The following is a 576,716-nucleotide window of genomic DNA, read 5'->3' on the forward strand; positions in this document are numbered from 1 at the left end:
GCATGCATTGAGGATGGGTTTGGAAACCACTGCTGTAGATACTTAGTAATTTAGCATGTGGCATTATATATAAGTATGTTGGAGATGTAACAAAGCATTTATTTCATTTTGCAATTAATCATGGACATCATATCACTTCCCTATTAATTTAGTGATTCAGGAAAACTGGTGGAAATCTGAATGTTCTTGGGTGAAAAGTTCATTTGCAAAGCACGCATGAAAGAAGGTGTGGGCTGCACACTAACGTGGACCTAGAAAGTTGTATTGATTCCTGAGGGAATTTACATGGAACCGGTGTCCATTGTCCAATTCTGGTTCTTTGGTTCCACAAGCCACCATTTTTGGATGGTTTATGGGTAAGATAGGTTTCAGCTATCTGAATCCTGCACTGCTTCCATCAATAAAAGATCTTTATCCAATTACATGGAAACTCTTTATTATTGAATCCCACTCTTTTAAAATGTTTAACCTGTTTCAATTAATATTATTTATTGTATAGAATAATTTTCTGAGATACATAATATTCTAGGAGTCTGTTTATAATTTGTAGAACAGCCCTGTTTTTGTTTAATTATTTTATTATTACTTTATTGTTTTTATTTAATTATTTAAAATTTAATTATTGGCACTATAACAGTCTGAGAATTGTGGGCTTTCATCTAGGTGGCACAGGACATTTCAACCTTATGCCATTGCTCTAGAAATACCAAGTCCATTTCTGAACTTTACAACAGGAAATGAGTCTTAGAAACATAAAGTGGACTCTTTGCTTAAAGGGAAACTGTAGGCACCCAGACCACTTCAGCTAATTGAAGTGGTCTGGGTGCTGTGTTCCTTTTGAACCTAGTGCTACAATGTAACACATTGAAGTTCCAGAGAACTGCCAGACAGTCACTGGGGGTGCTTACGGAATCCGTTATCTGACGATCTGCATGAGGACCTCCAGTGTCAGATTTTCTCCACCATTGATTCAATGCTTTCCTATGGGGAGATCTATTGTGCATGCGGCATTTGCCGCACAAGTGCATTAGACCCCGCTCGTCGGGGAAATAGGAGGGGGCGGAGCTTCGATGCAGCTCCGAGGGACAGCGGCGCTGGGAAAAGGTTAGTAAATAAAGGGTTTTGAACCCTTTATTTTCTGAGTAGGAGGGGGCACGAGGGAGGGGGGAGGTGGGAAGCAGAGGGATCCGTAGTGCCAGGAATGAAGCTTTGTACTACTATACAGTCAATGCCCATTTGTCTACAAAGCATTAACCTTAAAATATCAAATATCTGCTTGTGTCACACCAAAACCTTCTTTCTCATATAGTTTTACGCCTGTAATAAAGGAAAACAATACATTTTATAATTGTTTCCAGTTATATTAAATTGGGAGAACAGGTGATAGTAGTTTATAACTAATCCTTGAAATTAATGGAAGGTTATCAAAAATCTCACTCGCCTCTTCCTGTCAAAGAACTAGTGAACAAAGCATTACACCATGTGTCATAAAGTTACATTACATTCTGAATAAGGTTCCGATAGATCACAAGTGAAAAGTTGTTTTCATTATATAAGCTTTTCATAATTCAGCAGGACATGTCAATGATAATGTAGGCATCAAGCTTGAGACTATTTGAAATTATATCTTACAGAAAAGAAAAATTGAAAAAAAAAAAAAGTAGATTAACTGATTTTTTTTGTTTGCCATTATTATCTACTTTTCTTGAGCAGATCAGGATCCTCCATTTGTGACAAAAGGTAGTTATTTATAATTTAATGTGTACAATTTTGGATATTTTTTACTTTGCTACTGTTTAGTCTGATCTTTGGTTTCTTTCTGACTGTATGTGAATGTTCCATGTATGAATATGAATATGAATAAGTTTGCCGGTGTATGTAACACGTTTGATCAAAGCGTGCACATGAAATTTAGCAAACAACTACAAATCTCTAATGAAAGTGAAGGTCGATATAGGCTGAATGCAAGACAAATTATGTTAAACCTTTTTCAGTTTAATAATAACGTGTTCCAGACAGTATTTAAGTGAATACTAAACTAATACTCTCTTAGAAAAAAAATGCCAATCCCTTGGTCAGAGCCATAGGGGGAGGTTTAGAAAATTTGCATCACTCATGGAGTTTTAGATATGGTTTTCTACTAATAAATATGTCAAGCAAATTAGGGAGTGTTTTTTCTCAGGTTTCTTTGGGGGTGGAGGGGAATTGAAGCTGGTGGATATTTTGTCTATTTGTGGACATCGTTAAATAATAAAATATTCAATAACTTAGTAACGAGATTTCTTCTTTTTTCTTTGAATGGGAGCACAGAATCATCAACGTCAAGTCTGAGCTCAAACCCTGGGGGGGATCTCTTGTGATCGAAGACTGCAGATTGAGGGCTTAGGTCTGACTCAATGTTCCAGGACAATGACATTCTCTAAACCATCTATTGGTTGATTTGGCAGCATGCTCTGAAAGGTTATTGTGTTGAAAGATGACATTGTTGGATCAGTTGTGTTAGAATACATGCCAAGCACATGTTGACAATTTAATACAGGGATATTCTATTTCTGGTTTAGTAAATGTCTACAGCCAGTCTTAGCTCAGGTGGAGAACTCCCAGCTCTCAGCAAGACAGGTGGTAGCGATTTGGAGGTCCTGGGTTAATCATGGCTACATTTTACCAACATTCAATGAAACAAGCTGTACGTGATTTTACGGCTCACAGAAAACATTTATTTTTCTGAATAAATGAATGCGGCATGTTCAATACACATTCTACTGTTAGTTCAAAAAAGGAAAAGGGCACCTGGATATTATTAGATAAAATAATGGAGAGCCATACATCGAATAACTCAATTCTCCAATTCACAGAAAGATACTAAACTGCATAAATGGCCATTAATTGGTGACTTTTCGAAAAATGCAGAAACTGACCTGTACTTAAAAAGAAGTTATCATAAATCAAATAGAAACACTGATTATCCACAGCTTCACAAATACTTTCATCTGTTAATAGATGCCATTTCTTCCTGACTGCATCACCCGAGGGCTTTAACCTCTGAATATATTAAAGAGACAAGTATAGAATATAGATACGTTTGTACAAGTTACTGTTGGTATTTGATGGCCAGTGTCGGACACCTGTCGCACCTTGACAAGAGTAACATTTTGTAAGTTGAAGCAGGTCCTATAACTCCTATCTAAAGTTCTAACATGAAGCAAGTTCTGAGCAAAGCGTACAGCTGCTAGCCTTGGGTATAGTATGATAAGCGGAGTTAATGGATGCTAAGTGATAACAGCACTGGATAATATTTTTCCCTTCAACATGTTTTGAAAAGTTACAACATGCTGAAAGCACATAATACATATGATTAAAAGGACACTCTAGACACTATAGTCACCGGAACAACTACAGCTTAATGTAGTTGTTCTGGTGAGTATAATAGCTCCCTTCAGGCATTTTCATGTAAACACTGCCTTTTCAGTGTTTCAGTGTTTACATTGCCCCCAGGGACACCTCCAAGTGGCCACTCCTTAGATGGCTACTGGAGGGGCTTCCTGGCTCAGGGCTGCACAGTAAGCAGCCCTGCCGTTGAGCGTCCCCGCGCATTGGATTGGCTAAAAATTGGCCATTTCGATGATGTCACAAAGGGGGCAAAGCCAGCGCCGGCAGACACGCACGTCACTGGAAATAAAGTGAGTTTTAAACTTGTATAAGGGGGTTAAGGAGGTTAAGGGGGGGGGGGGGAGGCAAGCCACCTAAATGATAGGTTTAGCACTATAGGGTCAGGAATACATGTTTGTGTTCCTGACCTTATAGTGTTCCTTTAAGTGCTAAGTGTAAAACACATGGTTGGTTACTTTGCTTGTTTTGTTTTCTCTCCGGATTAAGAACTCTGCAACAAATATATTACAATATACTTTAAATACCATAGAACCATGAGTGCATTTGCTTTTGTCATTTTACAAAGTACATAAGATAGCTATACTGTATAGACATATGTTCTAACCCTCAGTGCATGTTAGTAATAATCATAACATCGTTGTAATGCATAATGTATACATATATATGATTGTTCCTATTGTATACATCCTAATAATGTTTCCTTAAAACATCTGTCAGTGCTTCAGGCTTAACATGTGAATCTTTCTACCTGATGTCTGAACTTGCAGGGCTGAGGGCACCATGAAAAATATATGTCATCAGTTTACAAGTTAACTGTAGCACAAGTACTGTCACACCAGTGACATTTTGGTGATCTTTATTGAGATAAGAAAGATACATTTCTCCAGATTGTAATCAGGATGGTGTTCAAATAAAGCACAATTAAGTGTATTTATTATACTCCAACAGCAGGTGGAGCTATAGTAGTATACTGTATGTATGTATGTATGTATGTAAGTTTTCTGCATTGTCCAATGATTAACGCTGTGGTTTTGTCAAACTTTTACAGTTTGCTATGTTTTAAGTTAGTATGTGCATAATCCCTTTTCTTTATAACAGTAAATATTAATCTACACAGAATAGATAGACAGACAGACAGACAGACAGACAGACAGATAGATAGATAGACAGATAGCGGAATTTGTTAGTGCTTTATAAATGCCAGTAATAATAAATAATAGATAGATTGAAACGTAGAAATATAGTGAGGAAGCTATATTAAAATGTAATATTTAAGGGTTAAGGTTGTTATTTCACACTAATTGGCATTTGTTTACCTGTAGACAATGTAGATTATGCTTGCAAACTATTGCAAAACTAATGCATAATGTAGATTAATGTAAAAAACTACAGCCTCAAGGGAAGATGTCTGAGCAATCAAAATAACCCATGACCTCTGGGAAAGTAATATTCTGAAATTATACAAATTCAGCATTGAAATGCCCTCAATAGCCAATGTAGAGGATGTAGGGTCAAAGTTCAGAAAATCAAGTATTGTACAGAGGAGAACATAGACATAAATCATGCCTCAAACTATGAGTGCTCAGTTCAGGCCAACAGAATCTTCTTCCTGTTTCATTCTACTCACGGCAAAATCAAAGGAAACACATTTCTGTCTCTCTGAAATCCAATTGTAAAAAATAGATTGTCAACATCAGAAAAAAACAAAAAAAATGTATTTAACATTTACAATGATTGTTTTTTTTATATAATGAGGGAGAGTTTGGAAACATGCTTTAAACAATATCAGGATTATTCAAATATATAAATAGACAATGATGCAAAGAGAATTAAAAGTCAATTTGAAAACATAGTTGAGTTTATCCAATCCACCTATTTTGTGATTTGGGAACCCCACATTGGACCACCAGGGAAAATGCAAAGATTCTGTCGTTAAAAAAATAGGAATTTAGAATTGCCATTATTATAAATGGTATTTACATAACGCCAACAAATTCTGCAGCTTGTCAAAGCCTATGCTTGGATTGAATTCAGAACACCTTGCAGGGAATTCTGTACGATTTCCCATTATTAATATAATTATTATTAGCATTTATAATATATTCCATGGTGCTTTACAATGATAGAATGGGGTTATTTAGACAAGTAATTGACATACAAAAATTAGAGGTGAAGAAGTCCCTGCTATAACGAGCTTACAGTCGCAGAGCTATGGTACGAGTTGTTGGACATAAACTCAGCACCTTATACCCTCTTTGCAAAACACTGAGACTACATAGAAACTGAAAACATGTTTATCCTTTTATTTACATTCACCTGTGTATTACAGTACTGACGTAGAGAGTGACTTTCCCCTTTTTGTTTGTTTTTTGTGTGGTCTATACAGTTTGAGCATGCTCACAAAATGATTAGCAGACATTGTAACAATAAAATTACATTTTAGTGAAAAGTGCAATATTCTCAGAATTTGGGTGTATGTTGTAAATTTTATGGGTAGGAGGGTACTGGCCACAAATAGCTTAGAGCCTTAGACTGTCTGCGCTCCATAGGCATTTAATACACCGAATACATTTAGCTAATAGACAAAAGACAATGAAATTCAGACAAAACAAACAGCAAGAGAAAATGAATACATTTCTAGCAAAATTACCCTTTTTTAATTTATTTTTTATAATTCTTTATTTTTGATGTGTCATTGCATAACCTATTACAATCATGAAAGACATTAAACATTATATGTAGTTTTTGGACAAGTGTACAGGTACAGGTTAGTAAGCGACATATGATCCTCAATGGTTAAGAACCTGGTGCCTGTAGGCATCTTCGTTGGCAATCATTAATGTCTTGCGTTTTGACGACACCATTATTTTGTTAAACAAGAACATAATACGGTATGTTAACATCGACTAGTGAAGAGTGTACTTTCAAGCATGTTCACCGTTTAACCACTTATTGAGTGATGTAATTGCAATTGCATATGTGGTTTAATGACACTTTCACCAGCAGTAGGGAAGGAAAGAAGAAAAGAAAAAAAAAAGAAAGAAGAGGAGGGGAGGGGGTGTCCCTCTCATGGTCAGAGCTCGGAGAAATTTACCATTTTTATTTCAAAATGAGTAAAACAAAACACATTTTATTGCTATTCAAACGTCTACAAAATGTAGAGCTTTTCAAATCTGTTAGAGATGTAGAACAGGCGGATATGGACTCAGTGTAGTGGGTAATTTTACCATTGTTTGTATCATTTTATTTCTCTAAATTTTATTTCTGCATGTTAAAAAATACTTTCTGAATACTCTGACTCTTTAGGTGTAAAATCTAGGGGTTGGTGGGTGGTTTTAGAAAGCACTGTCGTGTCTTGTTAGTAGCAACGAAAAGTAACGCTGAATAAACTATCAATATTGAATTTTCTCTCGTAAATGAGACTTAGTAATATACAAAGAGGGAGGAAGTGGGAGGATGTCATAAGGAAAGGAGACTGGGGGCTGAAAGCGTGGCAAAACAATAAAAAAAATTGTATTTAAAGGAAAATCTCAGGAAGACGTAGAGAAATAAAACAGCAACAAACATTCTTTTGCTGGCATTTAGCCATGTAAGATTTTAAGGTGTTATTAAATGAGAGCTTTATTTATCTTTAAAAGTACTGAATCCTGTGGAGTTTAAAATGAATCTTACTCATTTATTCACGATATTCATTATATTTCCTTATTGTAGAATTGTGATAGTTTAGACGTTTTGCTTTTTATTTGGCAGTTATCAATTAAAATATATATTATACTGCTAATTTAAACAAGCAGTGGTTTTGATATATTGATGCCATCCCTTTACTTGCCATTTATGAGATGTGGCAATGTCTATATTTGTTAGAGCCACTGGAACACTAGAGGTAGCTCTTCCGTAAGACGTTCATATTCTACATCATCCTGCACAAACATGTATTCCTAATGCTATAGTGTTCTTCTAACTTGTATGGTTACCAACTCCCCCGGAATTAAAAAAAAACTTTTTTATTCATCTTGCAGCCCTCGCCACGCCAGTCTTCACGATCCTGTCCCTGTCTCCTTGGCTGAGGTCATGAATACTGATGATTGCAGTCAATCTAATGGTTGGGGAAGCATTTGGAGGCTAAAGCACATGGACAGCAAAATTCTGCTCTGCACCAATCAAATGCTCTCTAGAAGAGTCATTTGATTGAAAAAACAAGTTTGACTCAGTTATTCAATGGAGAACCCTCCAGTGGCTGTCAGGAAGATAGCCGTATGTACTAAATGGCTATGTTTTACATTGCAATCATTCTAAAGTTCAACTGCACCCAAACCACTTCATTGAGATGAAGTGGTCTGGCTGCCTTTAGTAGTCCTTTAACTTTTGCCAAATTGTATCTTGTGCCTTTATAGTATAGTTTTAAAACTAAAATAAGGAGAGAAATCTTGGAATGGTGATATTTTTAATAAAAATGTAGCCCAGCTTTTCTGGTTACTGTTAATGGCTAATTATTTTTTATATCTGTTCTTAACATATCTGTTTAATGTGACATCTCTTGTGTTATTTTGAAATATTTTTAAAAATAAATATATATATATATATATATATATACATACACACACACACATTTATTTTTAACATTAGGATGTTGTTTTTTTAAAGACAATAACAGCAAATCAGACAATGGTCTATTTGTGTGTGGTTTGGGTACACACAGGTGTGTAGCAGCTAACAATTATCAAAATACTTAAGATATTCTTATATCTGGGTGGTGAGGGAGTGTTCACACATTTTTGTCTCTCCCACCCTGCACTTGTATTGTATATTTGGCAATTTTCCTTTTATACCATTAATACGAAATCAGACAATGGGTTTACTAAAAACAAAAGGAGAAGACTTCTAATGTCAGACTGGTTAATGCTAGAGGCACGTGAAGAAGAAATTGGAGTCTCACATTTGCCTCGAATGTCTCTCTTGCCATTTATCAGTTACAGTGACTATCACTGTCCCAAGGGGCATTTAGTCACTATGACTGGTCCACTGCAAGGACAAATAGCATTATAAGTATATGGTAAATGTTAAAGATATCTCTTCTTCACCTTGAATCATTGATATGTTAAACTAGTAGCTCATCAATACACACTGTAGCGGAATGCAGTAAGCCTGTCCTGTAACATGCCTGTGTGACTGTATTTGGTATATTTTGCCTGTGTTAATTTTCCTATTCGTATATTTTCTGTGTGAATTGTATGCTATTCGGTAGTTTCCATCCGTACCATATGCATATGTAAACTACCGAACTGAGGGACCACCCCAGAGAGAAGTGTGTTAGCAATTAAGGTTCGCATACTTTCTAAAACCACAAGTTAACAAGCTCGTTAGGATTGTATCTGGGTGGCCGCCATTCGGCATGCGTACACGTGGCGGCGGCCATCTTACGCATGAAAATCTCAGCGGTGTTTGGTCATCGAGTGTCTGGAACTCAAATCGGACACTCAAACAACCGAACACCGCTGAGACCTCCAGAGCTCCGTAACTGCCGAACGGAGAGTCCTAACAAATCCCCATTCGGTAGAAACAAAGTACCGAATGAGGGAACCAATATCTAGGCAGATGGAAGTATGGATGGCAATTATAAGTGTATGTTTTAACTGCCGAACGGAGACCGACCGCAGGGCCCAAACTTATGGAACCCTTTTCGGATACCAACTCGTGTGCGGTCGGTCAAACTTCACCTCCACGTAACTACCGAATGTCACGACTAGTAATGTGGTCCAGCACGCAGAAACTATGTAAACAGAAAAGGAAAATAACAGGATAGAGCGTAAACCGGACCTTAGAATGGCCGGACTAATACGCTAGAGACAGAGAATGGTCAAAGGGAAAGCCGAGGTCAAGGAAGCCAGAAAATACTCAATACCGATAAAACAAGCCAAGTCAGGGAAACCAGAGATCAGAATAACCAGGGAAACGCCAAGGATCAGGATACCAGGAAATCAGAATCACGGAAATAGCACTCTCAGGAAATCAGGAAACTGAAACCACGACATGGCAAAGTAATGGGGAAAGCTAGGGGTTTAAATACCGCTCTCTAGGCTATGATTGGTCAGAGGGCGACCTCTGACCCCAAAACGTGCGTGTGCGTTGACGTCGTGACGTCACGCACACGTTGGTATAATTTTCGGGGGCGGAGCTACTCTTAGGCGCGACCACGTGGTCGGCTCCATGTTTGATTCGGGCGTGATGCCCGGAAGAACGGAAGGAGCGGTTCCCGGCTCGCCGACGAGCAGGTAAGCTCGTGTTGTCGGCGTGGCCGTGCCGTTCAGGCACGGCCGTGAGGCTCGGCGGGCCGGTGACCGCAACAGTACCCCCCACTCGAAGACCGCGCACCGGGCGGGAAGGACCCGGCTTAAGAGGAAAGCGGTTGTGAAATGACCGGATAAGACGGGGCGCATGGACCCGGTCAGCAGGAACCCAACAACGTTCCTCGGGACCATAACCCTTCCAGTCAACGAGATATGACAAGACACCTCTGGATAATTTGGAGTCCATGATAGAACGGACTTCGTATTCTTCTTGATCACCCACTACCAAGGGCGGAGGAGGAGTGGATAACCTGGTGTAGCGATCGCAAGTAAGGGGCTTGAGCAGAGACACATGGAAAGTATTTGCAATTCTCATATGAGCCGGAAGTGCCAAAGAATAGGTCACTGGATTAATACGTTGGGTAACTCGAAAGGGACCTATGTACCGAGGGGCAAATTTAATGGACGGGACCTTAAGCTTGATATGTTTTGTGGAGAGCCACACCCTGTCACCTGGAAGATATACAGGATTAGCGCCCCGTTTTTTGTCAGCTTGGGCCTTTGCTTGTAATGAAGCTTTCTGCAGAGCTGAATGGACGGAATCCCAGGTATCATGAATTGATTCCAAACGGGTGTTCAAGGCAGGAATTTCCGTGTCTGAGAATTCAGAAGGAAAAACAGCGGGGTGATAACCCTGATTTACAAAGAATGGACTATGATTAGAAGATTCATGAGTGGCGTTGTACCTGGCGAACTCAGCCATGGGTAAGAGCTCACACCAGTTAGACTGATTGGCATTTATAAAGCAACGTAAATAGGCTTCTAGAGACTGATTCGCCCTCTCTGCTGCTCCATTAGTTTGAGGGTGATATGCCGACGAAAAGGAGAGTTCAATGCCTAATTGCTTACAAAAGGAACGCCAAAACCTAGAAACAAACTGGGTACCTCTGTCAGATACTATGCTTTTAGGTACACCGTGCAACCGAAAGATCTCTCTCAAGAATATTTGAACTAGATCTTGAGCAGATGGTAATTTTTTAAGGGGGACAAAATGTGCCATCTTTGTGAATCTATCGATAACCATAAGGACTTTGAACTGGGTAGATCCACAATGAAATCCATGGCTAAGTGGGTCCAAGGAGCACTGGGTATGGGCAGTGGTTGTAAGAGTCCAGGAGGCGATCTAGGAGGAACTTTAGAAACGGCACATATTTGACGTGCCCCAACATATTCTTTGATATCGTTTCTAAGAGCAGGCCACCAAAACCTCCGGGAGATGGCAGAGAGGGTTTTGTGAACTCCAGGATGGCCTGCTGTGAGGTTGTCATGGAACAAATCTAGTACCTTCTTTCTAAACTGAGGTGACACATACAGTTTGTCCGGAGGTTTTCCCACAGGTGCCTGAGTTTGATCTGCTATTATGGCACAGAAGAGTGGAGAAGACACTTCGGTAACTGTAGTGGCAATGAGGCATTCAGGAGGTATAATAGGATATATCACCTGTTCCGGAGCTTCATCTGTCTCAAACTGCCTAGAAAGTGCATCTGCCTTGGTGTTTTTAGTACCAGGCCTGTACGTAATTATGAAATTGAATCGGGAGAGGAACAATGACCATCTAGCCTGACGAGAGGACAGTCTCTTAGCGTCCCCAATATAAGCCAAATTCTTATGATCAGTAAAGATCAAAAGTGGCTCTTTGGAACCTTCCAAGAGATGCCTCCATTCCTTAAGGGCAAGTACAATGGCCAAAAGTTCCCTATTCCCTATGTCATAATTCTTCTCTGCAGGTGTGAGTTTGCGAGAGTAAAATCCACAAGGATGTAAAGGTGTATCAGGACTTTCTCTTTGAGACAGAATGGTTCCAACTCCTGTCTCTGATGCATCCACCTCTAGGATAAATGGTTTGGTTGGATCAGGATGGGTCAGGACAGGTGCTGAGGAAAATAAAGATTTTAACAGTTCAAATGCCTCTCTTGCTTCTTTGGGCCAAGATGTACAATTTGCTCCTTTTTTGGTTAAATTGGTTATAGGGGAAATCACGGAGGAAAAACCCTTTATGAATTTGCGGTAGTAATTCGCAAAACCTATAAAGCGTTGAGTGGCTTTAAGGCCCTTGGGTAATGGCCACTGTAAGACTGCCTCCAGTTTACGGGGATCCATCTGGAAACCAGACGGAGATATAACGTATCCAAGGAATTGTATCTCCGTTTGGTCAAACTGGCATTTTTCCAGTTTACAGTAAAGGCCGTTCTGTAACAGGGTTTTTAGTACAATTCTCACATGTTCGTGATGTGTCTCTAGGTCTCGGGAATAGATGAGAATGTCGTCCAAGTACACTAGAACGAACATGTGAAGGTACTCTCTTAGGACATCGTTAATAAAATCCTGGAATACCGCTGGAGGGTTACATAATCCAAACGGCATAACCAGGTATTCGTAATGTCCCATTCTGGTGTTAAATGCGGTCATCCATTCGTGACCGTTCTTAATCCTGACTAGATTGTATGTGCTTCGGAGATCGAGCTTGGTAAAGACTCGAGCTCCCCTCAATCTGTCAAACAGCTCTGATATAAGGGGAATAGGGTAGGCATTTTTTATGGTAATCCTATTCAAACCCCTATAATCAATACAAGGGCGTAGGTCTCCTTCTTTTTTAGAGACAAAGAAGAATCCAGCCCCGGCTGGTGAGGAGGACCTACGGATATGACCCTTTCTGAGAGCATCTTTAATATATTCCTCCAAACAAAGATTTTCCTGGGGGGACAAGGCATAGACTCCTCCCTTGGGAGGCATAGTCCCTGGTAATAAGTTTATGGTACAGTCATAAGGTCTATGAGGAGGTAACCCTTCTGACTGGACCTTGTTAAATACCTCTTTCAAATCCACATACTGCGGTGGAATTTGTGTGGTCAAGGGAGGTGCAACAGGAACATTAATGGTACCAATAGGTTGTGGGATTTGCTTAAAGCAAACAGCTTTGCATCTCTCACCCCAACTCACAATCTCTCCTTCAATCCAATCCAAACGTGGATTGTGTTTCAGGAGCCAAGGGAAACCGAGTATTATCGGAACTGTAGGTGAAGATATGATTTGAAAGGTCATTTCTTCAGAGTGGAGAATACCCACTGAAACAGTGATTGGCAGAGTTTCGTGTGTGATGAAAGGCTGGGTAAGAGGCCTTCCATCAATGGCCTCGACTGCTATCGGTTTCTCTTTATGTCTTAAGGGCAGGAGATGTTTTGCAGAGAATTCCTTGTCTAGGAAATTCTCCGCTGCCCCAGCGTCAATCATAGCCTCACACTGAACACTAGTGTTCTTGAAAGATAAGGTTACTTTGACAAGGAAACGGTTCTTAGTCAATTTAGGAGACATATACATCACACCTAAGGTCGGTCCCCGTACGTGCCTTAGGTGTGCAAGTTTTCCGGCCGAACCGGGCATGACGATCTTAGATGTCCCTTCTTGCCACAATACATACATAACCCCTCGTTACGTCTGTGTTGTCTCTCTGCCTCAGTGAGTTTAGCGCTACCCAATTGCATGGGTTCAGGTTCTGGAAGAGGCGTTTGGCTACTCACCACTGGGTTAGAGAAACGAGGAGCTATGGACAAATTAGAACGTCTGTTACGTTGTTTGTTTTTCTCTCTCTCTCTGAGCCGGTTATCAATGTCTATCATGTAGGCAATAAACTCATTAAGATTAACCGGAAGGTCTCTAGCTGCAGTCTCATCTTGTATACTCTCAGCTAGACCTTCAGAGAAAGCAGCCACCAGACCACTATTTTTCCAATCAACCTCAGACGCTAATGTCCTGAACTCTATTGCATAATCGGCTACAGAACGACTGCCTTGCTTGATTCTCATAAGGGCTTTGGCAGCGTTCTTCTCCCTGCCTTTAGGTTCAAACGTAGCCTTAAAGGCCGTAAGAAAAGTACTGTAATCACGGGCTACTGCGTCACCACTTTCCTATAAGGGGTTAGCCCAGGTCAAGGCTTTTCCAGTTAATTGGTTCATCAGATAGCCTATTTTTGATCTATCTGTTGGGAATGAACCTGGGGAGGCCTCAAAGTGGTATTCAATTTGGTTTAAAAAACCTCTGAATTCCTTAGAATCACCTCCATAGCGAGGGGGCGGTGACAAGGTTATGGACGGTGGTTTATGTGGTACGGGAACCACTACAGGTGGCGGAACCACAGGTGGTACCGGAGGGACCTCTAAATAGGCAGTCCTCTGGAGCAAGGTCTGAAATGCCTGGGCAAATTGGTCTAACCTGTGGTCCATATCCTCCACCCTATTTTCACAGGCGATCATATGTTTGCATAGTTCTGCAGGATCCATGTCCCTGTCGTAATGTCACGGCTAGTAATGTGGTCCAGCACGCAGAAACTATGTAAACATATACATAGGTAAGAAAAGGAAAATAACAGGATAGAGCGTAAACCGGACCTTAGAATGGCCGGACTAATACGCTAGAGACAGAGAATGGTCAAAGGGAAAGCCGAGGTCAAGGAAGCCAGAAAATACTCAATACCGATAAAACAAGCCAAGTCAGGGAAACCAGAGATCAGAATAACCAGGGAAACGCCAAGGATCAGGATACCAGGAAATCAGAATCACGGAAATAGCACTCTCAGGAAATCAGGAAACTGAAACCACGACATGGCAAAGTAATGGGGAAAGCTAGGGGTTTAAATACCCCTCTCTAGGCTATGATTGGTCAGAGGGCGACCTCTGACCCCAAAACGTGCGTGTGCGTTGACGTCGTGACGTCACGCACACGTTGGTATAATTTTCGGGGGCGGAGCTACTCTTAGGCGCAACCACGTGGTCGGCGCCATGTTTGATTCGGGCGTGATGCCCGGAAGAACGGAAGGAGCGGTTCCCGGCTCGCCGACGAGCAGGTAAGCTCGTGTTGTCGGCGTGGCCGTGCCGGTCAGGCACGGCCGTGAGGCTCGGCGGGCCGGTGACCGCAACACCGAACCACTGGTCCGATCTGGGTGAATTTTGGATATAATAGTCACCCAGATCAGGGCTACCTAGCGGTACCCTAATATTAGTGTTATGTGATGGTTTAGGGGTACATCCAGGTTTGGGGTAAATTACTGTGTAAGTTAAGGGGATTATGAGTCACTCTGAGGGGAGGAGAGGTGTGGGAGGTAACAAGCACTGTATTGGTTACTGTCCTAATTAATGTGAATCCCTCCCTTGCATGGGAGCAGGCTTTATAAGAAACCCTGGAATAAACGATTGTCAGTTCTACTCCTGAAACTGTGTGTCGTCCAGTTATTGGGAGTGCTGTGGGGATATTGCTGTACCTTTTTACCTGCTGGAAACTCTGCTGTGGATTTACTAATGACTTGTTCCTGAGCCTCCCTAGGATCTTAGCTGCGAGAAATCAGCTCTCCGCTACATTGGTTGGCAGCGCTGGGATCCAGACTCACAGAGGAACAAGGATTAATGGAGATTGACCTTTCTACTCTAAAGAGATCCACATTGAAAGACCTTCTGGAAGCAAAAGGTGTTTCAGCCAGCAGCAAATCTAAAGCAACACTCATCACTGAAGTGATGGCAGAATACAGAACAGAGGAGGTCCAGGCCACAGAACAAAGACCTGAAACAGAACAGGAGGAGTTCCAAAGACAATTACAATTCAGGCTGGCCTTTTATGGGGAAAACCCACCAACAGAGATCATCTCTAAAACCATGACAGAGGTGCTGGAGTTTGTGATGAGCAAAAGGAGGCCACAAACACCAGAAAGAAGTGCAGCAGGAGCTGTGACACAAGAGGGAAAGCCCAAAATTCCCTATCAAGCCTTTAAAACGTATGTAGAAGCAGAGGAGGATATAGATGCCTTCCTCCAAGACTTTGAAAGACTATGTACGCTGCATAACATACCAAGGGAAGAGTGGGTACCCATATTAGCAGGACGGCTGTCAGGGAGGGCAGCTGAAGCCTACCGTCCTATACCGGACATTGAAATTAGAAACTATAGCCGTGTAAAAGAGGTTATCCTGGCCCGGTATGCAATGACACCAGAGGCATACCGGAGGTGCTTCAGGGAACTGAAAAAGGTTGACAAGGACTCGCACGCAGAGTGGGCTTGCCGACTAGAAAGGGCAGCTCTTGGGTGGATGCAGTCAAGTAAAGCGCGGTCCATGGAGGACTTGTTACAAATGTTGCTATTGGAACAGTTTTATGAGGGGATATCCGCAGAACTGCAGGAATGGGTGAGGGATCGTAACCCCACCTCCCTCACCGAGGCTGCTAAAAAGGCAGATGATTTTATGGATGCCCGCAGACAAACCAAGGCTGTGAGTACTAAACCTGCCATGCGACCGCTGGGAGGAAATTCTTTCTCCCCTAACCCTCAGCCCCCACCAAGACAACTCCCTCCACCGCCACCGGCAGCAGCGCAACCGAGATATCGCACACCTGCTTCTGTGCAACGCCACCGGTGCCAGAAGTGGGGACATTTCCAGCGAGATTGTCCGCAGTCTAGAGACCGCACCACCTGGATCCGACCAGGGCCTCCACCACCACCACCGAGAGCAGCAGCGCATCACTACCAGGACGAGGTACCACTTCCCTACAGCTCTGCAGTTCCAGTCACGACTGTGGAACAGTGGGAAGTGCTGCATGAGGCCAACCCATTACAGGCACAGGCGGACAATCGACAGCACCATAGGCTACCGTATATCTAGAAGGGAAGCCTATGCAGGGGCTTAGAGACTCGGGAGCCACCATCACCTTGGTTCAAAGTCATTTGGTTTCTGACAAGGCCAAACTTAATAAGACTGTGGCTGTCAGGGTTGCAGGGGGAGCCGTGTATCGGCTAGACACAGCCAGGGTACACTTGCATTGGGGTGCGGGGTTCGGGAATGTGGAAGTGGGATTAATGCCGCAATTACCTGCTGAGGTGGTCCTGGGGAATGATCTGGGCAAACTCACCTCCGCATTTGAGCCCCAAACTACTGAGGAAGCGCACCCAGTAGTCACTAGGCAACAGGCCCGCACCCAGAACAACAACGCACTGCCGGAGGTCCAGGTAAGAGATTCCTCCCCTTCCCTAGACTGTATCCCTTGGGCCCCTCCTGACGAGTTTGTAGCCGAGGTGATCACTGACCCTACCCTACAAGTATACCGAGACAAGGTCACCTCTAACCAACCGGGGGCGGAGGGGGAAAGATTTGTGTGGGACAGACAGTTATTGTACCGAGAGACGAATAAACAGATAGCTGGGTCAGACCCCATTGCTGCAAGGCAGCTGGTAGTACCCCAGAGGTACCGAACCGAATTACTCCGAATAGCGCACGATATTCCGCTATCCGGACATTTGGGGGTCAGTCGTACCAGATATCGGCTGACCCAAAGTTTCTTCTGGCCAGGGATTAGCCAGGAGGTGCGCAGATATTGTAATACCTGCGATACGTGCCAGAGGGTGGGAAAGAGGGGGGATAGGCGTAAGGCTAAGCTGCACCCACTACCCATAATCGAAGAACCCTTTCATAGGGTCGCAGTAGATATTGTAGGCCCCCTCCGGAAGCCTAGCCCATCGGGCAAACGGTACATCTTGACAGTAGTGGACTACGCCACTCGCTACCCCGAGGCGGTAGCCCTAACCAACATACATGCAGAGACGGTGGCTGAGGCGCTGATGCAGATTTTCTCCCGGATGGGGTTACCCAGGGAGATCATCTCGGATCAGGGCGCTCAGTTCACGGCAGAAGTCACCCAACAGCTCTGGAAGTTTTGTAAAATTAAGCCCATAATTAGTGCTCCCTACCACCCCCAGACTAATGGGCTCTGCGAAGGGTTCAATGGCACCTTAAAACAGATGCTCCGAACCTTCGCAGAGACCCACCGAGACTGGGAAAAATTCCTGCCTCACCTACTGTTTGCTTACAGGGAGGTGCCGCAAGAATCTACGGGATTCTCCCCCTTTGAACTGCTATTCGGGAGGAGGGTAAGGGGGCCCCTAGACTTAATTAGAGAACATTGGGAGGGAGACCGTAGCGCCGACGGCACCCCTATTGTACCATATGTGTTGGCCCTCCGAGATCGCCTGGAAGCACTCACGAAGACGGTGAAGGAAAACCTACAGGCGGCTCAGACGCGTCAGCGCACCTGGTACGATAGGGGCGCCAGGGACCGTAGCTTCCAGGTCGGGCAGAAAGTTTTAATTTTAAAACCTGTCCGACACGATAAGCTACAGGCCGCCTGGCAAGGCCCTTATAAAGTGGTAGAACAACGATGTGACACCACTTATATAATTGGCCACTGCGCAGGAACTGGAGGGCGACGCATGATCCATGTGAACATGATGAAGCCCTACCAGGAACGTTCAGAGGAGGTGACAGCTATCTGCGCACCCACCTCTGAAGAAGGCGACAGCCTACCCCTCCCCGATCTGTTGGAAGACGGACAGCTGGCTGGGGATTTAGGAGCAGTTGTATTGGGGGATCGGTTGAGCCCACAGGAGCGTATCGAGGTACAACAACTACTGCACGAAAAGCAGGAGACCTTTTCTAATGTACCTGGATACACCCCTCTGGCTACCCACCGAGTAGAAACCCCAGGACAACTCCCCATGCGCCAGCCCCCGTACCGCATCCCTGAAGCGGTACGGGAGAATATGCGCAAAGAGATTGAGGAGATGATTCAGTTAGGAGTAATTGAACCCTCGGATAGCCCCTGGGCTTCTCCAGTGGTCCTCGTACCAAAACGGGACGGCACGACCCGCTTTTGCGTGGACTACAGGAGATTGAATGAGAAGACAGTATCCGACGCATACCCGATGCCTAGGATAGATGAGTTACTGGACCGGATGGCCAGGGGTCAATACCTTACCACTATTGATTTGTGTAAAGGGTATTGGCAGATTCCCTTGGCCCCGGACGCCATCCCTAAGTCCGCCTTTGTCACCCCATTCGGCCTGTACCAATTCAAGGTCATGCCGTTTGGGATGAAAAATGCGCCGGCTACCTTCCAGCGGATGGTGGACCGCCTCCTAGATGGGTTCCAAGACTATACCTGCGCATATCTCGATGATATTGCCATATTTAGCGATACCTGGCAGGAGCACTTGGCCCATATAGGAGCGGTTCTAGACAGGATCAGGGAGGCTGGTTTAACCTTAAAACCAGCTAAATGTAGCATTGGGATGGCCGAGGTACAGTACCTGGGCCACAGAGTGGGCTGTGGTAAACAAAAGCCGGAACCAGCCAAAGTAGAGGCGGTAGCACAGTGGCCTACCCCGAAGACTAAAACCCAGGTGTTAGCCTTCCTAGGGACAGCAGGGTACTACCGGAAGTTTGTCCCCAATTATAGTGCCCTGCCAAACCCCTCACTGACCTGACCCGTAAAAACCTTCCCCGCCAAGTAACCTGGACCCCGGAGTGTGAGCAGGCATTCCAACACCTGAAAGATGCACTTGTTAATGCCCCTGTCTTGGCCGCTCCCAATCCAACTAAACGTTTTCTTGTTCACACAGACGCTTCTATGTTTGGATTGGGGGCAGTACTGAGCCAAGTCGGGGCCGATGGCGGAGAACACCCCGTGGCTTACATCAGTCGCAAACTTTTACCCCGGGAAGTGAGCTACGCCGCCATCGAGAAGGAATGCCTGGCTGTGGTGTGGGCCTTGAAGAAATTGCAACCCTATTTATATGGACAGGCTTTTTCCCTGCTCACGGATCACAACCCGTTAGTCTGGCTGAACCGGGTGGCTGGGGACAATGCCAGGCTGCTGCGCTGGAGTTTGGCGCTGCAGCCTTTTGACTTTAACATTCAGTACCGCCCGGGTAAGCAAAATGGAAACGCCGACGGGTTGTCACGACAAACTGATCTGGAGAAATGATCCGTGAGCACCCCGGTCATCCCCAAGCCGATCCGTATGGGATCAGACTGTGTATGCCGGCTTGTGGGCAAGGGGGAGCAGTGTAGCGGAATGCAGTAAGCCTGTCCTGTAACATGCCTGTGTGACTGTATTCGGTATATTTTGCCTGTGTTCATTTTCCTATTCGTATATTTTCTGTGTGAATTGTATGCTATTCGGTAGTTTCCATCCGTACCATATGCATATGGAAACTACCGAACTGAAGGACCACCCCAGAGAGAAGTGTGTTAGCAATTAAGGTTCGCATACTTTCTAAAACCGCAAGTTAACAAACTCGTTAGGATTGTATCTGGGTGGCCGCCATTCGGCATGCGTACACGTGGCGGCGGCCATCTTACACATGAAAATCTCAGCGGTGTTTGGTCGTCGAGTGTCTGGAACTCAAATCGGACACTCAAACAACCGAACACCGCTGAGACCTCCAGAGCTCCGTAACTGCCGAACGGAGAGTCCTAACGAATCCCCATTCGGTAGAAACAAAGTACCGAATGAGGGAACCAATATCTAGGCGGATGGAAGTATGGATGGCAATTATAAGTGTATGTTTTAACTGCCGAACGGAGACCGACCGCAGGGCCCAAACTTATGGAACCCTTTTCGGATACCAACTCGTGTGCGGTCGGTCAAACTTCACCTCCACGTAACTACCGAACCACTGGTCCGATGTGGGTGAATTTTGGATATAATAGTCACCCAGATCAGGGCTACCTAGCGGTACCCTAATATTAGTGTTATGTGATGGTTTAGGGGTACATCCAGGTTTGGGGTAAATTACTGTGTAAGTTAAGGGGATTATGAGTCACTCTGAGGGGAGGAGAGGTGTGGGAGGTAACAAGCACTGTATTGGTTACTGTCCTAATTAATGTGAATCCCTCCCTTGCATGGGAGCAGGCTTTATAAGAAACCCTGGAATAAACGATTGTCAGTTCTACTCCTGAAACTGTGTGTCGTCCAGTTATTGGGAGTGCTGTGGGGATATTGCTGTACCTTTTTACCTGCTGGAAACTCTGCTGTGGATTTACTAATGACTTGTTCCTGAGCCTCGCTAGGATCTTAAGTGGAGAATAGCTGCGAGAAATCAGCTCTCCGCTACACACACTTACTTATACATGCTTTTTAAATGATAAAAAAAGAGTTAAAATGTCATTTATATAGGACACTGCCACGACCAAGAAGATAAAAGACATTTAGTTGTATTGTCCTTAAGTGTCACTTCATGTGGGCAGGTTAGAGAAGTCAACCATGTTAAAAGGACATTTTATTCTAAATGTTGGAAAATATTTATGAATATAATATCACAAAAAATTGTTTAATTGTTTAATGATTATGATCGCTTTGTGGTGCAATGTGAAAAGAGACTGAAAGTATGATGTAATAGTTAAAAAGCTAAATAGAGGGGGCGTGGCCTGACTGCTCGAGGAGATGGTCGTGTGAGTAATCAGCTCCGCATAAGAATCCCAATATACAGCAACTAGAACAGGATTATTACCCGTTTGGACCACCAATATTCCACCCGAACACTTGGGGAACTTACCTGACTCGATGGCACAACGATCGACGAAAAAATCAAAGCCTAAGACGCCATCGATGCAGATTTCTGCAATGTCCTCGCCGCCACGCCGCGTCCAAGATGGCGCCGGGAGAAATCTATCACCGGCCTCGAGCTCGGATAGAAGTGATATCACCTCCATTTCTACAAAACATGTCCCAGCCACGGACTCTTCCATCCACAAGGTGCTACAAGAGCTCCGAACAAATATGCAAGCAGATTTTGCCAAGTTGGCAAAAGAAATAAAAGATGACGTCAAAGCCCTTGAGGATCGCACCGATTACTTGGAGAGTAAGACAAAAGAAATTATTTCAGCATATAACATCGTAGTTGCAGCCCACAACAACATGGAGGTGAGACTTCAATCTATCATGGCAAAACTTACTGACCACGAAGACAGGGACAGAAGGAATAATATTCGCATACGTGGAATCCTTGAAGAGGTCACATCTAAAGACCTGGGCACACATATTAAAGCGCTGTTCCACTTTCTGACCCCAGACCTACCAGAAGAAGCTTTAATCCTAGATAGAACGCACAGACTGCCTAAACCCAAAAACCTCCCGGCAGCTACACCGATACCATCACGAGGGTGCATTATTACACTACCAAGGAGGCCATAATGCAGGCGTCAAGGAGACAGCTTACTCTACCAGAGGCCTACGGCAAGATCCAGCTCTTTACAGACCTTTCGGCTTCTACATTGGCAGCCAGGAAAACGTTCATGCCGATTACCAAAGCCTTGCGAGCGGCGGACATACCCTATAAGTGGGGGTTCCCAGCATGCCTGATTGTAAGGCGTAATGGAGCTGAGAGACACCTTTTAAATCTGGAAGATGGAAAAAAGCGCTGGCGGAGTGGAATATCCCTGTAGACACCATCACACAAAGTATCCCCACTGGACAAGAAGCGGCAAAGACACGCATGAAAATTACTCCAGACTGGAACACTACGGCCGCAGATAAGTGACTCTACCATGCTCACTAGGGGCTTAAGTAACTTACACTTGTGCCAATTAGGTGTATTACGAGGTGCACAATCCTCTAAAGGTTTACTACGATTATTTTATATTACATGTTAGTGCTGAAAAAAACCCAAAAAAACATAATATACATATGTTTTTGCTTAACGTAAGGTCACTCACATGGGTGATGGTTTAACCCGATGTACTTGATGATGTTAAGTCTCATAATCCATAATATAGGATTGAGGCCTATACGGCATAGAAAGTTTATCTTATATCATAGTCGGACAACCCCCAACTAAGACGGATTTGTTTATCCCAATTGGAACATCAAATACCTCCCTGCTGGATACATAAATGTTCGGATGGCTATAAAGGACTGTCAATGGGCAATGTAATCCCTCACTAGTCATTTCTTGTACCCTGCATCATATATGACAATGACGGAAGGATGCAATATACCACCACAGATTACGACAGTTATTCACATGCCTCATAAATGCCTAACTGACGACCTGACTGTTTCATACCTGCCAGATCTGACTGCAGCACCTCAATTCTTCTTCTTTGAGAGCAAGACAGGCAAGGGAGGATTTCATCCCACATATTGTGTACCTTGTCGATTCTATATTGTAGGCTAGATGTGTACTTAATGAACTATATATTTTAGAATGACAACACACGACTCAGATGTCCTGTCCACCCTGTGGGGGTGTGACGCATGGCCAAACTTGTATATATCCATACGTTAAGGCCACATTTTAGGAATATATAGCTCACGCCACTTTGCACCACCCTACTATTAACTGAAAGTGGCACTATATCCCACCCGCCAATGCCAACAATTACCAAACACCATATACCATATAGTGCCCAACAGATATTGAAAACACTGGGTCTCATCACGGAGACCTTTCTTTTGTATATAGTATGTTATGTGTTTTATGTTAATTTTTTTTTACCTGTTTCCTTCCTGTGCCAAAATTATCCAATGCCAAAGCATTATGAAGAAAGCATGGCAACATGTCTACGATTTAATATTGAAGAACATAGTTACAGTCTCACCATCATGAAAATGTTTCACTACTCTACTATGCGTGGTACACCTATACTGAACTCAGCAATCTACATAAATACCGGAGCCCCCTCCCATGTCACTTTACATACTTTCACTGAATGTCAAAGGCCTCAACTCACCTTATAAACGAAGAATGGCCCTGGTTGAGGCGAAAAATCACAAAGTACACATAGCATTCTTCCAAGAGACACATTTCTTAAATACACAACATCCCAAACTTACCTCCAACCAATTCCCGATAAGCTATCATAGTACATACAAAAAGAAAAAAAGAGGAGTAACAATTTTAATAAGCCAGGACGTATCGTTCCAATTTATAAAAAAGGTTAGCGACAAGAAAGGGCGTTATCTAATCCTACAATGCGTTATAAACAATGCCCAATACACGCTCGTCAATATGTATGGCCCACACAACGACCAACATCTGTTCCTAGACCAAGTCCTCACCCTAGCAAAAGCACACAAGTTTGGTGAGGTTATCCTAGGAGGAGACACGAACTTTATAATAGACATATCTATGGACACCACCTCATCGTCCAAGGTCAAACACGCAACAACACAACTGCGAACACACAATACCTCACTCATAAAGAAAATACTGATCGCGCACGATTATACTGAGGTCTGGAGAAACCTACATCCGCTCGATAGGGACTACACTCACGACTCCTTAGTGCATGACACTTACTCACGGATAGACCGTTTTTTAATTCCTACCATGCAAACCCCACAAATCATCACAGCTGATATAGGCATTACCACATGGTCAGACCATACTCCGATAACTATGTCCCTTAACACGCAATATCCCACTACTGGGATCCGCACGTGGCGACTAAATGACTCATTACTCACTGACCATTCATTGGTCTCCCAAATCACTGAGGAATTGGAGGGATACTTCTCTATCAATGACACAGATGACACAATAATAGACATCCTATGGCAAGCACACAAGGCAGTCCTTCGGGGCCAATTCATCAAACATGCTAGCCTTAACAAGAAACGACGCACAAAGGCTTACTTAGACATACACTCAGAGTTAACCAGACTCACATACATAAACAAACGGTCGCCATCTCACAATATCACAAAACAAATACTCCACTTACAAGCCCAATTGAGAGACATGGAACAAGCTAAGACAACTTATTTATTGACAAAAATGAAACATACATTTTTTAAAGAAGGGAACAGGGCAGGAAAAATATTAGCGGCCCAACTCAAATCACGAGCCTTATCCTCCAGAATAGCATTTATCCACAACACGAACGGGGACAAACTTACTAACCCACTAGATGTAGTGGAAGAGTTCGGCAAATATTATAGTGGCCTCTATAACTTAGCGGATGACACAACTAACCATGTACCTACACAAGGCAAAATCGATACCTTCCTACAGGAGGTACAACTACCATCCATCACCATTGAGGACTGCCAGAAACTGGTACAACCATTCACTGTGCAAGAAATTGTGGACACCATAACTCGACTGCCGAAACGTAAATCACCTGGACCAGATGGGTTTACAAACCTTTATTATTATACCTTTAGAGACATTTTGGCACCACATATGACCTCTCTATTCAACTATTGCCTCCAAACGGGAGTCATGCCCACAAATATGCTACAAGCACACATAACAACACTCCCAATGCCGGGGAAACCCCCGACTCACTGCTTCAACTTCCGACTAATTTCCCTCCTGAATTGCGACACTAAAATTTACGCCAAACTGTTAGCCAACAGGATAACCCCTATCTTACCACACATTGTACATCATGACCAATCAGGCTTTGTTAAAGGCAGGCAGGGCTCAGATAATACCAGGAAGATCCTCCAGATATTATCCCACATAGAAGCGAAAGGGATTGAGAGTATCCTATTAGCCCTGGACGCCGAAAAGGCCTTTGATAGGCTAAATTGGGCTTACATGACATCAGTCCTGATTAAATACGGCTTCCCACAAAAACTCATACATAGCACTATACAAACACCCTACTGCTCGAGTCTCCCAGTCGGGGTTTCTTTCAACGCCATTTACCCTTACTAACGACACCAGACAGGGATGCCCTCTGTCTACCCTACTTTTTTATACTGGCACTAGAGCCCCTGGCTTACAAAATTAGACAAGATCCACTTATCACTGGCATAAGCATAAATACTGACGACTATACACTATCTATGTTCTCCGATGATATTCTACTCTCCCTTAGCGCACCAGAGACCTCTCTTCCTCGACTCATAGACACACTACAGGACTACGGACGTATCTCATACTATAAACTCAATAGTACTAAGACACAGGCCCTACCACTGCATATATCCATATTAAGGGTAAACAAATTGCGTCAAGACTTCAACTTTGACTGGCGACAAAAACACATTAAGTACTTGGGAGTGAAACTGGCTCTCCATCCCCCACAAATGGTGACCCTCAATTATGGTTCGCTACTCCACGAATGTGCATCCCATTTCCAAACATGGAAACACGTCCACCTATTGTGGCAAGGTAAATTAAACTCTATCAAAATGGTGTTACTACCCAAAATACTATACATATTTTAGAATGTTACCCTTATATGTTCCACCATCTATTCTGAAACACCTCCAAACAGCTCTAACTAAATTTATCTGGAATAAAGCAAAAGCTAGATTACCTTTATCCCTGCTGCAACTTACACAACAAGAGGGAGGGATGGAATTCCCAAAATTGACTGCATATTATGAAGCAGCCATCCTAGAATCAGCCATACGCCTCCACGCACCTAGACATTCACTACAGTGGGTTGACATGGAACACAATAAAACACTCCCATACCAATTGTTAGACGTTATGTGGTCTCCAAAACTGTATAGACCACAGAAAACCCAGTTATACCCTACCACTAAGTTGTCCATGAAAATTTGGGAGAGAATATTAACTAAGATGTATGACAAAGGGAAATTTTGTACACACGCCCCATTAGGGGTGCTAGAAGGGGTGACAGCAGAACTTTCGATGAAACCTTGGTGTATTCATGGGATCACGTATATCAAAGATCTCTACTCCCATGGCAAATTGTTGGCCTTCCCCGAATTACAGACAAAATATAATCTACCTACCTCTTTCACGTTTCGATACCTACAATTGAAAAGCATAGTACATAATAGGGTGTCGTTGCAACCATCGTTGATAACGCCCCAAACAAACCACATCATGACCATCTTTAACAGATGTACTTCCTCATCGACCAAACCCAAGGCATTGTCTGTCTGTTATAAAACTCTACTGGGACACACACCACCTCATTCCTTCGCATATGTTTCCCAATGGGAAAAAGAAGGCATACCGCAACTCACGGATAACCAATGGATTCATTCATTGAATGCTCTGAAAGGTCTCACATCTTGTTTCTCACACATAGAAGCCCACAAAAAAAGTAATCTATAGGTGGTACCTGACCCCACAGAGGCTTCACCAAATCTATCCAACAGTAAGTCCCATGTGCTGGAGATGTAACTCAGATAATGGTAACATGACCCACAAATGGTGGGAATGCACCCTGATTCGACCCCTCTGGTTTCAAGTTCAACATATATTAGAAAAACACATTGAATTTCTCGACACCTCTTACACCACTGGTGGCTCTCATGTTGCTCTTCCCACACACATGGAATAAGGAGGCCAAGAAATTAGCCTCCCTTGTTATATTGGCAGCCAGGACACTTTTGGCCCAACATTGGAAGAGCTCTTATTGCCCCTCACGTAAAGAACTACTAGACAAGCTATACCAATACTACAGATACGAGGTGCTTTCCTCTGAGTCCCACGAGCAGGCAAAGCAAACTGAACAGATGTGGAAACCTTGGCTCACATCTCTATACCCCCCAAATTAATATTTGAGTCCCAACTTGCACCTACTAGTCATATGTCACAGCTACTGATATGCTCATAGAGGCTCAAGGTATGACTGCGGAACTCCTACCAGTATATATTACGAAACACTACAACACATTCATGTGCAATGCTAGACATACGAATATTATTAATGTTAGATGATAATTTTTATAAAGATGACTGTCGTAAACTGTGTTCGGATATCCCAAACTGTATTTACCGATGTATACCTGTTCTACACTGTACAATACTGTAAGAGTGTTACATAATGTGCTGAGATCGGTTGCTGGAATCATTTTGTACCCTCCCCTTTTCTTCTTTTTGTATCCCCATTTTCGTTTTACTCTTGCAAAATAAAAAAACTTTAAATCTTTAAAAACAAGCTAAATAGAATGGCCCTCAAGGAGTTAAGTAACACACAACGCATGTACACAGCTGTTAGACTAGTTATTGGACCACATAAGCCAATATGTATTGTCACATAATCAACTACTACTACTTTAAATCATTTAATAAACATCAAATAAAATGATTATATGTAGTCATCTAACTTTCATTTGAGCCTCATAGTGAGTAACTATTATAGATCTCTTTATGCTCCTACACAAAAAGTACAGAATAATTAACAAACAACTAAATGTAAAAATACATTTACCCCTTAACTGTCCAACTTGCCGACAAGCAAGTCACAGATCGAAACATGACAAAACAAATAAAGTGTATCCTACGTTGCATGAGATTTGTTTTAAGCGGATATATTTTATAAAGTGATTCTCATGTTTCATTATTTCAGTCGAGTATTAATGAGATTGTTGTGGCATGAGAGAATACAGCTGTGTACATCTCTGCGGTACTACTAAACAAAACTGCTCATTCCTTTTGTGAATTAAGGGGTGAATTTTTGCTGTGTCAGTGCGTGAATAGGGTGTTAATATGGGTAATGCAATGAAGGACGCAGTGATTAAAAATTGATATTGAGCAGATTGTTTAATAGTATGTTATACACTAAAATACTTGAATTCTATAAATAAAACATTTTTTTCTGTCTGCTGTGAAGAATTGCTCCCACCCGAATTCACCGCACCTCACATTAATGTCACTCAGGCCAATACATTATGTTTACAGCTGTATTATGTGAGCAAACGTGATACTCTTCATCCTTAAAAGATAAAACTGTGCAGGGTCTTATGGGAAATATTACAGCTGACAATGCTCCAATTATGTGTCAGTATTTGCTCGTGAAAGATCATTCTTCCATTATGTTCTATCAGATGCAGAGTTAAAGCTCAGGTGTTTGGGCAGCCACACATTTTACCAATAATATAGAGGAAAAAAAAAAAAAAAACGTAAATAATTTATGCCATAAAAATACCACATACAGTTTCACAAGGTTCACAATATTCAAGGGACACTCCATTGTCCTAATAAAACACACACACACACACAAACAGCCTCCTCCCCAATATCTAGCAGATTTATATCCCATTGTATTATTTCTAAAACAGTTTGCAAAAGCTGCAGATCTCTTGTCTGAAGTCCTTGCAAGCCCTCCTCTTCTAACCCCGCCCAGACATTCTGTATCTGTCCAATCACACACTTCCCAATGCAGCTCAAGACTTCCCAATTGCAGTCTTTGCAAGGCAGGTTTAACCCATATGCACTAGTAAGGGAGATTTTATCTTAGGGACTGAAAGCTTCATCTGATTCTCTCAGCATATCATTGGCCACCCACTGTGAGGAATGGTTTAGAAACATGTAGTTAAATTAGTGTTCCCTTAACTGGCATACTGAAAGCTCTAATTAGATGTTACTGGTGGCTCAGATGTTCTAAGAGGATTTTATGAGTGTATATTATTAGCCATTTTGTAACACCTAAATTTCTCAGTTTTACATTATTGTGTTATATTTTTGTGGCAATCACAGAGGTCAGACGTTTCTTGTAGTTGGCCACCAGGTTTGCACACATCTCAGGAGGGATTTTGTCCCACTCCTCTTTGCAGATCCTCTCCAAGTCATTAAGGTTTTGAGGCTGAGGTTTGACAACTCACACCTTCAGCTCCCTCCACAGATTTTCTATGGGATTAAGGTCTGGAGACTGGCTAGGCCTTGAGCCACTCCTTTGTTGCCTTAGCAGTGTGTTTTGGGTCATAGTCATGCTGGAATACCAACACACGATATCAGTGCCCTGGCTGAGGGAAGGAGGTCCTCACCCAGGATTTGATGGTACATGGCCCTGTCCACCGTCCCTTTGATGCGGTGTAGTTGTCCTGTCCCCTTAGCAGAAAAACACCCCATAGCATAATGTTTCCACTTCCATGTTTGATGGTGGGGATGGTGTTCTTGGGGTCATAAGCAGCATTCCTCCTACTCCAAACACGGCGAGTTGAGTTGATGTCAAAGAGCTCGATTTTGGTCTCATCTGACCACAACACTTTCACCCAGTTCTCCCCTGAATCATTCGGATGTTAATTGGCAAACTTCAGATGGGCCTGTACATGTGCTTTCTTGAGTAGGGGGACCTTGCATGCACTGCAGGATTTCAGTCCTTCACAGTGTAGTGTGTTACCAATTGTTTTCTTGGTGACTATGGTCCCAGCTGCCTTGAGATCATTAACAAGATCCTTCCGTGTAGTTCTGGGCTGATTCCTCACCATTCTCATGATCATTGAAACTCCACAATATGAGATCTTGCATGGAGCACCATACTGAGGGAGAATGACAGTTATTTTGTGTTTCTTCCATTTGCGAATAATCGCACCACCTGTTGTCACCTTCTCACCAAGGTGCTTGGCGATGGTCTTGTAGCCAATTCCAGCATTGTGTAGGTCTAAAATCTTGTCCCTGACATCCATGGACAGCTCTTTGGTCTTGGCCATGGTGGAAAGTTTGGAATCTGATTGACTTGATTGCTCTGTGGACTGGTATCTTTTATAGAGGTAACGAGCTGGGATTAGGAGCACTCCCTTTAACCCCTTAAGGACCAAACTTCTGGAATAAAAAATGGAATCATGACATGTCATGTGTCCTTAAGGGGTTAAGAGAGTGCTCCTAATCTCAGCTCCTTACCTGTATAAAAGGCACCTGGGAGACAGAAATCTTTCTTATTGATATCGGATCAAATACTTATTTCACTCATTGACATGCAAATCAAATGTTAACTTTTTTGACATGCGTCTATCTGGATTTTTTTTTTTTTTCGTTATTCTGTCTCTCACTGTTAGAATACACCTACCAATAAAATTATAGACTGATAATTTTTTTGTCAGTGGAAAAACATTCAAAATCAGCAGGGGATCAAATACTTTTTTCCCTCACTGTATATCATTACATGTTTTGCCCAGAGGACACTTCTTGGTGAGATAACCTGGAATTTGATCCTGTTTTTTTTGGTTCTTAGGCAGTGATGTTACCACTGTCCTACCACTGAGTTATATATATATATATATAAATTGACAATTGCCTTGTCTTTCCATCTTTAAACCAGTGCTGTTGAATATAGATTGGCCAAGCATCAGATAAATTTTATTAATTAGTTTAAGAAAGCCATTGTATGCTTGTCTGGATCTTTGTTACTCAGTATTCTACCAGAGGTAGAATCAGCGGTTACTCTGTCAAACACGTCTTTTGGATACCATCTCCGCCCTATGTCTTTCATTATGTTTGACACTGACACTCACCTTGAAACATCGTGTATAGTGCTAATTATAATTCTTCTTAAAATGGTCCCACAGGATTCTTATGGTTTCCGACTGCTGCAGTACCTCCTAGGACCACGTGCTGGCTCTAGTGCTGTTTCAGGTTAAAAAATTTCTCCAGTGGAACAGCAAAATCTGGCAGGAGCACAGCAGCAAGTAAGTAGCTCTGCGGGATACTAAACTTAAATAAAGACAAAGAAAAGAGAGGAATGCTCTGAGCTTGTGACACTCCTTCTGATGATACTGTGTAGCTTGTTGCATACACTAGCAAAAAATAGTCACTGCTGCATGCACCCAGGACAAAATATTGTCTATAATGTACAAACAATTGAAGCTTTTTAATAACAACCTGCACCACACTGATGGGAACTACCTCTATGTACCCGTCATATTGACTCTGTATCCACATTAAATTGGACCACCTCTCAGGATTGCTAATACACCTCTCTATTATCTTTACCTCTTCCGCATATTGGGGTTCACCCTTACAGCTACAATGAATCACAAGAATGTGTACCCCTGTAGCTAACCTCAACCCTTGTCACCTTCTCTTTCTGGCAGGATAGTTCACATTTCACTGTTGCAAACAGCAATGCACAAGGAGGCAAACACTTCACCTGTTGCGGTTATTTGTGTTGTGCACTAAAAGATTTCAAACATGTTACTTTACAACAGATATATCCCATTAAATATTATGTCATTTCTTGAGGACTGTGCTTATGGAAAAAATGACGTACATGCCAATCACAATGCTGAAAAGAAAATGTGAAAATTGAGGATCTATAACTTGTTTTTATAAAATAATAAATATGTTGCATTCAAATATACGCAGGCTATTTTAGCCAATAATATATTTTGTATCTTAACAACCATACTGAAACCAAATGTGTTTTTTTTAATCATTTTGAATTTACAAATGTCACACTTTACACTACTAATAAAGAAAACATGAACGTCTATGCTATAGATTTTTTTGTTTTTATTTTTAGACATAGCACACATTTAGTTTCTTGGAAAGTTGTCATGGATACAATGAAACATAACTTGTGTGAACTGTCAAAACAGCTTGTTAGACCCGATGCATGTGAGTGTGTGTGCCTGTGTGTGTGTGTGCATGTGTATGAACTGGGTGCTTACTTGGGTATTTGTTCATTCACCAAATATTTACATATCTGCTTTTGTTACTTTTAATTTTAGCTTAAATAAATTAAGTGAACATTTCAGCGACAGAATAAGATTGTAAGCTTGTTTGAGCAGGGTCTGTATCAGCCTATTGTTCCTGTCAAAATGTGAGAGAGTTTGTCTTATTTGTGCTTGCCCCCTCCCTCCCTCTCTATTATTTAACACATTGTGGAATAGGTTGGTGCTATATATATATAATAATAATAATAATAAAACCAAAAAGTACATACACATAAACAATACATCAAATTAATACATCCTCGTTAATTCAGAAAGTGAAAACAAACCAGGAATAGAAAGGTCTACTTGTGCCTTTTTTTTCGGTGCCCCGATGAGCTCATGCAGTCAAAAGTGATTGCAAAATGACCATCCTCCTACTATTTGCAGCATTTAGGGTAATAAATATTTGTCAAACACTTTTTTTCAAATTAATGTTATTTTTTAGAAGCCAATAGAATTTGTTTTTAACTATTGGGAATTGTAGACAACTGGTAAAGGAATTGCAAAAAATGTTCCAACATAACAACTAAGCTGTACTGATCATGATGCCTTTTTAAAACGTATAGCACAGCACTTTGTCTTATTGCTGCTCTAACGTCATCTACTCCACTTTCCTAAAAAAATGGTAAAAAAAAAGGCAGGAAATTTCAAAAACCTCCTGCCTGGTGTCTGCATGCTGCCTCTCCTTTGATCATAAGCTCGCTATAACCATGTACTGAGGAGGAGCCTTTTACTCTTCTTTATATCCCCTTGATCTTATCCTCTTTATATCCCATTGATCTTATCCTCTATGACATTATTCAATCATCTTCAACTTCTTTACCACCTTCACCAAAGTCTTCTATCTCTCCCTGTCTCTCTTCTGGTATATTTACCAACTGATTTAAAAAATGCTTATCTCACTCCCTTAAAAAAAAAAAAAAAAAAAAAAGCCTACAGTCAGTGCAAATTTCTCATCCAACTACCATGCCATCTCCCAACTAGCTTTCACCCCAAACTGTTCCAATGGTTATAAATACCAAACTGATCAACACTCAATCCTTCTTTCTACTATATCTTTTCATTGGTGTTCCTCAAGATTCCGTTTTGAGCCCCATCTGTTCTCACCCTACACTGCCTCACTTGGTGACGTGACCAACTATTTTTGTTTTTAATACCACTTGTATGCTGATGGCAACTGAGATATGCTGAAGACACCCAGACCTAACTCTTGTCCTCTGAACTCTAATCTTACCTCTACATTGTGTCACCAGTTACCCCACTTCCTTCTCCATTTGGTTGATTGCCATCTTCAACATAATCTCTCAGAAACCAAACCTATCATCCATCCTTAAATGCTCATCCTCCATGATTGGTATCCCATCAGTTCAACCATGCAACCATTAGCCCTACCTTGCAGTTTTGCTGCCTCTCTTTCCCTTTCTTTTTTCAGGCCTCTCCCTCCACGAAGTTAGTTGATTTCCTAATCCTGCCACTTCCTTTCAAAATATGATTCACATCCACCACTTACTGACACCTAATACAACTATAATACTTGTACATGCTCTAGGTATGTACCCTATTAACAGAACTCACTGCTTGTTGGTCTCACTCAAGTCTAGACTGCCCCTTTGCAATCCATAATCAATGTCGCTGCCAGATAAAGCTAGATATCTCGCTCCTCCCATACCTCTCTATTTTGTTAGTTCTCTACACATTCTTAAAATCAACCCGAAATCCTCGTTTGTACTTATTAAACTATCCGTAACAATGACCTAACCTACAAATCTTCCCTAATAAAGAATACAAATGTCCTGCATTGACTTCTCTTCTCTGCTGATAACCTATGACGTTCCTTAGTTCGCACTTGTGCCACCAACCTCGATTTTTCTGTTTCCAGATAAATATATAAATAATATAAATTGCTGGACTAAGCCATTATACATATTTAATTATTCAATGGCTTTTCTTCCTTCATAAAGCCTATTATAAAGAATAAAAGTTCATAGTGTAATACTGTAACACAATTTAGTATGTTTCCAATAGCCCCTCTGAGACAAACTCACGAATGTTGAGTAATACAGTGCCACCCATGCTACGTCACATGGGGAGGATCAGATCTTTATTGAGGTGGATCCAAATACAGAAGATCATCAATGGCAGAACGTCTTAGGTCCAAGATTCTTTATTATTTAAATAAATCAAAAATAAAACTTTACACATCAAAAACTACTCTGGACATGCTGGCTTATTTGAAGAGCTTCTCTCCAACGCCTTGACGTTTTGAATTAGTGTTTTGCATGATGTAACATTGGTTACTGCATTATATTTTCTTTCAAACACAGGTATATGTATTGGCATTAGTGTCTTAGGCACTAATGTAACGTTCCCTAATCTACGTAATCAGGGATACGCAAGATTAGGGTACTCCACACAACGTTCAATAGTAACTCCAAGCAATACATGTTTTAATAGATGGCGTTACTTCACACAATGGGCAGTGGGGTCTTTGAAACCATGATTGATCAACTGAACATCTCTAAGTTCCATTATTATGGTAAATGTGTTAGTGAGCAATGTATTTTTTTATTTAGCATTATTTAGAATTATTATTATTATTATTATTATTATTTTTTTTTTTAAGCTTCATCTAATTCATTACACGTTTCATGAGAAATTTACACAAAGAACATTTTATATTTAATTACATAGTTAATCTCTGCAATTCAAAAGTATTTTGGGATCTAGACTAATTATAGAGCATTTGACGTAAAATGATAAACCTCTAAAAATCACGTCATTCTGCGAATTTAAATGTTGTTTTGATAAAGTAGCATTTATTTTTTCATTTTCACCCTGCGTTTAAATTAGCATTTTCATTGTTGATTTTGCACTCCAAAACAAAGTGTGAATTTACACCAATAGAATTGTAAATTTATGTAAAGTAAGGAAATGTGCTTTTGCAAATTCTAAATTTCAGAGTTAGTGAATACCTTAAAAGACTTCCAAATCCCACTGTGCAAATACACTATTTAATTATATCTTCACAATCTCACAGATGGATATTTTCTAGTGAATATGTGTACTAAAAATCTTCAATAAATGACTCCAGACTACTTGCATTTGCGTATATTTCAAGCACAGGAAGGTATTTTCTTATTTGTTCATTCTAGAATGTCTCTATGCTGCTTCCTATGTATGAAGGACAGAGCTGTTTTCCAAGCCTAGGAATTTATTTACAAGTTTTCTGAGTATTTCAAGGTAAGAGCTAATTTATTTAATTCTTCCAAGGACTATTATCCGGCATGAGCTAAATGTTGCTATCCTGCTTCATATTGCAGCAGTTTAACCCCTTAACACCGCAGCCAAATGTACAAGTTGTGAACGAAACAAAACGTAAACAAAACCTGGCATTTGCGCTATATGTCTGTCCAACCGTAATTCACCTCTTTCATATTAAATGCACCCCCCCTTATTATATATCATTTTATTCAGGGGAAACAGGGCATTCATTTAATATCAAATATTTAGCTATGAAACATAATTTAATATGAAACAAATGGGAGAAAATAAGATTTTTTTTTATTTTTTTCGTTCTACATGACATTTTAACTGTCAATGTCATAATACTGTTTGCTTTTACTGCAATAAAATACACATATTTGTATTCAGCAAAGTCTTACGTGTAAAACAGTACCCCCTATGTACAGGTTTTATGGTGTTTTGGGAAGTTACAGGGTCAAATATAGCGTGTTACATTTGAAATTGAAATTCGCCAGATTGGTTACGTTGCCTTTGAGACTGTATAGTAGCCCAGGAAATAAATTTACACCCATAATGGCATGCCATTTGCAATAGTAGACGACCCAAGGTATTGCAAATAAGGGATGTCCAGTCTTTTTTAGTAGCCGTTTGGTCACAAACACTGGCCAAAGTTAGCGTTAGTATTTGTTTGTGTGTGAAAAATGCAAAAAACGCCAATTTTGGCCAGTGTTTGTGACTAAGTGGCTACTAAAAAAGACTGGACATACCCCATTTGCAATACCTTTGGTTGTCTACTATTGCAATGGTTGTCTACTATTGCAAATGCCATCATAGGGGTAATTTTCATTCTTGGGCTACCATAGGGTCATAAAGGCAACGTAAGCAATCTGGCGAATTTTAATGTGAAAAAAATGAAACACAAGCCTTATATTTGACGCTGTAATTTTTGAAAACACCATAAAACCTGTACATGAGGGGTACTGTTGTACTCGGGAGACTTCGCTGAACACAAATATTTGTGTTTCAAAACAGTAAAAAGTATTGCAGCAATAATATCGTCCGTGTAAGTGCTGTTTGTGCGTGAAAAATGCAAAAAACACTACTACACTTTACTGGCGATATCATGGTTGTAATACATTTTACTGTTTTGAAACACTAATATTTGTGTTCAGCGAAGTCTCCCGAGTAAAACAGTAACCCCCATGTACAGGTTTTATGGTGTCTTGGAAAGTTATAGGGTTAAATATAGTGCTCGCAAATTAAATTCCCTATACTTTCGGCATGGGTGGTCAGGCAGGTCCCGCTAATTGTAATTAATTAGGATACCTAATTATGTAAAATTATTACATAAATATATGTGTAGAATTAATATATGTATATATATACATATGTGTATATATACGTATATATATATATATTTTTTTAAAATATTTTTATTTATATATAGGTATATATATATAGTGATATATACGTATATATTTATGTATATAGATATATATATTATTTCGTTCTACGTGTATTTTGATATAAATATATATATTAATATCACAATACAGTTAGAACGAAATAAAACACATCTATATATTTTTTAATATTTTATTTTTAATTATTTTTTTTATTTTATTTTTTTACGTATTTACATATTTTTTTTATATTATTTATAAATATATATATAACAATAATTATATATATATTTAATCAGTATCAGTCTACGTGTAATTTGATATTAATATATATATATATATATAATTATATACATATTAATATTAAAATACACCTAGATGGTGTATGTGTGTGTATGTATATGTGTATATATATACTTAGATCATATATATATAATATATATATATGATCTAAGTATATATTTTTTTTTTTTACACTTGTTTAACTTATTTAAATTTTATTTCCAGCCAGCAGGGGGTGCAACTGTCATTACAGTTGGTCCCCCTGCTGGCAATACAGAAGCCAGCTATCCCGGCCATGTGATTGTGAGGTCCTCGCAAGGACCTCACTCTCACATGACCGGGAGGGACCGGAGGAGGAAGATGTGCCGCGGGGGGGCTCCCTGGGAGTCCCCCCAACCGCGATCGCCGGCGTGGGACCGCCGGCGACCGGGTAAGTTACTAAAAACCGGAGGGCGTACTATTACGCCCTGCGGTGTTTAGAGCCGCTTTTAAAAGGACGTAATAGTACGCCCTCCGGTCATAAGGGGTTAAGAGCTCCTAGTTCAAGGGTAAACAACCTTTGGCACTCCAGATATTTTGAACTACTTCTCCCATAATGTCCTTACAGCCATGATGCTGGCAAAGCATCATCGGAGATGTAGTCTGCAACATCTGGAGTGCAGAAGGTTGCTAACACCTGTCTGGTTCCAGGTTAGCTTTTCAGTATTCATTGTACCAGTATTTTCAACTACCCATGTTTCCATCTGGTTCCTGCTATCCTGCTTTCACAAATTGGATTCGAGCATTCCTAGTCAATGCTCATTTGGTCTCGCTTCGAGTTGCTCTGCTCCACGTTTCCTTGGCCTAGGATTAAGATCATTAAGTCTCTCGATATGTGGAGCCCTAGAGGTGTTTGAATGCACATTAAACATGGGTGATAGGTCTTCTATCTTTGAAGCCATCTGCAATGTTCCAATTAATAGAGATTCCACCCTGTGATTTTATCATTCTTGAGAAAGTGAGAGCAAAAAAAAAAAAAAGAATAATAAATTAAGAGCTCTACTACCCTCAATAGCCACATGGCCGTATAAGCATGTGGCTCTGTTACATGCAAAGGGGAGCAGCCTTCCTACTAATTGGCAGTGTGGCAACTCCATGCACACCAATGACACTGGTGGAGGAAAGTTAGAGGAAATAGAGGCTCTAGAGGTCCCTTCAGAGAAAAGGCAGTGTTTACATTGCCCCTAGGGACACCTCCAAGTGGCCACTCTTTAGATTGCTACTGGAGGGGCTTTCTGGCTTAGGGCTGCACAGTAAGCAGCCCTGCCATTCAGCGTCTTCACGCTCTGCATGGAGACGCTGAATTTTCCTCATAGAGATGCATTGATTCAATGCATCTCTATGAGGAGGTCCTGATTGGCCAAAACGGCATTTTGCCCCACCCCCGTGCCGATTTTAGCCAATTTAATGCTTTTCCTATGGGAAAGCATTGGATTGGCTAAAAATCTGCCATTTTGATGATGTCACAAAGGGGGCAGAGCCAGCATCGGTGGACCGGTGCGGCGCTGGAAATAAAGTGAGTTTTAAACTGTGATAGGAGGGTTAAGGGGGGGCAAGCCACCTAAATGGTGGGTTTAGCACTATTGGGTCAGAAATACATGTTTGTGTTCCCGACCCTATAGTGTTCCTTTAAATTATTTGAATGGCACTACTCCCTTGATGAGAAGTATGTACAGGGGCCTAATATCCTTGTTCCTCAGTTCTCTCCAGACTTCTATTTTGCTTCAATATCCTCTGACTTCTGGCTTCACCTTGATTGACCATGTTCCTCATATGACTCCAATAATGGAAAAGCCTTTGCTGTGGGTTTTTTTCCCCACAAGCTCAAATAAACTCAGGATCCCAGATACCCAAAACGATGATGATATTACATTTGTTTTTTTCACAGATAACTAAATTATACTTTTGCTCTCTGTACTGATGGCAACTCCAACAATACAGCGTTCAGAGTACATATTTTGTAAAAAATATGTTACAGCAAATCTTTGTTAAAGTAAGAGTAAAAGAAGTAAGAGTTCACAATGTTTTTCTTTTCTAACTTATCGCTTACTATTTGACATGTTTTTGTTGATCTTTAATTTTAAAGATATGTAATTTAAATTGTGATTCCAACTACTTAAGTTAAAAAAAACTGAAATGCGCCGGTGGAACATGTAGGTAGTGTGATCATTTTGGGCAGACATTTTGATAATTATAGTTAGAGGTAAAGTACCTTCGAAAAACAAGTGCTTGTTTAGCTCCTATCAAGGAAAGAAAACCCTAGCTGAACTTTTATTCTTGTATTATATCCAATATTTCTCTGTCTTCCTTTCTCTCACTCACCCTCTCTCAATCCCTCCCTCTAGATCACTAGAACTTTAGGATAGATCCTTAGGTCAGCAGCAAAAGAGAACCTCCTGCTATGTTTCTTCATATCTCTAAGCTAGCCTTGAAATGTCCCAGGAATTAATTTCTCATTCAACGTCTTATCTGTAGTACAACTTGTAACTTCATATAATCAGATAAAGAAAGTGAAATTCAGCAAAGCTCTGAAAATCTCCAATTTTATTATTGGCATAAAGAGTTCTCAAATTAATTGCAAGAAAAAAAAATTGCTTCTGTGTCAAAGAGATTTCTGTAAAATTGTTAAAATATTATGGTATACTATCATTTTATATACCTTTGATATTGTATGGCATAACTTTCATTAAAAAAAAAAAAACAATTAAACAATTGGATCCTCAATTTACTAATCTGCCTCCGCATCCAATGTGGACTTGTCAGCCTGCCATTCATCCACAATGGCCAGTGCCGGTGGAAAATATTGATCCTCCTTGGATTAACAGAGACTTGCTCTTTCGTTTATATGGTTTATGGGAAGCTCACATCCAATGTCATTTGGTGGGCCTATGTCCCCCTTACTCAGAGCTATCATCGTGAAGAGAGTCCCCTGACCATCCATCTTGTTCATGGGAGTGCACAGGCAGACGTGCCAAAGGAGATTGTTGGAAAAACTTTAGCTAGATCCTTCTCTACTATCACTACCACTGCAGCATTAATTATAGATTGCAAATCCACTCTGTGAGCTTGAGAGTCCTCCATAATAACAACCTGCAGGGGTAATATATCAGCAGTAACTACAACAGGTAAAAGCCAGAAACTTATTGCAGTGGTTCATGCTAAGCGGTAGGAGGAGTCCACGCAGGACAGGACTCGCAATATGGGGAAAACCCAAAGGACAGATCCAGGCAGACAATGAGCATTAGGAAGACAGTGCAATATTAATAGCAAAATAAGACAACACTTTAATAACTACGCAGGTACTACAATGTGCACCAGGGCATACACACACTAAGTGACGAACAGTAAAGGTGTCAAGGCCTTTTGCACGATGCATGCAAGGCTGCAGCTTGCTCCGGGATGATCAGGATCATAACCAACGAAAAGAGGGGAGAGACAGCCACCTACAGTAAGGACAGGAAAGCCACAAACCATGGCCCGACAAAGAGCCAAGCTCCAACTGAGGGAATCCACATAGCATGTAGCCATAAAAGAACAGCACAGAAAAAATGGAATATAAATGATTAATAATTACAAAGATATATTGGCAATATGGAAGAGAAGTACTCTGACCTGTGACCACAAGTGGAGCAGCAAAGAAAGAGAAAGTGGCTTTTACGTGCTTTGACTTTTTATACCGTTTGCTGTTTTTCTTTTGGTTATATCGTTCTATGTGTTTGTTGCTGTTATTGGATACAGTAAAGAAAGTATAGTAAATATGAAGCCTCCCTCCTGGCATAGAATAAAATTAAAGGCAATCTTTTGATGCTTATTTTTGATTTTATGATGCTAAAAGTAAAAGTCACAAGTAATAGTCACACCGTCATTAGATGAAATTGAAACTGATAATGTGGAAGTGTTAATTTCATGTTATCAATGTGATACCTCAGGGAGACCTAGTTTATATAAAAACATGTGTCAACAGTTTGATATTAAACTGGGATATGGTGTAAAGGCACAATTAATTAATTATTAATTAATTAAACCATTACAGACAGCTCATTACGGTTGTGTGCCTTTAAGGAAAATGTAAAATAATCTTTTGCAGAATTGTAAAATATGCAACGCTGGAAAAGAGCAAAACCATTTTTTCCCAAGATACTTTCCATCATGTGCATTACAACTATCTCTGGATACTTGGCTATATAACTCCACTTTATTCCAGCAATATCCAAGCAATTATAGTGTTCTTTATACTGCCAATGCGGGTATATAGGGACTTCACATGTACTTCAATCTGAGATCATTAACGCAAAGTAAATCTCATCATACTTTCAGGCATCGTAGGTACTTTTATTATGCAAACTAGTCATCAATTCTGGAAAAGAAAAGACAACAAAAAAAAAACTGCAATATGAATGAAAATGTGAATAAAAAAAAAACATTTTCTTCTCCTTTGCGTGTAAAATCTTCAGCAATCTTTAAAATGTTTTTTTTTTTTTAGAGTCAGGTACAAAATGTGCAATTTTTCCTGAGTAAAAACACAGAAACTCCGTCTCAATAATCTCTGCTGCAAGTCTTCTGCATGCATCTACAACTCTTTCTATAAAAATATGTCCAAATGTTACCTGTGATTTCTTTTTATCCTCTAACTCCAGGTTATGTTTTTGTTTTATAGAAATAGATCTCCGTTCTGTTACATCCCTTAAGATGTTTGTACATTCCTTAATATGTTTCACTACTCCAGCTATTTAGAGATTTCAGTCACTCTTGACATATGTTATTATGCAGAACTTGGACTATGCTAGTTTACCTTCCGTGACTCTAAACTGGTCAATTTATGTGTTTCTAGAACTGGAAATGTAAAGTTCTAAACTACAGCCCTCGAAATATGACCTCATACCAAAGCATCTTCCACTGTGATTCTTGGAACATCTTGAGGGATAAGAGATTAGATAAACAGAGCTGACAAATATAAGCTCCCTCATATACTAGAGAAACAAAGCACCACACCACTATGGAAATACATAAATACCGGGAAACTTGATGTTGTTTTTTGTTGTTATGGTGTAGAGGTTGGCATTCAGTTACGAGGACAGCATAGAATCAGACAGAAAATGGAGTTAGAGAGAAGATGAACAATGAGATAGAAGAAAGATAAAGACAGAGATAAATAAGTGGAGTTATCACTCAGGAATGTTGGAGGTGCCGTAAAGGTTCTGTACTCCACATATGGTAGTCCTGCCCCATCATATCTTCTCTTCAGAAGCAAAATTTCTCTTTGATGAAGACGATCACAGGTTCCGAACCTCCATTTACACCAACCATACATGCCTTCCTGTGGGAACATCTATATATTTTTAAATAAAACACTTACAAAACACCCTACAGCCAGGGCAAGGAGCTAGATTCCGTTTCACTGACAACAGCGGTGCACACTGAGGTCTCTGATGGCTTCGTAGGGTTGAGAAAAAAAATTCCATGAAAGCTTTCATGGTGGATCTCAATGGACCCCATGAAAAATATGTTGCAACTTTGTCCCCTTGCTAACACCCCCCACCCCCTGTTTCTTTTTTCCTCTTTCTCTCCTTCAACATCCCACTATACCTCCTTTTATTAGCATTAAGCTTGGACGTAAAAAAACAAAAAGGTAGAGTATAGAATATTTGATACTATCCTATACTATCCTATTTGATACTATATAAGATAGAAACATTTAAGTACATAAAGGGAATCGACACAGTAAAGGAGGAGACTATATTTAAAAGAAGAAAAACTACCACAACAAGAGGACATAGTCTTAAATTAGAGGGCAAAAGATAATATAAAGAAGTATTACTTTACTGAGAGGGTAGTGGATGCATGGAATAGCCTTCCAGCTGAAGTGGTAGAGGTTAACACAGTTAGGTAATTTAAGCATGCGTGGGATAGGCATAAGGCTATCCTAACTATAAGATAAGGCTAGGGACCTAATGAGAGTATTTAGAAAATTGGGCAGACTAGATGGGCTGAACGGTTCTTATCTGCCGTCCCATTCTATGTTTCTACGTCTAAGCTACCTGGCAGGGCCTTCACCTGCCGGCTCGGGTCTTATGGTAGATCACTTTTCTCTGTTAGATTAATTCTTTCCAACCCTTCACATAATTTGCACAGTTTTTCTTGTCGTTCACATATCTTGTCACCAGGGATACTTTTCTTCGTTCATTCTTTGCGTGTTCCATTTTCAATGTCATTTGTCATTGGGAACCTAAGCTTTTATTGTATTCTGACAATGTTAGTATTTTTTAATTTTATTTTAAAAAGTGAATAAAAGCAATGGTGCTTTAAACGGGGTGGCAAATCTATAGCAAGAGAATATAACTGGGAAAGATGGAAATACAAATATCAAGAAATAGAAATAGGACAAAAGACTAACTGAAAGCGATGGGTGGCAAATGAGATCTGGACCTAAAGAAATGAAGATGGGCAAGTAGTCAGGATAGATTCTGAGACCGATGAGTGAGTAGTGACTAAGATGAGAGATAGGGGAAAAACAAAGCGTAGGGCAAGAGGGAGGGCTATAATTATAAAAGGGAATAAAGGAAACGGGAAAAGGGAAGAAATTACTGAAGAATGGTAGAGGAAAAAGATGGAGAGATTGAAAAGAAAATGGTAGGGAGTTCTCGAATTTCTGTTTTAAGGAATGTATCAACACCGTTTGGTGTTTGTTGACTGACAGGCATGCCCCTGGCTAACATTATACAACGAACGATGATATATATCGCTGAAGCCCTAACTTTTACGATCACATGCTGGCACATACACCATCAGTAGAAATTAGTTTTCTGATCGCTCGCGGCAGAGCCCAGGGAGACTTTATTTTTTTTCCCTTTTTGTTTATGTGTTGAATCTAGTTATGAATAAATAATGCATGAACTTGTATTTTATTTATATATCTCTAAATAGGTGTACTTAGCACTTGGCATGTTACATTACATAAGGTGCTTTAACTGCACTAATTATACCGTCGTTACTAAAAGTTATCATAAGAATTGCTTTAAAAAGGTCTCTCCTTGACAAAGGAGAATTAAAAATGTTAGTTCACAGTAAATTATTCTATGATAGAATTGTGTTAAAGAGAACACAGTTTTATGCTATTTACAATACGTCTTAATAGAACAGAATACCCCATACTGTAGGTTTAGGAGGTGTTTAGTAGACTCAAGCTTTCGAATTGGTTGTTCGACTGCATTTCATATCTCTGAAGTGACATTCGGACGTATACAGGAGCAAATAATTAGCACAACGGATGAACATTTGGTATTCGAAGTTCTGCCCGAGGAATCAAAGGAAGAAAAGGTTTAGGGAGAAAGAAATAATTGACGGGTAGGAGATAACCACTAAATCTTTATATTACCCACAGATCAAGTGAAAAGTAACCAAGAGAAAAAAAAAGAGCAGTGAAAACATCTATATTTATATATTTATTATCTTTATATTTGTAATTATACCAATACCGATGTTTTTACTGCTTATCTTCTTTTTACCTCTATTGGTTTTGTTTTCTCACTTGATCTGATATATACATTTCATTTATGTATATATTGCGCAGTACACAATTGCCCATTTTCTCAACCTCTTTGGTTTGTCTGAATGTTTCCCCCAAATAGTCCAGCTGAGACAAACTGTCACATAAACAAATTTCTATTTCAGGAAAAAAAATGTTGGCCAATCAAAACAATTGCACAATACACAAGTCTAGTGTTAGAGGGAATCCAGTGTTATGGTCAGCAAAACAACTTTCGCTCAATGATGTACAGATCATGCCTCTGTAGTCTAACTACTCAATTCTCTGCCATTTAGGAGTTAAATCACTGTGTTTATGTAGCCTTAGTCACACCTCCCTGCCTGCCTAAACACTTTCTGTAAAGCAACATCTAATGTTTACTTCATTTACTGCAAATTATGTTTAATTTAGAATTATTATCTCTTGCTCTGTTAATAGCCTTCTAGACCCTGCAGAACCCTTCTGTGTGTGATACAATCTCCAAACATCCTCTGTAAAAGCAAAGGGATGGAGGGGTAGGAGGGTGAGAAAAAGTAGAGATGACACAGGGTTATGGGTACGTTTTGCTGCATGTACTGGTCATTCAGTTGGTACCAGAAATGGAGTATGCACCGCAGGCAGCCAGCTGTCTCATTGTAGCAGAGCCAGGCTTCACACCTCACTCACAGACCAGGTGGGGCCCCAGGTAGGAGCCACTAGAATGAAAGTAAAACAGGAGGACGGCCGTTATAGATTTACATGACAAAGGCATGGATACATTGTACATTAAACATTACATTACACTGTACATATTACCTTTACTTAAGGCTACGGAATTTAGTTCATTATTTATATGAGGAAGGAAGACAGGGATATTATGGGGTAGTTGGGACGACAGGAAGTGTGAGAATGTGAATTTGAAAAAAAATGATATACACATACCCTATTTAGCTTCCTTTCACACACTGAATAAGTGACCACCCTTCCATAGCAACATAATGTTCTGTATTCATTCAATAACAATCTACAGTCCATCAGTCCATACCCATCGATATAGCTTATGTATCCAGTGTATCTGTGTGTTGGATGGGTAGGGAGGGACTTATTGGTCACCTGTATATTAACGGAACGAGACACATAGGTGACAGGCTCTGTGTAAATTAGACAATATAATGTGAATCATGGCATATAGCGTTAATGAGTGAATAAGGCTAATAAAGTCCCACTTAACACTTAACACACTATAACTAAATACCCTTAACCCTATGTCCCCCTAAATCCACCAATTCTACCCCAACCTGTAATCCCACCAATTCCAAAACACTACCCCAAACACCCTCAGTCCTAACCTAACCTGAGCAGGATCCGATTCAGCTGAAGCTTGTTTATTTTATCTGCGATTTAATGCACCCTGGTGTTATAAACACAGTGTCAGCATATGATGCCATTTTATAGTGAAATCTAAAACACACTTGTTCAACTGCAACGAACACAATGCAATACAACCTCGAGAAAAAAATGTGGAAAATGTTTGTTAAATTTCTCCAACTTACCTACACTCATAGCTTAACTCTTTGAGTCAATATCTTGCTTTTCCATCCTCTTCAAATCACTGTTTAGTGAATAATCCCCAACATTGCCCATTAGTGTTAATCCCTCCAAGACCAAAGATATGGGAAGGCTATAATAATAATACAGGATATACCCATACCGATTTACAATGGACAGACAGGGGCACTTTAATTTTAGGGCTGTGAGTGGGGGTGGAGCCACCGGCGGGGCTGTTCTGATAAATAATCTTTGCAACTAAAATGTAATTTAGAACAATAACAATGTATCTTATTCATGGACTGATTTCTAAACACATTTATTGCAGTTTAAAGACACATTACGGAGGTTTTTTTTTTGCTGTGGAGCTATGTTATACACTCAGACCAATAATATGAAGCTCTTAGAAAAGAGGAATAATAGGATAGGAAAGAGGGACAGTGCAATTTGGGATCAAATAGGGACTGTTCCTGCTAAACAGGTACACTTGGGAGTTCTGGATTTACCTAGCCATGAATGGGTTAATAAGCACACATGGCTGCATGCAATCTGTACACACCAAGGAAGGAAGATATCCGTGATAACCCTCTGGATACACACTTTTATTCCTCGATTCACAGCAGGATCACCCAGGGGAGGAGAGGATCTGCTGTCTCCCTGCCTTCCTTCCCAGGCAAAGCAGCAATAACCCTCTCCCTCATCTGTAAACCTGTCATTACACCACTCCCCCACTAATCCACTCCCACCCCAGCCACTACTCCATGCACACACAGCAGAGCAGGAAACACATTGCAACAAGTGCCAGCAGCAAAGCTGCTCCTCTGGCTGGATAGAGGCAAAGTTTGTGAAGATGAGCTATCAGGGGGACTTGGAGTGACCTGGGAGGGACATGTCTTTTCACATTTAAAGGAGCCCAGCACCGAAACCCCTCCTGAGTCCCTCCCCAGTCTGTCTTTAAGAAATTAGCTTCTTCAAACTCAGCGTGTTTGGGAAGGTGTGCAGTGGGAGCTGTGCTCAGATAGAGGGGCTGCCAGGGAGGAGGGGGGTCATCTGTGAGGTAGGGGGAGACCATGTTGGACCCGTCTTCCAGCGAGGAAGAGTCGGAGGACTTTCTGGATGAGGAAAGGCGAGATGTTCTGGTGGTCAATGCAGGTGGTGGTGGTGGACGATCTTCACAGGGGGCTCCGCGGGACCCCAGAGATCCCATTGCCCGATCTAATGTTGGGAGACCGGCCAGCCCCAGCCCCTCCGTGAGCAGCGAGGGCAGAGAGGAGTATGAGCGGCTGCAGAGAGAGGAGAAGGACAGGAGGAACAGGCTGCAGCTCTATGTCTACATTATGAGGTGCATCGCCTACCCATTCAATGCCAAGCAGCCCACCGACATGACCAGGAGGCAGCAAAAGGTAACTGTTACCCTCTGGTAGTGAGACGGTTAAACCATGGTTAAATGGTAGACCTTCAATTGAAGGAGAACTACAGCCCCCATGATGCTTTTCCAGTATTAAGACTAGCAGAGCCTTATGGGAGTTGTGATCCTACAAAAGCTGGGGGTCTCCCTCTGTCTTACCTACCCACCCCCGGGGACAGCAGGTGTCAGTCTGGTGGGTCCCACCTTCTCTCTGTCTCCAGGAGCACATGTTACTGGATGCCTCTGGGGTCTGGGCTGAACCTTGTTTTGCTTCACTTGAAACAGTTACTGTTTGAAAAGAATACACAACACATTGTGTCCACTGTATCTGTGAGCAGAGCTCGTTACCTCTTATAATGTTTGATTTTCCTTACCTAAAATGTTATGACCACTATAGTATTTATATTATTACTTATTTTTTAATCCTAAAATCATGGGACTAAAATCAGCCACAGTAACATCACCGAATGTCCATTATTGAATCATATTTAGATTGTAACAGTTAGGGAGAGAGATGTGAAATCTTGTTATATATATATATATATATATATATATATAATTTCTGGAATTATTTTTTATTTTATTTTTTAAATGACAATCTCCATAAAAATCCTTATTCCATGCTAGGGCAGTCTTCTCACAGCAGTCCGACCCTCCTACCGTGAAGTCCTCCGTTATAATAATTTTAGTCTAAACAGGTGCTTTTCATAGAGGACATACTGCACAGGAATCACACGCAATCCACCAATCATAGAGATGCATTGGATATGAATTGAATTCTGTCAGAAGACCCATGTGGCTATTTGTCTGACAGCCACTAGTAGGCGTGAAAACAAAACGTAAACAGTGCTCTTTCTAGAAAGATAAAGTGAATTAGGTGCTTAGACTGTCTCTTTAAGGATGTTACCACTATGTGCAATCCAGATAGGCGTGCTTTTTTTTTTTTTAATTCATTATTTGTTTTTCTCTTCTACCTACTTGAAACGTCTGTAGCTGGGTTATACAATCTGTACTTCCAAATGAAGGTTGAAGGTTATTATTATTATTATTATTATTATTATTATTGGCATTTATATAGCACCAACATATCGCTTTACAATATTATTAAGAGGGAGAGATTTAACTATAAATAAGACAATTACTTACAGGAACAATAGGTTAAAGAGGACCTGGCTCAAACGAACTTACATCCTTCATGTTTCATGCAAACAAAGCGTATAGCAATTACTCACATATGCATTGCTAAAGGGAGGTGGTAGTTGCCCACCCATCATTGGTTCTTGCCCCATGAGTGCCCTCTCAATGAACTGCATGACCGGTGGGAAGATAAAAGCTCTCCCTCACCAGCCAGGCAGCCCTGATGCCAAGTGGGAGGAAGAAGAACTTGGTTTCCCTTCTTCTACTGTGTTAGAGCATTGTTGCGTGTTACCATGGTAATGCCATTGTGTGTGTGTGTGTGTGTGTGTGTGTATATAAATATAATCTCCCCTATTCCCTGCTGCTGCCCATCACTGCTCTACCCACTGTCCCAATCCCCCATTCTCCTTTACCCACTAAAGCCCTTATTACCCCCTCCATCCACTAAAGTCCTTACACCCCCTTCACCAACAACCCATTTCCCCTGCACTCACCACACCCTGATCTCTGTACCCACCACATATCCTTTCCCTCTACTGCATCACTAAAGCCTCTAAAACCCCTTAACCCTATACACTCCCTTCAGCCCCATCCTCCTCAGCACTAGTGTCTCTATCCTGCACAGCAGCCACTAAAGGCCTGATCCCACCTGCACCTGTTACCCCCTGTACACACCACACCCCTATTCCCCCCCTAACTCCACTAAAGCCCCTGTTATCCCCTGCACCTACTGCAGCCCATATCCCTCCTCTTCACTCACTACAGGCTCTATTACATCTGCACCCACTACAGCCTCTAACCCTCCCTGCACCCAGTAGGGTCCTTCCCCTCCCCTTTCTCCCCTCCCCCACCCCACACACACTCAACAGGCTCTATCCTTATCCTGCACCCTCCACAGCCACTATCCTCCCAGCACCCACTACCTTCCCATCCATCTCCTGTACCCTACACAGTCCATATCCTCCCTGCACCCACTACCTCCCCCATCCATCTCCTGTACCCTCTACAGCCCATATCCTCCCTGCACCCACTACCTCCCCCATCCATCTCCTGTACCCTCTACAGCACATATCCTCCCTGTACCCACTACCTCCCCCATCCATCTCCTGTACCCTCTACAGCCCCTATCATCTCTGCACCCACTACCTCTCCCATGCATCTCATGTACCCTACACAGTTCATATCCCCTGCACCCTCTACAGTTCATCTCTCCTCCTGCACCCTACAGACCCCCTATCCCCCATGAAACCATTACATCTCCAATCCCTCTACTAAACCCACTACATCCCCTATCTCCCCTGCATCTACCACAGCCGTTATTACCCCATCCACCCACTACATCCCCTAATATCCACTACACTTACAAAAGCCCCTATAACCCCATGCATGCATTACAGCTGTAAGCAGTTTCCTTACCCTGAGCACAGTCCCTATCCCTTTCCTGCACCCACTAAAGTCTATACCCCTCCTCTGCACCAACAACAGCCCTCCACCCACTACAGCCCTTAATACTCCTCCACCCACTTAAGCCCCTATCCCTCCCCTGTACTCACTACAGCCCCCAATACTCCCTTTAGTGATACTCCCTGCACTTACTAATGTCCATATCACCCCTGCATGCACTACAGCCTCAATAATTTCCCCTGCACTTGCTAAAGCCCCTATCCTTCCCCAGCACCCACTACAGCCCTTATCCCTCCCCTCCCCCTCTACAGCCTCTATCCCCCTGCGATTGTTTCAATTATTATTCGGAGGTGGCTATTAACACCCACCTCAATCCTTTCCCTCCCCCCCCCCCCCCCATGAATTTAGTAAAATGTTTCCACATTTCTGACATTATAATACCAACTGAGTGACCTATGCTGAGAACTTCTAGGTGACTTAACAATAATTTTAGCAACTAAAATGTAAGTTAGAGCAAGAACAATGTATCTTATTTACACAGACTGATTTCTAAACACTTTTATTGTAGTTTAAAGACACATTACTGTGAGTTTTATTGCTGTTTAGCTCTGTTATACTCACACACAGCAACAATATGGAGCTCCTAGAAAAGAGGGACAGTGTGATTTGGCCTCAAAATAAGGAATGTCCTTCCTAAACAGGGACACTTGGGAGTTATGGATTTACCTAGTTCTGAATTGGTTAATAAGCACACATGGCTGCATGCAATCTGTACACACCAAGGAAGGAATATATCCGTGATAACCCTCTGGATACACACTTTTATTCGATTCACAGCAGGATCACCCAGGGGAGGAGAGGATCTGCTGTCTCCCTGCCTTCCTTCCCAGGCAAAGCAGCAATAACCCTCTCCCTCATCTGTGAACTTATCATTACACCACTCCCCCACTAATCCACTCCCACCAGCCACTACTCCATGCACACACAGCAGAGCAGGAAACACATTGCAACAAGTGCCAGCAGCGAAGCTGCTCCTCTGGCTGGATAGAGGCAAAGTTTGTGAAGATGAGCTATCAGAGGGACTTGGAGTGACCTGGGAGGGACATGTCTTTTCACATTTAAAGGAGCCCAGCACCGAAACCCCTCCTGAGTCCCTCCCCAGTCTGTCTTTAGAAAATCAGCTTCTTCAAACTCAGCGTGTTTGGGAAGGTGTGCTGTGGGAGCTGTGCTCAGATAGAGGGGCTGCCAGGGAGGAGGGGGGTTGTCTGTGAAGTAGGGGGAGACCATGTTGGACCCGTCTTCCAGCGAGGAAGAGTCGGAGGACTTTCTGGATGAGGAAAGGCGAGATGTTCTGGTGATCAATGCAGGTGGTGGTGGTGGTGGTGGACGATCTTCGCAGGGGGCTCCGCGGGACCCCAGAGATCCCATTGCCCGATCTAATGTTGGGAGACCGGCCAGCCCCAGCCCCTCCGTGAGCAGCGAGGGCAGAGAGGAGTATGAGCGGCTGCAGAGGGAGGAGAAGGACAGGAGGAACAGGCTGCAGCTCTATGTCTACATTATGAGGTGCATCGCCTACCCATTCAATGCCAAGCAGCCCACCGACATGACCAGGAGGCAGCAAAAGGTAACAGTTACCCTCTGGTAGTGAGACGGTTAAACCATGGTTAAATGGTACACCTTCAATTGAAGGAGAACTACAGCCCCCATGATGCTTTTCCAGTATTAAGACTAGCAGAGCTTCATGGGAGTTGTGATCCTACAACAGCTGGGGGTCTCCCTCTGTCTTACCTACCCACCCCCGGGGACAGCAGGTTTCAGTCTGGTGGGTCCCACCTTCTCTCTGTCTCCAGGAGCACATGTTACTGGATGCCTCTGGGCTGAACCTTGTTTTGCTTCACTTGAAACAGTTACTGTTTGAAAAGAATACACAACACATTGTATCCACTGTATCTGTGAGCAGAGCTTGTTACCTCTTATAATGGGTTTGTTTTTCATGCCAAAATGTATATTTGTACTTATTTTGTAACCCTAAAATCTTTAAAATCATCCACAGTAATATTTTCTGATTATAATATCAATGTCCATTAATAAACCATAATTAGATTGTAAGCACTTTGGGAGAGTGATATATGAGATCTTGTGTAACAAATCCAACGCACTCACTCATTCACTAAACAGCAATTTCAAGTCTCACAGAATGTAATAGTTTTATTTAAACACTTCACCTGCCAAAGATGGGGTACATTGGTCGTTGTGGCAGGCTTATGCAATGTATGATCATATAATGTAACTAAACCCTAGGTGAGGTGTTCACTGTTTTTAGTAAAACTATTACATTCTGTGAGATTTTTAATTTCTGTTTAGTGAATGAGCTGTATTTTGTATGTTGCGTGTTTGTGTCTGTGTGTGTGTGTGTATGTATGTATGTATGCATGTTCAGGTGAGTGCCGCTCTCTTGGTATATATGTATGTTCTTAGATTTAAAAAATAAGTCTATAAAGTCCTTATTCCAACGCTAGGACAGTCTCCTTACAGCAGTCCTATCCCTCCTACTGTGAAGTCAGTTATGATAATTTTAGTGTAAACTGGTGCTTTTCATAGAGAAACATTGAGGACACTGCACATGCACCACCTGCTATCCACCAATCATAGTCGCATTAGATATGAATTTAAAGGCACACTCTGGGCACCAATACTACTTTAATGCATTTGTACAGAAAATTATCTGAACAACAAAACAACCTGTTTAGGAAGGAGAGGACACCCAGGGAGACTTATAGTAAGGATATCACTACCTGTTTGTAGTTTTTCTGACTGTCTATAGCCAGATATTGAATTGGAAACCGTTCACTGTGTGCATACCTTTTAAATAAGTAAGTCTTTCTGGCATGAGGGGGTGTGGCTATTGGACCAGGCTTATGGTGCAGTATTCTGCAAAACATTTATTTATATGGCGCAAAAAGTATAAAAATTTGAGCATGCAAAAAGTACAGCATATTAATGAAGCCAAAATATTTCAAATGCGTTAAAGTTTTATTGGTGCCTTGAGTGTCCCTTTAATTCAGTCGGAAGAAAGACAAAATGTAAACAGTGCTGTTTCTTGGAGATAAAGTGATTTAGTGTTTTTTTTTTTTTTTTCCTCTCTTTTACCTACTTAAAAAGATTGTCCTGCATCATGCAATCTGTCCTTCCAACCGGAGAATCTCAGTTGTGTATAGCCTTTATATCTCATGCAAGAGATGATTTGCTGTAGAGGAAAATAAATGTGTTTAAAGTATTTTGTTGATTCAGCCAATTTTCTTAAAAACAAAAAACTAAAGACATTTACACTCCTGATGTAATAGGAAGTCTCGTATAAAATAAAATCTGCATAAAAGTACTTGCCGATCCAGTGGAAAATGTCACACACGCACCCAGGAATATAGTGAAATGTTTCCATATTTCTTTATGGTATCAGCAGAATGACCTGCGTTGTTTCAGGAAGCTTCCTGCATTACATTCCACGATCTATTGTATATGATATAAGTGCTAGAGCGATGATAGGCCTGTATTCCCTTTATTGGTTAACAAAAATATATCTTACTATCAACACATTGCAATTAAAATACATACTTCAAGCAATGCTAGTTACTATAAACAGCAAAACCTTTCTGAATGCAGATCTCAATAAAGCTGAAATAAGTGCAAGAAGCTTGCCTCCAGCTTTTCGCATCCATTGACGCATTTCTCAAGGGACAGGCAGCGTGTTCTTGTTAATGTCTTTCTGTATTTTTATTGCAGTGATTTTGATTATAAGATCTATTTTGTGTATCAATAAATGTATTGTTTTAGAGCAACTTTACCAGTGAGTTTGTAAGTGAATTCTTCAATCTGGGAGTGCGCTTTGAAGGTAGCCCCATGACCTTGTGTGTCATTTATGGTGTGCTAGTCCACATAATTCTGTATCTTACCGAAACACTGCCACACCGTTACAACTGATGGTGATGGTCACTCAACCTGTATCATGGAAAGAATACAAATTCACTATAAAATGGGCTTAAATGTAAAAGCATTAAAAGGTAATGAAACACATTGAAAAATATAAAATGTTGTGAAATTCATGCACTTCTAAGTATTTGTTACGGAAGCAAAAAAGGCAGAAATAAGCTGATCTCCTTGACCGGCTGTTCTAGAGCAAGCTGTCCCTGTGTGCTCTAGCAGCAGAGAGAGCTTCCCCAACTTCCTACTGCCTGAATAATGTGAGAGCGAATGCATGAGCAGACCCTCCCCCACCTTTCCTCCACCAAGCTCCTCTCCTTTAAAATTGTGCATTGAAATGAATGTCCGCTTAAGATATGTTCCTGATAAAGTTCATATTTTTCCTAATGTTACTGATAAAATGCTTATAAAAATTTTGGTCAGCTCCAGTATCCCTAGTGAAAAATCTAACGTTTTATGTGTCAGATTAGTATTTTTTTTTTCTTAATAAGCTGTGAGGTGTTTCTTTCTGGTAGTCCACCTAAAAGGAGCTAAACTCAGGCCTGTCTATCAAATACTTCACAATGAGACTTCACAAGTTTGTGATTGGACAGCTATGGGTTGATCCACCAGGCTTCTCAATGAGAAGAGTCCAATTAATTACTCCCTTACATTTACACAAAAGTTTTTTGTTCTGGGGAAGAAGGGGGTGGCATGTAGTAGCTACAGATACTTGATCTCCAATTATTGCAAGTCAAAGTTTCATAAAAATGTGCCTAAAGTATTAAATGCATGTTTTCTTTATTGGTATATGTAGTCCACTGTGTGTATATATATATATATATATATGGGTGTGTGTGTGTATATAATATCTCTCTATCTATCCAGTTGTGACACTAGCTTCCTCTTGTCAATCAGACTGTCAGATTGGCCAACCAATCTAACATGTAGACAAGGAACAGAAGACTGCCAAGACTGCAGTCGTGGTGGATGTGGCAATACCCAGTGACTATTGGAAGAAGGAACATGAGAAAATAGACAAATACTAAGGACTGAAAGAAGAGCTAGAAAGGATTTGGAAAGTGAAGGCAGTAGTAGTCCCAGTTCTGATAGGAGCACTCGGGGTTGTGACTCGCAAGTTGGGTGAGTGGTTTCACCAGATTCCAGGTTGGACATCTGAGATCTCTGTCCAGAAGAGTGCAGTTCTAGGAACAGCTAAGATACTGCACAGAACCCTCAAACTCCCAGGTCTCTGGTACAGGACCCGAGAATGGGGAATTTATACCTCCCAGGAATGCATGTATAATTTTTTTTATTTATCAATTGCTTCTTTAACCCCTTAAGGACCAAACTTCTGGAATAAAAGGGAATCATGACATGTCACACATGTCATGTGTCCTTAAGGGGTTAAAGGACCACTATAGTGCCCTGAGGGTGCCCCCACCCTCAGGGTCCCCCTCCTGCCGGGCTCTAGGGGGTGGATGGGGTAAATTTACTTCTTTCTCCAGCACTGGGCGGGGAACTCTCCTCCTCCATTGCGACGTCATCGGCTGAATGCGCATGCACGGCAGTAGCCGCGCGCGCATTCAGCCAGTATCATAGGAAAGCATTCTCAATGCTTTCCTATGAACGCTGGCGTCTTCTCACTGTGAAAATCACAGTGAGAAGCGCGGAAGCGCCTCTAGTGGCTGTCAATGAGACAGCCACTAGAGGCTGGATTAACCCATATGTAAACATAGCAGTTTATCTGAAACTGCTCTGTTTATAGAAGAAAGGGTTAATCCTAGCTGGACCTGGCACCCAGACCACTTCATTAAGCTGAAGTGGTCTGGGTGCCTATAGTGGTCCTTTAATTTACACTTTTCCCTCCTGTTGCTCTTTAATTATACCTGCAGTTTTTTCATATACCTTTTCAGCAGTGTGAGTAAATCTGTGTGAAGACCTGGTGGATCTGACAAGTCTATTTTTTCCCTAACCTAGTGATTTTTAATCTACAATATGGGGTGTGCCAAACACCATGCAATCGGGAAACACCCAACCAATAAGAGAACGCACCTCCAGGTCACATGATTTGTTTCACTAAAAGTAAATCGGGTTACTTCAGCTTTTAGTGTGAAGGTATGTGTGAAATGTGGAGAGACCACATTCTGTATTCCAACATCACAATAAACCATTGTCTTCTATTGTCTGTGTGTGTTTAGTCGTGTAAACTGGCAGCCACAAGGAACTGCGCCAAGTAAATTAGAATTGGCTTAATAAGGGTTTCCTGAAAATCAGTACAATTGGAGCTCTTCCTAGATATAATGCAACATTGTGTATAATTAAAACTGACAAAATCTACAATCATTCTAATTTACTCAACTTCTGTGTAGATTTTAGTTTTTTATTTAAAAATATAGTCTGTAAAACGTTTCCAATTTCATTAAATCCATTAGCAGAAGTCTTTTATTTTTTTACATTTGTATCATACACCCACTATCCATTGTATCCAGTAGACTTGCAGCAAATATCTGGATGGCCATTTTACCTTATATTCTATAATTCAATATCCTTCATAGTTGGTTCATTTAAAAAAAACAAAACAAAACAAAAAAAATCTGTTTAAATTTTACTTTTCAGACTATATTTTATTAATTTGTGCTATGACAGGAATTTGATTTCAGAATACAGATATACCCTTTTTTCCTATATTTTGTTTTTTAAACTGAGCGAGAAGAGCCCCTTTATCTTTTATTCTCACTAGTCCCCTCACCTAGCATTATCAGCTTAAAGAAGCATTTAGGTGGCTTGCCCCTTTACAAGCAATTAAAACTCACCTTATTTCCAGCGCCGTGTGGGTCGGCCGGCACTAGCTCCGCCCCTTGGTGACATCATCAGAATTGCCGATTTTTAGCCAATCCAATGCGTTCCCATTGGGGAAATCAGCAAAGGGGTGGGGCCAAACACTGTTTTGTCCAATCAGCAACTCCTCATAGAGATGCATTGAATCAATGCATCTCTATGAGGAAAATTCGGCGTCTCCATGCAGAGCGTGAAGACGCTGAACGGCAGTGTTTGAAAAGGCAGTGTTTGCATGAAAATCCCTGAAGGCAATGATTATACTCACCAGACCAATTACATCAAGCTGTAGTTGTTCTGGTGACTATAGTGTCCCTTTACCTCTCCATAGAAGACACCTGCATTCTGTCAGCTGATGTCCATTCCTAACTCTTATCCATCTATACCTTTACCTTTCCCTCACTGGCTATCGGTCTGTTCAACACTACCCTAGACTGCAGTTAGGCATATTGTGCATACCCAATTGCAGGGTATGAATGCATACCCTGCCAATCATGTATAAACGAGTACCAATATGAAGGCATTAATGCAACTGTTCTGCTTCTACTCCCAATGACCCCAGTCACTAAAACTTGCAACTGTGATACACATAAAAAAGCCTTCCATTTACCCAACTTCCTAATCTAACTACCATCCTATATCAATACTCCCTTTCTCCTTGCTGTTCCAACTTGTCGGTAACTGTCTGACATGCTGTATCAAATTAACTCCATCCTTGAAACCCTCTTCAATCTGGCCTCTGCCCCCTCTACATTTTGTCAGAGCAGTATCAACAGAATAATTAACAATCTAATCATGGTTAAATCAAAAGGGTCACTACCCTGTACGTATTATCCTAAATCTCTCGGTGGTCTTTGACACTATTAATTACGGTCTCCTTCACCACCCCTGGTGTTCGTGACACTGTTATTTCATGGCTCTCAACATGTCTTCAAATGGTTCTTCAGTGTCTCCTTTTCAGGTAACATCCTGTCCCAATTAGGAGTTCCCAAAGTATCTGTTTTGCTTCTCTTCTGTTTTTGCCGTTCTTAGCAAAAGTTTTTTAATTCTTTTGGATTCTGCTAGCACCTGTATGCCGCTGACACCCAGATATACCTCTCTGATTGTTTTCCTGCTGTCCCAGAATGCATCACCGTGTGCATCTCTTCTGTCTCACCAGTTCTTCCACTCTCTAAAACGAAGTCTGTCTTAAACTGAGCTTCTTATTTTCTCTCCTTGTAATACTAACCCTCCTCTGTCACTCTCACTGCAAGTTGATGGTACGTGCATCAGACCATTCTTGCAAATTTGCTGCCTTGGTGTTATCTTTGATTCCAGCTTTACCTTTAGACCTCAAATCCAGACTTTCGAGAAACCCTGCCAGTTCCACCTTATGATTGCCCACATCTGCCCCTTTTTTTTACTCTAGATGCTACTAAAGAAAACAAATGGGGCCTACGTGCCCGTAACACAGTTTTTGTCTGTATTGACCTTTCTGTTCTTCGTCTTCTATAACCAATAAAACAGATTTACAAAAAAAAAAAAGATGCTACTAAAGAGCTTGTTCATGCTTTAGTAATATCTTGTATTGACTAATGTGATTGGTGCTAATTGGTCTCTACATAAATCCTACTGCCTACCTACACTTGATAATGAATGCTGATGCCAGGCTTATTTTTCTCTCGCCACTCCTATCATATATCATCCCTCTGTCAGTCTTTACACTGGATACCTGTACCCTGTATGATTCAATTAAAAATATTAACTCTGGCCTATAAAGTTCACAGCTACATTTCTTCACTAATTCTTAGATTCAACCCTTCTCGGCCTTCTCCTTTCTGCTACTTGTATCTGTTTTGATTACTCACACTTACAGTACTTCTTGTGGGCAGCTTAATTCTTATGGAACAGCCTACCTTTCCCCACCAGACTCTCTCTGAAATTGCTATTTTTTTTTGTTTTTTTTCTTCTTTAATCCTCTGTTAAATGTATTGTGTATTATTACTCAACCCCTTAATATTCACAATTTTAAGAAAATAGACATTTCTTCATAAACAGGACTGTACATAGGACATGAGGACACCCGGTGTGAGAGAACCCACCGGGAGATCGGGGTTTTCTCTGAACATGCATCTGCTTAGCATTCGGTTAGTTTATGCCACGTTGGTTCGGTAGATTGAAACTACCGAACACAGACCACCCTCCTGGCTCATTGACTTCAAAAGAGCCCGTCAATAAAGCGCTCTCTCAGGGTGGCCACAATTCGTATATACGAATGCCACGTGACGGAGAAAACAGCAGCCATCTTGTTTGTTCGGGACAAAGGCAGCGGAACTTGGTCGTCGAGTGTCTGGAACTAAAATCGGACACTCGACTTCCCGAACACCGGTCTCAAGCATACGAACGATGGAACTGTATTTCCCGAACAGCTAGGAGAGCACTTTTCGGTACTTTGATGTATTCACAGGAGGGGAACAATTGCTCCTATGAGCCAGGAGGCTCCATTTGTGGATTTTAGAGTTGTTTAACATTTTCAGAATTGACCGACCGCACACGCTGAATTCGTGGAACTATTTTGGGCAAGAGCTTCGTGTGCGGTCGGTAACTTAAGACTTCCACATTTTTAAAAAACCCCTGAACCGATCTGGGTGAAATTTGAATATGTTGCTCCCCCAGATCGGGGCTATCAGGGGATGTGACATTTGTGGGGATACCTTAAGCATAAAGGGGTGTTCTGAGTTTTGGGGAAAATGTGTGCACTTCGCCTGGAGATAATTGTGTTATTCCTTAACTTATCTCATTATGTCACAGGCGGAGACAGGGAGGGTTTAAGTGTAACTATACCTTATGATTGGCTATTTGATTTGTGTACTGTAGGAGGTCCTCCTGCAAGGGGACCTCCATAAAAGCCTGTGTGGTCTCATTAAACGTCAGTCTTGTTACACCCTTCATCATGTTTCGACTGGTGTTTGGGTACCTGATTGCTACTTGGGGAAAGCTGTACTAGAGGATTTCGTTTCTTGGGAATTTAACTACTGACCAGAAATGCCGAACGGCGAGCTATATCACCCTGGCTCTCAGCCCTTCGGCTCAAATCATACGAACCCATAGCTACCACTTCAGGGTTCGTTACAACTGGTGGCAAGCGGCGGGATTCGCAGCTCGAATGGGCGTCCCGAACTGGAATATACCGAATAGCTCAGCAGTATGAGCTACTAAAGAGGACAATACTAAAAGATTTGCTGGAAGCTCGGGGCATAGTGGCAAGCAACAAGAACGAAGCCACGCTAATTGCAGAACTAAGGCAGAGTGACAGAGCCAGCAGCATGGAAGGAGAGCAGCCAGAGGAAAACGAGTTCCAGAGAGAGCCCACACCCGCTGGCGTACCTTAGCTGCAAACTACTACCTCGGGAAGTCAGTTACGCCACCGTGGAGAAAGAATGCTTAGCCTTGGTATGGGCCCTCAAGAAGCTTCAACCCTACCTGTATGGCCGCCCATTTACTTTAATGACTGACCACAACCCCCTAGTGTGGTTAAATCGAGTAGCCGGAGACAATCCTAGACTATTACGCTGGAGCCTGGCCCTACAACCGTACAACTTCACTATGCAGTACAGGCCTGACAAACAGAATGGAAAGGCAGACGGTTTATCACGCCAAACAGAGATGGAACCTTAACCTTTGCGTCTCCCGGTCATCCCCTAGCCAACCCGGCAGGGTCTAGGCGGGTATGCTGACCCATGGACTAAGGGGGAGCAGTGTGATAAAACTCACCGGGAGATCGGGGTTTTCTCTGAACATGCATCTGCTTAGCATTCGGTTAGTTTATGCCACGTTGGTTCGGTAGATTGAAACTACCGAACACAGACCACCCTCCTGGCTCTTTGACTTCAAAAGAGCCCGTCAATTAAGCGCTCTCTCAGGGTGGCCACAATTCGTATATACGAATGCCACGTGACGGAGAAAACAGCAGCCATCTTGTTTGTTCGGGACAAAGGCAGCGGAACTTGGTCGTCGAGTGTCTGGAACTAAAATCGGACACTCTACTTCCCGAACACCGGTCTCAAGCATACGAACGATGGAACTGTATTTCCCGAACAGCTAGGAGAGCGCTTTTCATACGAACCCATAGCTACCACTTCAGGGTTCGTTACACCCGGTTATACTAGAAGAAAGGAGATTTATTCTACCACAAAGGAAAGGTTTTATTATAGTAAGAAAAATAAGGATGTAGAATTCTCTGCCAGAAGAGGTGGTTTTATCAGAGTCTGTACAGATTTTTAAACCGCAATTGGATTAAAAATATTCAGCTATATAATTTTTAATTTGTGGGATCGTAACTTCTTGATCCAAGCGAGATCTGACTGCCATTCTGGGTCAAGAAGGACAGTTTTCCTAGATTGTTGCAAAATTGTAAAGTGCTTCAAAATGAATTTTTTTCCCTTCTTTTTGATCGACAGCAAAAAATAATGCGAGAGGCTGAACTTGATGGATGTATTTCTCTTTTCAGCCACGTAATCAACTTGCCTTTATTCCAGTGCCAATGGCAATCCCATCATGGCACTCCACTCTGCCCGGTTTTGCATCATCAAGTCAGATGACATCAGTCCAATAAAAGGCGTCTCATAAAAAAAAAGCAACGCTTTGATCGTATTGCTGTTCTATAAAAATCAGTGTGTGCTATACTGAGCACGTGTGTAGTGTATGCGTTCACAGTTGGTGCAATGACTCTCCACTCACATTCCACCTACTTTGCAATCACTGTCATCCGCAATTCAGCTGACAAATGAACAGGACTAGTGATGTACCGAACTGTTCGCTGGCGAATAGTTCCGGGCGAACATAGCGTGTTCGCGTTCGCCACGGCGGGCGAACACATGCGCGATTTGATCCGCCCCCTATTCGTCATCATTGAGTAAACTTTGACCCTGTGCCTCACGGTCAGCAGACACATTCCAGCAAATTAGCAGCAGACCCTCCCTTCCAGACCCTCCCACCTCCTGTACAGCATCCATTTTAGACTCATTCTGAAGCTGCATTCTTAGATAGAGGAGGGAAAGTGTAGCTGCTGCTGATTAGATAGGGAAATTGATAGCTAGGTTAGGGTATTCAGTGTCCACTACAGTCCTGAAGGACTCATCTGATCTCTGCTGTAAGGACAGCACCCCAAAAAGCCCTTTTTAGGGCTAGAACATCAGTCTGCTTTTTTTTTTTTCTGTGTAATGTAATTGCAGTTGCCTGCCTGCCAGCTTCTGTGTCAGGCTCACAGTGGATACTGTGCCCACTTGCCCAGTGCCACCACTCATATCTGGTGTCACAATAGCTTAAGCTTGCATTTAAAAGCAAAAAAAATGTTTTCACTGTAATCGATTGAATAGCAGTTAGTTGTCTGGGTGTCAGGCCTTCAGCGTGTACTCTGCCAACCTCTGCCACTGTACTTAGCCACTCATATCTGGTGTCACTATAGCGTGCCTTTAAAAAGAAAAAACGTTTTTCACTGTAAGCTAATAGCAGTCAGTGTCCTTAAAGTGGGTGTCAGGCCTTCAGCCGCTTCACTTGGTATGTCAGAGGAGTTATTTACACATCCGTTTGAAGAAATGAGTGATGCGCAACCATTATTGCCAGAGGATGTAGATAACAGGGATATATCTCAGGCAGGCAGCATTACACACATGGACGTACGGTGTGATGATGATGATGTTGTACCCGCTGCTGCTTCCTTTGCTGAGTTGTCAGATACAAGTGAAGCGGTTGATGATGACGATGCGTCCATGGATGTCACGTGGGTGCCCGCTCGGCAAGAAGAAGAACAGGGTGAAAGTTCAGATGGGGAGACAGAGAGGAGGAGGAGGAGATGAGTTGGAAGCAGGGGGAGGTCATCGCAAGGAGCTTGTGGCACAGTCAGACAGCACGCATCGGCAGCCAGGGTCAGCCCAACAGCACGCCAATCAACGCATGCTGTGTCCACCAGCAGAATGCCGTCATTGCAGAGCTCAGCAGTGTGGCATTTTTTTGTGTGTCTGCCTCTGACAACAGCGATGCCATTTGCACCCACCTAGGTACAACTGCTTTGCGTAGGCACATGATCGCACATTACAAATGCCTATGGGATCAACACATGAGTACAAGCAGCCAGGGGTGGACTGACAGCCTTCTGGGCCCCCGGACAAAATTAGGTCCAGGGCCCTTCGAAGACAAAATATTAAAGTAGCACTATAATATTAGAGTAGAGCCGGGCTCCCTCGGCTCTGGGGAATTCTCCTTCCTCTGCCGACGTCAGATTCGAATGCGCATTCGCGGCAAGAGCCGCGCACGCATTCATACCTCCTATGGACGTCCAGCTTGTCTTCTCGCTGTGATTTTCACAAGGAGAATCGCGGACGCGCCTCTAACGAACTGTCAGTGAGACCGCCACTAGAAGCTGGATTAACCCTTAGTGAAACATAGCAGTTTCTCTGAAACTGCTATGTTTTCAGCTGCAGGGTTAAAACTAGAGGAACCTGGCACCCAGACCCCTTAATTGAGCTGAAGTGGTCTGGGTGCCTATAGTGGTCCTTTAAGGACTAAGAAATGTTAAAAAGAATTTTAAAGTAAGTAGTCAAACCGTTTGAGAACAGTTTGACAACTTACCTGGGGTCTGCTGGGACATGAGGCTGTAGTAGGGCATAGGAGCAGTGGTGTGTGTGAGTGGTGCAGTGTGTGTGTGTGTGGGGGGGGGGTGTAGTGAGTGAATGTGTAGGGGGTGTGTGTGTGTGTTTTGGCAGTGTATGTGTGTATGGGGGCAGTGTGTGAATGTGTATGGTGTGGGAGCAGTGTGTGTATGGGGAGGGCAGTGTGTGGGGGCAATGTATGTATGTGTATGGGGGCAGTGTATGTGTGGGCGGGCCGTGTGTGTGTATGGTGGGCAGTGTATGCAGTGTGTGTGTGTGTGTGTATATATATATATGGGTGGGGAGTTGTGTGTGTATATATGGGTGGGCAATGTGTGTGTATATATGGGTGGGCAGTATATGCAGTGTGTGTGCATATATGGGTGGGTAGTGTATGCAGTGTGTGCATATGTGTGGGCAGCGTATGCAGTCGGTATGTATATAACGATGGGCAGTGTATGTAGTGTGTGTGTGTGTGTGTGTGTGTATATATATATATATATTGGTGGGCAGTGTATGTAGTGTGTGTATATCAATGGGTGGGCAGTGTCTGCAGTGTGTGTGTGTGTGTGTATATATATATATATATGGGTGGGCAATGTGTGCGTGTATATATGCGTGGGCAGTGTATGCGTATATATGGGTGGGCAGTGTGTGTGTGTGTATGTATGTATGTATATGTGTGTGTATATATATATATATATATATATATATATATATATATATATATATATATATATATATATATATATATATATATATATTTATATTTATTTGTGGGCAGTGTATGTATATGGATGGGCAGTGTATATAAAGGTGGACAGTGTGTGTGTGTATATATATATATATATATATATATATATATATATATATATGGGGGGGCAGTGTATATATATATATATATATATATGTGTATATATGGGGGGGCAGTGTATGTGTATGGGGGGGCAGTGTATGTGTATGGGGGGGCAGTGTATGTGTATGGGGGGCAGTGTGTGTGTATGGGGGGGCAGTGTGTGTGTATGGGGGGGCAGTGTGTGTGTATGGGGGGCAGTGTGTGTATGGGGGGGCAGTGTATGTGTATGGGGGGGCAGTGTATGTGTATGGGGGGGCAGTGTATGTGTATGGGGGGGCAGTGTGTGTGTATGGGGGGGCAGTGTGTGTATGGGGGGGCAGTGTGTGTATGGGGGGGCAGTGTGTGTATGGGGGGGCAGTGTGTGTATGGGGGGCAGTGTGTGTATGGGGGGGGCAGTGTGTGTATGGGGGGGCAGTATGTGTATGGGGGGCAGTGTGTGTATGGGGGGCAGTGTGTGTATGGGGGGCAGTGTGTGTATGATGGGGGCAGTGTGTGTATGATGGGGCAGTGTGTGTATATGGGGGCAGTGTGTGTATATATGGTTTGGCAATATATATATATGGGTGGGCAGTGTGTGTATGTGTGTATGTATATGTATATATATATGTATATGTATATATGTATATGTATATGTATATGTATATGTATATATATATATATATATATATATATATATATATATATAATGTATATGTATGTGTATATATATATATATATATATGTGTGTATGTCTATGGGGGGCAGTGTATGTGTATGGGGGGGCAGTGTATATATATATATATATATATATATATATATATATGGGGGCAGTGTATTTGTATGGGGGGCAGTGTATTTGTATGGGGGGCAGTGTATTTGTATGGGGGGCAGTGTATGTCTATGGGGGGCAGTGTATGTGTATGGGGGGGCAGTGTATGTGTATGGGGGGGCAGTGTATGTGTATGGGGGGCAGTGTATGTGTATGGGGGGGGCAGTGTGTGTATGGGGGCAGTGTGTGTATGGGGGGGCAGTCTGTGTATGGGGGGGCAGTGTGTGTATGGGGGGGCAGTGTGTGTATGGGGGGGCAGTGTGTGTATATGGGCAGTGTGTGTATGTGGGGGCAGTGTGTGTATGTGGGGGCAGTGTGTGTATGGGGGGCAGTGTGTGTATGGGGGGCAGTGTGTGTATGGGGGGCAGTGTGTGTATGGGGGCAGTGTGTGTATGGGGGGGCAGTGTGTGTATGGGGGGGCAGTGTGTGTATGGGGGGGCAGTGTGTGTATGGGGGGGCAGTGTGTGTATGGGGGGGCAGTGTGTGTATGGGGGGGCAGTGTGTGTATGGGGGGGCAGTGTGTGTGTGTATGGGGGGGCAGTGTGTGTGTGTAGGGGGGGCAGTGTGTGTGTATAGGGGGGGCAGTGTGTGTGTATAGGGGGGGCAGTGTGTGTGTATAGGGGGGGCAGTGTGTGTATAGGGGGGGCAGTGTGTGTATAGGGGGGGCAGTGTGTGTATAGGGGGGGCAGTGTGTGTGTATAGGGGGGGCAGTGTATGTGTATGGGGGGGCAGTGTATGTGTATGGGGGGGCAGTGTATGTGTATGGGGGGCAGTGTGTGTATGGGGGGGCAGTGTGTGTATGGGGGGGCAGTGTGTGTATATGGGCAGTGTGTGTATGTGGGGGCAGTGTGTGTATGTGTGGGCAGTGTGTGTATGGGGGGCAGTGTGTGTATGGGGGGCAGTGTGTGTATGGGGGGCAGTGTGTGTATGGGGGGCAGTGTGTGTATGGGGGGGCAGTGTGTGTATGGGGGGGCAGTGTGTGTGTGTAGGGGGGCAGTGTGTGTATAGGGGGGGCAGTGTGTGTATAGGGGGGGCAGTGTGTGTATAGGGGGGCAGTGTGTGTATAGGGGGGGCAGTGTGTGTATAGGGGGGGCAGTGTGTGTATAGGGGGCAGTGTGTGTATAGGGGGGGCAGTGTGTGTGTATAGGGGGGGCAGTGTGTGTGTATAGGGGGGGCAGTGTGTGTATAGGGGGGCAGTGTGTGTGTATAGGGGGGCAGTGTGTGTGTATAGGGGGGCAGTGTGTGTGTATAGGGGGGGCAGTGTGTGTGTATGGGGGGGCAGTGTGTGTGTAGGGGGGGCAGTGTGTGTGTAGGGGGGGCAGTGTGTGTGTAGGGGGGGCAGTGTGTGTGTAGGGGGGGCAGTGTGTGTAGGGGGGGCAGTGTGTGTAGGGGGGGCAGTGTGTGTATGGGGGGGGCAGTGTGTGTATGGGGGGGCAGTGTGTGTATGGGGGGGCAGTGTGTGTATATATATTTATGGGGGGGCAGTGTGTGTATATATGGGGGGGCAGTGTGTGTATATATGGGGGGGCAGTGTGTGTATATATGGGGGGGGCAGTGTGTGTATGGGGGGGCAGTGTGTGCCTGCTTACCTGTAAAATGTGATGTTTTCTCCCTCCATCTCCTGAAGCAGCACTTGTCAGGCCAGGCTCCTCTTCTCACCCTCCATCCATGCTGTGAGTGCTCCGTGTGAGAGGGAAGCAGCGGGTGATGTCACTTCCTGCCCCCCTCCCATCCTCACACGGAGCACTGAGCAGGCAGAGAGAGAGAGAGGAGACTTGGCAGAGTGGCAGTGAGAGGTATGCTGCCAGGTCTCTCACTGAGTGGGGGGGGAGGTATTAGCAGATTGATGGGTTGCAGGGGCCCTTCGACTCATTATGGGCCCCTGCAACCTTCTTACAGCACTTTCTTTAACTTCCTTCTGCTGTGGAGATCTTTGATCTGATCTCTGATCTCCACAGCAGAAGCATGGCTGCTGCCGGGCCCCTGACTGACTCGGGCCTTCGGTCAGTGACCGATCTGCCCGACCTGCCCGACCTGTCAGTCCGCCCCTGCAAGCAGCACACAAACTCAAAGCCGCCATCATCCTCCTGGTCCAGCATATTCAGCCACGTCAACCACTGCTGTCCTCCTTGCCCCCTCTCAACCATCCGCCACTCCGTCTCTCGCCTTGAGCAGTTCCCGCTCATCTGCCCACAGTCAGGTGTCTGTCAAGGACATGTTTGAGTGTAAGAAGCCAATGTCAGAAAGTCACCCCCTTGCCCAGCGTCTGACAGCTGGCTTGTCTGAACTATTAGCCCGCCAGCTTTTACCATACAAGCTGGTGGAGTCTGAGGCGTTCAAAAAATTTGTAGCTATTGGGACACCGCAGTGGAAGGTACCCGGACGAAATTTATTTTCACAAAAGGCAATCCCCAACCTGTACTTGATTGTGAAAAAGGAAGTAATGGCATGTCTGGCACACAGTGTTGGGGCAAGGGTCATCTGACCACTGATACCTGGTCTGCAAAGCATGGTCAGGGCAGGTATATCACCTACACTGCGCATTGGGTAAACCTGCTGACGGCTGCCAAGCATGGAATGCGTGGCTCTGCAGAGGAGTTGGTGACATCGCCACGACTTGCAGGCAGGCCTGCTGCCACCTCCTCTACTCCTCCTACTCCATCCTCTTCCATAACCTCCTCGGCTGAGTCCTCTTCTGCTGCTGCGTCTTGCTCCACATCAAAGGCACCCCCCCAGCTCCCCAGTTACTATTCCACATCCCGGATACGGCAGTGTCACGCCGTCTTGGGTTTGACTTGCTTGAAAGCAGAGAGTCACACCGGACAAGCACTCCTGTCCGCCCTGAACGCACTGGTGGAAAAGTAGCTGACTCCGCAGCAACTGGATATCGGCAAAGTGGTTTGTGACAACGGAACAAATTTGTTGGCGGCATTGAAGTTAGGCAAGTTGACACATGTGCCGTGCATGGCACATGTGTGTAATCTGATCGTACAATGCTTTGTGCATAAGTACACAGGCTTACAGGACGTCCTGAAGCAGGCCAGGAAGGTGTGTGGCCATTTCAGGCGTTCCTACACGGCCATGGCGCACTTTGCAGATATCCAGCGGCGAAACAACATGCCAGTGAGGCGCTTGATTTGCGACAGCCCGACACGTTGGAATTCAACAATCCTAATGTTCGACCGCCTGCTCCAACAAGAAAAAGCCATTAATGAATATTTGTATGACCGGGGTGCTAGGACAGCCTCTGGGGAGCTGGGATTTTTTTTTGCCACGTTACTGGACGCTCATGCGCAATGCCTGTAGTCTCATGCGTCCTTTTGAGGAGGTGACAAACCTAGTCAGTTGAACCGAAGGCACCATCAGCGACATCATACCATTTGTTTTCTTCCTGGAGCGTGCCCTGCGAAGAGTGCTGGAACAGGCCTTAGATCAGCGTTAAGAGGAAGAGGAAGAGTTGTGGTCACCATCACCACCAGAAACAGCCTTATCAGCATCGCTTGCTGGACCTGCTGCAACGCTGGAAGAGGATTGTGAGGAAGAGGAGTCAGAGGAGGAATGTGGCTTTGAGGAGGAGGAGGAAGACAAACCACAACAGGCATCCCAGGGTGCTCGTTGTCACCTATCTGTTACCCGTGGTGTTGTATGTGGTTGGGGGGAAGAACATACCTTCATTGAGATCACTGAGGAGGAGGAACGGGAAATGAGTAGCTCGGCATCCAACCTTGTGCAAATGGGGTCTTTCATGCTATCATGCCTGTTGAGGGACCCTCGTATAAAAAGGCTGAAGGAGAACGACCTGTACGCTACTAGACCCCCGGTACAAGCAGAAAGTGGCGGAAATGTTACCAAATTACAACAAGTCAGAAAGGATGCAGCATTTGCAAAATAAATTAAAAAGTATGCTTTACACAGCCTATAAGGGTGATGTCACAGCACAACGGGAATCTAAAAGGGGAAGAGGTGAAAGTCCTCATCCTCCTCCCACGACCACGCCGGCAAGGACAGGACGCTTTAAAGACGTGTTGTTGATGGAGGACATGCTGAGCTTTTTAAGTCCTACGCATCGCTACAGCCCTTCAGGATCCACCAACTGCAGATATCGACACTCTGAGGAGCGATGAACCCCTTGACTACTGGGTGTGCAGGCTTGACCTGTGGCCTGAGCTATCCCAATTTGCGATAGAACTTCTGGCCTGCCCCGCTTCAAGTGTCCTGTCAGAAAGGACCTTCAGTGCAGCAGGAGGTTTTGTCACTGAGAAGAGAAGTCGCCTAGGTCAAAAAAGTCTAGATTACCTCACCTTTATTAAGATGAATGAGGGATGGATCCCGAAGGGACTGACAGTGGGCGATACATTCGACTAAAAAAGGTCTGATGAGATGAGCTGCCTTGGGCTAAAAGTGGTCCACACGCTGCTGTATTTTAGCTCTGAATGCCGGTTGACTTGCGTGACTTATCCGCAACCAACTAGGGTTCAAGCCGCAATGTTTTAGGGCACTTTCTGCCTGGGAAACGAACATCAATTTTTATGGCCGCTGCTACAGCAGCGGCTGCAACAATACCTAATTTTTTCAGGCATGTGTACATGCCTAATTTTTCGGCCCTCTGGTGCTGCACTGTGGCTTCAAAAACCAAACCAAAAAAAAGGCACATAACAGGGATTAAACTGATAGGAGTGGTGTGTTAAGTAGTACTATTCCTATCTGGTGGCACATTAGATTGCACGCGCAGTGCCACCAATTTGAAGTAGGAGGACCGACCAAGCATCTTTTTCCATTTCCCGGTTCCTAAAATCGATGCCATTTACACGTCCCCTGATAGGGCGCCAGCTCGTTATTCTCTTGGGCGCCAGCTCGTTATTCTCTTTTTCACTTCACTAGGGACACTTTACTGCACTATGGGCACTTAGACCCACTCTTTGCCTTGCACACTGTTATTCCTAGCCAGCATCTGTGATGGGAAATCAGGCAGTCATCTAAATGTTTAGATTGAGCTTTAGCTTAGAACACCCTTGAAGGTGTTTAAGGAGATTAGGGCTAGTTTAGAGGATTCTTCTTAGACCTCTCAGAGTCTTTATAGCCCTTCTACCTATCCAGCATTTCTGGAAACTAACAAGAGAAAGGGTGGCTGTGTGTCTGTGATACATTTAACTTTATATCACCTTATTGACACTTTTTTTGATCGCATCACTCCAGTCTCCATACTCTCTGCCTATACCCATCTATTTAGAGGGAATTTCCTTGCCCCTGCCAATATTATATATTATATAATAGGTAATAGTATTACCATTATTACACAATTTGGTCCCTGAGGACAGGTGTCAATCCATATCTGCCAAGTGACCCTATGTAGGGGAACAGTCCCTATTCTGCTATGTGTCAGTGTGTATCAGGGTCCCAGAGGACAGGTGTAAATCCATATCTGCCAAGTGACCCTATGTAGGGGGAACAGTCTCTATTCTGCTCTGTGTCAGTGTGTATCATGACCTCTGAGGACAGGTGTCAATCCATATCTGCCAAGTGACCCTATGTAGGGGGAACAGTCCCTATTCTGCTCTGTGTCAGTGTGTATCAGGGTCTCTGAGGACAGGTGTCAATCCATATGTCAAGGTGTCAATATGTCATATGTCAGGTGTCAATCCATATCCATTGTGATTTAGGAATGTTAGGTGATTTCTGCCCTTTATGGATTAAAACCAGACTCTGCATCAACTGTGTAATTTTCCATGGGAGTTTTGCCATGGATCCCCCTCCGGCATGCCACAGTCCAGGTGTTAGTCCCCTTGAAACAACTTTTCCATCACTGTTGTTGCCAGAAAGAGTCCCTGTGGGTTTTAAAATTCACCTGCCCATTGAAGTCTTTGGCGGTTCGCCCGGTTTGCCGATTCGCGAGCGTTTGTGGCAGTTCTCGTTCGCCGTTCGCGAACCGAAAATGTTGTGTTCGCGACATCACTAAACAGGACAAATAGAGGGATACTGTGTCTGATGAATAGAACTAAAAAGAATTAGAGAGCAGGAGCAAGGAGGGCACATTTGTGGTACTATAATGACTTCTATAAAGTGAAGTTGTTACAGTGACTAAAGTGTTCATTTAAGTAGTACCTTAAAATCCATCTCTTCAGAATAGCATATGGACACAACTATCATTCCTAAAATCTAGATCTCACTCTTTCAAATGGATTAGTTTGTCCATTGTCCACTTCACTCTCACCTTTCAATTCTGCACTGGTTACTGTCCCTCACCCTCCCCTTTCTATTGTGGTTTTATATCCCACATCTCCTAGCTTTGAAGCTCGTTGGAGCAGGGTCCTCATCAACATATCGTTCTACTTGTCGCAATTCGTAATAGTTTATCTCATTTGTAAAATTCCCCTTTAATAATACTGTAACACACTGCGGAATAAGTTGGTGCTATATAAATGTTAATAATAATATTAAGCACTCTTCTTTTTAACTTGTAACTTGAGGGATTTATAACCATAGAAGAAAATGTCAGGTGCTGGAATTTGGAAAAATGTGTATGCATTTCTGATCAGTAACATACTCAAATCTTTCATATAATAGGTTGCCTGGTGTTTATTTATGATAGTATGTGGTATGCAGAATACCTCATACACTGCTGTGTTATCCTAGAGCTCCCATTAATTGCATTCCTTACGCTGTATATTGGACCAAAGGGGCGAGTGACAAACAAAGAACACATTGCAGACCAATATTAATAGCTTCTGATTAATCGTGTTTGATTGTCGGAGCCCAATTGATACTTTAGAATGCAAGCTTGTATGAACAAGGCCTTTAACTTCTTCTGTTCCTGTACGTCCAACTTGTCTTGTGTCAAATAACTGTCTGTTAGTCCACCAATTACACAGGGTTGCAAAATACGTTAGCACATTATAAATAATTAATTGTTTACTTATCCTTATTAAGCTGTTGTGACAAGTTCCCTTTTTATTGAGAAGACAGAAACCTTCTTGCCAATTGTAAGTTGTTGGTTTTTTGTTTTTTTTTGGGGGGGGGGGGTTATTCAATTTTCATAAACACAAAGAATGGCTCAAATTTGTTTAAATTGGATTATTAAAGCTTTTTCAAACAGAGTTTTTCTAATGTTAATAAATGCTTTATATATTCTTTCCAAATAGTCTTTTGTTCCCTTGGTAAATGCCAGATTTAATATCGTAACTGTTACAACAAATTACTGGTTTCTCATTCTGATCATCCCTGTGTATGAGGCTGTAGAGATCTAATTGCACATTAATGATATGAAAACGCAGTGGATCGCAGAGGGGCGCTCCGGAGTGTTACCTTGGCAGTTTGTGTTGGGATGAGCAAGTACATTTACTTTCAACATATAATTAAGTGCACACAGCGTGTGTGTATTGTATAAATTGTACTCCATGGCATCATTCTATTGATTTATAATATTCCAGTGATGAGTTTTTGTTTATTCAGTAGCAATCACCTGAATTAGGGAGCAGGTGTTGTTACAATGCCACCGAGGTATACGGCACTGGAGTAGGATCAGCTGAAAGAGTGGAACATTTGTTTCATTGTTCTATACATTTGATTCATCTGCATGTGTTCTAATACCTTTCATATTTCTTCACCCACCACCTCCCTCCCATCCTGTTACGGACAACTGAGCCTGGCTGAAAAGCTGGGAATATTTTCATTGCTTAAAGGGGGACTGGCACTTCTCTGGAATTTATACAACATTAAAAAATAACAATTTTTTCCATGAGATGCTCTGTATTATTTGAATTTATATTAAAGATTTTGTAAATTACATAATCCAGTTCAGACAAGGCAAAGCCAGGACAAACATTGCAAATGAAAAGGAGAAATTGAAACATTATTTAATTTCTCCTGTTACCTGTATAGAAACATAGAATGTGACGGCAGATAAGAACCATTCGGCCCATCTAGTGTGCCCAATTTTTTAAATACTTTCATTAGTCCCTGGCCTTATCTTATAGTTAGGATAGCATTATGCCTATCCCACGCATGCTTAAACTCCTTTACTGTGTTAACCTCTACCTCTTCAGCTGGAAGGCTATTCCATGCATCCACTACCCTCTCAGTAAAGTAATACTTCCTGATATTATTTTTAAACCTTTGCCACTAATTTAAGACTATGTCCTCTTGTTTTTTTTTATTTTTTATTATTCTTTATTTTTGTTTGTGCATGTGAAAACAGATTACATGAATTCTTGCAGTGCCTGACAGCTACTGCAGGCATATTGGGAACATCAAGTTGCCATGGTATGCAGTTAAAACAGCACAATTTTTGTTATTTTGCATGCAAAATTAACCGCTACATAAGACAACTATGTTAGTGCATAGATTACATTGCTAGACAAAGAATTGCCAAAAAATCATCAACATGAAAATTGCAAAGTATGCGTCTGAAACTATAAAAGCTGGCTCATCAATCAAGTCATAGGGTAGTTATAGCTTAGTCGCTTCAGGTTACATGCTATGTGCACTCCTCCAGAAACTAACATCAGTAACCTGCATTACGCTAAGTTAAACGCAAGCTGAGTTATCATATCTAATGCAATGGGTCCCGATGGGATCTACAAGCTTATGGCATAAATTATATACGTTTAACTTAAATAAGTAAATGTGTGCTTTCAAGAGTATTACACAGTTGAACTTCGATATTACCACTGCCAAACTGGTAGGCGGGCGGCCACCGGGGCTGAGTGCATTCCTGTATTATTAGGTATTAACTTTAGACATAGTAATATAATAGTATGGCTACGGTGAATGTTAGAGCGCCGTTTAGGTGGCAAGAGGTAAATAGGTAGCTGCTCTTATGTAGCTGATGTAAAACTACAGCTTCTCTTGTTTAGTCAGTGTCCTGTGGTGTTGTGAGACTCTCTATGTTGGCATGTATGACTCCTTCACCTCGGACACTGATCCCTCACCAGGGCAGTTGAGCTTCGCAGGTGCTCATCTGTGTGTGGTAAGTCTCCCCATGTCAGGCTTGGTGGTCCTGGGGGTGCAGCGCTTGAAGTCGTGTAGGTCTGTTTAGCTGTTACACGCTGCAGCACAATTTCATTTCGCGCCTTCTGCACTCGGCCCCACCTAGGAACAACCATTGCGGGCCGGGGGTCTCTCACTCTCCCAGACTGCGGTGAGTATTTCCACGTTTTTCTTGTGCTTGAAGTCCTCCGGCAGGGCAGATGATGTACCCGCAGTTCAAGGGGGCTCCGTGGTGCAGGAGCAGATAATGTTGAGCTGTCTGCCAGCCGCCATTTAGTGAGGCAGTTCGATGGTTCCGTGCGCCTCAGCCCCCGCCTGTCTCAAGCTCTCCTCAGTGGGGACCGGGATGACACCCCCAGTCCAAAGGGGGGGGGGGGGGAAACAGGGCCGGCAAGCAACTCTGGCGGTCTGCGGCAGCCGGGGAGGAAGACGCAGCAGCAGCCGTCCACCGCGCTCCCATCCCCGGCAGGCCGCAGCCCTCAAAGCTCCGTGCCCCCTTCAGAGGACCAGAGCTCCCGATCTGGGGGTCTGCCACCACTCCCACATCTATGGGTGTCTGGTAGGTTTGTTTTGTGTGTGAAATTCCGCTGTAAGTAGCTTAAAAGGCCCGGTTTCTCCGGAGCCTCTCCTGCATGCGACCAGTTAGCATGGCGGTCCGGCCCCGCCCCCCTCTGTCCTCTTGTTGTGGTAGTTTTTCTTCTTTTAAATATAGTCTCCTCCTTTACTGTGTTGATTTCCTTTATGTATTTAAATGTTTCTATCATTTCCCCCCTGTCTCGTCTTTTCTCCAAGCTATACATGTTAAGATCCTTTAACCTTTCCTGGTTGGTTTTATGCTCTCTCTATGCTGGCTGCCAGGTACTAAGGACAGAGTTTATAACAATGACTGATATTGAAGTAAGATGGAGGCACCCAGGTGTGGTATTTTACATTTAAATATATATATATATATTTTTACACCTTACAAATGTTAAACATAGTGATACGTAATCACACTACTAAGAGACCTGGGATTTAATAGTTCACTTCACTTCTCTGTATGGTGGCATAACTTCTAACATTCCATAACTTCTAACATTCCAAATGGACAGAGGACACTTCCAGGCAGAATGACTATAATGGGGAACAAGAACAATGTGTCTGATTTACTCATTTATTGTCATTTAAAGAAACATTACTGTGAATATTATGGCTGCGGAGCTCTGGTATAAATTCTAAGTAGACACAATATAAAAATGATCAAAATGAATTTGCAAATATTGGGCTTAAAAGCAAAGTTCGTAAGAAATATGCAAGTATTTTTCAATTCAGTTTTATGGTCAGTGGAATTTTATGTTTAGTGAACAAACATGTTAAGAAAGGGACTATGACAATTCACTGGGTTTAAACAGTAAATATTCATGTCACTCACAAAGTCATTGTTAGCCAACATACTGGAACTGATGCGTGAAGTGGCATGTGGTCACGACGTGACACTGGGAAATGGCAGATGGAACGAAACCACACTGAGTTCTGGAAGATGGATTGTGACATTGTGTCTGTAAATGTTCCCCACCATTTAACGTGCATGGAATATACAAACAGCGGGGATATTAAGGAGGGTGGTTAAAAAAAAAGTAAACATTTGCTTGTACCTTTGCCTGTCATTATTCAAACATATAGGATGCTGCTTCTAAAAAGTGCTCCTAGGTAATGAAATGCTTGAGCTAAAGGATCAATCTGAATTATTATTTTTTAGTAGCTTTGGGAACATTTCCAGAAAAAAATTGGCCTTAACTTTTTTTCCCTTACTAAACCATAGAAACATAGAAACATAGAATGTGACGGCAGATAAGAACCATTCGGCCCATCTAGTCTGCCCAGTTTTCTAAATACTTTCATTAGTCCCTGGCCTTATCTTATAGTTAGGATAGCCTTATGCCTATCCCACGCATGCTTAAACTCCTTTACTGTGTTAACCTCTACCACTTCAGCTGGAAGGCTATTCCATGCACCCACTACCCTCTCAGTAAAGTAATACTTCCTGAAATTATTTTTAAACCTTTGTCCCTCTAATTTAAGACTATGTCCTCTTGTTGTGGTAGTTTTTCTTCTTTTAAATATAGTCTCCTCATTTACTGTGTTGATTCCCTTTATGTATTTAAATGTTTCTATCATATCCCCCCTATCTCATCTTTCCTCCAAGCTATACATGTTAAGATCCTTTAACCTTTCCTGGTAAGTTTTATCCTGCAATCCTGAACTCTCTCTAAGGTATCAATATCCTTCTGAAGATACGGTCTCCAGTACTGCGTACAATACTCCTAGTGAGGTCTCACCAGTGTTCTGTACAATGGCATGAGCACTTCTCTCTTTCTGCTGCTAATACCTCTCCCTATACAACCAAGCATTCTGCTAGCATTTCCTGCTGCTCTATTACATTTTCTGTCTACCTTTAAGTCATCAGAAATAATCACCCCTAAATCCCTTTCCTCAGATGTTGAGGTTAGGACTCTATCAAATATTCTGTACTCTGCCCTTGGGTTTTTACGTCCAAGATGCATTATCTTGCACTTATCCACATTAATACGGAAAATGTTATCATACTTACCGTAATTTTCTTTTCCTGGCTATTATTCATGGCAGCATCACTTATGGGTAGCTCCGCCCTTATCAGGAACAGGACAGGATAAAATCAATTAATCAGACCAGGCTGGGTATAAAAGGTCCCTCCTCCTTCCATCCCACAGTCTAGTCCTAAAGCAAAAAACAAAAACAAGGGGGGGTTCGTTGATGCTGCCATGAATAATAGCCAGGAAAAGAAAATTACGGTAAGTATGATAAAATTTTCCGTATTCCTGGCTAATCATGGCAGCATCACTTATGGGTAATACCCAAGCTTCACCATAGGGTGGGAAAAAACAAGACAAACACATTCACCAGATGATGCTGAAAAAAAAATATTTTAATCTATATAGATTCAACAGAGGACAAAACACCTCTACCAAAGGACGTAGAGGCCGAAGCCAAATCCAGCTTATAGTGTTTGATGAAAGTGAGAGGAGAAGACCACGTAGCTGCCTTACAGATGTCTTCAGATGGAACCTCTGCCCAGTTAGCCCATGATGTTGCTAAGGCCCTCGTAGAGTGTGCTTTGATCCTACTAGGAGGAACCAGGTGTTTTAACTGGTAAGCCTTGACTATGGTATTGGAAATCCAACGTCTCAAGGTGGAAGTAGAGGCTGCCTCCCCTCTCCTGGATCCAATAGGTAGAACAAAAAGCTGTTGAGACCTCCGAAACAGACTAGAGGCTTCTATGTATTTAAGCAGGCACTGCCTGACATCCAATTCATGAAGTTTCACTTCTTCTGGCGTAGAAGGAGAAGGATAAAAGAAAGGAATAACAATTTCCTGTAGGATGTGGAAAGTCTAGACGACTTTAGGTAGAAACTCTTGTCTAGGTCTCAAGATCACCCTGTCGTGAAACACTTGAAAGTGATTTTCATCGCAGGAAAATGCATGAATTTCAGACATGCGCTTTGCCGTAGTGACAGCTACCAGAAACAATGTCTTATATGTCAATAAGACCAGACCCAGCTCATCTAATGGAGCAAAGGGTTTTTCAGCCAATGCCTCCAGAACCATAGGTAAATTCCACGGAGGAGAGTAGTTCCTATTTGGAGGCCTTATGCGGATGGTAGCTTTAAAGAATCTGGCAATTAGAGGATCAGATGCCCAGGACTTGTAGCAGAGCGCAGATAAAGCCGAAGCTTGGACCTTAAGAGTGCTTAGACTCAGTCCTTTATCCAGACCTGTATGGAGAAAATGTAGAATATCGATGTTAGACGGCTGAAGAAAATCCACATTATTTAGTAGAGACCAGGAACGGAAAACTTCCCATATCCTATGGTAGCAGGAAGAGGTTGATACCTTTCTGGATTTTAGGAGCGTAGAAGCCACAGCTTCAGAGATCCCTTGAGCTAGAAGTCTCTCCTTTTCAAGAGCCATGCCCCCAATTTCGGCTGGCTGGGGTTGGGATGAACTGCTGGTCCCTGAGTCAGGATGTTTGGGCTGAGAGGGAGAGGCCAAGGAGGTTCCAGGCTCATCTTGTTTAGAAGGGGAAACCAAGGTCTGCGAGGCCAGATAGGAATAATGGCAATGACCTTGAGGCCTTCCTGCCATACTTTCCTCAGTAGCCGGTAAATCATAGGTAGTGGAGGGAACGCGTACCCCAGATCGAATTCCCATGGAAGAGACAGGGCATCCTGTCCTACAGCTCGGTGATCTGCATGAAGGGAGTAATACCTCCTCACCTGAGTATTCCGGTATGAAGCCATCAGGTCGATCTGGGGTACACCCCACCTTAGGGTGATTGAGTGAAACAAATCCGGGTGCAGTTTCCATTCTCCTTGGAGAATCCTCGTTCTGCTGAGGTAATCCGCCAAAAGATTCTCTGGTCCTGGAAGATATACCGCTTTTAGGTCTTGTAACCGTAGTTGGGCAAACTTCATTATCGGGGATAATTCCATCAGGAGAGAATAGCTTCGAGTGCCTCCCTGATGATTTATGTAGGATGCCACAGCTCTGTTGTCTGTATGTATCCTTACCCAGGCATGCCTTATAAGAGGACGGAACCCTATTAATGCCTTGAGAACAGCTCTCATTTCTCTTAAGTTTGAGTGAAGTTTTGACTCCTTCCATGACCAAGCTCCTTGAATCCAAGAGTCGTTCAGGTGTGCTCCCCATCCCAGGAGGCTGGCGTCTGTAGTTATGGTCATCCAGACCGGCTCTTCCAGGGGAAACCCATGGAGAAGGTGTTCTTCTCTCGTCCACCAGAGTAGTTATTTTGAAATCCTCGGGAGAGAATGAATCTTCTGATCCCAATTCTCGGAGCTCTTTTTGAACTGTAGGAGGAAGTGTCTTTGAATGGGTCACATCCTCCATTGGGCCCATTTTACTAGACCAATCGTGGACGTAAGGGACCCTAAGAGGCTCATGAATTCCCTTGCTGTGATAAAGGACTTTAGGCGCATGCTTCTGATCTTTTTTATTATACGATCTTTCCTGTCTGAAGACAGAGATACCAGGCCATTCACTGAGTCTATATTTGCTCCCAGGAATATCATCTTCTGAGAAGGCACCAATGAGCTCTTCTTGGGGTTTATCAGCCAGCCATGATCTTGAAGACATTTGATGGTCATTTCCGTATGGACCTCTACTATCTGGCTGGAAGGACCTACGATTAAGAAATCGTCTAGATAATGAAAGACCTCGATGTTCTTCGTTCTTATAAAGGCCACCAGAGAGACTAGAACCTTCGTGAACGTTCTGGGAGCCAGGCTTAATCCGAAAGGAAGACCCTTGAACTGGAAATGATTGCCTGATATCCAAAACCTCAGAAACCGGCGATGACTGATGTGAATCGGAATCTGATAGTAGGCGTCCTTTAGATCGATGGAAGTCATCCAGGTCCCTATCTTGATGTTGGGCAGGATCGTGGAAATAGACTCCATCTTGAACGTTCTTGGAACTAAATAAGTGTTCAGAACTTTTAGGTCCAAGATCAGCCGCCACTTCCCTTGAGGTTTTGGGGCCAAGAATATAGTAGAGTAGAGGCCTCTGTAAAGTTCTTCGTAAGGTACTTCCTCTATGACCTGATTCTGCAGTAGTTGTAAGATGATGTCGTTCAGAGCAACTTCTTTTCTTCCTTTTGCCACTCTTGAACGGACAAAGGAGGTTAGAGATGGGAATTCTTTGAATTCTATCTTGTATCCTTCTTTGAGGATAGAAAAAACCCAAGAATCTTGAATATTTCTGGCCCAAACCGGATAAAAGAAGCGAAGTCTGCCTCCTATAACATCTGGCTGGGCCAGCAAACGTTCAGAAGCTTTTATTAGCTGGTCTAGATCCCCTTCCTCTGACTGGTTTAGATGAAGTTGACTGATAGTTTCTCCAATTAGAGATCCTGGAGTATTCTCTTCCGGGCCTGTATGCTCTGACGTCTCGAAAGGATCGGTCTCTGAATTTTTTATCCTTCCCGTAGGAAGCCCCATATCTTCTTTTTCCTTGAGGTAGAAAAGCTTTTCGTCCATCTGCTGCTTTATGGATAGCATCTTCCAGTACTTTGCCAAAAAGAAGGTCGCCTTGAAAAGGGAGCGCACATAGAGAGGCCTTAGAGGCGTAATCTGCCCCCCAAGAGTGTAGCCACAATGCTCTCCTGGAGGCTACAGACAGCGCCATACTTTTAGCTACCATTTTGGTGAGATCCAGGGAAGCTTCCGAACAGAATTCTGTGGCCAGTTTAAAATCATTAAGACCTTCCAATACGCGTTCTCTACGCACTCCCCCAGAGATGTCTTCTTCTAGATTATTCACCCATATCTTAAGGGCTCTGGACAAGGTGGTAAGGGCAATAGCTGGGTGTAAAGCTGATCCCAATGCCAGGTATGCCTTATTCAGGTCGGCGTCTAATCGCTTTTCCATTGGCTCCCTTAAATATGCCATAGAGTCTATAGGAAGAGTCGTTCTTTTTTCCATGTGAATGACCGCTGCGTCAATTTTCGGAATCGACATCCATGGCTTGCAATCCTCAGGAGCATACGGGTATAGTCTAGGAATTTTATTCTTTAGAGTTACCTTCCTCTCAGGTCTATTCCATTCTTCAGCAATGACTTCCTTGATGGCCGAATGCACTGGAAAAGAGGGTCTGTTAGGCTTCAGGTCTTCAAAGTATCTGTCGGACTCCTTCTTTTCCTTGCTCTCTTCAGGGATTCTTAACGTGTCTCTGATAAGACAAACCAGTTTATCTACCGACCTTGAATCCAGTGATTTTGAGTCATATTCATCCTCCTCTTCCTCAGAATAGTCTTCCATCATATCAGACTCATCTTCAGATTCCACATAATTCTCAACTCTGGGACGTTTAGAGATAGACATCTTATTAGAGGCTTTAAACCCTTCAGCAATAGCTTCCGATATCCATTTCTTTAAGTCCGTCTGAGGGGAACGGTCTTTCGCTGCTTCCGTCAGGCAAGATCTGCACAAATTATTCCCTGGAGGAGCCACTTGGTTGCAGTTTGTACATCGGTTAGACTTTTCTCGATATTTTCTGGGAGATAATTCTTGAGATTTTTCTGGGCTGAAATAGAGGCCAATATGAAACATATTATAGGCCTGTAGTGGCACTCTTTTCCCCCCTATTATAGAAGAATATATGTGGCTCACCTATGTCTTCTAGAGCGAGATCTTGAGGCAGAGGGAGAAGCCATCTAGAAAATAAAACACTTATTGCAGAACCAAAGTAAATTAAACTGAAAATTTAAAGATTGTGAAAAAATTTTAAGTAGGATTTTACCTTAAAAACCAGTTTCTGGAGGAAAAAGGCAGCTTTCCTTGTTACCAGATGCTCAGGGAAGATACAAGGATCAATTTTGAGCGATTTCAGAATTTTCGGATTTTTGGCGCGATATACCTTTAAGCGCGCAACTAACCCGCGCATGCGCAGTACCGTCGGCGTCCGGCGGCCAATTTGCGCATGCGCCGGCAATCCGAGCACAGAAGAGCAGGATCGGAGGATACACAGACCCTGCCAGTCAGTCAGAATGAAGGTAAGGACCAACTGACCAAGAAAACAGATAGATGATCCGATTTTAGAGCAAGATATCTTGTTCTCTCCATAAGAATACAAGAAAGAATATACAGGTAAAAAAAAAAAAAAAAAAAAAAGAAAACTTACCCTGGCTTCTCCAAAACACTGACCTCAGATCAGGGGGGGGGGGGTGGATGTTATAAGGGGAAATTATTAAGGCAACAGCCAACCCCACATCATAATCTCCTAATATAGATCTCTCCCATATAGTACAGAAACTAATCTGTACTAAACTCAGTTAGTCCTGCCCGTGCAGGCTGTTTACTGAGTTCTTCAGATGAAGAGAGGCTGAACTTAATCTGGAGGCCCATGGTACACATGGGAAGGTGGCCCAAAATAAAATATCCTGTGTGTCCTGAAAGGACAGGAAAAAAGACTGTGGGATGGAAGGAGGAGGGACCTTTTATACCCAGCCTGGTCTGATTAATTGATTTTATCCTGTCCTGTTCCTGATTAGGGCGGAGCTACCCATAAGTGATGCTGCCATGATTAGCCAGGAAATGTCAGTTGCCACAACTCTGACCATTTTTCTAGTTTACCTAAATCATTAGCCATTTGGCTTATCCCTCCTGGAACATCAACCCTGTTACATATCTTAGTATCATCAGCAAAAAGACATACCTTACCATCAAGACCTTCTGCAATATCACTAATAAAAATATTAAAGAGAATGGGTCCAAGTACAGATCCCTGAGGTACCCCACTGGTGACAAGCCCAAGCTTCGAATATACTCCATTGACTACAACCCTCTGTTGCCTGTCACTCAGCCACTGCCTTACCCATTCAACAATATTGGAATCCAAACTTAAAGATTGCAGTTTATTGATAAGCCTTCTATGTGCAACAGTGTCAAAAGCCTTACTGAAATCTAGGTAAGCAATGTCTACTGCACCACCCTGATCTATAATTTTAGTTACCCAATCAAAAAAGTCAATAAGATTAGTTTGGCATGATCTCCCTGAAGTAAACCCATGTTGTCTCTGATCTTGAAATCCATGTGTTTTTAGATGTTCAACAATCATATCCTTTAACATGGTTTCCATCACTTTCCCCACTACTGAAGTAAGGCTTACTGGCCTATAGTTGCCCGACTCCTCCCTATTACCTTTCTTGTGAATGGGCACAACATTCGCCAACTTCCAATCTTCTGGCACTACTCCTGTCATCAATGACCAACTTTGTTTGGTGTCAGGGAAAAAAAGCACATCATTTCATTAATTAAAGGGATACTCCAACTAAAAAAAAATATTTTAATAAAATGGTGTTTTTGTTTAATTAACCCTTACTGTCTTGCCCTCCCATAAAAAAACTTATAAAAAAAATAAATAAAAAAAAATAACCTCCATTCCAGTGCGGAGCTTAATTTCTTCCAGCAGTTGGATTGTCCTCTTACTGCAGGGGGAATGATGTAAGGCAGGACAGGGATGGCATGGAGGGTGGAAGCCTTCTGTTGACAGATGCCCAATATTTAAAGAAACGACAGTAGCATGTGTCTGGAACTGCTGGACACATGTCTAATAGAAGTGACTGTAGCCAGCCTGTCAAATCTATCTGCTCTTTTAATAATTAGGTTTCCTTCGAAAGTTACCTAACCACCACAGTCATGTCCTATTGAGGGATGAAAATCTTACCATAGAAATCTGTATAAAATCTGAAAGTCTTTGAGATCCTAAGCCATGGGACATGCGTTAATTAGCAAAAAAAATACAACCTCTGATCACTGCATGAATAATTGTGGGTCCTTAAGCTTGTTATAAGCTGCAGAAAAACCTATCTCATCTTTAATTATCTCTATCTGTGCATGCACAATCTGTCTAAACATGCCGTTTAACCCTTTTAGTACTGCAAGTTAGAATACCATGTTCTAAAGTATTACATATCGCTGAAAGAAGGATGTGCTGGAGGTCTCAAGGACCTTCAATGAAACCAGGGGGAACATCAGTTAACCTTTTTTCTCACTCCATTAATGTCGGACATTATTGGCACAAGGAGTCCAACCGGATCCCTATGTGTGTTTGTTGTTTTTTTAGGGGTGGAAAGCAAGTGGATTTTAAGTACATTTTAATGTGCAAGTTCTCTGAAATTTAAGTGCACAAACATTAATTTTTGCAGCACAAACTCATGGTGTATTTGTTTTTTTTCAACATAGTAACATGGGATGCAAAATCGATGGGGTTTGATTAATTACAACACACTATCTCTGAAATCAATGTGGTACAAACTTTTGTGTCTGTGGCACAAATCAGCACAAATGGAACACAAATGAATGGTGCATTTTCTTTATTCACTTTTTTTTTTTTAAACATTGGGTGCCAACTTCGCACAGCTGTATATATATATATATATATATATATATATATATTTTATTTTTATTATTATTTTTTTTTTTTAATAACTGCACATAGAGTTGTCCTTATCCTCTGGGTATCACTGTGTTTGCACAATCCACGGAAAAGACAATTTCAACTGTGTTTATATGTCACCCAAAGGCAACCAAAATAAAAATTCATATCCTATACTAGTAGCTACTTGATAATTCATATTTTAAATAATCTCCATAATCTCAAAGAGGCTACAAACCATTGATTGAGATGAATTGGGTACCTTGTTGTGAAAGCCAATGACATATATGGCTACAAAATGGCCTGCAGACTAAACCATTATTATGCACCCATCAATGAGTTAGTTTTGTCATAGGTATTTCTGGCATTGCTCTGTCTGCTCATTGTTGTTCACACATTATTGATTGTACTAGTAATGTGAATTCATGCACTGCACAATACACTGTATTCACAAACAACACATATTAGCCGTCTTAATACACCAAGAACCATAACCACTGCAACATGCTCTAGTAATTATGGTGGTAGTGTGCCTTGGCACATTCACAGAGTTATCTACCAAAGTGTTTTACAATGAGTTAACGTCTTACCTGCTATCCCCAAGGCACCTAATTCTCATCCAGTCTTAGGCTGCTTGGGGGAACCTGGATGAACCAGAACTGTTCTCATTGGCTGACTTGCTAGAATTAGAAGCCTATAAAAATACAAAATGTAAATCCAGCCCAAACATTGGCACACACAGAGCTATGGTCATTCGCATCAGTGATTGATGGCAAAACATCTGCTCAATTGTGTTGCTAATCCAATGCTAATCAGATTATAAAAATATGGCATTCACCCTTGTCCAGGGCCGGCACTTCCTGTAAGGCGAACTAGGCAGCTGCCTAGGGCGCCAGCCTTGTCCATATTGATTAGGACATTATAAACAGGACATACAACTTATATTGGAACAAAAAATTATTTTAAAAAACCCAAATGTTTTAATTTCACTGTTGAATAATGTGTTGTATAAGTTTTTGTTTTGTTTTATAATTCATTTTGTTGGTACTATTTCATTAATTACCCAAGGTTTCACTATTTAATTACATTGGCAGTATGTCTGTTATACCAGACTCTAGATTTTATTAAAATATGTTGCTACAATAAGAGTTTATGTTTGAAGATTATTACTCAAAACTTTATATGTAGTATTTTTTTTTCTATGTGAAACTGCAAAGACTCTTTCAAAAAGGAACACCATTGGGTGGCAATTAATTCTGTTTAGTAAGATTTTCTTTTCCATGATATTTTATATTTAAAACTTCAAAATGCAGTCTCTGTAATTGTTTCTTAATCCGGCACACCACTTTTCTTCACTTTAGCAAATGGTTGGTTGACCTGAGTGAGGTGTAAGGGACACTGGCTGGCTCTTAGGAAGTGAATGGTGTAGCAGATGGTGCCAGGGCTGTCCTAAAAGACTGTAATAATATTGCAATTCGTGTGTTATTTCTGTTTCTATGGTTAAAATGTATGTGGGAGGGGGGCGGGGCCGGGCCGCCGACCTGAACGGTCGCAGGAGAGACCAGCTCCTGCAAATCTTATAATAATATGCCTGAAAACCGGGAATGTTGGCTACTTACCTGACCCACAACTGCGACCCTCGATGTATAAGGGCCACCGGAGCCGAGGAGAGGCTTACTCCTGGAGTTTAAGTCCCTCGGGGGAGAGATCTCTGCCGTACCAAGCAAGACTAGCCCGGCGGTGAGTGGACTGGACGGCCGCCGCTCCACTATCCTGCCCTACGGGGCCCAACGGAGGAGCTGCATCACTGCGGGCCCGGTCCCGGTCCCCCCCCCCTTTGGACCGGGGGGGTTATCCCGGTCCTCATCCCGTAACGGCTCTCGGAGGCAACACTATACCACCACGTGAGCTCAAGGCCCAAAGCAAGATGGCCGCCAGACCTAGGCCCGCTCCTATGAAGGCCTGCTTACAGCCTACCCACGCGGCGGACCCGCCTGTTTCAGATCATGCAACTGTGTGCACACAACTCGGGACAAAGCTGCACAAGGGCGAACGAGATCAGCACCAACTCACCGGAGAATAAAGCCCAGTCGCCTGCACCTGTGGCTTCCTATGTTAGACAGACAGGAGAGCTACCAGCCGGACGGCAACACACCACGCAATGCTGACTGCCCCAACATCTGATATAACATCAAGACCAAATTCATTTGTAATTATCACTGCAAATCGTGTCCTTCACTGTAATTCTGATACGCCAGAAGAGATGCATCACTGGATCACTTTATTGCAAAGGTCAAAGGGTGACACAAGGGTTGAAGGGCAGGAGTTCATAGTACGAGGGTGGTTACAGAAAGAAGTTAAAAATAGCCCTAAAATTCCTTCGTTGAAACTGAAGAAACGATGGTTTGTCCTTACCCACAATTCTTTGGACTACTACAAGAATTCAGAGAAAAGTGCTATGAAACTGGGCACCTTGGTGCTGAACAGCCTGTGCTCTGTGGTACAGCCTGAAGAGAAAATATTTAAGGAAACAGGATACTGGAACGTGATAGTGTACGGTCGCAAACACTGTTACCGCTTGTATACCAAACTATTAAATGAAGCCACAAGGTGGTCTAGTGCCATTCAGAATGTGATAGACACAAAGGCTCCAATTGACACGCCAACTCAACAACTAATTCAGGATATAAAGGAAAACTGTCTGAACACTGAAGTTGTGGAGCAGATTTACAGACGAAATCCAATTCTTCGCTACACTCATCACCCTTTGCACTCTCCTTTGCTACCACTTCCCTATGGAGACATCAACTTAAACTTGCTGAAAGATAAAGGATATACAACATTACAAGATGAAGCAATCAAGATTTTCAATTCTCTGCAACAACTCGAGTCTCTCTCTGATCCTGTGCCAATCATTCAGGGCATACTACAGACTGGTCATGATTTACGCCCTCTGAGAGATGAGCTTTATTGCCAGCTCATTAAGCAGACTAACAAGGCTCACAATCCTGGCAGCACGGGCAACCTGTATCACTGGCAGATACTTACTTGCTTGAGCTGCACCTTCCCACCCAGTCGAAGCATCCTGAAATATCTGAAATTTCATCTTAAAAGAATACGGGAGAAATATCAAGGCTCAGAAATGGAAAAGTACGCAGTGTTCATCTATGAGTCATTAAAGAAAACCAAGTGCAGGGAGTTTGTGCCATGTCGGGATGAAATTGAAGCTTTAATTCAGAGACAGGAAATTACAACCACTGTGTACTGTCATGGCGGAGGAGCTTGCAAGATTACAATCAACTCCCACACAACTGCTGGAGAGGTGGTGGAGAAACTGATTCGAGGACTGGCCATGGAAGACAGCAGAAATATGTTTGCTCTTTTTGAATACAATGAGGTGACAGATAAAGCCATTGAAAGCAGAACCATTGTGGCTGATATACTGGCTAAATTTGAAAAGCTTGCTGTGAGCAGAGACGCTGGAGATAAGCCCTGGAAATTCTACTTCAAACTCTACTGCTTCCTGGACACAGACCATGTGCCAAAGGACAGTGTGGAATATGTGTTCATGTTTGAGCAGGCACATCAAGCAGTTATCCGTGGTCAGTATCCTGCACTCGAAGAATCTCTGCAGTTCTTGGCAGCTTTGAGGTTACAGTATTCACAAGGAGACTACAGTCTACACTCCATTGTACCAGAGATGGAAGAGTTTTATCCCATGCAGAAACTGAAAGCTCGAATTTCTCAGTCCACCAAATCATTTACACCCTCTGAACGAACAGAAAGAAAGAGGTCTAGTTTCTTAGAAGGGACATTGAGGAGAAGCTTTAGAAGTGGCTCCATCAGCAAGCAGAAAATGGAAGAGGAGCAGATGCAGGATATGTGGGTAAAGGAAGAGGTTCTCTCAACGAGAGCCAACATTATTGACAAGTGGAAAAAGTTACAGGGTATAAGTCCAGAACAGTGTATCTCCAAGTACATGGTTTTGATAAAGGAATGGCCTGGCTATGGATCAACACTATTTGATGTTGAGTGTAAAGAAGGTGGATTTCCACAGGAGCTGTGGTTAGGAGTCAGTGTTGAAGCGGTTTCTGTGTACAAGAGAGGAGAAGGACGACCTCTAGAAGTGTTTCACTATGAGCAGATTTTGTCTTTTGGGGCTCCATCTTCAAATACCTACAAGATAGTAGTAGATGAGCGAGAGCTTTTATTTGAAACAAGCGCGGTGGTTGACATTGCTAAACTAATGAAGGCCTACATCAGCATGATTGTGAAAAAGCGGTACAGTACTACACGCTCAGAGAGCAGCCATGGAAGCCAAGCAAGCTCCCGGTGAACACAGGATCTGTGACCCACATATCCTCTTTTATATACAGGAGATGCGCTCCTTATAAACATCAGGGCACCCAGACCTTAACTTCTTGGCCTTGGCAAATTCAACAACCAGGGAGTTCCAGTGCCTAACATATTTTACCTGCCAGCGCCATTTTCCAAGCTTTAATACTTCACATTGCCTTACAATGTCTAACCCACTGCCTTCCGTGCAGTGTGTAGTGCCTACAGACTGCATTTGCAAATCGACCTCTTCACTGGAGATAGGACATGCTGGTTTTCTCAAGAAAAAAAAGAAAAAAGACGAAAAAAGTATTGGTTTGTGGAAAGCTGCAGGCAGCCTTCCGGACGACTGGTTTATTAGGAGAACACATGCATTGAGGTTCAGTGTCTCTGTTTTTGTGTTACAGTTTGTCAAGTGTAAATCCTAATTTTATTACCGTGTTTTAAAATATGGAACAGTGATGTGCAAAGATGTTTATGCAATACATTTTTCTCAAAAGTGGGTGCTTTGGACTGTGTTTCGAATAGTGCCAGTCCCAGTTTATACAGCCTTGTATGCCATGATTCATTTAAGCAGTATGCAATCTTGTCTACTGTATTTAACCCTTTCAGGAACACAAGGGTATTAGAAGGTGTGCTCTCCTCAAGAATGCAAAGGGTTACATTAAGAACATCACGTACCGTTTTTGAACTGAATAGGGCAAGCTGTATCTCTTCTAGTCCTTGTCAGACTGGATTTCCCATCATCCCTAGCTGTGTGGTTGGTTGCTGTATGATGGGAATGATAGTGCAATGGCTGCAGCTTTTTTTAGCCCTGTTTTAGAAAATAAACAGTATTTAAAATCTGCCTTAGTATGAAGATACAAGCAATATTCTCATAGCACTTGGATTAGAAATATTTCCTCTACTTGATATACCGTTTGCCACAAAGCTGTTGTCAAAAAGTAATTGTAAATAGGCAAATAAAAGCAAGTGGTTTATTTTTATATGAGAAGTTTGAATATGAAGAGAAAATATTGAATTAACAGATTAACATCAGCATTCTCTTCTTATTTCAGTGAAACTGTTTAACAATTGAAAATATTTGCTTATTGTAAAATAAATATTTGTTAATAAAGTATTGTATTTAACTTGGGAAAAAAAAAAAAAAAAAAAAAAAAAAAAATGTATGTGGGATTCGTTTGATTGTTCGGTAGTTGCCATTCGTACTCCATACGAATGTAAACTACCGAACCAATAGACCACCCCGAGAGAAGTGTGTACCTTATTAAGCGTTCACACTTCTCTAACCGCAGGTTAATCGGTAATTTAGTGCTGTATCTGGGTGGCCGCTGTTTGGTACACGAACACGTGGCAGCGGCCATCTTACGCACGAAAATCTCAGCGGTGTTTGGTCGTCGAGTGTCTGGAACTCAAATAGGACACTCGATTACCCGAACACCGCTGAGACCTCCATGGCTCCGTAACTCCCGAACGGGAAGGCTAATCAGCCTCCCGTTCAGTAGGTTCAAAGTACCGAACAAGGGGATTCATACGAATCCAAGATTAATCATGGATGGCAGTATTTGATGTGTATTTTACCTCCCGAACGAAGACCGACGGCAGGGCCAAAACCCATGGAACTCTTTTCGGATACCACCTCGTCGTGTGCGGTCGGTCAAATTACACCCTCCACCTAACTCCCGAACCCCTGGTCTGATCTGGGGGATTTTTGGATATGTTAGTCACCCAGATCAGGGCTACCAGGGGGTACCCCCAGGATTATTGTAACTGCTTGTTTTGGGGTACATTCAGAACTCGGGGAAAACTACAGTATGTATAATGGGATTAAGTGTCATACTGAGGGGAGGAGATGTGTGGGAGGTAACTGTTATATTATTGGGTACTGTACTGATTAAGGTGAATCCCTCCCTTGCATGGGAGAATGCTTTATAAGGAGACTGTGTGGATTAAAAGTCAGTTCTGCTCCTGATGCTGTGTGTCGTCCAGTCATTGGGATCTGTATGGGGATATTCGTGGATTACTTTATTTGCTGGAATTACTGCTTCATGGTGTGTTTACTACTTGTTCCTAAGCCTCACTGGGATCTATAGTGGAGTTAACCTGTGGAATATCAGGCCTCCGCTACAAATGGCTTATTAGGTTGGGCATAGATGTTCTTCTACTAGGTGAAAGCAGTAGGACTTCAATCCTAGTAGATGTTCCAGACCATAGTAAAATATTATTTATTCCTACCGGGTTAAAGGAGCATTTTGTATAAACATACATTTTTCTTAAAGGGAAACTCTAGTGCCAGGAAAACAATCCGTTTTCCTGGCACTGGAGGGTCCCTCTCCCTCCCACCCACCAATCCCCAGTTACTGAAGGGGTGAAAACACCTTCAGTCACTTACCTGAGGCAGCGGCGATGTCCCTCGTCGCTGCCTCCTCCTCCGCACCGCTCCTCCCTATGATTCAGTCGGTCGGTGGGCGAGACTGATCCCGCCCACCGGCCGAGGAGACCTAATGCGCATGCGCGGCAATGCCGCGCATGCGCATTAGCGCTCCCCATAGGACAGCATTGAAAAAGATTTTCAATGCTTTCCTATGGGGAAATGAGCGATTCTTGCTACAAATCAGGAAGTGACCTCTAGTGGCTGTCTAGAAGACAGCCACTAGAGCTGGAGTTACCCTTGCAAGGTAATTATTGCAGTTTATAAAAAACTGCAATAATTACACTTGCAGGGTTAAGGGTAATGGGAGTCGGCATCCAGACCACTCCAATGGGCAAAAGTGGTCTGGGTGCCTGGAGTGTCCCTTTAAGAAATTGAGAACGGTTTCCTTAAAGGGTGACATTAGATTTTTTTTTTTTCTTTACGACAATTGATAACATATAAGGATGCATTAGAAACATGTATAGATCTTTGCTGCATTTTTTTGGTCTACACCAGCCTGCAAAATTGATTAATCATCTTTTCTCTTAAACCAATAATCCCAAATGGTTTTAGCTATACATTGTGAACTATTAAACTTAACCCTGTTGCCTAGGCAACTCTTCTTTTTGTACTTGTGGACACTCTGTATAAATACCTGCTACTTAATTATCAGCAATGTTTCTTAAAGATACTCTGTCTTTTCTCTGTATTCCATTAATATATAATGTTAGTGAAATATTCATATTGACTGTTTTGCCAACGTAATGATATCATAAGTCAAGGTACGGGACTACTTTATCTCACGGGCAAACCTATGGTCTTAAAAGTTGAACAACAGCATTAATATGCTATCCCAGGTTTGTTAAAACTCAGCAGGTGTTGCTTGAGGTCTCGTGGATCCTCCATAGATCTCCATGTTGTTATTTAACGCAGATGGATGTAGCTGCGTGGAAAAACTTCAGGTAAGTACATCTACCTACTCTCTTTGCCACCAAAGAGGAAATGTGTCCTTTGCAAAATATGCAAAGATTCCAAAAGGGACCGATCCACCTGAAGTATGTTTGCGTTCCCCTTTTTTTTGTGCCGTTAATAGACTTGTGTTCCTTTCTATGTGCATTACATGCCTGAATAAAATACGTCTGTTTCAGTACGTTGAATACAGGCTTGTCCTCCACACTGGGATTTATTCATTAAAGTAGAAATTGTGGAGATTTGTAGAAAAAACATTTGAGAAGTATGTCCTTGACATTTAACCATAATCCCCAGTTTAGTAAATAAATCTCCAAAGTTCTTGATTTACAACCCCCACGCAGCCCCTCCACCCCACCCATGACTACTAAATAGAATTTAATGTAGTGCCTAATCAAGGCATTACCTGTTTCACAACAAATGTAAAGCAATTTACTAAATCTATAACTAAACACATTATTAAGGCAAACTTCCTTAAGATTAGTTTTCCGAGAATATAAAACATGGTGTCTTTAAAGGACCACTATAGGCATCAAGATCTGTCAATGCGGTCTGGGTGCAGTATCCCTGTAGATTTAGTAGATATGGTAAGGTTTATATTGCAAGACTTTTTGACAGAATTTGATTGGAGGAGCGTGATACTTCCCCACGCATGCACTTCTCAGCCCCAATGGTTCTCTGTGAGAAGCATTCAGTGGGATGAGAATGTGGAAAGAATCGGCTTGCTGGCAAAGAAGGAGGCAAAGTGGGCAGCTGCACCGGTGATCTCTCGGTGCTGGAAAGGAGGTGATAAAATATATTTAACTTAAAATTTTCTACAGAGAAAAGCCAAAAAGGAATTGGGGACACACCTGAAACATTGGTTGGTTTTAGTAAGTTGGAATTAGTGTAGCACCCACCAATATTGGGGTACTGTGAAGTAGTGGTGGGTTTAACACAATAGGGCCATATGGTAGAACTGAATCACAATATTTATTTGCCGAGATATGCAATTTTAGGTATCCTTGTAGAATATAGAAATGTATTTTTATGAGTGTGCTGTTCCTTAATCTGTAAGAGGTCACTTTAATAGAAGGGAACTTATAGTCCTGCCCCCAACCCCCCAAAAAATAAAAATAAACCCAAATGTTATTTTAGGGCTTATAAGGCCCCCTTAGCAGTAAGCAAACTTCAGAGATAAGTTAATAGCTGGTCCCTCTGTCTGTCAGAGATTGAGACAATTTGTAGGGGGATCCTTATTATCTATTATAGGAAAAGACATTAAGGGTCAGGCAAACACTAGTGGGGTTATTCCCAACAATTTATGAGGATTTCAAAAGGAATTTAAAATGTTAGACCAATATAGCTAAACTTCTCCAAGTCATGAAGACCTGCTCCTTTAACTATGTGTTCCCATTTGAATATTATGGCCTGACGTATGAAATTCACATTTCTGAGATAACCCTGTATGTTTTTAGTCAATTCTGCCTTGGATCAAACTTAATTTAATCAAACGCTTGATAAGGAAGGGACATTTATTGTGTTTTTATGTCGTATTATTCGATCAGATCCATTAGACTGATTATTTTTTTTTTAATTAATAAATATTTGTTTGATTAATAAACATGTCACTTGTTACAATTGAACCTAATTCTAAACGAATTTTAATGTTGGCTTAGATACGTGAATTGTCATCAATTCTTCCACAAATGGCAATAGCTTCTCTTCCATCTTAATGAATTCAGGATTACAGGAAAAAAAAAGAACCTTCAACATTTCTTTGGAAAATATATAGCTTGTTGTCTCGTTATTTTTTTACATTGAAAGAAAAATAGGATATTTGATTTAAGGTATAATTTGAAACATGTGGGCGTATATTACTGTCTGCTGCTGGTGAAATGATGCTCGCTGTTTCCAGTACAGACGGTTTCTTTAATGGGCATGCAGTTTACTTGCATTATAAAGCATTCTTAATTTTGGGAGCTGTCCCTAGCAATTTGTCTTCGAGTATGGTTTTTGTCCTTAATCACATATTGTTTGCAAACAGAGTAACATTGTTTATCAGATGATGAAGTGGAATTGTATTTTACATTGCTTCTACAATAAGACTTTTTATGTTTGAATTTTCATTTGGCATAGATTACCATATACTTGTCTGGGCAGGGGATATGTTTGCAGGGTACTTATCTTGGTCTAAGTACATGGTATTCTAAATAGGATACTTGTGCTCAAGAAAGCCTTTTATTAAAGTATGAATGTGATACCCATTGCATGCTGAAAACGGGCATTGTATTCTAATAGTGTGAATGGCTTCTACCTGCCCTTTCATGTGACACATGGAATGCTTTGAAAATAACATATGACATTTTGTATTTGTTTTAACTTCAGTGGGTAGTTTTATACCGTGCTACTTTAATTACCTTTGTAAAGCTTTAAGCATGCCTCACCCTTCTGTCAGTCCCTACATTGGCTTCCTAAAAATATAGAGCCCAATTTCTCGAGAGCTGCACCGTTCCTGTGGAACTCGCTTCCCTCCTCCGTTAGATGCTCACCCAGTCTCCACTCCTTAAAAAAATCATTAAAAACCCACGTTTTTTTAAAAGCGTATCAATTAAACTGTTAATAGCTTCCGACTGATTCCTCTTCTGCAACTGTCATTAGTCTAATACTATCCTTACCTTTTTTGTGTCATTTTACCCCACTCCCTCTAGCATGTAAGCTCATTGAGCAGGGCCCTCAACCCCTCTGTTCCTGTGTGTCCAACTTGTCTGGTTACAACTACATGTCTGTTCGTCCACCCATTGTAAAGCGCTGCGGAATTTGTTGGCGCTATATAAATAACATAATAATAATAATAATATTTCTAACAATACTGTTTTTGTTTTTGTTTTGTTTTTTAAACTATAATCCATAAAAATATTATGTCCTGATACTATTTTACATGTTTTGCTAAATGCCAAAATTAGCAAAAGGAGGTAAATGTAAGGTAGATGTGCTTATTATTTAATTCTTTATTGTTTTCACCATGTATTTTAGAAAGATCTCAACATTCACATCATATACAGCGACTATCAGTTGTCCATATAGCACACATATAGATTTATTTATTGAACTGGTCCTTGGTTATGAACAGTCATAATTCAAAGAACGGAATCGTAATTGGTAACCCCTAAAAGGCTTGTTTAAAAACCAAAGAAATATACCAGACTTAATTTCTCTATGTTAGAAGTTGCTCTCATATAACAGAGAGCACTCACATGCTGCTCCAGTACCCAGCACAGAACCCAGACCAGCTGGTATCCATACAGCAAAGTAAACCCAACAGCCACTCACCACCCATATCATCCTTAATTATATTATTTATAAAATACGGCTACTTGCATTATCAATTTTTTAAACTCTGTATTATTTGACTTCAAAGTTATATATAGCATTTCCACTCCAATCTACAGATCTATACGGAACCTCAACCATGGCAAAATTTATCGAAGTTAAAGTATTTCTAGATGGGGCCTTGTGAGAAGAATGCAGTCACTGGGGATGGTGACTGTGTACAAGAATATTTAATGACATTGAGTTGATCTGGCATGTTACTATGCTTATCCCTCTCCCAGGGTACTAAAAATTAAACATGTGGGTAAATTCTTAGTGTGTGATAGTTGGGGCACCAGGCGTTCAACAATGGCCATTTTCTTTTTTTTTTTATTCACCATGTGCTACCCACGCCCATTGTTGTTAAAATTGAGTTACAAATGTTAGAAGTGAATTGGTCTTCTTTTTATTAAGTTTAATGTGTCCCAACCTGTTGGGCTGTGTGTTGGATCAGTGTGACTGTTTAAAAGATTAGACCAAAGGTGGTCAATTGATAAAGGATGCATCACTGGAGTTGCAATTGTACAACCGCTAGGAATTTACCTTTGTCGATTTGTTTGTATGCGTGTAGCGTGTAGCGTGTAGGTTTTTTTTGTTTTTGTTTTTTGGTGGGGTGGATGGGATGATGGGAATTGGTGCAAGATACATAAAAAGTATTATTTGAATGTTTCCTTTCAAGTATATCAGCTACGAAAATCTGTCTACTATTTTTGACCAACAATTTTAAATTTGCACGTCAATGCCCATTAAGTGAGTGAACACCAAAAGTCCACACAATGGATAATCTGGTGTTTGTGTGTGCGTTCGAGCATTGCTTTGTCTACCCATGTACAGTGATAATACAGCACGTAGAACAGGGGTCTCAAACTCTGCCCCCCCAGATGTTGATGACCTACAACTCCCAGAATTCATTGAAAGCAAAAGATGGACAGAGAATCATGGGAGTTGCAGTTTGGAAACATCTGTGGTGCCAGAGTTTGAGATGCCCGATGTAGAGGCTCAGAGCACATTCCAATCACATGCTGTTAATTTGCATGATCTATAAGGTATCTTTCTGTGACCTTGCATTAATGTCATCTATTAAAATTGTAACTCAATGGCTCAATGACACACCGTCTGCTTTCATTATATAATCCTATATAATCTCGTATTTTTATAAATACGATATTTAATGTAAATAATAGTATATCATTCCTGGTCATTTTCGTGGCAGTGAGCATTCATTTTATAGTTGATCATTTAGACGTGACTGAAATGTTAATGCTTAAAATAAAAATAAAAAAACACACACATTGTGTCCCTGTTGGATTAACCATTTATTTGGAATTCCCTGTGTTTACAGGACTAACTGCAGAATAGAATGTTCTCTGTGAACTAAACTGCAAATAGAACATATTTTAATTGAAATGTAATTTGCAACCTACATTCAAATTAGACACGTAAATCTGCAAATATATATATAGATTTATGACATATGCTTTTTCTTGTTTTCTTGCATAACTGTGAAAGGAGATACATCTTGTTGAAAGAATTTTCACCTAATGCTAAACGTAGATTTTTTTTATTTTATTTGCTTAAAATTTTTTTTTTTGAAACGTAACCTGATTGAGAGGTATTTTTACTTTTTCCAGTATCTTTGTATTTTGAATCAATAAAGGAACACTGTAGGGTCAGTTACACAAACATGTATTCCTTACCTTCTAGTGCTCTAACCACCATATAGCCGCCCTTTGACTCCCTAAATATAGTAAAATTTCACTTGTCTGTCTTGCTTGGGATACCTGTTCTAAGCAGGATACGTTTGTTTGTTTATTTATTTATTTATTTATCAAAAAAATAACCAGGATGGATACATTGAGATTTTTCAAGTATGTCCTGGGTTCAGAAAACATTGCGTTGTTACAATAGACAAAAAAAAAAAACAATATTAAAAAAAAAAATACAATATACAAACTATATATATATATATATATATATATATATATATATATATATAATCAACCATGACAGGTGTATTCTGTGCTGAGGTATATTATTGCCATAGATCTCTTAAAGGATTTTAGAATGAATGAAGATTTGATTTTGTCCCTGAGGTTATTCTAGAATTGTGGTGCTCTGTAATGAGGATCGAGACACTTTATTTTTATATTGCGGTATGCTAAATATCATGCTGGTACTTAATCTGAGGTTTTAGGAGGTGGGGACAGCTGGGGAGAGCATTTATACATTACAGAATATTTGTGGGAGGAGCAGGGAGACCAGAGGTGGGTGTAATACTTGCAAAGCTGAGGACGTGGTGGCTCTGGAATACATCAGTGATATATGATGTATTCATTGTAATTTGGGTCGATTTTACATAATTTAAAAAAATACACAACAAGTTCACTTTAAGCACCAGCCAGACCTTTTTGGACAAAATATGGGATGCTCCACCCTTTATGGTGACCAGCTACAGGCCTCAATTCAAGTCATTAGTCATGTCTCAAAAGTACTTACCACTTCCATCATGCCAGTAGATGGTGTGTTTTTTTATGTTTGTTTTTTTTTGCTTTTGGGTAGAGTTTAAAATTTGCTATTGTGCAAAATGGAGATACTGACAAAACCTGGACTTTTGGTGGTCCTTGAGGACTGGAATCGGAGAACACTGTTTAAGAAAACCCCATCTCCTCCCGGGACCACTTGCTGCTCTCGACTCATGTCAGAGGCCCCGTCCTGGTCACATTTTACACTGGATGGTGACTAGGATCCCTTGTAGTGTAGATGCCACAGCATTTGAATCACTTATACCCATGTTCCACACGGATTAACATGAACATAGTGGTACAGAAGCATTAGCCTGAGCAACATGGGGCAGCTGAGGTTGACTGAGAGTGTCAGCCCATTGTTTGTATGAATTGGTATGGTTTGAAGGAATGGTGTGATCTCTGCCTTAGCCATATCCCCAGTGGGGCCCAGGACTCTGTGTGGTCAGGGACCTGGTAAAAGGTGTTTTAACAGTGAATGCAAAGAGAGTACTGGCACTATAACCAATTCAATGAGGACATCATCAGGATAATATTCTAATGAATGCATGGAGTAATATTGGTGAGCATCTACATTTTTGCGAGTTTATGTTTTGGCCTTGAATTGTTAATCTGATTATAGATTGTCTGTCTCTCTCTCAAATACATTTTCATTTAACCCTTCTGGTGTACTTTTATCAGAGGGCTATTCAAGAGTTCAATTAATTTAAGGGGAAAAAAACAAACAACCCCCCCCCCCCCCCAAAAAAAAACCAAAAACCAAAAAAACGCTAACTTGTCTGAATTATTTAATTTCTCTTTTAAATTAAAATGTTTTTAAAAAAATATTCTAACTCCCTGTTTAGTGAATAACCCTTAGTGTTTGTTTTGTGTAGAGCTGACTACGTGGATATCTCACAGTAGGCAGTTCAGTAATGTTAACTTTCTGGGCGGATTGTGTACTGTGTAAACATAACTCGGATTCAAGCGAATATCTTTTTATGTTTTTTAACTTTTTAATTTTTCTTTTTGTTTTCAATTTTTCTTTCACAGTAAAACAAATTTGCCTTGATCTTGTGTGATTTTTAACTTTTGCATCCTTTATTTAATGCAGGAATTGTTTGCTTGTAGGCATGGCTATCGCACTAAACAAGACTCACGCCAGACGTTATTACATTATCAGATACTGTACTCATTCCTTACCAGAGAATTTTTGTTTTCTGTGTAGTGAAGACTGAGTGTGCCAGAATAATACACACAAATAACTAACTCCCTGATAGTAATCTTGACCTGTTAATAACTAATAACAGAGCAACTCTTATAAGAAACCAGTTTTTAGCGATCCTTTGTGAAAATAGAATGTCCTCATTTGATGGCAGTAAGTAATCAGAGTATAATGCAGACATGACATTGATCCTTACGGGGTTAAGTTTACCTCTGTTCTTTTTTTTTTTTTTTTTTTTTTAATGTATCATGTTATATAGAGATGCTATTTGGCATCACATTTTTTTTTCATTTTTTCTTTTCCTCTTACTCAATATATATCCGTCTTTGTTTCCAAAATAAATATTTCTGCAATGACTCATACATTTCTAATCCCTTTATTTCAAGTGGAAATTTTAGAAGTGCTCTCCTAATTGTAAGAGACGATTTAACCCAATCCGGGCATGAAGGTAATCAAATCATTACTATGTATCATGACCATCCTGGATTGATGGAAGTTAATATTCCTTTAAAAAAAAATAAAAAAAAAATAATATACATAATTTATTTCGTAAACTATTAAAACTAGCAATCACTAAAGTATTATTTAAAAAATTGTTAAAAGCGCTTTTGTATGACATATTGAATGACGTTATTACCATATAAATTGATCTATGAAAATCGTAGATATCAATTGTTTGGACTGTCTTATCGTATCCATTATTTGAAATGTATTATACACGTGTTGAGAAAGTATAATATATATATACATACATATATTATATATATAGCCGTAGTGGACATAATGTAAAATTTAAGGGAAAAGAGATGAATTTTCAGCATATTTTAATGCATTGTGTGACAGAGCTCCCGTACTCCCATCGAGTACCTACACCAAGTCCGCCTCCACACTGCAGACTCTGGAATACTTCAAAAACGATTGCCGAAGCCTGACTGGGGTCTCTCCGAAGCTCGTCCACCCGACCAGGCTGCCGCTCTCCTTCCAGGCAGGTATTCCCATCTCTGCCTGTAATATGTAATAAGTAAAAAGGCATTTGAGGCTCTTTTGACTTTGTCCCATACTACAGGGATCATGTAGCCAGCCAACAGGTCCGAAGACTCTGTTACCAGGATTCCTGAACAAATTATACTCAGGACACACAATTCCAAAAGTAGGCTTTACCAACTAGTCCTTAAGCATGTGGGAAAACCATAAAAATATAAACAACTTTCATAATGTGAATAACAAGCGACATAATAAGGCCTCAAATATATATAACATAATTACAACGTTCCAAACTATGGGAAAACAGAGCTATGTAGATGCAACTTGTCAGTTTTTACAATATAGCAATTTGCATATTGTGATTATGCCAACAATGCATTTTTTAATTTCACCAACAGACAGCAATGAAGAGGCATCAAAAAACAATTCCAGGCCAAGGCCTATAGTTGGTGCTAAGGAGGCTGATCCTGCTCTCAGACCTCTCCACTGTATTTAGAGAGTGTGGATTTTCCTACAAGTTAAGGTGACATGCCCCTGCTACCAATCAGGAAGTTAAAGGCCTCAAACATCCAATTTTCGATCTATGAGGCACTTGAATGGAAACTTTGTGTCTATTTGCACTTGACTAAACACAGATTATCATCCCCACTAAATTCACATTTTGAGTATGTGTTGGCTGTTGCCATATGTGTAAAATGGATTGTGGCAAATGTATAGCTACACTGGTCATAGTAGTTGCCGGGCTTCTTCCTCTACGTTAGAGATGAGATAAAGCTAAACTACTTATTTTCAGTTTTAGTGCAGCAACAAACATATACATTAAATTATAGAGGATTTATGGATGGACTTAGCGTACGCCTTTAGTTTTCCTTTATAATTTCTTATTATAGATCGATGTCCTCACATTTATAAATTTTTCTGTAAACACCTAATCTGCTGGGCTTCACAGATGAGCTATTGTACAAGTGGGCTTCTGTCCCCCAGTATGTTCTTAATTATAGCTGCGTGTGCATGCACGTACATACACAGGTCAACAGATACTGACACATATATACACTCTCTCTCTCTCTCTCTCTCTCTCTCTCCTACTACTTATTGAACTTCTGAAGAAAACCTAATCAGTGCATAACAATGACAAGAAATCCATGAAATGGGATTTATTTCACTTTGTATCTGCTAACTTTCTCAATAGCAGTAGTTGTTTGCAGTCATAGTCTTTCTATTTGTGCTTCTTCCAGTAGAGAGGACTGTAATTCTGGCTGATTTTTAGAAGATGATTCTTTGATTTGAATGGACCCAGTCCTTCTTAATCTATTCATAAATAACATTGAATATCTCATGGCCACGGGTCATGGCAGATAATCAATGGTTCAGGTGATGTTCCAATTGAGGTTTGTCAAAAAGATTATTAATCTTCAAGACTGATAATGCAGAGAAACCGCTTGTGAATAGCTGTTCCAGTGTATTTACACTTTATACGTATATCTGAAGGGGATTCTTGCTGCTTCTTGGCAATTCCTGCAGACCTCTCTCTTGTTTTGCCACTTTTCACAAATCCGAAGCACTTCGGAAATTCGGACCAATGTAACATAGTTACATAGTCACATAGCTGAAAAGAGACTTGTGTCCATCAAGTTCAGCCCTCCTCACATATGTTTTTGCTGTTGATCCAAAAGAAGGCAACAAACCTAGTCTGAAGCGCTTCCAATTTTGCAACAAACTAGGAAAAAATTCCTTCTTGACCCCAAAATAGCAGTCAGATGTCTCCTTGGATCAAGCAGCCATTACCCCACTAACTAGAAATTATATCCCTGTAAGTTATGTTTTTGGAAGTATTTATCCAATTGCATTTTAAACATCTGTATAGACTCTGACAAAACCACCTCTTCAGGCAGAGAATTCCATATCATTATTGCTCTTACTGTAAAAAAACTTTTCTTTGCCTTAGATGAAATCTCCTTTCTTCCAGCCTAAATGTGTGACCTTGTGTCCTATGTATACCCCTGTTTATGAATAGATTTCCAGATAAAGGTTTGTACTGGCCCCGAATATATTTGTATAATGTTATCATATCCCCTCTCAGGCGCCGTTTTTCCAAACTCATTTGGCTCGTATCGACACTTCCGAATTTCGGCTCTTTGAAACTTTGGCACTTCGGCACGTCTGACATTCATAAGCATACGAATGTCCGAATTTCACAAAATTCGTCAAAATGTGCATTCGGAATGAAACGAATTGCACATGTCTACCAGATACCTTACACAAAGCTTTAAAACTATACATTGAGCTGTAAGATTACGCTAGCAAAATTAAAGATAATTGTTGTTGTTTTTTTTTGTTTGTTTATTTTTTTTTCAATTTCTTCATTTCACAATCCATGAAGCTTGAATATTTTTTTTAGTATGCACACTATGAAATTATTATTATTAATATTTTGGTTTTGTGATGCTAAGTGGGATAACCTCAAAAAATACTTCCCTTGGTGGGTTTATATATTCAAGCAGATCTAGGCTCATTTCGTGTCCAGGTAAAAAATTATATTTTTTGTAATTTATATATATATCTATATCTATATCTCAAAAGCTAAGTTTGGCACTCTACCTATAAATATAAAAAAAAGTCTTCTTCCAGGGCGCAAACCCGTGCATATATGTGTGTGTGTGTGTGTGTGTGTGTATATATATATATATATATATATATATATATATTATATATTCTATATGGAAAATGATACAAAGGTACACTCCTGGACTAAATAATGTTTTTTTTTCCAATTTATTGTGCAAAAAAGAACAACCAACGTTTCGACCTATTCAGGTCTTTCTCAAGAACCATCTTGAGAATGACCTGAATAGGTCGAAACGTTGGTCATTCTTTTTTGCACAATAAATTTGAAAAAAACTTTATTTAGTCCAGGAGTGCACCTTTGTAATAAATATATATATATATATATATATAATCACAATGTATATATATAATCTGTATCATATATATATATATATATATATATATATATATATATATATATATATATATATATATATATATATATATATATATATATATATATATATATATATAATCCCAATGTGGTTATGGTGGGTTAATTGAAGAAAAAGTAACAAGAGTGTTTGTGTAACATGCATGATTCATTATGAACTAGCAATGGAGCATGGTCCATATGGATAGGTGGTGTTGGAACCCCTCACCCTCTTTTTTTTTTTTGGTCACAAAAAAATATAAAATATATAGAATTTATTGGCATTGTATGCATTACTGATTACTGTGTATTACAAAAAACGTGTCTGTCATGATTATGTCTGCAGTTCCCATTCTCCCCTTTATTGGTGGCTGTAGATGCAGATGGTTTTGAACAGGGCATGACATCTCATGGAGTTTAAACTTTACTAGCCACCACTGGGAATGATGGGAATTTGTTTTGCCCATCCATAACTTTTCACTTTTCACTGCAGGTTCTTATCCTGTAAATCAAAAATTGTGCTTACCAAAATCCACAACAGGAAAACGCTACTTCAGTCCGCACCAATGGGAAAGAAAAAATTCTTCTTCCGCAGAATAACAAAGAGGGAGAGTGTTGGTTGGGGGTGGGAGGACACTCTGGGTAGCTTTTACCAATTATGCCCACAATCAGTGTCTCATTAAGCAGGATGCCAGTGGGCAAGGTAAAAGTTGGTGGGCAGGTGATATAATTCTGTCTGCAGTGCACCAAGAATTGGCAGGTCATGCAGGTGTGATGGCTTGCCAGGCTGCCTGTCAATCACACAGGCCAGACCACTAAGGGTGGACCATGGAGATAGCACTGTTTCAGCACTCTCTGCAGGGTCCTACTTGCCTGAACAGATTACAAGGGTGTCTAATGATGAGTTTACACTTTTTGGGGGGGGGGGCTGGGGGAAAGACAGTTCCCTGGAAACCCTCTAGGTTAGAGTAGTGTTAGTGTAGGAATAATGCTGGGTTAGGGATAGGGAAGGGCTAAAGTTTCAGGTGGATGGATAGGAGTACAGTTAGAGTTCCTGTAAGAATTGGGTTAGGGGTAGGGTCAGTTTAGGGTTTTTGGAAGGTTTACTTAAGGGTTATTGTTAACTGGCACAAATTAATTCAGATCCTACATGTATTAGGCATTTAACAATCAAGACAAAAAAAAAATATCAAGTTTGAGTTCTTTCTCTTTTGTTGCATTTGACGTGTAAAAATTATCAAAACTGTGAAAATAAATACTCCCTCCTCCACCTCCCCCCCCCCCATTTTTAATATTTCTCTCATACTTAATGTTGTGCTAGGTATACATGATTTTTTTTATAAGAAAATCATTATGTCCTTTAAAAAACAATACAAAATATGTGTGAGTGCACTTAAAGAGAAAGATGTATTGTAAAAGGACCAGCACAAACTTGGAACAATAGGTGAAAATGAAGGCCTCCACACGCCATCTTTATTAAATATTAATCTATGTCAAATGAATCATGGATTGATAAGTCCAAGTTGATTAATATTTGATTAATATTTACTAAAGACAGCTTCCAGAGGTCCTAATTTTCACCCATTGTTCCAAGTTTGTGCCAGTCCTTTCTTCGATTTAAGTATCTGCTTAGCAATGACGTGGGAGACCATTTGACCAGAGCACCTGGAGATACCTGGGTGAGTGACTCAATGTTCTGCTTGTGTGTGGAATAGGTAGCCGGAACATTGTAAACTATTCATGTGTTTATTTCTTACTTAAATAGAAACCCTTACATTATTGTGAAACAAACCTACAGCACAAATACAATTCTACATTTTTTTATTTTTTTTTTAATTTATTTTTTTTAATTCAAATTGCCTCCATCCTTATCGGCTTAAATGAACGTGCATGCTTCATGTCTTAGTGTGTAGACTAACATTATGAGACATTTTACTGACTGATAGACACATATACGAATCTATGCCAAGTCTTGTTTAACCCACCAGTGTGTAGGATGCATTAAAAAAAAAAAAAAGAATTCCGATTTTAACACTTTTATTTTTAGAAATGTACTGATTTATAAAGACCTGTAACTGCTATATGTTACCAAAGATATATCTAATATTTAATGGTTTTGTATTTATTTATTTTTTTTTGCTTATTGCTCGGCTATTTCAGTACTTTTTTTTTTTTTTTTTGCCAAGTTATCATCATAAATATTTCAGAGTACATTCTAATAACATTCTGGATAAAAGATTTGCTATGCAGAATTTGCGGACTACGGGGGATATTTCTGTCAATACATTTCCACCTCTTGAGATTCTTGATAGATTGGCTGCCAATAAAGCGTCGGAGTACAGAAGGTGCAGAATTGCAGGGCAGCACAGTTGGGTGAGCTCCAAACACAAAATCCCAATTTTCTTCTGCAAGATTGGCTTATCAGAAGTATCAGTGTGAGTGATAAAGATTCCAGAGAAACAAAAATGTATAATATATAAAAATGGTTATTATTGAAGACTTTGTCAAGTTCCCTTTTAAAGATCACTTATTGGAAAAACAATGGTTTATTCATTCCCACAGTTAGAATAATAAAGTGCGTTCAAAGTTCCCTATATCTACAGGCCTTTTAATTAACTGATTAATTTAATTGGCAAGTCATATTGTAGTTGTTAACTACAAGGTGATATTCGATTGTGGAGCCAGAAGGGTTAATTGGTGCTCATGTCCAGTTGGATTCTCTCCCTTTGCCCCCTGATCTCATTAGACCTATGTTCAATTGTTAAAGTGAATCTTTATAATCTGTCTATGCTAGGTAGTTTAAAGGGAATTGGGGGGCTAACCCAGAATGCATTTCTCAGGAGTGGTGCTGCTGTAAAAAACAAAATATATTCAAAATACAGAATAAGGAACTTCACACACAGAAACAAATACGGTGTAGGTGCCAATTTGGAGGAGACCACGGGAAAGCATAAACTGAGGAGGCTCTGGAAACTGTTTAAATTGTAGGTATAGCAGTTAAAATAAAAAGCGCTTGTATAAAGATACTTAAAATGTATGAGTATAATCTCCAGGATATATATAGTAGTAGCAGCTAACACCAAAAAGTGCGACTTCGCCACAAACACCAACAAGATACAAAAAATCCAGAAGTCTAGCGCTATAAATACGAAAGATTACCTTCAAAACAGTAGTTATGGTGGTTATAGATAGGGTTACAATTTTTTAGACCTACAACAACAAATAATACCACATAGTGCAGTTTAAAGATAAAAAGAATTGTGTGATAAAATGGAGTTTATAGATAAAACAAGGAGCTATAAAACCTAGCTCCACTGTGGATAACTTCTGGGTCCGTTTACGCGACCCACCCCTATGTGGAATGTGTGTTCCATCCTGAGGGAAAGTACCGTATATAAGTATAGCAGTTAGAATGTCAATCTCTCACGTAATATTGGGGTACTGTGACGTAGTGGTGGGCTTAACATGATATGGACATATGGGGTAACTAAATCCTCATATTTGTTTGGTAAAATAGGTGATTGCAAGCATCTTGGTATAATTTAAAGCTGTATCTTTGTGTATGTGCACTGTTCTTTAATCTGTATTTTGTATGCTAGGTAGTTTGACTGGCGTTGTAAATGCAGTGCTGCGGTGGTTAAACCTTTTTGCCAGAGATCTCAGTTATGTATATGGCATTAGATTGGCAATCCTGTCAGACCCACTATTTAAGTGTAATATAAATTAAATTAAAATAATATTTGCAAAATACATTTCTAAGAGGTCTCATTTACACTGGGGAAAGCTACATTGTTACAATAAAAAAATGTATGGTGGACAGCTGCCTGGGTCTAGTGAACGTGATGTACCTGTTCCTCCTGGAAATGACATGGGGGCTTGTTTATGAGTCACCAAAGAGACGTTTCAAAAAGACTCCTGGCTTAAGAGAGATGAATAGGAAGATGGCAGGAGGGATGACCCAGAAGTTCAAAACCTCTGTTCTAGAGGGACCGAACACTTGGTCCTACCATCCCTAGGATTGCAATCAATAAATTCTACTGTTTGCTTTACAAATGGGGAAATGACACCACCTTCTGGTAAATTGTACCTAATTAATTTTATATTGCTGTTTTAGATTAGACTAGAATAGAAAATATTTGTCAAAGGCTGTGTAAATTCTCTTTATATTAGGAAGTTAAAGATACAGTTATCAACATTTGATTTAATTTTTTTTGTTACCACTTCTTGCAAAGTATAGATTTTATGCATAAATACTTTATCTGCTGTCAAATATCAGCATTTTTTACAAAACGAAGAGTTTTGTCTTTTCAGGCAAAAAAAAATCATAAAAAAAATCATCTTTTCTATTAAAACAGACAATACAACCATAAAAGACCAAAATAACAAAGATATGATATAACATGAAGTGGCGACCGGTGGCAGATTGTTTTATGGGACAATGACTCCAGTCCAGACTTTAACTTTATGGTTTACAAAAAAAAAACATGTCAGAATTGGAGTTTGCAAGAAGCAAACTGATACCAGTCTTTAGCCTTCTGTTAAAAAAAGGTTGTGTATCTGTCATGGTCTGGTAGCACACTGAATCAACACGGTAGGAGATCTGGTGAATATGGTATTAGGAATGCTGAATACTGTGTCCACAAATAATGATTCACCATGATGTACCTTCAGGAAAAGCTTTTAGAACGATAATGACCTCAAACACTCAGGTATGATTAAGAGAGTGGAAGTCTATAGCTGAACTATCCATTCAGGGATCCACCCTCAAGATAAATAGAACATGGACCGCGTGACCACCTGGACATGCAAAACAACACAAAGCAGACAACGTCAAAAGAATTAGGCCAAATTACGTAAGAAGCCAAGACACATTAAACATAGGATGACCCGAAAAAGAATTCTGCCTAGAAAGGAAATCTTTCACAAGATTTTTTTTTTATCTAGTAATGTCACTTTGGTTTTATAATTTATATATTTGCACAAAGAGTATAAACACAACACATTTTCTGAGCGCCAATGGCTTTGGCCCATTAGTCGGCATATGGAATTGATATACATTTTTAAAAGGTAGCCATAACTTTCCACGATTTATATTACTATATATAATTAGACAGCCTCTGCCACATACCAGAGAGCCAAACCTGGTGAATAGGCTATATCCTCCCAGTAACGAACTAGAAACAAAAATACGAAAAACAAAGAAAGTATTTACAGTGGATCAAATTTTTTTCCAAAGTGCATTGCTAACACCGATGTGGGTGATCCCATGAGGTCTCTATAGAAATCAAGAAATTAGTTATATTCTGCAAAGAGATTCCTTTGTAAAGGGTAGTTAATAAGCCATTATTAAAACAACTAGTTACATTATATATTCATTTTTTTTTTGTTTACATTTGTTTCTTTTTTTTTTTTTCTGTTTTATTACTAGGAAGATATAGCCTATTCACAATGTTTGACACCCTGCTATTTAGCAGAGGTGGTCTCCTAATCCTACATAATAATTGCTTTAAGGGTTAAACCCTCGGCATCTGGCACTAGAATTCTCATGTCTGTGTGCCTTGTAAATACTTTATTTAGAGTATATTTAAATGGACTCTGCTGTTAACTGACATGTGTTTGTGATCTCTAAAAGTGGACGCTTCCATTTGTAGGATACAGAGATGTAGCTTTCTACATATACTTTTATATTTCACACCAGACATGTTTAAGTATAGAGATAACTAAAAATAATATTACCAATACTCGGAAGTGAAAGTTTTGTTTAAATATTATACATCCAGATTTTTTAAATTGTTCTCGGACATTAATAAAATATTTTTAAATGATTTGAAACATGCGCAGCAATCACGATTTTAAAGCAAAACCTTTTCAAAATGTTTTCTGTTGAGACAATGGCTTTAATAGAACTCACATAATCGAAAACCAGTAGAGAAAAGTATATATTTGTAGAAATTTGTTCCTCAGCATATTTAGCTAAAAATATTTGACACTTTTTTCATTTATTGAACATTTATCAAAATATAACATTGCGGGGAAAAAATAAACTATGAAAAAGGGTATAGAAGAAAATAAATGGATAAAAGAGTTAAAATATCTCCTTCTCTGGGAATGTATATAGACATATAATGTAATACTTCACAATAAACCTACACACACCATGGTCGTTAAACCACATACAATATAATCATAAAAACATGCCATACATATCTAAACAGTCATAAATATATATATATATATATATATATATATATATATATATATATATATACTGCCTCTGCTAAATCTGATGGTTATATTTACACTTTTGTGTTTTTACATGTTTTATTTTTGTGGAGAATTTCACAGACCATGGGTGTTCCACTAGTGTAATGAAATGCTTAGTGCTTTCTGTGATATTGGGGAGCGCCCTCATATTACTCTCGTGTGATGGACCTTTGCCAGATTATTGAGACATTGTACAGTCAAATCACAGACATTCCGATCGGTGGCAGAAATAACATAGATAGGGCCCTGGTACATACATTTTTTTTTTTTGTAGCCCCTTATCTCAAGGATGGCCAAAATGTATATCCCCATATATGTAGTCTTGACATATGAATGCAGGGGTATATTTGTATAGCGAAAATTGTGTATTACAGAAACACACACATATATATATATATATATATATATATATATAAACACTCAGTGGGTAACAAACTATGCAATTTACCCTATTCACTGAAGTATGTAGATAAAGGACTCCTCCAGGTCCTCAATACAAACAATAGCAAAATACCAACAGGTTATCTACAATACAATAATGGTAGACAGACATAGAGCAATATTGCAAAAATCACATGGGATGTGAAAAAGGAAAGCAATTCACTCACAAACCCAGATTGATTGAAGGCGTATCAAAAAAATCTTGAAACAACCCCAGAACATAATGGAACCTCTATATATGCAAGGAAAGGCGATAATAATAGTGGAGAGTTTCTCATTAAAAACACTTGTTTATTACAAGATACACTTAGAAGAAAACCGTAGTATATAGGCACATCACAATCTGGCAAGAAGATGGTAGGTTCCGGTCCTAGGATCCAAATGCAGAACAGGATAAACCACCAAAAGCAGAAGGTGAGTGAAGTAAGGAAAATAAAAAAACAACACTTAAAAAAAAAAGGGAAAGGAAACGCTCTTAGAATAGTTTTTTTTTTTATTGTTTTTTTTTCCCCCTTACTTCACAATAAACAAGTGTTTTTAATGAGAAACTCTGCACTATTATCTCTTTTCCTTGCATGTATTGGTGGTATATTTGTGTGTAGTGTTTGCAATTGAATGCTGCAATATATGTACATATACACTGATACACATACACGCATTGATACAAATACACTGACACACATACAGATAGACAGACATACAAATACTGTGACACACGGATACACAGATACAAACACTGACGCACATACTGATATACAGACATACTGAAACACAGACACACTGATAGACAGATACACAAACTGACACGTATACAGGTACGCTGACACACATAGATACACACACATATACAGACAGACACACATACAGATACACAGACACACACATGCAAATACTTACACACCCATAGATACAGACATACAGATACAAATACTGGCACACAGATACACAATACAAATAGTGACACACACTGATAAACAAACAGACACACAGATACAAACATTGAAACTCATACACATGTTGGCCATTTTTTAGCCAGCCTCTTGTTTTTTTACCTTTTTCAGTTCAAGAGGGTGGATTCTGCTGGCTCGGACTGTTTCTACCTTCTGCATGGCACAGTGCCACTTGCTGGGAGGATGTGACTGGCTTTCACGTCTTACCAGCACTGGTGAAAATATGAAAGAGCCCAGTTGCACTATTAAAGGGCAGCAGCACATGACTGACCCAATGAAGACACATGCAACCGATGGGCCCCCTCAGCATTCGGACCCTGATGCACTGGGGGCTCTTCCGGAATCCAAACCGACCTTTGATCGGTTATCTGATGCTGGATATCCTCACGGACTTCCAGCGTCAGATTATCCCCGTAGGAAAGCATTGAATAATGCTTTGCTATGGGGAGGTCTAATGCGCTCGTGCGGCCATTGCCATTGCGAGGGAGAACCGTGGGCGGAGCCGGACCCAGTGCCGAGGGACTTCGGCGCTGGATTCAGGTAAGTGGCTGAAGGGGTTCTAACCCCTTCATCCCCAAGGGAAGGGGACACAGAGGTAGGGGGGGGGACCTATTAAACCTATAGTGCCAGGAAAACAGGTTTGTTTTCCTGGCACTAAAGGATCCCTTTAATATTGTGAATGAGCAATTTCATTTGACCATTTTATTACCAGTTTTAGCCAAATTTAGCTGTGAATTTTGTACTTTATATATTTTTTTTCACATGCATGTAGAAATTAAATTGCGAATTTCACAAGTCTTGTGAGCACGTCACAATATTTACCTGCATCAGCTTTGATGCTATTTCTAACCATAACTAAGCCAAAACCTGGCAAACCGAAACCCTAACTAACCTCAACAATAACCATAACAATTTAGCAGATTGGCCCGTAAGCTGAAAACCAGCTGGGCCCGCTTGTAATGGTCGCCTCAAGGGTTTTGCACCTGTCACCATGTGACTAGTTTCAGTGTCATATTCTATAATCTATACAGAAGCCATCACAAAGAGGTTAAACGCCAAAACATAACATAAAACTGTAAAAATGGAGAACATACAACTGTTAAGTATGTAATACCCAGAAAAAAAGAAAACAAATGCCACCGCTCATTAAAAAAGTAAAATGCAATAACTTCTAATTCACTAATAAACTGATGTCAACAGAACCAAGAGACGAAGTGGGCCCTGCTAGCGGATTAACCTTTTTTATTTCTGTTTCGCTAGTGGATTCTATAATCTATACACTTTTATTTTACCGTAAATCCCGCAATATTCTGCAGCCAAAAACCTCTGCCTCGCTGTATAAGTTAGATACATAAAAAACAAGACAAATTGTCTCCAGCTATATATGTTTTTGCCTTGATCATTAGTGAGCTGTTTTGTTTTTAACTTAATACATCAAACTGTTTTGTCTTTTTTTCAAGACTTTAATTTGCATAAATTCACAGCCTCTGCCTGAGCATAGATTAGCAAATAATTCATGGTATGTAATTAACTGCCACTTACAAATGATAATGCTTTTATATTTTCTTCACTACTTTTCAATCCCATTCCTTTTTTTGCTTTGTTTTAATATATATATTTTTTTGCTCATTTAGTTTGTAAACATTTGACTGCAAATTGCCTTAAATAAAAAAAAAAAACTAATATTTATCATATCAGTTATGCAGGATACAAGTGTAAAAATTGATTTTCTGTGCTGTGTACTGTAAATATTTATTTTCAGTGTACATTTTTTTTTTTAAAAAACTACTTTTTAATTAAAGGCACGTTAAACCGAATATAAAATACTTTCACATAATTCTTCTTACAGATCCAGTGTAAAGCCTACAAGTAAAATACAGGATTTAAAGTTGTCATCCCATATAGAATTTAATCCTATAAAATACTTAATATCAGAACATACAATGTGCACATCATTGTGTGTTAACATGTGATGACTGTCACTACTTATCAATTTAATTGTTTTTCCTTTCTCATGCTCACTCTTTGTCTTTGTCTGTCTCTGTTTGTTTGTCTGTCTCTCAATCTAATTTTTTTCCAAATAAAGTATTCTGTGGTGTGTTTTTTTTTTTGTCGACCATTGGTGGCTGGTAAATATCTATCTGGCTTCAAAATCTCAAATGTTGAAGGCTCTTATTTTGTGATCTAAGGATAACAATTTAATTAATTTATTGGTTTGGTAACAAAGCAGTAGATGGCATATCAACTGAAAAGAAAAGTTACATCAAAGTAATATTCATCTCACCCATTGCCGGAGGTTAGCAGGTGGCATAGAGACCTTCCTCCTCGATGTAAATAAGGGTTCTTTGGAACTAGAATTCTTATAGTTAGTTGCTTGCTCTCCTGAAAATGTCTGTCTCGTTGCAAAAACATTGTCAAGAACCACACTGCTTTTCCTGCTGCCAAGAGCAAGATTGTGGTTCTAGAGGGTGATGTGTCAGTGATATTGATGTTATACTCTTGACCAGATGTTTCTCCAGCCATAGCTTTCAGGCATTGGGACTCACACAGAATTTAGTATATGTAGCAATCAAAGAAGAATATGAGGGAAAATATACAAGTGGAAGCTAAGCAGAAATAAAGCTAACATTTTAATGTAAAAATATCATAAAGAAGAAACACTAAGATTGAGTTAAGTCCTAAACATTGGTGCCGGTGCTCTTTCTCTCCCGACTCTCCCTATTAATTATTATATGTTTTTTTTTGTTTGTTTTTCTCTCTCTCAATATTTCTGTGTCTTGATGTAGTTTCCCATTAAGGAAGAAAGGTCAGCTGTGACGGATTGCCTTGTTCTCTTCTATTGTCAAGAGATTTAGCCATCAGTATGCATGTTTCACTCCTATTTAATATATTAGACTTTTGGTATGGTAATTAAGTTATATATTTATTACTACAGGAGAGAACTCTATTATCAGATCTAATTTGATTTACTAGGCAAACGAATGTAAACAAAGAAATGCTTTATGTGTCCGGATTTTAGCAGTCTGGCAGTGGCATTCGATTTCTTGAAATCAGAGTATTGCTGGCAAATTTTACAGTTACGGCTATACGAAAGTGTTTTTATAAAAAATAAAAAAATAACTAAACCAGAGGGATTCCCCAGCACTCTAAAACAACTGTAGAAATAATGAAAAAAGTTAACTTATTAATTCTGCATCTTAAAGATTTGTGTTTTGTGCAAAGAGAGACAGAATTGCTGATGAATAGCTGTTGACAATTTTGGTATCCCCAAATTAAGACAGGCTCCCTATGTCATTCTAACTGCGACCGAAAGGTGAATGTCAATTGGGCAGAGCTGAATCGTCCCACACCCAAGTGCGTGGAGTGGTTATGGTGCTTGGGGTATCCCTTTACAGTCATTACTTGCAAATTGGGTGTTTGATACAATATCATAAACAAATAAAAATTAAAAAGTGCCTGATGCACTCCCCCCACAAAAAATATATACTACACACTATAAATGATACGGACCAAGTCAAAAACTATATAAATACCTGTAAGGTGTATTACTGTTCGATAATTCATAAGAGTACATTTAAGTAACACTGTATTCCTTATGGTTTAGTTTTTCTAGATTATTGGGCCCTTCTCAATTAAGTACCTTGTATCCCCTGGTTTTGCCGCTCCCGCCACTCCTTTTCTGGAGAGGTCATCAATACTGATGCTTCCCCATAGGCATCGCTGTGCTGCACCAATCCGCATCTACTCATAAAGATGCATTGACTAAATTAATCTCTTTTGGAAGCGTTTTGCGTTGCCCTGCAGAGCATGGAGAAGTCGAACGTCAATCTTGCAATCTTTGCAGGACCATACACAGGAACTGGCATTGAACCATAATGTAAACATGTTTTCTAACAAAAGAATCTGCTGAGCCTGGAGGAACAGTGACCCCAGAACCACTACATAAAGCTCTGGTGGTTCTGGTGCCTAGAATATCCCTTAAATAATTAAAATATGAAAGTGTAAAAAAACAATTATACATGTGACAACCTTTAAATAGTTGCATTTAGCAAGGTCCCTTATGGAAAAAACTGAATTTGTACACCAAACATTTTTAATGCATAATTGATTAACTATAGCAAAGAACAAACCCCGATCTTACTTCCCCCAGTCAGTGTTTCAAGCAATGTCCAGGAAAATTATTCTGGTAAATACATTTACACACCGAGCTTCAGGTGACTTCGCTGTCACTTTCCATTTGTAAGGCTTTAAAGAGACTGCACCAAAACACTATCGCTACTTTCATACCTGACCCATATTTTCATCAATGTAGGGAAATTGTTTGATAGGTTTATGAAGACAAACTTCAACTTTGAAGTCAAAAACTATTTTCTTCATTAATATTCAACATGTAAGGCAGCTTAATGAATGCAGCAGACACAGAACGTTCTATAATTGATCCTAAAAGGTAACGAAGATTCTGAAGGTTAAAACAAAGTATCCATATTCAACTTATTTTTGGGCTCGACACATTTTGTGTACGTGATTTCTGTCTGGAATTAAATATGATCTGCATGTTTCTTTTGAATGTTTGAGATTGGTGTTCATATTAAGTAATCTTAATATGTATTTTTTTTTGTAAATCTTTGTTTATTAGATTTATATATATTTTTAAGAACTACATTGTCATAGAGTACAAAAGAAAGAAAGGACATCGCGAGACTCGCAGGTCACCATTGCAAAAACAGTATAACATTACAAGGTGCTAGGTATAGTTCAAAAGTAGTAAGGGAGGTCGAATACTCCAATCATCGTAATATTAGAAAAGTGGCAAATTAGCATATTTTCATGACATATGCATAGTCGCCTTTTCCTGGCATATGTGTGACAAACCCAAATAACCCCCCACAAATACTCAGACACCTTTTATCTGGGAAAATAACACAGCTTTAATAATATTTAAATAAAGTTAAAATAATTTAAGGTCATTGTCACATATTAACATAACATATCCCCCACCAACTCAATTAACAATACTACCCCAGACAATGACCCACAACACAATAAGTAAAACCACATTATAACATATAATTAACATAACCATTGCCATCGAGAGCATGATTTCCAGCTTTCTTTCATGTAGGGGCATACCGAGATACACCCTACACACACCAGGTTCGGAGCTACCGATGAGCTTGAACCTACAAATACTCTTCCAAACCCAACTGATGTTAGCGAACCAAACTTTTACATCAAGACAAACCACCTACACCCCAACTTTTTTATCCATCCCCTGCCGCAGTGACCAAACGGGAGCTAGAGACCAATTAAGGGAGGGAGGATGAGAAAAAAACAGGTACGTGAGGATTCATTAAGATGGCCCCTGATCTAAAATGGCCACTTATTATACTCCTCTAACCCAAAAACCCACCTCCAGCTATTCTAGCCAGCCCCTTGACATTACACCCCTCCTATGCCTGTCTCCTAGAAATGTCAAGGCCCATTCCCCTTAGCTGTGCTGTTCCATGGCCTACATTCCCCAGCAGTCTGCTTGTTAATGTGACCGCGTTAATGTGCCACCTTCCCAACACACAGGAAGAGCCTACAATGGCACAGTGTAAGAGGTAACTGCGTGGAGTGATCTCGTTACCCTCTGCCCATGTGTGCGTATTTAGCGTGGTTCAAATATAAAGGAAGGCCTGATCTGGAATATCTCGGCATAGCAAATACCTTTCGAGAGTTTATAACTGAAACCATCTCCCCCCTTCTAACCTGGAGAGAAGTCTATATGGGATGTCCAAGTGAGTACAAGTCCGAAAGTGAGAGTAAGAGAAGAAGGTAAAAAAAAAAAGTAGAAGAGGGGGGGAAAGAAGGGGAGTGAAGCAAATGGGATAGAGATCATAGGCCCAATGCCGAGCTGGTGCGAGATGCAAAGGAAACAAAATGAGACATCCCCATATTGTTAATATAATACCCTATGTTACATATAATGTGGTTTCCATTTTCTTGATATTCTTCTTAGAACCATGTAAAATAAGGTGCAGATGATTTTTGGGGGACTGTATTTTTACCATGTTTGCTCTTGTTTTTGGTTGGTATGTAGCATTTTATTGAATACTACAAATTTAAAAATATACATAGAAACTTTGAAGGAGTGTCCTCTGAATACACGAGCCTGTATGTTCGAAAACAGAGACCGCCATTTCCTGGGCAAATTGCCAGATACGATGGTTCAAGACCATCCAATCAGAATTAATTTTACTGTCATGTCTCGATGTCCTATTTGATTTAGAAATCTGTCTTTACTAAGCTGTTTGGCAAGGCATGCCTTCACATGACTCTATTATAGTGCATTTTTATTCTACTGCAAAGCCTTTTATTTTATGTTTAGAAAAACCATATACTGGTGGTATAGTCTGATACTAATTCCTAGTTTCCTGGTTATGAACATGTAATTTAGCAACCTGTCAAATGTAATGTGCTTGCTTAAACATGAAAAGGGGTCCTACCCCTAAACATTATTTAACAGATTACAAAAGTAATACATTGTAAATACTAAAGAATTCTCTTCTGAAAATAGTATTAAAATAAAAGTTTAGTTGGATCAATTTCACTAGCAAACAATTAATAACTAAAGATATTTGTAACAAATCTTGCATTTTGAAGCTAGCATTGTATGATTTAACTGATGGTTAGGAAGTGATCTGTATTTTCAAAGTCACTTGCAATGGCCTCTTGAATGTGTGTCTTGTAGTCAGTCGGTTGTTGCATCCTGGAATTGTATGTGTGATAAAAAAATTACATTTAAAATGGCAAGCCATTTATATTTTCTTTCAGTTTCCCTTATGCCTCTTGTATCTTAAAGGGAAACTCCAGCCCTCTATCTCCCTCTGTACCTTCCACTCCTTTTCCTGCTTACCATTAACATCAAGGTTAAACAAACAAACAGGCAAAAGCCAATAAAACACATAGTTTGCTCAAATCTATGCATTTTATTTGGTGGATTTTCTTGATTCATTGTTCAGTTTCTTCTTTGGAAACTGAAATAACTTGCCTAGATTACCTGCATGTAATTCTGTTCCAGTAATTTTTAACGTATTGCCGTTAAAACAAATAGATTTGTTGAGATAGTTTGGTTGCAATGGAATGTGGATTTTGTTCACTGAATAAATGCTATCGGCACAACACACACATGATATAAAGGCTAAACAAAAATGTTACAGTGACACATTGTTTATTATTATACTCTGTTGCAGAGATTCTATAGGGGGAGTTAATTTAGTTAAACTATCCTATGTTTTACAAATTGTGGATAAGTAGGAATCATTGTGCAGTAGTACTTCAAAGAGTTACGCCAACCACCATGACCATTCCTGCTCTCAGACGTAATCATGATGGTAGAACACTGCATGTGCAGCATTTCTGCTTGAAAAGTTGCAGTGCACACAGTGGCGGAACTACCCGGGTCACAGGGGTCACAGCTGCGACCGGGCCCGCCTCTCCAGTGTGTGTGTGTGACTTTATGTCTGTCTGTATGTATGTATGTGCCTGTGTGTTTGTATTTGTGTGTCTGTATGTATGTATGTGTGTGTCTACATGTCTGTGTGTGTATGTATGTGTGTCTGTATGTACGGCTTTCTGTATGTATATATATGTGTGTGTATGTGTGTCTACATGTCTCTGTATGTATCGGTGTCTGTATATGTGTTTGTGTGCATGTATGTGTGTGTCTGCATGTGTATCGGTGTGTCTGCATGTGTAGGGGTGGGGGGCAGGGATATGTGGAGGGATGGGGGCCTAAAGGGGGACCCCAGGGCAATTTTTGAACCGGGCCTTGTGATTTCTAGGTACGCCTTTGAGTGCACATACAGGTATATGTTTGCATTTGTGCCAGTGGCTGGTTGCACCCTTGTCACATGTCACTTTGACAGCCCGGAACTCTGTTTTTAGCTTCCTAATGGGAATTCTGTGCAAAAATTATGTCTGTCTGTAACCAACGCCTGCAAGGGAAAGCTTAAATTTCCTCTCCTCCTTTCTTCCTTCCTTATTTCCTTATTGCCTTCTTGCTCTTCCCAACTCCTTGCATTGATTAATGCTAGCTTTCTTTTTATATTATATTATAATATCCCCTCCCTCTCCTCTCCAGCTTGCACATGCCTCCTGAGCCAGTGAGAACGGTCCAATCAAATATTTCTCTATGAGAAGCATTTGATTGGACCTCACAAGGCAATCAGTGACATCAGATGAGGTATAGATGCCAGCGAGGGTTAGAGTAACCCTTTAAGAACGTGAATAGTACGGTGGCATGATGTCATTGGTCTGTAAAGAGTTAATGAGTAACGTGCATGGGCATACTTTTCATGTAACATGTAATTTCTACTTTAATACAAACATGTATGTGGCAGCACTGCCACCTGCTCATGGTTCTGAGATTTAAAAAATCTGCTTTATTGTATTATATATATATATATATTTATTAATTCACAACCTATTTGTTTTTGCAGCTTAACAAACAGCAGTTGCAAAACGTCAGAGAACGATTTCAAGCCTTTCTCAATGGGGAAACACAAATTGTAGCTGATGAAGCCTTTTGCAATGCGGTTAGAAGTTACTTTGAGGTAAGCCTTTCATTATTGCATTCTTGTTGTTTTTTTTTTTTTATAAATACTGTAAAGGCAAAATCTATTTAGTTTTTTTTTATATATATATATTAGTATAATTTTCTTCCTGGAACGGCCAGTGGAGGACCTCATTAGACATGTGCAATTTGTTTCATTCTGAATTTAAATTCACGGACAAATTTCGTCAATTCAGACATTCGGATGTCTGAATTGCCAAAGTGCTGAACCGAACGGAAGTGCCGAAGTGCTTCGGATTTCTGAAAAGTGGCAAAACAGGAGAGAGAGGGAAAATTAAGGGAATGATGACCGGAATCTAACCCTAGCCCTACCCCTACCAAAATAACACAAAACCTAGAGGGCTGTTGGATGATAAAAATGTCACTGTAGAATGGATTTAAAAAACGGACGAATAACCTAAAAGACCGGTCATATAATCAGGACGAGGTAGAGCCGATGGCCCAATTGTTAAATCTCTTGTGTAATATGCTATTCACTAATGATGCAACAATATGAAGTGCGTAAACAATTCATTGGATGGAAGAATTTGTTCCCAAAGTGGCACTTAATCATAGGTTTGCAGCATAATGTAATGCCTAGAATTGTGAGCCTCTACACCGACACCCAGGGAATACATCCAGGACTTATATACATTTTTTTTTACTAATTTTCTCTTTAGTTATTACACAATATAAAGCGTCTCTCCGGTTACTCTCAGCATTTTAATCAATGACATGGAGTATTTTTCTCCATGGATAGAAAAATGTAAATTCTTTCATCTGTTGTTTTTGATACTGAAATACTGAATCATTAACCTTTATAGATTTCTCTCTAACCACTCTCTTAAAAGCTGTACTTCGTCTGGTACTATATCCCCTTTGAACGGAACTCCTTTTGTAACTTTACGGTGGACCTTTTTTTTTTTTTCCTCCTACATTTTCTTTCTCGCGAAATAAATACTTTTTCCATTCACTTCTCCTATATCGGTATAGTAAATAGAAAAGTGGAACTTTAGCATCTTACAGCTAAAACACAGTCCAATGTATCTATTTTATTTGCTCGTCTTTTGTCTTGTTTGTTTGTGCAAGGTCCTCGTCACCTCTTCTTCCATTAAGTTATATGTCGTTTAACCATTGTACCATGCTGTACAATATTCACGGAATAAGTAAAATTTTCTACACAGTGAGTGAGACAGGACTCCATCCCAGTAGTGTGGTTGACAGTTTTTTTAAAGGGGTTTTTTAAAGTTCTGATTTCTCATTCTTCATTTGCTTTGTAACTGAATAATTAATACATATTTTGTGTTAAATGTTGTTTCATCAGCACTTTTATAAAACAAGACAAAGAAGACACATAGTTAATAAAGCACTTCCGCAAGCTGAAATGCTTTAGGGGACTGTGGTGTTCCTATAACTTTTCACAAGTATCATTTGAAGACGTTATTGGGAATCTTCACTAGTTAAAGGACCACTATAAGCACCCGACCACTTCAGCTCTATGAAGTGGTCTGGGTGCCAGGTCCCTTTAGTTTTAACCATGCAGCGAAAAACATAGCAGTTTCAGAGAACACTGAGGGTTAATCCAGCCTCTAGTGGCTGTCTCACTGACAGCCACTAGAGGCCGCTTCCGCAATTCTCACTGTGAAAATCACAGGACGTTTGCAGGAGGAGGAGAGTTCCCCCAGTGCCCGGCGCTGGAGAAAGGTAAGTGACTGAAGGGGTTTTAGCCCCTTAAGCCCAGTGGGAGGGGGGCCATGAGGGTGGGGGGACCTAAGGACTACATTGTGCCAGGAAAACCAGTTTGTTTTCCTGGCACTATAGTGGTCCTTTAAGCATCATTCCTATAAACCCTGCTGTGATGATGTGAATAATTAATTCTAGTATAATTAAACTATTCGACATGAACATTTAATATATTTATTTTATACATTTGTCCGCGTAAACCGATATCTTGTGATATGTGATACAAGTAATCACAATATTATAGCATTTCTTTCATCTATTTTCCCAGACTAGTAAATAGCAGCTCAGCAATGGATTTAAATGTTTAATCCCCAATATGATTATGCATTATTTCTTTTTTTAAATAGGTTTTAATTAAAGAATTATTCAAAATATTATTAAAATAACAGTAAATGGTAAACAAAACGAAAACCTAAAGGGAAAGAATAACAATAAAACGAAAAAATAAAATAAAATAATTTAAAAAAAATAGGATGGATAATTTTTATTTATTTTTCATTTCTTTGGTTACGTTTTTACCCCACATTATATGCATTATGTACAATGAGTGTTTATTATAGGAATATTTTTTTTATTAACTATGTTTTGTAACTAAATTTATACATAATGCATATTTTGTATTGTTACATGCTGATTTTCTTTTGGTGGTCCTTTTTATATTTGATCAACAGTGCCACCCAGTGGGGAATAACTGTTGATTCTTCCATTGACTGCATTGCTCACTGACTTTTGATGACACACCAGATTTTTGTGTGCCGAAAACTGACCTGTAAAATTTTTAGTCTAAAATAGCTAACCTGTGACTCTAGCTGAGTTGGAGAATTATTTCTCTTCATTTTTTATATTTTATTTTTCAATTCACTACAATATGTTGTTTAGTGAATAAATATCATTGTGTTGTGTTATATTAACATATTCTGCCATTACATAGTTTCTACATACATCATTTACTAATATATAATTTGTAGACTAAGTTCGTTATTCTTTATTTGGCTAAATAAAATGTCTGGAAATACTGAAACAAATCAATTCTGAATATCTGAATTGATCTTACCTGTACAGGTAAAACCACCAGGAATTGTATTCGTATGAACCGGCTAAAACAGATGTTGCTTGTCACATATGTTTTTTTATTGTGTTGTACATGCCACTGATATTAGACCCCAGAGTACCTGTTTATTATACAAATATATACTTTTATGTGGATAATTAAAATCACAAAATATCTACTTAAACCTACACAAAACATTGTCACAATAAAGTCTGAAACTTGTAATGTAACCTAATAGTACCAAGATAATTTAACTAAACACAAATAGCTGCCACTTTTTCTACACTCTACATTAAACCTACAGCCAAAGTGCAATATTTACGTGGGTAAAATGCTTGGAAATTATAGCTATGTATTACAAAACACTGTAGAGGTTGGTGATGAAATGGACACCAAAAAGTACAGATAGTCCTCACTTACCAACCGGGTTCCATTCTTATGACTCTGTCGTAAAACGAACTTTTCGGTAAGTGAGGATGCGCTAGCGAGCATGCGCTAGAGAGCAGGGCTATGTTCTGAGAAATTCCCCCAAACATAGACCAGTTCACTAGCACAGGAAATCTCACAAATCTATGTTTGGGGAGAATTCCCGGAACATAGATTAGCTCACTAGAGCAGATAATCCAGCAAATCTATGTTCAGGGAAAATCCCCAGAACACAGACCAGCTCTCTAATGTGGGGAATCTCTCAAATCCCCACGATAGAGAGCTGGTCATAAGTCCAAACAGTCGTAAAGATGGAAGGTCCCAGATTACTCAGATGCTCACCCAGTCTCCACTCCTTCAAAAAATCATTAAAAACCCACTTCTTCATAAAAGCGTATCAATTAACCTCTTAATAGCTCCCAACTGATTCCTCTTCTGCAACTGTGACTAGTATAATACTATCCTTACCTTTTGTGTCATTTTACCCCACTCCCTCTAGCATGTAAGCTCATTGAGCAGGGCCCTCAACCCCTCTGTTCCTGTGTGTCCAACTTGTCTGGTTACAACTACATGTCTGTTCGTCCACCCATTGTAAAGCGCTGCGGAATTTGACGGCGCTCTATAAATAATATTATAATAATAATATAATAATTAAGTACCACCTGTATGGCATTTTCCCATGTAGACTTACCTTGAGAGAATGTACACACAAAGCATGAATCAAACAATGGCGTGCTGCCAACTCTCCAAAATGAGACATAGGCCCTTTAAAGGTTATAAATTGTTGGGAGCACAGCTCACACCTTGCCCTTAAAGTAAGAGTAGAACACTGACACGCTAAATTTTGAGGTGCCACTAATGAATATTCCCTAGAGCAGTGGTATGGGCAGGCTCTCCTTCCTCAGTTATTATCTTATAGTTTCACGTAAGCCTAATGGCACACAAAGTTTAGTTCTGTATAATAAAGCACAACTTGGGGGGGCCTGGCTTGGAAGCCGAGGAAGATGGCGGCGTAGACCCGGAGCTCCTCTGCAGGCTGAGCACTAATCCTCCTCACAGCACTGATAGTGCGGGCAGAAATGGGTAAATCCCACCGGGCATCGAACACTACCAAGCCGGCGGACACGCCGAAGGGCGCAGCAACGGCATCGCTGCGGCTATTCCTCGTGGCTCCCGCGGACGCGGCCTCTCGGGCCTACGCTAACGAAGAGCCTGCCGACGCCTCCCGCCCAGCGTCGCCACGAGGTGAAGGCCCAACAACTGCTGCCCAGAACCCTCCGGACCAACAACCGGACTGGGTCCAACTACTCAAAGCCTTGCCGACCAGACAAGATCTGAAAGAGGCCAACTCCGAGCTGAAAGCCTCTATCACCGCTGAATTGCACTCCCTCCGGGAGGACATCCAGGGCCTACACACCAAAGTGGCCCAACTGGAAGCAGACGCTGACCATTTAACCTCTGCTCAATCTGCAAACACAGATGCCTTACGCCGCCACACGGCACAAATGAGACAAATGGCCCTGCACATGGAAGATTTGGAGAACCGGGGCAGGCGCCAGAACATAAGGGTGCGTGGCATCCCAGAAGACCTTGACCAGACGACGCCAATAGCTGACACCCTTGTGAACCTGTTCAACAAGATCCTGGGCCGCCCAGAGCACTCTGCGATAGAGCTCGTCAGAGCCCACAGAGCCCTGAGACCAAGGGGCCCTCCGGAGGCTCCTCCAAGAGACACTATTTGCTGCCTAGCCGACTTCAAGCTGAAGGAAGAAATCCTACAGAAAGCACGTAACACGGAAAAAGTGCAGCTAAATGGCGTGGAACTGCAACTATATCCGGACCTCTCACCGGCCACCCTGGCATACCGTCGGGCTATGAAGCCACTCACGAGACTCCTCCAAAGTCACAGACTCAGATACAGGTGGTCGTTTCCGACCGGACTCCAAGTCATTACCCAGCAGGGACCTTTTGCAATCCGGCACCCGGAAGACTTGAGCGACCTAGTTATGGAACTACGTCTCCCACCGGTCACCCTGCAATGGCCGGATCCTCTCGCTTTCTACGCACCGCTACAGACGACTCAAGGGCCTCCATCACAGCAGCCCAGGAGCAGAGGGACTAGGCAACAGGCCATCCGACCCTCCGGAATGGCGGTTTAAGTGCACACCACTGACTGCTGCAGCATACAACCGCAAGTACCAACTGACGGGACTCACTCCCCAGACGGGGTATAGCCTCCCCAGAGACACAGAGGGTGCTTGGACTTTCTCTCTAAACACACTGCTCTAGGCAAGGGGAGACCAAGGTTGCAGGGGGGGCCCACCCGGCCCGGACACTTGAAGGGAGATGGTCGCTGAGGGGTTACACAAGGGGCAAAAGAAACAGAATTCGCTTTATTGAGGTGGCCACCCACTCCTATATAACTGGTTACTCATAACTACCTACAAAAGCCATCTGAAGGCCGCTGGGGAGGGTAGGGGCAGGTGGGGGGGGGAGAGGCGCCCACTAGGCCTTGTGAGGATACGATAGCGGAGCCCTCCTAGGACTGGGACCCGCCGCTGGAGCCCTGTCCGCCCTGTGATGACTTAAACGAGCAGGGGGCGGGCTCCGCCGGGGGGTCTCACTCACACATAGCTAAGGGGTTGGGAGAAGAGTCACACGGTTCAGCGGCCAGAGCTCCCGCCCCCTCAACACAAACAGGCGGTGAGATACGAACATGGAGAGGACTAACTTAGGGGGGAAGGGATCCTCTTTTGGGAGGGCTGGGAAACTGGTGTATGGACTGGGACGCGGGAGGGAGGGGGGCGGGAACGTTAGTTAGGTACGTAACTATGACAGCAATTGATTTACGCAGCAGGCGGATGTACACCGCAACCCAGTTTATTGTTTGATGTTTACTGTTGAGAGAGTTATACGAAATGTGATTCTGTAACTGTTATGTTATTTGCTTCTTCTCCACATGCACATGACAGGCACCCCAGACGGCGACCAGTGCTAAGACCCGGAGCCAAACACTTGCGACTTCAACCGAGGAGGACGCTAACACAAACCCGACAATAGCTGACACAGCCGACAGAGAAACTACACGAACCCTACAAACCGATCCACGCACTCAGGTACTCACTTGTCTACCACAGACAGACGCACAGACGCGGGGAGGACTGGTTCCACCCGGAGTCGCTCGACTTCCTTCTTCTGCCCCACAGGGCCCAGCGACCAAGACAAGGTGAACGGGAACAGCGGACCACAGGTGGCCGCTGACTAAACCTTTCCACCGTCGCTGACACCTTACCGTCTCTTACGGAGACGAGGACACACCTTCACACACTTTACACATCACCTTTCCCCTCCCCCCTCCCTCCCTGTATACCCCACCCGACCCGCAAATAGCAGACGTAGACGACCACAGACTCCTGGACTAGACTGAGACCCACGGACGGAATGACGCAGCTACCCTCACACCCCGACGCAAGGGCACTCGTGCCGGACCACCTCACGGTCCTCTCCATCAATGCCAGAGGCCTTAATAAACCAGAGAAGCGCTCAGGAGCGCTCCGAGACTTCCACACCCACAGAGCCTCGATAGTGCTAATTCAGGAGACGCACTTCAGGGAAGGGTCTAGGCCCAAACTGACGAACCAACACTACCCCACTGGATATTATAGTGACTACCACGCGGGGAGGTCCAGAGGGACGGCCATCCTAATCAGGAAAAATATACCACTAGTAGTAACGGGACAGCTAACAGACAGGGAGGGAAGATTTCTCTTCCTCAAGGGCACGATAGCCGGTCAGGCCTATACATTTGCAAATATATATGCTCCGAACACTCGACAGTACCGATTCCTGGCACGCACACTCAGGCTGTTGAAGCCCTTCGCGGAAGGGATCCTCATAGTGGGGGGCAACCTCAATGTCGCGCTCAACCCGAGGTGGGATTCCTCGACCGGGAAGTCGGGGGTACCGCCGCAACACCTGAATGCCATCAAAACCCTCCTGACCCGATCCCAACTGACTGATTGCTGGAGAGCTTACCACCCTGACGAGAGGGATTACACATATTTTTCACATGTCCACAATACCTACACCAGACTGGATTACATCTTCACCTCTCACTACAATCTACCGACCACGAGCGCGGCGGAGCACGGGGTGGCGACATGGTCGGATCATGCGCCGGTGACCCTGACACTCTCGTCCCCTATGTTCAGACCCCGCCACAACAAATGGCGACTCAATGACTATCTACTGACCAGACCCGACTTTACGTCCGAAATCACAGGCACACTCAAGGAATACTTTGAGACGAACACAACTGACCACACCTCACCTACCATCAGATGGGAGGCGCACAAAAGTGTGATACGCGGACACTTCATCCGCCAAGGGTCCACTCTCAAAAAAACAGACTAATAGCCGCATGGCAGACCTGGTAGCAGAAATACACAAGGTGGAAACACTCAATAAAACCGCACAACTACCGATACATCAGGCGACATTGCTGCAACTTAGACGCGACCTGACGGGCCTCCTACACAGACGACACCACAGAGACGTAATTAGACACAAGGCCTTCTTCTTGCTCCACGGCAACAAAAGTGGAAAGCTACTGGCTAGAATGCTAGCCAAAAGACGACAGGGGACGTACATTGACAGGATGAGAGACTCTAAGGGCACCTTGCACCACCTGCCCTCCAAGATCCTAGACATAACACGGGATTATTACGCGAACCTATATGCCCTTCCCAGGCCCCACCAACATAAATCCGGGGAAGCCCTGCGTGCGAAAATACAGGACTATCTGGCAGAGCACTCTCTCCCGTCCCTGACACAGGAAGTCACGGACAGGCTAGACGAACCGATCTCCATAGAAGAGCTGGCCCGCATCATTAAAATGATGAAACAAGGCAAAAGTCCCGGCCCAGACGGGCTACCACTCAAATACTACACCACATTTGCAGACCTACTATACTCGCCCCTTCTAGAGGCCTTAAACGCACTCAGGGAGGGCCACCACCTACCAAAACAATCGCTAACAGCACACATCGCGCTTATCCCTAAGGAAGGCAAGGATAAGGAACACTGCGGGAACTACAGGCCAATCTCACTGATAAATTGCGATGTCAAACTACTGGCAAAAATACTAGCCACAAGACTCCAGACACACATCCCCACCCTTATACACCCAGACCAGGTCGGCTTTGTCAGGGGACGCGAAGCAAGAGACAACACGATCAGAGCGCTAACGCTCATGCACAGACGACATGGCGGGAACGAGGGCGTTCTGCTGCTGTCGACAGACGCAGAGAAGGCCTTCGACAGAGTCGACTGGCAATATATGTTCCACATACTGACACACATCGGACTGGGCCCGCATTTCCGGGGGTGGGTTGGGGCGCTGTACGACGGGCCCACCGCTCACGTCATAGTGAACGGAGCCCTAACGAGCGCCTTCCCTATCACCAACGGAACGCGGCAGGGATGCCCTCTATCCCCCCTGCTCTTCGTGCTGACACTCGAACCCTTCCTGACGCACATACGACAAAATGAGGCTATCAGGGGAATAGGATCTGGAGACAAGCAGCACAAAATTGCGGCGTATGCTGACGACCTCCTTTTCTTCGTCTCCAACCCGGAGGTCTCACTCCCGAATATCCTGAAGGCCTTTGAGACCTTCAGGGAGATTGCTAACCTTAAGATCAACTATGCCAAATCCTACATTTTGAATGTGAACCTACCGGAACACAGAGCCTCCCCTTTAAGACAGAGCCATACCTTCCAATGGGCACAACACCGCATACAGTACCTGGGCACCTGGCTAACAAGGAAAGACACTGACCTATTCCGACACAACTTCATACCCCTACTGGACAGACTACGGAAAGACCTGTCAGAATGGGCATATCCACACATTTCTTGGCTGGGCAGGGTTCAAGTTATAAAAATGAACCTTCTCCCGCGCCTGCTATATCTTATGCAAGCCATACCTGTCACCATCCCCAGCTCATTCTTCCGGACCCTGAGACAGGACATCGGGAAATACATATGGGACAGCAAACGGCCAAGGGTCAAACTAGCCGCACTGACACTGCCCAAAGACAGGGGGGGCTTAGCCATACCGGACTTCGTCCGGTACTACGAAGCATGTCATCTCCAACGAGTCATGGAGTGGACAAAAGAGAATGTCCACAAGCGCTGGAAGGAGGCAGAGGAAACGGACACGGGGACACCACTGTCCACTGTCCCGTGGACAGGGAGAGGGGGCTATGGGGGACTGGGCACGCCCTACACGACCGCAACACTGAGGGTGTGGGAGAGAGTAGCAAAGAGAAGTAGACTGGCCCCATTCCCGTCCCCCCTACTCCCACTCACACACAACAGCAGCTTCCCCCCGGGGCTCGACCCCAACGCGTTCAGGGACCTAATCAGACCCAAAGTCCCCAGACTACATCACCTTCTGGCAGGGACGGAATGCAAGGCCCTCCCGACCTTACTAGAAGGGACCGCCCCCACCCTTTTACACCACCTTAAACACAGACAGCTTCAGAGTTATGTGCGCACCCTACCTGAGGGCATGGCGAGAAAGCGCGACCCCACCACATTCGAGAGGTTATGTATGGAGCCAGATCCGCAACCTCACGGGATCTCATACATATACTCTATGCTACAGAGGGAAACACCTGCGGAGACACCTAAATTCATGGGGAAATGGGAACGAACATTAGGGAAGACTTTCACGGAGGAAGAATGGGAACAGATGTGTTACTTGACACACCACTGTTCGGTCTTCAGCAAAACCCAAGAGACTGCGTTTAAGCTGCTCACGAACTGGTACCGCACCCCAATGGTACTACACGCCATAGATCCTGACCACACAGACCTCTGCTGGAGGTGCAACAGGGTGGCCGGCACTGCACTCCACCTTTGGTGGGACTGCGAACTGGTGCAGCCCTTCTGGCGGGGCATACACAGCATCCTGAAAACCTTCACCGACGCACCACCCCCCTTCCTTCCAGAACACATGCTCCTTCATCACACACAGACCCCGAGAACACGCTACAAACACTCGCTGACCATCAGAATCCTAAATACTGCCAAGCAGGTAATACCCCAACTCTGGAAGCAGCAAACGACACCTCCGCTAACGTCCTGGTTCTCCCAAATGGAGGAACTTAGGGCCATAGAGGAACTCATAATGACTACATCCAACGCAATGACCAGGTACATGGAAATATGGACCCAATGGATACTGACCACCACAAGGGCAGACTTTGCTGCCAGACTTCGATACGACCCATAATGACACACAGAGGGGACGAAACGACCGGACAATCACAGGACTGACCCAGACAGACGGGACTCGGACGCAGACGCACCCTTCCCCCACCCTCCCAGACGAGTCACTCCCGATACCCCCCTACCCTTCGGCACACACACACTGACCATCAGCAGGGTTCACAGCAGAGGCGACAACAAAGCGGACATGAACAGCTCCTGCGACGACATTCACTTCCCCAGGGGGAGACAACAGTAACTACACTTCCACGAACAGACCCTCGATCCCGGGGGTTAGACGTCCTAACTACCCCACTGCGACCGATAGAACACTCTGCCTTGACACCTGAGCACCTCACATGAGGGACACCTGACCGTCACACCACTACCACGCGAACGGACACGGTACACGAAAACCCACGTGGTGCACGGGTGCGGGCGCGGCCAGGGAGGCCGGCATACATAGGGAGCTATACCAACCCAGAGGGCCCCGAACATAGCCGCTACCATCCGGATTGCGCCCGCTCTCCTGGACCATGGTTGGAATGTGCAGGTGGAGAAACTATAGGTACACCATGAAGTGATCTATGCACCTACCTTGATTGCATGTCCATAGAATATCTCCATAAGTATTATGCTGTGACCTGCGAGTCACCATTACCTACCTGCTCTTACATTTCTTCCACAATTGCCATGACGTGACCTGCGAGTCACCTTTACCTACTTGCTCGAATACTATTTCTCACTTGTGTCGAACGGCGACCTGCGAGTCGCCATTACCTGCTTGCTCTTACATTTCTCCCACAACTGCCATGACGTGACCTGCGAGTCACCTTTACCTACTTGCACGAATTCTATTTTTCACTTGTGCCGAATGGCGACCTGCGAGTCACCACCTACTACATGCTTATACAATACTAAGTTTACTGGAACAGAATGAAAATGAAAATACTAAATAAAAACATATTTACAAAAAAATAAAATAAAGCACAACTTGGGCAACCTAGGCATGGAGTATAGAAAGCCCAATACTGACAGTGGGTGAGAAGGGATAAGGCCAGGGGTATGGCAAAAAATGATATGTATGGAATAGCTTCATTCACTGATACACTACCTGGCAGTGCAACATAAAGGTGTAACAAATGTAAACCTCTTTAATTTAGAAAAACGTTGCCTCAGAGGGGATATGATAACATTATACAAATATATCCGGGGTCTGTACAAACCATTGTCTGGAAATCTATTCACAAACAGGAATTTACATAGGACACGAGATCATGCGTTTAGACTGGAAGAAAGAAGATTTAGTCTAAGGCAAAGGAAAGGGTTTTTTTTTTTTTACTGTAAGAACAATAAGGATGGGGAATTCTCTGCCTGAAGAAGTGGTTTATCAGAGTCTGTTCAGATGTTTAAACAGCAACTAGATGCATTCTTGCAAAAACAGAGTATTCACTGATATAATTTTTCAACTGAAGGGTAATAGCTTCTTGATCCAAGGGTTAATCTGACTGCCCAAAAAAAAGTGGAGAACACCCAGAATACGTAGAATATTTTAAATTAAAACAACCTGAAATCAAGTTGAATATCTGTGGATATAATCTGTATAAAAATCAGATAGCTACCATAGCGTAAAATAGTATGAAGTAAATGATGTATATAAATGTAGATACACTCACAAACGAAAGTGAGATCGGGCTTGTCACCCTCTCAGGGGTAGTATGATGAATATGAGCTGGTATATCCTCCAGTAAAATATGTGAAAATAAAGGAAATCAAATATAGTGAAGTTTGTTAGTATAATAAACAATTACATTTATTGGTTGCACTTACACATAGAAGGCATAAAATTGGCATGTCTCCATATATTTATGGAACTCCTGGGAAGTGGTGTTGAATTCCTGACAGTTAAGATCCAAGAGCAATAATATAGAGGCAGCCAAAGGACCAAAATACAATAAAATACAAATAAAATTATAAAATAAAATATATAGGAGATATATGGGGTCAGGAGGGATTTTTTTTACTAGTTTGTTGCAAAATTGGAAGTGCTTCAAACTGTTTTTTTTTTTCTTGTTTATTTTTTCTTATTTTGGATCAACGGTAAATACATATGTGAGGAATGCTGAACTTGATGGACACGTCACTTTTCAGCCCATGTAACTCTGTAACTGTGGTACATTTTATAAATCTCCACTGTCCAGGCAGAGCATTGCAGTCAATTAAGGCCTTGATTTTAATATTTTGGACAAGCTTTTTAAATAATTTAATACTTTTGGATAAGCCTTTCATTATTTTCTTTCAAAATCTTAAAATATAAAAAATATATTATAAAATATCAATATATTAAAATATTTTTCAAAATATATAATAATGTAAAAAGTTTATCCAACAATATTAAAGACTTTTAAATGCTTCACAAAAATATTATATCAAGGTCTAATTCATCTGATAAAAAGGAGGGTGGAGCAGGTTCCTCTGACATACCCTGATCATCCACATTAAAACCACTGATAAGTGAAGTAAATAATATTGATTGTATCATTACAATGCACTTATCAAGGGGTGGGAAGGCTAGCCTGTCTACTTTGAACACATAAAGAAGAGCTGTTATAGTTCACATTGGGGAGAAACATAATGTTGTCCATGAAAGAAAGGTGTCATGACACACAGTGCATTGCAGTGACCGGTCAGAGTGCCCATGATGACTCCTGTCCATCATCAAGTGACTACAATCGGGATGTGAACTTTAGAACTGGACCATGGAGCAATGAAGGTTGCTTCATTTGGTGAATCATGTTTTCTTTTAGATCACAATGACAATGGTGTTCTCTGATGGCAGTTGCCTTTTTCAGCAGGATAATGCACCCTATCACGCTGCAAAAATTGTTCAGGAAATTTTGAGGAACATTTTTGAGGCCTCCAAATGCCCCAGATCTAAATCTGATTAAGCACCAGTGGCATGTGCTGGAACAACAAATACAATCTGGGGAGGCCGCACATCACAACATGCAGGAGTTAAAGGATCTGCTGCTAATGTCACAGATAGGACACATTCAGAGATCTTGTTAAATCCATGCTTCAATGCATCAGAGTTGTTTTAGCAACATTAGGGGGACCTCGTGGCAAATGATTTAGGTAAACTAGAAAAATGGTCAGAGTGGTGGCAGTTGACATTTAATGTGGATAAGATAATGCATCTCGGACGTAAAAACCCAAGGGCAGAGTACAGAATATTTGATACAGTCCTAACCTAAACATCTGAGGAAAGGGATTTAGGGGTAAATATTTAAGATGACTTAAAGGTAGGCAGACAATGTAATAGAGCAGCAGGAAATGCTAGCAGAATGCTTGGTTGTATAGGGAGAGGTATTAGCAGTAGAAAGAGGGACGTGCTCATGCCATTGTACAGAACACTGGTGAGACCTCACTTGGAGTATTGTACGCAGTACTGGAGACCGTATCTTCAGAAGGATATTGATACCTTAGAGAGAATTCAGAGAAGGGCTACTAAACTGGTTCATGGGCTGTAGGATAAAACTTACCAGGAAAGGTTAAAGGATCTTAACATGTATTGCTTGGAGGAAAGACGAGACAAGGGGGATATGATAGAAACATTTGAATACATAAAGGGAATCAACACAGTAAAGGAGGAGACTATATTTAAAAGAAGAAAAACTACCACAACAAGAGGACATAGTCTTACATTAGAGGGGCAAAGGTTTAAAAATGATATCAAGAAGTATTACTTTACTGAGAGGGTAGTGGATGCATGGAATAGCCTTCCAGCTGAAGTTAACACAGTAAAGGAGTTTAAGCATGCGTGGGATAGGCATAAGGCTATCCTAACTATAAGATAAGGCCAGGGACTAATGAAAGTATTTAGAAAATTGGGCAGACTAGATGGGCCGAATGGTTCTTATTTGCCGTTACATTCTATGTTTCTATCACCTACACAATATTAGGCAGGTGGGTTTAATGTTGTGGCTGCAGGGTTATTTATCAAAGTGTGAAATAACATAAATTCAAAGTGAATATAACATTTTAGATAAAAACAGCTGAAACCATAAGTGACTTGAGAATTTTTTTAGTTTGGGAATTTTATTAGTGAAAAATTTTAAATACACTTTGAACTTGCTGGAAATCTCAATCTTTCTATTTAGTTGGTAATGCTGTGATTTACATTGAGGGGTAATCTGGCCGGGTTCACTGGTAACGGAGTAAACTGTTACGCAATGGTTTGACCCTTTACTTTGGTCCCAAGTAGTTTCTGATGCTCCTCGAGATGACATTCTGTGCATTAAACGTTGCACAGAATAGACATTAGCGAGTATGGAACCAGTAACATGCTGGCTGCTGACACCTCAATGGCCCTTCCAGAGGGGTTAAACTCTGTATGTGCAGCGTTTCATAGTGAGACGTCAGTCACTGTGACCACTTCAAGTTACTGAAATTGTCACAGTGCTTGGAGAAACCCCTAAACATCATTAAATGTGTTTTGAAATAATCTGTATACAAATAAGATACATTGTTCTTGCTCTAAATGACATTTTAGTTTCATAAATTCAACTGAAATTTCTCAGAACAGCCCTGCCCCCGGCCACACACCCACTGATACCCCTAAAAAGAAAGTGTCCCTTTTTGTTTATTTGAAATGTAGAGAGGTGAGACCTGGGATCTATACACACCTCTGATATGGGGATATCTTGCGTTCTCAGGACCACACCTATTACACACCATTACTCACAGATACAATTCTAACTCCTATTCTCCTCAGCCAGCATACAGACTACCAAGACAAGATATTTCATGAAATGAAAAGACCCAAAGAAGATACGTGTACTGACAAAACATACAATAAGCTCAGAGTCATCCACCACCTGTACTGCAGACCATGTGGTTTGTTTGTTCCCAAAGTTAATGATCAGGGATATATTTACAATCTACATCTTTAGAATATCAGGAGCAGACTTATCGGATGTTAGTTTACAAGATTCTACATATCTCCATTTAGATTACAAATACATTTCTTTATACTTTAGATTTAAGTACTATTCATAGCCCGAAAGACCAAAATCGACACAACTTACCTAATTACCTTCAATGAACATATTTATATATATTATTATTATTATTTTATTATTTATATAGCTCCATCAAATTCCGTAGCGCTGTACAATGGGTGGACTAACAGACATGTAACTGTAACCAGACAAGTGGACATACAGGAACAGAGGGGTTGAGGGCCCTGCTCAATGAGCTTACATTCTAGAGTCATACAAAGGGTAAAAGTAGGGGTATGAAGTAGGTTGTTAGAAAAGTATTCACTGAGGGCTTAGTAGGTAATTTTGACAGTTACAGGAGAGGAGTCATGGGGTGTGTGGGATAAAAACCTGCTAACAGTTTAAATGATATGCTTTCTTGAAGTGAGTTTTCAATGATTTTTTTTTGAATGAGTAGAGACTGGGTGAAAGTCTTACGGAGAAGGGAAGGGAGTTCCATGGAAGAGGTGCAGCCTGGAGAAATCTTGGAGGCGAGCATTAGAGGTGGGAGTGCAGACTGAGGATAGACGTAGGTCTTTGGCAGAGCGTAGGGGCCTCGACGGGACATACTTGTGTATTCGGGAGGATAGGTAGGTTGGAGCAGCATTGTGTAGGGACTTGTAAGCAAGCACCAGAATTTTAAATTGAGCCCTATATCTAACTGGAAGCCAATGCAGGGACTGACAGAGCGGGGAGGCGTGGGAGGTGCGAGTGGACAGGAAAATGAGCCTTGCTGCTGCATTAATTATAGATTGCAGCGGTGCAATCTGGGAACACGTAAGACCACTGAGAAGGGTATTGCAGTAGTCAAGGCGATCAAGCCGCATCTGGGGTTGAATAGGGGCGGATGCGCGCTATGTTTTTGAGATGGAAGCGGCAGGATTTGGCGATTGATTGGACATGAGGGGTGAAGGAGAGGTCGGGGTCAAAAAGTACACCCAGGCAGCGAGCCTGCGAGGTAGAGGTGATGGTAGCGCCGTTGACTTGGAGGGAGACAGACACAGGAGTAGCAACACTTGAGGGAGGAAATACCAGAAGTTCTGTTTTGGATAGGTTGAGGACCAAACTTCTGGAATAAAAGGGAATCATGACATGTCACACACGTCATGTGTCCTTAAGGGGTTAAGGAAGTGGGCAGCCATCCAGTTGGAAATCGAAGAGAGGCAGTCAGAGACACAAGTCAAGATGGGCGGAGAGAGATTAGGAGAGGACAGGTAGATTTGCATGTCGTCCGCATAGAAATGATAACTTTATACTGTTTTTTTATATATGAACATCTGGTTCCTTGCATAGTATTCCTCTATACAGTTGTGTTTGACACTGTGTGTGATACTTATCAATATGTACAAGTTGTGAATAAAGTGGATGGTATGAGTTATGGTAAAAACAAATGAAAACAAACCCTGTAGAACCTTGAAGACAATGTTCCATGAAAAATAAGGGGAATTTGAAAATGAACTCATTCTATTACCGTTTATGCAGACAATGCTTAGTTATTACTTTTAGATTAATGGAAAGCGGTTAGTTTAAGTATTTTACATTATTGCTGCTTTTTTTTTTCCCTGGAGAAAAAAAAAATCTTGTTCAGGTTAAATATGAGCAATTCTTTGTCCAATTTCACTTCTTCCAATCTCTGGCTTGATAACACTTTTGTTAGTGGATGTTAAATTATCTGTTCATTCTCTTTGTTACCCTGACTTGCAATGTTCCCTCTGAATATTATTCTCCGCTTTGAATAGAAAGCACAACAATGTCTGCAGTTAATACACATAGCATTAGGAATTAATTCTCCGCGTTCTGCCAAGAAATAGAACTGTGCTTTAGAAATAAAAGGTGAATGGTAAATAGATTTATTTTAAATCTAAATGTCCCTATATAGTGCAGGGAACAAACACTTATATTATACACTTCTGCCACTGAATAAGAATCAAACATTTAGATTTCTTAAAGGAACACTATGGTCGCCAGAATTCATTCAGCTTAACCTATTGGTTCTGGAGCATGTAGTCCGTCCCTGCACGCTGAGCAGAGTAAATGCTGTGCTTTCTGAGAAAGGGAACGGTTTACTCTGCTGCCTAATTCCACCTCTAGTGGCTGTCTGAGAGACTTCCTGGGTTCAGTCCTGCAAAGATGCATTGACTCGATGTATCATTGTGAGAAAATGCTGATTGCCATATCTTGGCAATTGCTGCACATGCTCACTATCCTCCCAATGCTTCTATCTTGATGTTCTCAGCCAGGGAGGCAGGGTGACTGCAAAGAGACTGGCGTGACGAAGGAGTAAAGGAAAGTAAAACTACATTTTAAATTCCTTCTGGGTAGACTCACACTATGGCATTAGGAATATATGTTTGTATTCCTAACATTAGTGTTCCTTTACAAGAACACTTCAAGCACCATAAACACTACATAATGCTGTAGTGGTTATGGTGCCCTGGCATACTTCCATTGTAAGTAGTCGAACTGTAGAATGGTTTGACGTCTCACCTGGGGTCTGCCAGGTACCAGAACCAAGTGCACTGCTTCTTATGCAATGAGCTAAGCCCTGTATTGTCAGACTTAGCACAGAGAGATAGAGCCTCCAGTTCTCTTTCTGAGGTGGTGGAGGCAGGGAGTAAGGCCTGTCAGACTCATAGTAAGAAGTCAAACTGTTCTAAAATGGTTTGACTTCTTACATTGAATGGCTACAGGGCTGGTGGGACCATAACCACTACAGTGGATGAGAAATGCCTATTATGGCTGTCAGTCAGCTGACAGAAATAGCTTCAGTAATTTGAATTGTTTGATGTCCAGTGTCAGTATGCCGGAAGCTGTGTGCATTCGTTGATTGAGTGTCTATTATATGCAATCGGTTGACAGATCAGGCTGCAGCAAGGAGTCTATCCAAGTATTGAAGTAAAGCTATGTTAAATGGCTTTTTGAAAGTTCTTTTTATTTAAAGGAACACTATAGTCACCTAAAAAACTTTAGCTTAATGAAGCAGTTTTGGTGTACAGATCATGCCTCTCAGGTTTCACTGCTCAATTTACTGCCATTTAGGAGTTAAATCACTTTGTTTCTGTTTATGCAGCCAGTGGCATACATACCAGGGTCGCAGGGATCGCGGCTGCGACCGGGCCCGGCCCACCAGGGGGCCCGGCCGCCCCTGCGACCCTGTATGTACCCACTGGGCCAGCCTCTTCTCCTGGGGGGCCCAGGAGCCGGCCACATCCGGGCCCCCCGAGGCTGGCCCTGCTTACACCCGGCGGGCAGTCAGGCTGGCCGGTGCGCGAGGGAGCACTCTCCCCTGAGTACTTCCTCTTCAGCTCCCTCGCGCACCGCACTGATACCGGAGCCGGAAGATGACGTCATCTTCCGGCGCCGGCATCCCTACGCGGCGTGCGAGGGAGCTGAAGAGGAAGCACTCAGGGGAGAGTGCTCCCTCGCACACCGGCCCGCCTGACTGCCTGCCTAGGAGCCCAGCAGCACCACTGGACCCCAGGGATTCCCCTCAGCACTCCAAAAGGTAGGGAGGCTGGGGGGATTAAATTTTTTTAAAAAAAAACATGTGTAAGTGTGTGTGAGTGTAAGTGTGTGAGTGTAAGTGTGTGAGTGTAAGTGTCTGAGTGTAAGTGTCTGAGTGTAAGTGTCTGAGTGTAAGTGTCTGAGTGTAAGTGTCTGAGTGTAAGTGTCTGAGTGTAAGTGTCTGAGTGTAAGTGTCTGAGTGTAAGTGTCTGAGTGTAAGTGTCTGAGTGTAAGTGTCTGAGTGTAAGTGTCTGAGTGTAAGTGTCTGAGTGTAAGTGTCTGAGTGTAAGTGTCTGAGTGTAAGTGTCTGAGTGTAAGTGTCTGAGTGTAAGTGTCTGAGTGTAAGTGTCTGAGTGTAAGTGTCTGAGTGTAAGTGTCTGAGTGTAAGTGTCTGAGTGTAAGTGTCTGAGTGTAAGTGTCTGAGTGTAAGTGTCTGAGTGTAAGTGTCTGAGTGTAAGTGTCTGAGTGTAAGTGTCTGAGTGTAAGTGTCTGAGTGTAAGTGTCTGAGTGTAAGTGTCTGAGTGTAAGTGTCTGAGTGTAAGTGTCTGAGTGTAAGTGTCTGAGTGTAAGTGTCTGAGTGTAAGTGTCTGAGTGTAAGTGTCTGAGTGTAAGTGTCTGAGTGTAAGTGTCTGAGTGTAAGTGTCTGAGTGTAAGTGTCTGAGTGTAAGTGTCTGAGTGTAAGTGTCTGAGTGTAAGTGTCTGAGTGTAAGTGTCTGAGTGTAAGTGTCTGAGTGTAAGTGTCTGAGTGTAAGTGTCTGAGTGTAAGTGTCTGAGTGTAAGTGTCTGAGTGTAAGTGTCTGAGTGTAAGTGTCTGAGTGTAAGTGTCTGAGTGTAAGTGTCTGAGTGTAAGTGTCTGAGTGTAAGTGTCTGAGTGTAAGTGTCTGAGTGTAAGTGTCTGAGTGTAAGTGTCTGAGTGTAAGTGTCTGAGTGTAAGTGTCTGAGTGTAAGTGTCTGAGTGTAAGTGTCTGAGTGTAAGTGTCTGAGTGTAAGTGTCTGAGTGTAAGTGTCTGAGTGTAAGTGTCTGAGTGTAAGTGTCTGAGTGTAAGTGTCTGAGTGTAAGTGTCTGAGTGTAAGTGTCTGAGTGTAAGTGTCTGAGTGTAAGTGTCTGAGTGTAAGTGTCTGAGTGTAAGTGTCTGAGTGTAAGTGTCTGAGTGTAAGTGTCTGAGTGTAAGTGTCTGAGTGTAAGTGTCTGAGTGTAAGTGTCTGAGTGTAAGTGTCTGAGTGTAAGTGTCTGAGTGTAAGTGTCTGAGTGTAAGTGTCTGAGTGTAAGTGTCTGAGTGTAAGTGTCTGAGTGTAAGTGTCTGAGTGTAAGTGTCTGAGTGTAAGTGTCTGAGTGTAAGTGTCTGAGTGTAAGTGTCTGAGTGTAAGTGTCTGAGTGTAAGTGTCTGAGTGTAAGTGTCTGAGTGTAAGTGTCATAGTTACATAGTTACATAGTTACATAGTTACATAGTTACATAGTTACATAGTTACATAGTTACATAGTTACATAGTTACATAGTTACATAGTTACATAGTTACATAGTTACATAGTTACATAGTTACATAGTTACATAGTTACATAGCTGAAAAGAGACTTGCGTCCATCAAGTTCAGCCTTCCTCACACCTGTTTTTTGCTGTTGATCCAAAAGAAAAAAAAAAAAAAAAAACCCAGTTTGAAGCACAATTTTGCAACAAGCTAGGACAAAAAATTCCTTCTTGACCCCAGAATGGCAGTCAGATTTATCCTTGAATCAAGCAGTTATTACCCTACATTGAAAGATTATATCCTTGAATATTCTGTCTTTGCAAGTATGCATCTAGTAGCTGTTTGAACATCTGTATGGACTCTGATAAAACCACTTCTTCAGGCAGAGAATTCCACATCCTGATTGTTCTTACAGTAAAAAACCCTTTCCTTTGCCTTAGACGAAATCTTCTTTCTTCCAGTCTAAACGCATGGCCTCGTGTCCTATGTAAAGTCCGGTTTGTGAATAGATTTCCACACAATGGTTTGTATTGGCCCCGAATATATTTGTATAATGTTATCATATCCCCTCTCAGGCGACGTTTTTCTAAACTAAATAGGTTTAAATTTGTTAACCTTTCTTCATAGCTGATATGTTCCATTCCTTTTATTAATTTTGTAGCCCGCCTCTGCACTTTTTCTAGTGCCATGATATCCCTCTTTAGAACAGGTGCCCAAAATTGCACAGCATATTCAATATGTGGTCTTACCAGTGATTTATAGAGAGGCAAAATGATATTCTCGTCCCGAGAATGAATGCCCTTTTTCATGCATGACAATACCTTACTGGCCTTGGCCACTGCTGATTGACATTGCACATTGTTGCATAGTTTGTTGTCTATAACAATTCCCAAGTCCTTTTCGTGTGTTATCCCTAATTCGCTTCCATTAAGGGTATACGTTGCTTGTGTATTCTTTACGCCGAAGTGCATAACTTTGCATTTTTCAACATTAAATTTCATCTGCCATTTGAGTGCCCAGTCCTCCAGTCTATCTAAATCCTTCTGCAGCAAAGTAATATCTTGCTCACATTGTATTATTTTACAAAGTTTTGTGTCATCTGCAAACACTGAAACATGACTTTCTTTTTTTTTTAGACAATCTTTATTTATTAGGTTTTTCCATTATTATCCAATACGTCAAAATAAAAGAAGGGTTTACAAAGGAAGCAGAGGGAGGGAAGTCAAACAGTTTCGTGTACAGAAGCGGTAATAAACTTTTCAGTTACAAAACATTGCGTATTTTCATGTGTACACATCTCGACTAGAGTCAACAAATAGAATCCTGCATAGAACACGGGGTATGTCTTATAAGCCCTAGTGGCCTCCTCACTCCGCTTCGTTTACATAAATTCTGACTGAAGTCAGTGTTTATTCTTCTCTTAGGTTGTCTGATCGCGCCTGTCAGTGCTGGGTCTCTAACCCTTCTGAATCTCTCATGTAAGATGTATTGAACGGGCGCAACTGCGCTGCTGGGTTGTGTGTAACCCGTCTTCGTCTGCCCCTCTAGGGGGGGGGGGGTCAGGTCGGGTGGGTGGGTCTGAGTGGTCAGGGTCAGGTCGGGTAGGTGAGTCTGAGTGTTCAATGCCCCCTGTCCGAACTTGTCCATGTCAATGTGATGCCTAATGGTAAGAGTAGAAACCTCGACCCCGATTACTCGAGAGTGGCCGTGTAAGTCCACCGTCTCGTCTCGTTATATTATGTCCGTGACCGAAGCTCAGTCTATGGGTCTTGAGGCGGAGGGACTGTCTTATGGACGGGGTGAGTATAGGGCCGAGGAGGAGGGCTAGGGGGGGGAGGGGGGGGGGAGAGTCGGCAACAGCGGGGAGGTATCCGGCGATGGGTCCGCCCGCGTCACCCCGACAGAAAGCCCAACAACTCGTGTCTTCACAAACTCCCGTCTATTCGGTCCCCCGGCCCCGGTCACCCGCCGGCACCCGGGCCGTGTACTCAATCCAGGGTGCCCAGAGTCTGGCGCACTTTTCCGCCGTCCCCCTGAGGTCAGCTGTGAGGCTCTCCATACTGTATATTTCTTCTACCGCCTCCATCCAGTTAGCTATGGTTGGGGCTATTGTGGTTTTCCAGCGAGTGGGGATTAGGCTCTTGGCTGCGTTTAGGAAGTGTCGCGTAAGAGATCTCTTGTATGCTCCCAGGGGCATCGCGGAGTGGTGTAGTAGCATCGGCAGGGGTTGCAATGGTATGTCCGAATCCAGTATCTCCCGGAGTTTCTCGTGGACTTGTCGCCAGAATGCCTCGATGGGAGGGCAGGACCACCAGATGTGTAGGTCCGTACCTTCGTCTGTCCCGCACCTCCAGCATGTAGCCGCTGGTAGCAACCCCATCTGATACAGCCTATGGGGGGTCCGATACCAGTTCGTCATGAGCTTGTAGTTGGTCTCTTGTAGTTTCGCACTGGACGTGCCTTGATGAGAGAGGATGTGTATCTTCTCCCAGTCTGCCTCCGAGAGGACTGTGCCCGTGCTTTGTTCCCATTTAGATTGGTATCGCGCAGTGGGGAGTCTGGCAGCCTGTATTATCATAGAGTATAGCGTGGAAATTCCTCGTGGCAAGTGTCGTTCCTCCGTACAGAGGGTCTCAAAGCCCGTCTTTTTTCTGAGTAGTAGTTGCTTACCCGGGAGGGTGCTGTGGTAGTGCTGGATCTGTAGGTAACGAAACCGGGTGAGCCCCGTTGGGGGGGCTGAGGTGGTTAGAGTCTCTAGCGGTTTTAGGCGAGTTCCCGCGCACCATTCGCCCAGATATGGAGTGTTCAGGTCAGTCAAGACGGCAATGTCCCTGGGGGCCAGTCCGCCTCCAATCTCCGGATTATGGATCACTGGGGTCAACGGGCTTGGGTTAGTGGTGAGGTCGAGTTTGTACCGTATAGACGCCCAGATCTGTAGAGTAGCTCCAATAAGTGGGTGTGAGCGAATCTCGGTTGCCTGCGCGGGCCTCGGCAGCCAGGTTGCCCAGGGTAGACGTTCCCCGGAGGCTGCTCGTTCCAACCCTACCCATTGCTTATCCGTGTCTGGCACGTGCCAGTCTATCATCCTGAGGAGATGCGCCGCCTGGTAGTAGGCTTGAATCGAGGGTAGTGCCACCCCTCCCTGGCGCTTTGGCCTGATCAAGTGCGTGTATCTAAGTCTAGCTACTCCTGAAGCCCACACGAAGCGACTGATTGCCGTGGACATCTCGGTGAAGAAGGTTTTGGGAATATAGATGGGGATCGTCTGAAATAGGTACAGGAGGCGCGGCAGGAGGTTCATCTTGACAGCGTTTATTCTCCCGAACCAGGATATGCAGGACCCTCCCCATCTTTTCATGTCCGTGGCCAGTGTCCTCAGGAGGGGGAGGAAGTTTTCAGCGTAGAGCTTTGTCATGTCCCTCGTCAGCCAGATGCCAAGGTATTTAATGCGTTGCGTGCACCATCGGAAAGGGAAGTTAGCTTTCAGTTGGGTTGTTAGGTCGGGGGGGAGCACCAGGGGTAGTGCCTCGGATTTCTCTGTGTTCAGGCGCAGGTTGGAGAGCGCTCCATACTTATGAAAGGCCTGCAGCAGATTGGGGAGCGTTATTATCGGGTTACCAATAAAGAAAAGCAGGTCATCCGCATAGGCGGCTACTTTGTGTTCCATGTTAGCCACTTTAATTCCCGTAATGCCCCCATCCCGTCTGACCGCCGCTAGAAAGGGCTCCAGCGTGAGGGCAAACAGGAGGGGGGACAGGGGGCACCCTTGTCGCGTGCCATTGTTGATGGAGAATGCAGGGGATAGCGCTCCGTTTATCCTCAGGCGGGCCTTCGGGGATGTATACAGGGCCGCTATCCAGGAGTGAATGTTTGGGCCGAAACCCATATTCCGGAGGGTTTCTATCATGAACTGCCAGTCGACTCTATCAAAAGCCTTCTCGGCGTCAGTGGAGAGTAGGAGGCCCCCCCGGGAGGAGGACGTAGCGGAATGGATTATGTTGAGGGCTCGGGTCGTATTGTCCTTCGCCTCCCGTCCCGGAATGAAACCCGTCTGGTCCGGGTGAACCAGGTCCGGTGCCACTCCCCCCACGCGGCGGGCCAGAATCTTTGTGAAGAGCTTGAGGTCCGCGTTGAGGAGGGAGATAGGTCTATAACTGGCGCAGGACGTGGGGTCCTTACCCTCTTTCGGGATCACCGCTACTGTTGCCATCAAGGTGTCCTCCGGGAACCTCCCACCCTCCAGCACCGAGTTAAGGCTCGTCAGCAGTTCAGGCAGGAGCTGTTCCTCAAATGTCCGCAGGTATGCCACCGGGAAGCCGTCCGGGGCTTTGTTCGTCTTTGCTGCCTTAAGGGCGCCTTTGAGCTCTTCCAGGGTTATTGGGGCGTCTAGGTCCTCGGTTTGTGTCTGCGTAAGCCTCCGGGTGAGGTGTTGTTCCAAGTATTCCTGGATGTCGGCCCGTCTCCGTTGGACCGTCTCCGCATCGTTCCCTTTCGGTAGGTTGTACAGTTTCGAGTAGAATTCCCTGAATTCGTTCATGATGGCTTCTGGCTTCCGCTCGGGGGGTGAATTAGTCTTTTGCAGGACTGTAATGCTGGACCGTCTCCTTTTCTTGCGAAGCATGCGGGCCAGCAGGCGTCCGCATTTGTTCGAGTTTTCGTAAAAGAATCTCCGGGACCTGCGGAGTGTGTGCGTCAAGTTTCGTGACAGAAGGGCACGGAGGTTCCTCCTCGCCTCTAGCAAGGGGCGGAGATTATCCGCCGTCGGATCGGCTCTGTGTGTTTTTTCGAGTTGCGCTGCGAGTTCGTGTAGGTCCTTCAGTGCAAGATTTTGTTCTCGTTTGCGTCTCGTGCAGGTCTTTATAAAGTGGCCGCGTAGGACACATTTGTGGGCTTCCCATCTCACTTGAGGGGAGGTATCCGAAGCTGGGTTCTCCAAGAAGTAGCGCCGAATGACCTCCCTCGTATCCGTACATACTACTGGGTCCCCGAGCACCTGTTCATTCAACCTCCATTGTCTGTTTCTGGGTTTAAACAGGGGAGAGCGTAGCGAGGCTAGAACTGGGGCATGGTCCGACCATATCGTCGTCTGGATGTCGCAAGACATAAGGAGGTGTAAGTATTCCTGGGAAATCAGGATATAATCCAGGCGGCTATGGCCAAGGTGGACCTGTGAGTAGAACGAGAAGTCCTTATCGTCAGGGTGGAGTACTCTCCAGGTGTCGGCCAGTCCCGCGTCTCGTAAGGCCTTCCCGATCGTCCGGATACAGAGCCCGGAGTGTGAGCTGCGGCCTCTAGAGGTGTCGAGTCTGGGGTCTAACGGCACATTAATGTCACCGGCAACGATGAGCAGGCCCTCTCGGAACTGTTCTAATAGTTGGAGGGTCTTAGAGAGGAATCGGTGTTGTCCCGTATTCGGGGCGTAGAGTGAGGCCAACGTGTATTTCCCGTATTCGGGGCGTAGAGTGAGGCCAACGTGTATTTCTTATCGGCAATCGTACCCTTAAGAAATAAGTAGCGCCCGTTAGGATCGATTTTCGAATCCGTGCAACAGAACGGAATGTGTTGGGCGAAAAGGATTGCCACTCCTGCCCTTTTTGCCGACTGGTGGTTTGCGAAATACCCAGTTGGGAACCTCGAGTCCCCCAGGGAGGGGGGGGCAGTACCCTTAAAGTGGGTCTCCTGGAGGAATGCCACAGAGGCCCGCGCCGCCCACAGGGACCGAAGCAGGTGGGACCTCCTTTCCGGGGTGTTCAGACCTCTCACATTGTTGGTCCAGAGCCGCAGGGGGGCCGGGTCAAAACCACCACCCGAATGCCCCGCCATAGCCGACAGGGGGAGGGGGGGGGGTGGGTTCTGTGGGCCGGGGGGGGGGAGGGGGGAAGGTAGTCAGTGGGGAGGGCGGGGGTGTAGGGGAAACTCGTCGGGGGGGGGGGGGAGGGGGAGTCCGTAGGGTCGGGAGGTAGGTCAGGAAGTAGCGGATATCCCGCTATCAGGATTAATTGGACTTGACTGTGTGGGAGGTGTCCGACAGGTCTGAGTCCCCAGTCCCCTTAAATAACTCAGTCACCCGCGGTCCTCCCGTCCGTTACCCTCAGTCTGTCCGCGGGGTCGTACGCGTGATCCGTACAGGTAGAGTCAGAGCACTCTGTGTAAGGTGCGGTGAGACAACTAGTATGTGTAAGACATAACGTCCGGCCCTCGGCCGTTCTAACATGAGCAAAACAAGCATAATCAAAACTAACACCATATCTGATACTAAGGTCTAGGTATGCATCTGATTTCAGCTGGTCTTTAACATGGTAGGGGGTCTAACTCTCATCTAACTGACCAATACTCAAAGCCCCTCTCCCCGGGCACCGAGGCCCAACGTGTTTAGCGGAACCCAGTGGAACACATCATACACCCCCGCCTCCCCCCAACCCCAGCCACCCCCCCGAAGGCAGCCAAGCCCGGAGGTTTAGTCTGTTCTCTCGAGTCCAATCAGGCCCATGCCCTCCAAAGACCCGTCCCCCACCCAAATCCCGGGAGGGTCTAACGTTTAATCTGTTTGCTTACCCTGATAATCCACGGGGGGGGGGGGGGGGGGGGGAAGAGAGCGGGTACAGTTCCTTGAGAGCGTCCCAAAGTTCGTTGCAATGCATTTCTGCACGGGGCGGGCGGGGGGGGGGGAGCGGTAGCAGAGTCACCTGTGGCCAGCGTCCGAGGTTTATTCCCACCTCCCAACCTTCAGACTATTGCCCGCTATGGTCAACCACGATGCCCACCCCAGGTACCTCAATAGTAGGCCGTGTCTATTCTCCGTTAAGGTGTCACTCTTCGGATCCTGCCGGGCCGCCGAGCATCCGGGCTGGGGATTCTCTTATTCTCCGTGCGTCCGGCGGTGGGCTGCTCGTTACCCGTCTCCGGTTGGGGGCCAGCGGCGTTTCCAGCAGCCAGTTACGGGTGCGCACGTGGGGTAGTCGCAGTGCTCGCAGTGTGGGGGCCACATCATCAGGCCAGCAGATGTGCAGCCAGGTGTTGCCCTGTCGTATCTGCAGGCTGAAAGGGAAGCCCCAGCGGTAGGGCACATTCTTCTCTCGCAGCATGGCCGTTATGGGCCGTAGTGCTCTCCTCGCGTCTAAGGTCAGGCTAGAGAGGTCCTGGAACAGTGCCACGTTTGCTCCCTGGAACATTATATTATCGGAGCCCCTAGTGGCCGCCATTAGTGCGTCTTTCAGGCTATAGGCGTGGAGGCAGCATAGCACATCTCTGGGTTTCCCATCTTGCCTTGGGGGGCCCAGGGCTCTGTGAATCCGGTCAAATTGGATTGTCTCAGGGCAATTGCGGCCTAATATCTGCCTGAATAGGGCCTGTACTTTTTCTGGCAGTGGGGTTGAGTCCGGTTCCGGTAGGCCGCGGATGCGTATGTTTTGGCGGCGGCTCCGGTTTTCTAAATCCTCTACCTGTCGCCTCAGTGTTAATAGCAGGTTCCCCTGCCTAGTGGTGGCTATCTCGGCCGACCTGTGTTGGGATCGGTTGGCCTCAGCTTCCGTCTCTAGTGCCTCCACCCGTACCTCCACTGCTGTGAGCTCGGAGCGCATGGCGGTTATCTCCTCACGCATGGCTGCTCGGAATTCTTTCAGCATTGCAGTGGAGTCCGTCTTCGTGAGCATGCTGGACGAGATCCGGGTAAGTTCTTGCCGAATCATAGTTAATGCGTCCATCTGGTCTCCGTCTTCGGAGGGGACTCCCGCGTTTTCCACCTCGGGGGAGGCCGACGCCATCTTAGCGCTCGGCCCGGCGGAGCGAGAATCAGACGGCGTGGAAACAAAGTCGTCCAGGGTACCTCTACTGCTCCTCGGGGAACCGGTGTTGGGGGTCCCCAGAAGCAGGTGTCGCTTAGTTCTCACCATTTAGAGCTCGTTTGCAGGCTTAGATAGCTGTGAATATAGGCCGAGGGCACGGAGCTCACCGACTACACGTCTGCTCCCATGCACGGTCCGGCCACGCCCCTGAAACATGACTTTCAATGCTGTCTTCAAGATCATTTATAAAAATGTTAAATAGAAGGGGTCCCAGAACAGACCCCTGAGGGACACCACTTGCCACCTCTGTCCAGCTTGAAAATTTACCATTAACGACAACTCTTTGTATTCTGTTTTTAAGCCAATGTTCTACCCAAGAACAAGCATTTTCATCGAGACCGATTTCCTTGAGTTTGAACACTAATCTTTTGTGTGGAACTGTATCAAATGCCTTGGCAAAATCCAAATAGATCACATCCACTGCAACACCCTGATCTATACTTCTACTTACTTCTTCGTAGAACGCAATCAAGTTAGTTTGACATGACCTGTGCTTCATAAAACCGTGCTGATTTTTGCTGATAACCATATTCTTCTCAAGGAATTCTTGAATATTATCCCTTAATAACCTTTCAAATATTTTACCAGCCACAGAAGTTAAGCTCACAGGTCTATAATTTCCAGGCAAGGATTTTGAACCCTTTTTGAATATAGGAACCACATCTGCCTTCCTCCAATCCTCCGGAACACTTCCTGAAAGAAAAGAATCTTGAAAGATTAAAAACAGAGGTTCACTTATTTCTACACTTAGTTCCTTAAGTACACGTGGATGGATACCGTCAGGCCCTGGAGCTTTGTTTATATTAACTTTCTTTAGTTGCTGCAGCACATTGTCTGGAGTTAACCAATTACAATTATTCTGCAAGTTTTTAGTAGCAATCATTTGCACATCTATTGCCATGGGTTCTTCTTTAATATATACGGAGGAGAAATAGTTATTTAGAATTCCTGCCTTTTCTTGGTCTTCATTAACTAACACCCCCGTTTCAGTTTTAAGTGTACCTATACTTTCATTTTTGGGTTTTTTGGAATTTATGTACTTAAAAAATGCTTTGGGGTTGGTTTTGCTCTCTTTAGCTATCATTTTTTCATTTTGAAGTTTAGCAAGTTTAATTGCCTTTTTGCACGCATTATTTGCTTTCTTATATCTTTTATAAGATGCATCTGATTTGTCTGATTTAAATGCTTTAAATGCCCTTTTCTTATTTTTAATCTCTTGTTTTACTTCTCTACTAAGCCACATTGGTTTTAATTTGTTTCTTTTATACTTATTTCCCAATGGTACATACTGAGAAATGTACCTTTCTAATATTTGTTGGAAGATGATCCATTTATCCTCAGTGTTCTTTTCACTAAAGAGTTTATGCCAGTCAATATATTGTAAAGCTTCCCTTATCTTATTGAAATTGGCCTTTTTAAAATTAGATGTTTTAGTATACCCCATGTGCTTTTGTTTTTTTGAGTTTATTTCAAAGGACACTATATTGTGATCACTATTTCCCAAGTGCTCACCTACTTGAATGTTGGTCAAAAGATCAACGTTGTTTGTTAAAACCAGGTCCAGACAAGCGTCCATTCTAGTTGGTGCTTGTACAAGTTGTGACATGAAGTTGTCATTTAACAAGTTTAAAAACCTAATTCCCTTTGCTGAGCTACTAGTCCCTATGTCCCAATTTATGTCTGGGTAATTAAAATCTCCAATAATTAGTGTTACCAAGATTTGCAGCTTTCTCAATTTGCTCAAACAGCTGTTGTTCCTCGTCAATATTAACATTAGGTGGTTTATAACATATCCCAACCAATAGTTGGTTTCCCTTCTTTTCCCCCAAGCAGATATTTACCCATAAAGCTTCCACATTTTCCTCATCGCATTCAATTTGCTTAAGATTTGGCTTTAAATCATGGTTGACATACAAACATACCCCACCACCCTTCTTGTTTTTCCTATCCTTCCTAAATAATGTGTACCCATTTAAGTTAACTGCCCAGTCATGTGTCTCATCCCACCATGTTTCAGTTATGCCTATTATATCATATTGTTTAGTGTATGCTAATGCCTCTATTTCCCCCATTTTGTTATTTAGGCTCCTTGCATTAGTAAGCATACATTTAATATCATGCGTCTCTTGTTTATTTTGTGAATTACCAACATTACATAGCTTCTCTGTTCTGAGCTTGCCCCTCCCCCCGTCTCCACCCTCCTTATACTGTTCTAAAGCCCATCTCCTTTCTGTCCTATCTCCATTTTGTAGATTGCTATTACCCTCCCCCCCTACTACTAGTTTAAAATCTCCTCCAACCTTCTAGCCATCCTATCCCCCAGCACTGCAGACCCCCTTCCGTTTAGGTGCAATCCATCACTACTATATAGGTTGTACCCAATCGCAAAGTCGGCCCAGTGCTCTAAAAACCCAAAACCCTCCTTCCTGCACCAAGACTTCAGCCACGCATTAACCTCTCTAATCTCCCGCTGCCTTTCCACTGTAGCACGTGGCACAGGTAATATCTCCCTTGGAGGTCCTTTTCTTGAGTTTGCTACCTAATTCCCTGAAATCATTCTTTAGGACCTTCCATCTTCCTCTTACTTTGTCATTGGTACCAATATGGACCATGACCGCTGGGTCATCCCCAGCCCCTCCCAATAATCCATCCACTCTGTCAGCAACATGCCGGACCCGAGCACCCGGGAGACAGCAAACTGTCCGGTTGAGCCGATCAGAGTGGCAGATTGCCCTATCTGCTCTCCTAATGATAGAGTCCCCTACCACCACAACCTGTCTTGCCTTCCTTACATTTTGATCCCCACCCGTACTAGAGGGGCTGTCACCTCGGCTGTTAGAAGTAACAGCTTCCTCTAATACAGCTACTCCTGAGCTGATGCTCCCAACATCTTCCCTCAAACGGGCAAATCTGCTCGGTTGCACCAAATCAGGACTAGCTAGCCCTTTCCTCTTCCCTCCCCCCCTGCTTCCTCGCCCCACTGTCACCCAGCTACATGCCTGTTCCCCATCTGTCATATCTCCTCCCTCTCCACTACCTGTCCCCACTAAACTCTGCTCAGTCAGCAGCAGACTCCTCTCAAGATTGTCGATCTCCCTCAAAGTTGCGATTTGCTTCTCAAGATCTCCAATCTGAGCTTCCAGAGAAGCCACTCGCACACAACCATCACAGAGGTATGGACCATGGACGGGTACATCCAGGCATCCATACATGCAACAAGATGTGCATTGAGTTAAACTAACAATCTTGCTAACACTCATTTCCCCAGATACAGATAAAAAAATAAATAAATAAGTAAAAAAAAAAAAAATCTATATATATATATAAATAAAAAAAAAAAAAATTACCTTGATAGTTTAAACCCCTAGTTAGTTCCAACTCCTGGTTTTTTAACTCCTACTTGAAAGAGTCTACTTCCAAATAATGTGAGCAAGCTCAGTGAGTTAGGGGTGTGCCTTTATAGGGATACAAATCCCACACAGGTGCAATTAATAAACACTCCCCCCAATCAATCAAGCAGCAACAGCACAAAAGAGGGGGAAAAACCAGAACACCAGGAAACTGAGTGTGAGTGTCTGAGTGTGAGTGTCTGAGTGTGAGTGTCTGAGTGTGAGTGTCTGAGTGTGAGTGTCTGAGTGTGAGTGTCTGAGTGTGAGTGTCTGAGTGTGAGTGTCTGAGTGTGAGTGTCTGAGTGTGAGTGTCTGAGTGTGAGTGTCTGAGTGTGAGTGTCTGAGTGTGAGTGTCTGAGTGTGAGTGTCTGAGTGTGAGTGTCTGAGTGTGTGTGTGTGTGTGTGTGTGTGTGTTAGTGTGTGTGTGTGTTAGTGTGTGTGTGTGTTAGTGTGTGTGTGTGTGTGTGTGTTAGTGTGTGTGTGTTAGTGAGTCTGTTTGATGTCTGTTAGTGAGTGTGTTTGATGTCTGTTAGTGAGTGTGTTTGATGTCTGTTAGTGAGTGTGTTTGTCAGTGAGAGTGTATGTTTTGTAAGTGAGTGTGTATGTATGTCTGCCGCTGAGTGTGTCTATGTCAGTAAATGTGTGTGTCTGTTAGCTAGTGTGTATGCATTTGTTCGTGAGAGTGTGTGTGTGTGTCTTCAGCACTTACCTTTCTCCAGCGCCGGACTCCCATGGCGCTGGGGATCCCTCCGCCTCTCAGCTCCGAATGCGCATGCACAGCAAGAGCCGCGCACGCATTAAAACCGCCCATAGGAAAGCATTCCTTAATGCTTTCCTATGGACGTTCAGTGTCTTAAAATGGCGGAAGCGCCTCTAGCGGCTGTCAGTGAGACAGCCACTAGAGGCTGGATTAACCCTCAGTGAAACATAACAGTTTCTCTGAAACTGCTATGCTTTCAGCTGCAGGGTTAAAACTAGAGGGACCTGACACCTAGACCACTTCATTGAGCTGATGTGATCTGGGTGTCTGTAGTGGTCCTTTAAGTGTGTGTGCATCTGCATGCACTGGCGTACATACCGCGGTCGCAGCCCTGCAACCCCTGCGACCAGGTGCCCGCCGCAATGTGTTGCTGCCCCGGCCCGCGCAGAGTAAGCACGAGGGGTGGGGGGGGGCCCACGGATCAATTTTCGCACCGGGGCCCCATGGGTCATGTGTACGCCACTGTATGCAGCCCTTCTCACACCTCCCCTAACTCTGATTGACACAGCCTGCATGAAAAAAAAATGGTTTCACTTTCAATCAGACGTAATTTACCTTAAACAATTGTATCTCTTGCTGTGTAAATTGAACTTTAATCACACACAATAGACTCTTGCAGGGTCTAGCAAGCTATTATTATTGCAGGGCATAAGAAAATCTAAATTAAATAGAACTTGCAGTAAGGGAAGGATAAACATTAGATCTCCCTTTACAGGAAGTGTTTAGGAAGGCCAAGTCACTTGCAGGGAGGTGTGACTAGGGTTAATAAACAAAGTGATTTAACTTTTAAATGGCAGATAACTGAGCAGAGAAATTGCTATGTTTACATTGAGGGTTAATCCGGCCTCTAGTGGCTGTCTCCCTGACAGCCACTAGGGGCTGCTTCCGCTATTCTCAATAAGAAAATCACATTGAGTAATGCTTTCCTATGGGCGGTTTGAATGTGCGCGCGGCTCTGCCCGCGCATGCGTATTTGGAGCTGACGTTGGCAGGGGGAAGAGAGGTAACCAACCCTGAGGGAGCCCGGCGCTGGATTAAGGTAAGTGGCTGAAAGGCTTTTGACCCCTTAAGCCCAGCGGGAGGGGGCCCTGAGGGGGAGGGGGACCTAATGACCCAATAGTGCCAGGAAAACTAGTTTGTTTTCCTGGCACTATAGTGCTCCTTTAAGAAGAGAGGAGGACAAGGCGGTAATCTAAAACAGTAAAGGAATACGACGAATTGAAAACAAAATATATACATTTGTTATTTTTTATTATTATGATTGTATTGTCCATTTAATATAGCTTTCCAAATAATCTGAGATTAAGTCAATATAACAGGTTATCAACGTAATAAAACAGGGTATGTATTAGACACTACGAAACAAAGTTAAAGCTAGGTCAGTTTGGTTAAAAAAAAAATTATCTTGTATTGATTTTTTTTTTTTTTTTGAAGGGTGAATCAGAGGTGAAACATTGGGTGGACCAAGGAACACCATAATAAGGGCCCATTATGTATATTTGTGTCTGTGTGTGTCTCACCTCAGTGTAATGTCCACAATGAATTGGTTAGTGTAGCAGCACTGCCTCGTAAGTGTAATATATTTCATAACAGGTGAGGAATGGGTCACTGAGTTGATTCTAAACTTTAAGAATGGGGTCACCCCCATGGTTAAAGCCCTCAAGGACCAAACTTCTGGAATAAAAGGGAATCATGACATGTCACACATGTCATGTGTTCTTAAGGGGTTAAAGCCCTCATTGAATGCGTCTTAATGTTAATTATAGCTATTTTCTTTCTGTATGCCACTTGCTGATGCAAGTTAAGTGTAGTAAGACGTTTAATGGAAACAATCATCCATCTGCACAAAACAATGTCAAAAATAACCTATTTGTCTTTTTCCTTCCATGGATAGGTGTTTCTAAAAAGTGACAGAGTCGCCAGGATGGTAACCAGTGGAGGCTGTTCGTCAAATGACTTTAGGGAGGTTTTTAAAAAGAATATCGAGAAGAGAGTGAGAAGTTTGCCAGAAATCGATGGATTAAGTAAGGAAACGGTTTTAAGCTCTTGGATTGCTAAATACGATGCTATATTCAGAGGAGAGGAGGACATTCGTAAACAGCCAAACAGAATGGCACTGAATGCCGTGTCCGAACTAATACTTAGCAAAGAACAGCTTTATGAAATGTTTCAACAGATCCTGGGCATTAAGAAACTCGAACATCAGTTGTTATACAATGCTTGTCAGGTAAGTGCACTTCTTCCTATCCCCGTTTTAGACTTACCCCTGCCATGAGCTTCGATAGTACTGCTTTTACTGTTGTTTCTCTCCGGTGTATAAATACATCGAAAGGGTACTAGAGGCACCTAGACAAGATGTTCTGAACGTGACGTTGGTGATGTGGTACAATTTAAACAGAGGCGGCTCTCTAATTAGGCGATTTAGGCGGCCGCCTAAGGCCTCGCGCAGTCAGGGGCCTCGCGGCCGCCTAAATCGCCTGAGGGCAGACTGACATGTCGGGTTCTCGGTCTATGACCGAGGACCCGACACAGGAGGGGGCCCGGCGGCTTGCTCATGGTGCCGCCGGGTGCGAGGCCCCTCCTGTCAGGCCGCCTGGGGAGAGAGCCTGCCTCAGTCTGCAGCTCCGCCGGGTGTGAGCTGCAGACTGAGGTCTCGCGATCTCCAGCCAATCAGAACGTTGCCGCGGGTTACCACGGCAACGCTCTGAATGGAGATCACGAGACTTTCCCCATGTGGTCTGCAGCTCTGCATCCGGCGGAGCTGCAGACCGGAAAGCCCACTGGACCACCAGGGAGCCATCCAGGACACTGGACCACCAGTGACAGATTGACCCCACCGGACCACCAGGGAAAAAGGTACATTTTGACCCCCCCCTCACCCTGTCATCCCACATGTCACCCCCCTCACCCCATCTCACCCTGTCACACCCCCACCCCATCTCACCCTGTCACACCCCACCCCATCTCACCCTGTCACCCCCCTCAACCCATCTCACCCCGTCGCCCCCTCTCACCCCGTCGCCCCCCCTCACCCCGTCGCCCCCCCTCACCCCGTCGCCCCCCCTCACCCCGTCGCCCCCCTCACCCCGTCGCCCCCCTCACCCCGTCGCCCCCCTCACCCCGTCTCACCCTGTCACCCCCCTCACCCCATCTCACCCTGTCACCCCCCTCACCCCATCTCACCCTGTCACCCCCCTCACCCCATCTCACCCTGTCACCCCCCTCACCCCATCTCACCCTGTCACCCCCCTCACCCTGTCACCCCCCTCACCCCATCTCACCCTGTCACCCCCCTCACCCCATCTCACCCTGTCACCCCCCTCACCCCATCTCACCCTGTCACCCCCTCACCCCATCTCACCCTGTCACCCCCTCACCCCATCACCCCCTCACCCCATCTCACCCTGTCACCCCCCTCACCCCATCTCACCCTGTCACCCCCCTCACCCCATCTCACCCTGTCACCCCATCTCACCCTGTCACCCCATCTCACCCCATCTCACCCTGTCACCCCCTCACCCCATCTCACCCTGTCACCCCCTCACCCCATCACCCCCTCACCCCATCTCACCCTGTCACCCCCCTCACCCCATCTCACCCTGTCACCCCCCTCACCCCATCTCACCCTGTCACCCCCTCTCCCCATCTCACCCTGTCACCCCATCTCACCCTGTCACCCCATCTCACCCTGTCACCCCATCTCACCCTGTCACCCCATCTCACCCCATCTCACCCTGTCACCCCCTCACCCCATCTCACCCTGTCACCCCCCTCACCCTGTCACCCCCTCACCCCATCTCACCCTGTCGCCCCCCCTCACCCCATCTCACCCTGTCACCCCCCCTCACCCCGTCGCCCCATCTCACCCTGCCACCCCCCTCACCCTACTTCTCACCCTGCCACCCCACCTGTCACCCCCTCACCCTGCCACCCCCCCTTACCCTGCCACTTCACCCTGTCACCCCTCTCTCACACTGCTACCCCACCTGTCACCCCGTCACCCTGCCACGCCACCTGTCACCCCCATCTCACCCTGCCACCCCCTTTCACCCTGTCACCCCCCTCTCATGCTGCCACCCCACCTGTCAGTCCCTGCCACCCCACCTGTCACCCCCATCTCACCCTGCCACCCCCTTTCACCCTGTCACCCCCCTCTCATGCTGCCACCCCACCTGTCAGTCCCTGCCACCCCACCTCTCACCCTGTAACCCTGTCACCCCACCTCTTACACTGTCACCCACCCTGTGACCCCCACACTGTCACCCCCCCTCATACTGTCACCCCCTCTCACCCTGCCACCCCCCCTCACCATGTCACCCCCTCTCACCCTGCCACCCCCTCACCCTTCCTCCCCTCTCACCCCGCCACCCCCTCACCCTTCCTCCCCTCTCACCCCACATCTGACCCTGTCACTCACCCTGCCACCCCACCTGTCACCCTGCCACCCCACCAGTCACCCCCTATTACTGTTGCCCCCTCTCACCCTGCCACCCTGCCTCCCCTCTCACCCCCCTCACCCTGCCTCCCCTCTCACCCCACATCTGACCCTGTCACTCACCCTGCCACCCCCTCTCACCCTGCCACCTCACCTGTCACCCCCTCTCACGCTGCCACCCCACCTGTCACCCCCTCTCACCCTGCCACCCCACCTGTCACCCTGCCACCCCACCTGTCACCCTGCCACCCCACCTCTTACTCTGTCACCCACCCTGTGACCCCCACTCTGTCACCCACCCTGGCACTCCCCACACACTGTCACCCCCTCTCACCATGTCACCCCCTCTCACCCTGCCACCCCCTCTCACCCTGCCACCCCCCTCACCCTTCCTCCCCTCTCACCCCACATCTCACCCTGCCACCCCACCTGTCACCCCCTAATACTGTCGCCCCCTCTCACCCTGCCACCCCACCTGTCACCCCCTCACCCTGCCTCCCCTCTCACCCCATATCTGACCCTGTCACTTACCCTGCCACCCCACCTGTCACCCCTCTCACCCTGCCACCTCACCTGTCACCCCACCTCTTACTCTGTCACCCACCCTGTGACCCCCCACACTATGTCACCCACCTTACTCTGTCAACTTACCCTCTCTCACCCCACATCTGACCCTGTCACTCACCCTGCCACCCCACCTGTCACCCTGCCACCTCACCTGTCACCCCCTCTCACCCTGCCACCTCACCTGTCACCCCCTCTCACCCTGCCACCTCACCTGTCACCCCCTCTCACCCTGCCACCTCACCTGTCACCCCCTATGTCATTTTCCCACACACTCTGTCACCTCTCTCCACACACACTGTCACCTCTCTCCACACACACTGTCACCTACCTCCATACACACTATCACTCCCTCTAAACACACGGGCACCACTCTGCGCACTCTGGCACCCTCCTGCTCTTTTACACTCACCCTGTCACCCCCTAAAGGCAATCATTCTACACAGTACACACTGTCATAAAACATAGCGTCGCCATGAACTTAATGCCAAAGGCCAGTACACAAACATACACATGCTCAGGGAAACATACATACATATACAAAGATACTCACTGCCAGACACACACTCTCAGGTACACACAGGTAAATGCACAATGCAACTATGTATACAAAGACTAGTTCTCTATATCCAGTACTCTCTCTATACTGCAAGCTTCCTTTCAATATATCTACAGCTTCTTATATACACACACACAAGTCAACTGCAATTTTTTTCCAATAATGGTGTTAGTGGGGGCCTCATGTATGAATTTCGCCTAAGGCCTCGCCAAGTCTAGAGCCGCCACTGAATTTAAAGGATAATTATTGTTACTTATACTGGTCTGGATGGACTTATTTTTCTGATCTTTTTTCTTTTTGGTTTTCTAAAACACTATTACTTTTGCACCTCTTCTGCTTTCCCCCCCCTCCCCCCCCCTTCCCACGTTTCTTGATTTCTATCAAAAGATGGGCTGAGTTAACAGCAGTAGTTGCTGTTTCCCTATTTTCTTGATCAGATTGTTATTCCTAATATTATATATTAAAGAACCCTAAAAAAGCCAACCCATTAATGTTGCACAATGTTTAAGCATATATTAGGTGAAATGAATGCTAACTTGGGGTTCTACAGACATTTCGTGAGTTATTATGTACCAAAACAAAACATTTACTGAATACTGAGAATAGACAGCAACTCAAACAAATAGCCTGCCCTTTGATGAGTCATCACTACATTTTCTCGCACTAGTTTTAGCTGACTTGTGCCATTATTTAGAGAACCTTTGCCACTTGCATATCAGACTGATATTAACCAAAAGGGCAGTCCAAATCTGATATGCCAGCCAGTTCCCTCTTCTCAAGAAGTACAGCAACACCAGGCAATAATTTCAGCATTGGTGGTCCTTGACCATGATGGCTGATCCCTCACTAGCCTGTGAGTTGTTGTCTGATCTCATTGTTTTCTTGTTCCCTATTAGTTTGATTTGCAAATGCCTTTGGTCTCCTTAATGTATAAGGGTAATTCAGATGAGCTTTGTTGACTGTGTCTAGAAGGGAATGAGTTGCACCTCTCTGAGACAAAACCCATTGGAGGCCATAACGATTGTCTGGAGGACATGTCTTGTGCAGAGGGAACTTGGTGGCATTTCAGATTTGGATTGCCCTTTTGGGTGATTTTGGTCTGATATGCGAAGCATATAGGTTCCTCTCTATAATAGTACAAGTGAGCTAAAACTAGCTTGAGACTTAAACAGGAACCCACCAAAGGAAGCTATTTAAGTTGTTGGAAGTTCTCAGTGTCCGTTCTCTCTGTTTTTAATTCTGTTTATGTAGCTTTATAGTTTGCAATGTTGATATTAAAACCACATACCTTACATAAACTAGTGGTGGTTAGTAATAAAAATAGATTTTTCATTGTAAGACTGTTGCAGCATTAGTGTACCCCATTTTAGGCAAACATATATCATCCTAAACAAATGTGTTTTAAGCCAGTAATATATACTGTACTGTACAAATAATACAGACTTATCTTACTTAACCCCTTAAGGACCAAACTTCTGGAATAAAAGGGAATCATGACATGTCACACATTTCATGTGTCCTTAAGGGGTTAAAGGACCACTTTAGGCACTCAGACTACTTCAGCTCAGTGGCATGGTCTGGGTGCCAGGTCCCCTTAGTTTTAACCCTGCAGCTGAAAACATAACTGTTCAGAGAAATTACTCCCTGAGAATCGCAGAAGCGGCCTCTAGTGGCTGTCAGGGAGACAGCCATTAGAGGCCGCTTCTGCGATTTTCATTGAGTAAATCACACTGAAATGATGTTGGATGTCCTCACGGAGTCCAGCATCATTTTAGATCCCCATAGGAAAGCATGGAGTAATGCTTTCCTATGGGCGGGTTTGAATGCGGTGGGGGAGGAGAGGCTACCAGGGAGCCCAGCGCTGGGTTAAGGTAAGTTTTAACCCTTTCAGCACAATGGGAGGGGAGCCCCGAGGGAGGGGGGGACCTCTTAACCCTATAGTGCCAGGAAAACGGGTTTGTTTTCTTGGCACTATAGGATTCCTTTAAGAATGTTCTCACTGAAACTTTACCCTAATTTTCCTGGTCACTTTGGTGTGTTTCCTGCAGTCTGTGACAATTTATCTAAAGTAGCAAGTGTAGTAACTTTAAGCTAAAGTGAATGTGCCCTGGAGTAGTTCTATGACCTGTGTTGGTTTTTTAGCATGTTTGCTACAGTCACGTCCATACACATTATCTTGTAGCATAGCTTTGCTGTTCTAGAAGGTGTCATTTTCCTCATTCTTAAAAAAAAAAAAAAAAACAGTGCAGTCTATGCTTGAATCATGAGACTATAATTTGTGTTAGAACCACATAGACATGAGAAAATCTGACTTCTTTTTAATTTATTTGATTTTTGTTGTTCTTCTATAAACTTCTACATAACTTAGTAATAGTGAGCACCAGCAGTAATATTTGCTGTCTTGACTTCTTTGCCTTTTCAAACTCTGAATTAAATAGTAGCATTCATTTCTTTCTGGTGTTTTAACCCATTTTTTTATTTAGAAAATGCAAATTGTGTTATTTCAGTCGAATGGAAATTCTATTAGCTGTGTTTTGGCTAATTCCCACAAACAACTTACGGAACTTCCATTCATATAAACTGACTGGTTTGGCAATTCACAAACCACTGAATTTCTGTTGCACTAGCTTAATTCAGTTGTTCCAATTTGGTTGTTCCAGTTCCCTGATACAGACCAGAGGAACTGCACACAATGCACCTGTAAGTATAGAGGAGCCTCATACTGTAATTATAGGAGAGACCTTGGAAGCAGAATAAACATCCATTGACTGTATCTGGATGGGTTAGGGGGTGTAAGGGGGGACATGAGATCCATTTCCATGAAGATGATGTTGGATGCCATTGATCTGCCCACTGTACACATTGGCCAGTTTTAGCAGCAAGTCCTGCTCACTGAGATATGCTTGACTACACAAACAGACTCTGAGCCAGGCGTGTGGTACCAAAATTTTGGATGCACCTTTGTGTGTGCCCGGCTCGTTTTTTAAGGAGAGAGGCACAACACCAGGTACAATGTTTCAGCCATGCCTAAAATTAACCTACCAATGGCAACTTATAAAATGTTGCTAGAAAACAAAGAAATTGTGTATTGTGGTTCCACTAAAGACAAAAATTGACAAACTACCACATTTCCAGTTAATTTAGATAAATGCCATAAGGCAGTCATAGTGTGAAGCTTTTCAGAATATAAGAAACATGCCTTGTTAAAACACACCTCTGTTTTTGTAAATGCAACAACATGCATCCCATGACTTTTATTGGAGGCACCATATATTTCACTAGATTGGTTGAGCTCTTGTGTACAGCTCTTCTGCGGATCAGAGCCCTACAGAGCAAGCCCATTAAATACCACAACCCAAGGATTAATATGGTGCTATAGAAGGGAATATATTCATAGAATTGCCAACATCACAAATAAACCTGCAAGAAATACCTTTGTATAATGATCTCGGCCATTATATATCATAATATATATCAATATTTCAAACAGACCAAGACAGATACTTTAATTGTGATTGGGGGTGTGGTCTGGTGTGGGGCTACTCTGAGAAATATTAGGTGGCTTTCTAATAATTTATCTAAAATCTACTAAAATCTAACTGAGAAAGTTATCTTGTTGTGTGCCGAAGTGTTCAGGGTTTAGTGGGTTGTGTCCAGTCCCGGTAGTCTATAGATGGTAACATTATGACAGATTGATATAAATTTTCCTCCCTTTTCATTGTGTCTTTTTCTTTGTGTTCATTGCATGTTTATTATTCTACTATTGTGTGAATAAAGTAGTGATTATATTTTCAGTAGCTCTGGTGTGCATCCTGTTTTTATGTTTGTATAATTTTGTATATTTTTTAAGGATTTAATGATTTAGAATGTACCCTCCTATGTAAAATTGTTGTTACTAAAATCTAATTTAGAACAAAAAAGGATGTGTCTCATTTACCAGTCTGATTTCTAAACACATTTATTGTATATAAAGACATATTGGTGTGAGCATAATTGGTGTGGAGCTGTGTTATACACTAAGGCACACCAATAATATGGAGCTCCTAGAAAAGAGGGACATTAGGATTAGTGAGGGACTATCCCTAGGGATTTCCTCCTAAATAAGGACACTTGGGAGACATGGTATATCATAATTTAGGAAGAAACATAAGATAAATTACGGTTGGTAATATAACATAAGCTAAATTACTGCAATAAACATTGGTTTTGGGTAATGGTACAACATAGTAGACATATATTACATTAAACTGGTTCTGAAGTATATATCACATACCATATAATATCCAGGTCTGGTTTCCCTGGTATAAACATGTATTAATATGTACTAACAGTACCTGTAGCATGCTTCAACAAATAGATAGTTTATAACATGTGATCAATGTGTGCTAGAGCCAGGGCCGGATTAACATAGGGGCTGATGGAGCTGCAGATCCAGGCCCAGGCCCATGGAATAGGCCCATTTAAAAGAAAAAAGAAGAAAAAGTTTTTTTTTTACACACACTACTCTTAGGTTTGCCACCTGACTGGTATTTTACTGGCACAGCCGGTATTTGAGGCTGCCTGGCCGTGCCGGTATTGCAGTAATACCGGCAATACAAATGCAGGTATTTTTCTCAGAATAAATGGAAATTACTCTGCAATACCAGCACCGGCCAGTAGGGGTCACTGTGTGTGGAGAGAGGCAGGGATAGGAAGTTACAGAATATCCGTGCCTCTCTCTACTACTCACTGATCCGTGGGGGAGAAGCTACACAGCACAGAGAGTCCAGACAGCAGCTCTACAGCTCAGGTAAGTGAGGGATGGGGGGAAAGGCAGCAGGGACACTAGGGGACACTGAGACACTAGGGGACACTGAGACACTAGGGGACACTGAGACACTAGGGGACACTGAGACACTAGGGGACACTGAGACACTAGGGGACACTGAGACACTAGGGGACACTAAGACACTAGGGGACACATGGGGACACAGACACAAGGAGACCTGGGAACACTGAGACACTTGGGGACACTGGAAAACATGGGGACACTGAGACACTAGGACACTGAGACACTAGGGGACACTGAGACACTAGGGGACACTGAGACACTAGGGGACGCTGGGACACTAGGGGACGCTGGGACACTAGGGGACGCTGGGACGCTAGGGGACGCTGGGACGCAAGGGGACGCTAGGGGACGCTGGGACGCTAGGGGACACTGGGACGCTAGGGGACGCTGGGACGCTAGGGGACGCTAGGGGACGCTGGGACGCTAGGGGACGCTGGGACACAGAGACACTATGTTCCCATGTCCCCCAGCCAGTGTCCCTAGTATCTGTGTCCCCAAGTCTCCCAGTGTCTGTGTCCCATGTCTCTCAGTGTGCCTAGTGTCCCCATGTGTCCCAGTGTTCCTATATGTCCCAGTGTCCCCATGTCTATGTCCACAACTGTCCCCATGTCTTCCCAAGTGTCTGTCTCCCAGCCAGTGTCCCCTAGTCTCCCAGTGTCCCCTGGTCTCCCTAGTGCCTTAGTGTCCCCAAATGTTTCAGTGTCTCCATGTCTCCCAGTGTCTGTGTTCCTAGTGTCTCAGTGTGCCTGGTGTCCCCATGTCTCCCAGTGTCCACATGTCTACATGTCCCAGTGTCCCCATGTCTATGTCCACAACTGTTCCCATGTCTCCCCAAGTGTCTGTCTCCCAGCCAGTGTCCCCTAGTCTCCCAGTGTCCCCTAGTCTCCCTAGTGTCCCTATATGTCCCAGTGTCCACATGTCTATATGTCCCAGTGTCCACATGTCTATATGTCCCAGTGCCCCCATGTCTACATGTCCCAGTGTCCCCATGCCTATGTCCACAACTGTTCCCATGTCCCCCCAAGTGTCTGTCTCCCAGCCAGTGTCCCCTAGTCTCCCAGTGTCCCCTGGTCTCCCTAGTGTCCCTAGTGTCTTAGTGTCCCCAAATGTTTCAGTGTCTCCATGTCTCCCAGTGTCTGTGTTCCTAGTGTCTCAGTGTGCCTGGTGTCCCCATGTCTCCCAGTGTCCCTATATGCCACATGTTTGTCCACAACTGTCCCCAAGTGTCTGTCTCCCATCCAGTGTCCCCCTGTGTCTGTGTTACCATGTCTCCGTGTCCCTAGTGTCTTAGTGACCCTAAATGTTTCAGTGTCCCCATGTCTCCCAGTGTCTGTGTCCCTAGTGTCTCAGTGTCCCAATTTCTCACAGTTTCCCTAAATGTCTGTGTCCCCATGTCTCCCAGTGTCCCCATGTCTCCCAGTGTCCCCATGTCTCCCAGTGTCCCCGGGTCTCTGTGTCCCCGGGTCTCTGTGTCCCCGGGTCTCTGTGTCCCCGGGTCTCTGTGTCCCCAGTATCCTAGTGACATGGGGACACACTGAGACATTGGGACACTGGGAGAAATGGGACACAGACACTGGGAGATTAGGTGACTGGGCGACATGGGGACACTGACACTGTGATACATAGGGACACTGGGTGACTTTCCAGACTGAGACACTGGGAGACAGGGAGACACTGGGAGCAATCCATCTATACAGCAGAATCAAACTGTGAGTAGTTTGTTGGTGATTTTACAGAATTTTCTCTGATGTCACTCCTTGTGATTTACATCATGTGATGTCATTCATAACTAATTAATTAAACAAATGATTAAGGCTGGTATCTTTTTCCAAGAAAGGTGGCAACCTTAACTACTCTTCACATACTCTTGCTTAAAGAAGCACTATAGGGTCAGGAACACAATCATGTATTTCTGACCCTATTATGTTAAAACCACCACCCTGGCCCCTTCTTGCCTACCTAAATATAGTAAAATATTACTTGTATTCAAATCTGCAGCTGCTGGCTCAGAAGTGGCGGTCTGAGCAAATTACAATACTTCACCATAGGATTGGCTGAGACTGTCAACTAGGCAGATCAGGGGCAGAGCCAGCACAAGTCCAACATAGCCCTGGTCAATCAGCATCTCCTCATAAAGATAAATTGAATCAATGCATCTCTATGAGGAAAGTTCAGTGTCTGCATGCAGAGGGTGGAGACACTGAATGGCAGTGCTGCACACTAGGCAGTACTGCCCCAGGAAGGGCTGCTAGAGGTGCTAAGGAGCAGCCAGTGGAGTTATTTTCTCTGAAAAGACCGTGTTTACTGCAAAAAGCCTGAATGGAATGATTCTACTTACCAGAACAAATACAATAAGCTGTAGTTGTTCTGGTGACTATAGTGTCCCTTTAAGTTTGGAAGCTTAAGAGGGATGTATGGGAACAAAACTTGTGTGGACTGGCTGACATTAAAATTAGTTTAGGTAATGCAGACGTTGGTCTCCCTAACACTGTGGCATGTCCCCTTTCTTCTACACTCACTACATACACATTTTCTCTGCCTCAGACTATATACCAGGAACTTCTGCCTGCTAGTAAGAAGGTAAGAAGAGAAGTGGACCAGCGAGTGCTAGGGGACAGTCCTTAGAAAGAATGGAGTGAGCGCATCATTAGACACATTTATATCAAGCTCAAGGTGCTGCCTGCATAGTATGTCCTTAGTTGTACAGCCTGCAGGATTGGCAGGCAGCCTGACATCCATTCATGCCAGGCTGACCTTCCAATTCTTTGGACAAACATGCCCCCTTTTTGGGCATGTTCACCCCTTTTGGCAGGTCTTGTCACGTGATTTGCGCCAGTGGCACACCCTTTCACCCCGCCCATTGACTTCCTGCTTCACTGAACACTGTTAGGGGTTATGGATTTACTTGAAAGATGAAAGCATAAATTAGAGAGAAATTAGCATAGAGTATGTGTTTTCTTATAGCTGCATCCTATGAGTTTCCCTCCAGCACCATCTCCATCAGATACATGACGCTTGGGAGGTATGACTGTTTTAGTGTTTTTGGTCGATAAGATTCTGTAATTAGGCCCATCAATCCGGCCCTGGCTAGAGCTCTAGGGTATATATTTTATTGTCTGAAGATTCATCCTGACTATGGATTTATGGAGTCCATGAAAAACATTTTCGAGAATAGTCGCTACATATTTGGCCTTTAAGTCCTTATTTAAGCCAGAAATATGATTTAAGATATTAATTATAAAGACCGGTATTTGAGCATCTGTATGTTTTTATGATTGGTACATTTTACAACACGATCATGTCAGCATTTCCTGTGAGAGGGGAATGGTATATAAATGGTGGCGAAAACTGCGCAGAACGCTTGTAATTGATCATGTTTAATAGTCAGTGGCTTATAAATGGTATTTAGCTAAATAAGCCAAGTGGCAGACTTCAGAAGGCACAGCTAGTTTCACTTTATGATGATCCTGGAAATTTGCGTGCAGAGAAAAAAAAAATCTACAAAAGAAATCTACAAAAAAAAGGGAATTTGCTATAATTATAAACATGGATATAAAGAATGGTTTACTGCAAAAACAAACAAAGCATTAGGTGGCTTTGCTAAAGTAGGGGGAGTAGACAAACGTTCCAGATGCATTATATGCCCTGAGGATGTTTACTCCCCATTACATTACAATGGGGTAGGTGTGGGTGTAAATGGAATTTCCACAAACAATGCAGTTGCTATAATATAATTTAACATTTAACATAACAGATGTGCTCCGTAAAAGAGCGAATGGATCTATACTTGAGGGGTAGAAACAAGAGCATTGAATATCTATAAGAGAGATGATTTTAAAAATCCATGTTTTGACAGAGCAAGTTTTATTTTGAATATGTTACGGAGATTGGTGTCTCGTATTAGAGGGATACTATAATGCCAGGAAAACAAAGCCTTTTTCCGGACACTTTAGGTTCCTACAGTGCTTCTTCCCTTGTGCCCCCCTCTTAGAACTAGGTATGTGCATGGGGAAAATTTTCGGTTTCGGTTTAGCATTCCGAAATTTGGGATTTCCGCTATTCGGGCCTTCGGCAATTCGGCACTTCAAGACTTCGGAACTTCGGCAACTTCGGAACTTTGGCACTTCAGCACTTCGACACTTCGGAAATTCGGTAACTTCGGTACTTCGACACTTCGGCATTTCAGAATTTCGGGACTTTGGCACCTCGGGACTTCTCTTGCAGCCGCTTGGTAGATAACTCCCATGGCATTAGGGAGTTATCTACCAAAAGGCTGAAAGACCTAAACTGGTCTTTCAGCCAAATTTACTAATACTAAGTAAAAATTACTTAGTATTAGTAAATTTTGCCCCTACTCGCCATACATGCCTATGGCTGCTCACTGTTTTAAAAAAAAAATAAATAGCACCCCCACCCCTGAGCGGCGGGTGGGGGCCCTAACGTAAAATCATGGGGGGGGAACCTATTGTCCTCCTCCTGGCCCCCACCCCTGAGCGGCGGTGGGGGCCCTAAATCAGAATAAGAGGGGTCCTAATGTCCTCCCCCTGAGCGGTGGGAGGGGGCCCTAAATACTAAGGGGGACCTAATTTCCTCCTCCCGGCCCCCCTGGCCCCTACCCCTGAGTGGTGGGTGGGGGCCCTACAGTAAAATAAGGGGGGGGACCTAAGGTCCTCCCCCCTGGCCCCCACCCCTGAGCGGTGGTTGGGGGCCCTAAATACTAATAAGGGGGGACCTAGTGTCCTCCCCCCTGGCCCCCACCCCTGAGCGGCGGTTGGGGGCCCTAAATTGTAATAAGGGGGGACCTAGTGTCCTCCCCCCTGGCCCCCACCCCTGAGCTGCGGGTGGGGGCTCTGAAATAAATGTCCCCCCAGGTGACTAGGGGTCCCCAAACCCCTAGTCACCCCCTCCCCCCAATAAAAATTATCCCCCTACCTACCCCCCTCACCTTAAAAACTAATGAGGGGGGCCTTTAACTAAGTACCTGTAAAAAAAAAAAAGGAAAAACTTACGATTCAATGTTTTCTTTCTTCTAAAATCTTCTTTTTTCAGCCCCCAAAAAGGCCAAATAAAAAAACATAATAACCGACGCAATTATAAAAAAAAAAAAACGAGCGCAAAAAAAAAAAATCCATCTAAACCTATGGAGGGCTCCGCGCAGACTGAGCTCTGCAGGGTGGGGGAAGGCTTATAAAGCCTTATAAAGCCTTGCCCCGCCCTGCAATTAGGCTCAGAGCACTGTGATTGGTGGGTTTAAGCCATCCAATCAGAGTGCTCTGACAGGTAAATGAAGAGACTGACAGGTAAGTCTCTACATTTACCTGTCACAGCACTCTGGTTGGTTGGTTTGAAATCCACCAATCAGAGTGCTCTGTGTCATTTTACACAGCGTGGGAAAGTTCTTTGGAATTTTCCCACGCTGTGTAATTTGACTCATAACTCTCTGATTGGTTACTTAATCCACCAATCAGAGAGTTATGAGTCAAATTACACAGCGTGGGAAAATTCCAAAGAACTTTCCCATGCTGTGTAAAATGACACAGAGCTTTCTGGTGGATTTCAAACCAACCAATCAGAGTGCTGTGACAGGTAAATGTAGAGACTTACCTGTCAGTCTCTTCATTTACCTGTCAGAGCACTCTGATTGGATGGTTTAAACCCACCAATCAGAGTGCTCTGAGCCTAATTGCAGGGTGGGGCAAGGCTTTATAAGCCTTCCCCGCCCTGCAGAGCTCAGTTTGTGCGGAGCCCTCGCCGGGTGAAGAAGGATTATTTATTTTTTTTTGCGCTCGTTTTTTTTTTTTTTTTTATAATCGTGTCGGTTATTATGGTTTTATATTCACCTAGTCACCTGGGGGGGATTTTTTTAGGGCCCCCACCTGCCACTCAGGGGTGGGGGCCAGGGGGAAGGACCTTAGGTCCCCTCCCTTATTACAATTTAGGGCCCCCCCCGCCGCTGAGGGGTGGGGGCCAGGGGGAGGACACTAGGTTCCCCCCTCTTATTTCAATTTAGGGCCCCCTGGGGGTCAGGGGGAGGTTATTAGGACCCCCCTTATGTTACTGTAGGGCCCCCACCCACCGCTCAGGGGTGAGGGCCAGGGGGGAGGATATTAGGTCCCCTCCTTATTATAATTTAGGAACCGCACCCACCGCTCAGGGGTGGGGGCTAGGGGGGAGGACATTAGGTCCCCCCCTTATTCTGATTTAGGGCCACCACCCACTGCTCAGGGGTGGGGGCCCGGGGGATGGACAATAGGTCCTCCCCCCATTATTTTACATTAGGGCCCCCACCCACCGCTCCGGGGTGGGGGCCAGGGGCTCGGGAGGGGGGGAACTTTTTTTTTTTTTTTTTTTTTACAGTGAGCAGCCACAGGCTGCTCACTGTTTAATAGACATGCCCCTACTCGCGGTATAGCGAGTAGGGGCATAATTTACTAATACTAAGTAATCTTTGCTTATCATTAGTAAATTTGGCTGAATTTAGGTCTTTGCTAAAGTACGGGGAGTAGACAAACGTTCCAGATGCATTATATGCTCTGAGGATGTTTACTCCCCATGACATTACAATGGGGTAGGTGTGGGTGTAAATGGAATTTCCACAAACAATGCAGTTGCTATAATATAATTTAACATTTAACATAACAGATGTGCTCCGTAAAAGAGCGAATGGATCTATACTTGAGGGGTAGAAACAAGAGCATTGAATATCTATAAGAGAGATGATTTTAAAAATCCATGTTTTTTCGACAGCCAAGATGGCCGGTCGAGTCTTTTAAGAGCTCCAGCACCGGTGGGCTAATAAACGCCAATGCTGGCCAAACTACAGACGAGACCGACCCACGGTGACCAGAAAGCGACTAAGGAAGCACCGGGGAGCAGGATGATACCTGTCCCGGCCCAAAACGTGACGAAATCGCCTGAACCGGCCATGCGGCCTAAGCCAGAGCGGAGCCAGAAGCCTGGGGGAGGCAGCCGATCTCCCGGCGGAGGGCACGCTCACAAGCCTGACACAGCTCTGCTACCCCCCCCTCTGGACCGGCGGGGGTCATCCCGGTCCCCGAAGCACACACTCACTCAGCCACCCAAGCATACGGTGGAGTTTTTCGACCGGCTTTGCTCCTACCTCTGGATGAAGTTCCAAGCTCAGAGACGGTCCTACAACAAGGCCGTGAAACAGGCGGCGGCGTGGATCCGCCCGGCTACCCGGCGCTACCTGCGGGGAAACCCCCCTCATGTCTCCAGAGCAACCTCACGACGGCACCCTCGACGGAGATCGGTGAGGCGGGAAACTGCACCAAGTTCCCTGGACGGCAGCACTCACGTCATCACCCATCAGGGTAGGACCCGCCAGCATCCCCGACCTGCCTACCGCTCCGCGTTCCCAGCAACGGTCGACCACCTCAGCGCAGCCCAGCACAAAGAAAGGCTTAACTACTGCGACACCGTTCATGATGCAGCAGGGCCGTCAACCGAGGAAGGGGCCCTGGGGAGACATCTGTCCTGCCGCGCAAGCAACCTCTCCACCACCTCACCAGGCGAGCATGCCGCCCTTAGACAGGTCACCCCCATGCCGGACAGATCTGCACACCCAGTGGGCATCGGCTGAAGGAGTCGTTTTGAAAAGAATGCAGTGCTGGGCTCCAGCCTCTACAGTCTGCACCTGAAGGGACATTGTTACTGCTGGTAATCACCCAGAGACTCGAATCACAGCATATGTCTTGAATCACTAGAATGGTGCCCGGATAGGTCATACAGCTATAGAGTGTATTTCATGTTAGCTATAACTTCACTACACCGTTAACTGAGCTTTATACATACTGAACCTAGGACCTATGCCGATACTTAATGATGCCCACCATACTTTATTTTCTTGTTGCAACAGATTACTTATTGTTTTTATAAGCCTTTATATAGAAAAGTTAATTTGTTTAGCGGGCAATTTGTTTAGCGGGCAATTTGTTTAGCGGGCAATTTGTTTAGCGGGCAATTTGTTTAGCGGGCAATTTGTTTAGCGGGCAATTTGTTAAGCGGGCAATTTGTTAAGCGGGCAATTTGTTAAGCGGGCAATTTGTTTAGCGGGCAATTTGTTTAGTGTGAGATTTCAGCGAATAATGCACAATGTACCAATACCACAGATGAAAAGAAAAAGCCTAACTACTATATATTCTGACAAAAACAAACGAAGTAACTTCTTAATGTTGATACTGCTCTCATATTAAGCTTTATGTGCTCAAGCTACACACGTCTGAGTGCTAACATGATGCGAAACCATTTACCCATTTGGGCAGACAAGTGAGATGTATCACCACCCGTTCCTCAGCTTAGCGAGAGCTACCTAGTATAATCTTGAACATAGATTGTATGCTCAAACCTTGTTCTCCTCCTTTGTCCCTCTTCTACCAACTTTTCCGTGATATGTACGTTCTAATACGCATAACTTTCAAAATTTGCACACTGTTAATGTTGATTGCATGTACTAGTACGCATACCTACTCACAAAAAATGTGCAGATCAAACCTGTCATGACGATGTTAACGTTGATATACCTGTGACTGCTGTCGTGGCATAACAGGCTTGCTTGTAACCTATCGTGCACAACAAAAATAAAGAATTAAAAAAAAAAAAATCCATGTTTTGACAGAGCAAGTTTTATTTTGAATATGTTACGGAGATTGGTGTCTCGTATTAGAGGGATACTATAATGCCAGGAAAATAATGCCAATTTAGGTCTTTCAGCCTTTTAGTAGATAGCTACCTAATACCATGGGAATTAGGGAGTTATCTACTTATTCATTCCTGTCATTACATTGACTGGCCAAGTAACTTACATTTTATATGAATGTGTGTTACTTGATTGTTGTAAGTGTTGCAAATGCTTACAGCTGAATCCTGGCTATGTTTGTATACTTTTTATTTACAATTATTTACAATGTAACATTCTTCTTCTTTCACTGGGTAAGTTTATTAGTACTTAGGCAATACTGTGCTTCGGAACTTCGGCAACTTCGGCACTTCGGCATTTCGGAACTTCCACACTTCCACACTTCGGAAGTACCCGAATGTCCGAATTGTCTGAAATTCATCCGAATACATATTGGGACCGAAACGAATTGCACATGTCTACTTAGAACCCCTTCAGTCACTTACCTGAATCGAGTGCCATGGGAGAGAGGGGCATGAGGGGAAAATGGTCCCTTGTGTTGCCGTGCTCGCATTAGGATTCCCTATAGGAAAGTATTGTTTCAATGCTTTCCTATGGGGATTTGATTGATGCTGGATGTCCTCATGCACAGCGCTAGGACGTCCACCATCATTTAGACGACTTTTGGTTGCCTAACCACCCGGAAGTCCCAGGTGACTGTCTGGTAGAAATTCTCAGAAATTGCAATAATTACCACTCTAGGGTTAAGGGACAATGCATCCAGGCGACTTTAATCAGATGATTTTGGCTTCCAATGCTCTGCCTGTGCTGAGTGCCTCGAGGTCGAGGCACGCAGTGAAGAAGTAAATACATTTTAAAAATAAATTAAAAAAATCTTAATCCCTTCCCTCCCTCTCCCATGTACTTACCCAATTGCTGCCATTCCCCAGCCGGCGATCGGTCTTCTGCTCCACTGTCTGACAGCCCAGGCAGTCCCCCCTCTGCAAATTAGGACCCCCAGGGGCCATGTGACCACTCAGTGCTGCCAGCAGTGGGACTGCCTGAACTGACAGGCAGTCCCCCTGCTGGTGAAAAAAGTAAAAAAAAAATAAATACAAAAATACATAGTTAATAAATGGTAAATATATATATATATATATATATATATATATATATATATATATATATATATATATATATATATATATATATATATATATATATATATATATCACGTCATACTAAGTGTATTTTCTTCATTGAAATTTGCCAGATTGGTTATATTGCCTTTGAGAGCGTTTGGTACACCAGGAGAATTACCCCCACGAAGGCATACCATTTGCAAAAGAAGGCAACCCACGGTATTGCAAATGGGGTATGTTCAGTCTTTTTTAGTAGCCATTTGGTCACAAACACTGGCCAAAGTTAGCATTCATAATTGTTTTTGGCATTTTTAATACACAAACAAATATAAATGCTATTTTTGGCTAGTGCTTGTGACTAAGTGGCTACTAAAAATGACTGGACATATCCCATATTGAATACCCTGGGTTGTCTACTTTTCAAAAATATATGGTTTGGTGCGGGTAAATTACATTGGACGGCTTCAAAAATGTCCCAAATAGGACATGGGTGCATGATTACCAGCTGTGAAAATTCAAAGTTGGAAAACTGGAATGCGCACCCTCCAAATAAGGTATTTAAGCCCCCAGAAAACCTGACACACCTATACATAGCTGGTATCACTGTACTCGGGAGATGTTGCTAAATACATATTGGGGTGTTCTTTGGCAGTAACCCTCAAAGTTCTCATAACATGTATCCTTAAATTGCTATGTGTGTCAAAAAAATCACCAATCATTTTTTTTTTTGTTTAATTTGGCATAGATTAGTGGTCAATTGCTTGCATAAAAAGAGTCAAAATACCCCAAGTTTAAACCTTGGGTTGTCTCCTTTTAAAGAAAAATTTATACATGTGAAGGGTTATTCAGCGATTCCTGACAGATATCAGTGTTACAATGTAACTTAATTAATTAACGTTAATTTCGAAATAATTTTGAAAATAGCAAAGGGCTACTTGTATTTATGGCCCTAAAACTTTCCAAAAAAGCTAAGAACATGTTAACATTGGGTATTTCTAAACTCAGGACAAAATTTAGAAACTATTTAGCATGGGTGTTTTTTGGCAGTTGTAGATGCGTAACAGATTTTGGGGGTCAAAGTTAGAAAAAGTGTGTTTTTTAAAAATGTTTCTTATTATTTTCTTTATAGTAAATTATATGATACAATGAAAATAATGGTATCTTTAGAAAGACCATTTAATGGCGAGAAAAACAGTATACAATGTGGGTACAGTAATTGAGTAAGAGTAACATTACAGCTAAACACAAACGAAATGTCAAAACACAAGCCCATTACATGCCATGGAACATATGGTAATCTTTCCCCCTGGGGGGGAAACAGGAGATTTGTGCATAATAAGCATACAAGTTTTGACTCTGGGATAGGACTCGCTCCACACGACCTCCCCATGGGATGTACACTAGATTGTGAGTATGTATGTATGTCTGTCTGTATGTCTTTGTATGTCTGTCTGTATGTCTACGTATATATATGTCTGTCTGTATGTCTACGTATGTCTGTCTGTATGCATACCTGTATGTCTGTCTGTATGTCTATGTATGTATGTCTGTCTTTATGTATGTGTATGTCTGTATGCATGTCTGTATGTATGTATGTCTGTATGTATGTATGTATGTATGTATGTATGTATGTAAGTCTGTATGTGTATGTCTGTGTGTATGTCTATGTATCTATGTATGTGTATGTATGTCTGTATGTCTGTCTGTGTATGTGTCTGCCTGCATGTATGTGTATGTGTGTCTGTATGCATGCATGTATGTCTATGTATGTCTGTATGTCTCTGTATGTATGTCTGTCTGTGTATGTATATGTAAGTCTGTATGCATGTCTGTATGAATGTATGTCTATTTATGAATGTATGTATGTCTATGTATGTCTGTCTGGATGCATGCATGTCTGTGTGTATGTCTGTGTGTGTGTATGTATGTCTATGTATGTCTCTGTCTGTCTGACTGCATGCATGTATGTCAATGTATGTCTGTATGCATGTATGTCTATCTGTATGTATGTCTATGTATGTATATATGTATGTCATTATATATGTATATATGTATGTCTGTATGTCAGTATGAATGTATGTCTGTATATTATTATGAACGTATGTCTGTGTATGTGTGTATGGATGTCTGTATGCATGTATGTCTGTCAGTATGTCTGTATATATGCATGTATGTCAGTCTGTATGTATGTATGTCTGTATGCCATTATGAATGTATGTCTGTGTGTGTCTGTATGCCATCATGAATGTATGTGTGTATGGATGTCAGTGTCTGTGTATGTCTGTATGTCCTCATGCATGTGTGTCTGTATGTATGTTAGTATGTGTCTGTCTATCACTATGTATGCCTGTATGCGTGTATGTCTGTTTCAGTATGTGTGTCTGTTAGTATGTATCTGTGTCCTTTTGTATCAGTGTGTGTGTTTGTGTCTGTGTGTGTGTTCCTGTGGGTGGTATTTGGAGGCGGACCCAGTGGGCGGTATTTGGAGGCAGGCCCCAGGGGGCCCAGACCCTGAGCTGAGTTAGGGGCCCCAAAATTTCTGGTGGCGGCCCTGGACACAGGCTCTCATTTGGAAATGGACAGACAGAAAATGCATGCTTTGCACATCTTGCCTCCAAGCACCATATTAATAATAGTGATAATAATCACTATAATCATATATATGATCCCTTTAAAGAGAACATTTCATTCCATAGGACTTTGTGGACTACTATTTATAACATTGAGTTGAGCTATGGTTTTGTTGCCTTTGTTAAAGGAACACTCTAGGCACCAAGGCCACTTCAGCTTAATGAGGTGGTCTGGGTGCCAGGTCAGAGAAACTGCTATGTTTATAAATGGGTTAATCCAGCCTCCAAATCCTCTAGTGGCTGTCTCACTGACAGCCGCTAGAGGCGCTTGCGTGATTCTCACTGTGAAAATCACAGTGAGAGCACACAAGCGTCCATAGGAAAAGATTGTAAATGCTTTCCTATGAGACCGGCTGAAAGCACGCGCAGCTCTTGCCGCGCATGCGCATTCAGCCGAAAGGGAGGATCGGAGGCGGAGAGGAGGAGGAGAGCTCCCAGCCCGGCGCTGGAATAAAGGTAAGTTTTAACCCTTTACTCTCCCCAGAGCCCAGCGGGAGGGGTCCCTGAGAGTGGGGGCACCCTCAGGGCACTATAGTGCCAGGAAAACGACTATGTTTTCCTGGCACTATAGTGGTCCTTTAACCTTTTTAAAAATAAATACATTTTTATCTACTGTTTTACACAAAGGAGTTTATAGTTTTTACGTGAGGAGGTAACTCTAAGTGGCAGATTAATAAGCACTTGTTGTACTCGTACATTATGCTAATGCTGTTTATGATCTGTATTTTAGCTGGATAATGCTGATGAGCAAGCAGCCCAAATCAGACGAGAACTTGATGGACGACTGCAAGTGGCGGAACAAATGGCAAAGGTGAACAGCCTGACAGATTATCTCTCGTCGGCGCGCGCTGATATGACTTCACTTTTCACAGTGGATAATTGTTTATCATTAATATTGAACATGTTTTGATGTAGAAACCCAAGATCCATTAATTACTGACGCTTGCTGTAATCAATCTAGCAATGAAAAATAACCCGAACATTCTAACACAAGTTACACTTTTCGCTACAATACGCAAAGATTTATCATAGTTTAATTTGTTCAGAATGTTCTTTGTAAATCAGGCTCCGGTTCACTTAGCCATGCATGGAGACCAAATTCTCATTGCTTTTCTTTCTTTTAATTAGGGACGAAAATATCCAAAGTTCATAAACAAGGACATGGAGAGTATGTTCATTGAAGAACTCCGGTCGTCGGTCAATTTATTAATGGCCAATCTAGAAAGTCTTCCGGTATCCAAAGGTGGACCCGAGTTTAAGTTACAAAAGTTGAAGAGGTGCCAGAATAATGCATTCCTGGACATTGGGGATGAGAGCGAGGTTCAGCTGTCTAAATCAGATGTGGTCCTTTCATTCACATTAGAGGTATGTGCTGGTATCTAAAAATATAATGTCTTCATGGTTAAACAGCTCTTAAGTAGTTTGACAAATTACTCTGGGAGGCTGTCTAGGCACATCTAGTACCAATACCACAACAGCAGACTGTAGTGTTTATGGACTGTGAAGTATTAATTTTTGTTATGGCCAAGGTCCAGCATATTGCATTTGACTCCTGAACATTTAAAATGTTCATTTTTGACATAAACTATATGGTAGGAACTGGAAGTGTAGTGTGAATCCTGACATAAAATATACAGCAGTTTTTGGAATTTTAGAAACAAGATGCCTTCCCTTTTACCAGTGAGTACGTATCATAAAATTTAATAATGGTTATTGTATTCTTATAAACTTGATAGTAGACTGGTCCTCAAAACACCATCATAATGTACTAATTAAGAGATGTATTGGTGTCTGTAATGTGTACTTAAGGGGACATTGTAGGCACTGTATCTGCTTCAGCTCGTTAAACTAGTTATAATGTCTGGAGTTTACGGTTACCATAATTTCATTCAGCAGTAAACAGTTTTTAATGTTTTTATGTTTTAAATGTGCTAAATGTGAGCCCCCAACACCCATCCTCTCTGTGGTGCTTTGGCTAATAAGGAAGTATTCACATTAGCAGCAGTGTGGCGCTGTGATTGGCTAAGATGTGTCAGCTGACTGTTTTCAGCCTATCAGAGCTCCAGCTGACAGTATGAATAGGTATGATTACAAGGAAGTGTGAAAGATCTGCCTTAGCCACACCTCCAGATGGGGCCAGACTGTGGGTGGCTAGGAATCCTTATTTATGACTAAACTGCTCTAAAGGGATTTATCACTGAACTTAGGGGCAGTGCCCGGGAACTCCATGAACTATAACCAATTCAAAGAAATGAAATGGTTAGTGACTACAGTGTCCCTTTAATACATCAACATGTAGTGTATTGTTCACAATCCGGGAATTGGTTAAAAGGATTTTAAAAGGAACTGATTAAAACATGAAAAACTACAACTTGCGTTAACCTTTTTTATGTGATGCACCGTTTCTTATAAAATGTTTCTTATAAAATGAACATTTGGAAGAAGTGGCACCACAGTTCAGTACAGTCCTGGCACAGGCAGGGCACACAATGTAAATGAGACAAACTAAATGTTTGAAGGCACAAAAAGGCAACATGTATCATTGTGATTGACAGTGAGCCAAGATGTTGGTGAACAGTTACAAGAGAAAGGTAAACACAGCAGTGTGGCGTCCAACATTTAATCCTCTTTTTCAGACTCAAAAACAGATACTTCCTACATATAGGAGATAACTTTGTTTGGGGATAGCGTCAATAAAGACAAACACTTACTTTTATAGCACAGGTGTAAAAAAACAAGTAAGGGCCTCCAGCTGCTTTAGATCAGTTAACTGGAGAGAAACATTCAACCTGTAGCCAAATTGTTGCTACTTTTGTTTCCATTTTCATCTTTAATAATGTATTTAGAGTGCCCCGTGCTCGTAGCTCACTAAGCAGTTGTCTTTTCTATAACATACTTTAATTCTAGCATTTGAAAGATATGTGAATGTAGCTTTACAATTATACTGTATCCTAAATGTGAACTTTAAATGTGAAATGGTTACTTCAAGCACCATGGCCACTTCAGTGTTTTGAAGTGGTCATGGTGTCTGGAATCTGTGCAACATTTTGCTATGGAACGCTGCACATACAGAGTTTAACACCTTTGCTTCTGGAGATGTAACTCTACATCTGTCAGCGTCATTAGTCATAAGCTTGTTAAATGTCACAGGCCATTTGAGGACCCCAAATGGGCTGTACTGGTTATGAAGTTTGAGGTAAAACTTTTTTTTGTGTTTTGCCATATAATGTTGCAATTTATTTTCACACTGTAATTCAAGAAACACACATCTTCGTAGCTAATTAGGACTTTTTTTTTTGTTTGTAGATTGTCATTATGGAAGTGCAAGGATTGAAGTCTGTGGCTCCAAATCGAATTGTTTATTGTACGATGGAGGTAGAAGGAGGGGAGAAACTTCAGACTGACCAAGCAGAAGCCTCCAGACCTCAGTATGCATTATTAAATGATCACTCCTAATCCATAATACACTTTAGCTTGCTGAAATGCTTTGTGTATAAAAAGTTTGTCCTCTTTTATTTTTTTTATTTTTTTTTCATTTTACAAAAAGCAAAAATTTTAATAGAAACTGGCACTGGCTTTCAATTAGACAACCGGTCCTGTTACTTCCTGGTTTTGTTAGCTCAGTGGAACTAAGCTCAATAGGCAGTAACTGCCCAGAGCACCTGGCTTACAAAGACTTCATTGGGAAGTCTGATTGGACAGCCACAGAAAGTATGGGCGGGGTTAGAAGGGGAGGGCTTTGCAAAGGCTGCAGACAAGAGATCTATAGCTTTTTTTTTTTTTTTTTAAGGATAACCCCCTAAAATATAAAGATTAATTAAAATAATGTATGTTTTTGTTGGGTGTGTATCTACTAAATAGTGATTTGTATTCTTTTTGTAGTTGGACAGTGGGGTGGTCCTTTAAATTTCTTCTGATTGGAGAAGTTATTGAATAATTATAGTGTATAGGCCAACTTTTAAAGTGGTCGTTAATTAAATCACTGATCTTTTGTTCGTTTAACCTTCCAGCCAGTTTATCTCTTCAATCAACATTTACTGATTTTGTAAATATCTAAGAGACAATTTTTCATCACTTATCTTTTTAGTTGGGCTTATGCAATAATGTGAGGGTTTGGGATTGGACATCGGAGAAGAATGCTTGGGGTTATTAAATATCATACATGGTTTGGGGATATAGAATAGCGTAAGAGGGTTAGGACATTGCACAAGGGGTTGGAGTTAAGGAATAGCATGTGGTGGTGGGGTTAGAGAATAATAAAATAGGTTAAGATTAGGGGATAGCACAATGATTTATAGATAGGGGTATGCTTTGGGGTATAGCTTGGGGGTAAGGGGTACTAGATTGGGTAATAGATCGAGCGGGATTTAATAAATGGAAAATCCTTAAATGCTGTATAATTTGTGAAGGAATGTGCATGCACAAACCAGGAATTATTGGATGATGTTTGGTGTACACAGCATCATGAGAAAAAACTGCTTGATATAATATAAAATATATTCTATATAAAATAGCATGTTCCCTCCATGTTAGAGAAGAGTTGATGGCCAAAAAGAGAGAGTGGTGTGTGTGTTCAAGCTCATACAATAGAGCAACAAACGTACATTTTATGATATATTATTGTTTCTGAAGTCAGCGGCCATCACGCATTGTATGAAATATAGATGAAGAAGCTGTGATCAAGCCTTGTTTCGTGCATAATTCTTATTTTTATATTTTTTTGAAGATGGGGGACACAAGGAGATTTTACTACAACCCATCCTCGCCCCATTGTAAAAGTAAAGCTGTTTACAGAAAGCACTGGTGTTCTGGCCCTTGAGGATAAAGAACTTGGAAAAGTAAGGCTCGTTCTTTCACTTTTTTATGACCGTAAAATGTATACGTAAAGATTCTAAAATATCGTTTAAATAATTATTTAAATGCTGTCTCTCAATTTACAAAAGCTAACTGCAAACAATAGGAGAGGTAATGGATTGTGTTAATAATAATTGAATAATTTGAACTTTAATTCTTTTAATTACTACAGGTTTTTTTCTTTTTTTTTTAAGCTTGTTTTCCCATTTTTCTGAATGTCCTATGGGCATTTACAACATCTGTAGTGTTTACTGCAGAGCATGCGTTTGTATAAACATTAACATTGGCTAACATAATGCAAACAAAGTTGATTCTGTCTTTTAAATTTCTGCATCCACACCACATATTTTTCATTGTTTTCACATAATTAACAAGCCGGTTCTTCAGCAAAACTGTTTAGAAGGGGGGCGGGGCCTGATAGCCAAGCGTGGTGGACTTACAGACTTACTGAAAGCCAGACACAGACACACACACACTGACAGCCAGACACACGCACATAACACACACACATTTTCCCCAACACTCACAGATTATTATTTATTTTAATTTAAATCCATCCAGCCTCCCTACCTTTGGGAAAGATGGGTGGATATTTTTACCTGGGGTCCAGTGGGGTGGCTGGCCGGGTTGTTCGGGCAGGAAGGCAGGCGGTCGGTTAAAGTCCAGGCGGGTGGCAAGGGAGCGCTAATTTGTAAGCTCTCCCTGCTCAGCACCCTCACGCGCCGCAGAGTGATGCCGGGAGCCAGAATATGATGTCATATTCCGACTCCCGGCATCACTCTGTGGTGCGTGAGGTTGCTGAGCAGGGAGAGCTCACAAATCAGTGCTTCTTTGCCGCCTGCCTGGAGTTCAACCGGTTGCCTGCCTCGAGGCTAACAAGACAAATGCCTTGTTTGCCTCACGGGCAAAACAAGTCCTGCAGGACCACTAACTGGAATGGCGTTCCTGCTGTGGATAAAGTGCAGGAACGCCGTTCCCACGTGTTCCTGCAGCACTCGAGCCCTGCTGGGCCAGATAATTGACTTGTCCTCTCTACTTTTGGCACAAAACTTGCTTATACTCCTTGGGACTATCCTGCCGAGATTTGGACTTGTATCTGGCTGGTTCTGGCAGTCATAGCCCATGCTCAACATCTCTGTGGCCTATTAACGTACCTGAGGCGGGGAGGTGGCCGATCCTCTGCTCGAGCCTGAAGAAAGCCTGTTCCAGGGTCCTGTTTCCCCCCTTTGGACCGGTGGGAGGTATCCCGGTCTCCACTGGTGGAATCTAGTGGTCTTCTAAGCGTGGCACCACAATATAGATCAAGCCAGAGGGCTGAGGCCCACCTTGCAAAATGGTCGCCATGCCAGGGGTCCGCTACTCCTCAAGCCTTCCCACAGTGTAATCCTCATGTGGACCCGCTGCTGAGAGCTTTTGATGAGCTGTGTGCTCAGTTCTGGGCTAAACTACAAAATCAAATGCTGCACAATACTCACATGTGACCAGCCACGACCACACGAATTCGGATGGCTGGCCGATGGCACAGTGTGCAGTCTCTCCCAGGCGGTGCACGCAGATCATCACGGAGAGAAGCTGCAGACGGATTCCGAGGCACCACCTACATCTCCGATGGGTTACTCATATGTCCCGCTGGCTGTCTATCAGATCGCCGAAAATATCTCCAGCAGCCTGGTGTGGTTGGTCTTCGGGGATCGTTTACTCTAAGTGTATTGTAGAGGAGATCTGCAGGGGTGACCTGTTCAACTTACCTGATTGGGAGTTGGACTGTCTGATGTGGCCCACATGCAGAATAGAATAGAATAACACTTACCTCTGTACTCCCCGCAATGCTCTGGCTCCTACTGCCATGGCATGCGCTTCTGTTTGTTTTTTTATGTTTTATGCATTCTGTCTAATAGCTCTCTTCCCATAATGTCATACCCAGTAGCACGATTACTAATGTTGATCCTGTTGTCAGCCTGCCTAGCTATGTCAACTACTATTTTACTGCCTGGCTGACATACCTCTCTTGCTTTCCTATTTCCTTACAAAAGGGCAGTTCTCTCACACGCCCTGTAGATGCTATTGTGTTATTACCATAAAGCTTAACCTGACACTGTTATTATGCTGACCATGATCTTGCTACTGCTGTTGAGACATCGCAGGCCTGTATGTTAACTTTCAGCACAACAAAAATAAAGATTTAAAAAAAAAAAAAAAAAAGTTTACAAGTCTACTGGATCTTTGAACTGATAAAAATAAGTGGTGTATTACTCAGCTTTTAAATTGCTTAATCACAACTTCCTTATATCTCTTCATGAAGCACGGCCAAACTGGGGAAAAAATGTGTCCCGGGCCTTAAATAACCAGAGAGGCCCATTGGTAGGGGTTGGAGCCAGAGAGGGTGTGTGTTGTGTAATCACCAATGACAAGCACATCCCCCCAAAGTCACTTCAATGCTCTTCCAGGGCAGCCCATGCGCAGAGCTTTGCTAAAGAGCTCTTGCATGGCAAAAAGGCTCTGTGTAATTTGCCGTGCTGTGTTTGTTTGTGACTTGTCTCTGGTGTCTCCACAAGTGAGATACCAGGGGACAAAAAGGCCAGGAGAGTACTGTGCATGCTTTTGAGGGCTAATTGTTGGTATTGCTAATGTGTAGAATATGGTGTGTGTTTGTGTGTTGCAGTGTGTGTATGTAGGGGATCTAGCATATTGGTAAGGGAATCCAGAGTGTCTGTCAGGGCTGTTTTGTGTGTGTCTGTAGGAGGGTGCATTGTGTCTATAGGGAATCCAGTATTTGTGAGGGGTGGTGTGTGTGTGTTTGTGTTGGGCCTGTGTGACGTGAGAGGGGTTCAAATGAATGATTACATAAATAGCTATAAATATCTTTGTCTGCTTTTTTAAATTAAAGGGACACTCCAGGCACCCAGACCACTTCTGCTCATTGGAGTGGTCTGGGTGCCAACTCCCACTACTCTTAACCCTGCAAGTGTAATTATTGCAGTTTTTTATAAACTGCAATAATTACCTTGCAGGGTTAACTCCACCTCTAGTGGCTGTCTACTAGACAGCCACTAGAGGTCACTTCCTCCTTCATAGCACAGATTATCTGTGCTAGAGCGTCGCTGGACATCCTCACGCTGTGTGAAGACCTCAAGTGTCGCTCATTTCCTCATAGGAAAGCATTGAAAATCTTTTTCAATGCTTTCCTATGAGGAGCGCTAATGCGCATGCGCGGCATTGCCGCGCATGCACATTAGGTCTCCTCGGCCGGTGGGCGGGATCAGTCTCGCCCACCGACCGACGGAGACAGTAGGGGGAGCGGCACAGAGGAGGAGACAGCAACGAGGGACATCGTCGCTGCCTCAGGTAAGTGACTGAAGGGGTTTTCACCCCTTCAGTAACCGGGGATTGGGGGGTGGGAGGGAGAGGGTACCTCCCGTGCCAGGAAAACGGATTGTTTTCCTGGCACTGGAGTTTTCCTTTAACACTTGTTCCCCACTGGAACACATTTAGGGACATTTTATGCTTTGTGATAGCATAAAATATCTGACTCATTGCGCACAAGATATGCCCAACTCTTATGAATTTTAATTACTTAAAGTAATGCTTTGCCATGATCACATTCATATCCATGTAGCCTGGCAGTCAATAATAGAGTAAGCCTTTTTATTTTGGAATAGGATCCTTGAAAAAAAAAAAATGATTGTGACCATTAAAAAAACAGATCTTGGTCCCTAAATGGTTAATTTACTTTATGCATTTTTTTTTAACATAATCCGCCCGAGCCGCTTGCACTTAACCCCTTAAGGACCAAACTTCTGAAATAAAAGGAAATCATGACATGTCACACATGTCATGTGTCCTTAAGGGGTTAAAGAGATTGTGTAATTTTAGGATTTAGTCATATCGTTTAAAGTCAGTTAATATGAAGATAAACTCTGCTCTTTGATGTATATAGTGTAATTACGTTCCTGTTACGTTATGTGCTTGGCAGTGGATATATTTAAGAACTGTGCATTAGAATGGGTTTCAGCAATATCAAAGACATGCAGCCTTATAGGGAGAAGTTATCTTATTACTAACCGTGCTTGTTGCATTTAATGAGTGTGAAATATCTTTAATGTGTAGAAGTCTCAGTTGTTCGTTTCTCCCTTCAGATTGACCTCTGCTTTCAATTCGCTAAAGTTCTGGTTAATTTAATCAATGTAATAATTATTTAAACAATCATGTGCCGCCTTTACACAAAAGTAGTATTAATGCTGTCTAATTGAGATATAAAATTCTAAATCAAGTACTATGCATAATTTTATTAGAATAGGGAGATTTATATTCAGACACCAGAGTTTAGTAGGTCTACCTCAAATCAGTAGTATATGTGTATGTGTATGAAGTGTAATGTGCATGTATGTATGTGTGTGTGTGTGTGTGTGTGTGTGTAAAAAATATGTGTGTGTATGTGTGTGTATATATATATATATATATGTGTGTGTGTGTGTGTGTGTATATATATATATATATATATATATATATGTGTGTGTGTGTAAAAAAAACTGAATTTTTTTAATATCTTGTAATACCTTTTTTATTGGACTAAGAACATTTTGTAATGACCATTTTTCGAGAGAACCTCCCTTTTTCAAGTCTGAAGCATTTCTGAGCAAGAAGACACAGAGAATTAAAAGTTGAGTTGTGATACAGGGGTTAAAGTGACATGAGCGACATGAGTGGAGACACAGGTTTGATAGAAAATAGAAAACATTCTTGCAGAGTTATACATGTTGTCTTGCTCAGAAATGCTTCAGACTTGAGAAAGGGAGGTTCTCCCGAAAGCTTGTCATTCAAAAATGTTGTTAAGCCAATTAAAAAGGTATTACAAGATACAAATTTTTGCAATTTTTTAAATCTACATCACTGGACTAATATGGCTACAATCTCTACTTCAACACTACCGGGAGGGCGAGGACCCTAATTAAATACCCCCCAGGTCCCCACCCATGAGCGTCCGGTGGGAACCCTAAATAAATAAAGGGGGGGACCTAATGTCCTCCCCAGGTCCCCACCCATGAGCGGCAGGTGGGGACCCTAAATAAATAAATAATGGGGGGGGACCTAATGTCCCCAACCATGAGTGGCAGGTGGGGACGCTAAATAAATAAATAATGGGGGGGACCCAATGCCCCCCCCATGAGCAGCGGATGGGGACCCTAAATAAATAGTGGGGGGACCTGCATTTTGACCACGCCCTGCATTTTGACTGGGAGCACTCTGATTGGTTGATTCCAAGCTAACCAATCAGAGTGCTCTGACAGATAAATGAAGAGACTGACAGGTATGTCTCTACATTTACCTGTCACAGCACTCTGATTGGTTGGCTTGGAATCCAACCAATCAGAATGCTCTGAGTCATTTTACACAGCGTGGGAAAGTTCTTTTACTCTTTTATACTCTTTCAATAGGTGGGCCCTCTTTTTCAGACCTCACAATTCGTTGGTTTAGCCACACCACAACTGACTACTACTGGTATAGCTAAAAATGTATTATATAGTCTTGGCCTTTGACACTGACCACTCTTTAGAAGAGGAAGAATGACAGGATTGCTTTGAACACCTGCATGTGCATCTTTTGCTTGTTTCTGTCTGTGATTTCATTGAGATCATGGAGATTATCAGTAGCATGCTATTCATGTGTAGAGCGTAGAGATAAAGCATAGAAAGGCGAGGATATGTCATGCAGGGGACATCACATTTTCTTTTCTGGAACCTAGCAATCCTTCTGGTGTGGCATCACGCTATACAATATGGGACATTGTATTGTACAATACGACTAGATCCTGAGATTTGTAGAGTTAACCAAAAACATTAGCTATATTTCTGCAGTATGCATGTCATGGCAGCCTTATGTTTGTGGTGACTTGATATGTCAGCTGTGGGAAATAACTCTGCTTTGAAGGCAGCCATATCGCACTTAACCTTCAGCCTCAAAGTCTATGATATCTCCCGAACCTTGACGTGGCAGTATTTTCTCATAATAAACAAGTTAGTGTTCGTATATATGTGTGTGTACATTTCCTTTTTAACAAAATGAAAGCAGTCATGTAACTGTTACAGTATCTACTACATTGATTTTAAAAGTCATATGGACTGACACCCAGTGTGTAATCCTGAAAAGTAGCTGCTTATGAGTGTAACAGCTGTATGTTTAATTGATTCACTTATCAAATTACTCATCTGAAAAGCGGAAGTTAGTGGAATACTGTACCTCTGTAGAGTATAAACACTCTCTGCATGGAGTAGAGGGAGTACATCTACAAATGTTGCTGGATGATGCTGTTGAGAATTACCGTTCAGGAAAATGATTCCAATTAGAGCCAATGTTTCCATAGTACTTGCCCATCTGCTTTGAGTCTTGTAATGAGGCATGGGAGACCTCTGTTCACCAACATTGCAATACTGAGCAAAATCAACTTGGCAAAGTCAATGCGCATTTTTCAAGCAGAATTGGGTACTTTTAGTGACGCATCACAAAGTTTAAAGCATAAAACAATTAAATGAAATTCTCAATGTATACATTTGGGCTCTAGTGGCATTCACCTCGTATCCCTCCTTGCCACCGAAAAGAACTGTGGCAGGTGCTTTACGTGTGAAGAGTGTACCCCCTTTTTTTTTCCTTTTTCAAAAAGTGCATAAATTAATAGAAATAGGTGCTTTTATAAGTTAACCTTGTTACACCCCCCTGGCTGTCAATCAGCCAACCAGTCCTGTTACTTTCTGGTTTGTTTAGGTCAGAGGCGCTAAACTCAAGAGGCAGCAATTGCTCCGACCATCTGCCTTGCACAGACATTGGGAAGTATGTGATTGGACAGCCACAGAAGGTCTGGGCAGGATTAGAAGGGGAGGGCTTGCAAAGTCTTCAGACAAGAGTTATGCAGCTTTTGGATATATCCTCAGTAAAAAAGAATTATAATCAAATGCATGTACGTTTTCAATGCGTGTACATCTACTAAACTGATTTTTTTTTTCTTTAAAATAATTTGTTTTGTATTTGGACAGTGGAAAGTCCCTTTAAAGCAAAACTGTTACCTGAGGTTTGTTTGTTTTTTACCATTTGTTGATCAGAGAGTTAGACGGAACACTCACATCAGCTTTACTCACTAAACTAGTCACATTTCAATTTTGTTTCCAATTCTTTGACGTTTTCCAGATAACACTATTTTGGCCAGCAAAGTTGAAATTCCCTATTCCCTTCCTGACAGTTCAGTGTTTAGTAGACTGTGCAAATATTTGTTTAGAATCAGATACTTTAGTCTATTGTTTAGTAAATAACCATGTTCAAGTCTTATGGTTTTCCAAGGTATATTCTCCTCTCCGATTCATTCCACATTTCTCTATTACCATAATTGATAGATCTTCCTGACAATAATGATATACTGTATTGATGTTCGCAAAGACTATGTAGGTTTTATACCTTTTTGTATTTTATGTGTGTGCTAAGCATCTTCCTTTAATTATGTATTAAGGAGCCTTGTGCATATAATTAATGTGGAACAATGTTTTAATTGCAAGTAATTAGTTGCTTAATGGATATTCTCTCTCCATTTTATTTTATTTAGAATCATTTTTTCTTAGATTAAGATTTCATTAATTTTGCAAACTTGACCCACTGTACATCACTAATTAACTATTTTCCCTATGTAGGATATTCCCGAGGCATCATGTAGAAAGATGTGCACCATTTTGTATTTTAAATGAGTGGTACTTTTTATTTCTGCCTTAAATTTAGTTACTATTCTTATTATAACAATTCAAATTTCAGGTCTTGCAGGGAGAGTGAAAGAGGAGGAGGGAAAGATAAGAAGCTTAGTTTTAGAGAGATTGAGGTTTAAGAAGTGAGAGGACATCCAATCAGAGATGGGAGAGAGGCAACCAGTGACTCGTTCTAGGACAGCGGATGAGAGATCAGGAAAGCAGAGATATATCTTGGTGTCATTGACATACAGGTGGTAGTGGAATTCAGAGGAATTAATAAGTATGGCAAGAGAGACAGTATAAAGGAAAAACAAAAGGGACTGAGAACAGAGCCTTTGGGTACTCTAACCAAGACTTGATGGAGAGAGGAGGTGTTATTAGAAAATGAGACCTTGAATGAAGGTTGGGAGTGAGAGAACTATGAGAAGAAAGTGTCACAGAGGCCAAGGGTTTAAAGAAGGTTAACAGTGTCTAAGGCAGCAGAAAGGTCTAGAGGGATCAGTATGAAGTAGTGGCCTTTGGATTTAGCAGCAATTAGATCGTCCGTTACTTTAGTCAAAGAAGTCGCAGAAGAATGGAGGGAGCTCAATCCAAATTTAAACTGATCGGGGACAGGGCTGGAGTTGTGAAAGCATGCCAGGTGGGTAAAGGCCTGTTTTAGAAGCTTTAAGAAGAGATATGGGACAGTAGTTAAAAGGGGAAGAATGGTCAAGAGATGGCTTTTTTAGGACGGGTACAGCAATAGCATGTTTAAGGGGAGCGTGGACAAAGTGAGAAGAAAGAGAACAGTGAAATATATGCGTTAAGGACAGCACAAGACAAGAGGAGAGAGATCTGTTAGATGTGATGGAATGAGATCAAGCGGACAAGTGGTGGGGCGAGTGGAAAGGAGAAGCACACTAAAAAAAAGAGAGGTTAATCTAAACACAGGGTCTTGTTCCTCAGTTATTTCTGCAGAGGGTTGGGCACACTGGTTCAAAACATTAGTGCAGGGATGGGCAAATGGTAGATCCCTAAATATTGTATAACTACATCTCCCATGTTACACTGCCATCCCTTAGATTGGTTAAATTATTATGGAAGTTGTAGTTCTGCAAAATATAGGGATCTACCATTTGCCCACCCCTAGTAGAGAGTAAATACTCATTGATTGTTTTATTTTATTTTTAATGCCGTGGGTCTCCTGTAGTCCTGTTTTCCATGCTTGGGTATATTTGATAAAAAGTGGAACAGAATGGTTCTTTGAGGTTTAAGTAATCCCCTCCTCCCCCCACTCCTTGATGGCCTATTAATCGCCAGGAGTTAATTTTAAGTGCCATTCAAAGATTACCTTTTATTTTTCCATTGGTGCCACAAATAAATAGAATGTATTTCAGGAAAGAGTTGACAGTTCATATGGATAATGCATAACACACACACCCTAAACAAAGTACTGGAGTAACAAAAGTACTTTTATTATTCTACAGTGTATTGTTTAAACTTGAGCACCTCCTGGTGTTTTTTTTTTTTTTGTTTTTTTTTAGAAGAGCTTGCAGTGAATTTCTTAAGTTTGTGAATGTGTATATTACATGGTATGCTGGCACCCCCTGGTGTTTTATTCAGAGTGGAGCATCAATGTATTTCCATTGTCCATAATATATGTTTGTGCTTTCAAGCTTTATAAAATCTTTGTTTATTATGTGGATATTTGGGTTGGCTATAGATATATTAAAAGTATATTTCAAGCAAGTTTTAAAGTTTTATTCTTTAAACAAAGTGACAATATGAATCAGTGAAGAACAATATAATAAAGAAGGATATACAATATTTATGCTTTGTCTTTGCATCAAAAACAGAGGGTACCACCCTATGAACAAGCACCACAAACACCATTGCTATATAATTCTCTTCACAGATTGTTTACTACTTTTTTTGTTCCAACACAATTTGGATATCTACTCATTACAAATAGCCTATTTGTGATTGTGGCCAGTAACAATTGTGTTTCTCCAAGATGGTGATGGAATAAATTGAATATTATATGACTTATTGTTGACGTTCATATTGTCTTTATTCTGCATTGTATACGTCGGTGGTGAAATTATACATGTTCACATTTTTTTATATATGCTTTTTTTTTTACGCTCAGGTGATTTTAACACCAACACCCAACAGCTCGAAGTTGCCAGAACTCCACAAAATGGTAGTTCCCAAAAACAGCCAAGATACAGATCTGAAAATAAAGTTGGCTGTGAGGATGGATAAACCTCCACACATGAAGCATAGTGGGTAAGGACGTTTGACTTCTCACCATATTTAATGTATTTTAAAAAAAATTATGTTATGGTCATAATTTCTACTAATGCCCATGTTCTTATGACATTTCTGAAAAAAACAAATTACAAATAAGTAAAGAATAGGAATAAGTGAATAGATTTTACTGTCGAGACCTGCATTACCACAAGGCAGCCGCTTTAGGACTCACTGGCCCTGGGGTGCAATGTTTATGTGACCGCCAGGAGAGGAGTGCACAACACTCTTCTCCTGCTGGTCACTACATGTAGTATAGTAGAGCTCCATCACCTCCATCCAACCCAGCCTCCAGCTTTGCTTCATACAGGTGGTGGGGATACGAATTACATCATATCCCTGTATACCTTACAGTGCAGCTAATTTGAGCTGGAGATCATGCTGCCCAGGAAAGTTCTGTAGCCCACGTCCCCTTTGAAGGTGCTTTCAATGAGGAACAGGGGTCATTAAGGACACTCTGACTGGTCTGTGGCTGTAAAGCCCCATACACCGCAAACTGTGGTGCACTGTGTGTTCTGACACCGTTCTATCATGACCACCCTTTACGTTTTTTGGCAATTTGAGCTTCAGTAGCTCTTATGTGTGATTGGACCAGACAAGCTAGCCTTTGCTAGCTTGAGCAACCATGACCCGGACGTTGGTTCACCGTTTATCCTTCCTTGCACCACTTTTGATAGTAGGCAAGTGCATGGGGAAAATTTTCGGTTCGGTTCAGCATTACCGAAATTCGGGACTTCGGCACTTCGGGACTTCGCAATTTCGGCACTTCGGGACTTCGCAATTTCGGCACTTCGCAATTTCGGCACTTCGGGACTTTGCATTTTCGGCACTTCGGGACTTCGCATTTTCGGCACTTCGGGACTTCGCATTTTCGGCACTTCGGGACTTCGCATTTTCGGCACTTCGGGACTTCGCATTTTCGGCACTTCGGGACTTCGCATTTTCGGCACTTTGGGACTTTGGAATTTCGGAACTTCGGCATTTTGGAATTTCGGGACTTCTCTTGCAGCCGTTTAGTAGATAACTGCCTAATTCCCATGGTATTAGGAAGTTATCTATCAAACGGCTGAAAGACCTAAATTGGTCTTTCAGACAAATTTACTAATACTAAGTAAAAATGACTTGGTATTAGTAAATGTTGCCCCTACTTGCTATACCGCAAGTAGGGGCATGTCTATTAAACAGTAAGCAGCCAGGGGTCCCCCTTCATGAGCCCCGAGCGGCGGGTAGGGGCCCTAAAGTAAAAAAAAGGGGGAGACCTATTGTCCTCCCCCCTGGCCCCCACACCTGAGCGGCGTGTGGGGGGCCCTAAATTAGAATAAGGGGGGGACTTAATGTCCTCCCCTCTGGCACCCACCCCTGAGCAGTGAGTGGAGGCCCTAATGTCCTCCCCCCTGGTCCCCACCCCTGAGCGGTGGGTGGGGACCCTAAATTAGAATAAGGGAACCTAATGTCCTCCCCCTTGAGCAGTGGGTGGGGGCCCTAAATACCAATTGGGGGGAGCCTAATGTCCTCCACCCTGGCCCCCACCCCTGAGTGGCTGGGCGGCAGGTGGGGGCCCTAAATAAAAATGTAACCCCCCCAGCTGACTAGGGGTCCCCAAACCCCCAGTCAGCCCCCTCCCCAAAAAAAGTTACCCCTTCCTACCCCCTAAAAATAATGAGGGGGGGGGCATTAACTAAGTACCTGTAAAAAAATAAATAAATACAAATTAAAACTTACCATTTGATGTTTTCTTTCTTCTAAAATCTTCTTTTTTCAGCCCCAAAACAGGCCAAATAAAAATCCATAATAACCAACGCACTTAAAAATCAAGCACAATTTTTTTTTATCCATCTTCACCCATGGAGGGCTCCACGCAGACTGGGCTCTGTAGGGTAGGGGAAGGCTTATAAAGCCTTGCCCCGCCCTGCAATTAGGCTCAGAGCACTCTGCTTGGTGGATTTAAGCCATCCAATCAGAGTGCTCTGACAGGTAAATGAAGAGACTGACAGGTAAGTCTCTACGTTTACCTGTCACAGCACTCTGATTGGTTAGCTTGAAATCCACCAATCAGAGTGCTCTGTGTCATTTTACACAGCGTGGGAAATTCTTTGGAATTTTCCCACGCTGTGTAATTTGACTCATAACAACACTCTGAATGGTGAATTGAAATAGACATGCCCCTACTCGCGGTATAGCGAGTAGGGGCATAATTCACTGATACTAAGTAATCTTTACTTAGTATTAGTAAATTTGGCTGAAAAACCAATTAAGGTCTTTCAGCCTTTTAGTAGATAGCTCCCTAATTCCCACGGTATTAGGGAGTTATCTACTTATTCATTCCTTTCATTCCATTGATGAAAGTGTTGCAAATGCTTATAGCTGAATCCTGGCTATGTTTGTATACTTTTTATTTAAAATTGTATACAGTGTAACATTCTTCTTCTTCCACTGGGTAAGTATTTTAGTACTTAGGCAATACTGTGCTTCAGAACTTCGACACTTCAGAATTTTGGTAATTTCGGGACTTCGGCAATTCAGCTATTCGGACATTCGGAAGTACCCGAATTTCCGAATTCCCCGAAATTCGTCCGTATTTACATTTGGACCAAAACGAATTGCACATGTCTATTTGATAGGTACTAATCACTGAACAAAGGGAACACCCCACAAGACTTGTTGTTTTAGAGATGCTCTGTCCCAGTCATCTAGCCATCACTGTTTTACCCATGTCAGAGTCATTCTGCTCAGTCATTTCGCGTGCCCATTTTTTCTGATTCCAACATAATAAATTCAAGAATTGATTGAAAGATGCCATTATAACAATATTATCAATGTTGTTTACTTCACCTGTCAGTGGTTTTGATGTGGCTGAGCAGTGTGTTTGTTTTTTTATTTATATTTCTTCACATAGAAAGCACTCAGGAGACTTTGTTTAAAAAAAAACTACAAAAAAAACCAATCAAACAACTTACATTTGTAAGGAAAAGGCAAAGAGAAAAATACTTCTATAGTACACATCAAAAGCAGAAATGGATATGTAAAAAAAGCTATGTAAAAAGATTAAAAAATGTAAATATGCTACAATGTAGCAATAATAGCATAGCTAGTAATGTCTAGGGTGATATTGAGTAAATTATACCTTTCAAATTTCACGTTTAGGGAATCTGGATTGTGGGGGGCAGTATTGTTGTCAGTGAAGCAGCTTGTGACACTGATGAAACCCATAATGGGCATGTCTGCCTGGGAAAAAGGCAGGTCTGGCATATATGTACCTTGCTGACCCCGCACTCACTAATTCTGGTCTGGATGCTCCAGGGTAATCTCCTAGACATAGAGAGCACTCAAGGGACTTTGTAAAAATAACTTAGTGTCTTTCATTACTACTATATTAATTCAACTGATATATAGCATATGTCCTTTATTGATACTCTGTATAATATTGTAGGTGCCAGAATTATTTGATGTCTAGTAATGCTTGAAAGTTTGTTTAGACGAATTTTTTTTTTTTTAAAGAATCTTTTATTAAAGGGTTCAGCGTGCATTCACAAATATACCAACTTTGTGGACTCGCAGATCCTATGGTCAGGATGAGCATACTGCACGATCACAGTCTGGTGTCATTTTGCTATCACAATTATGCATGATGTTGGTATTTCTGTTATCACACCCATCATTTTTTGCATGTGTCCATGTCACCATTAGTAGAGCAGCAAAGTGGTGGTATTGGACATAGACATTGCCACGGGCCTTCGTGGCCTTCGCCTGTATTCTGACTAGGTGCGGCACCTCCGGGGAGCCTTTACCCTGTCTGTCGGAGGTTTTGGGTGTGAATATCACCTTGGGGTTGGGGTCTTTTGTCTATTGCCTCCCCCCATTTATCTCATTTATCTATCCTGACTTTACCATCTCCCCACCCATCCCTCCTGTCCCTTGGATTGGGGCACAGAGTTACAGCATGGGGGCTGATGGGTGCCAGTGCTGTAGGGGAGGTGTTACCATTTGGCTTAGCTTTGAGGGTTTACCGTCCTCATGTTCCAGGACAGAGGTATGTGTGGTATGGTGTCTGACGTTGTCGTGTAAGGTCGTGTATGTATTCTCCGTACTATGTCCTCCTCTCGGGTCTGTTACTGTGGGCTAGTGGTGTAGGGTCACATCATTAGTGAGTTTCATTTTTGTGGTCCCACCAAAGGGTGCTATTTTGGGATCTTGTGGCTCAGTGAGTGTTAGTCGTTATGTCCTAGCCTGTGGCGAGATGCAACATTGCTCCCGGTGTGGTTTGCTAGTACTAATCACTGTCTCCCTGTCCATACATTGCATCTTGTATAGTGCAGGGGTTGTCCAGTGGTGTTTTGCTGTAAGTAATTGTATTCGTATCTTAAGGTAACAGAAGGAAGGGTTAGGAGAGAGAAGAAAAGAGGGTAGGAGGGGGAAAGAGGGGAGGGTGGTGTAGGAGCACCCAAGTCTGCATTTCCGCAAAGCCATCTGCATGTGCTCCAGCCGGGCCAGCCGAGGCCCCCGTGCCACTGAGGTTCCCCTCATAAGCCCTGAGAGATGTATAAAAACCACGGCAGCCAGGTTTCCGCGTGTCTGCTCTCTCTGCCCAGGAGTAACGCATGCATCACATCAGCGCTCTGAACGTCTTCCACTCTGCGTATCCATTCCTCCCTCCAGGGTGTTTCTGTTTTTTTCCAGTATACTGGGATAAGTGCCTTAGCCGCATTCAGTAGGTGTGCGAGGATTGATTTTTTTTGTATAGGGAGATTGACATTGGTTATACGTGTAGCAGTGCTAATTCGGCTTACCAGCCGGTCGACTCTCCCAGGATCTCTGTTATGTTGTGTCATTTCCCAATATTGGGCGATTGTGTGGCACTCCCACCAGATGTGTATCAGTGTTCCCCCATCTGTTAGGCATCTCCAACATATCGGTGAAGTCAATTGGAATATCTTGTGGAGTAATGTCGGGGGTTCTATACCAGATCGATATCAGCTTATAGTTTGTTTTCTGGTTTTGTGAGCTAATAGTGCTTTTGTGCAGCCCCAGGAGGACTTTATCCCATTCTTGGGATGTGAGTGGTTTGTCCAGAAGTGTTTCCCATTGTCTGCGGAAGGTATTGTGCTTGCTTTGGTGCCCGGTGAGAAGGTATTGATAGAGTACGGATATCGCTTTGTCCTGTTTAGACAATTTACCCTATTCGTTAATACAGTCATAGGAAAAGAAAGTACACCCTCTTTGAATTCTATGGTTTTACATATCAGAACAGAATAATAATCATTTGTTCCTTAGAAGGTCTTATAATTGGGTATATACAACTCCAGATGAACAACAGCACATCACACCATGTCATGGTTTATTTAATAAAAATAAAGCATTGAGAAGCCTTGTGTGAAAAGTACACCTTATGATTAAATAAGATTGTAGAACCATCTTTAGCAGCAATAACTGGAAAGAATCATTTTCTGTATGACTTTATTAGTCTCTTACATTGCTGTGGAGAATGTTACTTCAGTTTATTGAACTTTGCTGGCATTTGTTTATGCACAGCTCTTGTAAGGTCCCGGAACAGCATTTTAATTGGATTGAGATCTTGACTTTGACTGGACCATTGTAACACCTTGATTATTTTATTTTTCAGCTGTTCTGTTGTAGATTTGCTGGTGTGTTTAAGATCATTGTCCTGTTGCATGACCAAATTTTGGGCAAGTTTTAGCTGTCGAACAGATTGCCTCAAATTTGACTTTATAATACTTTGGTATACAGAGATGTTCATGGTTGACTCAATAACTGCAAGGCTCGCAGGTCCTGTGGCTGCAAGACAACCCCAAATAATCACCATTCCACCAGCATGCTTATCAGGGGTTTGGTAACTGCCTCCCTCCCTAGCCGGCGGCAGCATGTCAGTGCCTATGGGCCAGTGAGAGAGATCTTTGATCTCCCTACCAGCCCATGAAGGCACACAGCAGGGCATGCGCTCGGATAGTGCCAGCTCTGCATGGGCCAACAGGGAAGATTCTGTGATCTCCCATGGCCATTGCGGCCCACCTGGCATTTGCCTGGTATGCCAGATGGCTTGTCCGGGCCTGCTTATAACCTTTTCCAATTTGATGGGCAGCAACAATTGCTTCTCTAAGATTATTGTTGATGTCTTTCCTCCTTGATGTTGTGTTAATGTACACCTGAATGTCCCAGACCAGCAAACTAAAGCTAAAACATTGGCTTTCATAGAGGTGGTCACACTTGCTGATGATCAGTTAATCAAGGTCATTTGATTACCACCTGTTTGCTACTTAGTCTCTTAATTCCTATGGAAGCAGTATTGATGTACGTAGTTTTTCACACATGGTTTCTCTAAAATGTAAAACCATAATTCAAATAAGATGTACTTTCTTTTTCTCTTGACTGTACATATGTTTTCATTGTGTTGGTCAGATAACCACTGTTATTATTTATAAGGGCTATGGTTATAGATGTCGCAACCTGTCTCTTCTCGGTCATTGGGTTTCACTTATCAGACTTTTCTTAACTGATGGAGCATATGTGCCAAACAATGTGAAATCGGTGTTATTACTTGGTACTTAAATTTGCACATGGTACATTTGATTTGTTTTTCTTTTCTGACTCTTATATTTGGCTCTTTATGTTTAATTGGAGATCTATTTGGTGATATGTGGTAAGCATTCACACATGCTTTTGCTGTTCACCCATGTTTACAGTCTGTTTCCTCCTATGTAGAGTGCTTACCGAATTAATTTCATGTCTTGATAAACGTCCTGGTGGTAGGACTGAAATATTGACCACGTGGTTCATATTTGTCTTTTTTTTTTTTTATAATTGAAGTTTATTGACTTTCTCATATACCAGTCAAGATATAAGGGTTGCAGTAATATGACCATACATCAAAGGTGCGACATACAACTGATATCATAGTATAACCATAAAACAATATGACAATATCACAATACAACAATATAACCGCATACATACAGGTATGAGACACTCCGAAAATACAGAGGTTAGTTTAACAGTGAGTACCGTCGATGGCCTAGCTTCTCACCCTCTTTGTGTCAACCCTTATGTGTTCCCCCATTCTGTCAAATATCGTTTTCTTACCCCCACCGGGCCATACCTGGGGTGGACCTCAGTGGCGCAACCCACCTGCCCCCTTATAGGGGATCCTCCGTGTTATTTACAGATGGCAGGACGGGTTTTTGTGCGGCGTTATGTAGTCAATTTCTGGGGTATCGGTTATCGCTCTCCGTGTTCTATTCCTGCCTGGACAGCCACCCTTCTAACTCTGTGTATTTCCGATTAGCGCCTCTGTATGTATACGATAGGTGATTCATTTTTCCTTTTTAACAATATGTCGTTTGCTCTGTTGCACACTAATGTGCTCAGTCTCCAACAGTATGAGTTTGCCCGTATTAGAAAAGAGCCAGCCAGGGTAACTGAACTAGGGGGAAGGGTGAAAATGAAAAAGAAAGTATGATACAAAAACATGGAAATAAGGTACATTCTTACATCAGTGAATGGTATCGTGGCAGCGTAATGTCGCATTTAGTCTGCATTATGTCGTTAGGTCAGGGCCTTTGCTTCGACTGGGAAAACCTTCGAGGGAGTACCTCCGAGGGAGTATCCGAGACAGCACCCCCCTCTCCCTTGTCCCCCCTCTCTCCCTCCCCTATAGCCCACTCAAGGTGGGTATCGGATCTGCCAGCTGTCCCAGATATTTGCAATTTTTTGTTGTTGGGTTGGGGTAGTCACTGACATACGCTCATAGGAATAATTGAGTTGTATCTTATCCAGTAGCATTTGTTTGGTCGGACATATCCCCGATTTCCAGTTTAGGGCTATCAGTGCTTTAGCTGCCAGCGCAATCTGGGCCAACAGCGCACGATTATAAAATGTATATTGTTGGGGGAGGTCTAGCCACAGGAAGGTCTCATGGGACAGAGGCATCTCAAGTCCCTGTTCATGAGTCAGCTTTTGCACAGTTTCCCACAGCGGGCTGATTTTGTGGCACCACCACCAAATGTGGATCATAGTGCCCCTGTCTCCTCCACACCTCCAACAGACACCTGGCACATTTGTATACATGTGACTAAGTCTATTGGGGGTCAAATACCAGCGATATATTAGTTTTCTGTGGGCTTCCCAGTGGGAAAATCAAGTAGTCATGCCCTTGAGGGCATTCAGTCTGTCCACCCATTGGTCCATCGACGACCTCTCCCACGATGCCGCAAATGGGAAGCGAGTCTTGTCAGGATTGTCAAAATGTGATTTATAGAAAAGTGAGAGAAGTTTGGGCTTTAGAGGTCTGTCCCATCCTGTAGCGATTAAATTAGCAACTCCCGTTTGCTCCTTAGTCATGTCTGTTGTGCTGTAATCTACATAGTCCATAAGGACACTTTTCATTTGTAGATATAAGAATGTGAAGTTGGAGGGCAGACTATATTTCTGTTGTAGGTCGGCAAATGGTATTATTGAGCCTCCTGAGATAAGTTGGGATATGTTAGTTATTCCATGTGTTCCCCAACATGTCAGGGAGAGCCACGGAGAAACTGCGGATAATGCCCCCAGGGGGCTCAACCTGTGATACTTCCTGGTGCATTTACAAACTTTCAGTAAGGCATCCCAGGTTGAAATGGATGCTAATGTGGTGGGGAACAGTGCCGGTCACGTACCACGCAGGAACTCGGGGGTCCACATGTACGCCAGTAGACTGTCACCCTGCATTTGTTGCTGTTCTAGGTCTATTCAGTTAAGCATACCCCTAGGGGCATGTAAGTTGATAGCTTGCGCTAGCAATGTCGCCCTGTGGTATGTCCAGACATGTGGGATCCCCATGCCTCCCCTCTCTAACGGTCTCTGTAGACATCCGCCTCCTATCCTGGCTTTCTTATTTGCCCACACAAATGCAGAGAAGATTCTTTGCACTTTGTAACAATATGATTTGGGTACATGAGTCGGGATCATTCTGAACACATATAGTAGCTTAGCCAATGGCATCATCTTAATAACATTTATGCGTCCCGCCCAAGATAGTTTTATCCCTTTCCATGACTCCAGCTCTTGTTTTATCACATTAAAGATTCTAGTGTGGTTGTGCTGGAATAGGGATTTTACCATTTTAGTGACTCTAAATCCCAGTTATGTTACATATTCCTCTCTCCAGTCAAACTGGAAACTCTGCTGAAAGTGCCCTTTTTGCTCATGTGGTATATTAATCGGGAGCGCTTGAGATTTGCTGGTATTGAGTTTATAGTACGATATGTCACCGAATTGCTCCTAGAGATTGAGGAGCGCAGGTAGGGAGTTCACCGGTTTTGTTAGAGTCAGTATTATATCATCAGCGAACAGGGAAAGTTTGTGTTGTTGGTCGCCTATCTGTACCCCCTTGATGTTAGGGTCGTCCCGTATGAGCTGGGCCAATGGCTGCAAGCAGAGGATGAAAAGCAGGGGGGAAAGGGGGCAACCCTGCCTGGATCCATTGGTAATATCAAACGGGGCAGATATAAATCCCGCATTTGAGACACAGGCCGTGGGGTGGGAGCATAGCGCCATAATGGCACCTATGTATGCGTCTGGAAATCCAAATCTCGTTAATACCTCCTTCATATACAGCCAATTAAGCCTGTCGAAGGCCTTCTCCGCGTTCAGCGCTAGGAGAAGGCCTTCCATCCCTGTGGTGTCTAGATGGTGAAGTATGTTTAGGAGGTGCCTGGAGTTATATGACCCTTGTCGGCCCCTAATGAAGCCGGATTGATTATAGTGGATTAGTTTAGTGAGGAATGGGGCCACCCTGTCTGCTAGAATTTTTGCGTATAATTTTGTATCAATGTCTAGTAGGGAAATGGGCCTAAAGTTGGCACAGATGGTTGTTTTGTTTGGGCAGGGTAACTATGTGTGCCCGAAGCATGTCAGTAGGGAGATTACCCTTAACTAGACCCCCATTAAAGAGTATAGTTAGGTACGGCATCAGTTGATCATGATCTGTCTTATAGTAGACAGCTGACAGCCCGTCTGGTCCTGGGCTTTTTGCAGCTGGTAGGGCTTGTATGTGTTCAAGTATCTCTGAGTCAGTGATGGGTGCTAGGAGATCCGACTCTGCCGTCTCTGGTAAGCAGGGGAGTGAAACCTTGTCCAAAAAGGCCATAATCTGATGCTTAGAGGGGACAATTGTGTGGCCATCCTTGTCTAGGTTATACAACGAGCCATAGTAGTTGGCGAATTCCTGCACTATGCTATCGGGGTTCATAATTTTGTTCCCTTGCGTCGAGTGTATGTATGCTATCTTGGCTGCTGCTGCTTTTTTCCTTAGTTGAGAGGCCAACAGTGCCCCTGCCTTATTACCTTGTGCAAAATATCTCTGCTTCATTCTACGTAGCAGGAAGTTGGTTTTGGCCAACTCCAACTCCCTTAGTTCAGACTTAATAGCTTTAATGGTTTGGTGTTGGTGATCAGTGGGGGAGGATTTGTTTGTTGCCGAAGCTTCCATCAGCCTTTTAGTGAGGTCTAGGTATTTTTTTCAGCCTCTGAGCTTTAGCTCTGCTGGCATGTTTAATAAGGACCCCTCTTATGTAAGCCTTATGGGCCAACCACACCGAGGCGATGCCTGATTCTTGCACCCTATTTATTTGAAAGTAATGTTCTAGCTCCTGTGCAATTTTATGACGGATCTGCGGGTCAGTCAGTAGGTGCTCATTTAGGCGCCATGCCCCTTTCCCCTTGCATATGTACTGGTCGCCCAGTGTCAGAGTGATCGGGGCATGGTCTGACCATGTAATCAGCCCCATTGTGCTGTCCACTACGTTAGTGATACAGGATCTATGAATCAAAAACCGGTCTATCCAGGAGTATGAGTTATGTGCCCCTGAGTGGAAGGAGTAATCACGCTCTAGGGGGTGAGTTACCCTCCAGGGGTCTATGTAACCATGCTCTAGAAGAATTTGGTTCATTCGTGCAGAGATCTGTTGTCGGTGTTGCCGTGTAGAGCTTGCCACCCCATGGTTTGTGGAAGTGTCTAAGTGGTAGTCGAGAATAAAGTTGGTATCACCTCCTATTATGATTTCGCCAAGTCTCCAGGTCTCTATTTTTTGTAGGAGTCGGTCTAGGAATCCCAGTTGGTCAAAGTGTGGGCCATACCAATTCACTAGGGTATATGGGGCGTTATTGATATGGCATTGGATAACAAGATATCTGCCGTTGGGATCTACATGTTTGGAAACAAATTCAAAGGCTACATCTTTGCTTATTAGTATATAAACTCCCCTTTTTTTCTTTGAGCAGCAGGAGTGAAAGCTCGTCGGGAATGCTAGGGACTGGAAGGTTGGCCTGCTAGATTTTGCATAGTGCGTTTCTTGGAAAAAAAATAACTTGAGCATGGGCTTGTTTGGCATCCCATAGTGCGAGTCTGCGCTTGTGTGGGGAGTTAAGTCCCTTAGTATTCATAGAAAGTAGTTTTAAAACCATTGTGTAGTGGGATGAAAAGCTTTATGGTAAGGTTTGTACGTTGTTATGTCCCCACCCCTCTTGACCATGCCCTGGGAACCAGGGGGAAGGGTGTTAATGATCTGACCTTTGGTACATGTATGCTGCGCTGTCTTATATACAATACATCTGTCACTCCATTTCTGCTGTTGGTACCAATATTTCCGAAGACATGTTACACAACAAAAAAGATAATAACACATAAAAAAAAACTTGAACTATATACATTAGCCAAGAGAACCCAGACAGCCTAGACCGTCCAATTTTGGCTTTCTATTAACTATATAGTGTTCCCATACACCATATCGGCCCGTTAAGGAGCCTGTGGGGTGTGACCATTGTCTTAGAGAACCAAAAACACTAGTGTTAAACTCCCGGCGAGCCCGCCAGCGGCGGCGCTTTAACATAGTATGGGGCAACTTGCTTTAAATATAGTTTGGACCAGTGTGCCAGTGTGCAAACACCTTGTCCTATAGGGCTTATTGGTTAGGTTTTTTTTGTTTTTTTTTGTTATTGTATTATACAGCCCTCCACAATTAACCCATGTTCTCCCACCCTGCCCTTAACACATTTAGGCCTAAGGACGCTTTAGGGTAGGGGATGTTTTATGCTAAATTAATCCGACTTGGTCCCTGCAATACCTCTCTTGAGACACAATGGGATCAGGTACAGCTTCTCACGCAGCAATGCTCATTCCAAAGTTGTCACTTTGTGCATGTAGGACAGTGAGTTATTTGGGAGCCTTTAGGTTGCCACGGTGACCCTCTGCCAGTCTCCAACGAGACTTGGGGGCGACGTCGCCTGTTCTCTGGCTGTAATCTCCTCCGGTGCCAGCTGAATGTTCCATTGGGAGAGCAGTTTAAGTCCATCTTCTGGGGTGAACGCTGTTTTGTCCATGCCGTTCCTATGTATAATGAGGCGGGTCGGAAACCCCCATTTGTAAAGGATTTTAGCCGCCCTTAGAGCACGTGTAATCGGACCAAAGATTCTGCGCTTTGCTAGTGTGGCTGGGGACAAGTCAGCAAATAACTGTACGACCTCAAATTGGCTTGTCTCATGCGGTTAGGGTCATGGGCTGCCTGCATGATTCGTTCTTTAATTCCATAGAAATGCAACCGCACTATGGCATTCCTCGGCACCGTAAGCTCTTGGGTTTAGTCATTCTATGAGCTCTATCCAGCTGTAGTTCGTGGTCCGACGCCTCTGGGAGCAAGTTGTGGAAGAGCTGTGTTATTTATGCTCTCAGATCTTGGTTTCTGACTTCTTCCGAAATGCCTCGCAGTCTGATGTTATTCCTGCGGGCTCTGTCATCGATCTTAAGTTCTGAGTATGCATCCGCCAGTGTATTGTGGGCCACAATTATTTCTTCAGTCTTGTCCTCAAGATGTGCGGTGCGTTCGTCAATGGCCTGGATATCTTTTTTTTATTTCACTTGCCCCGCATTGTAGTCTTGAGGTTGTCTAATAGACTTTTAATGCCCGGTTCCGCCGCCATTTCAGCATTGCGGGGGGAGATGGAGGTCATATCACTTTGCTTAGAGCTAGAAGCTGGAGAAAGTGCCGCCTCGTCACCATCTTGCGGCCTCTTGTTCGGCGTGGTCAGGGCTGTAACCTGGGTTGTTGCTGGTTTTTGCCTCATTTTGCGAGGCGTCTTGCTTGCCATCATATCGCTGGAGATTCTCAGATGCTGGGTGAGTATTTCCCTCATAAGATTTGTGTGGATTCACGCTTATATTGTCGCCGCCGTCTGAGCTTTCCTAGACTGCGACCGGCACCATTTACATCGTAGCTACGGCCCCCCATATTTGTCTTTTTTGAAAAATAAAGACATTAAGTATTTTTGACAAAGTGAAGAAATATAGTATACGGTTTGAGATTGCAGCAGAACATTTGGACCAGAATCGGTGAGTGTGGGCCAGCAAGATATATATATATATATATATATATATATATATATATATATATATATATATATATATATATATATATATATATATATATATATATATATATATATATATATATATATATATATATATATACACCAGACTCACATGCTTGTTCAGTGGGCAAACCCACCTGCTTCCTAGGTGGACACGCTCATCATAGATGTCACAAGTTGCTTAATTGACAATGCTCCCTAGAAACACCTGCCTCCCATCCCGATTCTCCCAGCGGCAAAGTTTTGAGGTATGATTTACTCATTATTCCCCTAGACACTACTACTTATTTTATTATTGCTACATTGCAGCAAATTTACAATGCTAATCTTTTTACATATTTTTTTTTAACATATCTAATTCTACTTCCTGAACTCCTTGTGAACTTCACGTGTGCAGTATTTTGGTGAAAGTATCTCAAAGTCTTGGCTATGGAAGTATTTTGTGTAATCTTTAAATAGATCTTTATCTTTTTGCCTTTTCCCTAGAGAACAAATTTAATTCCCTCGTCATTTTTTTTTTCTGTTTGTTTATATTTGCTATTCTGAACAATACAAAGGGAAATACTTGTTTTTATTCAGGAAACAAACTTATTCCGAAGGTCGGCTTGTGGCTTGTGTACATCAGTGTATGCTGCTTTCCCTTCCAAAAGGAATGAATGCTATATAATGATTCATGTTTGGAATTACTGGTGTCGTGGAATGGACATGAATCTTTTATATGTATAAAATAGAAAACTAATACAATGTCCAAAATGTAATAAACATTACTTTTTTGTAATGTAAACATTTTTTTTTTAACATTCTTTTTTTACATTTTGGTGCAAGCATAGTAATTGTAATAGGCATCAACATTATACGGTATAGATTATATACATCTCTAACATGTGCAGTACAAATGTATACATGTGCATGGAGGGCACCATTTCTTTTTTCCACGTTTCAAATTAGAAATACAAGAACATGCTGAATAAGCAACTTGTCTGAGTTTAAGATGAGATTGGAACAGAGTAAAACGACAGTTGTATGTTGAGCGCACTAGGTAGAGTAGACACTCCTATATTTTGAGTATTGTTGCTAATTAAGTAATTATCTCATTATAGAATAAACGAGCTAAGGACAGTGTATATCAGGCTAGATATTCCTGAGAGTATTATCATATAACAAACATGTTAAACTAATATTGCATGAGTGGTGCAGGGTGATGCCTAGCTAAGATAAAAAAAGGTGAGGTTAACGCTAATAATATAGTGAACAGGCAGCAACCTTATAGAGGGTAACCCTCTAACCCTCTATATGTGAAATATGCAGTAAAAAGAAAGAAAGGTTGCGCCAAAGAAGAAAATAAGTTTAAAAAAATATATATAAAAATAGTAAAAAATCGTAAAAAATTATTATGAATAAAAAATGGGTAAGTTCCAATAATAAAATGAATATAGTCACTAATTCCGCTGTGGGGGTATCTTCTCTTGTTGTAGTGGTTCACACCGTCTCGTGATATGGAAAACACAAAAAGAGAGGACCAATCCTGCGGAGTGTATACAATTAATGTAACGGTGGTAATAATATATATGTCACACTCACATTTGGATGAGCTATAGCCAGCTCAGGATTTGTAAGCATATAGCGGAATAATCCCCGCTTACATGTATTGGTGCTTGTCCTCCAGGGGGTTTGTCCAACTCTCAGGAGAAGAAGGAGATAAAAACAGCAGATAGTGCTCTCTGATGATATTTTAAGGTGGTAAATAAAATGAGATAAAATATACTCACAAGTAAAGTGCAGGTCACACTGCACTTTGGAAATAGCGTTGGTGGTATAATCCCCACCTCAGGATATGTAGTATAAAATGCCAGGAAAAAATAAATATAGTAATAGTCATATTGTGCAAAAAATGATAGTGGTATAAATAAATAACCAAACATCTTTTATTTTATAAATAACACAATATAAATAACCATTTAACGTGTTTCACCACTGGGGCTTTATCGAAAATGGATTTTTTTATTACTGTTGGGCAGCAATGTTGCACTGTATAAAACATTCATATGCTCCACTTTGATTGGTGAATTAATTTCCTGCCTGCTGAAGTTTAATTGTACATATTGAAGGACATACCTTTTCAGTCACTTCCCGTCACTGTAGATTTCTGGGGAACCCCTGGCAAAAGCCTTATTACAGAAAATGCTATTAGCAATATAAATTTTATCCAAAAGTCGACTGTAATCATTGGTTTAGAATGTCAACTGATAGATTTAGCTAATGAATTCCATCCAAATATGTACTGAATTGATATAGGTAATGTGGAAGTGTATATTATTTTAACTACAGTTGAGTCCAGAAACCACCTATGATATTTCCATATTTGTTGGGATCTAGCACATTACACCGTTAAAGCAAAATCTTGTTACCAAGTTCCATTTACCGGGAATATGACTTTCTATAAACCATTTCGCTGGATTTGCATTCGTGCTTTCTTCCAAGCATGCATCATGTATGGTAAGCCAGATCTCATTTAACATGGCTATCATGATATTCTGGGGTTTGGCTAACTCTTGTCACGAAGGTTATGATACACTTTAAAACTCTATAAAATGTTGCGTGCATAATTTGATTTCCCATAATTTAAATGTGTGTGTATTAAATGATAGAATATTCTGATATATACCATTTTTTTTGTTCATTTTTTATTCGATAAGCATATTGTGCCTTATAAATTAATATTTCTATTGTGCTACGATTAACACAGTTGAAATGTAAACTGTGAAATCGGATACTTGTAATCATCCATTCGGTTGAAACATTAATTTCCTTCAAATATCAAATTTCTGGGGATATATACAGCAAATTGTTTATCTCGCTATTGTATCCTTAGAGAGCAAATTACTATGTGCATCCTTTTAATCATTGCACTCGTAATTGCTGTTGGGGGAGCAGGGGAAACATAGGGGTCTTAATAGGATACCAGTTCTATTTTAATTGCTAAGACTATCACTGCTAATTAGGCTGTCACTCTAAATTTGAAGTAATTAGTACCGAGTCTGTGGGGCTTGAAAAATGTTTACTACTATTTTTATGATATCCATATTTATTTATGGTGCAAGAAGTTGCAGTTTTAATTCAAAGAAACAAAGTCTTGTTGAATACCATTCACGGGACTTTATGTGGGTTAACAGCTTCTAGTACTCTTATATTAGGGACAAATTGTAGCCTATAACCTCCAAAAATGTTACAGTTGCTGGTTGTTATATATGTTGAGGTATTCCCCCTACCAAAATCCCACAATTAACCACAACAAATCTTTCACTTTATAAATGTTGGCATTAAAGGACCACTCCAGGCATCATAACTACTACAGCCCAATACAATGAAACCATTTTAGTAGTAGTGTGTAAGGAATAATTGACGACAGGCCATTTAATTATTAGAAAAATAATGCGCACCCGAGGTGGTAATGCCGTCACAACGCGAAGCGGAGTGGCTGTTACACCTCGGGTGTGCATTATTTTTTTCTAATAATTCAACGGCCTTGAGTCAATTATTCCGCTTATACTACAGTTACCACACCTTGAAACATTGTTCAGCTGATGTATTTCAAGACGTTTGTCAAGTTTTTGTCATTAAAACGCTCTTGTATGCAGGACTAATTTCTTACACAACTGTAATGCGGTCAAGACCTGTCTGGAACTACTTAAGCCGTGCGTCTCCCTGAAAATAATGCACACCTTAGAACGTTCGTCAACCAATCAGATTGAAGCATTCAACGGCCCTGTAGTATAATCTATTTTAAAAGAAACATTTTAATTACTGTCTAAATCTCCCACGTGTGTTGAAGGTACAGATACCATGGTGTAAATGTGTAAGCATCCCATTGGTGATCTCAATGACGCAGCAGCAGTGATTTTAAGTCCATATTAAATGTTCTTGAAATGTACTTGGTGACACACCTTTTACATGAAGTATAATACACGTTAGAGGAGCCAATGAACGTAGTAATGGCTCCCAGTCCCAGCTATCCGTTCAACAGAAACAGTAGCAAACTTAGGAGAACAGAATAAAATGTGATACACACTCAGTAACAGGTCAGTTCATGGTCATGGTCTCGGCAGTCCAAAGTCAGACAGCTAGCAAAGGCAGGCACTGGTTGTCCCTTATCAAGTCAGGAATTGGTGTTTCAGGACAACAGACCAACCTGAAGCCCAACTTCCTTATAAAAATGCCTTTCTGTTCATAGGGAGGGTATGGTGTCATACTTCTCCCTATTTGATGACAACGTACCACCAGTTATTCACTACACAAGTACAAATGATTGTGGCGGCTACCTTAGTTCTTTTGCCAATTGGACTGTTTTGCCTGGTGGAGGTGATGTACCCAGAATCAGTCAGCCAGAACCTGGTAGCAGAAGGTTCACTAATTCTGCTCGAGTCCTGTGGTGTAACACAGTTGATGGGCAGGTGTGCTATTATATTGTGGTTTTGCTGTCTTTAGCATTTACTTTCACATCTGAGAATATAGTAGAACTCCGCGGTTTAAAAACACTTTGTATATTTCAGTCCATATCGGAGTCTATTTAAAAAAATAAATAAAAAATGAAATATACTATAACGAATTTAAGATGACTAAATACTTTATAATAAACCACATGGGGCTCTTTATATGACCCCCAGTTAACTCTGCAGCTCGAGAAAGACTAACCCTAGATGTAATGAGCGTCCTTGGCCCTTACATCAATTCTCATTGTATTTCTTACTTCAACGTGTACATAATATGCTACATTTTATTGATTATGAGCCGCAGTCAGAGGATTTGTAATTGCCTTTTGACTTTCTGAAACGCTGTTGTTTCCAATGTTAAAACCTGCCTTCAAGGACACAAGATAATTAATGGAAACACTTCTTTCCAGTGAAAATATTATTTTTTTTCCCCGTCTTAAACTCCCGCTTCTAAAGGAACAGAACTTGTCATTGATCATAAACATTCACTCAGCGCGAGCTACACATTAAAAGCCACTCGGGCGTCCAAAGTGTCTCTGAGATTGTGATGAATTGGAAAATGAAACCATTTATTTTTCCTACTGGTTGTGTTTATCTCTTTACTAAAGCAAACAATGATGTCCCCATCAATAAATTCTCTGAGCATTTTGTTAATGTGATGCCATTAAACCCAATGTGATTTTTCAAAGTGTTTTGCCAATGAACTTTAGACTAAACCTTTTTCATAAGAATATTTTAAAATACGTTAATAAGCCACTGATTATGCCTCCAAGAGGTTTCCAAGATGAACTATCCTCCCCAGACTTGTGCAACAATACATTCTGTCCTATCCCAGTGATTCTTAAACTAGTCCGCAAGGCACCCCTGCTAGTTCGGGATTTAGAGATTACCTACTTGTTTCTAAGGTGTTTTAGAAGAAAGAACAAAAAACACCTTAGAAACATATTTATAATCCCTAAATCCTGGACTGGTAGTGGTACCCTTAGGACTGGTTTTGGAACCACTATCCTCTAAATCTATCCTCTAAATCAGTGGTCCAGGTTTTGTCCATTTTCAGTTTCTCCATTTGAATAAAATAGGGAAATACATAAATCCTTGACGGTTGGTGGTCTATGAGTACTGGGTTGGGGACCACTTCTCTAAATGACACACCTAGTGCATGTTCTGCTGGCTCTTTAGAAATATTTGTCTTTTCCTGTACATATTATCCTCACCTATACTAGCCCCTTCCCACCTCCCCACAACACCTCGCCCTCACCTACCAACACAGCAAGTCCTAGACAAGCCAGCCCGAGTTGCACAGAACTCCGACGGCTCCCCTACGCTCCATAACACATACCAACGAACATGCTCATATACTCGCACAACACCACGGGCCTCAACGCGCCGCATAAACGACATATGCTCCTCAACGACATAAAACAACTAAAGCGGACGTAGTCTGCATACAAGAAACGCACTTTGTATCCACTAGAGTCCCAACCTTCGCCCTCAGAGAATACCCCATACAATTTCACGCTGCCCACACATCCTAATTCAGAGGAGTATCCATACTGCTACACAACTCTCTGACCGTGGAAACACTCAGGGTTAAAAGAGATAACCAAGGTCGATATATAATTCTACACTGTAGGATCAATGAGCACCCATATGTCATAGTATGCCTCTACAGCCCAAATGACCAACAACGTAACTTCTTACATAAAGTTCTCCATAAACTACCTGAAGATGTGAACGACCCCAGGATCATATGTGGTGATTATAACCACACTATGGACACTCGTATGGACTCAACCATCCCAAACATGTCGGCAAGACATCATACTCTCAGGCCACACAAAACGTATCCATGAAAACAGTCTATATGACGTATGGAGAACAAAACACCCCTCAGAAAGAGAATATACGTTCTTCTCACACGTACACAAGACATACTCCAGAATAGACCACATCCTTGCCTCAGGTACGCTGCTCCCACACATAGAGGACTGTTCCATCGGCAATATAGTGTGGTCTGATCATGCCCCAATAACAATGACTTTACACTCCACCTACCAGCACCGAGGTAAGCCGCCATGGCGCCTCAATGACTCACTACTATACGATCAATCATTTACAGCGATGCTGGCGACAAACCTACAAAACGTTTTTGTGACGAATGACAACTCGGACGCCTCCATCTCCTCGATATGGCAAGCCCATAAAACAGTTATGAGAGGCCTACTAATCAGCCGTGCATCTTACCTGAAGCGGATGCGAGAATGCGAGAAAAACACCACACAGACCTACTACACAGATTGAGAGATACCACTGCGACTCACCTCCTAAACCCCTCCACTGCTAACGCTGAGGAAATATAGGCCATCACCAATCAACTCAATGCACTATCTTTGGAAAAAATGGCAGTCAAACTCTAAAATCCCACACTTGATTACTGCCTCGGGCGAAAAAATACATAACCCGCAAGACATCAACGACAGCATGGCCGACTATTATCACTCCCTATATAACCTCCGCACAGACCCTACACTACACCAACCAACCCCAACAGAAATTGAAGAATTTCTTGCGAAGATGCAGCTTCCCACTCTTACTAACACACAAAAAAATGCTATACAACTTCAGGTCACCACACAGGAAATATTAGACACCATTAGCTCCTTGCCTCCTGGGAGATCACCAGGCCCAGACGGCATGACCAACGCTTATTACAAACAATTTGCACCACTCTTAGCCCCCTACCTACAAAGGGTATACCATCATGCCATACAGACAGGACAACTGCCAAACGAGATGTTAACGGCCCATGTTGCCACTCTCCCCAAGCCAGGGAAAACCCCTAATAGATGCCAGAATCTCTTCCCCATCTCCCTACTGAACACAGATGTAAAAGTCATAGCAAAGATCTTCTCCAATAGATTAGCACATATAATACCTTCACTGATACAGGAAGACCAGGTTGGATTTGTGGGAGGCAGGCAGGGGGCTGACGGCACAAGGAAAACCCTAGATCTACTTTACGAGATACAATGGAATAAAACCCCTAGCGTCCAATTATCTCTGGATGCTGAGAAAGCCTTTGACAGGCTTCATTGGCCTTTCTTAATGGCAGTTCTCCGAAAATTCAAATTCCCCCCGCAATTTCTATCACTTTACTCCTCACCGACAGCCAAGGTTGTGAATGGGGGCTTCATATCAAAACCGTTTCACATCTCTAATGGCTCCAGACAGGGCTGCCCCCTCTCCCCACTTCTCTATATTCTAGCACTGGAACCCCTTACCCAATTGATAAGAGACAACCCCAATATACATGGAATTAAGACCAAAAATCGAGAATGTAAACTATCCCTCTTTGCAGATGATATCCTACTCACCTTGGAACAACCGCATATATCCCTGCCCAACTTCCACCAAATTCTCTCCCAATTTAGTGCCTGTTCTTACTACAAACTGAATATCTCAAAAACACTCGCCCTAGGCATTAACGTCCCAAACCAAGAAATGTCAACACTCAAAGCTAACTTTCACTACGACTGGAGGAGTGATCACATCAAATTCTTAGGTATCCTCTTTACACCATCCACGAACTCACTCTACAAAGCTAATTATGTCAAACTCCTCACGGAAATCAGAACTCTGCTGCACAGTTGGGGGGGGCAAATATATATCCTGGACAGGCCGGATAGCTTCAGTAAAAATTTTTATTCTACCAAAAATTCAATACTTGTTCCGTACGCTCCCACTCAAGCTCTCCAGTAAATATTTAAAGGATCTGCAACGTACCATAAACGATTATGTATGGGACTATAAAAAACCAAGAGTGGCACTAACCACGATGTCTAAAGCTTGTGACCAAGGGGGGATGGGCTTGCCGGATGTGAAAGGATATCACAGAGCGGCACAGATTGCCCCACTTATTGCGGCATCTCACCGTACGACCCCCATGACGTGGGTTGAATTGGAGAAACATGGTGCCAGAGGTCTCTCACTCCCCACTATGGCATGGCTACCGCTGGCCCACAGACCTAAAGCGTTGGAAATGCTACCGACAACCACACTGACCCTCTCCGTATGGGACGACTACCGCAAAAAGAAGGGGACAACAACATCTCTGTCACCAGCGACCCCAATAGAAGCGATCCAACACCTTATTCCAGATTTTAACCACAAGCTCTGGCAGAGACATGGAATTTTCACACTGTCGCAAGTGCTGCAGGGCGACGGCCTCAAACAACTCACTGACCTATGTGAAGAATTAAAAATGCCAACGACGGCGACCTTCTCCTACATACAGCTACAATCATGGATAAACCTCCTTAACCCCTTAAGGACACATGACGTGTGTGACATGTCATGATTCCTTTTTATTCCAGAAGTGTGGTCCTTAAGGGGTTAAACCGCATCAAACCGTGCGCTCACCTGACCCACACTGGCTCAAACTGACAGAGATATGCACTAAAACGAAGCCGGCAACAAAACTTATCTCGACAATATACACTTCCGAAAAAACGAACACCCAGGCAAAACCTCCTTCCTTTAGAGTGGCATGGGAACAAGACATAGGGCACAAGCTCACAAACAACCAATGGACTGACATCTTTCGTGCCAATAAAAAGCTAACCCTCTGCACATCCCACACAGAACTCTCCCGTAGACTACTATACCGGTGGTATCTTGTTTCTACTGTTGTGGATCCAAATAATGATCTTTGTTATATTCAGAGGAAGCCCAAATTGTTGTTACAAGTGCACTTGGAGAAGCGAGAATTAGACACCAGACACCTGTTGGTATTCAAAATAAACCTCTGACGTTTTATTCATCAGCTGGGTTTTATACATTGAATAGTAAGTGCTTACGTGCAAATACTCTTAGAACAGTAATAGCAAGGGAGTACAGATAAGACATAGGGATGAGCGTAATGTACACATAACAAATAAGTTTCAAGGTAAGAGAGAACAAAAAGATTAGAGTAGAGACATCTTAGGTGGGGTCTTAAGTGTTGTTCAAGCATCAAGCATTTCCTGATTCCAAGTTAGCCAATTTTAATATAGGATATCATTATATGACACCTACAAGCTTAAACCTTGGAATCAAGATAAATTCTATCACACTATGAGACTTAAACATAGCTATCCGAACATGCTAGATACCTGCTGGCGATGCCAGGGAGACCGAGGCACCTTGCTACACATATGGTGACAATGCCCACTATTGAAACAGTTCTGGTCACAGGTCCTAGACCTAGCGATATGCTGCACCCAAACGCACATCACCCTGCTACCTGAAACGTTCCTTCTACCACTACTCCCCCGAACGCCTCACACACATACTAGATATTTGTTATACCACATCTGTATAGCAGCCCTCACCGCCATAAGTAGGAAATGGAAACAAACCACTGCCCCTACGATCAACCAGTGCATCACAGCTATAGAAACCACTAAAACTTATGAAACCATAGCAAGGAAATCAACACAAACCAACCCCTATTGGACTGTGGCATGGGACGTATGGGATAGAAGCAAACCGTGCTGAATCGCCAATAAAACGCTACCTGAATCAGGGGACATACCTCCCCGACTGGATGAAATACATAGCCCACGCTGGCCCGCACCTACGCACTTACTCATCTACACCCCATATACAACCCAATACACATATATCGCATACCAACCCACATGACATACACACTCACCACCCTATCCTAGCCAGATCCCCCCCCTCACCCTCCATTTAAAGACTACCTACCACGCAAGTAATAATGAATCGTACACTCAAGCCACGTCCGACCCGATGTAAACAAGCAAGACCCATGATTTCACGTTAGAGTTAAGATGTTGTGGCACCATGAATGTTTTTACACATATTGCATCACCTCGAATCCACATTGTGACCATGATCATCTACTGTAACCGTGATAACTCTTGTGACAATTTATATAACCTTACCTAACCTCCCTTTGCCTTCTGTACCCACCCCTCCTTCCTCTTTATAGCAAAATAAAAATTGTCAAATTCAAAAAAAGAAATATTTGTCTTTGGTCTTTGTTGGATACTTCTGTTCTGGCTATTTTACTTATGTAGATAAATTAACTGGGACAATTTATGATGTCTCTCTAACACTTTATACAAAAGAGAATTTCCATCCCAGAAGAGAACCTTAATCTTACACAAAAGGTTTGGGTTTCTTTTCTGTAGCAGTTTTTGTTTTGTGTGCCACATATTTTGTGCTGTGGATTTTGAAGAGGTTATCAAACAATGTTATAATAGTGTCTGTTCAGACGCCCTCCTTATAACGATAAAAGAAAACCTTATGTCATCTTTAAATGCAATGTGTTTATGTGACGTTTTCAGACATTAAAAAGCACCTACTGAAAAGCATATGAATGCTTGAATAAAAAAAAATCCCATCAGAAATATAATAGAAAATAAAAGATTAAGCAATTTGTATAGCTGCAAAAAAAAATAAAAAAACAACCTAGAAACACTTGCTCGATGAAGCTTTTTATGTGGATCTTAACAAAAACATTTGAAATATTATTCTGGACCAAAGGTACAAATTGTACTGTACCGTATATTCACATATTCACATTCAAACAAGAGTATGTTATTCAACTTTTATAAAAATTGAAGCAGGGCCGGAGCGAGGTCCATTTAGATGCCCCTCATGAGATAATTCCAATGTATCCATTGTGTCACAAGTTTATTCACTAAACTCCAAAAGGAAACATTCCACTGATTTTGATACCGGAGAAACTGACGGAAGTCAAGCACAGAGAGATGGACACAGGTTTCTTCAGGAAGGAAGAGATTCTTTATTCGGTTCACCGATCGGGACTCAGAGGGACTAATGTCACCAAAATACAGCAAGTTCTGAGCCCCGGACAATAGTGCAGGCTCCTTATATAGGCACATAACTCCTCCCATAATAAGCTCCACCCGCACATTCTCTTGACCAATCAATACAAATAAGAATTAACTTCCTGCTTGACCGCATGGCCTGTCCAGCACAATGGAGGAGGGGAATACTACATCCTGTATTCTTGCACATGCTCCGTACACTACTGATCGTATCTTGCCTCGTGCAACCAACTGATCGATACGTCAGCATATGCACGTACACATGCCACGTGGTAATCTCGGCCTACTAAATTTATTTTTACCAAGATTCCACCACATTCCCCCCTTTGATGCCTCTTGATATTTCACAATTACTTGAGGCATCACTTAACCTTGGTTTGCATACACCGCAAGTTACCATGAACCAGACCAGACTTGTCTATGATGTGAATCTTTCAACACTCATCTTCCTGCATTGGTTCTCCCTGATCTAGAGCCTTATATTTATAAATTGCCATTATCTGTGCAGCAGCCTTCCTCTCTGCTATATTTTCTATCAGGCTTTGCACAGACCTAACTACTAAGGGGATAAGACATGGCAGGATTAGACACACCATTAAAATCAGTAGGACTCCACCTACCAATGCCTTAAGCCCTCCAAACTGCTCATACCAGCTACCAAACCAACTACTTGGATTGTACCCTTTCCATACCTGAGTAGGCACATGCGCTAGTTTAACCATATGGCTAGTAAGCTCAGCTATTGCTTGCCCTTCGTCATCTATTTGGAGACAGCAGTTGCTCAGGTTAAACTTCCCACATACACCTCCCTCTACTGCCAATAGGTAATCCGAGGCTAATCTATTTTGGTATACTGCTGTCCTCATCCTGGTATTATGCTTCGCTAGAAGATTGAGCGCTTGTGAGGTCTCATTAGTAATAATCTCAACCACCGCCTATAATCTTATAATACGGTTGAGCATATAAATTGGGGTTCTATATCCAAAGAAACCATCCTCTGCCCACGTGGCTGGCCCATAGTAATCTATAATACGCTGGGGAGGCCATTCATCATCTTCCCCGATGCCTATCTCTATGGGTCCCCTTTTCTTCCTATGATTCACATCATACACTTTAACACCTAAAGTCTCACCTGTTTCGATAGGTAACAAGAAGGATGGTTTGAGCATACCCAACACACATGCCCCTTCCCAGTCCTGTGGCAACTCCGAATAGGCTTTCTTACCACAGATCCAGTACAAATTTGCTGGGGCTCTTCAACTAGATGTGATGGATAGATCAAACCACACATCCTTTAAATTGGCGTATCTTGCAAACGGGTTAGATGGTTCTGAGACATTTGAAGCCGACCACCAAGTTGTATTCTTTGTATCATCATCATAAGCTTTTTGCCCTAGACAAGTTCATTCTCCTACCGAAGTATTATACATCATTCCTTTCCTTGCTATGCAAACATAACCTATGATGGAGGTCTTTAATCTCCACTCAGATTTACCTCTAACACTCATCTGATAATCGGCTTGTGAAGATATTACTTGTTCAACTGCCTCAGAACCGGACATTACCTCCTTTGCTTCCCAAGGCCATTGGTCTCCCATGTTAGTACCTCCACACACATAGCAGTTGGTAGCATTAAGACTACCGGCAATACTTTCAGCTAAATCAATGAACAGGTTTTTAGCGTTATGGGGGATCTTATTATCTATACTCATCTCTTCATAAAAGGAATGGTATACCTGATGAGTTTGGGAGGTTACCGTATCAGTCTCTATCCCTATAAACAATACTGTCCCAGGGTCTAAACCCGTCCCATATATTTGAAACCCAAATAAATTACCATATTTATCTAAGAACTTGTCGGGGTTATTTATAAGTATATGGACTGGATTGCATTCCATAGACTTACAGTATGGATTGGTAGGCAACTTAGTCACAATCATGTCCTTGTCTGCTGTCTGTCCCCAAGTTGCCCACCCCACACAAGACCAATATGGGCAAAAGTTATAATCTCTATTTGGGCATCTAGGACTCACATACTTATTTTTACTGCTGGGACAAATATATTTATCATTAGACCCATACGTTCTCTCCCATCTAAGATCCCCACATACATTCCACGGCTTTCTACCACTTGATATCGCCTTACACGCATCAAATAGCAGAACACCCGAAGAATGTACGGATGCTAACACTGTTTTATTAATTAGGGTCCCCTGAGGATCTCCATTCCTGAGAGTCAACCAAATTGTACGGGGTTGATACTCTGGACTGAAGCACTTAGGTTCTCCTACTCCTAAATGGCACACACTATATTCTATATTTAAGTATCTACATCTTGATACATCTCCTTTACACTCGTATTGCGAATGCCAAATTAGGGTCTGGGAAATATGGTTACCTGTTCTTGTAGTCTTAATGCATACCTCACAGCTAGGAGTGTCGGTACCTCTAACTTCCTGAATATAAAAATACACATATAAAAACATTATCAGAAACACATCTTTCGTCGGCATCCTCAGTCTTCGTCCGTGCGATGGCACCTCAGCTTCCAGGCTGTAAGGGCTGCAGGGAATGGAGTTCTGCTCGTCTTCACAGGGGTCCCTTCGAGACTTTTCCTGACTTTTAAACTACACGTTGGAGAGCGGACAGGCTTTATTATGGCCTTCTCACTCACTTACTAATCTCTGAAACAATAAAATTTGTAATCCACAAAGTTCCTCGTCACTCCGACTGAGTCGTGCGCTTTAACCGGATCTTGCAGGGATTCTCTGCATCTGCTGTAGCTTGCCAAGAATCGACTGCTGCTGGTTTAACCCTGGAGTGATGTATCCACGGAGTCACTTCGGCCACTTTTATCGCTGTAGGAGTAGACAAAAGAACAATATAAGGACCTCTCCACTTGGGCCCTAACGGTACATTATTCCACTCTTTGATCCACACTTGGTCTCCTGGGTGGTAACTATGAACTGGGGGATAAATATTCACAGGTAATCTATCTTGTACCCATTTCTGTACCTCCTCCATAGTCTTACCCAACTCTACAACCTGCTGCCGAGTAATTCCTTCTCCCAACTGACTCAAATCCCCCCTTAAGTTACCAAGTACGGGAGGTGGTCGCCCATACATGATTTCAAAAGGAGAGAGGCCCATCCTTCTGGTAGGTGTACTGCGGATTCGCAATAGAGCTATGGGCAAAAGAACGTTCCACTTAAGTTGGGTTTCCTGACACATTTTTGCCAACTGGTTCTTAATAGTTCTATTCATTCTCTCTACTTTACCAGAACTCTGGGGTCTATATGCCGTATGAAGCCTCCACTTTATACCAAGCATATGAGTCAGTTGTTGTAGGCACTGATGAACAAAAGCTGGACCATTGTCCGATCCTATAGAGCAGGGTAGTCCATATCGTGGTATTATTTCCCGTAGCAGGAATCTCACAACTTCTCCTGCTTTCTCTGTACGAGTAGGACATGCTTCTACCCAGCCTGAATAGGTGCACACAACTACCAGTAGGTAGCGATGTCCACCAGATTTAGGCATTACTGTATAGTCAATCTGTAGATCGGACATGGGGAGTCCCCCCATAAACTGGACTCCTGGTGGCTTTACTGGTCCTTGCCTTGCATTATTTTTAGCACACGTTACACATCTTCGTACAATGGCCTGAGTCAAGTTGGACAATCTTGGTATGTAGAAATGTTTTCTGAGAGATTCTTCTGTGCTGTCTCTCCCAGAATGTGTCCCGTTGTGATAGTTTTGGACAATTTCTACCGCTAGTGATGCTGGAATAACTATTCTCCCATCTTCTAACTGATACCATTTGTTCTCCAAATACTTTCCAGGTTCAGTCTTTAACCACTCCTCTTCTTGAGCTGTATAAACTGGAGTCCATTGAGACAGTGGAGTTGGTATAAGAGCAGCTATATGCTCCACATATTCCTGTCTTTCTGATTCAGCGGCACGCTTAGCTGCATTATCTGCCATCCGATTTCCTTTGGTTACATCACCATCTCCTCTCAGATGCGCTCGACAATGTATGATACCGACTTCTTTCGGTTCCCATACTGCTTCCAATAGTTGTAGGATTTCAGCTGCGTACTTGATTTCTTTGCCCTCTGAATTCAATAGTCCTCTTTCTTTATACAAAGCTCCATGGGCATGAGTGGTTAAAAACGCATACTTGGAGTCCGTGTAGATGTTCACTCTTAAACCTTCAGCCAATTGTAACGCTCGTGTCAGTGCTATCAATTCTGCCTTTTGTGCTGATGTTCCTTTTGCCAGTGGCCGAGCTTCTATCACCTTGTCTATTGTTGTTACTGCATATCCTGCATAGCGGATCCCTTCTTTCACATAACTACTGCAGTCGGTGTAATATTGAACGTCGGGGTTCTGGATGGGAAAATCACGAAGATCTGGTCTACTTGAAAATACTTCATCCATCACTTCCAAACAATCATGTTGACTTTCAGTAGGTTGTGGCAAAAGGGTAGCTGGATTTAAGGTATTAACAGTCTCTAAATGCACTCTTGGGTTTTCACACAACATTGCTTGATACTTGGTCATACGGCTGTTACTAAACCAATGATTTCCTTTGTAATCCAACAACGTCTGTACTGCATGTGGAACTCGTACATAAAGTTCTTGACCCAGAGTGAGTTTATCGGCTTCAGCTACTAGCAGGGCGGCTGCAGCTACGGCTCTTAGACAAGGTGGAAGTCCACTGGCCACTGCATCCAGTTGCTTAGACATATAGGCAACAGGTCTTTGCCATGATCCCAAGTACTGTGTCAATACTCCCACAGCCATTCTTCTTTGCTCGTGTACATACAGGTAGAATGGTCGTGTGTGATCAGGTAGACCTAATGCTGGGGCACTCATCAAAGCCTTCTTCACATCTTCAAATGCCGTTTGCTGTTCTTGAGTCCATAAGAAGGGGTCGTGCTCTGTACCTTTGATAGCTGCATACAGAGGTTTTGCTGGGAATCCATATCCTACAGAAGCCTGCTGCCCCCAAGAATTCTCGCACTTGTCTTCTATTCTTGGGTATCGGTATTTGTCACACAGCTTCTTTTCTCTCTGGCCCCATAATTCTTTGACCTTCAGAGATATGGAATCCCAGATATTTGACAGTTTGCAAACACAACTGAGCCTTCTTTCTAGACACCTTGTATCCTGCCTTCCAGAGAATGTGGAGTAGATCGTGTGTTGCTTGCTGACATATTTCCTTTGTAACTGCTGCTATCAACAAGTCGTCTACATATTGTAACAATACACACTCTCCTGGGATGGACTCGAAATCCAGTAGATCTTGACTTAGGGCTGAACCGAACAGGGTAGGTGAATTTTTAAACCCTTGGGGCAGTCTTGTCCAGGTCATTTGGCGTTTCGAGACCGTTACAGCGTTTTCCCATTGGAAAGCAAAGATACATTGGCTTTCTGCGGCAATTCGGAGGCAAAAGAAGGCATCTTTGAGGTCTAAAACTGTAAAATAAGTAGCCCCGCCCGGAATTAAAGCAAGCAGGTTATACGGATTGGGTACAACTGGATGTATACTAACAACCGCATCATTGACTGCTCTCAAGTCCTGCACAGGTCGATACTCATCTGTACCGGGCTTTTGAACAGGCAGCAATGGGGTGTTCCAGGGGGATGTACAGAATTTTAGGATACCATACCGTATGAACTTATCCAGATAAGATTGAATGTTCTTCTTAGCCTTCTGCGGGATGTGATATTGCCGTAGGCTCACTGGATAAACCCCAAGTTTTAGTTCGATTTTAATAGGTGGAATATTGCGGGCCAGTCCTGGTGGGTTGTTCTCTGCCCAAACTCCTGGTATGTTGAATAAGGATTCATCACTCCTAGGGTTTTGGCTAGTCAACGCTGTATAAAGTCGCCACTTTTCTTCCTTTGGTACAGATAATGTCATAATACCTGAAGGTCCATTAAACTTTAAGGATGTTGTTCCGTTTGGTAGGAACGTAATCTGCGCTTGTAATTTGGATAGCATATCACGTCCCAGCAATTGGACTGGACATTCAGGCATGTAAAGGAATTGATGTTTTACTACGTGGCCTCCCAATGTACAGAGTCGACTTTTAAGAACCGGTTTTGCAGCACTTCTTCCAGTTGCTCCTATCACGGTAATAGTTCTTCCAGACGGAGGAGCAACTAGGTTAGTCACCCCCGAATGTTCAGCACCAGTGTCGATCATGAATGCACTCCTTTTTCCCCCTATTGATACATCGACCATAGGCTCCGCTCGACCAAGGGGGATGGAGCCCGGTCGGTATCAATAGTCCTCCATGACCGTGTCAGCCAATCCTACGAAGTCCCTACCTTCTCTATCGCGGGAACTTTGCGCTGCGGGATAGTACCTATCTTCTCTTACACTTCCTCTGTTTCCATTACTTCCTCTATTACCATTGCTTCCTCCGGGGCCTCCTCTACCTCTCGCTCTGCCTCTAAAGTTTCCATAACCTGCCCTGGGTTGGTCTCTCTCGTACTGCTCTCTTTGCGGACACTCGCTTCTCCAATGCCCTTCTTCTCTGCAATACGCGCACTGATTCCTACTCAGGGGCTCCCTATTCCACCTACTATCGCCTCTATCTGGGCCCCGTCTATCTACGCCTGCGATCGCTACCGCTAGCATATCCGCCTTTTTACGCATCTTGCGCTCTTCCTCTTTCTTACTTTCTGACTCCCTATTCATGTACACCTTATTTGCTACCTCCATTAGTTGGGTGATGGACATTCCTGCAAACCCTTCTAACTTCTGTAGCTTGCGCTTAATATCTCTGTAAGCTTGGCTGACAAAGGCAGAGTTTACCATTCGGGAATTATCAGCGTCTTCCAGATTAAAGGGGGTATACAAGCGGTATGCCTCCAATAATCGGTCATAAAAGACACTGGGCGCTTCATCACTTTTCTGAATCACCTCAACTGTCTTCGACATATTAATGGCTTTCTTCCCTCCGGCTTTCATGCCAGCAATTATAGCGTCTCTATAGGCTTTTAGTTGAACCATATCTGCGCCATTAACATTCCATTCGGGATCGGTATTAGGATAATGCGTTGCGGCCCATGCTGCTGGATTGGCTTGATTTAAAGTACGGGCTTCTTCCTCTAGTGCTTTAATGGCCGCTTGGTTAATCCTAGTCCTTTCCTCATTATTGAACAATGTCATTAATAACTGCTGGCAATCAGCCCATGTCGGATTATGTGTCTGAACTATCGAGGTGAACAGATCAGTCATAGCTTGTGGTTTCTCAGTGTACGAGGAATTGTGGGTCTTCCAATTCAAGAGATCGGTAGTCGTGAACGGGACATATACGAAGACTGGGTCAGCATATACCATTTGACCTGCGGCATCGAGATAGGCTGACCCAGGATTCAAACGAAGAGGCATCTGATAATGTTTGGGTTGTTGGGTACCGGTCAGTTGTCGGGTTAGTATAGGGCTACGTGGAGGGGCGTCGGTTATGGGTTTCGGTCGGGGAGTAGTAAGACATGAGGATGTAGAAGCTTGATTTTGGGGAAGGTCGGTGAATAGAATATTCCGGGCCGGGCTAGAAGAAGCCTGACCGGAAACTTGAAGTGGCGCCAAATCAGGATAATGGGATCTAACGGGGGTTGGTTCCGGAAGGGGAGGTTTAGTACGGCGGGGGGTGGATTCTGAACTGGAGGAGGAAGCGGAAGCGGATGGGGACAATGGGGGAAGCGGTGTAGAACTTCCTGTACTTGTATCACTTACTTCTACAGGGAAGTAAGGGGGCGGCATAGGGATCTCGGACTCAGGGGGCGTGTCCAAAATGGGCCTAACCGTAGTCCTAGTGGACAAACAAGTTCTGGCCACCATGAGGCGACATTGCTCCTCGTGGCATATCCGAATCCATCTTGGCGAGTCGTTTACGGCCTGTCTCCAACAATCAATATATGGAAACTGTCCGTAAAGTTCAGGCCTACCTGATACAGCCACGTGTACACGCTGTACCAGAGTTGGATCCAAACTGCCACGTGGCGGCCATGCCGCAACCAAAGTAGGCCACTCCCTAGTGCACAAAGTGACCAAACGTACAGGAGACATTTTAACCCCAAAATCACGTGTTGTAAATCCCTTTTTAAAATTCTTTACCATACAACCTAAGGGATCCAAAATCGTCGACTCCGACGCGCCCATACTTATTAATTGAAACGTACACAATAACACAATGAACACTCAGGGAATTCCCGTGCACACACAGCTGTTACACCAGTCACTAAGTAATCAATATTATGCCCTTTGGCGAAACTATACAGTCACCCACGCTATAATTCTCTGTATATGAATTACCCGTCTATAACACACCCCAGTAACATCGTCTTTTACAAACAGCGGTTACAGTACGGTTAGCAAAGGTCAACGCACAATTTAAGGTCACAATACAATTATTAGTGGTTATGGTGTTAAACATGCAATAGACGACAATGATTAGTACTTATATACAGTGTCAGTAAATATACAGGGTTATGGTACCGTGCACTATAATACAGCAACACACTATTAACACTCTCGCTAGACGGCTGAGCTCGCGCTATCTAACAAGATATACACTTTACTAAACAATCGTTAACACATTTACAATTCCCAACTAAACTATTGGCCAGTACCTTGAATGGACTACCTAAAACTATCTACATCCGTTTTGGTTAGCCACACTGCCCAAGCACCACATATAGCGAACTAGAGGGCGGAATTTACAACAGAACCCTTTTAGTCTTTCTACTCTATCAATAGTCTAGTGGGTTCCAAATTTACACGCCTTCCCACTTAGCCAAGATAGGTTGAGATCTAGCAAACGATAATGTACATCAGAGTCTGCTTAGTCTCCCGGTCCCTCCGACCTAGCGAACAAATTGTAGACAAGACACCGGTGTCCGGCTAGGGCTATTTACACAGAACCCCGCCTGACTCCAAACCAAATCAAACGGTCTTACTAAAGAGCGTTCGATTGAGCGGTGCGCCTTCGCTCCTTCCCTCCGACAGAGGGGGCAGATTCCATACACAGATTTAAACCCCTTATGGGCCTACCGCACAATCGGTATACCCCTAGTGGGTCCGCCGTCTAAAACAGCGGTCGTCTTACCTCCTCGTTCCTGAACCTGAGTTCACACTCATCAACGGGGACACCCCAGCACTTCTTACGTAGAGGCCGATGATCTCCTGGACAACAGACCAGTGGCGCCGAGACAAAGGGAGGTCCACGCAGAAGTTCAGGGGTGCAGCCGTAGAGAACGTGGGCAAAGATAGACCGTCTCACGCCTCTGCTTCTCAGCTACCGTTGAACGATGAGCTTCCCGGCCAATGCACCAAATGATACCGGAGAAACTGACGGAAGCCAAGCACAGAGAGATGGACACAGGTTTCTTCAGGAAGGAAGAGATTCTTTATTCGGTTCACCGATCGGGACTCAGAGGGACTAATGTCACCAAAATACAGCAAGGTCTGAGCCCCGGACAATAGTGCAGGCTCCTTATATAGGCACATAACTCCTCCCATAATAAGCTCCACCCGCACATTCTCTTGACCAATCAATACAAATAAGAATTAACTTCCTGCTTGACCGCATGGCCTGTCCAGCACAATGGAGGAGGGGAATACTACATCCTGTATTCTTGCACATGCTCCGTACACTACTGATCGTATCTTGCCTCGTGCAACCAACTGATCGATACGTCAGCATATGCACGTACACATGTCACGTGGTAATCTCGGCCTACTAAATTTATTTTTACCGAGATTCCACCACAATTTGTTTTAACATTTTAGTAGATATACACTCAAGGAAAATATATTTTTTGTTCTGTGAGTCTTCTAATCGGAGGCATTGCTTTGAAAAGCCACTGTGTTGGAGCCATAATTGTGCACATGCACATGGAATCACCGCTTTCCTATGTTTCCCATTGAGTTCCAGTTCAGTTAATGAGAAAGGGGAAAGGCAGGCGCACGCTAGTACAGCACATCTGCCTCTCTAGAAGTGGAAGAAATCCTTCCCAGCTTTGTGACCGATAGGGAGGTGTTTTTGACCCCAACTATAAAACTTCTAATTTCTATTGAAATCAGCACTTTTAATAACTGTCAAGAAAATGACAAACTCCAGACATATAAAGCACTTAAGCAAACTGAAATACTTTGTGTACTTGTCTAAGCAACTAAAATGGACCCATACTCCAACACACTGACCCATACAGAACCACACTGCACACTGACAGTCACTAACACTGACATATACAGAAACACTGCACACTGACCTATAAACACACTGCTCTTACCCATACACAAACACCGACCCATACACACACACTGACACACACTGACCCATTGACACACACAATTTACACATTACCTGACACACACACTGCACAGATTACCAGCAGCAGCCTGTCCCATGCTAACTCTGCCCTCTACCGCGTATTGGCTGTCGGGTATGACATCACCTGGGATCCCAAGGTCCGTTTGTCCACAACATTGTGAGGGGTGGTTGGATGTTACCTCTCCTCAATCTTCCCTGTGAGCTGCATCCATGTCCAGTTACTGCATCCCGATATGCATGTCTGAGATAGACTTCCTTCCCATTGAAGTCCTAAAAGAATAAAAAAATCTGTCTGATGCCTGGAACAGCATGACCCGGGTGTCGGGCGATATAAATTCCACATCCCTGATATTCACCAACTGCCCAATACATACACTGTAATATATGATACTTACATACATGTAATAAATACACACTAACAGATAAACACACTGCTTAATACATAGATACATGTACAAACACACACAAAATGTCTAATAGACAAACACACTGCCTTATACATACACACACTGTATATTTCATGTATGGGAAAAATTAGGTTACTAGAATAGTTTGCCATGATCTGTAGTTTTGGGGAGGACACCGTTACAGGAGAGGAAGCAGGGTAGGTTGCTAAGATGCGAGGAGGGAAAGTTACTAACTATTGAAATGATATTCCTTTCTACAGAAGTGAGTTCTTAATGTTCTTTTGAAGGACTGGAGACTAGGTGAAAGTCTAACAGAGCAGGAAAGGGAGTTCCATAGGAATGGTGCAACCCTCGAGAAATTTCTGTCTCCGAGGAGATTTGCATGTGCAGTTATGGCATTGGGGGTTTCTTTTCTTTCTTGGTTTCATTGTATTTATGTAGTTTATGTGTTTTCTGGAAGAATGTTCTTATTTTTCAATTTTGTTTTCATTTTTTGATTTAGTTATTCTGATGGGGGTAACAACCAAAACTGATGGTTTATGGGTAGTGATGTCCCGAACAGTTCGCCAGGAACTGTTCGCCAGCGAACATAGCTTGTTCGTGGCGAACGCGGCGGGCGAACATATGCGCTGTTCGGTCCGCCCCCTATTCGTCATCATTGAGTAAACTTTGACCCTGTACCTCACAGTCAGCAGACACATTCCAGCCAATCAGCAGCAGACCCTCCCTCCCAGACCCTCCCAGACCCTCCCACCTCCATGACGAATAGGGGCGGACCGAACATCGCATATGTTCGCCTGCCGCATTCGCCACGAACAAGCTATGTTTGTTCGGGACATAACTATTTATGGGTAACAACTGCATAATAGTAATGCACATTTCAGTGTAAATTATGCTTCTTGTTTTGTGCTCATATTTTTTATTGATACTGTGTAACTTGTATTTTTAATTTCATCACATTCACTTATGGAGTTTGTCTTTTTCCCTTTTGTAAGGAGGAGTTTAATCTCAAAACTTTCTTTCTTTTTAGATTATAAAAGAATTTGAGGTGTATTATTTGTTTCCATCTTCCTTCTTACTTGGGTTCCTTTCCTTACATAGACACCAAGTATTCTGAGAAGATAACAGGATCAGCTCGCTGTATTTGTTGGATCTTATTATAGAATTTTTTTTTAAATGTTTTGTTATATTTGGGATCTTTGCAGAATCTGCTGCAACAATAGACAAAGGCAGCCTTTAGATACATTTGCACAGGTTGTAAACTTTTGTCATAACCGAAATATCTTTTTTTTTTTTTTTTTTTTTTGTGGAGAGATTTTATAACATTATGTATAACAAATCATAATGAAGAATAATCTTCTTTTGCAAATCCATTTATGTCGAGCGCATGTAAAAATGGGTTACTGAAGGTTTATACGTAGTTCCTTAATGTTGTGTTTTTTAAGGCCATTGGGTTTAGGATCCAGTCCCCTTATAATTTTCTAGACATACCTTTTAAGTAAATCCCTATATGAATGGGATATTTTAAATGCATTCCCCTATTCCACAAGCTATAGCCAGATTATTACTGAAACCTTACTTGGGGTGGCAACTTTTCATGGAGGGTCAAGAAGTGAGACAAAATTGGAATGAAATATTTTGGAATTCATCAGAGAATAAGGCAGATATAAGTATTTTTTCTTTTTCTTCATATCTTGTCATTCCTGCCTGGCTGGTTAGTACTTATATTGTTTGTCCAAGCTAACTTTATGGAAATTGTAAATACAGCATTCTGATTATTCTGGCATTGAAAGGGTGTAAGGGGGTTTCAGTCAATAGACCAGCCCTTTTGAACATCCTCTACCTTTTTAGATCTCAGAAATCCCATAGAATGCCCATGTTGAGAAAGCACCAGGAGTGATGCGAAACGCGTCCTGGGCTTCTCTAATCTGTCTTTGGGGTCAGATTCTTTAGTGATCTCCCCCTGTACAGAAGCTGCGGGTGGTCCTATGCTCAAATTTTTGACTTTTTGTATTATGTTCACTCACCCCCCTCCCCCCCCCCCCCATTTTCACATGCTTGGACCAATACAGCACACATGAGAACTGCTGTTCTAGTATCTTGCCATATGTATTTTCTTTTTTGACGTCAATAAATGTGCATTTTGTTCTATGATTTAATCTTGATGTATTTTGGGGGATTCCCTATGAGTGCGGATCTACATACTACCACAGATCCCCTGGTCTCCTCCCTGTACAGAAGCTGCAGGTGGTCCTATGCTCAGGTTTTGGATGAGAGCTGCTGTTCTAGTATCTTTTCATTTTTGACGTCAATGAACGAATGCATTTTTTTCTAGGATTTCTTCCTGATGTATTTTGGGGGATTCGCTATGAGTGCAGATCTACAAACGTGTCCTGTGTGTAGTATCATGTGATGGAGACACAGCCTATGTTTGATTTATTCAGTAGATGGGTGTTTTGGTATTGTCCTATATACATTTTAAGCTCCAGTCTCAAAATAATTTGAATTAAACATAAGTTCATAAATTGCCGAGCTTAGAGTATTAGCCATTGATCCGCAAGATGCTGCGTCCAGTGGATAAACTCAGTCATTGTATAATCTTAACAGTTAACATGCAAGGATTACAATTTTTTTTAAAAATAAAACACAACTGAAGTAAGAGGGGGTAGAAAGGGAAGAGGGTGAGGAACCAAGAGTGCATCCACATTATGGATATTTAGTGAAAAGGGGTGTTCTTTCAATGAACACATTGTAGGAAAGTGAACATTCGGACATAATACTCATAATTCCTACCAGAATCTCGGTACTCCTATCCTATGTAGGTAAGCTTTGTGGTACATAGTGGGAGTTTAAAGCATGCAGCTTGCAAATGTCATCATTCTCCCCGTTTTCAGGAGTTATGCAGGAAATTATTTGTTGTGTTTTCCAGCCAGAGGCCCCATGCAATTGTCCCGTCCCCATGCAATTGAACAATACTTCAGTTTTTTTTTGTTTGCTACAAAATTTGGACGAGCATTTGAATTGAAGGGATTTGATTGGAGGTCCAATATCAGAGATGTTTTGGATCCCAGACTAAGGATGCCAAGTTAATGTATTGGGTTCAACACTTCTTGATGCGTGCCCACTGTGTGGGTTTGTGATGATTGCGAGCTGGCACTACACTGCTTAGAGTAACTTCTTGATAACAAGATCTAAGATTGGGCAGACTCATACCTCTATCGTCTCTTGGTTTATTTCGCGTGCAAAGAGCTACCCACCCGTGTTTCCCATTCCATACAAGTTGAGTCACTGATGTCTGTAAATCTTAAAAATTAAATAAATAGAAATATAAATAAGTATTGCAGCTTATCTACTCCCACGATATATCACTGTAATAGGGCCTGATCTGGATAAAATAAAAAATTCCACTCGTGAAGTATCCCTTTAACCTATTTGCTCATTGTCAGATAGTTAGTGCTAAATACGTTTTGCAAATAAGCTAGGGAAGGGAATACTATATCCAATAAAGTCAGATTTATAATTCCTCTGTAAATTTTGTAGATGATGATACCATATTCCCACTCCCATTGCTTGTGTTTTGGTAAAATATAGTTTTTAATCTAAACATTTGCTGTATTCTCGTAATACATCATGAATGTTGGATAGGCTTTTATGTGGTCGGGTTAGAGTTGACCTTCACCCTTTTTAGTCACAATAGGAAAAGTAACATTAATTTAACATCTGTGCGTTCTCGTACTTCAGGTGAAACCGTACGGCCAAGTGTAACATTTCCTGAATAAATGTTACCTCTTGCTGCCTCTTTGCATGGTCAGACTGTTACCTAAAAGCCTTTATCCTATTTTTACAGATACTTTTTAGAACTCATTTTCATAACGGACAGCCACAGAAAATATGGTCTATGTCAAGTTGTGACCAAGCTTGCATTAAATATGAAGGATTATCATTTTTCTACTTTACTTGACAGACCGTGGTAACCTTGTATCTGTGTAGCAGAGAATTCGTCTTTCAGTTTGTTATTGTCGCCATTGTGGTACAATTTGACATTACGACAAAGTTTAATGTTTGTGATGATTTTTGTGGAGCCGAGTTACTCCTTGATAAGCAAGTAAAAGCATAAAGTATTATAGATGCCAAAGTCCTTTATTTCTATAATATCCTAGAACTATGACAATGGCAATACAACTGCCAGGATCAATGAAAGAGAGAAGCACATTAACCATCCATGATCCATAGAATAATCCATAAATCCAAGTTGCAGACGTCCTAAATATATTTTCTACCACTTGAGGGCAGCTTTTGAAGTCACTTGAAAGCATATCGTGGAAGTAGATAATTCATTTATATTTGCAACAATAGCGATGGCAATATGTATTTTAGCCTTCCATGATCATATTTTTAAATAGCAAATAAATGTAAACAATGTCAGCTAATTAAATCAAGTATTGCGTTGACGACCGAGTATAAAAACAAACCACAATGAGCAGACCACCTGTTTTCACGATTTAGGCAAAAATAAAAAATAAATGGAAATAATATCCATTGTACAACAGACCTTGTTGGTACAGTAAACATATTAATCGTTTCCTGGATAATTTAAGGCTTTCTCTGCTACTTTTGACGCTATGGAGTCAATTTGCTAAATGGGTGAGGAAAGATATCTTAATATGTATGTATATATGTTTGTATGTCTCTGTGTGTATGTAAATATATAGATATATAAATATATACATAGTATATATCCTGAGGTACGTTCTTTCTGATAGAAAACGTATTTGAACATATATAAATTGTTGTAAGAAGACTGAGATTGCTGGCAAATTAGAACAATACTCTAAGCATCAAAAGAATGTTGGCTTAATGAAGCAGTATTGGTGTATAGATCATACCCTTGCAGTGTCACTGCCCAATTCTCTGCCATTTAGAAGTTAGTTAAATCACTTTTGTTTGTTTATGCCGCCGTAGCCACACCTCCCCTGGCTGGAAAAATAGTCTCCACAAAAAAACACCCCAAATGTTACATTTTCAATCATATCTTACAGCACACTGTGTTTACTTGATACAATTTAGACTTAGGGCCCCTCTTTTGCCAAGCTAAAATTAGAAGGGGAAAAAATAAAAGCTCAACTTACCTTTTTTCCAGCACTGAGACTACGTTGGCGTTGTTGCCTGCTCTTTCTCCTGCAATTTCAATGTGTAGGTGTTGCTACCATGATGGATTTTAATCCAATGCTTCTAGATGCCGTGTGCAGCAAAAATCGATTAAATTGTTTCTGATTGGAAAGTTTAGAAATAATTGCTTTACTCTGTGCAGCATTTGGTCGTATGGCCGAGTTTCACTCATTTGTTGCTGTGGAAGCACCTCTAGTGGTCAGTGGTTTAGTGTCAGACAGCCACTAGAGGTACAAAACTTTAGTGTTTTACATTGCAGGGGTAATTGGTTTACATAGAGGTAAAATGTAAAACAATTCTGTGTGCCAGTCCTTTAATTGAACTTAAATCACACGCAGGAGGCTGCAACTAGCTATAACAGGCAATTTGCAGAGGATCAGATTAGAAATTCTACACAAAATTAAGAAAGGAGGTATGTGTGTGTGTATGTTTATACATGTGTATCTCTTTCTGTCTATTTATATATAGTATATCACAAAAGTTAGTACACTCCTCACATTTTTGTAAATATTTTATTATATCTTTTCATGTGACAACACTGAAGAAATGCCACTCTGCTACAATGTAAAGTAGTTGGTGTATAGCCTGTATAAAAGTGTAAATTTGCTGTCCCCTCAAAATAAATCAACCCACAGCCATTAATTTCTAAACCGATGGCAACAAAAGTGAGTTCACCCCTAACTGGAAATGTCTAAATTGGGTCCAAAGTGTCAATATTTTGTGTGGCCACCATTATTTTCCAGCACTGCCTTAACCCTCATGGGCATGGAGTTCACCAGAGCTTCACAGGTTGCCACTGGGGTCCTCTTCCACTCCTCCATGACGACATCACGGAGCTGGTGGATATTAGACACCATGCTCTTCCCCACCTTCCGTTTAAGGATGCCCCACAGATGCTTAATATGGTCTAGGTCTGGAGACATGCTTGGCCACTCAATCACCTTTACCGTCAGCTTCTTAAGCAAGGCAGTGGTCATCTTGGAGGTGTGTTTGGGGTCGTTATCAAAGAGAGGGGATCATGCTCTGCTTCTGTATGTCACAGAACATGTTGGTATTCATGGTTCCCTCAATGAACTGTAGCTCCCCAGTGCCGGTAGCACTCATGCAGGCCCAGACCATGACACTCCCACCACCTTGCTTGACTGTAGGCAAGACATACTTGTCTTTGTACTCCTCACCTAGTTGCCACCACACGTGCTTGACACTATCTGAACCAAATACGTTTATCGTAGTCTCATCGGACCACAGCACATGTTTCCAATAATCCATGTCATTAGTCTGCTTGTCTTCAGCAAACTGTTTGTGGGCTTTCTTGTGCATCATCTTTAGAAGAGGCTTCCTTCTGGGACGACAGCCATGCAGACCAATTTGATGCAGTGTGTGGCATATGGTCTGGGCACTGACAGGCTGATCCCCCACCCCTTCAATCGCTGCAGCAATGCTGGCAGCACTTATACATCTATTTTCCAAAGACAACCTCTGGATATGACGCTGAGCACCTGCACTCAACTTCTTTGGTTGACCATGGCAACGCCCGTTTTGAGTGGAACCTGTCCTGTGAAACCGCTGTATGGTCTTGCTCACCATGCTGCAGCTCAGTTTCAAGGTCTTGGCAATCTTCTTATAGCCTAGGCCATCTTTATGTAGAGCAACAATTCTTTTTTTCAGATCCTCTGAGAGTTCTTTGCCATGAGGTGCCATGTTGAACTTCCAGTGACCAGTTTGAGAGAGTGTGAGAGCGATAACCCCAAATTTAACATACCTGCTTCCCATTCGCACCGGAGACCTTGTAACACTGAGTCACATGACCAGTGGCGTACACACAACCCATGGGGCCCCGGTGCGAAAACTGATCTGTGGGCCCCCCCCCCCGCTTACTCTGCGCGGGCTGGGGCCGCAACACATGGCGGGCGGGCACCTGGTCGCAGGGCTGCGACCCGTGCGACCGCGGTATGTACGCCAGTGCATGCATAAACACATACACTTAAAGGACCACTACAGACACCCAGATCAAATCAGCTCAATGAAGTGGTCTGGGTGCCAGGTCTCTCTAGTTTTAACCCTGCAGCGGAAAACAGCAGTTTCAGAGAAACTGCTATGTTTCACTGAGGGTTAATCCATCTCTAGTGGCTGTCTCATTGACAGCCGCTAGAGGATTTTCTGCGATTCTCACTGTGAAAATCACAGTGAGAAGACGCTGAACGTCCATAGGAAAGCATTGAGTAATGCTTTCCTATATGGGCGGTTTGAATGCGCGCGTGGCTCTTGCCACGCATGTGCATTCGGAGCTGAGAGGCGGATCGGGACGGAGAGATCCCCAGCGCCAAGGGAGCCCGGCGCTGGAGAAAGGTAAGTGCTTTAGACACACACACACACACTCTCATGAACAGACGCACACATTTACTGACAGACACACACTCAGTGACAGACGCACACAAACATACTCAGTAACAGACACACACACTAACACACTCTAAAACTAACACACTCACTAACACTAACACACTCACTAACACTAACACACTCACTAACACTAACACACTCACTAACACTAACACTAACACACTCACTAACACACACTCACTAACACACACTCACTAACACACACTCACTCACACTCACTCACTAACACACTCACTCACTAACACACACACAAACTAACACAAACTAACACACTCACTAACACTCACTAACACTAACACACTCACTAACACACACTCACTAACACACACTCACTAACACACACTCACTAACACACACTCACTAACACACACTCACTAACACACACTCACTCACACACACTCACTCACACACACTCACTCACACTCACTCACTAACACACACTCACTAACACACACTCACTCACACTCACTCACTAACACACTCACTCACTAACACACACACAAACTAACACTAACACACTCACTAACACTCACTAACACTAACACACTCACTAACACACTCACTCACACTCTCACTAACACACTCACTAACACTAACACACTCACATTAACACTCTCACTAACACTCTCACTAACACTCTCACTAACACTCTCACTAACACTCTCACTAACACACTCACTAACACACTCACTAACTAAACACACACACACGTTTTTTCTGTTTTGTTTTTTTAATTTAATCCCCCCAGCCTCCTTACCTGTGTGAGAGCTGGGGGGATTCCCTGGGGTCCAGTGGTGTTGCTGGTCACCCGGCTGGCGGGCGCGCGAGGGAGCACTGTCCCCTGGGTGCTCCCTCTTCAGCTCCCTCGCGCGCCGCGTACTGATACCGGAGCCGGAAGATGACGTCATCTTCCGGCTCTGGTTTCAGTGCGGTGCGCGAGGGAGCTGAAGAGGGAGCACCCAGGGGACAGTGCTCCCTCGCGCGCCCGCCAGCCGGGTTACAGCAGGGCCAGCCTCGGGGGGCCCGGAGCTGGCCGGCTCCTGGGCCCCCCAGCAGAAGAGGCTGGCCCTGTGGGTACATACCGGGTCGCAGGGGCGGCCGGGCCCCCTGGTGGGCCGGGCCCGGTCGCAGCCGCGACCCCTGCGACCCTGGTATGTACGCCACTGCACATGACACCAGGGAGGGAAAGGGCTAATTGGGCCCAATTTGGACATTTCCACTTAGGGGGTGTACTTACTTTTGTTGCCAACGGCTCAGACATTAATGGCTGTGTGTTGTTATTTTGACGGGACAGCTCATTTACACTGTTATACAGGCTGTACACTTACTACTTTACATTGTAGCAGAGTGTCATTTCTTCAGTGTTGACACATGAAAATATATAATAAAATATTTACAAAAATGTGAGGCATGTACTCACTTTTGTGAGATACTGTATATAAGGTGCTTAGCAGTTAAATTTTTTCAAATGTTTCAAGTTTGTTGCTACATCTAGGCAATACTGTAATATTGATGTAGGATCTGGGTTTAAGTCTATTTTTTCATAATACTGTATGTTTTATTAGTTTAAAAGTTTCTTGATCCACTGTCCTTTTGGTCGTGTTGTGTTTTCTATTATTGCAGTGTAGCTACATTTTGTTTATTATGCAGAAGGCTACATTTAATAATATCACTTTTAACTTGCTTTGTCACCATGCTGGCTCAGTGTCCTCATTCGCCCTGTGTTGGTGACAGCATAGTTTTTTTTTTTTTTTGAAGGTATTTTAATGTAAAAAGGTAGTAATGCTAATTGTCGGTTTCAAGTTCCTGGTAGAATGTTAGGAAAACATTTGTACATTCACATAGAGCAAAGACAGCCATGCACTGACTGTTCTGAATGCTTGGTAATTACAGATACAGTTAAAGAAATTTGAAAAGATTGCAATTTAACAAATTAAGAGGTGACAGATCAAGTGATAGTTGAGGAAAACTGTAGCAAAGATGAGAAGCATAACTGAAAACATCACACAACTGAGCACTGGTTGGCATGTGCCAAATAGGTTATTGGGAGTCACTGCTATTGAATAGTGAACATAAAATTTTTGGTTCGCGAACGTGAACTTCCGCAAATGTTCGCGAACCGCCATAGACTTCAATGGGCAGGCGAATTTTAAAACCCACAGGGACTCTTTCTGGCCACAATAGTAATGGAAAAGTTGTTTCAAGGGGACTAACACCTGGACTGTGGCATGCCGGAGGGGGATCCATGGCAAAACTCCCATGGAAAATTACACAGTTGATGCAGAGTCTGGTTTTAATCCATAAAGGGCATAAATCACCTAACATTCCTAAATCACAATAGATATGGATTGACACCTGACATATGACATATTGACACCTTGACATATGGATTGACACCTGTCCTCAGAGACCCTGATACACACTGACACAGAGCAGAATAGGGACTGTTCCCCCTACATAGGGTCACTTGGCAGATATGGATTCACACCTGTCCTCAGGGACCCTGATACACACTGCCACAGAGCAGAATAGGGACTGTTCCCCCTACATAGGGTCACTTGGCAGATCTGTATTGACACCTGTCCTCAGAGACCCTGATACACACTGACACAGAGCAGAATAGGGAATATTCACTAAATGCCAAACATTGTTATACTGAATATTCAGTAAATAAGGATAAGGGGGGGCTACTGTCCTCCCCCCAGCCCCCACCCCTGCGTGGGCCATAAATCACAATGGGGGGAACCTACTGGAGGCCATAAATCACAATGGGGGGGACCTACTGTCCTCCCGCCCGCCCCCACCCGTGAGCGGTAGGTGGGGGCCATAAAAATAATGAGGGGGGGACCTACTGTATGATGTTTTATCGATCAGGTAGTGTAAGGGTTACGCCTGCTTTACAGTGACAGACCAAACTCCCCGTTTAACGCACCGCAAACAACCGCAAACAGTCCATTTGCACAACCGCAAACTCCCCATTTGCACAAGGTTGGATACCAAGCTAGCCATGTCCCGTTCCTTGTCCTCACTGATGTCATTGAAGGTCTCTTCCTCCACCCAGCCACGTACAACACCAAGGGTCCCCGAAAGGTGACAACAAGCCCCCTGGGACGCCTGCTGTGTTTGGTCTTCCACATCCTCAAAGCCACCTTCCTCCTCTGACTCCTTCTTCTCCTCTGCGTTGCCTCTCTCTGCGTTATTATAAAGTGTGTTAAGTAGTACTATTCTTATTGGTTTAATCCCTGTTACGAGTAGAGGACTATTTCCTTGTTTTGCCAAACCCCTTCAAAGATGGAAAAAGTGGTATGAGTGGAAGAAACAAGGAAATGTGGTCAGGTGGTGGTGCCAGCCCCACCGAGGGCTTGTACCCAGGTATGCTAATAAACTGAAAAAATAAAAAATCTCCCAAGAAGGAGATCTAAAACTGGCATAGGAAACGGTTAGACAACTATAATAAAGTGATACCTACAAATCCTAGTGAGCATAGGTGTATAATAGAGGGAGAAAGGGAAAGCAGAGTAATGCTTCCTAATACCGTGGTTAGTACCCTTTGTTAAAGTAAATTGAGTAATGGACAAAAGTCTTTATTGTATCATTTATAAATAACAAAGGGATACTATACTCATTCCCCTATAGTGGCTAATTGTGTAATTATGGTAATACTATTACCTATTATATAATATTGCCAGGGGCAAGGAAATTCCCTCTAAATAGATGGGTATAGGCAGAGAGTATGGAGACCGGAGTGATGCTGTCATAAAAAGTGTCAATAAGGTGATATAAAGTTAAATGTATCACAGACACACAGCCACCCTTTCTCTTAGCTAGTTTCCAGAAATGCTGGATAGGTAGAAGGGCTATAAAGACTCAGAGAGGTCTAAGAAGAATCCTCTAAACTAGCCCTAATCTCCTTAAACTCCTTCAAGGGTGTTCTAAGCTAAAGCTCAATCTAAACGTTTAGATGACTGCCTGATTTCCCATCACAGATGCTGGCTAGGAATAACACTGAGAGTGGGTCTAAGTGCCCATAGTGCAGTAAAGTGTCCATAGTGAAGTGAAAAAGAGAATAACGAGCTGGCGCCCTATCAGGGGACGTGTATATGGCATCGATTTTAGGAACCGGGAGATGGAAAAAGATGCTTGGTCGGTCCTCCTACTTCAAATTTGGGGCACTGCGCGTGCAATCTAATGTGCCACCAGATAGGAGTGGTGTGTTAAGTAGTACTATTCCTATCAGTTTAATCCCGGTTATGTGCCCTTTTTTTGGTTTGGTTTTTGAAGCCACAGTGCAGCACCAGAGGCCCGAAAAATTAGGCATGTACACATGCCTGAAAAATTAGGTATTGTTGCAGCCGCTGCTGTAGCAGCGGCCAGAAAAATTGATGTTTGTTTCCCAGGCAGAAAGTGCCCTAAAACATTGCGGCTTGAACCCTAGTTGGTGGCGGATAAGTCACACAAGTCAACCGGCATTCAGAGCTAAAATACAGCAGCGTGTGGACCATTTTTAGCCCAAGGCAGCTCATCTCATCAGGCCTTTTTTAGTCGAATGTATCGCCCAGTGTCAGTCCCTTCGGGATCCATTCCTCATTCATCTTAATAAAGGTGAGGTAATCTAGACTTTTTTGACCTAGGTGACTTCTCTTCTCAGTGACAATACCTCCTGCTGCACTGAAGGTCCTTTCTGACAGGACACTTGAAGCGGGGCAGGCCAGAAGTTCTATCGCAAATTGGGATAGCTCAGGCCACATGTCAAGCCTGCACACCCAGTAGTGAAGGGGTTCATCGCTCCTCAGAGTGTCGATATCTGCAGTTAAGGCAAGGTAGTCTGCTACCTGTCGGTCGAGTCATTCTCTGAGGGTGAATCCCGAAGGGCTGTGGCGATGCGTAGGACTTAAAAAGCTCTGCATGTCCTCCATCAACAACACGTCTGTAAAGCGTCTTGTCCTTGCCGGCGTGGTCGTGGGAGGAGGAGGATTACTTTCACCACTTCCCCTGTTAGATTCCCGTTGTGCTGTGACATCACCCTTATACGCTGTGTAAAGCATACTTTTTAATTTATTTTGCAAATGCTGCATCCTTTCTGACTTGTTGTAATTTGGTAACATTTCCACCACTTTCTGCTTATACCGGGGGTCTAGTAGTGTGGACACCCAGTACAGGTCGTTCTCCTTCAGCCTTTTTATACGAAGGTCCCTCAACAGGCACGACAGCATGAAAGACCCCATTTGCACAAGGTTGGATGCCGAGCTACTCATTTCCCGTTCCTCCTCCTCAGTGATCTCAATGAAGGTATGTTCTTCCCCCCAGCCACGTACAACACCACGGGTACCAGATAGGTGACACCAAGCACCCTGGGATGCCTGTTGTGTTGGTCTTCCTCCTCCTCCTCAAAGTCACATTTCTCCTCTGACTCCTCTTCCTCACAATCCTCTTCCAGCGGTGCCGCAGGTGCAGCAAGCAATGCTGATAAGGCTGTTTCTGTTGGTGATGGTGACCACAACTCTTCCTCTTCCTCTTCACGCTCATCTATGGCCTGATCCAGCACTCTTCGCAGGGCATGCTCCAGGAAGAAAACAAATGGTATAATGTCGCTGATGGTGCCTTCGGTGCGACTGACTAGGTTTGTCACCTCCTCAAAAGGACACATGAGCCTACAGGCATTGCGCATGAGCGTCCAGTAACGTGGCAAAAAAATTCCCAGCTCCCCAGAGGCTGTCCTAGCACCCCGGTCATACAAATATTCATTAATGGCTTTTTCTTCTTGCAGCAGGCGGTCGAACATTAGGAGTGTTGAATTCCAACGTGTCGGCCTGTCGCAAATCAAGCGCCTCACTGGCATGTTGTTTCACCGCTGGATATCTGCAAAGTGTGCCATGGCCGTGTAGGAACGCCTGAAATGGCCACACGCCTTCCTGGCCTGCTTCAGGACGTCCTGTAAGCCTGGGTACTTATGCACAAAGCGTTGTACTATCAGATTACACACATGTTCCATGCACGGCACATGTGTCAACTTGCCCAACTTCAATGCCGCCAACAAATTTGTTCCGTTGTCACAAACCACTTTGCCGATCTCCAGTTGCTGCGGAGTCAGCCACTTTTCCACCTGTGCATTCAGGGCGGACAGGAGTGCTTGTCCAGTGTGACTCCATGCTTTCAAGCAAGTCAAACCCAAGACGGCGTAACACTGCCGTATCCGGGATGTGGAATAGTACCTGGGGAGCTGGGGGGGTGCCGGTAATGTGGAGCAAGACGCAGCAGCAGAAGAGGACTCAGCCGAGGAGGTTATGGAAGAGGATGGAGTAGGAGGAGTAGAGGAGGTGGCAGCAGGCCTGCCTGCAAGTCGTGGCGGTGTCACCAACTCCTCTGCAGAGCCACGCATTCCATGCTTGGCAGCCGTCAGCAGGTATACCCAATGCGCAGTGTAGGTGATATACCTGCCCTGACCATGCTTTGCAGACCAGGTATAAGTGGTCAGATGGGCCCTTACCCCAACACTGTGTGCCAGACATGCCATTACTTCCTTTTGCACAATCGAGTACAGGTTGGGGATTGCCTTTTGTGAAAAGAAATTACGTCCGGGTACCTTCCACTGCGGTGTCCCAATAGCTATACATTTTTTGAACGCCTCAGACTCCACCAGCTTGTATGGTAAAAGCTGGCGGGCTAAGAGTTCAGACAAGCCAGCTGTCAGACGCTGGGCAAGGGGGTGACTTTCTGACATTGTCTTCTTACGCTCAAACATGTCCTTGACAGACACCTGACTGTGGGCAGATGAGCGGGAACTGCTCAAGGCGAGAGACGGAGTGGCGGATGGTTGAGAGGGGGCAAGGAGGACAGCAGTGGTTGATGTGGCTGAAGATGCTAGACCAGGAGGATAATGGCGGCTTTGAGTTTGTGTGCTGCTTGTACTCATGTGTTCAGGGGCGGACTGACACCTCACAGGGCCCTCGGGCAGTGGGTGATCAAGGGCCCGCCCTCCTGGTCCTGGTCCAAGGTTTTCTGGTTCCCTGCTATTCTTCTACCCCTTCTTTCTGGTGCTTTTACACATATATTATGTGTAGGCTGCCCAGCACACAGAATGGATGTGTGAGAGCCACACATCCCTGACTCCCACATCCCCGAGTGCCCCCCAAAATGGCCAGATTTACTTTTAAGGGGTTAATCCAACCAAAACCAGTGTTTTAATAAACACTGTATTTAGATGGAGTAACCCTTGCTGGCGTGCCTCCCCAGCAATTAAAATAAAGCAAATTTAATACACACTTCCACTACTTTCGCTTTGGACATCACAAGCAGCATCCCCCACATGTACAACCTTAAAACTAGCCACATGTGTTTGGAGTCTACTTGTGGGGTTGCGTGTGTGGGGGATGTGGTTAGTGATGTGTTCCTGTATGTCAAAGTGTTGTGTTAGATTAATCCTTTCTCTTGTTTTACCTATTGTACAGCGCTGCAGAATATGTTGGCGCTTTATAAGAGATTGTAAAAGTTGTGTGTGTGTGAAGGCTGTGTGCAGTATTGCAATGGTTGGTATGCCGTTTGTGATGTGTATGTGAAGGGAGGCTGCATGTCATTTTGTATGTTTGGGGATGCTGCTTGTGGTGTGTCTATACAGTGAGGCTCCTTGTGGGTTTTTGCATGTGTGAATGGGGCTATTTTCAGTGCATTATGTGAGTAGAGAGGGCTGGCTGTGTTGCAGTGTGTGTGGGATAGAATCTGTAGTAGGCATCTGGTGGTTACTGGGGCTGTAGTGTGTGCATGTTTGGATAATAGAGGTTCTACTGTTTATAAGTTGGATAGTGGCTGTAGTGTGTGTGTGTGTAGGGGGATAAATGCTGAAATAGGTGCAGGGAGGCACAGAGGCTGTGGTGGGCACTGTGAGGCGCGGGGACTGAGGTTGGCGCAGGGAGGCACGGGGACTGAAGTGGGGGTGGGGCTGGACAGAGTATGAGGTGGGACATGGATGTTGTGGTGAGCTCAGGAAGGGACATAATGGCTGTGGTGGGTACTGAAAGGGATAGGAGCTATGGTAGTTGGAGGTGGCATAAGGGATGTGGTGGGAGCATAGGGGCTTGGGTGGAAACATGGATAGGTAGATCCTGGGGTGAGTGTTGGGAGGAATGGTGGCTGAGGTGAGTGCAGGGGGGGTGAGGTGGGTGCAGGAGCAGCTGTGGTGGATGCAGACGGGGCTGAGGTGGGTGCAGGGGAAGCTGTGGTTGGTGCAGGGACACAGGAGGCTAAGGTGGGTAAAGGGAGAGCTGAGGTGGGTGCAGGGGGAGATGTGGTGTGTGCAGAAGGAGCTGTGGTGGGTGCGGATAGACAAGGGGCTGTTGTGGGCACAGGATGGGACATAGAGGCTGTAGTGGGCACAGGGAGGGACATAGTGGCTGTGGTGGGTACTGGAAGGCATAGGGGCTGTGGTTGGTGCATAGGGGATTAGGTGGGTACAGGGATAGGTAGATCCTGGGGTAAGTGCAAAGAGGAATGGTGGCTGAGGTAGGTGCACGGGAACTGAGGCAAGTGCAGGGGGAGCTGTGGTTAGTACAGGGGGGCTGAGGTGGGTGCAGGTGGAGCTGTGGTTAGTACAGGGGGGTCGAGGTGGGTACAGGGAGAAAGGGGGCTGAGGTGGGTGCAAGGGGAGATGTGGTGTGTAGAGGAGGAGCTTAGGTGGGTATTGGGGGCTGAGGTGGGTACTGGGGGCTGAGGTGGGTACAGGGGGGCTGAGGTGGGAGCAGAGGTGGGTACTGGGGGCTGAGGTGGGAGCGGAAGTAGGTACTGGGGGCTAAGGTGGGTAAAGGAGGTTGAGGTGGGTACAGGGGGGCTGAGGTGGGAGCAGAGGTGGGTACTGGGGGCTGAGGTGGGAGCGGAAGTAGGTACTGGGGGCTAAGGTGGGTAAAGGAGGTTGAGGTGGGTAATGAGGGGTAGAGGTGGGAGCAGAGATGGATACTGGGGCCTTGGTGGGTACAGGGGGGCTGAGGTAGGAGCAGAGGTGGGTACTGGGGGCTGAGGTGGGAGCAGAAGTGGGTACTGGGGGCTGAGGTGGGTAAAGGAGGTTGAGGTGGGTAATGAGGGGTAGAGGTGGGAGCAGAGATGGATACTGGGGCCTTGGTGGGTACAGGGGGGCTGAGGTAGGAGCAGAGGTGGGTACTGGGGGCTGAGGTGGGAGCAGAGATGGGTACTGGGGCTGAGGTGGGTACAGGGTGGCTGAGGTGGGTACGGGGGGCTGAGGTGGGTACAGGGGGGCTGATTTGGGTACTGGGGGGCTGATTTGGGTACTGGTGGGGCTGATTTGGGTACTGGGGGGGCTGATTTGGGTACAGGGGGGGCTGATTTGGGTACAGGGGGGCTGATTTGGGTACAGGGGGGGCTGATTTGGGTACTGGGAGGGGCTGATTTGGGTACTGGGAGGGGCTGATTTGGGTACTGGGAGGGGCTGATTTGGGTACTGGGAGGGGCTGATTTGGGTACTGGTAGGGGCTGATTTGGGTACTGGGAGGGGCTGATTTGGGTACTGGGGGGGCTGATGTGGGTACGGGGGGGGGGGCTGATGTGGGTACTGGGGGGGCTGATGTGGGTACTGGGGGGGGGCTGATGTGGGTACTGGGGGGGGGGCTGATGTGGGTACTGGGGGGGGGCTGATGTGGGTACTGGGGGGGGCTGATGTGGGTACTGGGGGGGCTGATGTGGGTACTGAGGGGGGCTGATGTGGGTACTGAGGGGGGCTGATGTGGGTACTGGGGGGGCTGATGTGGGTACTGGGGGGGGCTGATGTGGGTACTGGGGGGGGCTGATGTGGGTACTGGGGGGGGCTGATGTGGGTAATGGGGGGGGCTGATGTGGGTACTGGGGGGGGCTGATGTGGGTACTGGGGGGGGCTGATGTGGGTACTGGGGGGGGCTGATGTGGGTACTGGGGGGGGCTGATGTGGGTACTGGGGGGGGCTGATATGGGTACTGGGGGGGGCTGATATGGGTACTGGGGGGGGGGCTGATGTCGGTACAGGGAAACAGGGGGGTGCTGACCTGAATTAAAATTATAAGAAGCTTACCTGTGCTGTATGCCAGGCTGCTCCAGCTCCTTATCGTCCAGTGCTCTTCAGGCAGGGCAGGAAGTGATGTCACTTCCTGGCCCCGCCTCTTCCTCCTCACACACACAGCACCGCACGGCTGGAGACCTGGCAGCAAGAACTGAATACTCACTGCCAGGTCTCCCTGAGAGAGGAAACGGGTGAGGGAGGAAGGGGGTTAACTACAGAGTGATATGCTGCAGGGGCCCTGCAGCATATCACTGGAATAACGGAGGAATAATGTTTTCTGGCTGAGGAGATCTCTGATCTCCACAGCCAGAGCATGACTGTGCTGCCGGGCCCCTGACTGCCTCGGGCCCTCGGTCCATGACCGATCTGCCCGACCTGTCAGTCCGCCCCTGCATGTGTTGATCCCATAGGCATTTGTGATGTGCGATCATGTGCCTACGCAAAGCAGTTGTACCTAGGTGGGTGTTGGACTTCCCACGACTCAGTTTCTTTTGGCACAGTTTGCAAATGGCATCGCTGTTGTCAGAGGCAGACACACAAAAAAAATTCCACACTGCTGAGCTCTGCAATGACGGCATTCTGGTGGTGGACACAGCATGCGTTGATTGGCGTGCTGTCGGGCTGACCCCGGGTGCCGATGCATGCTGTCTGACTGTGCCACTAGCTCCTTGCGATGACCTCCCCCTGCTTCCAACTCGTCTCCTTCTCCTCTCTGTCTCCCCATCTGAACTTTCGCCCTGTTCTTCTTCTTGCCGAGCGGGCACCCCCGTGACATCCATGGACGCATCGTCATCATCAACCGCTTCACTTGTATCTGACAACTCAGCAAAAGAAGCAGCAGCGGGTACAACATCATCATCATCATCATCACACCGTACGTCCATGTGTGTAATGCTGCCTGACTGAGAAATATCCCTGTTATCTACATCCTCTGGCAATAATGGTTGCGCATCACTCATTTCTTCAAACGGATGTGTAAATAACTCCTCTGACAGATAAAATGAAGCGGCTGTGGTGCTAGTGTTAGTGGTGGTGGCAGGCAGGTGAGTGGTATTTTGAGAGGTGCCCGAAGATAAGCTGGAGGAGGATGGTGCGTCAAGGTTCCGAGCGGAAGCTGTAGAAGATTGGGTGTCCTGTGTTAGCCAGTCAACTATGTCCTCAGAACTTTGCAAGTTCAGGGTACGTGGCCTCTGAAAACTGAGCATTATTCTAGGGCAAAAGGGAATCACAGCACCACGACCACGACGGCCCCTGAGGGGTGGCCTTCCTCTGCCTGTCATTTTTTTGGGGGATTAGTGGTACTATGCGTGCAAGCTACTGTGAGACCAGATATGAGTGGCACTGTGCAATGGCAGAGGTTGGCAGAGTACACGCTGTAGGCCTGACACACCTGCTTGAAGACAACTAACTGCTATTCAATCTATAACAGTGAAAAATGTTTTTGGGTTTTTAAATGCAAGCTATTGTGACACCAAATATGAGTGGCACTGTGCACTGGCAGAGGTTGGCAGAGTACACGCTGTAGGCCTGACACCCGCTTGAAGGACACTGACTGCTATTATATTATAGTCAAAAACTTTTTTTGTTTTTAAATGCAAGCTATTGTGACACCAGATATGAGTGGCACTGTGCACTGACAGAGGTTGGCAGAGTACACGCTGTTGGCCTGACACACAGACGCTTGAAGACAACTAACTGCTATTCAATCTATTACAGTGAAAAAAAATTTTTTGTTTTTAAATGCAAGCTATTGTGACAGCAGATATGAGTGGTGGCACTGGGCAAGTGGGCACAGTATCCACTGTGAGCCTGACACAGAAGCTGGCAGGCAGGCAACTGCAATTAGATGACACAGGAAAAAAAAGCAGACTGATGTTCTATCCCTAAAAAGGGCTTTTAGGGGTGCTGTCCTTACAGCAGAGATCAGATGAGTCCTTCAGGACTGTAGTGGACACTGAATACACTAGCCTAGCTATCCATTTCCATATCAAATCAGCAGCAGCTACACTTTCCCTCCTCTCACTAAGAATGCAGCTTCAGAATGAATCTAAAATGGATGCTGTACAGGAGGTGGGAGGGTCTGGAAGGGAGGGTCTGCTGCTGATTAGCTGGAATGTGTCTGCTGACTGTGAGGCACAGGGTCAAAGTTTACTCAATGATGACGAATAGGGGGCGGATCGAACCGCGCATATGTTCGCCGTCCGTGGCGAACGCGAACATGCTATGTTCGCCAGGAACTATTCGCCAGCAAACCGTTCGGTACATCACTACTATTGAATAAGTTGAGAGAGAGACACTGGAGCTAACAGGAATCAATACCGGAACATCAACACCAATTCCAAAAATAAGTGAGCACATAAGTTAGGTGGAAAATATAAGCCTTTCTTTTTTGACAGAACCTTGTTCAATTTTCTATGGAGCTGGTGTTTGGTGTTCCTCCATTTTACCTACCTGTGCATGTAATATTCTCTTATTATGCAGCTGTCTTGTAGAGTTTCTGGTGTGCATCTGAGTGGTTAATCAATTGTACCTGGCACTATACTTTAATTGCTAGCAGACTGCTGCACTCAATGCCTGTTTTCATGTTGCCCTACCAATCTTCTCATATACATCAAGACACAATGGCTTCTGCTTGCTATAATCATCTTTCTCCAAGGTCAGATTTAATAGTGGAGGATATGGGTGAACATTATTTAAGAATTTCCTCATTGGTTCCCAGAATGACATGGATCTTTTACTATTGCTTCTACTCAACATTTAGCATTAGAGCACTCTGCTTCACAGTTCACAATGAACTTGCCTGCAAAATACATTGAAAGACTACCTTTCAAGTATTGCCCAGCTAATCCTTCTAACCTCCCCAGTTGGCTCTAAGTCCTATTGACAATTGACCTTGTTGCATCATAACAGAGATGAGACAATTAGTGGCACAAAGGCTGGGTAGACCATGAGCACTTCAAACGGGCTACATGCCTGTAACTGGCCTTTTGGGTGAAGTATTGGTGCTCAGCATAGCCGACAGGGTCATTTCTTTGTTGATTATAACAGATCATAGATAAGTGGTGACTCAGAGACTTGACACTGTAGACCAAACTTTTTATGTGCTTGCCACTCTAGACCTTCTTTAATGAAATGGTTTTACAAGAAATGAAACTTTGTAGCAAACCTATATGTTGACATGTGGCAATCTTTTATTTCACCTTGGTCAGAAAAATAGGGATTAACGCAAACATATGCACATCAATCCAACTTTGTCAAAGAATTCCATATGATTCCTTCCTCTTTGCTTATTGAAAAAGAACACCTATACAATAACAAAATGAAAATATATGACACTAAATAAAACTGAGCTAAAACATTTCTGTAAGTGAGATAATTAATTACCAATCCTTACTTAGGCTTAATTTAATATTGGTGGAAAAGATTTACAAATGATTTAATCCTTTTGGAAAAAACTTTTAAAATTATTATTTTAAAATATAAAAATTTCAGACAATATTCCATATATATATAGTGAATTCTGTTTTTATTGTAATCTATTCGAGGAAGAGGCTGAATGTATTTTGAGATATATTTCTGTTTTATGCTACAATAAAAAATAGTTGTGAAATGTTATTAGGTTAAATATGAGTGGTTCAAAATACAATAAATGTATTATATCGTTCTTTAAACTCCCACAATAAGGGTAGAGATTTAGTAATAAGATTGCTTCTTGAGTAATTGTTAGAGAATGCTTGTGTATGGTATAATTTTTCAATCTTTTTTTTTATTTTATTGAGACAGTGGTGCTTTACACAGATAAAACAGGCTCAGAATATAGAGGCTAGACAGACTCGATTAATATACATCAATAAACATGGTACATGCGGAACATAAAGAAATGTCTCCTTTTTTGGGGGGGTGGTTCGTTCTGTAAGTAAGCAAGCTAAGCAAACGTGTCTGATATGAGATGCAGAGAAGACAACCTAACCCAAAGTACAGACTAAACAAGGGGAGCATTAGGATATATTAGTTGGTGTATAACAGTCTAAATAATGTAATGAGGTAATGCGCGTGGAAAGATGCTATATAGCAACCTATGTGTTAGGATTACCACTAAAGCTCTGCTCCCCTTCGCTATTCAACACCTCCCCAGATAAATCATATTCAAGAGCGGGGGAAATAAGGTAGGCACTATGGCTGTAAATAATCAAATTAAGAATGCCCACCATTCAGCAAGGTTTGCAAATGAGCCCCTAATACATAATTTTTTGGTACTGTACTGCAAAATTTATAGCAATGCGCAAGTTGAAGAACTGGAATATGTCAGGAATGCAATGAGTCCTGGATGAGAGATTCAGCATCAGCCAACTCCAGGACTCGGGAACACATGGAGGTAGTTGAGAGATGCTGCGAGGCAGGGGTGAAGTGCAGGCTATAACCGCAGACTTGGGGGCTTGTGGCAGAGTCCAAGTCCCTACCTGTCGGGAAATGGCAAAAGCTCTGGATGGTCTGTCGCCGCCTGCAGCGTTTGATCTTCCACCTCTGTGGTCGATGCTTAGGGATGGTAAACAGAAAATATCAAAATATTATAAAATTTAAATGTTTAATAATATTACATTGTTTTAAAATTGAATCTAAAAATATTCAATAATTAAAAAAAAAAAAAACTTACTGTGACGGACCGCCTGGCACTCCGACAGGGTACCTCCATCAATCATTGCCTCCTAGTACTTACGAGCAGCATAATCACCGCACTGGAACACCATAACCACCGCAAACCCCACAACCCGCCGCAGCTTGGTTGGGGTCTCGCGGTCTTCCATCCACCTTGGACCCAAGACCAGGATCCAGCTTCCAGTAGGTAGACCTCCCCTAGTCCATAGAGCGAAGCAGGATGCTCTTACAAGAGCAATTGTTGTGATTCAAGGGAGTATAGTGATTATAGCAATCCCCAGAGTGAATGTAGCTCTCCAATGCCCCAAACATGAGCCTAGACTTCATTAAGGGTAAAATGAATCTGTTTAATGGCAGCCACAACTGGCCTTATATGCAGGTCCCCATGCAAGGGGCACTCACCCCTGCACCTGAGAGTAGACTTCAGTAAAAACATATACACAATTACATTGGCTCTCAAGTCCAGGACACCCATACAAAATAGGTCAATCCCTCCCCTATGCCTGGGAGATAATTAAGTCAAGCTCTGTATTAAACTCCATTATCTCCAGGCACAAAAAACACACATTTTTACAAACCCCCCCAAAATACCTTAAAACACAAAATCCCCACAAAAGTTACATCCCCTGATAGCCCTGATCTGGGTGACCAACATATCCAAAAATCACCCACAGCAGTTCAGGGGTTCAGGAATTTCTTGGAAGTCATAATTTGACTGACCACCAGCATGATCCCATTCCCGAAACAGTTCCAGAGAATCCGGATATTATTTTTAAACCTTTGTCCCTCTAATTTAATCTAATCCGGGCTTGCGGTCGGTATAGTTAGGTAGTTTAAAAAAAAACAAAAAAACTACAAAACAGAGTCAATAGTCTTAGAGCTTGATCCTCTTGTTTGTGGGAACGTGTCCACCAAACAGCGCCTTTATAAGTGTTGTAGAACCGAACGCAGGCGATGCTGGAAGTCCAGCTGTGTTTGGGAGTTTCTGTGTCCGTTTTCAGTTCCATGAGATTCATGCCCAAACACCACTGCCTGCGTTCGTGGGAACAAGATGGCCGACACCTCGTGGTCATCCATAGGAATTGTGGCCACCCAGACGAACACTTAGAACACTGCGGTGGAAATTGCTACAAAGTAGCAATTAGGCTTAACAAGCTCCAGGGTGGTCTCCGGTTCGTGCGGCTGTTCGGTTCCCGAACCAAATGTAAATCCCACGAACCAAGTCTGTTCACATTTTTTAAAGGGCCCATAGTCTTTTGGTAAGAGGCTGGCCAGCAGGCCCCTCCAAGAACACGTGACGAGGCTCAGGTTCATACATATGCAAAAATATTAAGTTGTGGTCTTAATGTTTATCTGTGGGAGGGTACCCTAGTGGGAGGGTACCCCAGATTTGTATATGGATTCAGATAAAGAGATGTGTGCTTGTAAGGAAAGAGTTATTATTAATATTATTGCCATTTATATAGCACCAACAGATTCCGTAGTGCTTTACAATCTTATAAGAGGGGTGGATTTAACTATAAATAGGACAATTACAAGAAAACTTACAGGAACGATAGGTTGAAGAGGACCCTGCTCAAACGAGCTTACAGTCTAAAGGATTCACTGTATATAGGTTGATAGGTGCCCCGACTCCTTCTGTATTTCTTTTTCAAATGTTGTATTGTCTCTTAGATGTATTGTATCTTTGTATTTTACTTGTGCCAGTTGTATTAAAAATAAATGATAATAATAATATAATTGTATTCTCATTTATTGATCGTGGTCATGTTTGTGTACCATTTGCATTTGTCCACAAGATGGCGAAGTCATACCAGGTAACATACCGTCAGGAATCCTAAACACAAAACATTACAGATTGTATTACTTGAAACTTACTTAAATTCTGAAGTTGATAAGATTTGATTTTTGTCTTTAGGAACAATTATAATGTAGTATGTATTTACTGTGCATCTGCCAAAGCATAAACTAATATTCTGCAGTATAATATTGACAGTAATGTGCTTAAATGATTGTTTGTAAATGGTTGTATTTGGTGAAGACAAATATTTTGTAATTTATTTGTGAAAACACAGGTGTATATTGGGGACAAATAAATATCTTTCCATAAATGGTTGAGTGCTCTAACTTTTGTTTACTGTCCATGGTTTATGTTCAACTACATTAAAATATTAATAAATATATATATATATATATATATATATATATATATATATATATATATATATATATATATATATATACCAAGCAGTCACACAGGATTTTAAGATGAGACACGAGACAAAGCTGTGCACAGGCTGGATTGAGTACAAGAACACCTATTACACAATGCCACACACATGGATACTAGTATGTTCTATACAAGATCAACCAGACAAGAACCTGATGGGCAAGTGGAAAACAACTCTAAAAGCCAATTCCAGGACAAGTGTACATCAAACGTGTCATATACTTAGGTGATGCCCTATCCCCAATGCTGTTCTGCATTGGCCTCAACCCCCTTAGCCAGATCATCATGAAGAGTGGATACATATACAGGTTTAAGAGTGAAGATACCATCATCCACCTACTCTACATGAACAACAGTATGCCAAAGGTGAGTAGGACAATGGCAAGGACATCGGAATGTAATTCGGACTAGATATATGTGGGTGGATCATAGCACAAATTGGGAAGAAGATCAGGACAGAAAGAGTTCAAGTACCAGAAGGTCAGATAGGTGTTTTAAAGAACAGGTACAAGTGCATGTGGGTACCACAAACACATGACAACCATGAGGAAGAGGCAAAGAGGATAGCAACATCCAAGTACGTCCAAAGAGTCAGACAGGCCCTGAAGTCCCAGTTCAATGGAAAGAACAAGATCCAAGCCATCAACACATATGCCATACCAGTCATCAGGCACACAGTTGGAATAATAACCTGGCCAAGAGATGGGCTGGTCACCATGAATGTCAAAACCCAGAAACTACTCACTATGAAAGGAGGACTCCATCTGAAATCCAGCACCCAGAGACTGTACACCAGTCTGAAGGAAGGAGATCTGGGCCTGATGAGTGTCAACGCCACTGTCCTGTATGAAACACAGAACATCCATAAGTACATTGTGAAGATGGCTACCAAAGATACATTGCCAAGAGAATGCCTGAGACAAAAATAAGATGCAGAAAAGGAGGAGGTTCTTTGGGAAGACAAACTTCTACATGCAGTGTACCACCAGCAGAAAGTGGATGTATCTTAAATAACAAAATCATACCATTGGATGGATAACGCAGGACTGAAATACAGCACTGAGGCCCTAATAGAAGCAGCTCAGGAACAGGCACTCAACACCAGGTCAATAGAAGCATGGGTCTACCACACCAGATAATACCAAAGGTGCAAATTGTGCAAAGAGGCCTCATAGATAATCCAGCACATAGTAGCCGGCTGCAAGATATTAGCAGGGACATTATAAACTGAGAGGCATTCCAGTTGGGACATCTGAGATCGCTGTCCAGAAGAGTGCAGTGTGTGTGTGTATATATGTAAAAAACAGATAAAATCTGTATCTTGTAATACCTTTTCTATTGGACTAACACATTTTTTTAATGACAAGCTTTCGGGAGATCCTCCCTTTCCCAAGTCTGAAGCATTTGTGAGCAAGACGACACATAGAATTCAATTCAATTACATCACTGGACTAATACGGCTACAATCTCTACTTGAACACTGTGTCTGTGTGTGTGTATATATATATTTATTTATTTTGTAATTTTTTTTGTTCCCTGTAAAATTAGCACACATAATAAGATGCAATGCCTGTTTTGCAGCTCATTTAGCTTGACACAAAAATACCACCCTGGTAAAAGCATTATTTAATTCTATAAAGAAGGGTAACTATTTTGAGCCTTATACTGTAGTGATTTTATTACAGATTTCAAATCTATTCACAGTTAAATTACAACTTGTTTTCAAAAATGTATTTTATTTAATGAACCTTAAAGGGACACTATAGGCACCAAAGAAACGTTAGCTTAATGGGATGGAGATGGTGTATAGTTTGTGTTTCAGTCCCATAGTTCAGTTCTCGGTCACTGAGTAGTAAAATCACTTTGTCTATGGTGCTCTAGTCACACCTCTCTGCATGTGACTTGCACATTGTTTATTTTAGCATTTTTATTATTTGCTACTGTTAATCGTCTTCTAGAGCCTGCATGAGCCTCGTGTGTGTGATAAAAGTTACATTTAAAAAGTAGGAGATAGGGGGGCGTGGCCTGGCACCGCTACAGCCTAGACGCCATTGCAGACAGCTCCGCTACGAACTGCCTAAAAACGCCGAAAACGGCGAAAATAACTTCAAGCCGCCGACTACAAACGCCTACAGCGGGAAGGGGAACCCCTGCTGCATCGACCCATGCCATTCCGGTTCGGATCCGCCTCGGCTCCACCCCGCAAGACCCGGCAGAAACTCCGGTCTGAAAGCCTGAAGGCCGCAACTTACCACGCCGAGCTCCTCGCAGACTGGAGTGAGTACATACACCCCTTCCAAAACGACCCTGACACTCCAATCATGGGCCGAAAAACGCAAAAACAGACAGGGGCACCCATCCCAGAGGCGAGAGATATAGGGACGCTCCTCAAATGCTCCAGGCCCAAAACGGCAGAACTCTCACCACCCCCAGCCGTCCCAGACACCATAGAGCCTCAGGAGCCTGAAGAGGGGAAGGGGAAAGGCAGCAAGAACCCAGACACAGCAACAGCCGCTGTAATAGAGTCCCCAAGCCCAGCACACGCCACTAAAAAGGACATTGCAGACCTTTACGATAGAATCAAGCTACTATTTGACACAGACATCGCCCTAGTAAAAACTGAAGTACAAGCGGTCACTGACCGTGTACAAGTCACGGAGGAAGACGTGATCGATCTCAAGCAGAGCCTGGCAGCCCTAGGGGACACTGTGCAACAAATGAGAACTCTGCACTCCTCTCTGACGCACAGAGTGGACACCCTGGATGACAGGAGCAGGCGCAAACATATAAAAATCCGCAGAGTCTCCGATGCGGTGTCCGCGGAGGAACTGCCGCACTTCCTTAGGCGGCTGATGGCCACATCCCTACCCGCCAAACAAGCTAAACAAATCCCGCTGGACGGAGCTTATAGGGTCAATAGACCACAACGTGCTTCAACGAGCCAGCCCAGGGATATTATTCTCAAATGTCAAACCGTTACAGACAAACAAAAGCTCATGAAAGCGTTCCAAGAACGGGCCCCCATGGACTTCGAATCACACCAGCTGACATTTTACCAGGATGTCACCAGGGCAACACTTCACTGGAGAAAAACCATGCAACCTATTACAACTAAGTTGCGAGAGGCTGGCGTGGCCTACCGCTGGTCGGCGTCCCGAACCCTTATGGTCATCAAAGACAGAAAGGTGCACACAGCGTCTTCTCCAACGGATGCCCCCACCTTCTTCACAGCCCTGGACCTGATGAGAGGCGCTAGAACTCCACCGAGACCGGCAACACACCACCAATGGGACATACCCAATGTGACACCCTTTGTCCCAGCTCGGAACCGCAACCCATCTCAGGATCAAGACTCAGTGACTTAATCACAGCTTGAATGGCACTACTTTAGTGCACCTCCTCAATGTTGGCGACAAAGAAAGAAATAATTATATACCACCGAGCCACAATATAGTGGCACCCTGCAAAGCGGACTGTAGCAACTGAATATTCCATGTTCTTCTCTCTTTTCTAATGTACCTAGTTTTGGTTTAATTTCATGTTTTAACTTTGTGTTTTATGTTTCATGGCACACACCGCCAGATATTCCACCAACGCTGACACACAAACAGACGAACCCGTTAATTCCAACCACAATCTCCCCTCCCCCCCCCCGTCTCCCCATAGGTTAGGGGAACACAAGAACGACAGGGGCCTCTGCCACCGCCCTTCACCAACCACTTACCTAAGAGGCACACGCCTACAAACACGCTGCACCACTGACTTACCCACCCTTCAACCCCTCATGGGTGGCCAGACGACACGTCCCACGAAGGCAGCCGACCCCTGACAAGACACCACCAGGAACCCACTCATCATACCTCGACTGCCACGGAAGCCCATTACACATACACCACATAACAAGACGTTATAATATACCTCTGCTTAAAATCGCTAGCCTAATAGGGTCACTTCTTGTTAGGTATTAACGTCGACGATCCACCACTAAAATATCACTCAACAGTTTAATACGCTAATTTCTGACATCATGCTTTATGTTGATTTATACTGTTTAAATAACGTTCCTGTTCATATTGAATGTCATACAAAAGAAAAATGAGGCACTTACTACCTGGAAATGTAATTAAATACTGTCTCTCTACCATCCCATTAATATGGAACACCCCTGCATTTCCCTTTTCTTCATTTTGTACCCTTTATATATGCCTTAATAAAATAAAGAATTTAAAAAAAAAAAAAAAAAAAGTAGGAGATAAAAACTTCTAAAGGAACCAGGAGAAGTGTTACTAAGGCAGCTTCACAGAAATAAAGGTGATTTAACTCCTAAATGGCTGAGAATTAAGCAGTGAGACTGGGAGGGAGGGGGGGGGGGGGGGGCATGGTCTTATCTCCCAAACTGCTTCATTAAGATAAAGTTGTTGTAATGGCTATTATGTCCCTTTCATTTTTTTTTAATTCAGATATATTGATTTTTTTTTTTTGAGTACATTTACATTTTTTATTTGGCTTGAGCACCATTGTTGCATCAGACTCTACTCTTATCTTATCACCTGCTGCTCACCTTAACTTTGCTTGTACTTTAAGGTTTATTCACTAAATAACAAAACATAATTACCATTAAAACAAAATTGTAAACATTACTGGAGCTGTATTGCTCTCCTGAATGTGTTTTTATTGTGAAATCGGGTCACTAACGGTGGAAGTTCGGGGCACACTCTGTCCTTACATCCAAGATGCTTTCTCGGACATGACCACAATATTAGATAACTCTTTTCCTTGTGCAGTTTTAGTGCATAATTGATGTCAATCAATTGCATAAGTGTTTCATTCACTAACACAGTTGAAGATGATACATTCTGCTTAATGAAGAGGAAAGTTGCCGGTCCTGGAAAACCAATATTGGCCTGCATAACGCAACACTAAATCAAAGTTGAAGTGTTGAAAAATAAAAAATATAAAAGTATTGTAACATACAAAACCAGACTGGAGGAGATATCCTGCTCATGAGTAAAAATTAAATCGAGATAATAAGATGAAAATTACTCCCTTTGAATAAAATCAACATTGAGTGTTTGTCCCCTAGCCACCAATAATATATTTTTTTGTCCATAAATCATATTTTTTTCCATTAATCCTCATTGTTTTTTTTTTTGTTTTTTTTGGTGCCAGTGAAGATTTCAGAACAAGTTTGTGCGTTTGTTGGTCTGTAATTTAAATATATTTCGGCTCGGATTTAAGAAATTCTGCCAAACCCTTAACCAGCGCCAACTCCGAATTGCAGATCAGTCCAAAGTGAATCTCCAAGTGGTAGGAATCTAGCACTTAAACTGTACACCATGTAAACTGAAAGATACTGGAATTATAGGGTTATAACTGCCATTAGAATTATAAAGAAGGACTGATAAATAGGACTGATAAATAAAAGGTGGTCTATTCACAGGAAGGATGGATCTTACTGCACCAACACTGCAATGATTGTCAATAAGAATCACGTGCACTGAGAGCTATGTTCGGGGCTTTGGCCTCCTGGCTAGGGTCTACTCATTGGGTTAATACATCGGGTGATTGCAAAATGTATAATGTATTGCAAGGCAAACTAGAGTGAAGAGACTCACTCTATGACTACAGCGGGGTCAAGTCAATTCATTTATCATTTGTACCAGGCGTCTCACAAGCTCTCCGTGGTTATTCAAGAACAAACAAAATGTATGGCGTAAACTCTGAGTCAATGAACTTAATATGACTGTCGGCGATGCATCTATTTATGTCGTTACCTTTATGGCATCAATATAATTCTCTAGCGTTGTACAATACATGATGAATAGAATAAGTCATAGAATAATATTACATAAAGAAATTGTATTTTCCACGTTCTTACACAATTTGCATTTCACACTTTTTTTTTTATTGCAGTGTAGTATTTAGTTAATGTACATTGTCATTTAATTTTTGTTTTTATTTCTATCTGTCTCTTCTCATGGTTTTGTAACACTACAATTACCCAGTACGTTCACCTAGTTCTTTAAGCAATTTACACAATTTAACCTGCACTGGGTTTCATGCAGTAGTGACAACTGTCGAGATGTGACTTAAGCCTAACAGCATGTTTCCCGGTGTCAATAGGGTGGTAGCGGGAGAGAATTTGCCAAAGGCAAATCTTGCTGAGTTGACTATATCATTACAGAGCCACTGGAAATGAGTCCTGTCCTTTGAAATCTAAATCTTAAACATTTTCAATGAAATATTTAGCTGTTTTGCTTTGTTCCCAATCCTACAAAATTTAGAATTTTACTTTTAAAAACACTGGATAAATGGCTCTGTGTGCATGTATAAAACAAGGTTGCCGTAAAACATAAAAATGGTTAAAATCTAGTGATAAAATGACTTGTGACTTTATTTTTATTCCTACATTCTGTCTGCAACTTTTACCAATAACATTTTTGTAGGTTATTTTTTTTTTTTTGTGTAGAGGTGATGATCTGAAATGCTTAATGTGCTCACAGTTGCTTTTGAAACCCATATAGCACTTTGAAGTGGGTTATATTTATCACGGCAAAGGTAGGTCATATTCTGGGGCCGTGTTCTAAATAAGAAGCAATCACCATGGAAATCAACAGAAAGTTCCCTCTGTTAGATCTTTGCCCTAAACGGCACTAGCGTTCTCCATAAATGTATACAAACCTTCTGTTAGCATGAAGCCAGCCGCTTATCCCATAACTCCAGAACTGCCCTAGTTTTGTCGTGATCAATAAGCTTTGCGCATGTATTTGCCAATAATAAATTTCATATGACTTTCCATCTCCACATGACAAACCTTTGGAATGTTAATTCTCGTTACATAGTTACCATGGGTTCTAAAATGGCAAGCTGTTGATGATGTGAACTGGTTCAATTCACATGCGACTATATCCAGCTATGTTACGTAACGTTGGTTTCTTTCATTTTTCAGATTTAATTTAGTCCTTTAAACTTTGGAAAATAACACGAAATTAACTTTATGGATTGGAAATCTCTGTATTATATTTAAGGCACTTTTTGTATGGACGATTTTTATTTTTTTTAATTACAGTGGGTAATATTTTTAAATATTTCCATGTTTATGAAGAAAACCAAAAACATATAGGATGCTCGTAGTATTGACTCTTTTATAATTATTTATTATTATTTAATAAGAGGTTATTTTATTTTTCTTTTGAAAAGTGTAGAAAGTACGAATGTGTTTGCTGCTTTGCTGTGAATAACATAGACCACATTGTTTTCTTGATTGAACAGATTCTCTCATTCCTAAATTGAATGAGAAAAAATGGCTTAATCTTATGTAGAGAGATAAAAGAAAGAATGTAGTCTAAGGAAGAGTTCTTTTTATACTTCCAGCTCAACGTACAACACTGACTGAAAGTGCCTCTGGGCATTTGGTCCCTATAGCCTGTATTGTTGTCAGTTAAATGGGATCATGAGTATTTGAAAGGTGTTTGAGAATGAACTGAAAATCATTTTCACAAGTGGATGATTACTTCTGCCACATGTTAACCGAACTCCATCAGAATGACCCAGATTTTTGAGACTGCATTAATTGCTCTTCCAACCTTGACTGAGATCTAAAAAAAAAAAAAAAAAAAAAAAAAAAAAAAAAAAAAAGCCCTTTGCTGGGCAAACTGGTTAGATATATTAAAGTTGATTTTTCCCTTTCCATACTTTCTTTATATTGTGTGAACTTAAGGAAATCTTGTAAAAACAGGTCTATGATGTTGATTAATTCATTCTTTGCTCGGGGGGGGGTGGTAGTGGGATACAGACACACACATGCCACAAGCAAAAAAAAAAAGGTCTATGAAAAACAACTGCCCTTTTACACTTTTTTTCAGTGCGGAATAGTTCAGTATTCTGTACACAATTATGTTTTTCAACTATTCATTAGTCCTGATTTTGTATCTTGACGTATAACCATGAACTATCACAGCATGGCCTCTGCACAAAATAAATTGCCATATTCCTTTTCATTCTCCTTTCGTCTAAGAAAACAAAGCTTTGCTGTTTTGAGGCATGCGTTGAGATTGTTGGACCTGGGACTTGGTAAGGCTAAAATATTCTTCAAAAGCCGTAACATGGGGAGATTGAATGAGTCTAAAAGCATACTTTCTTACAATTGCCTTTGCCTCCATTAGTTTGTTAATAAGAACCAAGACTGGCTCTGTTTAAATAGGAATAGCACTTAGAACTTAGCCAATGTCAATTCCAATAGATACGTAGAATTGTACTGTTATTTCCTCTGAGTGTCCTTTTTAATATACAATGTTCCGTTCATCTGTGTCTGTGTAAATAAGTCAAATATTATGTAATGCTATATAATAATGTACACATTTTTTATATTCAGTATTTTCTCTTGAGGTATATTACATTACTATATTGTATAATACTACGAATTTATTATAATAACTGTTTACTTTCTGTCATTTACTTGCATTTATATTATGGTGCATGCTTTGTTTAAAGGTCTGGTGCTATAGTCTGATGTTTAATTAAAGTTACCTTCCAAGCATTGGTTATCTAACTTGGCGCAGTAACGTTTAGGAATACAACCTGGATTTAAGATTCTGCGTAGTGGAAAATTATCTTGTATTGTCATAACATGGAAAAAGAGGATTAGTTTGTCTGATTAAAGTTATGACTTAACCACCTTTGGGAAAATAAATTTCTATTGGCACAGTGCATTTTAGCATATGGTTTTTCTAAATGTGTTAACATGTGTTAATACTAGTTGAAACCACCAGACTATTGAATCATAAAAGATTTTTTTTTTTTTAAATGCTCTTAAATTCCCTTATTACACTAAATGCCAGTAACAAGTATATTGTGATGTCTTAATGGTTTACTGAAATCCATTTCATAAAAAAAATAATTTTGTAAGAAAATATATTTTTTTCCATGCTATAAAATGCCCTTCTCACTGTATATTTACGTTGCACCTAAATGCGTCTCCTGTGGGTCATGTCAGCTGGTAAAAATGTATACTTGGCAAAGTAATAGATATGAAACTGCAGTTTCAAAGCACAACAAAGTTCAAGTCTACTGTTTGGTGGAATCTAAGATAACTTTTCCATCTCAGCTTCGGGAGCTGCAAGTTTAATGACTTTATGGTTAAAACATAAATGTTCATTGAACATAGGATCCATCCTAAGAATTCAGAGAGCTGCACTGTTGAGCTGTCCTACACCACTGCTAAATAAAAATCAGTAATAATAATAATAATGTTTGAGAACATCATTAACATAAAAGGTTTATTCTGTGAGTTTTTGTGACCTCTGTTGGAAATCTTCTAAAATCTTCTCAAATCTGCATCATTTAAGTTGTTTCATAGTTGGTTTTGCAGGTAAGATGCAATCAAATAGTCATTGTCACTGCACAGTCTCAGAAAATGTTGCTTCATTTCAAACCTGATATTTTGGGGTTATGATGTTTTGCGCATGGTCTTTGTAATGTACACTAATGTGTGTTACATCTTATTTAATTGAACCTATATATGTGTCGATATGGGTAGTGGACATGTGACCTGTGGTTTGCTTGTTTTTTTTTGTTTTTTAAGTGTGCCCTTTTCACGAAATATAAAAATGATTTACATGAGTGAATGAAGATGATGCCGGGTGAGCTTACAAACAAATTGTTCGGACTGGTAGAAATGTGTGCAGCCCATTGACGGTTCAGTTCCTACAGTGACTGTCCTTGTGTGAACATAGTGTTCTAATTTATATTTAGTTATTGGCGATGTACCTGACTGTGTTCTAAGCTGGAACACTTTGAGAATGAAAAGGAAGAGTAGGAGTGCGTATTTTTTTGGCATTCACTCTTTTCATCTGGTCTGTCTAATGTAACGCACATTTGTGAATATTCTTCTAGTGTGTTTGCATGTTTATTTCTTATTTTGCCTATAAAGTGGCATTTTAAGTATTGAGCAGTTCATGTGGTTCAAGGTGACTAGAAGTATTCTGTTTCTGAATGTTTCATTCATGCTGATACCAATACTACTGACTTCTATATTCGCTAGTAACGCGAATGTGGTAATGTGTTAGTTGGTACATTTTGCTGTTTCAAATTAAAGTCAATTGGGCACATGTATTACATTGTGTAAGTCATAGAAAGAAAACACGTACTGGTATAAGTAATGTAACACACAGGGGGGAGGGAGTCCGACTGACACGAAGTCGCTACAACTGGAAATAATAAGGATTCACTAAAAACTTATATAGGAAAAGGTAGATGGGAACAATCTAAAAGAATAGTGTGTAAAATCCAGGAGCTGACTTGTGATAATGGCTCAAGTAAAGTAAGTGGAAAATCGCATGAGATAAATTACAAAAAAGTAGAACAATGTATAAGTCATGCCTACTGCAATCAAAAAAATTACCTTGTTTAATACCTTCAATACATTTGTTGGCAGAATCCAAAGCAAATATTTTTTATTGGGCATAAAAAAAACTATTATTTTAATTCTCTTTTTTTAAATGTTATTATAGATCTTCTCATCGTGGTACTGTGAGTGTTGCAATTGTAAAGTTTTTGTATATCATAATTAATTGTATGTTAAAAGATGTTGATCTCACCCTGTTAAACATTTAAATTCATTTCCAGATGACTTTCAGCGCTGCGTTAGCCAAACATTTAACACATTTGCAAATGTGATTATTCATCTCTTCTTTTGCACGTCTTCCTTATAATAGATATAGACTGGGAAATTGCAAAAAATGATGGTTTTGAATATCCATTCCACTGTATACATTTACAATTCTGTCTTTTTGTTTTTAGGTATTTGTATGCTCTGGGACAGAAAGTTTGGAAACGATGGAAGAAACGGTACTTTGTCCTTGTTCAGGTACATACTGGAATGATTTAAACAGTGAGGGAAAAAAGTATTTGATCCCCTGCTGTTTTTAAATGTTTGCCCACTGGCCAAGAAATGATCAGTCTATAATTTTAATGGTAGGTGTATTTTAACAGTGTGAGACAGAATAACAAAAAAAAAAAAAAAACCATGTTAAAAAAGTTATAAATTGATTTAGATGTCAATTAATGAAATAAGTATTTGATCCCCTGTCAATCAGCAATATTTCTGGCTCCTAAGTGCCTTTTATACAAGTAACGAGCTGAGATTACGAGCACTCTCTTAAAGGGAGTGCTCCTAATCTCAGCTCATTACATGTATAAAAGACACCTATCCACAGAAGCAATCAATCAGATTTCAAACTCTCCACCATGGCCAAGACCAAAGAGCTGTCCAATGATGTCAGGGACAAGATTGTAGACCTACACAAGGCTGGAATGGGTTCCAAGACCATCGCCAAGCAGCTTGGTGAGAACAGTGGGTGCGATTATACGCAAATGGAAGAAACACAAAATAACTGTCAGTCTCCCTTGGTCTGGTGCTCCATGCAAGATCTCACCTCGTGGAGTTTCAATGATCATGAGAATGGTGAGGAATCAGCCCAGAAGTACACAGGAGGATCTTGTTAAGGATCTCAAGGCAGCTGGGACCATAGTCACCAAGAAAACAATTACACACTACGCCCTAAAGGACTGAAATCCTGCAGGGCCCACAATGTCTTCCTGCTCAAGAAAGCATTTGTACAGGCCCATCTGAAGTTTGCCAATGAACATCTGAATGATTCAGAGGAGAACTGGGCATAAGTGTGTTCAGATGAGACCAAAATTAAGTTCTTTGGCATCAACTCAACTCCCTGGATTTGGAGGAGGAGGAATGCTGCCTGTGACCCCAAGAACACGACCCCCACCGTCAAACATGGAGGTGGAAACACTATGCTTTGGGGGTGTTTTTCTGCTAAGGGCACAGGACCGTGTCAATGAACAATGGAAGGAGCTATGTGCCATCAAATCTTGGGTAAGAACCTAATTTCCTCAGCCAGAGCATTGAAAATGGGTCGTGGATGGGTATTCCAGCATGACAATAACCCAAAACACACAACCAAGGCAACAAAGGAGTGGCTCAAGAAGAAGCACGTTAAGGTCCTGTAGCCTCCAAACCTTAATGACTTGGAGAGGAGCTGCAAAGAGAAATAGGACATAATCCCTCCTGAGGTGTGTGCAAACCTGGCAGCCAACTACAAGAAATGTCTGACCTCTGTGATTGCCAACAAGGGTTTTGCCATTATGTACTAAGTTATAGGGGTCAAATACTTATTTCACTCACTGACTTGCGAATCAATTTATAACTTTTTTTACATGGATTTTTTTTTCTGTCTCTCACTGTTAAAATACACCTACCATTAAAATTATAGACTGATGATTTCTTTGTCAGTGGACAAATGTTCAAAATCAGCAGGGGTTTACATACATTTTTCCCTCACTGTATATTTTAAATTCTATGTTTCCAAGGATGTGAGGGACACTTGCATCTTCTCAGCTTGGAACTACAATTCTCTTGACAATCTGTACAATTCTCTTGACAATGCCTTAAATCCTTTTGTTGCTCTACAATGTATTTTTAAACATCGTGACAATAAAAAATATATTTCTATGGGTTATTTACAAAAATAGTCAAAAATAGTCGGAACAATTTGAGACTCAAATGCAATTGACATTCACAGAATTTGGTATAATCTAAATTGAGCAAGCCAAACTATAATTGTAAATGAGACATCTCTGAATACATTGAAATTAGCCCTAGATTGGTTCTGAATAACATACATTAGACCTTAAGTGGGAAAGAACCGTTCACGAAATATATACTCAACACCTTATAATAAATTCTTGACTGGAGTTGAACCGTCAGACCTCAAATTTTTGCTTTATTTCTTTTATATATTGAAACAGTAAACAGATAGGAAATAGAGAAATAAACTGCATAAATAAAGTAAAACCTGTAATGAGTGACTTCACATGCATATTTAACCTGGTATATTCCAGGAGATGTAATAAACCAGGTGTGCCAAAACATAGATCGTCAAATATTGGAAAAACTACAACATACATAACCTGCTACTTTATCAATGTTTAGAATAGCATAGGGTCCCAGAAGCTTTGATTTATATACATTTAAAAAAAATATATATTTTTGGCCAAAGTTCTAAATAAGGAACAATCACAACGGATGTCTGTAAATAGCACTTGTGTTTGCCTTGATAATTCTCTAACCAACTGATCTTAGGTTGTCTCAAACCAAGGGACACTCTGAAGTGGTTGGACAGTATTTAATAATTTACAATAAATGTTTTGTCGGAAGTACTGTGTTATTGATTACTGTAACATTTGATTACTGGTTGATATCACAACCAGGGCCTGTAGCACCTCCAATTTCTTTGCTTCCTATTTAGCTGGAAAAGATGTCAACGTCCATAACAATGTCCTAACAAGTGTGCCAGTGCACTTAATACTCCGCTAGGAACGTACAATTCTTAATTACATTGTGTACACTTGTCATGCAGGTTAGTCAATACACATTTGCAATGTGTAGCTACAGGGAAAAGAAAGCTGAGCCTCAGGAATTGATGCAGCTTGAAGGCTATACTGTGGACTACACCGACCCTCAACAAGGTATTTATTTACTAAGCATGAAACTGATTTACGAAACACCTCATTGAAACAAACCAAACAAATGTCAATGACCTTCAGTCTACTTATCTGGGGTGAAATGTCCCGTATTACCTAGCTTTACTTTATATATAGTTTTACAGCCCTCAATCTAATATTGCTGGATAAGGTTTTCAAATTATTTAATAATTTTCAATAAACTTAGTGAATAATTTTTTTCATGTTAAATTTATCAAAAAAAATGTGTGTATATATATATATATATATATATATATAAAATAAAGATATTACAAAACTAGAATATTTTACATAAGTTAAGTCCTCCTACTACTTTACCCCAAATATTAAATCATTTGAAATCCTTTTTTCAATAATATTAAATGAAGGCCAAAGACATTCTAGTAGAGGATCTTTTATTATCTATAGATTATGCCTTTTTTTTCTTCATTGTAAGGTAATGATAGACTATACTGGCCCATCTCTATAAGACAAATAGAATTCAATATCTGAATGATTGTCATGTAGAACACTTTTCAATGCCTTACTAATGAGATAGTTACTTGGGTCATCTTCATTATATCTGAATTAGATGTGCGCCGACGCGCCGTCATACTTCGGATTTGTGTTCGATCTTTTTTACAGTTTATTATTTCAATTGAAAGTCTCATTTGTTAGTGTATGGTATACTGGAAAAAATGAGTTTTTTTATTATATTTAGCTTATTATACGTTGAAAAACAATGTTTAATGTTAAATTAAACTCATTATTATCTATATTTTATGAAACACTCAATTGATAAGTTTGATTTTTTGTTGTAATTCTTAAACGAAGCAGATATACCCCCAATTATATCATGCATGCATTATTGTCTGCAGGTTTAATTTGAGAGTATACGGATAAACAGCTCACTAAAGCTGCAGATCTGATGTCTGCGGTCCTCGCAAACCATCCCCTCTTTTCCCAGCACAGACTGAAAGTGCATCAGTCAGAAGCTTCTCATTGTACGAGAGTCGCAGGCACAATCGCGGCTTTCCTATGCTTCTCTTTGAGCTGCAATTGAGAATGGGAAAAGCACAGCACACCTGTCAGTTTTGTTAGCTCTGTGGAGCTAATGGAAGTGTAAGAAAACATTCCTGGCTGACTGACTGACAGCTAGAGTGGTGCTTCTACCCCCTGTTTTTAAAGTGAAGATTTCTATTAAATTCGGCACTTTTATAAACTGTCACGATTATGACAGACTCCAGACACCTAAAGCACTTCAGCAAGCTGATGTGTTTCATGCTGTGGAGTGTCTAGCTATTTTTAATTTTTTTGTATATTGTTAGTTCATGATCTCATTATCCCATTACTTCTATAACGTGTAGATATTCAAACTTTTCCATGTCAAAAAGATTGCTTTTAAAAGCTGAACACAATAAAAACAAAAAAAAAAAATATTATTTTATTTATGTCTACCTAGTGTATGAAACAAAGTAACAACATTATGAATTGAGATGTGAGGTGCTTTCATGGCAATATCGTTACTTCTTGTTTCACATCCCTAGGTCTCCAGGGTGGTCGGCTGTTCTTTAATGCAGTCAAAGAAGGAGATACTGTTACTTTTGCCAGTGATGATGAACAGGATAGAATATTGTGGGTGCAAGCAATGTACAGAGCGACTGGACAGTCCTATAAACCCATGGTTTCCAACCAGGCACCAAGGTTTAACCCAAAAGGACATAACTTTCAAGTGGAATCAGCACAGCCTCGTAAGCGATTACTGTAACATATATTGAACAAAGTTGCCAGTATTGTGTGAAGTTTGATGGGTAAAAACATCAATAATCTAACCATAATGCTGATTTGATTCCAAATAATCCCAGTGATTTTTTTTTTTTATTCATAATCTGTAACTTCAATTGCTTGTTTTATTTAAAATTCAGAGCTTTATGCCATTATGAATGGTGAAACATAAGCATGTTTTTCCATTCTAAATACATATTTCAATTTCTGTGTATATATTCTGCAACAATCATATTTAGACATTGATAAGAATCCATGTTCTTTGTATTGTCATGAAACCATTTGTATGTTTAATTTTTTTTATTGGTTTATTGTAGTGGCAGTAACAATATATCGGATCGTCTTTTTCAAATTGAAACATATAATAAAATTTAGGCAAAGCGGCTATTTTTGTTTCCTGGCTATCCAAGGCTATACTCACTATTAGGTTTACTCCTGCAGCAGACAGACAATTAAACAATAGATAGGATATAAATAGATCCTGTCTTTTGGGGTCCCCAGGGTGGAGTTCAGCCTCTCTCCTCCTTTAGAAACCCTGCACGCTGCCTTAAAGCACTTCTTAACTGGCTGGTTATCTTACAAGAATAATCTGCATCAAACTATAATTTTATCTATGGTTTACAAACTATTAAATGGGTCAAGTCAAGGCAATTTTTCATTGGACTGCAATAGTACCCATCTCTAACATGAATTAAGTATTTTGTTTTACAGGTATTTTCACTATAAATGGTGATCAGTTGGCTCATGATTGGGAATATCAACTTCTCCGGTTATTACATTTGTAGGCAGGAATTTGAGTGACGAGTGTGCCATCTTTCCCCTAAATGTTAATTACTTTGTCTTGGAACAAGCATCATTTTGCTATGTCTCGATGAGATCTTCATTATGCACGCCATGCCTGGGCAGTGATGAAAGATCAGGGGGATTTTCAGATGACCTCTGTGTGTATTAGCAGAGCTTAGACTCCTGGGCTTGGCCAAACACTAGAACTCCAGGTGCAGTTATTCTCAACTGAACTTATGCAAACATGTAGCTGACTAAGCTATTTTGGGCCTCCCTGGCTTATAGCACATGTACCAGATCCAGATAGAAACATAGAATGTGATGGCAGATAAGAACCATTTGGCCCATCTAGTCTGCCCAATTTTCTTAATACTTTCATTAGGTCCCTGGCCTTATCTTATCGTTAGAATAGCCTTATGCCTATCCCACGCATGCTTAAACTCCATCACTGTATTAACCTCTACCACTTCAGCTGGAATGCTATTCCATGCATCCACTACCCTCACAGTAAAGTAATACTTCCGGATATTATTTTTAAACCTTTGCCCCTCTAATTTAAGATTGTGTCCTCTTGTTGTGGTAGTTTTGCTTCTTTTAAATATAGTCTCCTCCTTTACTGTATTGATTCCCTTTATTCAAATTTTTCTATCATATCCCCCCTGTCTCATCTTCCCTCCAAGCTATACATGTTTAGATCCTTTAACCTTTCCTGGTAAGTTTTATCCTGCAATCCATGAACCAGTTTAGTAGCCCTTCTCTGAACTCTCTCTAAGGTATCAATATCCTTCTGAAGATACGGTCTCCAGTACTGCGTACAATATTCCAAGTGAGGTCTCACCAGTGTTCTGTACAATGGCATGAGCACTTCCCTCTTTCTACTGATAATACCTCTCCCTATACAACCAAGTCATCAGAAATAATCACCCCTAAATCCCTTTTTTCAGATGTTGAGGTTAGGACTCTATCAAATATTTTATACTCTGCCCTTGTTTTGCCTTTGTTTCTACGTCAAAGATGCAGGTTGATTTAAAGATCCAGGCATTTAGTTGCCAAAATGCACATCCTTTTTTCTTTTACAGCAGAAGCATTATAAAATAGTTTTATATGGGGATTTTTTATAGAAGGTAAGCTCCTTTCTAGGTATTTTTTTATATTGCATATAGCAGTGAGAATATATCATGGAATGTGTATTCTCTATGGCTTCTTCCTCAGACTTTCTCTAGAAAAGAATGTTAAGTTGTTATTGGATAGAAAAGCTAGAATTGTTCCAGAGCCACATATAGAGTCACTGTATGATTCAGTCTCTTTCACAGCCCAATACAGCTTCTACGTTCGGCAAACTTAAGCTAAGAAAAGAAAGGGGAGGACTTCTCCAGGGTACAGACCACAGCCATTGCAGGAAAGAAGACTGTGGCCTAAATCTGCAAAAGTTGTTAAAGTCAAGAGAGCTGCATCTAAATCACAGATTGTTTTTTAAAATTTGAAGATAGCGGCGTTCTCTAAAATCAGTATCTAGAACTAATGAGAGTTATTTATAAAAGCTGCTATGGTGCAAAGTTCTAGAATTGGAACACTCACCATGGAAACCAATGGAATGTTCCTCCTGATCGTTCCACTTTAAGAACTCTGACCTGGAATTACTCCTTACATGTAACTCCCAATATTTATAACCACCTCCTAGTGGTGTTCTTCTTTGCCTTTTCAAGCAGATTCGGTATTGTCCAATGGTGAATGTTGCCATGGATATATGAGGAAAAGGGAAAAGGTACTCTTACATCCCATTTTTTGGGGTGGGTAGTATCCTTTGACATGTAATGAACCTGGTCTATAGGACTTACATACATTCATGTTCCTGTGTGCAGTTGGGAGGGAGTAGCTAACTCAGCAGTGAACTCTGCCATGGAGGACAACCAGATAAAGATAATTACATAAGTACTAGTGAATAAATTGCTGTAAAAACTCAGCTGATTACGTAATCAAATAAATTATTCCAATAATTCACTGCCACAAATAAATTCATTCATTAAAGATTCATCCTTTTTAAATAGTTATTTTATAGTAAATTAATGAATTGATTGAGATTCACAAATGACAGGTTTTTGTGATGCATTGCATTAATCAGATGTGCTACAAGTCATATTTAATTGTATTTGTAAGAGATCATATGTGTGTTTATTTTTGCATCTGATTTAATCACGATGGATCATGTGCTGAGATCTCTACTAGCAGGATTTCATTAATTTAATTAATAATTTTTTGTTGTTGTCTTGTTTAAATTGCTTACTCGTAGCTGGTAAAGGTAAGCTATTTTTTTATTATTTTTACATTTTCTTCATTACTGTTCCATCACAGTTACATAAAACCAATATCTCACTTCTCTTGAATGTACATCATTAATTTGAATGTGATACCACCGAGTTTTTATGAGAATATATCTTAATTTTGTTTTGTCCTTTTACGGCTATCAAGTTGAGTTCATTAGCTATGCTACCTGCCTGGAATTCTGTTGCTTATAATGCCATAGACTAGGGATGTAACTGAATGAGAAATTATTTATAATGGAAAATAAATGGTTAGAATGTATTTTTCTTCATAGCTTTTAAGCAGTAGTCAGGAACACAAAATATAATGCACATATAATATGACCGAAAAACCTCTACAATAATTAATACAAACTCCAAACTATAGGCTTAATTTAAAATGTTGGATAAGCTTTTCAAAAAGGTTTAATATTTTTGGATACATTTTTCTATTTTAATTATTTGAATAAATAATTTGTCCATTCTTTTGGAAAAAGAATTCTAATGACTTACCTACACAAGTCACCATTCAAGTCTATTTCAATTTTTGCATATAAATCATTTAAAACATTTATCCAATATTAAGTATTAAATAATTTGAAAACCTTATGCAAAAATATTTAATCAAGACCATAAAATCAATCAGAAATGATTCCATTCTATTAGAAATAATAGAAATCCCTTGCACTTTAATGGTGATATAGGGTTTGCATTTTTTTAAAAACATTTTTATGAGATAATAGAATCATTTTTCATGCCTATGGCCTCAATTTAATATTGTTGAATATGCTTTCAAAATCATTTACTATTTTTCCATAAACGTTTAACCCCTTAACGCCGTTACGACGTACCATGCCGTCACGCATTAAATGGGCTTTAAAGCCGTTGCGACGGCATGGATGCCGTAACGGCTTAAGCCCCCCAGGAAGAGAGGTGTACTTACCTCCGCCGCGATCCTCTTCTGGGGGGGCTGCCTGAGAGCCCAGGCAGCCCCCTTCCAGCAAATGAGGCCCCCGGGGGCCATGTGATCGCTCTCAAAGAGCGATCACATGGCCCCCTATAGCTGGCTATGGATCTGCCAGCAGGGGGACTGTTTGAAATATCAGACAGTCCCCCTGCTGGTAGGAGGTGTAAAAAAAAATAAAATAAACATGTTTAAAAATAAATTAAATATATTTTTATATATATATATATATATATATATATATAATATGTATATATATTATATATATATATATATATATATATATATATATATAATATATATACATATTATATATATGTAACGTCATACAAAGTGTATTTTAATATTAATATAAGTACATATATTAATATTAAAATACACTTAGAATGACGTTACATATATATAATATGTATATATATTATGTATATAATGTACATATATATAATATATAAATACGTATAATTAAAATAATCAATAAAAAATAATAAAATAAATAAATAAAATATTGAAACAAAATTTAATATAAATTATATATGCATATGTAATTTCATTCTAACTGTATTTTGTTATTAATATATATATATATATATATCGGTAACAAAATACACTTAGAATGACATTCTATATATATCTATCTATATATAAAATACAAATAACCGCAAATATATATATAGATAAATACATACAATTACATAAAAGATTACATTAGTTTACACGTAGAATTTAAATACCTATAAATGCATATATAGTAAAATTCTACGTGTATATTTAAATAATCTTTTAACGTAATTATGTGATTTGATTAATTAAAATTTGATTGACATGCCTGACAACACAGGGAGAAAGTGCAGAGAATTTAATTCGCAAGCACTATATTTGACCCTGTAACTCTCCAAGACACCATACACCTGTACATAGGGGGTACTGTTTTACTCAGGAGACTTCGCTGAACTCAAATATTAGTGTTTCAAACTGGTAAATTGTATTACAACGATGATATTTTAAGTAAAAGTGCAGTTTTTCGCATTTTTTACAAGCGAACGGCACTTTTATGGTCTATATTATTGTTGTAATATGTTTTATTGTTTTAAAACACTAATATTTGTGTTTAGTGAAGTCTCCCGAGAATAACAGTACCCCCCATATACAGGTTTTATGGTGTTTTGGAAAGTTAGAGAGTCACATATAAGGCTTGCATTTCATTTTTTTCACATTGAAATTTGCCAGATTGGTTATGTTGCCTTTGAGAGCGTAAGGTAGCCCAGGAATGAGAATTACCCCCATGATGGCATACCATTTGCAAAAGTAGACAACCCGAGGTTGTCTACCTTTCTTAGTAGCCACTTAGTCACAAACACTGGCCAAATATTAGTTTTTTGCTTTTTTCACACAAAAACAAATATGAACGCTAACTTCGGCTACTAAAAAAGACTAAACATACCCCACTTTCAATACCTTGGCTTGTCTACTTTTTCAAATGCTATGCCATTATGGGGGTAATGCTCATTCCTGGGCTACCACACCGTCTCAAAGGTAACATTACTAATCTGGAAAATTTCAATTTGAAAATGGAATGTTCTATATTTGACCCTGTAACTTTCCAAAACAACATAAAACCTGTTAATGGGGGGTCGTGTTGTACTCGTGAGACATCGCTGATTACAAATATGTGCATTTTTTGCAGTAAAACCTAACAGTGTTGGGGCGGGGCCTGGACGCAGAGCCGAGCGGGCGCAGGTCAGAGCTGCTCCCGCTCCAAATGCCAAATCTGCTGGTTAAAAAGCCTCAAAACGACTCCAAATCTCATCAAATGGGCCACCAACGAAGAGCTGCTGACAAGGGCTACGCGTTGGTGCCAAATACCAGGCACCGACTGCAGAACACCCAGCAACGCAACCCGAGGCCTACAAGCATGGCCGGCGTGGAGGAGGCGGCCGCTCCCCCGCCGCCAGCGACGGCTTACAGAAAGAGACTGGGCCCACGTTCCCCCCCCTATGGACCGGCGGGGGTTATCCCGGTCCCAGCTGCCCATTACCTGCTGCCAAGCGACGACGGGGTAACCCGAAAACGACTGACACTCTGTGCAGCCGTGGACAAGATGGCGGACTCTGCACGGACCCCCACCACACCGGACCTACTGGAGCCGCTAGAGGTCCGCCTTGACAAGCTATTCACAGCCTTCTGGAAGAGGCTCGAGAGCAGACCACGAACCGCGAAACCGCCACCTGACCCACCTTGCCCTCCCCACTACGCACCAAGCTTGATCAGCCGGCAGGCTCATGAGACACACTCCGACGAGAGGCGGAGGAGACGGGTGAAGCCCAGGGCACGTGGGCCATGCAAGCAGAGGAACAGGGGCTGCCACCAAGCACCCACCCGCAGACCTGGGGGCACTACCTGCCTTCCCCTAAAAGGAATCCGCTGGGCTACAACGGGACCACCGAAGCGAGACACCGTGAAACAGGCACCGGAACAGAATGCTGGCAGGAGGAACGCCTTACCGCCGCATGGCAACTGGGTTCCTGCACGCAACACCGGCCTCTATGCAACACTGGCTGCTCTATCCACCGACTGCCTCGTCTGCCCTCACTCCCAGCGCACATGTCCAGCCTCCAGGGAAGGGGTTGGGTGACCGAGACGGACTCTAGTCTCCAGCTGGCTAAGGACAGTGTCCCCCCCTCTGCGGGCATAGGCTGAGTAAACTGTCGACCACTCTATAACAAAGCATATCTGTATTTTGTTCGTTTTTGTTAGACATAAGCCTGCTATCCTAATACTGCGGTTATTGTATATGCTATACTGTATCCTAATTACCATCTTATACCCTATACTCTATGTTACAGTATACTACTTTCTATTATAATGAGTACTCCCTCGCAAGTTAGACATATTTTTGCCATTATGAAACCGCAGTTGTCACATTAACATGACCCAGTGGCACTTTTATTTGATTTTATTTTATTACTCTACCTATGTGTAACTGCCCATTAAGGGAAGCCTGGACCGTAATTACTTACTAAGCAAGTCTGTCTACAGCCTCACTTAGGTAATGTACAACTAGACCTAATCAACAGGGCTTTCTTGAACTCCACGCTTAGTTCCACGAAGGTTTGGCAGACCTATCAGTAGAGGCAATATCGGTTAGACAAGCCACACTATTACATGTTTAAGTATCCTGGGTAATATAGCGGTAATTGCTTGCGATTAAATGGCTACCACCCTACACGCAACCTAACTGAATGTTCCTATTATAAACTTGTTAATATATAAAAATGTGCTCATTATACTACTGCTCCTAATGTAATGCTTGAAAAATGCTTGAGGATTGCTGTTGGGGCACCACAAGCTTGTATGTCTTAATCACTATGCACACCAAAAATAAAGAATTAAAAAAAAAAAAAAAAAAAAACCTAACAGTGTTATGACATTCACAGTTAAAATGTCAGACGGAAATGCAAATTTAAAAAAAAATCTTATTTTCGCTCATTTTTTTTCATTTTATTCATAATAAATTATGTTCCATATATGAATAGTTAATGATAAATTAAAGCCCTGTTTCTCCTGAACAAAATGATATATAATAAGTGTGGGTGCATATAATTTGAAAGAGGGGAACTACGGGTGAACAGACATATAGCGCAAATTCCAGTTTTTGTTTACGTTTTGTTTTGATCAGAACGTGCACTATTGACTCCGTCCTGAAGGGGTTAAGGCAGGATTCGTTTCTGTACAGGGCACCTAGTTTTGGGTAAAGTTTTGAAGAGATTTTTTCAATGTGAAGGCCAAAGGATAGATTGGGGTCTAGCAACACACCTAGATATTTAAAAGAGCAGAATGCTGTCAGTGTACTTTTTGAATTTATTCTGATACACAGTTGTTGATTTTGTAGTTTACGTAATTTATGTACAGTTCCAAAGATTATTGTAACTGTTTTGTCAGTGTTTAGGAAGAGTTTGTTATCCGCTATCCACTTTACTACCTCTGTGAATTGGTTTTGGAGCACAGCCTCAAGCTGCGGTAGATTGGGTTTACTAGCGTAGATTACAGTGTCGTCTGCATACATGTGTACAGTTGAGGATTTGCAGACATTAGGCAGATCATTTATGAATAATGTGAATAGCATAGGGCTGAGTATAGAGCCTTGGGGAACACCACACGTGATTGTAAGAGGGAGGGAAGCACTATCAGAAATGGCCACATATTGCAATCGGTCTGAAACATACAATCGAAACCAGGTTACTGGACGATCATCAAGTTTTTAAGTTTTTGCAAAAGAATGCCATGGTCTACTATATCAAAGGCCTTAGCAAAATCAAGGAAAATAGCTCCAGTTAAGTCTCCTTGATCCATGCTAATTTGGATGTCATTGCAAACTTTTAAGAGGGCTGTCGAAATTGAGTGATTTGGACGAAAGCCTGATTGATCAGGGGTCAGATAATTTGATTGTTGATAATATTCACATAGTTGCGTGTGTATGAATTTTTCCAATATTTTTGACAATACCGGGAGCAATGATATTGGGCAATAGTTGGATACCAAAGTAAGGTCACCACTTTTATGGATAGATACAACTTTTGCAGTCTTCCAAAAGTTTGGGTATGTATTCTGACACCAGGAATTCATTGATAAGAGTAGTGACAGGTTTAGCAATTGCTGGCGCACTGAGTCTCAGCAACATTGCTGGGATTTGATCTGGTCCACACTGGTTTTTAATTTTTTAATTTTTTTTTTTAAATATTCTTTATTTTTGCGTGCATAAAGAACAAGCAGTTACAGATGCATGTGTAATGCCCCAACAGCATATACTCACGTTTGAAAAATAAACATTAATTTGGTAAGGCATGACATGGAAACACAATGCACATTTTTTATATAATTACATGAAGATTAGTCAAAAAAAGGTTAATATGTGAAAAAATGCTGGTATCAGTTAGCCTAAGACATTAATTTAAACAACAAAAAAACAGAGGAGATTATATGTACATGTCTACTAAAAGTACTGGGGGGCCTGATGGTCTGCTGCCGCTTACAGTGCTTGTGCCTCTACAGGTGTGGGTGATGCGGGTGATGCTTCCAGGTCCTAGCCCGTGTGACCTTCAACCCGGGTGGGCTATGGAGAGTGAGAGTGGTTGGGGATACGGGTGCTGTGCCCGAAGGGGATCCCTTTGCTCCCCGCTGCGTGCGACCCTGCTCAACCCTGGCTGGCTTGTTTCGAGACTTGTTCCTGGCAGCCTGTTCATGCTCCCAGAAGCAGAGAAATATTGCCTCTAAGCACTGCAAGGAGTCAGTGGCAGTACCTTGTTGGGGCCTTTGGCTTGGGAGCATGATGTGTAGATAATGTGAGTCAGTGGCCATCTTGAGTGCGTTGCGGGAGGCATTCTCGAGACTTGTTCCTGGCAGCCTGTTCATGCTCCCAGAAGCAGAGAAATATTGCCTCTAAGCACTGCAAGGAGCCAGTGGCAGTACCTTGTTTGGGCCTTTGGCTTGGGAGCATGATGTGTAGATAATGTGAGTCAGTGGCCATCTTGAGTGCGTTGCGGGAGGCATTCTCGAGACTTGTTCCTGGCAGCCTGTTCATGCTCCCAGAAGCAGAGAAATATTGCCTCTAAGCACTGCAAGGAGTCAGTGGCAGTACCTTGTTGGGGCCTTTGGCTTGGGAGCATGATGTGTAGATAATGTGAGTCAGTGGCCATCTTGAGTGCGTTGCGGGAGGCATTTAAGAATATTAAATAGAGGCCCTTGTTTTCTATATACTAATTGTATCTATCTGGTGCCAAAAAAACGGTTCAATATTTACATGAATCCAGCATTGTTTAGCCCTGCCAAAGAATCCTCATCTCCACCGCCCCCTGTAAATAAGATACAAAAATATAAATTCCTGAGGAAACTGGCTAAATGCCACACATATGAAATGATTCCTTATTAAAAAATTAGAGCCATTTGTTTGCCCCTATATCAGTTGATTGCAGCTCAGAGGTTGGATGGATCCACACATTTTGTTTGTGTTATGGATACTTTGTGACACACATGATTAGGTGAAAAAAAACACCAGCCTTCAGTGCAGGGTGTGGAGTGGGTCAGCAGTAAAAAAGCAGGTAATTATTTAAAAGGGTTATGTCACTTTTAGCATGGCATTATGATCACCCTTGCCAAGAGGATTACCTAGGTTACAAAATGCCCCTAGGGTGGAAATATATTTTGGAACCCCTTACGGAACTGTAAAAAAAAACACAGGGAAATTGCACATTTACTCACACATACTGATATTCATATACAAATTCCTATGCATACACATTCATGCTCTCACATACTTACATTCATGTTCATACATGCATATATATATATATATAATATATATACACACACATGGTCACATATAGACAGACATTGACATACATACACACAGTCTCATACACAAACACACATTCATGTACACACATGCATATATATATATATATATATATATATATACACACACGGACACATATACACAGACACACATTTACATACACACAGTCTCATACAAAAACACATATACATAAACAAACTCACAATTACATCCATGCGCACACATGCACACTTAAATGTTATTGTAATAATAATATCATATTGATTGATTTATTTTACACCACTAAAGTCTACCCAGTATTGTGGCTTTTAACTTGATAGGGATAGCTAAAGGCTAACCTCATCCCCAGGGACCAGTGGGGTGCTGCTGAGATGTGGACTGAATTCACCGCTCGCTGCAGCCGGGCCTGGATTGACATTGTATGCCATTCCAGCAACAGTACAGGGTGCCAGCACTGCATATACTAACAGCACAGCTGTATAGTAGATACCTACCATTGGCAATCCTGTGAGACAGGTTTCTGGTAGGCAGTTACTTGACTCTGTCGGGGGGAGGGAGGTGCGCTGTGCCTCCCCCTAATGTCTGTCACAGGGGCATTTTCTCGTGTCAATCCCCCTTTAAAGTTTTTAACCAATGGATAGTATCCCCCCATTTTAGCAATAGACTTATCCTAGAAATTCAGACAACTTCTCAGGTTCACTGTTAAAATTTACTCCAGACCTTTTCATGTAGTAAATGGATCTGGTGTTTTTTGAAGGTGTACCTATAAAATTATGACTTTGGTTACTGGTCTCTATTAATTCCCTATATAACTGCAGATGCTTGATTTACGTCTGTTCATTCCTGCTCTACTACTTACATCAAATCTTTCTTTGAAAAATATGGATTTTCATGCAGTATATAATGGTCATTACAACTTGAGAGATGGTCAATTGACAAATGATGTACTCACACGTTAGGGGTAATCAGAAGATCAGGATATACTGTAACGATCCGTGTCTTCTCACTTGTTGAGAATTAAAATACTTACTTGCTCAGTGGTTTCATACCTAGATCTGCCAGCAAGCTCTGTCACTCTGTGTGTATGCCGCATTCACCTTGCAAAACCTGTCACATGAATTTGACGGTCTTGCTTTGACAGTGCAAGGCCAATGATCTGAATTAGTATGGGTATATGTGAAGACGTGAAGCTGCACATCCTTCAGCTTGAATTAAATAATTCTTCCATTTACAAATAGAGTTGAGTGTTGAAGTTGACATGGATCAATATGATCTGGGGCTAAATTCCTCAATGTGACTGATTATGTTAGCATCATAGCCACAAATCAATATCGCGTTTTATGATGGGCCTTATTCTATAATTGGCTTTGATCAATAAGCTTTTGTCTTCTCCCTTTAGAAAGCTCAGGTTTTGCTGTATGCAGTATCTGAACGGAACACTTAGTCAAGTACATTTGCAGCAAGTATTATAAAAAAGACATACATTTGAATTTTAAGGAACAAAGGGGCAAAAGCTCCTTTGTATATGGCCAATTTTTTTTAAGATGATTTGAAACTCATTGTTCACTCAAAATGAACTTTGGTATCAAACCGAGCTAATGGCCAACCGAGTCCTTTTGGCTTTTACTTTCTACATGTCATAATTCACATGGATGTTTTTAACAAAACACACCATTAACGAAAGCAATCAGTACAGCTTGTCTTTTTATAAACCCGCGGGGTCTAAAGGCGTCAAAAGATGCATCTGGAAGGAACAATTCATTTGGTCCTTCGCCTGCCATTTAGGACAGTGCAGTATAATGTAGATATGGTTTTTCACAAAGTACTGAATGCTTTTTTTTGCTTGAAGGTTATGAATTCTATTCTATTTTTTTATATACATACACAACACTTCCCATTACTTCACCAAGGTTTGTCTCATTAAAAGCGTCGCTCTAAACAAAGACTGGAAATGACCTACCTTTTCTGCTAACATGTTCATTTCTGCTCTAATTTGCCATTTGGAGAGTAGATTGCTAGCTGTAGTGATGTTTTGTTTTATTTTTTATATACTTTTTCATTTTGTTGCTGTAGACATATTAGCAGAAAGAACAATAGGAGGTTGGAAATGTACACGAGAGAGCATTTCTCAGACCATTCTCTCTTTAGTCTGTACATCTGCTAAGTGCTTTGAAATGTACCAAGGTCGTATTGTCAAGTTTTTAGTGAATGCAGCTTTCGTCAATGTGTTGATCAGTTTTTGAAATGAAGAAGGAAAAAAAAATGTACATCTAATATAACTGAAGCGCATTAATTCAAAACCAGTTATTACTATAGCAGTCTTTGTTTTTTGTTTTTTTTCTACATTGATATTTCTTTATTTTCCGTAGACCCAGACCGTACACAGAGACATGGCATGGACGAGTTTATTTCTGCAAATCCCTGCAGATTCGACCATTCTTCTCTATTTAAAGTTCTTCAGATGCAGACATTGGATCACAGATTAAATGATTCCTATTCTTGTCTGGTAAGTTACTAGGACCTAGGGTAAAAGAAATGAAGTGAGAAATTGTTGCTTCGAAGTGGTATTTTCTTCCAAACTCATTTAATAACTGTGCTTGCATTTGGGATAAAGGGTTTCAATCGATTGGCTTCAAATTTGAAAATTATACACTTGAAGATTGCTGCTGTGCCACTCAATAGAATGAAGAATAGACTCAAACCAGCTCTGAAATATGGTTTATCAGCTCCTCCAGAGAGGACTGAATAAATACTAAAGGCTTAATAAATGTACAAGTCACAATAGTGCTATTTACTAACTGCAGCACAGGCATTTCTACGTTTCAGATTCTGTTTACCAGATGTCAGAGAGTGTCCTTTTGAAATGCCTCTTGTAAAACGACAAAAGGAAAAATAAATAGAGAAAGCATTTAAGGACCTCTCGATTCACACAAGCAGATATCAGAGAAATAAATTGCTTACATTACAGATTTTACCGAGGAACTTTTAGATTTATTTCTTCCCCCAATTTTATTTTGGCCTTATCTGTGTGATTCCCTTGTGAGTTCTCTACATTTCATGTTTTAGTGAATTATGCTGTCAGAGTTTAAAAGTCCTTAAATTGACACAATAGTCACCAAAACAACTTAACTTAATGAAGCAGTTTGGGTGTATAGATCATGCCCCTGCAGTCTCATTGCTCAATTCTTTGCCATGTAGCTGTTAAATTACTTTGCTTATGCAACCCTAGTCTCACCTCCTTGCATGTGACTTCTACAGCCTTCCTAAACACTTCCTGTAAAGAGAGATTTAATGTTTAAACTTCCTATATAGCACAGTCTGTTTAATTTGTAATGTATTATCTACTGCTCAGTTAATAGCCTTCAAGATTCTGCAGGAGCCTATTGGATGTGATTAAAGTTCAGTTTACAGAGCAGGGAATTAAAACCATCTAAAGCAAGTTAACATCTGATTGAAAATTAAGCCATTTTATTTTCATGCCGGCTGTGTGAGTCTCAGTAAGAGGAAGTGTGGCTACAGTTGCATGGACAGAAACAAAAGTGATTTAACTCCTAAATGGCAGAGAATTGAGCAGTGAGACTGCAGGGGCATGAGCTATACACCAAAATCTGCTTCATTCAGCCAAAGTTGTTTTGTTGACTGTAGTGTCCCTTTAAGTCATGTCTGTTGAAAACTGAAACGTGGTATAACTGACTCCTAGCAAAGGGCAAAGCAGGGCTTGACCCATGTGTGTAACCCAAACAGACTTTTACGATAGTCTGGTACAGAAAATACAGTGTAGACAGGGGAGATAAAAGCATTGTTAAAAATACACAAACTCATTTCATGCTGCTAGGGCAATTTCTCTAAGACTCTGTTAAACTAGATTAACAATACAATTTAGTTTCAAAAATTGTGTTAAAACATAAGCATTAAATTATATTCAATATACTTAGATGGTTCATTGTTATGTTTTGGCTGTCTTGTCCCTCTGTCCTCCATGCTTTAACTGGTTACAATACCAAATCCTCTCCCTTGCCCTGGAAAAATATATATATACTTTCCCCTTAAAGTTATTGAGTTTTATATATATATATATTGTGACCGTTCATTATATCTCCGTAGTAGGTTCTTAGAAAGCATCACTCCTCTAAATCTTACACCCAGTTGTAAATGCAAGGTGGATTTGAATTGCCCAATTTTATTACCACCTCCAACCCGTCTTCATCTAGGTTCTGTTTGCATTTTGACCGTTTTCATTTTATACAGAATAAGGTAAACTTTCAGGAGCTTTTTGATGTGTGGCATCAACCAACCAACAATATAAACTAAGATAAATTCAGAACCATATATGTATATTCCTTAAAGGAACATTCCTGGCACAATAACAACTTAAGCAAAATGTAAGTTGTTCTTGTGCCAGGAGGCTCCTGGTGTCAGCTCACCTTGGGGTTAAACCATACTTTGTCAAATTGTTTCTTGAAAACGGAACATCTCGTGTCGCTCGAATTTCCTCCGAATGTCAGTTTGATTTTCAGTACAGAATCAGACTAACCAAAAGGTCCCAAAAAGCAGTACAAAGCAGTAAGAACATTAAATATACTTACATATTTATTAAATATACTTTACTACTCCTTTTTTTCCACTAGACAGTCCAACATTTAGTGACTGTTCCTTAATCATCAAAAAAAAATATCCCCCATTAGACATAATCATTTTTTTTTTGTTTTTTGCCACTGGTGGAATCCTGAATCACGACCTGAAATTAACATGCTCAGTGGTTGCACGTTTTCATTGGTTCTTAATTCTGGTATATAGCTGTGAGTTCAGGAATTTGACTGATCACCTGATCAGCCTAACTACAGATAAATTGCAGTTTGGACTCAAATAGATCTCCAAGTCTAATGGAGATTCTCCTTCTCGAACATATGTCTAATGGTGATGGCACGTGTAAAAAATGTATTAAACTAGCAGGTTAAATCTACTCCCTACACTGGTTTTATTGAATACACATATACAACAACCTTTTGAAACTGAATTGGGAGGAAATTAAAACATGCTGTAAAGTTGAGATTAATTATTTTTCACTTATTGGTATGCTTTTTAAACCACCAAATGAAAACATTTAATAACTCTGACATAATATTTTGGACTACGGGGAATCGGCACCCCTCACAGAGCTTTATTTCTTACTACTTGATAAAACTCATGGTATTTTCTACATTTGTTATTTTGTTTTAAGGTTCAGTTATTGTCCCACATTCTTTTTAATGCACAGGGTTGGTTCAGTCCTGGGCAGGTGTTTGTGTTGGATGAATACTGTGCTCGATACGGCGTACGTGGCTGCCATCGACATCTCTGCTACTTGAAGGAATTGATTCAGCATGCTGAATCCGGTGCTGTGATCGACCCGACACTACTACATTACAGCTTTGCATTCTGCGCCTCACACGTCCATGGAAACAGGTACTGCAAAACAAACCTTCTGACTTACATCTGGCTTATTTTTTTTTAAGAGTATATCATGTTATAACCCTGCGATTTGCTCTGCATTTTTCTGACCCATTGTGTGACTTCTGATACCGTAACAACATCTGGAGTCTTGACACTGTCTGCCAAATCTTTTGCCACATTGTATAATCAAACATTAAGTCCGTCATACAAACCATTTAACATTTCTAGTCAAGAATGAATTCAAAAAATAGTCATTGGTTTGAATACGTGATAATTATTTGTATACGTGCTTATCTTTTTTTTAACCCCTTAAGCACCAATGATATGTCACTCTGTCATCACACAATGCATTGATTCACACTGTACTAGCACGGGATGGCCCACGTATTTCATTATTTCATCTATACTGTTCTGTCACTGTTAAATGAGAGGGGCATTCCATTTTGTTTCAACACCTTTAAAGGATGGCTAATGATACATTAATTATCCCATCATTGGTTCTCAAGGGGTTAAACTCTCTTTAGGAATAGAAACAGTGAGAAGTGTGGCCTGAATTTGTAAATTGGTATAATTGGAAAAGGCAGCTGCCCCTGATAAGTAAATATTGGCCCCACACAGAACAGTTAATATACATTGTGATTGCTGCAGGAAACTTCGGTGCCAGATGACTATCAAAAACAAAAATCTACTACAAAAATCCCATAAACCAAAAAACGTGTTCATATTGTTCCTTAAAATTAGTCTGTTATGCCTAATCCTTTCTAAGTGATAATGATTCATGTATTTAATGCGCTAGCAAATGCATGCATTGATTTTTATTTTTAGTTTACGCTTAGACTTTAGTGACTTCATCAATTTATGCAACTGTTGCAGTAAATGCAATTGCATCTGCATGCTCCTGCAAAATGACATTGTGAGAGCATGGCTGTTCATGCAGGGTACGAAGGAAGACACAAAGCCAAGTTTAGGAGGTCAGCCACACTCTTCATCACATGACAAGCATGGAATCCAGTCCCTGGAGTTTGTTGGGTGTCTGCCCTAATGACACAAACCTAAACACACATGGTAGTAAACCGGAAACGTGGGCACAAATAAGCAGCCTCTTCAACAAAACACATTTATCTTCACCACATGTTGTGTGATCGGTAGAAAGTGAAGCTCAAGTGGGTCTCAAAGAGGCATTGTGAAATCCCAGACAATATTTTTTATTTGCAATTTATTTTTAATTCCGATCTCTATTTGGAACATATTCGGTGTCATAGGAGAGGACGCCAAGTTACAGCTTTGCAACCCTTTGTGTCTTGGAAATGGGTTTTATTGCATTCTGCTTGTGTATAGGATTTTAGAAACCTCCTAATGCCTGATTCAGGCCTGGCATGCTAATAATTGCTGATTCTGAATAGCTTCATTTATATTTTTTCAGTAGCAAAGAAAGGTATAGCTATGCATAGGCACGAGTCACGACTATAGTCCAGGCTCTCTCCTAGAATTTCGAATGGCAGCCATGAATCTTGCCTATAGAAGTTGCACTAAATGTCTAAGAATTCCTGCAAACCATTGTATCATAGCGCCACACATATTGCTGCAATTTTAAATATTCACTGTCACAGTTCACAGAACATTCCTTTCCGCAATAACTTGTACCATTTTACCCCTAACTAATAATTTGTTTACAGAAAAACGAGCTCACCTTGGATAGATATACAAATAATATTAGTTGTCAAAATAAAGTCTTGTTTATACTTTTTATTACATGTTTTGTATTGTTAGGGCAAGTTATCACTGATTGAGGGGGGGGGGGGGGTGGAATAGAAGAGGCACTCACGGAATTGCTTTGTTTCGTTAGTGCTGGAGCAGCATAGAGTGAGTTAATTGGCTTTAGAAGTGTTTTTGGAGAAGATAATCAGAACCACAGAAAAGGATTCTATCTATTCTAGAAATGGTGTATGAAAAGACCAAGGACAGAACACAGGCAGTCTGAAAGGCAGGGATGCAGCATCACACACAAAGCCCTCACCCACTCTGCTACTTCCAAGCAACTGTGAGATGAAAGGTGCAAAAAAAATTTCACATACTATATATCTTACAGTAGGTGACGGTTCAAGGTTTTTGCATTGTTCAACATTTTAGCATTGTGAGTCCTGCCGAGGTAGGGAAAGACAAATGAAGTAACACAAAGAGTCTGCAGACCCCAATTAAATACCTTGGACAGATGCAATTTTTTATTTTTTTGTTATTTTGTTATTTTTTTTTTGTTCATATCTCATAGAAAGCATTTGCAAGGCAGGCGGCCTTATTCAAGGCAAAACTATTAAAGTATGTGTTGGGATAACATGTATTACCTTTGCAATGGATTTACTGTGAAATTTATGAATATAACCCCTTTAAGGTAACGGTAAAAATCAGTTTTTACCAGTTCTGTAAATGCCTTTTAAAGATTTTAAGTATTTAACCTGTAAATATTGCTTCTAGGTTATCTTCAATCTACTGCTTCTAGACAATGAGTTTAAGCAAAATCCATTTTCTTTTTTTTTTTTTCCTATTTTTGCCTTTACGATGGTACAAAATGGGATAAGCACAAAACCAACCAAACTGACAACTGTGCAGGCAAAGTTGATGAAGTTATCCTTGAGAAGATGTTTAGATGGAAAAGAGACCAAATGACAGTAAATAGAGAGAGAGAGGATAGAAAAGGGAGACTAAAAGGAGCAGAGGGTCTAGGGAACAGAGAGTCTCAATTTGCTGCTTTACCTTCATAGCCCTGTAATTCCACAGGGGAAAAAAAAAGGTCTGTTGAGTAAGGGAAGTTAAGCCACGCAAAGCAGGCTGATGTTAAAGTATACTGAGACTCCGGGCACGCAGACCTTAATCCCTCTGTGGATTTGTTTTAATCAAAGTCATTGATAGAACATTTCACTTTGGCTACATACTCCGATAATAAACCACAGACTGCTGGACAACTCGTACATAGAAATATACTTCAAAATTGTGAAAATATTATCACAGTCCTTATCCTAGCACTCGTCTCAGATCCAAAAACATTTGTAAAATACATTTTGGTTGCAAAACACACACACATATATATATATATATATATATATATATAGAGAGAGAGAGAGAGAGAGGGAGTCTGGGCATGGTTAGAAGAGGAGAGCTTACAAAGGCGTCAGGCATAAGATCTACAGCATATGTATAAAGCTGTAGATCTCTTGTCTGACGCCTTTGTAAGCTCTCCTCTTCTAACCATGCCCAGACTTTTTGTCGCTGTCCAATCACAGACTTCCCAATGCAGCTCCATGAGACATCTTTGCAAGGCAGGTGCTGGGCAATTGCTGCTTCTTGAGTTTAACTCTACTGAGGTGATCAAACAGAAAGTAACATGCCTGGTTGTCTGATTGATATCCAAGGGGATGTAAGAAGGCTAATTTATAAAAATTCTAATTTCTATTGAAATCTGCACTTTTTGTAAAATTTAAAATTAGTGCTTTAGGGTTCCTTTAACGTGATATGACCTCTGTGGCAGAAGAAGCTCCGCAAAATATGACTAAACTCAATTAATGGGCATGTGACCAATGCTCTAGAGCAGGGGTTCCCAATTATTTTGAATCGTGTAACCGTTTGGCATAGTATACCAACATCGTGGAACCCAAAAACAAATTTGGCGCAGTAGCACAAACCTTTTAACGAGTGGCTTTTTCATTATCATTTTTAAATATTTTGCTCATAAACTGATTAGTCTTCTGATACTCCTGAAGCTTTTGCTTAAAAAAAGCAGTGCTAACGAACTGTTTGGAAATATTTTCTTGCAAAGTAAACATTGTGTTTGAGGAATATTTGTATTTTTTGCACTTCTGAATCCAAAATTTAAAGGGACACTATAGTCACCTGAACAACTTTAGCTTAATGAAGCAGTTTTGGTGTATATAACATGTCCCTGCAGCCTCACTGCTCAATCCTCTGCCATTTAGGAGTTAAATCCCTTTGTTTATGAACCCTAGTCACACCTCCCTGCATGTGACTTGCACAGCCTTCCATAAACACTTCCTGTAAAGAGAGCCCTATTTAGGCTTTCTTTATTGCAAGTTCTGTTTAATTAAGATTTTCTTATCCCCTGCTATGTTAATAGCTTGCTAGACCCTGCAAGAGCCTCCTGTATGTGATTAAAGTTCAATTTAGAGATTGAGGTACAATTATTTAAGGTAAATTACATCTGTTTGAAAGTGAAACCAGTTTTTTTTTCATGCAGGCTCTGTCAATCATAGCCAGGGGAGGTGTGGTTAGGGCTGCATAAACAGAAACAAAGTGATTTAACTCCTAAATGGCAGTGAATTGAGCAGTGAAATTGCAGGGGAATGATCTATACACTAAAACTGCTTTATTTAGCTAAAGTCATTTAGGTGACTATAGTGTTCCTTTAAGTAACTGTTATCATATTTCTTTTTTCTTTGTTTGAGAAGAAGGTTAAGTTGCATTGTGTGCTTTTCCTTTTTTCTTTGACTTGTCACTTGTCCCTGCTATTTGAGGAACAGTAGATTCAACCTTTTCGGACATGGTTTCTTGATTTTGTGTTGTCTTCTTTCTCAGTTTCTTGTATTAACCAGATGTCCAAATTCATGGTTGTTGGTTGGCAAAAAACAAAAACACTTTGTCTGCAATTGATGCTGTTTTTTTTTATAAAGCTCTTAGAAAGAAATTAATGTAAGCAGGATTTTGGCTCAGTCTTGGAGTAAAGAGAACACTTTACTACAGATTTCACTTCCTGATGGCAAAGGATGCTGTTTTGTTAACAGCTCTTAGAAAGAAAATGTTTTGATATATCACAGATTTCTACAGATAGTATTAAGAAAAAAAACACATATATTCTTCTTATTATTATTATTGCCATTTATACAGCGTCAACAGATTCCATACATATATTATTTAGCTATAAATAGAACAATTACAAGAAATCTTACAGAAACGATAGGTTGAAGAGGACCCTTCTCAAACGAGCTTACACTCTATAGGAGGTGGGGTATAAAACACATTAGGACAGGAAATCGCAATCAAATAAGGTGGGAGTGAAGCAGAGCTGGAGGAGAGAGTAGAGTGCTGCCATTTAGGAGAGAGCAAGGGACAGGTATGTGAGGTAGAGGTTACTCAGGGAGGCCATAAGCTTTCCTAAAGAGATGGGTTTTAAGGCACTTCTTAAATGATTGAAGACTAGGGGTGAGTCTGATTGTGGTAGGCAGGCTGTTCCATAGAAAGGGAGCCGCCCGCGAGAAGTCATGCAAGCATGAGTTGGCCGTACTGGTGTGAGTTAGGGACAGGAGAAGGTCATGGGCAGAGCGGAGAGACCGAGAAGGTGCATACCTATGGATCTGTGAGGAGATATAAGAGGGGCTAGAATTGGTTAATGCTTTATAGGTACAGGTTAGCACTTTGAATTGACTCCTATAAGATACGGTGAGGTGTGAGAGGAGCGACAGGAGAGGAATATCAGTCTGGCAGCAGCATTCATTACAGACTGTATATAAAATTATATTTAAATAAAATTATTTTTAAATAAGTAAAAATAAACATTTGAAAAGCACAACCCCAAATAACCTGTTTTCAGCTGCAGACTTTTAAGAGTCTCTACATAACAATAAAAATAAATAAACCTATTCTCATATGCCACAATGGACACTAATCTAAAGGGCAGTAATATCTAAATGGCACTGTAAGAAATAATTTATCCTGTGGCAAATATTGTGAACAGAGGCTTTGAATGCCTTCACTCTATCAGAAGCAATGTTGTTGTTTGTTTGTTTTCTTGGTATATCACTGATTTATACAGATAGTAAGCAGACTATATATATGTTAAAAATAAAATTTTTGTTTACCAATAAAAAGGTTGTGAGAAGCATAAAGTAACTTTTTTTCCAATGCAGACGTTTAACACAGTCACAAAAACCTATCCACAGGTGTCACAATGGGCATTAATCTAAAGGGCAGTATCAGTCTAAATGGCAGTAAAATATATCATTTTCATTTTATAATGTGATCGGAGAGCCTGAATGCTTCCACTCTCTATCACTCAGTGGATATGAAATGGCTGACGGAGGGCGGGCTGACATGCATAACTGCTATCTTATGATCTCTTAAAACAATTGTGCGATCTCTGCTGTTTCCGACCTTCAGGGAATACCTGCGAGCGGCGGCCATCTTGGATGTGGCGATTCACGGCGGAACCCCAGTTTTGTTCTTGGTTCCACGGAACACCAATTGGGAAACGCTGTTCTAGAGGAAGCTCAGTAATGTGATAAAAATGACTTTAGCACTTGAGTTGAGGACGCTCAATGATGTGTGAACAATACATTTAGAAGTTGAATTATGCACTGAAGAAAGTCTAGGTTGTAGCCATAAAGTAAGTGAATAAAGTAAATCCAGGTGTGATGTTTGTTAGAAAGGAGATCTCTGATGATATTTTTAATAATGCTAGAGGGACACTTATGGCTACTAACCTTTTGAAGTTTCTGAATTTCCTACCAAGGGTATCTATGTGCAAGGTGCGTAGGATGCTAGCATTCTTAGAATGTCCCTTTAAGATTAATTATACAAAAAGACTTCCAGAAAAAAAAAATCGGTCCAAATGTTCTATATGTTTTGTGAAACGTCTAATTTTCAATTTATAGAATATCGAATGTACAAGGCTCCATATTGATCACGTGGTATTCTTAGTATGAGTAACTGTGTCTGATTGAGTTCACGTTCATAAATTAACATCATGCCTGAAGTTGTATTTTAATCAGAATCAGTCAGTCTGCAATTTGGGCTGCTTTAGTTGCTAAGTTGCTGTTTCACCTTCCAAGTAAGCAATCATTTTCTGAAACTCTTTATTGTAATTATGGTAAAATTAAACAATCAAAAGCAAAATGAAATGGAAACTTGTCCAATTAACCCAGCGCAATGATAATGATTACTATTGCGACCTAGATAAACAGCAGAAGTAAAACCCACAAAAGCAATATTAAATTGTGGCCTTGTGCACTTTATAGTTCAGAATGAATAAGATAATTTTAGCAGATAATTAAATCCTTGGTAAATTCTAATTTATATAAATCACTTGCTTAATGCATTTCATTTCAGCCTAGTCCTTCATTTTAATGATTAGCTTTTTGTTCAAGGAAAAAAAAAGAAACCCAAACCAACAATACTTAATATAGTGTGTGCATCAGAATCAGCATGTATTATGTATAGTAGAAATGGGAGAACTCCAATATACTTTTATTCCCCTGTGTTCATATTCCCTGTCCATATTCCCTGTTCATTTATCGAACCCCCTCACTGTGTGGCCCCTTGTTCGTACCTTCATAAATCACCAACCACCCCTGGCTGTTAACCACAACTTGGTTATTATTTCCAAGTGCTTTTCCAAGTGTGGCCGCCGTTCGTATAAGCGAACGCATGTGTTCAAACAATTGGTGGCCATATCGTCTCCCAAACGAGGCCAGCGGTACATGATTGTTGACAGCGTGGAACTATTTTCGGATACGTGTCCTAACAGCCAGGGGATGGATTTATCAGTGTTCGTGCGAGAACCCCCGAAAGATGACCGGTCCTTGCTTTGTTCTCTGGATCTGTTTTGGGGCATCACCTCATGGTTAGCTGGTAAAACTTCATTCAAATGGCATTCCCGAACCACTGAAGGGATCTGAGTGATATTTTAGATTCATTCGGAAGCTGCATTCTTTTTTTTTTTTTTTTTTTTAGACAGAAGTGTGTTATATTTGAGCATGCTAGGCTGAACGTGCGTATATCATGGCTAGTTGCACTGAGGGTATGAGTATATAGCAGTACATTGTTGTGAAAGATGGCTGTCATGTTTAGGGTGTAGCTTGCACGTTATCAACTGTGTATTTATATCAGCAGCTCCACCACTAGTTATAAATCAAGTGTGAGTCGTCCCATGAGATGAGACTAGTGAATAACATAATACATGAACGGTTAAGGTAAAGGCATGTAAGGAACTACGACAATAAACTCTTTAGGAGGTGAAATAATGACATGTTTAAACGCTTGTTACTTTAGGATTAGTTAATGTTCAGAGAGCAGTTCATGTGATCAAAGGCATGGTGTGGAGGATCGGCTATAGTGGGACATGCTTGGCAGGCTGCTGTTTACTGCTTGTGCTCATCCGATCCCTTCTGGGCGCCAGGTGCAGACCCTGGGAGTCCCTGATACCTGGAACAACAAAGGCAAGTCTCTGGCTGAGTGCCGGGTTCGCGGCTTGAGGTGGTGGAAGCATGTTTTGTCGGGTGGTCGGATCTGTCCCGGTGGTGCTTCACGTCCGGTGCGGGATTGTGGTGGCTTAAAGTGGAGGCGAGTGCTTGACGTGGGGCAGGCTCTGCATTTCTGTTTGTGCCTCCGGTCCCGTCTTCGACGCCTTTTGCGTTGGTGGATTTTAATGGGGACTGCTTCGCTTAGCTGTGGTGGAGCTTGTTGGGGCTTCCTGCTTGTTATTTGCTTCCAAAATTAATTAAAGAGTCTGTCCAGCTTAGACTCAATATCCTGCCATGCTTTGCTGGTACCAGGAGGACACGCGGCTGCCGCCATATTGGGAGAGTCGCAGATGAGTATGTCAGCCTGGGCGGCTGTGCTCTGTGCATCCATTAGCTCCAGACAGCCTCTCAGGGGTGGACCGGGATAACCCCCACCGGTCCGAGGGGGGGGGGGTAACGGAGCTCCTGCCGGGAAGTAGCTGCTCCTGGGCATCCCAGGATCGGGAGATCGGCTGCCTCTCCCGCCCGGTGAGAACCAGGCCACACATGCCACGCGGAGGTAAGTAAGACTCTGTCGAGTTGCTGACTGCTATTAAGCATGTCGGGTCGTTCAGGTAGGAGCAACATTGCTGGATCATCCCCTTCTGGGGTGAAATTCGCTTGTTGATAGCTGCTTAAAGTGGGATATTGAGGGAGCTCACACGAAGTGCGTCTTTCCTCCATGACAGCTAGGCCCCGCCCCCCGGAAGCTGCATTCTTGGTGAGAGGAGGGACAGTGTAGCTGCTGCTGATTTAATAGGGAAATCGATAGCTAGGCTAGTGTATTCAGTGTCCACTACAGTCCTGAAGGACTCATCTGATCTCTGCTGTAAGGACAGCACCCCAAAAAGCCCTTTTTAGGGCTAGAACATCAGTCTGCTTTTTTTTTTTTCTCCTGTGTAATCTAATTGCAGTTGCCTGCCTGCCAGCGTGTGTGTCAGGCTCACAGCGTATACTGTACCCACTTTCCCAGTGCCACCACTCATATCTGGTGTCACAATAGCTTGCATTTAAAAAAAAACAAAAACTTTTTTGACTGTAATATAATAGCAGTCAGTTTCCTTTATACGTGTGCGTTTCAGGGCCTGCCAGGGCACAGTGTCACACCAGTGCAACTCATATCTGGTGTAACAGTAGTGTACATTTAAAAAAAAAAAATACAATTTTGACTGTAATAGATTGAATAGCAGTTAGTTGTCTGCAAGCGTGTGTCAGGCCTACAGCGTCTACTCTGCCAACTTCTGCCAGTGCACAGTGCCACTCATATCTGTTGTCACAGTAGCTTGCACGCATAGCACCACTAATCGAAAAAAATATGACAGGCAGAGGCAGGCCACCCCGCAGGGGCCGTCGTGGTCACGTACCCTGAACTCGAAAAGTTCTGAGGACATAGTTGACTGGCTAACACAGGACACCCAATCTTCTACAGCTTCCGCTCGGAACCTTGACGCACCATCCTCCTCCAGCTTAGCTTCGGGCACCTCTCAAGTTATCACTCGCCCTCCTGCCGCCACCACCAACACTAGCACCACAGCCGCTTCACTTGATCTGTCAGAGGAGTTATTCACACATCCGTTTGAAGAAATGAGTGATGCGCAACCATTATTGCCAGAGGATGTAGATAACAGGGATATGTCTCAGTCAGGCAGCATTACACACATGGACGTATGGTGTGATAATGATGATGTTGTACCTGCTGCTGCTTCCTTTGCTGAGTTGTCAGATACAAGGGAAGCGGTTGATGATGACGATGCGTCCGTGGATGTCACGTGGGTGCCTGCTAGAAGAGAAGAAGAACAGGGGGAAAGTTCAGATGGTGAGACAGAGAGGAGGAGGAGACGAGTTGGAAGCAGGGGGAGGTCATCGCAAAGAGCTAGTGGCACAGTCAGACAGCATGCATCGGCACCCGGGGTCAGCCAGACAGCACGCCAATCAACGCATGCTGTTGCCACCACCAGAATGCCGTCATTGCAGAGCTCAGCAGTGTGGCATTTTTTTGGTGTGTCTGCCTCTGACAACAGCGATGCCATTTGCAACCTGTGCCAAAAGAAACTGAGTCGTGGGAAGTCCAACACCCACCTAGGTACAACTGCTTTGCGAAGGCACATGATCGCACATCAAAAACACCTATGGGATCAACACATGAGTACAAGCAGCACACAAACTCAAAGCCGCCATCCTCCTCCTGGTCCAGCATCTTCAGCCACATCAACCACTGCTGTCCTCCTTGCCCCCTCTCAACCATCCGCCACTCTGTCTCTCGCCTTGAGCAGTTCCTGCTCATCTGCCCACAGTCAGGTGTCTGTCAAGGACATGTTTGAGCGTAAGAAGCCAATGTTACAAAGTCACCCCCTTGCCCGGCATCTGACAGCTGGCTTGTCTGAACTCTTAGCCCGCCAGCTTTTACCATACAAGCTGGTGGAGTCTGAGGTGTTCCAAAAATTTGTAGCTATTGGGAGACCGCAGTGGAAGGTACCCGGCCAAAATTTCTTTGCACAAAAGGCAATCCCCAACCTGTACTCGATTGTGCAAAAGGAAGTAATGGCATGTCTGGCACACAGTGTTGGGGCAAGGGTCCATCTGACCACTGATACCTGGTCTGCAAAGCATGGTCAGGGCGGGTATATCACCTACACTGCGCATTGGGTAAACCTACTGACGGCTGCCAAGCATGGAATGCGTGGCTCTGCAGAGGAGTTGGTGACACCGCCATGACTTGCAGGCAGGCCTGCTGCCACCTCCTCTAATCCTCCTACTCCATCCTCTTCCATAACCTCCTCGGCTTAGTCCTCTTCTGCTGCTGCGTCTTGCTCCACATCAACGGCACCCCCCAGCTCCCCAGGTACTATTCCACATCCCGGATACGGCAGTGTCACGCCATCTTGGGGTTGACTTGCCTTAAAGCAGAGAGTCACACCGGACCAGCACTCCTGTCCGCCCTGAACGCACAGGTGGATCAGTGGCTGACTCCGCACCAACTGGAGATCGGCAAAGTGGTTTGTGACAACGGAAGAAATTTGTTGGCGGCATTGAATTTGGGCAAGTTGACACATGTGCCGTGCATGGCACATGTGTGTAATCTGATCGTACAACGCTTTGTGCATAAGTACACAGGCTTACAGGACGTCCTGAAGCAGGCCAAGAAGGTGTGTGGCCATTTCAGGCGTTCCTACACGGCCATGGCGCACTTTGCAGATATCCAGCGGCGAAACAACATGCCAGTCAGGCGCTTGATTTGCAACAGCCCGACACGTTGGAATTCAACACTCCTAATGTTCGACCGCCTGCTCCAACAAGAAAAAGCCGTTAACGATTTATATGACCGGGCTGCTAGGACAGCCTCTGCGGAGCTGGGAATTTTTTTGCCTGTACGCTCATGCCTGTACGCTCATGCGTCCTTTTGAGGAGGTGAAAAACCTAGTCAGTCGCACCGAAGGCACCATCAGCTACATCATACCATTTGTTTCTTCCTGGAGCGTGCCTTGCGAAGAGTGCTGGATCAGGCCATAGATGAGCGTGAAGAGGAAGAGTTGCGATCACCAGCACTACCAGAAAACAGCCTTATCAGCATCGCTTGCTGGACCTGCGGCAACGCTGGAAGAGGATTGTGAGGAAGAGGAATCAGAGGAGGAATGTGGCTTTGAGGAGGAGGAGGAAGACCAACCACAACAGGCATCCCATGGTGCTCGTTGTCACCTATCTGGTACCCGTGGTGTTGTACGTGGCTGGGGGGAAGAACATACCTTCAGTGAGATCACTGAGGACGAGGAACGGGACATGAGTAGCTCGGCATCCAACCTTGTGTGAATGGGGTCTTTCATGCTGTCGTGCCTGTTGAGGGACCTTCGTATAAAAAGGCTGAAGGAAAACAACCTGTACTGGGAGTCCACGCTACTAGACCCCCGGTATAAGCAGAAAGTGCCTGAAATGTTACCGAATTACCGCAAGTCGGAAAGGATGCAGCAGTTCCAAAATAAATTAAAAAGTATGCTTTACACAGCGTATATGGGTGATGTCACAGCACAACGGGAATCTAACAGGGGAAGAGGTGAAAGTAATCCTCCTCCTCCTCCCACGACCACGCCGGCAAGGACAAGACGCTTTACAGACGTGTTGTTGATGGAGGACATGCAGAGCTTTTTAAGTCCTACGCATCGCAAAAAGCCCTTTGGGGTCCACCCTCAGAGAACGACTCGACCGACAGGTAGCAGACTACCTCGCCTTAGCTGCAGATATCGACACTCTGAGGAGCGATGAACCCCTTGACTACTGGGTTTGCAGGCTTGACCAATTTGCGATAGAACTTCTGGCCTGCCCCACTTCAAGTGTCCTGTCAGAAAGGACCTTCAGTGCAGCAGGAGGTATTGTCACTGAGAAGAGAAGTCGCCTAGGTCAAAAAAGTCTAGATTACCTCACCTTTATTAAGATGAATGAGGGATGGACTAAAGTGGAGATGTTTTTCCATAATAGCACAGCGCCATATTTGATGAAACCAAGCAGGGCATAGCAGCACAAACGCCTCATACACTCTGTCAAGCACGGTGGTGGAGCAGTGCTGATTTGAGTTTGTTTTGCAGCTACAGGACCTAGGAACCTTGCAGTCATATATACATGTATACCAAAGTATTCTAGAGTCAAATGTGAGGCCATCTGTCCAACAGCTAAAACTTTGATGAAATTGAGTTTTGCAACAGAACAAGCTCTGAAGCAAATCTACAACAGAATGACTGAAATAGAGAAGAATCAAGGTGTTGCAATGGCCCAGTCAAAGTCCAGACTTCAACTTGATTGAAATGCAGGACCTTAAGAGAGCTGTGCATTTATAAATGCCAGCGAACCTCAATGAACTGAAGTAATGTTTAAAGAAGAAAAAAATTCTTCCACAACGATGTGAGAGACTGATACAATCATACAGAAAACGATTACTTCAAGTTATTGCTGCTAACGTTGGTTCTACAAGCTATTGAATCATAAAGTGTACTTAGTTTTTCCCACAGGGCTTCTCCATTTTGGCTTTATTTTTGTTAAATAAATCATGTCACGGTGTAATATGTGGTGGTGTTGTTCATCCGAGGTTGTATTTACCCAATTTTAAGACTTGCTAAGTAACAGACGATTGTCTAAAAAATTAGGGGCTCATCACCTAAAACTTAACTTTTACTGTGATCAACATTTCAGTCTAAAATCATAAACTTTCATTAGGATGATCATGTATTTAAAAACAAGCACACAAGCAATACTACATAGTACTCAACACCCACCAAGTTTCATAAGTGCGGTTCAGGCATGCAATTTATCAAAGGGAACGTGGCACTCGCGTCCCAAGCCTCATTTCCGACAGGACTGCCAACATTCACATCCCGAGTTGCTAAGGCAACCGTGATGCTCTATATCACAGTGAAACACTAAGTGATAATAAAAACATGTTGCATAGAAATCTGTTTTCCCTGGACTCACTGGCTTCAAAATATTATAGAATTACGTGTAATACACCAATTCAAAGGTCCGGTTACTCCTATCTATGAATTAGAATTTTAGTTAATTTAGTCATCACAGGGGGCCCAGTTTGTGTGTCTTCATCTTTGTATCATATTTTTGTATCTTCTCTCAACCAGCAGACTAATGGATATCTTTGTATTTGTTATCATTGTATATCCGCCAGCACTCCTGTTTTTTTCAGGTACATTCCCTACAATGAGATATTTCATAAATTGTGGCGCCCAGAGTTTTATATTTGTATGTTCAAAAGCTTTTCGTTAAAATGTAATTATTTATTATTTAATTTATCATTTCACATACATTATTATGCTAATTCCCAAGTACTGTTTATAAATGTACATTTCAATATGAATCAGTATATGGGTATCCTTTCGTATCCATTAGATATAAACAGATAATGCAGCCATTGTGCATTGGCTGTTTGTATTTTATCTATTTTTGTTACTGTTGTTAATACATTTACCAAGAGAGGATACATGCCAATCACTGTGACATATTAATCATGATCTTCAACTGCACTTAAGTCGTTCAATGCCATTTAGATGATGAAACCATATGCTTTAGTTCCCTTTGAAGCACTGAATTACCAGTACGCTTTCGTTCTCTCACATCTTGTCTTGAGATCTCATTAATCTTGCAGCTCACTGCCACAAACACCTTATACAAATGTTGCTACTTGTTGTTAGTTTCTTGTGACTGCACTGATATTTTGTTACTTGAATTAATGCGCTGACATAGTTTGTTTTCTTTATATGTTGTTGAGCACTATGAGCTACGTGAAATGATTTCATGTGTATGTGTTGGTCTGGTTGACATGATGAGTCCTTTTAAACTTTGCAAAAAGTTTGCAATTAATAATTATATTTAAAAGTTTGCTGTGTGTTGTGTTGTCATTCAAGTGATTTATACAACTTGCATGGGAAGTGTTTAAACAGTGTTTTACTCGAGACATTTTTCTTCTGTTATGGGACTTTGTCTGCCTGGTTGGCTCTTTTCTGGGAGATTAGAAAAGTATAATAATTTTATATATTTTGTATAATTTTATATATATATATATGTGTGTGTGTATGTATATATATATGTATGTATGTAATGTCCCAAATATATATATATATATATATATATATATATATATATAAAAAAACCAAATAATCTTGCACTCCACCTGATCCGTAGTCCAATGCCCGGTGCTTGTCAGCCAAAATTCAACGAACAATTCAAAGATAGCACTCCAGGGACTTAATAAAATGTAACTTTTATTTTTCTCACTAAAACATCAAAGGTGTCAACGTTTCAGCTTGATCCCCTCATGTCCTGACGAAAGCTTGAGGGGATCAAGCTGAAACGTTGACACCTTTGATGTTTTAGTGAGAAAAATAAAAGTTACATTTTATTAAGTCCCTGGAGTGCTATCTTTGAATTGTTCGTTATATATATATATATATATATATATATATATATACACACACACACCACAGAAACCACACACACACACACACACACATACCACAAACTACTCATGAACATATACTGTAAAATATAAAAGCCCATAAATGCACAAATACAACACTACAAAGCAACTGCTGCGCCCAGAAATAACACAAGCAGAATACGGCTACATACACACCTCAATTTAAAAAAAAAAATAGGACCGGCACGCCAAAGTACATCAAAATCTTGTTTTGACACAGTACTAATAAAATGTTGCCCACCCCTGTAATATAGGTTTTCTGCTGGAGAAGACCAGATTCAGTGGCTGTGACACATGTACTTGGTGTGATCCTGATAAGTTGACAAACTCAGAGCCGCATTAGCCATTAGGTGGCCAGGGTAGCCACTTAGGGCTCAGATAGACCGATGTTTAGGGATAGAGCTCTGTCTTTGGATGTGATTGGGGTCTCCCTGCTCAACCCTCACTTTGCTGAGGGAGCAGTTTGGCCTGCTCCAACATTGGGTGCAGACTACTTTATTTGCGCTCTATTGGTTCCCCAGTGCTTCTCAATGACGCAGAATGCTGGACACTGTGGGAGCTCTTAAATATGGTCTGCACTTGATATTGGTGCAGACCACAACTTCCAAGAGAAGACTCTCCCATTGACCACCAGGGAAAGTAGGAGGTGGGGGCAAATGCACACTCAGACACTACACATACATCTACACACACAACACTTAGTCACTACACACACACTATAACAGACAACTGACAAAATAGATCTAGCTCCCAAGCTTCCAGCTCTGTTCAAATAATGCTAAAACAGTATGACCGCTTACTGCGGGATATAAAAAGCAATGTGAGTTGGACATTCAAGGTACAAATGGTAACAGATTCATTTGGAGAGTCAAAACCTAAACAGCAATGTTTCGACCTCCAATGTGTGTCTTTATCATTGGTTTCCTTTACCTTACTGTGGGATGGCACTACTGGGGCCATAACCACTACAGTATGGTGCTTGAAGTGCTCTCTTAACATTCCAAGTTATCATGTGGAAAGATGGTTTTGTAGCGTGCATCTCATCAATATGATTTAGGAACAACAATTTCCTTTACTTAAAAAATTACAAATCATCACAAATTGGTGATCAACTCCCATTCTTTTCCTCCCTCTAGTAAATAATAAAGTATTTACTGAATTTTGGGTTGCAGATAGCTAAGCCTAAAACACGCTTCCCTCCGCTGTACTACCGGTTACTAACTTAGACATCATCCTGTGTCCACAAGCTCATCACTATGAGATTCCCATGACATATCATATAGGCCAGAGAAGAAAAGTGTTTTTTTTTTTTTGCTTTTTTTAACTTGCACATACTATACCATATCTAAATTTTAGTAAGCCATTTGTGAAATAATCCTGGAAGTGTCCATTAATATTTACTCTTTATATATATACCACACATTATATATATATAATTGTATTTATTTTTAACAGATGAATAAGCTACCTTAGATATCTCTGATGCCACATATTACCTGCATATTACTTACATGGTTTTGTTTCACAGATGCATAACAAACAGGTTAGGGTCTCTCTATTGCTTGTGTATAAAGCTCAGTGAGTTACTTGGATGTGTTACTCCCTAAGCAATGGCGATAACCGTTAATAATCTGACATTTGGTCCATGTGCAAGCTATCAGTCTTTGCTTCAGCCAGGAGAAGTGACATTCTCCTACTCACTTGTCATGACTTGTTCCTCTGGCAGTATATTGTCAGCGATTTCAAATGCCCATAGAAGCTCAAACATGACAGCAATATTTACTTTTTTAGTATGATACACAATCTTAACTGACAGCCTAGTTGGGCAATTAAATATAGCGGAGTGTTTCCATGTTACAAGTGTTAAGTTGCTACGGCAAGGTGTCATTTGAAGAGCAGATACTCCACTTGCCGTTTCACATTACATTTGTGTACATTTTATGGAGTTAAGAGTCTGATTTGATAGATGGTTATGTAAACTGAACACTTTTTTTTTTTTATTCCCAGTGTGTGACGGAACGTTAAAAATTCTCAAGACGAAAAGGAACATAATGTTTTCCTATTTCATTATATTGATGACCCAAAGGGTATTAATGACCCCACTGTCACCTTTCTGAGCATACGTTCTTTCTCATTTTTAGAATGAATAAAAATTGCATGACTAACCTTCTTAACTTTGTAGCTCAAATATGGTTTTCTATTAATGAACATTTTTATTCAATAATTAGAATGGAAAGAAAATGTAATTAGAACAAGCAACCACATAATAATTGTTGTTGGGAAAAAATAGTTTTTCTGTTTTTTTCTACGGTTACAGTTTCTTCAAGAAGAAAATGATTTGCATATAGCGGTCTTTAAAATATTTTAGAAAGTCATGGTTCAAAACTGAATTTCCTGGCAGGTTTTTAGCAAATTCCCCTGGCATTAAAATAATGATTTGAAAAGTCGAAGAATGACCTTGCAAAAAAAACTTCCTAAATGGAGATCACAAATAAAATATTGAATCAAGGATAAGATATCCTTGAAAAAGTATTCCGTAACAAACTGAATAATAGGAGTGTTTTTTACATAATAGACAATTATATTGAGCTACTATTTGTAATGTCCCAAATAGTTTTAAGATAATTTTTCATGTTTCCCAGTCAATGTTTGGCATTACTGGACCACTTTTGGTGCTTGTGGAGGGATCAGCCAGCTGAACCCATGACTGTTGCTCGCTTGGCATGGCCTCTGTTGCCCCTCTTCGTTGGTGTGTTCACTGATTTTTAGCAATTATAAAATGCCTGGCAAACAACCATATTTTTCACTTATTACTCACAGTGTAGTGAGGGGCAATGGACAACTGAATAAGTGTCTGAAGAATGCCCGCATTTTCTTTATCCGTACAGTTGTGTAATGGTAAGAGTAATATTTAAATAATAATAACAACAACAGGAACAAAAAAAGATGAGCGTTTTCCTTTAAATATTCCAAAACTCTCTTCATTCAACCTAACAAAAAAAAAAAGGATAAAAAATGTTAAGATTTTAACTCCTCAAAGAACCTCTGGGTGTTTGGCTGGCAAAGCTCCATATAGAGAGTAAATTTTTCTGTGGTGTAGATACACTTATGGTTATTTTTTAAATTGGTAAATCAGTTTAATAGGAGAAATTCCCCGCTGTCTTTGTAGTAATGTGTTCTTGGAAAGGTAGAGAACACTTTGCGGTCTTTCTTATTGCCAAAGTATTCATTTTAATGCTTTTGTTAAGATAGAATGGGATTCGCCTCGCAGCAGGATGCTAGCTAAAATTGGTTAAGTCAGGGTATATTGTTTTTTTCACTTTGAGTGTGAATTAAGTAGGATTTGCTGCAAAAAAATATCCATGGAAAACAGTTCAGTTTAGCCTTGAGCCTTTAGCCTCTTTTGTGCATCTTGTAGGACGCTGGACCCTTCACATAGTGCTTATCCATATGCTATCTAATAACATGCTGGCTGTTCCAAAAATGAAACACTGATTGAGCTAATGTTTTATTTGTTCATTAATTATTATGTTCATACGCAAATGTTCAGATATGTTGAATGAAAATACAGTTTAAGGTTTCTGAAGTTGAAATGTTTTTGTATTACAGGCCTGATGGAATTGGAACTGTTACAGCTGACGAAAAGGAACAATTTGAAGAAATTAAAGACAGACTTTTATCGCTTTTAGAGAATCAAATAAGTCATTTTAGGTAACTTGTTGTTATTGTATATTGCAGCAATTTTGTACAGTAGATTTTAGAAAAAAAAATGTTATTTAGCATTGATTTATTTCTGGATATATTGCTGAATTTAGCTTTTTGTGTATATCCGAAATAAATACAAAATGTAGTTAAAGGGACACTTCACACTAGAGATGAGCCATTATTTTTATTTTGTAATAATACAGCACAGTTGAATACAGTAAGCATAACATGTGAAACACATAATTGCTTATAGATTATTGCATTCCTTAATTGTGCTGGTAGTGTGCTTCTGCAGTGCTCTGCTTATTGACTGGAAGACCTGATGACAAATATTAAATTAGATACTTTCCTTCACTGGTTCGCACATCCCAGTGTTGGAAGGTGTGTAACGTTTGGCATCATTTTCACGGTGGCTTTAGTGGTGTCTGTTTTGTTACCATAGCCAAGTAGAAATTATGGCATCACTACTCCACACTGGGTATAGCTGTGAGCGCTGTGTCTGTTATTTGCGCTGTGTCTGTTATTTAGTGTCAGGGTTTGGTAATATTCAAAGTCAACAGCTGAATACGAACATCATCTATTAAGAGGTTGTTAATGAAGCCATTGTATGTAATCCTAAATGAGAAGTACGTGGAATTTGCTACATTATTTACATCTTACATGAGTCTAATGTCACTTTAGAACATGCCCAGTGGGACCTCTTTATCCTTGTGTTCTGTGTAATCCGAGGCTCTGTAACAATTGTTTATAAACTGGGTTACTTGGTGGTTAAGGGATGTAAACAAAGGTGAAGGCAGTTGGAGGATTAGGCTAATTCCTGGTGTAGAATTATATCTGGAAGAAACAAAACACAAAAGATGGTGTTTTCCGTTTATTTAAACACGGATTACAGACAAAGACGGAGTCGCTGATTCAGTCCATGTTGTTAATTAAGACATTCACCAAAGATATTATCACTAATGAAGCCAGGCTCTGTGATAAAAGCATCATGAATAATAGAGGGATTGCTTTAAATACAGGCCAACAACTGTAATGTGGGCAGTTTAACTCAGTTCTTACTTGACAATTCTAATGAAAGCAATTTACCAAAAAATATTTTTTTTCTTAAATCAAGTAAAAGTCAGTGTCCTAGGAATAAATTAACTCAGTCATTGTGCCCATTGTATTGCCAATTAAAAGATGACAGAATAAGATCGTCCTGTCGGAAGTCAAGTAAGCTGCACTGAGGACTGGAGTCTATGCCTCATACTTATTATGTGTAATATGTGCTGGTCTAAGACTGTATTAAAGGTATTCTAAGCACAGTTAATAGGTTATGGTGCAAGGAAGTCCTCTGGCTTTGTCTCCTTGCACAATGCTTCTGCAGCCATTTCCTAAGCATCATTTAAGGTATAAATGTATCCCATTACTTTCACACACTGCATGGCACGCATTAAACAAGTCACTTCCTCCCCTCTCGAGCTGTCCAGTAAGCTAACAGCGATATGGCTTTTATCAGATTATTCCAAAGTCCCACCTCTTTTATTATAGGAGTTATTATTATTATTGCCATTTAGTGATGTACCGAACTGTCCGCCGGCGAACAGTTCCCGGCGAACTTAGCGTGTTCGCGTTCGCCGCCGCGGGCGAACACATGGGCGGTTCGATCCGCCCCCTATTCGTCATCATTGGGCAATCTTTGACCCTGTGCCTCTCGGTCAGCAGACACATTCCAGCCAATCAGCAGCACTCCCTCCCTTCCACACCCTCCAACCTCCCTCCCAGCATCCATTTTCGATTCATTCTGTAGCTGCATGCTTAGTGAGAGGAGGGAAAGTTTAGCTGCTGCTGATTAGATAGGGAAATTGATAGCTAGGCTAGGGTATTCAGTGTCCACTACAATCCTGAAGGACTCATCTGATCTCTGCTGTAAGGACAGAACCCCAAAAAGCCCTTTTTAGGGCTATAACATCAGGCTGCTTTTTTTTTTTTTTTTTCCTGTGTAATGTAATTGCAGGTGCCTGCCTGCCAGCTTCTGTGTGAGGTTCACATTGAATACTGTGCCTACTTGCCCAGTGCCACCACTCATATCTGTTTTAACAATAGCTTAAGCTTTAGATTTTAAAGAAATCATTTTTTTTCACTGTAATAGAAGAGCAGTTGCCTGCCTGCCAGCTTCTGTGTCAGGTTGGATGCCTTGCCCATTTGCACAGTCAGTGCCACCACTCATATCTGTTTTAACAATAGCTTAAGCTTTAGATTTTAAAGAAATCATTTTTTTTTCACTGTAATAGAAGAGCAGTTGCCTGCCTGCCTGCCAGCTTCTGTGTCAGGTTGGATGCCTTGCCCATTTGCACAGTCAGTGCCACCACTCATATCTGTTTTAACAATAGCTTAAGCTTTAGATTTTAAAGAAATCATTTTTTTTCACTGTAATAGAAGAGCAGTTGCCTGCCTGCCTGCCAGCTTCTGTGTCAGGTTGGATGCCTTGCCCATTTGCACAGTCAGTGCCACCACTCATATCTGTTTTAACAATAGCTTAAGCTTTAGATTTTAAAGAAATCATTTTTTTTCACTGTAATAGAAGAGCAGTTGCCTGTCTGCCAGCTTCTGTGTCAGGTTGGATGCCTTGCCCATTTGCACAGTCAGTGCCACCACTCATATCTGTTTTAACAATTGGTTAAGCTTTAGATTTAAAAGAAATATTTTTTTTTCACTGTAATAGAAGATCAGTTAGTTGTCTGCAAGCGTCTGGGTGTCAGGCCTACTTGTCAGGCCTACTTCAGCGTGTGCTCTGTAGACCTGTTCCAGCGTGCTTTGACAGTTGCCAATCATATTTGGTGTCTCTTTAGCGTGCTTTTACAAAGAAAAAAGGTTTCTAGTGTAAGCTAATAGCAGCCAGTCAGTGTCCTTCAAGCGGCTCTGTCAGTCCTTCCTTCAGCGTGTGCTCTCCAGAACTGTTCCAGTGCACATTGCCAATCATATCTGGTGTCTCTATAGCGTGCTTTTAAAACCAAAATTTGTTTTTCACTGTTATAGATTGAATAGCAGTTACTTGTCTTCAAGCGGGTGTGTCAGGCCTACAGTGTGTGCTCTGCAGAACTGTTCCAGTGCACATTGCCAATCATATCTGGTGTCTCTATAGCGTGCTTTTAAAACCAAAATTAGTTTTTCACTGTTATAGATTGAATAGCAGTTACTTGTCTTTAAGCGGGTGTCTCAGGCCTACAGTGTGTGCTCTGCAGAACTGTTCCAGTGCACATTGCCAATCATATCTGGTGTCTCTATAGCGTGCTTTTAAAACCAAAATTTGTTTTTCACTGTTATAGATTGAATAGCAGTTACTTGTCTTCAAGCGGGTGTCTCAGGCCTACAGTGTGTGCTCTGCAGAACTGTTCCAGTGCACATTGCCAATCATATCTGGTGTCTCTATAGCGTGCTTTTAAAACCAAAATTTGTTTTTCACTGTTATAGATTGAATTGCAGTTACTTGTCTTCAAGCGGGTGTCTCAGGCCTACAGTGTGTGCTCTGCAGAACTCTTACAGTTCACATTGCCAATCATATCTGGTCTCACAGTAGCTTGCACTTATAGTACCACTAATCCCAAAAAAAATGACAGGCAGAGGCAGGCCACCCCGCAGGGGCCGTCGTGGTTGTGGTGCTGTGATTCCCTTTTGCCCTAGAATAATGCCCAGTTTTCAGAAGCCACGTACCCTGAACTTGAAAAGTTCTGAGGACATAGTTGACTGGCTAACACAGGACACCCAATCTTGTACAGCCTCCGCTCGGAACCTTGACGCACCATCCTCCTCCAGCTTAGCTTCAGGCACCTCTCAAGATACCACTCACCCGCCTGCCGCCACCACCAAAACTAGCACCACAGCCGCTTTACTTGGTATGTCAGAGGAGTTATTCACACACCCGTTTGAAGAAATGAGTGATGCGCAACCATTATTGCTAGAGGATGTAGATAACAGGGATATGTATCAGGCAGGCAGCATTAAACACATGGAGGTACGGTGTGATGATGATGATGTTGTACCCGCTGCTGCTTCCTTTTCTGAGTTGTCAGATACAAGCGAAGCGGTTGATGATGATGATGCGTCCATGGATGTCACGTGGGTGCCCGCTCGGCAAGAAGAAGAACAGGGCGAAAGTTCAGATGGGGAGACAGAGAGGAGGAGGAGACGAGTTGGAAGCAGGGGGGGGGTCGTCGCAAGGAGCTAGTCACAGTCAGACAGCATGCATTGGCACCCGGGGTCAGCCCGACAGCACGCCAATCAACGCATGCTGTGTCCACCACCAGAATGCCGTCATTGCAGAGCTCAGCAGTGTGGCATTTTTTTTGTGTGTCTGCCTCGGACAACAGCGATGCCATTTGCAACCTGTGCCAAAGGAAACTGAGTCGTGGGAGGTCCAACACCCACCTAGGTACAACTGCTTTGCGTAGGCACATGATCTCACATCACAAACGCCTATGGGATCAACACATGAGTACAAGCAGCACGCCTACTCTAAGCCGCCATCCTCCTCCTGGTCTAGCATCTTCAGCCACGTCAACCACTGCTGTCCTTCTTGCCCCCTCTCAACCATGCACCACTCCGTCTCCCGCCTTGAGCAGTTCCCGCTCATCTGCCCACAGTCATGTGTCTGTCAAGGACATGTTTGAGCGTAAGAAGCCAATGTCACCAAGTCACCCCCTTGCCCAGCGTCTGACAGCTGGCTTTTCCGAACTATTAGCCCGCCAGCTTTTACCATACAATCTGGTTGAGTCTGAGGCGTTCAAAAAATTTGTAGCTATCGGGACACCGCAGTGGAAGGTACCCGGCCGGAATTTCTTTTCACAAAAGGCAATCCCCAACTTGTACTCGATTGTGCAAAAGGAAGTCATGGCATGTCTGGCACACAGTGTTGGAGCAAGGGTCCATCTGACCACTGATACCTGGTCTGCAAAGCATGGTCAGGGCAGGTATATCACCTACACTGCGCATTGGGTAAACCTGCTGACGGCTGACAAGCAAGGAATGCGTGGCATTGCAGAGGAGTTGGTGACACCGCCACGAATTGCAGGCAGTCCTGCTGCCACCTCCTCTACTCCTCCTACTCCATCCTCTTCCATAACCTCCTCGGCTGAGTCCTCTTGTGCTGCTGCGTCTTGCTCCACATCAACGGCACCCTCCCAGCTCCCCAGGTACTATTCCACATCCCGGATACGGCAGTGTCACGCCGTCTTGGGTTTGACTTGCTTGAAAGCAGAGAGTCACACCGGACAAGCACTCCTGTCCGCCCTGAACGCACAGGTGGAAAAGTGGCTGACTCCGCAGCAACTGGATATCGGCAAAGTGGTGTGTGACAACGGAAAGAATTTGATAGCGGCATTGAAGTTGAGCAAGTTGACACATGTGCCGTGCATGGCACATGTGTGTAATCTGATCGTACAACGCTTTGTGCATAAGTACACAGGCTTACAGGACGTCCTGAAGCAGGCCAGGAAGGTGTGTGGCCATTTCAGGCATTCCTACACGGCCATGGCTCACTTTGCCGATATCCAGCGGCGAAACAATATGCCAGTGAGGCGCTTGATTTGCGACAGCCCTACACGTTGGAATTCCACACTCCTAATGTTCGACCGCCTGCTCCAACAAGAAAAAGCTGTTACTGAATATTTGTATGACCGGGGTGCTAGGACAGCCTCTGGGGAGCTGGGATTTTTTTTTGCCACGTTACTGGACGCTCATGCGCAATGCCTGTAGGCTCATGCGTCCTTTTTTTTTTTTTTCTCAACGTATATTAAAATTTTTAGTATACAAATGTAAAAACATATCCCATGTTTTACCCATTTTACAGTACAACTGTACACATGCAACAGAAAAGAAATCACTGAAATTCAACAACACAAAGCTTACATGGGCTTTGAGGTGTTTGCCAAAATGCATGTATTTGTAGCCCAGATATAACAGTGGCTATAATTAACCTATGTAAACTTGTCACATCTGGCACACTTATACATTACTAAACACAGAATAGTAGTGAACTAAAAAACAAATTAAAAAATTCTGGTATTTGAAGAATATATTCAAATCATTCGTTTTTTGCCTACATTTTGTCATTCAGTTTTCAATTCAGTACAAATAGATGTTCAGTGAATAAACAGCTTAATATGGGGTTGTTGCTTGCTAAAAACAGACAGTTATGCTTTCTTCAGAAAACAATTATTGAACATTTGAAACTCCCATAGAAAGTATGGCTTTCAACTTACTGACACAAATTAAAATTTCAGCTTTGATGTTCAGCACATTACATGTATTTTTTTCAATATTTCGCTAAAACATAACAGTTAAAAAAAAAAAAAAAAAACGTAAATATAACAAAACTACAACATTTATGCAAAAGGTTGAGGTCCTGCAGTAAAATGTTGATCAGATAAGAAGTTAGGTGGTATTATTTGTGAAAGCGGGTAAGAGAAGAGATTGGCTGGGTCAATGGACAATGGATTTACTGCATGAGTAGGGGGCAACATACCATGCCAGCCAGGGTAGGCTGCTTCTGGATACAATGGAAAAGATGGATATGGGAGAACTGCTGGAACAGTATTTGGCACATGGAGAGGTGGCATAATATTAGCACCCTGACTCTCTCCTATAATTCCAGAGAATTCTCCTGGGAACTGAAGGCCATTGCTCAAATTTTGGAGCATATTCATGATCTCAGGCATGCCAACTTCCTCTCCTGTATCCTCAGAATTCTGATTCCACTGCTCAAAATTTGGGAAACCTGGAGGAGGGAGCCCTTGCTCGGCCATTTGTCTCTCCTCTCGTTCAACATCTGCTAATATGTCAGAGAAAATATCATCTGGGATATCCAAACCTTCTTTATGTTTCTTGGAAGATTTTTTGGGATAAGCTGTCCAGGAAGGATGGCTTGGAAGAAGCAAGATCAGAAGCAGAATAGGATGGTTGTCTTCCAAACCTGGACCTCCCAAAGGACGCAATCTTTGAGGGATGGGTTGGCCGGCAGGTAGAGGCACTAGGAACGCCTCCATGCCATGACTTCTGATGATTGCATATCTCAGCTTCCGATTAAGATAAGAATACAGCCGAGCATATGAAACTGCATCACTTGACGTTCTTGGATTCAGTCGGATCACACACATGTCCTTGGTGCACTCTGGCCAGATACGATCCACATATTCCCAAACAGACTCTTGCAAAATGCATCCTTCGGATGTTAACACTTTTGGTAAATCCTGGCAAAGATGACTGCTATAACCAGACACTGGCATGGCTGTAACTTTAAACTGCTTTATAGAGAACATGTGAAGGAATCCCTTCCACACACTTGAGTCTGCTGGATCTGTGAGTCTAGTATCTGGATCATACAATTTCTTGTTCTTCTTTTCAATGCATGAAGAATGTTGATTGCCATTAGTTATATGGTGTTTCCATATTTTCTCTGGTTTCTTGGTAATTACCCATTGGCTTAAGTCAGCATCACCTGGGGGGTTTATCAGCCCTTTGCATATAAGGCAGTCCTGATCTAAAAGGTGGCTCTTGTGTTGGGATGTTGTGTCCCTTTTCTCTGAGATGCAATCCTGCTGAGAATCCTGAGGCTGCCACACAGAATCAGACAGATCCTCTAGGGTCAAGTTCTGATCGGGCACGGTATCAATTTCAATTAACCCCTTGTGTGTCAGCTTTGTCATCTGAATCTGGTATGGCTGTCTTTCCTCTTTCTCGATTAGTTCCAGTGCATGTTTTCTCTTTTGAATTCTCCAGTTGGCCAGCTCCTGTGCAGCCATTTCCGTTGCACTCATTAGAACCAAACACTGTGGGGTGATTTCACCAAGGACCACACGACGGAACAGGATCTGATTTTTAGGGTCCTTCAAATTGAAAAGGAGGCTCCGGTATTTATTCTTATATCTGCTGTCAGTACACAGGAAAAGTTTAAATATTTCTTGTTCTACGTTCTCTGCAACTCCACGCACCGACTCATCCAATACGTGAAGATCTGGGGTTTCTCTGACTCTCCTCAGTAGTGTATCAAACAGAGTCTGCACTGTGGTAACACGGACATCTTCAGGACATAACTCAACTATTTGCAGATAGGCAGTCTGCAGCTTCTCTTTTTCACCTGTTCTCTTCTTTCTCTTATGCGTATTCTTGTCTATATGCAGGTGGTCTCTTGCCTTTCTTTTAACCAATTCGTTCCTTCCATATGGTTTCAAAAGATCTCTGGCATCATTACTTTCAACGCAAATAACGTCATCATAGTTAGTCTCCTCATTATTCACCGGGAAGAGAGTGTTTGCACTGACTACCCACAGCATGCTCTTGCCATTGCCTACTCCACCTTCAACGACAGGGTGCAAGTCCCAAGGAGAAGGATCATTCACTTTATTATCTGTCTTTATTTCACAAGTAGTGCCTGGAACATCCTCATGGGTCACTAGATGTAAATCTGGACTAATGTCAACCCCAGGGTCTGGAAAATCATCAATTTGAAATTTTTCGAATAATCCCAGTGGGCTGCCACATTCTTCCTCCTCTGATGGTATTAAAGTTTGCAGAGATTCACTATGGGGTGGTGTCAAGCATTTTGGAGAACAATTAAGCATCTCCATCCCAATACGTTTCAGATGTCCTATCAGCTCTTCCACCCTATGCGATACTATGGGCAGGCTACCCGTGACGTCATTACTCACGGCCCTATTTCACGCGGAGGACGGCGCCCTTTCAAAACGACGCCACGTGCTCCCTGTCTCCAGTCCACATCCCGCCTCAAGTGCTCATGCGTCCTTTTGAGGAGGTGACAAACCTAGTCAGTCGCAACGAAGGCACCATCAGCGACATCATACCATTTGTTTTCTTCCTGGAGCGTGCCCTGTGAAGAGTGCTGGATCAGGCTGTAGATGAGCGTGAAGAGGAAGAGGAAGAGTTGTGGTCACCATCACCACCAGAAACCGCCTTATCAGCATCGCTTGCTGGACCTGCGGCAACGCTGGAAGAGGATTGTGAGGAAGAGGAGTCAGAGGAGGAATGTAGCTTTGAGGAGGAGGAGGAGGAGGAGGAGGAACAAGACCAAACACAACAGGCATCCCAGGGTGCTCGTTGTCACCTATCTGGTACCCGTGGTGTTGTACGTGGCTGGGGGGAAGAACATACCTTCAATGACATCAGTGAGGAGGAGGAACGGGAAATGAGTAGCTCGGCATCCAACCTTGTGCAAATGGGGTCTTTCATGCTGTCCTGCCTGTTGAGGGACCCTCGTATAAAAAGGCTGAAGGAGAACGACCTGTACTGGGTGTCCATGCTACTAGACCCCCGGTATAAGCAGAAAGTGGCGGAAATGTTACCGAATTACAACAAGTCGGAAAGGATGCAGCATTTGCTAAATAAATTAAAAAGTATGCTTTACACAGCGTATAAGGGTGATGTCACAGCACAATGGGAATCTAACAGGGGGAGAGGTGGAAGTCATCCTCCTCCTCCTCCCACGACCACGCCTGCAAGGACAGGACGCTTTAAAGATGTGTTGTTGATGGAGGACATGCGGACCTTTTTAAGTCCTATGCATCGCCACAGCCCTTCGGGATCCACCCTCAGAGAGCGACTCGACCGACAGGTAGCAGACTACCTCGCCTTAACTGCAGATATCGACACTCTGAGGAGCGATGAACCCCTTGACTACTGGGTGTGCAGGCTTGACCTGTGGCCTGAGCTATCCCAATTTGCGATAGAACTTCTGGCCTGCCCCGCTTCAAGTGTCCTGTCAGAAAGGACCTTCAGTGCAGCAGGAGGTATTGTCACTGAGAAGAGAAGTCGCCTAGGTCAAAAAAGTCTAGATTACCTCACCTTTATTAAGATGAATGAGGGATGGATCCCGAAGGGACTGACACTGGGCGATACATTCGATTAAAAAAGGCCTGATGAGATGAGCTGCCTTGGGCTAAAAATGGTCCACACGCTGCTGTATTTTAGCTCTGAATGACGTTTGACTTGCGTGACTTATCCGCCACCAACTAGGGTTCAAGCCGCCATGTTTTAGGGCACTTTCTGCCTGTGAAACAAACATCAATTTTTCTGGACGCTGCTACAGCAGCGGCTGCAACAATACCAAATTTTTCAGGCATGTGTACATGCCTAATTGTTAGGCCCACTGGTGCAGCACTGTGGCTTCATAAACCAAACCAAAAAAAAATCCTCCAAGATGGCACCAATATACCAGTGGTCTAAGCATCTTCCCACCTTGGCCTAAAAAGGGGAGATGATTCAACAATTAAAAATCTCTGCCATTTAAACGTCCACTGATAGGAGACGCGGAAGGTATTAAACTGATATGAACAATACTAAACTCACCACTCCTATCTGGTGGCACATTAGCTTGCCCGCGCAGTGCCACAAATTTCAAGTAAGAGGACCGACCAAGCATCTTCTTCCATCTCCCTGTTACATAAATCAATGCCATATCCATAGAACTTGTAGAGAATATCCAGGATAGTTTTACAGGGCCAAATCATGTCGTCTGTTGAAAGAGGTGACCTTGCTCGGGTCCCAGGTGTGCGGTTCCTAAAATGGCTGCCATATACATGTCCTCTGATAGGAGACGCGGAAGGTATTAAACTGATATGAACATTTACTAAACTCACCACTCCGAGTGCTGTTATTTATTTCATTTTTTTGTGGTGAGGCTTTACAGGACAGAGTGCTTCTCCACGGGACATGTTAACTCACGGGCAGCTGGCTCATCAAGGAACCAGAGCAGCTTGAACGAGGTGACCTTGCTCGGGTCCCAGGTGTGCGGTTCCTAAAATGGCTGCCATATACACGTCCACTGATAGGAGACGCGGAAGGTATTAAACTGATATGAACAATACTCCACTCCTATCTGTAGGTCCGTCCCATTGTGATTTATGCCCCCCACCCACCGCGCAGGGATGGGGGCCGGGGGGGAGGAAAGTAGGCCCCCCCCCATTGTGATTTATGGCCCCCACCCACCGCGCAGGGGTGGGGGCCGAGGGGGGGAGGACAGTAGGTCCCCCATTGTGATTTATGGCCCCCACCCACCGCGCAGTGGTTGGGGAGGACAGTAGCTCCCCCCAGTGTGTATCATGGGCTTTGAGGACAGGTGTCAATCCATACCTGCCAAGTGACCCTATGTAGGGGGAACAGTCCCTATTCTGCTCTGTGTCAGTGTGTATCATGGTCTCTGTGGACGGGGAACAGTTTCTATTCTGCTCTGTGTCAGTGTGTATCATGGTCTCTGTGGACAGGGAACAGTCTCTATTCTGCTCTGTGTCAGTGTGTATCAGGGGCTTTGAGGACAGGTGTCAATCCATACCTGCCAAGTGACCCTATGTAGGGGTAACAGTCTCTATTCTGCTCTGTGTCAGTGTGTTTCATGGTCTCTGTGGACGGGGAACAGTCTCTATTCTGCTCTGTGTCAGTGTGTATCATGGACTCTGTGGACAGGGAACAGTCTCTATTCTGCTCTGTGTCAGTGTGTATCAGGGGCTTTGAGGACAGGTGTCAATCCATACCTGCCAAGTGACCCTATGTAGGGAGAACAGTCCCTATTCTGCTCTGTGTCAGTGTGTATCATGGTCTCTGTGGACGGGGAACAGTCTCTATTCTGCTCTGTGTCAGTGTGTATCATGGTCTCTGTGGATGGTGAACAGTCTCTATTCTGCTCTGTGTCAGTGTGTATCATGGTCTCTGTGGACAGGGAACAGTCTCTATTCTGCTCTGTGTCAGTGTGTATCAGGGGCTTTGAGGACAGGTGTCAATCCATACCTGCCAAGTGACCCTATGTAGGGGGACAGTCTCTATTCTGCTCTGTGTCAGTGTGTATCATGGTCTCTGAGGACAGGTGTCAATCCATATCTGCCAAGTGACCCTATGTAGGGGGAACAGTCTCTATTCCGCTCTGTGTCAGTGTGTATCAGGGATTTGACTATCTTTATTCAGATTCAAAAATTACAATTCCAGGAAAAATGTAACAAACATTTACAAGAACATGTTATGCACATCATAGAAACAACGTGAACCTCTTTAAAGCCACAAACTTAAGACAAAAAGTATGTACACACAATGTGTAAGGGTTTGAAAGAATATTCTGAATCCTTACACGTTTACTTTATCGTTTGTTTGATTTTTGTGAACCATATATAAACTACAAGCAGCGTGAAAACTATAAAAACTCAAGTGGCCATGCTGATCAAATTAAATAGTATGCTTTACACAGCGTATAAGGGTGATGTCACAGCACAACGGGAATCTAACAGGGGAAGAGGTGAAAGTCATCCTCCCCCTCCCACGACCCCACCATATCTGCCAAGTGACCCTATGTAGGGGTAACAGTCTCTATTCTGCTCTGTGTCAGTGTGTATCATGGTCTCTGAGGACGGGGAACAGTCTCTATTCTGCTCTGTGTCAGTGTGTATCAGGGGCTTTGAGGACAGGTGTCAATGTTAGGTGATTTCTGCCCTTTATGGATTAAAAGCAGACTCTGCATCAACTGTGTAATTTTCCATGGGAGTTTTGCCATGGATCCCCCTCCGGCATGCCACAGTCCAGGTGTTAGTCCCCTTGAAACAACTTTTCCATCACTTTTGTGGCCAGAAAGAGTCCCTGTTGGTTTTAAAATTCGCCTGCCCATTGAAGTCAATGGCGGTTCGCGCGGTTCGCCGGTTCGCGAACATTTGAGGAAGTTCGCCGTTCGCGAAACGAAAATTTCGGGTTCGCGACAACACTATTGCCATTTATATAGCATCAAACAGATTCCGTAGTGCTTTACAATATTATGGGGGGGGGGGGGGAGGGATTTAACTATAAATAGGACAATTACAAGAAAACTTACAGGATAGGTTGAAGGTGGGGTTTCAAACACATTAGGACAGGGAATGTAGGAGAGAGTAAAGTGCTGCCCTTTGGGAGAGAACAAGAGACAGGTATGTGAGGTAGAGGTTACTCTGGGAGGCCATAAGCTTTCCAAAATAGATGGGTTTTAAGGCACTTTTTAAATGATTGAAGACTAGGGGAGAGTCTGATGGTTGTAGGCAAGCTATTCCATAGGAAGGGAGCCACCCACAAGAAGTCCTGCAAGCGTGAGTTGGCTGTACGGATGCAAGCAGTGGACAGGAGAAGGTCACGGGCAGAGCGGAGAGACTGAGAAGTTGCACTGTTACTTGGAGCTATGCAACATATCCTAAATATGTAGCTGCTGGACAGGGGTTAATAGAATAAGCTCAGACCCATAGTACTCCAATTTGCAGGCAAAATGTTTGACACTTTCCTGCACAGACATTGAGTCATCTTTTTTTAAAAATTTATTATTTATACATATTATTTTTTTCTACATATATTTTTAATGCAGTCTCCTATTATAGTGTCCCTTGAAGTTTGTTTTCTACACCCACTGGTGTCCCACGAAGTATAATGCACTATAGTAAGATATCTAGGCTGCATGTTAAAATGGAATTCATACCTATATGCTATTTTCAATACATTTTAATGTGGTGTTTCCATTTGGCAAATAAATTATTCCTTCAGCTTTTTTTAATGTGGTAATTAGGAAGTAGAGGCCAGTTTACACCCGGTGGACTTGTTATGGGATAAGCAATGTTAGAACCCAAACTTCTATAGCCAATCACCCAGCACTTGGCTAAATATAATATGTTGTTGGCATGTCTATATCTGCTGGCATTTAATTAAAGAATGAGGACAAAGAGGATCTCTTCAAATTCATAATTGGTCAGAAGCGGACAAGACTTAATTGAGAGTTGTGCAATATACAGGTAACAAATATTAAAGATTGCATTTTCTAACTTTGTCTAGCATTTCTCTGTTTGTTATTTAGTTTATATTTTTAGATATAACTTTGTTACTGTTTGTTTTTCTTTTCTATAACAGGTACTGTTTTCCATTTGGAAGACCTGAAGGAGCTTTGAAAGCGACACTCTCCTTGCTTGAAAGAGTATGTTATTATTACTTTGTTTCTCTGTCTTTAGCATCCAGGGGCATGTGCGAGAAATTGTTCGGCAGCTGTGAAAGCAAAATCCATCTTTATGTGCATTGTTTTGTTTTACTAAGATTATAAGAAAAAAAGTATATAGTTTATGTGTCAGTGTATAAACAACTGGGAATACATTCATTCACTTTCTGCACTGGAATGCTATTAAAAATGTATATTAAAGTTTGATTTTATTCCCCCCATGGTAATTATAGGTTTATTAACAAGTCAATATCCTTATTATCCTTAATACAAGTTTAAAATAGTAAGAACCATATTGGCCTGTAGCGAGACCATGTGGGAGCGATGTCCTGGTGAGTTGAACCTTCTGCTCACCTGTCCCTAGCAACACCATCTTAAAGGGACACTCCAGGCACCCAGACCATTTCTGCCCATTGGAGTGGTCTGGGTGCCAACTCCCACTACCCTTAACCCTGCAAGTGTAATTATTGCAGTTTTCATAAACTGCAATGTTTACCTTGAAGGGTTAAGTCCTCCTCTAGTGGCTGTCTTAGACAGCCACTAGAGGACACTTCCGTGTTCATAGAACACAAAAAGTGTGCTATAACATGGCTGGAAGTCCTCACGCTACGTGAGGATCTCCAGCGCTGCTGGAATCCCCATAGGAAAGCATTGAAAGCATTATTCAATGCTTTCCTATGGGGAGGTCTAATGCGCGTGTGCGGCATTGCTGCGCATGCGCATTAGCTCTCCCCGCCACCGACCGCGCATGCTCAATAGATCTCCCCCGCCGGTTGACGTTGGCGGGGGAGTAGCGTGGGCGGACCCTGACCCAGCCCAGAGGCACATCGGAGCTGGATACAGGTAAGTCACTGAAGGGGTTTTAACCCCTTCAGCAACTTAGGGTGGGACGGAGAGGGTACCTGCAGTGCTAGGAAATGGTTTGTTTTCCTGGCACTGGAGAGTCCCTTTAATTACTTCCAGTTTACTCCCTTCCCCTCTCTATTCATCCCATGCACTCTACATATACCTTTCCAGCCTAACTCCTCCCAAATCCTCTATGTACATACCCTCCTACAAAACTTTCAAATCCTTCTCCCACCTTCACTTCCTTTCTATCCTTCTGCTCCTAGCTGCTGGTCATGTCTCTCCAAACCCCGGTCCCATCTCGGCAAACCCACCACATACTAACTCAAGTAACCACACCAATATCATACCCATCTCATGTTACTCATCCTCTAAATCCTCCTTTAATACTGCCCTCTGGAATGCACACTCTGTTTGCAAAATTACAAAATCCACTGCTGTCCACAACCTCTTCAACTCTCGTTCCCTAGATTTAATAGCCTTAACAGAAACTAGGCACTCCCCCTCTGACACTGCTACCCCTGCATATTTGTCCTTTGGTGGTCTTCAACTTACCCACAACCTTAGACACTCTGAATGTAAAGGTGGTAGCGTAGGGTTTCTCCACCTTTAAACCTCTACCCACCCCCTTCCCTCTCCCATCATTTGAAATTTATTTGATTCGCCTTTTCAAACCCTTCTCTGCTAACATTGCTATTATTTATCGCCTCTACTGAGACTGCCCTTATCAAAGTTACTAACGACCTAATCGCAGCTAAATCCAAAGGACACTACTCCATACTAATTCTTCTTGACCTCTCTGCTGCCTTTGACACCATTGATCATGCTCTCCTTCTTCAAACTCTTTAATCACTCGGTCTCTGTGACTCTGTCCTCTCGTGGTTTTCCTCTTATCTCTCCCAATGCTCATTCAGTGTCTCCTTTTCTAATGATACCTCCTCCCCTCGTACTGTCTCAGTTGGAGTCCCCCAAGGCTCTGTCCTTGGTCCCCTTCTATTTTCTCTTTATACTGCCTCTCTTGGAAAACGTATTAACTCTTTTGGATTCCAATACCACCTGTATGCTGATGACACACAGATATACCTCTCCTCCCTGGTCCCTGCTTGCCTTTCTTCCATCTCTGATTGGATGTCCTACTGCTTTCTGAAACTCAATCTCTCTAAAACTGAGCTCCTTGTCTTTCCTCCTTCTAATACTGATCTATCCCTTTCGCTCCCCCTTCAAGTTAGTGGTATTCACATAAGTCTATCCTTGCAAGTGCATTGTCTTGGCGTCATACTTGATTCTGGCCTCACCTTTGAGCCTCACATCCAGTATGTTGCCAAATCCTGTAGATTCCATCTTAAAATAATAGCCCGCATCCGCCCTTTTTTACATAAGACGCTACCAAGGAGCTTGTCCATGCTCTAGTAATTTCCTGCATGGATTATTGTAACCCTCTCCTAATTGGTAATCCCAAAAGCCGCATTGCCCCGCTACAGTCTGTAATGAATGCTGCCGCCACACTGATTTTCCTATCTTGGTGGTCCTCTCACACCTCACCCCCATGTCACTCCTTTTATTTGCTTCCTGTATCCTATAGAAGTCAGTTCAAAGTGTTAACCCATACCTATAAAGCACTGAACAAGTCTAGACCCTCTTATATCTTTTCACAGATCCATAGGTATGCCCCTTCTCGGTCTATCCACTCTGCCCGTGACCTTCTCCTGTCCATTGATTCGAGGGGTGGGCCCTATAGAGGTGTAAAATAAATCTGAGGGACAGATGAGGGGATAACCCTAAGTAAATTGGTACAGAGAAATAGGAGAACAGTACTGTCCCTATATAGTATTGGAGAAAATCTCAGAAATAGTAAAAGAAAATGGTCTTTTATTAATTGAATACTAAACACACGCACTGAAAATAACACAATCAGTGGTCATCGCTACCCCAGTGCTGGATAACTGAGGCAGAAACAGATGACTAAACCTTAACAATTCTAAAGTGAGGAATATATACAGACGGGGAGTGAGGAAAACAAAGGGTATATGTACATAAGACAAACAACTTAGGGCACCAGTCACCGAATAACGGTGAAGTGGATAAGTCCCTAAACCAGTAAACAAGGTGTACTAAGCCGGTAAGTCTAAACCTGGAGGTAATAGAGTAGCTGATAGTCAGTTATTCGTATTTGTAATGATCCAAACCTCTTGGTCTAAATATGTGTAGTACACCTAGTAATATAGAAAGCTAAAATACTAGCTAGAGTAGCTGGTATGTATACAGAGTATCTAAGGTTACTGGTTTGGTCAGTGGCACAGCAGAGCGTCAGGACGGTGATCTGTATAGTTTGTGATGATCACAAAGGTCTGTAGGAAGTTGATACTGTTAAAGGTATCTGGATACGTCCTTACGCGGGGGTGCTATGTGCACTGTATGCTGTGTATGGACCAGGAATAACACAGTAACTTAATCGTCAGTTAGACTGTGTCAGTCATGAGTTTAAATACCTTGGTCCGGTACACTGTGGACAGGATCCACTAATAGCCAAAAATTGCATTAATAAAAAGGGTAGCACTGTAACTTGTCGTCAGTTAACCGTGTTAGTAATAGTTTAAGTAACTTAATCTGGCACCCGCTAGTAGCTAAGGTGGCACGATTGTTCACTGAATCATTATCGTCCGCTTATCTCTGCGGTATACCCAAGCGTGGGAACTGCGTCCGGCACCGTATGGTTGTTATAATGGTAATAATCTATATGGTGTAAATCCGAACAGTGTTCCACACAGTGGTCCAATATCAGGACAGTGTTCCACACCGCGGTACCAAAAACGTACAGTCCACCAACGTCCTACCCCTGTATATAGGGGGCTATAGTGGTCTGCCGGTTCGTACCGGGGGGGGGGGGGGGTTTGTGATGGTAGAGAGAGTAAACCAAAGTGCGTGCCCCTTATCAACAAGTTAAAATCGTTGCCCAGTCTGATCAAAGCCAGGTAGAGTCACACTATTAAAGGTGAGATGTCTCAGTGGCACCGTTAAGGAGGCAGTAAGGTAGTACCCCTTGTATAGCACCCAGTGAGATAGTGAGAGAACCTTCAACTGTGCCTTCAAGGGCACCTGCGTCTAAAGAGAAATCTCAAATAACTATCTGATAGTGGAGCAAAAAATGCCCTAATCTGTGCCTTCAAGGGCACCTGTCTGTAGTGCTAACAGTGCTAGGCTAAGTTAAAACAAAGTGGCAATAAGAGTCTTAGACGGCTGTAGTCTATCGATCCAACTACAGGATAGTAGGAAAAAGGATCGTAAGTGTAGCTGAGGTGGCTAAGTATATAGTAGCACACCGAGTGTCATCAGATCACACCAAGTCGGATCTATGTCAGGAGCCCCGACGCGCGTTTCACCCAACACACAGGCTCATCAGGGGGAACTGACTCCCCGAACAGAGTGAGCTTAAAAAGCCCGCCCCAGGTCCCGATTGGACAGGCCGCCGACGTGACGTCATTGGTAACCTTCAGAGGGTACGGTGGCTCGGCATGATCAATAGTAATACAAGGCGGAAGAGATGCCTAGAGAATAATTATCCCGATGGGGGTGCCGAGCTGGATACTACCGTGGTCAATATGAGATCCCTAGTGTGGGTACCTAAGTTAATATAATAATCAGGGAAATGTCCTACCAGGGATGTCAGCCAGCGGTTCGTAATGTGGCATATGTTAAGAAATATTAGAATGCATGTGAAAAGAAGTGGGGTTCAATGCATATTAACAATTAGGATTTTGATGTTATGTCACAGCACCAAGGGGTGCTGAGTAGTAAGATATGGCATAAAAGAGAGTGTATTGTGCTCATCAGTGAATGAATGCTGTGTAGTTAAATTCTTCATTCAATCCTGAAGGGGCCAATGTCTTGAAAAGGTAGATCCATTTGGATTCTTTTTGTAGAAGGATTTTGTTGAAATTTCCTTTCCTTTGGTTTGGTGTAAGTCTTTCAATTGCCTGGAATTTCAGGTTTTCTGGTTTGCCTTCATGGAAGTTATTAATGTGTCTGGACACCGGTGTTGGGGTCACAGTATTGTTGATGGAGTTGACATGTTGGAGAATTCTTCTGCGAAACTGTTGGAAAGTCTTTCCTATGTACAATGGCCACAATGGCTTACAATGGCCACACCTGTAGGTTCCCTTGGTCTTGGATAGCCAATTATCAGGTGGGGAGGGTAAGGCCAGATGACTGTGGACAAGGAGATCTTGTAGGTTGGTGGGTCTGCGGGCTGTCAGTGGTGGGTGGTCAGGTAAGCTGTTCCTCAAGGAAGGGTTGTGAAGTAAGATAGGCCAGTTGGTCTGTAGTATATGCGACATAGTGTTCCAGCCCTGGTCGAACGTGGCAATGCATCTGGGTGTTTTTGTTTCCATTTTGGGTTTGGTCATAGTAAGACTCAGATGTCTGTTGATGCCACTGGCCCTTTGGAAAGCTTGCTTGAGAACCCGATTGGGGTACCCTAATTCTTTAAATCTAGATCTTAGGAGTTTGCATTCATTATAGAAGGTGGAATCTTCAGAACAGTTTCTTCTGGCTCGTAGGTATTGGCCGAAAGGTATAGACGCTTTTAATCTGTAGGGGTGGTGGCTCTCCCAATGTAAGAGGCTATTAGTCGCAGTGGATTTCCGAAATAATTCGGTTTGAATGGTGCCGTCTTCTGTGAGTAGGATTTTTAGGTCAAGGAAGAAGAGTTCTCGTTCATCGATTACATGTGTTAATTTAAGATTGATCTCATTCTCGTTGAGGGTTTTTACAAATTCCTCAAAGATATCAATGGGGCCTGTCCAGAGGAGCAGCACGTCGTCAATATATCTGTGCCAGCTTAGAATGAACCTGTGAAACCGGTCATATTTAGCTGATTTGACGACATGCTGCTCCCACCATCCCAGGAATAAGTTGGCGTATGTTGGCGCGCAAGTTGTCCCCATAGCAGTCCCAGATACTTGCAGATAATACTGCCCATTGAAAATAAAATAGTTATGGGTCAGTATGAATTGGAGGGCTGTGATAAAGAATTTCCTTTGGGAGTCGTTGTATGTGGTGTTCTCCAAGAAGAATTGGCATGCTCTGAGGCCAAAGTGGTGGGGTATGTTGGTGTACAGGGCAACCACATCTAAGCTGGCTAGCATGGTATAAGGGGGGACTGTTTTATCTTGTAAGAGTTGTAGTGTGGTCTTAGTGTCCCGAAGGTAGGAGGGTAGCGTTAGTACGATTGGATGTAGAATTTTGTCCATGTATTGGCTCAGGCGTTCTGTTAAGCAGTTGTTCCCTGATACTATGGGTCTCCCTGGGGGTGGTCGTATTCCCTTATGTATTTTGGGTAAACAGTAAAAAGTTGCGATTGTAGGATAGTTATGGGGTAGTAAAAATTTGAATTCCTCTGGAGTTATGATCTGAAGTGTCTTAGCTTCAGTTAACAGGGTGTTGAGTTCATTAAGAAACGAGGTGGTTGGATCCGAAGGAAGAGTTTTGTAGGATAGTTTATCATTTAAATGACTCATGCACATGTCTATATAGTCTTGTCTGTTCAGTAACACAATATTTCCCCCCTTGTCAGCAGGTTTGATAACAATATTGTCCAATGATTGGAGTTCTTTTAGTGCTCTGCGTTCTAGTGAGCTCAAATTGTTTGGAGTTGGGGGGTGATGAGAGGTCGTTTCAAATTGGTTTAGGGACATTTCCACAAATAGGTCTACATGTGGGGTGTCTTTGAAATTGGGGGTGAAGTAACTAGGTGGTTTAAAGTCAGTGAGAGGTCTATTAAGATCCTGTTCCTCCTGGAGACTGGTTAATATTTTGGATAATTCGTAGTCCTTTAGGGAGAGGCCCAAATCGTTTGCAGCCTGTTGGTCTTTTTTAGCGTGCATGATGTTTAGTGCAAGTTTCCTGCCAAATAGGTGTATGTCTTTAGGCCAATTAAATTTGCTACAGGTAGGGGTGGGTACAAAGGAAAGACCTTTGCTAAGGAGGGAAATGTGATGTGTTTGCAATGTGAAGTCTGACCAGTTGATGATTCTATTGGTCATGTCCTTTGTGTTCGATTCTGTATTTTGTATGCCCAACGTTCCCTGTCCCGGAGTCTCCCCCGTTGTTGGCGGGGAGGGTCCTGCTCTAAAAAAGTCGCCGAGGATGTGGTGGAAGGTGTAATGGGATTACTGGTTTCAAGAGGGATGTCGAGAAAAGACACAGATTTGTCAGTGCTTCTAAGGATGCTTTTGTTTTGATGGGTTTGAACGCTTGGGTCTCTTTTCCTGTCAGAGCTCTTATTGTTGCGTCTCGGTCGACGGGGTTGGTCTTGGTCAGACCAATCAGTCTCACCCGAGGATGACCCTCTGTAGTTACTGGGTCTCCTGTTGTACTTTCTTTTTTCCCTAAAGATCTCGCCGCTGCTGAAATCTTTAAAATCCCTTTGGAATTTATTGTGTTTTTTTATCTTTAGATGTTGTCTGTAGTTGGTGATGTTTTGCTGTAATTTGTTTTCCATGGGGACATACAGGTTGTCTGACTTAAAGTTTTTTATTATTGTGATTTCCTTTTGTAGTTTCAGGTTAGTTTCGTCAAAGTTGGTAGTTTCTAATTTAATTAGATAGTCCATCAGCCGGAAAGAACAGTCCAGGAGGATCGTGTTCCATTCCCCAATTTGTTCATCGGTCCGGACATCCTGTCCATTGTTCACACCCGTACAGCCAACTCACGCTTGCAGGACTTCTCGCAGGCGGCTCCCTTCCTATGGAATAGCCTGCCTACCACCATCAGACTCTCCCCTAGTCTTCAATCGTTTAAGAAATGCCTTAAAACCTATCTCTTTAGGAAAGCTTATGGCCACACAGAGTAACCTCTACCTCACATACCTGTCTCTTGCTCTCTCCTAAAGGGCAACACTCTATCCTCCAGCTCTGCTTCACTCCCACCTTATTTTATTGCCATTTCCTATAGAATGTAAGCTCGTTTGAGCAGGGTCCTCTTCAACCTATCGTTCCTGTAAGTTTAAAGGTGAGTAAAATCAGGTTTTTACTGCACAGAGAGGGGGCCTGTAACCTAAATAGCTAACTATAGTGTCAGGAATACATGTTTGTAATTGTGACACTATAGAGTTCTTTAATGTATTGCCCCAATCCACTATACTTATCACTCTTTGAAATTTCTGATATGTCTGTTTTGGAAGTCTGTGGAAGTGATTTATGTGTGAAGACTGTGTCCTCTATTTTACATTATACAAAAAGTGCTATTTCAATAGAAATTAGCACTTCTATAAATTAACCTTGTTACACCTGCCCCCATTCCATCCCCTGGCTGTCAGTCAGACAACTGGACTACTCAGTGGAGCTAAACCCAAAATGCAACAATTGTCCAAGGCATCTCCCTTTCATTAAACTGCATTGGGAAGTCTGTGATTGGACAGACACAAAACGTCTGGGCTGGGGATTAAGGGAAGGCTTACACATGCTGCAGGCAAGATATGCAGCTTTTGCAAGCTGATTTTACATATACCCCAATAAAAAATATACATGTTTAGATGCATACTTGATTTCATTGGGGGTGTATGTGCTAAAGTGATTTATTTAACTGTTTATGTATAAATATAGTATTTGGGCAGTGGGTGTCCCTTTTAAAGATAGAATCCCATACTTGGATTTGGAAAGACTAGCAAATTTAAATAACATTTTTAAGAAGGCCATTTGATTTTACTGTAGATCATTTTGGAAATATTCGCTTGCATTAAATAAAAATCAAGTTGTTTATGTCCTCTGTTAGATCATTTGCTTCTATGAAAGCATGTATTAGATGATTAGCAGGCAATAGATAAAAAAGCTAAAAAGTTAGTATTGTGAATGCTTCTATCTAAGCAGAGAGTTCTTGAGTGTGACTAACTGGATATTAGCAGACATAGTTACATATTTGTAGTAGAGATAATCATCTCATTAATCGCAATATGTACGAGGAGGGTTTGCTTTGCAGAGATTGTGTTATCAATATCCATACATTGAGCTTTTTGTATTTCTTATTTTTAGTGTGTATTTAATTTATAATTTGGGACAATACAACTCTATAAACTTTGGTTCAATTTTCTTTTTGCCATTATTATATTAACTTGAAAAACCAGTTGACATCTATCTAGTCTATATTTTTTGTTTGGAGGTAAGCCTCATTTTAATTCATTTATTTGAGATTCTCAATGTTCTGTCTCTGAAATTGCGTATACTCATTCTGCTGGTGTGTGAGATATGACTAATTTTTCTGTAGACAAACATATTCTTTGTCACACATCCAAGAAGTCCTTGGTTAGGCAAGTCGGTACAAGATTTGTACTCCTGTCCTGATGTTCCACATCTGGGGACAAAGGGCTTGTCTTCTGCAAACCCATCATTAGGATCTCATTAGACACGCATGCACTGTGCAAACTACAGTGTTATGTGTATGGGGAGCCCTGTGTTCTGCTGAAAGTACCAAAATGTGTACACAATACATTAACACAGTCCACATTACATACAGTAATGATCTATACTATAATAAAGCAGGTAACCTTATAAATGGGGTTTTAATCTTACATTATAGCAGTACATATGGCTAGCCTGTCAACTCCAAAGTACTCCAGTTTTGGCAAGTCTTAACTTGGGAACTCATGGGGTTCTGTTATTATATGGCTTTGAGTATTTCTCATTCGGTAGGATCCCGTGATGGTGTGAATCCTGCAATGTTCCTCGTAATTTTTTTATAAAACGTGCTACAGACACTTTGTCACACATTGTGACGCAATTTCAAAGAACAACCAAAATTTTAAAATGTTGGAACCGGGCAGCAAAACTCCAAAATGCCTCTAGCACAAGTCTCTAAACATAAAAACAAAAAACTATAAATGTAAACACAAAGTTCCCACTTACCCGAGTGCAAGTCAGGTTGCCAGACATGAACTCCAAATCCAGTAATAATAATAATAATAAAAAAATAAATATATATATATATTATAACGCCATTGCAAGTGCTCAAAATCCACAGGAGGTTTAATTGTCACAAAACAAAAAGTAAAAAACTGGGGGAGATGTCACACCTAACGCATTTCAGACCTACAGGTCCTTAGACAGAGGAGACTCCTATGTTTAAGGACCTGTACGTCAGAAACGCGTTGAGTGTTTGGTGTGACCTTTCCCCCTGTTTGTTACTTTTTGTTTTGTGTCGATTAAACCTCCTGTGGGTTTTGAGCGCTTGCAGTGGCATTATTTCTATTTTTTGTGATTTTAAAGATACATATTTTTAATATATTATTGGGTACTAAATGATTACAAAAAATCTGTACATAATGAAAATCCATTAAAAGGGCAGTCAGCATTGTTTTTATAGAATTTTCCAACATGGTATAATATTGATTATAATATGTTTGCGCTAATGAGATTTTATGTAAAATAAAAGTTTTAATGTTCAGTTCTTTATACAAGTTAGGACAAGTATTCTATATTTCTACATAATAATAATTAAAATGTATGAGTACACTCGTCAATAATTTTTAATTACAGAGTGATTTATATAAGTATATTAAAACATACTCAAGGAAGCTAAAGAATTTAATTAGTTCCCTTAAAAGATGATGGCATGTAAAATCTGTTGTTTCACTCTTATAAGATTCTATAGAAAATGACTATCTTTGTGTATATTTGTGGACAAACAGACATGTCAAGTATTGGAAACCCAATATGTGTTTGTTGCTTTTATGGCGCTGGGAAACTGTAGTTACAGTCTTGATTTTTGTTCAATCATTTTACCTTTTCGCAAGAGCCGCTTTACATGTAAGCATTCAGTGACATTCACTGATAAAAAAGCCACATTTGTCAATTTTTCTGAGGAATACTTTGCTAAAGCAAAATGTGACACGGAACATTTATTCATTATAGTTATTCATCCATCCCTGCTTTAAACCTGCTTACGGTCATATAACTCAAAGCATTCTAAATACTGGTGTTATATGTAATTATTTACAAAGACTCCTTTATGCTAAAGCCTATTGATCAGAGCTCCACGTGATGCCTACATTGGAAAAATACAGCAGTCTATGCCACCTGAAGCCCATGTGTTTTATTTTTTAGGTGCTGATGAAAGATATTGCGACACCTATTCCTCCTGAGGAAGTAAAAAAAGTAATTAGAAGGTGCCTTGAAAAAGCTGCTCTAATTAATTACACCCGACTTACAGAATATGCCAAAATAGAAGGTTGGTGAATGTAGTGTCTGTCACTGATATTCAATAAAAATGGTATATTACACATCAGCATATTTTGAAATATTGGGATAATTTTCCTGGATTTTTTTTTTTTGGTACCATTGTCACAAAATATTAGAAACTCCCCAACGGACTGGCTATTAAGATGTTTTAAGTCCTGCCCACCTGGCTATCGTGACCCACTAGACATTTTCCTAAATTGCCTGAAGACCTAGCATTTTCTATTATAGTTACAGTCTAAAAATATATACAATTAAATATATGTAACTAAAATGTCATACAGCTGTAAAAGTATATGTTGGTAGTTGTGAGTGAAATATCTTTTTAATCATAACAAAAACAAAGGCAAATGTTTATTCAATGAGAAACTTTATTGCATTTAGAAATAATTTTGGAGAATATGGTTTTTTTTTGTGTCTAATATAAGTACACATATGAGTATACTAGGCGTAAACCTCAACAATCTGATATCCTCTTACTTAAAAAAAAAAAAATGTAAAAAAAGATTTGTCCAATACCTTAAATCAGATACAATTTTCTGTTTTAAAAGCATGATGATTTAATATATCACATATAAAATGTATCAGATTACTAAAAAATATACAATATATAATTACTTAGGTACGAGTCTCTGTTTGTCAGAATAAACAGTAATGATCTAACATTTAATAACACTTTGCCAAAATATAAGACCATCTGTGATTTTTATTTTCTATTTGTTTTTTTTTTTGTTTTTTGTCTTTCAATTTAATTAAGAGCTTAAAATCTAAATAATGCTACTCCATTTTTGCTATATGATTGTTAATTCTACAGAAATAGATGAGCATGTAAGTGGCTGATTAAATTTATATATTTTTTTTCTGATAATCAGTTTAACATTTTCTGGGTTTTATTTCTGTGAAGATTAAGCAGGCAGTTTAATGAGATGAGCGTTCCTTGTCAGATGTCCATTTAACAGATACATTCTTTCCTGGTCACTCTCTATGACAGGCATAAATAAAACAAACTGGATTAATTAAGGAAGGCAAAAAGACCACTCCATTACTATGGAAACATGCATTATACAACAGGTGTAAAAGAGAAAATTCTCTTGTTGCCAGCTTATCATAATTAACTATGATATTTTTTGATTTGTAAATGTATTTTGCAGAAGCATGAACAACATTGAAGAACACTGTCAATTTGAAACAAAGGATCATGACAGTGTGTACATATACATTATAAAACACACGTTTAAATTAAATAAGCTTTATATAAAGTTTTAAACTTATTGTATAGAGCAAGTATAAAACAAAGAATGCTCATTCACCAAATTGGTAGAAACGTAAATATACTTATTTGCTGTTTAATGTGTTTTGCAACTTTATGTAGACACACTAAGAAGGGTAGTCAATAATAGATTAATTCCACACCAGGAATGCTTTTTTATTTTATTTTTTTTATATCTGACGGAGCCTCGTTTTGAAGTAGAAATAGATCTCAATTAAAAGGAACACTACGGTGTTAGGAACACAACATTGCTATAGGGCCCTTGCCCATAGTTAGGTTAGTGTCCTTCTCCCTTGTTTGCAATAAAACTATGTGAAAAAGTATTACTCACCTTTGTTCAGCTGCTGACCTCTTCGACTCCCACTATGTAATTGAGGACACACTGCCTCATCGCTAGTCTGATGCATAAAGGAGAACTGAGAACGTGGTTTGCCTTTTATCAGGCTGCTTTTATTGACAAACAAAGGCTCAAGGTGTCCATTTTTTATACCACTAATTTCTAGCTTATAACCTTTGTTGATGCATGTTTGTTCCAGTTTGACTTTTGTCCATACGCTAGAAATATCTCATTGTTATCATATGAGTAAAAACTTGACTGGAGGACAGTGGAAGAAAAATGTCACTAAAATTTCCAAAGAAAATAGTTCTAGAGTTTAGAATGTATTTGTTTCACGTATTTAATCAGGGTTGTTTTAAACTAATTATTACACATGCAGTAGAGGTGACTAACAAAGTACATAAGAGTCTCCCAAAAAAATCCTTAAAAATGTGTACTTTTACGTTGTTTGACTATCAGGTCATACAATTTAAGAAATCAACTCAGTTTGTACAGCAAAGGTATATTGATGACTATTTCCACATGTATTTGTCTTGTTCATATTTTTTTTATTAATGTGAAGTGGTCTGAGGTTTAGTTAACTGTCTGGATTAACCCCTTAAGGACCAAACTTCTGGAATAAAAGGGAATCATGACATGTCACACATGTCATGTGTCCTTAACGGGTTAAAGGAACATTATACAGTCAGGAATACAAATGTATTCCTGACCCTATAGTGTTGAAACCAATATTTAGCTCCCCTGGATTGCTTAATTCCCCTTAAATAGGATGAACACTTTAAGGGGCCGGCACTGGCCCCACCCCCAATCCTCCTCTTTGGTTGACATTGGTAGAATTAATTATCTCATAGGAAGACATCAATTCTGATCTCAGCTAAGGAGATGGGGGGGGGGCGCAGCTTCATAGAGATGCAGTGAATTAGAGCGTGCTGCACACTGCTCACCATTGACCCAGGTCTGAGTGACTGCCACTGGAGGTGTCCACAGCCAGCAATGTAAACAGTGCCTTTTACCTGAAAAGGCAGTGTGTACAGCAAAATGCCTGCAGGGACTGTTATACTCATCAGAACAACTACATTAAGCTGTAGTGCTGACTGCCTCTTAATGTGGCTTACCCACGTATGCCCCTCTTTACTTGGAATTATTTTCCAGATAACATCTGCCAGTCAGGTACTGGCTTTACTAATGTAGCCTCTGAGTGATTATTGGCCTTGTTTGTATCCGTGTCAAGGCATGATGGGTCTAGCCAGTCCAACTACAACACGGATGCGGTTTGAACTTTCGCATACCACTTTACTAGATGGATAACGAATTAGTAAGACTTTACATTTCAGGTATGTTTATATAAACACTAACTAACTTTAATATTCCATGCACGGGGAGAGATGATGGAAAATAATTTATGTGTATATTTATTTTATTTGTTTGGTTTTTTTTTTTTCAAGCAAATAATTTCCTGTAGATATTAACATTTCCAATAAAGAATTCTTCAGAAAAAGCTTAAATCGAGCAAAAGATGTTGTTCTGCACCATTACTTATATCTGCTTCTCTTCTCTTTCCCTTTCATCAGCAGCAGAAAAGGAATCAGGTGACACATTATTGTTATGTTCTTTGAATTACTTTGTATTCTAAAACTGGTTATTTACACAATCTGTAACAGCTGCTTTAAAGTGACATGACCATGAATTTGCTCCCATTTACCTTAAATTGCTAGTAAGTAAAGTAATGTGAACAGCTGTTTTGCCTGCAGAGTTGGTTGACTTAACTAGATGTCATACCTTAATATAAACACGTGTTGAAATAGCTTTATATTCTTCACAGATAAGGCTGGATACTTTTACCTGAAATAGGTTTATTTCTACTAATTAGCTAGAATATCTCTTATTGCTGTCAGAGATAAGTGCAATTCAATGATAAACGATAATCAGATTTCATTTAGAGACTATGTTCTGATATTTAACAAATAACCACTGTGATGCTAAAGTGAAAGTAAAGAGAATAGAACGTGGAGGTATAAAAATATAAATATAGTCTGTTCGCACACTGTTTATCTAAGATGTGGGCATGGGAAAACAGAGGCAACAAATATAAATATTGACTTTTCGCACATTTTCGAGTTGCAGATTTTTCTCTGATCTGTGTGGTATCTATGGGGTAAAGCAGGAACTCTGAACTATGCACCTATTTCCAGATGATGAAAGGCTTTCTTTTTTTGATTAGTTCCTCGTCCTGCCCATTGGGACATCCTGCTAATGAGAGAGAGCTCTTGCCGTGTGTGTGCTTTTTAGACCAAAGTGAGATATTTGGCAATTATTCACACGTAGCCAGTTTAAATAAAAAAGCATGGAGACCTAATGTAGGTGGCAGGTGGGGGTTATAATTATAGTAACCTGAGGATACGTAATGCCCCTCCCCCCAACACTCTCTTAACCATGGGTGGTGGGTAAGGGCTATTCATTTAATAACCGGGTGCAGGGACTTAATCTCTCCCCCAGTACCCACACTTTAGGTTCCTCCAATTATGAAATTAATAAACTCTACCTGAAGCCAATGTCCCCCCAGAACCCACTCAATGGTGGCTAGTGGGGATACTAATAAAATATAGAAGTGGGAGTGGACATATTATCGTCCACCACTCTCCCCATCCAATTTTCACCAGTTTAATAAATCCCTAAAAAGCACTTATTTATTATTTCATTTGATTGATCATTTAAGAAAAATATAGAAAACTGCCAATAGGATGCTATATTCTGTAGGAAGAAATGGCTGGTGAAGTAAAGTGATACTTATGCCTCTTTACTGAACATTGATCATATTTCAGCTGAAATAACATGTGGTGTTCTCAAAGTACACTTGAAAGAGGAATATACCAGGTTTGTAAGCCAGTAGAGCAATCCCGAGATTTAGGCCCTCCTGGGAAAGGTACTTGATCTTAAGCAAAAGCTTCAGGTCTCTGGAGAACAAGCCTTGTAGCACCAGTAAGTGGAGAGGAAGAGACTCTTTATAAACTGGCATGATGCCACACACAGGCAGATTTCCCATGGAGCTGTCTCTCATTCTCCGAGAGATGGATTGCAGTCTGTGTGTCTACTGTGCTCTTTAATAGAAGAAAGTGCACCTTTCTCAGAATTGTGACTTCAAAAGAACCTAAATAATGTAGACAACGGAAGCAAAAGGACATTTAAAAGGGATTATGTTTGTACTAGTTATGCCTGCCTTAAAAGGAGCCCTCCAGGCTCCCACACGTATCAGGTGCAATGTGTAGGTTAATAAGTAACACTATGTGTTTTTGTTTTCATTTATTCCATTTTATTTTTATACTTTTTTTTTTCTATGAGCCCCTCTTTATGCTACTGCCCCCCAACCTGACGTGTTTCTCGTTATGCTCCACTAATACTGTTATAAATAACGTTGTGAGGTTTCTTGGAGTTGTAGTTCAATTCTAAGTGCTCTACAGTAGAAATCGAACAAATGCACTACAACTCCCTGCACTGCTTGTATAATAAACTTAGTGTGAAGACCACTAAAGAGAGCTTTAAGCACCAAAATCAAAAAGTGGTTAGAGCGCACAGAGTTCCTGTAATCTTTAACACATTTTCCTTCTTTTTTTCTTTTTAAACCATTGGAGAGCACCCACAGACTGCCACCCATTTTAACTTCTTTGATAATACAGAATGTACACTTTTACATTAATAGTAATTTTTTCCAAACTGGATAACAATAACAGGCTGAGAGCGCTGAGCTCATTTCTAGAACTTGCTTTTCTTGTGATCATTGAAAGCTTTCAAGGTATACAAGGTCTATCAGGAAAATTCCGGCCATTGTTAAAAATGGTAACGGTTTGTGCGACAATGTAATCTGACCGCTAACGAGAGTGAACTGGAATCCGCATGCGTGAACAATAGAAACATAGAATGTGATGGCACATAAGAACCATTCGGCCCATCTAGTCTGCCCAATTTTCTAAATACTTTCATTAGTCCCTGGCCTTGTCTTATAGTTAGGATAGCCTTATGCCTACCCCACGCATGCTTAAACTCCTTTACTGTGTTAACCTCTACCACTTCAGCTGGAAGGCTATTCCATGCATCCACTACCCTCTCAGTAAAGTAATACTTCCTGATATTATTTTTAAACCTTTGTCCCTCTAATTTAATACTGTCCTCTTGTTGTGGTAGTTTTTCTTCTTTTAAATATGGTCTCCTCCTTTACTGTGCCGATTCCATTTATGTATTTAAATGTTTATATTATATCCCCCCTGTCTCGTCTTTCCTCCAAGCTATACATGTTAAGATCCTTTAACCTTTCCTGGTAAGTTTTATCCTGCAATCCATGAACCAGCTTAGTAGCCATTCTCTGAACTCTCTCTAAAGTATCAATATCCTTCTGGAGATACGGTCTCCAGTACTGCGTACAATACTCAAAGTGAGGTCTCACCAGCGTTCTGTACAATTGCATGAGCACTTCTCTCTTTCTGCTGCTAATACCTCTCCCTATGACTACTTCACTGTACTAGTAAGAACAAAAGGGAATTGGGGACACACCTGGAACATGCATCTTGCAGGAATGGTGCTGCCATAATGAAAAAAAAATGTATACATTATACAGATTAAGGAACAGCGCACTTATAATATACATTGCTAAATTATATAAGGCTACTTAAAATTGCCTATCTCAGCAAACAAATATATTGAATCAGTTCTATCATATGGCCATATTGTGTTAAGCCCACCACTACTTAACAGTACCCCAATATTGGTGGGTCCTACATTAATCCAACGTGGGAGACAAGTCAAATAGTGCTAGTGATAAGCTGAAGAGTATTTAAATAATCTCTTGTCAGAGTATTGTCAAGTACACTAACTGAAGCCGTGGTGGAGATATCTATTTCTATGTGGAGTGAGGGCCAGAGAAGGAGCAGATGAGATGTTAAATGGGGTTCAATTTAGTTCATTTTGTATTGCAATTTAGGATTAAGTAGAAAAAAAATTCAAGGTCATGTATGTTACACATGGGAATGATTTGATGCTGAATGGATGCTAAAAATATATGAGACTATAAACTGTTCTTAATTGTTGTAGATTTTTAGGGGCGTTTAAAAAATCCCGTAAGGTGTAAAAAAAGTTTTTGAATTTATAAATGTATTTATATTAAAAAAAAATATGTTAAGATAATATATGTTTATACTTGAGCATGCATGGCATGTATCGGTTTTACTTTCATACTATTATTTTTTTTTTTTAACCAGACATGTACATTTTGTTTTTAAATTATAGTTCATTGCAAATAAGAATACAGAAAACAAACAAAGGGAGGAGATACTAAAAAAACAAAAAAATATGGATACATCCACGTATTGTTGGCTATAGATGGTATCAAGCATACGTTATAAAAACAACACTTTATTACCAAGTACAATGGTATAGACATGTGTATTTTGCAAAAGCACCTTTTGCAGGACAAGGGTCTGAATCGCAATGTTTTTAAATGTGAGCAGGGTCAATGGGTATATTTACATGGAGGTGTCATGGTCTGTGTAGACATATGGAATATCTAATATCGATATGAGCATGTAATGGGATACAACACAGCATGAGTTCGTCATAGAGTCAATTAGATCCCTGGGGTGGATTAAGGCATAGGTTGTAATTAAACAGTAAATAAATAGAGAAGGTGGGGGTTAATTATAGTACTTGTGTATTTTTTACTGATTAGGCATGCTCTCTCAGATTAGAAGTGGACTTGAAATGAAGAAAAGTGTAGATTGTGCTAGCTTTAGTATACCTATAATCTTAATTTTAACAATTTAACAAGCTTTAACACATGACAATAGACTTCATATTTGCTATTTTAACGCTCCATTAAGAGAGAGAGAAAAAAGTGTCAAAAGGACGGAAATAAGAAACATGAAAAGTTTCTTCAAGCAACCAATTGGCTGAGCGCATAATGTCCGCGAGCAATGCTATGGATGATAAAGCTTGAGAAATGGGGAGTTGACCTGACCAAGATGAGCGAAGAGGAGCAGTATCGTCTATATATTGATAAGCGCGGAAGCAACACACAACTTAGGAGCATTAGTAAAAAAAAAAAAAAATTAAGAAATGGAGTGTGAATTTTGCAACAGGGAATCGAGAATGTGACTCTGTAAAGACAAAAGGAAAAATGGTCAACATAAAAGGCATGACCATCCGAGACTCAGCAGAAATAAACCTGGCATAACAACATAGTAAGTTTGGCCGAGAGTTGGCGTATTGACAAAGAAGAGTTGTCCAGCCAATCATGGAAGAAACAAAAAAAACAGCTGAATGTCTCAGAGACATGTGTATTTAGGGGTAAGCAAGCGTGCCATTTTAATGCTCCACATGAGCCTACAAAACAAAGTGTGCCTACCAATGAAGAACCCATACCACTGAGGAAATATCTTCCCTGTTCTAGAAAAAAAGAGACATGTTAACCAAAGTGAATAGGTGGGAAGAACAGTTAAGTGAATTGCTTACCTGAGGTAAAGTTTGGTTCCACTACCTTGTGTTGCACCCATTGTGGGGAAAAGAAGGGTCGAGCACAGCCCTGTTACTGACTAGCCCTCCCCAAAACACCTCTCGCAGTGGTGGATCTGAAGACCTTTTAGATGGAGACTTGAGCTTTGTTGATACAAATGTCAATACATTTACATGTTTCTGTAACTCTTTGAAGTGTTCCCCAAAGAGAAGCCTCTTTGCTTTCGGGCCAAGTTTCTTCAAACCCAATTCCCTAAGCTTGTTATCCATAATAAGTAGACAGTCTTGTGTCTTTCTGTGCAGAGGGCAACATTTGCATTGCCGAGAGGGCAAAGGGATCTTTGGGTCCATATCCTAATGCAGTTATGATCTAATGCAGTACCTTGAGAGAGGGTGGTATCAGCCATGAGAAGGATCTTAGCCATTGGTTTAATGACATCCAGTAACTCGACCTGCTCTAGTTTCAATGCCCTTTCTTTGGTAATAGCTAAAAACTGGTAGAGGATTAGGTGCTCTCTATTATAATGGTGAGACAGCAGTAAATCCTACAAGGATTCCCCCGCCTTTTAATAAACAGGAGGATAAAATCAGGATAAATGATAAACCATGCCTGTAAAAAACATTAACCCTGAAGAATGAAGGTATAAAAATTATACATATATCAAAGAAAGAGGGGTCCCTTTTTCTTCAAATAATAGTGCAAAACGTATGATAAGATAATAGAGTATGACAATTATGTTTATATTTTTTTTTATTGTAGCATATCAATCTGTACAGACAGTCATTCAGATACATTTTGCTGCATTTTAAATGCAACATATGCACACATAATGACATAGATCAGGGTACTATAAGACCTTAGAGATAACATATTTTCTGTATTGTCATGCATAAACTCATTAGCTTAAGGTTGCATATTGGTAATAGTAATAATCGTCAATTGCTTATTGAGAACAGCTTACATTTGGGGGAGGTGAGCTATGTGGGAGATCTACATACAATGACATTTATTAGTAACATATTGGCTGTTGGGTCAAATTTAGAGAAATGGTTTAACAATCATCAGTGATAACGTAAAGAACAGAGGACTACAACAGGCATTCCTATGTATATTGCAAATGTGAGACGTCTGAACTCTGTTGAGGCTCAGGTTATCGGATTGGTTTAGCTCAGTGAGCCTGCATCACGGCTCACTCTTGGGAAGAATGTCTTTATTCTCTTAACATCCCAGAGCCTGGAGGAAGTCAATGGTACTGGGTCTACAGAGGTGTTCCTTGTGGTGGCTTCCAGTGAGATACCCAGAGCTGCAAAGAACTTCTCAGAGTCACTAGCTTGTGAGATATGCACTCTTTTGCCTTCCTGAGAGACAGAAAACCTTCGTCCTGGTCCCGAACGGTATTGTATTCCCTTGGTCTTCAGAATCTGGGTCATTGCTTTCATGTAGTGTTGTCAATCTACAGTCACGCTAGAGAGGTCATTGTAGAATGATAGATCAGATCTCTAGAATGCATAAGTGGTTGTTTCATGGACTGCTTTTTGCACCATCCTCTTGCCTCAGAGAGATTGAAAGCATATGAGCAAGTCCTGTGGGACCTCAGTTGGGGCTCTAGGAGGCTTAGGGACTCTGAAGTGGTACTCCAGCAGGACAGATTTTGCTTTAGCTCGTAGTAGAAGGGAGGCCATTAATCTCCGCAGAAAGTCTTGGATCTTAGGGTCCTGCACATCCTCTGGGACCTCTCTAATCCTGAGGTTGCGTTGGTGTTTAGAGTCTTCCAGTGCTGCCACTTTTTCCATAGTAGTGTTTGCCGCTTTAGCTGGGCCATTCTCCTTTGCAGGACTAATTTGTCTGCTTTCGCTGCTTCGTTTACCTCTACGGCCTGTATGTGGGCAGGGCCGGTGCAAGGATTTTTGGGTACATAGGCGAAGATGCTTTTTTTCTGCACCCCCCCTAAAAATAACATCTTCACCTATGTGCCTCTTAACCCTCTCTCCTCCGCATCCATTAGTGGTCCCTTAGTGTTACTCTCCCCTCCCCCCTCTTTTCCTGTCCCTTGGTGTTTCTCTCCCCTCCCTGTCCCTTGGTGCACCCGCACCCCTTTAGTGGTCACACTCCCCTTCATGGTGTGCCTCCTACCTCTTTTGTAGCGTTGCCAAGCAGAGCAGATCCTCTACAGGAGCTTCAGTTTTCTGTACCCGGCTGGACTGACAGGAAGTGCTCTCTCAGTGAGCACCTCCTATCAGTCTGGCCGGGTACGGGAAACAGAAGTTCCTGTACAGTGCTTCGCTACACCACGCTACACTCAGTGGTGTAAACACACCAACAGCCACACACACTCAATGACAAACACACAGATGTCACTGACAGACACAGGCTCACTGATCTGACACACTCATTCATTGATAGACACACACACACTGATTGACAGACACAGACTCAATGACAAACATACTCTCACTGATTAGACAGACACTCACAAACACACATTGACAGACACACAATCACACTGACACACACTCATACACTCACATGCACACACATTCATACAATCACTCACAAACACACAGAACGCCAGTTCAGAAGGTCCCCTCTTTCTTTGATGTATGATTAATTTTTGTACCATCACACTTAAGAGTTAATGTTTTTCAAGGTGCAGCTTATCATTTATCCTAGTTTTATCCATGGAATGGAAGCGTTGAACGCTAGAGTTAATGTACTTTTGTCTGGGAGGGAAGGTCTAGGATATTCTGCTCTTAATCAGTTGAATAACTCTTTTTCATGTGACTTGTGCAGCCAAACATGGATGAACCTTGCTCGGTGTTTTGCAAGGGACCATTCGGAGGAAAGAGGATGACAGATATGTCTGCAGTCAAATAATGCCGTTGGCATCCAGAAATATCTTCTCCTTGGTGGAAAGGGCAGGAGCTTGAGGTTCCCCAACAATATACTCTTTCATATATTGTGACATGAGGGTCTTTCCCCATTCTTAACCACCCTATGAAATCAACTAGTCCACTTGTCATTCACCAGTTAGCAGAAGTCTGGTGCACACTGCATTTGGTCTCATCCACAGGTTTCTGGGGACGTTTGGTTGGGGATTTTTCTTTGGACACATGAAGAGTCACAGATGAACCCTTCCATTGCCTCTTAGTGGGCTTGGAGAGAGATCTGGCTGGAACGTCAAAGCCCGCCTCCCAGGGTTCATCATTAGAGAGCTAAATAAGGACTTTGGAAATGGCCTTCTCTATGAATGCAGCAATGTCTGTGTTGATCATGGATTGGAATTCTTGATTCTGAGATTCATATGAAGTAGCAGTCCAATAGGATACCTATATGGACAAATACACAAATCAGCGGAAATAGCATAGGATTGGACAAGAAGGATGCACAAATATCCAATGATCACTAAACTGGGGTTTGTCCAGGAATTGTGGTAGGCTGGGGTGCAGCCAATATGTTATAAAACTGGCAATATACAGGACATCAGGGTGTCTAGCAATATGACACCTGTAAGATGTACCATGAAATAGGTGTTATGAGGGAAAAAAGTATTTCCTCCCCTGCTGCTTTTGAACATTTGCCCACTGACAAAGAATTGATCAGTCTATAATTTTAATGGTAGGTGTATTTTAACAGTGAGAGACAGAATAACAAAAAAAAATCCAGAAAAACGCATGTCACAAAAGTTCCAAATTGAGGGGGGCGGGGCCGGACCGCCAACGGGATCAGACATGCCCTGTCAGAGCTCCCGAAAATCGGCGCAAACTGGAGGCAAACTCTCTCTAACAACCGGCAACGGAGACTAAACTGAGCCCCAGACCCTGGGGTACAAGGAGATACCCCTCAAGACCCTATCTGGCACCTACAGTAACCCGACGAAGGCCCGAGGCGCGTTGGAGCTTGAGCCGGGAAGAAACGGCCGCTCTCCTGGGTCTCCGGTTGGTGTCCGGCCGGGGGGGTCATCCCGGTCTACATCAACATCAGCAACTCCTATCACGCTAAGCTAGGTGGCAAACAATCACCCTGCTGGGGAAAACTCACCGGCAGCACCCTCCCAAGATGGCCGCCGCACGCCAGCCACATCTGCGAAGTCCCCACAGACTGGAACTTGCACACAGAGGAAACCATCCAGCGCCATCTGAGCACCACAATAACCTGCTCCAGGGATGTGTCAGCTCACTACACTACGCTAAACTAAGTGAGACTCTCCTGGATCCCATTCATGCAGGGGCTCTGTGGAAGCACAGACATGCAGTCCTGAAACCCGCGTTCAAGATGGCGGAGACCATGTGCGCAGGGCCTGCAATCCAGAGCACAGGACGATCGGCAGCCACCACCTGAGCTTGCTCACGGGTAATGGACGACAGAACCAGCCTGTACATCAGACCTGCCTATCTCCCCGCGGTTCCTGCGAACCTTGATCAACAAGAAGCTTCCCGCACTTGAGACCCCACAAAGCCTCCTGCAACGCAACAAGCCTGCTCACCGACGGGCAGAACAGGACAAAGAGCCCAATCATGGCCCACCGGAGAAAGAACCCCAAAGGGATACCGACCTTGCCACACGGATGACTCCAACACCGAGAGACTCACACACAGCACCAGCAGCTCAGTAGAGCAGGCATCGGGTGAGCACTGATTAATCCAAGCACCGGAGGGAGCTCCTGAGCAGCAGAACAGTGTTGTAATACCCTACTGACTCTCTCTACCTAATCCCTTCTGCAGCTAGTTATTAGTTAACAGATTACAGCTAAAGCAATGTTTTATGCCTTCCAAACGTTAACTTTGATTTCACTTTTGTTATGTACAGTTTACACTGAGCTCTGATGTACTGATATACTAATTTAGCTAGCTTAGCTCCATCAAAGGGCCACTCTTGATAACTTGGCAAACAGTGTACAATTATGCTCATATGTCTCATGTGTACATCCCAACTAGTCAAGCATTGTCTACCTGTACCTACTCACCTCTGAGCGAGGTGAAATCATCCTATGTTTATCAATTTAAGCTTGTCGTCCCACTTGTGACTCATCACAATAGAAGTAAGACAACAAGCCAACAAGTACTTACTATGTTTCTCAGATTTACAATTTTCCTAGCGTGCTATATATACCTACAAAAATGTGCAGTTTATCTTTGCCGTGACCATGTATGCCGTTGAAATGCCTGTAACCGATATCGTGGCGCTACAGTCTACTCTGTTTTGTAACCTAATGCACAAGAAAAATAAAGAATTAAAAAAAAAAAAGTTCTAAATTGATTTGCATGTCAATGAATGAAATAAGTTTTTGACCACTTCAACTTAGTACATGGTGGGAAAACCCTTGTTGGAAATCACAGAGGTCAAATGTTTCTTGCAGTTGGCCACCAGGTTTACACACATCTCAGGAGGAATTTTGTCCCACTCCTCTTTGCAGATCCTCTCCAATTCATTAAGATTTCAAGGCTGACATTTGGCAGCTCGAACCTTCAGCTCCCTCCACATATTTTCTATGGGATTAAGGTCTGGAGACTCCAGGGCTTTAATGTGCTTCTTCTTAAGCCACTCCAGTCCTTTGTTGCCTTGGCCTTGTGTTTTGGGTCATTGTCATGCTGGAATACCCATCCATGACCAATTTCAATGCCCAGGCTGAAGGAAGGAGGTTCTAATCCAAGATTTGATGGTACATGGCCCCATCCATCGTCCCCTTGATGTGGTGCAGTTTTCCTCTCCCATTAGTAGAAACATCCCCTCCACTTCCCCCAAAGCATGATGTTTCCACCTCCATGTTTGAGGGTGTGGATGGTGTTCTTGGAGTCCTAGGCAGCATTCCTCCTCCTCCAAACATCTCACGACAACACTTTCACCCAGTTCTCCTCTGAATCATTCAGATGTTCATTGGTACACTTCAGATGGGCCTGTACATGTGCTTTCTTGAGCACGGGGACCTTGCGGGTGCTGCAGGATTTCAGTCCTTCACAGCGTAGTGTGTTACCAACTGTTTTCTTAGTGACTATGGTCCCAGCTGCCTTGAGTTCATTAACAAGATCCTCCCGTGTAGTTCTGGGCTAATTCCTCACCTTTCTCATGATCATTGAAACCCCACGAGGTGAGATCTTGCATGGAGCACCAGACCGAGGGAGACAGGACGTTATTTTGTCTTTCTTCCATTTGGTAATAATTGCACCAACTGTTGTCACCTTCTTGACAAGCTGCTTGGTGATGGACTTGTAGCCCATTCCAGCCTTGTGTCCAGCCTTGTGTAGGTCTAGAATCTTGTCCCTGATATCCTTGGACAGCTCTTTGGCCTTGGCTATGGTGGAGAGTTTGGAATCTAGATGATTTATTTGCTTCTGTGTACAGGTGTCTTTTATACAGGTAACGAGCTGAGATTAGGAGCACTCCCTTTAACCCCTTAAGGACACATGACATGTGTGACATGTCATGATTCCCTTTTATTCCAGAAGTTTGGTCCTTAAGGGGTTAAGAGAGTGCTCATTATCTCAGCTTCTTACCTGTATAAAAGACACCTGGGAGACAGAATTCTTGCTGATTGATAGGGGATCAAATACTTTTTTCACTCATTGACATGCAAATCAATTTTTTGCCATGCGCTTTTCTGGATTTTTTTTTTTTTTTTTGGTTATTCTGTCTCTCACTGTTAAAATACACCTACCATTAAACTTATAGATTGTTTCTTTGTCAGTGAACAAATTTGCAAAATCAGCAGGGGGTCAAATACTTTGTTCATGTACTGTAGTCTTCTGGGGCTCACACAGGTAGAATACCAACCAGTGTTATTTATGGTATATGTATATGCCACATGCAAGAGGGCTACAATAGTGCCTTAGAAACCATGTGTAAATTGGAATTGTAGCTGGCCTTGAGCTACTCTCATATGCCAGCTAGAAAGGGGTTACCCTAGATCAAGGTTCAGCAATCTATGGCACATGTGCCATGCATGGTACTCGAGGTGGCTTTGCACGACACTCGGTGCCAGTGGAACTTCAGATATCTGCTAGTGCAAACTGAGCTGAGATTGCAGGTGGAGAGGGACAATCCTCAATTTATACCTTGTAACACTCCCCACACTTGTGAAATGAGTGTAGAGTAGCCCACAGCAGCTATCACAGCTCCTGCCCTTAACCTGTTCCTGGCCAGTCCACTTCCCTCTGGAACCCATGGAAGCCACCCACACTGCTAGAAGGCTGCAGAAGAAGCCTCCATCTCATAGAAACAATACAAGTAACCCACACACAAGCACAGATACAGGTCCCACAACCACACAGACTATCCACATTAACGCACACAACCCCACAAGCAGCCTCTCACATGCAATAACACAGGCAGCCCTTTACGTACACACACCACCAAACAAATGTGACATATCATCCACATACACAATGCTTCAAGCAGCATACACATTCATAGCAATCATTCACAATATCACAAACTGCTCATGAACATACACAATATAACAGCCCACATACTTACAAATACAATGCTACAAAGAAACTGCAGCACACATAAATAGCACAAGCAGAATACAGCAACACACACATATCAATTTAGGGTGGCAGTGAAAGGAAAAATGCATAGTGACTGGAATAAGAGGAAGAACAAATGTAAAAATTGGAAGTTAGCCCTAATCTAAAAGCAGAAAACTAGGGGCAATACATAGGTTAAGGTGAATAAATGGGAAAGTATAAAAGAAACAAAATGAGAATGTAAAATGAAATCAGTAAGGCATACAGATTGTACAAAGTCGAAGATTATCGTATTAATCCAATAAATGATAGTGACTTGTCCGGGAGAAGCAAAGAAAGAGGAGGAGCTTTTGTGGGCTAGGGTTTAAATTGCCTCTGTGTTGTTTTATGATTGGTTAATTTCCTGTTCACTTGTGCTGCTATTGGTTGAGTAGTAAAGAAATATATATAAATCTGAAGCTTCCTGTCATGTCTTAAAATTACAATTGTTTGCAGTGGCAATATATCATATTAGTATATGCAAAAAATGCAGTAATTGCAGCCCCTTTAACCCACGAAGCATGGCAGGATATAAAGTGATTTGCCTAATGTTTGCATGTTAAGAAACTGTGATTGCATCTATTGGAGTAGATTTTAGTAACTAATGTTCCCAACATTCTCGGATTTAGTGGAATTGTCCTGAATTCTGAAACCTGTACCATCATTCTGGAATTGTTCCCTGGTATTCTGCATATTATGTTTTATTTATTTCTTATTCTATATATCTTTTCAGTTTTGCCTGCTATAATCAGATCAGAAATACTCTCCAAGCATCACATTTTGGGGGCAGTTCAGTTGAATATTAAAGTAATCATTTTTGGTTTTCAGTCCTTTACAACACAAAGAACAGACTTTTAGAAAAGATCTGTAAAACACAAAAAGGAAAACACAAATAGCGCAATACCATAATAATGTCTATATTTAATGAAAAGAAGAGCATTGGGTGTATCATACACTCTTGATCTCATGGTCAATACTTCACTATCCTATTCTGGCTTCTACAGATCACTTAAATACAATAATCTTTATAAGATTTAGGATATGAACAGTGCCAGTTCCTCCTGGATTAGAAATCCCTAGCATGCCCAAGGTTTGTTTTAATATTTAATAAACATTCACTGTATATGATTGTTCACAATGGGCAATATATTCATAAACGGTAAAATGCACAATAAAATAACACAAAGCAAAAAAAAAAAAAAAACACAGTGTTTGACTGCTAAACTATTCTTACCAGTTACTTTTAACTAAAATAGTATTTCATATAATACCTTAAATTGTTCTGTGTACTTCTAATATTCCAAGTAATTATTGGTAATAAAACACAAATATGCAGAACAGAAATCTGCTACCGGATCAGAGATGCCCATTGCAAATAATCAAAATATCACGAACATCTATAAAATTGCAAAGATGTGTTGAACAGTGTTTGGTTGGTAGGTGTCTTATATATTATTATAATTACTCCTACCAAAGCTTTTTCTAGAACGTGTTCCATGGTCAGTTTGGATAAAATTAATGTAATATAAATGCCACCTGTACTTAATAAACACAAATGCTTTAAGACTGAAGATGGCCTAGGAAATAAAAAGCATAATGTATAAAATAAGCATTATGTCATGCGTAAATCTGACTATATAACGAATAACAAGTCACCTCCATGAAATAGAAAAATTTCAATAAACGGATAAGTATATAATAAGTATGACAGACTTCCATCTAACCAAAGCTGATAATGAACACTAATAGCAGAACAGTTTATGAAAATTAATTCTAAAGTCCTCTTATCTTTTTGAGGTTTTAGTGTGCGTTGCTTGTGGCTGTGTGAAAATGAATATAAAAAGCCATGTATTCAAAAACTGTTTCACTGTCCATATGTTGTGTGTATGTTTTACATTTAATGTATCATAGTATTGTACATTTTTTTTTTTTATGAATTCTGTTTTTTCACTTTATTATGTTTGAGTATCCTGTTTTACGATGCAGAATTAATATTTCTGTTTCCTAAAGGGAAGGTTATGAAACAACATTCCTGGACAGATGTTGTTGAATATAAATCACCGAAAATGGATGTTACGGACTTTAAATTATTCATAACTAGAAAATGATTTAATCAAAAAATATTTTTGTGTTTCATGTTTGAGTGTGTATATATCTTTCTCTCTCCCGCAAAATTCTCTGTTGGTGTGTGGCTAATGCATGCAATCCTTGTATATTTATTTATCTATTGGACATTCCAAAGGTTTGTCTAGTTAAAAACTATATTAAAACTGTTTTGTTTTTTCTCTGGTATTTTTATGCATTGGCTTACATAACGTACCTGACACCTTGAAAGTGCAAAATATGTTTATAGTGACAAAAATGGTACACAAGAAAAAAAACAAAAAACATTTGTGGCCTTGCATAAATATAAGAAATCACTCATGTTGATTGGAATCCCTTCACAAGTGAAGGTGGACACTTCTTCCTCCAGAAAGCACATGATTCTAAATAGACAGACTCTATTTCACTAATTGTCCCAAATTGTTGAAGATTACATTGGAATCCACATAGCGTATTAGATCATAAGGATGGTATTTATAGCATAAATAGAACCGTCCTTATGATCTAATACGCTATGTGGATTCCAATGTAATCTTCAACAATTTGGGACTATCAGTTGAATTGTGGACTCTTTTATTGGACTGAATATTTATTAAGTTTAATACTATTGATTTATTTAAGCGATTTATTTATTTATGTGATTTCCTGTCTTTTATTCCACCACTAATTTCTTTGTTTAGGTTATGCATATCTCTACATACATATATATCTACTTCTACTGATTTAGCTCCTGGATACTTACACTCTATGGTGCATTCTTTAACTATTTTTATAGGATTGGGTGAAATCCTTTTTTCCAGTTTCAGAGCTAATAGATGTATTGTTCTTATTCCCTCTAAACCTTCCGCTGTATTCACTTTTGTGGATATCGGAATTCTGCACTTGCTAGATCTTTTATCTAGTTTTTTTTGTTTTTTTTAAAGACCATTTTTGATTTTTTGTTCAGCATTTTTTTTGTCAATCTTTTTTTTTTTCAGCATGCGCATTATTACAAGCATTCTCACAATGCCCCAACAGCAATTGCATGGTTCAAGACAATAGTTAATACAGTGTCTGGCATTCCAAATCATAGCACTTTTTTTTTCTTTCTTCAACGAGAGAGATGACTAGCCAAGACATTTAGTATATCACTAATCAACATGAAAACACAAGCTAGACTTTTATTCAACTATTGAGACATGCTGTCTGTAACTAGATCACGGCAGTTAAAACATGCTTAATAAGTCACTGAGACACAGCATCCCCCCCTCAGAGCTGCAAAATCAAAATGATGGCATATAAAATAAAAGTATGGCATAACATTAAGTATCAGATGGCGATTCTGTGATGCATATAAGCAGTAAGGAGGCATCCATGAAATGCAGTTCAGGAGACTCGTGTTCAGCCAATTCCGACACTGAGCCAAGAAAATGCGGGAATATGGAGGTGTCCGAAGGCAGTGGTGAGTTGGGGATGAGGTAAGGTCCCTCCCTTGCCTCAGGCCTGTGTGAGGGCCAGCATTCATGTGCCACGGGCTCGGGAACTTTGTGAGTCCAAATCCTCCCAAATCGGGTGCAGTAGAAGGTCCATGTGCTCTGCCGCCGCCAGAGGTGGGCGGTCATCCGGCGATTAAGTTAATGCTTCTGGGGCAAACCCCTTTGGGGCTTTCAGCCTAGGTCAGGGGTGGAGAACCTTCGGCTCTCCAGATGTTTTGGACTACACCTCCCTTGATGCTTTGCCAGCATTATGTGTGTAAGAGCATTATGGGGGATGTAGTCCACAACATCTGGAGAGCCAAAGGATGCCTATCCCTGGCCTAGGTAGATGTGCATCAAGGGTTGTGACAGAGAGAGGACCCCCCGCATCTGGCTCCACTCCCTCCTCAACTCCTTCCGAGGTAATTGTAATGTGGGGGCTGTGCATTTCTCCAGCTCTGTCCAGAAGTTTTGGACAGAGCATTGGAGAGAACATGGTCTAGCTTTCTGAGAGACTGCTCTACCATGTCACGATGATCTCAGCAGTATTTTGTAGGTGCTGACTCTGAACGTAGAGGCGCATTCACCATCTTGCCAGTGCCACTTCACTCAGGTTGTGAACTGCATCGATCAGCATGGGCCAGCATGGGACCCCGGGGAATAATAGACTCAATTGAAGTCTTGATATGATCATTAGGGAATCTCTGTAGTACATAGTGCTCTTTAATCGTGTGGTACCTGGATAATGACCCTCAAATCGACGTAGCTAGCAGAAGCTCAATCTGTGTACGTCTGCTTCATTTGAAGGTCAGGCTCTGCCCCAAAAAAACTGGACCTTTCTATGAGTTATCAGAGCAATTGTCCAAGACACAGCCAACATTAATTCTGAAAGAACTGTAGAGATCACCAGCTAAGATAGAAGAAACCAATGGTGGTGTTATTATAACTCACACTCGCCACAAATCTGAGCTTCATGGACATGGAAGAAGATGAAAAATATAAAACTTTGTCTCCCCCAGATGCCTTTTTGTAATCTCCCAGTGTGAAAATGTGTTATCTGGTCTGATGAGAAGGTCTATTGACCACAGTGAATCATGGTGGTGGCATCAGCCAAGAGTATAGTTTTTTTTTTGTTTTTTTCATGACAACTTGGAAACTGGTTAGGATTGAGGTCAAAATGGATGGAACCTAATGCATAGGATGATTCTAGATGCCTGTCTGCAAAAGACCAGTAACTGGTGTTTTGTAGAACACCCCATAGCATATTGTCTCTAAAAACATTGACAAAGATACAGTACAGTAGTTTAAAATCAAGAATTTTAATATGTTGCAGCGTTCCAGCCAAAATGCAGACCTTCAAACCAATTTTAGTCTTTGGAAAGATTTGAAATTTGCCGTTCAGAAACTGTTCCCATCAAATGTGGCAGACTGAAATAACTACCTCAAAAACTATAATTGCACCCAAAAAAGCTATAATTGCACCCAAAAATATATATTTTTTAAATAAAAATTTGTGCCACAATAGAAATATATTGCACCTTCAAAGTGTTAGGTGTGGAGTGTAGAGTGAATGCTAATTATAATAACATTTGTTTTAACTCCAGGTGTTAAGATGTGTTTTGATATGAGAAATTGTCCAAAAGGGATTAAAAGCTGCTCAACCTTTCCAAAATGCAATGTGAAATACATCAACAACCACAGACAGCGTTGTCACTTTTTGGGTTTCCAACTGATATACGTATACGTCTTCTCACTGCGTCAGCGTCTTCTCACTGTGATTTTCATAGCGAGAAGCGCAGAAGCGCCTATAGCGGCTGTCAATAAGACAGCCACTAGAGGCTGGATTAACCCTAATGTAAACATAGCAGTTTCTCTGAAACCTCTGTTTACTGCTGCAGGGTTAACCCTAGATGGACCTGGCACCCAGACCACTTCATTGAGCTGAAGTGGTCTGGGTGCCTATAGTGGTCTTTTAATTAAATCTATTTTCACTCATATGGAAACAAAAAAAAATAGTAGAAAATTGAACTAAAATATGTCAAAATAATGAATTCATTCAAATGGGAAAAAGTAATTTATTAAAGAATATCTCCAATACATCTTTCTCAACTTTATAGGTTTAGTGTCACTGACATGTCCTCTATAGGCCCACTGCCTCACTCTATTTCATACTTCCCAATGTTGGGTAGTAAGCTCTTATATGTAATATGTAAATGTACATTTTTTCATTTTATAAAAAAGTACAGATTTGAATAGAAATTCAAAAAATTCAAAGATTAAAAAAAATCATTAACACAACAAATTGAATGGGAGGACCAATATTCTGCATCTTATTCAGGCATAACTAGTTTTTATTCTGACAGGAGCGGCTCTAGACCAGACAGCAGAAGCGTGAATTTCTCGATATAGTATGTTCCACACCTTAATGGTGGTCTTGGTTGTAAGAAACATGTCCACCAACATTGTGCGCTGAAATGGAAGCAACCATAAAATATATTTTATCAAATGCGGAGAGAGTTTGCTAGCCTCCATCTCAAGCCAAAGTGGACGGTAATACACTTGGTTGAATTTCAGCACCATCACTGCATTTGTTGCATAATAATAATAAATAAAATCCAGTAAACCCAAACCCCCACTATATAAAGGTTTTTATTTTTAATCACATGTATAGGTTACAAAATAATACACACATTGGCTGAAATGCTTATAATATAAAATATTTTACATTTTACGAATGGTGACTGTTTTTCTTTACTGTATTTGAACATACATTCGTAGTGGAGACCAGATCTATTATGTTGTAGATTGTTTAGCTGCTATTCATAGCCTTAGAACATTTTATAACATAAATGTGCAGTTCTTCCACGTGGCACTCATTTATTGACAATGCCATTAAAAAGTAGTGCGGCAAATCATTTATTGGCACATAAACGTTAAATGGATCAGACTGAGTTAACTAGTTTGGCTTGACAATTACAATGTAACTCATGCCCTGTTCAAGTACCTTAAGGATTTCAAAATGTTATCCACAAAACAATCAACACAGCAAAGACAATAAGTATGAAAACAAAGAAATAGTCAATGGCACACAGAGAGACCCAGGCTTCTATTCATAAAGCTCAGAATCTATTCAAACTGATCATGATCTCTATGAATATATACCTGTATGTATATATGTTTGTGTAATAGGACTTAATGACTTTTTATAAGTATGTATGTAATTTGATAAGTCTACATTTAGAGTGTGTGTGTGTGTGTGTGTGTGTGTGTGTGTGTGTGTGTGTGTGTGTGTGTGTGTGTGTAAAAAAATGCATATGTGCTATATAATAAGAAATCTAAAACTGGGTATTATAAATTAGAATATTAATTGAAAAAAAATGCAAATTTACAAATATATCAAAACAAAAGAAATAGGTTGCGCTCCAGAGTAGAAAATCTAGTGCTGCTAAATCACCCAAGTGTATTTTCACGAAATGCACTTAAAACGTTAATTCATATAAAGCCAAAAAGGTGATAAGCGCACACATATATAAGATCTTACTTTTATAAATATTCTTCTTATAATTATTGAATAGGTAATTAAATGTCCTATACAGAAGTAAAAACAGAACACAACATAGTGTAATATGTATACACAATATGTGAATAGGTGTCAGAAATCAAAACACTCACACTTTTCAGAGCCCATTAAAAGTTGGCTCTGGGGTTGTAGGGCATATATGTCTCCTCACGGATCTTCCTCCAGAGATTGAAGTCCCAAAAAGGGCACATGTACTTGAATCAGGAACTCGAGAAAGAGGTAGGTAGGTACGTAGGTAGAAACTATTTATTACTTGGTATATAAAAAAAACACCATAATATTTTATTGTGTTTTTACAAATGTACAAACTTTTTAAGTTTTCATAAACTGCCCTGAGGTCAGGGAGCCCAAACGTATAATAATAATATATTAGGCACCCCAAATGTCTTATAATAATAATAAGTATTATTTTAAGTTATTATAATACTTTTGGGGTGCCTAATATATTATTATTATAAGTTTGGGCTCCCTGACCTCAGGGCAGTTTATAAAAACGTACGCATTATCAATGCAATATAATATAACAAATGCAATACATGTTTGTAAATTTCAAAAAATATTATTTTAAATGACACATTTTATTATTATCTACCTTCCCAGCATAGATGCTTATCTTTGGCTTTACATGTGGATTGACCCATTTGAGAAGAGCCTTAAGCATTGGCTTTTCAGTGTTGTATTGATTAAGAGGAATTCACGGAATGTTGCCTGTTATTAAAGAGGATTTGTTCAATAGCCAACAATGTCTAGTCTTGCAAGGCGAAGCTGAATGGGTGCATGAAGTGCCTATTTGTCATTGTGTCGCTGGCCTTGGAAAGAGATTGAAAGATTCTGTATGTGTGATTGTATACTTGCCACATTCTGATTATTTGGAACAAAATGGAACTAAATACTAAAATACCAGCAACATGTTTGTATTTCTTATCTAAATGTGGTGCTGTCTTTGTTAGATTTTGTTGCCATTTTTTGAGTTATGTTAAGGAAAGAAATGATTAACTAGAAGAATACATTTCGAAACCGTCTATGCTTTCCAAAGTGCAGATGACTCCCTAAACCTTGCTTTAGTAAAATGTGACGGATGCAAATGATGTGGACTCAGGCAGCTCTCTTATTGTCTGTCCTTTTATAATTTCGCAATAAAAAGTATTTCTCTATCACTGTATATGTATTCAAGAAATCCGTGTAACTCCCTTTCCATCAGTACAGTAATTATAGGCAGGAAAAGCTACCTCTTACATTTTATTGAATTTAAAGTAGCATTCTACGTAGCTTGTTACAAAAGAGTGCTGTAGGCCCATGGTCTATACGATCACAAATTTTAAGAGCCCAGATTTACTATGAAAGATATATTATTTTCAGATCAGCTTTTCAAATAATTAAATATTTTTGGAAAAACTTTTCAAATTAATATTTAGAAAAATATTGTAATACGTTAATACTTTTTTTATATTGATATTTATTTATATATATATATATATATATATATATTATTATTTAAAAAAAAAAAATCATTTTAGACGTTCATGCAAATTTGTAACATCATCTGAAAAGCTTATCTAAAAATATTAGGTGAACGCCCTAGTCGGTATCACCATAGGATGACAACTGGAAATGCCTAACTCTAGAATCTGTGTGTACATTTCGCTTGGGGTTGTATATCAGTGGCATCCATTAATTGTCTTGAGGTTTTTCTTACACTGCCCACAATTTGCCATATATATCAATTCTAAGTGAAACTTTTGCCCTCATTATCGCAGTATGTAGGTATTTAATTTTACATTCATGTTGGGATTGCTATAGTTTACCAAGAAAGGTGTAAGTAATCCGCAAGAACGGATTATTTTATTTTAACCTAAATCTAGTTTAACCCTACCATAACTTCCTTGTATGTGAGAACATATCTTAGTGAATCACAAAGGTCCACTTATAATTCTAATGACTATATTATCCTCCTACTATGCAGCACCTTGTTATGTCCAGTCCCTAGATGAAACTTGATTATCTTGCGATTTTGGTCTCAAAAATGCTGTCTGTGCTTGTCTCAGTTCTCAAAAATTTGAGTTGACCTACTAATAACTATGAATGTAACTAAAATATAATTTAGAACAAGAACAATGTATCTTATATAAACAGACTGATTTCTAAACAATTTACTGTAAGCATTATTGCCGTGGAGCTCTATTGTACGCTGAGACTCTCCACCCGGGACTGTCCTTCCTAAATATGGACATTTGGGAGGCATGTGCTAAAAGCTATAAGAGATCGCTATAATAAGTGCTACTTTGTACTGGTTTTCCCATACAGAAATTATGAATCAAGAAACTGCTTCCAGAAAACTTGAAGAGGTAATCCACTTAGCCGAGCTGTGCATTGAGGTTCTTCAACAAAATGAGGAGCATCACTCTGAAGTAAGAACGTGTAAGGGAACTTTTGCACTCACGGAAAAATGAGTTTAAAAGTAACGCAATGAAAATAAATAAAATAATTGTAATCAATTTGGGTAATGTTGATGGAGTAAAAAATATATATATATATATATATAAATTGATTTTTGTTGTTTTTTTTTTAAATCACAAAAAAAATTGTATGTTTTTTTTCTTCTGTTACATAGATAAAAAAGATACTTTAAATTGTGTTTTTCCCTTAAAATTCTTGTGATTTTTTTTATTACATATTGTTCTAGTAAAAAAAAAGTAATTAAAAAAAGTTACAAAAAGTTTAGAATGTCAATCATGAGATATGATGATAGCCTGTTATATTGTTAAAATGTGAAATACTTTAAAACATCTGGCTTAACTCGCACAACGTAAATGATTTGCAGTTTTGTATATTTTGTTTTTTAACGTGCATCTGCCATGTGTGAACTTCAAATTTTATTTTACACTGAAGAAACATCTGTCCCTGGAATGTGGAAGTTAAAAACCCCACGAGTAAACGTTTCTGAACTAGAAAGATCACTGTCGATGTATTTTCATATTCATTTTTTTTACAGAAGTTGTGATGCAAGCTATATTTAGTAAGTTAGCAGTGTTAGTATGTGTAAGTTAGAATAAATGCATGTAGGTAGTTTAAAAAAATAACTCTGTGACAGTAGATCATTATGTCTTTGCTATATAGTTTAGCCATTTATTTCAGATGTGAATCGCAGTACAAAAAAAGGGGGAAATATCTTTCTAAAACCAAAAGGGACCTCAAACTGTCATCAATCTGACTTTTTTACTCTATGTCTGCATCTTATGACTGATGAAAGTCTTTGTTATTCTGCTAATATTTATACCATTTGTTTTCTATTTTGCAACGTTTTAACACATGGATTGCTTTAGGGGAAAGAGGTAGGTGGCTATGCGTAAACGTTTTTTTTTTTTTTGTTTTTTTATCATAATTATTGGTTCCAAAATTCAGTAGTGCTTTGAGATTTCAATGGATGTGCACTGTGTGCCCACAGTACATGAATCATTAAAGCACGTGTTGGGATTTAACAACGAGCTTTGCCCTCTGCGTGTTTGAATTCAAGAAAAAAAAGTCTAATCACAAAAGAAATATATATTCCAGTTCCAGTATTCTCTCTTTTAATTTTCTACATGTTCTCCCCACATACTGTTTCCCGCAGGGGCATTGTAGCATATATACCACATTTCTTGTGTTGCAATTGATATTAGATTTTATTTTGAATCTCTCTTTTGTAGCAAAGCTTGTAAATCTTTTTTTTTTGTATAAATTTTTTGATTTTTGCATGCTTTACATGAGTTACAAGGGGTGAAGCCACTAATATTTAGAGTCATACTTTTACGTGGAATTTTCAAAGCATAGCTTGGGGCTAATACATTTTTTAGATTTTTCGTTCTCTTAAAGATGACTGGTGTTTTCTTTTGGTAAAACTTTACCTAAAATGGGATCTTTACGTAGAATGTCCCAATGTTTATTGAGGATCTTTTTTATTTTCCAGTGTTGTGTGTTGTATTGGGTAATGAAGGAAAAGTTGTAATTATCCTTAGACTGTTTTTTGGGGTTAGAAGCTATCAGATCTCTTCTATTCTTTTTTCCTATTTCTTTAATTTCTTTGTCTAACAATGCTGTTTCGTATTTCTTTGCCACAAATTTGTTTTTTAAATGCTCAGCTTGTTCTCTAAAATCTGAGTTTTTTGAACAATTTCTTCTTACTCGTATTAGCTGGCTTTCAAATAAAAAATATCATGATGTAAATAGGCTAACTGTTACTTGAGATGTAACAGATCACTCTGGAACAGTGGTTCTTAACCACTGGCTTGTTACAGTAGACCCCGAATTTCGCAACAGCCATTTCATTTGATAAGACCACAAGCAAGTGCCCACTCTAGCAGCACTAGTGCAAAGGAGACCTCTGTGGTAGAACGCGTCTGGTGTCGACATTTTGCACATTAAATGGTTCTTATATGCTAGACGAATTCCTTGTATGGAATTTGCTCCCCTGTCTTCAAAGGTTAGGGGGGACATTGCTCTAAAGCCTGGACATTTTTAAAAAGGAAACTATAACCATGCGCACATAATTTCTCCACGTTTTATTTATTAAATATGCAGACTACACAGTGCTTTAATGCCATAAGCCATTCATATAGTGAGCGTGCTCTGTACATTGTTTTTGGATTTATCCAAGTCCTAGCTTCTGTGTCTCTTGTGTCTTGCTCAAATGTTTTATGTTCTTCTGTCTGCGGCTCATTTGTTCTGGTATCAGCTTTCCAGTGGTCCTGGTACCAGATTCTACTGCTTTTAACTAGTACTGGCTGTCTCCAACTGCTCATGTATGGTAAGTATCCGATGTGATCTACTGAAATCATGTAGTGGCATGTGCTCAGAGCCATAAAGAGGAAGAGTCGGGAATCTTTCTGGTAGTGGCAGTTGTTTCCCCCTTCCCACCAATAAACACTATTGAGATGTTTACTGAGGTGACAAGTTATACAGAGGTAAGTATAAAACAACAAACCTAAGCAGCACTTATTAGTTCCAGCATCAACATCTCCCCATAATGCTCCAGGCATCTGCTTAAAAAATGCACTAAGAGCACATGAACACTTAGGCATTCCATTTTGTTCTTCTGAATCCATATGGACAATATCTTGGGAGTCAAGGTAATATGCATCAGTTGCCCCGAGGTGTCTAATATTTTTGTATAATCTTTTCAAATAATTGAATATTTTTGGAACACTTTTTATTTTATTATTTATATAAATGTCATTTTTTTTGTATATAGGGATATTGGAATTTTAACAATTTTTGAAAAAAAAAAAACATTTCAAAGGTTTATCAAAAATATATAATTTTGGCCTAAATCTGAAAAGAAAGCTTAAACATTTCTTTTTAAATGGCAAAACACATACCTAAAAAAACCAAAAAATTTTTTAGCCAAAGTTTTTCAAAAACCCTACTGCCTTCTTTTAACTTGAAGCGATAAACTATGTATCAAAGTTTAAATTGTCATGCAGGTCCTTGACATCTGTACGGCCAGCCATCTTTGATCATCTGGGTTACCCTTTTGTTAATCTATATGCTGCTTAGGGTCCTGTTTTGCCTGTATCCTTTGTCCATTTGTAGAGAAATCTGCTTGTTTCCACGTGCTATTCTGCTGTCCCTCTGTGTTCACCTACATTTTGTTCCCACTCTGCTTTCTTGGTCTGTTTATTCTACATTTGTAAAGTTGTACAGAAGCTTATAAACTGCTCATCTTACCCAGAGTCTGTGACTTTCAATTATCCTGTGGGAATTTAATATCTTAATTTTTAAATAATATTTTAAGCTATTGTAGTCCTGCATACATAACATAACATCGTGCTTCATAGTTGTAATCTTTTTTTTGACTATTCGTTGGTTTTAATGTCATATGTCATATGTATACTTTTTTTGTTAAATTTGAAAAGATTTTTTTTGCTTTTCATGTTTCTGTATAACACCATTTTTAAATTGTGTGTGTGTGTATATATATATATATATATATATATATATATATATATATGTCGATAGATACCTTTATAAATCTGGTTAACATAGTGATGAACATTCTATAAAGCTTTTCCAGTTTAGATGCGTAAACATGCAAGTTCTGTGTCTGTATCAGTAGCGATAGTGTTAAATGAGGCTATTGTGTTATGTGAATTTGTTATTGCAAGAGCTATTATAAAGAATTTACTGATTTCTCCCATTGTGAACTTTGTACTTAGGCGTTTTCGTCATGGCCAGATCTAATAGCAGAACATGCAGAGATATTCTGGGCTCTGTTCTCAGTGGACATGAATGCCGCATTAGAAGTGCAACCACATGATTCCTGGGACAGTTTCCCATTATTCCAACTTCTAAATAACTTTTTGCGAAATGACTGTAAGTATCAAGATTTGATGTCATAATATGTTTTATATAAATATATAAAAAAATTATATATTGCATGATCTGTTTATCATTTCTATCACGTTTTTGAACCTCGTTCAGGAAGAAAAGAACGCCCACATTTGTTAGGATATTTGTCTAGAAGGATATTTATTGTCAACTACTGAATGCACACCCAGACGCCTTCATTTTAATGAAATGGTCCGGGTGCGGTAGCACTGTAGTATTTTTATTTTTTTCATTCTTTATTTTTGCTTGAGTGGTAGACAGTGTTATGCATAACAATATTTGACGTATATAAACAGTCATGTGACAATAATGGTAACAGCATTGACATCATTAGTGAAACATAGGTGCCGAAGGGCATCTTGCAGGTTTACAGTTATTTATGACAAAGGAAGAACATGGGTATAGTGTAGCGGTGGGTACAAGCCTATTTGGGGCCAAGTCTGTGGAGGCTGCTAGTCATGTAGTGTGGCTGGGAAGCCCCGGTCTCGTCCATGGTATACCACCGGAATTTTTCCAGGCCATGTGTCCGCCTGCTGGCAAGCACTGTAGTTTTAACTCTACCATGTAACTCTACATTGCAGGGTTAAACACAGCTCTTGTGGCTGTCTTTGAGACAGCCATTGGAGGCAGATCCCCTGGAACAACTAACTGGAACAATGATCATGTGATCAAATGCAGCTCACAAGTGAGCATTGAACTCAGTGCTTTCCTATGAGGAACATTTGACTGGACACAAGCACCTCGTCCCCATTGGATTGGACGATCTACGAGAAAGTGATGTGAGGTGAAGTGGGCTACAGCACTGTGGGAGTCTCAGTGCTGGAAAAAGGATAAGTAAAACCTTTTTTATTTATTTTTATAGGTAACATAGGTGGGTCCAAAATCGAAAGATTCACTAAGACACCCTAGTGTTCTTTCATAGTATGATACATGTGTGAATTACTATGTAACAGGTGTTGATCAGGAGTATCCGTAAGCTTTACCCAGCATCCCAGAGAAGGAAGACACTATGGAATTATCCCAGCATTGGATTCTGGGTCCACATAATGGACAGCCATGAAGGGTCCAGGAGGGTAAATAGGTATTTCATTGTGAGAAACAGATATTTATTTCAGAGCTTCTGAAAACTACTTAAACAGCAAGTTTCATGATTTTACTCTTGTCTGTTCAGTTTAAGTCAACAGAAATACTAATCATTATTACTATAACACCTGCAGTACTTTCTCTAGGTTAGCAATAATGAAGGTTAATGAGGGTGATCCAGTATATTTGTGCTTTGTCAAAGGTTGCAAAAAGTCAAGAATTTCAGTGGTGTAAGGCTATTTAATTACTGCCACCTTCTCCGTGCTCTCTGCACACGTTGTATTAATGCAACACGACAGTGTAAAAAGAAAATGACACTGAACAACCTTTACACATAGACCTGTTTTCTCTGTATCTTCCAGATACACTGCTTCCCAAATGAAACCGTTTGGAATGAAGAGTTCAGACCATGATATTGATTACGGTTGAGACTCAATTAGTTTTGAGCACCAGATACTGCTACTTTTTGTGCGAATATTATTTGCATGAAATCATAATAATTGTTCTTCTCGTTGTACTATAAAAACCAATCAAATTGCCAGCTAGTGTACAGAGAGAGATATTGTGTGTTTCATACAATGGATGTACAGTAAAGATTAGGTGTGTGTATATATATATATATATATATATATATATATATATATAGTACACATTGGTGGGGTGAGTTAATTAATTTTTTGGCATATGGCATATATTGATGTACGATTTTACTGTATGTTAATCCTGATGAAAGTCTGCTGGGGCACACTGAATCGTCGATTTTTGTTCATGTAAAGCAATAAAAGCTAAGTTTTACTTCATTGGAGCAATATTTTGATTTGTGTGTATATATATATATATATATACATGTGAAAAATGATAGCACTCAAAGGTCTTGTTAAAGGTAAAAAAGTAAAACATAACTTTTATTCAGGTTTTTGCCAGTAAAAACAGTTTGACGTTTCAGTTCAGTTTCCTGAGGAAAGTTCATATTGGAATTGAAACGTTGACCTTTTTTACTGGCAACAACCTGAATAAAAGTTAAGTTACTTTTTTACCTTTAACAAGACCTTTGAGTGCTATCATTTTTCACATGTATATTTTTACGGACAAGCACCAGGCATTAATGAAGATATATGCTGGAGTGCAGACATACAGCAACTATATATATATATATATATATATATATATATATATATATATATATATATATATATATCGAACGGTTCAGAGCCAACATCAGTGGGCCCCAGCAACAAAGGGACAGGCTAGAAAAGGCATTAAAAAAATTATGACAACGTAATTTCAGGTGGACATGTAGTGTAAAGATTCCACACAGTCTATACAGACACCCAGCTCTCCACAACGTTAGTAGAGAGCAGTGAGAGCATCCCCACAGTGCCATATCCTCAATTCTCCATACATTGTATCATGTGACAGAAGACCATGGATTGAAGGATTGCACAATATCAGAAGAAGACTCCACTGAAGCCACTTTACATCTGGAGAAGAGACACTTGTGGCACGAGACAGAGGGAAATACTGTATGGCGCTATCCTTGCACATATACCGTATATACTCGAGTATAAGCCGACCCGAATATAAGCCGAGGCCCCTAATTTTATCCCAAAAAACTGGGAAAACTTATTGACTCGAGTATAAGACTAGGGTGGGAAATGCAGCAGCTACTGGTAAATTTCTAAATAAAATTAGATCCTAAAAAAAATATATTAATTTAATATTTATTTACAGTGTGTGTATAATGAATGCAGTGTGTGCGTATGTGTGTGTGTATGAGTGCAGCGTGTGTGTATGAGTGCAGCGTGTGTGTATGAGTGCAGTGTGTGTGTGCATGAATGCAGTGTGTGTGTGTATGAATGCAGTGTGTGAATGCAGTGTGTGCAGGGCCGGTGCAAGGATATTTGCCGCCGTAGGCAAAAAATTTTTTGCCGCCCCCTCCCCCCCCCATATGTCCTGACTTCCCCTCCTCCTCCCTCAGTGGTCCTTACCTCCCCACCCCCGTGTTCATTCACCGCCCCCCCCCCAGTGGTCCTGACTCACCCCTCCCCTAGTGGTCCTTACCCTCCCCTCCCCTAGTGGTCCTTATCCCACCCCCTCCCTCTCATAGTGGTCCTTATCCCCCTTCTCCCTCCCATAGTGTTCCTTATCCCCCCCATCCCTCCCATAGTGGTCCATATACCCCCCCCCTCCCATAGTGGTCCTTATACCCCCCCTCCCTCCCATAGTGGTCCTTATCCCACCCCCTCCCTCCCATAGTGGTCCTTATACCCCCCTCCCTCCCATAGTGGTCCTTATCCCACCCCCTCCCTCCCATAGTGGTCCTTATACCCCCCATCCCTCCCATAGTGGTCCTTATACCCCCCCTCCCTCCCATAGTGGTCCTTATACCCCCCCTCCCTCCCATAGTGGTCCTTATCCCCCCCCCTCCCTCCAATAGTGGTCCTTATCCCCCCCCTCCCTCCCATAGTGGTCCTTATCCCCCCTCCCTCCCATAGTGGTCCTTATACCCCCCTCCCTCCAATAGTGGTCCTTATACCCCCCCTCCCTCCCATAGTGGTCCTTATCCCCCCCTCCCTCCAATAGTGGTCCTTATCCCCCCTCCCTCCAATAGTGGTCCTTATCCCCCCCCTCCCTCCAATAGTGGTCCTTATCCCCCCCCCTCCCTCCCATAGTGGTCCTTATCCCCCCCTCCCTCCCATAGTGGTCCTTATACCCCCCTCCCTCCCATAGCGGTCCTTATACCCCCCTCCCTCCCATAGTGGTCCTTATCCCCCCCTCCCTCCCATAGTGGTCCTTATCCCCCCCTCCCTCCCATAGCGGTCCTTATCCCCCCCCTCCCTCCCATAGCGGTCCTTATACCCCCCCTCTCTCCCATAGTGGTCCTTATACCCCCCCTCCCTCCCATAGTGGTCCTTATCCCCCCCCCTCCCTCCCATAGTGGTCCTTATCCCCCCCCCTCCCTCCCATAGTGGTCCTTATCCCCCCCCCTCCCTCCCATAGTGGTCCTTATCCCCCCCCTCCCTCCCATAGTGGTCCTTATCCCCCCCTCCCTCCCATAGTGGTCCTTATACCCCTTTTTTTTTGTTATTATTAATTTTTTTTTTTATTATTATTATTTTTTTTGTATTATTTCTTATTTTATTTATATTTTTTTTTTTCGTCCCCCCTCCCTGCTTGATATATGGCAGGGAGGGGGGCTCTCCTTCCCTGGTGGTCCAGTGGCAGTTCAGTGGGGGGGAGAGGGGTGCTGGCAGAGCTGTAACTTACCTGTCCTGCAGCTCCTGTCAGCTCTCTCCTCCTCCGCGCGGTCTGTGCAGCTCCCTCTGTCAGCTCACAGTGTAAATCTCGCGAGAGCCGCGGCTCTCGCGAGATTTACACTGGGAGCTGACTGAGGTGCTGAACGGACGGCGCAGAGGAGGAGAGAGCTGACAGGAGCTGCAGGAAAGGTAAGTACAGCTCTGCCAGCACCCCTCTCCCCCCAGTCTGTATTATGGCAATGCAAATTGCCATAATACAGACTATGACTCGAGTATAAGCCGAGTTGGGGGTTTTTCAGCCCAAAAAATGGGCTGAAAAACTCGGCTTATACTCGAGTATATACGGTACATTCCGCAAACCACTGATTTGTCTAGGTGGCAAAGACAGGGCAACTGCTAAATCTTTTTATAATGCCAGGCATGCGTGTCTAATTTTAAGGAGGATATATGCAATATGAAGCATCTGACCTATGTTTACTGCATTCAAAATGCATTAAACATCATTGCCAAGTCACAACACATGTGCATGACCAGAGCCGGTTTCAATGGTCAGGAGCAATCCACAAAGATGGAGGATCGAAGGTTCTTCACATGAGGTAGTGAATACCTTAAGTACAATAAATATTTATTTGCCATACTCCTTGTGATGGTAATTTGCATATTCGGGTAGATTTGCATATTGCAAATTTTGCAGGCAGGAGAGATATTTTGTGCTGCTTATTGTCTGCCCCATCCCTTTATAAATATACCATTATGCTATTTATTTTATATTTTGTGACATGTGTTATTTGAATTTAATTATTTTTGTCACAACAAGCTTTATGTAATGCGCATGATGGTTAGTCCCGAGTTAAATCCCGAGTGGATTTTTAGGGATCCCAGTGACAGAGTCTCCGGACCTGTTGGCAGACTGCACAACCCCTCTAGCCCTGGGATAAAGCAAGAGAGCTAGGCCTGAGAGCCGCAAGTGCCTTTGTAAAGGCAGTAGCAATCACTGTAAGCAGAGCTGCAGAGGAATAGGCAGAGGTGACAATATCTGCCTGGAAGAAAGGCTGCAGCAGAATAGACAGAGGGGGCAATACCTGCCTGGAAGGATGGAAAACCTCCAGAGAGACACCAGTTAAGCTTTGGCAACTGGGATTGAAGCATTCCAGATTCCCTCCCCAACAGCTAGGAAGCAGATTAAGCAGAGGTACTCAGTCAGAGTACCGGAACTCCGTCACACTCCTGCTATGTAGGTTAATGAAAGTATTCTTGATGCCACAGGCAAAATTGTGATCTAGGCATCAAAAAACAAAAGAGGCATAACTATAGGCGCTCCACACTAGCTAAAAGCTAACCAAATATCAGCTGAATTATTGTACAATGTAGTTTGACTGCAAGTGCTTCTTGTGAGTAAAATAGCTGAAGGATATTAAAAGGTTATTCAAATTCTGTCCAAAAAGGAGTTCCACTATGGGTGCTTTCTGTAGTCTTGGTAACTTTGAGTCTTTGCAATTCACATAAACTTAAAAGCAAAATCTCACCATGTAGCGGGAATGAATAGTGGTTGAAACTGCAGTTTTCTGCAGCAAAACTATTACATTAAAACATGGATCGTATTCAAAAATGTAAATGCACAGAGCCCAGCTTACAAAAGGCAAGGTACCTCAGGCAGCTTCTAAGTGCTGCTTCAAAGTGTGTGCTTGGGATCTTCTGGAGAGTTTTACTGATTCTTCAACTGTCTAAAATTTTACTAAGAGATTTCTTTTTACTGTTACAGATAAGTAACCTTTTCATCTGTAGGAAAAGGTTACTGATTGCACAAGGTATGATTTCCTGTCGGTAATTGGTAAGGCATTTGATTGGATTAGCTAGGTGTTTGCTATTGATTGTTGGTTAATTAGCTATTGTGTGCAAATAAGCATAGGCCTTCCTAGGTGTTAAACATTCCTAGTGTGTGGTGCTTTTAGGAGTTATATAAGGGTTGTGGTCATTAGCTTGGCTAATATAGCTTGGTTGCTGCTTCTAAGTGCTGCTTCAAAGTGTGTGCTTGGAGATATTCTGGATATAAACTGGAGGTAATCTGAGGTATACAGGAGTACAAAAAAAAGTTACAATTTGTTTGATTTAAATTACTCACCTCATTAAAATGGCAGACTTAGTTCAGTGTAATAGTTGTTATGCATTTGTTTCACGTTCCACTTTTTTGAGATTTGGATGCTGTCTAATCTGTAGCCAGTTCTCTATATTGCAGCAGGAGATTGTGATTTTTAAGTCTGTGATTTGTAAATTACCCGGTAAACAAACTCAGGCTGGAACTGTTGCAAAGCCACTGCCGCAGAGACATACTAGGAATGGCAGATGGACTACTGTAGGATCTGGTAGACTTAGAGTTGTGGATAAAAGGCATATTGCTCTACATAATTCATTTTCAGTACTTTCAGAGTGTAATGGTGTTATGGAGACAGGCCCAGGCACCAAGTGTAGTGGTGTTATGGAGAAAGGCTCCGGTACTGAGTGTAGTGGTGTTATGGAGACAGGCTCTGGCACTGGGGGTAGTGGTGCTGTGGAGACAGTATCAAGCACTGAGTGTAGTGGTGTTGTGGAGACAGACTTGGAGACTATGGTGAGGCCTGATAGAAAACAGTTGTTGGGGGATTCTATCATAAGAGGTGTGGAGCTGGACGATAGTGGTCTTGTGAGATGTCTTCCCAGAGCTATTGCTCACAGAGACAGGAGACATATTTGTAATATTGTTAAGTGAGCAAAGCAGGAAGGGGAATTGGATGTACTTGTCCATCTAGGGACACATGACGAGGCTTGCAATGAGGTTTCTGGGGTAAAGGAAATTGTTTGTGTTCTTGCCAATGATATACGGCAGGTTGCTTCCACACTGTCATTCTCTGAAGTTCTGCCTGTGCATAACACTCAGAACGACAGGCAGATGTGTATTAGGGACTTTAACTTGTGGCTTGGTGAATGGTGTGGGGAGCAAGAATTTGGCTTAATTTTTCATGGTTGCTCTGTTTGGAATGGAAATAAACTGCACAAAAGAGATGGTTTGCATCTTTCTCAAAAGGGAACAAATGTTCTCAGTGAGCAGTTGAGAGGTTTTGCTAAGATGTATTTAAACTAGGAGGGGGAGGGGCATAAGGGTGATAAAACCTCAATCCAATTGAAACCACTGTGGTACGCCACAGATGTGGCCAAAATAGTAAAAAAAAAAGAAGACAGACAGATCTATACGATTAGGCATAAAGAGGCAAATTATAAGAGCCTCCAAATCACACACACAAGAGAATATTGCCCAGTCAGTAAAGAAGGGGGACAAAACATTTTTTAGATACATAAATGAGAAAAGGAAAGTAAAACAAGGACTAGTTAGATTAAAAACAAAAGAAGGAAGGTATGTAGAAGAGGATAAAGGTCTAGCTGACTGCCTCAATGAATATTTTTGTTCAGTATTTACAGATGAAAATGAAGGAAAGGGGCCTCAGTTAGGAAAAAGGACAAATGAGTATTTTGTTACATCTGAGTTTGCAGAGGAAGAGGTTCTATTTTAACTGTCAAAAGAAAAGACAAATAAGTCAATGGGACCTGATAGAATACACCTAAAGTTATTAAAAGAGCCTAGTGGTGTACTAGCAAAACCATTAACAGATTTATTTAACCAATCATTGTTAACAGGAGTAGTTCCAGAAGATTGGAAGTTAGCGAATGTTGTGCCCATTCACAAGAAAGGTAGTAGGGAAGAGTCAGACAACTATAGGCCAGTAAGCCTTACTTCAGTGGTGGGGAAAGTAATGGAAACCACATTAAAGGATAGGATTGGTGAACATGTAAAATCACATGGATTTTAAGATCAGAGAAAACATGGGTTTACTTCAGGGAGATGATGCCAAACTAATCTTATTGATTTTTGTGATTGGGTAACTAAAATAATAGATCAGGGTGGTGCAGTAGAAATTGCTTACCTAGCTTTCAGTAAGGGTTTTGATACTGTTGCACATAGAAGGCTTATCAATAAACTGCAATCTTTAGGTTTGGATTCCAAGATTGTTGAATGGGTACGGCAGTGGCTGAGTGACAGGAAACAGAGGGTTGTAGTCAATGTACTATATTCAAAGCATGGTCTTGTCACCAGTGGGGTAGCTCAGGGATCTGTGCTTGGAGCCATTCTCTTTAATGTTTATATTAGTGATATTGCAGAAGGTCTTGATGGTAAGGTATGTCTTTTTGCTGATGATACTAAAATATGTAATAGGGTTGATGTTCCAGGAGGGATAAGCCAAATGGCAAATGATTTAGGTAAACTAAAAAAATGGTCAGAGTTGTGGCAGCTGACATTTAATGTGGATAAGTGCAAGATAATGCATCTTGGACGTTAAAACCCAAGGGCAGAGTACAGAATATTTGATCGAGTCCTAACTTCAACATCTGAGTAAAGGGATTTAGGGATAATTATTTCTGATGACCTAAAGGTAGGCAGACAAGGTAATAGAGCAGAAAAAAGACAAGACGGGGGATATGATAGAAACATTTAAATGCATAAAGGGAATCAACACAGTAAAGGAGGAGACTATATTTAAAAGAAGAAAAACTACCACAACAAGAGGACATAGTCATAAATTAGAGGGGCAAAGGTTTAAAAATAATTTCAGGAAGTATTGCTTTACTGAGAGTGTAGTGGATGCATGGAATAGCCTTCCAGCTGAAGTGGTAGAGGTTAACACAGTAAAGGAGTTTAAGCATGCGTGGGATAGGCATAAGGCTATTCTAACTACAAAATAAGGCCAGGGACTAATGAAAGTATTTAGAAATCTGGGCAGACCAAATGGGCCGAATGGTTCTTATCTGCCGTCACATTCAATGTTTCTTTACAGAAATATAAAAATAAACAAAGTTGCCTTTATTACTTCATTTGAGAATTAGACAGGAAAGGATCCAGAAAGGGACAGATGATGCTTACACATTGCGTGACTTAGAAGCCCTTCATCAGACTCTCTGATATACAAACGCATAACTGATCCAGTGACTCCCTAGTTACATTCATGTTTAATTTTTTTAAATTAACAAATAAAGGTAAATTAATATATTACTGTGAGGTGGACTGCGTTACGTTTTTTGATGCAGGTCCTAAAGCACCACATGAAAGGTTACAATTGCTCTGCTCTACATTTGCTTTATGTTAATTTATTACATGATTTCTGATGGCTTCCTGGTAGTATTCAAAAATAGTGTGTGACTCATTTACATTTTTCTTAATGTAGGTCAATATGTGTTAATATACCTGCATTTCACACACTACAAGACTCAGAATCCTGGTGTCGATACAGAACCTCCTCCAAAACAGAACAGAAAAAAAAAAAGGTTTAAGGAGAACGACTCCTAATGTAAAAGAAATATAATCATACATATTGTATTCTTTTTACCTCGTCCTACAGATATAGATGTAGTAAAAGATTTAGACCTTTTCTCACAGTTACAAAAATAACCTTTCGTAAGGCGTCCTGGATACATTTAAAAGTAAGCACATTTGGAAGTAGGAGAATAACACCTGAGCTTTTTCCTATAAAAATATGAAAATGTGTGAACTGTATTTTAGGCTAACCATTTTGGAACGTGTATTAGTCTTCTCAATTCCATTTACAGTAAGGCTGCATTTAAGTAAAGTAATTGCAGTTCTGACAAATTAAGTCTTTGCGTCCCCATCTCTTGACACTATTCACCTTTTTTTTAATCTGTGATAGGTATGCTGGTAAGTGGCAAATGACCATTCTATCGAGAGCCAATTCCCGAGTGAAACTCACCACGGTGATTGTTCTTTAATTAACAGCCTTTTCGCACAGCTTGTGCATTACAGCCCACAGAAAGAAAGTCCTTACTTATCCTATAAATATAGCTCTGCATTGCTCTAACAGGTAATGAATGTTCTGTTTAAACAGTGAATGATATGTAGGTTTTTCTGCTATGTCCGTCATAAGGGGGAAAAAAAATAGATGTCAAAATCAGTAAAAGGAAGATTTTTTTTTTTTTTTAATGTAGCCTCGTGAGGCTAAAAAGGCTAGTGTTAATGATTATCAAGCAATGAAACAATGAAGTGGAGTCAAATTAGCCATAATAGAGCTCAGAGAAACTGGCAGTCAAGTCTCATTATCAAAAAAAAACTCATTAGGAAATCAAGACGTGGAAATCCCACTGGGTCCTCTTTCAAATGAGTATCTTATTGGAGATTATTTTTCAGGTTTCTTTCAAATCAGAAACTCTTGGGTCATTTCCTTGCGTATTAGGTTAATCTGCAAATGTTAAAATTGGTGTACTAACATCTGCATATTATCCTATTGCAAACGTCTTACTTGAGCTTTGATCTGCAAATGTAGCAGTCAGGTTTTACATGTCTGTTCCGTGTACATCGTCTCGTTCTATTAAGGTTACAGCTAGATTACCAGGTACAAGTTCAGTTACAATTAGGGTGTCACAGTGCTTTCTGTCATATTATGTGTGTCTTCCAAAGAAAGAAATATCAGGAATTATCATCTTAAGTTACATACTCTTAAAATTAGTTTTTTACATTTTAAGCTGGTATAGCCCCCCTTTTTATATATATATATATTTTTTTTAAATACGATAGTCACGTCTTTAGCTATCCATGAATTTTACTGCAGATATGAAAAACAAATATGAATTCACAAATAATCATAAAATACAAAACAATCTAAATATACAAAGATAAATTAAACCTCCTATCACAAATGTTAATACAAAAGGGGTCGTCAGTCATTTCTGTTGGAAAGGAAAGGATTCTCTTCCTTTGTAGATGGTATAAAATCTGTGTCTTTGGCCTCTTCTCATTGTTTGGCAGCCTGCTTGTTCGCCCCCCTTTTTCTTCCCCTACACCGGCCTGTGTCATCAGATCTGCAATGTTCTTCTCTAGGTCATTGATTCGGATGCTCATATCATCAATTCTCCCAATAATCTGATCGGACATAGTCTGGATCTTGTCCTGCATTTTTTTGAAGCAAGTTTTGAACCACCACAGTGAGGTCCTACACGGTCTTTGGGTCAGTGTCCACCATCCCGAGCTCTGGCAAACCAGTTTCCACCTTAAGCTGGTATAGCCCCTTTTTGACAAAATCACATGCTGTATAAAATGTATATGTTTGGATTGGGATGTCACTTGAAACAGATTGTACGCTAATTAAAATGTGGGTAAATTAAATAAGACAAACAAAATTATTTATTAGCAATTCTTCTAAACAGCAGTAGCTTTATTACGAGGCCAGTCCAAAATAAAGCTAGCCTTTCATTGTCATGATGCTGTATGTGCCTATTATTGGGGCCCCTGAAGACCTTTTTAATGAGGTTTTTGAGAACCGAAACCCTATCTCTTGGGAGCAATTGGTACTCATTGTACACAAATTCTGAGGCTGGTTAACAGTTATAACCTACAGATGGTCTTTTAGAAGGAAGGAATTGGCTCTAGGGAACTCTAACTGGGCTTCAGTTAAATCTTGCGGTATCTAAATCTACATCCAGCAGAAGCTAAAGTAGGATGACACACTTCACAAAATCTACGATTGATTCAAGGACGTCTGTGTTTTTGCTATAACTGTGCTGTCTACTGTTTCCGTTCAAGTGCTTCGTTATTCAGTAGCTTAAGGAAATCACAAGTTCAATTCCACATCAGGAGCATCACATAGTGTACTGATAACACACTTTAAAATTCAAGATTTGCAGTTTTCCAAGCTGGAGTGTTTTGTTTTTGTTTTGTTTTGTTCGTGTGGTTACACTGGTAGCATTGATTTTCAATTAATGGGATATTTGTTTATCTATTCTATTACCTAACAAGAAATTCATTGCGGACAAGTTACCCCATTTTAAATAACAAAACAAAACCTTAATTTTTTTCCATTTCTATACAAACAAACCCGCATTATACAAGAGACTGGAAACCATTAGCGACCTGCAAAACTGACTTGTATTCTTCTTATATTGGTAAAATAATACAGTGAGTGCGCATGGATTCCTGGAAATTAGTCAAAAACCATTTGATTCACATTTTCTACTGTATGAAAAGATTGAGCTGACCATTTCTCCGAAGCACATCCTTGGAAAACTGGCACGATTTTTATACAGCGCTGTCTTATTACACAAGATCATGGGAAGAAAATATAGAAGAAAAAACAAAGTCATTAAAAAAAAAAAAAACAACAGTGAAAATTTTAAAAAATCTGGCAGATTTAATAAATTGTGCCAAACATCTGCCACAGATTACACAGAAAAGGCTCAGCATCACTTTTGATAAATCCCCCCCCCCCTCCCCCATTGTTTCTCCTACTCTTTTGTACGGAGTGTCCTGGCTTACTAGAGGCTGGTCCAGAGAAGCTGCTGGGACCGAATTCTTCTATTTTTAATTTATTTATTTGCAAAAAAATATATACATGTTATTGCCATTGGAAGGACTACTGGTGATAAGTGTGTGTTAGAAAAAAATATATATCTCAAATTGTTTTACCTGCAGTTTTTATTCTCCCTCCTATTGATGACGGGAGATGCAGCTAGTTTTTAGTAGGGCTTGGCATCCGATGGGGCTAAATAGGCAGAGCAGTGCCCCAACCATCTTTAAACTTCACCAGCCGCCAATGCCCCGGCTGTTCCTGAACTGTGCTGGACAGTAATATCACATGGTATTATTTTAAACATTTTAAAAGAAACAGAGCATTACATGAGAAGAATGTTACTACAATGTATAGGTGATATTTGCGTGGGATAGGCCTAAGGCTAATGAAAGTAATGAATGTATTTAGAAAATTGGGCAGACTAGATGGGCCGAATAGTTCTTATCTGCTGTCACATTCAATGTTCGTGTTTTACTTAACAGTGTTTTTTCCGGAGGTATGATCACTCCAATAATAATTAACTTCAACAGGGTTTTTCACTAAGTGAGAATTCAAAGTAGATTCAAGATAAATTTAAAATTTTAGGTCCAAATAGCTGAACTTGAAACATAGCTAATTTAGAGAATTTTTCTGATTTGATGTTTTTTACATTAAATTTGAAACTCACTTATTAGAGCATTTTAGTGAAATGTGTAGTCCTAATGCTAAAGTGCCCTCCTTCCATCCACAAAAGGGTTCAAATCCCTTTAAACACATACCTGATTCCAGAGCCAATGTCAGCTGGTGCTGGGTTGTGTTCCTCATCCGCTGATGTCAACCAATAGGGGGATGACCTAACGCCCATGCACGGTGAGTGCAGCACGCATTATAACTGCTTCATAGTGCATTGAATCAATGGTGATTTGCTTGACACGGAATGTCCTCATTCATTGCCTAAGGACGTTTATCATTGTTACACGGAGTCAATCTCCATGAAACAGCATATAAAGGCAGTCTTAGCAGTGCAATGTAAACATTGTGTTTTTCATTGCAGGCTAAGGTGGGCAGGAACACCGCACCCAATGAGATGAAGTGGCCTGGGTGCCTATAGTGTCTGTTTAAAATTCACTTTGCTTTCTCACTTCAGTGAATAACCCTGTATGTTTTTTGAACATACCTTTTGAACACAATTTAGATTAATGTTGATTATGCTGGAAATCAATTGTGTTTTCTGTATGGATAGCTTTTTTACGGAGTTCTCCTCCAGCAGATGAAATATGAAATAGTCTAGGTACTCTCATTTGAGTCCTGCTGTGTGGTTTAGAAAACAGTCATTACACAATCAACCATTGTACTCTCTCTGACCTCCATTAAGGCTACTCCAACTGGCCTTGTCTACAAATGTGTCTACAAATGACTTCTCCGGATGACATAACTAATGAAGACATAATTAATAAAATGGTTGGGTGATCGTACGTTTTTTTTTTTCTTGCTGTCTGGCTGTAAATTGCTGTTGGAGATTGAGCAACATGCTGCATTTCCATTGACAAGTGATGCATATTTAAATGCTTACTTATATGGAGCTTCAATGAAATAATGGAAGTATTCCTTGTATGTTCTGTTCTGTAACAACACATTTGTTCATGGATTTCTGAATAAGCGTGTTTCCTTTGCAAGTTTAAAGGAGCACTATAGTCACCTAAACAACTTTAGCTTGATGAAGCAGTTTTGGTGTATAGATCACGCCTCTCAGGTTTCACTGCTCAATTCACTGACATTTAGGAGTTAATCACTTTGTTTCTGTTTATGCAGCCCTTGCCACACCTCCCCTGGCTATGATTGACACAGCCTGCATGAAAAAAAAACTGGTTTCACTTTCAATCAGATGTCATTTACCTTAAACAACTTTCTCTTGTTCTGCAAATTGAACTTTAATCACATACATGAGGATCTTGCAGGGTCTAGCAAGCTATTAACATAGCAGGGGATAATAAAATCTTAATTAAACAGAACTTGCAATAAAGAAAGCCTAAATAGGGCTCTCTTTACAGGAAGTGTTTATGGAAGGCTGTGCAAGTCACATGCAGGGAGGTGTGACTAGTGTTCATAAACAAAGGGATTTAACTCCTAAATGGCAGAGGATTGAGCAGTGAGGCTGCAGGGGCATGTTCTATACACCAAAACTGCTTCATTAAGCTAAAGTTGTTTTGGTTACTATAGTGTCCCTTTAAAAGATCTAGTTGCTGTCTCCCTAACAGCCACTAGAGACATTTCTGTTTTGAGAATGGTGCCAAGTCTGTTCTTAATCAAGGAGCAGCATTTGATTGGCATAGTAATTTGCTGTGCATCTATGGAGAAGCATTGTATTGGCCAAGATCATCAAGATTGATGATCTCAGCCAAGGAGGTGGTGTGTCCATTAATTCAATTAATTAATTAATTATACTTTTGCTATTAATTGTTTGGATTTCAAAATACTTTCTGTAATGTATTTATTGTTTCCAATAGTTTCATTTAGGTGTATTTTTTTTTTCAAATATTTAATAATCGTTCATAGATATTTTTTATCTAGTAGTGTGTTGTTTGTTGCATTTTTTTTTTAATAATAATATATATATATATATTTTTTTTATGAAGCACACATGACAATGACATGTAAAATGACCTTGTGATAATAGCTTTGTTATTTGTATAATAGCTGACCGTTATTTTGCTACAAAACTGCTTGGTTTGTAGTCGTCATTATTTGCTATATAAAGGTAAACGCTGTGCTCACTTTTTTTGTCTCCGTAGATTCTTGCAATACTTAATTAATTTCAAATATTTTCCTTTCTTTTTTTTTTTCCTGAAAGCGCTATTATGTAATGGGAAATTTCACAAGCATCTTCAGGAGTTGTTTGTTCCACTTGTTATCCGTTATATTGATCTTATGGAGTCCTCTATTGCACAGTCTATTCACAAAGGATTTGAGCACGAGACGTGGCAGCCAGTCAAGTAAGTTAGATAGTTTTACAGGTTACGTGCAGCAATAAGAAAATCTGCTCTATGATAATATTGTTAAGGATGGAACAGCATGTGCCTATATATTCTTTTACTGAATATTGATTTCTGCATCCTTAATATACATTTTACCATGTCGGAAAACTTATACATTTTATATATTTAAAGTGAACCTTTTATGATGATGATGATTAAATTAAACTGAATAGCCCTTTTCCCCTGAGATATACATATTATATTGAATTTTATAAAATATAGATGTTCTCGCAACTCTTCTTCACAATGTATAGATTGAATTTTCATTTAATTTTCAATGAGGTAAACTTGTGTGTGCTGTTACAGATACATTTTATTTGTTCCACAGGATTTTGCCAGTTTATTGAACGTGCGATTTTTAAATTGATTTTGATGACCTACACTTGAATTGTTCCTTAACCTCCTTAAGGACCAAACTTCTGGAATAAAAAGGAATCATGACATGTCACACATGTCATGCGTCCTTAAGGGGTTAAAGGAACACTATAGTCACCTAAATTACTTTAGCTAAATAAAGCAGTTTTAGTGTATAGATCATTCCCTTGCAATTTCACTGCTCAATTCACTGCCATTTAGGAGTTACATCACTTTGTTTCTGTTTATGTAGCCCTAGCCACACCTCCCCTGGCTATGATTGACAGAGCCTGCATGAAAAAAAACAAAACTGGTTTCACTTTCAAACATATGTAATTTACCTTAAATAATTGTATTTCAATCTCTAAATTGAACTTTAATCACATACAGGAGGCTCTTGCAGGGTCTAGCAAGCTATTAACATAGCAGGGGATAAGAAAATCTTAATTAAACAGAACTTGCAATAAAGAAAGCCTAAATAGGACTCTCTTTACAGGAAGTGTTTATGGAAGGCTGTGCAAGTCACATGCAGGGAGGTGTGACTAGGGTTCATAAACAAAGGGATTTAACTCCTAAATGGCAGAGGATTGAGCAGTGAGGCTGCAGGGGCATGTTCTATACTCCAAAACTGCTTCATTAAGCTAAAGTTGTTCAGGTAACTATAGTGTCCCTTTAATAGAAATTTCACATTTCAATCATTATATGATATGTTTATAGTATATACGAGGTCTGTCTGGAAAGAGTCCAGCCATTGTTAATATAGCGAGAATGGTTTGCGTGACATTGAAGGAACCTGGCAGCCAAGCAGAGTGGACTGAAATGTGCATGCATGAGCAATGACGACTTCACTGTACTAGTCAGAGCAACGAACCTACATCGAATTTTACGTTAAGCTTGAACATTCCTCTACTGAAACTATTCGGATGATTCGGAAGGCTGTCGGAGACAATACTATAAGCGCAGCTCAAATAAAGGTGTGGCACAAACGCTTCAAAGATGGTCAAGAGTCTGTTAAAAGATTTGGCACCCTGCAACTTCTGACTTTTCCCAAAACTAAAATCCCCATTGAAAGGGAAGAGATTTCAGATCGTCAATGAGATTCAGGTAAATACAACAAGGCAACTGATGGCGATTCCAACAAAGGATTTTGCAGAGTGTTTTGGACAGTGGAAGAGACGCTGGGAGAACTGTGTGAAGTCCCAAGGTGCCTACTTTGAAGGGAACTGTGGCGTCTTTGTCCTGAGTACAACGTTTCTTGTATTTTGTATCTTCTTCAATAAATGTCTCTCTTTTCATATTACATGGCTGGATATTTTCTCGACAGACCTCGTATGTTAACAAGTTTGTTTGTTTTCTTAGAGTTTGCGTTTGAAATGTATTTTCTTTTTAATTACTTTTTTTATTTTATTTTAATGTCCTAAAACAGTATCAGGTAACGTAAAGGTTTTGGGTACATATAATGAAAAAATATATATTTGAACAAAAATGGCACTCAACACAAAACGTTCACAGGAGCAGTCTTGCTATGGCAGCCAACTAATAATGATGGTGGTGATGGAAGCAAACTCTTTGTAGTCTTTGTGATGTGACTGCCAGCATCCACTTTTTCTTGCACTTGGCTACGGTCATGCTTGTGGTCAAATTGATAGTCAGGATTGGAAGCATTTCAACACAGTTTTCTGGAAAATTACTGGTTAGACTAATTTTAAGAACAATAACCTCATTTGCTAATTTCCTTTGCAAAATAAAGCATTGTTCCTTAATTCTATTTTCACAGAAGCATTACCAACAGCCTCCCTAATGTACCTCTTCCAAAGGTTCCGAGCTTGGCTCTCAACCTCCCACAGATACCTAGTTTTACAGCACCGTCCTGGATGATGTCTTTATATGAGTCCACGTCTGTATCAATGAGTGTTCTCAAACTGCATGATTGTTTTGCATGGCTTCAGTTGTGATGTTGGTTGTCCAGTAGTTGAAGTACCATTTGTGGTGGTGTTAAATATTAAAATTATTCTGTGACTGTACATCCTAATTGCACCTTGCAACCAGGGCCGGATCTAAATCACAAGTACATCTAGGTAGGAAATCTCAGGTGCTTCTGTGTTACTTACCTAACATAGGGCAGTTCTGTATTGCAGCGTTGATGATTTGCAGGCTACACGTCAGCCAGTATGTATATCTCTCACTCCTTCCTCCGTGAATAATAATAAAAAATGCATTTACAGCAAAACACATGTATGAAAATATACATAAATGCACATTTGTAATTGAGTTTTGGCACTCATTTTAGACAGGTGCCTGTAGGCAGCGGCACAATTTCCTTACTGACAAATTTAGTTCTCATTACAGTTCCATAATGAGATTCAGAAAGAATATAAAAAAACCTGGCTTCCACAAGGTGATTGAAGGAGCACTTCATGTATGCTGCAATATGTTTTTTCTATGTGTGTAGGACCCCCACCATGGCCTGTTAGTCTGCCTCCTGGTGTCTGCTCACATACAGTTTAAGTCTCTAACTCCCTGATAAAGGAAAAACCGAAATTTTTGCTAGTTTTTCACCTCTACCCTCTATAGGTGCAAATTTCAAAAGATAAACAAACAAAAACCACAAACAAAACGACACAAGCTGTATTGTTGACAATGTATGCCCCATCAAATGTAGTTCAAGATGTTGCCTTCTACATGCTGAATTACTGGCTGAGGCTAGTGAGAGTAGTGATGAATTGGGAACTAAACAGTTCATGTGAATTTCAATCCTCCTCATCTAGTGGTTGCCTGAATTTCATTCCACAAGAGCTATAGGCAAGGCACCATTTTAATTCATAGATAAAAATTAATACTTACATCACACTTAACTGATACAGCGTTTAGGTATGAATATTTTATATGAATACCTTAATCTTGGTAAAGCCACTAATCTTTTTGCAAAGCTTTGGAATGTAGACTTGTCCTGAAACATTTTATCAAAAAGTACCCAGCACTAACAAGGACGCAAGTGCTGGCAAAAGGGGGTGGATCTTTATGAGCTGCAGAGGTGAGTTCTGCAGCTAATGAAAGGTAATTTTTTTAGAAAAATCGCAAATAGCATTTTATTTATTGGTTACTGTAATTACCATAACTACTTCACATCTGGCTGGAATTCCGGTCTGGGTATATGATTTGTTTCCAGGTTTCATATGCAGTTCCAGCACTTGGCTTACATAACTAGGGCTATCTTCCAGGAAATGCATGATGTTCAACTTTACAGGGACTTTAACTGTGAACCAGACTGTTTGTAAACTAATAGAAGCTACTACAATGCAGCAATTGCATTATTTTAATTATGCATTATCTTAGGGGCTAGTTTCTACCAGATTGTTTCCCTTAAATCTTCTTTAGATTTTTTTAAGATAATTAATTTTGCCCTATAAACTCGTCCTTTGTGCCCTTTCCTTCTTAAATGCAGGTGTTTTTCCTTTGCGCAAATTATATTGCAGTCGTGATCTTGCTGGGAGCTGTAATTCAACTGTGGAAAATGTACAGTTGAATTACATTTAAAAGAAACACTTTAAGCAATGAGCTCAGAATGAAATTAGAAGAAAAGTGAATCGTAAACTTGGAAATTCATTTTGGTCCAAACTGCAATACATCCAATTGGGTGATCATTCAAATTCACAAACTCCCAGGCCTAATCAGGAACAAAAGGCTCAAGGGGCGAGCATGTTCATCTTGATTCATCATTTAGAATGGAACCTTTGGCACCAAGAAAAGATGACTTCTGGGAAACAAAAATGATTGACATCTAGGGGACAATTCATTAAATACTGATTTTATTCATAGATCAACTGAAAAGTGAACAATAAAGGGAAAAAAGAGATGCAATAAATGTATAAATATAGAATTTATCTCTACTGATCCTCCTGTCTTTCCCTCTATTCGTTAATTTTTCCTCACTTGATCTGTAAATCAAAGAGCGGGAAAATGCTCCTCTCAGTGTACTGCAAAATATAACAAATCAATAAATAAATGTTGGCCCATTTTCGTTCGTCCCATTTTGTTTTGGGTCATCTGATTTATTTCACGAATCAATCAGAATGTTCACACTATGCACAATACTAGTGAGTGGAGTCACTACCTGGTTTGGCAGGAGCTCACTTCAGTAGCTGCCCAGCCTGGGAATTTGCAGTAAATGTAATTATTTTTGCATATTGTTAAGGCATTATGTATAGAATGTATTAAAAAAAAAATTGGTCAACTACAGTATTGAGTCTAACTCATTGCATCAACAATGGCACCATGGTTTTGGAAGCATGAGTGAGTCCTATGCTATTTTGTTTCAGCATTCCAGTTTTGGTGGGACACTGTCCCACAATCCAGGTTTGTTTATTTGTGCTTATGGTGTATAAGCCAAAATTGGGGTCCAGACCATGTGAAGTGCTTCTGCAGTGCTCTACACATGGGCTGTCTTAGAGGAGCTGGCCAGTGCATCTTCCAGTCAGCCTGACACGCATGAATACCACTGTAACATGAACACTTTTTGGGCGAGACCAGTCCCTTTCCTGGGAACAACACAAGATATTTGTTGGTTTTATATGAATAAAAGTAATTTTACAGTAACAATTTAATGTAGAACGTAATCATTAAAATAAATCGACATGTAAATAAATATACATTCACTTGATTCTGTAAATCTAGTTTCAGTACTTGATCTATTTTACTTGGTAACTTTTCAAGCTCAATGAAACTGCTAGCCAAAAGGCCATGAGCCATGAATAACAATCTTTGCCTTTTCATACAAGTGCATAATAAAATACCATAATGTTTGACATAGACCTAGACATTATGGTGGAACTATATAATTGAAAGCTATATTAATTTTATTGATTTGTGGCAGTTGTTTTTTGCAGTTAACAAGTGCAGCCCTATTCACTAAATTGAGAATTTAAAGTGAATTCAAAGTAAAGGCCTTAAATGGGAAATTTACTTTGAATTCTAACATTCGTAAATAAACCTGTTGCATTTTGGGTTATGTTTTACTTAAAAAAAATCTATATGATTTTGGATAGGATTTATAATAATTTTTGTGGCAAGATGCAGTCGTTAGATTTGTGTTTTTTGTTACATATTTAGAACTTTTTTTGGCCATCTTTTACCATTTAGATTTTAGCACAATATAATATCTAGAAAATAAATTATCCGTTCCCTTCTATACATGCTGTGTCTGATTATTAATGTAGGTATATTTAGAAGATCAAGATGACACAGTTCAGTGCCAGGCACATGTGAATGAGGAAGGATTCTTAAGTGAAGTTATAAAACTGGGTTTATAGCCCTGTAAATCTTCAGCAAGTTCATCAATGCACTTTGATTTGTTTTTTTCTAGTTCAATAATATTTCATTGGGGGCATGTTAAGGTTTGGGAGATATTAGGGCGCGATGCAATGTGTTCTGTGTTGTTCTCTGATTGGCCACCCGGGAGTTGCACTCGTGAGACGTCTTGGCTAGACCGTTCGCTCCCTGCAAATTTGTTGGCAACGAATGTAAGAAAATCAAATCATTTTCATCGTAGAGAGAGAACTTTGCTAGTTAAAATAAAGAAGATTTAGTTAATCAGGTGTAAGTTTTATATCTTTCACACAAAGATTTCCTTTTCTTAATCACTTTAAATCCTGTGAATTAATAATTGGATAGACAATCATTGCACATCGGAAAAACAATAGGAATTGTAGTTTTTTTTTTGTTTTGTTTTTAATACAGCACACAGGTGGATGTGGCGAATCTTTCAAATCCAGTGGAGTTTATTCTCTGAAAACTGATTTGTAGTGAATTGAAGAGTCAAATTGCAAAGTGTCTTCAACTTCAATTTCCCAAAGTTTGATGTTAAATGAATAACCCCCTATTTATGACAAAATGTTCGAAGTATAGTTTGAAGGTCTAGTCTTAACATTCTATTCAGCAGATCCTATTTGTGTTATGGATAGAAAGAAAAATAAAATTGTGAAACATTGTGCTTATAGTAATATGACCTTTTAAAATTATCCCACTACAGTAGTTGTATTTAATTTTTTTTTACAATTAGCAGCTATAACGCAATATATGGGATTTTCCCAACCAACATACAATATATCAGAAATATGTACAGAGCTTACAAGTGATTCAAGTATAGATTGTGATATTTCAATTGTTAAGAATGGGGAAAAAAATCCACTTAAAGAAAAATAGTGCGATATTTCAGAATTGGTTCGGCAGTCAATTAAATATGTAAACAAAGTTTACACTAATTTAACCTAGCTGATGTCCTGCTTTGGATAAAATGGCTTTGTAGCAATATGACACTTCCTCATATATACATTAAAGGAAAACTCCAGTGCCAGGAAAACAATCCGTTTTCCTGGCACTGCAGGTTCCCTCTCCCTCCCACCCCCAATCCCCGGTTGCTGAAGGGGTGAAAACCCCTTCAGTCACTTACCTGAGGCAGTGAAGATGTCCCTCGTCGCTGCTTCCTCCTCCGCGCCGATCCTCCTTCTGGCTCCGTCGGCAAGACTGATCCCGCCCACCGGCCGAGGAGTCCTAATGCGCATGCGCGGCAATGCCGCGCATGCCCATTAGCACTCCCCATAGGAAAACATTGAAAAAGATTTTCAATGCTTTCCTATGGGGAATTGAGCGACGCTGGAGGTGCTCACACAGCGTGAGGACATCCAGCGACGCTCTAGCAAAGAAAATCTTTGCTATGAGTCAGGAAGTTCCCTAGACAGCCACTAGAGGTGGAGTTAACCCTGCAAGGTAATTATTGCAGTTTATAACAAAAAATGCCATAATTACACTTGCAGGGTTAAGGGTAATGGGAGTTGGCACCCAGACCACTCCAATGGGCAGAAGTGGTCTGGGTGCCTGGAGTGTCCCTTTAATTTGGTATTTCAAAATGATTGAATGTCTCTAGAACAGTGAAAGCCCAGAATGAAGTGATACCAATAAGTTAGCAATATAAAAACTGTTTAAACTCTATAACAATAAAAATACAATAACAAACTTTAAAAGGTGCAATAAATAAAATATTAGCAGTCCTCAAAGTCACATTTGTGTCGTCAGAAACGTGTATAAATCCGTTGCAGGGATTTTTCAGTCACCAATACCCAGAAAACAAACGAACATAAGTAAGTTCTAAAAGTGAAATTCAAAGTCCATTGTTTCCCCAAAATCCTAAATATATCATACAATAATTCCTACCATGTTGTCACTTGTGGTAAGTGTGTATTTTAACTTGTGTATTTGGTGGCTTGTTTTGCAAACACTGTGGCTCAAATACATTTTAATTCTTGTCTCGTCATTAGCACCTTTTGTACAAGGCAGGTCTTTATAAAGGACAAAGAACTTTTGAGGATTATGCTCTAATTAAGATAATGTATCTAAACAGTTGAATCAAAATTGTTTTCTTTTTTTGTTTTCGGTCTCTAGTAATGGGTCGTCAACTTCAGAAGACTTGTTTTGGAAACTGGATGCATTGCAAGATTTTATACATGACCTCCATTGGCCAGAAACAGAATTCGCAAGTCACTTAGAGCAGAGGCTTAAACTTATGGCCAGTGATATGATTGAAGCATGTGTTAGAAGGTGAGATTCTATGAAAACCGTCCCATTTTTAGGTTTTGAATTGCATTAAAATTGCATTAAAAGTCATGACCACATCTCTTGTAATGAAAGAACTAGAAGAACTAAATTTCAACCAGAGAATTGGTTAAGGGTTAGATTCTGTTACAATAAATAATCGTAAATGGCTCTGAGGGGGTACATGAGATGTGTACGTTGGAACATTAGAAAAGGATATCGGTAAACCCCAATTAAAGTGTGACAGTTGTGCTATTGTTCTGAAGCTCATAGATTAAATTTGCATTATAACCCTCATCTTCCAGTCTTGTGTAGAGGATAACAGCACAAACTGTTCCGTGTTTTAGCTATAGATATGTACTTGTAACAGCATGTGATCTTAAAGGGATACTTTAAGCATCAAAAAAACTTTAGCTTAATGAAACCGTTTTAGTGTATAGATCATGCTCCTGCAGTCTCTCTGTTCAATTTTCTGCCAATTAGGAGTTAAATCACTTTTTTTTTTCACAGCCCTAGTTAAACCTAGCTGCATGTGACGTATACAGCCTCCCAACATACTTCCTGTAAAGAGAGATCTAATGTTTAAACTTCTTTAATTTCACAGTCTGTTTAATTTAGAATGTATTATATCCTGCTCTGTTAAAATGATAACATGCTGGGGCCTCCTGTGTGTGATTTATGTTCAATTAAAAGTGCAGGAGACAAATATTTCTAAAGTATGTTTAAGATCTTATTGAAAATCAAAACCGTTTCTTATTTCCTGCTCTGTTAATGGCCTGCTAGAACCCACATGTGCCCCCTTTGTGTGATTACAGTTTAATTTACAAAGTTAAGAGTTAGGGAATTAAACTATTATTTTCATGCAGGTTGTGTCCTTCACAGCCAAGAGCGGTGTGGCTAGGGCAACATAGATAGAAACAAAATTGATTTAACTCCTAAATGGCAGGGAATTAAGCAGGGAAACTAAGAGCAGGTGCATGATCTATACAGCAAAAACTGCTTCATTAAGCTAACGTTATTTTGATGCTTATAGTATCCTTTTAAGTCTGTCTAAACTTGATCTGTGCCAGTATACAACATGATCTTAGTATTGAAACACGGAGTTTTTTGTTTTTGAAAACAATATGCAGATATTTTATACTAATTATTGTTAAGGCTTCCCATGTTCCAAAGCATGACACAAATGTCTTTCTGATATTTATATAGTGACATTAAGGTTGCATGAAGGTAACTGTGTCATCACTAAGATAGGTACAGTGTGGAAAAAATGATAGCTGTAGGAATCTTACTAATTGAAGTCTACTGTAGCTAAATGATTATCTTAAATTATACAAAAGAATAAAGACAATCAATGACTCAATAACAAATGATTGTGAACAGTTCCTCTGTTATAAAGATAAGTTTGTGTTTTAAAACAAAAAAACACTGAGTTCCATATATATATATATATATATATATATATATAAAAAAAAAGGAATATATCGGCAAAAATTGCAATTGCATGAACTGCCAAACTCCTGTAGTTATCTGGGTTATATATATAATGAGTCCCTCAAATTAGGTAACAGGCAGATATACTTCGAATCTTCCAATTAACTTAGAACATTAGTCTAGAGAGTCCAGTTTTCTCTTTGTAGAACTGCTTGCAAAGCAGCGTTAGTAACTTAGAGAAAAAAGGGAGAAATCGGAAAAGAAAAGAAAAGCGTTTGAAGAGGTGGGGGACTGCAACCACAAAAGAGATATAGCCTAAGAATGCACCTCAATATGTTCAGTAATGGAACTCTCACAAGGGAGTCTTTAGGATCCTCTCCATTGTCAACTGCAAGGAATGAATAGTTCATACTAAAGTCTCCATTACAAAACTCAAATCTGTGTCATTTTATACACTAGGACACGGACAGCATTTGAACTTAAGTTGCAGAGGACGAGTAAAACCATTGACTTCCGAATTCCTTCTTCTGTTTGTACGATGTTTAATGTGTTGGTGGATGCCAAGAAGCAATGCTGCAAGCTCTGTGCCCTGGATGGAGGACAAGAGGTACGTGTTATTTAAAAAATATGAGTTCACATTCAGGACAACAAAAGCATAAGATTTTGAGAAAACGTGTCTCTTATTATTATTTATTTTAGAAGTCACTTTTAAAACTTTTAGTTTTCCATTGCACATTAATAGCCAAAGTTTTTTTTTTTCTGTGCAGTGGTTTTTCGTCTTTAATTTATTTAGTGTCCGTGCAATATAAATGTATCAGTTTTAAGTTTTTAATGTTCCATTTCCATGTTTTTTCCCCCATGTTTCTGTGTTTCATCTGTTCCGTTGCACCATCCAGTTTTCTAAACAGTGGGTAAGTGTTTTTTTTCCTTTCACATTATTTCTCCATTATCATTCTAATTTTTTTTTTATACACATACGACAATGCCATTGTGAAATGTCTTTCTTGTTTGATGTCGTCAGTATTCTGAATGAATGATCACATATCTGGAAATTATACCATTGAATAGAACATTGAAAATTACATATAATTTATGTGAACCCTCGTCATACTCTTTTAATTTTAGATTAAGCCTTAACCGTACCTCCCAACATTGGGAGGTATGAGATTGAGATGGCGTGAATGTGTCATCCTGGTGTCAAACACATCAGGCTGAAAGAAAGCATAGTGGCCTGCTCACTCAATACAGGACCATGCATAGATCACTGGTGAAGTGCTTTCTGTATGGTCCTAGTGCCATTCACTGGGCTGCCCAAGTTCCCTGGTGTCCCCAGATGTGGGCTACCATGGAACAAAATCAAGACAGCAGAACAGTACGCCAAAATCGTGACTGTAACTGTGATATCGGGATGTTGGGACCCCTGATTTAAAAATGGACATCACAATTCAGCTCAGTCAAGGCATTGCCATGGCACGAGTTGCATTGAAGGAGAAGAAAATGGACCATTATGTCTGCTTCTCCAAATGGACTATTTTTTTTATTTTAAGTTTTTATTTTCTTGGAGGGTTGTCACATATAAATAGATTGGTGGTACAAAAAATTCTTACATTACATGTATATTGTTGACAATGAATATAGAAATTGAGTTCAGTGTTTACAGGGTCACTACATGGTGTAAATATAAACCATAACTTACATGGTGTACATATAAACCATAACTTACATGGTGTACATATAAACCATAACTGCTTAAGAGTTCCTAGTAAGTGCACTGGGAAAAAACAGTATTATGCAGAGATAGGAACCCAACATTGTACCAATATTAAACTGCTAGCAGTAGGTCTGACCACAATTATATGTGTGATTGTGTCATTTGTATCTCAAAAATGTCTTGATCAGCAAATAGGTAATGTGATTCATCTCCAATGATGATAAGAAATGCAAAAATTGGGGATGCATAGACCCTTCAATAAAAGGAAAGAAAAATTTAAAAGGAAGTATGAACAGTATAATAAAAACAATAACATATACCATTTGCCTTGGTTTAAATCAAACCCGCCTTGCCTCTCTAGAATATCCGTAGGTGTAGTAAAAGTAGCTAAATATCAGTCTGTCAGTAGGTCATATTTCTCTACCAATTCGTCTCTAGCTAGCCTGGAGTGAAGTTATGTCATAGCTTAGTCGAGTGTATGGTGACAGGGTATGTCATATAGACAGGTATAGTATAGTATGTATAGTCCCTCATGTATAGTATCCAAGGTTACCAACTATTTTGATATTTAAATGATTGACCTAAGGTAGACCCCCTCAGTTCTTCAATTATGTGTAAATGGTCTATTTTAAGAGTTAAGGTTGGATGGTAGACCAAATGAACCATTTGTATCTCCTTCAAACTTCAAAAATAGGTTAACGTGAAAATTAAACCATTTTTTTTTCATTCAGCCTGTATCAGTCACCACCAGGGGTGCTGTGGCTAGAGCTGCATAGGCAGAAACAAAAGTTATTTAACTCCTAAATGGCAGATAATTAGGCAATGAGATTGCAGAGGCATGATCTATACACAAAAACGGCTTCACTAAGCTAAAGTTGTTTTAGTGACTATAGTGTCCCTTTAAAATGCTATAGTTGGCTAGATCAAATTACATTTTTTAAAGGATACCAGTAAAATGAAACGATTCTTACTTGGCAAATGGCTGCGTTAAACTTGGCCCTGCAGACATTCTTGTGAAATACTCAAAGAAAAACTGGTGATATAGTGTAAGCAAACGTTCTCTCCTTCCGTGTTAAATATAGAACTTGACATCAAGGTTTTCTTCTGAATAATCCCTAGTTGGTACAACATACTGTGTGTTCAATAAATGAGCTCGTTCTTAGCCTGCTAGGATCAAGCAATTGATACTTTTAATCTTTCTTTATTGTCAAGTGTTGCTATGTACATGTTGTTTGCATAGCTCTAGCAGGTGTACTTGGTACAAGTGCAATAATTATACTATCATATTGTAGGGAGGTAGGGAGTTTCAAAAATAGGATTGAACTGGTGGGGTAAAAACCTGCCGTTAGAACATCTGTTTGACCATGTCACTTGCCTGACTTTTTTTTTTTGCAATCTAAATATTTGCATGAATAATTTGCAAAGATTTTAAATTGTTCTGGTTTGACAATTAAAGCATTGTGTCAACTGTTGCCCTTTTCCACACTCCCAAGAATAGTTAAAATATTAACATAGACTTTCTGATTCTTTTTGGAAACAAATCTAAAATGTGTGCCCAGAAAGTCACTTCTTCTAACCTTGGATTGTTACAATAAAATGTTTGCTGTGTGTGGTTCATAATCAAGTTAGTGACATATTTCATTATTTAATTTAACTGCCAGCCTTACAATTTGGACCAACGCGCCAAAGACATTTGTAAAACTAATGAAATAATTTTCACGTGTTTAAGGAATTTTTTAAAGAAAAAGGTTTAACCCATGTTCCTGTTGGAAAATAAATTTGATTTTGGTATTTAACACAAGGGTCTGTGGTTGTAAGGATTATGTGCAGAAACTAAGGCCTCAACTTAAATGGAGCAGGTGTCATCAGCAGTTTATTGGCTACTGGTAGACCTTTTATCATTTCGGATTAATTAAATTTCCACCATTAGAGACTTATCGGACCCATATAAATATTGGTTTGAATATAGAAACTGATACATATACTTTACAAATATCAGATTAGATGAGTTAATTCGATTCAATGGGCATGTATATCCCAACAAATGGTCTCATTGGATTAGACAACAAAAAGTTGTTGACAAATGCTTTATTTTATTTTTTACTCTATAGGGCCTTAACAGTGAGCAGTAGTGATGTCCCGAACGGTTCGCTGGCGAATAGTTCATAGCGTGTAGACAGTAGGTCCCCCCCCTTTTTGTTATTTTTAGGGCCCCCACCCACCGCTCAGGGGTGGGGGCCGGGGGGGGGGACAATAGGTCCCCCCCTTATTGTTATTTTTAGGGCCCCCACCCACCGCTCAGGGCCGGGGGGACAGTAGGTCCCCCTTATTGTTTTTTTTAGGGCCCCCACCCGCCGCCCAGGGGTGGGGGCCGGAGAGGGGGAGGACAGTAGGTCCCCCCCCTCATTACCATTATGGCCCCCACCCGCCGCCCATGGGTGGGGGCTGGAGAGGGGGAGGACAGTAGGTCCCCCCTCATTATCTTTATGGCCCCCACCAGCCGCCCAGGGGTGGGGGCCGGGGGGGGGAAGAAGAGTAGGTGGCCAGAAAGAGTCCCTGTGTGGCCAGAAAGAGTCCCTGTGGGTTTTAAAATTTGCCTGCCTATTGAAGTCTATGGTGGTTCGCCCGGTTCGCGAACATTTGCGGAAGTTCGCGTTCGCAAACCGAAAATTTTATGTTCGTGACATCACTAGTGAGCAGCCAACAGCAAAAAATAGCAACTGGCACCGATCCCCCATTGCCCCCACCAGCATTGGGTGGGGGCATAAAATTAAATAATTGGGGGTTGACCTTGGAATAAAACCTTCTAAGACATTATCAATCAAACGCTGTATTTTATTGAAGACTATTAAACTGAAATGTGCTTTCAATGCACATTTATTGGCAGTTTTATTTCGAGCAGGCAACTTATTTATTGAGTTTGGTTGTTTGAATTTTATTGCATTAAATCGAAGAAAAAATATCAACTCAAAAGAAGTCAATAATTATCACCTATGCTTGGCCTATGTTACTGAATCAAAGCCTAAGATTGTTTTCTTGGTATTGAGATTACTATAGTATATAGGTTTTGTCATCACACTTGTTTGCTTTTTTCTATAATTTGCTATATTGTATTTACACATAATAACGTATTTTTTTTGGAACTCTGTTTTACATCATTTGAAGCGGTTTTAGTTGATAGAGTAGAATTTGTATTTTTATTTGAAACTCGTACCTTGATACTGCTTTAGAATTCTTACTACTGATATTGCCCTTTTATAGAACCTTATTACTTTGGGTTACGGAAAATCATCCCACTATTTACTATTTCTGAATGTGCTGTTTTTAAAAGTCTTTTCTTTGCTATTTATCGACATTTGTTGATTATATTTCTATTATGCTTTACTTTGAATGTTTTTTGAAATATACAAAGCTTAATTTGCAGGACCAAAAAAGCTCTTCTTTGTTTTTTAATAAATCAAAAAAAAAAGTCTTCTTCTAAAGCATTTTTGTACAAACGTATAAATGTCAGTTATCGGACTTGAAATGTTGATTTAATCTTATATTTTTCCCATTATTTTGCTAGTCTAACTACTAGACCTATGCTTTAGAAAAATGAGCGGCTACCTTAATTGTAGGATGCACACATAGTATCCTTCACATTCTTTCTTTTGAATAAGAATGAGAAATCAATTCAACTAAATATTGCAACCTGTTAGCTGTGTAAATCAACATCGTACATGGGAAAATCTTCTGTAAAGAATAGGAGAACCTGTTGATTGGTTGGATCGTTTTCAAGGTTTTGTTCTCCTGGTGTTCAATATAATATTAAACATGTACACAAATTATTATGAACACATATGAATACCGCACTCAATCAACAGCATAAATAAATGTTAAACCTATGCTTAATTTCATAGTATTTATTGTAAAGCTTATAAGTATAATTCATAAAGATAATGGTATTTCATCAGATTGGCACATAATTCATCTTGTATACACAAACTATGTACAAATATCTATCTAGACACAGTATCTTCCTATGTGTAATGAATAGTTCAAAAAAGTGAAAAAAATTGAAAAAATTAGTCAAAAAAGATAAAGAGAAAAAAATGAAAAAAGGCAAAAAAGAAAAGAATAAAAATGAAAAAGACTGCAAAAATGCAAAAAATGGAAAAATAATGAAAAAATGAGAAAAATGCAAAAAATGAAAGAGATGAAAAAATATCAAATATAAAGGTCCTAATAAGTGGCAGTCCAGTATATAGTGCACTATATGTTTGCCCACTCTCTGTGGGTAGATCTCACCAATGTCGTCTGTTTCTTTATGCTGTATCCTGTAGGAAGGTGCTGTAGTCTGTGAGAGATGGTCTGGATGGAAGGGATGGATAAAACGATTTCCTGATGGTAGAAAGAGTGATCACCACTCTGTATCTGCTGGTGGTTGGTCAGATCTGTTTGTAGTAAATGAAATCAATCGGCAGTATAAGGCTCCTTTGGAGATGGACTGTAGTATATAGAAGGGCTTTCCTTGTGAGCTTTCCTTGTGGATGGGCTGCGCGCTCGGGACATATGCGTCCCTTCGGTGGCCCCAGTGTCCGTGCTGTCAAAAGGAAAACATCAGGGTTTAAATATCCTAAGATTAGGCGGCAAACCCTGCCGCATTAAGTCCACGGTCCTACTTCCGCATTCCGACGCATACGTGCGTCATTGCGTCATGCGTATGTCACACAACTTTATTGAAAACGAGCATTCTGATAAAATTCTTTAAGCTAGCGAAAATACAGGGTGTTTGTGTTACCACAATGCATTTACAGATACGAATGAGAGTCGGACCGTGCAGTAGGGATCTATATATAAACCCCAATGCGAATAAGGATATAAATTTTATATAAACAATGGATTAATATGTACACCAATGATAATGCATAGGTACTGCATCAATGGATGCATATCTTATAGACAGACTTGCATACACTTAAAACACAGAATAGTATATTGTATTGTTATGTTAATGCTCACCTGTAACAGGAGATCAAGAGGGAAAAAGCAAAATCTTGTTGTGAGAAAGCTAGTTGGGTAACCAGCTGTATGAAAAAGAAAGAACAACTATTATATTCTCCAATAGAGATTTGGTTAAAACTGCAAAAAATATACAAAAATATATTTAATAGACAATGAAAGGGAGGAGGAAGAAAAAGTTTTTTAACAGGTTTATTAGGAAAAGGTAACTAGTTCAATGCAATCGACCTGTCTACTATGACTCCACTGTGTCCCTAGACCCTGTCTGTGGGGGACCCTGTAATAGCGACAGGTAGCGGACCCTTAAGAGTCAAATTGTTGGCAGGAAAGAGCCACGGACCAAAATTGGTCAAGGGGAGCCTCTGTACGGAGCACAAAATCCCAGATCAGACAATAGTGAGGATATCGGGATGTAAATATTTTATAAGAAATGTTTAAGGTCATAATCCTCATTGAGTCCTAGCGGTGACAGAGTCTCCAAGATACTGATCCATTTAGTCTCTCTCTGGAGTAAGAGCTTCTGTCTGTCTCCCCCCCTTCGTAGGGGTGGGATTCTGTCTAGGATTTGGAACCTCAATTGGTTCACGTTGTGGCCATGTATTTTAAAATGTCTGGGTACCGGAGCTTCCACTTTATTGTGTAATAATGCCGCCCTGATGCTCCTTTTGTGCTCCCCTATCCGCTCTTTCACTGGCCTGATGGTCTCCCCCACATATATTTATTACACAATAAAGTGGAAGCTCCGGTACCCAGACATTTTAAAATACATGGCCACAACGTGAACCAATTGAGGTTCCAAATCCTAGACAGAATCCCACCCCTACGAAGGGGGGGAGACAGACAGAAGCTCTTACTCCAGAGAGAGACTAAATGGATCAGTATCTTGGAGACTCTGTCACCGCTAGGACTCAATGAGGATTATGACCTTAAACATTTCTTATAAAATATTTACATCCCGATATCCTCACTATTGTCTGATCTGGGATTTTGTGCTCCGTACAGAGGCTCCCCTTGACCAATTTTGGTCCGTGGCTCTTTCCTGCCAACAATTTGACTCTTAAGGGTCTGCTACCTGTCGCTATTACAGGGTCCCCCACAGACAGGGTCTAGGGACACAGTGGAGTCATAGTAGACAGGTCGATTGCATTGAACTAGTTACCTTTTCCTAATAAACCTGTTAAAAAACTTTTTCTTCCTCCTCCCTTTCATTGTCTATTAAATATATTTTTGTATATTTTTTGCAGTTTTAACCAAATCTCTATTGGAGAATATAATAGTTGTTCTTTCTTTTTCATACAGCTGGTTACCCAACTAGCTTTCTCACAACAAGATTTCGCTTTTTCCCTCTTGATCTCCTGTTACAGGTGAGCATTAACATAACAATACAATATACTATTCTGTGTTTTAAGTGTATGCAAGTCTGTCTATAAGATATGCATCCATTGATGCAGTACCTATGCATTATCATTGGTGTACATATTAATCCATTGTTTATATAAAATTTATATCCTTATTCGCATTGGGGTTTATATATAGATCCCTACTGCACGGTCCGACTCTCATTCGTATCTGTAAATGCATTGTGGTAACACAAACACCCTGTATTTTCGCTAGCTTAAAGAATTTTATCAGAATGCTCGTTTTCAATAAAGTTGTGTGACATACGCATGACGCAATGACGCACGTATGCGTCGGAATGCGGAAGTAGGACCGTGGACTTAATGCGGCAGGGTTTGCCGCCTAATCTTAGGATATTTAAACCCTGATGTTTTCCTTTTGACAGCACGGACACTGGGGCCACCGAAGGGACGCATATGTCCCGAGCGCGCAGCCCATCCACAAGGAAAGCTCACAAGGAAAGCCCTTCTATATACTACAGTCCATCTCCAAAGGAGCTTTATACTGCCGATTGACTTCATTTACTACAAACAGATCTGACCAACCACCAGCAGATACAGAGTGGTGATCACTCTTTCTACCATCAGGAAATCGTTTTATCCATCCCTTCCATCCAGACCATCTCTCACAGACTACAGCACCTTCCTACAGGATACAGCATAAAGAAACAGACGACATTGGTGAGATCTACCCACAGAGAGTGGGCAAACATATAGTGCACTATATACTGGACTGCCACTTATTAGGACCTTTATATTTGATATTTTTTCATCTCTTTCATTTTTTGCATTTTTCTCATTTTTTCATTATTTTTCCATTTTTTTCATTTTTGCAGTCTTTTTCATTTTTATTCTTTTCTTTTTTGCCTTTTTTCATTTTTTTCTCTTTATCTTTTTTGACTCATTTTTTCCATTTTTTTCACTTTTTTGAACTATTCATTACACATAGGAAGATACTGTGTCTAGATAGATATTTGTACATAGTTTGTGTATACAAGATGAATTATGTGCCAATCTGATGAAATACCATTATCTTTATGAATTATACTTATAAGCTTTACAATAAATACTATGAAATTAAGCATAGGTTTAACATTTATTTATGCTATTGATTGAGTGCGGTATTCATATGTGTTTATGATATTGATTAGGAGGTTTTTTAGTAGGGTTATACCTCGAATACCGGCACCTAACACTTAATTGAGTGCCAGCACAAATTGTTTTTTTGTACACAAATTATTATACATTATTATTATATTTTTCCATTTCTATTGAATTGCATTGGTATGTTATATTCTTTTATTTACATTGTTGCTTTGTCTTTTTTTTTTTCCTTGAAAATGCAGCAACAGTACCACTCGAAAATAGATGACTTAATTGAAGAAACTGTTACAGAAATCATATCACTCCTGGTTTCCAAGGTAGATGTGTTCTAATGCTTTTTGTTTCACTCTCTCACAATATTTAATCACATTCCATCAAACACGGTTAAAACCCTTTGTGAATGTATTGTCAGGTAACAACGTTGAGGTCTATTAACATGAATTGTGTTCAAAGGCAGCAGTCGTAGACATAAATAGTCTCAGTAGACTTTAAAGGCAAGTCGCTGTTTCTGCAATGAGTGCGTGTATATAGCATTGCTACATTTATACCGTATTTATAGTGTTCATGTCTAGATATCGGCCTAACACATTTGTTTTGTTGTATTAAATTATATTTATTTCTTATCATAAAGACCATTGTAAGTAACAAAAGCTTTCCTTGCACATACCTTTCCATACAAAAACATAAAGAAGAATGCACACTATTATTTCTCACTGCTCATGGTGCATCCAGATCTGAGGCTGACTTGTCCCAATCCAATGGTAAAAAGAACAATATAGTCCAGGCACTCGGGATCACTTTTGCAGGAGTTTCATTGGAACAACGGGAAAATCACGCAACATTTTCATCTCCACTGAGATTATTCTAAGCTAAATATAGGCCTAAGTACAGCCCCCCTTATTGTTTGCCATAAAAATAATAAAGTTACGCTTTTCGCTCACCTCTTCGCCTCCCGTGACATCATGGAGGAGGCATAGAGGAGCACTGGGTCCTGTTACACATTCGTGGCAAGCGTCATACAAGGTGCACATACAAGTTTTTTTCATAAGAAAACATTGAATCAATGCTTTCCTATGGGGGCTTCCACATCCCATGACTTAGTTTTAATTAGTCAGTGCCGCAAAAGTACTTCTAGTGATTGTCAAGAAGACGGCTACTACAGGTAAGTGTAACCCTGCAATGTAATCATGGCATGTTTAAAAATAAAATGCAGTGTTTTACACTACAGGATTATAAGGACAGCATCACTGTGTCCTGACTACTTCTTTGAGATGAAAAGGCCTGGGTTACTTTAACTGGAAATGAAGGTTTAACGGACCACTAGTAGCATAGGTTGTCTAAGTTTCAAACTTAGGACTGAGTAAGCCATACTGGTAGATACATTCTAGTCAATGCATTTTGGGAATAAGTTACTTTGATTGTTTCTTTAACGTGGCTTTGTGTTATGGAGTGCACTTAATACCATACGATAAATGTATTCCATTGATTATATCAGCCAGGTTCAAAATACCTGCTCAACCTCTAAATCCGTGTAGGAGGAAGTTTTCACTTTGTTTGTTCATTTCTGTTGTTTCTGCAGATATTGTTAGTTATAGAAAAAAAGATAGTGTAAACCAGAGACCATAGGTCTAGGAAACACTGGTGAGATACAGATCTCAGTTGTCTGTTAAAATTTATAATCTTTAATTAGGTATACATAATCATGAACAAAACGATAATGAAAAATAAAAAATAAATAGGAAAATGCACCCAAATAGTGAAAGAGGAGATCTTAAGGGGCTCAGGGAGCTATGGGAAAGATCTGAGCATAGAAAAATGTTGCTCTAGATATATACCTCACTAATAGGAAATATCGGTGGGAGAGACCAGAGACTGCATGTTGCAGTACCCTCTAGTGTAACTCTGTTGAGGCTTTAATGCCTCTATACCTCTATATGGTTACACGTTTTGTGGTTCTGTTTGGCATTCATTAGCCAGTGTATCATACCAGTTTACCCTATTCTTACCCGTATCCAGGGATAAGGATTTGTCTATACATCAGCTGCTAACACGAGTAGTCTCTGGTCTCTCCCACCGATATTTCCTATTAGTGAGGTATATATCTATATTTATATATCTATAATTCAGAAACAAAACTTTTGTTGTTTGCACACTCTGTTCTGTTGTTGCGGTATCTGCTTTATTAGCCAATTACTCTAATATATTTATTCAAAGTTTATTTCAGTGCTGGAAGGTGTATTGTCTAAGCTGGCACGATATGACGAAGGGACGTTATTCTCTTCTATACTGACATTCACTGTAAGTATTCATTGGAAATTAGGCGAATGGAGCCATGGATTATAAACGGGGTTGTTTTTTTGCCTATTGGAATGCAATGTCTTAAATTCATGTTTTAGAACTAAATTTACATCTCAGATGTCCACTGCCACATCCTAATCTCAACATTACTTTCCCGTATGATGGCATACAGCTTGTGCAAAAATCTAATGAGATTATCACCCTATTTATTTAATTTTTGCTTTGACACGGCAACAGGTTTGAGTAACAAAAATAATTCTCCATTATTTCACATTAATAACCCCAATTGTAACATTATTTTTTCTCAATCTCTCCCAAAACTTCAAGTCTGGTCAATCCTTATTGTTATCCAGTTAAATATAATTTGACAATAAATGTCATATTTTTAATTTTAACTATTGCCTCCTTTTTTGATTCTATGTTACTTTAGGTTCTAGTCTTCTGTCATAATTCTCGCTTCACACATTGTACTTTTCTCTGCTCACTTATGTTCCCATCACATAAAAGACCGTTGCCTCACAAGAACAAGATTCTCAGTAACCCCTAATCTCAAAAAAAAAAAAAATGTGTTCATTTCAGCTGGGGATCAATCACACTCTCTATATTATTTGGTTACATTATATATATTTTTTTAAATAATAAGAAACTTGTAACTTTTATGTGCACATCAGAAACATTGTTTTGTTACATTTGCATTTATTATTTCACAAGAGTTGTAACAGAAGATGTTTCATACAATTGTATGTGGATATAGAACATGTAGATGATGTTTCTATTAAAAAAAATGTGAACTTTTACGGTGGTTTTTTTATTGTTAAAATGTTTTAAAATCAACGCATCTAGTAACAGCTCGTATAAATAAACAATTCTCAATATAAGCATAAGAATTTTAAAAAGTATTTTATAAAAATCTGTATTTTCCAATTCATGTGCAAAGTATAATGGTAGGAATAATTAAATTAAACTGCTACTTCATCTTACAATTTTATTTCAATAGAAAAATAGGTAATTAGCAAATCTCCCAACTGAGATATTAATGCATAAATTTAAAAAGGCTGACAACGTTCCATATCTAATTATTTGGTTAATTATTCACCATTAATTTGCTTTGCAGGTGAAAGCTGCCTCGAAGTACGTGGAAGTACCAGTAAGTATATCCAGTTACTTATTCTTAGAAATTGAAGAAATAAGATGCTAATGATTCTCACATTTATATAATTTTAATTTCTTGGAAAAGACAGCAAAAATTGACCAATGATGTTGTGTTTCATTTAAATAAATACTGCAAGTCATTTTCTCAGCGTGGTTAATAAATGAGATATATGTGCTATAATAAGGAAAATTGTTTCATAGTTACCGTAATTTTCTTATTCTGATCATTATTCATGGCAGCATTTACTCATGGGTTAGCTCCTCACCGCAGAAAGGACGGGAAATAGAACTCTGAAACTGGTATACATGGATCCTCCCCCTTCCCATCAGGCAGTCTTAGTAACTAGCTTCACAACTCCTATAATATATGGGTGGGAACGTAATGCTGCCATGAATAATTATCAGGAAAATAAAATTATGGTACGTATGAAACAATTTTCCTTATTCCTGATCAATCATGGCAGTATTTACCCAAAGAGAATACCCAAGCAGTATATATCGAGGGAGGGACAGAGTTCAAAAACAGCTAATAGCTATAAACCCATTATTGAGCTGTATAAACCTTAGAAGACTTTAAATAAGCCAAACAAGTAATCCATAGGATATTGTCCTAAAATCTGTTCAGACAAGTTAATTTACCCTATGGGCTGCTAGGTCAGCAACCCCCAGGCATGTCTCAAATGTCTGAAATATCCTGGAGATAGGAATTAAGACCATGATAGCCAAACCTAGAGGAACAAGGCTAAACCAATAGAAGACAAACTCTCGTAAGAAAAAAGGAACCCATCTTGTAATGGATAAAAAAAAAAAGACTACCTGATGGGAAGGGGGATGATCTATTTATACCAGTTTCATAGTTCTATTTCCTGTCCTTTCTGGTGTGAGGGGACAAGCTAACCCATGAGTAAATGCTGCCATGATTGATGAGGAAAACACATTAAAGAAAACAGAAAGTATAATGTCTCGTAACATGCAATGCTATAGTATATGTAAAGAAAACATTATTAATGCTTTCGATTTTGCCAAACTATTATGAGATAAAAAGAATGGAACTTAACATATTTTTCTGATTATAAAACCATCTATAAGACCCATATATTTTAACTTGAAATTCAGAAGATAACACAACTAGAGTAATTACCGTCAGCTTCAGTGTATATGTGATGTAGTGTGTGTGGGTATTGGGGATGTAGCCAGGGCCAGATTAAGAGTCCATGAGGCCTGGTGCTGACAATTCTGATGGGGCTAATTACAGAATCTTATTGACAGAAAACACTAAAACAGCCATACCTCTCAAGTTCCATGTATCTGGTGGAGATATGCTAAGCTCCGGGTATACAGTCTGGGACAGAGAAAAGGTGTATGTAGTGAATGTGGAAGAAAGGGGACATGACACAGTGTTAGAGAGACTGAAGAAGCAAGACAATTTGCATAGAGCGCAAAGTCAGCTTTACTTTAACTAATTTCATTGTCAGCCAGTAACACAAATTGTGAGTATGAATGAAATATTTTTCCCATCCTCCATTCCTAAATGGCAGAACATTTTTTTTTAAGTAAATTTAAAAAACAAACCATTGCTAGAGTGAGGATTTTAACCAATTAAAAAACGTGATGTTTAATAACATTTCACAAAACCATCCGCGAAGATAAAAGTCCAACGCAGACTCCGCGGCAAGAATATTGAGCTGATATAGATTACATATACGCAAGAATGAGAAAGCAATCCAAAGACAAGCTAATGCATCTGAACTAACCATGAGTTTGACCCTGAAGCACAGAGGAGGAAAAAAAAAAACAGTTGTTATTGTCTAACATTACTGTGCAACTAGTATTTTTTTTTTTTTTAAAAGGATACACTAAAGAAAATCACTTTTGAGCAATGCTTAAAAAAAAAAAACCAAAAAAAAAAAAAACCTCCTAAAAAAGGTGACCAGGCTGACTGACTGGCTTTCCCCTAAAAGTCCTGGTAAAGTGCTCTGTGCATGGTCCTAGTGCCCAGTCCCCTTCTGCATCTTAAAGTCCGCTGGATAGTTGTCGATGACCCCGTTTTGCAGGGATTGAGATCTGGGGAATTTAATAGGCCAAGCCAACACCTTAAACTATTTGTCATGTTCCTCAAACCTTTCCTAAATAATCTTTGCAGTGTGGCAAGGTGCATTATCTTCTTCAAAGAGGCCACTTCCACCAGGGAGCACCATTGCTATAAAGGGGTGTACATGGTCTGCAACAATCTCTAGGTAGATGGTATGTGTCAAAGTAACACCCACATGACTGCCAGGATTGCCTCTACCACCCTACCTTCTTCCCATAGTGCATCCTGCTGCCATCTCTTCTCCAGGTAAACAACATACACGCACCCTGACATACACCTGATCTAAAAGAAAACACGATTCATCAGACCAGTCAATCTTTTTCTATTGCTCCATGCTCCAGTTCTGATGCTCATGTCCCCACCCGAGGAGCTTTTGGTGGTGCACAATCTTTCCAGTCTGTGGCTATGCAGCCCTATAAGCAGCAAACTGTGATGCACTGTGTATTCTGACCAGCATTATGTTTTTCAGCTGTTTGAGTTACAGTAGCTCTTCAGTGTGATTGGACAAGACAAACTTGCCTTCACTCCCCACATGCATCAGTAAGCCTTGAGCATCCATGTCCCTGACACAGGTCCACCAGTTGTCCTTCCTTGCACCAATTTTGATAAGTACTAACCACTGTATAAAAGGAACACCCAACAAGACTTGCCGTTTTTCAGCTTATCTGACCCAGTCCTTAGCCCTTATCAAAGTCACTCAGATATATTTGCTTGACAATTTTTCTGCTACCAACACATGAAATTCAAGAACTGACTGTTCACTTGCTACATATACCCCATCCCTTAACAGATGCCATTGTAATGATATAATCAATTTTATTTACTTCCCCTGTCAGTTGCTTTCATGTTATGGCTGATGTGTATACACACAGTATCTGTCACATTCACCAATTAGATGTAACCAGTTAGTAGCTATTCAAACAGAGTGACTTCCTGATTGAGATTAAAGCTTTTTGCACCAGTGTACGTGGACACACATTTAAGTTAAAATGTTCTTTCACTAGTTTTATCTGCATTCAGCGCTGCCGTTATTTGTCTGTTTATGATGATGTCAAAATAACAGGAAGTGAGCAAATAATTATTACTTTCCCTCACTTGGATATAGACAGAGGACATGCACACAGCCTCCAACTGTCCAATGCGAAAGGAGGCAACCCACAATTCCAAGGCTGCACGTGCATGCTAGGAATTGGGGACAAGATTATGTGTACTCTGTATCACTTGAATTACCAAGGAGGATATAAATCGTGGAATGTTGAATTATTTTTCACATACCGAAATAAATAATGTAAAGACATTTATATATTTGATATTTTGTAGTTTCTTTTTTTTATGTTTAAAAATCATCTTGAGTTTTTTTTAAGCATTATATCTATTTCATATAGTCCAAGATCAAAAATACAATTAAGGAAATGTTCGATTGTGTTCTTTAGGCAGTGATCATTTTGTTTGTAACGACTTCCCTTAGGGTTTCTGGGAGAGAGAAAAAAAAAGTCAAATGCTTTTCGTACTCCCTTTTGGGAAGTTAAAATCGTATTATTCTCTGTGCACTTTTCCAGTTGGGAGGAGATAGGATGTTGCCTAGTGACACGCACACCAGCTTATCCAAATATTTTCCCTGTTTGTTGTAAACATTACATCTGAAAATGACTCCCTGTGTCATAATAAAACTGTGTATACATGTATATATAGATTGGGGGGGTAACCATGTGTTTACAGAGACTACATTTAAAACAAGTTCTCCCGTAATTATCTGTAGCGTGTAAATTAATTTGTATTACCTACAGAGCGATGTTACCGTTTTTTTGTGATTGAATATTTTTTGTAAAGGTAATATTAGACACAGACAGGGTTATTTACTAAAGATAGAATTGTTGGGAATTCAAAGGCATATTAGCCAAACTGGAAAAAAATAGCCAAGACAGAAAAATGTTGAATTCCATTTTTATTACCTGCAACTCTTACTTTCTGTGGTTCTGTGGCTTGATTTTTTTTACAGTCAAAAATTAGAAGTTAGAAAAAGAAAATGTAACCTTCATTAAATTCATACTAAAACATACCATACATAAATGTATAAATAATACTAAAAAGATACAAGAAAACCTATACTAAGAAATAAATGAAAAATACAACCAAACAAGATCAGAACCTGACCACACACTGCAAATATCTTAACAGTATAAATACGCTAATAAGGAAATGTATGAAACAACAAAATATGAATTACATACCAATGATAAATAGCAGTACCAAAGAGAAGGCGAACCAAACCAAAGGCCCCCCAACGTTTCGGATGTGAGTCTTTCTCTATTATTAGATTTGAGGTCTAAGTCACATTGACGGTCAATAATTTCCATTTAAAGATCCCTTGGAGTCTCCGTTAAATTCACAGAGAGGGGGGTTAGTCAACACATTTAGGGTCCTTTCTTGAGTGCAGAACACTCTTGGAACCCATCCTGGAGCAGAGGCTTGCCGTCACGCACCTAGGAGGATATTCTGCAGATTACAATTTCAGTGTGGTTTGACAATTAGTCAATGTCTGCACTTGTAGACTTCTAATTAATTCTGAAAAGCTATGATGTCATTAAACAGGACATGCACCAGTTGATGGTTTGTCTGAAGCTTCAGAATTAGTAAATATTTGATGGTTGCTTATGCTGTCCATGTTGAAGGGTCCAGTGAGCCACAAGTGTCCAGTTTGGCATGGGTTGAGCACCCGTGATAAAGAAAGTGGAGAATGTCTTTCTATTACAATGTAATATGTAGAGTTTCTTGCAGTACTTTGTCTTAAAGCTAATTTATAATTTATATGAATATGTATATTCATATATAAGACATTTATGTTAAGGTAAATAGTGGAATTCTCACTGTGATGTTTATTGTATGTGTGTGTGTGTGTGTATATATATCTATAGTTTAAAGGAAAATGTCAGGTTAAATTATTCCTTGGAGATCATTCTATTTTTATATTTTTTTGCTGGTGGTGTGTCCATATATTTACAGTTGGCCTAAAATAATGAACTTGGGAAATAATAAAATGTAACTTGCTGCAAATGATTTAACACGCTGTCTATTTGCATGTGATTGTGTTACCATGGTTCCCTAACTGGATTTGAAGTAGTTGATATTTGATTAATATATTATCCATGCTCTCTCTGTTCTGACTACTTCAATAACTTATCCTAATTTTACTTTAAAATAGATTCATATTGAATCATGTTTTTTTAAAATACGTAATTCTTCCTAGAGTAAAGATCCTCAACGTTAAAAATGTAGTATATTGTAATCCCTGGTGTATGATATTTATTGGAATTAATCAGACAGTAACAAATCAGACAATTCAGCCAAGATGTTTAAATTCTCTTACTTTCTAGAGGTTTTGGAACTGGTGCATTAATCACCAGAACTGTATCAACAACTTTAATCTGCTTTATCAGAATGTGAAGACCAGAGGAATATGTCTGTAGCCTGCATTTGTGGCAGACTTGTATACGGACAAAACCCTCCTCCCCTCGAAACTGTAGAATTTTTTGGGGTGAGGGGTTGTGGATTATGTTTGTAACTCCCTTTAGTTCAGAAAATTATAAACACACAGACTCACACTCATATACACACATGCTCGCATTCATATACACGCACAGATACAAACATTAATATACAGTAATACATACACATGCATATACACTCACATTAATATACTGTATACACACACATTTGCACACAAGCTCCTATTTATACACACATACTAATATTTATATACGCACATATAAATATTCACACTCAAAGTCATACAGTGATACATACACACACATTCATATACACATAATCATATTCATATGCACACATACTTGCATTCACACACTCACATACATTTGATTTTTATGTCAACCTTTATCCCTAAGATACCTGCTGGGATCAGTCTGGACATTGATTGCACAGCCTCCTGCAGCTCTGTACTGACTAATGCCAGGGCTGGGATGATGTTACATCTCAGCTACCGGTATCAGTACTGGGTAGCCCAGACTAATTCCAGCAGCTCCCTCCCCGCCTGTGAGGTCTGCTCATTTGAATCTGTAAACAAGCACTTGACCATCAGAAAATTGGTTGAACAGTATTTTCTCATGCAAACCTTTTTTCTATGTGAGTTGAAATTTTAGTAAAATGAATTATTTGAGGTTTTGTGATTACAATTCTTAGCAGGCTTTGCCAATGACTAGATGAGGTTGATTGGAATCATATAACACATAGGCTGTTTAGCAAGTGGGTGTCTTATTATCCCTTATATCCAATTTAACTCCCACTAGTCCCAGCCATAAACTTCCTGAGGATGATAGGAGCTGTAGTCAAGCAAGGGTTCATACCCTCTGTTTAAATGGGAAATACATTCCCACCAGAGTGTCTAGTTTCTTTGACCTAGGATGGGCAGAGGTCAAACAGAGAAGACGTTTTTAACTGGACAGCAGGAGCTTTGACACTGAGTGTGTAAGTCACCCCACCATGGGCACCCTGTCCACGGTGTCTGGTGTTTTGATTAAACATGCAGTGTCTGCAGACATCGGATGAAAAACTTGTAGAAAACTAATATTAGCAGGCAGTGAAAATGGCAGAGTTGCAATCAGACTTGAAATTGTCACATTTACTGAAGTCAAGTCCAGTCTTTATTCGCTCCTCCTGACTGAATCTGTGTAACTTGGCTGGAAACATTTGTTGTCTGGTATAAAATCAGTGCTTTCTGTGTGCTATAGAACGTATAGAATCTGGAAAATTTGCAAAGCAACAAAATCAGGATAGAATGCATTCAGTAGGATGCATATTCAGAAATTAACGTTTACTCGCTTTTACGTACAGTAATAATCAGGACTATTGCTGCTGGGCACACTAGCGAATTTAAAAAAAATCTCTGACCATAAGGGTTAACCACGTGGCAGCACGCCAGCACTTGTTACCCAGTCAAATTTTTTTTTTCTATTCTCTATCTATAATTTGTTTTCTTATTTTTACCACACCACAGATTGCGGTGTTGGAACTTACAAAAAAAAAAAAAAAAAAAATGAAGACAAGAGAAAAGAAAGAGGTTAGGGACAATGGTGCTCCACTACATGAGTTCTGCTGCTACGGTAGAGGATGGTGAATGGTGCTCATTGTAAAATAAATAAAGCTCAATATTGATAGTAAAGAAGTCATTTTATTTGCCTTAAATATTCTGTACACTCCACATGCTATTGTAGTGTAGAAAATTGAAAATTGAGAAAAATACTTTTATACGTATTTGTGTGTGAAGTGATCTGTACTCTGCTGGGATTTTTTTTTCCTATCACAATAAAACATATTTCAAAAACAAAAAATAAATGAGCATTTGGTGGTTAATATTACTCCTTCTAACTTAAAATGGTGGTTGGGGGCTACTGAATAATCAAAGGGGATGGCCATGCAATTGTCCCCTTAACCGCACACACATGGACTTTGGGTGGTATCAGTGTGGTTGGTCATGTCATAATACAGCCCCCAATGAGGGTGCTATCCAGTTGACCCTTGTAAAGTTGGAAATGTAGTATGTCATTTTCCAAATGTGTGGCAGAAATTGTGTTGTAGTGGAGTGCTCACAGAGGGTCGCATGTAATGTATGGAGTAAAGAACTAGTGAGGGACGCGTATAGAGGTATTGCAGCGGAAGGCCAATATTTTCAAATGTAAGTCTCGAGCTGCCGGGTGTATGTAAAGTAATGATAGCATGAACAAATGTAGCTTAATTGTACCAAAGTAGCAGAAATGGACTGTGAATGTAAAGTAATGATTATAGCATGAACAAGTTAGGTTAATAGTACCAAAGTAGCAGAAATGGACTGTGAATTGGACAGGAGTGATGCTCTGGTATTCGATCTGGTTTATTTATTTTTATTTTTACACGGAGTGGTGTACTTAAACACAGTATAATAGGCTGATATATAACCCCAAGCTACAGGAAGGCCGAAATTAGGTTGTAGCTGTAAGCCCACCTGGGACCGTATGAAGCTTATGTAAGTGAAGGCCTAGTGAGATCCGTGTGTCAAGGTATAGGAGTCGAAGGCCAAGAGAGCTCATTGCGATTTAGGAGTAGCTGGGTAGCCATTTAAGTGTAGTATGAGCATTAGCAGGTGCATGAAATTATATTATTTGGGCTGGTTAATGGTTGTTAAGCTGTGGAGCAGTTGCAATTTACACATTATGCAAAATTGCAGATATTCGCAAGCAGACATTCACACACACACACAGTTACAGACAGACAGTAACACAAACAGTCACAGGTAGACCATTACACATGCAGTCACAGACAGTCGTACAGGCAGACTGTCAAACACACTGTCACAGTAACACACACACAGTCACAGGGAGACAATCACACACACAGTCACAGACAGACACACACACAGCCACACATACAGTCACAGGCAGACAGTCACACACACAGTCACACATACAGTCACAGGCAGACAGTCACACACACAGTCACACATACAGTCACAGGAAGACAGTCACACACACAGTCACACATACAGTCACAGGAAGACAGTCACACACACACACACATACACAGACAGTCACACATACAGTTACAGACAGTCACACAGCCACTCTCACTTACTGACAGTTTGGGCTGGAGGAGGAGTGGAGTCACTGAAGTGAAGTCCTTGGTCTGTAGCTGTTGGGGAAGCAGGGACTCTTTCCTGCTTCCCCTCTCTGTGTAGCAGCAGTGGGTGGACACTGCCCCTGCTGCTGATTTAGCTCCGCCCCCACGGGTGATTTAGCTCCACCCCACCAAAGATTTGGCTCCGCCCCTAGCCTTTCCCAAAGTTCTCCTGCTTCCGGCCCCTGTGTGTGAGCTGTGTCAGCTGCCCAGCGCCCCTATTACCATTGCGCCCTGTGCAGCCACACAGCTCACACCTCCTAAAGGCCAGTCCAGGTGGCAAGCCCCTACCTGGTGGCACCTGGGGCGGACCGCACCCCACACCCCACCCTTAGTACACCACTGCTGGACCTAGTGGTTTAACACAAAGCAGTAACCACTTAAAACAGAACTAAACTAGATAAATACTCCAAGCCAAAGAGGAGCACAATAAAAAACTGAAAATAAACAAAAACGTGTACAGGATAATACTTACAGGCTGGTTCAGAAACAGCAAAAAGTAGTCAGATAGGCCAGGGCCAGGATTACGGACTGAAACAGGTTGATAAATCAGGTCTGGTACACGCAGGGCCAGATTAACATAGAGGCTGATGGAGCTGAAGCTCCAGTCTCATGGAATAGGCTTATTCCTTAAAAAACCTTATGTGGATTGTCTGACAATGAAATAAGTTAACGTAAAGCTGACTTACTGCTTCGGTCTTTCAAACACCTTGGCATGGCCCCTTAATTCTACACTCACTACACTCACTACATCCACCTTTACTGGACAAACACACTAAAAAGCTCTAAAACCGCCCTCCTTCAATAGGGAGACCCAGTACCTGATTGGCTTTGCTTCCTGGGAACAATCAGCCAATGTAAAGGCATGGTTTTTTAAATATCTTTGCTCACTTTATGCGTTTTCCTTTTTTTTTATTTTAATTTAGAAAGTCAAAATGTTTATTTCTAACCATCCCTGTTAATATATACACTGGGTTTTTTTTTCTATCCTTTTGTTGGATCTGATAAAAGGTTTAGTTGGCAGTTATACATCTGTAGCTGTGAAAACCGACGGCATAGTTGGTACTTCCCAGTATTGACTTGTAAACGAGTCAACGTGCACCTGTGGGATTAGGTGCGACAGCAGGAAGTTAGAGCATTTGCAGCATATAATTAACCAGGAATGTATCATCATCTTTTCAAACTGTACGCTCTCTCTCTGCCAGGTTAACTAGTGATTAACTCCAGTCTACACCCTTATTAAAGCTTTTTTTTTATTCTCCTGTATTCAGCTACTTGTGTAACCAGTGACATAATAGAAGACCATGACTATGTTTGATTTCCTAATGTGCTTAAGTCTTCATGCTTCAATAGTCTAAAAAGGTCTGTGAGTGACTCAATCTGTTTTATCTGCTGTCTAATACTTTTATAAAACAAATAGAAAGTCTATAGTTAAACAACAAGAATACCTTGTGTTCTGTAGCGAGAATAAAGAGCATTTGGCTACAGATTGAAAACGTCTGTAGGCAGGCAGGGTGGGTGGAGTGTCTCCATATGTTAACCCTTAATGCAAACATTGAATGATGAACCTGCGATACATTCAGTGAGCCTGGAATCAGGTGTATCTTAAAAACAAGCAAAAGAAGTGTCTTACATTGGCATTTTCTAAATGTATTAATAGGAGAAAAAAAAGTTAGCATTCATTTGGGGTTACTATCTAATAATTTTTGTAAATAATTTTGTGCCTCATCAAAATCTGAAATGCAATTAATACCAGTTGAATTTTACAGATGCATGCTTTCTTCGGCATAATCAAGCTGTTAAATAGCAAGTATTAAGGAATTTGGGGTATTATTCAATTAAATATTTTATCACTTTGCTCTTTTTGTAATTAGGCCAACATCAAAATTATCATATGCGCATTTTTAATTTGTGCAAAACTTTATTGAGTAGACTGTTTACATCCTTAAGGTAAAAGTGCGCCCATGGGCCTTCTGGCACCATAACAACTTAATTTAAATTAAGCTGTTATGGTGACCGGAGTGTCTCTTAAGTTACAGCATGGTTACTATATTATACTTCTTAAAATTTACTACAATTATTGCAGGCGTGTGGCGACACGCACATTTAGTTATCAAAGTCTTTGGCATAATGGCATAACTGATACAAAAAGATCCAATCTAACATTTAATTGGTACATTATATGAATTTGATAGGGAAGCTGAAGCACATGGGTCTCCTAAATCAAGACGCTAGACCAGTACTTGGTGGTCCATCATAGAAAGATCTTTAAAAAGTATAGCATTCAACCGGCATTTTCGTTTTGATTGCCCCCAGGCAGCAGAAGGCCACATATTTCATAACGAAAACCAGGAAGAGAAAGAGGATCTAAAAACATATATATATATATATATATATATATATATATATATATATATATATATATTTATATATATATATATAGGCACTCTAAGTAAAGTAGCTACAGACTGTCCAAGATTTATCCAAGGTTTATCTCATAATGTTTATACATTAAGTGAAATGCTTTCAATTGGACTATGTAACAACCCAATGCAAAAAAATAATGATACAATCAATTAACTAAAAGTAGTCTACTTCTGCAGTGTACCATCAACTGTGCAATAAATATGAGGCTTACTAAATGCAGAGACTCCATTTATCTTAAAACACCTTTTCTTTTTAAAGTCACCTTTAAGTAAATAGTAGAGATATGGAGATACAAAATATGCTCAGATAGAGCAGTGGGCAGGACTTCAACTAGATTATCATAGAATCCCAGGTTCAACTTCTTGCAAGATCATCTCAGCTTTTCAGAAGTAATTATTTTGAGAACTTTGTATTGTTAAAACCACCATTCAGGTGGCTTGTCCCACCCTTAGAAGGAAATAAGAAACTTACCTTAATCCCGGGGCTTCCTTCGCCCCTGTCCTCGATCCACCTCCATGGTGACAACATCAGAATTTACAATGTGTAGCTAATCCAGCATTGGATTGGCTGAAATCGGCAAGGAGGCGGGATGGGTGTGGGGCCAAAAATTGTTTTGGCCAATCAGCACCTCCTCATAGCGATGCATCTCTATGAGGAAAATTCTGCGTTTCCATGCAGTGCTGTCTTCTGTGCAGCACTGCCACAGGAAGCACCTCCAGTGGCCATCTAAGGAGTGGCCACACGAGGTGTCCCCAGGGGACAATGTAAACACTGCCTTTTCTTTAAAAAGGCAGTGGTTACATGAAAATACCTGAAGGGTTCTAGTGACTATAGTGTCCCTTTAACAAAGGTAAGAATATCTAGACCACAAAATGGCCTTTTAAACAATTAAAAACCTAATGTTTTTCTTCCAGCTTAACACTTTGATGTTCTTTCTAATGTTATGAAAATGTAAAAGTACCACTTTTAAATCTTGATTAGAATGGAGTGAGCTTTAATTTGCATTATATGTCAATTGATCCCATCATCACTCTCATGATGTATGCATGTTAAAGGAACAGTCCAAGCACCATAATCACTCCAGCCCGCCATTGCGATGTAAGCTCATTGGTGCAGTGCTTAACTTATTGGTTGAGAGCACTGCTGCCATTCTCAGCCAATGAGCCAGCCCTGTGCAAACCTCTGTGGAGCTATTGTAGGCTCCCAGAAGGAGCTTCTGGCTCCAGGAAAGGCTGCTGTAACCGAACCCAGGTAAGTTCCTGTTTGCAAACAGTTTGACTACTTATCCTGGGAGGGTGCAATGGCACTCTTGATACCATAACCACTACAACAGGCTGTAGTGATTCTTGGAGTGTCCCCTTAAAGTGAGAGTTTTTGGCTTTTTTACATGTGAGATTTGACCAAATTCAGATTATAACACCCGTCACAAATTTCCTGTGTTGTAAGTAAATCTCCATTTTACCAACTATAGGAAACTGAATGACCTTTACACGCTTAAATGGTACTCTTGAATGTTAGAGAATCAAATTTTATCAATATATTGTGCTAGCATAATTGTTGAGAATTTAGTCTAGATTTTGATAAAATCAGGGGTAAAAAATAGCCCTTTCCCCCTCCTCTAAGTCAATTCAGTCTGTGCCAATTGGCACAGAAATAGGAAGGCTCTGCATAAAATTGTTATCATGGAAACATTCCTCTGCTTGAATGCAGCCTGAGAGAGAGCAATGCCTCCATGGGGTAGTAGAGAGAAGGGGCAGGATTTATGTGAGAGCTGCACAGAAAGAGTAGAGAAACAGCCAGAATGGTTTATTGCAGCCGGTCTGGAAGGCAGTCTGAGGATGGAGAGAGAGAACAAATAAGTTTTATTTGCACAAAGCCAAGATAAAGTGTTTGAGACTTTTAAGCTGTTAATGGCAGCTTCCCCGACCAGGGACTGGTTACAGTCACTTAAAAAACATGATTGATTCATCAGGAGACAGGAAAAATGGAAATACCTTAAAATAGGAGCTTTTAATTGTAGTAAGGGAAGAAACAATTGATTGTATAACAAGAAAACGGCAATCCTATGCAATCATCACAGGTTGACTTTAAAGTTAAAGTACCGTACTCTTATTTTATATAATATATAGGAAGTACCCTATTTTATATAATATATAGAAAGTACTCTATTTTATATAGGATGTACTCTATTCTATTTTATACAATATATAGATTTATGGGTAAATGTTTTAGCCCAGTTATATAAATGCTAAATAATAGAGTATCTTTTACATTATTACATTTTTATTGGACTCAAATGTTTAGCAAAGTGCTACAGGATTGTAGGAACAACAGGCCAACATCGTATTCACAGGGAAAGCAATTTAAAAAAAAAATAAAAAAGAATAATACAGAGATACCATTTTTTTTTTTTTCAAAGAGTCCTAAAGAGATCAGGCATGAGAAAGTGAGAGATAAAAAAGTGACTGACTAGAAATAAATGATATACACCATGTGTACACGTAAATATGCTTACTATGTCATAGAGGGAATAGCAACTTCCAAAAGATTTCTGCTCCTAAACCGTAATAGACCTATAAATATGTGTTACTTATTAAAATACTTTGCGTACACAGAGAATAAAACCTAATAAGGACACTGTGACCAAGAAGGTTTCTTTGGCACCCTGTGATTTATTTAGGTTGTCAACTGAAGGGGACTTTTCAGGATTGACTGCGTGCCTAGAAGCAACTCGGGAGAAGTAAAGTGGTTTTCAAATTAAAGTTGAAACTATATTTCTCTACTTGACAGATAATAAAGTTCTCGACTTCAGCCAAACTGACCATTTTTTGTCCTACTGTGTTTTCTAGTTTTCTGAAAAGTCAGACTTAAGCATCAAGAATTTTAATAGAAAACTCTTTGTCTGCGGACAGCCTTGGAAATAAAATGCAATTTAAAAGCCCTTTCCATGTCTGGTTTTATGATTCTGCTGCCAAACATTGCTGCGATTTTAGTTCATTTTACCGAAACACATTTTTGGAGGATATACAGCACATAAAGTCGGGAAGATTAACATTTAATTGACCTTTGTCAGTTTATCAAAAATGTTTTAGGGAACTGTAATTGTAATTGATAAATCTCACCAGCTGTTGCATTCACCGTAACTTTATGGTGTCTATTAGAGAGCCCACTCTGCAGCAGTAGTCTTTGTATAAATATGTTTGCAGGAAATCATTTTACCCATATGTTCCTATTTCTGGAAATGCAAATTATTTTGAAGTTGAATAATCATATCCAAATAGTTCTTTTTTATAAAAAGAGAAAAGATTATTATTTTACAATTTGGATATAAAGCAAGGCAAAATAATTGAGTACTCGGATGACTGTACAACAATATATAATCTAATTCTCTTGTATGAAAATATATGTACATATACGTGAATACATAAACACAATTAATGTGTGTATTTCTTTAAGCATGTATACTATGTTATGTTTGACTTCTCTGTTAAAGAAAATGTATTTATTTTCTACCTAATTACACTAATACAACAAAAAAGTTTATTACACATAATGAACATTAGATGAAAGTCTCACTTAACCATGAATCCCCTCTAACAGAATATCTATCTTTCAAATCCCCTTCTATTTTCGTTGTTGTGCTCATATTGTGTATAATATCCGAAGGTTTAACCTAGAGAGTTCATGCTTCTAAACATTTGCATATACCTGCATAGCATGGACATATCTGTCTGTATGTTAAGTTTTATTTAAAGGAACACTATAGGGTTAGGAACAAAAACATGTATTCCTGACCCTATAGTGTTAAAACACCATCTGGCCCCCCTTCTCTCCTAAATATAGTAAAATCTTACCTTTATTCCAGTCTTCAGCTGCTGGCTCTTCCCCTGATCTGCCTACTTTGCTGACATAATCAGAAGCGGTGTACTGAACCAATAGCAATGCTTTCCTGAAAGAAAGCATTGGATTGACTGAGCTTGTCAAGGAGGCAGATCAGGGGCAGAGCCAGTGCAAGCCGAACACGGCCCTGGCAAAACAGCCTCTTCTCATAGAGATGTATTGAATTAATGCATCTCTATGAGAAAAGTTCTGTGTCTTCATGCAGAGGGTGGAGACGCTTAATGGCTGTGCTGCACACTGTGCAGTACTGCCCCAGGAAGCACCTCTAGTCGCCATATGAGGAGTGGTCAATGGAACTGTGTGTCCTCCCTGATTCTTTCAAGGATTCCGGGAGCAGAGTTTTAAGACCTGCATTCTTGCACTTGCACGATGTCCTTGTACCAGGGACCACAAGTACCTCACAGGCCCCTGGAGAAGAGACGAACGGAGTAGTGGTACCTGCAGGGGTGGATTTACCCCGAGGCAAACAAGGCATTTGCCTTGGGTGGCACTTTCTGGGGGGCAGCAAAAAAAAAACGCCCCCAATCGCCCAGGCAAATGCCTTGCTAGCCTCTTGTCCTGGGGGCCCAGGAGCTGGCCGGGTGGCCAACTCATGGCCCCCCAGGCTGGCAGTGGTGGAACTTTCCGGGCGGGCCGGGCGGGCAGCGAGGGAGCACTAATCTTCATGTTCAGCTCGCGCGCACCACAGTGATGCTGGAGCCGGAATATGACGCTGTAACGGATCACCTGGCACCCCGACTGGGTTCCTCCATTAAAGGATGCTCCTAGTGTTTCCTGAGGACTCCAAGCACTCTGGCAGACACCACAATCACCAAACCGGAGAAGCATATGAATACTCTCAAGCATATGAATGCTGTATACAGCCGAATAGGAAAAACCATGCAAATAGGTTTACACTCCTAGCAGTTAAACTGGAACAGCATACAATAAATCCTCCCCCAATAATGAGACGACACTTCACTTTGAGGGTTAAGCAGGAACTCAAGATTTATTCACACACTGTCTTATAAAGGATTCTCCCATGCAAGGGAGGGATTTACAATACACCAATCACACAATGGTTACATCCCACAGATTCCCTCCCCTTATCCTGAGAGGAAACTCAATTATACATACAGTTAAAACATACTTTCTACCCAACTTTCATAACTCTAAAACCATACATCACATTTACACAAAAATACATATCCACAATCAATCCATTCAGGGGAACAACATATAAAAAAATGGCATGAATCAGACTAGGGGTTCAAAAGTTAATAAAGTATCTTTTAAAACCCCTGCCAGCATGGCTTTCCAGCTCAGACCGGTTTTACAGAGCCCTCTCTCCTGGAGACAAGGGAGAAGTAATCCAATTACCTCCCAGGACAGGAACAAGACTCCATTATGCACATGGTGACACAAAGACAGTAAAACACTTTAAAATACATAAAGTCACCTTTTACACATAACACACAGACATTTCACATATCCCCAGATAGCTGGGATCTGAGCGCACAAAACTACCGAATAGAGTGCAGATCCTATTCACACAGTTCAATTGCCATGGAGCTAAAGTCTTTCCCATAGTCTTTCATTATATGAATAGGCTCCATGGCATAGCTATCTGGGGTATCACCGCTCACACAAGGCAAGTACCGAATGACCCCACTGTATTAAAAGGGCCAGAATGAGTGACATGCACTCTGTTAGGGCCGAATACTGTTTTTAAAGGGCTTAATCTCCCAGGGCCATAGTCCAAAGGCAAGAGGCGGCCAAGCAGCCCCTCCAAGGACACGTGGCGATGTCGGTTTCGCCACAGACGCCATTCCGCCTCCGGCATCACTATACGGCACGCAAGGGAGCTAAACTGGAGGATTAGTGCTCCCTCGCCGAATGCAGTCACCGGCCGGCCGCCCAGAAGCCCACTGGACCCCAGGGAAAACGATAATGCACCCCAGCACTCCCAAAGGTAAGGAGGCTGGGGAGATTGAATTAAAAAAAAAAGTGAGTGTGTTAACGTGTGTGTGTGTGTGTCTGTGTGTGTCTTTGTGTCTGTTAGTGAGTGTGTGTGTCTGTTAGTGAGTGTGTGTGTTTGTTACAGTGTGTGTGTGTCTGTGTGTTTGTTAGTGTGTGTGTCTGTGTGTCTACTAGTGAGTGTGTGTGTGTATGTTAGTGAGTGTGTGTGTCAGTGAGTGTGTGTGTCTGTTAGTGAGAGTGTATGCGTATCTGTTAGTGAGTGTGTGTGTGTGCGTGTCTGTTAGTGAGTGAGTGTATGTGTGTCTGTGAGTGTATGTGTGTATGTTAGTGTGTGTCTGTTAGTGAGTGTGTGTGTGTGTCAGTGAGTGTGTGTCTGTTAGTGAGTGTATGCATGTCTGTTAGTGAGTGTGTGTGTGTGTCAGTGAGTGTGTGTCTGTTAGTGAGTGTATGCATGTCTGTTAGTGAGTGTGTGTGTGTGTGTGTGTGTCTGTGAGTGAGTGTGTGTGTCTGTGAGTGAGTGTGTGTGTGTCTGTTAGTGAGTGTGTGTGTGTGTGTGTGTCTGTTAGTGAGTGTGTGTGTGTCTGTTAGTGAGTGAGTGTGTGTGTCAGTGATTGTGTGTCTGTTAGTGAGAGTGTATGCGTGTCGGTTAGTGAGTGTGTGTGTGTGTGTGTGTCTGTGAGTGAGTGTGTGTGTGTGTGTGTGTGTCTGTTAGTGAGTGTCTGTGAGTGAGTGTGTGTCTGTTAGTGAGTGAGTGTGTGTGTCTGTGAGTGAGTGTGTATGTGTATCATTATTTTAAGTGTTGTTTTTCAATGTCCTTCATTCACTTTACCTGGTATTTTGACATGCATATCACAACCGCATTGATACCTCTTTTATATCTCAAGTTGACATGTCTATGCCTATCTGTGTTTCTGCCATTGCACCACAAAAAAAAATAAAAAAAAATAATATCTAATAATATAATAAAGGATAAAATATATGTATTTGGAAAAGGTCAAATGAAGAGATGTATACAGAGATCTACTGAATGCAACATGACTATTTATGAGACATCATTCAAAAAGAGGATGATATAAACCTGCTGTTTCCAAGGTTATTGCAAGATTCCACTCTTTTTACTATTTACATGTGAATACATCTCCCCTATTGTATTCCATCTAATTTTAAACAAATAGCTGTGGAATTTATTAACAGTCCAAACGTACACTGAATTTTCATGAATCTTTTTTAGAAAACAATGTTTAAAGTCTCAAACCATTCATTCACTCATGCTCACTCTGTGCTCTGTACCGAGTTATTGAAATATTCAATTTTATCGATCCAAACATTTTTTTTAAAGCTATAAAATTGACTTTCACTTGAATTTATAATGTACATTTCAGCTTCATACATCACTGTGTAAACACTTGTAGACATAGGCGTGGGTCTGTCTAGCCCTAGATCTCTAAAGGATGGAGGTGAGGGGCAGCTAGATCTTAGTGTTTATTTTTAATTTTACATCATGCAGCTGCTTTTTGAAGCAACCATGTATTATGAAAGGAACGACCAATATTTACCAGGCTACATAGGGGATGGGTTGTTGCCCCCAAGTGACTGTCACTGTGTAATGAGACTTCTCTGTTATGGTAGGGGACAGCAAGTCTTTCCTTGGGCTGATGTCCCAGCTGTTTCTGAAACCAACAATTCACCCGATTCTAGAGAAAGCTATAGAATGATTGAGTATTGCGCTCACTCTAATTCGTCACATTGTTTTGCACCTTCAACTCCAACATAAAAACAGGTCAATCTGCACTCGTACCCCCTCGTATACGGTAACCAGTTCAAAATAACCAGGTTTTCTGGTCAACCTTTGTGTCGGAGGTTGATTGACCATCTTAATGGTTCACATCCTATGATTGTTCCATAACTCGTATATCATAATAATTCTATAAATAAAATGCTAACACTGTGCAGAGAGTAGTTCTGTGCAGGTTAAAGATTCATTTAAGACTTTGCCCGTTTATGTTGGAAAGCTGCAGTAAACAAGAGTCAGCTGTTATAATAAGCACTGTGTATATCTGCTCATATAATGTTCTACCAACAGAGTACTTGTATCACAAGAACATGTCAACATAGTATGTAACCGCTTACAGAACTGCGTACAATCAGACTGACTTGCGTTTATTTAAATTTATTTCTAGATACATTTTTTTTTCTATTTTAAAAATCAGAGTTGAATCAAGGGAATAAATGTTTCACAATACAAATGACCAATTATTCAATTGAAATAGACTATTGTTAAAGCTTGTATAATATTTTATATGTGACCTTCACGTTCATGTGTCACTCGGTGGAAGGTCTTTCACAAATGTTGTAAATAAAAGAATGGTCTGGACAAAAGCTGACTATTGTCAATAATTCTTAGAATGTTTAGATAGTGATGTCGCGAACATAAAATTTTCGGTTCGCGAACGGCGAACGCCAACTTCCGCAAACGTTCACGAACCATAGACTTCAATGGGCAGGCGAATTTTAAAACCCACAGGGACTCTTTCTGGCCACAATAGTGATGGAAAAGTTGTTTCAAGGGGACTAACACCTGGACTGTGGCATGCCGGAGGGGGATCCATGGCAAAACTCCCATGGAAAATTACACAGTTGATGCAGAGTCTGGTTTAAATCTATAAAGGGCATAAATCACCTAGGTAGGCGGTAACTTCTTTTGGGGTGGGGGGGTGGGTGACTAGGGGCTTGGGGACCCCTAGTCACCTTTGATTTGGGGGTGAATTTTATTTAGAGCCCCCACCCACCACTCAGGGGGGGGGGTGGGCTGGGGGGGGGCAGTAGGTCCCCCCTTATTGTCTTTTTTAGGGCCCCCACCTACCGCTCAGGGGTGGGGGCCAGGGGGGAGGACAGTAGGTCCCCCCTCATACTTTTTATGGCCCCCACCAACCGTGCAGGGGTGAGGGCCGGGGGGAGGACAGTAGGTCCCCCCTTCATTATTTTTATGGCCACCGCGCAGGGGTGGGGCGGGGGGAGGACAGTAGGTCCCCCCATTGTGATTTATGGCCCCCACCCACCGCGCAGGGGTGGGGGCTGGGGGGGAGGACACTAGGTCCCCCCTCATTATTTTTATGGCCCCCACCCACCACGCATGGGTGGGGGTGGGGGGGAGGACAGTAGTTCCCCCCTCATTATTTTTATGGCCCCCACCAACCGTGCAGGGGTGAGGGCCGGGGGGGAGGACAGTAGGTCCCCCCTCATTAATTTTTATGGCCCCCACCCATCCACCGCACAGGGGTGGGGGCGGGGGGAGGACAGTAGGTCCCCCCATTGTGATTTATGGCCCCCACCCACCGCGCAGGGGTGGGGGCCGGGGGGAGGACAGTAGGTCCCCCCCTCATTATTTTTATGGCCCCCACCAACCGTGCAGGGGTGAGGGCCGGGGGGGAGGACAGTAGGTCCCCCCTCATTAATTTTTATGGCCCCCACCCACCCACCGCACAGGGGTGGGGGCGGGGGGAGGACAGTAGGTCCCCCCATTGTGATTTATGGCCCCCACCCACCGCGCAGGGGTGGGGGCCGGGGGGAGGACAGTAGGTCCCCCCCTCATTATTTTTCTGGCCCCCACCCACCGCGCAGGGGTGCGGGCCAGGGGGGGAGGACAGTAGGTCCCCCCACCACTGTGTATCAGGGTCCCTGAGGACAGGTGTCAATCCATATCTGCCAAGTAACCCTATGTAGGGGGAACAGTCCCTTTTCTGCTCTGTCAGTGTGTATCAGGGATCCTTAGGATAGGTGTAAATCCATATCTGCCAAGTGGCCCTATGTAGGGGGAACAGTCCCTATTCTGCTCTGTGTCAGTGTGTATCAGGGATCCTTAGGATAGGTGTCAATCCATATCTGCCAAGTGACCCTATGCAGGGGGAACAGTCCCTATTCTGCTCTGTGTCAGTGTCTGGGGGGAGTATCTGCAGTAACACAGGGTGTCTGGAGGGAGTATCTGCAGTAACACAGGGTGTCTGGGGGGAGTATCTGCAGTAACACAGAGTGTCTGGAGGGAGTATCTGCAGTAACACAGAGTGTCTGGAGGGAGTATCTGCAGTAACACAGAGTGTCTGGAGGGAGTATCTGCAGTAACACAGCGTGTCTGGAGGGAGTATCTGCAGTAACACAGAGTGTCTGGAGGGAGTATCTGCAGTAACACAGAGTGTCTGGAGGGAGTATCTGCAGTAACACAGTGTCTGGGGGGAGTATCTGCAGTAACACAGAGTGTCTGGAGGGAGGATCCGCAGTAACACAGAGTGTCTGGAGGGAGGATCCGCAGTAACACAGAGTTTCTGGAGGGAGGATCCGCAGTAACACAGAGTGTCTGAGGGGAGTATCTGCAGTAACACAGTGTGTCTGAGGGGAGTATCTGCAGTAACACAGTGTGTCTGGAGGGAGTATCTGCAGTAACACAGTGTCTGGGGGGAGTATCTGCAGTAACACAGAGTGTCTGAGGGGAGTATCTGCAGTAACACAGTGTGTCTGGGGGGAGTATCTGCAGTAACACAGTGTCTGGAGGGAGTATATGCAGTAACACAGTGTCTGGGGGGAGTATCTGCAGTAACACAGAGTGTCTGGAGGGAGTATCTGCAGTAACACAGAGTGTCTGGGGGGAGTATCTGCTTGTAACATTTATATGCACTGAAAAAAAAAATGAATGCAGCTTCCGAATGAATCTTAAATGGATGCTGTCCAGGAGGTGGGAGGGTCTGGAAGGGAGGGTCTGCTGCTGATTGGCTGGAATGTGTCTGCTGAAAGTTAGGTACAGGGTCAAAGTTTACTCAATGATGACAAATAGGGGGCGGACCGAACATCGCATATGTTCGCCCGCCACCGCGAACACGCTATGTTCGCCAGGAACTATTCGCCAGCGAACCGTCCGGGACATCACTATTTATAGATTATATAGTTAGTTTTATATTATTTTATGCCGCGAAATATGTCCTGTTTATACGCAATTATTGATTTTACAGTTCTTGCATTATTTGCTGAATGCTATCTAGTGAATTATACTTTCTTTTTTTTACCAAGGTTTTGTGCTTATCACGTGATTTTACTACTTGTTGTTAAAGTCAATTCATCTTCCTCTTCAGGAATACTGAAGGGTTGTAGTGCATTTGCACAAGTCAATACAATTGTTAACATGCTTTCTGTTCTATTATATTTGTTTACATGAAACTGTACTTATCCATCTTCAATGTCTTCGGAATACAACAAAAATGCTTACAGTGCAATTTGTTATTGTTTGTATTTTATAGAAACCAGGACTGGACCTTGCTGATACATACATCTCATTTGTTCGACAAAATCAAGATATTTTAAGAGAAAAGGTTAATGAAGAAATGTACATAGAAAAGCTCTTTGATGTAAGTAACTACACTTGATAGTTGTGGTGTTTGAGTTAAAGAGCATAGATGGCCTTGCAAATGATGAGGTCCGTTTACTGGACACCAACCGGCTGTTGAATGTTTCTAATTTTTCTAAATTTGGATGCCTTAACTGGAGCATTGAGTATCCCTAAAATAGCTCACCTATAGGTTAGTCCCATTTAGGTCTTAATAAGTGTTATTTCATTTGTTTCTTTTTTGCATATCAGGCCAATTCCACCCAGAAAATTAAACAACTTTAATAAAGAGCATTCAGTGAGCTGTTAATATGTTAGGCCTGTATTTTACACTCCTTTGTCTTCAGAGAATTAGCTAGCATCTCTGATAGATGGGCTGTGAATTAAATTCACTTCGGTGAATTTATGTAAGCCAACATGAGCAGTTTACCCTTCCTATTAAGAACTTTTTAAAGTTGGGTCTGTTGAAGACATGATTTTAAATATAGCAGAACCTTTTAAAAATGAGATTGTAGAAAACCCCCAATTCTTTAGAAATTGGATTGGCTGAGATCATCAAGATTGATCAACTCAGCCATGGAGGCAAGGCCAACCAAGGCAAGACCAGCACGACAATGGAGAAAAGGTAAGTGTAATACCTGTTTGTACTCCTAACATTATAGTGTTCCTTTATTATATGCAGCTTGTCTTTATTTCCTTTCAAAATACATAATGAGCACATATTAACACATTGTACCAATGCCAATGTATTCTCCATTTAATCACAGAAAGCTGAACAGATGCACCATGTCTTTTAATGACCTCTTAGCAATACTTGATGAATGCGATGATCTACTGAAAGCATAGTATTTCTAGTGCGTAGATTTCATGTGAATGATTATCAGAGCTCATTTTGAATACTTATAGCAATTCAAACTAGAAAACGAATGCGTTCATGATCAGTCACTTCTCGCTACATGTCAGAACACTCACAAGCAAACGGTTACAGGCAGCAAACTATTATAGGAAGATAAATGCTGATAGAACTTCAGAATTTTAACGAATTTCATACAATGCCACAAATCTAATTACGGGACTATGCAACAATTAATATTGTAACTATATATTGTGACATTTTTACATAGTTGTCTAGGTAAAAAAAAAAAAAAGAAAGATTAAATCTATGTGTACCCTGATTTAATTACATTATCAACATGAGACTGAAAGACCAGTCCGAATAATATTTGTATTGATTATAAATAACATTTAATTGCAGTAAATATTGGAATAATCCTTCAAGATTGTTCAATTTTGAAACTAGTAGGAATTTTTTGTGTGCGTTTTTCTTCCAATCTTTGCTCCTACTTTAATACGTTAAAGATACTTTATAATAAGAATGCTTTAATAGACCTCCAAGGTTCTAAGTGCTGCTTTTATCGTTGGATTAGTAATAGATCAGGACTGGCTGAAACGTGTAAACAATTTCTCAAAGAAACCTAAAAATAGTCGCCATGTCACTTTTAAAAATAGTAGATTTAATTTTTTTTTAAAATATTTTTATTTTAATTTTCCAATTTTTTTCTGATTAGGATAATGACCGGGTTTATTTTATTCAAATCTCCACAATAAATAAATAAATTGTAGAAATTAAAATATGTATACTATCTTGCGGAAATCTATAATGCTTGTGTTGCAAAGAATTACATTTAAAAAAAAGTTCCTTAAGCCCATATATAGTCGGGCTGTATTTTTGTTTTCTTTTAAATTTATGGCTGTTCCCAGATCTGCTTCGTCTGATACCATTCGTGGTGTTCAGACACTCCAGCTGGCTGAGAGACTAACACAAACAAGGAAAAGCAAAGTATTTTAAATGTGAGTTTTCTTTATATCATGTTGTAAATAGACATGTGTGAAACATTTTTGAAAAGTGAGAAAAATATTCATGAACACCACGTTTAGTGTCAGTACACTTCGCCATATGACACGAACAAACATAAAGTGCATTTACTGACTCAATAAGACAGATGTCACAAGGCCTATCGAATGCTGAATAGGCAGCATGACAGCCACGCACTCTAGACCTTCGGCACCTTGATGCCTGCAGGGCTACGAAACCATGCTAAATGTTCTACTCACCGGGAATAGACTGTAAAAAAATTATGGAAAAATACAATATGTGGACTAAATGCAATAAGATCTGCAAATGTAGGACGACTGTAAATGGAAACTATAATAATGCCGTTAGACTTATATATGTTTGGGAGGTTCATTATACATCTGACTTATGTAAATAATGCTAACCGTTTATGTTTATTTTTTTTTCCTCTTGGATTTAAGCCATTTTCGGTGCATTCATTAATGTGTTCACTGTTTTTGCTGGATTTATTTGAGCCAGAAAGTTTTGTGCTGCATAATTTCATAACTTTCATATCAAATTATGAATATTGATGTCAGTTTATTTATTTATAAACTATTTATAAACTATTTTACCAGGATGGATAAAATTATATAAATGAAGCCATAGAACGTTTAGTTTGTGAAACTAATATTGAGACTATGTGCAATGGATATTACTTTATAACAAGTGTATTTATGTTCTGTGAATGCATTGTTCATGCCCCCAAGAGTCACATTCCAGGAAACTAATATTAACCTCTTTTATGTCCTAATACTCCTCGTATAATTATCGGAATATGAAAGTATTTATTTATGTGTGTATGTACAATTCCCAGTTACCAAATTGATTTATGGTGTGGGGGTGATGAAGCCAGATTTTTCATTTTAATTTCCCTAACAAAACAATTATACCCCACACAGATTCACTTGTCAGCCAATCACAGTACTCGATTACGATGACATTTTTACTGACTGATTCTGTAATTAGGCCCAATATAATTGTTAGACTTGTGCATTGCGGAAAGATTCAGTTTGGCTGGATCTGTCTGGCCAACATTATTATAATTTTCTTTTTTATTCGGTTGACAAAATGTCGTTGTTTCAGCTCGTCCAAATTTCATTAATATAAACAATTTAGAAAAACAATTTTGAATGAACCACAAAGGTGAAAAAAATCACCTATTACTCTACTGCAAAATAGATATACAATATTTATATGGATGTATATATATTTTCCAGCACCATGAGACTCAATTTTGACAGACTGTCAAGATGCCTTCAAATATTTATTGTAATAAAAACAACAATGTAAAACAATGTAAAGCAAAACATTAATAACGGCTTAAATTTAGCAGTATGGTGAACAGTGTCGTCTTCCAAGACGCGTTTCAGCTTCTTCAATCGGTTCAGCTTTTTTGTTTTTAAATATGCACGGCCCTCTGTCCTCATGGTCACATGTCTGTGTTTAATCCAATGCACTGTGGGCTTTGATCTTCGTTTCTGCCCTTATCCGTGGCTTCCATAAATGACATTGCGCCACATAACGGCACTTCATTTCCGGACACTGCTGAGCATTGTCAATGGCATTATATTCTTGCGTGTCTGTTGCCATAGTGATGCATCAAAACAGTGAAGATCACCGAGGGATAAGTAAAGAGATATAGTCTATTTTTGATACAACTAAGTAGTAAAATGTACTGAATGCACATGTGTGAACAATGATGACTTCACTATCCTAGTCAGTGGGGGCGCTAGATGCTGTTGAGTGAGTATGTGTACTGTGTAGCTGTCGCATTTAAAATGACTGAGCGAGTAGAGCAATGAATCTGCATCAAATTTTGCGTTAAGCGTGAACATTCCTTTTCGGAAACTAGTGAGGATGATTCAGAAGGCATTCATGGGCAATGCAATGGGCGCAGAGAAAATAAAACTGTGGCAGAAATGCTTCAAATATGGTCAAGCATCTATCAAAATATTTGGCGCCCTGTGACTTCTGGCTTTTCCAAAACTAAAATCACCTTTGAAAGGGAAGAGATTTCAGATCGTCGATGAGATTCAGGTAAATACAACAAGGCAACTGATGGCGATTCCAACAAAGGATTTTGCAGAGTGTTTTGAACAGTGGAAGAGATGCTGGGAGAACTGTGTGAGGTCCCAAGGTGCCTACTTTGAAGGGGATGAGGTGTGTACAATGTTTCTTGTATCTTGTTTCTTCTTCAATAAATGTCTAATTTTCATATTACATGGCAGACAGTGTGTGTGTCAAGCAATATACATAAAATGCTGCATAGGATGTAAAAGAGTAATGTATACAGAATAACTCAAAAATACATATAAATAAAAGTATATATATAAAAAGGGGACAACCAATAAAATCTAATAATCTTGATATTAGTTTCTATAAAAAAAAGTCCTATTTCAAAGTTTATATTTAAACTACAAGGTTGTACTTAAATTAAAAGTCCACTTCTTTTCTGATTGGCGTATTTCTTAGATCTATCGTCTCCTTTCCCATTACCTAAAACTTTTTGTATACCTAAAACTTGGAGGCCTTTAGGCCTTTATGTGCAGATTTAAAATGTTGCAACACACTGTTTTTTTTATATATTTCTGGTGTGGTCCTCTACTAGAGTGTGTAATGCTTGTTTAGAATGGCCTACGTAATGAAGCCCAAAGGGACATATTAGTAGGTAAATTACATTGGTCAAGTGGCATGTGATCAATTTTTTTATTTTAAACACTTTACTTTTATGTGTGTATCATTAAATTCAGGGACGTGGTGTTTTTTTGTTATCTGTCTTTTTACATGCTACGCATGTCCCACATCCATAAAAAAAAACTACTTTTCTTTATTTAAACATTTAAAACAACTCTGGGGTTTTCTAGTAAAATTTCAAATAACATCGAATCTTCTCTAAGTATTGGCCAGCTTCTTTTCAATTGTTTTCAATTTATAAACGCTTTCATTATAATCAAAAAAAATAGGCATATCTCCTGTTTTACTTTGTATCTCTTTCTATTGATATATTTTTTCCTTACGGTAGATTTGTTTGTAGTTTTTGTCTAACATAGATTTAGCGTATCCTTTACTTTCAAAACAAACCTTTATTTGAGATGACTGACTGGTGAAGATGTCCAGATCTGTACAATTTCTTCTAAGTTTAAGCAATTGTGATCTTGGAACTATCCTCAACCAGGGAGCAAAATGGCAGCTAGATAATCAAATGTAACTATTAACATCTACTGCTTTAAAATATGCACTGGATTTGATTCTTATGAGGTCTACATGAATATTAAGATCCAAAAAGATAACCACATTTTTTACTGAAATTAACTGTTAATGAAATTCCCCAGTCTTTAGGATTTAAATGTTAATAAAACTATGTAGACTATTATTTGAGCCTTTCCCAACAAAAAACAAATCATCCATGTAACGTGGATGTGTAAGTAACGTGTAACGTAAGTGATAGATGACCAGGTTTTGCACCCAATCATGTCCCTGATAGACATGTCGATGTTCCCAATACTCCATAAATAGATTGACGTAACTGGGTGCAAACCTGGTCCCCATTGCCATCCCACAGGTCTGGAGAAAAAAATATCTCCATTTAAATTAAAAGTAATTATTAAATAAAATCAATTAGATCCCCTTTATAATAAAATAAAAGACTGATATTCAAAGAAAAAAAAATATTTACTTCACATGTAGGCTCTAATATACGTGAGTGTAATTCCACCTTGTTTTAAACACCAAAACATTTAAAATAAGTATACGCTATTTTTTCTGTTTGTCTTTATTTTTTATATACACTTTGAGTGGTGTTTACCCTAACAAGATGCAAAGTATAAGCATCATTATCTAGCACTCCAATAAACTTTTAGGTATTTATCACTTATATTTAATTTCAACTATTTTGGGTTCACACTGTATTTCTTCTTTTTGGGAGGGATCTATACATAGTTTTGCAACAAAGTTTAACGTGTTTTAATAATCTGAGTTAATGTGTGAAAAAATTATTTTATAAAAGCTTTGATGCCCTGCAGGGGTTATAATAAACATCATTCCAGCTGGCACACTTACAAAATAATGAATCCATATTAACAAATTCTGTTTTGATTTGATCGGCCTGTAAATCTGTCAGCAAATGTTTTCCATTACGTTAGTAATCTGGAACTGTTAAAATAATATTATTCTAAAATAAAGAGGCAGCAATGAAGAACTCTCTCAATAACTGTACAATCATATTTTAGATGTCATTGGCATGTTCCTTAAATGACATCTGTGTGTTAAGTGCTGGTATCTCCCCTTTGCCATTAGATAGATAGAAATAGCATAAATCAAACATTAAATTAAACAGGTAAATATGTTTAACAGATTAGAAATGTTTAACAAAGTAAAACATGTATTAGCATTTTGGTGTAAATGCCACTCAGAGGAGGCAGGGCAATGGGTTAGATTCTCCCCTAGCCGCTAGCATACAGTGTTTGTGTGATTCAGCCTCACAACACATCACTCCTGCTGATTAAAAGCAACTTGAGTTGTGTTGGAGTGTTAGCTGAGCACTGTAAGAGTGAAGCAGCGGGCAGGAATTGCTCAGGGTTTGAGTTTATGCTTGAGTAAGTGGATCACAATGTCCCCCAAGCCTGGACTAGCACATTGAGAACTGCCAGGCTAGGGTAAGAATGTATGATGCAGCGGTGAAGTTACTGCTGGGTGAGATGAGACAATGTTGTCCTTAGAATTAGGGGAGACAGAGTTTGCATTATTTAGGTATGCCCAGATTTCTATGAAAGCTTCCACATGATGCACAGGCTACAGTGATGGGGGTTGCAGGAATGTATGAAATCACACCTTCTGACCCTGAGATATTCCATCTGTCAAACCCAAATATGACATGCACAGTGTGAATAGGACATTACACAGCGAGATCCTTGAGTTTTGTGTTCAAAGAAAGGTCATTGTTTTGTATTTCCCCCCTCCCCCCACCAGGCTAAATGTTGCCAGCCTCCCCTGGCATCAGCCTATAAACAATTATACTCCAAACAAATGAACCTCACAGCCTTTCATCAGGTTTATAAACTGTATTAGTACACCAGGCAACATAAAATACTATCGACAGTGGTAAGTCCCCTCCCCACCTTTCTCCACTTATATATTTTCTCATTATTAATATTATGTAGTGCCCATAGACAGAGGCTAATCCCAATGTGTGTAAAGAGGGAGGCACACTAGAATGTTCATTAAACTTATAGCTGGAAATCTTGCTGGATTATCTTGGCTCCAAAAGAGCCTACTGTCCTGCCTTAATAAATCTTAATGGAGGAAACTAGTTTGACAAGTCCACTATTGTTTGGGTAAGTTACATTGGCTTAAATGGAGCCTACCAAATAACCCTAAATAAAGAAATGGAACCCATATAGAAAGATTGTAAGTGAGAATTATGCTAAGTGCTACTCCATGCGTAAAATGTCACCCACCAGGTGGAAGTGCAGTGGTGATAAGTGTACCTCCCCTGCATTATTCACATCTAAAAATCATGCAATAACATTTACTGAGCTGACGGATCAAGGAAAGGACACTTGACTAGATCTGAACTCAAAAAGTATATTGTGGACTTAAAGGGACACTATAGTCACCAGAAGAACTACGGTTTATTCGATTTCTTCTGTTGAGTACAATCATTCCCTTCAGGCTTTTTGCAGTAAACAATGTTTTTTTCAGAGAAAATGCAGGGTTTACATTAAAGGACCACTATAGTGCCAGCAAAACATACTCATTTTCCTGGCACTATAGTGCCCTGAGGGTGCCCACACCCTCAGGGACCCCCTCCCGCCGGGCTCTGGAGAGAGGAAAGGGTTAAACACTTACCTTTCTCCAGCGCCGGGCGGGGAGCTCTCCTCCTCCTCTCCGCCTCCGATCCTCCCTTTCGGCTGAATGCGCATGCGCGGCAAGAGCTGCGCGCGCATTCAGCTGGTCGCATAGGAAAGCATTTACAATGCTTTCCTATGGACGCTTGCGTGCTCTCACTGTGATTTTCACAGTGAGAATCACACAAGCGCCTCTAGCGGCTGTCAATGAGACAGACACTAGAGGATTTGGAGGCTGGATTAACCCTATTATAAACATAGCAGTTTCTCTGAAACTGCTATGTTTATAAAACAAAGGGTTAATCCTAGCGGGACCTGGCACCCAGACCACTTCATTAAGCTGAAGTGGTCTGGGTGCCTAGAGTGGTCCTTTAAAGCCTAGGTATACCTCCCCTGGACACTCCTCAAATGGCTGCTAGAGGGGTTTCCTTGGGCCATGCTGCACAGTGTGACTGCCATTCAGTGCCTCTGCCCTCCGCATGGAGACACTGAACATTCCTCCTAGAGATGCATTCATTCTATGCATCTCTATAAGGAGATGCTGATTGCCCAACTCTGACTTTTATTTGTGCTCAGGGCCGTCTTTAATAGTGATTGGACCCTGGGCAAGCATTTGCTTGGGCCCCCTGGACCCTGCTGCCCTCCCACTCCCTGGCATGCAATCATGCCTTACACTCCAACCCAGTGGCGGAACTAATGCAGAGAAGCCCTGGTACAAGAAAGTTGTTTGGGCCTCCCCCTCTAGCACAAGAGTGGCGAGAAGATACATCCCCATCTGTCATACAACTCCCACAATGCTATGCTAGCTGGGGATCTATACTTTGCCCATTCTTGTAGGGTTGTATTTGTGTGCAGTGTTTGTGCATTTGAATGTAAGCCTGTTTTTGTATAGAGTATATGTGTGCATGTAGAGGTGTATTTGTATGTACTATTACAATTGGAATGCAGAGGTGTACTTGTGTGTAGTGTTTGCGTTTGAATGCAGTGGTGTGTGTTTGAATGTATGGTTGACTTTTAAATGCAGGTGTGCAACTGTGAATTGGTGTATGCATATCATTTTGGCATTTTAATACTGGGTTTTGTTAGTATGTAATATTTGCCTTCAGGGTTGTTATAGGATGTAGTGTTGTCTTCTAAACATTTGTGTATAGTATTGGTGTTTGAGTAAAGGGTGTGTTTTATATATAATTTTGGAGTTTGAAATCAGGGGTGTGTTTGTCTGTAATGTTTGTGTTATCAGGGATGTGTTTGCATGTTGTTTTTGATTGCTGGGATGTATACACATACACAGTTACATACACATCAACACACATATAAACATACTGACACATGCACATACCTTGACATACAGATACACACACTGGCACATGCACACAAATTCTGATATGCACACTGGCACATAAACACTCAGATACACACCGACACAGTTACACACTGGCACACACATACACACAGATACACACTCTGACATACATGTGATCATTTTTATGTTTGCAGCAGGGCAGAAGCAAAGAGTTGGAGGAGGCACAAAGCTGGTAAATGCTGATGCTGCTGTGGCAAGGCAAGCTGGTACTGTTATATGTAATGCACAACAAAAAAAGTTATTAAAACATAAAATAAACACTGTGCTTAAATGCAACTGCAGCAATAATTAAACTCATCTAAACAAAAAAAAAAAGCAGTGAGTGGGGGCACATAGTAGAAAGGCAGTGAGTGGGGGCACAGGGTAAAAAAAAGCAGTGAGGGGGGAAGGGAGGAGCAGTGAGTGGGGGCACCGAGAAGCAGTAAGTGGGGGAAAGCAGGGCAGGGGCAGAGAGTGGGGGCATAGAGAAGAGAAGTAGTGAGTGGGGGAAGGCAGGGCAGGGGCAGAGAGTGGGGGCACCGAGAAGAGAAGAAGTGAGTGGGGAAGGCAGGGCAGGGGCAGAGAGTGGGGGCATAGAGAAGAGAAGAAGTGAGTGGGGGAAGGCAGGGCAGGGGCAGAGAGAAGAGAAAAAGTGAGTGGGGAAGGCAGGGCAGGGCCAGAGAGCGGGGGCACAGAGAAGAGAAGAAGTGAGTGGGGGAAGGCAGGGCAGGGGCAGAGAGTGGGGGCACAGAGAAGAGAAGTGAGTGGGGGAAGGCAGGGCAGGGGCAGAGAGTGGGGGCATAGAGAAGAGAAGAAGTGAGTAGGGAAAGGCAGGGCAGGGGCAGAGAGTGGGGGCACAGAGAAGAGAAGTGAGTGGGGAAGGCAGGGCAGGGGCAGAGAGGAGAGAAAAAGTGAGTGGGGAAGGCAGGGCAGGTGCAGAGAGTGGGGGCACAGAGAAGAGAAAAGTGAGTGGGGAAGGCAGGGCAGGTGCAGAGAGTGGGGGCACAGAGAAGAGAAAAGTGAGTGGGGAAGGCAGGGCCAGAGAGTGGGGGCACAGAGAAGATAAGCAGTAAGTGGGGGAAATCAGGGCAGGAGCATTGAGTGGGGTGGTTTTTCTAAAAACTATCCTAGCTGCAGCCATTCACCCAGAAGGAGAGGATCAGGGACTGGATACACTTACCTTCAACTCAGCTTAGTGCTGGCTGAGGCTGATGGGAGTGGGGATGAGCAGCAGCTCATTCCTGCCTCTCCTCCCCATGCTGCTACCTGCTGCTGCCTCCTTCCTCCCGCGGTGCTCTCTTCTGAAGCTGGGAGGAAGTGATCGGCTGTCACTTCCACCCAGCCAGCTAATACTACAGGGGCCCGGTCGGCTCTTAAAGGGCCATGGCACCCCACCGGGTCCCTGTTCAGAGATACCCATCGGGTGGCCCTAAATGCATGAGCCACTTGATAGGCCCCTCCAAATTGTTGTGGGCAGTGTGGGCCCACAGGGCAGCTGCTTTGGGCCCCCCAGGAGTAACTGGGCCCGGGGCAGCTGCCCCTTTTGCCCTGTGTTAAAGACGGCCCTGTTTGTGCTGACTCTGCCCTTGATCTGCCTCCTTGACAGTCTCAGCCAATCCTATGGGGAAGCATTGTGATTGGCTCACAGAATCACTTCTTATGATGTCAGCCAAGCAGGCAGGGGTAGAGCCAGTAGCTGCAGACTTGAATAAAAGTAAGATTTTACTATATTTAGGGATGCAAGAGAAGGCCAGGGGGAAAGGGGTAGATGGTGGATTTAACACTATAGGGTCAGGAATACATGTTTGTGTTCCTGACCCTATAGTGTTGTTTTAAAGGTTAACTGTTACTTCTCTGGAATTTACACAATTGACTAAAATATAAAAAAATCATCTAGAGGTTATGTTAAAGGGACACTATAGTCACTTGAACAACTTTAGCTTAATGAAGCAGTTTTGGTGTATAGAACATGCCCCTGCAGCCTCCCTGCTAAATCCTCTGCCATTTAGGAGTTAAATCCCTTTGTTTATGAACCCTAGTCACACCTCCCTGCATGTGACTTGCACAGCCTTCCATAAACACTTCCTGTAAAGAGAGCCCTATTTAGGCTTACTTTATTGCATGTTCTGTTTAATTAAGATTTTCTTATCCCCTGCTATGTTAATAGCTTGCTAGACCCTGCAAGAGCCTCCTGTATGTGATTAAAGTTCAATTTAGAGATTGAGATACAATTATTTAAGGTAAATTACATCTGTTTGAACGTGAAACCAGTTTTTTTTTCATGCAGGCTCTGTCAATCATAGCCAGGGGAGGTGCCTAGGGCTGCATAAACAGAAACAAAGTGATTTAACTCCTAAATGACAGTGAATTGAGCAGTGAAATTGCAGGGGAATGATCTATACACCAAAACTGCTTTATTTAGCTAAAGTAATTTAGGTGACTATAGTGTTCCTTTAAGGTTTACATTGGAGGCTCCATTTTCGTTTAAATGTATGTTAAAGATTTGTAAATGCCGCCACAGTCCAGCTCAGACACGGAAAAGCCAGGACAAACATTGCTAATGAAGAGGTGAAATGGAAGCATTGTTTAATTTCCACTTTTCTCTGTATTCTTTATCTAGTAAATTGAAAAGAACAGCGCTTCTAACAAGGATTTACATGGCCCCAAGCTGGTGGCATCCAGTCCTGGATAAAGGGATGTGGATTTATATACCTATATTACCTATACATACCTATATTTTTCACACCTCTCAAACGTATATTAGTTCTATATAGGGATAGGTAAACACAATATTGAAATTCCTGGTGAGTGATCGCTCCCCTATAGTTGAATGGAAAAGGAGAGCAGCTTGACCATGCAGCACTCTAGATGTTGTGAACTACATCTCCCATAATGCTTTTACAGCCGCAATGCTGGCAAAGATCATGGGAGATATATTTCACAACATCTGGAGTGCAGCATTAGCATGCACTCACTATACCTAGGCTCACCTACCATATAGGAGAGAGATGGGTGCTCTATGTGCTGCCGGTGCATTACAATGTGTTTTATAGATGTGGATAAGAGATGGGAGCTGCGTATAACATGAGTTTGAGAATAGTTACCATTATAATATCCATTTCTGCTTAAGATATAATGAACAAAAAATGGACCTTATGTGACTTAGTGATTACGCCCTACAGTATTGCTTTTTTCATTGCTTAGTATTTAAAACCTTTCACTATAGTGACAACATGTGCAAATAACACCCTACAAACTCTGTCCTGCAGTTTGTGGTATGGTAGTATATGGAGGCGGGGGGAGAAATGATTGTCGGTAGGTAGTTTGTTTATTTTTTAAAGTTTAACAGTACGTATTCTGGAGATGTTTTCCTCCAAACATCTAATCAAAATGGACCTTCTATTGGATGTGTGAGTATTATTCCTTCCTTCTGGAGCATAGTAAGTCACTGTTATAAAGTTATAAAATGCACAGACTTTGTATACATTGTTTCTTAGGTCAATTAGATAAAGCGTGCTTTTACATATCCTTCCCCTTCCGCCTCCTCTTCTAAACGCTAGTTAGGCTTCGTTCTAGAACAGATTTACTCTTTATAATTCTTTAATAAACAAATGATTAAACATAAAGACTCAGTTTTCTCACAATCTCAATGCATGCATTATATTAAATCTCTAAAATTTATAATAGAGTATTTCAGATTTCAGACTTTTTGGTAAGGTAGACGTTACACTGGAAAGATACACTGAAATAGTGTTAACAGATGTGTCAATAATTGGGATTCTCATCTTTTGCACAAGTTTATATTCTTCTTACATAGCTTTACATACTATCGTACTGAATTTGCATATTAGTAGATACGGTTTGCATGTAGCAATTTATCAGGTCACTACTCCATATTAATTCTCCTTGACCTCTCTGCTGCCTTTGACACAGTTGATCATTCTCTCCTCCTTCAAACTCTTCAATCACTCGGTCTCTGTGACTCTGTCCTCTCTTGGTTTTCCTCCTATCTCTCCCAACGCTCATTTAGTGTCTCCTTTTCCAAGGATACCTCCTCCCCTCGCCCTGTCTCGGTTGGAGTTCCCCAAGGCTCTGTCCTTGGTCCCCTTCTATTTTCTCTTTATACTGCCTCTCTTGGAAAACTTATTGCCTCTTTTGGATTCAACTACCACCTGTACGCTGATGACACTCAGATATACCTCTCCTCACCGGACCTCTCCCCGGCCGTCCTGCAACGTGTCACTGCTTGCCTCTCTTCCATCTCTGACTGGATGTCGTCACGCTTTCTCAAACTTAACTTCTCTAAAACTGAACTCCTTGTCTTTCCTCCTCCTAATACTGATCCTCCTCTCTCACTCTCCCTTCAAGTCAGTGATATCCACCTAAGTCCATCCCTACAAGCGCGCTGTCTTGGCGTCATACTTGACTCTGGTCTCACCTTTGAGTCTCACATCCAGTTTGTTGCCAAGTCCTGTAGGTTCCAACTCAAAAACATAGCCCGCATCTGCCCCTTTCTTACGCAAGATGCTACCAAGGAGCTTGTCCATGCTCTAGTAATTTCCCGCATGGATTACTGTAACCCTCTCCTGATTGGTCTCCCCAAAAGCCGTACTGCCCCGCTACAGTCTGTAATGAATGCTGCAGCTAGACTGATTTTCCTATCCAGTCGGTCCTCTCACACCTCGCCCCTCTGCCAGTCCTTACATTGGCTCCCTGTATCCTATAGGAGTCAATTCAAAGTGCTAACCCATACATTTAAAGCACTGAACAATTCCAGCCCCTCTTATATCTCTTCACTGATCCAGAGGTATGCCCCTCCTCGTACCCTCCGCTCTGCCCGCGACCACCTCCTGACCGCTGCTCGCACCCGTACGGCCAACTCACGCTTGCAGGACTTCTCACGGGCGGCTCCTCTCCTATGGAATAACTTGCCTACTGCCATCAGACTCTCCCCTAGTCTTCAATCATTTAAGAAGGGCCTTAAATCCCATCTCTTCAGGAAAGCGTATGGCCTCCCAGAGTAATCTCTCCCTTACATACCTGTCTCTTGCTCTCCTATGGGATAGTGCTTTGCTCTCTCCTCCAGCTCTGCTTCACTCCTACTTGATATTTCCTATCCTAATGTTTCTAATACCCCACCTCCTATAGACTGTAAGCTCATTTGAGCAGGGTCCTCTTCAACCTATTATTCCTGTAAGTTTTCTTGTAATTGTCTTATTTATTGTTACATCCCCCCCTCTCAAAATATTGTAAAGCGCTACGGAATCTGTTGGCGCTATATAAATGGCAATAATAATAATAATAATAATCAGAGCTTTTAAAGTGATTTAAAAGTTTTAACATTTCCCCTCAATGTAGCCAAACTAAAGTCTTAAGGGACACTGTAGGCACCCAGACCACTTCAGCTAATTGAAGTGGTCTGGGTCATGTGACCCTTTTGCACGTAGCGCTGCAATGTAAAACATTGCAGTTCTAGAGAACGTTTCCAGAATCTAAAAGGACTTTTGGTACGGACCTCCAGCGTCGGATTTTTCTATAGGAAAGCATTGCATGCTTTCCGATGGGGAGGTCTAATGTGCGTGTGGCATTTTCCACGCATGCGCATTAGGTCTTCCCTGCCTGCTGATGTCGGTGCAGGAAGTGCGTGGGCAGAACCTGACCCAGTGCTGAGGGACATCGGCACTGGATTCAGGTAAGTGGCTGAAGGGGTTAGTGCAAACCATTATTAAATGCAACACCTTCAGCCCCGCGGGAGGCGGGCCTATAAACCCTAGTTTATGTTGTAGTACAGGAGAAGAAGAGCTCTCTCCATGGCGGAGAATGCTGACTAACCAGGAAACTTGGTTCATATTTATTTAATGTTTGGGCTGGTGAAGCATGATAGGAAATGTAGTTCAGTAACATCTGGATTGGAAAGGAGAGCAAGACAATGTTGCATTGGAATTAACTCCTAATTGATACGATTTAACATCATTAGCGTTTGTTTCAAATGTTTTATTGGGTTTGTACAAATATCATACATTACAATAATAATAAACATAATGATAATACATAAGATTAATAACAGTGAGTCTATAAAATTATTATAATAATACTTTTTTTTTAAATAAACAAATACATTTTATAATAAAGATTTAAAAAATGGGGAAAGAATAATAAATGGAAAAAGAAATTAAACAATAAAATAATTTTAACTATACAATCATCCATATAAAGTTACATATTTTTAGTCATTTAATATATCCTATTTACAAAATGAAATTTGTCCATTATGGCCAAAAAATTAATTTTTTATAAATGCACCCTTTCTGTTCGTGTTGCATATGTCATTGTTTTTACAAAAAACAAATAAAATATATAAAAAAAAATAAAAAAAATCCCAGAAAGAAATGGATAGCATTCCTGCTCCACCTTGTACCCTTATTCTCTAGTAATTGGCACGTGTAGCCTTGTATTTGTTTTTTGTTGGTTTTTTGTTTGTTTGTTTTGTGTGTTACTTTTGAAGTGGTTCATGTTCCGGATTGTTGCTGTTTTTAGTGGGTGGAACATGCAAAGGCAGAATTTCACCTATAATTTATTTATTTTAATTTTATTTTTTTTATTAATATCCAGAAGAAATCCGATAGGAGCATACCTAATTTAAAAAAAGAATAGGAATTCAACAAGTCAATATATTGCAGACTATTCATTGTCTCATTTCTTTGATAATTTAGAGTAATGGCAAAGAAGTATGTGCATTTCTCAGTAAGAGCCTTGAAATGTGATCAGTGCAGAAAATTATCATTTGGCAAGGATCCCGAAATACACATCTTTGCATGATGCACCTGGACACGTATGGCAAGCCTAGCAGATTCTGCTAATTGACAACACAGGCTTAAACAGGCACCTCATCTGCCAGTATAGTTCATAGCCTGTTGATGCTCAGCAGGTTTTTGGTGATGCTGCTTATTTTTCAATCCTAATGGGCTACTGCCCACCTAATTTTGTCTTATTGTCAGCCACTATTTACCACAGCTTGAAGCCCTCCCAGGAGGCAAAATTATTATCAAAGGATTAGTGAGATGTAGCCTTACAGCTCTGACATTCTGATTACTTGTCTAAGCCAGAACACTAATTAGCTGTGACTAATCAAGAAAAATGTCCCTGCCATAGAAAACCATTTAAAAGACCTAAGAAGTGGAAACGCTATTGAAAAGCTTGGGTATTGCTCACATTTACTGATGCTTGCTAAATTTACATTGTAGTTTGTTTTTTTCCAAGTAACCTTTAATTATACAGAGATTTCAGACCCCGCTTCCCCCCTTCTTTTTCAATAAAACTGACAACGATCAGAGTTACAGAGTTGATAGAACTATTGAAATATAGTGCAGGCAAGAGAGAGCGGATTATACAAATAGTGTCAGGTGTCAAAGTGTTCTAAGTAGTATTTTAAGTCCCCCTGAACTTTTTCTGAAGAAACGTTCCAATTATGGAATGTGTGTGCACGCTACAGGTTTGGGATGTTTGCATATATTTATTATGTTAGTGGCTTGTAAAAATATTTTTTTTATTTAAGTTCTTTATTAGGAGAAAAAGTGCTGCATTATAAATTTAAATACCTACGGAAGTGTCACTATAACAGTTTAAGCACAATAACAAAGTATAAAAGCACAACATTAGAAATACAATTTTGATACGCTCACCCTGCAGTAAGAGCCGATAGAGAACTGTGGGTTTAGACATTTACACCATCACCCGAAAACAATTAAAATGCAAAAATACAATTAAATGAATGAAATGCATATAAAAAACAGGGCTCATTGTTAAAAGACCGGAATTTACTAGAGTGATATGAGGTTAGTTTTATAAGCATTATTAAATGCAAAACATTGTCTCATTGGCATCAAATGAATTGATCCTGAAAGGGTCTTGTTTTTGCAAGCTGTTAAAAAGCTTATTTTTATTAAATTTGGCTAAAGATAAGTCTGGGATAGACCGTTTTTTATGTGCAAATTATTTGATCACATGACACACTCAAGCCAATATAAAGCCATTTTTAACAAAGTGGACACTTTGTGCATTAAAACACTTCTGCAAACAGTGTAATTAGCTTGTTGAGTGCTTGAGTGTTTGCATGCAGGGGTGAAAGAGGGTTTTTTGATGCCTGTAGAATTATATGTGTTAATTTGTTTTTAAATGTAGTCTAGTTTTCACCTAAGGAGAAAGTGTATATATAGAACATTTGCGTAGAGACCTCAAATATATTAACTTACTTTTTCATGTTTTATATAATACATTAAGCCTTTATTTACTGTAACTGTAAGTATGTGATCCTCTTGATTTGTTAACTGAAAGGTACGTCCTTTGACCACAATAACTTGAACAAATGCTTTCTGTTCCTGTTGATCATTCCCAAACATCAGCTCTAATGTATTGTGTTGTAAGGCTCTTTACAGAATGTCCTCAAGTCATCTGACTGTATTCACAGGCCACCCAACAGTCACTGTTTCGGCAGAAGAGTCCTTGTTTTAGGGTGTCCTTGGGATTCCTCTTTTCGGAAGCTGAGTAGCACGAGTGGATCATTAGACAAACTAAGCTCATGGCACCAGGACCATGCTGAGAGAGGTGAATCAGTCCACCATTCGTGCGCCAGCCTGCTTGATTGTCATTCACATCAGGCTGGCATGCCTATTCTCTGGGCAGACCCAGGGTGGACTGCCACCAATGTTCTCCGCTTGACAGGACACCAGTGTTGGGGTTCACTAAGGAACAAATTGTGATGAATTGAAAACTAAAATTGCTAAATTTTAACCAAACTAAGGCCTCAATTTAATATTGTTGGATACACTTTTCAAATATTATTTTTTCAACATATAAAATTTTTATTTTTTAAATATTGTTTTAAAATATATATATATATAAAATATCAAAATATTTAAAAAAATTAAATGTTTTTCATAATTGTAACTGATTTTAAAAATGTAACCAAATGTAAAAGTTTAGTTTATGTCAAGCATGTTATTTATGTCCAACTGTCTCCGTGATTTTAGATACCTGTAGACCTCAGCAAACATGTCAATTTTGGTGGTGTTTTTTCACTTCACCCCCCTCCCTCCCCCCCCCCCCACACCATATTAATACAATTAACTAGATGTCGAAGGGGAAGGGTAGCTTTTAGTGTTTTCTGTCTATTGAGGTCTCTATGAACCTCTTTTACGTATTGCGTGATTTATTTTTTTTGAGAACCCACTGTATTTAAAGGGGTACTAAATAAATACAGTGAATTTCAAAGTTAATTTTGAATTTAATGTGAAGTAGCCAATATGAGAATAAAAAATCTCCTAGTCTGCTATTCTTTCATTTTGGCTACCCTGGAATTAAATGTGAAATTTACTTTAAATTCCTACTTTAGTAATTAACTCTGTGGTGTGTTCCGCTGTGGTAAAGTCTTTATAATAAAATGATCAGTGTAGTAAATAATACCATCTTGGAATTTTGGAGACATCACAATAAATAAAGTGATTTAAAGTGTTCCTTAAAGTTTCTAATTTACACTACCGTATTTGCACATCCATTTTAGAGCTTTACTTATCTCGCAAGTTCATGCATATTCAACTGTGCGGTTAATTGAGTCATATTTTATATTCTACGTACCGAACTATAATAGTGAAATATAAATTGTATTTCACCATTCTTTCTATACATTTGGTCTCAGTCGGTGCACCTGTCATTTCTTGTTCTAAACACGGAAGGTGACACGGTTCACTTGCTCCATTTAGTTGGGGTCAGGTTCTCTAAAGAAAGTGATATTCATGTCGCTCTGCAATAATTCTTGCAAGTGGAAAGAAAATGAACCTTCTCCCATATTCCCAGGCAGTAAGTCTCATCCCATAGCAATTCACACGGCACAGTACAGACCTAGGCAGGTAGTGGGAACAATTGCCATATCGTATCAAGATGTATCCTGCCATGTTTAATATATAGTTCACTCACAATATTTCCCAATATATCTTTCAGGGTTAAGGAACTTTGAATGAAATTAAAATGAATGGATTATGATCGATTGAGCTTTCTGTCGATTTTTATCTTGTTAATAATTGAGTGTGGGTGTATGTATAACGAGTGTATATTGTACAGAAAAAGAGCAAAATGTATTTTTATCATATATTTGGCTTTAAGCACTTCTTTTAAGAGCCATGAAAATCTATGCTTGATCACGGCATGATGCAGGGAGTATTCTTCACTTATACTTCAATCTCTCTTTTATAATTTTTACAATCTATATATTTTATCTATGTCATCAATTAGTCAGCAATCTTTGGTAATCTATTGCAGCTGACCTTTTTCGCTAAATTTGGAACAGTGTACAAGTAACTGTAATAGCTTCACTTGAAAAACCTCAGAGTGGAATCTTTTTCATTTCATCGTAAACATAAGAGATGTAAGACATAATCCGTTTACTAGATGAAATTGCAGTTTTTCTTGTATAAACAAATGTACATTTTGTGTCTAGTGGGATCTTCTGTAAAATTAACAAATCCCAGTGCTCATCCCAGCGCTCATCCCAGTGCTAAACGAGGCAAAATTGGACTTATTGGTTACAAATAACCAACTACCCCAGCCCCCATGTTGTTTTCAGGGTCTCCAAGCCTCTAGTAACCAAGCTTCCCCCAAATCCTGCCTACTCTAAAATTAAACGTATACAAACCTAGAACATTCCTTGTAATAGGTGTTAGGGTGGGGTGATATTTGTTTAACATTTAAAAATTCTAATATTTATGCCATGACTACTTACCAAATCCTGCCGGGAGAACTTATGTTTCTTCATATATTAGATTCCAAATGTAATTATATAAAACTCAAAATGTAATAATTGATTAAAAAAAATAAAACACTGAGAAAACAAGGAGACAGAAAAGGCTACTCCAGACCTGTCAATCCACTGAGTGGAAGTTAAAAATGAGCTGTTTACTTGTTTAAATGCCTTGCTAACTTAAAACGCTTCTCCAGTCAATTTCCATTCTAAGGTCAGCTAATATCTATACAAGTTAATATCATGCCAATCTATTCCCAGCAGCGGTATACCGGAGATAATTGACCTTTACAATTAAAAGTAGCAACCATGTGAGGTAGCAGTCACAAGTCACATTTTTATTTTATTTTATCCATGTCTTGAGTGAGAACCTCCATCCCTCAGCCAGGGAATTGAAAATAGGTCGTGATCCAAAACACACAGCCAAGGCAACAAAGGAGTGGCTCAATAAGAAGCACATTAAGGTCCTGGAGTGGCCTAGCCAGTCTCCAGACCTTAATCACATAGAAAATCTATAGAGGGAGCAGAAGGTTCGAGTTGCCAAACATCGGCCTCAAAACCTTAATGACTTGGAGAGGATCTACAAAGAGGGGTGGGACAAAATCCCTCCTGAGATGTGTGCAAACCTGGTGGCCAACTACAAGAAACGTCTGACCTCTGAGAATGCCAACAAGGTTTTTGCTACCAAGTACTAAGTCGAAGGGGTCAAATACTTATTTCACTCATTGAAAAGCAAATCAATTTATAACTTTTTTAACATGCGTTTTTCTGGATTTTTTTTTTTCTTATTCTATGTCTCACTGTTAAAATACACCTACCATTAAAATTATAGACTGATCATTTCTTTGTCAGTGGGCAAACATTAAAAATCAGCAGGGGATCAAATACTTTTTTCCCTCACTCTAAATGCCAATCTGACAGAAGGTTCGTTGTCCATAGCCTCGAAGAAAGCGCCCCATGTGTGTTCTGCTTCGCCAATTCAATCCATAATTTGACTGAACGTTGGATGTGCCAGTCCAGTAATCTCAAGAGATGCATGGCCTGGTAGTAGGTCTTGTAGGAGGGGAACCTCAGATCTCCTAGCTGTTTAAGCAGAATCAGTTGCCCCTGACTTATCCTCGGGGGTCCTGATTTCCAAACAAACTTCTGGATGGAGATGTTTTGTGAGTTGAAATAGATATTTGGCATACCAATATGCATGGTCTAGAACAAGTACACTAACCGAGGTAAATACATTTTTACTTCATTATGTCGTCCAGACCAGGACATGTATAAACCTGACCATTGTAACATATCGGCGTTCTGAAATGTACTTGAGCTTTTCCTCTCATTCATTGTGAGCTATCAGCATGTATTTTTTTTAGCCTTATTGAAAAAAAATGAAACCATTATACATATTATACCAGCACTGAAATTGGTGTATCAGGATACATCTTAATGCTGACCTGACTTGTTTTAATATAATATAACTTTTTACCAAATAATTATAAAAAAATGCTAGCTTTTTTTTTATTTTTTTTATTTTTTAGACACCCTTCTCCTTTTATTATTGAATGAGGCCCCCATAATTTGTGAGGAAACAAGAAATGAAGAGAGACTCTTTCAAATATATAGAAGCATTTGGGGAAAAAAAATATATATTTATTTTCATGGTTAAAAATACAGGGGTTATTTGTGTTAAATTAATAAACACTTTGCTTTTATGTTTCACGTTGCTTATAACCACTGGCCACATTTAATGCTTTAAAAAAAAAATGTGTCCAGAATAACTTTATTGGCATGAAATTAATTCACAGATGATTCTTTTTTTTTTTTTTGTTTGGAATAAAATAAAACGGAGCTGTTTGACTGTAACACTTCAATAGTAAACATGAAAAAAGCCGTGATATGGTTCGTCTTCAATGTACTCTCACATTTCCAATGCTTCTTTCCACTATTGTGCGTAGATTCCTCTTGATCTTGGCAACCTCTATCCAACGGCAGACTTGTCTGTGATCTTCTTGAATACACATATGTAACAGCTACTAATCACAGTTTTACATAACTGTCTAATAAAAGATTTCACAGCTTTAAAAAAGTCACACAAACATCGATACGATTGCTATGCGATTTAGTGGGGAATTAGGGGAATCACGGTGGAAAAAATCAGTGTTTTTGCTTGAATTAGCAGAAGACATCTATAGTTTTGCAAATGCGTGCGTGTGAAAATGCAAAGTATTTGTGCCCAGATAAGTGTTGTATTTAATTGAATCATTCTGGAACTACTAAAGCAGGGGAAGCCACTAATGAGGTGAATCTAAAATACATTTGTTGTGTGTTTACGTTATACAATGGAGCAATGGAATTCCTTAACAGCCTTTTTATGACCAACCAAAATCATGGTATGTTGCTAAATCTCTTTTCATCAGCACTACAGAGCAAATAACTCCAATCCTTGTTAGAAAATTGCAGAGTCTGGCTCTGACAGAGCTTCATGCTTGTTCTATTGTTAATACCCCAATGTTCTGAGACTAAAGTCCTTTGCAGCTGCATGGATTGAGCCTGGCTCAGCTGTAGAACTTTAAGAGAGGAGGTTTGTCAATTTCTGGTCACAATAGAGAGAGAGTTTTTCAGTTCTTGTTGCAGTGCTGAGCACAGTCGGGGATCAATGCTAGCCATTCAAACTGCACCCTCTTTCATTGCTTTGATTTGTTAATTCAAGACTAAAGGTCCAACAAGGGGGTGTCGGGTGTTTAAGAAAGCTGATGAACTGTTTAAGAAAACTGGAGAACCGAGTGCGTTCATCGTCTTGATGCGGCAATTTCCATAGTTGGTGGCAACTACTGGCACCGAGGGAGCTGTGTTCTTGTTGACCTGCTAGATATTAAAATGCACAAGCAATGCGTCTCTCAATATTTCAGCCCTATTTCATTGTCAATACCACCTTCTGAGCCCTTCAGCTTGTTGGCTGCTCTAAAGATTCTCTTAGATTGGGTTTGAAAACTTCACCTTAAACACTAGATTAGACTGATGTTCTGTTTTCCGTGCTCCTGTTGATTTGTTGAACCTTTGCTGGGCTAGGAAGCAAGTAGCAGCTTGCTGGAGAGAGAGCTCGCTAATATGATTTACCAGTCTACAGTCATGCACAATAAGTGTGAATAAATACAAGGGTCTCACACAATCAACCTTACCCTTTCCTCTTCTTTTTCCTTGTCGACAAAATAATGCATGCCCTTACAGGGGCTCCATGTGCCAGGAATAACATACAAAACAATACAATTTCTCTGTTAAAGTGGTTTGGAGCTGTCAAACACATTTTATCAGGATGAGATGAGTGCTGTTGTTCAGACGGTATAAATTGCTCTGTTTTCTGTATAGTGTTATGGTATAACTGCTCCTTAACATTTAACCGCTTGGATGCATTGCAGTTGCATATGGATACGTTTCTCAAATAGATTTTTCTTTTATTTGTATTTATTTATTTTGCATATCATCCGCAAGCTGCAGTTTTTTGATTTGCCAGGGTTATGCATTCTCATTTTAAAATTCAAATTGGTATAAAACAAAGGGGGTGGGGGGAGGGGGAGGTTGTATTGTAATTTTTAAATATATGTATATTGTTTCCATTATTGTCCCTGGACAAAAATAGTTAATTTTTAAGAAATATGTTTTGGGGTGGTCTGTATTCCATTCAAAATCCACCTATTAGGTGTTTTCAAAATAATTAAGTATGTCTCCATTTTCCTTATGTATTAGCACGTGGAGCCCACATTAAAACAAATGGGGGGGGGGGTGGGACTAAGTTGGTGGGGGGGGGGGAGCAGATTTGACCATATATGTGACTCCAACATGCTCAACTAAAGGCATGTTCCTTATATATCAATGATATGGCACATACATGCTCTGCTAATAGGCTGCTGTTTATGAATTACAGCCAGTCCTTTAGCTGCTTGGTGTAATATGAGTTGTTGTGTATATGAGTGTGTGTGTGTGTGTGTGTGCCTGCGTGTGTATGTGTGTCTATATATAATTTGCAGCAAATTAAAATCCCACGGGCAAATCTGAGGCTAAAGTAGCAAAGTTCTGCTATTTTAGCCTCAGTTTTGTTACGTGGCTTTTCATTCACTAGAGCTCAGTGTTAGGTGCATAAACACAGAGATTAAAAAAAATAAATTGAAAAGAAATTTCAACAAACTCATTGTGAGCAGCAGCAATAATATTGGCTGTAAAATGAGTCATGATGAGGCATTATACAGAAGCAATTAGTTTTTTATAAATCTATGTCGAATGTGCACTAAGTTTGTCTAGATGTAAGTGTGTTATTATTGAGTGTCTCACACTTTAGGCTGTAAAGAACAATACCTGTGTTTTTACACTCTTGTTACAACGTTGTGCTCTTCTACTGCCAGTGACACCTATTGGTCTCTGTCAGCCTGGTGTAATCAGCTCATTACTATGCATGCAAGTAGAGGCTGTTACCTTCCCAGATAATTCCTGATTACAGCTTTTAATGAACAATGCGTCATGAGACTGCTCCACGCATGTGTGTATGCTCATACCGTACAGCTTCAGAAACGAAATCCCTAGAGGGAGCATGCCACTGATGCATCCTACAAGAAAGTGGACATCAGCCTGGCGTGAACACATGCTAGGCTTACTGACAGCCTCCCGGCCACCCCAACACAAACAGACCATGTAGAGGGTACTGCAGAAATGTCTATCAATGGGCATGCGCAATGCTGCTTGGAGACATGGTTTCCAGATGCGAGACTCCAGGGAATAAAATCAAGATGGTGGACCAGGACCCAGAAATAGGGGCTGTCCTGACAAAATCTGTTTGGATGCCTGCACTTATCCTGTTAAAACTCAAAGTAAACATGTACTTTTTTATGTTTCATGAGTTTGTTTTTTGTTTAGTTTTTTAACATTTTTGGTCAATATTGCTTAACAATAGTTGTAACAGCCAGAATGGCAGAAATGGCTCCCTTCCTTTCTAACTACTGTGGAATGCAAGACACAGACACAAACATGCAAATACTCATAGACGCAAATACACATACACACGCTTTCAATCAATATCATCATTTTTGGATTCTTTGTGCAGCACTTGGACATGTTCCTCAAAGTTCCAACCAGGACTGTGGCTCCCCCCTCAGTAGCAGACATCCTAGAACATGCACATCCATTTGATGTGGAATTATTGATTCTGCAGTTGAAAGGGTCATGGAGCACTATGCAATACGTTTTTTTAAAATAATTTATATATATATATATATATATATATATATATATATATATATATATATATATATATCTGTTATTCCATTCCATGAAGCTCCCACTGCACAGTTTTTGTGCTGATATTAATGCCAGTAGAAGTTTGAAACTCTTCAGCTATATCCACATAAAGATAAACTTCATTTCTTTTCATTTGCACAAAAAGAGAACAGATGGAACCATAACCAATCACCTTATATACATTATATAGCAAAGCAAAATTGTGGAACACTACAACCAATTTGTTGGAATGTATAGGGTTGCACTGTATATGTTATGCATTCACCTGGTTCGTTCACGGTTTTTGTATTTTTTCAGGTGAGTACAGGCAGCAGGAACTGTAAAATGAACGAGTAAATTTGCATGAAGTGTAAACGTTGTTTTGGGCACTAAATAATTGTGAATTATTAACCTGGAATTTTCCTACTACAAAGCATTACTCTTTGCGGTTTCCTTGATCACTAAACATTTCTTAATTAATATATTCCGCTCTTCTCAGAGACTCTCTGGATTTTACTATTTAACAAAAAACTGGGCTAATTTATACTTCATTCATGTTGCAGGAATCCATTTCAAGTTAACAATTTTGTCCTTCTCCCTTTCCTTTCTTTTACTTTCCTTGCCTCCCGTAGCTCTCATAATAAATGTTTTTCATTGTTGACAGATAAATAGCTAATTCATGGGCATCAATCAATCTGCGTTAATAATGCAGTGATTATCCACTTGTGCATGCATGCTCAAATCAATACGATTCATGTTAAATCAGTGTGTATTATGACAAACTGTGCATTTTGTATCGCAGTCACTCTTTAATTGCATCGCTAAGTCCAGCCAACTAAAAACCATAGAAGAAGCATCCAAAAACAAAATCTTCAAGGTACAGACTTTAATAGGAACGTCATGCAGTCATGACAATTTTTCGACAACACAATGAAGACAACATTGTGTGGCCAAAACGTTGTTATGACTGCTTGAAGTTCCTAGTAAGTCTGCCCAGATTATACATACTATGGTTTCAGTGTATGTTGGGAATATCCCCACCTCCAAATCCTGGAGCACCAGGTCGAAAACTGTAATACAAGTGCAATCCCTAACTTTGTGAATTAAGTCCAACCATCTATCTGCCCAAAAAGTGATTTAAAATATTTTTGGTCCTAGTGCAGCACAGTCACTAGGGTATTACATTACATTGCACCTCGACATAATGATCTGACACTAGCATATGCTGGGTTGTAGATGTGAGCGGAGGTGGTGCATAGGGTCAAATGCACTCAAGCGCCTTACTATTGAGGACAAATATCCTTTCAGCAATTTTTGTTGATTCACAGTGGACCCACCTACTAGCTTAGTAATAGCATGGTTGGCTGTAAAATGAACCCAACCTCTCTATCACCAGGCCCCATTTAGCAAGAGTCACCTGTCAAGTAACCTGGCACATACTTCCAAACTATTACATACTGCCATTCTGTCACATACCCACTTACAGCCACCACCGTCACAGTCATACGGCCCATTGAATTACATACATTTAGCCACTAAAACAAAAGCAAATGAACTTACCCACCCACCCACCAACCATTTCCTACATAAATTATGTACAAGCTCACATACACATATTAACCCCTTAAGGACCAAACTTCTGGAATAAAAAGGAATCATGACATGTCACACATGTCATGTGTCCTTAAGGGGTTAAACACAGCTGCCATATACAAATTGCATATGCAAAACAATGCACACATTGTATGGAATCTGCATCTAATGATGGTATCGGATTTTCAGTAAATGTGTTCCACCAACATCTGCAGTGTTATGGTTAATCACCTTTCCTGGTTACACATTTCCCTAGAATGTTGAAGGTCATATGTAGCAAACTCCCTTCCCTGGTGTTAGGTTGTCTGCATCCCCTTGTTCATCTCCAGAAAGGATGGTGTGTGGTCTCCCCTGTTATAACCATTCGAACATCAACTTCCCTGCCTGTTTACTGCAAATTGGTGATTAACTCAAGTGCTTTCCCTGGGTGACCGCTATTCGTGTAACCGAACGCACGTGGTCCAGTGGCAGCCATTTTGTCAATGAAATGCAGGAAGCAGTACCTGGTTGTCGAACGCTTGGAACTGTTTTCAGCCTCACATCTCCACAAACCCGGGCTGAGATAGTACCACTGCTCATCCTAGTTCCTGACCACCTAGACGAACAGCATTTGGGAGATAGGATCTACCGAACAGGGGGAGCATTCGCTCCCTAACAGCCAGGGGGAGCATCATCGGTGTTCATGTCAGAAGCCCCGACAAATTACCAGTTGTTGCCTTGTTTTCTATGGAACTATTTTGGGGAATCACTTTGTGGCCGACCGTGCAAAACTTTATTCGAACAGCGTTCCTGAACCACCAAAGGGATTTGGGAGCTATTTTGACAAAGTGTGTGCTCAGACCTAAGCTGTTCGTTGATATGACTTTTGTGGGGTTTCTATGTTATTAAAATGTATTTTTAATTTGATTTGTTAATATTGTGTAGGTTTCCTGTTTCTGAGAGATAAGTGAGTTATAGTTTTCTCACGCAGTTATCTCTCAGGAACAGAGGAACCCTTGTAGTTTGGACGTGGAGACCCCATTCTAGGGGTCAGTGCATAAAAGCCATGTGGGGCCTGAATAAAATCAGTTATACTCCCAGAATTGTGTGTCGTCCAGTTGCTGGGGTGGAGGTGGGCTATTCACTTGGCTATTTCTTTATCCTGCGTTCTTGATCATAGTAGAGGGAGAGTCCTGGTCAGAACTAAGGCTCTGCTACACCATATTTGCTGTGATTCCTTTTATTATGAAAGGGGTAATGTTCAAACATATGAAGGGAGGGCAAGTTTGGGATCCCACAATCAAAGGGTTTTGGTGCACCCAGATACAATGCTGTGCTTATATTTAAAGTACGATGAATTTCTACACCTCACACAAGATGAGATGACGCTTCTATTGCCACTTGTATAAAACATCATTCTAAGTCAGATTATGTTGCGGACTGTTCAGCTTTTAGCAATAATCTAAACTACAAATCCCAAGACCATTTGCATACTGGTTTATGTGATTAGTCTAGGGATCACATTGAAAGCTATACGAGATCTATCATTTGCAGAGAGGCTTCAGATACCTGCAGGATCTAATAAATGAAAGTTTCATTGTATAATACTTTCTAATTTGGGGGTTAAAATTTTAGCATTATGCATAAATTGTATTGTAATGTGTGTGTAAAATCTATTCAGTTTCATGTATCTTTCTTACCAGATTCTCTGAGAGCACCTGTCCCATTTTTTTATACTTCGCAGATATTTGTGAAAAATTTTATTTCAATCTCATATTCATTGCAGTTGTCCTGATTTCTTTGTCTTGCTGAAAGTTTGATGTACCGTATTTGAAAACCCATACTGATAGTCACGAAAGCAGAACACAAATTAAGGATGTAGCAGTGAAACACAAGCGACATATGTATCGCTGAGTTGATGAAAATGATTTTATGCTCCTCTCCAGCGATGTATGCCATATTATCTATCATCTGTAGGAAAGAGCGATGTTTTTCCTATTTACAGACCTGCATTCATTGTTAAGAAGCAGGAAATTACATTAGGAAGGGACTTAAGCCCCTCTCCAGTGGTGAGACTCCCTGCGAACAGGACAAGAGATCTCAATAAATCTAATCCCTTACTTGTTAACAGGATCACATCCTTTACACTTGGAGTTTGACAAAGAAGCGTTCTCTGCATATTAGCAAAAAAAAAAGAAGATAATTCTTAAAGATTGCTTGACCCTTGTGTTTGGAGTCATCATTCTATATGAAAAGGACATCTTTTCGTTTAACTCCTTGTGTGCGGTCATGCGGTGTTTCCAGAGTTTCCAGAGCAATGTTTTTATATTTCACATCTCTCTGGCACTAAAATAGTTAATGTCTATTTTAACGAAATAAATAAAATAAAAAATAAATACAGATAATTTGACGGGTAAAAGATTATCATAGATATTCAGATGTCATGTATCGAACAATTCATTTATATCTGGAGGTTTAATTGATTTATACATCACGTAGTTTGGCGTTTTGTTTGTTTATTTTAAACAACTGAAATAGCCATCACTTATTTGGTTAATGCCGGGCTGGAAAGAGCAAAACCATTTTTAAATTAATGTTACGGCTTTGAAGCGGAACAGTTAGTGATAATTCACATAAAGAACAGTCCAGGTCAAGCCGTTTGATTTCCTGGCCAAACATACAGTTCTCTTATCAGGAAATTATAGCATTATTGACTTCAAGTGGTGGTCTGTCATCATTTCAGAGTGTTTCATTAACACTCATTACCGTATTTGTTAAATGAATACTGCAGAGTCTTTCTTTTTTTATCCTTTTTAGCAATGGTACAGCATATCAGTGAAAGTCATGTGCGTGTGGTTGGCCGACAGAATAGACATTCAGCTGCATGTTTACCAGCTAAAAACCATCATCAAGATCCTGAAGGTAATCACGTTGAGCTTTTTTTATTTCTTTGATTTAGTTTTGTTTCTACACAGTAAAATCATGTTGGAATTGACTGTTTTTGTTTTTTATTTCCTTTGGAAACATTGTCTTTATTTATGAATTACAGAAGCATTTTACATTTAACATGTTTTATATAAAAACACTTTTTTGCCCCGCACTCAAAGTCCCAATACCCTTGCACCGCAGGTTGCTATTTAGTCCCAATATATATAAATCAATCAAACCAAAACAAAAGTTATCTGTGCTCTATCAAACATACCAGTGTACACTCGTTTGTAGCAGAGGTTTATTGTACCACTGCAATGTCTATGAAGTGTAAGTTCACATGTGAAGGCAAAATCTCCTAGGTAAGTCCTGTGCTAACAAGTCACCTTGCTTATCTCTGCCTAACGGGCTACTCAAAACACCATAACCACTTACGTGATTTGGTAGGACATGGTGACATGGTGGTAGGAGTCTACTTGAAACACTGCCCATACTGAGTTATTTTTCATTGTGTGCTTTGTTCTGGACTACCTAATGACAATTCTGTACATATTTTACATCTGTCGTCAGTGCTAATAGCTTGCTGGTAACAGATGTAAACATCTTCTACCCTACAGGCAGAGTGCCTGCAAGGGAAAGATAGCTCCATCCCAGTGTGTGTGCTATCTCCGCTAATTAAGTAGCCCTTTTATTTCCTTTTACTTATTTCTTCTTGTGTAAAATATATTAATATATACAGTAATCTCTATTACATACCAATAGAGTTGTGTTCCTTCCGCATAAGGTAAGTGGATACTTAATACATTGCTAAACACAAATGAACACACCAGTCAAGCCATAAGACTTGCTTTTCCCACAGAAATCTCACATTAACAGTGCTCTCACTACTGCAAGGGACACTACTGCAACAAAGAACCACATTTTTGCCTAATAATTTACCCACCTGGATTCCTTTGAGTATGTGTCTGCTGCATACAACCTCTTTGAAACACAACTCAGGAAGAGGTCAACAGCCAGTAAACCACTCATGGACAACCGTTTAATTGTTAATGCAACTCATCAGCATGAGGTTGGTTACTGGCTTGCTATGGAGGCTTGGTGTTACATACATACCAAAGTACATACCAATAGAGCTAAATGCAATAGAGGTTGTGGTGGGGAAAAAAGTGCGGATAAAAACCCCTTCCACATGAAGTAAGTGGATAGTAAATACATTCCTAGAAATGTGGCTCTTTGTTGAGATCATTTGCATATGCCTACCCAGAATCCCTTGCCGTAGTGAGAGCACTGTTAAAGCGAGATTTCTGTGGGAAAAGCAAGTCTTATGACTTGACTGGTGTGTGTATTTGTGTTTAGCCATGTATTAACTATAAATATATATATATACACACACACACACAGAGAGATTCGAGAAACCTATTTTCTCACAGTGACCAGAAACCAGCCATGGACTGCCATTTTGACCTTGTGGATCTTATCACACCATGATGGTTCTGGTCTTAAACCAAAATGATAAGGTTGTAGTGCAACCAAATATATATATTCACAACGGACTTGAATAGACTCAAGGACTAAATACATTTCTGTGCCCGGTTCTTTAATCCAGCACACTGCACACCTCAGGGGAGGGCTGGCAGCCTTAGACCTGGGGGGCAAAACCAGTCAAGTGGCCCATTGCACCACCAAATCAGTTCACCATCCATGCCCACCTTTTCCTGGTTTTATAACGGATATTGATGTTATGCTAATCAGTAGCTCTTTGCCATACCCACTCCTTCACGGCTCTGACTTTCAATGTTGTCAGAGCACAGGCTGAGAATCTCTGAGCCTGTGCTCTGACTTATTAACTGAGCGCCGGAACCACGAGGGAGAGGACATGATCTGACTGCACCTACTGCTGGTGCGCACCAGTGGACCACCAGCGAATCGTTTCAATTGAATATGCTGGTGTCCCCAACTTGTGAGCTGTGTTGGCTACCGGGCGCCTCTGTTGCCATGGCACCCTGCGTGACCGCACAGCTTGCCCACCCCAACGGCTGGCCCTGCTGACACACACTGACGTTACTACTTAGACCTCCCTCAATATTAATACAGACATCAGAGTAAACACCAATAAACTGTGGAACCAGAGCTGGTCCCTCCAAATTTATAAAGGTTTTTCTTAGAGGATTTATTGTAAGATTAAATCATGCCTCCTCCTCACTCTCTCCCATGCGCTGCTCTGTAGGCTGGGAGGAAGTGAAGAGTAATCACAGTCTCCCAGCACAATGTCACCTGTGGCTGTATGGGGAACAGCTGTTTAATGTAATGCTTGCAGGACGGCCAGCTGCTGCAGAACCTCTTTGTTCCCGTCTATGCAAAGGGCTCCAGGCACTGCTTGCTGTGAGTGTGAGCCACTGTAAATTAGGGGCAGAGGGCACTTGTACTGCGGTAAAAACGGATCTGGGCAGGAGGAGAGTGCTGTGAAATCAGTGCATTCCCCTCCTGTGGGTCACCAGTAGACTGATGCACCTGCCCAGGATTTTTGCCGCCCTAGACAAAAGAAAAATTTGCCGCCCCCCCATGTGACATCACAATGCTTCACCTATATGATCTGCCATATGAACTAATACCAATGCTGCACACAGTGTGTGTTTACATTAAAAAGCCTGCAGGGACAGGCTATAGACACCAGAACCACTTCATTAAGCTGAAGTGGTTCTGGGGACTATAGTGTCCCTTTAATGTGAGGTAAATTATAGATTAGTGTCACTAATAATATCCTGGATTGCCTACTTACAATCAGATGAGGATGGTGATGGGCTGCAGTTTGGCTCCACTGGTCTGGTGTAGAACAGGATCTCTGGAGGCTGCTTGTAACTGTAGTCACAAAATTCAAAGTTCTAGTAGAATGGGAAGCAGCTCCATTTTTTTGGGGCCCCTTACACAGCTCAAGGTCTGGGCCCCAGGGCCTGACGATGAGTATGCCCATAAGGCCCACCTACATGTTCCACCCATGAGTTCGCTCACAGGGAGTGGAGTGTGTAGGGGATGTGTTATGTGTTATTGTAGAGGATCTAATGTGTGTGCTTATGGTAGGTAGTGTATAGGGATACCAGTTTGTGTAGGTAATGCAGTGTATTTGTTTGTAGTGGAAGCAGTGTGTGTTTGTGTATAAGGGATGTATTGTGTGAATCTGTGTTTGTATGCATAAGGGATGCAAGGTGTGTGTCTGTAAGTGTGTGCATTGAGTGTGTGTAAGAAATGCATTGTGTTTCTGTGTATATGTAAGAGAAGCAGTGTGTGTGTTTGCATGTGTGTGTAAGGGTTTGCATTGTGTGTTTCTGTGTATGTGTGCAAAGGATGCATTGTCTTTGTGTGTAATGGATGCATTGTGTTTCTCTGTGTGTAAGGGAAGCATGTTGTTGTTTTTGTGTGTGTAGGGATGCATTGTGTGTTTCTGTGTACGTATAGGGATGCATTGTGTGTGTGTGCGCGTAGTGTGAAAGAGCTCCCTGTCCTGTCCCCTGTCCTATAGAGCTCTCCCCTGCCCCTTAGTGGTCTCTCCACCCCCCACCCTCTCCCCTAGCAGTCACTTCTCACACTCATCCACTCTCCCGGTGCTCTTCTCACCCCCCCCCCCCAAACCTCCGGTGTTCTTTTCACCCCCTCCCTCCCTGTGTTCTTCTCACTCCCCCCCTCCATGTGTTCTCCTCACTCCCCTCCCGTTCTCCTCACCTCCCCCCATGTGATCTTACTCATTCCCCCCCAGTTTTCTACTCACTCCCCCCACCCTCCCTGTGTTCTTCTCACTCCCCCAACCTCCCTGTGTTCCCTCCTACTCCCCCACCCTCCCTGTGTTCTTCTCACTCCCCCACCCTCTCTGTGTTCTTCTTACCCCCTGTGTTCTTCTTACTCCCCCCGTTCTTCTTAATCCCCCTGTTCTTCTTAATCCCCCTGTTCTTCTTAATTCCCCCCTGTTCTTCTTCTTAATCTCCCCACTCCCACTGTTCTTCTTAATCCCCCCACCCCCCCTGTTCGTCTTAATCCCCCCACCCCCCTGTTCTTCTTAATCACCCCTCCCTGTTCTTCTTAATCACCCCCCGTTCTTCTTGATCCCCCACCCCCTGTTCTTCTTAATCCCCCCAACCCTCCTTCTTCTTAATCCCACCCACCCCTCCTTCTTAATCACCCCTCTTCTTATTAATCTCCCACCCCTCCCCTTCTTCTTAATTCCCCCCTTCTTCTTAATCCCCCACCCTCCTCCCTTCTTAATCCCCCACCTCTCCCCCTTCTTCTTATTAATCCCCCACCCCTCCCCCTTCTTAATCCCCCACCTCTCCCCCTTCTTCTTAATTCCCCCCTCTTCTTCTTAATCACCCACCCCTCCCCTTCTTAATTCCCCCCTCCCCCCTTCTTCTTAATTCCCCCCTCTTCTTATTAATCCCCCACTCTCCCTCCTTCTTCTTAATTCCCCACCCCTCCCCCTTCTTCTTAATCCCTCCCCCTTCTTCTTAACCCCCCACCCCTCCCCCCTTCTTCTTAATTCCCCCCTCCCCCCTTCTTCTTAATTCCCCCCTCTTCTTATTAATCCCCCACCCTCCCTCCTTCTTCTTAATTCCCCACCCCTCCCTCCTTCTTCTTAATTCCCCCCTCTTCTTATTAATCCCCCACCCTCCCTCCTTGTTCTTAATTCCCCACCCCTCCCTCCTTCTTCTTAATTCCCCCCCTCTTCTTATTAATCCCCCACCCTCCCTCCTTGTTCTTAATTCCCCACCCAGGGGCGGGCTGGGCCGGGGGGCAGGGAGGCAATTGCCCCCCAGGCCGCCCCAAACCATTTTAAGACCGGCCGCTGCAGGGCCGGCCCTTTAAATGCTGCAGCCGCTTGAGCGCTCTGTTAAGAGGCTCAGGCGGTTGCAGCACATCTTCTCCCCTCCCCTGTAGCGTGGCCGAGCTCCTCTCCGGTGCGGTGGCCGGCCGGAGTGATAGGAAAGTGCACACTCGGTGTGCACCTTCCTGTCAGTCCGGCCGGTTACAGGAAACAGAAACTCCTGTTCCGCGCGGAACAGGAGTTTCTGTTTCCTGTAACCGGCCGGACTGACAGGAAGGTGCACACTGAGTGTGCACCTTCCTATGACTCCGGCCGGCCACCGCACCGGAGGGGAGGTGAGGGGGGTTAAGAAGAAGGGGGAGGGGTGGGGAATTAAGAACAAGGAGGGAGGGTGGGGGATTAATAAGAAGAGGGGGGAATTAAGAAGAAGGGGGAGGGGTGGGGAATTAAGAACAAGGAGGGAGGGTGGGGGATTAATAAGAAGAGGGGGGGAATTAAGAAGAAGGAGGGAGGGGTATTAAGAAGAAGGAGGGAGGGGTGGGGAATTAAGAACAAGGAGGGAGGGTGGGGGATTAATAAGAAGAGGGGGGAATTAAGAAGAAGGAGGGAGGGGTGGGGAATTAAGAACAAGGAGGGAGGGTGGGGGATTAATAAGAAGAGGGGGGGAATTAAGAAGAAGGAGGGAGGGGTGGGGAATTAAGAACAAGGAGGGAGGGTGGGGGATTAATAAGAAGAGGGGGGAATTAAGAAGAAGGAGGGAGGGGTGGGGAATTAAGAAGAAGGAGGGAGGGTGGGGGATTAATAAGAAGAGGGGGGAATTAAGAAGAAGGGGGAGGGGGGGAATTAAGAAGAAGGGGGGAGGGGTGGGGGGTTAAGAAGAAGCGGGAGGGATTAAGAAGAAGGGGGAGGGGTGGGGAATTAAGAAGAAGGAGGGAGAGTGGGGGATTAATAAGAAGAGGGGGGAATTAAGAAGAAGGGGGGAGGGGGGAATTAAGAAGGGGAGGGGTGGGTGATTAAGAAGAAGAGGGGGGAATTAAGAAGAAGGGGGAGAGGTGGGGGATTAAGAAGGGGGAGGGGTGGGGGATTAATAAGAAGAAGGGGGAGAGGTGGGGGATTAAGAAGGGAGGAGGGTGGGGGATTAAGAAGAAGGGGGGGAATTAAGAAGAAGGGGAGGGGTGGGAGATTAATAAGAAGAGGGGTGATTAAGAAGGAGGGGTGGGTGGGATTAAGAAGAAGGAGGGTTGGGGGGATTAAGAAGAACAGGGGGTGGGGGATCAAGAAGAACGGGGGGTGATTAAGAAGAACAGGGAGGGGTGATTAAGAAGAACAGGGGGGTGGGGGGATTAAGACGAACAGGGGGGGTGGGGGGATTAAGAAGAACAGGGGGAGTGGGGAGATTAAGAAGAAGAACAGGGGGGAATTAAGAAGAACAGGGGGATTAAGAAGAACAGGGGGATTAAGAAGAACGGGGGGAGTAAGAAGAACACAGGGGGTAAGAAGAACACAGAGAGGGTGGGGGAGTGAGAAGAACACAGGGAGGGTGGGGGAGTAGGAGGGAACACAGGGAGGTTGGGGGAGTGAGAAGAACACAGGGAGGGTGGGGGGAGTGAGTAGAAAACTGGGGGGGAGTGAGTAAGATCACATGGGGGGGAGGTGAGGAGAACGGGAGGGGAGTGAGGAGAACACATGGAGGGGGGAGTGAGAAGAACACAGGGAGGGAGGGGGTGAAAAGAACACCGGAGGTTTGGGGGGGGGGGTGAGAAGAGCACCGGGAGAGTGGATGAGTGTGAGAAGTGACTGCTAGGGGAGAGGGTGGGGGGTGGAGAGACCACTAAGGGGCAGGGGAGAGCTCTATAGGACAGGGGACAGGACAGGGAGCTCTTTCACACTACGCGCACACACACACAATGCATCCCTATACGTACACAGAAACACACAATGCATCCCTACACACACAAAAACAACAACATGCTTCCCTTACACACAGAGAAACACAATGCATCCATTACACACAAAGACAATGCATCCTTTGCACACATACACAGAAACACACAATGCAAACCCTTACACACACATGCAAACACACACACTGCTTCTCTTACATATACACAGAAACACAATGCATTTCTTACACACACTCAATGCACACACTTACAGACACACACCTTGCATCCCTTATGCATACAAACACAGATTCACACAATACATCCCTTATACACAAACACACACTGCTTCCACTACAAACAAATACACTGCATTACCTACACAAACTGGTATCCCTATACACTACCTACCATAAGCACACACATTAGATCCTCTACAATAACACATAACACATCCCCTACACACTCCACTCCCTGTGAGCGAACTCATGGGTGGAACATGTAGGTGGGCCTTATGGGCATACTCATCGTCAGGCCCTGGGGCCCAGACCTTGAGCTGTGTAAGGGGCCCCAAAAAAATGGAGCTGCTTCCCATTCTACTAGAACTTTGAATTTTGTGACTACAGTTACAAGCAGCCTCCAGAGATCCTGTTCTACACCAGACCAGTGGAGCCAAACTGCAGCCCATCACCATCCTCATCTGATTGTAAGTAGGCAATCCAGGATATTATTAGTGACACTAATCTATAATTTACCTCACATTAAAGGGACACTATAGTCCCCAGAACCACTTCAGCTTAATGAAGTGGTTCTGGTGTCTATAGCCTGTCCCTGCAGGCTTTTTAATGTAAACACACACTGTGTGCAGCATTGGTATTAGTTCATATGGCAGATCATATAGGTGAAGCATTGTGATGTCACATGGGGGGGCGGCAAATTTTTCTTTTGTCTAGGACGGCAAAAATCCTGGGCAGGTGCATCAGTCTACTGGTGACCCACAGGAGGGGAATGCACTGATTTCACAGCACTCTCCTCCTGCCCAGATCCGTTTTTACCGCAGTACAAGTGCCCTCTGCCCCTAATTTACAGTGGCTCACACTCACAGCAAGCAGTGCCTGGAGCCCTTTGCATAGACGGGAACAAAGAGGTTCTGCAGCAGCTGGCCGTCCTGCAAGCATTACATTAAACAGCTGTTCCCCATACAGCCACAGGTGACATTGTGCTGGGAGACTGTGATTACTCTTCACTTCCTCCCAGCCTACAGAGCAGCGCATGGGAGAGAGTGAGGAGGAGGCATGATTTAATCTTACAATAAATCCTCTAAGAAAAACCTTTATAAATTTGGAGGGACCAGCTCTGGTTCCACAGTTTATTGGTGTTTACTCTGATGTCTGTATTAATATTGAGGGAGGTCTAAGTAGTAACGTCAGTGTGTGTCAGCAGGGCCAGCCGTTGGGGTGGGCAAGCTGTGCGGTCACGCAGGGTGCCATGACAACAGAGGCGCCCGGTAGCCAACACAGCTCACAAGTTGGGGACACCAGCATATTCAATTGAAACGATTCGCTGGTGGTCCACTGGTGCGCACCAGCAGTAGGTGCAGTCAGATCATGTCCTCTCCCTCGTGGTTCCGGCGCTCAGTTAATAAGTCAGAGCACAGGCTCAGAGATTCTCAGCCTGTGCTCTGACAACATTGAAAGTCAGAGCCGTGAAGGAGTGGGTATGGCAAAGAGCTACTGATTAGCATAACATCAATATCCGTTATAAAACCAGGAAAAGGTGGGCATGGATGGTGAACTGATTTGGTGGTGCAATGGGCCACTTGACTGGTTTTGCCCCCCAGGTCTAAGGCTGCCAGCCCTCCCCTGTCCCCACCCCTCCCCCTTCTTCTTAATTCCCCCCTCTTCTTATTAATCCCCCACCCTCCCTCCTTGTTCTTAATTCCCCACCCCTCCCCCTTCTTCTTAACCCCCCTCACCTCCCCTCCGGTGCGGTGGCCGGCCGGAGTCATAGGAAGGTGCACACTCAGTGTGCACCTTCCTGTCAGTCCGGCCGGTTACAGGAAACAGAAACTCCTGTTCCGCGCGGAACAGGAGTTTCTGTTTCCTGTAACCGGCCGGACTGACAGGAAGGTGCACACTGAGTGTGCACTTTCCTATCACTCCGGCCGGCCACCGCACCGGAGAGGAGCTCGGCCACGCTACAGGGGAGGGGAGAAGATGTGCTGCAACCGCCTGAGCCTCTTAACAGAGCGCTCAAGCGGCTGCAGCATTTAAAGGGCCGGCCCTGCAGCGGCCGGTCTTAAAATGGTTTGGGGCGGCCTGGGGGGCAATTGCCTCCCTGCCCCCCGGCCCAGCCCGCCCCTGGCACACCTGGATCTTCGTACATTAAAACATAACTTTTATTGTCAACTTTTGATTTTAAAAAAAAAAATATATATCTAAAAACTGTCCCTGATGAAACTTTTATCAGGGACTGAAAAAAATCTAAAAACTTTAAAGAAAGTTTTCACTTAAAGGGACACTCCAGGCACCCAGACCACCAGTGCTCGTTGGAGTGGTCTGGGTGCCAACTCCCACTACCCTTAACCCTGCAAGTGTAATTATTGCAGTTTTTCATAAACTGCAATAATTACCTTGCAGGCAGTGGCGTACATACCAGGGTCGCAGGGGTCGCGGCTGCGACCGGGCCCGGCCCACCAGGGGGCCCGGCCGCCCCTGCGACCCGGTATGTACGCTCTGGGCCAGCCTCTTCTCCTGGGGGGCCCAGGAGCCGGCCACCTCCGGCCCCCCCGAGGCTGGCCCTGCTTACACCCGGCGGCCGGCTGGTGCGCGAGGGAGCACTCTCCCCTGAGTGCTTCCTCTTCAGCTCCCTCGCGCACCGTACTGATACCGGAGCCGGAAGATGATGTCATCTTCCGGCGCCGGTATCAGTACGCGGCGCGCGAGGGAGCTGAAGAGGAAGCACTAAGGGGAGAGTGCTCCCTCGCGCGCCCGCAGGACCAGCCAGCCCGCCGGGTGACCGCCCCCGGGTGACCGCCCCCCCCCCAGGAGCCCAGCAGCACCACTGGACCCCAGGGAATCCCCTCAGCACTCCAAAAGGTAAGGAGGCTGGGGGGATTAAATTAAAAAAAAACATGTGTAAGTGTAAGTGTGTGTGTGTGTGAGTGTGTTAGTGTTAGTGTGAGTGTTAGTGTGAGTGTTAGTGTGTGTGTGTGTTAGTGTGTGAGTGTTAGTGTGTGTGTGTGTGTGTGTGTGTTAGTGTGTGTGTGTTAGTGTGTGTGTTAGTGTGTGTGTGTGTGTGTGTTAGTGTGTGTGTGAGTGAGTGTTAGTGTGTGTGAGCGTTAGTGTGTGTGTGTGTGTGTTAGTGTGAGTGTTGGTGTTTGTGTTAGAGTGTGTGTCTGCTAGTGAGTGTCAGTGAGTGTGTTACTGTGTGTCTGTTACCGAGTGTGTTTGTGTGTGTGTTAGTGAGTCTGTTTGATGTCTGTTAGTGAGTGTGTGTTTGTCAGTGAGAGTGTATGTTTTGTAAGTGAGTGTGTATGTATGTCTGCCGCTGAGTGTGTCTTTGTCAGTAAATGTGTGTGTCTGTTAGCTAGTGTGTATGCATTTGTTCGTGAGAGTGTGTGTGTGTGTGTGTGTGTCTTCAGCACTTACCTTTCTCCAGCGCCGGACTCCCATGGCGCTGGGGATCCCTCCGCCTCTCAGCTCCGAATGCGCATGCACGGCAAGAGCCGCGCACGCATTCAAACCGCCCATAGGAAAGCATTACTCAATGCTTTCCTATGGACGTTCAGTGTCTTAAAATGGCGCAAGCGCCTCTAGCGGCTGTCAGTGAGACAGCCACTAGAGGCTGGATTAACCCTCAGTGAAACATAACAGTTTCTTTGAAACTGCTATGCTTTCAGCTGCAGGGTTAAAACTAGAGGGACCTGACACCCAGACCACTTCATTGAGCTGATGTGATCTGGGTGTCTGTAGTGGTCCTTTAAGTGTGTGTGCATCTGCATGCAGTGGCGTACATACCGCGGTCGCAACCCCTGTGACCAGGTGCCCGCCGCCATGTGTTGCTGCCCCGGCCCGCGCAGAGTGGGGGGCCCACGGATCAATTTTCGCACCGGGGCCCCATGGGTCATGTGTACGCCACTGCTTGCAGGGTTAAGTCCTCCTCTAGTGGCTGTCTACTAGACAGCCACTAGAGGTCACTTCCTAGTTTCTAGCACAGGTTTCCTGTGCTAGAGCGTTGCTGGACGTCCTCACGCTGTGTGAGGACCTCCAGCGTCGCTCAAAACCCCATAGGAAAGCATTGAAATTATTTTTCAATGCTTTCCTATGGGGAGACGTAATGCGCATGCGCGGCATTTCAGGGCATGCGCATTAGGTCTCCTCGGCCGGTGGGCGAGATTAGTCTCGCCCACCGGCCGACGTTATCACAAAGAGGAGCGTCGCGGAGGCGGAGACAGCGGCGCGGGACATCGCCGCTGTCCCAGGTAAGTCACTGAAGAGATTTTCACCCCTCAGTAACCGGGGATTGGGGGGTGGGAGGGAGAGGGACCCTCCAGTGCCAGAAAAACGGATCGTTTTTCTGGCACTGGAGTTTCCCTTTAAAACTGAAACGTCGAGAATAAAAGTTAGGTTTTTAATGTATGAAAACCTAAAATGTAATCGTTCTGTTTTTTTTGTTTTTTGTTTTTTTTAACACCTGAAAAATATACTGGAGATTTTGTTTTGTATAAGTCTGTCACAACACCAATGTTCCCCCCTTTTTTTTGTGACATATGATGATCATATACTGTAACAAAATGCTGGATCTTACATGTTGCATTAATAGGTCCCAGCAGCAGTCTTATAATGTATGCATGTTCAGGTGCATTTTGGAACACCATGTGTTTGGAGCTTCTTCCCTTGATAAAAGTAGGATCTCTCTCGAAAACTTGTTCCATAATTTTGTGAGTCCAATAAATAAGGTATTGGAATTTCCTAATTCCATCTGCCGTTATATTAATGCACTATTTATCTTGATCAAGTTTATCAGTAAATAATATATAGTAATGTGAATTGAAGATGTAGAACCTCTCCAGATGGTTGCCTTTATAATTTTTTAGCAAAACGAGGGAAGATGAAAAAAAGTGTGAAACACGTAGAAAACTTTTGGCCTTTGCAGATTTTGTTATCAGAATTTGGAAAGCTCAAAAATGCTTTCTGCACCTTGTATTTTTTTAGTTGCTTTTTTTGTCTTACTAAGAAAATATAAATTTGCCCTAAATCTGAAAGTACCAGCGAGAAAAACAAACAAATAGATATTTTGCCAATATATATTTTAGGAGTTTTATTATTATTTTCACTCTTGCACATAACATCATATTATTTTAAAGGGACACTATAGTCACCAAAACAGCTACAGCTAAATGTATTTGTTCTGGTGAGTATAATCATTCCCTTCAGGCTTTTTGCAGTAAAAACTTTTTTTTTTCAGAGAAAATGCAGTGTTTACATTGCAGCCTAGGGATACCTCCAGTGGCCCATCCTCAGATGACTGCTAGAGGTGCTTCCTGGGGCAGTTCTGCACAGTGTGACAGGCATTCATTGTCTCCATCGTCTGCGTGGAGACACTGAACCTTTCTCATAGGGATGCATTGATTCAATGTATCCCTATGAGGAGATGCTGATTGGCCAGGGCTGTGTTTGGCTTGTGCTGGCTCTGTTTTAACACTATAGGGTCAGGAAAACATGTTTGTGTACCTGGCCCTATAGTGTTCCTTTAACCCCTTAAGGACACATGACATGTGACATGTCATGATTCCCTTTTATTCCAGAAGTTTGGTCCTTAAGGGGTTAAATAGGATAAAAATCAAATGTATTTCTGAGATCTCTCTTATTGTTGTAATATCATATTGTCTATGTCTGATTCAGTAATTCTGGTAGTATCTCTGGAGTGACGTTCTTGGCTTTGATCTGTCTGTGTGTGTGTGTGTGTGTGTGTGTCTGTGTGTGTGTGTGTGTGTTTAATTAAGATTTTCTTGATGGCATTGCTAAGTTATCTCCTACACACATTGACTGCACTGTTCTCTTCTAATGGAGAAAAATGTAAAATAATTCACTGAATCCTTATGAGTATTTTTCCTGACTGGTAGGGGCCACGTTGGCAGGTCTGTGCTAGCTACTAGCCCGGCGTGCATATTACTTGACACGTGAAAATGTACATGCAGAGCATATTGGTTTTAATGCAAGATGTGTACACAGCTAGGAGTGTCAGTGTGTGAACGTAGGGATATATTTGCTTGGAGTGTACGTTTGTTTAAGTATTCATGGTATATGAAGTCAATGGTGTGAATCCAGGGGTCCATGCTGAATATTTGTTTTGTCTGATGCTGCTGCTTAGTTTTTGAGCACCAAGACTAATATGAGTTAAGTCAAGGCTAGTACAACCATACGTCAAATCCGATATTCACCTGGAACACCTGCTCTGTGGGATGCCCCGCCATTTCATGGATTGGTTGATCTCCATAATCACATTTATGCCCCTTCATTATAAATAGGAAGCACATGGACTGTATGTCAAGTGGATGCAGATCATTGTCAGTGCTTCTTCATGGTCCTGGCACTTCAGTGTGAAACGGAGCACTGCATCTGACTTTATCCATCAGGGCTCTGAGTTATGCAAGAGTCCCAACTGGTAGCTGGGCTTAAACGGATCTGTGTGCTCCTGAAATAAAGATGACATGCTTTTTCCACCAGATCACTAGGGGTAACCTCTGGTGAGAGGTAGAATGCCATCACCCCCACTTGACCATCATGGGTCATCTGCCCCGTCAGCAGGAGAAGGCAGAACATTTTGTTCGAATTTTTTAATGTTTTATTTTGTTTGTGATTTTTTTGTTTGTTTGTTTCTTTAACGGATCACCTGGCCCCCCGACTGGTTACCTTCCTTTGATGGATGCTCCTAGTGCTTCCTGCCGTCTCCTACCCACCCTGGACCTACGACAAGGCTCCAGGCTCCAGTGGGTGAACCTCTCTTTCCCCAGAGAGTGAAGCAGGAACATGCTCTTACAAGAGCTTAGTGATTATTCAAGGGAGTATGAAGAGCATAGCAATCCCTTATAGCAGATTCCCCCAATAAGATACAGGACTCTAAATTGAGGGTGAAGTAGAACTGGTTTAATGAGCACAAAGACATTTCTTATATACAGTTTTCCCCACAAGGTTACCACCCACGTGGACCTTGTAGAGCACAGGACACAGTCACAACAGCCAATCAACACAGTATTGTATAGTTAGACACTCCCAGCTAATGTACACAAACCCTCCCCTCTGCCTGTGATACATTTACCAAACACAATGGGCTAACACAATTACCATAGGCAGAAAATATAAATTTTTACCCAAAGTCCAGAAACACGCCAAAACAACATGTCCCCATAAATCTACATCCCTGGAAAACCCTGATCTGGGTGAACAACATATCCAAAAATCACCCAGATCAGAGCAGGGGTTCAAAAGTTTTAAGAAAGTCACATTTGACTGACCGCAAGCATGGCTTTAATGCCCAAAACAGTTCCACAGATTTAGACTGTGCGGCCGGTCTATCTTCTCCTCTATCCTGGAAATAATTTGCTTATGTGGCTGTGGTAACTTAATTATCTTCGGGTACAGGAAATATCTCTAAGTCAAAACTGTTATAAAAACTACATAAAAATACACAACTCTTATAATACAATGTTTAACCTATATGTCCAACATATCCCCCGATAGCTTGGATCTGTCCGAAAAGCACTCAGATCTCATGAATACAGTTGGATCGCCATGGGGTTAAACAATAGCAAGGACTGATGGGAGATTGAGGAGGGACAAAGCAGCCAGTTTAAACTGGTCTGTCAGTGTCCCTGAGACAACGCCATGCTGGAGAAACAATAGGACAGGAAAAAGGGTGAGGGGAAGAGGCACATTTTCCCATGGAAGTCACTTTTTAGCCTGTCTTTTGCAGGGCCCATAGTCCTGGGGTAAGTGGCTGGCAACCAAGCCCCTCCAAAAACCTGTGGCAAACTCACAGGTAAAGGGAAGTGTGTCACCGTTTCTGATTTTAAATTAATAATTAAATGATTATGGAGGCTAAAAATTACACACAATTTACAAAAGACACACACAGCACTGCAAGCAGTCTACACAAACACAGTCATCCCCACACACGCAGAACCTCCATACACAACCTTTCATGCAAACAGACTAATTTGATGACATGATGGGAAAACCATTAATGGAGGTGGGAAGTAACCAGAAATTTGAAAAACAGAGACGTGTGAAGCAGATAATAGGACACTGACAAAAGGTGGAGAGCTTGGTCGAGTGAGAAGCTAGAAAAGTAAAAACAAAAGTAAAATGGAATGAAGGGAAGACAGCCGAAACTGGGTGGTAAAACCCTTGCACTGGACCTGAAAAGATGCAGCTCTGGAGAAATCTTGAATACTAGCATCAGAGGTGGGAGTATGGACAGAGTATAGACGTAGGTCTTTGGCAGATAGCCGGGGCCTTGACGGTACATACTTGTGTATTATGGAGGATAGGTAGGTTGGAGCAGCATTATGTAGGGACTTGTATGCAAGCACCAGAATCCTAAATTGAGCTCTATATCATACACCATTCCTTACCGTTGACTCATTTGAGCTATACAGATATGTGTTCCTTTATCTGAAATGTATTGCAAATGTATCTCTGTAACTGTAAGCCCCGTTTTGTTGATGCTTTTAAGAAGGTTCATTATGTCACTTTTGGAAAGCATGTTCTTGTCATTTCTGTATGCAAGGTTGCCATGGTCACTGGACCACCGGGGGATAATTTCAGTGACCATCTGGAATAGTTTATCGCTGGAGTCTATATCCATGAATTCTCTTAGATTTAGATTACACAATCACCATTACATAGAAATTGCCAAAAAAAAATAAGGTGCGCTATAGCTTTAAATAACTTAATAGTGTCCAATACAATTGTAATTCTTAATATTGTTTTTAAAGTGCATGTGCAATGTGCAACACGTGAAAAAAATGGGGAAACAAATCCACACTCACAATTTTAACGCCACTGGCGTGGATCACCCCTCAGGGCTATGAAAATATGTAAAGCAAACACAAGAAACAAAGATCATAGGGTAATATGCCTTAAAACTATAAATATATGTAAGGGGAAAAATTCACACTTACAAAAGTAGAGCAGTAAAAGTCTGCTCTAACTATGATGGCAGAAGTCCTCTTATCTCAGGACTCAGAGACCTTTAGTATTCAGGACAGCAGACAAATCCTTCTGAAGCACTTTATTTGAATGAAGAATTTAAAAGATAATTCACACAAAGTGATAAAATGTATAAGAATAGCTTCTAAGTCACCCGTCCAAACGATTCTCCTCGTCACAATATGTGCTGTTTGTATCCGCCGGTTGATAAGTATTCCCACCTCAAGTCAATACTTCCGGGTTTCGGAGCAATCACGTGGTGACGTCGTGCGTGATGACGCGTTTCGCAAGATTGGCTTCCTCAGATCACATGTTGGATCCTGCTGTCCTGTTAGTATTATAACGATCTTTCTGGGCGTGGACTTCTTGAAAAGAAAGTCTATTGGTTCTGGGTCACCTGATGACTCCTTAATTAAAACGTCCAGTCTCTATTGTTTTAGGCATATCGCCTAAACGGCACATATATGTTGTAATGAAGAAAAATAAAAGCTAATAATGCTAGCATTTTCATATTTGTCTGTATAGGAAATTTTTAAAAACAATTTAATATGCAATCATATTATAAATAAATACAAACTAAACATAAATAAATGTAAAATAGGTACATATATTATTAGTTTTATAATACAATTTAATAGAAAACATCATACCAGATGTAGTAGCAGCTATATTGGAATATCCCACATCCTACTGATAGAGTAAAATAGGTTAAAAAACACATTGTAAACAGAAGAAGTGCAGATAATGGGAAAGTTAAAAAGCATCATAAAAAGTTGAAAAGATCAAATTCAATGTTAAGACCCATTGGTTCTAGGGTTCCCAATTTATGGACCCATTTCATTTCCTCTCTACCTATGTGCTGTATATGGTCACCTCCTCGCCAAGATTTTTTAACTTCTTGTATCCCTACAAAGGTTAGTCCGCTCGGATCTTTATTGTGCAATTTTTTGAAATGCGCAGACACACTATGTAACTCAAATCCCTTGCGTATATTATTAACATGTTCGTAAATCCTTCTATGTAGTGGACGGATCGTTCTCCCTACATACTGCAATCCACAGGGACAAATCAACAGATATATAATATTTTTGCTAAAACAAGTAATAAAATCCCTAATATTAAACTCATACTTTGAATGTTTGCTTTTAAATTTATTGAAATGAAATGAAACATAAAAAGCTAGTTTTAGTTAATTATATTTGCTATTATTAAGAAAATAGGTATATTTTGTAGCGCTGTACAATGTGTGGACAAACAATCGAGTAGTTGGATATTCAGGACAAAAAGCTGGTAAAGGCCTTTTCCTCATCCATTATTGTCCAAAGAAGAATGAATAGGCCCCGTTAAAGTGACCTAGATATTTTCCTTTACTATCATAATCCCTGTGCATTCTGCTCTCACCATGCTGGCACAATTCTGTTGTTGTAAGAACTAACTATCTTTTAATTTCTCCAAATGGTCTGTAATGGAGTTGGCCTTTTAATGAACAACGGTGCACTGTCGGTGGGTCAGCGTGACGACATGTGCTAGTCACTATATGTCTGCTTACACTTCATGAATTAATGTATTTCTAGACCGTGTTGTAATACAAACACTCAAAATTAAGCCCTGCACTCAAACTCCCACTAATCCTAGTCAGCATCAATGGCTACAGTATCCTTCAACCACATATATAGAGAGAGGTTACCTGTGCACTCTCCCAAAACCCTGTGCACATTCAATTAGCAGGAGGTTTTTAGTACTACTCCAATTGCCATTAAAGTGCAAGTTCACCTACCACGTCAATAGCAAGAGGTGAATTGTTCATGTAGGGTTGATCAGGACCAAAGAGACTTAATTTGAAAAAAAAAATCTATTTCGTTCAAAACTTGATGAAAGGATTAATTATTTTAAAAATAAAATTGAGGTGAAAATTGTCTTTTAAAGAGACACTCCACTGCCCAAACACAACATAAATAAAATCACTGTTTAGTAGATATACCCTAAATGAAACCATCCATGCAATTAATTATGCATTTTTTTTTTCCATTGGGAGTAAACAAAAGCTTACAAAACCTGTAGTTCTCTTGTCTGCAGACTTTGCAAACCCTCCCCTTCTAACCCCGCCCAGACATTCTGTAACTGTCCAATCACAGACTTCACAATGCAGTACAATGAGAAGTCTTTCTTAGACAGGTGCTCTGGGCAGTTGCCTGAATCTTGAGTTTAGCTTCACTGAGCTAATCAAACCAGGAAGTACCAGGTCAGTTGTCTGCGTGAAAGCCGGGGGATGTAACAAAGTTAATTTATAAATTGTCCAGTTCTATAGAAATCTGCATTTTTCACAAAATGGAAAAAGAATAGGGCACACTCTTCACCTATAAAGCTTTTTAGCAAGCTAAAGTGCTTAATGGATCTGGAGGGTCCCATTAAAAAAAACCTACTTCCTGGGAAACACCCTTCTTCCCAATCCTGTCATTTACCTTTCCAGGCGGCCCTAGTCCTGTGACATCACCCTCCGTTGACCTGTACGTGCCATGTTTGTGAGCCATTGCTATATTTATAGTGTTATAAATACTGAAATACTACTCATACATTCAGTGGATTAAAAAAAAAAAAAAAAATTCATTGTTTCCGATTGTGCCATATTAAAAAAAGACTGTCACGAGGAAAGATAGCTTACCATTAATGTGTTTTTAATTCTATTAATATAATCTAATGATTTTTGTAAATGCAGAAAACCTACAGGGACTTCAGGCTCCAAGGTGTGCTCGATACAACACTGAATAATAAAAACTATCAGACTTTGCGAAGTCGACTCACAATGGAAGAAGCCACAGTGCCCGAGTCTGATAGAGGAGGACTTCAAGGGATTTCAATGAAGGACAGTGATGATGAGGATGACTGACACTCAATACCTGTTGCCCATAAAATGTTTGTATCACAATTAGTTTAATGCATTTTGTTTCCTGTAAACAAGGTACATATAGCATTTAAACCTACCATTCATATCCACAAATAGGAAAATGTAACATTGGAATACCACTGCCACTAAACTCTCATTTTGTTACCCATTATATACAAATCTTTATCAATACAGGAACTATTTTGTCTGATATTATCGATGTATTCATAGATTGAAATGACACTTTCAATTAATTGTGTTCCTCGTTGTTCCAATTCATAAAAGTGACAATTTCAGGAGAAACTGGCACTTTTCTGTATAGATTTAGAACAATTTGGGAGCACCCCCACGTTGACACTCGCATTATCGTTCAAACAGAAATCAAGATCTTTCAAAGGGAAGCATAAGCCATTCTGTTAGGCAATCCCAACATTTAATTGGTGCATTCATGGCAATTGCCACCATTGTGCCAATTTTCTTCCAGACAGAAGGGGGAATTGCCAGTCCAGATAGTCTACGCAGGGTGGAGAAGAGCAGCGGTAAGAGGGTCCGACACTTAATGAAAGTGGAGTAATATTTCTTTTTAGCTTGGGGAGAGTGTCTGGCTCTTATAGGGTACAAGGAACAATTTCAATGTTAAAACATAGTATCAGTTTGTACATTGGAGTGTTCTTTGAACCAATGGCACAGCAAGCATGTCAGGTTATAAAGAAATACTGAACCCAGTACTTTAGGAGGTAAAAACAAATACTTCTCTGAATTTAATTTTAACTGACTACGAAAAGTTTCTGCTGCCACACTGCCTTTGCAATATGTTTATGAAACCGCATAAAGCAGGATGTATTTTTTCAAAAGTACCTCATTTTTGTCTCTTTTCAAATCATCATCATAATGTACAGAGTATAGTGTTTTTATTATGATCGATTAAAGTTGCGCCACGGCAGACTAGTGATTTATACAACAATATGCCTATTTATTGTCCTCTGATCGCAGGAGGCTTGGCTACAAAGAGTTCTAACATATTGTCTTTAGTTGACGTTCAATAAAATTTGATAATGTTTTCAATTGCGTTTGTTTCCTTACGGTTAGGGTCCGTTCATGACATACGTTATTGCTGTCGAACCCCTTCATGACAGGGAATTAACATACCCCCAAAAATACATCACCCCTAACACATTACCTTTTAATAAGTCATTAAAATAAAACTTTTACACATAGTCGAAAGGGTGTAACATGTAAATAACATTTTTAAAGAATTATTTATAGTTTTAGTATATATTTCATGTACACTAAATATTGTGCCAATACTGCATGCTGAATTGTGGTGTTTAATTTACAATAATAGCCCTTTCATTGTCAAGCACTTAACAACAAAATCAACAACAACAAAAAAAAAAAAAAAACAGAATTGTGGTGTCATTTCTACGCAACATGAATAAGCGCCTTTAACACATGTCAAGGTAACTTTATTTATCTGTGTTTACCAACTTCTGAACTTTTTAACGGAGAATATTAATAAAAAAAAAATACTATTTTTAATGGATGTGTTAGTGTGTTTCTTGTGTTTCTTGTAATTTTATTAACATGTATTTTTTAAACACAGGATGCACATAGTTCTAAGAAATAAAGAAAAAGTGTGTGTGGATTGCTGCTCGTTGGCACCTGTAGAATTCAAATTTGGTCCAATTATAGATCTATTTATTCAACAAATTGTTGCAAAAATATTGGATTGGTATAAATGAATAGCAATTACCGGTAGTTTTCATGTAAGTGCTACAGTCATGGGAAAAAGAATGTACACACTGTTTGAGTTCTATGGTTTTACACATCAGTACATTATTATTATTATTATTGCCATTTATATAGCGCCAACAGATTCCTTAGCGCTTTACAATATTATGAGAGGGGATTTAACTATAAATAGGACCATTACAAATAAACTTACAGGAACAATAGGTTGAAGAGGACCCTGCTCAATCGAGCTTACATTCTACATGATAATAATCATATGTTCCTTATCGGGTCTTAATAGTAGGTAAATACAACCTCTGATGAACAACAAATGACGTATTAGACCATGTCATGATTTATTTAACAAAAATAAAGCCAAAATGGAGAAGCCCTGTGTGAAAAGCTGAGTACACCTTATAATTTAATAGCTTGTAAAACCCCATTTAGCAGCAATAATTTGAAGTAATCATTTTCTGTATGGCTATATCAGTCTCTCACATCGTTGTGGAGGAACTTTGGCCCATTCTTGTTTACATCGTTGCTTCAGTTCATTAAAGGTTTGCTGGCATTTGTTTATGCACAGCTCTCTGAAGGTTGAGAATCGGGTTGAATTCTGGTCTTTGACTGGACCATTGCAACACCTTGGTTCTTTTCTTCTTCAGCCATTCTGTGATAGATTTGCTGGTGTGCTTGGGATCATTGTCCTGTTGTATGATCCGATTTGTGCTGATTTGCTGTGTTTGGTTTTTGCCAAATGGGGTGCTGTGCATTAAGGCAAGACATCTCCCCTTTGGTCTCATCTGTCCAAAGGACATTGTTCCAGAAGTCTTGCTGTTTGTTCAGATGCAACTTTACAAACCTAAGTCATGCTGCCGTGTTCTTTTTAGAGAAAAGCTTTCTCCGACTCCTGGCAACCCTTCCAAACACACCATACTTGTTCAGCCTTGTTTTTTATCTTGTACTGTCATGAACTTCAACATTGAACATGCTAACTGAGGCCTGTAGAGTCTGTGATGTAACTCTTGGTTGTCTGACCTTGCAGTGAATTTGTTGCGACGTCCCTTCCTGGGAAGATTGGCAACTCTCTGGAATGTTTCCACTTTTGAGTAATCTTTCACACTGTAAAATGATGGACTTTAAATTGTTTGAAAATGGCATCAACAATTGCTTCTCCAAGATCATTGCTGATGTCTTTCCTCATTGCTCCAGACCAGCAAACTGCTAAAACTTCTTACTTGCTGATGATCAAGATTTAGTCCAACTACGGCTTTTTTTTTTTTTTTTTTACTTTCACCACAATTTAGTGAATACATTCTACTGACAAGTTGTTAAGGTATAAGTGAAATAATTTTAATAAAATGTAAAAAAAAAAAATTGTAATAATTTTGAAACTAAAAACAAAGGCAGAACCAGGTGTACATGGGCACAAGGTTAAAGGTTGAATAATGACGTGTAGAGATTGGAATTAAAGGAACACTACAAGCTTCATGTCCACTGCAATGGGCTGTAGTGGTTATGGTGCCTTGTATTTTTTTCCAGTACAGATTCCTGTTTATATGTCATAAAATATAAAACACTTTTCTGTAAGACACTTTTCATTAATCCATAGAGCACAGATTTGCATTATATAATTTGTTGGCATCTTTATAAAATTGGTTCAGAGAATTATTTTTAGTGGTGTAGGGTGTGTATAACATGTTTTGTTTTGTTTTTACTATATGTTACAGGGGATTAAAAATAAATATGTGACAAAGACTTAAACTTAAAAAAATAAAAGCAGTCATTCTGGAAACCGGCTCAGTTGCATGTTGGGAACGATCTTCTGAATGCCAAAGACTGCATACATGAATACAAAGAATAATTAATGTTAAAAATTTGGCATTGCTACATATTTATTGTCATATATTCTTCGGTTGCTAATCACTTGCTTACAGCATCAAGGAATTTGTCTTGCTCATAAAATGATGACAGCACAATTCATTGAAACCTTACAAATTAAAATCATATAAACTTCATATTATATTGAATGATATGAAGCGTTATATGGTATGCAATGACTTACTATACTTATTAAAAGCATATAGGCCAGGGGTCAGCAACCTATGGTACGTGTGCCATGCATGGCATTTAAGGTACCTTTGAACATCACTCAAAGTTGCCAGAGCCAAATAGGTTTTGGTCTGTCAGCAGTCCCAGTAGGAATTTAGATATCTGCTAGTGCAAACTGAGCGGTGATTGCAGGTGGTGAGGGACAATCCTCAGTTTACGTATTGCAGCACTTAGAGGACGTGATGTCACATCACTTCCTCCCAGCACCTGTGAATGGGAATCTGCACTAGAGTAGAGCAGGCAGCAACAGCTACTGCAGCTTCTGCCTTTGACCTGCACCTGGCCAGCCTGGTCCCCACTGTACTCAAGGTAAGTCACCTACGCTGCTAGATATACGCAGAGCTGGAGAAGAAGCATCCTTCTCTTAATAATACAAACAGTCCACACACAACACTTCTGACAATCTACATTCATGCACACAACTTCAGAAGCAGCCTCACAAATACACACACCACCAAACACACAATATGACACATCCTCCACACACAATTCCACAAGCAGCACCCATACACAGCCCACAGTCTTAGAAATCATACACAATGCCACAAACTACTCATGAACATATACAATATAACAGCATACAAACAAACAAATACAATTCTACAAAGCAACTGCAGCACCCATAAATAACACAAGCACAATACGGCAACATGCACACCTCAATTTAAAAAAAAAAATAAAGGACTGGCCAGCACACCAAGGGACTTCAAAATCATTTTTTTGGCACAGTACTACTAAAAGGCTGCCTGCTCCTGGTATAGGCCTTCTGCCGAACATCACTGGTGATTTCCTTAATGCGTTATTACTGTGCATTGTGGGTATAATGTGAAACACATTACCTTGGCACATTCCATTTATATTTTGTGAAATCAACTCCTTACAGTGTGTTGTGTATTTCTAGTGTAAAATGATTGGTTCACGCTCTCATGACCATAATGTATTCATTTCTCACTTCTCTAATCATGTTTAGCCTGTGACAAATATTCATCGCATTGATATGAACTCTGTTTTGCCTACTGTCAGTCTTTGGCATTTAAAAAAGTTAACACCTCAAAGGTGGAGGTGAAAATGTGTCTATAATATTTCTTAATTACTGTGTCTATGAAGATTTTAATTAGATGGGAAACATCCAAATGGTTACTAATTTCAAGGCTGCTGATAGAATGTATTCTATGCTTCAAAGAACGACGCACAATGGGAATGCAGAGTCAATGGAGATATTTAGTTAACAATTGTATGTTTATATCTCTCAGGATAAGATTTTGGTATGTTTTCATGGCTTAGATTCTTTCAATTCCTTGTATGATCTTAGGAAACATTGTAAGGATTTTTCCAGTGACCTGGTCAACCATCTGCCTGTAGCAATACCTTTATCTTACAAGGAAAAGTCCCACTAAGAATGAGTTGCCAAGCACCTCCTAGTACACCGTAAACCAAATAACCCTTGATTTTGCTGTATGCTGAAAAATGGATTAAACCTCACACAAAGGGGTTAATTCACTGACTAATAAACGGACACTCCACTACCTAAATCCAAAGAGAAAAATAAAAATCACTATTTAGTAAATATACCCCAATGAAAATATGCATGCTTTTTTTTTCTTTGGGTTATATATGAAAACTGCTTACAAAAGTTGCAGCTATCTTGTCTACAGCCTTTGCAAGCCCTCCTATTCTTCACCAGCCCATACTTTCTGTGGTTGACCAATTTCCCAATGCAGCTCAATGAGAAGTCTTTGCAAGACATGTGCTCTGGGCAATTGCTACCTTTTGAATTTAGATCCATTGAGCTAAACAACCAGGAAGTAACAGGATCGGTTGTATGATTGGCAGATATGGGGGTGTCACAAGGTTAATCTATCAACTTCTATTGAAATGTCTAGTTTTTACAAAATGGGGAAAAAAAGGATGCACTCATCATACATAAAGCATTTCAACAAGCTAAAGTGCTTTAGGGGTCTGGTGTGTCCATTTAACCCCTTAAGGACACATGACATGTGTGACATGTCATGATTCCCTTTTATTCCAGAAGTTTGGTCCTTAAGGGGTTAAAGAGGTGCAACATTCTCTGTTTCCTAGTTTGTAATCTGTGTAGTGGCCACAAATATTAAAGCCCTGTGGTTATTGTGGCATCACAAAAATGTATGATGGGTTGGATGTCAATCAGTTTTAATCAACATCATTGCTTTCCCTTCATATCACTTCATATGTAAGATTTTGCTTAATTAGCCACATTCTCTACTAATTACAATGCTGCCCACAAGGGATTTGCTTGGTTTGTCTGTTTCTTTAGACACAATGTTTTATCATCATTCTTTTTTTATTTTCTTTATATGGAATGTGGTATTTAACACGATCTGCTTAATGTACCACTTTTCTAGGTGACAGACCTGTCAATCATTACTCCTAACCCTTTTGTTTAGATCTTAAGGATCCGTCTGCTGAATGCTGGGTCTTTCTTCTAATGGCAACCCTTTAGGTCAGAGATATTTTACCCCCTCCCCTGTGCTCCCTGCTACCTTTCTGGCTAGCCTTCCAGAACCTGCCAATTAGATTCTGCTACCTAACTTTAGTTTGTAGATACATACCATTCAGTTCCATGTAGCACTTCATCATAATTCTCTAATTCTGGGGATTACGGGGTAATGTCACTGCAAGACTAGAAATTAATTCTGATATAGCAATATGGTTTGTTTGTTTTTTGCTTTGTTTTATTGTTTTATATATTTTCCCCTCCAATTTCTATAAATCTGTTTAAAGTACAATATTTATAGATTGTCCGAGGTGTAAAGATTTGGCAGTACGTATATGTCATTAGATCAAGGAATATGCCTTTTTCATTCTTTAAGACTATAGCAATTTTCAGCATAAACAGAGAAAAAAATTGTATTGGCTGAGAGTTTATTACTGGTAATCATCAATATTGCTTCCTTATATATACCAGCATCATCAATGTAATGTAACTCTGTACGTTTGACTCCAGTAGAATTCCGTAAGGAAGCTATGTATCATGTGTTGGATTGATTTTCTAAATCTGGTTAGTCATATTTTTGAAGCATTAATAGACCAGTGGTGTTCGAGCAATGGGGAGTCAACATGTCATCATACACCTAAAGTGTTTAGAAGATGTTTGAAATAGAAATGTATTTTTCCATCGGAAATCGTTCAGAGGCGTGCCAGTTTATTGGTGGTGCTATATTGATGGTGTGTTTGCAACATGGCAAAATTTCTCACATTAAATGTTGTTAATTTTATCAGCAGGCTAAACCAGAAAACCACCATAGATAGGAAAATACATGAAACTATCAGTTTGTTTGTTTTTAAATATATATATATTTCTAAAAAAAAAAAAAAAATAACTAGATTAAATAAAACCTTTATGAACTGCTTACAAAAGATAACATTTACCCAAGAAGGTTAATTGACCGTTTTCACAGTCTCTCAGTATCTTGAACCTTTTAAAGATACAGTGTTGACTGTGATACTTATCATAACTAGGAAGTTCTAAGCCAAAGGTACAATCAATAGGAGCAAGATTGGACTCTCTCTGTAACACTAGATAAAGACAAGGAAAAAAAATAATTCCAATGTGGTCTATGCAGATTGTATGCTAGTGTAGAAAGTCTTGCGTATTTATCTTTATACATTGTCACTACAGAACCCTGCTCTTAACATGAATATGCTTTTTTGTATCCTACTAGAGATTATATTCACTAGTCTGTTATGAAGGCAAAGTGTCCATATACTTAAAATGTTAAAGCCTGTAGCTGATCTGAATAAATGGACACTGCTTACACAAGTCTATTTAATTTGATTGTATAGCATAATTTAGCTAAAAGACCAATTCAATTCACTGTGTTTCTTCCACAGATGTTTTAATATTGACAGACCTGCAAATAAAATGTTGCTGAAAATGTTGACTTCAGATGCCTGACTCAAACAGTGGTATAATTAGTACTATAATTTTCTGAAAATACAAATAAAAGATTCATTTCAAAATACTATGTTTGCAGATTGTTGGAACACAAAACTAAACAGAAGTATCCATTATTTGAATGAAGATGGGTTTCTGCAAGCCTCTGTTGAATTAAAGGGACACTATAGTCACCTGAACAACTTTAGCTTAATGAAGCAGTTTTGGTGTATAGAACATTCCCCTGCAGTCTCACTGCTCAATCCTCTGCCATTTAGGAGTTAAATCCCTTTGTTTATGAACCCTAGTCACACCTCCCTGCATGTGACTTGCACAGCCTTCCATAAACACTTCCTGTAAAGAGAGCACTATTTAGGCTTTCTTTATTGCAAGTTCTGTTTAATTACGATTTTATTATCCCCTGCTATGTTAATAGCTTGCTAGACCCTGCAAGAGCCTCCTGTATGTGATTAAAGTTCAATTTAGAGATTGAGATACAATTATTTAAGGTAAATTACATCTGTTTGAAAGTGAAACTAGTTATTTTTTTCATGCAGGCTCTGTCAGTCATAGCCAGGGGAGGTGTGGCTAGGGCTGCATAAACAGAAACAAAGTGATTCAACTCCTAAATGACAGTGAATTGAGCAGTGAAATTGCAGGGGAATGATCTATACACCAAAACTGCTTTATTTAGCTAAAGTAATTTAGGTGACCATAGTGTTCCTTTAATTGGCTTCCTGCTCTGTATTTATCCATGTTACGATGGAAGATAAAAATTTGGAACATGGGGTTTGTATTCCGTTTTTAAAACCATGTCATTAGCACCGTGCAAAAAAGAAAGCTACGCTTTCAGCTCGAGTTCTTTGATCTAACACTTGAAATTTACCTTAAATGAAATTGAAACCTTACTTTAATGATAACTCTGTTGGTATTGAACAAACATTTAGACAAGTTTAAGTAAATACTGGATAGTATGTTCTGTCCATTGGGCAAAAGAAACATAAAAAATAAAATGTGTTATTGAAAACTCTTCTTAAATCCAACAGTGATTCATACATTTCATAAATGTTTTTGTGTAGTTATTTAATGCACACGTTTTGAAACTTTACCCTTATAATTGCCACCAATGATATTTGAGGATCTGAGTATATATATATATATATATTGATCTTCTTTCCCCTCCGGGTGGTATATACAGTATATATGCGAGGTCTGTCCAGAAAAAGTTTAGCCATTGTTAATATAACTAGAATGGTTTGTGTGACATCAATGTAACCTGGCAGCCAAAGAGAGTGGACTGGAATGCGCATGCATGAACAAAGAGGACTTCACTGACCTAGTCAGTGGATGCACCAGATGCTGTTGAGTGAGCATGTGTACTGTGTGACTGTTGCATTCAAAATGACCGAGCGAGTAGAGCAACGGATATGCATAAAATTTTGCGTTAAGCTTGAACATTCCTCCACGGAAACTATTCGGATGATTCAGAAGGCTTCCAGGGATGCAATGAGTGCAGCGCAAATAAAAGTGTGGCACAAACACTTCAAAGATGGTCAAGAATCTGTTGAGATTTGGAGCCCCCTGACTTCTGTCTTTTCCCAAAACTAAAATCACTTTAGAAAGGGAGGAGATTTCATACCATTGATGAGATTTGTGTAAATATGACGAGGCAACTGATGGTGATTCCAACAAAGGATTCTGCAGAGTGTTTTGTACAGTGGAAGAGATGCTGGGAAAACTGTATGAGGTCCCAAGGTGCCTACTTTGAAGTTGACTGAGGTGTCATTGTCCTGTATACAATGTTTCTTGTATCTTGTATCTTCTTCAGTAAATGTCTCTATTTTTACATAGTACATGACTGAAAACTTTCCAGACAGACCATGTATATATTATTTATTTGTTTGTTTTATTTATGTTTTTGTGTCTTCTTTATTCTTGGGTCCTCTACCAGAGGTCTGAGCGGGTGAGGGTTCTGTGCAGCAGCAACGCTGTTCCTAGATCTGCACTCTTCTGGACAGCGATCTCAGAATTCCCATCTGGAATTTGCAAAAGCCATTCCCCCAAGTCAAAGGTCACAGTTCCGGGTGCTCATATCACAACTGGGGCTACTATTGCCTTCATTTTCCATATCCTTTCTAGCTCCTTTACCAGTCTTTAGTATTTTGTCCACTTAACATGTTCCTTCTTCCTGATGTTATAGTCATTGTGCTTAACCACCACTGCAGTATTCATTGTCTACCACCACATTGCCAGGGTGGTTGTCCATTACTTGTTTATCTGTCTGGATGTGAAAGTTCCTCAGGATCTTAGCCCTGTTATTCTCAACTACCTTTTGTAATATCTCCCATCTGAACTTAGGCAGGTGCAGCCCATATTCTGTACAGATATTTTGGTACACAGTTCCAGTAACGTGGTTATGCCTCTCAGGGTATGATGTTTCTGCTGACATCTTGCACTCAGCTACTATGTGCTGGATTGTCTCAGAGTCCTCTTTTCCCAGTCTGCACCTTGGGTCTTGTCTGGTGTGGTAGACCCCTGCTTCTATTGATCTAGTGCGAAGTGCCGGTTCCTGTGCTGCCAGGATTAGTGATTTACATTTCTACATTAGTGCATTTTCCAACTACTGGTAGGATTTTGAAATGTGAGCCACATTCGCTATATGCCGGCGGTACACGCCATAACAATTTTTGTCTTGCTTTGGAAGCTCCTGCTTTTCTGCATCCTCTATCTGTTTTAGTCTTAGGAATTATCTTAGTAGTTAATCTATGGGAGCCATCTTCATACGGTACTTGTGGATGTTCTGTGTTTCATCCAGCACTGTGGCCTTAACACACTCAGCAGGCCTCTACTTCCTTTCTTCCAGCTAGTGCACTGTCTCTGAGTACTGGATTATGGATGGTATCCTCCATTCATAGTGAGAAGCTTCCAGGTCTTGACATCTGTGGTGACCAGTTCTTCTATTTGCCAGGTCATTGTTCCAGCTGGGTAGCTGATGACTGGTAAGACTTATGTGTTATATATACACTGATCAGACACAATATTAAAACCACAGACAGGTGAAGTGACTAATATTGATTATATCATTACAATGGCACTTGTCACGGTGTGTGATATATTATTTAGCAAGTGAACAGTCAGTTCTTGAATTTCAGGTGTTGGAAGCAGGAATAATGGGCAAGCTAAATTATGCAAATTACTTTGACAAGGTCTAAATAGTCATGGCTAGACAACTGGGTCAGAGCACCTCCAAAATGGCAAGATTTGTGGGGTGTTCCCGGTGTGAAGTGGCTAGTATGTACCAAACATGTTGCAAGGAAAGACAACCGGGGAACCAGCATCAGGGTCATGGGCATCCAAGGCTCATTGATGCATGTGCAAAGCGATGACTGAATCATGTTTTTCTTTAGATCAGGTGTGTGTGCGTCACCTGAGGATAGGATGGCAGTAAGATGCACTTTGGAAAAAGGCAGGCCAGCGGAGGCAGTGTTATGCTCTGAGTAATGATTTTCTGTGGAACCTTGGGTCGTGATAACATCCCACCTACCTATAGATTGTTGCAGACCACGTACATCCTTTCATGCCAATAATGTTCCCTGAAGGCAGTAGTCATTGTTCATGAATGGTTTGATGAACATAAAAAGAGTTAAAGGTATTGCCTTGGTCTCAAAGTCCCCAAATCTCAATCCGATTGAGCATCAGTTAGATGTGCTAGAACAACAAATCCCATCCATGGAGCTTTTAGCTTTTATTAATGTAAATCTTTCCAATGTCAACATTTCAGTTTTTAAAGCAAAACTTGCATGATGAAATGTGTCCTGATAAAGGTTTTGCTTTAAAACCTGAAACACTGACATTTTAATAAAAAGATAAAATTGTATTTTTCTATAAAGTTCCTAGTGTGCAATCTTTTTGGTTCTTTCAATATCTAGATACTAGACCGGCAAATAGTTAGACAGACAGAAGATATATGACTTTATATATATATATATATATATATATATATATATATATATGTGCAATTAAAATATATTCCAAAGGGGAGCATGACCAACAGCACTACAGAGTAGACGTCTATCTGCAGGGCTCCGCAAAGACCCTGCAAACCAAACAATTTGAGCAACATAAAATAGACCCTTTCAAGCCAGAAGCACTTAACCCCACAAGGAGGCACAATGGGGCAAAAAAAATAGATGGCAGTATCGCCAAGAAACCCCGCGGCTGCCTGATATGCGCCTCACTTTAGAGCGGTCGGAGATGCAGCAACAACCAAAGATGGCACCTGAGGCTTACAGTGAGCCTGAAGACTCGCGGGAGGAAAGGGAGCCTCCTGCATCACCCAGGTCTGAAGGCGACAAGAGCTTATCAGAGTTAGAAGAAAACACAGCCCCACCAACAAAGGGAGACATCAGAAAGATCCTCATAGACCAATGGGAGGTCTGGATGTAAGACCTCCACGTGGTCCAAACAGAAATTGGAGTGGTACACTAAAAGGTCAGACAGCTGGAAACAAGAGAAACCTCCAGAGACAATAAAACTGCTAAACACAAGCAGCTTTAATTGAAAGCCTTGCCTCTCAAGCACAGGAACTGAGCCTGGTGGTGACCACAATAGAAATGCGCCACAGGAGCTGAAATTTGCGCTTCAGAGGAATTCTGGAGTCTGTCGGCAGTGGTGAGCTCCCACGATATATACATAGCCTCATAACCTCACTGGGCATTACAAATAGTTCCAGCAGCCCGCAAATCACGACAGCATACAGAGTACACAAATCGGCAGCAGAGCCGAGCTAGGCACCCAGGGATACGATTGCTATAACATGAGACATCGCGGTAAGATCAGAGATTATAAACTGCTCCAGAGCTCGGGGGACAATCCGGTATGAGGGCCAGGAGGTGGCTATTTATGCAGATCTACCATTTGCCATCCAGACAGAAAGAAAGAGATTGACACCGATAGCCAGAAGACTACGAGACTGCTCACTAAAATACCACTGGGGAATGGAGGGATCCCCGCTAGTTGATAAAGGAGGACAGAGCCTGTCATTTACATAGTCAAGAGATGCAGAGACATTTTTGAAGACCCTAGGTCTGTAAACTCACAGCCCAGGGGATACTCCAGTCCCATTACAGGTTACAAGAGGACATAAGCCCAATAAAACACCTGGGAGCGCTGCCAAGGGCACTCCCTGACTGCAGGCCCAATCCTCTGCCATCACAACTTGAAGTGGCCTTCCTGTAGCTAACCCTGATAAGCCGAGGACAGTCTCTGCTACTACACAGTTTAATTAATGTTGTGTTGAGTGATGTTTTGACAGATGCCCATGACTGATGTTACCACGCTTATGATTACAAAAAGAAAAATGTTCTTTACTTTCTTACAATATAATGGAAAATGCTGTATAACACATATGAAAACATAATAAATATAAACTGAAAAATATATATATATTCAAAATACAATTACAACATATAGTTTCATGACACTATATGTTGTAATTGTATTTTGAATCACAAGTCCCATGTGTGCTCTTGTTTTTCAGATATTTTTATACATTGCTGGAGTAAGATATGTATAAACGATAGCTGTGATTGCCGGATCAATGTTCTGATATATATAAATACATAAATTCTAGTGCATTGTCTAGCAATACCCATTTTTGATTCTCCTTCTATGCCAGAATTAAGTTACAGAATTCTAATACATTTAATATCTCCACATCAAGAATCACACTCATTTATATCAATGGCAATTCTATTTTTATTTTCTATAGATCACACAAGATAATTATGATATGATGAAATTAGACTAACAATTAATATAACAAAAATCCTGATAACAGGAAAAAGACACAATGCCTATATATATTATATATATATATATATATATATATATATATATATATATATAAAAAAATTTTTTATATATTTTATATGTCGTATGGCTATGATTTGCAGCTTGTGGGAAAAGCAATAATAATGATGCTACCGATGATATAAGGAAAATATGAAAAATCTACTGAGTGAAAGAAGTGAACATCTTCATTAATTGAACCGATAAAATCTAGCATTTTAGAGACCAAGTATGTCTTTAAAGTAATTCACACTTTCTCGGTGCTAAAGCCTATAGCCAGACATTACTCTGCAGGGATTTTTACAATAATTGAGCATTTTTTTTCCCAGGCTCTGTGATTCACTACCTGACATTTCTAATTAGAGGTGACTCCTACTTGCAGCCACTATTATTATAGGAAGGACAAACCATATGCTGTGTTTGACCTTGACTTATTTTTCTCTCCTATTTTAATTTTTTTTTTCTGCATAATTAAATTTATAGCAACTTAAAAAAAAAAAAGTTTTAGTAATTGCAAAGTTCTAACAGACAAAAGAAATATGATGAGAAAATTAAATGTAAAAATGTTTTTGGAGTGTAATGCTGCATGATCCTTTTATCATTATAAATGTTGTTTTATTATAACCATCTTGGAAAGAATATTAACTGAACTGAAAAGCTCATGGGTGAGTTATCACAATAAGTAAAATAATAGAAAAGATCTTTAATTTGACACTCTTAGCTAGAGATGGCTACTATTTGTTTAATTCATTATGTAAGTAATGCATTATAAAATGTGCTAAAAAATAAATACACTGCAATGAGGTCAGCTTAAAATATTAAGATGGCATTTAGGCTGCTATTATAACTGCAAAATCTTTAGTATAAAAACTTAATAAAATGTTTTCGCCAGTACTCGGCTGATCAAAGCTTTTCACTGCTTTCAAAGGGTTTTGAAGATGTCTTATAAATCTCTACACAGTAGTAGTTTATGGGATATGCCATTAATCCCATTTGAGCTGTTCCATTCATCATTGAATATATTTTATGATACATATACTTTATTATACAGTGGTTTGTTTTTTTCAATAAATCAGTTAGACTTTACTAATATCCCTGGCTATACCCTGACTTTTCACCTATTCCTTTGGTGGGGAACATACCACCTGAGCCCCGGGGATTGAGCAAAAATATTGCTCCACACCAGTGCATACCAATTTTTAATTGTTTATTACAGTGAACACTAATATTTATTTCTCTTATTATTTATGTAATACACCATGAGATTCTCGGCTAACTAACAAGATCCTTAAGTAAGGATTGCACCACTTATGCTTGGAGCCGTTTGGAGGCTCTAAACTGGGAGCAGTTTGGAGGCTCTATACGTTGTAAGTGTATTTCCTCATTTTTTTTTTATTGTATCTCAATATCCAAATACACTACACTAGATTTAAATCTACTTTCTGTTTATTTTGAATACTCCCTGGAACATTTGACACTAGACTAAAGAACACACCATATATCCCCAGGCGGAGATTGTACCCACCAGGCGCAGCAAAGTATAGCTAGCTTAAGTGCATTTCCTTTTCTCTACAACCCACTCGTACCAGAGATACTGAATTTAATTTTTGTTGTATTTTCTCTATTTATATCATTACATATTTTTTAACACCTGAAAATGTATTCCCTCATTTTATAACATTCATCAGAAAAGTTGACTGGAACAACTGTGCAAGCTTTTAGCAGATGCTCTGTGCTTGTTACTGCAGGTATATGACACTGTGGGTAGGGACACAGGAAAAGGAAGCTAATTTCATCATAACCTATAAGAAGTATGTAATGGTGTTTGTCCTACAAGATAACTTTCTATAGATAATAAAACAAAATGTGTTTTTTTTTTATATTAAATGTATGATTCTCTTAAAGGGAAACTGTATGCACTATAATTCAAAATAAGAAAAGGGGAATTTAAAGCATTTAAATTGGACAAATCAGAGGCATCCTATATAAAATATAAGGAACCCAATAATGCTTGCAAAAGGCAATTAAAGTGGCTAAACTAAAAAATGAGAAATTGCTAGCCAAAGAATGCAAAACCAAGCCCAAAAGTTTTTCAAGTACATCAATTCTAAAATAAAACAAAAAATAAAAGTGTAGGTACACTGGAAACATAGATGGGTCTGTTAGTTAATGAAGACCAGGAAAAGGTAGACATTTTAACTGACTATTTTTCTTCAGTATATATTAAAGAGGATCCTATGACAAGAGATAAGCAAAATGATTGCTCAAAAAACTTGCAGATACCTTGTGATTGGATGACTCGAGACAAGGTGCTACATCAGTAAAAGAAGATTATTTTAAATAAAGCTCCTGGGCCTGACGGTATTCACCTACGAGTACTTAAGAAGTTAAGTGGGGAAATAAGTGAACCTTTGTTTTTAATCTTTCAAGATTATTTTGTTTCAGGTATTGTACCAGAGGATTAGAGGAAGGCAGATGTTGTTCCTATATTTAAAAATGGTTCAAAATCCTTGCCTGGAAATTATAGACCTGTGAGCCTCACTTCAGTGACTGGGAAAATATTTTAAGGGCTATTAAGGGATAATATTCAGGAATTCATTAGGAAGAACTTTGTTATTAGCATTAATCAGCATGGTTTTATGAAACATAGGTCATATCAAACTAATGTAATTGCATTCTACAAAGAAGATCAGGGTGTTGTATTGGATGTAGTCTACTTGGATTTTTCCAAGGCATGTGATACGGTTCCTCACAATGGGTTAGTCTTCAAACTAAATGAAATTGGTCATGGTGAATATTCTTGTTCTTGGGTAGAACATTGGCTTAAGGATAGAGTACAACGAGTTGTCATTAGTGATGTTGCGAACATAAAATTTTCGGTTCGCGAACGGCGAATGCGAACTTCCGCAAATGTTCGCGAACCGCCATAGACTTCAATGGGCAGGCGAATTTTAAAACCCACAGGGACTCTTTCTGGCCACAATAGTGATGGAAAAGTTGTTTCAAGGGGACTAACACCTGGACTGTGGCATGTCGGAGGGGGATCCATGGCAAAACTCCCATGGAAAATTACACAGTTGATGCAGAGTCTGGTTTTAATCCATAAAGGGCATAAATCACCTAACATTCCTAAATCACAATGGATATGGATTGACACCTGACATATGACATATTGACACCTTGACATATGGATTGACACCTGTCCTCAGAGACCCTGATACACACTGACACAGAGCAGAATAGGGACTGTTCCCCCTACATAGGGTCACTTGGCAGATATGGATTGACACCTGTCCTCAGGGACCCTGATACACTGACACAGAGTAGAATAGGGACATTTCCCCCTACATAGGGTCACTTGGCATATATGGATTGACACCTATCCTAATGATCCCTGATACACACTGACACAGAGCAGAATAGGGAATATTCACTAAATGCCAAACATTGTTATACAGGGGAATATTCAGTAAATAAGGATAAGGGGGGGACCTACTGTCCTCCCCCCCCAGCCCCCACCCCTGCAGAAGAATCCTCTAAACTATCCCTAATCTCCTTAAACACTTTCAAGGGTGTTCTAAGCTAAAGCTCAATCTAAACGTTTAGATGACTGCCTGATTTCCCATCACAGATGCTGGCTAGGAATAACACTGCGCAAGACAAAGAGTGGGTCTAAATGCCCATAGTGCAGTAAAGTATCCCTAGTGAAGTGAAGAAGAGAATAACGAGCTGGCGCCCTATCAGGGGACGTGTATATGACATCGATTTTAGGAACCGGGAGATGGAAAAAGATGCTTGGTCGGTCCTCCAACTTCAAATTTGGGGCACTGCGCGTGCAATCTAATGTGGCCTGAGCTATCCCAATTTGCGATAGAACTTCTGGCCTGCCCCGCTTCAAGTGTCCTGTCAGAAAGGACCTTCAGTACAGCAGGAGGTATTGTCACAGAGAAGAGAAGAGTCGCCTAGGTCAAAAAAGTCTAGATTACCTCATCTTTATTAAGATGAATGAGGGATGGATCCCGAAGGGACTGACACTGGGCGATACATTCAACTAAAAAAGGCCTGATGAGATGAGCTGCCTTGGGCTAAAAAAGGTGACCCTATGTAGGAGGAACAGTCTCTATTCTGCTCTGTGTCAGTGTGTATCAGGGTCCCTGAGGACAGGTGTCAATCCATATCTGCCAAGTGACCCTATGTAGGGGGAACAGTCCCTATTCTGCTCTGTGTCAGTGTGTATCAGGGTCCCTGAGGACAGGTGTCAATCCATATCTGCCAAGTGACCCTATGTAGGGGGAACAGTCCCTATTCTGCTCTGTGTCAGTGTGTATCAGGGTCCCTGAGGACAGGTGTCAATCCATATCTGCCAAGTGACCCTATGTAGGGGGAACAGTCCCTATTCTGCTCTGTGTCAGTGTGTATCAGGGTCCCTGAGGACAGGTGTCAATCCATATCTGCCAAGTGACCCTATGTAGGGGGAACAGTCCCTATTCTGCTCTGTGTCAGTGTGTATCAGGGTCTCTGAGAACAGGTGTCAATCCATATGTCAAGGTGTCAATATGTCAGGTGTCAGTCCATATCCATTGTGATTTAGGAATGTTAGGTGATTTATGCCCTTTATGGATTAGAACTAGTCTCTGCATCAACTGTGTAATTTTCCATGGGAGTTTTGCCATGGATCCCCCTCCGGCATGCCACAGTCCAGGTGTTAGTCCCCTTGAAACAACTTTTCCATCACTATTGTGGCCAGAAAGAGTCCCTGTGGGTTTTAAATTTGCCTGCCCATTGAAGTCTATGGCGGTTCGGTTCGCAAATGTTTGAGGAAGTACACGTTCGCTGTTCGCGAACCGAAAATTTTATGTTCGCGACATCAATACATGTATAGCGCAGCTCACCTCAAATAGTCGGGGCACGGCACAAGCCACACACACCTGAAACAGTAATCCCACTTAAAACTAAGTATGGCAACGTGCACACTCTCTTACCGCTTCGCAACTCCCATGGTTAGGAGTAATCACTTTTAAGGTAAAGGGTACACTCACCACCATTCACTTATCGACACTAGGCAGCTGGGGCTCAAGCTGACTAATAAACCTCTCATATCCTCCTCAACATCTTGCTAGTAATGATATACCCTCAATGAAGCATAATCTAAGCACTCATGCAGAGATGCTCAGCTCGCCAGATATTCTTTTGAAAGTCTCTACTTACCCTTATTTACCTACCAATCAATCAGTCTTCTACATCAGACTCTATACAACCACCACGAACCACCACGACAGACACATAAATTAAGCTTGTATACAACTAGTTCTAAGCCCTATAGAAAATGTGCTCTTATAAGAATGCTACGCAACTGATTAACTATGTTTGTATTTCATCCTACCAGTGAAAATTGTTGTAACATTGCAAGCATATCCCTTTATTTCATGCACGCAAAAATAAAGAATAAAAAAAATGTAAATCTCTTTAGTTCGGAAAAACTGCGCCTCCGAGGGGTTATGATAACATTATATAAATATATTCGGGGCCAGTACAAACCGTTATCTGGAAATCTATTAATAAACAGGGCTATAAAAAAGACATGAGGTCACGAATTTAGGCTGGAAGAAAAGAGATTTCATCTAAGACAAAGAAAAGTTTTTTTTACAAGAGCAATAAGGATATGGAATTCTCTGATTAAACATCAATTGGATAAATACTTGCAAAAACATAACATACAGGGATATAATTGTAGATTATACTAGCTTTAGTGTAACTATAATCTTAATTTTATTAATGACAGGAGGCGAATATTTGCTTAAGTCTCTCTTTACTAGAACTCCACAGCAGCACATTAACATAGAGAGATAAACACCAAAGACAAAAACATAAGGTATCTATATAAGGCTCCTCCTAAGCCACCATTTCCTCTTTCACGCTGCGTCAACGTAACGTACACAACAATGACAATAACTAAATAAAGAAAAATTCACAACATAACGATGAATGTCATCTGGAAAAACTTCGGATAATGGATGAACTTGATCTTTAACCCGCCAAACGGCCGATCCTATGAACTGAAGTCGAACCATTAACCCCTTAACGCCGTTACGGCGTGCTATGCCGTCACGGGTTAAGTGGGCTTTAAAGCCGTTATGACAGAATAGCACGCCGTAACGGCTTGCAGCCCCAGGAGGTAAGATGTACTTACCTCTGCCGCGATCCGCTTCGGGAGGACTGCCTCACAGCCCAGGCAGCCCTCCCACGGCAAATCAGGCCCCCGGGGGCCATGTGATCGCTCTCAAAGAGCGATCACATGGCCCTCTATAGCTGGCTGTGGATCTGCCTGCAGGGGGACTGTTTGAAATATCAGACAGTCTCCCTGCTGGTGGGAAGTATAAAAAATAAATAAAAGACAAGTGTAAAAATAAATTAAATATATTTTTATATATATATAATATGTATATATATTATATATATAATATATATATACATATTATATATATGTAACGTCATGCAAAGTGTATTTTAATATTAATATAAGTATATATATTAATATTAAAATACACTTAGAATGACGTTACATATATATAATATGTATATATATTATATATATAATTGATGTACATATATATATTATATATAAATACGTATAATTAAAATAATAAATAAATAAAATAAATAAATAAAATATTGAAACAAAATTTAATATAAATTATATATGCATATGTAATTTCATTCTAACTGTATTTTGTTATTAATATATATATATATCGGTAACAAAATACACTTAGAATGACATTCTATATATATCTATATATATATAAAATACAAATAACCGCAAATATATATATATAGATAAATACATATAATTACATAAAAGATTACATTAGTATACACATAGAATTTAAATACCTATAAATGCATATATATTAAAATTCTACATGTATATTTAAATAATCTTTTAACGTCATTATGTGATTTGATTAATTAAAATTTGATTGACATGCCTGACAACACAGGGAGAAAGTGCAGAGAATTTAATTCGCAAGCACTATATTTGACCCTGTAACTCTCCAAGACACCATAAAACCTGTACATAGGGGGTACTGTTTTACTCGGGAGACTTCGCTGAACTCAAATATTAGTGTTTCAAACTGGTAATTTGTATTACAACGATGATATTTTAAGTAAAAGTGACGTTTTTTGCATTTTTTACAAGCGAACTGCACTTATATGGTCTATATTATTGTTGTAATATGTTTTACTGTTTTAAAACACTAATATTTGTGTTTAGTGAAGTCTCCCGAGAATAACAGTACCCCCCATATACAGGTTTTATGGTGTTTTGGAAAGTTAGAGAGTCACATATAAGGCTTGCATTTCATTTTTTTCACATTGAAATTTGCCAGATTGGTTATGTTGCCTTTGAGAGCGTATGGTAGCCCAGGAATGAGAATTACCCCCATGATGGCATACCATTTGCAAAAGTAGACAACCCGAGGTATTGCAAGTGGGGTATGTCCAGTCTTTCTTAGTAGCCACTTAGTCACAAACACTGGCCAAATATTCGTTTTTTGCTTTTTCCACACAAAAACAAATATGAACGCTAACTTTGGCCAGTGTTTGTGACTAAGTGGCTACTAAAAAAGACTAAACATACCCCACTTTCAATACCTTGGCTTGTCTACTTTTTCAAATGGTATGCCATTATGGGGGTAATTCTCATTCCTGGGCTACCACACCGTCTCAAAGGTAACATTACCAATCTGGCAAATTTCAATTTGAAAATGTAATGTTCTATATTTGACCCTGTAACTTTCCAAAACAACATAAAACCTGTCAATGGGGGGTACTGTTGTACTCGTGAGACATCGCTGATTACAAATATGTGCATTTTTTTTGCAGTAAAACCTAACAGTATTATGACATTCACAGTTAAAATGTCAGACGGAAATGTAAATTTAAAAAAAAATCTTATTTTCTCACATTTTTTTTACTTTTATTCATAATAAATGATGTTCCATATATGAATAGTTAATGATAGATTAAAGCCCTGTTTCTCCTGAACAAAATGATATATAATAAGTGTGGGTGCATATAATTTGAAAGAGGGGAACTACGGTTGAACAGACATATAGCGCAAATTCCAATTTTTGTTTACGTTTTGTTTTGATCAGAACGTGCACTATTGACTCCGTCCTGAAGGGGTTAAACTGAAACGAAATAAACAGAATCGAAAACACTGATTAGTGAACGAAATGTACTGATAAAACATAAATCCCACGATCCAGTACTGATAGAATAAAGACACGAAATCCATACTAATGACCGTCAATACAGTATAACATGCACTTCCCACAACATCACCCCAGACTAACCAACCTAGCCCATATAATCAGACAAATCAACAGAAATACAATCAATGCAATCCATCCAAAACAAGGGGGGGAAGAAATCAAATTGGGTGGGAAATATTCGCCTCCTGTCATTAATAAAATTAAGATTATAGTTACACTAAAGCTAGTATAATCTACAATTTTATATCATGACAGGAGGCTTCATATTTGCTGTTTTAACGCTCCGACAGCAAAGCAAAAGAAGCATGTTCCGACGGTCTAAAGTAAAATAGGCGAAAAAACTCTACACGGGACCCGTCCGCCGAACGCAAAATGTCCTGAAGGGAAGCGCTCGCCAAAAAAGCTCCGGAAGCTGCGGCGCCCCTAACCAAAAGCGCTCCGAAGGTCGCATCCACGCCCGCCAGAGCCAAAAGACATCTTATCCATCACGCCAGTGCCTTCGCTACACGAAGCTTAGGCGAGTCCTAGAAGTTTAGGCGAGTCCTAGAAGTAAGGGTATGATACAACCGTCGATTCCGACTTGGTACGTCTAAGATCCCCTCTGGAGAAAAACGAGAAAGCGCCGACATCGAAGGCCCGGACATCCGAAACACGTCTGAGCGAGACCAGACACAACAAGAAAGCTGGCGAAGAGAAATGTCCTGGTTATCAGGCCAATTCTGAAAGAACGCCAAAACCAAACGCATGTCCAAGAGGGAAGAATACTTGGGCACCGGAGGGCGCACCAGTCTCATTCCACGCAGGAGCCTGCAGACTAGCGGATCCTGGGCGATGGGGAAAAACTCGAAGCGGGACATGTGCCGTCGAGATAGCTGATCTAACCACGATAACCGAGCGATATGACCGACCCAGGTCAAAGAGATGAGACAAGAAATTCAGCACGCTAGATACAGGACCTGTAAAGGGATCGGTATCCCGTTCCAAGCACCAGCGACACCAGGAGCTCCATGTTGAGAGATAACACCTCCTCATCCCAGAGGCCCAGGAATCCCAGAGAAGGCCACTAGCCGACTGCGATAACGCCTCGACATTCCAGGCACCCCTGAAAGAGTCCAGGGTCATCCCGAATATCGCCTTGCTGTTCCAGGCGGATATATGCAGGAGGCACCAGCTCAATCCGGCCTGCACGTCCGAGGCCAGGGAGATCATCTGGTCCTAAGAGGGTCTCTTGCGTAGAGAGTGCGCCTTCAGCTGCTGCATGGCCCTGTAATGTAGTGGGCCCGGGTAGAACGCCTGTATCGAGGCCAAGAGGAGACCCACCACGCGAGCCAACCTCCGGAGGGGAGTCCGGTCTTGTCGAAAACACGTCTGATCTCCTTCCGAATGGCCGTTATCTTCGCCACAGGCAGGCGGAGAATGCCGTCTTGCGCAACGACTACGAAACCCAAGAATTCCACCGTCTGCGCAGGCTCCAAGGCCGATTTCTTCAGAATGACCACGAACCCCAGGCATTCCAACGAGGAAAACGCAGAGCGCGTCCGAAATCTGAGCCCGGCAGGGTCCTCGCAAAGATAAGCAAGTCGTCCAGATAGATGATGCAGCGTACGGCCTCTGATCTGAATTGGGTGACCACCGGTTTCAGGAGTTTGGTGAAGCACCAAGGGGCCGAGCTGAGGCCGAAGGGGAGGCATGGGAATTGGTACGGAGAGTCTCTTCATACGAATCAGAGGGGACTGCGACAGGCCCCGTCCACCGGGACAGAGAGGTAAGCGTCTTCTAGGTCCAGTCTCATGACCCAGTCTACTGGCCAGAGAAGGCATCGAAGAAGGTGAATGCCCTCCATCTCGAAGTGGTTGTATACCACGAAGGCGTTCATTTCTCCTAAATTGATCACTGGACGGAATACTACAGACTTCTCCCTTACCAGGAGAAAATCGAGCTGACGAAACCCCCCAAATCCGGGGCCTGTAGGACCGCGCCTTTGGCTAGCGGAGTTCGAACTTCCACCTCCAACAAGGGCTGTTGGCCTCTTGTGATGACGGGGATACTCGGGCGTCCAACCTGTGTAGGGGAAGAGTGGAAGTCTGTGACATAACTCCGCACTGTCCCAAGGACCCATACGTCTGAAGGTAACCGTGGGCGGAAGACCTTCCCGATCGAAGACTTCGCTTTATCCCGGGAGGTAAACAGAATAACCTGTTTCTGCAGTTCCTCAACGAAAGGCTCCCTGAACAGCAGACCTTTAGCCAGGGGACCCACATCTACGGCTCCCAAATCCGACAGCTTGTTGTCCATATGGAAGAGTGCCGTCTTCCTGGGTTCCGTGCAAAGGGCCACAGTGGCATTGCCCAGCAGGCAAATGGAACAAAGTGCCCAGTCCCTCATGGTGGCTGGGTCCAGAGCCCTACCTTCTGTGAAGGCCTCGTCTGTTAGGGCCAACATCCGGGGTAACCGCCACCCTGTCCGGCAGTACCGGTCTGGGGCATTCCGCCCGCAGCTTCTTGCAGGCCTTACTTCCAAGGGGTCTACGGACCCAGTAGCGCACGAATTGTGCCAAGTGGTTGGGCAGTGACTAGTCCGAGGACCTGGGGCGTTGGATAGATTGAGGCTCTAACAGAGGTTCTCCAGTAGTGCCCAAAAGGGTATCGTCCCCCAACATTGTCGTGGGGGCCCTAGTCGGTGGCGCGTCTTCCTCTTCCCAGCGTCCACCGGGACCCTCGCCAAGGTCCTCAACCCAAACATCTTCTCCATCTGAGGGAGGCTGGCCTGCCCGCCACACATCCAGCGCGGCCACGGTGGGGGGGTAAGGAGGCCTCCTCCCCTGCGCCCGATAGGCGGTGGCGCCTGGCCGGCGAGGTTGTCAACCTCAAACCACGTCACTTCGCCGGAGTCTTGCCCGTCCGGGAGCGTGGTTCAGGGTCTTCACCCTTTCAATAGCGCGTTCGCGCACTTGCCTGCTCTCGCACCTTAGAGTCTGACTCATCTGAGTCTTCTGCCAAATGAGGGGTTCCACACACACCCCTGTCCGTATGTGGTTGAGGGAGGGTCCTAGCCAGGGCTTTTTCAACAGATGCGGTCACAGCCGCATTAAGTAAAGCCAGCAAATTCTGCTCCTGTGCAGAGGCGTCCATAAAGTCTGAGTCTATGATACTTGATACCTACGAAGCTAGAAAACAGGTATCATTAGCAGGCAAAAGGGGCAGCACCCCTAGTGTTGGCAGAGGCAAGTAATAATGCATGCAGGCTCAACAAACCGTTATCCAGGGTATGGAGCCACCAGTCCAATAGCATGCATAGTATGGCACAGACAAAGCAGGCCAATCATGGGGCACAGACAAAGCAGGCCAATCATGGGGCACAGACAAAGCAGGCCAATCAAGGGGCACAGACAAAGCAGGCCAAGTATAAAGGCACAGACAAGGCAGGCCAGTATAAGGGTACGGGCGGTACCGACCCAGAGGTATAATGCAGGCGGAAACCTAGATCCTTTTAGACAAGTAGTAGAATCTTGACTATTAGGGTGCAGGGTAGAGACGAAGCTGGATCCTTATAGGCAAGGTACTTCAAGATAGCGAAACACTTTAGTTTTTATATGGTTGTGCCTAATCCATTAGGCCACAAAATACGAGTGCCATGCTCAACCACCCAGATGGGGCCTGAACCCACAATCCCTGGCTTTGGACGCCAGTGCGACCTCCATCAGGCAACTGAGGCTTGATTAGAGCAGTCCTAGTTCAATAAGTGGGTAAGGACACCAGGCAGGGACACCTGCAGGAGGCACGCAGTGCCATGTGGAAGTCAGGAAAACCAGTAAACCGTAAAACCATGTCCATAGAAAAACATGTAGGGCAAGCACACATGCAAAGAATCGAAAACTAAAGTCTATTGCTTAGTTACTTGGGGAGGTGAGGGGGATTGAATCTGCGACCCTCATATATGGGGCATAATTTATGATGCAAGGGCTCACAGAGCTGCCTCACATGGACAGAAAAGAAAGCTGTCACCAAAAAATACGCACCCCCAAACCGCCCAGGAGATGGGGAAACACACTGGACCAACTAGTCACTGTACCTTTTAATAAGGCAGTGACACGCGCGGCAAACAGTGGAGAGCCGCGCACCCGCTGCCCGACCACGCGGTCGCGGGGAGGGAGACCGGGAGCGGAGGCTCCCGCGGCAAATGAGTAGATCCCTGCTCCGTCCCCACTCTGATAACAGTGTTAGCGAGTGAGCGGGGACGCGGGCAGGGTAAAGAACAAAACAGGGATTCCCGCACGGCTGACGAAGCCGGCGGGTGGGAATCAAAGGCAACACACGAGGGACCGCAGGAGTCTTTCTCCGCGGTCCCGGCGGTCGGCACGGGGAGCGGTCGGAAGACTGCTTCTCGGCGACCACCACGGCCAATAAGCCAGAGGAAACAGAATAAACAATAAAGCCAACAGGGTAAAACAAAACTCCCAAGGAAAAAACAGGCACAAAAGAAATAAACACATGGTAAACTACCAGTAATCTGTATAAATAAACACATGGTAATCTATCAGTAATCTGTATAAATAAACACATGGTAAACTACCAGTAATCTGTATAAATAAACACATGGTAAACTACCAGTAATCTGTATAAATAAACACATGGTAAACTACCAGTAATCTGTATAAATAAACATGTGGTGGAATCTCGGTAAAAATAAATTTAGTAGGCCGAGATTACCACGTGGCATGTGTACGTGCATATGCTGACGTATCGATCAGTTGGTTGCACGAGGCAAGATACGATCAGTAGTGTACGGAGCATGTGCAAGAATACAGGATGTAGTATTCCCCCTCCTCCATTGTGCTGGACAAGCCATGCGGTCAAACAGGAAGTTAATTCTTATTTGTGTTGATTGGTTAAGAGAATGTGCGGGTGGAGCTTAATATGGGAGGAGTTATGTGCCTATATAAGGAGCCTGCACTATTGTCCGGGGCTCAGAACTTGCTGTATTTTGGTGACGTTAGTCCCTCTGAGTCCCGATCGGTGATCCAATAAAGAATCTCTTCCTTCCTGAAGAAACCTGTGTCCATCTCTCTGTGCTTGGCTTCCGTCAGTTTCTCCGGTATCATTTGGTGCATTGGCCGGGAAGCTCATCGTTCAACGGTAGCTGAGAGGCAGAGGCGTGAGACGGTCTATCTTTGCCCACGTTCTCTACGGCTGCACCCCTGAACTTCTGCGTGGACCTCCCTTCGTCTCGGCGCCACTGGTCTGTTGTCCAGGAGATCATCGGCCTCTACGTGAGAAGTGCTGGGGTGTCCCCGTCGATGAGTGTGAACTCAGGTTCAGGAACGAGGAGGTAAGACAACTGCTGTTTTAGACGGCAGGACCCACTAGGGGTATACCGATTGTGCGGTAGGCCCAAAGGGGTTTGAATCTGTGTATCTGCCCCCTCTGTCGGAGGGAAGGAGCGAAGGCGCACCGCTCGATCGAACGCTCTTTAGTCAGACCGTTTGATTTTGTTAGTCAGGCGGGGTCCTGGTGTAAATAGCCCTAGCCGGACACCGGTGTCTTGTCTAGACTAGCGTTCTAGGGTGTATATTACGTTCGCTAGGTCGGAGGGACCGGGAGACTAAGCGGCGCCTGTGTAAATTCGGTTCGCTAGCTCTCAACCTATCTGGGCTAAGTGGGAAGGCGTGTAAATTTGGAACCCACTAGACTTTTGATAGTGCGACTAAGAGGCGCCTGTGTAAATTCGGTTCTCTAGCTCGCTATATGTGGTGATTGGGCAGTGTGGCTAACCAAAACGGGTGTATATAGTTTTAGGTAGTCCATTCAAGGTACTGGCCAATAGTTTAGTTGGGAATTGTAAATGTGTTAACGATTGTTTAGTAAAGTGTATATCTTGTTAGATAGCGCGAGCTCAGCCGTCTAGCGAGAGTGTTAATAGTGTGTTGCTGTATTATAGTGCACGGTACCATAACCCTGTATATTTACTGACACTGTATATAAGTACTAATCATTGTCGTCCATTGCATGTTTAACACCATAACCACTAATAATTGTATTGTGACCTTAACTTGTGCTTTGACCTATGCTAACCGTACTGTAACCGCTATTTGTAAAAGACGATGTTACTGGGGTGTGTTATAGACGGGTAATTCGTATATAGAGAATTATAGCGTGGGTGACTGTATAGTTACGCCAAAGGGCATAATATTGATTATATAGTGACTGGTGTAACAGCTGTGTGTGTACGGGAATTCCCTGAGTGTTTATTGTTATTGTGTACGTTTCACTTGGTAACCGTACCACGTGGTGCTGTTGCCAGAGGAAACGGGTGTGACTGTTGAATAGTACGCGTGTATAGTATTCGTTGTCGACGACGTTCCATTGTTAAGTATGGGTGCGTCGCAGTCAACGATCCCGGATCCCTTAGGTTGTATGGTGAAGAATTTTAAAAAGGGATTTAAAACTTGTGATTTTGGGGTTAAAATGTCTCCTGTACGTTTGGTCACTTTGTGTACTAGGGAGTGGCCTACTTTGGTTGCGGCATGGCCGCCACGTGGCAGTTTGGATCCAACTCTGGTACAGCGCTTACACGTGGCTGTATCGGGTAGGCCTGAACTTTACGGCCAGTTTCCTTATATTGATTGTTGGAGACAGGCCGTAAATGACTCGCCAAAATGGCTCCGGACATGCCACGAGGAGCAGTGTCGCCTCATGGTAGCTAGGACTTGTTCGTCCACTAGGACTGGTGCTAGGCCTATTTTGGACACGCCCACTGAGTCCGAGATCCCTTTGCCGCCCCCTTACTTTCCGTTAAGAGGAAGTGACGCGAATGCAGGAAGTCCTGCAACCCTCCCCTCATTACCCCCATCCACTTCCGCTTCCTCCTCCAGTACAGGATCCACCCCCCCTCGTACTAAATCTCCCCTTCCGGAATCAGAACCAACCCCCATTAAAAACGAATATCCTGATTTGGCGCCACTTCAGACTTCCGATCAAGCTTCATCTAGCTCGGCTCGAAGTGTTTTATTTACAACCTTTTCCCAAAACCAAGCTCCCATATCCCCATACCCTATTTCTCCCCGACTGGAACCTATGACTGACGCCCCTCCACGTAGCCCCATACAGACCCGACAGTTGACCGGTGCCCAACAATTAAGACACTATCAGATGCCTCTTCGTCTGAATCCTGGGTCAGCCTATATCGATGCCGCAGGCCAAATGGCACATGCTGACCCAGTCTTTGTATATGTCCCATTCACGACAACCGATCTTTTAAATTGGAAGACCCACAATTCCTCGTATACTGAGAAACCACAAGCTATGACTGATCTATTCACCTCAATAGTACAGACACATAACCCGACATGGGCTGATTGCCAGCAGTTATTAATGACTTTATTTAACAATGAGGAAAGGACAAGGATTAATCAAGCAGCCATTAAGGCACTAGAGGATAAAGCCCGTACTTTGAACCAAGCTAATCCAGCAGCATGGGCCGCAACACATTATCCCAACACCGATCCCGATTGGAACGTAAATGGTGCTGATATGGTTCAACTCAGAGCCTATAGAGACGCTATAATTGCTGGCATGAAAGCCGGAGGAAAGAAAGCTATTAACATGTCGAAGACAGTTGAGGTGATTCAGAAAAGCGATGAAGCGCCCAGTGTCTTTTATGACCGATTATTGGAGGCATACCGCTTGTATACCCCCTTTAATCCGGAAGACGCAGATAATTCCCGAATGGTGAACTCCGCCTTTGTCAGCCAAGCTTACGGAGATATTAAGCGCAAGCTACAAAAGTTAGAAGGGTTTGCAGGTATGTCAATCACCCAACTAATGGAGGTAGCGAATAAGGTTTATATGAATAGGGAAACAGAAAGTAAGAAAGAGGAAGAGCGCAAGATGCGTAAAAAGGCTGATATGCTAGCGGTAGCGATCGCAGGCGTAGATAGACGGGGCCCAGATAGAGGCGATAGTAGATGGAGTAGGGAGCCTTTGAGTAGGAATCAGTGCGCGTATTGCAAGGAAGAAGGGCATTGGAGGAACGAATGTCCGCAAAGAGAGCAGTACGAGAGAGACCTACCCAGGGCAGGCTACGGAAACTTTAGAGGCAGAGCGAGAGGTAGAGGAGGCCCCGGAGGGAGTAATGGTAATAGAGGGAGTAATGGGAACAGAGGAAGTGTTAGGGAAGACAGGTATATTCCAGCAGCGCAAAGGTCCCGCGATAGAGAAGGTAGGGACTTCGTAGGATTGGCTGACACGGTCATGGAGGACTATTGATACCGACCGGGCTCCATCCCCCTTGGTCGAGCGGAGCCTATGGTCGAGGTATCAATAGGGGGAAAAAGGAGTGCGTTCATGATCGACACTGGTGCTGAACATTCAGTGGTGACTAATCTAGTTGCTCCTCCATCTGGAAGGACTATTACTGTGATAGGAGCAACTGGAAGAAGCGCTGAAAAACCGGTTCTTAAAAGTGGACTCTGTACATTGGGAGGCCACGTAGTAAAACATCAATTCCTTTATATGCCTGAATGTCCAGTCCAATTGCTGGGACGTGATATGCTATCAAAATTACAAGCGCAGATTACGTTCCTACCAAACGGAACAACATCCTTAAAGTTTAATGGACCTTCAGGTATCATGACATTATCCGTACCAAAGGAAGAAGAGTGGCGACTTTATACAGTGTTGACTAGCCAAAACCCTAGGAGTGATGAGACATTATTTAACATACCAGGAGTTTGGGCAGAGAACAACCCACCAGGACTGGCCCGCAATATTCCACCTATAAAAATTGAACTAAAACTTGGGGTTTATCCAGTGAGCCTAAGACAATACCACATCCCGCAGAAGGCTAAGAAGAACATCCAATCCTATCTGGATAAGTTCATACGGTATGGTATCCTAAAATTCTGTACTTCCCCCTGGAACACCCCATTGCTGCCTGTTCAAAAGCCCGGTACAGATGAGTATCGACCTGTGCAGGACTTGAGAGCAGTCAATGATGCGGTTGTTAGTATACATCCAGTTGTACCCAATCCATATAACCTGCTGTTACGGTACCACCTTCCGAGCTCCAGACACAGTCGTTAGTCACTTGTATTCCCGGTTCCCCCAATAACGAGACCAAGCTCCATTATGAGGGTAAAACATGAACTGAGGACTGGAACAGCCAGCCTGCCTTTTATTTGCATTTCACACACACAGGCCACACCCAAGGGGAGGCATAAAACAACCACTGGCATCGATGGTACATCCCACACATTCCCTCCCCTTGGTGTGACACATAATCTTATTATACAGGCAGTTTAGAATATATTTTTATACAACTTTCATAACTCCAAATCCATCCATCATATTCACATAAAAGGCACATATTCAGATTCAGCATACTTAAATCATAAACAGTCTCAAAAATCACACCAATCCCTCCAGTGAATCCAAAGTTACTCGAATGTCCGTTTATGACCGACCGCAGCTACCGTTTCGTGCCCAAAAGAGTTCCCTGGATTCGGGCTATACGGTCGGTCACTTGTTGGCCTAAAAATGTCTACGTCCTGTTCGAAGTGGATCGGTACTTCGACTACGTTGTACTGTCGAAGTATCGTCGATAGTACGGGTCGGCGGATTCGAAGGTAAAATGGCCGCCGCCACGTGGCCCTTTGTCCGATGTCGGCCACCACGAGGCTTTGATAGCTTTAGCGCTTCGTTGGTTTCGGCTGTATTCGAACTGTTAGTTGTGCAAAGTCACAACTCTCCGCAGGATCTCTCAGGGACCATAAGTACTGGGCAAATCAGACGAACCCAATAGGTTTAGTCCAGCGGGATGGGTCTGTCACATGGCTCCCTCCTTGTGGAACACTCCGGCAGACCCGGCTTGACCCTGTGGCGGGTCAACTTGGGGATGACCGGACTTAGAGAGAATAGGGACGTCTATTTGCCGGGATAACCCATCTGCATTCCCATTCTGCTTACCGGGTCGGTAGCTGATAGTGAAATTATAAGGCTGCAAGGCCAAACTCCACCTCAGCAGTCTGCCATTGTCCCCAGAGACCCGGTTAAGCCAGACGAGGGGGTTGTGGTCTGTTACGAGGGAAAATTCTTGTCCGTATAGGTAGGGGCTCAGTTTCTTCAGTGCCCAGACCAGGGCTAAACACTCTTTCTCTACTGCCGCATAACTCACTTCTCGAGGTAGTAACTTTCTGCTGAGATATGCGACAGGGTGTTCTCCGCCATCCTTCCCGACCTGGCTCAGCACAGCCCCCAGTCCATACATGGAAGCGTCTGTGTGGACAAGAAAACGTTTGTTAGGGACTGGGGCAGCCAGGACAGGGGCATTCACAAGAGCCTGCTTCAGGGCTTGAAACGCGGCTTCACAAGCTGGAGACCACAGGACCTGCCTAGGTAAATTCTTTTTAGTCAAATCAGTTAGGGGCTTGGCAATCGTACTGTAGTCGGGGACAAAACGTCGATAGTAACCCGCTGTCCCTAGGAAGGCAAGTACTTGGGTCTTGGTGATAGGTGTGGGCCAGTTAGCTACTGCTTCCACCTTGGCCGGTTCGGGTCTCTGGCTCCCACAACCCACCCGGTGACCCAAGTACTGCACTTCTGCCATGCCTAAATGGCACTTGTCTGGTTTCAGAGTCAGGCCGGCGGCCCGAATCTTGTCCAGCACTACCCCTACGTGTACTAGGTGGTCTTCCCAAGACTCACTGTAAACCGCGATGTCGTCCAGGTATGCACATGCAAATCCCTGGAAGCCATCTAGGAGCCTATCCACCATACGCTGGAAGGTAGCCGGAGCGTTCTTCATCCCGAATGGCATAACCCTAAACTGGTATAGGCCAAACGGGGTGACGAAGGCCGACTTGGGGATAGCATCCTCGGCCAGGGGGATCTGCCAGTACCCTTTACATAGGTCAATGGTGGTCAGGTAGCGCCCCCTGGCAATGCGGTCTAATAACTCGTCTATCCGGGGCATCGGGTAGGCGTCCGTGGTAGTCCGCTCGTTGAGCCGCCTGTAATCCACACAGAACCGGGTGGTCCCATCTTTCTTGGGTACTAGGACTACGGGCGACGCCCACGGACTATCGGAGTGCTCAATAACCCCCAGCCGGGTCATCTCCTGTATCTCCTTCCGCATTCCTTCTCGGACTGCTTCCGGGATACGGTATGGAGGTTGTCGTAGGGGGTTCTGTCCGGGTGTCTCGACCTTGTGTATAGCTAGTGGGGTGTACCCGGGTTCTTGGGAGAATGTCGCCTGCTTCTCCCACAGAAGCTGTCTTGCCTGGGTTTTCTCGGCCGGGCTTAGTCGGTCACCTAACTGTACGAGGCTAGTAAGGTCGGTCTGGGGATCTCTTTCTAATAGGTCAGGTAAAGGTAAGTTCTCGGGGTCGTCGGTAGCTGGGGCACAAACTGCTGCAACATCCTCGGGTCGTTCCTGATACTCCTTGAGCATGTTCACATGAAAGGATCGTTGTACCCTTTCATCCGAACAGCTGGCTATGAGATAGGTAGTATCGCATACCTGAGCTAACACCTTGTACGGGCCCTGCCAAGATGCTTGCATCTTGTTTGCCTTCACAGGTTTGAGCACTAGGACCTTCTGCCCAACCTGGAAGACCCGCTGTCGAGCACCCCGATCGTACCATCGTTTCTGTTTCCCCTGGGCCGCCCGGAGATTTTCCCTTACCATCAGGGATAGTTTCTCCATACGGTCCCGGAGTTCCAGCACATACGGTACTATGGGGGTCCCTTCTTGCTCCGTCTCCCCCTCCCAGTGTCCTCTAATGAGATCTAGGGGTCCACGAACCCTTCTCCCATAGAGCAACTCAAAGGGGGAGAACCCAGTTGATTCCTGGGGCACCTCTCTGTATGCAAATAGCAGATGAGGCAGGAATCGCTCCCAGTCTCTGCAAGTGTCAGTAAAGGTCCTCAGCATTTGTTTGAGGGTGCCATTAAATCGCTCGCAGAGACCGTTAGTCTGTGGGTGATAGGGTGAACTAAGTAGCGGGTTGATGCCGCACACCTTCCACAGCTGCTGGGTGAGCACAGCGGTAAATTGGGTTCCCTGATCAGAGAGGATCTCCTGAGGGAACCCGACCCTAGTAAAGACTTTAACCAGGGCATCAGCAACCGTCTCTGCCTCTATATTAGACAGCGCTACTGCCTCTGGGTAACGGGTGGCGTAGTCTACCACAGTAAGAATATATTTCTTACCGGATGGACTAGCCCTGGCCAGTGGACCCACAATGTCAACGGCTATGCGGGAAAAGGGCTCTCCAATGATAGGCATCGGCTGTAGCCTAGCTTTTGGATGATCTCCCCGCTTACCTACCCGTTGACAAGTGTCGCACGTGTTACAATACATCCGCACATCTCGGTTAAAATTGGGCCAGAAAAAGTTTTGGGTGATTCTATGAGCTGTGCGGTGGGAACCTAGATGACCTGCTAACGGCACGTCATGCCCAATCCGCAGAATCTCCTGCCGATACTTTGCAGGTACTACTAGTTGTCGTTTCTGCGGAGGGGCATTCGGTTTCGGGGAAGGTTTCGGGATCCTGTACAGCCTATCCCCCACCCACTCGTAGTGTTCCCCACCTACTCCTTCTTCCCCAGCGTCGGCCCTGGCTCTGTACTTGGCTAACGTCGGGTCCTCCCTAGTTTCTTTCCCGTACATTTCTGGGGTATCCCAGCCGAACGGGGCCTGGTCTAAGGTACAAGTCGGGGTAGAGAGTCTTACCTGGGTCTCAACAGCAGGTGGGCCGGCCTCAGTGGCACGGGTCTGGGCACGGGTCGTAACAGCGTCCACTGCAGCGGGGCCCATGGGAGCAAAGGCCGAAACCAGGGGGACCAAGTCGTTGCCAAGAAGAACATCAGCGGGTAAATCCTTAATGACCCCCACATTCACGTGTCTAGCGCCCACTCCCCAATCCAAATGTACCCGGGCCACGGGTAGGCGAAATACTGCACCCCCGGCTACTCGTACTGCCACGGTATCCCCGGTATGTTGAGCTTCGGACACTAGGTGCTTTTGGAGCAAAGTCAGGGTTGCACCAGTGTCTCGTAGCCCACTGGCTTCCTTTCCGTTGACCTTTACACTCTGTCTGTGGTGTTGTCGATTGTCCTGGTGGGCAGCCTGAACAGGGTCCGCCTCATGTAATATGCCCCAGCATTCCTCTTCCTCTACACAGTGGACTGCTGGAAGAGGTGCTGGGGAAGGGGCCCCCGTGGGTTTCCTCCAGGACTGGTTCCTGTTGGCACGGTTCATCGGGCACTCCTGTCGCCTGTGCCCTAGCTGATTGCACAGGAAGCACCGAAGGGGTTCCGAGTACTCTCGGGCGTTAAACCGGGGTGGACGTTGGTACTGGGCAGCCGGAGGGGGTGCGGATGGTCTGTTTATGGGAGGCTGATACGTGGCAGCGGCTGGTTGGTATTCCGCTCTGGCTGTGGCCTTGGTGATGGAATTGTCCAGTCTGCGAGCGTCAGTGTACTCATCGGCCAAGCGAGCCGCCTCGTGTAGAGTGGAAGGCTTACGGTCTCGTACCCACTCTCTGACCCCTGTCGGCAATTTGTCGAAACAATGTTCCAATAAAAACATCTGCAGCACCTCTTCTCCCGACACCGCCTGGCATCCTGCCATCCAGTGGGCGGCTGTGCGATGTACCTTGCAGGCCCATTCCACGTACGAGTCCCCAGTTGTTTTTGCAGTGTCCCGGAACCTCCTCCGGTATGCCTCGGGTGTAACGGCATACCGGGCGAGTAAAGCTTCCCTGACGGTAACATAATCCCCGATCTCCTCATCCGGAATAGCCCGAAAAGCGTCGTTGGCCCGGCCGGATAACTTGCCGGACAGTATAGCAACCCAGTCTGCCGGGGGTACCTTGTGTAGGGCACATTGCCGCTCAAAATCCGCAAGGTACCCGTCAATCTCTCCTTCGGTCTCACTGAAGGCTTTGAAGGCCGCAAATGGCACTTTCTGTTTGTCCCCCGGGTTTGCTGTGACTGGGGCCGCTGCAGTACCGTTTTGGCGTAGCAGGCTGGCCTCCACAGCGGCTTGAACCTGGGTGACGATCTCCGCGGAGGGGTTGGGGCCATAATGGGCCAGCCGAATTCTTACCGCCCGGTCAAATCTTGCCTCCTCGGGGGTTCTGTCGTCTGGGCTGGGGCCATTGGTTCCCTCTGCCGCTGGTACTCCATCCATTTCCAGCAATAAAGCAATAATGTCCCTCTTCTTGAGGTTACTGGCCTGTCCGCCCCTTTGTTCCAATAAGTCTTTTAAGGTAGCTCTCCTCAGGTTTTGGTATTGTAGTTCCATTTATTCTTGGTCGTAGCGGTTTCTTTGGGCGTTGAAGATCATCCCGTCGCTTGCCACCAGTTGTTACGGTACCACCTTCCGAGCTCCAGACACAGTCGTTAGTCACTTGTATTCCCGGTTCCCCCAATAACGAGACCAAGCTCCATTATGAGGGTAAAACATGAACTGAGGACTGGAACAGCCAGCCTGCCTTTTATTTGCATTTCACACACACAGGCCACACCCAAGGGGAGGCATAAAACAACCACTGGCATCGATGGTACATCCCACACATTCCCTCCCCTTGGTGTGACACATAATCTTATTATACAGGCAGTTTAGAATATATTTTTATACAACTTTCATAACTCCAAATCCATCCATCATATTCACATAAAAGGCACATATTCAGATTCAGCATACTTAAATCATAAACAGTCTCAAAAATCACACCAATCCCTCCAGTGAATCCAAAGTTACTCGAATGTCCGTTTATGACCGACCGCAGCTACCGTTTCGTGCCCAAAAGAGTTCCCTGGATTCGGGCTATACGGTCGGTCACTTGTTGGCCTAAAAATGTCTACGTCCTGTTCGAAGTGGATCGGTACTTCGACTACGTTGTACTGTCGAAGTATCGTCGATAGTACGGGTCGGCGGATTCGAAGGTAAAATGGCCGCCGCCACGTGGCCCTTTGTCCGATGTCGGCCACCACGAGGCTTTGATAGCTTTAGCGCTTCGTTGGTTTCGGCTGTATTCGAACTGTTAGTTGTGCAAAGTCACAACTCTCCGCAGGATCTCTCAGGGACCATAAGTACTGGGCAAATCAGACGAACCCAATAGGTTTAGTCCAGCGGGATGGGTCTGTCACACCTGCTTGCTTTAATTCCGGGCGGGGCTACTTACTTCACAGTCTTAGATCTCAAAGATGCCTTCTTTTGCCTCCGAATTGCCGCAGAAAGTCAATGTATTTTCGCTTTCCAATGGGAGAACGCTGTAACGGGCTCAAAACGCCAGATGACTTGGACAAGACTGCCCCAAGGGTTTAAAAATTCACCTACCCTATTTGGTTCAGCCCTAAGTCAAGATCTACTGGATTTCGAGTCCATCCCAGGAGAGTGTGTATTGTTACAATATGTAGATGACTTGTTGATAGCAGCAGTTACAAAAGAAATCTGTCAGCAAGCAACGCACGATCTACTACACATTCTCTGGAAGGCGGGATACAAGGTGTCTAGAAAGAAGGCTCAGTTGTGTTTGCCAACTGTCAAATATCTGGGATTCCATATCTCTGAAGGTCAAAGAATTATGGGGCCAGAGAGAAAAGAAGCTGTCTGCCAAATACCAATACCCAAGAATAGAAGACAAGTGCGAGAATTCTTGGGGGCAGCAGGCTTCTGTAGGATATGGATTCCCAGCTATGCGATACTGGCAAAACCTCTGTACGCAGCTATCAAAGGTACAGAGCACGACCCCTTCTTATGGACCCAAGAACAGCAAACGGCATTTGAAGATGTGAAGAAGGCTTTGATGAGTGCCCCAGCATTAGGTCTACCTGATCACACACGACCATTCTACTTATATGTACACGAGCAAAGAAGAATGGCTGTGGGAGTATTGACACAGTACTTGGGATCGTGGCAAAGACCTGTTGCCTACATGTCTAAGCAATTGGATGCAGTGGCCAGCGGACTTCCACCTTGTCTAAGAGCAGTAGCTGCAGCCGCCCTGCTAGTAGCTGAAGCCGATAAACTCACTCTGGGTCAAGAACTTTATGTACGAGTCCCACATGCAGTACAGACGTTGTTGGATTACAAAGGAAATCATTGGTTTAGTAACAGCCGTATGACCAAGTATCAAGCAATGTTGTGTGAAAACCCAAGAGTGCATTTAGAGACTGTAAACACCTTAAATCCAGCTACCCTTTTGCCACAACCTACTGAGAGTCAACATGATTGTTTGGAAGTAATGGATGAAGTATTCTCAAGTAGACCAGATCTTCGTGATTTTCCCATCCAGAACCCCGATGTTCAATATTATACCGACGGCAGTAGTTATGTGAAAGAAGGGATCCGCTATGCAGGATATGCAGTAACAACAATAGACAAGGTGATAGAAGCTCGGCCACTGGCGAAAGGAACATCAGCACAAAAGGCAGAATTAATAGCACTAACACGAGCGTTACAATTGGCTGAAGGTTTAAGAGTGAACATCTATACGGACTCTAAGTATGCGTTTTTAACCACTCATGCCCACGGAGCTTTGTATAAAGAAAGAGGACTACTGAATTCAGAAGGCAAAGAAATCAAATACGCAGCTGAAATCCTACAACTATTGGAAGCAGTGTGGGAGCCGAAAGAAGTCGGTATCATACATTCTCGAGCGCATCTGAGAGGAGATGGTGATGTAACCAAGGGAAATCGGATGGCAGATAGTGCAGCTAAGCGTGCTGCTGAATCAGGAAGACAGGAGTATGTGGGGCATATAGCTGCTCTTATACCAACTCCACTGTCCCAATGGACTCCAGTTTATACAGCTCAAGAAGAGGAGTGGTTAAAGACTGAACCAGGAAAGTATTTGGAGAACAAGTGGTATCAGCTAGAAGATGGAAGAATAGTCATACCAGCATCACTAGCGGTAGAAATTGTCCAAAATTATCATAACGGGACACATTCTGGGAGAGACAGTACTGAAGAATCTCTCAGAAAACATTTCTACATACCAAGATTGTCCAACTTGACTCAGGCCATTGTACGAAGATGTGTAACGGGTGCTAAAAATAATGCAAGACAAGGACCAGTAAAGCCACCAGGAGTCCAGTTTATGGGGGGACTCCCCATGTCCGATCTACAAATAGACTTTACAGTGATGCCTAAATCGGGTGGACATCGTTACCTGTTGGTAATTGTGTGCACCTATTCAGGCTGGGTAGAAGCATGTCCTACTCGTACAGAGAAAGCAGGAGAAGTTGTAAGATTCCTGCTACGAGAAATAATACCCCGATATGGACTACCCTGTTCTATAGGATCGGACAATGGTCCAGCTTTTGTTCATCAGTGCCTACAACAACTGACTCATATGCTTGGTATAAAGTGGAGGCTTCATACTGCATATAGACCCCAGAGTTCTGGTAAGGTAGAGAGAATGAATAGAACTATTAAGAACCAGTTGGCTAAAATGTGTCAGGAAACCCAACTTAAGTGGAACGTTCTCTTACCCATAGCTCTATTGCGAATCCGCAGTACCCCTACCAGAAGGATGGGCCTCTCTCCTTTTGAAATTATGTATGGGCGACCACCTCCCGTACTTGGTAACTTAAGGGGGGATTTGAGTCAGTTGGGAGAAGGAATTACCCGGCAGCAGGTTGTAGAGTTGGGTAAGACTATGGAGGAGGTACAGAAATGGGTACAAGATAGATTACCTGTGAATATTTATCCCCCTGTTCATAGTTATCATCCAGGAGATCAAGTGTGGATTAAAGAGTGGAATAATGTACCGTTAGGGCCCAAGTGGAGAGGTCCTTATGTTGTTCTTTTGTCTACCCCTACAGCGATAAAAGTAGCCGAAGTGACTCCGTGGATACATCACTCCAGGGTTAAACCAGCAGCAGTCGATTCTTGGCAAGTTACAGCAGATCCAGAGAATCCCTGCAAGATCCGGTTAAAACGCACTACTCAGTCGGAGTAACGAGGAATCGTGTGGATTACAAAATTTTATTGTTACAGGGATTTGGTGCGTGAGTGAGAAGGCCATAATAAAGCCTGTCCGCTTACCAACACATAGTATATAAGCCAGGAAAGTCTCGAAGAGACACCTGTGAAGACGAGCAGAACTCCATTCCCTGCAGCCCTCACATCCTGGAAGCTGAGGCGCCTTCGCACGGACGAAGACTGAGGATGACGGCGAAAGATGTGCTTTTGATAGTGTTTATTTATATGTGTTTCTATATTCAGGAAGGTAGAGGTACCGACACTCCTAGCTGTGAGGTATGCATTAAGACTACGAGAACAGGTAACCATATTTCCCAAACCCTAATTTGGCATTCACAATACGAGTGTAAAGGAGATGTATCGAGATGTAGATACTTAAATATAGACTATAGTGTGTGCCATTTAGGAGTAGGAGAACCTAAGTGCTTCAGTCCGGAGTATCAACCTCGTACAATTTGGTTGACTCTCAGGAATGGAGATCCTCAGGGGACCCTAATTAATAAGACGGTGTTAGAATCCGTACATTCTTCGGGTGTTCTGCTATTTGATGCGTGTAAAGCGATATCGAGTGGTAGAAAGCCGTGGAATGTATGTGGGGATCTTAGATGGGAGAGGACGTATGGGTCTAATGATAAATATATTTGTCCCAGTAGTAAAAATAAATATGTGAGTCCTAGATGCCCAAATAAAGACTATAACTTTTGCCCATATTGGTCTTGTGTGGGGTGGGCGACTTGGGGACAGACAGTAGACAAAGACATGATAGTGACTAAGTTGCCGACTAGCCCATATTGTAAGTCTATGGAATGTAATCCCATCCATATACTTATAAATAACCCCGATAAGTTCTTAGACAAATATGGCAATTTATTTGGGTTTCAGATATACGGGACGGGTTTAGATCCTGGGACATTATTGTTTATAGGGATAGAGACTGATACGGTATCCTCCCAAACTCATCAAGTATACCATTCCTTTTATGAAGAGATGAGTATAGATAATAAGATCCCCCATAATGCTAAAAACCTGTTCATCGATTTAGCCGAAAGTATTGCCGGTAGTCTTAATGTTACCAACTGCTATGTGTGTGGAGGTACTAACATGGGAGACCAATGGCCTTGGGAAGCAAAGGAGGTAATGTCCGGTTCTGAGGCAGTTGACCAACTGATATCTACACAAGCCGATTATCATATGAGTGTTAGAGGTAAATCTGAGTGGAGATTAAAGACCTCCATCATAGGTTATGTTTGCATAGCAAGGAAAGGAATAATGTATAATACTTCTGTAGGAGAATTAACTTGTCTAGGGCAAAAAGCTTATGATGATGATACAAAGAATACAACTTGGTGGTCGGCTTCAAATGTCTCAGAACCATCTAACCCGTTTGCTAGATACGCCAATTTAAAGGATGTGTGGTTTGATTTATCCATCACATCTACCTGGAGAGCCCCAGCAAATTTGTACTGGATCTGTGGTAAGAAAGCCTATTCGGAGTTGCCACAGGACTGGGAAGGGGCATGTGTGTTGGGTATGCTCAAACCATCCTTCTTCTTGTTACCGATTGAAACAGGTGAGACTTTAGGTGTTAAAGTGTATGATGTGAATCATAGGAAGAAAAGGGGACCCATAGAGATAGGCGCCTGGGAAGATGATGAATGGCCTCCCCAGCGTATCATAGATTATTATGGGCCAGCCACGTGGGCTGAGGATGGTACCTTTGGTTACAGAACCCCTATTTATATGCTCAACCGTATTATAAGATTACAGGCGGTGGTTGAGATTATCACCAACGAGACGTCACAAGCGCTCAATCTTCTAGCGAAGCATAACACCAGGATGAGGACGGCAGTCTACCAAAATAGATTAGCCTTGGATTACCTTTTGACAGTAGAGGGAGGTGTATGTGGGAAGTTTAACCTGAGCAATTGCTGTCTTCAAATAGATGACGAAGGGCAAGCAATAGCTGAGCTTACTAGCCATATGGTTAAACTAGCGCATGTGCCTACTCAGGTATGGAAAAGGTATAATCCAAGTAGTTGGTTTGGTAGCTGGTATGAGTGGTTTGGAGGGCTTAAGGCAGTGGTAGGTGGAGTCCTACTGATTTTAATGTTGTGTCTACTCCTGCCGTGTCTTATACCCTTAGTAGTTAGGTCTGTGCAAAGCCTGATAGAAAACATAGCAGAGAGGAAGGCCGCTGCACAGATAATGGCGATTTATAAGTATAAGGCTCTAAATCAGGGAGAACCAATGCAAGAAGATGAGTGTTGAAGATTCACATCATAAGATAAGTCTGGTCTGGTTCAAGGTAACTTGCGGTGTATGCAAACCAAGGTTAAATGATGCCTCAAGTAATTGTGAAATATCAAGAGGCATCAAAGGGGGGAATGTGGTGGAATCTCGGTAAAAATACATTTAGTAGGCCGAGATTACCACGTGGCATGTGTACGTGCATATGCTGACGTATCGATCAGTTGGTTGCACGAGGCAAGATACGATCAGTAGTGTACGGAGCATGTGCAAGAATACAGGATGTAGTATTCCCCCTCCTCCATTGTGCTGGACAAGCCATGCGGTCAAACAGGAAGTTAATTCTTATTTGTGTTGATTGGTTAAGAGAATGTGCGGGTGGAGCTTAATATGGGAGGAGTTATGTGCCTATATAAGGAGCCTGCACTATTGTCCGGGGCTCAGAACTTGCTGTATTTTGGTGACGTTAGTCCCTCTGAGTCCCGATCGGTGATCCAATAAAGAATCTCTTCCTTCCTGAAGAAACCTGTGTCCATCTCTCTGTGCTTGGCTTCCGTCAGTTTCTCCGGTATCAAACACATGGTAAACTACCAGTAATCTGTATAAATAAACACATGGTAAACTACCAGTAATCTGTATAAATAAACACATGGTAGACTACCAGTAATCTGTATAAATAAACACATGGCAAACTGTCAGTAATCTGTATAAATAAACACATGGTAAACTACCAGTAATCTGTATAAATAAACACATGGCAAACTGTCAGTAATCTGTATAACTAAACACATGGTAAACTACCAGTAATCTGTATAACTAAACACATGGCAAGCTACCAGTAATCTGTATAAATAAACACATGGCAAACTGTCAGTAATCTGTATAAATAAACACATGGCAAACTACCAGTAATCTGTATAAATAAACACATGGCAAACTACCAGTAATCTGTATAAATAAACACATGGCAAACTGTCAGTAATCTGTATAAACACATGGCAAACTATCAGTAATCTGTAAAAATAAACACATGAAAAAACTATCAGTATTGTAAAGGAAACATTCCCCAAAGAAAATAAAAGAGCCAGAAAGGCACATAAATCTCACAACCAAGCATAGTTCATAACAATCATAAATAAATCACACTAAATCCCAAAGCCACCCACTAGAAGCAGGAGGCAGTGGTACTCTGACCTGTACTGATGCAGAGCAGCAAAGAAAGAGGAAATGGTGGCTTAGGAGGAGCCTTATATAGATACCTTATGTTTTTGTCTTTGGTGTTTATCTCTCTATGTTAATGTGCTGCTGTGGAGTTCTAGTAAAGAGAGACTTAAGCAAATATGAAGCCTCCTGTCATGCTATAAAATTTCTAATTAGTGGGGTAATAGCTGCTTGATCCAAGGAGATATCTGACTGCCATTTTGGGGTCAAGAAGGAATTTTTTCCTAGTTTGTAGCAAAATTGGAAGCGCTTCAGACTGGGTTTTCTTGCCTTCATTTGTATCAACAGCAAAAACATATGTGAGGAAGGCTAAACTTGATCTCTTTTTAGCTATATAACTGTGTAACTATGTCACTATAACTGCTTCATCTCATTGAAGTTCCCTGGCGCTGTTCCTCCGTTCAGCATTCAACCTTTTTTTAATGTTTTAATGCTAACCAAGAGTTCCCAGCAACCTATTCCTCTGTGGAATGGAGAGTTGTGATTGGCTAAGAGTGTCAGCTGGCTGCTTTCAGCTAATCACAGAGCCCATTGCTGGTACAAATTGGTATAGCTAGGAAGTGTGTAATTCCTGTCTTAGCCATACTTTCAGTGGGGGCTGGGCTGTGGGGGACTGGGATCCCTATTTAGTATTAAACCGCTAAAAAAAATAGTTCAACACTGAATGCTGGAACAGCACCAGGAGACTCCAGACACTACAACCAATTCAATGAGAAATCTTCCCCAAGGCCAAAGGTTACCAGCTCTCCCAAATTTCTTGTACTTTCATGGGGCTCTACAGTTTGTCTTATTCATGCCCCTTAAATTGTCTGCATTTTGATCTACTCTCTGAACTGAGAATAACTTACTAAAAGTAATATCAATCTATTATTACTTGCAGTGGCAAATTCACCTCCCGAGTGACTGTTCACACAGAGTTTTTAGGTGTCCCATTAAACCACCCTACAAAAATCCATGTATTAAATTAATGTTGTTAATTGTTTTTGAAAAACATTTATAAGAAAAAACAAAAAGCAAGCATTCGGAATAGGTGGTTCCACTAACCAACAGATGCTAGCATGTCAGAAGTAGCAAAAAATCCCAAATGTAATTCAACAGTAGACAAAAAAACACAATGTGTTAAAACAGGATTTAAGTGATATTGTCTTTCCTGACAAAAACAGTGTAAAGTTCAGCGCTAAATAGTTTTTAAAGCTTACCCATGCATTTAACAAATGTTTTCATATACATGCTGGGGAAAAAAATAAAAGAGAGAAATATAATAGTGCAAAATTGTTTAAATTAACCAAAACAAGTACCGTATTTATCGGCGTATAACACGCGCCGGCGTATAACACGCACCTCATTTTCAGAAGGAAATTCCAGGAAATTTCCACCCCTCCCATAGTATCCCCCCCCTCATCCCATAGTGTCCCCCCCCCCTTTCCATAGTATTCTTCCCCCCCTCCCATAGTATTCTTCCCCCCCCCATAGTATTCTCCCCCCCTCCCATAGTATTCTCCCCCCCTCCCATAGTATTCCCCCCTCATCCCATAGTGTTCCCCCCTCCCATAGTATTCTCCCCCCCTCCCATAGTGTTCCCCCCCCTCATCCCATAGTGTTCCCCCCCTTCCATAGTATTCTCCCCCCCATAGTGTCCCCCCCATAGTGTCCCACCCCTCCCATAGTGCCCCCCCCTCCCATAGTGTCCCCTCCCATAGTGTTCCCCCCCTCCCATAGTGTCCCCCCCTCCCATAGTGTCCCCCCCCCCCATAGTGTCCCCTAGTACACTTTCCCTCTGTCCCATATTTACTTACCTGTCTTGAAGCGTGGGCCGGCTTCACAGCGCGCACCGCGGTACTGGAACTTAAATTTCAGGCTCCGGTTTCCGGCGGGACTGAAAGGAAGTGTGCACACTATTGTGTGCACACTTCCTTTCAGTCCCGCCGGTACTGGAACTTAAATTTCAGGTTCCGGTTTCCGGTGGGACTGAAAGGAAGTGTGCACATAATAGTGTGCACACTTCCTTTCAGTCCCGCCGGAAACCGGAACCTGAAATTTAAGTTCCAGTACCGCGGTGCGCGCTGTGAAGCCGGCCCACGCTTCAAGACAGGTAAGTAAATGTGGGATATCGGCGTATAACACGCACCCATGATTTTCTCCCTATTTTCAGGCAGAAAAAGTGCGTGTTATACGCCGATAAATACGGTAATTTGTTTGAAAAAGGAATGCTCACAATCAAAGAGCCTTTTAGACGTTATGGCCCTGAACGCGCTGGCTTTCTGTGCCTTCCCATACGAACAACATACAAAGTCACTCGTATGGACGAACAAATAATCAGTGAAAGCACCTGGTTCGAATGATTCCCCCGGCTGAACGAACATCCTATTGGATGAAAGAACCATCGAACATCCCTTTATAAGGAAGGAAGTAAATGGAAGAATGCACCGATTGAAAAAGTCTGTAAACCAGGCGAAACGCGTCTCGGAGACCTGGAGGATTATAGATTTTATGCTTTATCATTTTTGGTTTTATCTCCTATGTGGAGTTTCTCTTTATTTGTAATTTAATAAAGTTTAAACTATTTGTTAAGCTTACAATCCTCTGGAACCAGCATTCTTTCCTTCTACACCTCTAGGGGGTCCTTGCCACTCTTAAACTGGCAAGTCTGCACGTAAACTTGGTGCCAGTTATATATGGGTTTCAAATCAAGGTGAGCAGTAACCTGTGGATACCTTATTAGAAGTAGTGATTGTTCCAACAGTCTGTACTACCTTTCTTGCACTTTATGTCTCCTGTTATATGTACACACTCCACTGGAGTTCACTAAGGGCTACAAGACAGAAGTTGCTATCTTAAAGGCACAGAAAGCCAGCACGTTCAGAGCCATAACGTTTAAAAGGCTCTTTGATTGTGAGCATTCCTTTTTCAAACAAATTGTTTGTTTTGGTTAATTTAAACAATTTTGCACTATTATATTTCTCTCTGTTTTTTTTTGGGGGGGGGGGCATGTATATGAAAACATTTTTTAAATGCATGGGTAAGCTTTAAAAACTTTTTAGCGCTGCACTTTACACTGTTTGCGTCAGAAAAGGGCAATATCACATAAACCCTGTTTTAACATGGTTTTTGTCTACTGTTTAATTTCTGGGTCTATAGGAGAACCAATAGAGTGCTACAGCTGCTATTGGCAATACAATCTATTCACACTATTACTAAGCGCCCAAGTTCCACACACAAAAAAACACCTATCCCTGCAAATGTAATTAAAAACTAGTAATATACCTGCGACGTAATATCATACCTCCCAACTCCGACATGCAGAGTATTGGGAAGCTGGTGGGAGCGGGGTAAAGAGGGCGGGCTAGTGTTGCAATCTTGGAAAAGATCTGCCCAAATTACTGGCAGGTCAGTCTGGTATGAATGCATGCCAGGCTGACTGCCAATCATAAAGGCCATCCCACAGAGGGTAGACCATGCAGGGAGCACTCTTTCAATGCTCCCTGTAGGGTCTTGTTGCCCTGAACATAGCGCAAGTGCGTCTTATAATGCGCCTGCGTTATGCTTTTTGGGGACAAAAGTCGATATGACAGGACAGGACCCGAAAATCGTGACTGTCCTGCCAAAATAGGGACCATTGGGAGGCCTGTAATATAAATACCATTGCATAATAAATAATGCAATAAATAATACCAGATTATTTCGCAATGAGATACTGCATGGCCAAATCGTCTTTACACTAAACACTACTAAAAGGCCAATTTCAAGTTTAACCCTCTTTATGCCCAGATGGCTCATCATTTACTGTTAATTACTGAGCTATTAATATACTCAGCTGCTAACTGGTAACTTATTGACTGGTCCATCTGTAACAGTAATTTCAAACTTGTGCTGGCATATATAAAGCCAATCTTTAAAGCCAATCACCTCTAGCTGTAGCTGTCAGACAGGAAGCCACTAGAGGTGTGTTTAACCCTTTAATGTAAACATGTCCATATCTTTGAAACAGCAATATTTTACATTAAATGCTTTCAGTTCAGATACTCTGGCCTTAAATCTGAAATTAGCTTTCAATTCATTTTGGATTCTCACTTTAGTAAATAGCCTTGTCAGTTAACGTAGCTGAAAATTCCCCTCTTGACCTTAGGTTGATACCATTCCGATTTTGGGGAAGCCAGCCATACCTTATATACTTGGTATTGCATTGATATGTCATGCTGCCAGACCTAACCTATAGTAAGTGCAAGTAAATTCATTAATTAAGAAGGAATCCTAAAAGAGATTCCTTGATTACCCTCCAGCAGAATGTAAATTCTATGTTGCCTTTTGAATCTCTTGGCTAGATATTCCATGCCTTCCCACGACTGAAGAGACATTACCTTTGGCCATGCTTTCACATGACTGAAGACACATTACCTTTGTCCATGCCTTCACACCACTGAAGAGATATTACCTTGGGCCATGCCTTCACACGACTGAAGACACATTACCTTTGTCCATACCTTCACACGACTGAAGAGACATTACCTTTATCCATGCCTTCACACGACTGAAGACACATTACCTTTGTCCATACCTTCACACGACTGAAGAGACATTACCTTTGTCCATGCCTTCACACGACTGAAGACACATTACCTTTGTCCATACCTTCACACGACTGAAGAGACATTACCTTTATCCATGCCTTCACACGACTGAAGAGACATTACCTTTGTCCATGCCTTCACACGACTGAAGACACATTACCTTTGTCCATGCCTTCACACAACTGAAGAGACATTACCTTTGTCCATGCCTTCACACAACTGAAGAGACATTACCTTTGTACATGCCTTCACATGACTGAAGAGTCAGACACATTACCAATGTCCATGCCTTCACATGACTGAAGAGACATTACCTTTGTCCATGCCTTTACATGACTGAAGACACATTACCTTTGGCACTCTTGTGTTGGTCATTTGTGATGACCCTTGATTTACTTAATAAATAAAATGAAACATCAACTTTCCAAAGTACCAGTTGTTAAACTGGCAGATCCAGTCCATATTATTGTTTATTCCCACTAGCCCGGACTTCTGTTGATGTATTTTGCCAACCTAGCAAATTCAAGAAAGTCTTAAGCTCTATAATGCTAGTACACAACTCACAAAATGTCGCAATTCAGTTTTAATCTCCCTACAATTCAATGTTTAGTGAGTAAACCCCTTCCATCTGAATCCCCATATTTGTTTGCTAAGAGAGGTGATTTAAAATAGCCTTCTAAAATTTAACGCAGTTTGTGTGTGTGTGTGTGTGTGTCTGTGCACTACTTCTTAAAAGAACTCTATAGTGTCAGGAATACAAATGTGTATTCCTGACACTATACAGTAGAGTTAAACAATGCAGTTTAGGCCACCAGCCCCCTTGACTCTCTTTGGAAAGGTATAAACCATACCTTTATTCCAGCACCATAACCACTCGTATTTTGTCGCAGCTTGCTCTGTCACCGCTCTGCTTCTGTGTCATCAAAATTGACAATCTCAGCCAATCCATAGGAAACATTGGTAGGCTATTGCACATGTGTGGCGAAATGTAGTCCTGGCTAATCAGCGTCTCCTCATAGAGATGCATTGAATCAAAGCATATCTATGAGGAAACTACTGTGTCTCCATGCAGAACGCGGAGGCGCTGAATGTCAGTGCTGCACACTGTGCAGCACTGACACAGGAAGCATCTCTAGTAGCCATCTGAGTAGTGGCCACAGGCGGTGTCTCTAGGCACTATTGTAAAGGCAGTGTTGACAGCAGAAAGCCTGAAGGGATGGATTATACTCAGCAGAACAAATACAATAAGTTGTAGTTGTTCTGGTGACTATAGTGTCCCTTTAATTTGTATTTTACCCATGACAGCATCTTTTACATAACCTCGCAGTATGTAAATATATCAATATATTTCTTCTAAACGTACCCAGATCTAGTTTATAACATAGACTCCTACACAACTAAAATAGCAAAAGTATAATGTGGTGAGAGTGTTGAACACCATGAAAACTATCTTTTATCATTTTCTATATTCTAGAGGCATATATCTGATTGTGTCAACAAGGTCACACCGGAGAGAGTTCAATATGTTTGTTTTTTCATGTGATATGAATTAGGATACATATGAGTTTATACATTTTACTACTCCATAAATACATTTAATGATACATTCTATAATTCCTAGATTTTACTATTAAGTATGATTTTATTAATGACACAAAGGCTCCTATTTGGCTCTTTCTTTTATTTTCCCTCAGCAGCAAAGAGAAAAATATAATAACTTGAATGTATATAAATAAAAATATCAAATATAACAAATCTGCCTAGGAACAGGACAGCCAAACAGGATACAGGACAGTCTATAAAAGGTCTGAATTAGCAGTAAACTTCCTCTTTTTTTGCCAGTAAAACTGAAGACCAGAATCCGGTCCGAAACTTGAAACATCACGAATAACGTCCATGCAGTTACATTTCTCTCTCGACAATCAAGCTGTGTAAAGAAATATATGGTAAAATCCAAACTTAGTACTGTTCACAATATCAAATCAACTCAAAAGCAATGAGGCATATATCTGTACGAGCATGGTAGAGAATGGATTACATAATATTACTTGTATGAAACATCACATAATACACTTACCGACACTTACCGTGAAGAATCCACACCATATGAACCAGATAAGATAAAAAACCACCGGGAGGGTGGGAGGGAATAATACTCGCCTCCGTGTCATTAATAAAATCATGACTTTACTACATGTTAATACTAAAATCTAGGAATTTTATTAATGATACAGAAGCTCCTATTATGCTAGTTCAAAGCTGAGTCACATTCTGAGAAGAAAAATGGTCAATCATGCGGAAATAGAAATCTCGAAAAGTAGACTCGTGTGACTAGTCTGCAGCTCTCAATATATATCGTCGAGGCTCAACCCACCATCGAAGCTTTGGAGGCCATGGTGCCCCTTACAAAATGAGCTGGGAACATCGAAGAATCTACCCCTGTCAGTGATAGAAGGTCACGGATCCAACAAGCTAAAGTAGGAGTGGAAAATGGGAGATGTGGTATGCAAAATTAAATGAAGATCAGGTGATAGTAGTGTTCACGTACGATCCAGGTAAAAACATAAACAAGCAACCAGACACAAAGTAGGTCTGTCAGAGTACCTTGGATAGGAGAACGTTTTCGTAGCTGACTTGGTTCTATGAAATATGATGAAAGCTACTCCATCTGGAGTGAAGGATATTGCGGTCCAACCCAAAGCTCTGGCATCCGATATTCGTTTACATGATAGCAAACACAGTAAGATAAGCAGTTTTCATGAAAGATGCTTAAGAGATAATTCATACGGAAGACAAAAGTCCAAAAAATTCAACACCAAATTGACATCCCAAAACGAGGAGTATCTTGCCCTTGGGGGTCTAGTGAATCTGATTCCTTTCAATAGTCAACAATTGAAAGGGTGTTGCCCGACTGGGGAACCTTCCAAGCCTTGATGTCCTGCAGAAATAGCAGATCTGTAAACATTGACTGTGCGATAAGCGTTACCCGATTCAAAAAGTACCGTCGGGAAATGTAGTATCGCATCCAGAGAGGCCGAAACTGGATACAATGATCGTTCCACACATCAGCCAGCCCATGCTCACCAGGCGGACCCATAGGCAGATCTAGTAACCAGGGCCAAGGTTTTGTCCAGGAGTTCCGCAGTTGTTTGTGAAACATTTGTGATTGTCCAGGGACTCCAGAAACTAACCATGTCGTGAGTTGTAGGCCTTGCTCTATCAGGTCGTGCAACCTCCCATCCGGATGGAGAAGCAAGTTCGGGACCATTGGTATCAGATGCGGGAAGTCCAAAGACATCTCCAGCAGTCGAGGAAACAGGTTCTGTCTGCCACATCAGGGCCACTAGCACCAGAGAACATTTGTGTCTGCATAGGTAAGACAGAGTCCGAGAAATGAGGTTGAATGTGGGAAAAGCGTAGTGACATGAGAGTGGCCACATCTGTAGAAAGGCGTTGACTGCCAGAGTTGCAGGGTCTGGACGCCATCTGTAATATCGAGGAAGTTGGGCGTTCAGTCTGGATGCGAACAGGTCTATGTCCATTGGTCCCCACAACAGCTTGACTTTCCGGAAGGTCGAACTGAGTAGATGCCAGTCCCCCAATCCTCCAGGCATCTGGAATTCCAATCCACCCCATGTGTTGTCCAAACCCAGGATATGTTCGGCCGTCACCGATACATTGTTGTGAAGGCAGAAGTGCCAGAATTCCTTTGTTAGGTTCGCCAGCAGCTTCGATTTCGTGTCTCCCAGGTGATTGATAAACCGCACTGCCGACACATTGTCCATGCAGAGTAGGGAGCAACAATTTCCAAGATTGGGTGTAAGACTGCGGATGGCGAATGACCCGCTAGCAATTCCAGACAGTTGATGTGTGTGGTGGACTGCCTGGTACCCCGCCTGAGTACCTCTGCCAATTCACACTTCCTGGTGCACTGCACCAGACACCATAAGCACTGTAGCCCCTTAGCCACTGCAGTTTGGCTGATGTCTCGCCTTCTCTGCCCACCCTGGACCCAAGTCCTGGATCCAGCTCCCAGTGGGTAGACCTCTCCTCCAGAGAGTATAGCAGGTATAGCCAGAATAGCTGTTTCCCCCACACATGAGCCAAGGCTTAATGCACGGAAGTTATCTGTTTTATATTGGGCCACACACAGCCTTTTATGCACAAGCTCATGCAAGGGGTTTCTTATACAAAATCACAGGGTAATCCCTCCTCTGTGTCTGAGAGATAATTGAGTCAGGAACTCTATTAACTCAATAATCTCAAGGTACAGAAAACACACAATTTACAAACACCCCAAAAGTACCCCCTAAATACATTAAAACCCCACAAAAGTCACATTCCAGATAGCCCCGATCTGGGTCACCAACATATCCAAAAATCACCCAGATCGTTTCAGGGGTTCGGGTTGTCCATGGAAGTCACTTTTTGACCGACCGCACACGTGGTTTCTGTCGGTAGCATAAAAATGAAATAACTACTTCACGTAGTCTATATTTAAACCATGGAGCTAGTTGCCCACATCCAGATGAACGATTCCACTGAACAGTGTTCTTCTAGGATATACAGAACCAAACGAAGGTGATGATGGAAGTCCAGCAGTGTTCAGGAGTTTCAGTGTCCGATTTTGTTCCATGAACTCGATGACCAAACACTGCTGCCTGCGTTCATGCGAACAAGATGGCCACCACCTCTGGTCGTTCATACGAATTGCGGCCACCCAGACGAACAATAAGAACACTGAGGTGAGAATCGTTACCAGGTGTCAAAAGGGCTTAACAAGCACATAGGTGGTCCATGGTTTGTGCATCTGTTCGGTTCCCGAACAATATAGGGAAATGGCACAAACAAAAGTCTTTTAATTAACAGGGTGTTTGCAGGGCCCATAGTCTTTGGGCAGGAAGCTAGCTAGCAGACCCCTCAAGGAACACGTGGCAGAGGCATTTTTGCCACACTCATGTGGAGCATAGATTCCTCTGTTGACCATCTGCCACTTGTGGAAACGCTCCGGCAGCCATGTAAGCTGGCATCTGACTCTATAATCATGTCCGGAATGGATCCAAATATTACTCAGCCATTCCATGCTTCCATGTCGTTGAGCCACCACCTCAGTTCTCCCTGTGATTCTACATCCAGATAACACTGTGTTCACATTGCCCAGGAGATATATAAGTCTCTGAACCCAACCAATGGCTTAATTGAAAGCAAGGGTAGATTCCCCCGCCTTAGCTGACTCTAGGATTTCGTACAACTTAGAAACTGGGCCCAATGTGTTGAGGAACTTCCCTGGGTTTCCAGCCCATCTTGGCCAGGAACTGAATAATCTGAGGGTCAACCTCAGTGCCCATAATTTACTGTAACCCTCCTTCGAGAGGGTGGTACACATGCCAAGTATTTGGCAATGTGTTCCAGAGGGTCCTACTCTGCAGGTCATCTGGGTCGAACAGGGGGTAACCCTGTGGATCCCAAATACCATCCCCCACACTCAAATGATTGGGAGATAGAGGAGGACATAGTCCCCATCGCAGTGGTTAAGGCCCTATGAATGAACCTTACCATAGTGGAATCCAGGAGGGTCTGGAATTCCTGTGAGGGCATTAATCCTGCTTACTGCACTGCTGGAGTAAGAAGGGGTTCAGGATCGAGATAGGCCCCGTGCCTGCATAGGCGTATAAAGGTAATGACAACGCCACAGAGCTTATAGCAGCAAGTAGTTGCAGGCAGGGTAGCCAAATCGAATACGTACCAATTAGTCAGGGTAGTAACACCCAGGACTAGGCCCTGTAAAGTTATGTACACAGGCCTCAGACACAGGAAGGAGTACCTAACAGGCAATGACTAAAGGAAAAGGGTAGGAAAGCAACCAGGGTAAACACAATATGTAAACAAAGGATAGGAAGAAGAAAACAGACCCATAAAAAAGGAGCCGTGCCACCGGAAGCAGGAAACCACCAGGTGGATACAGGCCAGTAGGATCCACCTTTGCATGCTTCCGTGGTGAAAGGGCACTGAAAAACAGAGGCTCCACCCCCCCCCCCCCCGCAATGGCCGGCGAGTGCTGTGAGCGCTTGCGGCCCCAACCAACTTGCCGCTGGGTAGGGAGATGCACCTGCGTGGCAATCGGGACCTGACACACTTGGCGGTAATCAGAAAAAACTAACAGCCGCCACAGTGTGGGGTCGGGAAGAATAAACAAACCACGGTCACATGAAACCAAGGGATTAGGGAGGGAGGGAGAGGGTAAAGACCTGGTTCCCAAGCCTGGACTCCCCGGGGGAAACGCTGCCCAGGCTGGGAGAGAACGACCAGAGGAATGAAAAAAACAAACAAGTAGTGTAATTACACAACAGACAACTCAAAGGCAATAATCAACAACCCAATAAACAGATTAGAGACAAAAATATACTTAACTGGTCTGAGGGAGCAGCAAAGAAAGAGGAAGTTTACTGCTAGTTCAGACCTTTTATAGACTTTCTTGTATTCTGATTGGCTGTCCTGTTCCTAGACAGATATATTTTTATTCATATACATTCAAGTTATTATATTTTTCTCTTTGCTGCTGAGGAAAAATAAAAGAAAGAAAATGCATTATAGGAGCCTCTGGATATCATCACCTACTGTTATTTAAATATTTAAAACAATTCCCCTTTAACCCCTTAAGGACCAAACTTCTGGAATAAAAGGGAGTCATGACATGTCACACATGTCATGTGTCCTTAAGGGGTTAAAAACAGGTTTGGAGGATTTTAGGAATTTAGTGCAAGACTCAACTACAGGACAGTGAAATAGTAATATACTTGTTTCAACATAGCACATTATCAATGTCTGTCTTTAAAACTTCTTTTTTAACAGCAACCATTGCTTAAGCGCTTTAGAGATATTTGTTAATAGAAATTCTGCTAAGAAGCAATTAGTGTTAAACTATAACACCAACTGACATTGTTTAATATAAAATTAGTATATTTTATTTTTACTGTGAGACACTTTCAAATCTTCTCCTCTGTGGCATAAAAAAGGTTAACGGAATCCTTAGACTAATAGACACTTCCTTTGATATTCTATCTCAAGCAGTCTATAATATTTCATTTATTGTCAGCTCGTCTTATACAGCTCACTTTACAGAACGTAGCACTTAGTCAATACAGACACAGGGGTATGTTATTAGGCTGACGTGCCTGCAGGCCTTTAGATATGTTTTGTGGTGACTTGATCATCACAATGAGGTGAGCATGACATAACCTAGCACTGTACAGGTTTAGGCAATGAATGGTCTTTATTTCCATAATGTCTAATGACCCCGTTTAACGCCTTAAGGGCCAGTGATGTGCCAGGTACGTGATGGTATCAAGGGATTTGCCGAACTTTTATTCCTAAAATGTTAAATCAAATGAGAATAATCTGGAGCAGTGTTGGCCAGGAATTTCTGGATAAAAAGAGATGGATACAGGAGCAGGTACAATGGACAGGTAGCATTTACTAGGTTTTCACTTGGGGATGAGCAACAGGAAGATGGTGGCGGGAGGGGGATAGGTAACTGTGACTAGAGGAGTAAGAATGAATGTGAATGGTTAGCTAACAGTTAGCTTAAAGAGTCCACATTTATAGAACTAGTTATTTGGGTGAGGGGGAAGAAGTCTGGGATTGCTAAACATTGTACATTATAATACCACACAATGAATAATAAAATGGAAAATAAAGATACAATATTGCAGGCAGTTAATCACGCACAATAAGAATGGTAACTGTAAATATGTGTGAGACCTGATAGTATAGCACCTAGAGTCGCTCTGCGCTGCTCTGACTTTAGGCTTTAAACCACATACAAACGTGTAGACATGTGCAATTCGTTTCGGTGGTAAGGGTAGAATTAGGGTTAGGGTTGGTGTAGGGTTAGGGTAGGGGTAGAGTTAGGGTAGGGGTAGGGTTAGGGGTAGAGTTAGGAGTAGGGATGGGGTAGGGATAGGGTTAGGGGTAGGGGTAGGGGTAGGGTTAGAGGTAGGGTTAGGGGTAGGGGTAGGGTTAGGGAACTGCCGAATTACCAAACTGCTGAAATCCCGAATTGCCCAAGTCCCGAATTTCAGAAGTGTTGAACAAAACCGAATTCCTGAATTGCCAAAATTCCCAAATTTCGGAAATTCGAACCGAACCAAATTTTTTGCCCATGCACATCCCTACAAACGTGTATTCCTGACCATATTCTATTCAGGTGGCTGCAACCCATTCCCCCCTTAAATAGAATAAAAAAGTTGTGTTTGACCGAGAGAATGCATTTGGGACTGGACTACTAGAGGTGGAAGATGGAGACAGCTGGGCCTTCTTTGCTGTACAACAAGCTGAGCCACTGGACCACCTGAGAATACTGTGTCCCCACTCCCTAGCCACAGGTAAGAGGCAGGGAAGAGAGAATAACATCCACCTCCCCACAGCCCTTGTCCAACATAGAGACACATCCACTACGTACATACATCTACTACAAACACACTGTATCCACTACACAAACACACACTGCATCCACTTCACAAACACACCCAGTATCCACAACACAAACACACAAACTACATTTACTATACCCCAGGCATCCACTACACAAACACACACTGCATTTACTATACACACACAGCCTCCACCACACACACACATTGCATCCACTACACAAACACACACTGTGCTCACTATACACACAGCATCTGTGACACAAACACACACACTGCCTTCACTACACACACTGCATCTACTACACAAACACACACTGCATTCAATATACATACACTCTGCATCCACTATACTCACGACATCCACTATACACATACTGAATTCACGTTCCTCACACATTCTCTTAGCATTCACAACACACATGCACACACACCTTGCATCCACTATACACACACTGCATTCACTATAAAAAAATACACTGCATCGACTTTACTTATCCTTGTAGGGAGACTCGGGTGCTAGCCCCTGGGACCCATGCCCTGAGCAACTTCTGATGGCAGTCCTGACCAGGGGACTCCAGATATTATAACCTATTTAATTCAATAAAATAGTTGTAGTGTCTACAGTGTCTCTTTAATATCCTCCAGCTCCATTAAATACCTTGGACTATTTAATCAGTGCCAAAAATGCACTATTTTCCCTTGTAACCCATGACAAAACACCTATTTTTGCTCTCCTTTTTCTGTGCTCATTCCCCGTCCAGGAAACTGGTATAAACTTTGTCTCTACTTCCGACCACCCCTGGCTCAATAAGTACAAAGTGACCGCAAGAACTAAATGCGCTTTCTGTGTGGCTGCCGTTCGTACAACCGAACGCCACGTGGCGGAGAAAATGGCGGCCATCTTGTCACACGAAAGCAGGCAGCGGGATTGGTCATCAAGTGTCTGGAACTCCGAGGTGGACAATCGACGGCACCAACACCAGTAAAACTTTGCAAACGCCTGCTTCATGTAATGCGCAGACCAGGAAAGCGCTGTTCACTACGTTCGTTCGCATGGACCTCGTGAACAAACGCTACCAATGAGCCAAGGGAACAGTATCCCTTTTCGTTCATATTGGAGCTCCCAAATGTGACCGACCGCTACCTCTGAAACTGTGGAACTATTTTGGGCAGGAGCCTCGTGAGCGGTCGGTCAAAACTTCCCCCCGGTGGCGATTCAGCTGTGTTTGTGGGATCTGAGCGCTATTTGGACAACTTGGGCACTCTGATCGAGGCTATCCGGGGATGTAAGAACTATGGGGGTTCCTCTATGAGAAATATGCATTTTTTTATGTTTTGTATCAATTGTAATTTTTTGTCTAGTCATGGTAACATGGCATTTTTGGGACATTTTGAGGGTGTGTTGTTGGGAGGGTCAGAGGCATGTTTTCTGTGTGCTTGAATTGTATAAAAGCTGTCCATTGATCCTGAATTAAACAGATTGATTTACTCCTTCATGAAGTCTAGGCTCGTTTGGGGAACTGGGAGCTATTTTCACAACTACCATCACTACTGCACTTGGGACTTGGGAGCTTCTGCAACGATGTACTCAGAGTACTGGGATCCGTTACATAACCCCGATTCAGACAGCAGTGTCTGGCAAGCTGTAGGTGGATAAAGTGATTGGCATCCACTGTATGCTGTAAGATGCATCCACTCCCCAGATATATATATACACATAGGGGTTTATTCATATTAAAATATCTGAGCTGCAAATGTAGCAAAATTAGAGAATTATTCCAATTCAGCTATTTTAGTCCAAATTTTGCAATTTACTTTCACTGTTTAGTGAACGTAACGCATACACTATATACAATCGATTTATTACATATTTTAAAGGCAGAAAATGTAAGTGATAGGTACATCATCCCATCTACATCACTATACCTAGATTTATACACAATAATCAAACATGCATCATTTATACAATCACACAGACACTATAAGCATGCACTCAGCATGAAATATAAATTGGGTGTTGGAATCTTTTATAGGGGTTAATGTTAAAATGTATATTAGAGTTGAATACATTTTACTGTAACTGTTTGAACAATATCAGACACCCACAAACCTTTCCCCAGCTCTGACACTGAAATGGTTAAATATATAAATTATAGATACACATACCCTGCTTCTAGTGTGTGCTATTCCAATGGATACAGGGTTTGTAAGGTAACCTAACTAAAGGGTGCCAATTAGCCCAGGACTATAGTTAGAGGCTGCAACTGGCTGAGAATTAGCTCACAATGTGCTTTAGAAAGCCCTCTGGAGGCGGGTACTTAACCCTATGATTATGTTAAAACTCAGGTCAAGATTGAATCAAGTCAACAGAACTCCATGGAAATGATCACCCACTGCAGGAAGTGACCCAGTGTGGAGGAATTATATGGAGAGATTAGAACTGGGTTTCAATGTCCTCTGTATCTGCCAGTGAGGGCTGCCAGTGTTAGCTGCTCTGTACTAGACTGTTAGTGTAAGCTGCTTTGTACCTGGCTGCCAGTGTAAGCTGCTTTGTACCTGGCTGCCAGTGTAAGCTGCTTTGTACAGGCTTTGTCTGTCATTATCTCCCGAGAGCTCTGTTTTAGATCAAAATATTGTCACTTGTTTGTCTTTTAAATCTGTATTACAGTCTTGTAAAATCCAGAATTACACCAGGAGCTGCTGTGATATCTGTCATACCAGCTCCAACAAAGCACAGACTGACAGCCTGGTACAGAGCAGCTTACACTGGCAGCCTGGTACAGAGCAGCTTACACTGGCAGCCAGGTACAAAGCAGCTTACACTGGCAGCCAGGTACAAAGCAGCTTACACTAACAGTCTAGTACAGAGCAGCTTACACTGGCAGCCTGGTACATAGCAGCTTACACTGGCAGCCTGGCACAGAGTGGCTTACACTGGCAGCCTGGTACAAAGCAGCTTACACTGGCAGCCTGGCACAGAGTGGCTTACACTGGCAGCCTGGTACAAAGCAGCTTACACTGGCAGCCTGGCACAGAGCAGCTTACACTGGCAGCCTGGTACAAAGCAGCTTACACTGGCAGCCTGGCACAGAGCAGCTTACACTGGCAGCCTGGCACAGAGTGGCTTACACTGGCAGCCTGGTACAAAGCAGCTTACACTTGCAGCCTGGCACAGAGCAGCTTACACTGGCAGCCTGGCACAGAGTGGCTTACACTGGCAGCCTGGTACAAAGCAGCTTACACTGGCAGCCTGGCACAGAGCAGCTTACACTGGCAGCCTGGCACAGAGCAGCTTACACTGACAGCCTGGTAGAGAGGCAGCTTGCACTTGCAGCCTGGTAGAGAGGCAGCTTGCACTGGCAGCCTGGTACAGAGCAGCTTACACTGGCAGCCTGGCACAGATCAGCTTACACTGGCAGCATGGCACAGAGCAGCTTACGCTGATATAATTACACTGGGCAGCTTACACAGGCAGCCTGGTACAGAGCAGTTTACACTGGCAGCGTGGTACAGAGCAGCTTACACTGACAGCCTGGTACAGACACTGGCAGACTGGTACTGGGCAGCTTACACTTGCAGCCTGGTACAGAGCAGCTTACACTGGCAGCCTGGCACAGAGCAGCTTACACTGATAGAATTACACTGGGCAGCTTACACTGGCAGCCTGGCACACGGTAACTTACATTGCCAATGCCAATTACCATTGGATTAAAATCCTTGCACAGCGCAAAGTATACTGACATCCTGATACAACTCCATTTTGACTGGCACAGCACAGCTTTCCTGGTACAGCCCAGTTTAGATTGGCAGCTTTGCACAGCCAGGACAACTTAGACGGCAGCTTGGCAATGGCAGTCTGGTACAGTACAGTTTAGGCAGACACCCTGGTACAGCGCAACGTAGATTGACAGTCTGATTCAACACAATCTATAGTGACAGACGGGCACAGTTTAGACTGGAAACATGGCATAGGACAGCTTATACTGGCAGCTTGGTTTCAGCTCAGTTTAGATTGGCATCTTGGTACAGTTCAATTTATACTGGCAGCCTCATACAGGGCACTTGGACTGGAAGCAAAGTTAAATTTTGACTGGCAGCCAAGCACAGTTAAACGTAGACTTGCAGCCTGGCACAGTAAAACGTAGACTAGCAGCCTGGCACAGAAAACCCAAACTTGCAGCCTTGTACAGGGCGCCTATACTGGCAGACTGGCACAATTCAACTTAGACTGTCAGCCTGGTACAGTTCACTTTAGACTGGTAGCCAAGCACAGTTTAATTTAGACAGGCTGTTTGGCAGAGTTAAATTTAGACAGGCAGTTTGGCATAGTTTAATATAGACTGTTAACCGCATTGTACAGTTATATTTAACCTGGCAGCCTGGCACATTATAATTTAGACTGGCAGCCTGGTACAGTTGAACCTAGACTGGCAGCTTGGCACAGTTCACATTAGACTGGTAGGCTGGAACATTTCCGTTTAGACTGCCAGCCTGGCACAGTTCAATTTAGACTGGTATGCTGGTACAGTTCAATGTAGACTGGTAGGCTGGTACATTTCAGTTTAAACTACCATCCTGGCACAGTTCAATTAAGACCGGTGGTAGCCTGGCACAGTTTGATTTAGACTGGTTGGCTGGTACCTTTTAAGTTTAGACTGGCAGTCTGACACAGTTCAATTTACACTGGTAGGCTGGTACATTTCAGTTTAGACAGCCAGCTTGGCACAGTTTGATTTAGACTGGTTGGCTAGTACCTTTAAGTTTAGACTGGCAGTCTGACACAGTTCAATTTACACTGCCATCCTGGCATAGTTCAATTTAGACTGGCAGCCTGGCACAGTTCGATTTAAATTTATTAAAGTACATTTAAGTTTAGACTGGCAGACTGGCATAGGGCACTTAAACTGTCAGTCTGATGTAGAGCAATTTAGAATGGCACTCCGACGCAGCTCATGAAGTACCAGCCTCCTTAAACCGATCGCAGAACTGGGAATACAATCTGCTTCTTACAATAATAAATGGCATTTAATAAACAACAATATTTGCGCAAAACGGTCATCGAACCGTTAGTGAATACGCGTATATGCATACATCCTTCACACAATACCAGCATTTGTGAAGGTTATATTTACATACATCTATCGAGATAATAATAGCCAATTATTTAACCAGCAGGGGTATTTATGGACTGCATTAACAGGATAATGGGAAATAATTTAACCAGAAAGGCTGTATATATACACACATATAGCGAAATCATCATAATAGGAGTTAACCAAAAACATATATATATACATATATATATATATATATATATATATAAAACAAAATATTATTACAATGCTGTTAATCAGGGATAATATTGTTATCTTATGCCCAGAGAAACAATCTGTCAGAAAGGTTTTATTTCTAATTCTACATACACATTGTATTCACACACAGAAACACATATACAAAGTATATATCCAGGAGAGTTATAATGCCAGGTATTTTATTATAACAAACCAGTATACACACAAATACTGGGTAATTATATTATGAGCCGCATAAAATATATGGGTTTATTTATCGATATATTACAAACAAGGTAGTAGATCTATACAGATTATTATTATTATTATTATTATTATTATTATTATTATTATTATTATATTTATATAGTGCAGGCAAATTCCGTAGCGCTGTACAATGGGTGGACTAACAGACACATATATAACGAGAAAATAATATAATAATAGCGATAGTAATAATATAGAAAGATTATACATAAAAATGGAAAGTAATATTAACAGGCCGGATATATAAGGGTTTTGAAATAATATACTATAATATGACATAAAATAATATAATATAATATAACATAATATAATATAATATGACATAAAATAATATAATATAATATAATATAACACAATATAATATAATATAATATAACACAATATAATATAATATAATATAACATAATATAATATAATATAATATAACATAATATAATATAATATAATATAATATAACACAATATAATATAATATAATATAACACAATATAATATAATATAATATAACACAATATAATATAATATGACATAATATAATATGTGTGTCCCGGAGTTTACATTATATATTAATTTATGAAACTGACGTCAAGTTACAAAGTTGCATTTTTATTTTTATTTTTTTATAATTGGAGACTTATTAGAATGTTGCGTTTTTCAGTATTTATTTTGCTAGTATTGCTGTATATATGTTTACATTTGCTATTGGGACCATTATTCTAGATTATATACTGACACTATGTTAACAGAATAAAACTACAAAGCAGGAATGTATTCAATTCATTCTAAAACCAGACTGATAGTAGTTCTACAATATCACATGAATTATTTGAAGTTTATACAGACAGTGTGTAGCTATATACATATACCATGTGTATATTAACAGGTTTGCATTTTGAAACGTATAGTTTGGGGTGTGGGGGGGGGGGAGTTTACTTCGTTTGCCTTTTTGTTGGGCACGGTGCCCATTTACCAATAAAAATCTCTTATTATACAGCAGGTACTAAAGACCTGGGCTGTATAACATACCATTGTGAATCCGATACTTGTAAAAGGTGCCAATTAAAGTATTAACTTAGATGCATCTGCTGCTCAGTTCGTGCATTCAGCCCTTTCCTTTGTTTGCTATCGCAAGGACAAAAAAAAAAAGAATATAAAAAAAATCAGAAAACAGGGGAAAAAAGTAAAAAAAAAAATGTAGAATTAAGTAAAAGAAAAACAAAAAAAAAGGCTAAAAATAAAATAGCGTTTGTACTGTTAAGAAATCCACATTTTTTTCAGATTCATTGAAGAGCAGGGATGTTCTGAATTATCATTTTCCCTTTTCATTCTCTCTTTATCACCTGGAAGTCCAACTTTTACTAGACCTACAGATTGGAAAAATCTTGCAATTTGCTTCTACCAAGAGAGCAGTGCTGTTTGAGGGTGCCCTGATGTTTGATCACCAGCTACAGCTAAGGTAAGTGAGGGGGGGCACAAAACTGGCATAAATAGACAGGACAGTAATGTGTTATTGTCACACAATAAGGGAGACAGACTGGCAAGCAAACACCTTCCTTTCTTAGAAAGGTCCTGGCCTGTGATAGTAATGGAAACAATTCTCTAAGACTATTTAAGGATAAAATAATCTTAGATCACAGACAATCATTTTCTTAGATAAGTTAGATAAAGAGCGATGTTGTTATGGTGGAGTCTGTAAATGTGCTGGGAAATTGGTGTACACTACAGTGTATGTAACAAATAAGTGCACAAATGCCCAGGAAATACCATGACTGCGCACAGATACCCATTAGATGTCTCAGAATATTGTTGAACAATTAATGCCAAATGAATAGTATATTCGCCCAAGGATTACTGCTAAGTGTGTGCAACTAATGCTCAATGCACACATGGCCAATACATTTGCCTTATGACTGTTGTACAAATGCCCAGCGTATAATTACTGCACGTATGCTTGCTGGGTGTGATCAACAATTATTGCATAAAATGCCCAACAAATGTGTCTTCTGGTTTGAGTTAAATACTCAGTAAATTTACTAAAAGATTTGTGTGAGTGCTTTTACAGATTTATGTGCAAAATTTCAGTAAATGTTCCATTGGTCAGTAATCATTGTGCTAAAAAATGTGTGCAACAAAATGTCCAGTAAGGAGAATGATGTTTAGAACATGCAGTGTTAGTGGGGAATTCTGTAGCTGAGTTGGAGAGCTGGGGTCTGGGTAGGGGGCTATGAGATGGGCTAGCAGGCAGCTCTCCCTGATTCTCTCGATACATCAGACTTTAACAAAGAGCTTTTTTTTTGTGGTTTCCACAGAGAGAGATCTATGAGCTCCTGGTTTTCAATGAAACTTTGCTGCCATTGAGTGACAAAGCGTTAAACAAGAGGCAGCTGCATTGTCTGACACAGGGCTGCACTCTGCTCACTTAATTGGGGCTGGCAAACCCAGCCACTAAAATCCTGCAATTATTCAATCAATGGACACAAAATTACTGTGGGAGAGACATCTCCACTTTAAAAATGTACTAATATTATTAATATCCAATGATCCCTGGAGAAGTAAAGTGGAGAAGTGACACACAGATCAGCATATTGTGTGTGTGTGTGTGTGTGTGTGTGTTTGTGTGTGTGTGTGTGTGTGTGTCATTATTTTTAATCATTGTTGAATTATAATCACCCTTAGATGATGTGGGCAATAGGATTAAAACAATAAAACGAACTAAAAATAATTATAGTTAAACATGCACACAGGAAATAAACACTTGTATGGAGGTTCGTTTGGTAAATACAGAGTAAAGCTTGACTTCAAATAAGCAGCATCTCCCTCATTTAGCCCTGTGCTAAGGGTTCTAAATGATGTCATGAAAAAAGACCCCCCCAAAAAATATCAGCCAATTGATCTGAGAACAGTGCTGGTCCATGACTGGGTATGAAACAGATTGAGTTTACAGAATAAGCCTCCTCCCTCTCTGAATAGGGGGGAGGGAAGGGGGGCACCCTTAATCGCCAATAAAAGTACTGCTTTACTGAAAGAAGAGGAAAAAAAACTACTTTTTTTTTTTCCTGTGGACTGTTGGAAACGAATTGAGCAATTAACTAGTTTACCTTCTCCTCTTGGAAAATAACGATTGGCGAGGTTTTTGCTGCGCTATTGACACAACACTTCCCATTGAGGAGCCATGGCAGCAATAAGTGATTGCCCTGGTGTCACTTGTGCTTGGCAATAAATTGGCATCTGTCCACTGGACTGTTAATCATGGTTCTGTACAGCACCAAATAATGATTATGAAGAAGATTATGACTTTTCAACTCCTTACAAATCAGTGACAAGAGGCGGATTAAGAAAAGGTGGTGTCTTGTAAGGAAGACACTTCATTCTCCGGCCAAGAACAATCAAAGACATGGACAATAGTCTACTACACAGAACAACCAAAACAGCCAGAGAACAGCTTCCCAGCAGAGCCAACATGATCAGCAGTACCAAGCCTCTTGCCTTTTCCATAGAAAGGATAATGTCCAGGACTCCAGAACCTAAAGCTCTCTCTGTGCCAAGTTTGTTGCAGGGTTGTCAGCCAAAAGGTGACCACAGGCAAGCCCTTCACATCAATTCTTCATCCATCCCCTGCATGATTCCCTTTGTGCCAGTTGCCTATGACCACTGTCCCAAAATTGGACTCACCAGCTCTGAGCTGAGGAAGACCCAACTTGAATCGTCCACCGCTTTTAGCTGCAACGAACTTCTGAATTGTGCTCTGGCTTTCAAAGGAGATCTTGCCAGAGACGCCTTACCTGTCCAACAATACAAGCTGGTGAGACCACGAGTGGTGAACCATTCATCGTTCCATGCCATGGGGGCAGCTTTGTGTTATTTTAACCGAGCAGATGGACCATGCCACCCTTCAGCTAGCATCAACATCCACCCAGTTGCCTCTTATTTTCTGGGCTCCCCACTGCACCAACCTCAAAAGACCTACCTGGCAGAGAGGAACAAGCTGGTTGTGCCATCTGTGGAGAAGTATTCTTCAGGGATGACTTTCAAAGACCTTTCACAAGCCCAGTTTCAGCACTATATGAAAGAAAGCGCCCAGGCACTATCAGATAAGATTGCCTTCAAAAACTCAGCCAAATTCAGCAGCAATGCTTCCCCCAACAGCAAACCCAAAGTCTTCACCTGTGAAGTGTGTGGCAAGGTAAGTCATCAAAAGAATGTCCCACTGCCGCCCTAGCTGTGTCCCTTCATTGCAGCATTGCCATAGTAAATATGTATCTCTCTTCTTTGTCAAGGTGTTTAATGCACATTACAATCTGACCAGACACATGCCAGTCCACACGGGGGCCAGACCGTTTGTATGCAAGATTTGTGGCAAAGGATTCAGACAAGCAAGCACCCTATGTAGGCATAAAATCATCCACACACAGGTACAAACAGACAATGTGTCAATGCAAACTGTAACTGTATATTGATTGATGTATATTATACTCTGTGTATAGCTAGGGCAGATATAGTATGATAAATATTTAGATTTAGAAATATGCAGATAGATATTATATGGATAGTATAGATAATAATAATAATAATAATAATAATAATAATAATAATAATAAATGAACATATAAACTACAAATAGATAAATAGAAGTCATATAATGCACAGGTCTGTTTACTCAAATTAGAATAGGGGAAGTAACAATTCATTTAACATTTAAGGCTAAAGTAACCGAAATGGAAGCAAAGCTGACTCCAGTTGGGATACTTTGGACTTCAATTTTAAATTCATTTTCTATTCCCGACAATTCTCACGTTAATGAATAGCCCTGTTATATATCGTATATAATATAGTTATGTGTATATATAAATATTGGAGAGAGAGAGAGAGAGAGAGAGAGAGAGAATACCTTTTATTACATATATTAGACTTTAAAAGGATTGCATTCAACAAACGGGATTTGATAAAATAAAAGGTAAATTAAGCATTAACCCATGTTCTATATATTTTCTATAATTTTTTTCCCATAGTTATAAATTGTCACACATGGCTGAGAAGTTTTAGAAAGAGTTTTGTAATAAGATAACTGTTATCACACAATGCGATATATTATTATTAGTAGTAGTATAATAATAATACTAATAATAATAGTATATATTATATATATCATTCCTAAACCTGTACTCTTTATTTTTACCAGGAAAAGCCCCATAAATGCAATCAGTGCGGCAAAGCCTTCAACAGGAGTTCCACCCTGAACACCCACACCCGAATCCACGCGGGATACAAGCCCTTTGTGTGTGAATTCTGCGGGAAGGGTTTCCATCAGAAAGGTAAATGTACCCCCATTCCATTAGAACCCTCGTTTAGGATCATCATTTAGAATCATCATTTAGAATAATCATTTATATCAATCATGTAGAACCCTCATTTAGAATCATCATTTAGAGCAGGCATAGGCAACCTTCGGCACTGCAGATGTTTTGGACTACACCTCCCATGATGCTTTGCCAGCATTATGGGTGTAAAAGCATTAAGGGGGATGTAGTCCACAACATCTGGAGTGCTGAAGGTTGCCTACCCCTGATTTAGAATCATCATTTAGAATCCTCATCTAGAACCCTCATGTAGAACTCTCATTTAGAATCATCCTTTAGAATTGATTGGCTACATATTTTTTTTATGATGTACAGTGTGTCTTTACAAATATTCTGCATTGCTTAGTGTGCTATTAAAATTTACCTTTAGATCCACAGAGGGGAACTGAGAGGGTAGAGACCCCAGACTGTGAAATTGCAGTGTAGATATTGCTAGATAAGTGGGGCATTTTAGGTTGAAATGATCACTTGTGCCTGATGACATCCTTTTCTTGTTCCAGGTAATTACAAGAACCACAAACTCACTCACAGCGGGGAGAAGCAGTTCAAGTGCAATATATGTAACAAGGCTTTTCACCAAGTCTACAATCTGACCTTCCATATGCACACCCACAATGACAAGAAGCCCTTCACCTGCCCCACCTGTGGCAAAGGATTCTGCAGGAACTTTGACCTGAAGAAACATGTGCGCAAGTTGCATGACAGCAATACAGGAGGTCCACCTGGGTCTAGTCCTGCTGCGCAGGATGAACTGCTTCTACAGACCAGGAGCCAACCCAAGAGGAACCAGAGTCCAGAACTTCAAGAAGGCACCTATTGATGGCCTTCCTGGGGCCACATAATGGACTTTTCTTATGTACCTTAAGGTGCAAATTTCCAGAATCCAAGCAGGGTTAAATCAGACTTGGTCTGCTGGACAACCAGATGGAGATGTTGGTCGGGGCTGGAGAGGAAGACCTCGAGTTGGAGGTCTTTCTGTTGGGTGCTATGGATTGGGAAGTCACAAGTGCTTTCTCTGTCCCTCTACTCGGAACTCGTGCTCTTCTGAGGTTTTGCATGCACCTATAAAATATTGTGAGAGTATTATGCTCTACTTGTTCATTGACCGTTTGCTTTTGAAATTTTATTTTTTTGGTGTTTTTTTATTTTATTTTTCAATTTTATTTTTCATTTTTTTTGTTTGTTAAGTTCTTATCTAGCTGCCATCACAGCTTTACAGAGGTGAAAAAGATTGATGCTGTATATCTGACGTATTTATTAGGGTATGTATTATCCTTATTTAATGCTGCACCACTTTAATAATTATATTTAATGTAAATATATAAATCAGAGTATATTTCCTTTTGTGTTTTGTCCATGGATGTCACATATGTTGATTTTTATTTTCCTTGTTATTTTTTTCTTGAGGGTCCAGAACATATCCTATATTGACAGAGCCTTCTAAGAAATCTGTATGATTTGGAGTTTTATTCTTGCACGTTAAAAAAAATAATAATAAATGGATTGATTATTGCATTACCACATTTCTTTTTATTTAAAGAAAATTCTGGCTGTAAATTTCAATTGGAAAATCGTTATGGATGGATTCAGTGCAACAACACATCAAACACTAGTTACAATGTCAATGATTTCGAACAAATAATTATACACTTAAAAAAAAATCAAGTCTGTTAGATGGGTCAAAATAAATTCATAATTTGATCATTGGCAAAATTGTCTTCTTTGCAATCTGTTCCACATTGACACCATTGCTTTGGAGATTCATGGCTTCTCATGCCAAAACATTCTGAAACAACTGTTAAAGATATTTAATTAAGAAGGGTAATTAGCAGTGATTTACCCAAGACTGCCTGTTATAAAGAGTACTTGTCTAAACACTGGGGTTGAAAAAAAAAACCCAACAACTGCTAATGGGTTTAAGCACAGCCTTCTACATCATACTTAGTAAATCTTAAAAAAGCAATTAGGAACCTATAAGATCTAAATGTTGAATGACATTATTAGCAGATTCTAGTAGGGTACTGTGTCACATAGACATACCATCGGGCAGTAGAGTATTTAATAGTTAAGCATTAAAAACTAAATTCTTATCAGCTTTTTTTTTATATCTTCCACCTATTTCTATTGATTTGAAAATTGCCTAAATTAGGATTATACACAATGGGGCAAATTGAGAAATAAATATAAAAGGCTTAATAGATGTTCAAGAGCTTACAATCTGTAAATACATTTATATACCTGACATGCAAATACATGTTGTGCTTTTGTAACTAAGGGTGCAATGTTTACTGACAAACCCTAAATCCAATTAAACTAAATTTATCATCACAATGTGTATATTTAGACATTATTTACTGGAAAAAAACGTGTGGATAAAAGAAGAAATTCTCTCAATTGTCATAGTAAAGGACAAACCGCTAGCTTAGAATAAACCTTCCTGTACAGTAAAGCGTTGTATTCTCCAACACCTGATTAGATGATGCTTTAAAATCTGTCTAAATGTCTCAATAAGGAGGTTATAGCCTGTATTTTAGGTAACTGTGTCCAAAAAGCACAGACAGAATAGCAGCATGTGCTATTATGTAACATTCAGTTATTTAAATGGACGCTATGAAATGACTAATTCTTAAACCAAAACACACATTTATTTTATTTGTATAATCATTTGTCATATATATATATATATATTTATAGAAGAAAGATGTATATAGAGATTGCAAAATAGACTAAATTTGTAGCTAGCGCAAGTAGATAGACTGACAGATAAATCTATTTTTAATTTCTTGAATTAATTCTATATTTTTTTTATTTATAACTTTTTACATTTTTGCTGCGACCCATGTTTGGTCTGAAGATAAAAAAATCTCGTTATTATTTATTTATTTATTTTTTTTAATTATATTTGGTTTGTGATAATTTTTCTAAGAATCCGGTTTATATAATGGTGATAAAGTAATCTTTTATTTTTTTTTATTTTATTTTATTTTATTTTATCCTCAAAATCAAAACTGACAAAACTTACCTTCTCGTCTACAAAGCGCCTGTTTTTACAAATAATTCGTTAATTCCAAAAATCTACAGCTGTAATTTGACAGGTCCAAATAAAAGCCCATTTTTCCCATTTAATGAAACAATGAATTTGAATAAGGGTACCCTAGGAGGATGCTAATTCTAGTATCAGTCTGAGTTATTAAAGACAATATTCAGCGCGTGAAACTAAAAAAACTGCTTCAGAGAAGAACACAATGTAAATATAAAGTTAAATAATATCACAGTTATTTTTCGTTCTGGTAGTAAATTAGTGCAGTGACTCGGATGCTAAGCAGTAGAGAATTTTAATATCTTGATTTATATTTTTATTGGATTAACTATATTTTATTAAAAAACAAATTATACCCTTAGCCGTGTTTATTTTATATATATATATATATATATATATATATATATATATATATATATATATATATATATATATATATATATATATATATATATATACATTTTATATCAATTCTAGTATATATAATATATCTAATTATAACACCTGCCAAAACTTTGTTACTCCAAAATGTTGTTATTCCAATAAAAAAAATGTCCATTTATTGAGTACAGCCTCATCCGACAAACACATAAAAATAGACAAAGCTCTATTTTAATGGCAAGTTCCAAGTTCCTTTGGGAGTAGTCCACTCAGTGTATCTATGCTCACTGCACTCCATTTAGCATGTTTCTCTAAAACTGCTCTTGACACACATTTCCCTGAGTGTATAAACAGGGTTACATGTTCAGAATGAGCTCACTGACAGCAAACCTGTATCTCTCCTGTTGGTGTCAAAATCTTCTACTCCTATGAAGCTCAGGCAGCAGGCAGCAGCAGAGACTCTCGCGTTTTATGGTTAATGCTGAGTGTAGTGAGATTACTTGCTGCATATAATAGATTTATAGGCTAAAGCATTAATTTAGACTTTCCTCTACGCTGTGCTGTACAATAAAACACCACTAGGAACAAATTTGCATTAATGTTTATTTCAAAAGGAAAATGAAAGAAAAGAATGTATACAAATAATAATTTCTCTATAATGTTGCTATTATTATTATTATTATTATTATTATTATTATTATTAGTATAACAATAAACAATATAATGTTAAAATATGCTGCTATTTGCAAATTTGGAATCCAATCCTAAAATATGTACAAACAGACACAGAAAAGCCAGAAACAAATAAAAACGTGTAAAATAGTAAAAGAGATAAAGCTAGGTTTTTGGATGATGTCCTGATAGCCATATTTATGGAATCTTCCAGCCATCTCAGTGCTAACAGATACATCATTGAATGGAATGTTGTTTATAGTAAAGTGCAATATTTTTTGGCAGCTATTATTGGAAGAGAGAAGGAGAGAACGCATTTATCTTTTTGGGTGTCTGATTAAACAGAGAGCAGTTGGTTAGAATGTATCCAGCAGTGAAAGTGTTAAAAAGCAGGTTGTTCAGCACAGTGGAACAGGAGGGCTCAGCAGACAGGGACAAAGGGTGGAATATGATCACACATGAAGTGAAGACAAAAAAGGGATCGTTGCTAATTGGCAATTAATGATGAAAGACTCACTCCCCTTACTTACGTTTTGCTTCAAACTGCAACAGCTATTAATAGGGGTTTTCATTCTCTGACAATTGTCCTTTTTGTGTTCCCCACCTGTTCTTAAAAGCACAGCTGGATTGGACTATTTTTCTGCAAGGATAACCTGTACCTACTGTATGTAATCACTCCTGTGCATAGCTTAATTGGTGTGGCTCAAATCACAGGAGTGTGCTATGGACCTATTGTGTGTACACCAGGGGATCCATGGTGTGTACTTATACTGAGTAATTACAGGGACACGTGTCATCTATCCATCCATCCATCTCTTTATCTATCTATCTATCTATCTATCTATCTATCTATCTATCTATCTATCTATCTATCTATCTATCTATCTATCTATCTATCTATCTATCTATCTATCTGTCTGTCTGTCTGTCTATTTACCGGTTTATCCACATAATTCGTTCATTCTTCTCTCTCTCTCTCTCTCACACACACACACACAATTCCATATTTAAATGATATATTTTAGGCACTATTGTTTTCGATTAATTGCTAAAAGCCCCCTTCTCCTGTTCAGAAAGATATTAGCATTCAGATAGCGATCTGAGACATATCTCTGGTATCTCCTCTCCTAATGACATGACACATAATGTGTCTGTTTAACCCCAGCTATCATTAAACACTAAACTATGGGATATGATAATACATTTACATCTCTTTCTTCCCTATCCTGCCTACATCATATTGACAAGTGCCCTTGACATGAATGAGCACAATTAGATGCTAAAGGTGTCATTAAGTTTTTAAAGGATAGCATTAGGCCTGTAGGTAATGCTCATAAGAGGTACTTCATACTACTCATTAAGCAATCAGTGTCACAATCTGGACACAAGTTGACAGTAGGTGAATATCTACACATATAACCAACTTAATAAAAAAATCTATTACTTATTGCATTGTAACCAATAAAAGAGGAAAGAATGCACACATTTCCCATGATATTATATTTCTCTAAATTCAAGAGAAATCAAGTTATTCACAAGAAATTAAGTTAAGCACTGAAATCATTGATTGGTAATTACATTATTATTCAGTATAATAAATCTCATGCTTTGAACCAACATCGTGTGAGGCAGAGGCAGAAACGAAACTAATATTAAACAAAATACAAGTGCCACTCAATTTGATCTATTTATTTAATTTATAGGTTTTTGGTTTTCACAAGAAGAATGCTGAGATATTGTGTGATAGCCAGGATACGTAAAGAAAGTAAAATACAAAACACAGTTATACATAACACACAGTTTTACATTTAATAATCTAGTTATAAAAGTGCTCATCAGTCAAAAGGGGGCAACTGATACAAAACAAACAAATTAAGAAAAAAACAACAAAAAAAAAACAACAACAACAATATATGTATACAGTAGCCAAATAGTTCTAAACAAAATGCAGAAATGTATTCTGGAAATCAAAAACAAAAATGATAGTAGTTTTTTCTGAAAATGAAAAATGAGAGAGGGTCACGAATTGTCAGAATTAATAAACAGAATAAAAAAATATAATAGAAATTCATATATAACTAAACCTATAATATTTCCGGTAAGGGATAGAATGTTTGAAAGGCACAGAGATGTCAGTGTACTCGCCTATATGTGGATTATAGAGAGTGTATATAAAGGTGTTTTGTCAGAATACATTTTAGTAAGTCTGCATGTTTATTTGTCTCTCTAAAATACCACTTGCAGCTATAATAAAAGTCAAAATACATTCAGTATTGTTCATGCAATTCATAGATTTTGTAATCTGCCATTAGCTTGCTTGTGTTGGGAAATTAAATGAGTATTTAGCAAGTCAATAATCTCTGAGGGGATGTATAGAATTGCTATCATTACAATGGCACTACAAATCTATAGAGGCTCTGTTATTTATGTCAAAATAAAACCACTTGTATACACACCTATTGAGACTGTACAGATGTCAATCTAAAACAAAAACAATGGCAAAATAGGCCTACAGAGATTGCATAATGATGCTGGAGTAAGTCACATTGGGGCACATGTATTATGCATGAATATTAAAGGCCCGCCCATAAATCCTATCCAGAAGCACAGTACACATTAATGGGGTGTATCTTAGAAAATAGAAACTGATTTGTACAATTCCTTTGGCTTTTGTACCTGTTACAATTTGATGTGACAGTTAGGAAGCAGAATACAGTACATGTACCCTCTAGTGGCTGAAAATATAACTTGTTTTCTGTATTTTGCAATACAACACTGTCATTTAAAAAAAAAAAAAAAAATGATAATAATAAAAAATAATAAACACACTTATCTCCGTCTGTCCCTCTTCTAGAAGCTTAGTATCATCCAAACAGAAAGTAATTGAGAACCCTCAGCAAAGCGCTGGTTGACCATAATGTTCTATAAATGAGTTTTTATCAATATTGCATATATGGCCGTCTTATTTACCATAAAACAAACAAACATTCAAATGGAGTTTGTTTTTCCTAGACAACATTATAGATACAAATAATATTGAAGTATACTAATGCTGTGTTGGAGATCTCCACAGGAATGCTCAGGAAGCCCAGTGGTAGATAGAACATTTTTATTCCAGTAAGTATAAAAAGCAATAAAGGTCCTACGCATTTTGACCAGTTGCCTTGGACTTGTTCAGGTACCAGCATTAAAAACAAATAAGTGCCATAAACAAATGTGCATCTTATCAAGTATATTTAAGTATTATAAAAAAAAAAAAAAAAAAAAAAAAAATGATGCTCTAATTCTTCATTTAATCCTTTAGGGCTTAAAGTTTCTAATTTGAAAATTCAGTTGGTTTCCTTAATCAACAATCTCGTGATTTTATCTAGAGTACTAAAATTGTCTCTCTAAACACTATCAATAACTAGAACCTCCAATCCCTTAAAGGAACACTATAGTCACCTAAATTACTTTAGCTAAATAAAGCAGTTTTAGTGTATAGATCATTCCCCTGCAATTTCACTGCTCAATTCACTGTCATTTCGGAGTTAAATCACTTTGTTTCTGTTTATGCAGCCCTAGCCACACCTCCCCTGGCTATGATTGACAGAGCCTGCATGAAAAAAAACTGATTTCACTTTCAAACAGATGTAATTTACCTTAAATAATTGTATCTCAATCTCTAAATTGAACTTTAATCACATACAGGGGGCTCTTGCAGGGTCTAGCAAGCTATTAACATAGCAGGGGATAAGAAAATCTAAATTAAACAGAACTTGCAATAAAGAAAGCCTAAATAGGGCTCTCTTTACAGGAAGTGTTTATGGAAGGCTGTGCAAGTCACATGCAGGGAGGTGTGACTAGGGTTCATAAACAAAGGGATTTAACTCCTAAATGGCAGAGGATTGAGCAGTGAGGCTGCAGGGGCATGTTCTATACACCACAACTGCTTCATTAAGCTAAAGTTGTTCAGGTGACTATAGTGTCCCTTTAAGATTCAAATCATGGAAGCTCTTAAATATCCTGGACAAAGATGTAATACAGGGAGTGCAGAATTATTAGGCAAGTTGTATATTTGAGGATTAATTTTATTATTGAACAACAACCATGTTCTCAATGAACCCAAAAAACTCATTAATATCAAAGCTGAATATTTTTGGAAGTAGTTTTTAGTTTGTTTTTAGTTATAGCTATTTTAGGGGGATATCTGTGTGTGCAGGTGACTATTACTGTGCATAATTATTAGGCAACTTAACAAAAAACAAATATATACCCATTTCAATTATTTATTTTTACCAGTGAAACCAATATAACATCTCAACATTCACAAATATACATTTCTGACATTCAAAAACATAACAAAAACAAATCAGTGACCAATATAGCCACCTTTCTTTGCAAGGACACTCAAAAGCCTGCCATCCATGGATTCTGTCAGTGTTTTGATCTGTTCCCCATCAACATTGCGTGCAGCAGCAACCACAGCCTCCCAGACACTGTTCAGAGAGTTTTCCCTCCTTGTAAATCTCACATTTGATGATGGACCACAGGTTCTCAATGGGGTTCAGATCAGGTGAACAAGGAGGCCATGTCATTAGATTTTCTTCTTTTATACCCTTTCTTGCCAGCCACGCTGTGGAGTACTTGGACGCGTGTGATGGAGCATTGTCCTGCATGAAAATCATGTTTTTCTTGAAGGATGCAGACTTCTTCCTGTACCACTGCTTGAAGAAGGTGTCTTCCAGAAACTGGCAGTAGGACTGGGAGTTGAGCTTGACTCCATCCTCAACCCGAAAAGGCCCCACAAGCTCATCTTTGATGATACCAGCCCAAACCAGTACTCCACCTCCACCTTGATGGCGTCTGAGTCGGACTGGAGCTCTCTGCCCTTTACCAATCCATCCATCTGGCCCATCAAGACTCACTCTCATTTCATCAGTCCATAAAACCTTAGAAAAATCAGTCTTGAGATATTTCTTGGCCCAGTCTTGACGTTTCAGCTTGTGTGTCTTGTTCAGTGGTGGTCGTCTTTCAGCCTTTCTTACCTTGGCCATGTCTCTGAGTATTGCACACCTTGTGCTTTTGGGCACTCCAGTGATGTTGCAGCTCTGAAATATGGCCAAACTGGTGGCAAGTGGCATCTTGGCAGCTGCACGCTTGACTTTTCTCAGTTCATGGGCAGTTATTTTGCGCCTTGGTTTCTCCACACGCTTCTTGCGACCCTGTTGACTATTTTGAATGAAACGCTTGATTGTTCGATGATCACGCTTCAGAAGCTTTGCAATTTTAAGAGTGCAAGATATCTCACTATTTTTGACTTTTCTGAGCCTGTCAAGTCCTTCTTTTGACCCATTTTGCCAAAGGAAAGGAAAATGCCTAATAATTATGCACACCTGATATAGGGTGTTGATGTCATTAGACCACACCCCTTCTCATTACAGAGATGCACATCACCTAATATGCTTAATTGGTAGTAGGCTTTCGAGCCTATACAGCTTGGAGTAAGACAACATGCATAAAGAGGATGATGTGGTCAAAATACTCATTTGCCTAATAATTCTGCACTCCCTGTAGATTTGACATTCATCACCAAATTCCTGTGTTAGTCGAAGAGGGACTTGAGGGTTCTAGATCCTACATATTGGATTCTGCAAGAACAATTCAATGTTTCTGCCCCTATTATAAAAGTGCCCATTTCTATTGAACTTGGTTATAAACTATGACAAATATGACAGACTCAAGACACATAAAGCACTTCAGCAAGCTCCAAGCTTCATCAGGGTTATTTCCAGGCCAGGAACTATTTGACCACAGGCAGTGCTAGTATCCAGCGGGCAAACAGTAAAAAAAAAAAAAAAACTCTCACTGATGCAAAGGTTAAGTATGTGCTGGGTGGATAGCAAGCACCACATTAAAGTTAAAAAGAAAATACACTGAAAAAGCCAATGCCCCCAGATTACCATGAGGGGGTTATGCCACCACTAGCCATGACATATGTGGGGGCATATCTACTAAACAGTGCACAGCCAGTGTCTCCTCTAATAAAAAAAACAAAAACACTATGACTACCCTGTCACTAGAAAGGCCTATGGAGATGGGACCTGTAAAATATTGGAGAGGATCTAGTCATATTGTGCACCCATACATGGGCATTAGTTTGGGGACACTAGATTAAATAAAGGGGATTTGGAGTACTAAAGTAGAGAGGGCCCTGGTAAAAAAATTGTTTTGGGACCCTCTTTTCGCAAGAATGGCCAAAATGTAGATCCCCATCTGTTGTACACCTCCCACAATGCTTCGTCAGCTACCATTCTACCATTTGCCGATCCTTGCTGAGTTGTGTGTATCACTAAGCAGTGCTCAAATATAAGCCAGCTTTTGTATGGCGTATGTCTGTGTGAATGTAGGGGTGTACTTGTGAGTAGTTTTGTGTGTTTTTATGTACTGTTGCAATTTGAAAGTAGTAATTTATTTGTGTGTAGTGTATGCCTTGGAATGTAGGGGTGTGTCTGTATGTAGTGTTGATTTATAAATACAGGGGTATGCACAGAAACACACACTTACCCCATACACAGACACACACTAGCACATACAAATATACAGAATGACACACATTCAGTTAGAGAATGACATTCATACAGATATAAACACTGACACACACAGATACACAAGGGTACACACTTACACACATTACATAGACACACAGATAAAACATACAGACACACATACATATACACAGACATACATACAGACACAGATCAGAAAAATACACAGAGAAACAGATATAGAGAGGGCAGAATGGGACATATGGAGGGGAGGGTGGAGAGAGTGAGGGTATGAGACACAGGGAGCGGAGAAAGAGAAATGGGACACATGGAGGGACTGGGAGTGACTGGGAGTGAGGAGAGGGAATGAGACACATGAAGGGGCTAGAGGAGGGGGAGCCTATGGGACACATGGTGGGGCTGAGGGGGGAGAGGCAAGGGGACACATGGAGGGGATGTGGGGCAGAGGGAATGAGACACTGAGACACTATAGCCACCAGAACAACTTATTTTATTTGTTCTGGTGAGAATAGTCGGTCCCTTCAGGCTTTTTGCAGTAAACACTGTTTTTTTCAGAGAAAGGGCAGTGTTTACATTACAGCAAAGGGATATCTCCAATAGCCATTCCTCAGATGGCTACTAGAGGCGCTTCCTGAGGCAGTGCTGCACAGTGTGACTGACATTCAGTGTCTCCACCCTCATACAGATATAAACACTGACACACACAGATACACAAGGGTACACACTTACACACATTACATAGACACACAGATAAAACATACAGACACACATACATATACACAGACATACATACAGACACAGATCAGAAAAATACACAGAGAAACAGATATACACATACAAACAGATAGACACACACACACACACTCACACACATATACTATATATATATATATATATATATATATATATATATATATATAAATATATATATATATATAAAATATATAAAGACAAACAGCTAGTTACATAGACACACAGGTATACACACAAACAGATAGATACACAGACACACAGATAGATACACATAGAGACAGATACACAGACAAACATACAGATACACAGATCTATACACATACAGACAATCAAACAGATAGTTGCACAGACACACATGCAGATACACATTAGAGAGAAACAGACAAATTTACAGACATATACAAATATAGTCACACAGATACACATATAGACAAACATTTGATACACATACAGGCAAACATATAAATACACAGACAGAGACATATATAGATACACAGGCACACATGTAGATATGCATACAGACACACACACACATACATACAAACAGAGAAACAGATGGAGACACAGACACATATTCATACAGACAAACAGATAGATACACATACAGCAAACAGAAAGAAACACAGACACATATGCAGATACACATACAGACACACAGATACACACAAAAAGAGAAACAGATAGATACACAGACAGACACACATGCAGATACACAGATATACTTGCAGATACCTATACAGAGAGTCCAACCATGTTTTACCCTCTGTCACAGCCCCTCTACCCACTCCAACCCTCTCTACCCTCCGTCACAGCCCCTCCACCCACCTACCCCCATCACAGCCACTCCAAACCCCTCTACCCTGTCACAGCCACTCCAACCTCCCTCTACCCTCTGTCACAGTCACTCCACTCCCTCTACCCCCTGTCACAGCCTCTCTTCCCTCTGTCACAGCCCCTTCACCCCTTTACCCCGGCAAGCTACTTCACCCCTCCCCCTTTGACATATTTCCCATCCCCCTACCCCTGTCACAGCCACTCCAACACCCCTCTACCCCCTGTCAAGCCACTCCACCCCCTGTCACATCTCCTCCAACAACTTCTACCCCCTGTAACAGCCACTCCAACCCCCCTCTACACATTGTCACAGCCCCTCCACCCCCCTAGCCCCGTCACAGACACTCCAACCCCCCTCTACCCCTGTCACAGACACTACAACCCCTCTCTACCCCCTGTCACAGCCACTCCAACCATCCTCTACCTCCTGTCACATCCGCTCCACCCCCCTTTGCCCCATGTCACAGGCCCTCCACCCCCTCTACCCCCTGTCACAGACACTCCACCCAATACCCTGTCACAGCCAATTTACCCCCCACACTGTCACAGGGAGTAGGGGGAGAGATAAAGGGTATGGGACACAGGAAGGGGAGGGGGAGAGATGGGAGGTATGGGACCCAGGGAGAAGAGAGAGGAGAGATGGGGGATATGGGACACAGGGAGGGGAGGGGGGAGAGAGGGCAGAATGGGACATATGGAGGGGAGGGTGGAGAGAGTGAGGGTATGAGACACAGGGAGCGGAGAAAGATAAATGGGACACATGGAGGGACTGGGAGTGAGGAGAGTATGAGACACATGGAGGGGCTAAGGGGAGAGGGAATGAGACACATGAAGGGGCTAGAGGAGGGGGAGCCTATGGGACACATGGTGGGGCTGAGGGGGGAGAGGCAAGGGGACACATGGAGGGGCTGTGGGGCAGAGGGAATGAGACACTGAGACACTATAGCCACCAGAACAACTATAACTTATTTTATTTGTTCTGGTGAGAATAGTCGGTCCCTTCAGGCTTTTTGCAGTAAACACTGTTTTTTTCAGAGAAAGGGCAGTGTTTACATTACAGCAAAGGGATATCTCCAATAGCCATTCCTCAGATGGCTACTAGAGGCGCTTCCTGAGGCAGTGCTGCACAGTGTGACTGACATTCAGTGTCTCCACCCTCTGCATGGAGACACTGAACTTTCCTCATAGAGATGCATTCATTCATTGTATCTCTATGAGGAGGTGCTGATTGGCCAGGGTTGTGTTTGACTGCTGCTGGTTCTGCCCCTGATCTCCCTCCTTGACATTCTCAGCCAATCCAATGCTTTCCATTCCAGCAGACTGGAATAAAGATAAGATTTTACTATATTTAGGGGGAGAAGGGAGGGGTGACAGGGGGGCTAGATGGTGTTTTTAGCACTAAAGGTCTGGAATACATGTTTGTGTTCCTGACCCTATAGTGCTCCTTTAAACTACTTTTATAACCTATGTTTTAAGACTTAATAAATCCCATTTTAGCTTTTCAATTCTAGCCGTTCTTACTGTACATTTAATATACATCTAACATGTTTAGATATTTGTAGATCTTAGGCACCGTGCTGTGCTCTACGTATAACAACAGTTGTCAATATATTTTCCAGCTTGGCTACTGCAAAGAGGTTTTGTAAAAGAGGGCATTTTTGTTATTCTATTTGTTGCAAGATGACCAAATCACCCGTTTACCTGTTTTATTTTGCACCCTGTTTTAAATGTTTACATTTAAACACAATCTTATTGAAATTCTCTAGGACAAAGGTAATTTTATTCTATGAAGAGTCACATGATAACAGAAAGCTGGTTAAAATGTGAAATGTGATGTGTTTTACAAAATTAGTTTGACATTTTTATGAGGATATTATACGCAAGCAGATGGATGTTGAGAAGCTATACCAGGCAGCTAATGCAATCTGCCAAAAAGCACCAGATCTACACAGAATTTTATTAGGCTCTATTGTTTTATGAAAATATGTATTTGTTTATGGAATTTTTTAGAATCTTGCAGTTTTTCCTAGAAATTGTAATATAAATGCTTACATAAATAAAAAATATAAATATACAGTTTCAAAGTCTAATAGTACATTCACAGGGTCACACAAATTGCAAATGAAATTTGAAGAGGATTTATGGGTGTAATGTAAGTAATGTATTTATGGGTGTAATGTTAATGTGCCAGAAAGAAAACAATTATGCTATATGAAATTATACTGCACCACATAATCTAGCACTCTTTGGTGCCTGTGCATAGCCCATCTGATTTTTTTTTGAGTTTCAAAAAGTAGTTTCTCGATTAATTTCAGCAATACACCACAATTTAATAAATAGATATGTGGTGCAAACCACATGCATCAATCATAATAAATAAATAAAGACGTTTCTTCCCATAAGATTACTTGGTCTCACATGTAGATATTCCCCTATCTACCCAAGCAGACAGTCCCATCTCACCTTCCAGTCATACCTATTCAGCCTGTCACATTCACTAACTTGGCAACATAACATTTCACCTACCTCCACCTACCTTACACGTACTGTCATCCAACCACCCATCTATCCATAATTACCGTGCAATCATATCCCAAACTAGTCACATTAATCCATCCAATCACATACAACAAGCTTCAAATATATGATGGGCTGGGGCACATTAAGAAAACTGGCCTTGGGCCAGCAGAGATGGTAAATCTGATACTGCCTGTGGTGTCTCTCTTTGGAGGCCTTGAGATTTCAATGGCCTATGTGCTCTCTCCAGCTTAATTGGCATTGGCATCTCTCTAGCTTAATTGGCATGATAATGGCCCAATGTTGCCAGGATCTATACACAATTCCTGGAAGATGAAAACATCCCAGTGCTTGCATGGCCAGCATACTCACCGGACATATGACCCATTGAGCATGTTAGGAATGCTGTGAATCAGTGTATATCCACAGCTGTCTCCTGGTGCTCCTCCTACCTCTCCCAGCGCTCTTTCAGTGTTTCTTTCTCTGACTCTGCTTCTTCTCCCCAACTCCTCTCTGTTGGTGTCCCTCAAGGTTCAGTACTTGGTCCCCTACTGTTCTCCATCTATACTGCCTCCCTTGGTAAACTCATTAGCTCCTTTGGCTTCCAATATCATTTCTATGCAGATGACACGCAAATCTACCTGTCCTCTCCTGATCTCTCCCCGTCCCTCTTGACTAGTGTCTCTGACTGCCTCTCTGCTGTTTCTAACTGGATGGCTGCCCACTTCCTTAAACTAAACTTGACCAAAACTGAAATTCTGGTCTTTCCTCCCTCAAGTGTTGTTACTCCTGTGTCTGTCTCCCTCCAAGTCAATGGTGCTACCATCAGCTCCACCATGCAGGCTCGCTGCCTAGGTGTTCTCTTTGACTCCGACCTCTCCTTCAAGCCTCATGTTCACTCTATCGCCAAATCCTGTCATTTCCATCGCAAAAACATTGCGCACATCCGCCCCTACTTAACGCCAGATGCGACTAAGGTGTTGGTCCATTCCACTGTACTTTCTCGCCTTGACTACTGTAATCCGCTTCTCAGTGGTCTTACGTGCTCCCAACTTTCGCTGTTACAGTCCATAATGAATGCGGCGGCGAGGCTCATCTTCCTGTCCGCCCGCACCTCCCATGCCTCACCCTTCTGTCAGTCCCTACATTGGCTTCCTATAAAATATAGAGCTCAATTTAAAATTCTGGTTCTTGCTTTCAAATGTCTACATAATGCTGCTCCCACCTATCTATCCTCCCTTATGCACAAGTATGTCCCGTCTAGGCCCTTACGATCTGCTGAAGACTTACGTCTATCTTCTGTCCGTACTCCCACCTCTGATGCTCGCCTTCAAGACTTCTCGAGGGCTGCACCGTTCCTGTGGAACTCGCTTCCCTCCTCCGTTAGATGCTCACCCAGTCTCCACTCCTTCAAAAAATCATTAAAAACCCTCTTCATAAAAGCGTATCAATGAAACTCTTAATAGCTCCCAACTGATTCCTCTTCTGCAACTGTCACTAGTCTAATACTATCCTTACCTTTGGTGTCATTTTACCCCACTCCCTCTAGCATGTAAGCTCATTGAGCAAGGCCCTCAACCCCTCTGTTCCTGTGTGTCCAACTTGTCTGGTTACAATTACATGTCTGTACGTCCACCCATTGTAAAGCGCTGCGGAATTTGACGGCGCTCTATAAATATAATAATAATAATAATAATAATATCACAGCGTGTTCCAGGTCCTGCCAATATCCAGCAACATCGCACAGCCATTGAAGAGGAGTGGACCAACATGCCACAGGCCCCAATCAACAACCTGATCAACTCTATGCGATGGAGATGTGTTGCACAGGGTGAGGCAAATGGTGGTCACACCAGATACTGAATGGTTATCGGACCCCCACCCCCAGAGCTCCCCAATACTGCAAAACTGCATATTTTAGAGTGGCCTTTTATTGTGGCCAGCCTAAGGCACACCTTTGCAATAATCAGCATCTTGATATGCCAAACCTGTGAGGTGGATGGATTATCTCGGCAAAGGAGAAGTGCTCACTAACACAGATTTAAACAGATTTGTGAACAATATTTGAGAGAAATGGGCCTTTTGTGTACATAGAAAAAGTCTTAGATCTTTGAATTCAGTTCATGAAAAATGGGGGCAAATGGGGTTGCGTTTATAATTTTGTCCAGTGTATTTACTGCTCCTACTTTTTTCCTGTATTGCTTATTTCTCACTTGATCAGGGAATAAAATCAACATTTTTATATACCCAATTTGCACTAACTTTACCTCTGTTTTATTCTCCCCCTGTGATTTGGATTTTACTATATTTTTAGGGATTTAGTTTTACACATCAGTAACATGTGTATTATATGTATTTTTTATGTAAGCTGTATTTAATAATTGTGTGTATATATGTTCCTCTTTCTTTCCCCCCTCCTGCATTTTTTTGAAGTTTGAGGGACGTTTTTAGAATTTTTGACGTTTTAAGTTGTAATTGTATTGATTTTAATGGAGGACGGTTCCTACACGTCTTTCTCGCCGAAACCAGCAGCAGCGTCAGGACGTGATGACGCAGGACGTCCTGACGCCGGAACCCGGAAGAGAAGTGCCGGTGATCGGCAAAAACGGCGCCAAGAATAAGACTTATAAAGGACTCTGTGCCAGAACAGAAGATAGCACCTCTGATGAAGGCTTTGTGCCGAAACGCGTAAGGTGGACCCAGAGGACGTTTTTGGGACATTTATTGCAAGTTTTATGGGACTTTCCTTTTTATCAATTTCGCCTATTTTGTTTGAAATTTATATTAAACTTGGTGTGCAATCTACAACCTGCGTTCCTGTGTGTTGCACTTACCCTGGGAAGACACCCTCTACAATTCGTCCCTGTTCCAGTCTCTGGGAGATTTCTTCTGTTCAAGGCGTGTAGCTTGGGCCAGCTTCTAATTGGCCCCCCGTTTGTGAGTGTAATTTGCCCCCTTTGTTCTAAGTTTATTTTATCTGACGGTATTACCCTATATTGTGTTTTCTCTCCCTTTTAGTGTTATCATACAAGTGGGTAATATTATCTGATTTTTTATCTGTTTCTCTATTTGAGTGCTCTCACCACCACTTTCTATTTTTACTATTTGTGTCCTTTCTAGTGGTTTATTGTGGCCCACTAGGGTGATTGTAGCACCAAAGTGCAGATTATCTTTTCACCGTATGCTTTTGTATTTTGTCATTTATTGACTGTGCCCTAGCCATCAATCATAATTTTTTTTTTTGGGGGGGGGGGGGGGGGGGGGGGGTGCGGAATTTCAATCATAAAAACAAACATGCTTGACTATAGCATGTTTTGGTTGATTAGTGACATTAACATTTCAGCTTGGAGATTATGAATTTGACTGATCACTCAATTGGGATTTTTCCGCTAAATGTATATTTTGTGCAAGGTTTTACTGTGAGTGCTTCCAGATTTAAAAAAAAATAATATAGATGAACATAGACTATGTTTTTAGTTCGGCTAGTTAAAATGTATAAAATGTAAAAAAATAACTTTGAATTCCTGACCACACACACTTTGGTGAAGAATCTGTACACTGATCAGCCACAACATTAATACCACCTGCTTAATATGATGTAGGTTCCACTCAAGCTGCCAAAACAGCTCTAATTCATTGAGGCATGGACTCCACAAGACCTCTGAAGGGGTCCTGTGGTATCTGGCACCAAGACATTAGTCCTTTAGTCCTGCAAATTGCGAGGTGGGACTTCCATGGATCGGATTTGTTGTTCCAACACATCTCTCAGATGCTCAATCGCATTGAGATCTGGGGAATTTGGAGGCCAACACAACACCTTGAATTCTTTTCCATGTTCCTCAAACCATTCCTGAACAATTTTTACCATGTGGCAGGGCGCATTATACTGCTGAAAGAGGCCACTGATATCAGGGAACATCATTGCCATGAAGGGGTGCATATGGTCTGTAACAGTCTCTAGGGAGTTGGTACATATCAAAGTAAGATACACATGAATGCTAGGGCCCAAGGTTTCCTTTCAGATTATTACCCATAGCATTACATCTGCCTGTCTTCTTCCCATAGTGCATCCTGCTGCCATCTCTTACCCATGTAAATGACTCACAAACCTGGCCATCCACCTGATCTAAAAGAAAACATGATTCATCAAACCAAGCAACATTCTTCCATTGCTCCATGGTCTAGTCTTGATGCTCATGTCACCATAGAAGGCGTTTTGACAGTGGACAGGTGTCATCATGGGCACTTTGATCGATCTTTGGCTACGTAACCCCATACACAGCAAACTGTGATGCAATGTGTCTTCTGACACTTTTCTATTATGGCCCACATTATCTTTTTCAGAGATTTAAGCTACAGTAGCTCTTCTGTGTATTCACACCAGAAGGGCTTGCCTTTGCTAACCATGTGCATCAACGGGGCTTGGGTGCACATGACTCTTATGACGGCTCACTGGTTGTGCTTTCTTGCAACTCTTTTGGCAGATGGTTAATCAGATTGAGAATTTGGAAGCAAAGGCAACACTTTGAACCCTTTTTCATGTTCCTCAAACCATTTCTGAAAATTCCTTCGTTCTCTACACCGGTTCACTAGTAGTCCTTCCTGGCACCAATTTTGGTAGGTACTATCCACTGCATACTTGTAAGTCCCCACAAGACTTGCCGTTTTGGAGATGTTCTGATCCAGTCATACAACCATCACTATATGGTCTTTGTCAAAGTCACTCAGATCTTTACAATCGTCCATTTTTCCTGCTTCCAACACATGAAATTCAAGAACTGTTCACTTCCTGCCCAATATATCCCACCTCTTGACAGGTGCCATTGTAATGATATCAATATCTATTCACTTCACCTGTCAGTGGTTTTAATGCTGTGGCTGAGCAGTGTATCTATGCTGTATGCTTTTATTTATTAAACTTGGTAACCACCATGCATTTCATAACTTCTTCTCAATGTTACCAGAGGTCACTTCAGAATTATCATCAGGAATTGACTTATTTTGTTTTTTAATTATCTTTGTTGTTATATTAAAGATTGTAGTTAAGGAGAACAGATGGACTTTCACATGATACCTTGCTTCACACTAATATGATTATGTTCAGTGTTGTCTTATGGCCACAACCAGATCATATCAAAGTAGGTTAATACCACGTTTCCTACATGAATATATATTTTAATAAAGAAAAAAATACAATCTTGAAATAAGTACATTTGCTGTAATTGGCTTAGATCCTATAAGATGAAGAATATTTTGTACATGCTGTGCTTCTGCTACTGTGATCATCAGTCTTTCCATCATCTTCATTAAAGTATTTATATTTTTAAGTATAAATCCACCTATTTTTTGCATTTAGTGATATTATCTTATATCATATGTCCTTCTATAGAGCTCTAGCAAAGATCAAAGCAGCACTTTTTGATGGAAACATATGAAATATAAATTTATTGGAGTAATGTTTCAAATTGTCTTCGGGATGCTGCAAAAAATAGTTTTGTATTATGTTAATGATATTTTTCCTTTAAATAAAATGTCAAACTTTAATGTCATATAATGTCATAATATAAAAGTAAGCTATGCATTTCTTATCAGTTTTCTTATATTGGGCCAATCCGCAGGAACATTTGATAACTTTCTATGGAGTTTATTGAACCTTTAGAATTTAGCACCCAAAAATTACTTTTCATATACTCTACATTGCCCTCATTGGAGCACATTGCTATCCTCGTGCGTGGATTGTCAAGCTCCAAAAGGAATGGTTAGGTAGGGACATGGCAGACGGCATGGTTTGGAGATGAAATGTGGATGTACAGAATTCGAAGCACATTTTTAATTAGAAATAAAATGTACAAGCACATTATATTTTAGATGAGTATTCAAGCAGAATTTTGGAAGCAAAATTCTGATTCAGAAACAAATCAGAAGGACAAAAATAAGGCACTACAGGGGGCGTGGCTTGGATGCCGGGAAAGATGGCGGCGTAATTCTAAAGCTCCCCGTAGGCTCAGCGATATTCCTCGCCTAACTAGCACCTAAGACCGTAATCATGGGCAAGACACACAGGTCATCACATGCCAACCAACCCCCCAGCACCCCCAGGGGGTCTCAGCCGACAGATATGCACCAGTACCTCCTGACACAGGCTGATCAGGCCTCCCAGGCCTCGAATGACTCGGAGGCCTCGGGCCTCTCCCGGCCGCCCTTACCGCAAGAGAGCCTCCCCGGCAGGGCCTCCCACACCCCAGGTCCCCAAACAATGCAACCGGACTGGGTAGACTTGATCTGCAATCTACCAACCAAAGTGGACCTGAAGGAAGCGAACGCCGCGCTACACAAGTCCATCACGGGAGAGCTACACGCTCTCAGGGAGGACATACAAGGTATCCAGCACAAGATGGCCCAATTAGAAGCGGACTGCGACCACATGGCGTCGGCGCAGACCGCGAACACGGGCATACTCCAGCAACACGCGGTGCAACTTCGCCAAATGGCACTCTACGTGGAGGACTTGGATAACCGCGGGAGGAGACAGAACATACGAATCAGAGACCTGCCGGAGGAACTCGATCAGACCACCCCGCTACGTGACACCCTCAGGGAAATATTCAACAGCCTCCTGGATAGGCCAAAACCTACACCCATTGAATTCGTCAGAGCCCACAGAGCTCTCAGGCCACGGGGCCCACCTGAATCCCCCCCAAGGGACGTCATCTGCTGCCTGGCCCACTTTCAGACGAAAGAGGACATACTCAGAAGAGCTAGAGACACCAAACAAGTTCTGATACAAAGAGTAGAGATACAGCTTTATCCGAACCTGTCACCTGCAACATTGGCGTACCGCCGAGCACTGCGCCCTCTCACACGGGTACTGCAAACCAACAAGGTCCGGTACCGCTGGAATTTCCCCACTGGGCTACAGGTCACCACCACCAACGGCCCGTTCACTGTGAAAACCGAAGGAGATCTAAGTGACTTACAACGGGAACTTCAGCTCCCCCCGATACAACTAACATGGCCCGACCCGATGGCCTTTTACTCCTTCCCCCTGGAAACCCACCAGCGGGCTCCTCTTCCCCCCCGGAATAGGAGAACCAGGCTGCAGGCTACCCGACCGTCGGGAGCATCCCAGTGAGAAACCTTGAACTGCACTGACTAGAGCAAGCCACCCCGAAGGCCCACACAGCCTCACCTGACAACATGGACCCTCTCAGCCACTAAGAGACTATGAACGTTGTACCCTGCGGATACACCAAAAAACCAAGGTCTCCATCCAACTGCAAGTACACCACCCCCTGGGTGACCCTCACCGACCACTTACCTTGGGGCACAGACATTGGGCACTCTGGGAGGAGGGATGTTCATGGGTAGCATGCTAAAGGCCCATGGAGGCCGACATACACTCCACCACACCAACCCCCTTCACACAACAGAAGACCCTTGAGGTGGGTAGAGTAACGGAGGTGGGGAGACCCTGGGAAGGGAGGTGATACCCACACACGGGCCACGCAGGAATCCCGAACCTAATACCCTCACATGTAGACTACCCGGATCATGGAGCCACTCACTAGGGTTTAGCGGGACGGCGGGGGCCTGTCGCCCTGCTGGAGGCCGCTTGACCTGTGACGAACCAGAGAGAGAATCGCTAGTGATAGACCGGATGCAGATACGAGCTGCGAGACAAACCCGGCATCCTTCCAAAGCCTCAGGGCATTAGGCGCCAACCAGAAGGTGAGCAAACCGCATGAACCACCAGTGGTGGCGTGCGTCACTGCTCCCCGACGCCTACACCCAACCGTCACTCAATAGTGACGTACCCCTTGGAGGGTACCTAAAACCTCCACTGTCACACCCCCCTGATTCTGTCACGTTTAAACATTTGTTATGAAGGAACACAACTGCAGATTTCTTATAGTTCGAATGTTTATTAGAAAGTAATTGGTATTGACTTTAATTCCAATTTACAGGTACTGTAGCATTAAGTAATAAACGATAACTGAAGTCCACAATTATATGCAATGTAGCTTTAAGGAGTAAACGATAACTGAAGTCCACAATTATATGCACTGTAGCTTTAAGGAGTAAACGATAACTGAAGTCCACAATTATATGCACTGTAGCTTTAAGGAGTAAACGGTAACTGAAGCAGCAAGAGTCCTTTAGTAGTATTAATTAATTAGGTGATAAGAAGTTACAATTAACTGTTCCATAGACTTTAACTGAAGTAAGATAGATGCAGCTAACTGAGACAAGTATGAGTTGAAGTTAGCTGTAACGGTTGGCTTTAACGAAGGACTTTGGAGACAGGAAATAACAGCTTTGAGATGTAACGCTTATCACAGAGGTTTTACTTAGCTTCCGGCACATAGAACACTGGTTCCCGAGATTTCCTCAGAGGCGGTTTATCCTGCATGGATAGAGGTCAGCTTTAGCCGTGGTTGAGGAAAGGTGAAGGGAACTTGAAGTCTTCCAGTCCGGTCCGGTAACAGCAGGCTTTCACAACGATGTTGCAGCCGGTTCGTGAGTACGGAACGTAGTTCATTAATCCAGCGTCGATCAGCTGGTGCGGTCAGATTAAATAGGGAGACCGGGTCATGAAGAGGTGTGGCTAAGCTCCGTGGAACCAGGAAGTAAGGGCATATTATAATTAAGGCATGACAGATTCCCCCCAACCCACACACCCTCTTTTTGACCCCATACCACCCACACCACATCCCCGGACACCCCGACCCCTCCACATGCTACAGACGTAACCAGAAGGGGACGACGGTCAAGACTTTACCCCACCTACCTAAACCAGACAACATGACATTAATCCCGGACCACCTTACTATCCTCACCATTAATGCGAAGGGACTAAACAAACCAGATAAATGGTCAGGGGCCCTGAGAGACTTCCACAACCTAAAATCCTCGATTGTCATGATCCAAGAGACACACTTTAGGAAGGGAGCCAGACCTAAGCTGTCCAACCACCACTTCCCACATGGATACTACAGTGACTACCAAGGAGGAAAAGCCAGGGGAGCAGCAATACTCATAAACAAACGGGTGCCGTTCCAGGAGGGGGGTGCTTGTCGGACGATGAGGGTAGGTTCCTGTTTCTCAAAGGGAAGATCGTAGGCCAAAAATACACACTTGCGAACATCTATGCCCCTAATAAACGACACTACCGTTTCCTTCTTGCACATTACGCAAACTCCAAGACTGCGCAGAAGGGGTACTCATACTGGGGGGAGACTTCAATATAGCACTAGACCCCACATGGGACTGCTCAAATGGCATGTCCCATATCCCACCCCAGCAACTACAATATCTCAAATCCCTACCTTACAAACACCGACTCATCGACTGCTGGAGAGCCCACCACCCAGACGAAAGAGACTACACCTTCTTCTCCCACCCACATAGCTCCTACTCCCGACTAGACCATTTCTACACCACTCACTATAACCTACCCCTAGTGAAAGAACTGATTATTGGAACGGCGACTTGGTCAGATCATGCCCCAGTAACGCTTAAACTTAAATCTCCACTGTTTCGCCCCACGATCTCCAAATGGAGACTCAATGACTACTTACTAACCAGGACAGATCTCATGGCCCAAATCGGGGAAAAAATCTGAGACTACTTTGCCGATAACACCCCTGAACAGACTTCCCCAACGATCCGTTGGGAGGCCCATAAAAGTGTCATCAGGGGCCACTTCATACAACAAGGGGCCAAGCTTAAAAGACAAGCTGAAGCTTGACTCACCGAACTTCTGGCCGACATACAAAAGACGGAAGAACTAAACAAACTCACACAACACTGCTCCCACCAAACGTGACTACTGCAACTTAGACGTGACCTCACCACACTATTACAATCTAGACAGCACAGAGACGCAGTTAGACACCAAGCTTTCTTTTCCCTACAGGGAAATAAGAGTGGCAGACTCCTAGCTACGATGCTGAAAAAAAGAGACAGCGGACGTACATAGACAGAATCAGGGACAAACACAGGACCCTGCACCGTCTCCCGACTGACATCCTGACAACGATCCGAACATACTACTCGGACCTGTACACCCTACCACAGCCACAAACCGAAACAGCAAAAACACGACTGCGAGAATCCATTTGGACATACCTCTCAAGATACCCGCTGCCGACTCTGGAAAGCGAGGTATCCACGCTCATAGACGAGCCAATCACACTAGAGGAACTAGCGCTCGCAATTAAACAAACTAAGCAGGGCAAAAGCCCAGGCCCCAATGGTCTCCCTACAAAATATTACAAAACCTTTGCCGAAGACCTATACCCACCTATGCTGGAATCCTTCAATGCAGTAAGAGAAGGTCAGCATCTACCTAAACAGGCCCTAACTGCCCACATCACCATCATCCCTAAAGAGGGCAAGGATGAAGAAATATGTAGAAACTACAGGCCAATATCACTCATCAACTGTGACATCAAATTACTGGCCAAAATCCTGGCGACGCGGCTTATGATGCACATCCTGTCACTGGTCCACCCTGACCAGGTGGGGTTCATGGCGGGATGTGAGGCGAGGGATAACACTATAAGGGTGCTCGCCCTCATGCACGGGAGGGAGCGGGGAGTCGGGGGCCTTCTCCTGCTATCAACAAACGCGGAGAAGGCCTTCGACAGGGTCTGCTGGACATACCTTTTCAAAACACTGACACACATGGGGGTGGGGTCCTACCTACAGAGATGGATAGAGGCACTATACCAAGAACCGACGGCACATGTAATGGTCAACGGGGCGTTGACCGATGCATTCACCATACACAATGCCCCCTGTCCCCATTACTATTCGTCCTTGCCCTCGAACCATTCCTGACACACATCCGACATAACGCAGACATCACCGGACTTGAAACCGGCTCGACACACCACAAAGTAGCTGCATTCGCGGACGACCTTTTTTTTGTTGTGTCCAACCCTGAAATCTCACTCCCCAATATCCTAAAAGCCTTTCAGACATTTGGAGACATCTCCAACCTGAAAATAAACTATACTAAGTCCTATATCCTCAACGGCCTAGCGGGCCAAGCCCCTAAGCCAGAGATTCCCTTTCCGATGGGCAGACCACAAGATACGATACTTGGGTACCTGGTTGACTAAGAAAAGCAGTGATCTCTTCCGGGAAAACTTTGCCTCTATGCTGGCAACATTCCAAAAGGACATGAGAGACTGGACACACCCGCACATATCATGGTTGGGAAGGGTCCCGGTCATAAAGATGAACTTCCTCCCATGCCTCCCATGCCTCCTGTACCTTCTCCAGGCCATCCCCATCACAATCCCCCAACCATTCTTTAAGTCCCTTAAAACCGCAATGGCCAACTACATTTGGAATGGCAGGAGACCCAGGATGAGACTCACCACCCTCATGCAGCCCAAAGACAAGGGAGACTTAGCCCTCCCGGACTTCCACCTCTACTAAGTGGCCACACATCTCCAAAGAGTGATGGAGTGGTCAAAGGAGGGGGTACACAAGCTTTGGAAAATGGTGGAGGAGGTGCAAGTGGGCAGACCACTCTCCAGGATACCTTGGGGCCGGATGGCCGCAGGGGGGAGGGAGCTATCCATATACACCAAACACACCCTAAGTGTGTGGCGAACAGCCTCGAAGATAGGCAACCTGGCACCATACCCCTCTCCTACCGCTGACACATAACGACGAATTCCCACCTGGACTAGACCCAAAGGCGTTTAAGGACACCTTATCGACCCACACCCCACGCCTACACCACATACTGACGAAAGGAAAATGCAAACCATTAGTGGACATGCTGGGGGAGGTCCCACCCACCTTCCTACATCACTTCAAACATGTCCAGCTAGCCAGCTTTGTCCTCACTCTGCCACACGGACTAGCTCTTACTAGAGACCAGACCACATTCGAGACGGTGTGCCTACACCCGGACCCCATGCCTCACGGAGTATCCTTCCTATACACTATGATCCAAACCGAGACCCCTACAGCACAACCTCTCTTCATGGGCAGATGGGAGACAGCCCTAAACAAAACGTTCTCAGAAGCGGAATGGGAAACCATCTGCTACTTTACACACCACTGCTCGGTATACAGCAGAACACAAGAGACGGCGTATAAATTACTAACAAACTGGTACCGGACACCACATCTCCTCCATAGTATAGACCCTAACCAAACCGAACTATGCTGGAGATGCGAAAAAGAGACAGGCACCATGAGACATATCTGGTGGGATTGTGAGGCAATCAAACCATATTGAAAGGAAATACATAACATATTAGAGTGGTTCTCCGACGCGCCACCCCCCCCCTGGAACTGGCGGCAATGCTACTACACCACACACCCGTCCCCAGATCTAAATACAAGAAATCCATGACCGTAAGAATACTTAATGTAGCCAAACAAGTCCTCCCCCAATTTTGGAAACAAAAGATAACGCCCCCACTCCAAACCTGGTTCGCCCAAATGGAAGAACTCAGGAAAATAGAAGAATTGACCATGACGGCCATCGCCACCCCCACGACCTACGCAGAGACATGGACACACTGGATCCTTGACACCGCAAAAGATGACTTCCAACTCAAACTCCGACCCACTGACCACCGCGACACCAGCAGAGGACACCCCGACCACAACCCCCAAACCTCACTGGACCATTGACTGATGACCCCCCTTGCCGCTCACAGACATCCACACCCCCATCCCTCCCCAACACCACCCCATACCTACCCCACACACACCTCCCCCCACCCCCATATTCCAAGTTGCGAACACAACGCTGGAGGCCACCGGAAATACAGAAGCCACTCAATGAACACAGGCCATCTGATAGACGAGACACACAACACAGCACACCACGACTACGACCCTAAAACGGTGGCCCAACGGGACATGAAAGGCCAAAACACACTAAAAAGGGCCCTATGAGACACACCACTCCTCCCAAACATTCCTGACACGTAGTGTTGAACCACACTGCTAAGTCATTTAAGAAACTTATGTGCTCTCAAACACCGAAAACAGTAAACCCAACTGTAACTGAAAACGCGGACACCTGATAACTAGAGCAGCACCTAAATAAAACACATCCAGGTGACCAAAGGGACCGAAAGACCCACACAACCACGATGACCCACTGGACACGGCGGTGATCACAACCCCCAAATATCGAAGACCCCTAACTTAGACCCAAGCAATAACATACCACAGACAGGGTCACCACACGCATCAATACACAACAGAGAGACTCACGCCTCCACCCACACCTAGACATGACAAAAACCCCACCTGACCCCCCCACAACCGGGGAACTGAAACCCCCCCCCCATACACCCCCAACCGAAACAATGTTATAATAACAAAAGATACAAAATAAGGCAACTGCCTATGTTATATAACCGTATAAATACAAAGGGGACCTGCAAGTCCACCATGATGTTCTTTTTAGTGCTAAATCAGAGAAGACCTGCGAGTCTCGAAAACCGAACACAAATAAACGTTTCGGAGGCCTGCGCGCCTCTCTAGTTGCCATATACACGGAGACCTGCGAGTCCCAAAATGCATACAGCTGACTAACTCTTGTTATATAATGAAAATTAAAATAAAAATCATATTCATAAAAAAAAAAAAGCGCACTACAATAGGCCAAGCAGTGTACAGCAAAAGATATACATATTATCATATTATGCATATATTTTTCAGTACACTGATAGGATTATTTTCATGCCATCTGATTCACAGATCAAATTAGATAGGCGGACGAGTAAACCAAATCTATATTTATATTTTATATACTTATTAAATATATAATATATAAATGTCAATTATTTTTTACTGCTCCTCCTTTGTTCCCCTCTATTCGTCACTTATTTTTTGATTTGTGAAACAAAAGGAAATACTGTGAAGGGAGCAGGAAGCAGCCTGTGCTCAGAGTGCACTGCTCTCCTGCTCCTCCCACAAGGAGCAAAAACACTTCCTGCAGGCTGGAGGTAGCTTTTCCTCTTTCCATTCTCCTCCATTTACATCACTTAGGGGAGGCCCATCTGGAGGTAAGGGAAACTGATTATTTTGTAAATAATTGTAAATTGGTGTGTGTGTGTGTGTGTTAAATTGATGTGTTTGTGTGTCTGTGTAAATAAAGTGCGACTTTATGTAAAGTTGTATGTTTGAGTGACAGTGTGTGTAAGTGACACTGTTTATGTCAGTGAGGGTGTGTGTGTGTGTGTGTGTGTTATTGAGAGTGTGTAAGGGACACTGTCAGTGAGGGTGTGTAAGTGACAGTGTGTATGTCGCTGAGAGTGTATTAGTGAGAGTGTGTAAGTGACACTGTGTATGTTAGTGTGCTGTGAGTGTGTTAGTGTGTAAGTGACACTATGTGTGTATGTCAGTGAGTGTGTGTGTTAGTGAGAGTGTGTAAGTGACAGTGTGTATGTCAGAGAGAGTGTGTGTGTGTATGTCAGAGAGAGTGTGTGTGTGTGTATGTGTGTTAGTGAGAGTGTGTAAGGGACACTGTCAGTGAGGGTGTGTAAGTGACAGTGTGTATGTCAGTGAGAGTGTATTAGTGAGAGTGTGTACGTGACACTGTATGTTAGTGTGATGTGAGTGTGTTAGTGTGTAAGTGACACTATATGTGTATGTCAGTGAGAGTGTGTGTTAGTGAGAGTGTGTAAGGGACACTGTCAGTGAGGGTGTGTAAGTGACAGTGTGTATGTCAGTGAGAGTGTATTAGTGAGAGTGTGTACGTGACACTGTATGTTAGTGTGCTGTGAGTGTGTTAGTGTGTAAGTGACACTATATGTGTATGTCAGTGAGAGTGTGTGTATGTGTGTGTGTGCCAGTGTAAAGAGATCCTCAAATATGAAATTATGTTTATAATTAAACTGAAATGCTTTAAATTATATTCTTAAAGTTCACTGTAACAAATTAAATCCCACCAAATGCATTGATGTATGTATTAAGTACGTGTGTATGGATATATGTATTAGGCAGTGTGTTTGTATGAATGCATGCATTAGGCAGTATGAGTGTATGAATGTATGTATTAGGCTGTGTGTGTGTGTGTGTGTGTGTGTGTGTGTGTGTGGATTTTTGGATCTATGTATGGGCTGTGTGCGTATGGTTGATTGCATGTTATAAGCAGTATGTATGTATAGATGAATGAATGAATTAATGAATGAATGGATGAATGTATTAGGCAGTGTGAGTATATGGATTTATGTATCAGGCAGTATGTATATGGATGCATATACTGGATGAGTGTGTTTATATTGGACATTGTGTCTCTTTTTTACCATTAATGTTGTAAAGGGATACTATAGTGTGTTTCTGGCACTATAGCAAGTGCCAGTGCGCATGCACAACGAGTGTCACGTGCATTAGGCCCTCCCCATAGTAAACATTTGTTTTTTCACTTTTTTTTTTTATTAATTTTTTATTCTCACAAATACCTTTTGGGCTGGATATAAATACGATCACATCCATCCAACCCATCTATAGGCCCATATTTTTCTGATCATCATAATCTCCGCTCTTTCTCTATCAGTTACTCACCCCCTTTTTCCTCCAAAGGCTCCTCTCCTGCCTATCACGCCATCAGTAACTTATCCCCTTTATCCGCTAAACGTTCCTCTCTTTTCAATCCTCTTCCTCTTTTCCTTCATCTCTTTTTCCTCTTCAAGCCCCATACCCATTAGTTCCTTCCTCTTTTAGTTCCTCACTTAAATAAGTAATTTATTATAGCTTTTCCCACCAGTGCAAAATCTTTGTGCTCTGTGTTTTATGTATGTATATCCTTTTTATTGCTATACTGTTCTCATCCTTTTATTGGAATGTGAAAAAAATCATACACATGCTACATCAATTATTCTGATCATACTAGCTTTCATATTGCAATACATTAGATAAGATCCCATTTTAAAATAAGGTGTAATCATACAATGTGCCATTTATCCTGTTAAAGTTTAACTAAATGATCATTGAATATAATTATTAACAGCATGAACAGTATAAAACCATTAACATCTTTACATTGCTAGAAATGTTACTGTATAATGTTTACCTTTATAATATTTATAATAACTGCGATGTTTGACTATTTATAACCATACGCCTTTACAAAGTATACAGATAGCGTTTAAAGATTTGCTATTTTTAGAATTGTACAGACAATTTTTGATGTGTAATCACCATGCTGCCTCCTAAAAGACATGAAATACAATGTAAAGTGTATTAGAAAAAAAACCGGGCAAGCAAAAAGATCTGAGTACCTATGACAAAGGCCAAATAGTGACGGCTAGATAACAAGTCTTGTGGGGTGTTTCAGATATGCAGTGGTTAGTGCCTACTAAAAGTTGTGCAAGTAAGGACTTCTGTTGACTTCAGTCAGGGTCATGGGTGCCCACGGCTTATTGATGCACATAGGGAGCGAATGAATGTTCAGGAGTGGTTTAAGGAACATGAAGAGTTCAAGGTGTTGCCTTTGCCTCCAAATTCCTCAGATCGCAATCTGATTAAGCATCTGTGGGTGGTGCTGGAACAACAAATCCGATCCATGGATGTCCCACCTCGCAACTTGCAGCACCTGCGGCTAATGTCTTGGTGGCCAATACCACAGGAGACACTCAGAGGTCTTGTTGAATCCATGCTTTGACACATCATAACTATTTTGGCAGCATGAGGGGGACCTACACAATATTAGGCAGGTGGTTTTAGTGTTTTGGCTGATCTGTGTACATCTTAGATCAGTAGCATACACTCAACCCATGGGGGCCGGGTGTGAAAATAATCCATAGGGCCCCCCCTCTAAATGCTCCCCTGACAGACACACACATAGATACAGAGAGACACACACAGACAGATACATACAGACACATACACACACACACACGACACACACATATATACAAACAGATAGGCACACACACGACAAACATACATAAAAAGACACATGCATACAAACAGACAGGCACACATACATACAGACAAGAAACACATACATACAGGCACACATACATACAGATAGACAGACACATACAGACATATACAAACATACACACAAAGACACATACAGAAAAAAAAGACAGGCACACATACATACAGACAGGTAGACACAGACACATACATACAGACACACACATACATTCAGACAGACACACACACATTCAAAGACACATACATACAAACAGACAGACACATACAATACATACATACAAAGACACATACATACAAACAGACAGGCATACATACAGACAGATAGACACATACATTTTTCAATTGTTCAGTTTAACAGCAGGGCATCCAGCATAGTAAAATTGCGAACACAGACAGATAGACACAGAAACACACACATACATACCAGGGCCGGATTAACATAGGGGCTGATGGAGCTGCAGCTCCAGGCCCAGGCCCATGGAATAGGCCCATTTAAAAAAAAAAAAAAAAAAAAATTTTTTTTTTTTTTTTTTTTACACACACTACTCTTAGGTTTGCCACCTGACTGGTATTTTACTGGCACAGCCAGTATTTGAGGCTGCCTGGCCATGCCAGTGTTGCAGTCATATCGGCAATACAAATTCAGGTATTTTTCTCAGAATAAATGGAGATTACTCTGCAATACCAGCACCGGCCAGTAGGGGTCACTGTGTGTGGAGAGAGGCAGGGATAGGAAATTACAGCATATCCCTGCCTCTCTCTACTACTCACTGATCCGTGGGGGAGCAGCAACACAGCTGTCCAGACAGCAGCTCTACAGCTCAGGTAAGTGAGGGATGAGGGGAAAGGCAGCAGGGACACATGGGGACACTGAGACACTAGGGGACACATGTGGACACTGAGACACTAGGGGACATATGGGGACACTGAGACACTAGGGGACACAGACACTAGGGGACACATGGGGACACAGACACTAGGACACACTGAGACACTAGGACACATGGGGACACAGACACTGGGAGACCTGGAAACACTGAGACACTTGGGGACACTGGAAAACATGGGGGCACTGAGACACTAGGGGACACTGGGACACATGGGGATGCTGAGACACATGGGGATGCTGTGAGACATAGGGACATTGGGAGACACTGAGACATTGGGACACAGAGACACTATGTCCCCATTTCTCCCAGTGTCCCCATGTCCCCCATCCAGTGTCGCTAGTGTCTCGGTGTCCCCATGTCTCTGTGTGCCTAGTGTCCCCATATGTCCCAGTGTCCCTATATGTCCCAGTGTCCCCATGTCTATGTCCACAACTGTCCTCATGTCTCCCAGTGTCCCCAAGTGTCTGTCTCCCAGCCAGTGTCCCCTAGTCTCCCAGTGTCTGTGTTCCCATGTCTCTGTTCCTAGTGTCTCAGTGTGCCTATGTCCCCATGTCTCCCAGTGTCCCTATATGTCCCAGTGTCCCCATGTCTATGTCCAATACTGCCCCCATGTCTCCCAGTATCCCCAAGTGTCTGTCTCCCAGCCAGTGTCCCCTAGTCTCCCAGTGTCCCCTAGTCTCCCAGTGTCCCCTAGTCTCCCAGTGTCCCCTAGTCTCCCAGTGTCCCCTAGTCTCCCAGTGTCTGTGTTCCCATGTCTCTGTGTCCCTAGTGTCTCAGTATCCCCATTTCTCCCAGTTTCCCTAAATGTATCAGTGTCCCCATGTCTCCCAGTGTCCCCATGTCTCCCAGTGTCCCCATGTCTCTCAGTGCCCCTGCGTCTCTCAGTGTCCCCATGTCTCACTGTGTCCCCAGTATCCTAGTGACATGGGGACACACTGAGACATGGGGACACTGGGAGACTGGGTGACATGGGGACACTGACACTGTGATACACTGGGTGACTTGCGAGACTGAGACACTGGGAGCAATCCATCTCTACAGCAGAATCAAACTGTGTAGTTTGTTGGTGATTTTACAGAATTTTCTCTGATGTCACTCCTTGTGATTATACAAATGATTAAGGCTGGTATTTTTTTTTCAAGAAAGGTGGCAACCCTAACTTCTCTTCACATACTCTTGCTTAAAGGAGCACTATAGGGTCAGGAACACAATCATGTATTTCTGACCCTATTATGTTAAAACAACCACCCTGGCCCATTCTTGGCTATGGATTTACTTGAAAGATGAAAGCATAAATTAGAGAGAGATTAGCATAGAGTATGTGTTTTCTTATAGCTGCATCCTATGAGTTTCCCTCCAGCACCATCTCCATCAGATACATGACGCTTGGGAGGTATGACTGATTTAGTGTTTTTGGTTAATAAAATTCCGTAATTAGGCCCATCATAATTGTCAGCACCAGGCCCAGTGTGCTCTTAATCCGGCCCTGATACATACAGACACACACACATACAAAGACACATACATACAGACAGACAGACACATACAATACATACATACAAAGACACATACATACAAACAGACAGGCATACATACAGACAGATAGACACATACATACATACATTTTTCAATTGTTCAGTTTAACAGCAGGGCATCCAGCATAGTAAAATTGCGAACAACATAGCACTTAGACAAATGCATGGCAACAAACACGTAGGTATAAAATATCACTTTTTATGTCTAAGACAATTTAAAAAATATATATATAATAGACATGTCATCATCTAAAAGAAACATCAGATAAGAGTCACATGGCTAGATGTCAGTCAGAGAAAGGACAACATCCCCACGTGATAGGCAATACTATAATCATATCACAAAATGTTAAAAAACAGCAAACAGTGCTTATTAATTATTTTGCAAATACCGTAACAATTAAAATTATGCTTCAATTAAAGTGCAATTTTAATTTTTTTAGTGTATGTGCAAAAACCAGTTAATGTGATTTTATGTGCCTATATACTTAAAATATAAAAATGTATAAAATATTATACTTGCAAATATGTTGACCTCTACATCAAAGAGAAAGATATAAAAAGCATAAAGTGTAATATTGTTTAAACATCAATAATTTTATAGAACCAGATATGTATATTGCACTCACAAACAAGTGGCAGGTTAAGAACTGCTCAGGCTATATGCGTGTTGCATGTAAATCTAGCCTTAAATACAGGAAAACGATGGAAAGCCGAAATCCAATTGAACAAACTTTATTCCTTTAAATAAGTAACACACGTCTCAAATGTATTACGTCTTACAAGTCTCTCGGATAAAACCTGCTAAAAAGTCCTCAGCAATACCAGTAGCTAGCACTCTAGATTCCCGGGCTGGAGTTTGATGACGTCTTTCGTGTGGTGTAATAGCGTGCCAACGTAATTACGCACAACGTGATGACGCGTCTCGACAATTCCTGGCTTCCTCAGATCACGTCCTTCGGTCTGTGTCCATCAACATTTAAAGCCACCCTGTGGGCGTATCTTATTCTAAAAGCTTGAATTTCAAGGCATATAATTGGTAAAGAAATAAAACTGTTCATGCATATATTAACCCCATATTCATGGTATATCTCTTTTCTTAAAGGAAACAGGGAAAAATTATTACAAATCTTAAAACCAAAAATTAGTATAAGATAAAGGAGGTGGGGTAAAAAGGAGAGGGATAGATCCAAAAGTTACTTATCACAGTTATATCCATACAGATATGCATAAATAAATAATTTTAAGAATATAGATATAAAAGTAAAAAAATATATAAACAATTTATTATAAAAAATTATTATTATAGAAAATTCTCACAACAAATTAAAAAGATCAAACTCTATATTTAATCCATAAGGTGCTAAAGTATTTCAAGGATCACTATAGGGTCAGGAACACAAACATGTATTCCTGACCCTATAGTGTTAACACCACCATCTAGCCCCCCCTGGGCCCCTCATGCCTCCATAAATATAGTAAAAATCTTACTGTATTCAAGCCTGAATCTGTAAATCTGCATGCTGTTAGACTCAGAAAAACAAGCAGTCTGCTGACATGTGGTAGCCTGATCCAATCACAGTGCCTCCCCATAGGGTTGGCTGAGACTGACAAAGAGGCAGATCAGGGGCAGAGCCAGCATGATTCAAACACAGCCCTGGCCAATCAGCATCTCCTTAATTGAATCAATGAATCTCTATGAGGAAAGTTCAGTGTCTGCATGCAGATGGAGGAGATACTGAATTACAGGATGCTGTGCACAGTGCTGCCCTGTGCTCTGCTGACAGCAGATCGGAGTGGATGGAGGCATATTATGCCTCAAATCAACTCCGAAGTAAGGTTTACTCTGAGTGACTGCAACTGGAGGTGTTCCTAGCTTCCAATGTAAACACTGTATTTTCATGAGAAAGGCTGCAGGGAGCTATAGTTCTCACCTGAACAACCTCATTAAGCTGAAGTTGTTCAGGTGACTATAGTGTCCCTTTAATCTATAAAGTTAAATATACAAAAAAAGGTTGTACCAGTGGATGGATATAAAGATAAAATGAGTGAGGAAGCGTATATGGAGCAGGAGATTAGAAATTCTAAATTGAAGAATTTGTAATAAAGGAAGTATAAACATTAGATGACTCTTTATAGGAAGTGCTTAGGAAGGCTCTGCAAGTCACTTGCAGGGAGGTGTGACTAGGGCTGTATATACAAAGTGATTAAACTCCTAAATGACAAAGAATTGAGCAGTCAGACTGATGGGGCATGATGTATACACCAAAACTGCTTCATTAGGCTAAAGTTGTTTTGGTGACTATAGTGTCCCTTTAACCCCTTAAGGACACATGACATGTGTGACATGTCATGATTCCCTTTTATTCCAGAAGTTTGGTCCTTAAGGGGTTAAATTAGTTCCACCTGGCAATATTGTTGCAGACTCAGGAGGAAAAACTTGACCTAAGCACATCACACAATTCATGCTTTACATTTTCTAAACAGTAACACAAATATGATAACATTTACACTGATTTGTGTTATAGAATGAGAGGTGTGATCACGATGGAACTTGAATGAGTAAATAACCTATAAAATAAAGTATTGTAATGTGACATACATAAATAATATGATAAAAACAGAGACTTCAGAATAGAATGACACCATGCTGTAACGTTATTGGACTGAACACCAAACTTATTCAAGACTGATGTATTGGTGTCATGATGTGAATATTTGTTCAGAAAATACAGACACAGTCAGACTCCAAGTTTAAATCTGTTTGAATTCTTATATTGCACAAGCGCTTCCCGCAGTATTAACAATGTTTCAGAAACAGGATGTTTAATAAAACCATTTTAGATCCAGTAAAAAGAAATAACGTGAGCCTGCAAAAAAAAAAATCCGTAAACATAAACTTTAGTGATATATCAGCGAACCACCGATTAAAGAATAAAATGTTTGGTAGGCAATCTACTGACTTCACCAAAGTTCTAAGAACTTTGATTTAGCAATTTATAGTCAGAAAATAAACACTGTGCACATATTATACTCTAAAAATAAAAAAATAAAAATGTGGACATTGTTTATAAAGCTTACTTCTTGGAGTGCACAGTAATCCTTCCAATGCTTCTTGCTATCATCTTACAGTTTTAATCATTTTAGAAAAGAAAAGGATCGGTTTGCTGCTCTCTTTTGCTGTAGGTCAATGCTTTCACAAAAGCATAGTTAGATCATTTTAATAATATAGTTAGGTCAGTTTAATAATATTAGTATAACTTTATTTCCTACAATAAATACCACGCTATAAGTCACTAAACACTTGCAAAAAGACTGATGATTCCACTAGAGATTTAGAGCTAGTGATGTCGCGAACATAAAATTTTCGGTTCGCGAATGGCGAACGCGAAATTCCGCAAATGTTCGCGATTGGGCGAACCGGGCGAACTGCCATAGACTTCAATGGGCAGGCGAATTTTAAAACCCACAGGGACTCTTTCTGGCCACAATAGTGATGGAAAAGTTGTTTCAAGGAGACTAACACCTGGACTGTGGCATGCCGGAGGGGGATCCATGGCAAAACTCCCATGGAAAATTGCACAGTTGATGCAGAGTCTGGTTTTAATCCATTAAGGGCATAAATCACCTAACATTCCTAAAATGTTTGGAATAACTTGCTTTAAAACATCAGCCATGATGTTGTATCGATCAGGTAGTGTAAGGGTTACGCCCGCTTCACAGTGACAGACCAAACTCCCCGTTTAACGCTCCGCAAACAACCGCAAACAGTCCATTTGCACAAACGCAAACTCCCCATTTGCACAAGGTTGGATACCAAGCTAGCCATGTCCCGTTCCTTGTCCTCACTGATGTCATTGAAGGTCTCTTCCTCCACCCAGCCACGTACAACACCAAGGGTCCCCGAAAGGTGACAACAAGCCCCCTGGGACGCCTGCTGTGTTTGGTGTTCCACCTCCTCAAAGCCACCTTCCTCCTCTGACTCCTCTTCAGACTCCTCTCTCTGCGTTGCCTCTCTCTGTGTTATTATAAGGTGTTTTAAGTAGTACTATTCTTATCAGTTTAATCCCTGTTACGAGTAGAGGACTATTTCCTTGTTTCGCCAAACCCCTTCAAAGATGGAAAAAGTGGTATGAGTGGAAGAAACGAGGAAATGTGGTCAGGTGGTGGTGCCAGCCCCACCGAGGGCTTGTACCCAGGTATGCTAATAAACTGAAAAAAGAAAAAATCTCCCAAGAAGGAGATCTAAAACTGGCATAGGAAAAGGTTAGACAACTATAATAAAGTGATACCTACAAATCCTAGTGAGCATAGGTGTAAAATAGAGGGAGAAAGGGAAAGCTGAGTAATGCTTCCTACTACCGTGGTTAGTAAATTGAGTAATGGACAAAAGTCTTTATTGTATCATTTATAAATATCAAAGGGATACTATACTCATTCCCCTATAGTGGCTAATTGTGTAATAATGGTAATACTATTACCTATTATATAATATTGCCAGGGGCAAGGAAATTCCCTCTAAATAGATGGGTATAGGCAGACAGTATGGAGACCGGAGTGATGCTGTCATAAAAAGTGTCAATAAGGTGATGTAAAGTTAAATGTATCATAGACACACAGCTACCCTTTCTCTTAGCTAGTTTCCAGAAATGCTGAATAGGTAGAAGGGCTATAAAGACTCAGAGAGGTCTAAGAAGAATCCTCTAAACTAGCCCTAATCTCCTTAAACTCCTTCAAGGGTGTTCTAAGCTAAAGCTCAATCTAAACGTTTAGATGACTGCCGGAATTCCCATCACAGATGCTGGCTAGGAATAACACTGTGCAAAACAAAGTGTGGGTCTAAGTGCCCATAGTGCAGTAAAGTGTCCCTAGTGAAGTGAAAAAGAGAATAACAAGCTGGCACCCAAGAGAATAACGAGCTGGCGCCCTATCAGGGGACGTGTATAAGGCATAGCTTTTAGGAACTGGGAGATGGAAAAAGATGCTTGGTCGTTCCTCCTACTGCAAATTTGGGGCACTGCGCGTGAAATCTAATGTGCCACCAGATAGGAATAGTACTACTTAACACACCACTCCTATCAGTTTAATCCCTGTTATGTGCCTTTTTTTTGGTTTGGTTTTTGAAGCCACAGTGCAGCACCAGAGGGCCGAAAATTTAGGCATGTACACATGCCTGAAAAATTAGGTATTGTTGCAGCCACTGCTGTAGCAGCGGCCATAAAAATTGATGTTTGTTTCCCAGGCAGAAAGTGCCCTAAAACATTGCGGCTTGAACCCTAGTTTGTGGATAAGTCACGCAAGTTAACCGGCATTCAGAGCTAAAATACAGCAGCGTGTGGACCATTTTTAGCCCAAGGCAGCTCATCTCATCAGGCCTTTTTTAGTCGAATGTATCGCCCACTGTCAGTCCCTTCAGGATCCATCCCTCATTCATCTTAATAAAGGTGAGGTAATCTAGACTTTTTTGACCTAGGCAACTTCTCTTCTCAGTGACAATACCTCCTACTGCACTGAAGGTCCTTTCTGACAGGACACTTGAAGCGGGGCAGGCCAGAAGTTCTATCGCAAATTGGGATAGCTCAGGCCACAGGTCAAGCCTGCACACCCAGTAGTCAAGGGGTTCATCGCTCCTCAGAGTGTCGATATCTGCAGTTAAGGCGAAGTAGTCTGCTACCTGTCGGTCGAGTCGTTCTCTGAGGGTGGATCCCGAAGGGCTGTGGGGATGCGTAGGACTTAAAAAGCTCAGCATGTCCTCCATTAACAACACGTCTTTAAAGCGTCCTGTCCTTGCCGGCGTGGTCGTGGGAGGAGGAGGAGGAGGATGACTTCCACCTGTCCCCCTGTTAGATTCCCGTTGTGCTGTGACATCACCCTTATACGCTGTACAAATGCTGCATCCTTTCAGACTTGTTGTAATTTGGTATCATTTCAGCCACTTTCTGCTTATACCGGGGTTCCAGTAGCATGGACACCCAGTACAGGTCGTTCTCCTTCAGCCTTTTAATACGAGGGTCCCTCAACAGGCACGACAGCATGAAAGACCCCATTTGCAGAAGGTTGGATGCCGAGCTACTCATTTCCCGTTCCTCCTCCTCAGTGATCTCAATAAAGGTATGTTCTTCCCCCCAGCCACGTACAACACCACAGGTACCAGATAGGTGACAACGAGCACCCTGGGATGCCTGTTGTGGTTGGTCTTCCTCCTCCTCCTCAAAGCCACATTCCTCCTCTGACTCCTCTTCCTCACAATCCTCTTCCAGCGTTGCCACAGCAAGCGATGCTGATAAGGCTGTTTCTGGTGGTGATGGTGACCACCACTCTTACTCTTCACGCTCATCTACGGCCTGATCCAGCACTCTTCGCAGGGCACGCTCCAGGAAGAAAACAAATGGTATGATGTCGCTGATGGTGCCTTCGGTGCGACTGACTAGGTTTGTCACCTCCTCAAAAGGACGCATGAGCCTACAGGCATTGCGCATGAGCGTCCAGTAATGTGGCAAAAAAATTCCCAGCTCCCCAGAGGCTGTCCTAGCACCCCGGTCATACAAATATTAATTAACAGCTTTTTCTTGTTGGAGCAGGCGGTCGAACATTAAGAGTGTTGAATTCAAACGTGTAGGGCTGTCGCAAATCAAGCGCCTCACTGGCATGTTGTTTCGCCGCTGGATATCTGCAAAGTGCGCCATGGCCGTGTAGGTACGCCTGAAATGGCCACACACCTTCCTGGCCTGGTTCAGGACGTCCTGTAAGCAGGTGTACGTATGCACAAAGCGTTGTACAATCAGATTACACACATGTGCCATGCACGGCACATATGTCAACTTGCCCAACTTCAATGCTGCGAACAAATTTGTTCCATTGTCACAAACCACTTTGCCGATCTCCAGTTGCTGCGGAGTCAGACACTTTTCCACCTGTGCGTTCAGGTCGGACAGGAGTGCTTGCCCGGTGTGACTCTCTGCTTTCAAGCAAGTCAAACCCAAGACGGCGTGACACTGCCGTATCCGGGATGTGGAATAGTACCTGGGGAGCTGCCGTTGATGTGGAGCAAGATGCAGCAGCAGAAGAGGACTCAGCCGAGGAGGTTATGGAAGAGGATGGAGTAGGAGGAGTAGAGGAGGTGGCATCAGGCCTGCCTGCAAGTCATGGCGGTGTCACCAACTCCTCTGCAGAGCCACACATTCCATGCTTGGCAGCCGTCAGCAGGTTTACCCAATGCGCAGTGCAGGTGATATACCTGCCTTGACCATGCTTTGCAGACCAGGTATCAGTGGTCAGATGGACCCTTGCCCCAACACTGTGTGCCAGACATGCCATTACTTCCTTTTGCACAATCGAGTACAGGTTGGGGATTACCTTTTGTGAAAAGAAATTACGTCCGGGTACCTTCCACTGCGGTGTCCCAATAGCTACAAATTTTTTGAACGCCTCAGACTCTACCAGCTTGTATGGTAAAAGCTGGCGGGCTAATAGTTCAGACAAGCCAGCTGTCAGACGCTGGGCAAGGGGGTGACTTTCTGACATTGGCTTCTTACGCTCAAACATGTCCTTGACAGACACCTGACTGTGGGCAGATGAGCGGGAACTGCTCAAGGCGAGAGACAGAGTGGCGGATGGTTGAGAGGGGGCAAGGAGGACAGCAGTGGTTGATGTGGCTGAAGATGCTGGACCAGGAGGAGGATGGCGGCTTTGAGTTTGTGTGCTGCTTGCACTCATGTGTTGATCCCATAGGCGTTTGTGATGTGCGATCATGTGCCTACGCAAAGCAGTTGTATCTAGGTGGGTGTTGGACTTCCCACGACTCAGTTTCTTTTGGCACAGGTTGCAAATGGCATCACTGTTGTCAGAGGCAGACACAAAAAAAATTCCACACTGCTGAGCTCTGCAATGACGGCACTCTGGTGGTGGACACAGCATGCGTTGATTGGCGTGCTGTCGGGCTGACCCCGGGTGCCAATGCATGCTGTCTGACTGTGCCACTAGCTCCTTGCAACGACCTCCCCCTGCTTCCAACTCGTCTCCTCCTCCTCTCTGTCTCCCCATCTAAACTTTCGCCCTGTTCTTCTTCTTGCCGAGCGGGCACCCACGTGACATCCATGGACGCATCGTCATCATCAACCGCTTCACTTGTATTTGACAACTCAGCAAAGGAAGCAGCAGCGGGTACAACATCATCATCATCACACCGTACGTCCATGTGTGTAATGCTGCCTGACTGAGACATATCTTTGTTATCTACATCCTCTGACAATAATGGTTGCGCATCACTCATTTCTTCAAATGTAAATAACTCCTCTGACAGATAAAGTGAAGAGGCTGTGGTGCTAGTGTTGGTGGTGGCGGCAGGTGGGTGAGTGGTATCTTGAGAGGTGCCCGAAGGAGCTGGAGGAGGATGGTGCGTCAAGGTTCCGAGCGGAAGCTGTAGAAGATTGGGTGTCCTGTGTTAGCCAGTCAACTATGTCCTCAGAACTTTTCAAGTTCAGGGTACGTGGCCTCTGAAAACTGGGCATTATTCTAGGGAAAAAGGGAAACACAGCACCACGACCACGACGGCCCCTGCGGGGTGGCCTGCCTCTGCCTGTCATTTTCTTTTGGATTAGTGGTACTATGCGTGCAAGCTACTGTGAGACCAGATATGAGTGGCACTGTGCACTGGCAGAGGTTGGCAGAGTAGACGCTGTAGGCCTGACACACCCACTTGAAGACAACTAACTGCTATTCAATCTATAACAGTGAAAAAAGTTTTGGGGTTTTTAAAGGCACACTATTGTGACACCAGATATGAGTGGCACTGTGCACTGGCAGAGGTTGGCAGAGTACACGCTGTAGGCCTGACACACCCGCTTGAAGACAACTAACTGCTATTCAATCTATAACAGTGAAAAAAGTTTTTTTGTTTTTTAAATGCACGCTATTGTGAGACCAGATATGAGTGGCACTGTGCAGTGGCAGAGGTTGGCAGAGTACACGCTGTAGGCCTGACACACCCTCTTGAAGACAACTAACTGCTATTCAATCTATAACAGTGAAAAAAAATGTTTTGTTTTTAAATGCACGCTATTGTGACACCAGATATGAGTGGCACTGTGCACTTGCAGAGGTTGGCAGAGTACACACTGTAGGCCTGACACACTTATGAAGGACACTGACAATTTGTGAGTGTGTGTGAAGGAATGTGTAGGTGTCTGTCTGTGTGTATTTGTTTCTTTTTGTATCTGTCAATGAATGTGTGTGTGTGTGTGTGTCTTTCAGTGTGAGTCAAATCAGTTTGAGTGCGCGTGTTTGTCAGTGAATGTGCATGTGTGTCAGTAAGTATGTCTGTTAGTGAGTCTGTCAATGTGTCTGTCAGTGTGTGTCAAACCAGTGATTGTTTCTGTCAGTGTGTGTGTGTGTGCCTGTCAGTGTGTGTCAAATCAGTGAGAATGTGTGTGTGTGTCAGTTTCCTCTTTGTGTAAATGTATGTTTTAGTGTCCTCTGTGTGTAATTGTTTTTGTCAGTGTCATTTGTGTGTATATTTGTGTGTGTAAGTTTCCTGTGTGTGTCCTGTTTGTAACTGTGTGTTTTTCAGTGTCCTCTGTCAGTGAGTGTGTGCCTGTCAGTGTAACTCTGTGTTTCAGTGTCCTTTCTGTCAGTGCTTGTGTGCCTGTCAGTGTGTGTCAAATCAGTGAGAATGTGTGTGTGCCAGTTTCCTCTTTGTGTAAATGTATGTTTTAGTGTCCTCTGTGTGTAATTGTTTTTGTCAGTGTCATTTGTGTGTATCAGTTTCCTATGTGTGTCCTATTTGTAACTGTGTGTGTTTCAGTGTCCTCTGTGTGTAACTAATATGTGTGCATTATATTTTCATTTTGAGACTTCTATACTTCAGATTAATAGTGTCAGGATTACTAGTTGATCCAGCACGCAGAATTATATCACACCTAGGACTAAGGATAACGCTTAGCAGGACCTTAGAATGGCCGGACTTATTCAAGAATTGTAAGAATACTTGCCGAGGTCAGGGATACAGAAGGAGACACGACTATGAGGGAAAGACAAAAGTCAAGGATACCAGAAATCAGGGAACTCAAAACTAAGCCAAAGTCAAAAAACAGAATAATACGATTAGGAACACACTCTCGGATAACCAGCAAAGGGAATCCACGACAGGAGAATGAGTGGAAGAAATTAGTGAGCTTTAATATCCCTCTTGTGCATCTGATTGGCCGTATCCGGGCTTTGACCCAAAATGTGCGTGAGCGTCCTCTGTGTGCCGTCACCCGCATGTAACGTGGGGTTATATAACTGTGTGGATTTGCAGCGGCCGGTGTCCACCGGCATGTCGCAAAACCCCGGTCTCATGGCACAGGACCGCCGAGCTGCACCCCTCTCACTTCCGAAAAGATGACAATTATTGCGAATAGCACATGGAGAGGATGCAAACGTGACAAATAGTTCATACACTTCTTACATACACAATATTCACATTATGTCATATTTATTTTTAAAAAAAATCTTAACTACCTTAAATTAGGCTTGTTCTCCAATATGGGATTAACTTAAATATCAATGTCTATACATTTCATTTGGAATTTAAAGCAATATAAATGACTTTCATGAGACAGGGGTACTTAGTAATTTTATTTGGACCTGTGGGGGTACTTTTCCGTCAAAGGTTGAGAAACACTGATCAAATAAATGCGATGGGAAAAGGAAAGGCTTAAAACACATTTAGGAGTTGTATGCTGTGGGCTGAATGATGAGAGGAACCTAGACACGGAGAGAGGCACTCTGAAGAAACAATTGACAAAATGAGAGACAATGGATGGCTCAGAGCCACTGGGGAAGAAGACATAATTGAGATAAATATGGGACCTGGGGGAGGATTTTAAAAACTAGAGCAAAAAGGTTGCTCTAGTTTTCAAATTAGGTTATGGAAAACAAGAGCTAGAAAAGGCATGTTAGTCCTTCAATGTACTGAGACATAGAGGAGGAGCTGAGAATAAAGATGGTGGAAGCTGTGGTGGGGAGTTATCTGTAGAGTGACAGGTGGCATGGGATGCTTTATTGATACTGTATCTGGATATCTGTTGGTGGCCTTTAGAGATTTAATGTCAGCTTTTCATCACTCCCCTCCTTCATGATTTGCCCTAAGACTATCACACATTTCCTGGGGGCATAGAAAAAGCTGACCCCACAATGGTAACTAAGTGGACATAGATAGGAGTTACTGAGCCAAAATATGTACAAGGCATGTGAGTTAAAATCTCACTAAGTTGAGATTTAGACTCACATGCCTAGACTAAATTGTCTAGGTCTATTTGGTCCATAACCCTCATTAATCATTACCAAGAAAAATATACAAGAAAGTTCAGAATAATAAAACCACCTGACCTGGGGAATATATTACACTATTCTCAAAATTGAAACAAAGTATAGACACTATTTACAATGTATACCCTACTGATTTATGAGTAACTACATTTTTTGTTTGCTGGGCAATCACCTCCAAAATAAGAGACCTTACATAGAGTATCAGTGTCCAAGGGGAGGGATATATTAGGCAGCAAGTGACAAGGCAGTTCTAGAATGTCATGTGTTGGAAGTGTCAGGGTGGCGGTCCGGTGCCCAGGACCCAGACAGTGTCCGGGCGGCGAAGCAGGACCGGGACCCAGTAAGCCTGATGTTCAGAGTAGGAGTCACAGTGTGGAGGTGGATTAGCAGGGTCTGGTGTCAGAACACACGCAAGGTGTCAGAACACACATTGCATTGCAGTTTGCTGTATATGGGGCTGCAGAGCCACAAACCATGATGTCTCCTGTTCACTGCTGAAAGCGCCATCATTGGGGACATGAGCAACAGAACCAATGTAAGAAGGTTGCCTGGTCTGATGAATCACGTTTTCTTTTAGATCAGGTGTATGTTATTTACCTGGGAAACACATGACAGCATGATGCACTATGGGAAGAAAAAAGGCTGGCGAACGCAGTGTTATGCTCTGGGCGGTTCTATCCAATAATCAAGGAATACAATCGCAAGGAACTGCCTTGATTAGTTATGGGTGGAGTTATGGGCTGCTGCAGGTCAGTATTCTATGACCTGGTATCTATGTGTCAAGAGTCTCTGCGATTTCGCCTACTCTGTCAGGACTGCCAGCTTTACCCATCATTTACCTCCCTGTAGGAGCAGACAAACACGTCTCTATAAACAACATAGTTTGAATATGCATTTAAACCATGTTGTCAGTGTTTGTGTGCCTGTCATTAGGTGCCAGTGTCAGTGTGGTGTGTGTATCAGTGAGTGCTTATCCCAGGAAATTTGTCAAAAAGTGTGTGTGTCAATGAGTGACATTGAGTAAGTGCTTTTGTCAGCGAGTGCTTGTGTCAGTGTATGTCAATGAGTGTCATTGAGTGAGTGCTTTTGTCAGCGAGTGCTTGTGTCAGTGCATGTCAATGAGTGTTTGTGTCAGTGTGTGTCTAACAGTGAGTGATTGTGTCAGGTGAGATGTGTGTCAGTGAGGGCTTGTGAGTGCACGTGTCAGTGATTGTACATGTATGTATAATTGTGTGTGTCACTGAATGCATGTGTCATTGTTTGTGTCAGTGACTGTGTGTGCAGTAATTTATACTGCAATTGGTGGAAAAAACCTATGTAGATGCAAGGAGAGTCACTATAGTATTAGGAATGAAGATTTGTATCCTAACCCTATAGTGTTCCTTTAATGTACATGTTTTGAAGAGCGTTATACATAGATACAAATGAATGTTATGTTAAAAGACATATATTAATATAATAAAAATACATTAATATACCTGTATATATCATTGACCACTCAAGGATTACATTAGCTATTCCGTAAACCCTAGAAAATCCAAATATTATAAAATAGATAATTAGGTAACACAACTTAAATTAAATTATACATCACTGAAGGCACCAACAAGGATTATACCTTACTTATAGCTTCGTCCCTGCAGCATGATAGGCAGAATGGGGAGCATTTTGTAAAATTACTAAATAACTAAAGCAAAGTAATAAAATATGTGGCGAAGCTGAAGTTACACACAACGATTCCAGCAAACCCCACACATAACACACAAACATCACACTCACTCAGCAAACCCCACATATAACACACAAACATCACACTCACTCAGCAAACCCCACATATAACATACAAACATCACACTCACTCAGCAAACCCCACACATAACACACAAACATTACACATACATAACACACAAACATCACACTCACTCAGCAAACCCCACATATAACACACAAACATCACACTCACTCAGCAAACCCCACACATAACACACAAACATTACACATACATAACACACAAACATTACACTCACTCAGCAAACCCCACACATAACACACAAACATTAC

General features: G+C 41.6%; 3 protein-coding genes across 9 annotated transcripts; all 3 read left to right on the forward strand.

The window, feature by feature from the left end:
* Nucleotides 1-46,983: 46,983 nt before the first annotated feature.
* Nucleotides 46,984-463,050, forward strand: CADPS2 (calcium dependent secretion activator 2). Of its 7 annotated transcripts, XM_063446824.1 has the most exons (29): nucleotides 51,148-51,511; nucleotides 118,827-118,940; nucleotides 153,332-153,664; nucleotides 174,967-175,047; nucleotides 175,365-175,601; nucleotides 177,543-177,664; nucleotides 178,963-179,074; nucleotides 188,943-189,082; nucleotides 259,920-259,986; nucleotides 262,553-262,661; nucleotides 264,203-264,406; nucleotides 277,206-277,342; nucleotides 280,094-280,281; nucleotides 299,131-299,232; nucleotides 313,117-313,180; nucleotides 324,139-324,262; nucleotides 349,320-349,423; nucleotides 353,207-353,363; nucleotides 368,930-369,071; nucleotides 371,245-371,364; nucleotides 376,905-377,060; nucleotides 378,945-379,092; nucleotides 379,382-379,396; nucleotides 387,941-388,015; nucleotides 389,913-389,996; nucleotides 391,111-391,143; nucleotides 413,475-413,582; nucleotides 443,083-443,187; nucleotides 461,818-463,050. In XM_063446824.1, exons 1-29 carry the CDS (start codon nucleotides 51,173-51,175, stop codon nucleotides 461,986-461,988), a joined length of 3,891 nt encoding a protein of 1,296 aa, XP_063302894.1. In that variant the 5' UTR covers nucleotides 51,148-51,172; the 3' UTR covers nucleotides 461,989-463,050. The 7 variants fall into 7 exon arrangements, with proteins under 7 accessions (XP_063302899.1, XP_063302901.1, XP_063302894.1 ...); XM_063446829.1 differs by lacking the exons at nucleotides 51,148-51,511; nucleotides 371,245-371,364 and adding an exon at nucleotides 46,984-47,341; XM_063446825.1 differs by lacking the exon at nucleotides 379,382-379,396.
* Nucleotides 86,092-89,395, forward strand: LOC134603674 (unconventional myosin-X-like). Its single transcript, XM_063449858.1, has one exon. It carries the CDS (start codon nucleotides 86,092-86,094, stop codon nucleotides 88,264-88,266), a length of 2,175 nt encoding a protein of 724 aa, XP_063305928.1. The 3' UTR covers nucleotides 88,267-89,395.
* Nucleotides 463,051-526,974: 63,924 nt separating the features above from the next.
* FEZF1 (FEZ family zinc finger 1) lies at nucleotides 526,975-530,368 on the forward strand. Its single transcript, XM_063445087.1, has 4 exons — nucleotides 526,975-528,069; nucleotides 528,164-528,298; nucleotides 529,066-529,198; nucleotides 529,744-530,368. The coding sequence occupies exons 1-4, from the start codon at nucleotides 527,281-527,283 to the stop codon at nucleotides 530,061-530,063; spliced, it is 1,377 nt and encodes a 458-aa protein (XP_063301157.1). The 5' UTR covers nucleotides 526,975-527,280; the 3' UTR covers nucleotides 530,064-530,368.
* Nucleotides 530,369-576,716: the final 46,348 nt, after the last annotated feature.

The sequence above is a fragment of the Pelobates fuscus genome, chromosome 3 (genome assembly GCF_036172605.1).
Source record: "Pelobates fuscus isolate aPelFus1 chromosome 3, aPelFus1.pri, whole genome shotgun sequence".
Lineage (NCBI taxonomy): Eukaryota > Metazoa > Chordata > Amphibia > Anura > Pelobatidae > Pelobates > Pelobates fuscus.

Bases quoted from the DNA above. Each gene is read 5' to 3' on its own strand.
- FEZF1 (XM_063445087.1), top strand. From the start codon at position 527,281: ATGGACAATAGTCTACTACACAGAACAACCAAAACAGCCAGAGAACAG. The intron at 528,070-528,163 runs GTAAGTCATCAA...TTCTTTGTCAAG, and splicing joins CCTGTGAAGTGTGTGGCAAG to GTGTTTAATGCACATTACAA. The intron at 528,299-529,065 runs GTACAAACAGAC...TATTTTTACCAG, and splicing joins ATAAAATCATCCACACACAG to GAAAAGCCCCATAAATGCAA.
- LOC134603674 (XM_063449858.1), top strand. From the start codon at position 86,092: ATGCTGACTGCCCCAACATCTGATATAACATCAAGACCAAATTCATTT.
- CADPS2 (XM_063446824.1), top strand. From the start codon at position 51,173: ATGTTGGACCCGTCTTCCAGCGAGGAAGAGTCGGAGGACTTTCTGGAT. The intron at 189,083-259,919 runs GTAAGGACGTTT...TTTTGTTTTTAG, and splicing joins CCACACATGAAGCATAGTGG to GTATTTGTATGCTCTGGGAC. The intron at 377,061-378,944 runs GTGAGATTCTAT...TTTATACACTAG, and splicing joins ATTGAAGCATGTGTTAGAAG to GACACGGACAGCATTTGAAC.